At 36.0% G+C, this 576,716-nt stretch overlaps 5 protein-coding genes, 1 long non-coding RNA gene and 1 other non-coding gene across 36 annotated transcripts; 5 read left to right on the top strand and 2 right to left on the bottom strand.

The window, feature by feature from the left end:
• The first annotated feature begins 42,207 nt into the window (after positions 1 to 42,207).
• On the top strand, positions 42,208 to 42,313 carry LOC123615995 (U6 spliceosomal RNA). The gene has a single exon (XR_006723862.1). It is a non-coding gene; the product is annotated as a U6 spliceosomal RNA (small nuclear RNA).
• A 97,729-nt stretch (positions 42,314 to 140,042) lies between these two features.
• LOC105066475 (uncharacterized) lies at positions 140,043 to 445,557 on the bottom strand. 25 transcript variants are annotated; one of them, XR_012503244.1, is made up of 10 exons: positions 444,886 to 445,556; positions 444,296 to 444,515; positions 429,618 to 429,907; positions 409,442 to 409,476; positions 287,827 to 287,887; positions 273,810 to 273,853; positions 180,359 to 180,405; positions 169,500 to 173,698; positions 167,232 to 167,284; positions 140,043 to 147,032 (listed from the first exon to the last, which is right to left on the bottom strand). It is a non-coding gene; the product is annotated as an uncharacterized LOC105066475 (long non-coding RNA). The 25 variants fall into 25 exon arrangements; XR_012503246.1 differs by lacking the exon at positions 287,827 to 287,887 and adding an exon at positions 277,846 to 278,130; XR_012503248.1 differs by lacking the exons at positions 180,359 to 180,405; positions 287,827 to 287,887 and adding an exon at positions 277,846 to 278,130.
• Positions 444,452 to 476,865, top strand: SNX16 (sorting nexin 16). Of its 2 annotated transcripts, XM_074355121.1 has the most exons (9): positions 444,452 to 444,607; positions 446,300 to 446,547; positions 446,635 to 446,774; positions 451,345 to 451,431; positions 458,431 to 458,579; positions 466,704 to 466,773; positions 473,294 to 473,430; positions 473,962 to 474,081; positions 474,834 to 476,865. In XM_074355121.1, the coding sequence occupies exons 2-9, from the start codon at positions 446,400 to 446,402 to the stop codon at positions 474,928 to 474,930; spliced, it is 948 nt and encodes a 315-aa protein (XP_074211222.1). In that variant the 5' UTR covers positions 444,452 to 444,607; positions 446,300 to 446,399; the 3' UTR covers positions 474,931 to 476,865. The 2 variants fall into 2 exon arrangements, with proteins under 2 accessions (XP_074211222.1, XP_074211220.1); XM_074355119.1 differs by having other exon boundaries at positions 446,300 to 446,774.
• Positions 476,866 to 492,698: 15,833 nt separating this feature from the next.
• On the bottom strand, positions 492,699 to 520,950 carry CHMP4C (charged multivesicular body protein 4C). Its single transcript, XM_010951816.3, has 5 exons — positions 520,560 to 520,950; positions 502,673 to 502,850; positions 500,378 to 500,492; positions 497,555 to 497,720; positions 492,699 to 497,371 (listed from the first exon to the last, which is right to left on the bottom strand). The coding sequence occupies exons 1-5, from the start codon at positions 520,747 to 520,749 to the stop codon at positions 497,307 to 497,309; spliced, it is 714 nt and encodes a 237-aa protein (XP_010950118.1). The 5' UTR covers positions 520,750 to 520,950; the 3' UTR covers positions 492,699 to 497,306.
• A 10,572-nt stretch (positions 520,951 to 531,522) lies between these two features.
• On the top strand, positions 531,523 to 548,535 carry ZFAND1 (zinc finger AN1-type containing 1). Of its 2 annotated transcripts, none has more exons than XM_010951802.3 (8): positions 531,523 to 531,650; positions 532,942 to 532,984; positions 533,897 to 533,936; positions 535,996 to 536,123; positions 536,209 to 536,300; positions 537,069 to 537,190; positions 547,200 to 547,319; positions 547,412 to 548,535. In XM_010951802.3, the coding sequence occupies exons 1-8, from the start codon at positions 531,596 to 531,598 to the stop codon at positions 547,580 to 547,582; spliced, it is 771 nt and encodes a 256-aa protein (XP_010950104.1). In that variant the 5' UTR covers positions 531,523 to 531,595; the 3' UTR covers positions 547,583 to 548,535. The 2 variants fall into 2 exon arrangements, with proteins under 2 accessions (XP_010950104.1, XP_010950096.1); XM_010951794.3 differs by having other exon boundaries at positions 547,164 to 547,319.
• A 156-nt stretch (positions 548,536 to 548,691) lies between these two features.
• Positions 548,692 to 557,821, top strand: SLC10A5 (solute carrier family 10 member 5). The gene has a single exon (XM_045514213.2). It carries the CDS (start codon positions 551,218 to 551,220, stop codon positions 552,529 to 552,531), a length of 1,314 nt encoding a protein of 437 aa, XP_045370169.1. The 5' UTR covers positions 548,692 to 551,217; the 3' UTR covers positions 552,532 to 557,821.
• Positions 557,822 to 558,012: 191 nt separating this feature from the next.
• On the top strand, positions 558,013 to 576,385 carry IMPA1 (inositol monophosphatase 1). Of its 4 annotated transcripts, none has more exons than XM_074355076.1 (9): positions 558,013 to 558,163; positions 562,274 to 562,339; positions 562,716 to 562,849; positions 564,845 to 564,949; positions 566,274 to 566,319; positions 568,555 to 568,663; positions 570,066 to 570,174; positions 573,829 to 573,980; positions 574,836 to 576,385. In XM_074355076.1, exons 2-9 carry the CDS (start codon positions 562,277 to 562,279, stop codon positions 574,949 to 574,951), a joined length of 834 nt encoding a protein of 277 aa, XP_074211177.1. In that variant the 5' UTR covers positions 558,013 to 558,163; positions 562,274 to 562,276; the 3' UTR covers positions 574,952 to 576,385. The 4 variants fall into 4 exon arrangements, with proteins under 4 accessions (XP_074211177.1, XP_074211175.1, XP_074211176.1 ...); XM_074355074.1 differs by lacking the exon at positions 558,013 to 558,163 and adding an exon at positions 559,162 to 559,285; XM_074355075.1 differs by lacking the exon at positions 558,013 to 558,163 and adding an exon at positions 559,182 to 559,285 and having other exon boundaries at positions 562,277 to 562,339.
• The last annotated feature ends 331 nt before the right edge of the window (positions 576,386 to 576,716 follow it).

Here is a 576,716-nt window from a genome sequence, read left to right as displayed (position 1 = left end):
GATGAGGTCTCCACTAATGTATCTTCTATTTTATGGCATCTTCAATAAATCTGATAAAATTTCTCAGTATTCAAAATTTATTAAAAGATCAATGCATCGTCATTTTGAAAGCTCTATCAAGAAGGAAATATTTTATTACCTGTCTTTCATCCATTTTAACCCACTATAAAATTTAATATTAGCATAAGCTGCCAACATGATTAAAAAATCAAACACGGTATTAATAAAAATATAAACTTTTTAATTATGTGAAGTATCTTTTAAAAAAAAAAAGTCAATTGTTATTGTGTAGGAAAATTGACACATTAGAAAATGTAAGGTTTTTTTTTGTGAAATGACTACTATTGCCCAAATGAGACATTTTCCTCTAGGATTTATTAGGAGATTCATTTTCCTGAATCCCTACTGTTTTTGCACTCTCAGGATCCCCTCTTTTCAGAAACTGTTCTTTCCCCATCCTTATAATTATGGTGAAATTATTACCCTTGGAAAAACATAGTCTTCTTCATCTTCCATAAGCACAGTGGTGATAAGCGTGTAAATTCCATTGGAATTGTTTTCATGAGTTGAACCATTTTGACATGGGAGATGGCTGGAGTTTGCATCCACTCCATTAGGGAATTTTTTGATGCCAGTGTCCTTTGGAAAATGTCATCATGCTGTTGCTTCTTAGATCTCTGGAGATTTCCTTGTTGCTATTGTTTAGGAGATATTATTTTTAACTTCCCACTCTTACTGGTGAACTCTCCAGGACCATCCCTGTAAATTCAGCTTTCCTGCTTCAATTAATCAGTGTCAGTTACAAAAAATAGCCAAAAAGTTCATTTATAGACAGTTTGCCCAACCCTGGATGATTTCTTGGCCAAAGAAACAGTTTTTAAGAAAATCAGCTCATATAAGGTAAGAATATTTATAATGGTAAAACTAACTTTTCCCTCCTAAAAGAAACTCTCTTGCCTCAGAAACTCATACTATATGGCTGGAATATAGTACTGATGACTTTATAGTTCACCTTGCTCTATCTTTCTTATTTCTTCATTATTATTCCTCAAGCTAGGAGGTCTATAAATCAGCAAATAAGGAGATAAAATGAGAGAGAAGAGTGTGTAGGCAGGACTAGAAAAATAAGGGAGAAATAATGTCTCTCTTCCCTTCACAAAATCCTCTATTATCTTTCCTATGAAATTTATTATGTTTATTTAATCATTTGAAAATATTCATAAACTTAGGTTCAATTCAGACTGTCAGTTCTAAAGTGTGGTTATTATTTATGATGCATAACTAATGCCTTCCATTCTTATTCCCTGTTGACTAATTTAACTCAACGGTAATTTGACTTTTCATGTAGATTTTCATAAGTAGAGTATGTGCTATATGGGGATCAAGAGTTCTGGTACTATAATTCTTAGTGTAATTAAAGAATTATAGTTTATTTTTGTACACTGTCGGTAAATTGGTGCAGCCACTCTGAAAAACAGTGGATATTCCTTAAAAAGCTAAACATAGAACTACCATATGACCCAACAATCCCACTTCTGGGATCCAAAGAAAATTAAAATACTAATTTGAAAACATATGTGCACCCCAATGTTCATATCAGCATTATTTACAATAGCCAAGATGAAGACACAACTTAAATGTCCATTGACAGACAAATAGATGAAGAAGATGTGGTATATATATATACAAATGGAATGTAGCCATAAAAAATAAAATTTTGCCATTTGCAACAACATGATTGGATCTAGAGATTATGAGGGTATTACATTTAGTGAAATAAGTCAGACAAATAAAGACAGATACTGTATGATATCACTTATATATGGAATCTAAAAAAATACAACAAACTAATAAATATAACTAAAAAGAAACAGACTCAGATACAGACACCAAACTAGTGGTTATCAGAGAGGAGAGGGAGGGAGTGATGGACAAGATAAGGGTAAGGCATTAAGAGGTACAAAAACTACAGGATATGTCACATGACACAGGGAATATAGCCAATATTTTATAATAGCTATAAGTGGAGTATAACTTTTAAAAACTGTGAATTACTATGTTGTAGACCTAAAACATGTAGTATTGTAAACCAACTATACCTCAATAAAAAAGGAAAAGTTTGTTAATTTCTAATAACCATAAGACAATGCTGAAAACAGTAATGCCATATGAAATGCATTGGATTCTATCACCCGAGTCTATAGCAATGAATCTCAACTGCTCTTTCTCAACGTACATGAATGATAATGCACTTGCCTTGGAAACAGCCAGGGTCTTGATAATAAAATATACAGCACATTCACATTGGTAATTTGAGGGACTATTTATAAAACTGTAAGCAGGGTTCAGGGCAACAAGCAAATGAAAGTGTAGGATCTCAGAGCCAGCAGTAGCTAGAACTGTTTTCACCCAAGGTCACAAAAGGCAAGAGGAGAGAGCCTATCAAAGCCTACCAGGATAACATATGGAGTCAACAAACTGGTAAGAGCTGTGGCCTTTGGTAAAGGGATGCAGACACCCAATATGAACTCCCATGGAGGAGGCTCAGAAGTCAGTACAGTGACCTCATTCTTGCTCAGTTCATCCATTGTTGATATTTTCCCATTGGCCAAGCCAATCAGAAGAGAGAAGATATGTCTGTTTCACCAATCAGTTGAAAGAGGGTATGTCTGTTTATGTAATCCTTAAAAGTCACCCCCCACCCCAGGTGCAGAGCAGGGTGAAGAAGGGAGGCAGGTGACTAGAAAGGAAAATATAAAATTTCTACAAGCAGCTTACTGCTAAGTGAATGCAAAGGAAGATGAAAATGGATAGAGCATACACCATGGTAGAAATCTTGACAAGGTAGTTCCATGTTTTCCAGGTAATTTTTGATGTTGAATTAGGAAATATATTTCTTTCCCATAATCCATTTAAACTACTTCCTCCTCCCATATTTTAGAAAAATATATACTTAATTTCAAATGAATTCATTAACTAACATTCTGTCTTCCATTTGAACAAACAATAATTTTAAAATGACTTTAATTTGTCTAAACCATTTTTCAATGTTTTTGTTGGTTTGATATATTTTTATTTTTAACTAGCATTTTAGCTTCATATAAAATGTTTAACATCAGGTCTTTGAGCTTACTAACTTTTAAAGTGAAAACCAGGATATTGATTTAATAAGGTAAATAAAATATTTTAAATTATGCTTACTTTATTTTAAAATTGTTTTACATTTTACATTTTTTCTTCCAGTTTTATTGAGATATAATTGACATACAGCACTGTTTATATAGGATACACAGCATAATAATTTGACTTACATATATCATGAGTTGATTATCACAGTAATTTTCCTTGTGATGAGAACTCCTAGGATTTACTCTCTTAACAACTTTCATATATAACATACAGCAGTGTTAATTATATTCACCATGTTGTACATTACTTTAAAAGATACTTTCCATTTCTTCAAATCAACCGTAGTTCATTTGGTAACTGCCTTTTCCGTTTCACACTCTGACTTTTCAATGGCAGGATACACTATCTCATCAGCTAAAGACAAACAAACAAAAATTTACATTACTCCATAGTGACTTGTACTAAATATTGTGAGGAGAAACAATAATCTTAAAGACATATTATTGATTTTTCTTTTTTGTTCATTATTTACTTGAATATTTTATAGATAGTTCAAAAGTCAAAGGAGACCCTGCATATATATGCATTTTTATGTATATGTAAATTTGTACATTGTATTGTGAAAGCACTTGATATAACTTTGTCATAAAGAACTTTAGGCAAAACAAAACAAAACAAAACTATGCATAAATAGTTGAAGTGGACTCTGTATCAACTGTAAACCAAAAGTAAATAAAATAGAATCTCCAAATGTGTATGAAACCAGATTCAGTCCATTGAAAACAATGTAATCCTATTTAAGGAAATGTTGACTATAGATTTGGGGTTCTTAGTTGCAACTAAAAGAAAGAAATTCCAGTTAATGAAATGGAAAAGGAACTTAGGTATGACATAATTGAAGAACTAGTGTCAGGTGTGGGGCAGCTAGAGCCTGGACCAAAATGGCACCCCAAAATCTTCCTCTTGAAGTCATTGCCACTGCCTCTACTGAACCCTTGGCTCCATCACAGCCACCAACGTGGCAAACACAGGGCTCTGTAGACTGCTTCTGCTGTTTCTGGTGTCTGTACTCCAGATGTCTTTGTGTAACTGCTACTGTCTTCTCTCGAAGTGGACATCCCTATATTATTCTTTGCATTACCAACTATTAGCACTGTGGATGTATTCTGTAGGCTGGGGCCAGGTTAATTGTCTATGCTCTGGGTTCAAGAGTTTGGAAAAGCAAATATAGGGCAATTTCATCACCTATATTTAGAAGGTGAACTCTTCTCCCCAACAAGACAGGAAATGTCCCCAGTATAGAAAGGATGTTAGGTACTACAAAAAAATAGAACAATGAAAAAGACAAATCCATTGAGACTATGAGTACATAGAATTTTTTATTTGAATATCCAAGCAAATAGATACTCAACTTTTTTTTCTTCTATTCTAATTAGATATTTAGTAATTATTAGCTAAGTGTCTTGTGGCTAGTTAAATGTCTTTTATACAGTTCATATAAAATTGCATATAGATACATAAAATTAATATAAAATGTTATATGTGTATTATTTAAAATATAATTTGTTTCAATAAAATATCAATAATTTTATACTTTTATAACATAATTTTCTTATTTACTAATTATATATCCACTAATCACCATAAAAAAATCTGCATTTTGCCTCATATTAGTAATACTAAAAATAATGAATATTTAATGGGTTGACAAAGTACAGTTATATATAAGTAATTTAATTTTCTTTTGTATTAAAAAATGGAAAATACCCAACAGTTAATTGGACTGCTAAATCACTGAAGTTATTTAGTTAATTTTTTTCCTCATAGAATGGACTTTCCATAGTACAATTTGCATATATTTGATTCACATAAACTAAAAAGAAAAACATATTTTTAATCTATATTTTAAATTTATGTCAAACCTTCAGTATAGGAAGAAGAGTGAGGAGGTGGTAACAAGGTGAATGAGGATATTTGCATATATCTGCTTGGTTAAAACTTCAGGATTGCAACTACCTAATATAAAATGGAATGAAGATTATGTAGTGTATAGGGAAGAGGGTGGTAGTTACCTTAGGAAGGAAAATACATTTTTTTATATTGATGAATGCAGTATTGAGGAGTATATCCAGGTACTGATATAGACAATGTGTTTTTAATAAACCTGTTTGGAGGCAGGTTTCCTGCAGGAGTTTGGGAACCTGTCAGATATTATTATCCCTACATTCTCCAAATGCAGGGAGAAGGATTATATGAGATGGTTAATTCCAGAGAGAAAAAAGCCTTGGTGTGTTAAAGTAATCTGACAGCAGTTGGGTCAGTTAAACAAAAATAACCTATGTGAAATGACGGCTCAAGAATTTAAGAGAGTTAAAGACAAAAGCACTGACTTTATTGCCTACACTATACACTTATCCAAGCACAGGGGTAGTGGATAAAACACCCAGACTGTCTAATGAGTACGTATTTGTCTAAGACATTGTTTTTACAACTTCTATCATTTCTGCCCCACCAAAAACACTCTCTTTTTTCATATTCAAAGGCAGTTACATAGGTGTTCTCAGTTTATACTATCCAATATTCAAAACCCTCTGGCAATCAAAAACATGATTGAATTTACAGTGATTAACAACAACAAAGACAACAAGAAGTTGTGAAAGTTCATCTTAAGTAATATAATCTACAGAAAATAGAAAGTGGCCATTGCACTGAGTTAGCTGTTGATCTGAGTCCATTCATGAATGCATCTGATGTTCATCCATTTATTTAACAAACACTATTGAGAGACTCTGATACAGCAGAAACTGTGAATGCAAACATGAATGAGGTCCTGTTTCTGCTTTAAGGGATCTAAAACTCATTGGAGAATAATTACATTAGAGTAATACTCATTTGGTGGTGGACAGGAAAATCACATATCCAGACCTAGAGGTGCCTATAGAAAGTATCAAGTGGAAAGATCTTAGCAGAAGCATGCTTATCCCTCTAGGGACCCAAAAAGAAGTATGTGGTGGTGACACAAAACTGTGGATAGGTTATTAGTGTTCATTTGAAACAAGAAGATGGATTAAATGACTTCAAATGAATGAGAAGAGTTGAGAAACAGATTAAGTTCCTCATTCTGCCTCTAGAAACACAGAAATAGCCCTCAAAAGTATTACCTCCCTTTGCCAGTTTTATGCTTTTCATGTATGAAACTTATCTGTGAAATCCACCTGTTCATCACTTCTCCCCCATGTTCTTTCAGCAACAGAAAGTTGCTCTGTCTCCCAAGGGAAAATCATCCCATGGAATTCAGGCAGGACCAACTGCAGCTCTCTCTTTAGTGAGGTGTGCCTTAGGAATCATATTTCTGAATCCCTCTGGCCGCGACATTGGGTTCCATGATGAAAAGGTGAAACAAATTACATCAAACTGAATTATATGAATGTAAAATCATGTCTAATTTTTTTTTTCTGGCCACCTTCTTCACTCTCTATAATTACAACTTCTGCTATCTTTAGAACAGGCATAATTATACAACATTTTAGGTGTTGCTAAATATATATTACACTGAAAAAGAAGGGGGAAACTATATCTCAGCTAGAATTAAGGTAAATACACAATTTATATATTCTCAGTGCAAGGGTCACATTGGGTGGCCAATAAACTGGGAATGTAAATTTATTAATTTGAGCTGAAATGGAGACTAAATAAAATTTCACTGTTATGGGATACTTATAAATTTTAGTGTCTGAAGTAATACAGTACTATGAAGGTAAAATGTGATATGTTAAAAGATTCATATTTTAAACTTTTGAGAAACCTCTAAAAATAGTACAAAGGGGTGTATCTCAGATTTCAATAAAATAGTTAAAATCAAATGTTGAAAAACATGATTCACTAAAAGAAAGTAAAAAAAGGAGAATATAAGACAACAATGAAAAAACAATTAGAAAAAACAGATAACATATAAATAGAAAACAAATGCCTTGATGATAGACTTCCAACCATACTATTCATTACATTATATGTAAATATACTATATAATATGATTAAAAGACAAAATTTTCAGACTGCATAAAGGACAAGATTCATGTTCTTATAAGTCATAAATAAAAAAAAAAAAAAAGACCACTCGAAATTTAGAAGCACTAGATCATACGCTTTATATTAAAGAAAAGATAATAGATGAAGAAACTTATAGAAGAAAGAGTAAAATTCATATACAAAGTTGTTTTCTAAGAAACTATTTATAGTTTGAAAATCAGAGAAATGATAAAATAAATTACAATCTTTTATACTATAAACCTTTATGTAATCATTACAATCATGTGTTCGGATAATATTAATATAAGACATTATGGCAACAATAGATTGCTCAAACAACAAAACAGGGTATGCTGTCTACCATCATTTTGTTAAAATAGGAAAAAAACAACTATGATGTTTTAAACTGAACATACAAAACATATGTGGGCTTTTAATTTTCTGCTTTAGGTTTTTCTATTTTCCGTATGATTTTACAAAGTGTACTGGCATACCTTATTTCATTGTGCCCTTCACTGCCCTTTGCTGATACTGCATTTTTACAAATTGAAGGTTCGTGGCAATCTGGTATGGAGCAAGTTTATCGGTATCACATTTTGGTAGTTCTTGCAATATTTCCAACTTTTTCATCAACTGTATTTGTTACAGTGTTGTGTGATCAGTAATCTTTGAAGTTACTCCTAGGACTCACTGAAGGCTCAGATGATGGCTAGCATTTTTTAGCAATGTAGTATTTTTTTAATTAAGGTATTTACATTGTTTTTTTAGGAAATGCTATTGCATACCTAATAGACTATGATGTAGTGTAAACATAACCTTCATATGCACTTGGGAACCCGAAATATGTGTGATATGCCCTTTATTGCAGTGGTCTGGAACTAAACCCACAGTATCTGAGTTATGCCTGTATTCATTCCATGCATACTGTAGAAAGAGTTATAAATTAAATACTTATAGCATCTCTTCTTGTCAAGTAGGGTTAGGAAAGAGGTTTCAAGGTAGTGTACACACAAATTCATAGACTAAACATATGCCAAAAAATCTTATCATTAAACTTTGTTAATATGGCTTGTATTTACAATATATACAATATATAACAACAGCTTCTTAGGCTATTGGCAGCCATTAGATTGGGGTTGGGTTCATTTCTGTTGCAGATGAGAAAATCATTTTTAGGTTATCTATCTATTTTTAAAAAATTAAGAAAGACAGTTTGAAAGGCACCTAACATTTGTTGATATTGTAATATTGATCCTTGAAGCATTTGAAAATAGCTTGTGTGAAACCTCTAAATTTACAAAAAATATTCTATTTTTTCCAAGGTTCACTGCTGATTCCATTTTCCATCTTGAATTATGCCCATCTATACTGCCCATCAGAGCACCCAAACTGGAATACATGGTGGGAGTCATGTAAAAAGACTCAAGGTTTAGGTGGCATCAACTCTATCCAATTATTCAGTTGCCACATTTAAGTTCCTAAATGAAATACACTTCCCATTTTAAAATCTGAAATATTAAAGTGCAAAAAAAACTTCCTTCTGAATTTTAGATGTGTTCAATTTCAGATATTCAGAGACTTAAAGAAAGTCTCAATATCCTTTTTAGAAGCTATTGCTGGGTCCAAGGGTGGGTCCAAGTCCCACATATGGTGCTGTTTTCCTAGACACTTTTGTGGTATTTGCCTTAGGACTTTCCATATGCCTGAATCCTGCCCCACCAACCACCCTCCTTCCACTATGACATTTCTTGGCAGATAATAATCACAAGATACATTCACTTAGTCAAAAGCAAATACCATTTCATTGAATCTGTGTTAAAGTCTTCCATTCCTGCAACTGCTAAATTACATCTTGCAAAAATATGTTGTATTTCATGTCTTAGCGCCATACCCTGAATCTAAAACCCGAGTTCACAGTACTCTTATTATGACTTAATGACACAGCAGAGGTATGTGCAGAGAAAGAACTAAGTATGCATTTTTTTTTTTTTTTTGGTCAGTATTTGCACTTACATTATTTTCCTTGGAGGACAAGATTTTTTTCCTTCAATAAAAAGAAAAACTAAGGGGGACAATATAGCTCAAGTGGTAGAGTGTGTGCTTAGCATGCACGAGGTCCTGGGTTCAATCCCCAGTACTTCCATTAAAAAAATAATTAAATAAAAATAAACCTAATTACCTTTCCCCACAAAAAAAAGAAAAACTAAACATCCAACTATCATTAATGGTTTATATTTTCCAATAATTCAAAAAAATAACTGATAAAGTATTTGCACCCTAACTTTTTTTGGGGGGGATTGGAAAATATAGAGAATCAAAAATAACAACAGCTCTGGAACTCAACCCTTCCTTTAAGCAAATTCTGTATACCAAAAGGCAAACAATGGCACAGAAGACATAATTTATGGAAAGTGCTCCAGGCAAGTTGAAAGCACAACTTTAAACGTCAACTTCTGTTCGGAAGTAGATTGGCTTGCACTTTGAGAACAGACGGTTTTCCTGGAATAAAAATACACATTTACTGACTTTGTTATTCAGATATATTTGATTTATACAAAATGATGATTACCTATGCATAAGATTTGTAATATATTATAATTATTGATATATAAATCCATCTACTTAATATAAAAGAATTTTGATAAAATAACTCTTTAAACACCCCTGATGACAAGTGAAATCTAAAGACTTTCAAGAAACATTTTATTTCAAGTGCTTATTAGAGGTAAATGTTTTAATGACAAAATTGTAATTGTGAAGTGGTTTAAAGTTCCGAGTATTTCTACATTTTTAAGAAACTTAAAATATAAGATTTGCCCTCTGTACTTAGTATTCCTCATGTAGAGAAGAAATTATTTGTAAATATAACAGTCTGGAACATGTTTCTTTTTCACCCTCTGAAACAGCACTAATTTATTTTTAAATGAATTGCTGGTTTAAGAGTAAAATCATTTTATTTCCTACAAATTCGCATGGCATATTTGCCTTCTAGTTTTGTTATTTCAATGTATACAATTACAAAAAATTCAAACAACCAAATAAACAAATAAACAAATTTTAAAACCAGGTTTCCCTTTCACTTGCATCCTTCTTAACTATATCATGCTCTGAAATATTAAACATATACATATGTATATACATCTATATAGAATCCATTTTTGTAAGCTGAGAATTTGCTCTTGAAACCTTAGACCAACGAGGAGCGATGTCAGCAACTATTTATGTCTTGTGCTATTACTGTGACTTTCATGAAGACTTAATTCCATTTTATAATTTCTCCAGGCTATATTCATGTTACTTTTGGTTCCACATAGATAAGCACCATCTTATAAGCCCCAGAATTGAGAGTTTTTATAGAATTAAGTACAAAGCAGTACACACAATAATAATAATCTTCAAGGAAATTGGAACAGTCCAAAGTATATATCCATGCAGAGGAAATGAAGAATTAAGAGTTTAGCTGTAGAATTTTAGCAAAAATAAAATTTTTAAAAAGGGTTCTTCTAGCTGAGACTTTCCCTATGAACTGAAATCATTTTTATGTTATTATTCTTATTCCTGATGAGTCCTACAAGAAACAAAGCATTAAATTATTTTTAAAAATCTTTTTTAAGAAAGTTTCCCACTATTTTCTTCCACTTAGTTTCCTGGTAAGTATTTTAGGTATTTTCCACCTGTAGCAGAACAGTGTATGTTTATCAAAATTCAAATTTACACTTACTGAGATGAAAATGTTCTTCTTATTTCAAAAAAGAGTCCTATTATATGAACTTGTACAGATTTTCTTTCTGTTATTAGTTTTTAAAAAATATTTGCAAAGAACAATATGAGATTTACTGTAATATATCATGTTTCAGATTTCTGAATTTAGCTCTTTAAAAATAGATATTGTAACTGACTATACTTCAATAAAAATAAAAATTAAAGAATATCAAGTGCAGAAAAGAAAAAAATAAAATTAAAATATACATTACTCTAAATATCCTAATTATTTTTTAATTTTATCCAAAATTCAAGGTTTCTGTCACACTTGAATCCTTCTCTTTCTCCTCTGTGAGCAGGTTATATGCCTGAGTGAGATAACAACCATGTGTATCTTTACCAAAATTAAGGTACTTGCAAGTTTGATTCTTACTGTCTTAATGATCTTTACTAACAATTTTAAAATCTCTTTCTCTACTCTTATTTGATAGCAGTATGAAATAAGGTAGAGGAAGCTGATTGGGTTTCTTCTGCTAGATTTTAGCTACTCAGACTATAAAAAAAAATCATATGAAACTTTCCAATTGATAAAGCTGTAACAGCACCGAACCTTGACTCTAAGAATTAAAATGACTTCATCCTTAGGTATTTATCCATAGACGGAATCATCCACATACAATTGCTTTAGAGCATAGATCTTGAAATAGGGTGTGCCTAATTTGTACTTCTAGCTGTTTTTCCCTCTGGCTTGAGTAAGTTAATGAGCAAACTGAATTTAATTCACCTAATAATGGAGCTAATAATTCCTACTTACGTAAGCTTCTGATAACATATATATCTAACACCTCAAGCATGTAAGGGAAATTCAATGCATTTCAATACATTTTAATTCAACACAGTTCCTTCATTTTAACTGCATGCTAACTTAGTAATGTATGAAGTATGAATGACAACATAAACTTGAAATGTTACTAACATCTGTTAAATGTGGTCACAGAGGCTTAAAGAAACATTTTGTGATGAGGTTTTATCTAGAATATTAGAGTAATTTGTTTAAAATACACATATAGTAGAAAGTTGAACACAGATGATAAAATGATCAAATCAGAATCACATAAATCTTCCCTGTTATGCTTTTCTAATAAATCCAAGGATACAAGCCGTCAAGGAAGCCAGGCAGTGGGAGAGAAATCTAAGACAGCCTATGTGGATCTGAGGGTCTTTACCCTTCTGACACACCAATGTGACATAGAATAATTGATGGATTCTCTAGGTGAGGGTTTCAGGACATATCACAAAAGTGGGGAGAATGTAGGTTATGGAATATGTCCATTTTATGCTACTGATGATAATTAACTAGATTACTGGATGCTTTTCCTGGGAGACATGTTCTATAAATCTGTGGAACTTATCTTCATGAACCATAAAGAAATTTAATTCAGGAACTTCTTGCTAAGAAGATTCTATAAATAAAAACTTACCTTCTAGCAAATATTAGTCTACTTATCAAGAGGTCATTTATCAGTATATTTACAAGATTAGATGAAGCCTTTCTTTCCTTCTCCTGAACGTCCCCCACCCCTATGATCCCGAGAGAAATGATTGCAGGTCCACCTCTTGAATGGCTTCCAATATACTCTGACCTCAGTCAATATGTCTTCATCATGTATTTCTCAAGTATATTTTCATAATTTGCCTTACAACATTTTCTGCAATGTCTTACACAAAAGAATAAGAGTCTATTCCGATGATTACTGGGTTTTTAATATCTAACAAGGAGTAGATCCTCACTCAGCAGAGATACTAATTGTGGCCACACATTATTTCCAACCACTTTCAAGGCCCCTGAATATTGTTTTAATGAGCTCAATTACTCTCTTTGCTCTCCATCATCCATAGTTATGTGACCCTTTTCTTACATGTTATTGAAGACATGTAATTGAGTATGTCATTTTTCTAAGGCCAAGTTCACTTGTGTTTCAGGCCAATCAGCTTCCATAGTCCTGCTCCAACAAGACTCCACCTCACCTTCACAAAATATTTCTCATCCTGATTCATTTACTCTCTAGAGCTTATATTCCAGTGAAGGAAAGAAGAAAATAAATAAGTAAAAACAATATATTTTTGTATTATAAGTACTATCATAAAATGAAACAGTGATGTGATACATAATAACTGAGTAGAAAGAAAGTCCTTCTGAGTTGATTTATGTGCTAGAACATATTTGGTAGAAAATAAATAGGCCAAGACAGGACAGAGAAATTTCCAAGAAGAGGGAAAGCAAGCAGAAAGACATAATTCTGCAGCACTCATGTATGAATAGTAAAAGGAATGGTAGTTAAGTGAAGTGAGCCAAGTGGAAAGTCGTAAGACTGGAGGTCAGAGAGGAAAGCCAGGGTCACGTCTGGGAATTTGGGCTTGGCGTATGATTGAGGGCAAGTTTGGAGTTTTATTCTTCAAGTGAAGGGAAGCTTTTGAGGTCTCTTTAAGCAGAGAAGTCGTATGATCTGATTTTGTTTTCAAAGATCACTCTGGATCTCTTTTGATAATAAAGTACAGTAGGTCAAGACAAGACAGAGAGACTGGTTAGGAAATCAAAACATATTTTAAAAATAGTTAGATGTTTTGAGTTCTAGAATCAAAATGATGATTTGTTTTTATTTTACCAACATTTTTGACCTGAATATTATAGGGAAGAAAATGGCTGCACGGTTACCAAGAGTTCAATATCAGCACAAAATGGCAGCCTTTCATATTTCTTGTGTGCTAAAAATGTAGGCTTCTCTTAGGCATTTTTGGGAGTTATAGTGGCACATTGAATTACTGATTAGTATTTATAATGATATTACTTCAACAACATAGATTGTCTTAGATATGTTGCCTTTAATTATATTATGGTTTCCAAGTTTATTTTAAGCACTAAGTGGGTCTGATGGAAAGGAATTAAATATATTATTGGCTTTCTCCAAAGCGAACTGTGATAACACTTGGCTCACAAAATTCAGTAACAGAAAAGTTTCTAGTTAATTCTCTCTTTATTTCTTGTTGCTAGGCTCCATAAGCCATTCCCTGAGTCAAGTTTAATGAAAATGAATTGCTGTGTTATGTTCCATTCACACAATAACACAATTGAAACCCATTTGATCCAAGAGAAAGAAATAAGAAAAGCTAATAAGAGTAAGAATATGTTACCTTGGAAAGGACTCAGCCCCCAGTTACTGTAACTGTTTTCGCACTGTGAGTAACATGGCAATTACTTGGAAGTTGCATCTTTTGGCATAACCTTCTCATACTTCCCCTGAAAACTCAACTGTTCATTTGTACACCTGGAGTTCAGTGGAGATACAAACTGATAAACCCAAGACAACACAGGCTGATATATTTATAATTATTTGTTTTAATGATCTCAGAGATGAGAAGAAAAATTAAATAGGAGAGAAAGGATAAAATGATAAGTAATGGACATCTCAACTACTAACCTATTATATGGAAAAGTATATGTATGATGTTAGAAGTTAATATTAATTTATAATTCATTTTAACATGAGAGGCATTTTTTAATTTTCCAGATAATTTTCTAATCGACAGATGGGTAATTAAATTGAATGCAACCAACATGGAAAGTCCATTGTGAATGTTATGGGTGTGAGCATTCACCTAGCAAAACCCCACCAACACCCAATCACAATATAGCAAAGAGACAGCTGGTTATATTTTTAAAATGTTATGTATTAAGTTTATGAAGAAGACTAAAAATAAGTTATTATTCAATTCAACTCACAAAAATAATGAAACTCTATTTTTTCTTAATTTCCACAAGAGCTCATTATTATTAAAGGCAATCAGGAGAGCAAATTTTCCAAAGAGTTTTCTAAATATGTTTAACCTGAATAAGCAATGAGGATAACTTTTGCTTAAGGGTCTGCCTCCATTTGATCTCTAAAATCAAATCCTCAAGTCAATATATATATAATTGTCAATGAAAAACCAACACATTGAAATGATATTAAAAGAGAATAGTCAAGCCACAGCTTCTTCCTGTAAACTTAGCATGGCTCTTAACTGTTTGTGCTGCTGAGAGGCTGATTGTTTTTAATGCGAGTAGCGAGAATGATTATACATACAGAGTAAGCGTTGCTTACCTAACTGAGGGTAGCTGTCAGAGAATAACTCTGCAAGATGGATGGAGGACTTGGGGTCATACGGAATCTATAAAGAAAGTAATGAAAAAGATCATTGTAGGTGAGAGGTCAGCAAATTGGTAGGATATGAAGATGATACTTTGAAGTACCTTGATCTGTGAGAAATTCCTGAAGGTATGATGATCAATAAGATTTTCAAAAAGACAAATATTTAATGTGCAACTAAAGCCACTCTAAGTAGCACAGATATAAAACTTCTCTTTGACTGCCCACAAATATTTAATAAAACTCTATTACATGTAAGCCATTTCTCCTATGAGGAGTGGCTTGGGCACTAAGTAGGCAATTAATCAGTAATTAAGGGAGATTGGGGTTGAAATTTGGAATAGTACTAGAGAGAAATAAAGGAGAGAAAGGAAAATATTTAGACAATTTAAGACACCGGAGTTAGAAATGCCTTTAAGGACACAACCTCTCCATGTTTTTTCAGAATACATAATTTTGAGGTAATTAACATCAACTGATATATGAGTTACACTTTCAAATATGAAAGGTGATAGCATTGTTATTAAATATTAAATAAATACTATCTATATGCCAGGCACTCAACTGATAACCTTACGTAAAATCACTTGACTTTCTTGACTTTCACAAAAATTATGAAGTCAATAATAATATGGGTTTGTGTGTGTGTGTGTTTGTCTTTGAGCATGTGTGTGTTTTCTTTTTTTTTTTTTACTTATCAAGAAATTAAGGTGAAGGAGGGGCAAGATAAGGGGTATGGGAAAGAGATAGAAACTACTATGTAAAAACCAGATAAGCAGTAGGATACATTGTACAGCACAGGAAGTTATAGCAATGACTTTGTAATAACTTTAAATGGAGTTTAATCTATAAAAACATTGAATCACTATGCTATACACCTGAAACTAATATAATATTGCAAAGCAGATACACTTCAATTTTAAAAAAGGAAAAAAATTAAGGGAAAGTATGTTAAGGACATAAATAACAGTAAAATAATAGAAAAAATATATATATATACATACCATGCAAAGACTAGTAAAAATAATCTGGATTAGTTATATTAATACTAGCTAAAGTAGACTTCAGAACAAGAAATATTATCAGGAATGAGGAAAGACATTGTATAATGATAATACTATAATTATAGTCCATTCTCAAGAAAGATGTAACAGTACTAAAGATCTATGCACCTAAAAACAGGGCCTCAAAATATAGGAGTAAAAATTAATAAAACTAAAAGACAAATAGGCAAATTCACATGAAATTGGAGTCTTCAGCATTCTTCTCTGAATAATTTATAAAACAAGTAGACAGAAAATCAGTAAGGAAATAGCCGATCTGAATATCACCATCAACCTGACATCATGGAACACTGCAGCCAAGAAAAAAAAATTAAATATTTTTTTCTAAAGGTGAACATGATACAGTCACCAAGATATATCACATTCTGAGCCATAAAGCAAATTTAAATCAAACAAATTTTTAAAAATTCATGCAAAGTGTGTTCTTGACTGAACCACTACAAAATTAAACCTAGACATCAGTATCAGAAAGATACTGTAAAAATCATAAATATTTTGAAGGTAAAATACATAATCTCAATAATTCAGGAAGTCTTATGGAAAATTAATTATTATTTGAAGTGTATGAAAACAAAAATAGAGCATATCAAAATAAAGATGCAACTCAAACAATGCTTAGACAAATTTACAGCATGAAATAAATGTTAGCAAAGCAGAAGAGTCTCAAATTAATAATCAAAGAATCCATTTGAAAACTAGAAAAATGAATGAAAATGAGTTAAGAAAATAAGCAAGATGAAGGAAATGATAAAGCTAAAAGTAGAAATCAATACAATTGAAAATAATAGGGTAAATTAACAAACTAAAAACTGTTTCTTGGGAAAAAAGAAATAAAACTGATAAATCTCTAGACAGACTGACTAGTAAAAAGAGGATATGCATGCATTAACCATGTCATAATGAAAAATTGGACATCAATATAGATACCATAAATATTAAATGGATAATAAGGGAATGATACAAGCAACTCTATTTTAAAAGTTTCAAAAATTTAAATAAGTGAAATATTTTCTTAAACTATCAATACAAACACAAGAAAAAATTAGGTAATCTTACTAGTACAAAATTGATTAAAGTAATATAATTTATAGTTTAAAACCACCCAACAAAGAAAACTCCAGCCCCAGGAGGTTTCACTGGTGAATTCTCCCAAATATTTAAGAAAGACAAAAATAACCAATTCTACATAATCTCTTCTAAAAACTGTAAGTGGAGTGAATGCTTCCTAACTGATGGTGTGGAGTAAGCCACGAGCCTAATACCAAATACAGAACACACAAGAAAAGCAAAACTGCAGACCAGCATCCCTTATTAGCACATACACAAACTCTCTGAATTTGCCAAAATCACCAGAGCTGTATACATCAGAGTCCAAATTATATTTGATGTAAATAAAAAGCTAATTCAGTGAGAATAATAATGCTTTATATTAATAAAGTCCTGTACAGTGGATGTCTGTTTACAAACACTAATTCTACTCTAGAAGAGGGCACAGATATTAAAAAACAAATTAATATTCTCTACATCTAGTTACTAATTATTAAAATTAGCTTTCCATTCCAGCTCTTTTGATTCTGAATCCAGTGTTCTTTTTATTACACCATGTTTAGCTAAATTATATCATTAAAGAAACTGTATTGTATGGTATAATTCTTATTTTTAAGTTGTCTTTCATATTTTCCAGTAACTTAAAGGACATTTATATTTGTCATCTTGATAAATGTTTGATGTTTTCCTGCATTTTATTCAGAGTAGAAGAAGCAGTTTGTATACTATTGACTTCACAAATGTCGTGAACTTTTACCATCTAATTTAGCATGCACCACACATATTTTTAAGTAAGTATCATTAAATTATTTATCAGTGTGTAGTGGTCAAAATGGCTTTTACCATATTACTAAAAGCACACTTGTGGCATGATGATGTTACATTTAATCATTCAGGAGGGTAAGCTGATGAGAGCAATTTTTCCTTCCATAAAAATTAATTATTTACTGCAATACTGCATTAAAAAATAAATTGTTTCTCCCATTTTTACCTTACAATTATTTTCATGCATCCTAGGTACCTTGTTCCCTATCTAGTTTTTAAGTTATTGCCTATTCTTTTATCTATTCTTTTCAATTATGTTTTGACAGGTGCCATCAATTCACATTTTTTATGGTAGCAATAAGTTACAGTGATTTTTGGATAATTCAAGTTGAAGAGCCCATTAGAGAAGAAAAAAGAAAATTTCTTTTAAATATATTCAGTCAAGAGCCAAGTATTTCAAAATGCTTCATTCTTATGATCACTTTGAAAAATAATCTTAATGTTCCTGAAAGAATCAGTTCTTTGTTTCCAAGACAACTCACCACCAGTGTGTGTATGCGTGGGTGTGTGTATGTGTATAAAGTATTTGGAGCTCAAAACAAGGGCCTACACTAATTTAATACAAACAAACTCACATCCTGTTAGGTCTTTCCTGTTAACTCTATGAAAAATTAAATAGTGAGTAGAACAGATGAAATGAAATTCTGAAATAATGTTGATGTACTCATGAGAAAACCTATGTTTTGTTATGAAAATAGATGAGATTGTAGTGATTTTCTAGTTATTAAAAAAGAGAAAAGCAAATAATTGAGATAAAAGTGGATGTCTGTTGTTCAATAAGATTACCATTATTCTTCCATTTTTATAACTAAATATGCAAATGCAAGGATGATGTGCAGAATTTAGACAGGAAATGGAAAAGAGCTATTCTGGAATTTGCCACGTTTGAGAATGATCCAAGTAAGCAAGAAAGATTTCATCAACATAAATTCTTTCTTTATTCTATAAAGAGTTTCTTTTTTTTTTTTTTTCCTCATTTAAAGCAGACATTACTGATAAACTTTTGTGACAGTGTTTCAAGACATGGTGGTTGATATTTCTTGAAATTAGCCTGGACAAATGAAGGACAGAAAATGCATTTTTCCTTTACTGGCATGTATGGAGAATTTTGCTGTGCAACTCCCATGAATATTAACAATGCCGATTACCGATCCAGTAGAGGATGACGGCTCATTCTTAGCAGTCACAGTCCATCACATATAGTCATATTTAGAGACTGTACCATTGCAAGTTATGGTTCTTGGGCACCCTTTAGCTTGCAGATCCTTGACACAAAAGACAGTTACAGTGTATTTATAGCCTTTAAGGTCATTGATCATTGATATGATGGACTATTATGTCTCTGAACATGTCGGCTGTTGGCACTACTGGTCTATTAACAGAATCTCTTCTGCACTAACACACATGCACTATAAGACCATCTGCCAAATATCCTTATGAAAGAATTGCTATAATCTGTTCTGCATACCCATGCTAAAGTAATTTCAATTGACACAGTGATTCTTCTGTGTATACATCATGCTTATACCTGAAAGTCCTTGAGTCTCTTTGCCACCTTCCTTGTTAATAACCTGCAGCGCTCAAGTTAATTATATTGTAACAGGCTATTACAGAAGCCAACAAGCAATGTTTGTAAATCTCTTCATTTAAATTTATAACTCTGAAAGAATTAGATTATTTCTTTAAAAAAAATCTTTCAACTTTTGTTAGGAAAATTTGGACAAAATAAAAGGCAGTTTTGAGGAAAGTTTTCTAAATGTTAAGGCATTTTGGAGTGAGTATCACTGATACCCTATTGTTCTAGTCTGTTACTTTCCTTTAGTTATTGCTGCCTTGTAACTATTTCTTGCTATGTTTGAGATAATTTTGAATTTATAGAGAAGGTGTAAAATAGTGCAGAGAGCTTCTATAAGCTTGTCTCCTTCCTTCTGCTTAGATTAACATCTTATGTAACATTTACAAAATGTAAGAAGTTAACATTGGCACAATGCTATTTACTAATGCACAATCAAATTTCAGTGATTTTCCCAATAATGTGTATGTTTCTGTTCTATGATCTAACCCAGGTTTCCACATTTTTCTTAGTTGCCATGTGTCCTTAGTTTCCTCTAATCAGCAACTCTTCTTTAGACTTTACACTTTTGAAGGGCACTGGTCAGTTGTTTTGTATAATTCTCTTTGATTTTGGTTAGGCTAATGTCTTTCTCAGCATTAGACTGAGGTAGTGCATTGTTGGAAAGGATAGTAAAGGAGTTACCTGTTCTTCTCAGCACATTGTGTCGGGGATGCACGATGCCTAATTACGGTACTGATGATGTTTCTCTTGATCATTTGTCTATTACTGGTGTCTGTCAGAACCATACATGTGGTCTTACTATTCTTGCCATTATAATTACTACATATTTTGAGGGAGTTATTTTAAGACTGTGCAGATATTCTGTTTCAGTTTAGAATTTCACCTACTCATTGTAGCATCCATTGGAAGATATTGCCTGCAGCATTTTTGACTTTGGTACAGTAACAGTGATTTCCTATTTCACTTACTCCATTTATATTTATTAATTAGAGTTTTTCCATAAGGAAGACTTATTCTTTTTATGTTTTATTTATTTCAGTATAGACTCACAATGCTTATTTTATGTGAAGGATTAAAATTGAATACTATACTTATTTTTTTGCTCAAGTTATTCCAGTTTTGAGCCCTAGGAACTCTAAGGTCACCTCTGAGGAGCTTTTGACATGTCCATATCCAGATCCTAATCCTAGCTCTGCAGACCAGCTGGTGTCCTTGGGCACTTGGCTTAACCCTGTGCCTCCCCTGCCCCATTTCTGCATACAATGAGGGGTAGGTTAAACAACCCTGGGAGTTTATCACTAGGAATCTGCATTTCTAAAAAGCAGTCAAGTATCTCGTAGGCACTCTGAAGTTTGAGAATCACTTTCTTTGGCCTCCCACCTGTAAAAAATTTTAAAATCTCCAGCTCAAAAATAAACAAATCAATATAAAACCCTAAAAATATAAAACAATGCTGTCTAGCTAATAAGCCAAGAGTAGAAATTAAAATAAACATTACAGACAAAAAAGAAGGAAGAGAAAGAGAAAAAAAACAAAGTGCTGAGAACAGATAGGACAAAGAGAAAGCAACTAGCAAAAATGCAACATTAAACTTGCCCCTGTTGGTGAATATAGTGCATAAATGTAAAATTTTCAAGTCATCCAATTAAAAAGCTGATGTCAACTATGTGCTATTGACAAGAAGCCAATTAAAATATAAAGACATTTATGTGTTTGATGCAAAAGGATGGGAAAAAGCATGTAATGCAAAGATTACACATAAAAAATTGAAATGACAATATTTAACTTTCTTGGAACTACCAAGAGTCCATAAAACAGACCTAATGTGTATGCGCCTAATAATAATAGAGCCTCAGATCATCTAAATTAAAAATGAGAGACTTAAAGGAAGATAAACCAGTTCCAATTATACTTGGAGATTTTAACATTTCTCTCTCAAAGCGTTACCCCCAAAGGGGAAAGGAAAAGATCCCAATTCTTATCTTACCTGAAAGATAACATTTCAGATGAGAGATGGTACTTCGTGTAGCAAGATTTTAAAGGACTTATTAGCAAAGGGAAAGTACAGCTCCAAGAAAGGGAGGCGGGCTGATCCAAGGAAGGAAAACTGGCAGTTTTTGTCTCCCCTTTCGCTTACAGGTGCTCTTTTGAATGACTAATGGCTCTTGCTCCTGAAATGCTTCGTCATGTTTGGTCCCCTTGCTCATGCCCTTCCCCATGATGCACATGGAAAAACCCACGGGCGGTGGGGTCTTAATCCACAATGCGAATTATATTACAATGAGCACTGGGTCATATCTGCTTAGGTCCTTGTGCTGTGGCTCAGTTGCTCCTGTTGGGCTCTAACTGGTTTATTGCCAGCACTCATTTACATGAAGTAAAGCTGGAGGCGGGCATACTGCCAACTTCTGGACCATCCCCCCTCTCCCCCACCTTATCTACCCAGTGCCCCGGCTTACCTAACTACCTAACAAAAGGATTAAAATTACTTACTGAGAAATATAGTCAGGATACATAAGTCAGGGGCAAAACTGTCAAACAACCTGACCCAACTGATTATTGTTAATAAATCCACCCCAAAACACTAAAATGCACATTTGTTTTAAGTATGCAAGGGATATTCTACAAGATAGGACATCTTCTGTACCTTGAAATGACTCCCAATGAATGTAAAATAATTAAAATCACATAGAACAAATGACAACATGGAATTAAGTTTGGAATCAATAACTGAAAGATATTTGGCAAAGTTTTTAAATATGGTAATTTAAAATATATGAATATATTTATGACAGGTGAAAAATCAAAAGATATTAGAAAATGTTTTGATTCAATGAAAAAAATTAAGTTTATCAAATTTGTGAAATCTGTGTTAGAGTGATATTTACAGAACTAAATACTCTGTATTCTGCTGGATAACTAGATAATTCCTTTAGCATACCTCTGTTGGTAGCTTATAAAGTTCATCTGAAAGAAACAAATTGAAACTCACTCCATATTGCCTGGAAATATCTTCAGTCAGATCCATCTGTTCATTAGGTACATTTTCTATTTTTCATGTTACCACAGGTGAAAATGTTAAATTTTCTGCCACTACATAACACTATTTCTTTTCCATCAGCTTCCAATTAATTGGGTTTTTCATTTGTTTATTTGGGGGGGTTTTGTTTGTTTGTTGTTTACTTTATCTTAAGCTTTCACCTTGAGAATAATCAGGCTTCTAAAATTCTCCTGAAAACCCTTTCAAGCTTCTGCTCACTGCTCACACCCAAAACTAATGTCACATATTTTATGTTTGTGTTGTGTCAATGTCCCGTTCCCAGTAGCAAGTTTTGTTCAGTATACCTATTACTGTGTTTAAAAATGTCCCCAAACTCAATGGTTTAAAAATCAATCATTTTATTTTAACTAATGAATTCTGTGGGTTAGGGGTATGAGCAGGGCTCAGCTAGGGGTTTCTTTTTCTCTTCATGGAATTGACTGGTACTTAACTAATAAATGCACTGGTCGATGACTGGATTTCACCAGAGTGAGAATCCAAATAGTACCAAATGAAAAGTTTCAATATTTTGCTCATAAAACCTTTTATTTTTTTAATGGAGGAACAGGGAATTGAACCCAGGACCTGACACATGCCAAGCATGCACTGCATCACTGAGCAATACCCACCCCCTCTCATAGAAATTTAATGTCACCTGGACTGCATTCTATTGGTTGCAAGTGAGCCAAACATATAACCAAATTCATAGGTTGGGAATTAGGTGCCACGTCTGGGTGGCAGAATTATAAAAAATATGCAACACTACTTTAAAAACCACAACACACACACACACACACATAAGTTTATTTTTTAATCCTTATATCAAACAAAAAGGAAAATATATGATCTCTAACCATTTATTCAGGACCCACGTGTCTGCCTATTTTTTCACTTAATCAACTATTTGTATTTCAGTAAATGTGTTTTTTTTCAGAGCTAAAAATAGGTAACTTATGATGTAGAAAAACATATATTTTTTAAATCTGCTGATAATATAATGGACAAAGTTAGAATGTCTCTCTCCTAGATGAGAAGCTGTTGTTTGTTCCACATCCCAGAAAGAAAGGTAGAAATAAGAGATTCTTCATTCAGAAATTTAGAAAAAGACAAGAGATTTTAATTAAATGGCAACAAACAAATAAACAATAAAAAATAAGACCAGAAGCTAATGAAATTTAAAACAGGCAAACAAAAGGTGGAGCAGGATAAAATAAAGGATAATTTCTGAATGTATGAATAAAAGAATATTTTATGACAAGACTGAAAAAAATTAATAGAAGATGTGGAAACAAACAAAATATATAATGACAAAGGGAAAACACCAAGGACAAATATGTATCTGAAACATAATTATTTTATAAATCATTTTACATTACTAAATTATAAAAACTTGATAAAATGCACACATTTCTGGAAAAAATTAACTGTCATAATACAAGACATAAAATATTGATTAAAATAATAATAGTGACATTTACATACAATTTAAAAACTTTCCTAAACATTTCTACACTAGGCAGATTTAGTAATCAATTTGTTCAAAATTTCAGAATTCATAAAATCTCTATCTTATATATTTTATAGTGAAAATAGAAAAAAGGAAAAATTTCTACTTAATTTTTAGCATCTACTAAAATTTTGGTTTCAAAACCACACATTGAGAGCATATGAAATAAATTAAAGGCTCAGTTCACATATGAAAATAAAGCAAAAAGTATGTACACTTAGCTAAACTCTAAGTTAACAGTAACAATTCATTATACAATTATAAAGCATTTATATAATTACAAATGAGAAAATTCAGGAAGAATTTATTATAGAAATACAAGGGTAGATGCAGCATAGGAATTATCAGTATAATATATATTAATAGATTAAAGCAAAAAAATCATCTCAGTAGAGTCAAAATAAATATATGATAAGTGTAATTCCTTTTATGACTAAAACAAGTTGGATTATAATCGATTTTTTTAAATATAGTCAAAAATGAAAGAAGAAAAGAAGAAAAAGGGAAAAACAAAAGAAAAGAAGACCAGACATTTGTATTTAATTATCAATATATTCTCCAAAAGATCATTAAAAAAAGTCAAGGTCACCAATTATCAAAAGTACTATACTTTTTAGCCAAAATGAAGAAATAAAAGGAGAAAATGTTGTAAAAAGTAGCTATCTCACAGAATCAATAAACTCTAAGAATAAATAAGAGAACCAACAAGGCTGCCAAATATAAGAACAATCAATAAACACCAGCATTGTTTCTACTCCAACAGCATACTAAAAAATACCATAGAAAATAATATTTATATTTGCAACAGAAATTTTCAATGTTCTTGGGTTTGGCTGTCAAAGAACTTTATGGAAAAAAATTAATAACAGAAGTAAATGCTGCGTGTAAATGTTAAAAATAAATGCATTTAAGCAACATACATTTAGTGCCTACTACATGCCAAGCACCCTTTTATACTTGGTGCAAACATGTTGAATACAACAGACTTGATCAACTATGTTCATGAACATGATTATGTAATATTACCAAGGTTTTCATTCTCTAAAAATTAACTCATACATGAAAATCAATCCAAGTCCAAATGCCTCCTTGATTTTTAAAAAAATATATAAAACCACATCCTATGATTATATAAAAGAATGCATTTAATTAATAGTTACATCAGTTTTGAGAGCAAGAGCAAAGTTTGGAAATTTGTTATGTTGAAAATGAAAACTAGTTACAAAAATTAAAGGAAAGTAAAAATGAAATGTGCTGTACTGTGGATGGAAAGACAAGTGAAACAGTGTGATATAAAAGAGTTAAGAAATGATTCATCTATATAGGAATATAAGGTATGATAAAATGATACCACAAATCAATGGAGAACTGAAATGTTTAAAGGATGATGTTACAAACAATTGCTTATTATATAGAAAATATTAAAACTATATATTAACTTCTTTTAGAAACATTACATAGAAAAGTGAACTATACAGACCATATTCCTAAAGAAAAAGTATAAAGTCAATTTTTAAAATTTAACAAAGTAAAGATAATAGAAGTTAAATATTATCTGTAATAGACACCTATTATCTATCTATGGATAGATTCTTATTATCTATAGATAATAGGAATATATCTTTGTCATCTGGAATTAATGACAGGGACATATTACAATAAAACAATGTATTAGCCAAAGATTTGATGATCTTGACTAAGTGAAAATTAAGAATTACTTTCAAAAAAGAAGGAAGGAGAATTTAAAATTGGCACATAAAATGAGTAAAAGTTCATAGTTTTAATGCATATCAGGGACTGAAGAAAGTTACTTAAACGCAAGAATTTCATGCAAATCATGATGGGAAAATGATATATAAATATGCAAAGTTTAGGACAGTTAATTTCCAGAAAGACAAGTTAAATTACTAAAAAAAAAAAAAGACACAATGAAGAATTGCTTGGTCTCTCCAGAAATTAGTGAAATGCAAGCTTATACAGCATTGAGATGGACCTTGCAAACATCAAACTGACAAAATTAGAAAGTTGGGTCTCTAAGTGAATCAAATAAAGAGCACTTCCTTTTTCCACCCCAAAATTAAGGAGGAAAAAGTAGGAATGGCAAATGCAAACTACTTTTATTTGTGGAAAAGCCAAAGTTGGAGGCAACTTAGCCTGAGAATTAAACGAGCTGTGTTGTAACAGTTCCAGGATTAACCAGACATAGCCACCCAACAGCACGGTTCTAGAATGGGGTGAGAATTTCCCGCATGGGGAGCTTGCCCAGGTAAGATTTATGGCATAGAGAATCGGGGGAGAAGCTCCTTTTGCTGCAGCCCACTTTCTTAAGAAGGAAAGGAGGAGCTTAACAGTGTCAAGTAAGTATTATCAGAACATAACTGAGTCGTGTGTTCATGCTACATAAGAGAAATGTAGAAGGGAACCTATAAGAATATCGAAGGAAAAATAAATTGATTTTTTTCTATTTCTTTTGAAATAAGATACACAAATAGGTTAGAAAATTTTCCAGTATGCGGTATAAATTTTATCAAACACAAAAAGCATAACTGTGCAGATAAAATAAATAGGTATTATGTGGGGACATGATTATAGTTAACCTTTATTCAGTGCTGGATATACGTTAACACTCTGAAATAGGTACAGTTGAACATACTAAGCCATAAAGCTACTAAGTGACTTGGCCACTTTTTGTACAAATCCACATGTTAATTTCTCAGACCCCTGATTGAGGGTTTCATGTTTTGTATTCCCAGAAAATCTAATTCTCAGAGATCAGTCAGTGTGGATTGGAAGACTAGCTTCAGAAACCTCTCTCACTGGTACTACAGTACACTGCTGCCCGGTCCACTCCTCAAATCCACAGTCAAGATGAAGCTGAAGAAACCATCTCCCCAAAGCCCCGTCTCTAAATGTCACCACACTGAGGGCCAGGGCTTTAACCTGTAAAAATGTGGGTGGCGCAGTTAGTTCACAGCTGGCGGACACAGTAAGCCAAGTGGTCTCTCTACCCTCTTCATTCAAAGGAGCTCATTTTCATTTTACTAATTTTCTCAGTGAGGGTTGAACATGGAAACACCCTAGTGGGAGGAGTTACACTCTAATAAATCTAAAATGAAAGAAAAAAATGAGTCCTCTGAATTGAATTGTATATGGCATGTCAGTTGCTAAACAACACTTTGGTGTCCATCTTAACACATGTAACCTCTGGTATTAACAGCAGATGATTAAGAGGTAAACAGGAAAACATGCTAATAAAATAAAGGAACTACAGAAGACTCACTGGAAGGAATTCTAAAAGGCCACTTAGTTCCCATTTGCCCCCTCCTCATGCTCAAATTTGTTTTAGTTAAATTGTTCTAGAAGACCCACTGTTAACCTGTAGCACTCCTTAATCTCATTCCAGAAATGAAACTATTCAATTAATTCCATTTAGACCACATTGCCAAGATATCCAACCAAGTTTTTCCTTCCCAGGTTCCCAGCATAATGCCTCAACACCTCTTTTTCTTATACTAATTAATTTTCTTTCCTCAATTTATATACCTCAGTTAATATTCACATGCTTTTAAGTGCCCCTAAGGCAATTCACAGTAGCTGGTTTCTTTAATCATATTGTTGGTCCACTGTAACACTCTGCTGCCTCTTTTTTTTCTTTTTTTTCCTGTTTACTGGGCTTCCTTGTTTACCTCTGCATTAATTATGCAGTAATTGCCTTAAGTGTTAGATTACTGAAGGGACTCACAGGACTCAGTTTTTGCTCACAGAAGAGCTTTATTACAGGCAAAGGAAAAAAAGTTAAAAAAACCCAGCAACCGCAAAAAAAACGACATGCATTGAAAATGGTTGGAGATGTCTAGCGTAAACTTTTTCCTTCTACTGTTGGGTTGCAAAGGATATACTTTGCCTCCGGGTCTTGAAACACCCCACTATCAGCAAATCCAAAATCATCTCTTGGGGGAGGTCTGTTGGGTAAACTAGTCAGACAGCTAAGTGATCAGCCTTAACAGTAATTATACCAAAACCAGGTACAAATTCTGTTATTAAACAATGCTGACATGCGAATGCATCCTACCTGCAAGACAATTCACAGGTTCGTGATTATAGAACACTGCTGTCTAGCTTGGAGATCCTCTAACCTTGGTCACGGGTCACCTTGGTCAAGGCTCACCTTCATGCTTCGGGCAGATCTGGAGACCAGCATGTGGTCAGTCTGGACCAGCTGAAACTAACCTGTGCAATTTAACTTCTTTTAACTGATGAGCCCAAGGGCAATGCAATAGATACTGACTTATGTGTCCATGCAGCAAGTCAGTCTATGAAGTTTTATACATTTTATAGTAAAGTGGCCATCTGAGGGGAAAAAAAAGTCATGTAACTTTCTCTCCAGTTTCCTGTGCAGTATCTGACTGGGAAGACGTTAATATTTGTATGATTTAGTGAAAATATCATATTACAAATGTTTGATTTTTTTCTTCCATAAGCTTTATTCCATAGATTTTAGCAAATGTGTATAATGTTGCAGAGTCTCTATCTACGTGAATAAACTTTGGAGGAAATAATGGACTTTAAGATGAAAAACAGGGGATTAAAAAAGGAAAGGAAACCAGTCCACCACAATGGTAATGAACCTGCAGATACGTACAGCTGAACTTTGCAAAAGGCCACAGGGAGTTTTCAGAGAAGGCTCAATAAGAATATTAAATTAAGTAGACTTTCTATTTGTTGTATATTATTTAAATTGGTAACACCTTAAAAAATAGTACCTACCTAGCTCTAATCCTTTATATTTCTCCACTTGAAGGGGAAAAAATGCATACTTAATTAATAATTACAACAGACCACGTCCCAGGAATTATTTCACCTTGACAACCTGGATATTTCTTTGCCTTTGACTGTCTACCTTATTGTCTATAACTCTTATTTATCTTGTTAACTGAATCCCTCTTTGTTTTCCTTTTATAATGCAAAGCAAATATGTGTTTATTACTGAAAAATATAGTAACTTCTCTATACTGAAGTCTAAAACTACAGAAGTAAAAACACTTAGTTCTTTTGTTGTTGTTGTTGGCAGAAACATGATTTTTCCTTCTTCCTGAAAATGAGTTTTTTCCTCCCAATGCTAAAATCACTTATGATAGGAAATACAGTCTCCTTGCCATTCATTGTTCAAAGTAAGAGATCATGTGATTTAAATAAAAAGTTACATAAAAAATAATCCAGTTATGTATTGATAGACTGATTTTTAAGATGGTCTGGTTTGAGGGCAGCAACAGAAGGTGGGATACAACCTTTGTTTTAGATGGAGACAGAGAGTAACTATCAGTCACGTTTCATAATACAAGAGGTCTCATCTCTAATTATTCCTGTGTAAGGTGGAATTTAAGAGCAACGGTCAATATCCACTTTCAAAACTTCAAGAAACACAGATAAAATGGAAGATACAAAGGTCACTAGCCTTCTCTACAAAACAAACCAAGCCTCTGGGGATTCACAATTCACTTTAATTCTTTTCCATGTCTTGATTTAAGAATCCAATCAATGACTCAATCAACAATATTACAGATCTACTATGTGTCTAGCATTATTTTTAGCAACTATGGGCACATCCATCTTCAAGCATGTCTACCTCAGCAACCAAAGCATTTTCAGTTGCACAGCAATAAAATATTTGTCAATAACTAAATAAATAGCATTATGGAGTGAAATTCAAATTAAGCCTTTAGATCTCGAGTGTCAGATTGCAGTAAATCTAAAATTAGCTGAAGGACAAAATCACTTATTTATGATGTGCCATCTCATGAGGATATTTTTCCCCAAATTATTCAAAAATGCAGTCATTCTATAATCACACATACAGAAAAAAACTCAGAAGTCTTTAAAAGATTCTGCGATACCTTAATACCTCATATCATGAGCATTCTTAACTATGAAAAAATGTTATTTACAAAAGTAAGCAGGAGATTTTTAAATCATAGTGTAAATTCTTAATAGGCTTCAACTAACAAACAGTAAACAAAACATTTAAATAGTCACATATCAAAACCACTTTTCTCTTCAGCTTAACTCAGCACTGTATGAAATATTTAACAAATGGCTATTTTGAAAGTATTTTCAAAGTTTCAACTGGTAACCTATATATTTCCTCCAATGTTCTATGCCATCTTTTTAATTTTAAAAAGAGGGCCATTATATATCTAAGCAAGTTGGAAAATACTACTTACTTACTGTATATTCATTTGACTTTTTTTTCTCCCTGTAGAATCAAGATTTTTCTCTCGTTGTTGCTGCAGTTTTGTGGTTTCTCTACTGGGCATTGAGTTAGCAATTTTTGGTGCTGAGTGCAATCTATCAGCTACTTTACTATATCACATTACAATTTAGGTTCTATTTTGTAAGTGTTGCAGCAGTATTTTGAATTCTGCTGTGGGATGTGATATCTCAAGACAATTCTGTACTTTTCCAAGCTGTCTTGCCACTTTAAAAGTGTTGTCAGAGGAAGCATTATTTGGAGAAGTCAGTCTGAATTATGCTGCTGCAAATCCGTACTGCACAGCTAACACAAATTGATTTACCAGGCAGCTTGCTGCATCCCTGAGATGTACAACCAGTAGAGCAGCTTAGAGAAATCATTGTTCACAAATGACATATTCAGATACAACATAAATCCCTCAAGGGTGGGACAGAATAGCTCAGTGGTAGGGAGTGTGCTTAGTGCAGGCTTAGCATGCACAAGGTCCTGGGTTCAATCCCCAGTACCTCCATTAAAAAAATAAAATAAACCTAATTACCTTCCTCCAGCAAAACTGAAATAAAAATGGATAAATTAAAAAAAAAAAAGAATCCCTCAAAAGAGAGTTCTAAAATACTTCAATAAATTTAAGGTATATATTTATTACTAATGGAAGGAAAGGAAATATTTCTTATTAATTATCAATGTGGCTTTGTTAAAATTTATATACTGCTGACAGTAATTGCTATGACAATGAGAGAAAACTAGTGTTTTTGGTGATAAAAAAAGTAAGGATTGGATCAAGGGCATTTTTAGTTAAAAAGAGATACTATAGTTGAGAAGTAAATAAATTTCTATGTATACGTCGGTATATCTTTTCTAATCTATCAGTCTCATGTATAGTCCCAGCTCTGGGGACACCTATGAAAAGATGAAATCTCTTTAAAACACAGTGACATTATATTGATGAGTCATTGGGCAATCACCTCAAGTGTCAAATGCAGATGGACTTGGCTTCTAGCTAGAGCTCACCATTTTTCTCTCTTTACTTCATCCACTGGATGGAAGAGGCTGGTGTGGATAGATTAAATCCAAGGAGATAATGCAACCAGGCTACAAGGGGGATCACAATTTATTAGAGGAGTATGCAATGATTTTCTATTACCCTATGTTTTTTACTTCTTTGCTTGAGGCTGACTTTTCATTGCTGAAGGAGTGGCACCATTTCAAAGAGGGAAACATGGCCACGAGTTATTGGATTGGATTTTAGTGTTAGCCTTAAACCTTGTTATTCTAGTAAATGCTTAAAATTTGCTTTCCAAAAGTATGTTCATACCACTAATGCTCTAATTTGTAATGTTTGCCATTTTCTGTTGTGTAAATATCCGCACCATGCCAGTTTCAAGCTACCAACTCACAATCACTGACCATGATTCTAGGGAGACACTAGAAAAGGAACACAGTATACGATAGACCTTCATTCAGCCTTTTCTCTGCTGAGGGAAAGTATATCTTGTAAATTCTAGACGGTAAACTCTTCGTAGAAGCATTTTTTTTTTTTTTTTGATATGGAACAAAAGCTTTACCATTAAATCATGCAAAAACTGACTTCAAATAAATGTTGGGGTAGATTTTGGGGTGAGAACAATATAGAAAGTTTTTTTTTCAGTTACGTGAATATCCAGTAGGATGGTGATAATTCTTTATTGCCTGGACCTGTCCTGTCCCATACTGTAATGCTCACTGAATTTTCATATGAAAGTTAAATTAAGGGAAGATTATACTTGGTTTTGTTCATAAACTTTAACAAGGGTTGTTTAACACATGGGAAAATAGTGTCACTAAGGGCAACGCTAGTCATGGCATTTTGTTCCCAGTAAAATTATACCTTTATCAGTCACTTAACTCCTCCCAGGAGCACCTCCCAATAACAAACTACACTGAACCCACATCGTGTTCCCAGTGCTACCAGGAATGTTGTTTCTACCTTATTTACTCCCTCGCTCTTCATCTGTGAGAAAAGCAAGAGGAAATAATCACCATTTTACTTTCTCTACTTCCTGTCTAAAGATTTTTATTTTTAGGCTTTATTTATTATTCTATATGATACTATAGTGGTGGCTGCATGTCATTATGCATTTGTCAAAACCCATAGAATGTACAGCATCAAGAGTGAACTTCAATGTAAACTATGCACTTCAGTTGATAATAATGTGTCTGTGTTGGTTCATCGATTGTACCAAATATGCCACACCGATGAGGGATGTTGAGGGTAGGGGAGTATACATGTGTGGGTGGGGAGGGCTATGTGCGAACTCTCTGTATTTTCTGCTCAATTCTGCTGTGAACCTGAAACTGCTCTAAAAAACAGTCTATTAATTTTTTAAAAAGCTTTAGATTTATAGAAAAAATTGACCAGAAAACATAGATGATTCCATAAATTCCCTCACCCCTCTACTGCACTTCCTTTATCATTAATATATTGTATTAGTATGGTACATTTGTTAAAACTGATGAAATATAAATAAATTATTATTAACTGTAGAGGAACAAAATTTGCCACGACAACTGTCTCTTTGGCGTGTAGATTATTTCAAAACTGAAAACAATCAAGACCCAAAAGACTCCGGAAGAAATGAATGCTTCCTCTTGTTTCCACTAATGTCCTTTTCTATCCCAGGATCCAGCCAGGTACCATGTTGCATGTTGTTATCATTGTTGCTTAGTCTCCTCAGATCTGTGGCAGTTTCTCTGTCCTTTCCTGCTTTTCATACATTCAATACTTCGGAGGAATATTGGCCAGAGGTGTCGTAGGATGTCTCTCAACTTGTTTTATCCATTGTTTTCTCATAACTTAGGTTATAAATTTGGGGGGAAAAATAAGAGGTAATGTGCCCTTCTCATTTCACCACATCGGGGGATGTATAATACCAAAATAAATTCTTCCTGGTGATTTTAACTTTGATCATTTGATTATAGGAGTGTCTGTCAGTTTTCTCCATTGTAAAATGACTATTTTTCCCTTCCCATAATTTGTTTGTAGAATTAACATTTAGCGGGGTTGGGGGAGGGAATAAGTTTACTTCGTAGAGAAAAGCATATCCAAAAATTTGCAGACATATTAGTACTTCAGAGGAGTCTTTGGGGCTGTGTATATATCCTGTTTCTCTTTAAAGTTCTGCCCACTCACTTGAGCACCTACCAGTGGGCTCTGCCTGAGCCATTGTTATTGTGGCCTTCTAATGACAGTTTTCTATTTCCTTAATCCTTTCTATATTTATTATCTGAAATTCTTCTGTAGGGATGAATTCTCTCATTTATTCATTCAGTCATTTATTTCAATCAGGATGGATTAATGGATATTCATTTTATTGTTTGGGTAGAAATACAATACAATGGCTTTTTATTTTGTTCTTCAAATCATACAGTTATTTTTAATTACTGAAAATTTCTTACTCATCGTTTAAGATTTCTGCACATTTTCACTTTTCTTAAATAGTCTTGCTGCCTATTCATTCCTCCTCTTTCCCAAGACTCAACTCACATGTTACCTTCACTGCCAATCCAAGCTAAATAATCTATTCTGGTTTAAATATCCCTTCTCTGGACCTTAATAGTATACACAGACATTTTTTAAGCTGTTGATCGAACTTTTGTCTTTCCCTCTATTAGGAGACTAATTTTGTCTTTTATATCTGTGCCCTTGGCACATTGGTGCCTCCCAGTTTCAGCATCAGAGCAAACAATGAAATAAATTAACATCAGAAGTTTGCATCTAGCTCTAATGCAGTTTAGAAGAATTTTCTTGGCCTTTCAATGCAGACTTTTTGTGGGAGAAAGAAGTATATTTCGAAATGGACAGTGGTCTCTGTCATAAGTTACATGAAATCCTATATCTGTTTGTCCTCTAGTGAACATGCTTCAAATAAATGCGTTGAATAAGATTTGAAATACGCATTTTGTTTATCTTTTAAGTTGATGGCATAAAATTTGACACTGAAAAAAAAAACTAACTAGTGACTATCTGCACTCAATATGTCTTTTTAAAACTAATTATTAATGAGAGGTAGTGAAATGGAAACAGTGATTATTCTTTCATGAAGCTTATTTGTGCAAAGCAAGAAAGAGTGCATTCAGGGATTCAAGTCGGGAGCATATTTCATTTTCGTAGATAGAAGTGAAGTTGAATATGCATAAGGTAAAGGAATAAGCTAGAGAGAAAAGAGGCTGGAATCCTGAAAAGATTTGTCATGACTACCAAATCAAAGACCCTGAGGAAGTAAAGGGAACAAGATCACAAAGAATTGAGAGGACAGTAGAGATGCTAACCTTGGCCAGAAAAAATGGGTAAATGTGACTACAGATTTGCTTGCAGGTGGACATTGACAGAGAACTGAGAATGTTCAGAGCAGTGATGCTGCTGTGGAATAGAAGACAATATGAAATCTAGGAAGCAAGATGAGATTTTGCTTCTGCTGGAGCAATTTAATACTTCTAGGTGGCAAAAGAGAGAGCCACAGGGAAAGAAAGAGAGACATTTATCTTTGCCAAACACTGATTTTTATTCCTGTAATTGCAAAACCACAGCAGTTCCTCTGCTTATAAATCTTGCTGGAAGGCATTCCACCAATCTTCAACTGCTTCTGCCACATTTTCCTTGCCCCAGCTTACTTAATCCATTACACACACAAATTGCTCCTCTGTAAAAATCCCATGCTGCATTTGGAAAATACTTCATTATAGCCCATACGCTGTAGCACCAACATTATTCCTAGCTTCCCAAGTAGAGCTCATAACACTTTTCCCTTTGAATCATACCTTATTTCTTTTTGTATCAACAATGCTAGGACTATATTCTGAATATGGTAGGTTTTAGCAATAATTTCCTGGATAAAATAACATAAATATAATCACAGAGCATATGTATAATTTTATATGTAAGGGGAGGGGCTTTGTTGTAGCCACAGTTCTGAGAACAGCACGTGATGAAAGAAGGCGCTAAATGTCTACTTGTTAAATGACTGAGGGGAAGTGATTAGGAGTTTTTTTAGGTCTTGAATTCATTGCTCAGAGGCATAAAGCACTATTAACACCACCTCCCAACACTTAAAGCTAAACAATAATATATTTCACCAAGGAAGAGAAAACCAATTTTCACTTTAATGGGTGAGATTGAGAGACTTGGTAAATGTGAAAAATGGAATTAAATCCATTCCAAAACAATCAAGTAAGTTATTCTTAATGATTGAGAAAAGATTTACACAAGAGGAAAACTGGTCTTAAGAATTAATCAGTAACCAGCGCAGGAGCATCAGCGAAGCAAGATAAACTGCCAGGATTTTGAACGTCGCCAGTGTTATTCTGTAGTAAAGAGTGAGAAATAATGTTAATCCATGTTTTAACAGCATATCTAATTCAAAAGCAGTTTCCTTGAGTGAGGAGAGGGGAAGAAAACAACAAAAATACCTTCCAGCATGAGGGAAGCACAGTTGGACTGCAATACTAAATAAAAAACACAAAAGGGGTAAATAAAGCAGTAAATCTCAAACAAATTTAGAGAAGGTGCCGTTTTCATCTTGGATCAATTTTATCTTTGTAGAGAAGGATCAAAGGATTTGAGGAGAGACAGAATATGAATTTTGTATATGGCCACATGGTAAAATCTCACTATCCATCAAGATAACGCAACACTTGTGTGTGAGATTTTCTAATAGAAAACACCCATATTTTTTTCTTTTTCAAAAGTATCTTATACATTTAATACAATTTCTTGAATTCTAGCAATAATGTAATTACTTTGATGTTTTCACATATCATAATTAAAGTTTACCATTTAACCAAGGCTGGAAAATCATATTTTTGTTGTATTATTTTTATTATTTGTTTTAGAATCACATCTCTGGTATTGGTACTGGTGATATCACTGAGATTCTATTTTTTAATTCTAAAAATTAGAAACGGCTTTTAATTGTTAGAGTCTATAGGAGGATTAAAATAATTATATACCTTAGAACAGTACTTTGTTTTTACTTGCCCATCAATACATTTTAATTAATTTTCTTTTCCCTCTTTTGAGCAGAGTATCAAGATGTTAAAGAATAATTATGAGCAAGTTTCTAATCAAACAGCGTAGGATCTTCTTTCTAGACTGTCATAGCAATAACTGAAAGTATATAATCTACGATCTAATTACTATAAAGTAGCTCATGCTCTTAAATGTTTTTAGTGTGGAAAATCTCAAACATGTAACAGAAGTATATAAAGTCATATAAAGAGACCCATGTTACAATACTTCAGCTTCAGCTGTGATCAAACTGTGCATCCATTCTTCTTACGCTCAAATGTTCTTAAAAAAAATTCCAAATACTATAAAATTTAACCAAAATATTTAATTATTTCTGTATAAGGAATAAAATGTTTATATTAAAAATATAAGCAAAATTACATTATCTTTAATTTGTTAACGATTAGCCCTCATGTTAATTATCCTTATCACAAAACCGACCAAGCAAACACATACAAAGTGACACAAGAAAACTCTTAGAGGTGATTAATATGTTTATTAATTTGATTATGGTGATGGTATCACACGTGTATGTGTGTGCCCAAATGAATCAAATTATATGCATTAAATATGAGCAGTTTTGTGGTTATGTTGGCCTTGGAGAAGTGGCTGTTTTTAGGAGACATTCTGTGTGCCCCAGCAGTGCTCTCCCCTCTAGTCACCAGAGCCAGAGATGCCCCCAGCATGGGCTGTGTGGGTCTCACTGTTGGGGCAGGCTGGCTGGCTGTGTGGTCTGGTAGGCTTTGTTGGCCTCTGATTTACTTGGTTGCCAGGTCCTGCCTTGTGCAGAAGTTTCCAGCTATTAGTTGGTGGGACTGAGTCTTAACCTAAGTGCTTGGAGATTTTCTGGCAATAAAGGTAGAGTGAAAGACATTAATGAGCTATGCCCTTGAGGAGCTTACATTCTTGTGTGAAAGGACAGACATGTCCCTTGTCTCATTAACGTGGCATTTCCAGCTATTCTAATAATACTGGTTTCTGAATCTGATAAAAGTAAAAGAAAATAATGTGATAGGGAATGATTTCTAGATGGTGGAGGGGTTGGGAAAACGTTACAAGTAGAAGTAAGAGCAAGTGAGAAAGGTCTGATATGGAAACAAGCGGGGCATGTCCAGGGCAGGAAGAACTGTGTGAGAGTGGTTGAAATTAACGTCGACATTTTGAACAAAATGGGAAGAGAGGAGCAGGCAGACCTGCTGGAGGAAGACTGCAATAGACCAGGTGAGATGTGCTGGTTACTTGGACTGGGATTTTAATACTGTAGATATTAAATAGTGTTTGGAGTCTAGCTACCTAACAGAGTAACAGCAAACAAGGATCATCGAGGTATTGAATATAAGGGGTGAAGAAAAGAAAAGTCTCAAAATAAGTCCTAAATTTTGGCCACAGTGAGAGTCAGTCATTGATACTAATAATAATAAATGAGGCTCAAAAAAATATTGAAGTATGATTGCTCCAAGATGAGACAGGGTTATTAATGGCAGAACTAGACCTGCATCCTGGTCCATTGATTGTGTACTTTCTGCTCACTTCCAATGAGGAAAACTCACTTCAGATTAACATTACTAATCATGCAACAACTTTTAGTCAGCAACTATTGATAATTAGAGAATTTTGGTTGATTTTAAAGTCTAAATGTATTGAGAGTAATAAGCCTAAGTTCAATGAAAAACATAACGTCTTTTAAAAAATCATAATGATCAAGATTGTTGGAAAGGTCATCATTATATGAGTGGTTCTTAAAGTCTAAGTTACAAATTGTTATTTAGGTGTAAGTGACTAAAAAAAAAAGAATATTTCTAAGCTAATTCTCTTTATAGCAGTAACAGTAGTTTTTTGTTTGTTTGTTTGTTGTTTTATTAGCATGTGTCAAAACAGGATCATTGAAATAACTTTTAAGTGAGTGAGTAGAGCAAATGGGTATTGTAAGTCCAGGTGTTTTCCTTCATTGTTTCTGCCCTCGCATTTTTATACCTTGGAGGGGCAGAGTATAGTGCTACACTACTGCAAGTCTACTTCTGAGATTTCCCAATGACCAGTAACCAGTCCTTTCAAGGTGGAAATCAGCCTTCATCCCAAATGCTCCTCTTCTTCAAGCGTAGAACAATTATTGAGTATAGTGGGTATTTGATAATTGATTAAGATATCAGTTCTATTGTCCAATCGAGATGTGGCTAAATGATGAAGTTAGCACTGAAAAATCTTACAATTAGCATTTCAAGATCTACTATTAAAAACAACCTGGACAGAGGTTTTGACCACGTTTATCTATATGGTTCACAAATTTAATTTGAATAAAAGTTATGAGGGTATTTAGAATACTTAACACAAAGCACTGGACAACCTAAACAGACCTACTAAGAGTATTGAAATTGAATTTGTAATTTTAAAAAGTCCAGCAAACAGAAGTCCAGGACTGGACAGCTTCACAAGGGAATTTTACCAAACATATAAAGAAGAGCTGATACCTATTCTTTTCAAACTACTCCAAAAAATTGAAGAGCGAACACTCTGAAATTTAGTCTACAAACCCAGCATTATCCTGATACCAAAACCAGACAAACACACTTCCAAAAAAGCAAATTATAGGCCAATATCTCTGATAAATACAGATGCAAAAATCCTCAACAAAAGATTAGCAAATTGAATTCAACAATATATTAGAAGAACCATAAACCCAAACCAAGTGGGATTTATTCCAGGAATGCAGGATAGTTCAATATTTGCAAATCAATCGATGTGATATACCATATTAAAAAAAGGAAAAATAAAATCATATGATCATCTCAACAGACACAGAAAAAGTGCTTGACAAAATTCAACATCTGCTCATGATAAAAAAAACCCTCTCATCATAGTTCATGCAGAGAAAATGCACTTCCACACAGTCAAGGCCATTTATGACAAACCCACGTATCTATGGTAAATTAATCTATGACCAAAGAGGCAAGAATACACAGTGGAGAAAAGAGAGTCTCTTCAATCAGTGGTACTAGGAAAACTGAACCACTACATGTAAAGAATGAGATTAAAACATTTTTTCACACCATATAAAAAATAAACTCAAAATTGATCAAAGACTTACAGAATTGATTAAAGAATTGATTAAACTCCTAGAAAAACATATAGACTGACCCCAATTTGACATAAATTGTACCAATATTTTTTGAAATAACAAACAGGACTCAAATGTAAAAGCTTTTGCACAGTGAAGGAAACCATCAACAAAATGAAAAGACAACCTACTGAATGACAGAAAATATTTGCAAATGATATGACTGATAAGGGGTTAATATCCAAAATATATACAGCTCATATAACTCAATATCCTAAAAAACCAACAACCCAATCAAAAAAATGGGCAGAAGACCTAAATAGACATTTCTCCAAAGAAGACATACATATGGCCAACAGGCACATGAAAAGATGCTCAGTATTGCTGATTATCAGAGAAATGCAAATCAAAACAACAATTGATATCACCTCATATCTGTCAGAATATCTATCATCAAAAAGACCAGAAATAACAAATGTTGGCAAGGATGTAGAAAAAAGGGAACCCTTGCACACTGTTAGTGGGCCAACTACTATGAAAAACAATATGGAGGTTTCTCAAAAAACTAAAAATAAAACTATAATTTGATCCATCAAATCCACTGCTGGGTGTATATCAAAAGAAAATAAACCCACCAATTTGAGAAGATATATGCGTCCCAATGTTCATAGCAGCAATATTTACAATTGCCAAAATATGGAAGCAACTTAAGTGCCCAACAACAGATGAATGGATAAAGATGTAGTGTATATATTCAATGGAATATTACTCAGCCCTGAAAGGAATGAAATTCTGCCATTTGCAACAACATATATGAACCTGGAGAGTATTATGCTTAGTGAAATAAGTCAGACAGAAAAAGACAAATACTATATAATATCACTTATATGTGGAATCTGAAAAATAATACAAATGATTGTATATAGCAGAACAGCAATAGATTCACAGATATAGAAGACAAACTAGTGGTTACCAGCGGGGAGAGTGGAGAGGGCAAGGTAAGATAGGGAGGACGTATTATACAGCACAGGGAAATGTAACCATTATTTTGCAATAACTTTAAAAGGAATATAATTGTAAATACTTAATCACTATGTTGTATACCTGAAAATAATACAATATTGCAAATCAACTGTACTTCAATAATAAAACACAGAATACCTGACACAGAAGATAAACTCCATCCTAGTTAACAGTTTATCAGTTCATTAAAGGTGCTGTTTTTGGAGTGACAACCATATGTCAGAAACATGCCCAAGTATATCTTTGGATGTGATATGCACATTTAATAAATTCCTTACCATTATCATTTAATGAATACGTCAAGTAATGTAATTATATTATGTGCCATGAAATACCTCTACCCATACTCATTCAGAAAAATTAGGTATATAGAATTTGAAGCGCAGACTACAGTTGGCTAAAACTGGCAGATTTAAGTGTTTTATTAAGATCTCTTGTATTAAATGCTATCTTCTATATTAAACTCATTTTGAGTAATTATTATTTTGATCATTTTAAAAGGTAAATCTGGGATATTTATGCTGCGTCTGCTGGAAGACAACTTGAGAAAACAAGAGAAGACTATATTTAGATTTTTAGTGGTAGAAGTTTGTAATAGAAATTGTCCAGTCGCAATTCTTATTTAATAGGTAAATCATGTAGCCTTGAAATGTTAAGTAATTTTTTCAAGTTTGCACATCTAGTTGTGTTAGACTCAGAAAAATAACATGATTTAACTGCCTTATTCTCCATCTCTATTTAGTTTATTTCCAAGAAATCATAGCAAACTAGTTATGATTTGTATCAATTCTGCCACCTTTCTTTTAGAATGTTTTAGGTTTGATATATTATATCTGGAGATACACGTTCTTTTCTCAAGCAGGAATTTTCTGTAACAATTCTGAGCTTAGATATGCCAGGTACATTAGTAAAATTACTTGGCAGGGGTTATCCCTGAAGATTTTCCGATTTTTATAATTCATTTATCACACACAAGATTATGAATCCATTCCAAGTTCAAGACTGACCCCGAACTTGGCATCCCATTTTAATCTTAAATCTTCTGAATATTGAGTTTTACATATATTAACCTAATATCCACTATTGCAAAAGAATCCTTGATATTAAATAGTTTGTTCTCTTGTAATGAATAACTGAAATGTCCCATAAATCCCATTTATCTGTATTCAAACAAAATCTCATGTTATCATTCTATTTAGTAATAGAGAAATTTTAACTTGGGGCTTATCAAATATTCTCACTATATATTTTATGATGTGCATTTGCAGATCAATTTTATCAAATACCACTGAAAATCAAGTAATCAACCTCCATTACCTACAAGAATTTTACAGAACTTTGAACTAACCCCCTCCAATGAAAGATATGGATGCTTTAGGCTGGGAAATCTAATGATAATATCTAAATATATAACCTTTCTTATCATAAAATGATAACTTCAGAGGAAACAACATTATGACTATAAAAAAAAAAAACACTAGCAAGTCAAAAAGAATGAATCAGAAAGTCATCCAAATTCGCAGCCTAGGAATAAATTAGAAGGAAGCAAAACCCCTTTGGGAAATTCTGAACGAAAGGCTACAATTATATGTCAGCTCATGAGCACAGTGATATTGTTTTGTTCCCTTTGTAGCCTCAGTACCTAGTAGAGTGTCTTGCACGCAGCAGGTGCCTAATAAACAATGATAAATAATTACTGAAAGGATGAATGAATAAAAAGAAATGATATAGTGCTCGCTTCGGCAGCACATATACTAAAATTCGAACGATACAGAGAAGTTAGCATGGCCGCTGCGCAAGGATGACACGCAAATTCGTGAAGCGTTCCATATTTTTCATAGACATAGAATACAAACTTGTGGTTGCCAGGGGGATGGGGGGTGGGAAGGGACGGGATTTCAAAATGTAGAATAGATAAACAAGATTGTACTGTGTAGCACAGGGAAATATATACAGGATCTTGTGGTGGGTCACAGCAAAAGAGAATGTGACAATGAATATATGTATGTTCATGTATAACTGAAAAATTGTGCTCTACACTGGAATTTGGCACAACATTGTAAAATGACTATAATTTAATAAAAAAAAAGTTTAAAAAAAAAGAAATGATATAATATGACAGTAAAAACATTCAAAAAGGATGATATTTCATCCCTGAGTGTAAGAAGATTTCTAGTTGTTAATGTTTTCCTTTTTATGAGATGCATTTCTCCTTTTCATTAATGTGTATTATATATTATTAAACTCACTTTGCTTAAAAAAAAGCAATTTAATTTTAATAGGAACTGAGGATCCTGCAGTTAATATTTTGCCTGAAATTAGGTTCAAATTGTGTGTGGGTAAATGAATCTCCTCACTTCAAACCAGTGCAGTGCACTGCATTCTACTCAAGCCTAAAGCTTCTTAAAGAAATTCCTTAGTAAAAATTCGCATGTAAGGTCACATTTGTGCAGAATTCTAAATAACTACATGTCTGTTGATGGAGGAGAAGGTCAGATGACTGATTTAAAAGCCAAAAATTTCATTTACTGATGAGAAAGAATGATTGGAAATGAAGAGGGTGTTTTGTTTTAATGATGAACTACTCAAACGCAAGCAAGGCTACTGCGGACTTTCAGATGAGATGATGAGATGGTGACAGAAGTACACACACCCAATATTTCACACTGTAATGGCCAAATTTGTATTTTTTTTATATTTATGTATGTGTGTGTATAAAGAAAGAAATCAACACAAGCACTATAAACAAGGAAAGTATGCCATTCAAGTGCTAGATATTTCAAGAAATGTCTGCTAGATAATGTAATGATGTGATCAGTTGATAGAACCTAGTCTGATTTGATAAACTGCAGGTAGCAACACACTTAATGAGAAACAAAAGCATGAAAAGCATTAACATGATTACTTGTAAGGCACCAGGCATTCCTCTATGAACTTTACATGTATTAATTGGTTTAATTCTCCCAATTCCATCAAGTAGATATTCTCACAAGAAGAAAAGGGAATTTATGTTACTTACACAAGAATTTACAGTTACTAATTTTTAGACTTCAGACAATTAGAACCCAGAGCCAACATTCCCAGGTACTCTGCTGTCTTGCCTCATACATAATCGTTAAATAAATTATAATAATGATATACCTTAATTTCACACAATTATTAAAAGTGTAACTTGGAAAAATATTTAATAATATATGTGAATATTCACAACTCTTGGCTGAGTTGAAAACATTTTAAATCAGTATGAGTGGATGCTCACACATACGGTATGTTTGGCTAAGCACATTAACAATCAGATTTATTTTTCAGGAGTCATGTGGATGGTTTGTTCTCCACACCCACTGGCTGTGTGAGAATATCTCACTATTGATTTCACATGTGAAAACTGGTTTTATATGTGTAATATTTAGTTGCATGATTTTTATTTGAAACAAGAAAGTCAGTATATGGAAGGACTACTAGTAAACTTATAGACTGATTAAACATATGGAGCAATGGAATGTTGTAGGCAGGAGAACAAGATCGAAGGCAAAACTCTAGAAATATCTTTGATAATGTTTGTATAATAGCATTTTCTACAATTCATTACTAAAACAGTTCAGATGGTGGGAAAAAAGGTGGAACTTAAGAGCAGATAAAATCATTGTGGCAGACATTATTTATCACCTTTTTTCTTAGATGTTACCATTGGATAAATGTAAGTTAAACTTAGTTATTGCAAATGTATTGATAACTATTAGTAGAATTATAAACAAGATGTCTGTCCACATCAGATAACACACAATCTCAATAGTAAAAAGAAAAAAAAATGAAATAAAAAACAGAAAAGCACTGCTTAAAACTAAGATGGCTAAAACTACATGACAAAAAATGTCTAATAATGTAACAGCTAGGAGTCTACTAATGATAAGTTAGGTCATTGAGCCCACTGTCCCATTGAGGCCAGGAATATCAGTGCAGAGTTTGGAGCCAATGCTTACCTTTGGGAGCTAGGTGACTTTCAGAAACAAAGACTAGAAGACCAAGGATGAGCAATGATCTGTCACAGGTTAAAGACAACAAAATTGAGTTCTGAGTCTGACCAAGGGGTGAGGGTAGAAGAAAACGCTGCAGCCTAGGAGTACACTTGTGTTGTAAGATATCAAAGTAATGTTAGCTTATTCTGGAGTCACCTTAATCCACAGTGCTATGCTACCTGGGCAACTGAGAAAAGAATGCAAAATAATCCCCGGAGAAATGTAACATCATTCTAGGTCTCACATTATTTCTAAATACAATTTTGAGAATGCAGTGTAAACTGTATCACATAAAAGAAAAATTGACTCATTTTGTACAGAAGAACATCAATACAATTAGCAGTTGACTTACTCTCTAAACAAAAGAAGAAGCCAGAAGACAATGAAATAACATATTCAAGGTTCTGAAATGAAAAGCAAAAAATTAAATAAAGAAACAAAAACTCTATGAACCAAGAATTCTATCCAACAAAAAAATCTATATCCTTATAAATTGAAGGTGAAATAAATGCATTTCCAGATAAATATAGACATAAAAAATTCATTACTAGTTGACCTCCTTAAGAAAAACACTAAAGGAAGACCTTTAATATAAAAGATAATGACTCTAGAAGATGATTCAAATTCAAAGGGAGAAATAAAAGGCACCAGAAATTGTAAACACGTGGGTTAATATAAAAGCTGTATATATATTTTAAATCATTTACTGTTTTAATACTTTGCAGATATAGATTTCATAAAAAAAGTAACACTGTGTTTTGGGGTAAATATCATCTAAAATGCAAAATACATACTGAATTTCAAAGGCAGTACAAAAAAGGAATATAAGATATCTCATTAATAACATACATTGAATATGTGTTGAAACTATATTTTGAAATTATGCTTAGATGTTTCTGAATGGTGATTAATGGATGTGTTTTGTCAAATTCTTCATATCCAAAATTGAATCAAATAAGCACGGCTTTTTGTGAAAATTAAGAAAAAACAGGGACATTGGAAATAAAACAAATCTGAAAGATCAAGAGAAAAATACTTAAAATGTCTCTAGTGTCAGAGCATCATTATGGTATTTCATGCATGAACGAAATAACTTTTTTCACTCCTTAACATTTGTAACACATTATTCTAGACTTTATGTGGCATATACTTTTTAATAGTAATTTATTTATATTTCCTATTTCTTATTAGATTGTAAATCCATTAGGTCAGGGTCCATGCCTTATTCCACATGCAAATCTATAATGGGTGATTAACACCACTTGTTGAAGTATTTTGAATTAATACCTAATTTAAGTAAAAAAATCACAACTCAAATCCAAATGTTCATAATTTTGGGGTTATTACATGGCTCACATATTTTTAATAGATGAACACTTGACTCTATATCACACTTACCAAAAGACTCATCTTTCAATAATTTGATACTTAAATGTTTATTGGAAAGAGATTCCCAATTTGTACTACTTGCTATAGGAAGTGCTAAGATTAGCAAAACACTGGAAGAGTTAACAATCTATATTTCCCAGTCTGAAGAAAGATTACTTATTTCTAATGGGTACAACATCCTTGAGAATAGATATATTTTCCGTAGTTTAAAGCTAGAAGCAAGGTTAATTTTTTAAAAGAGAAAAGGACATGAAACATTCTCCAAGACAAAAAAATGAAGAGACTATCTTGCACTCCCTATTTTAGAATTTCAAATTTAATATGCGCTTTACAAATATCTGCTAAATGTCAATAACCTTATACCAAATGATGTCTTATTCTCTTGTGTTCTAAATGGACATATTTGTGTGATGAAGTTTGCTTAATTAATGTCTAGGATGGTTAAACAGAAAGAAGCATTCTGTCTTTGAAAGGCTGAAAGCTCTATTACTTCCTGGAAACATAAAATTGCAACAATGATTTTATTGTATACTTTCTCTGGTGTGATTGTGATTTTAAGTGCATATTTCTTCTTATTAAAGAAGACAGTGTGCAAGGAAAATGTGGAATATTATATGTGTTAAGAAGGAATTAAGTTGAAATGTATGACTCCAGTCTGACATCCTGGAAAAGGCAATACTATGGAAATAATAAAAAGATCGGTGGTTACCAGAGGGTAAGATGGAGAGATGGATAAACAGGCAAAGCAGACAGGAATTTGAGGATAGTAAAAACCACTCTGTATGTTACTATAATAATGAATGTGTTTCGTTATACATTCGACTAAACTCGGAGAATGTACAACATCAAGAGTAAACCCTAATAAAATTATGGACTTTAGATGATAAAGATATGTCAATGTAGGTTCATCAGTTGTAGCAAAGGTACCTCTTGGGAGGGATGTTGATAATGGAGGAGCTATTTACATGTGTGGGGGAAGGGAGTATATGGGAACACTGTACTTTCTGCTCAATATTGCTTTGAATCTAAAAATTCTCTAGAAAATAAAGGCTAGTTTAAAAAAGAAGAAAAAAGGAAGAGCATGAGCTAAGAGATTCCTGTTTGTGAAAAAAAGGATTCACTACTCCTGACTCACAGGTGTGTACAGAGATTTACACACAGAGACCATGCAGTAAAACTCAATGCTAAGATTCCAGAAAAGTGTGTCTTTATATCTGGGTAAATTCAGAGGTCTCAGGGTACAGCTGGCTCAGAGACAATTTAAAATTTTTTATCCAAATATAAGTTGTTCATGGAAAGACTTAAGTTTAGAGTGGAATTATCAGTCCACCAGGTTTATATTCAATCAACAGAATTCAGTTGGGTTATTTTAGGACCTTGCATGTAAATCATGTTCTAGAACAGCAAGAAGGAGAAAGAGAAAAGAGATGGGAATGCGTATTATAGAATAAGTGATTTCTAGAAAATTCTTTGTGTAGAGTAGGTGTGAGGAAAAGAAGAAACCACATGAGAATTGCATGAATGGTCAATGAATTTCAATTAAATTGAAATTCAAACCTAGCTACCCATGGAAGGATCTGATGACACAATGGAGCATCTGGGGAGGATATCAACAAACACTTCCTCACTTCCAACTTCGCATATTGTATTATCCTGGCACCACATTGTGGTGGTGAATTTATGTGTCAGCTTGACTGGGATAATAGATGCCCAGAATGCTGGAAAACATTATTTCCCAGTGTGTCTGTGAAGAGATTAGCATTTGAATCTCTAGACTGAGTAAAGATCACCCTCACTAAGGTGGGTGGGCATTATCCAATCCTTAAGGGCCTGATTACAACAAAAAGATGGAAGAAATGCAAACTTGTTCTCTTTGTTTGAGCTGGGACCTTCATCTTCTGCCCTAGGACCTCTGTGCTCCTGGTCCTCAGGCCTTAGGATTCAAACTAAATTATACCACCAACTTGAAGACAGCAAATTGTAGGACTTCTCAGCCTCCACACTTGTGTGAGCCAATTCCCATAATAGCTCTTTGTATATATATATGTATGTATATTATTGGTCTATTTCTCTGGAGAACCCTAACACATTTATGTTAGTCACAAACGTAATTCAATTACCATACAAGAGATAAACTTTGGGAGTTGAAAAATATGTTTTGCTCTAATAATTTAAAGTAAATAAAACAATCTTATCTATCTAGAAAAAAATATTTTTTTTCTTTTGTGACAGCAAACTGAGTCCAGTTTCAAAAGCACTACTTATTTCATGGGCTTCAAAATGTAATTTCTCAAATATAGTTATTAGTCCAATTAATTTAATACCTATGGTTGTTTAACTTGGATGTAAGAAAAGATAATTGCACTTTAAATTTTCTCATTTTCTACAAAATAAAATGTAACTGACAATAATCTTTCTTCTCTTTGAAAGAAAATTACTATGATAGAACTTTGACTATCATGAAATTTTAAGTAGGGTTTTTATTATGTAAAATGTAGATTATTTAATTATTGTAGTTACAATTTCTAAATGCATGTGAAAAATGATTTGATAAATTACAGAATAAAGAAAAAAGGAAAATAGTTTAATTTAATACACTCATTTGTTATACATATAATGCAATTTTAGTTTTAGTTTCTCTATTCCTCTCGGACACCTAAAACTGCACAAAATGAACAGTTCACCTTAAAATTCCTCTTGTAGGCAAAGAGAATCAATTTTTTCTTCTCATCATATGAATAGTATTTTCTCATCACATACCCCTTAAAACAGAGCACATAAGTTCCTCTGAAGCCTGGTTACTGATTATCATGAATTACTTTTTTTCCAACAAATAACCACAAATCAAATCAGAGATTATTAACTAACAGGCTGAAAATGACGCTCCCTTCCCATTTCCTTCTCTCTCTCACCACGTTCAGAGGGTTCACTGCAAAGGGCAGTTTTGATACACTGTTTCTATGTCTGTATCCCCACAGTGCCAAAACAATGGATTTAAATGATAAAATTAAAAAATTTTAATGTCCTAAACTATTTTTCTCTGTCTATAAGCAAGCAGGTAATCAGCGTGTGTATCTATGATGCCCTTTCTCAGCTGCATTTACTGATTTGTTTCTGATATTAGAATGTAGAGATGTGAAATCTATTTCAATCTAATAAGTCAAGTATTTATTACATGTCTGTAAGTGACCCCAAACATGAGTAGGATCTGTGAAGGATATGAAAGAAGAACACTGCAGAGGACTTTCCACTGCAGATAAAGTAGCAGATTTTTCGTGGGGAAAGAGCGTGTGTGTAAACACCTAAATAACTTTATAAATAAATCAAGAACTGAATGAAACCTAGGACCAAATTCATCACAAATTAAAATGTTTATTCTTTATATGTGTCACATGGGTTGCCTGATGGTTAAGTGGAAATATTTGTGTTAACTCTGCTGATGATGTACTGACCTAAAAATGAATTCCTTTTATATTCCTGCTAATCTGTGATTCTTAAAGTAGTAAAACTCTTCATTTATTCATTCAACAAACATTAACGTGTTACTTGCTAGGCAGTCAATAAAGAAATGAGTCAAAACAGACTGTCCTTGGCCTTATGGAGCTCAGAGTATAACGAGAGAGATACACTTTAATCAAAGAATCATGATATATATGTAATTTTAAAATAGTAACTGTTATGAAAAAGAATACAGAAGTAAGAAAGCAAATAACAGTCACGGAGAGCAGGAGGAGTTTAGAGAATGCTCCCTGAAGTAAAGGATGCTTGACTTAAAATTTTGAAATTTAGAGAATAAGAATGAATAAACAAGTCATAGAACTAGAAAAGATGGGGAAGGATGTGAAGTAAATGCAGAAATTCTGAGGAAGAGTAATGTAAGAAAATTCTAGTAGCTAAAATTCACAGACAGGGGTTGAAAGTGGAAAATTTTGAATCAGTCTGGAGAAATAGACAAGAGTCAGGTCATGTAAGGTCTCATGTTACATGCCGTAATACTATTTTTTAAATTATTAAAATATAGAAAGCATGGACAGATTTTAGATAGGGGTGTAAAAAGTAAAATTGTACTCTAAATAGTCTTATTCTTTAGAATTAAGAATGACATTATCAGAGTGGAAGAGTGTATTAATTTCACAGCTTTATCAGAACTGGTCATGTTTTCCTGGTAAGAGTGGGGACCTATTGTCTCATTTGGGATAAAAATTAATTATGGAATTAACAACTACTTTGTTGATCAGATCAGACCAAAGCCACCATAAAAAGCAGATACTCTTTAAGATTAATTGTTAAATTTATCTTGTAAATGATCTATGATTGTATCTTAAATGTTTTAAATATCTGATTCATCCAACACTGCATAGAAATAATTTTGTTTGAATTCTAGGAAAGAAGAAGCCTCTTCTGACGCCACTGCCCACAGTTAGGTGACCATTCTTGAACCCTTCCTGTGACAAGGTGGAGATCAGCTGACACACAGAATCCCATGTCGATCACACTGCTTTCTTTTGGCCAACCTACTGCTGTCAGGAACTGAGAAAAATGTCCATGACTGTGTTTCTATTTTCAGTGGAATTAATATTTCATAAGATTCTGCCTCTGTCTATTGCATTAAATATAATAAATTGAATTATGCCTGACAGCTGTTTTCCATTTGTGTTTCTTTTTCCTCACATAAAAAAAAAATAGTAATAATTCACACTGCTTCAGTAACATGAACTCTGCTTGACAGCCAACTGATGGTCCGTCAGAAGGCTTGGAGTCTGGAGGGACATTTATGATGGGTTAAATTTAAAAAGCAAACAAATAGCAGTAAAATAAAAGTCTTTAGTCATCTATATTTAATTTTTCTTCACCTATGGCACATATCTATATTAAGAAATTGTTAAACTGAGGAAGTAGACACCAGGTTGTAATTTAATTACTGATGCAGTTGGCCTATTTGTTAATTTGATCTCTGAAGTGGAATCTGAGTTCAGCTAATATTAAAAATATCCTGGATCAAAACTTGAATAAACACTAAATTTAGTGAAGTGGTTCTCCAAGGAAAATTTGTCTTTACCCATTTTTCATTTCAATTTTACTTTTGATAAAATAAGTAGGATCCTTCAATACTTAAAAATATGTCTATGCTGTCAGGTTTCTGTGTTATTATAACCTGAAGACTTTTCTGTCAATCAGCTTTCAAATCCCAAGCATTTCAGAGCCCTTCCTCCTCCTCCTCCTCCCCCTCCTCCTCCTTCTGATACATTTCTTTTTAGAGAACTAAATGAATTTTACAATTAAATATATTAGCCCCAATAATTCAGAGTCCGCAGAAGACTGTCATAAATGCATAATTCCAGGTGGAGTCAGTCACATTACAATTTCTATCAATAAGATTTTCTGCAAATTCATTCATATGCACCCTTTCCTGTGGCAACTTTAAGGATATCCCGAAGTCTTTGAAACCTCTGACCATGTTGGAGTAAGTGGGATAGGACTTGCCTTCCTACTAATATAATATTTGAGACTTTCTCTCTCTCTGTAGATATATATATATAGTGGTCCTTTAAAGATGATCTCATCATTTCCAAAGAAATCACTAGAAAAATACAAAAAATATGTATATACATATATGAGATTATCACCTAGAATTTTGTACCCAGAAAAAATAGCCTTTAAAAATGACAGTGAAGTAAATATATTACTAGATAAATACTAAAAGAATTCATAGTCAGAAGAGCTACATTACAAAATTGTGAAACAAGGTAATCAAACTAAAGGAAAATATTAAATGTGAATTTAGATCTATAGGAAAGAATAAACAGTCCTCAGGAACTGTAAATATGTGTCTATATAATACTGTTTTTTTTCCTTCTGATTTCTTTAAAAGACAACTGTTTTTAAGGCAAAAACATTGTTCTTTATGGAGTCTATAACATGTAGAAGTAAAATATGCAAGAATTATGCTATAGATAGTGTGGGATAAATGTAAATATACTTTTATAAGCTTCTCATATTTTACACTGAGTAGTAAAATAAGACTAGGTAAATTGTGGTCATTTAAAGATGATCACATCATTTCCAAAGTTATCACTAAAAAATACAAAAAAATGTACAATTATAAAGCTGGTAGAGAAAATAAAATAGAATGTCAAAATGTTTGATTAGCTCAAATAAAAGCTGGAAATAGGAATAAGAGAATAAAAACAGGATAAATATTAAAAATAGTAATGAGGTAGAATTAAATAATTACAAATATATGTCTAATTATTTTAAATAATAATCTAATAAAAACTCAAATTTAAGGCAAATATATTCATAAAAGTGTAAAAGGAAGAATCAATAATATATGTATATTTATATATAGATATATATACATACGAGGACAGGTTAAAAGCAAAAGAATGAAAAATATGTACATGCAAAGTGTTAATAGAAGGAAGTTGGATTAATAAATACATAAAAGGGAATTTTATAATGATGAAAGTGTCAATTCAGTAGGAATCATAGAATCCTAAATATGCACACCTCTACCAACAGCTTAACATTAAATGAAGTAAAAATTAACAGGATTAGATTAAAAAAATAGACAAATCAAAAAATCATGATTGGAGAATTTAATACTCCTCCCTCAGAAATTTTTAGAAAAACTAGACCAAAAAATACAATTATATGGAAGATTTGAACAGCACTAGAAACCATCTTGCTTTAACTAACAATTAGAGAAAAAAATAAGAAAGGCATAATATGTGTTAATTTCAAATGCATAAAAAATGTTCAACAAAAGTTTCTGCCTTTTTCTCCAGGATGAAACAATTCTTAATGAATCAAAAGAATGTACTTTTATATGCTATGTTCTCCAACTCTAATGAAATTATTTCAGAAACAAGTAATACAAAGAATATATGTGGAACACAACAATATATAGAAAAATGATTTTATGGTTCAAAGAAGAAATTACAAAATAAGTCAGAAAGAGGAAGACAAACACTATATGTTAGCACTTACATGTGGAATCAAAATACAAAGCAAACAAATGTATATAATAAAACAGAAACAGAGTCACAGATACAGAGAACAATCTGGTTACCAGTGTGCAAAGGAAAGGCGGGGAGGGGAGAAATAGTACGAGATAAGGAGATACAAACTACTAAGTACAAAATAAATAAACAACAAGGACATATTGTATAGCACAAGGAAATATAGCCATAACTTTGTAATAACTTTAAATGGGATATAACCTGTAAAAATATTGAATCACTATGTTGTATATCTGAAAATAATAAAATATTGTAAACCATCTATACTTCAATTTAAAAAACAGATTAAAAAATTTAACAGAACTACATCAAATAAAAAATCATAATTAAACACATTTCTAGAAGTCATACCCCAAAATACTATATAGTATAGGATTTTTTTTCTAACAGTTTTTAAGTATAGTCAGTTACAATGTGTCAATTTCTGGTGCGCAGCATAAGGTCCCAATCATGCATATACATACATGTGTACATTTTCATATTCTTTTTCATTAAAAGTTATTACAAGATATTGAATATAGTTCCCTGTGCTATGCAGAAGAAGTTTGATTTTTTTTAATCTACTTACATACATACAGTGGTTAACATTAGCAAATCTCAAACTCCCAAATTTATCCCTTCCCACTCTCCTTCCCCAATAACCGTAAGATTGTTTACTATGTCTGCGAGTCTGTTTCTCTCATAGATGAGCTCGTTAGTGTTCTTTTTTTTCTTTTTCTTTCTTTTTTTTTTTTTTTTTAATTTTTAGAAAAGGCAGATCAACAGAGCTGTCCTGGATTAACCATTAAGCAAAGTAAGCACATGTTTAAGGAACCAAGAAGTAGAGGGCATCACAGGGCTTTTCTTCCTTCTATCATGCCCTTAACTCTTCACACAGAAACTCTGCTTGAAGTGTGAAAATTAACATGACTCCATGAAACAGAGATGAAATTGAGCTGGCCCTTAACGACACCAGACATTGGGACATCATTTTAATTTAATGGAATATGCATCTCTAACCTACAGATTTTTTTCTTGTGCTTCTTTGGGTTGCTGTTGCATTCTTTTATCAGACTGATCATTAATCTTCACAAAAAATCCTCAGTAAACCTGCTTTAAGAGTAACCCTTGTAACAATGGGTGCTATTAATTCAGTCCCTGTGTCATTAGATAATATCCTCTCATAATTCTTAGATTTATCCCATACATACTTACCACATTTGGGGAAGAACAACCAAGTGTGGGATTACAAACAAGGGCCCTGGTATCAGAGAACAGTTCAAATACTAGATCTTTCATATAACTGTGCAACTAGATACACGAGTATAACATATTTCTGATACATTAATCAGGATAGGCTAATTTATGTTGTGGTAGGAAACATCCCCCAATCTTAAAATAAGAGAAATTTATTTTTTCACTCGTGCTGCATGTCCAATGAAATTTATCTAGGGAGCACGAATGTTAATTGAAACTGATCATTTCAGTCACTCACTAATGAGAAAAACTGATTGTCAGCCAGAATTGTATATCATCTGCAGCTTTTCCAGAAGCCAAAGAGAGTTTTTGGAAGATTTTGAACTGGCAATTAAATTTTTGACTTACAATCAAAACTCTTTGACCACCGTTGGTCACATGATTCCAACCAACAATGATGGTGCCAGGAAGGCCCCCTAACCTATGCTCAGATGGAAAAGTATTGCAAATATTTGATGAAAAATTCTGTTGACTACCACGTTTATATATCCTAGTACTTTAAAGGAAAGATAATAATACCCATGCCATAGAGCCGTTTCAAGAAGTTAATTAGCTATTGAATGTGAAATTTTTATCACAGCATGATGCATAGTTTAAACTACTAAACTTACCATCATTTTATCATAATTATCTTCATTGTTAATGATCAGGTAAAAACAGAATGGCTTGCCACTTTTAGTACTGTCCTTTTTATCATTTTTCTTGAAAAACACAGAAACCACTAGTAACTTAGTTTTTTATTGTGAAAAAATAAATATTTTCTTTTTACCAGGTTTCTCATAATACAGGAATTTCTCACTTTTCTATACTCTTTATACCATATTCACAACAAATAACACAGATTTTGAAAATAAAATTCCAAATTAAATTATCATTATATATTGGAAAATAACTGTATTGTAGGATTTCTAATCTTTTATTCCCATTTCTTCCAGTGCAAGTTAAGTATTATTAACCTCACTTTACAGATGAGAAAAGTTAGGTTCCTGAATGGAAGACATTTGCAAAATGCACTTAGATAGTAAATGGCAAAGTGAGGTTTTGAAGATGTCTGTTGGATTCCAAAACTAAAGTTTTTAAAATTACAATATTTCCCTATTCTAATCAATTGCTTAGTGCCTGATGGTTTGTAATTAACTGTGTATACTTGTTTAATCTTTACATTTACCATGTTAGCTAGGTATCATTTGCATGATACTCATTTTGAAAATAAGCATATTAAAGTTCAAAGATATTTAAGTTGCTGGCTAAGACTCAAACTAATAACTTTTGAGATAAGTTTTTTTTCTTTAAATCAATGTACTCTGACCCTAGAACTTGGGATTTATTTTTATTTTATGAGTGTTTTATGGAGTATTAATAATTTTGTGAAAAATAACATGTAGAATGTTTATTTGAGAAATAATTTTGAGAAAGAGTGTAGATTTTACTTTCATTGGCTTTTGTGTGTTTGTTTGTTTTTACTACAGGGCTTCTCAGAGTATTTAATATCTTAGTGTACAATTTACCCATCAAAATGTCATATAAGCAGCCAGCAAGTATTTGATTAGATTTATGTACTCTTTCTATACAATCAGAGTAATCCTTAATTCCTAAGATCCTTCAGACCAGAGGGGTGAGTTGATGGTATTGCTTCTTTTCTTGCCAGCCTGTTTGTGTTTTGTTTGTTGGTTTTTTTTTTTTTTTTTTTGAGAAAATAAGAGGCATCATTCCTATTAAAGAGAATAGGATCTCAAACTACATACTTCTTTGAAATTCTATTTTTATGTAATGGATGGAAAAAATAAGTGTTTTTCCAGAATAACAAGTTTTTTTTTAATTAAAGGAAAACTGTTTTAAGATTCTGACTTGATAAGAATAACAACCATGACTATTTTAGACCCCTATAAATAGTTTATTTCTAAACTACCATTTCAATAAGGAAGCCTGCTCCTTAGAAAACCAAGTATTTACAGGGTGCAAACACAACGCTAATTTAAATCAAAACTAAAGGTATAAACTATATATTCTATATTTCTTTTGAAATCTCCAATGATATTCATGCTACTTGCAAACTTCTTCTGGGACATTCCTAAGAATGATCTCCAGAAGTAAGTTTACATCAAGTATTATGTGTGCTAGTCATATCACGTTTGAATGTAGAGAAGTAAACTTTATATCCCTTGTGATTTAAAACTGAAATTAGGGCAAAATTCAGAAGACTAGGAAGGGTAATCCGATAGCCACGTTAAATCTTGGTAGAAACTGAAGAAGTAGCAGAAAAGAAAAGGAAGGGAAAGGCACTGTTGTGTAAGGAAATGGAGGAAGAAGTTGAGTGACCATGACACACAAAAAAATTTACATTTTACGTTTAATAAGGACAAGAATTAGAATTAACAGGAGCACATTTTAGAACTCAACGTATACTGAGGAGGTGCAGAAAGGGAATATTGAATACACAGTGCAAGAGCCAAATGTCATCAGATTGAGGAATCACAACAGAACTCAGTATCTGTATCTGCAAACTGGCATAAAGGTCCTCGCTCTCTGTAAGCGTGCATCCTAAGGGTAGACTAGCTGTTATAGTGGATCTGGCTGTAAATTACAAGGAAAGCACCTCTACTACCTAAAATGCATTACCTCATCGGTTTTCCTGTTCATAATTTGTACTCTTAGATCCTTAGACTGTAAAAGAATTTTATAAATGAATAGTGGCTCCAAGTGGCATGATTTGAGTCATTCATTTCGCTGAACTTTGTCATGGAAATATCTCTAAGGCTAGGTGAACTTCAGTCCTGATTTTTCATTCAGCATGGCAAGAGTGCTTACATAAATCATGTGGTCTCATTCATGTATGTCCATACCAGGTCTGAAGCCAGTTAAAACAAATGATTAAAAGATATTTTAGGTCAAACAATACAAGTTTGCTTTCATTTACATCAGACATAACTGGCCTAAAACACAAGGGCAGAAAAGCACAAGTTAGGATCTTTTATTTCTTTCAAGTTTATTTTATTCATTTAGTTTATTTTTTATTATAGATTTAACTTATTTACCTTTTGCTATGAATAGGACAATTTGAAGAAAAGATTTTCCAACTTCTTTAAAATCATGAAAGAACTTTATTTTGGAAATACCTGGCAGATAAACAGAAAATACCTTCAGTTCACCCAAATATTTTATTAAACATTGTAAGTGAAAATCGGTTTCTGCTGCTATTATCTGAGTACTTTGCTTAAAGAAACAAATAAACACCCTGACAGTTAACTGACAGGAAATATGCTTTGTTTCCTTTTTTATTCCAGCTTCATTACTCACCATGGAGATGGAGTCTTGAAGTGACAGTTTGTGTTCATTTCAGTTCAGCTGTTCATTGACTTGTGCAACATCAAAATGCTTTTGAAAATGGAAAACAAAAAGTGATACCCAGATACGATTCAGTACCAAGCAATTTACATGCTAGGCAAGGACTCATGGTGTTTGAAGATAAAGATATTTTGAGGGTCCACTGCAGAATCTCTAAAAGTTTCATAATTCTGGTTCGGTGATAGGTACCACCACTTACCTAATGGCGGTCGCAATTTGGAGTCCTCTAACGCAGGCACCCTGTATCTCGTTAAGGCTTCTCTTCCCATTCTTACTGTAAACGTGACATTTAGAAGACCGTTAAATGACTTACACAGATAATTGCTACAAGGTTCTAAGCTGCCTTGATTCTGCTCTGGCTTAGAGCTTGTCAGCCTACTGCCAGCACATTCTAAAAGTTCTCATTAGTTAAATATTCCTGACAGCACCTCACAAACAGTATGTTTTTTAAATTTGAAAAGTTTAAACAGCTTGACATTTTAAAGGTTATCGCTTTCTTTCCCAGAATAATTACTGCCAGTGCCAATAATGTCTTTTTTTAATCTGTGTATTAACAATAGAAATGTTAGAAGTTCATTTACAGATTTATTTCAGTGTCATCTTAAGGAATAATGTGCAATGTTATAAGCAGTAGGTGATTATAATTATGAGTTTGATCTTATTTGGGGTAATTATTCTTCCGTGTTTATTCTGAAACCAGGTAATGCAATACAAAGCTTAGATAAAATAGAGTTTAAAGGTCTGAAATTTGAGAGAAAAGCTAAATTCATAGCAACATTTCACGTTTTCCTTTCTTTTTTTTAATATTTGAGAAGCCTAATCGAAGTTTAAAAGTCATATTCAGAGTGAAGGTAAATCAGGTTGGGAGAACTCCTTGGATTCCTGCCCATCTTTGTATCCAGGCCTCTTATTAGAAGGCTAATAACAATTTGCTTAAGTATAACAAAAGCATGGCAATAAATGCAAGGGACAATGCAGAAAACATGTATTAAAATTTTCGAACATTTGAAACAGTGAGGCTAGGTAATAATTATTTAAAGGGATTTTAATTCTGCTTAATTATAGATACTAGGGATTGAACTAAGAGCCTTGCACTGGACCTGCATTCAGGAGTATTTATTTCTCAAAGTCTGAATGATGGACATTTAGCTTGTTCTTGAACACTTCTAATAAGGAGAGTGACTTAAGGCAAATAAAATCATAGTGTTAGGCAGAATTTTTTCATTGAAAGCTCTTATCCTCATTGAACTAAAAGCTGCTTTTCTGAAATTCATATTTTTGTTTGTAACAATAAATGGTTTAAGGTGAGCAAGGAATGAAGATATAATAATAACATAATATAATATAATATTTAGTCAATATAATAATAGCATTCAGATTCATGAAGGAATCCAATTTTTAATTACAGTTGCTGTCTATGTTGAAGATACAATAACCAAAAATCAGTTTAATTTGAAGCAAATGCAATTTAAATGATGTGAAAAGAATTACTGGTGAACACCAAATATTTAAATAGGAACAATACATTTAAAGCCCAAGAATTTATCAATGGTGTTAAATTAACCATTTAAATTTTATACTTAGTCAGTTCAACTTTTCCTACTTAAAATTTCATACTTATGCCCAAATTATAAAGCAGAGCAATATATTTTAAGACACTTGGTAGCAAACACTAATATTCCTTTATACCTGCACCAATCTATTTTAAATGGAAAACTCACATTGAAATTATTTTCTCATCAATGTTACTGTGGGTTTTCTTGTTAAGTAGAATAAAATAATAACTTTATACTTCCTCTTATGAAAAATTAATTAACATGTTATGATCCTGGCATTTTCAACTCATGTTGAAATGAAGGCAACATGGTATTCTGAGGCAAAGGGTAGGTAAAATAATAATATTTGACTTGCCTTTCAGAGAACTATTAACTCTATTAATTTAATAATTTCTCTCCCACCTTCACATTTCTGTTGTTATTAAAATTCTCTCTTGGACACAACATCTACCCTTGCTGTTACCACTTCAACTTAATCAGATACCAAATTTATATAATGGAAGAATATCTCAACCTTAAAATATGATAATAAAATGAAACCAAACTCCAAAATAAAGGCAAAATTTTCTTCGATAAAATGAACACACAGACACAAGCATTTTAATAATTGTAGCAGAATCATCATGGGTCATACAGTGAATTATTAAATGAAAAGAGTAACCAAAGATGTAATGTCCAAGAATAAGATTCAGGTAGAAGAGTGAACCTTTATTATAACCTCTTAAGTAGGTTTTTTTTTAGAGTGGCATCAATTTGAAGAATTTTGAAGTGGTTTTAGAAAACTAGACAAGAATGAGTGAAAATTAAAAGCAACAATAACAAAGAAAAGTTTAGTTGTTTGGGGAAAGAACCAGAAGTGACAGTTTTCTGAAAATATTACACTTAGCTAAGGGTTTAATTTAGTCACAGGAAAAAAAAAATAGCTAGGTAACAAAGGAGAATAGTCATTGCTGTGGTAATTTAATTTTACCGGAAGAAGCAATTTTTTTCCTTCCTGAAATACGTTTTTTCTTAAGGTTAAGATGAATGTAGATCAAGTGGACAGATTAGCTTTGTTCAAGAAGTGAAGAGGCTAGTAATAGTGAAATTCAGTGGCTTCCTTCATACTCAGTCTAGATTTTGGAGAGTTGCCTAGTTCAAGCCTGAATGCAATGGAAGCTTTAAGTTGGGTGTATATATAATATTTTGAACCTAAAAGTAGCTTCTAAGTGTAGTGAACAGAACACGTACTTTGTCTTTATTACCTGTAGAATAAAATATATGTATAATTAACTCCAGTTTAATTATTTTAAAGGTGACCTGAAAAAAAAATCATAAATTTCAATTGCCTCAGCTATGTGCTTCAGCAGTTAAATATCTCTTCTAGCCAAGCCAAGATAAGTCAGCAAATAAGCTGATAAATAGTGATCCTTCGAAGCACTTTCTAAAGTCCTCAGAGTCAAACTTTGCCATGTTTTATTTTTGCCAATACCATCAGGGTTTATGTGTCAGGGAATATAAGAGCTAATAGCTGGAAAGTTGGGAGATCTATAGAACCTTACCACTTGACTTCTTTCATTCAGGAAAAAAATGGGTTGATAGATTCTCTTGGTCCTTTCCAGACCTAAAACACAATCATTCTTAGTCACAGATTCTAGGAAAAGTCAATGAGACAATAGTGACTATGATACGTGTTTTAATGTGGAATGTAACTTTGAGATTTAAAAAGTTATATTCCTTCAAAGAAGACATTTCTCCAAAGAAGACATACAGATGGCCAATGGGTACGTGAAAAGATGCTCAGTATCTCTAATTATCAGAGAAATGCAAATCAAAACTACAATGAGGTATGGCTTCATTAAAAAGTCTACAAATAATAAATGTTGGAGAGGGTGTGGAGAAAAGAGAGCCCTCCAACACTGTTGGTGGGAATGTAATTTGGTGCAGCCACTATGAAACAGTATGGCAATTCCTTAAAAAGCTAAAAATCGAGTTACCATATGCTCCAGCAATCTTGGGCATATATCTGGAGAAGACACTAATTTGAAAAGATACATGCACCCCAATGTTCACTACAGCATTATTTACAGTAACCAGTATATGGAAGTAAAGTAAAGAAGATGTGATATATATACACACAGTGGAACAATATTCAACCATAAAAAAGGATGAAATCTTGCCATTGGCAACAACATGGAAGGACCTGGAATGTATTAGACTAAGTGAAATAATTTAGGCAAAGAAAGACAAATACTATATGTTTTCACTTATGTGCAGAATCTAAATAACAAAACAAAAGACAAAACAGAAATAGACTCACAAATACAGAGAACAAACAAGTTGTTGCCAGAGAGGGAGAATGAGATGAAAGAGATTAAGTGGTACAGACTATCACTTATGAAATAAAGAAATCACAGGGGTGTAATGTACAACACAAGGAATATAATCTGTGATATTAAAATAAAATTGCATGGTGTATAATCTATTGAGTCTCTATTTCTTATACCTGAAACCATTATAATATTGTAAGTTAACTATACTTCAATTAAAGAAAAGAAAAAGAGAATTAAAAAACCTCCACAAAACTTTGACTTTAACAACTATTTGACACATCAATCTTTCCAGGAAATGGAAATCAAAATATTGAAATACCACCATTAAGAGAACTACAGTTCTCCTTTAGCAATCCACTCTGATCTTAGAAATCTTTCATTATACATGGCTTTAAAAAAAAAAAAACAAAGAGATAGCTTTTCAAAATTTCGTTAAAAATTGATTTGACTGTAGGTTGATAGAAAAAATTCTAATAAAAAAGCTGTACCTTAGAAATTAGAATAATTCACATCTGAATGTGTAAACGATAAAAGTAAGATTCTTTTGGCATTACTTTGTAACTTCAATTTATGAAAATCCCAGCAGTCTTCTGTTTAAATTACAGGCTTTACAATGGACAAATTGAATTCTGATAGCTTACCATTATAAGATCAGTCGGTCAGCTGATTGTGATAGACTATTGCTACAGCAGCTGTTGGATTTCTATCAGGGCACCGTGGGAAGCTTAAAATTTAAGGCATATTTAGTTGAACCCTTGTGTGATATAAATGACTATCTTAATATTTAAATTCTCCTCTGTTGGGATATAAAAGATATGTCTCTGTGTACATAGTGTAAGCAGAAGACAGATACATTCTACGGTTTTAATTTTTCACATCTATTCATTGAAGCACTCTGTCTCACAGTAATAAGCTTTCTTTGATTTTCCTTTTATGGTTTGGGACTCTGCATTCACATTGATTAAAGGTTTCATGGAAAACATTAATAACCTCTGGGTTGAGCATGATTTTTGCTTTTGGAAGGAATGCAAATCTCTGTATCAGAAGAGTCTCTCTGGTCCAAGTTTCTACCATTTCTAATTATTATCTTAGGGGCACAGGTAAGACAAGTTTGGGTTGTTGGGATTTGGTTTTCAATTAGATTTCAATCTTTTATTCAACCTGTGAGTATAAAAGGAAAAATGAAAACAACCAGAAGCAGTTACAGTTTTCACCCAGACATTTGCCTACTGAGAAGGAGAACAAATTGAGATGTTGGGGTTGAGCATTTTCCAGAATTTTCCAATGAAATATTTTAACCATTAGGAGAACTCTTATGCAACTTATTGGCTCTTCCTGGGGAATGACAGTCATTTTATGAGAGTTCCCATCTATTTTAATTTGATATAAAGACATACTTCTAGTTTCTTATATTAATGTAAATACCTCATTCTATTTCATTATTAAAAAGCATGCAGCTATTCAAAATAGCATCAAACTACTGGATAGCCTAATTATTTATGCAGTTTTATAGTAATTAAAAAAAATCTGATTTGTTTCTTTTTAGTCATTCTAAGCTCTGCAAAAGAATTTAACAGAATTTAATTATATTCACACCTACAAGTCTATTCTATTACTTTGGAGAAGATCACCCACGTAGAAAATATTAATACAAACCCATGAAATATTTTTTTAGTGATGCTTGATAATAAAATAGAAGTATAAACAGGAATGATTCCTGGAGCAAATCTAAAGTCTTTGTTCAGGCACAAATATGTAGTTTAATATTACCCCAAATGAAAAGAAATGTTTGCTCAATTACAAAATATTTCCATATTAAAATATAATATATCCTGGTGGTAGGGTTTAAATATAAAGCTCTGTTAGAAGACAGATTTTATGACTGTTCACCACAGAGATATGCAAAGCAAAAATGTTCAGCCAACTTTCTGATGCTATTTTATTACATTATTAATGAATAATTTGCTTACCATGGTATTGTATTCCTGATGGTCCTAAACAGCCCTGAAATATCAAGTATCTTGGTTAGGATTTTTTAAACATGTTAGAGAAGTTTCCTTTGGACCAAGGCCAGGCCGATGTGATCTTTACATTCATTCCCAAGGCTGCTCCAACTCCGTCAGCAGTCTGCTCCTTTCTAGTTGTCATCTTCAAAGAAACCTTATTCTCTTCCACGGGCAAGAGGGTCTCCATTATTCAGGGAAAGAAAATACATTGTTTTATATTATTCTTGCTTTTTCTTTTCTTTGAATTAATTGTCCCCAGCTTATTTTCTGGTACTGTCTAAGTCTATTCCTTATTTTAATGACAATGTCAATGACTGTTCCTTTCCTCTTGGTTTTACTAAGAGGCTAAGCTCACCCACTTTGACATATGCCTCGTCATTTCTTAGGTTTTGTACTTGGTTTATTTATTCTTTCTTTCGTATTTTGTATATTCTGAGGGGGAGGGTGGCATTAACTTTTTTCTCCCAAGAATTTATTCTCCTTGGCCTAAACATTTTCAAGTCCCCATGATGGTTTTTACCCATTAAAAATAGAATAGGTAAATGGGATCCTATTTCAATGTTCTTAGCCATGTACACCTTACAACAGGCTCGTGAACTTTTCATCTGCATGTACACATACACATGTGCACACATGAAAATTTTAATACAGGGGCTCATATACAACATGGAAGGATGGTTGATCCTAGAACAGGAGTAATGGTAAAGAAAGAGGTTGAGGTAAAATTATCTGGATCACATTTGTGCTGGTAGTGCTTTTACTCTGGTGAGTAAAAGAAAAAAAAAAAAAAACACCATGTTGGTCCAACAAGCACCAACTCCCCATTTGCTTCTGTTTGGCTTTCAGATGAGCAAAGGCCAACTGAAAACAAATGCAAGGAAGACAAAGAAAGGATGCTCGTGAAGCATCCTCTGGGAAAATTAGAGCAACTGCCAGAACATTTAAATCTATCCTAAAGTTTAAAAAGCTGAAATAGTAACCAGGCAGATCAGAGCACAGACCTTAGAGAAAGGATTTCAAAGCAGGTGCTATTTAAAAATAATAGATGCTTTCTATGTCAGTGAGTCTGTTTCTGTTTTGTAAGTAAGTTCATTTGTGTTATTTTTTTTAGATTCTACATATAAGTGATATATGGTATTTTTCTTTCTCTTTCTGACTTACTTCATCTAGTATGATAATCTCTAGGTCCACCGATGTTGCTACATATGGCATTATTTCATTATTTTTTATGGCTGAGTAGTATTCTATTTTGTGTGTGTGTGTGTGTGTGTGTGTGTGTGTGTGTGTGTGTGTGTGTGTGTACATGACATCTTTATTCAATCTATATGGAAGAAGAATGTGACAAGGAATATATATATGTATAACTGAATCACTATGCTGTGAAATTTAGGATTAACGATAAAATCCAATTATCTTATCTAAACAAACCACAGGTAAATCCATATTGATTTGTTAACTTTCAAAAACCCAGGCCATCAGTGATATCTAAGCAGGGCACCCCAAATCAAGAAAGGGACTTTTATAGAGCTGATCCCTGTTTCTCCTCTTTAACATTCTCTCCAACCCTCCACCTGCCCTCCCCCCACACCACCAAGATCACCATTGATTGGCTCTATTTCTTTCATGAATTCACCCAGATTGCAATATTGGAATATCAGAATTGTGTTGACACCATGATTTGGGGTGGTTTTCACTCAAATTGGATTTGGGCTGGGTTTCAGGACCACTGGCTCCCTTGACCTACAGCCACTTGTGTGGGCCCATGAAAAATCTCTTTCAGCTATGTGTTCCAAACATCGTCCCGCCCCTGGTCTAGAAGGCTCTAGAGAGGCAGAAGGCAGCAAGCAGGAGGTAGCACTTAATAGATACTGGGTTTACCAAAATGCTAAATGGCTCATGGATGCTGAGAGTCATTTAAGTTATTATTTCCCATCCAAAGCCAAAGCAAATGTACCTATGGTTACCAGTAATGAATGCATGTATTTGTCAAAGATATGTCACAAATGTGACCATTTATCAAGGGTTACCTAGGAATAACATTGGAACCCAAAAATTACAGGTTACAAGCTCTCAAGTTTTAACAATTTGAATTCATTCTTTACCAAAGAAAGGCTACCTTGAAAGGGCCAAAGAAGAGCCTTTCCCCTTCAGTGTTCCTGATAATGACTTTCAAATGTTGGCATTTATGCATGAGCAGAAGCCGCTTGTCAAAGGATAACGTAACTGAATTCATCTTCTTCTTTGGAACTTTAAATGACTTTTTGGTCTTGCCTCACTTATCTTACTTCTTGGTTTTGCCATTCTGTCTCATCTTCCATGATCACTGAGTCAGGGCTTCAGGGTGACCCTCTTCAAAGAAAGATGCCTTGGTTTTAAGGCCTTGTCTGTTTTGGATCAAGGCTTCAGAGCTTCCTCCCACAGAAAATTAGAAGTAATACATCAGTTGTACAATTACTTTTTAAAATTCTCCACAAATGTGGACTTTCCTGTTTCTCAGGTAATAACCTGTATAGACTTTATGTGATATTTTAGTGATATTCTTTCCCACAGAGTAATATTTTTTTTAAAAAAGGTTTCAAAATTCTAACTTTCACCTAAATTTAATCAAGAAAAGCAGTACTTGGAGAAGGATTACAAAACTTAACAGTTACACCTCTTTCACGTTTCTATTATAAATTAAGAAAATTACCAAATGAGAAACACAAACAATGACTGTAAAACAGAGTTTTTAGAGTCAGTTTTCTATCTGAAATTTCTTACTCAGATCATCATTGTGAGAATGACTATTGAATTGTAAGAATAATAAAAGAAAATAAACCAACAGAAATCCTCACTGTGATTGTGATGTTTTCTTTTTAATATATATATATATTCAAAATATATATCAGTATATATATATTAGTATATATATTTTGAATATATATGAGTATTTGTTTTATATATATTTAATACATGTTCATACTGTACAGCACAAGGCAATATTTTGATAACTATTACGTTGTCCCTTCTCCAATAAAATTATGGATAAATTGTTATCATTTCATAAAGAATGTTTGCTTATTAACCTATACTTGTATAGTAAGAAATATTGACATAAAAGTACATAGTATCTCACCAGTAACAATCTTTTTAGTTCGTATGTAATAAAAGTAAAACTTTTTATATAATGTTAAATTTAGGCATGTGGATTTAAATTTATAAAGTTGTTCTTTCAAAGGTTTTATAGATTTATCCTAAAATATCTAATTATCTATTTCATTTTGTATCGACTCAATCTTTAATTAAAATGGAAATACTATCAAATCATACTCTCAAGAAATGAGCCCTTTCATTTGGTTATACAGTAAGTACTGAATTAAAAAAAATTCCAAAGTAAATGAAATGTGATCATTATTGGAGGAATTAGAGGAGTTGTAATTTTAATGAATTATAATTTAGCCCAATGGCATTTTAAGAGACTATCATTATTTCTTTACTTTGACAGGTATCAGAAAATTTTAAATATCTGTAACCAACTTAACTCATGTGTGAGTGTATACATATGTGTGTATGAATATCTATACTGACAAAAAGTGTATAAAATATTTGCTAATTTTCAGCAAGTTGCTTGTTAATTATTCAAATTTTTGAGCGTTACACTTTGGCTAATTTTCCTGTGCGTCTCTGTGCATGTGTGTGTGCGGCGGTGCGTGTGTGTGAAGGATTTTGCTTTAAAAAAGCTTTCCATTGCCCATTAAGTTCATTTCACTTTAAGCTTTCAATAGGATTGAAAAACATTACTGCCAGTTTGTAGAGTATCAGGTGTTTTGCTAGATGCTGAGAAAATAAAGACTAATTGTTCCTTGTTTAGAGGGGAACACAGTCTAATGAGGAGACTTTCGTGTATGTGACTGAGGGAAGTGCAGTGTATTAAGTGTCAGGAGATCCCAGAGGAAGGGCTGATTTATATTGTCTGCTGATAGTGAATATTCATTTTCACAGGAACTGACATTGAATGGAGCTATGTGAGACATGTTTTGCTTTTTACCTATGAATTCTGTATTATCATCTCAACAAAGCCTGCTTCAAACCTGTGACTTTATAGTTCCAGAATTCCATTTTGGTCCCATATTCTTACAGTTTTGGAGCCAGATTATATATAAAACAGGGTTTGATGAGCCATCTCCATGATTCGTCTCCTAAATTTTGTAAGACTTAGGCAGGTAGACTTCTGACAGCAGAGGGCTGCTAAATGTGTCCAAGGAAATGATTTTATTGAGCCTCCTCATTTAATATATGGTGAAACCAGCTACTGGAAGAATTAGGTTATTTTTTCAAGGTCACAAATTTATTAAAGGGTAACAAATCAGGGATAAAATTCAGCCACTTGAACTTCCAGTGTCTAGCTTAGTTTTGCTTTGTTTTCTAGGCTACATCAATATTTCCCCAAATTTAATTTAGGTTAGAAAATAAGAATATCTTCTCTTCATTACGCTGATTTGTTTGCTTACTGTCTTCCTTAATAGTTCTAAAGAGTCATTTCAGACATGTGAAATGATCCACATAAGAGTTTTATAGACTGGAGCCTCAAAATATCATCTATTCTTTTTTTTTTTTTTTTTAGCTAATGATGTCATGTTTTGGCCACCTGTTCATAAAAATATTACTTAATATTCCCTGAATGAATTTCTTCATCCATGAAACAATGACAAGAACGAGGGTGCCTGAAATAGTTCACATACGATTTTCAAGTTCTCTACATATAGTTATGAATAGTTAAATATTTTTATGCTTATGTAGATTTTCATGAAAACATTACTCAGCCACTTATGTACCGGGAATAGACTTTCATAATTTTTTTGAAAAAAAATTCATTTCAGATTGTCTACAGATTTACCCTCATTTCACTTTTTTCCCTTCTAGGTTTTTTCACTGTATTTTAGTGTGAGATAAAACTATACAAACAGCATATTTCCTCAAATAACCTATCATAACTTAGCAAATATTTTTCTTTCCCTGAGGTTTGTTTTGTTCATGATTTTAAAATACGGTCATAAAAAGCAATGCAGTTATTTCAAAGTAACCCAACTTCTTCTAACCCTCCAACCTTAGACTGTCTATGTGGCATATTGTTACGTAATTAAATACTTTGATTCACTAACCTACCTTTCCAAATATTAAACATAAATAAGTGCATACATTTTAAAATCAAATTATTTTAATTATATTGGCTTATGGATGGGGGAATCATCTATTCTAACAACTTTTGCAAGTTCCTTCTTAAATCCTCCTTTACTCCACATTTTTCTTGAATCCTTATCTTTTTATATTTAATTTCATGTGTTCTTTTCTATTTTAGGACAGTTTAACTCATTCCTTTGCGTGATTAGTATTTAAAATCCATTAGGCGACAAAAAAATGTAAATTGGTTTTCAAATGATTTTAAAATAGAAAAGGAAGATAAATGAAAAAAGTGGGAAATTAATAATATAATAAATAATGCATTTAGCAAAATTAAGTATTGAATGCCTATGTGTCAGTCTCTAAGCCAGCTATTCCCACACATATTATAGTGCTGAATACTTTCAATAATTCTTTGAGTCACATATTTTTAATCATCGCTCACAGAAAAGGAACTTCGGACTCACAAAGCTGAAATATCACATTCAATACCACACAGCTTGCATTTTGGAGGCCCTGGCCTTGCTCCATACTGCTGCCCAGTTTTATTAAAGAAGAAGGGCTAGAATTTGAACCATGTTCTTTCTGATTCTTTAGGCTGTGCCCTATTTCCCAATGTTTGGTTCTTTGTGGTACCCATGGAGTTGAGCAAATTATCCTTCTGATTATAAAAATGAAATTCTGACTCAAATAAATATCACTCACCCACCCAGTGGGGTTCTAAATTCCACACAGAGCACAACAGATACCTCTTGTAGCATATAAAGTAACCATATTTTAAAGATGTAAAGAATCACTTTAATCCTCTGGGTCATGCAGAAGGGCAGTGGGCTGGATGTGACTTGTGGCCCATAGTTTGCAGATCTCCGCACTAGTCAAATTCATGTCACACTCTGATTCAATTAAACATGGTCCCGCTCTCCTGTAAACTCTCAGAAATTTTGCCCTTAATCTGAATTTCTTTTTAGTTCTTTTATTATTCAGTGGATAAATGGATGACTCCACCTACTGAAGAAAAATATTTCCGTAATGGTGTGAATAATTAACACGTCAGTGGCAAACTCCACGGCCATAAAATACATTTGTGTTATCAGAGAATGCTGCTTTCCTAGAAGACTTTTCAGCTACCACTTTGTAGAGGGCAGTTACTGAATTTATTTACGTTCATTCTCTGTGTTTACATGCAAGTTAAATTTTAATCATAAAACAGCATTTTCCCAGTGGAAAATGCTGGGGAAAGTGTGGTGAGAAACAAAGAAGTGTTGAGTTCAAAACAAAGTAGTCACCGGATTTGAAATGATGCAATGCGTTGATCTGTCTCTTAAGTTCTTGGAAACTATCAAGTTAATTCTTTCAACCTAGCAAATTGCTCTTTTGCATTATTTTTCAGTCTTCCCACAGAGAAGAGCACCACAAGTGTAAGAGAGAGAAAAAGAGAGATTAGACTTTAAGAGCCTACATGCCTTCTTAATTCTGTTATTTTTCTAATATAAAGGAGAACAGTAGTGTATTTCTCATGCTTTATCTCTGCTGATTAATGCTATTATAATCTTAGTTTTCATCTGTCTCAGATCATTTCTGTTTGATAAGATAATTTTTCTCTCTTTTATGTTAATGGAATAAGTGTTAAAGATATTTTCTTTTATTCTTCAATAAATATTAAAAATATGCTAAGACACAGAAACGTCACCCTTTCTAGGAAGAGCTTATCCCTGGGATCACTGACGATGTTATAACGGCAATTTATAAAAGTGATCTAGTTTTTCATGAAGGCTTTTCGTGCACCTAGCATTCTCACAGAAATGCTGCTGTGTTCAAAACATTTGGGAGTGTTTCTCTGCTACACAGATTTGGGTAGGTAAACACAATAAACATCTATGTTTCAAATACCCAGCACAGAAAGTTCAATTTTACATCCTATAGACAGACTGACAAAGTTCTCAAAACCTCATTCTAAATGCCTTGTGCCCACCTGATTGCTTCTAAAAGACAAACATTTCAGTCAAATCTTTTCAAAATGCCAGGCAATAAATTATACCTTTCTCTCCCAAATGCCTCTATAATTGTGTGAATCTCAGTGACATATTCCTCTGCGTGTGATGACTTGTCAGAGGGATTACAGTCCTCATTGCAGCTGGTATATGCCTAATATAAACATGAGGTCACTAAAAGGGTTTAAATGGGGCCCAAATACAGATGCCTGGAACGATGTCCAGACCTGAAGATGCCCCGCCCCTTCATGGAGCACCCTAGGACAGCCGTGGGAAGGCAGGGATCATATGCACCCTCTCCTTTGCACATGTCATCCCCAAAATATCAACACCCCACATCATTTGGAGGAATGCCCCATCTTGACATGGACTAATAGGGAGACTGGTAACATACAGCTGATCCTTGAATAACATGGGTTTGAACAGTGCCGGTTTACTTATATGCAAAAATTTTTCTGTAGTAAATTGTACAGTCCTCCATGATCTTGAGCCTGGTTCAATCCTTGGATTCAGAACTGTGGTCATGGAGGAAACGCGGACACACAGAGACAACTATAAATCATATGAAGGTAGATTTTCACCAGCTCAGGAAGGTCCTTGCTCCAAACCTCTCCCTTCCCCTACCCTGATTCCCACAAGTTGTTCAAGGGTCAGCTGAATTCACTTTTACGCATTGCCTGAGCTCTTCCAGCTCACCTTTTTTATAATTCCACGTTTCATTTTATTTCAATTGCTTCATTAACTGTGTTTTTAAATGTTCTAAAACTAATTGGACACAGTTTTTATCTTCTCCTTGGCAACATATATTTCTTCTATTTGACATTCTTCATCTGCCATTCATTTATCTTTTATGTTCCTCCTCCTTTTATGGTAACATTCGGATCCTGTATTGATTTCTTTGTGATCATTTATAGGTAAAAGACTGGTTTAGAGGTTGACATGGAGAAGAGTGTTTGAAGCTAACAAGAATTACCCTTGTGACCAAAGATTTTTTTGCCTGTGGGCTCATTAGTTTTTAACCTCCTTCGATAACGGAGATGGGCAGATCACCGTTGTTCACAATGAAAACTTTCTCTTCTCCCCAGTGCCAGAGAGACAGATACTTTGATTTCCAGTCCCTACACTGCCTCTCACAACTAAACCTGGTCCAAGTAAGCTCCTGCTATCCAGCATGTGGACTTGGGTCCCTCTGCTGTAACCAAGTGATTTCCAACTTGCTTTTCACGGTGACCCTCTTACCTGTAAATGTGCATCAGTAAGTTTTTTCTATTATGAGAAACTTCAGGAATTTCTTTGCCTTCCTTCTGTGGGAGACTTGGGGAATCCCCTTTTGCCAGACCTTCCTAATTTATGATTTATGATTTAGCACCTTAGATGTCTCCTAAATTATATTTTGCTTTTCTTTTATTTTTAAAATAATTTCCTCTAAGAGCATACTTGCAGAGTTAACATCATAATTATATCGGAAACCTTTTGCTCAACAATTTTAACACAAATGTTGGTCTTGTTTTTGTTAAAATTTACAGTAGCTTATTTTAGATATTATTTGATTTTATATCTTTCAAAATAATAATACTTTTGAAACTCCAGAATCTACCACTAAGATTATAGGACAAAGATACATATTAAAATGGATCACTGAACCCTGAATATATACATTTTATATTTATATATGTATATATATATATATATAATGTATATATAGACACACAATCAGTAGAATTTTTAAAAATTTATTGAGGAATAATTGACAGAAGTAGCAGTATATATTTAAAGTGCACAATGCAATTATTTGATATACATTTGAATTGTGGATTAATTACCAAGATCGAGATAATTAAAACATCCAGCATCTCACAGAATTGACTATTTTGTGGTGAAAATGCTTCAGATCTACTCAGCAACTTTCAAGCATACAATACCATGTTATTAACAATAGTCACCATGCTGTAAAACAGATCCTCAGAACTTCTTCTTCTAACTGAAAATATGCACCCTTTGACTTATACCGCCACATTACCCCTCCCCTCTGCCCCTGGCAACCACTGTTTTATTCTGTTTCTATGAAATCAACATTTACATTTTTTTTTTTAGATTCCACATACAAGTGATATTACACAGAATTTGTCTTTCTCTGGGTTATTTCACTTAGCATAATGCCCTCCAGGAACATCCATTTGTTGCAAATGGCAGATTTCCTTCTTTTTTACAGCTGAAAAATAGATAATGATAGAATAATAACATTCCACTGTATCTCTAGGTCATCCTTCTATACAGGAGAAATTTGTTTTTTACCTATTTTATATATAGTGGTTAACATTTGTAAATGTCAAACTCCCTAATTGATCCCTTCCCACCCCTTTTCCCCCAGTGACCATAAGATTGTTTATTATGTCTGGGAGTCTGTTTCTGTTTTGTAGATGAGTTTATTAGTGTCCTCTTTTTTCTTTTTTTTCAGATTCCATATATAAGTGATATCATATGGTATTTTTCTTTCCCTTTCTAGCTTACTTCACTTAGAAGGATGATCTCCAGTTCCATCCATATTGCTGCAAATGGCATTATTTTATTCTTTTTTATGGTTGAGTAGTAGTCCATTGTATAAATGTACCACAACTTCTTTATCCAGTCATTTGTCGATGGACATTTAGGTCACTTCCATATCTTGGCTAGTGTACATAGTGCTGCTATGAACTTCAGGGTGCATGTGACTTTTTGAATTTGAGGTCCCTTCAGATATATACCCAGAAGTGGGATTACTGGATAATATGATAAGTCTATCTTTAGTTTTTTGAGGAATCTCCATAGTGTTTTCCATAATGGCTGCACCAAACTACATTCCCACCAGCAGTGTAGGAGGGTCCCCTTTTCTCCATACCCTCTCCAGTGATAAATGCAAACTTAAAGGGTGAATTATATATACAGCAAAATTATGATCATAGTAGATTTAAGTTTAATTTTATCTCAGAAAATATGTCCAGTTTACCATTCTAACATCACAATGAAGTAATAATTTAAATCAACAGTGTTGTTCACGGAAACTATTGTTTAGTTTACTCAGTGGCTATGAGTGAGGAGGAGGATTTTTAATTTGTATATTACATGAAATGAAGATTGAATCAATTAAAAATGGCTTTGGTTTCAGGCTTTCTTGTGACACAGTTAGTTATAAAATATTTCATATCTTTGAAGGGTTTAAACAAAAGTACAAAAATACTGCCATTGCCTAAGGGCAGTGGCTACTTACAGAGCATTCAATCCTACAATTTTTTAGATCCGAATAATGGCAAGTGTAGTGTACGTACACTTTCTGAGTCATTTATCAGGCCAAGGCTGCACAACACTATAAAGCCCTTGACGTAAAATACTTTCAAGGAACTTGTATAGATATACCTGTATGACAGGCAAACAAAATTCATCAGGCTTTATATATATTTCTTGATCTGGCTTCTGAAGGTTCAGATTAATGTTCTGTTTGTATTGATGGTCCTGAACAAAGGAATAAAAACCAACTTTGCTGCTCTTAAAGACAAAACAAGCAAAAAAGCACAAGACTTTTTACTTGTACTTTATAAATATTTAATCCAAAATATGATATTAATATTGAATTTTAATGTGCTCGCAGGCCACTGCAATTCTATTACATTGGGTTTATTTCTGTGGGCTTACCTCCTGCATTGTGATCTCACTAAAATGGGGGAAACTTAAAGGTCTCCTCTGGCATAGGTTTTAATATTACTTTATCAGTTGTCATTAGCAAGTCTCTAAATGATTGTTGTGATAAATTACATACTAATAGTTTAACATCCTAGTTTCTAGAGTGTATGTTTCCTGGTAAACCCCTAAAATTAAATATTCAGAACTTTTCTGGAATGTTTAGTTATTTCAGAAAGTATTTTTATTTTTTCTCAAATTCACCATTACTGTTTGTCTCAGACTTGTCCCAGAGAATTGGATCAATGAATTTTGACCTTATCTCTTAAACTTCAAGTCTGCAATATTTATGTAACATAACTTCAAAATATAAGCAATTGTGGTTGCAGAAATCATGAATATATATATATTTTTTTCTCATTAAGTTAATTCTCACTGGAAAGTAAGAATTGACATTTGGTGTCTTATTAAATATATATATATATATATATATATATAAAATATTCTAGCACTTAATTTTTAAGAAATTGCATTTTCTTGACTGCTACTGAATTTGAGCACTATTTAATATATATTTTCTGGAAAAAATAGATATATTTGTCTTTTAGTAAATGTCTTATTCATCTTTTTATCAAAATGTAAGTTTCCTCATCTATTACAATTGTCAGTCCTCTACCTCTTGCCTTGTGATTTTCCCTTCTCCATCTTTAACATGTGCCTATGATTATGATATCTTTTGCCAGACACAACATCCGCCCATTTCCAGTTTTAATTCCCAGTGTTAAGGGCCACCAATTGTGCTCCCTTGCTGTGAATTACAGTCCCAGAATCAGCTTCCCCAAAGAGCTGCTGATAAAGCAGTATTTCTCAAAATAGGCCCTTAACTCATCTCCCACACTCTGATATACTTCCCTTGCCGAAAACACAGTGATGTTTTTAATGCAAGTCTGAGCATGATGATTCATTTTAAAATCCCCCACTGGCTTATCCTTGGCATTAGGATAAAGGCCCAAATCCACAATTATTGTTCACAAGCAAGCCCTGACTCAACCTTGTACCCAGAGAACGCTCCAGCTTCTCCTTGCAGACATCTTTCCACCTGCTCTCCTCCCCTCAGACCCTCTTCTTCCAACCCTCCTCCTAGCTCCCAGCTTCAGTACAACTTTCTCAAAGAAAAGCTTCCCTTCCATCTCAGACGTGGTGAGGTCCTTCACTTAGCTCTCTCAGAACACACTCCCTTCTAACCCTTTGCATCATTCCTCATCCCAATTGGTCTAATTATCCCATGTAAGGACCTCTTAGAGTCTTTTGTTTCTTCTAAGCTATCAGTATCCCAGAACATCACCTGTCTTGTTCATTCTTGAATCTCTCTTGCTAGCATGAAGCCTGGTACATGGTCAATATTTAGTGGAACAAGTGAAGGGGATTCAGTATCATGCAACAGAAGGTCAAATCATATTCGGAGCCATGCACAAATAGTGCAAGGCTGTTTAGAGACTTAATGTGCAAACCTGTGTTTTGGCTTTCAAAGGGAAGGAATACAATACAAGTCCACATTCCCTTAACTACAATTCCAAAGCCCAAAACCCTGAAATCAAAATTGCTTTGCCGTAACTGATTTGGTAGTAAGATCCAGCCTAAACTGATGTGAGGTGATCTGTAGTCTCCGTTTCGCATCTAGTAGAATTTTTTCATACACAGAATTGTCTCAGATGTAGCATTAAGAACTGCATTCTCTCTCAAAATTCCAAGAAAAAAAATCTTAGTTCCAATTCACTCCCAGCAGTTTTAGTTAAGGTATTTGGGACCTGCCCATTGAATTGTGTGACTTTATTTCATTGAGTTATTTTTTCCAATCACTCACTTTAATATCTCCCAGAAGTGCTCCAGGAAATAAACTTTGGGAGAAACTGAAAAGATGGAGAGGGCATAAGGGTTGAGGTGGGGGGGAAGGCAGACAGGGTTGAAACAGATCCAGATCCTTTAACCTGCAACTTCTGAAAAGGGAACGTAGGTAGAATTATCCTTTCCAACTCGGGTGGACTGCCACTCTGCCTCGGTGCTATGATTAATGGAGATTCTTTTGTTTTTTATTTTTTGTGATTTCTGGCAGGTTGTCTATCAATAACAGCATTTTCATATATTATACTTCATTTGCTTTATTTGCAATACTTTCCTGAGTATTTCAGTGGGAAAATGTGGACTATGAATCATTAGTAGCTCAGTTTCACCATCTATATTCGGAATGGATTTAATATAGCAGCTGATTTTCTAACCTGACAAGCTTTTTATAGTCATTATTAATTCTAATATAATATAAACAATATAAGACACGTTATTGATACTGTTATCTTTTTTAAATAAATCTCTTCTATCAAATTTTGATAAGTGCTTTATATTCTATATTTCTTAAATTCTTTCAACAAAAATATGTAGTAAGTATTATCTCTATGTTTACAGATAAAGAAACATAGAGATAGAAAGATTGATCGATTTCCTAAGTTCTCACACACACACAAAGCTTCAGTTGGAACGCAGGGTATTCTGACTTCAAAGTCTCTCCTATCTAAAAACACAATAATTTTTTTCCTTATGTTGAAAAGTAAAGAGGAAAAAATTACTCAGATATTAGAAAATGCAGATGAGTCAAGTTTCAAGATCTGTTAACAACGAATGGAAACATTCACCTCTATCAAATTGTGTTGTAAAGAAAATATTTGTTAGATAATATGCACTAAATTACCTGATATTTGATCCCATAGCAGGTTGAGAGCTCAGGTACAATAGTGTAAAATAAAACCCTTGTGGGCATTACTGTAGGGTTTGGACCCTAGAGTCAAACATGCTACATGGAATTGAATTGCATCTTCTACTTACCACCTTTGTAATCTGTCAAGTTATTTTAATGTTCTGTTTCCATCCCTGCAAACTGAGTGGTGAATTTGGCTAGTCTGTTAAGGCATATGCAAAATAAATGGAGCATCAGTGTCGATTTATTAAAGCAATATTTTTAAACCTAATAGGGATCCTTCCAATGTAAATTCAAATTTAGTAAGATCGTAGAGATTTATTTATGACAAGTATTTGCTCTAATTGATAGTGTACACCCTGAATATTTCAGTCAATAAAACTCACTTGTGACATTAAAATCACCATTAACCAAGGATTATTATTAGTATGGACACACAAAGAAAAATATATCCAGATGTAAAACATCCTCACTTAAAAAAATTCCTAAGTATCTGATTTAGGAATCTTTATATTTAGCGTCCTGATGAAAAGCAATTTTTTTTAATACTGGAGTTGGCATCATTTCAAATTATATGTAATGCTAGGCTGAAATATCTTCAGTTAAATTAAATGGAATATAGTCAAAGCAAGATGGACATTTTACTGAACATCATCATAAACTGGACATGGTTTAAAATAAGTTTATCAAAGGTTTCTTAGGTTTACTGAGCATTCTGTCAATAGAGGTATGATACATACAAACTTTGATGCAGGCAATAGTTCTTAAATTTAGATGAAGTTCAGTATTCTGCTACTTAGCAAAGGCCTGCAAGTTCTTGGAAATTTATCTTGTTTAGAAATTATGCTATTTATCACCAGCATTATTGTGTTGAAGGACCACTGGGAGCATGAGATGTACTAGTTATTACTATATTTAAAGGATAGCATTTTAAAAAGGGTGTAGCCCTTGAAATGGAATAAATTTAAAATATTTGTCTATGGTAAAGAAGAAAAAAGACCTTGGATCAGAACACATTATTGAGAGTTTATTTTAATTCTTCACAAAGGTATCTTGACCTTGTTACTATACCTGATTTCAAATAAAGTTTTCAAAATACATTTTCTTAGCCCAAGACATAAACTTAGAGTAAATTCATGTGATGATCTAAGGTGAGTGGCCATCTCTCTGAACTTCAGTTACCTCCTTCTACGTGAAAATCTATGTAGCCAATCATTTATCTTTCTGTTTCCTCTTTCATTTTTCATTCATTCTTTCCCTCATTGACAAATATCTGAATAGTTATGTTAGGCATTGTTCTAGGGTCCTGGGATACATGACAAAAAACAAACAACCAAACCTCAGTGACGCTTTCATTCTACTGGGAATAATAACATCTAATTCATAATAATTGTATACATAATAAATAAGGTGGATGTATGGGAAATAATCTATCTCTACTCCCTGCCCCAATAATTCTTAGCTTCCTGCTAGTCTCCATCCAGACGTCCCACTTTGTTATTAGATCTGCTTCTTTGTGTACTGGAATGCGGAAGATCTGCCTTTTAATTCAGCACTTCTGGTCGGCACTTGAATTAGTAAATTCATGAATGGTGCTGAGCAGACATTCAATAATAAGGTTGAAAATAGGATTCTGTCCAAACAAGACATATAAAGAGTGACACATTTTCATCTACAAAACCAGTAGGCTGTCTATGGAATTTCTAATAAGAGTCTAAAACAAAAGTAGGGGTGAATTCCATAGTCTGATTTATGCTATGGTCTTAAAAATTCACTATTTTGTTAATAGATGGTACTTTACATTAGACACCCATTAACAAAAATGCATTCATCTCATTACAGTATGAAATATTTGAGGAGAAATCTTGTCTGAAATAGGTGAAGTTTCCTATTTTAGATGTTTTTTTTTTTGTTTTTTTTAAAGGTTTTATTTATTTATTTATTTATGATGGATGTATAGTCAGTTACAATGTGTCAATTTTTGGTGTACAGCATTTTATTTTGAATTATCTTAAGATTAATCTGATGACAGATTACTTACTAGCAATTTTACTATACTGCATGTTTTAATGACCTTATTGTTACTTCCCTTTTCCAAAAGAGAAGTCTATACTATGTTAATAGGCAAAATTCACTTGTTAAAAATGACTAGTTAGCAATCAATTTGAAAGAGTTTTTTGGCACCAACTCTTGGTTTCATTCATTATCTCAGTATTTGTTCTTTTTCTAAATTATTTTCTATTATTTACTTTCTTTTCTTGTCTAATTTTTTTTTTTTTTTGACTAGCTTTAGGCTTAGTTTCCTCTTTTTCTAGTATTTCAAGGAATAAAGTTGGGGTATTGACTTCAGCTCTCTTCTTTTTTAGTGTAGACATATATGGCTGTAAATGTCTCTCTGAGCATTGCCTTTGCTGCACCCCATGCATTTTGGTATGTTAGGTGCTCATTTGCTTTCATTTCTAAATACTTTCCATTCTCACTTGTGATTTCTTCATTGACCCATTGGTTGTTTAAGAATACATTGTTTATCTTCCACATATTTGAAAATTTCCCAGTTTTCCCTCTGTTTTTGATATCTATCCTGTGGTCGTCAGAGAAGATATTTTGAATGATATTTATCCTTTAAAACTTACTGTGACTTGTTTTGTGGCATAACGTCGGATCCCTTCTGGAGAATGTCCCATGTGCACGTGAGAGGAACGTGCATTCAGCTGCTGTTGGGTGGAGTGTTCTATACGTATCTCTTACGTATGGTTGGTTTCGGATGACTGTTCAGTTCGTCTGTATCCTACTGATGCCCTGTCTAGAAGTTCCATCCATTATTGAAAGTGATGTATTAAAGTTCTCAAACTCATTGTAGAGATACTTATCCCTTTAATTCTGTCAGTGTTTGCTACGTATATACTGGGTTCTGCTTCTTGTGTGTATAAGTTTATGATTATTATGTTATTTACTGATTTGACCCTTTAATCAATATATATGTCCTTTTTATCCCTTGTAACAGTTTTTGACTTAAAGCCTATTATGTCTGATCATGTAGTCACCCTGTTCTCCTTTTGTTACTATTTGTATAAAATGTCTTTTTCCATCCTTTCATTTTCAAGCTATTTATGTATTTAGATCTAAAGTAAGTCTTGTAGATGGCATACAGTTGAATTACATTTTTCTGTCCATTCTGCAAATCTCAGCCTTTTGTTTAGAGAATTTAATCCACCTATATTTAAAGTTTATCATTTCTTGCATTACTAACTCCTTTTGTGCTTAGTTGATTTTTTGTATGAGTCATTTTAACTTACTTATTTCATGTATTATATATACATGATTGTATGTGATTATTATATTTAACATCCTAAATTTATAACAATCTACTTCCAATTAATAACCAATTTAACTTCAAAAGTGGACCAAAACCCTTCTGCTTTACAGCTTCACCTCATCCTGCTTTATGTTTCTGTTATCACAAATCCATCTCTATACATTTTGAGGCTATAGGATAGATTTTTTTATGTTATTTATGTATTTGTCTTTTAAGCATTATAGGAAATAAAAAGTGGAATTAAAAACCAAAAATAGGGTAACCTGGTGCTTATATTTGCCCGTGAACTTGCCTTCACCAGAGCTCTATGGGTTACTAAGTAGTGCCTAGTATCTTATAATTTCAAACTGGAGGACTCCCTTAAAGATCTCTTATAGGGTGGATTTAGTAAGGATTAACTCCGTCAGCTTTTATTTATCTAGAAAAGTCTTAATTTCTCTCTCATATTTGAAGGACTAATTTTGTGAGTTAGAGAATTGTTGATTAGCAGGGATTTTTTTCCCCCCAGCACTCTCAATATGGCGTGTTCTATCACCTGGCTTTCGTATCTGATGAGAATTCGCTGTTTATCTTTTAGAGGATCTGTAGTACATGATGAGTCACTTCTCTCTTGCTTTCATGACTAATTTCAGGACTTTCCAAAATTATTTTTTTGCAAAGACTGTATTTCTTACTGCATTTCTTACTTTCTTACTGTATATGGACACTGAAATGTCTGTTCCTTAGCTTTTGTTCAACTAGGATATTGACAGAGATTTCCTTAAACAGAAAGAGTAAAAATAATGAAACAAATGAACAGACAAAAAACAGCTCACCCAGTCTTTGCAGGTGGACCGAGTGCCCGGGCACTCCTTCCACACTTAGCCTGGATTCCACTGAGCTTGTGAAATCAGACTGAGGTGAAGGATGAGAGTCTTCTCAGATCCTTTTTGAGAATGCCTCTTGCTGTGGTCAAGAGCATAGGCTTGCAAATTCCCCTGTATACAGTGGTGCTTTTGAAAGTTCTAATTCCCCCAAGAAATTCTCCCCAGCTTTTGCTTCCAGTCAAAACATAGTATAGTCTTTTGTTCCAAGCACCTGTGAATTGTAGTTCTGTTTGCAATGTTTTCAAGCAATTCCCTCCTCCTTCCTGGCCTGAGTTCTGAGTTATATGAACAGAGACAAGTGCCTTGTGTTCAGCAGTTGCAGACAGGTTAGCACCGATACAGACAATCATTTGTGGAAAAGGTTGCTCCATTCCTTCTGGAACCAAGGGAGTGAGTCCCACGTTGGGAAAGGAGGCATCACTCTTCATGACTGGAGTGGGTGGGGCAAAGGGAAGTGAAAACATCACAGAGCTTTCCCACTACTTTGAAGGTGCCTTTTAATTCATTATTAATTCATTATTTACTTAATTCATTATTTACTTGGTCACACCGCACCTTTGACTGTTCGTCCAGAGTTCTGACAAAGTTGCTTTCAACAGTTTTTGCTCGCTTTTCAATGTTTCTGTGAGGGGGATGAGAGTTTAGAGCCACTTCCTCTACCATTTTGCAGACATCATACTTTATTTTGTAAAGGAAATCTGAGCAGGAAGAGAATACAGGAGAGTCCCTATCAGAAGGCAGCCCCAGCCAGAAGGCATGGTGACAATAAAGCACAATTGACTTGTTCAAATGTGCCCTTAAGACCTAATTGGACTTTTATGTATTTCTCTGTCCTGGCAGAAGCCAAATTTTACTACAAAGAAATTAATTAACAATAAATTCAATCCCACCTAGAGTCTTAGAAAGTAAAATGACCAAATTATAGCATATTGTATTTTAAGAAAATATATTGGATTTTAGAGTAAATTAATATTACTTCTGTCTTGTTCTGATTGTTCACTACCCTGAGTAAATTATCCTGGTGTAAACTATGTCATAATAATAAAATCTTTATTTGGATTATGTCAACTGGTCAAAACTATCTGTGAATTATTTGATCCAGTAATTTGACTCTTTCCTGACATCTACTGTGTTGGATATCTTCTCTTTGCCTCTCAGATCCACCCTGCAGTTGAATCTCTGAAGATTAACTTACATAAAACACATTAAAGGGCACCCACATACAAAGGCTTCCTGGTTGGATTTAGTCAATAGGAAAACATTTTCCAAAGATCCATGGGAGAATATATTACAATATTATTTCCTTGCGCCTTTATTTTGGGGTTGTCCCTCTGTTACCCCAAAAGGTAAAGACCTCAGTTCTTGTCAAACCCAAAAGACAGGTTTGCAATCAGGAAACAGTACATTGTGATGCTAAACATTTTCAAAGATTTATTTTAAAAGAAAGGAAAAGTACACCCCCACGAACAGGAGGTGGGCTGATCCAAGGAAGGGAAAAGCAGCAGTTTTTGTCCCCCCTTTCTCTTATACCCTCACTTAGAGGTTGTCTCTTGACTGACTGACAGCTCTTGTCCCTGGAGCGGTTAGTCCTGTTTGGCTCCTTTGCACACGTCCTTGCCCATGGTGCTCACAGAAGAAGCCATGGGGTGGGGGTGGGGGCCGTAAACTACAATGTGAATTATAATGCAATGAACATTGGGTTGTGTCTGGTTAAATCCTTTCTGCTACCTCGCAGTTAGGCTGTTGGGTTTTAACCAGTTTCTTGCTGGCACTCATTTAGAAGAAGTAAAATTCCTTTATGCTGGAGGCGGGCATAATGCCATCTTCTGGACCATCCTCCCTCTCCTCCATCTATCTGCCCTGCATCCCCAGTTGTCTAACTACCTAACACCTCAACCAAATGAAGCTTCTCTTTACATTGCAGCTCTCTCCGTAACAAATTTCCATCTGAGGTTCCAGAAATTCTATCTCCCCAGGCTCATTCAAAAGGGCTAGGACTCTGACTAGCCTGGGAGTCCTGACTGACTCATGTAGTTTCCTTGTGTCTTGCCTACTTTATATTTAGTCCCTTTATAAAACCTTCCTTCAGTTATCCTAATTTTAACTTGCTGTCTGCTTCCAGCTGGGACTCTGACTGATAAACATACTAAGTGTAAGTCTTTGAAACTTAATATTTTAATTATCCATAAAGATAGATTTAGGAATAAAGACATCAAAAAGATAAATACTCAGCCTTCCTTTTAGGAAAGCCGTATAAAGTTGTTTAGTAACAAAATGATAAAACACATTCCAAGTCTCACCATAACTATATATCTTCTATCTCTCTAAATGCAAATATGTCTAATTAAACATTTATATTTATAGCTACAATATAATTATATTATCCATAACTGTATTTGCTGATTAACAAGATATACTACACACTGCCAGCATATTAAAAACAAAATCAAATTAATGAAATAATTGCATTTTTCTAGTTGAGTAGCATATAGAAATACCTGTATAAATATACTTGCTGTGAGTGCTGTTATGGTACTTTGAGCAATAATGAAAATCTATTACACAAATATAAATTCAGACATGTTGAATATTGCTTCTAAATTAAAATAAAAAGAAAGAAACATAACTTCTTCCTGCACTGGGATTTTTACGGTCACATAAGTTTATCTCAGTTTAATTAGAATTTGAGATCCAATTTCAGGGTACATTTGGCAGGTTTAAAATCATATTTGAAGAAATGATAAAATAAATATTTGAGAAATCTCTTGAGATAATCATCTTAAAACTGTATAAAATAAGGTACAAGATTAAGTTATTGACAGTTATAGAAGTAAAGCAATTTTATTTTAAAAGAACTAAGGACAAATCAACATAGTTCTAAAGTCAAAAACAGAGAGAGGGAATCAAAAATAATATACTGAGGGGAAAACAGTGTCTGAAAATAAATTATGAACATCACATTTAATTTTTAAGCTCCTCAATCATATAGAAGAATTAGCTACTGTAAAGCTTGAGAAAGTTGTGTCCAGTTGAGTTCAAAAAGCTAATCACTACTTCATATGTTCCCATTTTCTTTGCTGCTGCTTGGATTTTATTTCTCTGATTGCAGATTTCTGGGCTGGGCAACACATGCTTAAACTTTACTGATAAAAACAGGGGTTGGTTGAAAAGTACCAAGATATTCAAGTTTTAATGCACATCCTGAGTTATCATTAATCATTTTCCTCTGGCATCCTTCACAATGGATGCCTATTCCCTTTGGCAGTGTCTATGGTAGACCTATAATTACAGCTACTCAAAAAGCATGTGTGACCGTCTTCTAAGGCAGAAAGTTCTTTATGGGAAGCACCTAACTCAGTCATCTTTGCTTGGCCCAGTACTGAGCATATGCTTTGCACAGAGTAGGCACTCCAGAAATTATTAAACTGAAACATCACGTTGCTAAAAGACTGAAAATCATCATGGAAAAAAGATATCAAATCTACTATGTCTGGAATACTTCCCCATCCAACTACTATTCATTCCCTCACTTATAAGAAATAGAACCCGCTTACTGATACATGAGAGAGAGTAGTGGGTTTAAATAAGATGACATTGATGATAATCCCACCTTAACCAGTATCTAATTCTGAAAATGCAGATAAACCACAGCATCTGATGTGCTGAGATGAGGTTTCTTTACTTATAAAATTAAGGAATCCAAAATTAGAATGGGACTGAACATGTGCGAAAGGTTTGCTAATATGAAGCTAATATATTTTAATGAATGCAAATCAATTCATAGCATTTTAATTCAAATGTATGCATTTGGAGGTAATATTTTATAGGTTTGTGGTAATTTTATAGACTATATATTTACGTGTTTAGCATATATTATATGATGTTAGCTTTTTGCTGAAGTCACAATCTTGATAAAAAATCATAAATACATGAATCTGATTAAACTGCATGAAAGGGGTATCCAAATGTTGTGTATATACTTCACAATTAAAAACTAAATTGCATGCAGCTAACTTGTTTTAATGTAACTCATTTTTAAATACATAATCTAGAAATACTTCCAATACTGACTCCTGATAGCAAGGTTAGGGTCTACCGTGAATTTACACATATTAAAAGCATTGAGAAGCTGATTTTGAATATTCCTCATAAAGATGTTATTTTTCATATAAATATTAAAACCCAACAATTTAAAAAAAACTAAAATACTGTAAATTTAAAGCTTAGTTTCATTTTATTTCACTACTTCAAATGTAAGCACACATTCCTTTTAATACTACCACTTAGTAATATCTCAGTTAAAAAGAAAGACAAGCAATTATGACATATTCAATATATTATCTACTATGTATTCTTCTCTCACTGTTTGTCTTCTAGGACAGATGAGAACAATGACTGTACTTTAGAATGTAGAGTTTAATGTCATCAGCCGGCACTCTAATTGTTCTTAGGTTTTCCCTGTCTGAGGAGCCTACTTATTTCTGAGGAAACAAACACAGTGGCTTTAGGGGGTGGTCCAGGTTCACTTTTAATTTGCAGTTTTCCAAATGTGCTCCATGTTTGGAGAAACAGATAATAAACACTGTCTTTACCCTCCTCTTACCTCTTTGCATCATATCAGAAAAAGAGGACTCTCAGAATGTTATGAAAAAGCTGTAAAACAATTTCTTCCTCAATATTCTTGAGGAAAACTCATCTTTAAATTCCTAAGCCTGCTAATAATATATTTGTCTTGGTTTATTTAAGATGCTATAACAAAAATACCACAGACTGAGTGGCTTTGCCAACAACAGAAAGTTATTTCTCAGTTTTGGAGGCTGAGAAGTTCAAGATCAAGGTACTGGCAGATTTAGTAACTGGGGAGAACCCACTTCCTGATTTGTAGAGGGCTATCTTTTCTCTGTGTCTTCACTTGTTGGAACGTGCAAGACAGCTCCCTGAAGTCTCTTTTATAATGGCATCAATTCCATTCACAAAGATTCCTCCCTCGTGACCTAATCACCTCCCAAAGATTCTACCTCCAAATGCTATCTCACTGGGAGTTAGGATTTAACATGTTAATTTTCAGGGGACACAAACATTCAGTCTACAGCAATATTTTAACAAAAAAATAGCATATTTTGGAGGAAGAGCATCTTTGGTGAAGCAATATAAATTACTTTCTTAGAAAACAAAGAATGGACTCAAAACATGAGCACTGACTGCAAGAGTGAACACTGTACTCCCTCCTGAAGAATCTCGTGACCTTCTCCATGTGTATGTGTCAGTCAGCAATTTTAAATGAGATAAAATCTGATTCATGTAACATTACTGCACTGAGTTCAAAGACCTGTCGAGGCTCGGTGTAATCATGTCCCAGTAAAAAGAGGAGAAGGTATCGTGCTGGCAGATGGACTGCAGCGAAAGAGTTAATTGCCTGGGCACCAGCTAAATTGATCTTGGATTACTCCAAAGAGTCCACAGAACACAGGAGGAACACAAGGAACAGAAGCAAGTTCACTTGTTAGAAAAGTAATCCTCTTATGGTCTGGGCAATTTAAACTCCTCTGTAATGGGAATTCTTTTTTCTCATACAGGTCTTGTAAAATACTTTCAGATGTTCACTGGCATCTTCAGAGCTCTTTTAAAACCATTTTAGGTTCACTGGATATGAAGTAGATAAATCAGTACCTAGAGTACATGGGTCAAAACACATTTCTTGAACCATAAAAATGGGATTCTAACCAAAAGTATTAAACATCAAAGAACATTATTCTATATCACAGAGTGACTCCACAGATATATAGCTATATTATAGGATATCCTCAGAGATCTAGTGATATGATGTTTTATTCCAAGTATCTAGAAAAGAGTTATGGCTAATTTGCACAAGCCTTCTTATATATGTGGACAGAAATTACCAGATCATAAAATATTGTTTAATCACAATGCTATATTTTACAGAACCACAGGTGTATAAAGTGGGTAGTGGGTTTTTTTTCATTGCTAATACATATCCTCATTTACATGAATTCCTCTGGGATATTATCAAGTGCTTGCTTTAAAAGCATCTTCAATTTTTTAAAATATTATGCTTAAAAATAATCAAAGAATTAAAAGGGCCTAAAACTCATTTGAATACAAAAAGTTTCAGATTTAATTTTCCTCAGCACGTTGAAATTGTTAATTTAATTTAATTAAACCACTGCTCTGCATATCCTTTTATTAAAATGACAAGTAGCTTTAGTTAAACTCGACAAATACCCGTAAAATTCAACTAAAACCATAGCCTATAAAATTATCTGTTACTCATAGATTTTTCAGGAAAAAAGTAAGTGCATGTAAATGCCTTAGGACATAGAAAGATTGCTCCCTGTTACGGGGCTAATAGGGGCCCCAGGAGATTTGAACCCACAATAGAAGACAGGTAAATATATTCAATCTAAAATTATGAGGGTTGGTACTTTTCATAATCATCATCAGGGACTCACACACTCCAGACACACCCAGAAGAGGACTTCCCTGGATGCTCAGGGCTTCTTGGCTTCTTTCCCTTTATTAGACTCCAAATTTCAGTCTTCTCTAGTGGAAGCCATTCCTTTCTGGGTCTGGGAGCTGGAGAAGCAGAGAGATGCAAGTCAGGGCTACACATTTCAGTTATGTAAGATGAGTACGTTCAGAAGGTCTAGTGCACATAGCACGGTGGCTATCGGTAATAGTGCTGCACCTTGGGCTTGAAATTTGATAGAAAATAGCTCTTATGTGTTCTCACCACACATGCGTGTGCACGCACACACACACACACACACACACACACACAAAGGTAACTACGTGAGGTGACAGATATGCTAGTTAGCTTGACTGTGGTGACTATTTTAGAAAGTATACCTTAAATACGTACAATGAAAAAAAAAGAAAATGCAGTCTTCAGCTAAGAGAAGACTAAAATGTATGAATCCTTCAAATAGTGGAAGAAAGTGGAATTATTATAAAGGGACTGGTACATTCCCACAGTCTCCACCAACCTCCCTTACGTGCACACTTACTCCTCCAAGACAGTCCATCCCACCCTACCTAGTAACTGTGTCCAGCTCAGAGTCCAGGATCTCTGGGTCTTCTATTTGGTTTACATGTGGCTTCTTGTGGTCTGATTACTTATAAACAAGAAATAAAATAAGACAATCACAGTGATTATTTCCAATGATTATTATACAGAATGTGTAACACACAACAGTCAACAGTCACAAGCGATTATGAAATCTTGCCAGGTAGGGAATGTGAAGACTGCCTGCCTCTACAGTGAGGGAAGTTCCTCAGTGAAGAAATCTGCTGTAATCTGTGTCTGCCTTTTGCACAAAATATCTTGCTTGCTGTTTTCCAAATTGTTTGCCTTTGCTCTCTCAACATTAATTTTATAAAACGGATTGTTAAAAAAAAAATAGCCCCATAATAACAGTGTCATTGAAATGCAGAATGCAGTGGGAGTTATTCTGAATGCACAAGGGGAAAAAAGGTCATTAGGAAAACAATCCTTCTTTGAAATTCTTTGAAAAGCACTATAAAACAGAATGGGAGTAAAATAGCTTTAAAAGTTAATTTGTTACAGAGCAGTTATTGCAAATTTGTTTCTGTACATCAATTTTAAGATCTTTCTCTCACCCCAAATCAGGTATTATCAACCTCAATTAGAGATTATAAAATAGTCCATATTTAATAATTGATACCTTCTTTATTTATTAGAAAAATATTTTAGTTAGAAATTACATAAAGATTCTATACAAATTGAAAAAAAATGTATACAAGCTAGACAATGAAAACTATGATACCTTACTGAAATAGATTCAAAACCGTAATGACATATTTTTATCATGGGAAGCAAGAATGGAACAATGGAAGTATCAAGTCTCTCCAAATTAATCCATGTTCAAATAATCAAAATCACAAAAAAAGTCTATGAACTTGTCCAATTCTATTTTTAAATTCATCTTGAAGCTAAAATTCTAGGAGCATCTAGATGCAAGAATATTTGAAAAAAATTTTAAAAATATGGAAATAAATATCTTTGCAGTTAAGACTGGTCACAAAATGTACAAAAGAGACTGAAGGCTTGGAAGAACGGATCTTAGCTGCAGAACATTAGGCTAACAAGGACAGGTAATTAATCAGTTTTTTTCCTGACACATGGAAAATAATTAGTCATCTGTAATTTAGCAGAAAGTGCATAAACACCAGATGTTTCTATCCTGCTATATACCATACAAATAATTTTTTATTGAAATACCTAAAATTGAAATGAAACTTAAAGAATCTAGCAGGGTGGCTCCATCTTTATATTAAGAGTAAAGAAAATTCCTGCCATACTGGTAACATTTTTGAGTTAATATGAACAGATTAACTCACTGTTTTACAGCATTAAGTCTTGAAAAGACTATTAACAGTTAATCTTACTTATCTATTCTTATTATATCTTTAATATGTCTTATAGTCAAGGTAGTTCAATGAGATAACACAGTCAGCCCTGAGAATAAAAATATGTAAATTATAGATTTGTCTGACAGCAAATTCAATCACTTCAAATCAAAAAGAACTTGTAGAATTTACAGTGTCATATATTAAAAATCCATATATCTTAATATAGATAAACTAATAAGATGATATTAGTATGATATATTGAAATACAATTTTTGAAAGACATACAACTTCTTAGGAATTTGTTTTATGTATAATGATATATCACCATCACCATCACCATCATCATTAATGCTACGAGATACATCTCTTACTTCTCTGAAGTCCAAGAACAACACATTGCTGAATGGTAATTATTGCAATTTGCTCTATATTACTGATTTACTTGCATATTTTAATCTTTTTACTACCTTTTAAATAATAATACATGATATATGCAAAAATGTATACAGCATAGAATTGTTAAAGTTAAAAAAATAATGAACATCTTTGAACACTGAAATCAAGAACAAATTATTACCAGTAACACCCTTCTTAGTGTCATTTGTTTTTAAGTTTTACAATAATTGTGTATGGAGTATGTGGGGTTTTGGAACTTGCCTCTTTACAGATTTCATTACATTTCCATGATTCACATGTGTTTTGTGCATTGTGGTAGTTTACTTATTTTTTTCACAAATTTTTTTGTCTTTATTGATGTATATTGGATGTACAGCATACTGGATATACTTAGATTACACAATTTGAGAAGCTTTGATCCATGGATATGCCCTGGAAGCAATCATCTCATTGCAATAGAACAGGAATGACTCTCAGATGGCCAACCCAAGTTCCATGGGAAATGATGACTGGGGAGTCACTCTTAGGAGCAGAACTGGAGCGTAAATCAAGAAACATCCCCCAACCCCAGAGTAGTGGCACCTGGCGACCTTAATGCAGCTGGACTCTGACTTACTATAGACCAGTGCTATGTACTTACATTTCTTTCCCTTTTGAATGGTAGTGTGCATAGGAGTTATATCATAAAACCACTGCACATTAGTTGTGTGGAAAGCAAATAACTTATCTTTTAATTTTGTAGATCAAGAGGAGTAACTTCTGAAGAGACCCAACTGGATCTGTTAGCATAGTCAGGTGTTTGAGCCTAATACTATGACTGGATGATTCATTTGAGTATCTTAGAAAATAATGAATTTTTACATTTCTTTCAAATTGAATTTGGGAGAACAGATTGAACATGGTCAAAGAGCTGACTATGGTAGACTGAGTACCCTAATGGCCTCAGTTGATAGTTTCCCACATCTTACCTTTCCTCTTCTAATGTCACTGTCTTTCCCAGACATTTTCCCCTGGTTTTCGGGTTTCCTACATTCGCTGTGAGTATATAATCAGGCGACCTGCTGGAGGGAGCTAGACTCCTGAAGAAAGGGAGCCTGCTTAGCAAAGCCAGGCTGTCCTGGCTGAGAGTGCCCCAGTCATCCAGCCCTAAATGTAACACTCCAGACACCCTAAATGATTCAATACAAAATATACAAAAGGAAAACACTCAAGTTTTTAGAAGAAATGCAGAAAAATATTTCCATGAACTGTGGATAAACAAAGAATTCTTAAACAAGAATTTGGACTAGTCATAAAAGAAGTAACTGATAAATTGGGCATTTTTAGAGCTGAAAACTTTTGTTCATCAGAAGATACCATTAAGGCATTAAGGGAGAGGATATTTGCTACATATGAATATAATTATACTAAAATATTTTATAACATGTGGTTTTAAATGCAGTATAGAATATTACATATGCTATATGCAATATATTACATATTATGTGTTTATATATTTATAATATATATTATGTAACATATAAAGCTCCATATATAACATATTTATAATTTCTGCTATACATATTTAAGCCCTCATTAATTTGATAGGGACATTAATGTTTACAAACAACCATTTAAAGTAACATGAGCTGAGCTTACATTCTTGGGTGCACATGTTATCTTTCTCTGTGTGCATCCTTTATCTCATGAAACATCCATTGTTCCACTGTGTGTATGACAGCACATTAAGAACCACTGAGCAAAAGTGTTACATAGCATATTTTTGTTAAATTTACTGACCTTAAAGCCATCTGTCCTAAACTGAAATGTTCAGAATTATCAGTAGCTAGTTTATTTATGTGAAAATAAATGATGTACAATATAAATTAAACCAGAGAGATAGCATAAGTGGCTCCAAATTAGTCAAATAGGACCCTTCCGTCTTCCAGTTCTGGGACATAATAAAATTTGCTTAGCTACTGAAAAGATTGATGGACCAGATGTGCACTGTGTCTTAGACAGAATGCAAAATCTGACTCTAGGAAATGGATGAAATGAATTCAAAACAAAGCACATATATTCTGATGTCCTTAAATTATTAATAATATTTAGGGTATTAAAGAATAATAAAAATCACCTGTGTACGCACCATCTGGCTTAAGATATAAAACATTGTCAGTAGAGTTAAAGATGTGTTATAACCAGATTTAATGAAGACCCTTTTTTCTGCATAGAAATCTCTGCAGTAATTTTGTTCATTAACATTTAACATGCAACACTTTAAAAGAATTATATATAAATATAATATTCTATAATACTTTATATACCTAAAAGGTATATATTCTATGTATATGCACACAAGTATATTTGTATATGTCTGAATGTATGTAGAAAACTATTTAAATTTTTTAAAGTATCATATATTTGATGACATATTTTCTGGACTTGAAACAAGTATAATTTTAACTTTCAGCATTTCAAATTAAATATATCTCAACCAATTATATCTAACTGTACTATTGCAGGTGGGCAACTGGAGAATCCACATGCTCAATGCAAGAGAAGGAGAGAAAAGTGTCAAGAGAAAAATTGAATTTTTTTCCCAAACTATCCTCCCACTAAGGCTCCACTGACATCCACCCACACCAGTTCAAAAGAACCTTAGTTCCTCTAAGGGTTTCTAATACTGGGTATGAGAGTCCTAAGACCCACACTTTTCTGTATCTGGGCTTGATTTTAGGGGAAGATGCCAGAAACCTGAGTTAAGTCACAGTGTTGCCACTTACTGACTTTTTCAGTATTAGAGTCTCAAATGTTGAACCATCATTGTTTCCTTTTATTTTTATGAATTTTTATCAGTAATTTTAATGGCTATTGGTATGTTCAGGTATTCAGTCATATTTGGATAATTTTAAACAGTAATTTTCTAAGATATTATTTATTTTATTTAAGTTTTTTGAATGTTTATTCATAGTATTTTCTCATATTTAAAACTCTTCATCTACAGATATATCTTTAAAAATATTTCTAATTCTTATTATTTTCACTCATTTTTTATTTTGATCAAGACAGAAAGTTATCTATTAGTGTTCCTACTGTTATTTTGTTAAATATAATCTTTACCATTTGTGTATGTCCCTTGATCTGGGTTTCCCATCATATGCTGTTTTAATTGAATTTCCAAACTTCTGCATCCTTTGGGCATTTCTTTTGCACTTTTCTAAAACTCTTGGGTTAAATGACTTTCTAACTTATTTTAAAGTTTTTTATATTCCTATAAATGTAATTATGATATAAATATTCATCTAATTGCTAGTCTAGCTGTATCTCACATGCTGTGATATTTTAAAATTTAGTTATGTTTCATAATTTGATTATAGTTTTAAACATCTATTTGCAATTTAAACTGTGATTTTATTTGCCAATTTGTGAAATATTGGGGCTATATTTATTCTTGTATTTCTAATTTTTGCTATCACATTTAGAAAATAGGGTCCATATGACATTGTTTCTATGGAATAACCAATTTTTTTTGCAGTATTCAAAAATGCTTGAAAAGTATATCTCTTTACTATTGATTGAATTCATGTCTGTGCATAATTCTGTTAAGACCGTCTAATTAAGTTACTCCTAAATTTGTCTGTTTAATATTTTTGCCTATGTGAGCTATTGATTTCAGAAACTTTTTTTCCCAAATATCCCACTAAATTCCTTCCTTTTCATTTTTCTGCTTTTATAAATGTTGATATTATGTGTTGCATGCTATGCTAAGTTAACTTACAATAATACCTATGGACACTGGAGGTAGGCTGCCTGGATTCACAGCATGGCTTTACCACCTACCAGTTGTGTGATCTTGGCCAGGCTGCGTTAAGTCCCCTGTCCCTCAGCTTCCTGAGGAATAAAAGGAGACTAATAAGTGTACCTAGAGTAAAGTTTGTTAAGTAGATTACGTAAATGTAATGGAATTAAATAGTACCTGGAATGCAACAGATGCTGCATAAAAGCTTAATATAAATTGTTATTGTACATATATAAATATACATACACAGAAATATATGTTTATTATATAGTTTGTATGCATGTATGAAGGCAAGTCCATGATATATTTTTGAGAGATTATTTTTGTTGCATAACACTTTTTTCTATTAATTTCATTTTCTCAGCTTTATTGAGGTACAATTTACAAATAAAATGATAATGTATTTAATGTCTATGACATGATGATCTGATATACATTTACATTGTGAAAGGTTCCCCACCATTGAGTTAATTAATATGTTCTTCACCTTGTATATTTACCTTTATTCTTCCTTTTTTGGTGAGTATACAAGTTCTATTCTATTATCAAATATGTCTGTTTATATTATTTATTCATTAACAAACTTTTGTAGTTATAGGTATTTTTATTTTATTTATTTTTGACTTTAAAACTTTTAAACTTTATACTAGTTTATAGAGTTGTAAGTGATTTATCCACCACCATTAAAATACCAGTGTATTCTAACTTTAACTATCCCTATAAGCTTCTTCCTGAGAGATGCCGGCGGCTTCCTTTTGTTGTTGGAGTGATCTGGGGAGAGAGGGTGGGGAAGTACCCAAGGCTCCCCCAAGCTCCAGGGAAGATCTCAGCTAGCCCCGGCTTAGCTGGAAAGTACTTGACTCCCAGGAACTATTTCTAGCTCCCAGGCTCCAGGGAGAAAGCGTGCTGATTAAAAGAGGGACCCTCAGGCAACAGCTTGTAAAGCTCCATCAAACTCTTCCAAGGAGAGACTGAGAGATCAGTGTTTTTACCTGCTCCCTTAACAATGAGCCCTCGAGGTGCAGCCTCAGTGAACACTCTTGTACCCATTGAGGACTGCTTCTTGGTTTGCTATAGTCCCGTAGGACTCTTGGATTCAAGCACCATTGGCTTTCAGAGCTAGGTGTTTTGGGGGCCCTGCTGCCCAATGAGAGACTTAAAAGTTGAGGCACTATATCTGAAGTCCAAGCCCTTTGCTCTTCATGGAGAAGCTGACAGTTGCGAATTTCCTCCTGAGCTTGCAGACAGTTCCTCAAAACTATCTGAGAGGCTGTCTCTCGGGCTATAGTCCTCAGTAAGGTCTCTGAATAAAACATAACTTGTAACTTTTAGGTTGTGTGTTTTAGTTCTGTCTATAGTGTACAAGAGGAGTGGGGTTTATCATGAGAGTATATCTTAGCCTTTCCTACATGTTTGATGTGGGTATTTTCTCATCTGCCCTGTGTGTAGCCTCTGGATTTCTCTCAGAAGAGATTTTCTCCATGTGTAGTTGTATATTTTTGTGTCCATGGGAAGAGGGAAGTTCAGGAGCCTCCTATGTCACTTAATCCTTCAAACATTTTTATTAATTTTAGTTGATATTAATATTTATGTACTTGGTTCAATTTTAGTTGTAATTTATTTGACATTTTCCTTTCTATTCTTTATATTCAAGGTGTCTCATTTTGGTTTAGGCATATTATTTGTAAAGATAGGAGAAGTGAATTATCTTTAATTAAAAATATTCCAATATTGATATCTCTGTGTTTAAACAAATAAATTCAGTTTTATTAGTAATATTACTAGTATATTTGGATTTTTAATACCATTTATTTTCTCTGCTCTTTCTTTCCTATGACTTTGTGTCATTCCTTTTGTTGAATTAGTAGTTTTCTTGGTATTTTTAATTTATCAGTTTGGGGGTTCTATGTTATATTTGTATTCTTGTTTTGTTACACTTAAATTTCAGTATAATTTTGACCCCTGTGTTGTATTTAGATGTGCAACACTGGGATGTTCTTACGTTGGAAGGAACAAAACAGCTTTCTGATTTTTTCCAGGGTAGAATATTCACTGTTCAGGGGCAACCCATTGAAAAGGCCAAGGACATACAAGGTATTGATAACATTTTATTGGAATAACAAGTCATGGTTATATATACTTCTAAGAAAAGAAGAGAAAGGATGAGGAAAAACGGATAGTCAGTGGATGGCATTTATGATCTAATTCGGAAGAAATACTCATATCACAAAAGGGAATTTTGCCAAAAGTGAGATCTTTGCATTAGTCGTTCTGGAGGTAAAGTAAGATGATGAAATGCTCTCATTGGTAGCAGTGTGAATGAAGAACTAAAAATACAGAAGCTGAGTTTTAATAAGGGGACTGATGAACTAGACTACATTGCTTTAGACATGTCAGCCTTGCAGATTATTTCAGTTTGATGAGCTGTCATGACAAAGTACAACAGACTGGGTAGTTTAGACAACAGAAATTCATTTTGTCACAGTTCTGGATGCTGGAAGCCCCAGACAAAGAGTCAGCAGTGTTGGTTCCTGCCAAGGCTGTGAGCAGAGTCTGTTCCACGCCTGTCACACAGCTTCTGGGGTTTTGCTCAGTTTGGGGAACCGCTTGGTTTGTAGATGCATCACCTTGATCCCTGCCTTCATGTTTACACGTGTTCATTTTTGTGGGTGTCTGAGTCTAAATTTTCTCATTTTGTAAGGACACCAATCACAGTGGATTAGGGCTCACTCTACTCCAAAAGGACCTCATCTCAGCTAATTACACTTGCAATGACACTATTTCCAAATAAGGTTACATTTGGAGGTACTGGGAGTTTGAACTTCAACATATGAATTTGATGGAGACACAGTTCAACCTATAATCCAGATGGTTTTCTACAACGATCATGGCAGAGATGGCGGTAAAGAGCAAGTTCATAAATAAGAGAAAGTATTTAATAAATGAGAGAGATTTAACAAGTAAACAAAGATGGATAACTCCAAACGGGAAGCCGCAATGTAAGAACGATCATGGTATAAGTGTATGTCATTATGCTCAATGCATCAAGTTATCCATGTTTCTTTGTTTTTATTAAGTTCAGAAAGGGGCAAGTGAGAACCAGGAGAATATCGCCCTGTATTATAATTGTGAATTACTTAGAAACTCACTACTGATTCCACTATCTGCAACGATAGACAAGCTGAAAACAATAGAGAACAATTAGGAAAGCAAGACAAAAAAAATCCTGAAGGGCATAGGAAGACAACAAAGTAGTAAATTCTTAAGACTCAAAAAACAATATAAATAAAATAAGAATAAAACTGAAATACATAAACAGTGTGTGCCACTGCTTACTAAAATACAAATAATCGAGACAGCGTGACAATGGTGCAAAGGCTGATGCAGTGTTAGATGAATGAGACTAGAATTTAGAAATAGATAGACACATATTGATATGTGACTGATAGTAATAGCGACCTCACAGATCAATGGGAAAATGTATAACGCTGAAACTTTCATGTGGATTGTAGATCTAGATGTAAAAGACAAAACAGAATGTTCTGGTTGCTGTAACTAAACATAATCTGAATTTGGGGGAGGGAAATCTTTCTTGATTTCATGGTAAGCAAAGATTTCTTAAACAGGGCACATATAACATTAAAGATGAAGAAAAATACTGTTAATTGAGCAACTAGATTGTGAATGGGAACCACTCAACTTCTCCATAAATCTAAAAATGCTCTTTTATAAAGCTATTGATTTTAAAAGTTTAATTTAAAAAGTTATACTTTGTGTTTCTCAAGAAGCAACACTTAAATATTGAAAGACAAGCCAAGAAAATATTTTTATTGCATATACTTGATATACATAACTCCTATAGAAGAGAGATTCCACTTCTGAATGTATATCCAAGAGAAATGCATGTCTGTGCCGTTTGAAAGTCATATATAACCATATTCCAAGGAACATTATCCATAATAAGCCCAAACTGGATAATTCAAATATCAAATAAGAGTAGAATGAATAAATATATTGGAATATATTAGTATAATGAATTATTCTACAGCAATGGAAATGAACGATTTACTGGTAGACACAACAATAATGATAAATCTCAGAAACATGACATTGAACAAAAGCAGTTGGTGTAGGAAGAATATTGTTACCTCCAAGAAGGTGGGTGGGACTTGTGACTGCAAAAGGACATAATTGGGGCTTTTGACTTGATACCATTCTATATCTTGTCCAGGAAATAGTTAAGTGGGTGCTCACTTTGAAATGATGCCCTGAACTAAATAAAAACTTATGATCTGTATACTCTTCTGCAGGTTTGTTTTACTCCAAATTCAATTTATTTAAAAAAATATAAGCATGTGTGAACTACATTATCTGAGTTTATCCTATGAATGAAAACTCAGATCAGAATAGCAAAGCTATTCACGTGTCGTGTAAATTCCAGTGAATTGGTTGTGACATCTATACAGTTAGGCTCACAAAGATCATAAGGGTGAAATCTACACTTAGAGTGTGCTGCAGTGGTAAAGGAGATTTCAAATTCAATGTATTTGTAGGGAACAATATCTCATGTTTTAACAAGTTCTTCTTCCTTAACTCCTTACATGGAAATTGCTTTTGATGATCAAATCATTAGGTGATGCAGACTGTCAAAATCCAGTCTTCTGGGATGTTCGAAGAGTCTGTCTTATAATTTGTGATTCTTTTGTCTGTCTTCTCTACTCAACAGGGAGGGAGGGAATATGTCTTCCTTATTGTTGTGTTGCAAGTTTTTGGCAAAGTGCCAAATAACAGAGTCCAAGCTTAATATAAGTTCTTGAATATAATTTTAATGTCATGATATTCACCTTGGCCAATTCTTTACCAAGTTCTAAAGGTTTTGAAATCATACACTGACAATTCAAAAAGTCACATCACCTAAGCCAAGTTAAACATGGTTGACATCATTCTAGTCTGAGTTCAAAAATAGTCTTCCTAACTAGTACTGGTTTCGAGCGTGCTTTTTGGATACATTAATTTTAATAGGAACTAATATAAAGATTACTCATACTAATCACATTTTCTCTACATCCCACATGTGCCACTCTTCTGTTTGTTGTTTTGATTTTTTTGTTTCTTTGTTTTGGGGGAGGTAATTAGGTGTATTTATTTATTTATTTTTAATGGCAGTGCTGGGGATTGAACCCAGGACCTCGTGCATGCCAGGCAGGTGCTCTACCACTGAGCTTAACCCTTCCCCACAACGTGTACCATTCTTGACAGGTAAAGACAAACAAACAAGAATCCGCAAAAATTCACTAAAGTCTTTTAAAGGTCCTATAGACAAGCCACTAAAGAGTTCTTGGAAAAACATCTCATTAAAAATCTTATCAATGTGTTTGTTGGTTAGTTCATTAAGTTTATGCATGAGCAATTCTGCTGTTCTTGCAAATAATTTACAAAAGTTCTCCTAATGAAGCACTTCAAATGAGCAAGGCATTCATCAATTAAATAAAGCTCCACCCCTTTCTATAGATTGATATGCACACTGAACACTTCCTCTGGCCACAAAATCGTGTAAATACAAGTCCAAGTAAATTAAATTAACTTTTTCTTCCTTCTAATATTTGCTATTACCATTTGTCCTAAAAACAATCAAAAGAAGATGCATGCCTGTTCTGTGATGTCTAATAACATGCATTGTCTTTCAATTAATTAATGTGTATGTGTATATGTATATATATAGTTATTAATCAATTATCATGATCACATAAAAAATGTCACTAATAAGAATTAAATATTAGTGTGTACTTAGGATGGCTGAGCATTGTGTTTTGTTTTACATTTACACTGTGCATCTTTATTCAGTACATGAGGCAACTGAAGCTGGCCCTTGTAGCAACTTTCTCACAATTATGCAGCTCCATGGTGACAGAGCTGAGACTGATTGCAGATCTATTTATTCCCTATATTCATTCATATGCAAACACTATCTAGCGACAATACCACCACCGTTAGCATTATTTTTCCCAACAAATTAACTGAACAAGAAAATTCAGCTATAATATACATTTTATATATATGTATATTACACATATGTACAACTTTTTTGTGTTCTTGATATTTTCCCTGATCGTGACGCCCCTCTGGAATGGCTGAAGAAATATGAGCTATTTTCATACTAAGCACCTACAAAGAGTTCCCCTGATAAGACTAAGAAGTTGTTCTGCAGAAAACCTGAATCCCCAAAATCTCCCCTAAGGATGCACGATCAGGACGAACACTTTTGTTCACAAATAACTCCTATTCTCTTTTATTTCCTTTTACCATTTTACTTTAAATAACCATAAAATTTGACATAAAATATTTTTTTGGCTAAAATATCTATATCCCCTCTAGACACTTAAGATTCCTTAGGTCTCAAGGAAACTCTGAACAGGAATTTTTTTCTTTTTTTCTTTTTTTTTTTTCATGAATGAGCATCTTTGAATGAAAATGTTACTGAAAAAAAAGTCCTTAAAAATACATCACTGTAATTTTTAATAACCCTGAGGATGATGCATGGAATTGTCTTGATCTATTTATCTATCAGCTTTGGAGACATGTTTTATTGTATACTTGCAGATTTACTAAAATGTAACTTTTCTCCCCTGGATTCAGAAGGTTTATAGATGTGCAAATTTTGTACAGAAATATTTTTCCCTGAGGAAAGAACAAGAGGGATTGCAAGTTGTAATAAAGCCCAATATTAAAAGAGTTTTATCCTGCTTTTCTATGAAAGGGTTTCTTGCAGGCTTATTTAGGCTTTGAAAATGCATTTTAATTGCTAAACTTTATTTATGAATTCTGAATTTCTGACTCTTCAGATCAATGAAAGGAACAGAGTTGAATGTTGATAAATACAGATTAAATGTGTAAGTGACATGGTCTGTCCCACCCCACTCCCGGCCAAAATTAGCATGAGCGTCCCGGCAGAATTAAAATACATAAGTGTTTCACCTCCACATAGTAAAAACTGTTTGATTTTTTTTTTTTTTAATCTGATGGAGCAAAGCTGAGCTTGATCAAACAACTAAGCAGCAGGCTGCCCCTCCCTCCTGCCCTGACCAATCCTCTTTGATTTTTCTAGCTCCATTTCTACAGCCTGGCCACAAATTAGAAGCTGGATTGATTCATTTCACCCTGGGATTGTTAAGATCGGTCACACGGGTGGCTTCGCGTTGATTCTTCCTTTTATTTTTGGCACTCGGATTAGTTCTTTCTGTTCCTATCACCACTCCTTATCTCCCCCACTGAGATTCTCTTTCTTTTGAAGCTCAGCTACTTAAAGCAGGATGAGGCTTTTTTACTTCACTGTTGTTATCATCCCAACAATATATCTATCTGTACGGGGAGCCCACCTGTGATTTACACAACTAGAACTAAAACTTAGCTGTCCCTGAAATTTACTGTATATTGTTTGACTCATCTGCATCATGCTATGCAGACCCTGAGCTAAATTGTAAACGTGCCCTCACGTTGTTTTCAGAGTGAACCATTGGTCATGGTTCTTGTGTAAATATGAAGTTAGCTGGCTCTTCTCTGGGAATATTTTTATTGTTTCATAAAATTTAGAGTTTGAGATACTTTGGAATTCCTTTCACTCGCCTGAAGGGTTGTATTTTATTCTTCATTTGGGAAATAAGTTGAGTTTTTCTAGTCGAATTCTTGCGAGATAATGATGTTCAAAATCCCTTTTAATTGTTTTTTAAATGGAAAAGTTTTCTGACATATATCATGGTAATTATAAGTTGATCAAGCAACGTGAAATCTCCTAGGCAGAAATTCAGGTGTGGACTATCTGAGTTGAATTCTCTTTTTCTGTTGCTTAAATTTATACCTAAAACAACAGTACTTCACCCTGTGGCTACATTAAGAACTTGCTAATTGGTATATATCACCCCATTCTAGTTTCTTCTCTACCCCGTTGTTCAACAGCCCATTAGCAACTGTTGTATTACATTAATATCCATGTTAGTAAGGAACTGGGAAAGGCTATGTTGTGGATAGCCTGTAGTTTCTGGGAGCGCTATTAAGACTTGCTCTGGAAAATATGTGGCTGACTGTATTTTCAAGTAATAAATACACAGGTATTTGAATTTGCGGGAAGATTATTTTAGTATGCTTGTGTACCTGTATTTTCCTTTACTTATTATTACCATCACAGGAAAAACACATCCTTGCTCATGTATTTATTAAACACAACTCAGTTCAAATTAAGGAGTATGTTTTTAGGTTCTGTTAGACACACGGTACTGAGATATAAGTTACACGTTATATAGTTGAGAATTTCAATATTTGAAGCTTTGGCTAAAGACTGTGACAAAGACCAGGGATATACTTACTGGCTAAAAGGAAAACACTGTCAGAGAACACAAGTGTACATGTTATACATTTTAATACTGGAATAGAAAGTAAAGTATTCATACTGTACAAAGCTCTCTAGACCGAACTGCGTATAATATTTACTTTCGCTAGCCACACCATATATCTACAGTATTTACCTTAACACAAAGGTCATACTCTATTATTAAATTGATTAGGGACTCATCATGGTTCCTTAGTTTAAAGTTTGTTCTTCCTAAGCATGATTCCTTTTGTCCATTACAATTTTTCTCTGTCTGAATTTTATTTGAGTAATTGTAAGTATCATGTCAAATAATTGAGTTCAAGAGGTTGACAGTGGATGACTGTATGTTGTAAATGCAGAATACACAACAGCGCTTCTCATCAGTATTGCCTACTTCTGTCCATCTTTTCAGCCTTAATTCCCAGCATTTCTGAACAACCCTTGAGGAAGGCAGAGGTTCACAAAAGTGCATAATGACCGTGATCATGCTGATCTTCATGTATGTTCTATTACAAAGCTTTAATAGAGGCTCTATGCTGTATTTCAGATACAAAAATATTACCAGAATCCTCTGGTTTTGTTCCTTCTCGTGTTCTTAGAGGCCAAGGCAGTTTCTTTAAATGTAGGTAACGAAGACTTTAGCTCCCGACTGTTTGACATTCTTTCGTATGATACCTAATTTGTCCTAAGTTTTGAGTGCTGCTCATGAAATGGAAATATTTAAGAAACAATGTGTAGAGTTGTTTTCAAGAATCTGCACAGTTGAATGCATTTTCCAATAGACATTTTAGAATATGATGTGTTCTTTCAGATGATCAAGTTAATGCCTAACACTGGGAGCTACTACAATAGGACACTGATTTGACTGAAGAGAAAAAAAAAAGTTATTTTCTTGTCAATAACAAGTGTCATACATTAGCTTAATTTTATTTAGTAACTATTAATGCAACTTCAAAATTAGTAAAGTAATCACACTTGGGCTTGCAGAGAGTTGTCTAGTTTACAAGCCATTGATTTTACAAACAATGGGAAGATTTCAAACTATAGTTGCCCTCACTCTTCAAGCTCCAAACTTACTGACTTTCTTTGGGCTTCACAAAGGTGATACATTTATTCCTACTTAGGAAACAGGGGAGCTCTGCATTTCTCTGTCTTCAGATCCTTGCAAGGCTATCTTTTTAATGTCATTGAAGTATCCACTAATGTGACTTTTCTTAAGAGATTTCTCCCAGTTCTTCTTGGCCAACAAATCTAAATTAGTCATTTCTCTCAACATTTTATCCTATGATACTTTTATATAATACTATTTAAAGTTATTTATTTGTTAATGTGTTTATTTTATCTCACCCCCTAGACAGAAGAAACTTCAGAGTTTGGAACTATTTCTTCTACACAATCTTACCTTTGCTAATGAGGTCTAAATCTCAACCTTAGGGGTTGCCCTTTCCCAAGTTTATTCCTTCCTTGAGTGCTCTGCCTTAGCCTGAGATGTATTAATATTGGGCAGGGTGGGGTCTCCCAGTAAATTTCACCAACGTCCCAGCAAGTGGCTTGCCAACAAGATATACCAGATCCCCACTGGAGAGCTTCTCAGCAAGTCTTGGTGACAACCCAGTGGGAAGCATCCCAGGATGTTTTGCTGGGGACTCAAGGGTTGGCTTCCAAGCACTCCTTTTCCAGCAAGCAACTTCCTGCTTGCCAGTAGAGCCTCAGCCAAATTCTCTGTCATCCAATAGGATTACATCCACATATTTTTTTTTTTCCCATTAAGGTCTAAATCTTAACTCTTTGGGGAAGAAAGTCTTTTCCAACTTTGTTTCTTCCTTTGGTATGCTCTCAACCCTAGAAGTAGTATCTGCTCTCTGTATCTGCTATTTTCATGTCTTTTAAAGTTCTCTTTACCCCTTAATAGTTAGTTGCCTGTCATTAGCTAATAATTCTTTAAGTTAAATGTTCAATGTTCATTTCTGGGTTTTAACTGGACCCTGACTAATACATATACCCATTGAGTACAAGCTCTGTAAAAAATCTCAGTACATTTTGTTTCCTGTTGTACCCCAAGAGCCTAGAACATTGTCTGATGTAGTACAGCAATATCAAGAAATGTTTGTTGAAGAGTCAAAGTATTGGCTCATCTGATGTTGTAAACTGAAGAAGGCAAATGTATCAAAGATGGCATCCACGTTGTTACAGAAGAACCTGAGTGTGTGGTGAGGTGATGCTTTGAGGGGTATTGGAAGAGACAAATTGGGTTCAGATGGACGTGAGAAGTTACAGATTTAGAATATTCATCAGAAAATGGGTACAGGATATTGGCTTACTAACAAGAGTGTGTAAAATGAGAAGCTTGCCCTGGGAAATATCATCACTTAAGAGATTAGCAGAGAAAATGAAAATTTTGTGAGAAGCAGCAGCTGGGAAAAAAAACATAAGGAAACAGTGATGTGAAAATCAAATATGGAAACCATATATGTCTCGTGCTTTTTATGCTCAGCCATCCCTCAGTACTACACTTATCGCAGAGAAACATGTTTCTCACATCACTAAAATAAATACCGTTCATAACAATCTCCTGGTTCTGCATATAATTTTATTACAGTAGAAAAATAGATAATTACAACATATATTTCATATAATTAAAAAAAAAATACCTGCAAGGACATGCATAAACCAGTCACAAAGTTGAAACATAAAAATTTTAGCAAAAAATTGAAATTGAGTGTAATTTTTGGCTAAGATGTACAGAGATTTTTGAAAAATGATAATTCCTTTGCTTGAGGAGACATTGTAAAATGGTCATACAGCTTACAAAATTATCAAGTGGGCTAGCAGCTACCCATACTGATCAAAATTATTTAGAAATGTACATTGTTTTTATTTAGAAATTTTTCTGGGATTTTTTTTCCCTATGAAAATCAATTAATATTAAGATTTAAATATATTAAAGTAATTGAAATATCTGATAATAAAAGAATAAAAATAAATTATGATATACCAAAGATATGATGTCATGATTAAAATGTTATTACGGTAACACATTTTTTAGTGTATGTTTTAGTTTGCTCTGGTTGCCATCATAAAACACCACAGCCTGAGGGGCTTAACAGAAATTTATTTTCTCATATTTCTGGAGATTAGAAGTCCAAGATCAAAGGGCCAGCAGTGTTGGTGTCTGGTGAGAACACTTTCCTAGTCTTGTAGAGGGCGCCTTCTGGCTGTGTCTCCTATAACCTTTCCTTTGTGCACCGAAAGAGAGATGGGGGAGACAGAGCGAGAGGGGAGACAGAGTGAGAAAGAAAGAGTTCTTTGGAGCTTCTTTTTTTTCTTTAAAGGACATTAAGCCTATCAAATTAGAGCACCACCCTCAGGACCTCTTTTAACTTTTATTATCTCCTTTTAAGACCCTATTCCCAAATATAGAAACACTGAGGGTTGGGACTTCAATATATGAATTGGGAGATGAGGGGGCCAATTTCAGTCCACAACAGTGTACAAAGATGATCAATGATATTTCAGTAAATATAAAAAGAAGTTGTAAATTAAGTAACATATGTAATCTAATTTTTAACAATAAAATAAAAATGAAAGCTTATATACCAAGATGTTAACAATTGAGATCCAAGAGTATTAAACTAAGAATTATTTTAATATTCTTTTTTATTCAGAATATTTTCTATTTTTTAATTTAAGAAACTTTTCCCTTTTGTATAGTAAGAAAAATGATGTTTAAAATTGAATAAATGGTATTTTTCTTTCTCTTTCTGGCTTACTTCACTAGAATGACAATTTCCACATCACTAATATGTAGGATCTTAAAAACAAACATAGATACAAATGAACTTATTTACAAAACAGAAACAGACTCACAGACATAGAAAGCAAACTCATGGTTACCAAGGGGAAAAGGGGTGGGAAGGGATAAATTGGGAGTTCGAGATTTGCAGATACTAAATACTGTATATATATATAAAAAATAGTAAATACTAGATATATAATAAATAATAAATACTATATTATATAAGTGAATAATATATATGATAAATAAACAGCAATTTTATACTGTAAAAGATTGAATAAATGCAGGCATGCCCACAAGTGCTTACTCATTGTATGCCATGTCACAATATTTCACTAATTCTCCTTGTTTAAGTTAGTAGGTTAATGGGCAGATGAGTGATGGAGGAGCATAGTATTACATGTAAAATCAATCTGCATGAAAGAAATCTCAGTGGAAAGTTGCCCTGGAAAATGGCAGACTAAAGAGATGGGTATTAAAGCAAAAACATTATTTACGAGAAGTTTGATTGGATATGAAAGTCAGTGGGAGACACTTGATATCTGTTCTAGCCTGATGCGAACTGGCCACACGCAGCTTCGAGAAGTTGGAAGAAGGAAGTTTGGGTTCTTTATTTTACATTCTGCAGCGGCTCATGACATAGCTTGCTTTTGTTAGAAAGGTCACCGTCACTGTTCTACTAGTTGCCATCTTCCAAAAATAGACAAAAGTTTGGGAAAATCCCTTTTTCTGTATTTGTAATAAGGGGAAAAAAATAGGTGTATCTATATTCCCAGGAGAAAATTCTAGAGAGAAATCTGCTAGTATCAGTAAAATAGTGCTCAACTATTTTCTCATCTAACTCAAATTATTTTCAGCACACAGGACAAATTCCACTCCTTCCTGGGTAACTTTATTTGTGCAGAAGTTTGCAAAGAAGCACTTACAGCTCCAGGTAAACTTATAAACCCTAATGTGCAAATAATGAGGCAGATTTTTAAAATTTTTTGCAGAGAATGTTGTTGTAGAGAAAGTTATTTTCTTCTAGCAGCTTCCAGTTATGACAATAACACTTCTTGTTGCCATAACCTTCCATTACATTTTTCTGCACACAGTGGGTGTTCAGCAAATGTTGCTGACAAAATTGCATTAAGGAGTGAAGTGAAGTGTTGTGATTATTTGCATTCGGTTGCCATAGAAACAGCAGGAAAACTATTGTTGAAGTCAACCTCTTTGATTGTCTCCCCTAGGTAGATGAGAAGACCTGAGGTGTAGGAAGGGGAAGCTGGCTGAACCCACACTGAGAAGTCCTTCACTGACCCCTGACCGCACTGCATCAGAATTAGCTATTTTATGTGTCTATGCTTCTGCTCCGTAACTGGATTACCTATTTCTGTAGAAGAAATGACACTTTATTTTCACTGTCTCCTCTGAGCCAGTGATTTGCACGCATTCTCCCTTAAATCCTGCAAGTAGGTAACAGTATTCTTGTTTCCAAAAGGGGAGTTTTTAAAACTTATTAGAAGGCGTCACGCCAGGAAAGGGCTGCTCTTCTGTTGATTCCAGCAACCTAGTAAGAACTTGGAGTTGCCATTTTGTTTTGTTTGCTGTGTGATTCATTCCTCTTTATTGCTGAACACAGTCAGCACCCCAGTGCCAACAACAAACCGAACGCTCAGCTCTTGAACTGGTAATTCAATGAAAATGATCTATAAACCAATCTATCATAGGATTTGAAAAGAGTTTTATCCAAGTTAAACTAAAGCCAATAGCCTGGAAGACACAGGTTCAAGAAGTAATTGAGGAGTTTTAAAGGACAGATGCTGAAATCCATTGCGAGTCTGATTCTCACTAATGAAATCAGGGTGGAAAACCACTTAGCAGCTGTCTATAGTGAGAGCATAGATATAAGGCAGAAAGCTATGAGATTGTCTGGCAACAAAACATAAAGAATAAATGTCAACTTTCAAAAACAAAATCTTGGGCTACACTTCGAATAAATTTGTGAAAAAGAGAATTAAGGGCAGATAAACAAAGCACATTGGGGACCTAAAAAGAAAAAGCTATAAAGCCAGATCTGTGACATATATGTGATTTCTCCGAGTGATGCTTACTTTCAAGTCATTTTCATTTTTTAATGAGCTAAAACTTGTGCAAAAATTATAACAAATCACAATGGTAGATAATTAGTAGATTTTAGGAGAATAGTGAAAATAAGATGTTACCGATCTTTAGAGGAAAGGAAGATTTAATTCATCTGAGGTTGATCAGAGAAATCTTCATGGATGAGGTGACAAAGGGATGGATATTAATTGTGATAACGGTTGTCCCATCATGTCACCTCTGCCAATACAATTTCAGCCCACATGACCCACATATCAGCAGGCAGTGCTGAGGGCTCCCCCCGGCTGCCTGCACAAGGCAAACTGGAAATGCCAGGGAGTTGATGCCCCTGGAAATATGCTCAACCAACTTCCAGTGAGAATTGATGGATACCTAACTGAGCTCCCCTACTCTTCATAATGGATAATATTCCCTACACTGGTTCCCAGAACTCTCCAGTTGGATTAAGCTCCAGGGAGTCCACAATTGTATCTTGCTTAATAGCACATCCCTTACTGGCTGCTGCCTCTTCCTATGACATGTTCTAACGTTTCCTGGGACCACCACAGTGATAAGCCATGTGAGCTTAAATCCTTGACTGCCTTCAAGACAACCCAGGTGGACACAAACTATCTAATATTTATAATTTATGTAGAATCATTAAAGCAGCTTTCTCATGCTTAGTGTGTATGAACATTTTCACCAAAATATTTCTAATCCTAGAAAAGAAGTAGCTTAGTGTAATCATCATTTAAAAAATAGTCTTAGGGAGGAAGGTAGAGCTCAAGTGGTAGAGCGCATGCTTAGCGTGCATGAGGTCCTGGGTTCAATCCCCAGTACCTCCATTAAATAAATAGATAAACCTAATTACCACCCCCCACAGAAAAATAAAATAAAAAGTAGTCTTGGTTTCATCTCACTTTTGTGTATCTGTCTGCAGTGACTTACCCTCCCTAAGCCTCAGTCAGGTTCCTAAATTCAAAAATAGGAAAAATATTATTCACCTTATAGAGATTTTACAAAAATTAAATGAGATAAACTATATAATACACTTAAGATAGTACTTGGGACATGGAGTGTATTATAAATCAGGATTGGCTAATATTTTAATAAATAATTAGTAGTACTAATGTTTAGGGGGAGTAAACTCATGCCCTTGAGGAGTGTTGGAGCATAAGTTAAAGGAACATAGCACACAAATTCTCCTTTTAGCTTTATTTATTCAGTTCTTAATATCTCATTTAAGGATAGGCAACTGAGGACCAAGTCATTATAAGTCATTATGTATGAGTTAGCCTGAAATGATGTTCCTGCTGGGATTGACACCCTACCCTTGCCCTAAACCTCTTAGCAATTTTGGTTTCCAAATCTCAAAGTAGCTCCTGCTTATCACCTTCTTCTAAGGGATTTATCTTAACACTATCCAGGAATATCCTGCTGTCAACTAGAATGACTTTCTTCAACCTACACAAAGCATCAAGGAATTCATTCTAAATCCATTGACTTCAAGGAGACTGCCTCACCCCTGCTTCAGTCTAGATCAAATTAAAAATGCAGATGTGTTTCATTGTGTCTCTGAATCCAGTCATTGGGAAAGCAAGACCTTGGTCCATTGACATTAAAAGGTTATCCTAATGAGAGTTAGAAAAAGACAACTCCTATGAGTAGACCTATAAGAAAAAGGCATGTCTTTCCCTAGGCTGATGAGACCAGTGCCTCTGTACACAGACTGAGCAGAGCACAGGCAGGTTTCCACCCTGAACTTCAATTGTGTGCAAAACACAATTTTTGTGACTTTGTGTTGTTGCCCCTGCAGACCATTCTACTTGGCCAGCACTCCCACAGTATCAGGTCCCTTACTCTTGCTGGAATGTATTTCCAGTTCCCTTGCAGCATACCTCTTGGCCAAAAATCTTCAGTTGAGATGAGTAAAGATTCAAAATGAATTTACTTTAAGAACCCTTCAAGTACAATTCATGTCTGTGTTTTCTCCTAACTATGCCAAGATCGTGAGATGTTAAACTTTCCTTCTGAAATTGGTGTGTGCCTTTAGGGGTCAATTTCATATGATTAATTTCCAAGGTAAAACCATGAAGCAGTGGCAGGGACAAAAGATGAGCATCTTTCATTTAGTGCATAAATGCAGGTGACCCGTTCAGTCATAATTGCAAATAGTCTGAATAAGCCATCCTGAAATTGAAAGGTTATCTCAATTTAATTGTAACTACGTTCACTTGAAGTAATAAAAAAAGTCACCCAATTAATATCTTATATAAAGACTCAGTCAATAAAAATCTTTGATAGTACATGAAAACTTTCACTGCTTATTCAGTATTCTGACTTTATCAGTTTCTGAATGAACTTTTAGTCTATGTGCTGCTGAAGCGAACACCTGAATGAACTTTTAATATCTTTGTACTTTTTAAGAAAGCTATCTGAACTTTAAAATTTCTAAACCTTAATAATTGTATGCAACATTTAGCTGTGAGAATTTTATTGACTGTAGGTTATTGTTTGTGATAGAAAATGAAAATTATTTTGATAATTTTCTCTCCCTGCTGAAATTTTATTGTCTTCTGCCGTGGGTACCTAACTGACCTCCTCTGTAAAATTAGGATAATATGTGCTGAAAGAAAATCAGTGGAGTCATGCATACATATAATAAAGTTTCATATTTTCACCCTAATATCTTTTTTTTTTTGAGTAAAGGTAGATTTATTTAGAGACACTCAAAAGGCAAGAGAAAGGCCATGAGGTGTGGGAGTTGGGTGCTCAGATTAGAGTAAAAGTAGATACACACTCCAGAGACAGAGTGCGGGCCGCCTCGGTAGAGGGAGAGAGAGGGGTGGCCTCACTCTAATATCTTAATGTAACAATTTCTGAAAATATTTTCTTCATCTTTACTGTGATGCATTTTAAGCACCCTTTCTATAACCATGACCCCCTTGCCCTTCATTGAGTAGATGTGTTTTCCAGAATGAATGTCAATGCTTCCTTATTCATTGTCATTCAAATAGGTGTCTGATAAATAATGAATGTGAGTGGACATTAAGTTTTAATTAATTGAATGAGGTAATCAGATATGGCTAAATAGTTGGATGATATCTGCATGGAAGATAAGCAATAACTTTCTGTGCAGTGAATGCTAGCCCTTTGTTTCTAATATATATAATATGTTATTCACAGTGGAATTGTATAATAAGACAGTTGCAGTAATAAGAGTAATAACTTTATTTAGATATTAGAACTGTAAGCTGTGTTTCCTGAAGATCTTTCATTTTTGAACAATGACATTATTTAATCAACTTTAAAACCAATATAACATATTAGTGCAGATTAAATTTTTTCATTAAATTTTCCTAATTGAGTTATGCTAGCTTTTACCAGTGTTTGGAATCTGTGTATTATTCACTAAATAGAACATAAAGTTGTGTTTGTTTACATTTGCTCTTTTGGAATTTCCAACATTTATGTAAATATGTGAATAAAGAAATCATAATATTAATTTTATGTTTTCTATAAATATTAATGGACTATCTGACTAATACCACTGAACAGTCTTTAAAAATGTCAGTGACTGATTCAGTAGAAATAACAATGTTTACAAAATTAAAAATGCAACTGTACTAAAAGCTATCGAGGCTTGACTTTACAATATGCGCCATGATTTTGATTTTTTGAACTTTCGATAAGATCAAAAAAGAAGTTATTTGCATTAGAAATCTGCTAAGAAAGATATAAAATAAATACATTAATTAAGATAAAAAGTAAATAGAAATATAAAGCTATCTGTATTTTTATCTTGGATCTGTCACACCCTTTCTGGATGGTTTGGGATAAAAGTCAGTTGCCTCACGCTTAAGATTAAGGGCAGAGAGCCTAAAACCCCCTCCAGGGCCAGTTTTCTGATCCTAGAAGTTTGTCCTGATTTCATTAATCTAATTTTACTCTCTGGCTTGAAGGTGATTACAATGAAAGCGCACAAGAACAAATTGTGAAGTAAGAAAAGCATTTCTTTAGTATTTTCCCATCAATCTGTCTCTAACATTTTGGGATGCAGGGTAAGAGATAAAAAGAATTTCACGAACTATATATGCAAATATTGAAGTTACAAGTCAAACTATCGAACTGTTAAATCGAATATGTTCTTTATTCCTATCTTGTTTAAATAACTTCAAAATGACCCCAAGGGTCAAATTCTGTGCCTGATGGTGGAGGCACCACCTTCCACCCTTTTTACTCCAGCTCCATTCCATCCCATCACAGATGATGCAGGCTTGCATATGAAGGCTCCTGGATGTACTTCCAAGCTCTAATCATATCTCCCACAAAGAACAACTCTTTGGTACCTTTCAAAAGGACAAACATAGAGAAGAAAATTACACAGACATAGCAATTTCTTCTTATGATAAAGTTAAAAAATTGAGGGTCTATTACTATTATTTCAACTTTATTTGATTTTCAGAAAGCCATTTAATAATAGCTAAACTTTTATTGAGTATTTCTACATACTAGATATTCTTATATGCACATAAATAATACTTCATAGGTAGAATTTATTTTTATGTTACAGAAGGGAAATGAAGTCTCTGAGAGACTAATTAACTTACTTCAGCACAGAGCTAAGACATGGTGTGACTGGGATTTGAAACACAGACATTCTAATTCTAGAGTTTTATCTCTTAAGTGCTAAACTGTGTCAAACATTTACCTGGCCAAACTGTTCAGGTCAACATAAAATATATCTAATCTATGAAACATTTTTAACTAAAAGAAGTTGTTTCAACTGTAAAAAGTTAATATAGAATGTGCTCTTATTTTTTTTTTAAGTGGAGCTACAAAATAAGCATCCTTTAGCAAAAAATTCTCAATAGGCATGCTGATGCCTTTTTTGAGATTTTCATCTGAATCAAGATTAGGTAATTTAAAAAAGCTTTCAACAGTAATCTCTGTAAGATGAAATAACAACTAGAATTGAAATGAGAATTTAAAAACATGTGAAACAAGGTATAGAAGAATTTAGTCATCAACACTGTCGACTGGCAAGGGGAAAGATGTCAAAGACAAAGGAAGCTTTAAATCTCTTTTAAAACAAGTGCGTATGAGAGAAAACACATACTTGTTTCACAGTTTACAGCCTACCTAAGGAGAAGACAAAGCGCATCCAAAATCAGTGATAGAATGTCACATTTTCAAATACAGCAGAACTGTGATCATCTTTATTGTGCCTTTGGATCCCGTAACTTTTCATTTCCCCAGGCAATTTCAGTGTGAACATTTGAGTTGGCACTGAACAGAATAAAATATATGATCCATTTCTACTCACTCCCCACACTACTTCAAGTTTGGCCAAAGCATCCATATATAATTTTCTAATATTTTACCATAAGTCATTTCCTCTGGTCCTTTTCCTTTTTTCCACCCCTCTACATTTATTGGGCCTCAGAGGATAATGCAACACTGGCAGTCAGAGGTTTCCACTTATACTTGCATAATAAAATGTTCTATCTTTATATTCATCCTTTACTCACTCATGCATTTCGGACTTCACAACAAATCAGTCTTTAGCTGACAGAGTGTGTTATAATCCAGGAGAGAAGCCCAGTGCTTGTCAGTGATTTCATGCTAGAATTGAAAAATACTTGAATGTTTTTATCTTTCTGCATTATTTTTATATTTCCCAGTTTTCCACAGCTTATATTCGAGGGGAGAGAGCACTTCTTCACAAAGAATGCGTGTCAGCTGGAAATTTACTGTAAGAGAGGAAAAAAAACCTGTATTTCCACCAAAATAATAAAATGGACAATGAAAAGTCATGTACCATACATAGAACATGGCCACTCTGAAGACTCATTTACCACGGAGGGGCTACCATTAATTCAAATAAATAATGCGTCTCAGTGATAAGTACCCAGAAGTGGACTTGCTTCATTGTATAGTGGTTACATTTTTAATTTTTTGAGGAATCTCCATACTGTTTTCCATAATTACCATACCGATCGACATTCCTATCGTATGTTAGAAATATGTTACCATTTTCTAAGATTATGAGAAATGACCATTTGTGTTTCTAGGAATTTGCCTATTTTATATAAGTTGTCTAATTTCCAGTGTACATTTGTTCATAGTACTCTCTTATAATCCTTTTATATTTCTGTAGAATTGATCGAAATGTTATACTTCCATTTCTGATTTGGTAATTTTATTTTTTTTCCCTAAGATGATTTTGCTAAAAATTTCTTAATTTTGTTGATCTTTTTAAAGATCTAACTTGGTTTAATTGATTTTTCTCTATTTCTATTTTCCGTCTCATTCCTGTCTACTTTAATCTTTAGTATTTCCCTCCTTCTGCTAGCTTTGGGTTTACTTTGTTCTTTTTCTAATTCTTCAAGTTGTACAATTATGTTGTTGATTTGAGATCTTGCCTTTTTAAAATGTAAGTCTTACAGCTAGAAATTTCCACTCAGCACTGCTTTCTTTGCATCCAGTAAGCTTTGATATATTATGCTTTTATATGCATTCATCTCTAAGTATTTTCTAATTTCCCCTGTGATTTCTTCTTCAATCCATTGGTTCCTTAAGAGTGTGTCTAATTTCCACCAAGTTGCTAATTTTCCACTTCATTTCTGTTACTGATTTCTAACTTTATCCTTTTGTGATCAGAGAAGATATATTACATGACATCTTTCTTTTTTTCAATCAATTGAGATTTAAATTGTTACCTGACATGTCACCTATCCTGGAGAATGTTCCATGTGCACTTGAGAAGAATGGATGTACTATTGTTGTTGGGTTAAGTGTTCTGTACGTGTCTGCTAGAGCTAGCTGATCTATAGTGTTGTTAAAGTTCTCTACTTCCTTATTTATTTTATGTCTGGTTATTCTAGTCATTATTGAGAGTGGTATGTTGAATTTTCTATTACAGAAATAGCTCTCTTTTTCTATTCTTCAATTGTTGCTTCAAATATTTTGGTAGTTTAGTATTTAATGTTTAAAATTATTATAGCTTCTTGTATTGAATCTTTTACTAATATATAATATCTTTTTTTGTCTCATATGAAATTTTCTTCTTTAAGGTATATTTTTGTCTGATATTAGTAAGCCACTCCTGATCATTTTTGGATACTCTTTTCATGGAGTATCTTTATTAATCCTTTTACTTTCAACCTATTCGTGTCTTTGCATATAAAGTGAAGCTCTTGTTGGTAATATATAGGTCAATCATTTTTCTTATCCTTTCTACCAATCTTTGCCTTTTGATTTGAGATTTTAATCTATTTACATTTAAAGTAATTACTGATATGAAGGGACTTATTTCTCTCACTGCTATGTATTTTCTACATGCCTTATAGCTTTTTATCCTTCGTTTCCTGCATTATATCTTTTATGCTAAGTTGATGTTTTATTGTGAAACACTTTAATTTCCTTCTTGTTTCACTTTGTGTGCATTCTATAACTATTCTCTTTGTGGCTACTATGGGGGCTACAGTTAGTATTTTAAAGTTGTAAGACTAATTTTAAGTTTACCAGTTGGTAAATGTAACTTTAATAATATATGACTCTGCTCATTTAAAGCTCTACCCCAACCCCTTTCAGTTATTGATTTCACAAAATTACACCTTTACATATTGTGTCTCCACAATAACAATTTTCTAATGCTTGTAATTTCTGAAACAGTGTCAACAAGTGAGTATATCTTGCCTTCTCAGTTGACCTTAAACTACTGATGGTACTTGTTAGTGGGGGGTAAACGTATGGTTGAACATTTACGAACAACCCATTTCCAGCCTTGGCCAATCTTCTAGTCTAGATTTGGTTCGGGTTTCATTTTATATTTGATATTTACTTGGCATCATTTTCTATTTTATATTTGCCAAGCATAGTATAATTTTCAGTTTGGGTTCTACATATATTTGCTAGCCAAAAAAGCTAAGAATCAGTGACTTCTAAACTATTGCATTTTTGAGTTATGAGAAGACAGAATTAAAAAAAAAAGAAAGTTTATAGCCCTTCGAGAATGCCCAGTCATGCTTTCCTCTCTTTCTCATTTCAGTTCTTCTCACATTAAAAAGTCTGTGCTGTTTTTTAATTAACTCCAAAGAAATTCTGTGATAACAAAGTTACTGTTTGCTTTTAATTTCAACATTGGTAAATAATATGTGAGCTGTAGTGACCAATAAATAAAATAGTGTGTGTGAAAGCACCATGTAAACTATAAAATACAAATTATGTAGTTATTAAGGACCACCATGTGCTGGGTATCAATCACTGTGTTAGGATAAGAACATAAATAAACACTCAGATAGATTCTCTCCATTCATAATAAGAAAAGCTAATTTTCTTCTGTGCCCTTATTTATATGCCAATTAATACAGGACTTTACCTGTAATATTACAATACTTTAGAGATGAACAGTACCTAAATAAATAGATTTTGCAAATGAAGAAGGGCTCAGAACAATGGCTACTTTAAGGAGGGCCTGATGTCAATGTGTTTTAGAATGAATATGTTGAAATTACCCAGGTTTTCAATGCTCTGAAAGAAGCTGCTTCTGGATCTTGGCAGGATGCTTTCAGTTCTTTAGGACAGATTAATTCAGAACATTTTGAAAGAGAAGAAAGATTCAGATTAATCCTTTTTCTTATTGTAGAAATTTTAGTGTGAAACATTGTTGTTATGTTTTGGGGAGATCTCCCACAATATCTTTAACTTATTAATTTTCTCCATAAACAATTGAATGTCTATAATCCCTGAACACTGTTTCAGGAGCCAAGGGCCTTGGATTTATAATATATAAAATCTCTGCTCTTGAGAATATGTGTTTTATACCCAAAGGCAGAAAGTAAACAGGTATAAACAAATGAGATAAGCACAAAGAATTTGCAGTGAAGACTCCAAACTTGTAATTCATTTATATAGCTAAAAGCTTGTTATAGGAAATAAAACAGATGGAAATTTATTGAAATTGTGATATATTCAGAAATATTTGGAAGTTTGGCAAGGCTTATTTCTTGCCTTATTTTATCAATTTATGTTACGACAGGTTGATGTAAAATGCATAATATGCTTTGTAACACTTTGTTCCTTAAATCTCAGTTTATCCTCCTCTGCTCCATATATGCTCCATGAGGATGACACATAAAATGTCACTTTAGGAAGAAGTATGGAAAAAACAGACCGGAAGAGATGGAGAAAACCTGACCTTGATAGGTTGAGAGTGAGAAGAAGGTGAACAGGGAACTGTGGGAAGTGTGCCTTGATCTCCTGGTCAGACCAAGGTTCCCACTGGGAGAGATTTGTCCAATAGCTTAAAGGAAGCTTGTGAGCTTGGACTCATATGCGCAGGACCCAGCTCAAAGGCAGCCAACTGTGCCCAGACTTTAAGTGAAAAAGGCTCATTTGTTTATATTAAAGCCTAAGTTTGAGGAGCTTGCCTCTAATTTAACACACATTTCTAAGAGACTGCTGGATCCCTCTCCAGGGAGGGAGACCACAGACGTCATCTTAACACTCTCCCTCTGCTTACTCTGGCCAGTGCACACCATATCTTTTTTCCTTTCAGGCTTTATTTTTATGCTCCTAGGCAGCCTTACTCTAGAAGGCATGAGACAGGAAGGAAGGGGGCAGGGCACAGCCATTCAAGGAATGACACAGCAAAATGGTGAAAGATTCAACTCGCAGGAGGTCTTGAGTCTCAAGATGGTGGGAGATTTGACTTCCAGTAGACGTTGTGCTTCATTATACGCTCTTTGTAATATATTAGCATGCTAAGTGGCACTCCCACAGGCACTATGACAGTTCCAAGGCTGACCATAAAAGGTCAAAAAGTGGGCAGTGGCCCAATTCCTGGGAATCCCAGCCCCTTCCCCAAAGCAGTTGAAATAATCCTTTCACTTGTTAGCATATGAAATTACTGAGCCCATAAAAATTAACAACCCCCATACTTCATGGTCAGTCTCTCTTCTGAGTGAGATGGCCCACACTCTAACTATGGGGTGTGTATCTACTTCTAGTTTAAACTAAGCACCTAACGCCCACACCTCATGGCCTTTCTCTTGCCTTCTGAAACAACCTGCAACTCTGTCTATGGAGTATGCATCTCTGTGAATAAGTCTACCTTTACTCAACTGTGTCTCACTCTTGAATTCTTTCCTGTGCAAAGACAAGGACCCACACTTGGCAGGGCACATCCCAGGGACTCATCTAAGGCCTAGGACACGGCCCTCCTCTCACCCCACATTCATTTTTCTGTATCAGGCAGGCACTATTTCAGTGCTCTTCCTCTTCCTTGATCTGTTCCTCTTTATTTTTTCTTTTTCTTTTCTTTCTTTCTATTTTTAAAAATTCTTTTTGCAGTAGGCACCGTCTTCACACTCCACCTCTGCTGTGCTCCATAGAACAAGTATCTCTTGGAAGGGAGCTTTGACAAGCATCTGGTTCCCTGATTTTGGTGGCTGCCACCCAGGGAACACCTCTTGGTCACCTGGCTCTGGATGCCTTTTTTTTTCTTTTTTTTTTTTTTTTTTTTTGGTGGTTTCTCTGGATATGTTCCATTTATCAATCATTGTATCATCTTGGCATTTATTCAAAGAGAAAGAAAGCTACTATATTCAAATATTTAATATTTAAACATTGTAAAATTTCTACTTTCATAACAGTTTTTGAAAATGGAGAAAATGTTTGGAAAATTATTTAAAGAAACTTATGATTTATTAGAGCACAAGATCCAAAATGAGTTTTTGGAAATATATAAGGCGCCCAAATATCAACTTTCAGAAGCAACACAGGCTTCCTGGAGCCGAATGAAACATTCAGTGAGAAAGCTATTCCTGGGTTCCATGGGACTGTGGAACCAGAGAGAACTCAGCAGGCTTCCAGGGCACCGCAGAAACAGCAGGCTGACACATACCCCAAGTCCTTCTGGGCAAGGGGCCTTTTTGACTGTCCTGGGCTTTGGCTTTAGGGGCAGGCTTCAGGTTTGGCTCATATCTAGGGGACTACAGAGGTACTCTTAAGAACAATAAGCTGGTGGGCACCATCTTTGCACACTCTCCATCTGCTTCACTCTAGCTTAGTATCACTTCAATGGAGTTTATACCCTTGTCAGGTGCCCCAGTTTTTGTGGCTGCTGCCAGATGACACCAAACTTGGGGGAAGAATGAATGAACACAGTGAAAACTTCAACAAAAAGATTGAAAAAATATAAAAAAGTACTAACTACACATCACAGAACTGAAGAATACAAAAACTGAGCTGAAAAAACACTAGAGGGAATCAAGAACAAACTGGGTAAAGCAGAAGGGACAAGTGAACTCAAAGAGAAGGCAGTGGAACTCATCCAATCAGAGCAGTAAAAAGGAAAAAGAAATTATAAAAAGAAAACATAGCTTAAGGGAATCGTGGGACAACATCAAGTGGACCAACATTTGCAATAGAGGGGACCCAGAAAATAGAAAAATTACTTGAGGAAACAATGGCTGAAAATTTCCCTAATCAAGGGGAGGAAATAAACAACCAGATCCAGGAAGCCCAGAGGTCCTAAACAAGATGTACCCAAAGAGAACCATACAAAAACACATTAAAATTAAAAACGTCAAAAATTAAAGACAAGGGAAGAATCATAAAAGCAACAATAGAAAAACAACTTGTTATATGTTATATATAAAGGAACCCCTCAAAAGACCATCAGCAGATTTTTCAGCAGAAACTTTGTAGGGTAGAAGGGAGTGGCATGATATATTCCAAGTGCTGGAAAAAAAAAAAAAAAGCTTTCAACCAAGAATACTCTACCTAACAATGTTATCATTCTGAATCGAAGGAAAAGCAAGAATTTTCCAGAGAAGCAAAAGTTAACGGAATTCATTATCACTAAATCGTCCTTACAAGAAATGTTAAAGGGAATTCTTTAATCTGAAAAGATGCTAGTTAGTAACAAGAAAATATACAGAAAAATAAATCTGACTGGAAAGATACATAGGTAGTAAAGATAGTGGATTAACCACTTATAAAGCTAGTATGATTGTTAAAAGATAAAAACAATAAAAATAATTATAACTGCAATAATGAATTAAGGGAAAAGAAGATGTAAAATGTGACATCAAAAACATAATATGTGAAGGAGGAGAGAAAAAAATGTAGACTTTTAGAATGAGATCAAACTTAAATTTTATCAACTTAAAATAGACATTTATAGACATAAACTGATTTTTTGACTATGACACCAAAAGCACAAGCAGCAAGTGGAAGTACACAAAATTAAAAAGCTTCTGTGCAGCAAAAGAAACAACAAAATAAAAGGGCAACCTATAGAACAGAAGAAACATTGGCAAACCATGTATCTGATAAGGGCTTAATATCCAAAATATACAAGGAACTTAGAAAACTCTATAGCAAAAAATCAAACAATTTGATTTAAAAATGGGCAGAGGACCTGAACACATATTTTTCCAGAGAACACATTCAAGTGGTGAATAGGCACATGAGAAGACGCTCAACGTCAGGGAAATGCAAACTAAAGCCCCATGTGACACCCCCTGAAACCTGTTAGAATGGTTATGCTTAAAAAGACAAGAGATCATTGAGGTGGTGAGAATGTGGAGATAAGTCTACCCTTGTGCAACAAGGTGGTAATGTAAACCAGTACAGCTCCTGCACAATTTATACAGTATGGAAGTTTCTCTTAAAAACTAAAAATATAACTATTATGTGATTCAGCAATTCACTTGTGGGTATATACTCAAAGGAAATGAAATCGGGATCTCAGAGAGATGTCTGCTCTCTCATGTTCATTGCAGCATTGTTTGCAATAACCAGGATTTGGAAACAGCCTTGTCTGTCTATGATGAAATGGTTAAAGACGATGTGAGATCCTTGTGCTAAGTGAAATAAGTGAGACAGAGAAAAACAAAGACTGTATGATAACACACACATGAGATCTCCTCTTTTCCTTCATACCAATCTTATACATGTATCTCCAAATTCTAATATTTATTGAAGTTATGATAATTTATACAGAGTTTCTAGTATTTACTTATTGATTTTTCATACTGATTGGTCCTGTCCACTCATCTAGGTATTTACACTTCTTCTGCTTAGCCTTGGAATAATACAGAAACGGTATCAGGAAATGCTTAATTGACCGTTTTCAGGTTGACGTTGATGTGCTTTACCTTCAGACATATGTGTTTTTAGTAGACACGGAAGTGAACTCAAAGCGAAAGACCTCTGTGAGGTCAGAGCCAACGGTAAAGAATAGACTAATCCAGCAGGTAGAGATTCCCACCCTCGAAAGGTCAAAGCAAATTTTGATTGACTTCTTGTAGCATGAAGGATAGTGTATCTTCAAGTACAAACAAGGATAGGAATGGATGGTGTGAAGTATCACTTACCCATGGGGATTCTTGGAGAACGGTGAAATCTCCCTTATTCTAAAACAGGACACATTTCATTGGCTGGTAAAGTGATGGAAAGAAAGAAACCCCCAAGTCCTCTGGGCTGGGTATGCACAATCCAGTGCGTGATGGGCCTTACCATTCCCTGATATTTTAACCCTGTCTTATTCACCTATTTATGTTACCCGCTAAGCCACACAAAGTATTTACCTTTCTGCTCCTCCTTGTACAAGTTTTCAGAGGCCAATAAGCAATTGAAAGTGTAATTGGGGGAAAGATATTCTGCTTATTTTGTTTACTACTGTATCTCCAGCATGGGAAAAACGGCTGGCATATAGCAGGTCTTAAACAGCAAGGTCCTACTGTATGGCACAGGGAACTACAGTCAATGTTTTGTAATAGATTATAATGAAAAAGAATATGAGAAAATAAAATATATATAACTGAATGACTACACTGTACACCAGAAATTAACACAATATTATAACCCAACTATACTTCAATAAAAAAGAAGAAGAAAGAAATTCTTTTTTGAAAAAAATCAGTTATAATACTTATTTTCCATTATAAACTCTTGCAGAAAGACTATCCCAATTTTTATTTTTAGCAAAGATTACGGTTGTTTTCTCACAGAATGACTCCACTTAGCAGTAAGAATACATTAAAAATAAAAGTTATATCTTTCTTATGAAGTTTAGTTCAGATATTCAAATAAACCCTACTAGGTACTTTAAATGATTTCAAAGGTTTGAACTAAGAAATTTCACTCCAATTCCTGACTCTATTGATTCCTGAACAGTGGAAGTGAAGCTTGAATGAAATGGTAAAAATGTAATTAATTTTAAAAATTACTAAATTTGATTGAATGACTAAAATTACCGGACTACCACAACTGTCTGTTAGCTAAAAATGTACTCTTGGAAAGAGTTTGTAAATAAATATGTCAGTACCAGCCCCAGTCTGGCAACTTTGGGTGTGTTTTCCTGAATGTTTCTACATGAACATTTTGCAAAGATATAAAGATATTGCTGGTGGATAATATTTATAAATATGTAAAAGAATAATTATATCTTTTTATGTTTTGCTAGTCTGAGCTCTAAAACAAGATTGCCTGTGGTTCAAACTTAGCTTCACTATTTAATTAGATGTGTGACTTTGACAATTGCTTAACTATCTTTGTTTCTTCTATAAAATAAGGTTAATGACAGGCTCCATCTAATAGGGTTATTTTGAGAAAAGAGTCAATTCATCAAAAGCACATAGAATAGTGCCTAATAGATAGTAAGTATCCAGCAAATGTCCTCTATTATTATAAAATAATAGACTTGATAAATAGAAACATATGGTCCACTGACAACCTCAGTTCATAGAAATGCTTTAAACACATTTTAACATGCATCGACGTATTTCACTACCAACATCAACTATTCCGAAAATGTGCTTCTGGGAACCTCAGTTCAGCACGTCAGGTTGACGTAGATTCCTATTCGTACAGTGAATACTGACGGAACATAGAAGAAGGAGACTTCAGACCAATCCAAATTTTCCTTTCCAAACAATGGCGAGTTCTTTCATCACCCAAGTCGGAGCATCAATTTGTTGCTCAAGTCAAATCATCAATCTTTGTTCAAAAATGTCTATGTACAGATTACCGTACAACTTGATTAGTTCAAAAGAATATAAAATGTATTTATAAGCATTTCTCAAATAATTTATCTAATTTTAATTGATTCAAGACTCAGTTAAGAAATGATTTCATTACTTTCATAAAAAATGTCAGAAAATGTAAATGACTAATACCAAATGAAGTGTACCAAAAGGAGAAAGATATTTTAAATAATGAACTATTTTGAATTCAGAATATTTGTGGAAGATTGTTTGTCTCTCTTAGTAGTTCATTAAGAGAAAACACATATTTTATATGAAATATTTTCAAATAAGGAGATTTTTATACTCCAAAACAAATCATAAGTGGTGAGACATATTGGGCTGTCAAAATGTCCCATCTTCTTTTAAATATAATATCTTTTGCAATGAATTACCTAAATTCTTTTTAGCTATGCACATCTCTAGAGCAAGACTGCCTATCTTAGAAAGTTTTACAGTTTTAGAAGAAACAAAATTTGACAAATTTAAGTCTGAATAGTAAATTTGATTAAACAGTGATTGATTGAAACATCTAATTTTTCTTGATAGAGCCATCCACCATATTTGGGAATTTCCACTCACGTTTTCAAATAGCCACTGAACAATGTTATTTTGAAAAAATAAAAAGTTAGGCTTTCGATAATGCCATCATCAAAAACTGGTATTCAGTGACGAGGAGAAAGCTGACATCTTTCTGTTGCTAACACACACAAAATTTTGGATATTGAGTTCTGAAAAAGGATTAGAAAATGAACTTATATGACATTCCAAGATAAAACAGCAAAATAACCCTCCTTTTATATTATAATAAAGATAAGTAAAATAAATTATATTATTTATATATATATATTTTTTTAAGTCAATCTAATTTGCATTGGTCATTGTAGAATAAAAATCTTTCCAGAAAGAACTAAGAAATATAACCAAGCATTACTTATAATGTAAGCTTTATTTTGGAGCATTATAATTAACTGATTTAATAGCGGTATGGATATTTTAGATTAAAAGAATGATAATTTCAATACTTTGGCTAAAAAAATTGATCTGTTACCAAGTACAATAACTTTTATCAGTATAAGGATTGTTATAAAAAATAACTGAGAGACTGAATTTCAACCTCTATATTGACAGTAATCATTATTTTTTCTTATTACTTTTGATATTCACAAAATCTGAAAAAAATCTTCCTTAATCTCAAGTAGTTGTATCAAAAAAATTAATATCCACAAGTTAATGGTTGTTTTATATGGTTTTTCAGATTTGTTTTTGACCATGTAAATTTCTTTATACAACATCTATGGATTAACTAAACTTATAAATATGAACCTTACTTTATTTTAAGTAACTTTTTAAATTAACCAACCAATTTTTAGTTTGGTATACATAAAATTTAAAAAAAATTATGTTATAAAATATATTTCCTTATATTTATTTAAAGTTTAAAAGTATTAAAGTGAAAAAATGAAAAAATACTTTATTGTAGCCTTCAAACACCATACAAGCTTTTTTTGCCTTCTTAAATTTATTTTTTCATGCCCTTCTCCTTAGGTAGGACAAGGTGGCTAGAGTGGACGAGTTGGTTGTTTCCTTTCTCCCATGTGGAAGGCTGGAGCAGCTGGGGTTGGGCTTCTCCTTCTCATAGGTCAGTGAGGCTCTGATAAAGTGTCAGCAGGTTAGGCTTGGGAAACTGGTTTCTCCCAAGGGTAGACATAATAATGTTCTTAATAAAGAAGAAGAAAATGTTCAGTGGTTCTTTTCCCCTTCCCCCCACCCAAAAGAAGAATGAGACATTTCTCTGATATTCACTGTTAGGACCTGGTAAATCTCCAGGAAGTAAAACTCATAAAATTGTGGCCCTCCCCACCCATGACTGGGTCCCCTAGAGTGTTTCTCTCTCTGTCCACACTAAGCTTCCAGCAACTCATCAATCACAGTTCAGTTTCCTTATTCCCTGAGAGGTTGTAGCTCACCATCTTCTGTTCCAGTTATGATTCTCTGTATTCGCCTGTCAGTCTCTCTAATTTGGGGGAACGACAGTTTGCTCTGTGACCTCAGTTCTCTTACAGATCTGAGAGGAACTTTGATTTTTCAGCTTGTTTAATATTTCACTTGCTATTAGGACAGAACAGTGACTTCCAAGCTTCTTAAACGCCAGACTAGAGACCAGATTTCAATCATTCTTTTAAATGACTTTTAAGGGCTTTCATTTGATCAAAAAATATTTTCAGAATTTAATAAAAACCTAATAAAAGAGAATCTGTCAAATCTTACCATTCAAATGAGAAGAGTGGACTTGGAAATTTAGCAACTTTCCTAAGCCATGCTGCTAAGAGTTGGCAGAGAATTTAAAACCCAAATCATTCAGACTCCAAAATCTACACTCTTTTCACCATATTGTTGATTTTGAAGTTTGAAACTTAATTCCACCAGGTTTTGTAATTTCTAAGAACAAAATCCCCAATTAATTATGCTATATTTATTTGAGAACCATCAGTGATGGAAAGCAACTCATTGTATTAATCCGAGAGAGTTATTGCTAAAATTGAAATCTCCTATTTATAACTTTTGTTATTGTTCTAAATTCTACTTTCTTGAACAAGAGGTACTACTTTACATCAGAGTAAAGTAATTTACATCAAATATTTTTTAAAATTTAAAAAGAATTACCTGTGCAGACCTTTTTTAGGTGAAACACATCAGTTCCATCAAATGATTTTTATATTGCACAGTTTGTGCATTTAAAATAACCCAGGTGTTCCTCATTAGGCACAGTGCATTTTTCCAAGGGTTTCTTAAACTGTTGGACCAAAAACTGATTTGACCTGTTGTGTGGTAGAAAGTATCAACTCCTTGTTCTAGACACAATATTTTTATTAGCATACCCTAATTTATGCCTCTTTTTTATTTTGACAACAATCTCAAACTACTGATACATACTGAGATTACATTAATTCCTTTTTCACATGTATTCTGTAATACTGTTGATATTTTATATTTAGTACTGAGTTTACCTTTGATATTACTAAATTATATCTTTTTAAATTTACTTATTGTTCAAAATAAATTTTGAAAAACCATATAGGGAATACATTATATACTATCTTCCTGGAGTCTGCATGCATTTTTATTTTATCCCCATGTTACTAAAGCCTTAATAATTTTTAATAGTTTTGGGGAGATATTCCTTACCTTCACCCAGTTGAAATGTGTAAGTCAATGTTTTCTTGTATGTTCACAAAGTTCTGCAACCATCACCACAATTTAATTTCAGAACATTTTCATAAACACGGGAGAAGCCCTTACCCAGTAGAAGTCCCTCTGCATTCCTCTGCAGACTCTCCCTCCAGCCCTAGAAAACCACGAATCTACGTTATGTCTCTGTCTGTCCATTATGTTTTATATAAATCCAATCCATACGATGTGTAGTATTTTGTGACTGCATTCTTTCACTCAGCATAATGTTTCCAAGTTTCAGCCACATTGTAGAATGTATTCAGAAGAAAGGAACTTCATTCCTTTCTTTCCAAGGCTGAATGATATATCGTATGAATATACCAATGTTACTTCTCCTGAGCTTATGGACTTTTGGTCTATTTTCCCTTTTTTTGCTATGTAAATAAGGCTGTGATAAAATTCTGTTGATGTGTATTTTGATTTCACTTGAGTATTTCTCCAGGAAGGAATGTTGTAGCATTTGGTAACTCTGTTTCATATTATAAGGAAATACCAGATTATTCTCCAAAATGCCTGCACCATGTCACATTCCTGCCAATGATATGAGTGTTTCAATTTCTCCACAGCCTCATCAGACTTGCTCTTGTCTGTCTTTTTGTTATAGCTGTCCTAGTGAATGTGGGTCTGGTTCACAGGTGGAATTTCTTCTTCCAGGAAACCTCAGTTCTGCTTTTAGAGCCTTTTAACTGATAGTCCTTTCTGTCTTTCACCATTAGTATGCTGTTAGCTCTGAGTTTTGTTCTTGCTTATGCAGATATATTTTATAAAGACAGGATATTTGTTTCAGATTTACTGAGTGTGTGTGTGTCCATCTATCTATATATGTTTATCATAAAAAATGTTGGGGTTTTTTTCTTCATCTACTGAAAAGATCATGCAATTCTTGTCCTTTATTCAATCATCAATAGATGGTCAGTTCTACATGCCAACAGCTTGGCTAGGGTGCAGTCCTCAGTTAGTCCATCAAACACTAATCCAGGTGCTGCTGTGAGGGTTATTTCACAGATGTGATTAAAATCTACAATCAGTTGACTTTAAGTAAAGGAGATTATCCTGAATAATTTGGATGAGCCTGATCCAATCAGTTAAAAGACTAAAAGTAGAAGTGAGGTTTCCCTGAAGAAGAAATTTCACCTGTGAACTACAGACAGCCTACTCTACAGATTTCAGACTTGCCTAGTTAATTCCCACAATCACATAAGCCAATCAATATCTTGAAATAAATATTAATAAACAAGGTTTGGGATAAGAGGCCTTGTGTTGGTCTTACTCTTTTTTTCCCCCTAGTATTTTTTTTTTTTTTGGTTGGTCTTACTCTTCCATTTAATTTAGATGTAATCCAGCCTATCACACTGCAGCTAAGGGGATTTCCCATTTCTGATACCTGACATGGATCTTTGCATATTTATTTAGCTGAGTTCCTTACAAGAAGAGTGGCAGAGTATATTTGGTGTATGGAGATGTGATAATTCCCCATAACTGTTTATTGGCATTCTGTCTTGCCACAAATTACAAAGATGTTTCTTTTGTTAGAAAAATGAACAAACCTTAGAGGTGGGAAGTTTTGTTTTTGCTCTATCTTTGCTCATAAACAATGAACAACTATTCATCTAAAAACATGCAAAACAATTATTCTCCCACAAAACTTTACTGAATTGACTTTGAAGGTCTAAATTGCTTTAATTTCTTTGTCTAATTTCCTTTTTCTGTGATACCCATTTATGTCACATTTGAAATAGTTCAAAATAGGATTACTGAGTTCCTGTTTGGTGCAGAGCTTCTGTTTATGGCGAACAGTCGACTGATATCTGCTATGCAAACTGCTAGGGAAAAGGGGGGTCTAGGATTGCAGCCACACCTCTGAAACCCAAAGAAATTTGAAGATCTACATTCACTGTAAAATTCCTCATGATTTCCACAAATGTGAAATATAAAACTTGTTGATTTAATTCGATCACTTTTTTGCTGTATGATTTGAGGAAAATAGCTTCTGAAATCTGAGAATTGTTTTTTTTTTAACTTTTTTATTGATTTATAATCATTTTACAATGTTGTGTCAAATTCCAGTGTTCAGCACAATTTTTCAATTATACATGAACATATAAATATTCATTGTCACATTTTTTACTCTGTGAGCTACCATAAGATCTTGTGTACATTTCCCTGTGCTATACAGTATAATCTTGTTTATCTATTCTACAATTTTGAAATCCCAGTATATCTCTTCCCACCCCCCCACCCCCTTGGCAACCACAAGTTTGTATTCTACGTCTATGAGTCTATTTCTGTTTTGTATTTATACTTTGTTTGTTTTTTGTTTGTTTGTTTGTTTTAGATTCCACATATGAGCGATCTCACATGGTATTTTTCTTTCTCTTTCTGGCTTACTTCACTTAGAATGGCATTCTCCAGGAGTATCCATGTTGCTGCAAATGGTGTTATATTCTCGGTTTTTATGGCTGAGTAGTATTCCATTGTATAAATATACCACTTCTTCTTTATCCAGTGATCTGTTGATGGACATTTAGGCTGTTTCCATGTTTTGGCTATTGTAAATAATGCTGCTGTGAACATTGGGGTGCAGGTGTCATTTTGAAGGAGGGTTCCTTCCGGATATATGCCCAGGAGCAGGATTCCTGGGTCATACGATAAGTGTATTCCTAGTCTTTTGAGGAATCTCCATACTGTTTTCCACAGTGGCTGCACCAAACTGCATCCCCACCATCAGTGAAGGAGGGTTCCCTTTTCTCGACAGCCTCTCCAGAATGAAATCTGAGAATTGTTATATAAGATTGTTTTGAAGGTGAATCAAAAAGCTTCCAGGTCCTTTTTTTACATTTTTGCTTTATTTTTATCTTCATTGACATCAAGTTTACACCTTGTAAAATCAATTTAAATAATTGTAATTTCAAGTTAATAAATTTCAAATCCCTCTTGCATAGGTGGTATATCCATTCCTCACTGCCCTCCACTGCCCTAGACACACCAGCAGATTGTCATCTGCCAAGGATTTTAGATTCTGAATTTATGCACGATATGAATTAAGCCTTTAAGGGACTGGACAATTTAACAACACTCCGCTGTAGTGAACACACATCACCTGAATGCACTTTTTCTTTCTGTTTTCTTTTTTTAAAGGTAACAGCCTAGAACCAGCTTTGGGCTTGCAGATTGCTAATTTGTTATAGCAGAGGCCTGTTTGTGCTGTCTCTTGGTTCACCAGATTGCATCTGGGATAGAAACTGTGGAACTCAGTCATTCTTAATGCTCCAAATAGAAAGAGAAGTTTGATAAACACTGATGTGCTGTATCAATGACTTTGCCAAATTAGGGTCATAGGATATGTCACAAACGGACTAATCATTTTCTGGGCTTATGGCATTTACAATTTCAAATCCTACTTACAGGTTTAATTATTTGATTTGGTCTTTATAGTTATTAATACTGACTACCCTTATGGCTCTCTGATCGGTCAGACAGATGACCCCAAGAATAAGGCTCCTTCTGTGTGTTCTAAGTCTTGGCAAGGCTCAGTCACTTAGAGCCCACAGAAGGACATCCTCCGTTTAATAGGAACATTGATTCAGGAAGGTGGGGGTGGATGGCTGCACAGTAGTTAGACTGAGAGCTAATGAACAGATGTGTTATAGTCTTGGCTTCCCAGGCTTTCGAAAAGTCTTTTCAAATTACCTCCCACATAAATTGATGTTAATGATTGTGCAAGACTCTCTTTAAGGATCACTATGCTTAGACTAAAAGGGCATTTTCAATACGTTGGGGGAAACACTGTTCATCTATATTAAGAATAATTCTTTTCCTACCTATGCTGTAGCTGCCTTTCTGCAAAAGAGAATAAGCTGCTCTACATTTGTTTCTTGGTGCAAAGAGAGACATTTAATTTCTTAGGCAACGCGTGGTAACTTAGAGCAATGAGTAGACTCTAAAACGGAAAATGCGTGCAAATACAAGATGAGTGGACTGCCTCATCCGCAGACAATAACCCGTCCCTAATATTCATTTCCCTCTATATGAATTGAGAAATGTGACAAGGGTGTGGAATGCTTTTTTCTCACAAGAGAAAAAAAATTACCTGCAAAGATATGCTAATCATATTAGGCTGATGTATCCATTCCGCAGCATATCATTCTTTTTTCTCTATATTAGGAATCTGCCTTCCCATTGCGACTGTGCAACTAAGAGAAAGAAATAAAGAACAATTTTTTAATATGAATGTTTTATCATTGCTTTGCTGGAAGGGAGTGGAGTGAGAGCTCTGTAACTGCAAATTCAAACCTAAATGTCAAAAGTGTAAATCAGAATTAAGAAATGGCTATGTAGACTAACTTTCAATTATTAATGCTTTTATTAGGCTGTTAGAAGATAACCACTAGCTGGAACTCACATTAAGAACGAAGAGATTTTTTTTCAAGCCCTACATTTATGGAATTCTCTTATTTTGTATGTGAGTCGAGCTTTAATCTTTTATCTCTTTTCTTAAAACGCTTGCCCTTGAGAATCAGGGATTAAATACAAGATACTCTTCTCTGTTTCTCTTCATTCTCATCTGCACAGTATTTGGTGTGGACTCGGAAGCTGATTCCTTTCATTATGTTTTAGGCTCCCGGTCTACACTCTAATCAGGTTTTAAAACCATACTCCTGCATCAATATTATGTATGCGTGCACCAGGGCTGAGCTAATGGGCTAGGATGAGTCAGATCTCCATAGATTTTTATGGTATTTTTCCCCTTAGTTTGTCTTCATTTCAGATTGAAAACTCCCTTTACTTCGCCAATTTTTTTAAATGAACTTCATAAATCTCCTCACGTAAAGCACAAGCAGCAGAATTTATTTAAAGTGGAAAACTTTTTTTCTCCCAATACACTTTTGTAGATTTTGCTGTAAAGGGAAATCATTCTTAAACAGGCAGGACTGCTTTACAGTGAAAGAAAATTCAATTCTCGCATCCCTGTACATCCTGCACGCCTGATACGTTTTCCCTATGATTTCTACCTACGCGATCATCACTCAGCACTGAAGAAGCTTAGGGGCAAAGGAAGGTCAGGAAGGTATGAGGAGAGGAACAAAAATCAAGATGAACTGCAAATGACTTCATTTCCATACAAATTTCATCCGAAGGGTAGGCTCAAAAAAGAAAAGTGCTCACTCATCTCCCTTGTCACCGAAGCCTTCCCTGCAGCCATGCTTTAGGTAAATGAGGGCAAAATAGGCTTTGGCATTGAGTTCAGTTGACTTTCTCAGATCTGTTATCATAAAGAATTCTGTTTGCCAATGGCTCACTTGTCAATCGGAGATATCTAACAATTATAGTAATAGATAAATGAAGAGCATTTTACATTTATCAGGGCACATTACTAACTTGTGTAATTTAACTCTTGAAAAAAAAACCCACCACTAAAAAATATTAGTTCTTTTTATAGTTGAGGAATAAATAGTGACTCGAGTTAGCTAATTTGAACACAATCTAGTCAAGATTGATCAGTAGTAGACAAGGTTGGTTTTCAGATTCCAGATCCATATTATCCCCAACACACCAACTGCTTTGAAAGATGCCCTTGCATATATTTGTACGTGTCAGTACTCATCTGTGGACTGAAAGATGTGTCTTTCCTGAAGCCCTTACACATTGCCGGGATTCTTTGTTAATGAGACAACTCTTTGGCGGCTCTTGTCTACTTGGGTACTTCTGGCAGGAATATTGTGTACCTGTGGTTGAGGGTCCTTGTTTTTTCAACTTTAACTTCTTTATTTAACTAAAAAAGTAATATATTCTTAATCATTATAGAAAAAATGTAGAAAAATGAAAAAGAAAATTAGAATTATCTGTAACCCTACACAGGCACTTTTTCTGGGTTAACTTAAAAAAATAACTTTAGTCTTAGAGAAAAGTAGCAAAAATAGTACAGAGAGGGCTCTGCTAGAACCTTCAGCTACTTTTCCCTAATGTTAACGAACATCTGATACAATAACTGTATCATTAACAAAATCAGAGAATCAACACTGGCGCAATGTTATTTACCTGTCTGCAGACCTTATTTCACCAATTTTTCAACTAATCGCTTTTCTGTTGCCCCAGATTCTGATCAGAGATCCCACGTGGCATCACTGTCATGTCCCCCTGGTCTCTTTCAGCCTGTGTTCCTGGATCTTTCCTTGTCTTCTGTGAATCGAACACCAGGACCTGGATTGATCAAGTACCTCAGTTTTAGTTTGTCCGATGTTTTCTCATGATTAGGAGGAGGTAATACGTTTTTGGCAGAAACATGGTGGAAATGACATGCCCTTCTCAGTGTGTCATATCAGGGCACGTACGATGGGGACACATCCTACTGCTGGGAAATTAATCATGATCCACTGCTTAAGGTGGTGTCTGCTTCGGTTTCCCACTATAAAGTAACTCTTTTCCCTTGGTTTTATTTTTTATAACTTTATTTGGGGGGTGGGCAGGGGAGAAGTAATTAGGTTTATTTATTTATTTATTATTACTTTTTAAAAAAATTTAATGGAGGTACTGGGGATTGAACCCAGGATCTTATACACGCTAAGCATGTGCTCTACCACTGAGCTATACCCACCCCCTCCTTTTGTAATTAACGTATATGTTGAAGATTATTTTGAGACTATGCAAATATCATTTTCTCTTAAAAACTGGCTCACTAATTTTAACACCCATTGATAGATCTTGCATAAACATATATAATTTTTTAAATTTAAGTTATCTTATCAGCATATTATGAGAGGAAATGAAAAATAAAACACAATGTTTGCATATGAAGTATTATAACACACAGATAATATATACATATATATATGAATGAATCATCTCCATTAATATTAAGAAAGAATACAGGAAAGTAAAAAGAATAAAAATAAAATTCAACAGGGAAAGAGACACCTTTTCCAGACCTTTCACTCTGAGAAAATAAAGTAGATGTCAGATGATTAATAAAATTTGATACCATAAGCACCACATAAAAACAATTTATGCAAATTTGATGATGGTAAAAATGCTGTATATGGTCATTTTCATTTGTTAGTGGCTTAAAGAAAGTCTTATCTGAAAGGTTCAGTTAAATCTCTGGATTCAGCAGTTGATTAATGGTTGGGTATTTCTTTTCACTGAATATCTTTTTTCCTCAATCTTATTCTTTTTCTCTTTCTTTTTATTAAGCTATTTTTCTTGTCAACAGATTCCACAGAAGGTGTTTAAGAGAAAGCATCCATAAATATATTTGCTTTGTTTGGCCTTCCACGTATTTTTAAGAATTTAAATGGGGGAAAGACATCACTTTAAAGCAAAAATCTGAGCTGGACAATACTTCTCACTGTCAGTATTGTTTTCAGGGGATTATTGGACATGTCTTGATCCCAAAACAGTCATCTCATTTCAATACTGTGTTCCAAAAGCAAGTCATCAGTAACTAGTATTTACTCTGCTATTTTGTGTTTGGCTCAGAGACAAGTAGAGTCACGTCCCTCAGTAACCACGGGGAACTTGGTCAGGGACCACACCTGCCCCAAGACAACTAAAATCCACAGGTGTTCAAGTCCTTGGTGAGTGCCCTCCCTGACCCAGTTGCCAGCAGATACTAGTGAAAACTGTACATTAAGTCCCCAGAACTTATTCATCTTGTAACTGGAAGTTTTTATTCTTTGACCAGCATCTCACCTTTCCCCACATCTTCTCAGCTTCAATAACCACCATCCTAGTCACTGCTTCTGTGAGTTTGGCTTTTTCAGATTCCGCATATAAGTGATATCATACAGTATTTGTTCTCTGTTGACTTATTTCTCTTTGCATAATGCCCTCATGTTCCATCCACAATGGTGAAAATGACAGAATGTCCTTTTTTCTCATGGATGAATAATATTCTATTATTCATCTTTTTTAATCCATTCATCCATAGAGGAGCATTTACATTGTTTTCACATCTTGGCTATCATGAATAATGCTACAGTGAAGATGTGGAGTGCAGATATCTCTATGAGATTCTGTTTTCATTTCTTTTGGAAGTACCCAGAAATGAGGTTGCTGGAGCATATGGTAGTTCTATTTTTAATTTTCTGAGTAATCTCCATATACAAATACAGTTGGGTGACCAGTTGGGGGTGGGGGGTTAACCCCTGCAATGATAACAGAATCCAACAAAAGGAGAAAAACTCCTCTTCCTTCCTGGCAAAGACTCAGCCAATGAAAAGCCATAGTCTCTGTTTTCTGTCACCCTCCAAACTTCCCTTTCTTTTCTATAAAGACATTCTCCATCCCTTGGGGTGTGGGGACTTGCACATGGCTCACCATGTTTGCAGACCCTGAATTGCAATTCTTTGCCGATTCCAAATAAATCCATCTTTGCTAGAGACATATCTGGCAGTCTATTTCCGGTCAACATATGGAACTCTGCTGTTCCCCTACTAACATTTTACCTCCAGGCTACAATTTTCTCTCACCTAGACTCTTGTTCTATATGGTTACTCTGAATTGCTTGCTACTGGCTTCCTCCAATCTATTTTCCACAAAGGTGCTAAATGGACCATTCATTTCAAATTTAGCCATGTCACCCCTGTACTTTGAAGCCCCAATGGCTTCTCTTTACCTCTAAGTGAAGTCCAGAATCCTAACATGGTTTGCAAAGGTCCTTCCTGATCAAGTCTTATGCTGTGCCATCATTCTTTTGATTTCTTCTTTGCCAGGCATCGTAGGTTCTTTTCAGTATATGAAACTAACTCCCAGTTTTTCCAGCATAGTATGGTGGATACTGTGAGGTGTTGCCCAGATCCCATACCAGAATTAAAGATTTATTACTTCAGCCTCAGCTGTCAGCCTTTTTAGAGATTACATCAACTGAAAATCATTGCCTCACCCAAAGCCATGCCCCGTTTTGCTTGCACCCAATTACTCAATAACAACGGATATAAATGTTTGACTTTCTATGTGCTTCTCAACAATTCTGAAAGGTCTTTTTATTTCAGATTCCCCAGAAGGACCAGACAAGGCTTCTGTTGAAACTGCATCACAGCTTGACATCTTCTGCTTTTTCCAGTTTCTGTCCCCTCAACAGGTGTTAATGCCAAGAGCACTTCCTAATACTCTACTGCAGGCAGAATCTATTTCTCAGGGACGCAACCTGTGACATACGGTGTCACCCCTACTTAGAACGGTATATTCCACTTCCTTATTGTCTTCACTGACTTCTCACTGCATGTATCATGCTTTGGTGGACACATTTCCTCACTCCTAGGATTGGGGTAAATTCTTTTATGCTAGATTGTTTATAGCACCCTACACCTCCCAGCTCACAATACCCATCTTATGTTGAATTATTTGTTAGTTCTGCATTCTCAACTGGGTTTAACCTCCATCTCTCTCCACCTTCCATGCTGACCTTTCTCAGCTTTGTTTAGTTTGTAGTTCATGCCACCACCTGCTTCCAGTCCTCACATGACTGTCATGAGCTTCTAGCCCGCAGGAAGGGTTTCAGGTCCTTTCTTATAAAACTTTTTTCCGCCTCACTCCACTTAGCTAACTCTCACTCATCCTTTATATCTTTGCTTTAAAAAGGCCACGCTAGAGTTTCCTCCATCCCACTTGCATATGTTTATGTATTCTGACTATCAACAGCGTCTCTGAATACCCAAGAATGCAGGACCTATATAAACTTTTCCTTCCACTTTATCCTTAAGTCTTAGTACAGGCCTTTACACTTGGTGGATGTGAGTGACTGATCGGCTTGGCACCCACATATATATTACTTTACTTTAGGGTATGCACCTCTCAGAATGAACCATCTTTTGGTCCTTCAAACCAATTTATACCCAGGCCTGTACAGTTTCTATACTGATGATTAAAAAGTGGAAGTGGGGTAGAGATGAGGACTAGGGGCAGAGGCCACTGCTTACTGCCACTTCTCAAATAGATCTTCTGTCCAGGTCTCTCATGGAGTTAACACAAGCAGTTTGCCTCTCAGGACAGAGTAATGGTAGGGATGGTACAAAACCATTTCCTGCCATTTGTCAGGTAATCACTATTTTGTGCTGTGAAGCTATTTATGTCACAGTTATTTCTTACTTTAATTGGACTAAAGTAACTGTCACAAAATTAATTCAATACACTTCCTATTAACATAACTTAGATTTAATAGTAGATGAAGTTCTTTCTGAAACTTCATCAGTTAGTAAGAAATTGAGACAGTCCCCAAACTCCCTACAATTTCTAGAATTTGGTGGTATAATTGAGGATTTTATAATGGGTATAATAACCTCCATTTATTTACATATGTATGTTTTCTTTGGAAAAAAATAGTTTTATTTCTGTTTTTCAACCACATTTAATCACTTCTATAAATTGAGGCATTGAGGACTTTTGAATATAGAATGCTTGATTCAATTTTTTTAACCTAAAAACTATGCATCTGTCACCAAATTATATACTTTAATTCCTGTTTGACAGAGACTGTATTTTTTTTGTATTTGGTTACTGCAATTTGCTTGGAAGATAATTATACTTTTCTGCCCCAATGATGCCAGGCTGGGCCATGTGACTTACTATGGCCAATGCAATGTTAGGGAAACTGAAGATTCAACATGTGATTTGTTCTGTTCTTTTTTTTTTTTCTTGCCTTAATCTTGGAGTAGAGGGTGATTTCTGATCTATCAATCTACCTATCTAGAGAGTGAGAAACAGATGTGTGTATATAAATATATAATATAAATATAAATCGACACATACATATTGTATAAGTACTATGAACACATACATACGCAAAACGAGTTCATTTTCACATGTCATGGAATGAAATATATTGGAACAGAAAGCAACATAAACAGAGCTTGTTATTCTCTCTACATGTTTTATTATTTTTTCAGCCTTTAAGCTTGTGATCTTCTCTAAAGTGTAGAATGACTGTCCCATTCACAGACTTGGAGAGGATCAGCCCTGGACAGGCTCTTACAGAACGGAGCAGGACCATCCCATGTGGCAGCAATGGAATTCACTGGCAAGGATTCTGCGGTCCCTCTGCCCGTCCCCTGCCAGTCGCTCTTGTTGCCTTTTTTCCAGGTTATGTTTTAGAAAATGCAGAGGGAGAGACTTTAATCTTTGGAATAACTATTCCTAGGCACCATTCTTTCAGTTTGCCTGGAATATTCAAATTGCATCAAAATATCATTAACAGGGTCATTTTGATTTTTGTTAGCATAACTCTGTACAGCTTAGGTTTTGATAGTAATTTTTGGTTAGAGGAAAGATAAAATCAATTTCAAATTCTACTTACTATGGCAGTATTGAATATACTTCAGGAGAATAAATTTTAATATTAGCTAGATGTGTTGGCAAAATTATTGAGCCCTTTCCCAATACATGGTTTCTTGCTGGTTGCTTTTCCTCTCCTTGAATCTCCTTCCTTCACCAGAGACAATGTTCTGTGCCCCCAAATCCCATCCTTCTCTTGCAAAGAGAGCTCTTTAGCCATCCCCCCCTTTTTTTTTACAAGAAGTTAAATATTCATCTCAAATATGCATTCTCAACACCTACTAAGCTCTCCCACTTCCTACTAAGCACCTCTGCTAAAGAAAATAGACACTTTTGTGTGTTTTCAACCCTTGAGTAACACCAAGGACTGGAGCAGAGTTGAATTCAAATTTTTCCCTTAAATGATCAAATACTAGCGAGGGATCCCCCAAAATGCTACTCTCTATGAACAGAAGGGACACCATAGAAAAATGTATTCCCTTCATCCAGAGAAAGCTCAAGAAGTCCTTGGTTTACACTTTTTCTTTCAATTGTATGGAGATTTAAAACTTGCTAAGGTCACATAAATAACCATCAGTAGTAATAACGTCTACCAATTTTCATTATCTACCATACAACTACGCATTTTAAAACACTCATCAGCCCTTCTCATATTTTTTCATCCTTTACAAACGAGGAAACCTTGGTCCTGTATGATTTAGACAAATTGCCCAAGGTCCCCGGAATATTGGATGATACACATAGGATTCTAAACTAAGTCTTTGTGGCTAGGAAAACACACTGGAAATGGAAGAGTGGGTTAGCATTCCTGGTGCTGTTACTATCTAGATTTGTGACCATTGGTATTTCTAGCACCTCTGAACTTCAGTTTAATCATCTAGAAAATAAAGGAATTAAAATAATCTCAAAAATGAGTTTAAACTTCAAAATCTGTGCTTCTTCAGAAACTTGATTTGAGTATTACCATTGTTAATAAACACGAAATTTTATCTATTGCTTAATATTTCTGAGCCATACTCGTTGCTTATCAATATTTACTAGACTATTTAAGTATGCTAATTTAATCAGCTCATAATACTGAGGGGAACTCACGAACATGTATCTGTCATCACTCTTTCTCAGACTACATTATGATGCTACTCAGACTTTAATCTTCTTTAAGTTTAGGTTTGCTGTTATATGAAACTGTGAAATTCTCTTTCCACTTAGGAATAACTTCTTGAACATTGCATTTTTAATTACTAATATCTAAAGTTCTTTTAAACCCTTGAGTTGGAGTATATCTACCAAGACTCTACAAAGGGTTAAAACATTCGGACTGTAGTTCAACTCACAGTAGGTGAAGAAAACATTAGGTCAAGTGCCACAAGGTTAAAAATAATATTTAATAAATTAGATCACCAACAATCTTCTTTAATGTGATGAAGCCATGAGAGTCTCATCTTTGCACAAGGCGAGATGATCTCCAAACTAAGCATGCAGTTTACTAAATGGACATAATCATTTATTTTTTGATAAATGGAAATATACTTTTTCTTTCCATCTATTTTTTAAGCCAGTGCCTAACGAATTGCAAAAGAATTTGCTACTATCCAGCTACTGATTGTCAATAGACCCAAAGATTGGCGCACATGCTATCACATTGCAGGATGTAATGGAATGAGCATTATTTCCAAGTAAGTGATTGTAGCAATAGCCTCTTGAAAATTGCATAATTGAAATACTGGCTGTATATTGCTTCAAGCAGACACGCTCAGAAACGGATAAAATAAAAATCCTTTTAAAACCGGGAAGTGTATTTTCTGATCTCCTCCCTTGCAGTCACCTCACATGGTTATGATTATTATAATTTAGCAATTATAGAACTTTTAAAATGGATTGTGCTTAAGCTGAGAACTATTATTACCACCATACTCTGAATTAAGAATCAAGCCCAGTGATTGCATCAGTGAGGCCTCTCAGCCACTCTCCCTTCTGTTAATATGAACACTAGGGGATGAAAAGGTCAAGCCCAACAGCCATACACAGTGAGCAGCTATTTAACACAGCAAGAGGACGGTTACAATCTGGGTACCAGGACCGCAGCCTGAGAATGCCGGGCCACCGGCGGCGCGGAAGTGCAACTTTCCAGACTTAATTAAAACTATACATGACGATACTGCGGACAATGAATCAGACACCATGGCAATTACCACAGGCTTTTGTGGTTGGCGAACAGAGGAAAGATATCACTCAGGGAAAAACGTATTCAGGAGGTAATACTGTAGAGCATGTTATTACTGGGTGAAAACTAAACGCCTTCTTGCCGTTTGCTGAATGCCTTTTGCCAGGATGGGACTAGATGGTGATTTAAGTGACATTTTTACATTCAAGTTCTTATTTTCCAAATAATTTTTATGGCATTCAACAGATGCATATATTCTGGGACACTATAATAATGACATTGCAATGCATATATAACAAGTTCTCTTTCCAGCTACCTTGCAATGAGGAAGCCTCTAAGTTACTAATAATTTCTATGGAAATATTTTTTAAAAGAGTATTTCTTTTTTTAAATTTAAATTTTTAAACTTTTTTTTATTGAGTTATAGTCATTTTACAATGTTGTGTCAAATTCCAGCGTAGAGCACAATTTTTCAGTTGTACATGAACATACATATATTCATTGTCACATTTTTTTTCGCTGTGAGCGACCACAAGATCTTGTATATACTTCCCTGTGCTATACAGTGTAATCTTGTTTATTTATTCTACATTTTGAAATCCCAGTCTGTCCCTTCCCACCCCCTGACCCCTTGGCAACCACAAGTTTGTATTTTAAAAGAGTATTTCTAAATAATCCCCAATTGCTGTCTGATTACAATTATTCTTCAGCCTTAAAGTATGGTAAAGTGTAGTTCCCTATAATAGCATGTTTTCAGAGGTTATAAGTGACAGTAAGAATAATTTTAGAAAATTCATTCCCCTGATGAATTATTCTGTTACTGTCATTCTTATAATTTTAATACATTTCAATCATAAGAGATAGAGAAGACAAGCAAACAATTAAGACAGAATCTGTATCCTCTTAATCTCATCTCAGTTACTTCAACTAACAGAGTTAAAGTAAAAAGTAAAAGCAACTCTTATTTCAGAGAATATATGAAAGATCAATGTTATATTCACTTCAGTATTATTACTATTTAAAAGAAAAAAAGTTTAAGGACTTATAGTTAAGCAACATTATGAACAAAGAAAAAAATGCAGGAACTGCATTAAATTCAAATTTTCTGAGAGTTATTCTTAACACACAAAAATATAGAGGAGTCAGCTGTGCAGGTGTATGTATATGCAAGCAAATTATTTTCTTTTAAACCAAGCATAGTCCGTGACAAACATAATCCAGCACCATTCTGTAATATAAGAGGTTAGAACAGTGATTCAATTTCAGTATGGGTAATTGATCTGTGCACATTTTCTATTTCTTCCCGGTTCTGTTTTGGGAGATTACTCCTTTCTGAGAATCTGTCCGTTTCTTCTGGGCTGCCCATGGTATTGGAGTATATTTGCTCGTAGAAGTCTCTTACGATCCTTTTTATTTCTGTGATGTGGCAGTTGTTACTTCCCCTTTTTCGTTTCTGATTTTATTGTTTTGGGCCCTCTCCCTTTTTTTCTTGATGATTCTGGCTAATAGTTTATCAGTTTTGTTTATCTTTTCAAAGAACCAACTTTTAGTTTCATTGATCTTTTCTACTGTTTTTTTCAGTCTCTATTTCATTTACTTCTGCTCTGATCGTTATGATTTCTTTCCTTCTGCTAATCTTTGGTTTTGTTTTTTCTTCTTTCTCTAGTTGCTTTAGGTGTAAAGTTAGAATGCTTATTTGAGATTTCTGTTGTTTTAAAATAGTAGCAACAATGCTATTTCACAAAACATCTTAAGAGAGGATTTGTTCCAGGCCTCTCTCCTGGGCTTGCAGATGGCCACCTTCAGGCTCATAGTGTGTCCCCCTGTATGCCTGTCTTTCTCTAAATTTCCCCTTTTTATGAGGAGACTAGTCAATTTAGATTAGAGCCCACTCTAATGACCTATTTTAACTTGAATACCCCTGGAAAGACCCTTTCTCCAAATGAAGTTATAGTGTGAGGTACGAGGAGGTGGTGGGGGAGAGTGTTAGGACTTCAACATAGAAATTTTAGAGGGACACAAATTAATCCATGATAATGGAGTTTTACCTTTTTATTTTTAATGGTTTTAAGATCTTAACTGGAAATCTGAGGATTTCTTTAAGTGAATGGTTTATGTCCATGTTGTTGCCCTGGCTTAAAAACCCAGCTGAACAAAAAACATCTTTGTATAGTTCTACCCATCCCCTTTACCTTACAGACACCTCTCTTACATCCTTTTTAACACATTATGTAATGAACTCCTTATATTTTATTGGCTTTGTAATTTTCCCTAAGATACTTCAATATTAGGTATGTGCCCCTTAACAACAGGAAATGTTTAATCTTTAAAATGTAAATATCATCAGTAATAATAAAACTAATGGTTTTCAGGAAATTTTAGAAATATCTACTAAGGATCTTCATATATAACCAAGAAATGCATTCTCTATACTTATCTTCCACAGAAAGCTACAAAGTCATCAACTGTATATTTACTTTAAAAAATCAGCATATTGTAACAAACTTTTCCAGAACTTTGATAAAAGGGTTGACTAAAATAAAATGTACAAGGTTTTCCATGCTGCTAAAATTCTTTTGACTTTCGTGTAAATTACAACTTTCATTTTTAAACCTTTAATTTATCTAGCTTCTGTGCTTTGATCTATGGAAAAGTCAGTATTCAAAACAAGGGATACTTATATGCAAGGTGTACAACCTCTTTCTGGCAAGGTTCTTACCTTTTCAATAAACCATAGAATTTATTGCCTCTGTTTTTCCTTCAGGAGAAAACTTGACCTTGTTTCTTACTTGCTTTTACTTTTTACTTACCACACATTGTTTCTTACCACACATTGTTGACGCTTAAGCTGTAATAGAAGAGCTTATTTCTTATAGCTGCTTTGTTTTGTAAAATTAAAAAGGAAACATCTCCCTACTGGTATCTAATTCTTCTTATTTTTTGCTATTTTTGTTATTGCCAAAAAATATATTCTCAAGGCCATCTTCAAAATTAAATCCCTGTAAGAGTCTTTTTACTTTATATAGCTCCAAGACAATTCTGTGTGCTGACTGTACAATTGAAAGGAAAAACAAAATTACAGACTAAAGAAGTAGAAAACTTGAGTTTTATAAGAGCAAGGCAACTAACACATGTTATTGTGGACCAAACACTCTTCTAAATACTTTACATATGTCATTCTGAGAGTTATTCTTAATACACAAAAATATAGAGGAGTCAGCTGAGCAGGTGTATGTATATGTTATGTCTTTGACATTTATTTCAGGTGTAATAGAGTGAGCTTAAAATAGCATAGCACAGTCGTAAGATGTCAGGGTTTGCAAAGTGGTCGCCTAAAAGTTAACATGCAGGAGGTCAGCAAATGTTTTCAAATGTATAAATTATCTAGTATGTGTGTGGTAGAGATTTGGGTTCCAATTTCTGTTACTGTATTGATTGCCATGTTAATTTGAATGAACATATTATCTTAGATTGATTAAAAATCTGTCACACACAAGGTTAAGATTTATTTTGTTTCAACTTATTTTATCACTCATGTGTTGTTAATTGACAATTTCAATCTGAGAGCGAAGTGTTTTTATATACATGAAAGCTACTTTGAATGCTGACTTTTTTCATCCTCATTTTATGTAGCATTTCTTTATGATGACTGTTGGATTAAAACTGACCAACTGACAGATCATTTGCTTAATACAGGTTTTTGGAGACACTCAAATCTGTGCTGATAATCTATGAAAGGATACACTCTTTCATGCCTGGGGACAGCTATCCCAAAGCCCCTGGATATCAGTGTCCCCCTATCCCTGGCTTTCTAAAGGGATAGTCTACAAAGTCTACTTCCCTTTTTACCAGGCTACCACCACTGACACTGTCTGGACATCACCTTTTCTGATCTTATAGTTTGTGGCTAAGCCCTTTGGAGCTCAGCATACACACGTCAAATTTCATGTAGGATATAAGTAAGTGAACCTCTCATTAAAATAGCAAATGATATTGTTAGCAAGAAACTGAAGGTGAGCTCTGTACACAAAGAGGGAAAAAATGGCTGGGGAAGTCAGGGTACATTTTGGCTGGTACTACTTCTAAAGAAAAGGGTAGAAGAGTCACTAAATTCACAGACTTTTAAAAAATGTCCAGCAATATTCATCCCACTTACTGGGGGGAGGGTATAGCTCAAGTGGCAGAGCACATGCTTAGCATGCACAAGGTCCTGGGTTCAATCCCCAGGACCGCCTCTAAAAATAAATAAATAAATAAACCTAATTACACCCCCCCAAATATATATATATATATTTTCATTACACCTATTTATCACCTGGCTTTGCTACTGCAGGTTCTCCTCTTACTTTCTCTTTCTCTTAAGAAAGAAATTCAGTTTGACACCCCCTCCCGCAGCTTATTGACAAGCATCAGTCATTTCTCTAACGGGATTTCTCATTTCACACAACCCTTAGCAACCACGGTAGGTGTCTCTGTCTCCAGCCTCCACCCTAAGGAGGCACATGGTGATGGATCTCATAAACTTGTGTCGGCTTCCATGAGAACTGGATCCAAATCCTAATCACTTGCATTGTTGGAACTAATATTTTAAGCATTTCTTAAAAATATATTTAAGGGAGTCATGATTCTTTTTACCCCTTCACTCCCTTTGATCAGTTACAGAAGTCAAGAATACAGATCATTGTAATCGTCCCTCCCTCCATTCACTCTTCCATTAATATTTAATAACCCACTTTGATGCACACAGAACAAACCGGTCTCGAAACTGTAAAACTCTCCTAAGTGGACATTGAGATGGAACTTAAACCACAAATGGAGTGCATGCTACATAAAACTTGATAGTAAGTGGATGGAATTACAGGAAAAAAAATCATCATTTTCATGATCATAAATTTAAATCATGTTCATTGAGGAAAACGTGTATTCCGTTTCTTCGTTTTCTACATGTGGGCATACACGTATTTCTCAACATTGTGTTGTATATAAAGTTGCACATCTTCTGTTTGTTTGGTAATACATTGTAAATGCTTCCAGATGTTAGTTCCAGCTTCTGTAACACTTTCCTTAATAGCAGTGCCGCTTGATGGCTGTGGACTCTGGTGGCTGGCTGCTGGCAATAAGTCTGTGGTTGTCTGGTGGCAGGACCCAGTTCTCTCCGCACTAACAGCTGCTTTCGGGAACTCTCTGTAGTGTACATGAGCAACAGAGCTTTAAGGGAAATGCTTCTCTCTGGTATCTCTAGGCATGTCAGCTGTACCTGAGCCCCTTGGGTGGACTTCCCCGTGTGCTGCCCAGGATGCCACCACTCGCTGCATCCTCTCCAGCCTATTCCTCTGAGTGACAAGTGCTGTGCTGTGGGTTTCTTTCAAATCTCCTACAAATAGACCCACGAAACACTTTGCATAATGATACAAAATTATATCTTCTTACTTACTTTCTCAGTTTCATTTTGCCTAGTGGAAGCTTAAAACCTGACTCAACATTACAGCTCATGCTGAGATTTCCTATCCCTTTAAGTGTGTCTCTTCCCAGGTCTTTGTAGAGCCAACGATGACGTCATGGAGATTTCAAGACTGAGATTTTACATGCATTTGGCAATATCCCCACATTGATCTTCCCTTGAATTCTTTGTCTATTTCTCATCGTCCCGAAATACTACTGTGTGCAAATGGAATTCCAAGTACCTTCATGATTTTCTCGCAATTCCCCAAACTAGATTTATAAACTAATGTCTATGAATTGCCTGGTTTTTCAACTAGCACATCTTTCAAAGATGGCACCTTGGCGGGGTCAGCAGTTTCATGACAATGTCTTATGTTCTCTGGAGTAGCGCTGCCATGGGTCTTTGCTGTGTGATCTTGTACTGAGAAGTCTAGGAATTTACAAGCTCTTTGCTCCTAACATTTGGGAGAACAAGAAAATTGAATGACTAAATAGATGCAAAGGAGAGGCATAAATATGCATCAAATCGCGTGTGCTAGTGGTGAAAGCTGCCAAGCACGTGCGATGCATTTTAATTAGGTGTGGAAAACTGGACACACGAAAGAGCCAGAGCTCAGCAAGAGCAGATTTTTGTCTATTTGGTTCACTGATCTATCCTGGACACCGAGAGGGGTGCCTGGCACACAACAGGCATCCCCAAGAAGTATTTGTTAAATGAAGAAGTCATGGCTTAAAGAATCAAGTTCACCAGAATCTTTCAAAGAACCTTGGCAGTTGTTCTTTCCAACCCCTCATCTTATCACCTGTTATTTTCTTGTCCCTTGAAATATGTTCTAATTTTGCTTAAAGGGAAGGAAAAGCACCCCTTTTCCATGTGGCCAAAGTGACCCACAGTCACCATCAGCCATTTAGACTAATCCCTATGGCACCTAAGCATTCATTCCTCTCTGCCTGTGTCTTACCTTGCATAAAACGTCTTTGAAAGGAAAGATGAAAAATAATAGACAAACACATTGTAACTATCTTATAAAATATTTCTAGCCTTGTGATATTGCCGTATAAAATGAAAATCCATTGCCCCCTTGCAGATAGGCTGTTCATTTCTAACTAGACTTTTTTTTTCACAAGTAGGCATCCTCAGAAGTTGCTGTCACATTTCATATTAATACCAAAGAAATAATTTATTATGTACAGAGCACCCAAAACTAGCAGTAGTTTCCTACCATTACTATTGAATTATTATCTAAATGCATTAGACTCACTGCTTTTACATGTTGTAAATTCTCTTGATAGTCTTAAACAATATTCACACACATGATAGTTGTCTGTAAGGGTCTTGGAAATAATCATTTCCCTAGTGACTTCAAGCAAGTAAAAACTTGGACTTAAATTATGTTACTAGTAATGCTCCTTCATAAAGAAGAAAAGAGGATTAATTTATTTCTGACAGATAGAGTCAATTTCCTTTACTCATGTATAAGTTCCCTGTATCTCTATTCCCACTGAAAATTATTACAGCAGAGTTTTGTTAAATAAAACTAAACAAATGTGTCACTTCTTCTTACCTAAATCAGAGTGGCTCATTGAGATAGTTGTCCTCAATCACAACAACAACTAGCAAATAAAAATGACAACAGAACTGAAAGTTTCTAGTAAGGAAAAAATTGCTCAAGAAGAGAGAAAGATGAACCAGGTTGCAGCTTTTCCTCTGTACCACGGGATGCTGTAACATAATGTAAAACCCGTAACTTGACATGAAAATAGGACTTTGACCCTAGAGTCTTAGGTCTGTTCAAGTAAGAGGAAATAACAAAGACATTTTTAGTTGTGCATGAAGACGCAGACCCCGTGGGTGCCCGTTTCTCAATCCACGTCCATTTCGTCTTCTTCGCAGGAAATGTGCTTCTTCCCCAAGGCTTTTATTTTCTGCTTCCACTTAACTTCCATTGCAATGTGCGAGGACTTTTCGTGGGCAACCACCTGAGTTATTAGAAATAAGAGGAAGGGGGCATATTATTTGAGGAGGGAGTGAAGCAAAGATTAGTATATCCATAAATTTAATGACTTACAATTTATATGGCAGCTTGATTATACAATAACGCATAGACTTTGCAGTTAGAGAGGTTTGGATTTACTTGATAATTTATCCCTAATGCCCCTAATTCCTAGTGCTCAGTGATAAAAACATCTAACCCCAGGCATTGCTGTGAAGAGTTATACAACAGAACATGTGATGTGCCCTGCCCCTGGTCCAAAATGTTATAGTTAATTCATGGCAGCTTCTTTGCCAAACATCCATCAAGTAGTTAATTTTAGTCCAAAGGAAAATCATCTGTTCTTATATAATTATTTTAAGTGATTAAGAGCAGCAGGTTTGGATTGGAGGCACTGTTTTTGGAGGGAAAATATATTGAATTCAAAATTTACCCTCATTAGCTGTCAATGTTAACCCAATACAGCTCCAATTTCCAAGAGTATTTTCATTATTGACCATGGGATTCAAAGGCTTCTGAATTGGGTCACGGATAGATAAATAAATGATAGGTAGGTAGATAGATAGATAGATATTTTTATATATCTGTTCCATGGCTTTTGAAGCTTTCTCTAATCTTGCCCACTCTCCTTAGTAGATCTGTTGTGTGTTTTTTTTTTTTTTACTGAAAACCAGTATGTTTCCTCTACCCTTTGGTTCCCTTAAGAAACAAAGCTACATCCAACTTATATGCATATACTCCCCATATTCTACAAGTTCAGAATGGTTAATTTATCCAAACTTTATTCATATTGTTACCCCAAATCAAGTTTAAACTCTTTAAAGAAATATTCTTCTGAATTTTAAAACTTCTACCCACCTCACCTTCCTCTGAACTTCCCTGGTCAATTGCTAAAGATGTATGACTTTGCTGTCCTCCTGCTCTTGTTCCTTTTCATGCATTACTTTTGTCTTCTGAACTGTAAGACTGGGAAGATAGCTACACATGGCACCCAATTTGTACAGCACAGAGGTCTTAGCTTAATGTAAGTTCCACCACAGGTATTCTGTAATTTTTCTGTTATTATTTACTTCATGTTTTCTTTAAATTTTAAACAATAATTTTGATAATTAACACTTGATATGCTATTGTCAGTAATAATGTATTTATGTATACAAGTTCATCATGCAGTACAAAGTAAACATCATGACATCACTCTTGGAATAGCGATATACCCTAGAAATACGTGTATAATGCTGATTCTTAAGGCATCATAACCACTGAAATGTCACTCCTTCAACACTTAATAGCCCCAAATAATTCAATTTTTATATGCTATATTAAGCCAAACACTAAGCTTCGTTCATTTTACAAAGAACATAAAAATTATTCAGAGATAATGATTCGAGGAATTAATTAAAACCTATTTTTTCCTGTTGACTATAAATAAGCGTAATATGTTAAGGAATAGAAGTGAACATGTTAAAGCTGGAACCACAAAAAGAGACTCTTGAATAAAAGCTTGTTACCCTGTGAGTCAGAATAGTAATTGCAAGAATTTGAGTATCTTGCATGCACAACAGTGTAGCATCACTTCAAATGAATTACACTATTTTCCCCTAAGAATTTGTAATAATGTCCAGTAATAAATAATAACCTGTAGGGCAAATATAAATGGAGGTAGAATGTAGAGAAGTATTTTACCAGAAACTCAGCTCCACAGGCTAAATTGATCTATGCTGATTGCTTTTGCCTGTACAATTTGCTTCTGCAGATAATAGCATAAACTCCAGCCCTACCATCCCAACCTGCCAAACTCAACTGACTTCTTTGTTTGTAATGCATACTTTTTAGAAGCTGAAAAGGGAAACTATATTCGATCAACACTTCAGTCTATAGTATAAGCACCTTCTAAAAATAAATGCAATCTATTGAGAGAAAAAATATTACCATTTTATATAATTAAAGGCATTGTGATAACAGGTAAGAGCTTAGTCTTGTAGCACTTAGAGCTTTTTTGTAACTACATTTATTAGGGATATAACCCACAAGAATGCACCTTCAGACCTCACGGGAAATTTTTCATGGAAAAGTTGGAATTTTTGTTTTTTAATATGGTCTAAAATGCATCTTTTAAAATTTATGTTTGATCTCTCGATTACCGATCATTAATAAATGAAGACATATTTGTACAATTTCATATAAATGTTATATTAGAGGTAGGTCTTCTATGGCTTATTTCAGTTGTCAGAATAACCCTAGAGAGAAATAGAAGGAAATTGGTCAAAAATATGTGTGACTTTTAAAAAGTTCCACATTGCCACCAACCTAAACCAATACTCTCAAAAAAAAAAAAAGAAAGAAAGAAAGAAAGAAAAGCTACTACTTCTGACTAGTATAGAAAATGTTGAGTAGCCATTATTTGTATATAAGCATGCAATCTTATAATATGCTATTTCTGTTCTTCCTTGGTGTGCGCAAAGTTTAAAGACCTCTATAGATAGATGATAGATAGATATTTCTAAAGCCTACTTTTTTTCCATTTCATTATTTAAGCATTTGAATGGATCCTATTTATGACTGAAATTGGGTACTGAACATCAGAGAAGGAAATCCAAAAGAGAGAAAACTCCCGAACTTATAGCCCAGCTAGCAGTTTTGTGTATTAAGGTATATTACAGTTTAACTTCCTTTTTAAAAAAAAATTTGCCCCACCCACAACTGTCAAATTCCTCTATATATCTCAAATGCAGATACCGTCTTATTTAGTATACCCACAATAGGATGTAGCGTATGGCTTTTTATTTAGAAATCGCTCATATACTGAATGCTTAGTGAATGATTTGCACTTCAACAATGGGCATAATCTATGTTCACTGTGTGTGGACAGCCAACTGCTTGCTGCTGTGACGAGTATCCCCAAGCTTCTACGGTTTGAGGGAAAGAGTGTTTATGTCTCAACAAAGAGTAACCCAGGACGGGCACTCCTGGTTGTAGGTGGGATGGGATGCTCTTCACAGTTGTTCAGGGACTCAGGCTGATGCAAAATCTTATGAAGCTCCAGACCTGCTACAACATCCTCCATGAAGGTTTCGCCCTTAGTAAGCGAGTCCAATCTCGGTAATGTCTGTCATGAATCTCTCTGTGATCTGGTTTGTGGTTACTTTTAGTTTGCTCCTATCCTGGGTCTCCTTTTCTCCTTACAGCAGCCCACCGACCCGTTTCCACCTACTGAATGGGCTGGACTCTTTCATGCAGCTTTAGACATCTTCCTTCAGGCTTTCCTTCTATGCGTGTTGTCCCTTGGTATGGAATCTCCCTCCTTTATTTTTATGAGGATAGGTTTTATAAATCTTACATGTTTCAGCCTAGATGTCACTTCTTGGAATTCCAGAAGTGACCTCCCCTCCTCTATTTCACAAGACTTCGTGTGCCCCATAACACACAGTATACTAGCATCATTGTAGCATCTATGTTATCCTCTAATTCCTTCTTTGCTTCTTGGTGATATGCTTAAAGGATAAAATATTTGAAGGCCTGGATTATATCTTATACTCCAATTTATCCCCAGGATATAACACATGACTAGCTTACAATAGACATCAGGATAGAAATACTGAATAAATGAATAGGGAAAATGCTTTTGTACTGTAACAAAGACATAAGTCACAGATTGATTACTATTAATTGTAAAAATAGAAAATATAGAAGAAATAGAACAAAATATATGTGAATTTTTAACATAATTCTAAATGAAAATGGAAGTGAAGCATATCATTAATAAAAAACACAAAAGATATGAAAGATAGAAGGGTTTACATTAACATTTTAAACTGATGTTCATTTTAAAAGTTACATGTGAAACTGAAACGTTGAAGGCAAACAGGGAACATTTTGGTAACAGATTTAATGGTCAAGCCATATTTTTCACTTAAGTAAAGTTCTTACAAAGCACTATAAACTCTTAAACAAATTAGAAAAAAATAGACTTTTCTTTAAAAAAAATCATTACAAATTGACAAAAGTTTTTTTTTTTTTTTAAGTGGTACATCTTCTCTGGCAGTTAAAAAAATAACTATAAACTTTTGCCCATTAAACTGTCCAAAAGAAAACAAACAGGGAAAAAAGATACTGGTGCCAGGAGTATAGTGAGATAATCACACATTTGTGTTGGGTTCAAAATTGACCAAACTTTCCCAGAAAGCACATGTCCCTGTGCATCAAGAGACTTAAAAATGTGTATACCCCTTCATTCTGGATTTCCAAATGGAAGAATTTAAGTAAACAATGGAGGCTGCATTTGAAAATAAATACATAAATTGCATCTTAAAGTAGTATTTATTATAACAAACATGGGAAACCAACTAAATTTTCAAAAATAGGTACATGATGAAATAAAATACAGTGTGTAATCTGACAAAATATCATTCAGTAACTAGGAAAATATTTAAGGGCCTAAAGAAATTTTTTTTTCATATTTAAGAAGAGAAATATGGCATTGTTTTTCCTTTGTGGTGTCTTCCTTTTTTTCAGTTGCTTAAGTGGCCTGAAAACTTGATGCCATGGTAGAGTTTGCCCTCCATTCAGAGCTGCCCCAGTCCCGGGGCTGTGTTCAGAGCTGAGGCAACAGACAATGAGGGAGGATGGGCCCACCTCTCCTTTCCCCTCCCCCACAAATTGTTTATGTTCACTCTTAGATTTTGGCTTTTGAAAGAAAAAAAAAAATCCAAGAAGAGATGTATTCTCTTTCCGTGATTTGGTGTGCCACGATCCTTCTCAAAATGGAGAGCCAGGTGTCTGTTCGGTATGCATAATGCAAAGGATGAAACATAGGGAAAAAAGAAAAAATAAATAATATCCAAAAGCCTTATTACCCTTATTTTGAAAGGCTTTCCCAAACCAAGATCAGATAAACATGCACTTTTTTTTTAATTTTTATGACACCACTAAAATTAACTGTAATGTATGTGATATTTTTGACATATCATGAGAAAATTGTTTATTTGTTGAGAAAATCAGCTTTGCAATACCGTCTCTTAAATAGTAATCAGCTTTTCCATTAATTTGAAATGTCAAATCTAACATATACCAGAAAAATGCCCAGTATAAGCCAAAGTATTTATCTTTATTTATATTCATATATTTTAATTTTGTTTCATTGATCTATATCTTTATTATTTCTGTAGTGTTCATTAGTAATTCTTTACGATATGCTTTTCTATTAAAATAAATTGACATAACCATACAGTTTTTATTACTCAGTCATAAAAAAACAAAATATTTTTGTTTTCTTTAGATATTCCAAAAGGCATATGCACCCAATATTCATAATAGCATTATTTACAATAGCCAAAATATGGAAGCAACCTAAGTGTCTGTCAACAGATGAATGGATGGAGAAGATGTGGTATATGTATACAATGAAGTAATACTCAGTTCTGAAAAAGGATGAAATTTTATCATTTGCAATAATGTAGATAGTCTTGGAGGGTATTACACTAAGAGAAATAAGTCAGATAAAGAAATACAAATACTGTATGTTTTCACTTATGTGTGGGATAATTTGAAAAATAAACAAATGAGCATAGCAAAACAGAAACAGACTCAAAGATACAGAGAACAAATTAGTGCTTATTAAGTGGGGAAAGGGGTAGGGAGAGGGACACAATAAGAAGGAGATTAAGAGGTACAAATTACTAGGTATAAAATAAATAAGATACAAGAATATAATGCACAACAAAGGGAATATACCCAATATTTATAGTAATTTTAAATGGAGTATAATCTGTAAATGTATCAACTCACTCTGTTGTACATCTAAAACTAATATAACATTGTAAATCAACGGTACTTCAGTTAAAAAAAAAAAAAAGAGAGAGAGAATGAAATCTTGCCATTTGCAACAACATGGATGGACCTGGAAGGTATTAAGCTTAGTGAAATAAGTCAGACAGAGAAATACAAATCCTGCACGTTTTCACTTATACGTAGAATCTAAAAAACAAAACAGATGGACAAATACAACAAAACGGAAACAGACTTATAGGTACAGAGAAAGAAAAACTAGTGATTGTCAGAGATGGTGAAGGGATGGGTGAAATGGGTGAAGGGGATTAAGAGGTACAAACTACCTGTTATAAAATAAATGTCACAGAGATGTACAGCACAAGGAATATAGTCAATAATATAATACCTTATAAGGTGCGTATTCCATAAAAATATTGAATCACTATGTTGTACACCTGAAACTAATTAAATATTTAACTCACCTCTAATTCAGTAAAAAGAAAATGCCTTGTTAGTGTTGATAACAAATAAGGTTATATTTTTTGCTCATCACATTTTTTAAAACAAGGATATTTTCTGAGAAAGGATGTTAGATATGCTGTTTCATCACCACCATGAGTATCACTAATATTCTCTGTCTTTGGTGTATATTAATGTTTAATTTTAATATGTACTGCAATTGATACAAACTCATTGAGATCACAAGAAATGTTTCCTTCTTCCTTCTTTTTTGCCTACAGCTTTTATGCAGACCTTCCTGGCAAATTATACTCTTATTTTAAATCTATAGAGTTTGTTCATTTCAAAGCAGGGCCTCTGTGACAGCTGTTCACAAACCCTAACAAGGGAATTCATTCATTTAGATGCAGCCTCTTCTGAATAACTTCACTTGCCTGAGGTTGCCAAGTGTTCTAAAGTGTAACTCCTACGTACTGGGAATGGCCTGAAACTTTTACATTAAACTAAGCTTGAGGGTTTCAGGGAATCAACTAGATTGGTCAAGTATTATGCAATAATCCACTCAGGGAGGCAGCTTCCTAGGACCACTAGAATTAAGGGCAATTTTGTAAGAAGTTTCCATTTATAAGGCAGTCCACACTCTTGTACTTGTGTCATGCTTGACATCATAGCTAGGATATCCTTTTGAAAAGATGTGAGAACTGCTTTACAATGAGAACCACATATTTTCCAATGGTAGCATGACTGTAATCTAATGTTAATATACTCAACGAAAAATCCCAGCCATGCTTCTTTCTTCCAAACCCCAGTTCAGAATGACTGTCTACTCAATAAAGTAGGCATGGTCAGCCAGCATAATTGAACCAACCAGTACCAATAACAAGAGAATAGAGGGAACAGCACTGAGTATGACACTAAACGTTTTAGTCGCATCTATTACTCACAAAAATTCTAACAGGGAGATGCTGTTCTCACCACCTCCCCATTTTGAAGATGAGGTAAATGGAGGTTTAAGAGGTTAAATAATTTGTCATTGTCACATGCTAATATGTTGTGGATGTAACACTGGAATGCTAGTCTATCTGACTGAGTACCAAGCACTGTATAAATATTTGGCCAAATACTTCAAGGCGGTGACATTTGAATTGTCATTTCTGAACTGAATTTGATTTCAGTCATCTTAGAAAAATACATTTCGGAATGTCTTTTTAAATGTCTCTTTCTCAGTGGTGTTGATTAATGGTTTGCATGTTTAATATCTTTCTAATACCTAGTCCCAAATGTTCTTATGGAACTTTAGGCCTATTCCATTTATTAAAGGGGTATCAAATAGGTGCTTGCCACCAGACATATGTCTACAGGTAGCTGTAGCACAGGGTAACCTTACCTCAAGTGAAAAATATTCTGGAAAAGTGAGTGTTGAAATTAACACTGTTCCCCTTCCTTTTACATACACTAATGATGAAAAATATGCCCCAAGGGCCACATTTTCCAGGATAGCTCATCAAATTTGTGATTGTTTCAGGGATAAAGACTTGAGGTCACAGGAAACGGTGCTGCAGAGGGCTGGTCTCCCTGGATTGTCAAAAACTGAGAGTAAAAGCTTAATTATCTTTGATTTACAATAAAAATGGGCCATGATATCTGCAACTAGGGCCATACATGGGAGAATTTGCTGTCTTAATTAGTGTCATACAGGGAAATAATTTACTGATAAAGAAAAAAAGTAGCAAAAGGAAACAAGGAAAACTTAGATGGAAATAAAGCAGTCTAAAGTCATTGCCCAATAGTTTAATATGTTGACAGTTGTGTTGAAGCATAAGATATTAGAATATTTGAGTCACGGTAGAATATTAATGTCATGTCTGATCACTACTCTGTTGAGAGTCACAAAGAGGTATGTTTCTGTGTGCAGCTGGTCTCAGCGCTGAATACTTTGAATACTTTGTGATCTTGGGAACACCATTGCTTTCCTTTTTTTCTATTGATGTAGTAATTTTTCTGCAAATATGAATAATTTTTCTTTTTTAATGTCACCTTCCTCTGTCTCATTCTTTCTCATTTTCAACACTGCCTTAATTAAGCCATGTGCTGTATCACTGATGATCCATTGCTATGGCATCTTAACCTGTTTTAGTACTTTCACTCTTATCCCATCCTTGGCGTTTTAAGACAATTTGAATTTTCCATGAACCACAATGTCAGTGGTTCTTTCCACCTCTGATGTGCTCCAGCCTTGAATTTCTCTCCACCTGGCTCCAAAACACCTGCCACCAAGATTTCTATTTTGGATGAATTTTGATTCGGTATCTCCAGGATATTCTCAATTGTCAGATTTTTTTCCTAACAGACTTTAACTTCAGTTGTGACTCTGATTCCTCAGGTCCCTTGTTTCTTTCAGCAGGAATCCCACACTCCGTGTCCGGTTCTATAAAACTAAGACATGTGAATGAGCTCAACATTCTAGTCAGGTTGCCTCCAACACACATTCTCTGTGCAATTTACCCTGTGCATTATCACCAGATTGAATCTTTTCCAAGCCCCACTTTTCACGAAACATCTTCCTACTAAAGCATTACAGTAATTTTCCATGACATCTCCCCTGCCCCAAATCCATTTGTTAAGGCATTTTGTCTCAGGGTTCCACCAGAGAAACAGAACCAGTGTGAAATAAATATTAAGAGACTTGTTGTAAGGAATTGGCTTCTATGATTGGGAGGGGGCTGGCTACGTAAGTTGGAAATCTGAAATCAGCTATCAGGAAGGGCAGGCTGGAACTCTCAGGCACTGAATCGAATTTCTTCTTCCTCCGGGAAGCAGGTATTAGGCTCTTTAATACAAAACACCTGCACAGCAACAGCAAGATCAGTGCTTGATTGAACAACTGGGGACTATAACCAAATCCCCAGTTGATATACAAAATGGACCATCACCTATTCCAAATTGAATGAATGAATGCATGAAAACCCATTTACGCACTAGCAAACTAATAATTGTAGAGAATAAGCCATCACGACTGGGAGAGAAAGGAAATCAAAGCCAAAAGTGACTAATTCTGGCCCAATACAAGGAATACCAGTTTTCTGTCCAGTGGAACTCCTCTCTTCATCAAAATGATCCACCCATTATCTCTCTGGCTTGGCCTACACACCATGCCTCCTGACCCTTACTCAGTATCACCACTCCCTGGGAACACCTTCTCCTACCCTGAATTCTAAACTAAAGCCTTCCTTCAAAGCTCAACTCAAGCACTGCTTTCAAAGTGAAGCTTGCCTAGATGTCAGTTTGTTCTGGACTTTCATAGCAGGTAGGGTTTGCAGTATGAATTTAGCAAGTCCCAGCCACACCTTGTACTATTATGCATCTTTAGAACTATTCCCCTAGCTAGACTAGAACAATGAGTCCACGTGCAATTTTGTGTTCCATAGATAGGCAATGGGTCAAAAACATTTATGACCACATTCATCCTTGTCAGACAAAGAGAATAGTTTCATAAGCTAGTCTATTTTTCTATTATTAAAAGATCATCCTAAATAAACAACAAGGTCCTACTGTATAGCACAGGGAAGTAGATTTAATAGCTTGTAATAACCTATAATGAAAAGAACATGAAAAAGAATATATATATGTATAACTGAATCACTATGCTGTACACCAGAAACTAACACAAGACTGTAAACCAACTATGTCAATAATACTTTAAATAAATAAACAGATAAATAAATAAATACATAAATAAATAAATTTATACTGATGGCCGAGTGCAACTGCCTCTTGTTGGGCAGTGGAATCTGTCTGGGTGGCATCTGCTTCAGTTTCATCTCCTTTTTCAGTTCCTGTTTCCTCTTCTCTCCTTCTCACTGCATGTGCCCACCCCTCCACGGAGCTGTACCAGTATCTCGTGAGAAGTTCATTGTCTGCAGCTGTTCCCAGGACTCCTAGGCCTGCTGCACTGCTTGATGCTATGTTTTAGCAAAACTCACAGTAGCAAGACTCAGCTCAGGACCTGTCACCTTGGGTTGCTTGCGTGCCTTTCTAGAAACATGCTTGATTCCTGCCAGTGCTGCTGGGAGTTATTTACAAGTGTACGATTAAGGAATAATTCCCTGCAGACATCACAAATGACACTCACTCTTCAAATCTTTTTATTGTTGTTGTTTAGTTACTTAATGAAGCACTGTTCTCAATTTGAGTATCATGGATTCTAGGATATTAAAGCAGGAAAATGCTACTTACACTTTATAATCCCTGTGAAGATGTGATGATCCTTGTGGTCCATATCTTAGAATAGCCAGACCCTAACTTACCACTAGTTGTTTAACCATATTAAACTCTCAAGTCATTTGTCTGGAAACTTGTATGTTTTTCCCATTGAAATGATGTTACTAATGTCAGTTAATTTCCTGAAATAGGCTAAAAAGATCTCAAAGCAGACTTAATTCAGCAAATTAAGCTCAGTATATTATAAGTAATTTGAGGGGGTTTTCTTCTCCCAGTACCCTGTATTGAAAATGTAGCTGTGATTTATAGCACAAGTTTCCCTTTGGGACGGTGGGAACTTATCTCCCTTATGGGGGAAGGCACTGGATAGCAATGTGGACACTTTGTAGTTGTAGATTTCATCCACTGGATGTTTAAATGAAGCATGGACATAATTCATATATTTTCTGAATGGATAAATAAAGTAATGAATAAGCAGATACCCTTTCTCCTGTGTACCATGACAGAGGGAAAATGTTAATAATTACCTCTCAATAAGAAGCAGCAGAACCACAGGGAATGTTGGATCTCATCCTTTCACTGAATGCTTCTCTTTTGTTAAAATAAAATTTTTAAAACTCTAACCTTTCCTTGACATTGTATGGATAAACTCACCCCCAAATCAGGTAATTAAAGGTCAGGTGCTGGTTTGATAGAAGCTGTCTATATTTAAATAGTTTGTTCAAATTAAGACTAGCATTAAACATTCTACCAGGAGAGTTGACCCTGTCTGTCCTTCCAAAAATCTCAGATTTCTTTCTGCTCCCTTTTTAGAAGACTTGATTTTAAAATGCAGAGCATTTAAAATATACACTCAGCTGGAGAAAGAAGATAGAGAAAACAAGAGAAAGCTTCCTTGCCTGGTGCAAGGGAGAGGAATGCTTGCTTTTTACATATAAAATCTTGACACTAATTATGTTAAAGGCATATTCAGTAACATCATTTCATAATTTTTCCAGGATACTTGTGAGTAATTTTAATATATACCATTTAACCTACACCTCATGTTCCATTATACATAATTATTCTACTTGCTTATTATACCCTTTAAATTACAATGATTAATCATACACATTGCATAATTAAATTGTGAAAAAGGATTAATCATCATTATATTATTGTTTAATTATACTACATATTTCATTTTAACTAGAAAACGCAAAGTGCTTTAACTCGTAGACTAACCACATTGTTATATGGATAATTAGCCTAGACTTTATTATAGGTAAAGAAAAATAAGGTCCCAGTTAAGTGACTTATCCAAGGTGAAACTAGAATATTTATTGAACCAAAAATAGCTTAGAATATAGAACGTTTAGTCAATTTCACAAAACCAAACCAAAGGAAAAAAAAAGTTTTTCTCTTTAATGAATAATATATTGAATCTTAAAGAATATGTGATCTTTTTGCCCAGAATCATATGGTTCATAAAGGGTTTTATAGAACATGGTCAATAAGTATGTCAGTTAACCACCTATTGGCATTAAGTCTGGCTTAACCTAACATCTTAGTCCCAGCCTCTGACCCTACGCAGTTCCAGCAACCTGGAATAGTCCCAGGATGTCTCACTTCATAAATGGCCTCCAGACAGATATTGTCACCAGATGGCAGCATCAGAGACTTGTGATCCAAGGTGTAAATACACCATGTTTTCTTTCCTATCATAATACTTATTTATTGCTGGAGAGGGTATAGAGAAAAAGGATCAGTCCTGTACTGTTGGTGGGAATGCAAGTTGGTGCAGCCACTTATGGAAAACAGCATGGAAGCTCCTTAAAAAACTAAAAATAAACTTGGCCTATGATCCAGCAATCCCACTCCTGGGCATATATCTGGAAGAAACTATAATTAGAAAAGACACCTGCACCCCAATGTTCACAGCAGCACCATTTACAACAGGCAAGATATGGAAACAACCGAAATGTCCATCAACAGACGACTGGGTAAAGAAGATGTGACACACACACACACACACACACACACACACACACACACACTGGAATATTACTGAGCTACAAAAAAGAATGAAATAATGCCATTTACAGCATCACGTATGGACCTAGAGATTAACATACTATGTGAAGTAAGTCAAACAGAAAAAGATAAATATTAGATGATATCAATATGTGGAATCTAAAAAAAATGATACAAATCCTATTTATAAACCAAAAGCAGACTCAACGGACCTAGAAAACAAACTATGGTCACCAAAGGAAAGGGCAGGGATGGATAAATTAAGAGTTTGGGATTAACAGATATATATTACTGTATATAAAACAGATAAGCAACAAGGGCCTATTGCATAGCACTGGAAAATATATTCAATTTCTTGTAATAACATATAATGGAAAAGAATCTGAAAAGAAAAAAATTATATGTATGCATATGTATAACTGAATCACTTTGCTGTACACCTGAAACTAACATTGTAAATCAACTACAATAGAAAAATTTAAAAATACCTATTTATAATATGAATTGGACAAAAAAGAAAAAAAAAGAACTGGAGGGAATTACTTTAAATCACAAGGCAGCTTGTCTCTGTTCCGTAAGGAAGTAGTTAAATGCCTTCTTGAGTAAATTGCATCTTTAAGTCCATTGGTGGATTTTTGGATTATTGTAAAAATGAAGACTCAAGCCTTAACCAGGAAAAAACAGGACACAAGTCAATGAATGTTGAAAACAACGAGGACAAAATTGGTCCTTGGTTTCATCTCTTGTGTGAAGTCACATTCAGAATTCCTGAGAGAAAAAGTCTTATTGCTTAAGACTAGATCACGGGACTGCCCAACCCGCAAGTTTGACTGTGGGGACGGGAGAGCACTGATAGCAGCGATTTGGACGAAGGAGTTTGCAGGAACCCCTCTACATTCTACCGACTAGAGGTAGAGCACCTGGGTTAATTTCCCCAACAAAACATCAGTGAATGGAAAACATTCCTAAAGGTAGATTGGAAAATTGTCAGAATCAGACAGTGAGCAGCAAAAAGTAAAACTAAAAACAGACTCCACCACAGAGTCTGATCAACACACTGGGATTTTTTTTTTAATGCTTTGGTATCTGTTATTTACAAACGTTACATTTATATTTTACGTGTGTACGTGCACACATGTGTGTGTCTTTTATCAAAATCCACAAACTGGAAAGATACAGCTCAATTACTCCTCCCTGTATGTCTCTCTTAATCAAGAAACATAGGAAAATCCAGCTGATATATTTTTACTTGAAGAGAAACTAAAAAACCAAGATTCATGTTTAAAGCATACTAACATGTTTGTCCTTATTTTTCTGGTAAGAGCTCTGGTAAATAAGAAATTCCCTGAAGTATTTTTTTCAATATAATACATGCCTTTATTATATACAATCTTTTTATGTGCTCTCACAATTTGCCCCTTTTAGAGTTCCTGAGTATACACAACAGAGCCAAGAAATAATCCTTCTATTGATGTTTCTGGATCCAGCATCTAACTGCAGATACCATGGTTACAACGCCGAGCGTTAGGCATGAAATCGCAGGCTTTAAAAAGCAGCAAATTAATATATTGGTTTTTCAGGATACTCAGCCACATCTATACCAGATCACATATTTGTTTATGAAGAAATGATTGTCTGTAAGGTAAGATGATGTAGACCATTCATTATAGATGGAAGTCAGAAGATAAGGAAAAAGATGATTATTTATATAACCCAGTTCTGTACCAGAATGCTGTACCATTCAAGAACTAATAAAACTGCTCTAATGACTTTAAGCCCAGGAGATAATTTACATTTTATTAGATGGAGGAGATTTAAAATTGTTTGTTGCAGAAGATTAAAAAGAGGGGAAATAAAGAGAGAGAAAGAGACTGAAGCTGGAAGGAAAAATGAGATTCATGATTTTCCTTTTGATCCACAGAATAGCAACTGTCTGTACTGCATTATAACTTCATATGATTTCCCATCAGGTGTCTGAAAACTGCCTCTTTAAATGTGATGATGCTGAAAAATGGTGTCTAAAAAAAAGTTTTTTTTAACATTACTGTCTCCTGCAGCATTTTTACTAATGAGATACACAATAAAATTATATCACTCATGCATTATTTAACATCATATCCCCCGGCTTTCCATCTCCTGATTTTAGATGAGTCATGTGCCTGAAAACCAAACAGCCCCAGGCATTTTAGGTTTTGAATATAAATCACCTATGTAACTTAAGAATGTTATTTTAAATAAAATACTCAATTCTCTGCCTCAATTATATGTGAAAGAGAATATGTATTTTTGCATCCTTATAACTTCATTTGCATATTGCAGAATTTTATTTGTTCCTCGAACAACTTTTCATCAACTGCCCACAAGGTGCCATGATAGGGACGTTTGATAATATTTAATTTAATTAAGAAATCATTACTCCTGGCACATTTCACACTTCTGGATGCAGGCTATTGGCAGAAATACTTTGATAACTTGCTGGCGTAAATTAAGAGATTTACAGAGATAAGATATTCTTATTATATTCAAAATGACCCAGGACTTTAATATTTGAGCTGCAGATGGAAATATACATTTATGTGCCCAAACCTGGTTTTCTACAGTGGTGTGCTGAAGTCAGATTATTTTGGCTCCATAGGATGATTCTAAGCATCTCTTTTCAAATCCACATTTCATAATGTCAAATTGGCCACAGTGGAAGTATTTACACCAGAGAAATTGTAAATGCAGCAAACCAATGGTTTTTATTTGGTTTTGTTGTTTTCAGACAGTCAACTGTTAGAACATCTACCAGAACAGCCCTGGATTTATGCAATGTTGTTTCAGAACTACACACACAAATAAAATGCTGTCTTGAAAGAGCAATCTTATATTGAAAGATTTCTAATATTGTAATAAATGTATTAAAATAATATTTGCAAGTTAATATATTTAGCATTTGCTTTAAAATAATCCAACCCTCATAAAAAATGAGTTGGTGGGAGAACAGGGAATGGTTAAACATAACGAGTAAAAATATTAAAATTTCTCAAGTTGGGGGATTGGTATACAGGATTATTTTGCATTTTTATATTTATAAAGCTTTCCATAAAATGATGTTAAAAATAACCATCAAATGTTAAGTCATTCTACTTTACTTGCCTATTTTTCATCAACTCTGTTTCCTTTCCTTTCCTTCAGTTATTAGCTGGTGTAGATGGATAGTCTTTCATTTGTCATTGGGTTTGTTGTGATCTGAGCAGTTCTTTCATATCACTTTTATTGACTTCACAGAATATTGCATCTTTTACAATAGTCACCCTTTCACTTTGCAAAAGCTTTATATTATTTTCTATTGTATCGTTGAATATCTAACAATTTGCAAAACCACTCCCTGTCTCATGGCAAAGACAGATTGTAATATTAAACCTCAAATGTGAAATCGGCAAGAGCAAAAAAAAAATCAAAAATAAATATACATACACATATATATTCTCTTACATGTGTATGTATATATATTTATATTTTTCATGAAATACATATGTGTTTAAAGACCATATGTACTTATACAGCATATAGATATTCAATTGTTTCCTTAGTATGTTTCTGTATCAGAAAGTTATGGCTTGTAGTTTAATTATGAAAAGAAAATTTTTCATTAATCTCAATTATTTCCTTAACTGTGATTCAAGCTTTTTCGGGGCATGAAAAGAAGTAAGGAACCAAATTCTCTTCTTAAGTAAATTTAAGACCAAATCAACAAAGGATATAGTTTAATATACTTTAATAGAGGTACTGAGGGCTCGTGCAGTTCGCATCCCTTGCATACTACCAAGTCCAACCATTTTATTTTGTAAATTATAAAAAAAGAATAAACTCAAAAAGGATGAAGGACTTCTTTAAAGTGAATCAAGCTCTTGCTACCCAAAGACCAACATCACCTAGGAACTTGTAGGAAAGTCTGAATCTCGCTCCTACCCCAGGACTACTGAAAGAGAAACTGCAGTTTAACAGGACCCCCGGGTGATTTACAATACACTTAATAAAAATTGAGAAGCACCAAACTAGGCTGTAACAGATTTGGGCTAGAAATCAGGTCTTCCAACTCTTTGATTCCCCCCACCGCATTACACCACAATCCCTAGCAAGTGGATGAACTTCTTTTTGCTAATCTTAGCAACAGGAGGCTAGCCTTTCCTCATTCTGTTTATGCACATACTGCAGAAGCACCAGAAGACTTCTGCCAGGTTTTGCCCCCTTCCTTCAATCTTGGATTGGTCATTTTATCCAAGGAAAAGGTTGATATTCTGAAATTCCATAGAAGTTAGACACAGCGAGACTCAGCAACAGATACAGCAGTGATCTGTGATGATGCTGATAAAGATCTCTCTACTCTGAGACAGAGTCACATCCACTCTTGAAGATTCACTCAGGAATAGGTGTGAGAAGAACTGAAAATGTTGTGCGAATCACTGTACACTGCCCTTCCGTGAGCACATACCCTTTCCTCTGAACTCAGTAGCACTTGATCTGAAGAAGAGCTGCATGTGGAGGTCAAACGGTGTCAAGGCCAGCGGAGCTTAGACAGACAGTCGCTGCGCTAATGCAGGTGTGCGGGAGCCGCTGCAGGTTAAACCAATGACCCTCCACTAAACTAAACAGGAATAATTTATAGAAGCCAAGGCATGTTCATTGAATAATGAATCACTTAGACGGAAGAATAAAATACATGTGGATTGATCAGTAGAAAGCAAACAAAAGATTGAAGAGAGCTTAGGAGGACTTGAGTACCTTGAAACTTGAAGCCACTAAATAAAGAACTTCATTGAAAAAGAAAAAAATTTTAAAATAAAATAAAGCAAATAAATAAAAAAGAGCTTAATGGCAGTAGGATATCAAACATTGGAGCAAGAAATGGAAGGAGAGCGTTAAAGCCTAGAGTGTGGTCTGGCTTGCAACAGGTGTTTGTGTTTGTGTTCAATTCTTTCACGAAAGTAGGCTATTGGACTAAGATAATTTTAATGTATTTTAAACAATGTTCTTTAAATACTGTTTTCCCCCTTGGGCACGCCACCCCCAAGAAATTAAGACAGCTATCACTCCAGTGTTTGGAACGCACTGGCGTGGGGAGCTTTAGTTAATTTCTTCCAAGTCTTCAGAAGCTATTCGGGCTCCATTTGAGGGGAAGACTGGTGAGAAAGAGGAGTTATGCCTGATCATCAGGCCAACAGAAACTGGTACAAAATTAAGCATAAATCTGAGTGCAATGTCAGAGGGAGCTCTGGTTAAATAGCTTTAGTGCAATTAAACCAACTAAAGAATGTGACAACGTTAAGCGAAGAGAGAATAACAAAACACTCCATTGAGTTAAGATCTGCTGTCCTGCTGGTATGTCATTGAAAATACAATTCTTTTATCTAAGAAACATCTTTACTACTTTTTGAAGCAGAGAATTATTTAGAAATGTTAAGTTTTGTCCCTTTTTAAATATGGTAGGACCTGGTCACCATTTTCTAGTTCTCAAACTCTCTCCAAATTCTGGGGTTCCTGGTAAAATATCTGACACCCTGACTTGAGTCTTCAGCTGATGTTAGCATGGAAGATTTCCAGAACCTCTGTCTTCCCTGGGAGACAGCAGGGAGTAGGAAAAAGAGCTCAGCAGTCAGAGAAAATTCTGGATCTGTCGCTCCTTAGCTACTAACCACAAGAATAACTCCTGCTAATCTTCAGCCTCCTCATGCTCTTTGCATCTCAGATTATCCTTCATCAGTTTTGTTGTGAAGATTAAATGAGGTCATTAAAGTAGGCTCTTTTGTACAATGCCTGGCACATAAACGCAGAAAAGCAGTGGGAGATTTTTCTCACTTTTCTCCATCTGTGGTGGAAGATTTCCTCAAACCCAAATCACCCCAAACTGGCTAAACTAGGTAATTCATGGGAAAACAGTAACTTCCTCCATTCTAAATAATTTACTGCTATGACTTCTATTGAGAAGGTGTTACTATCACCACCTAGCTAGCTAGTCCCAAACAAAAGAGGACATACGTACTCTCATTTAAAAAAAAAAAGTTAAAACAGGAAATCCAGGTAAAACAACATGTAATAGAAACAAAAGCCAAAATTACAGAAAATGTAATTTGAGTTGCATGGTTTTCTTAACTGTTCAGGGTTTATTTCCGCCCCCCACACACACCCCTCTTACCCCCGCCCCGCGACTCCCACTACATTCTGTCTTTGTCAGCAAGGCTGGCCTCAAGTCAGTGATCGTTCTCACTCATAATGACCTTCTCTTTGTGGAAAACTGCTTTGGATTTTCTTAAGGTAATAGCCATTCTAGTGTAAACATACACTGTGATTTGTTTTGGCCCTTGCTTTGTCAGGAGAGGCTGTGTGTGCTTTCAGAAAGAATCTTTCTCTCTCGCTGCTTGTTTTTCCTAAGAGGTCAGCCTGACAGTGTTATTTTATGGGTTACTTTATGCTTTGTGATTCTTCTGTGATTGACTTCTTGCACTTAAGCAAAAGGGATTTATTGATGTTCACGGAGATTGTTTCATTCCTGTGAAAGCTCAGGCTTTAACTGGGTGGATCTCAGACTGATAAAGATGCTTCACCTTTTCTACTGTGTCGGGATATGCATAGAATTTTACAGCAGGGGGTATGGAAAACAGCTAGGAAAAGTAGAGCGAATCCACATTTGTTAACATCATTGTTCTCACTGTATATTTTCAGAGTTTATTAAGAAGGTATTTCTTGGCCTTAAGAGTATTAATGAATTGACTATTTTTTGTGCCACAGTTGCCTCATTCTAAAGTAAAATACTTGAACTAGACGACTAAATGAATTAATAATTGTGAAAACTTTCGTCAGATATAAAGCATCTGTAAATGTACATTAGCCAGACTCTGTGCTGGCCCCAGGAATCCCTGTCTCCTGGGGTGCATGTCCCTGTCCAGTGTGTGTCCACATCAAACAGGACTGGCCTGTTTAACCTACAGGATGCTATGGAAATGATGGTGTGTGATTTCCAAGACTAGACTGTAAGGTACCGCGGCTCTGCCTTGTTCTCTTTGGGATATTTGCTCTAGGGGAAGTCAGCTCCTATGATGTGACCACGCACAAGGAGTTCCAAGAACAGATCCAAACATCTTGATTATAACCTCATAAGAGATGCTGAACCCAAACCACCCAACTAAGTCAATTCCAAATTCATGGCCCACAGATACTGTCCAAGATAATCAACCTCTATTGTTGGCTTAAGCCAGTAAGTTTTGGGGTAACTTGCTATGTGACTATAGTTAACAAACAGAGAATGGTGGTTCACTCATTCATTTGTCCAGTGTTTCTAGAGTGTCTTGTACCAGGCACTGTGCTAGAAAACTGGATACAAAGATAAACAGGTATGCGATTCACCGAGACAGAAATAATGTAAAAATAAAACCAAAAAATGCTTTTCTTGACATACTGAATTATACTGACTTTAATTGTAAAAGCACCAGTGCTGTAATTCTTTAACCTATGACTAAGTAGCACACGTTTATAAAATCCTTGGGCAAACACAAAGTGGAAGGAAAGACATTTCCCTCAGCAACCTGGATAAATGCATTGAGATTATTACAACTTTCATTTTCTTTCAAAATGTGTCCAGGCTAACTAATTAATTTGACCAAAAGCATATCTCATGAACCAGAATCAAATGCCCAATCCTTGGCCAGTGGGCTTCCGTGCCACGGCCCAAACCAAAGCCCCTTACCTTGGCTTCCTTCTTCACCAAAGACAGACCAAGGGAAGGTGTCACAATTTGTTCTGTGAGCAGGAAGAAAAAAAAAACAGAACAAAACTAAATGCAAACAAAAGAAAATACAGAGAGCAAACAAACTCACCTATTGTGCACATCTTACTAAATCTTGAAACCCTCTAGAGTGAGTTAAAATAGTTACATAAAACTGAGTTTCAAGAATTAAGAATTAGAAAGGTCTGTGCCCACAGGCCCCTCATGGACCAATGGCCTTACAGATACTGCAAAAGCTCCTTACAAAGCAGCTCACCCTCAGGCAGAGAATTGTTAATTCAAGAAGCAGAAATATAATGCAGAATTCCAATGCAGATGACTTTCCAAACTCCCTAAGGGGCATCTTTGGCAGTTTGAGAATCACCAGGAGCAGCAACGTGGCTGAACTCACTGCTCCCTACATGAACTCTAAGTTATGCTGATGCCATCGACTCCCTGCTGCTCCCTTAAAGGAGTGTCACACGTCTGTTTGATACACGGTATGACAAAGAGTAAAATAATTCCTTTCTTATGGCACAAAAAGACAGAACCTTGTGAAATTTGACAATGTCACAGCAGAAAGCTGCGTAATAAGTCCTTCGAAACCACACTTTAGGGAGCACGCAAGATAGAGACCTCGCCACAGGGCAAAGAGGCCCTAAAGCGTAACTTCTCAAACAGCAGCGGTTCCCACACTGAAAGTCAAAACGCAAGAGCTGGTGACTGCTCTTGAAAATGAGGGGCTGGAGCTGGGTGTCCTTTCATATTCAGAACTCTTTCATAGGAAGAAACTGACAGCATCTGACAACAGCACCTGTCAGAGTTTGTACCGTTTGATATCGCTGGGGAGGTAAGATCTCAAAGCCTGGAATCGCAAGTTTCATGTGTCTGTTTCATAACAAAACTTAAGGCTACAGCATGGTGTCAAAATGAATTTCATGATGCCCATGATTGCTTTATTCATAGAGAGTGCTATCTACAGTTTCTTAGATTTAAAATTAATACTCAATATCTGAAAGAAACAGGGAAATAGGGCTTTCTTCATAATTTCAGTGTACAAATAGTGTTATTGCATTTATTAATCTAATTAATCTAAATCAATCTTCATTTTTTCCTTTACTTGATTAGTTCAATTTAAACAAGCTAAACACCCTCAGAAAAATGTTATTTACAACCTACTTATAATTCACATTTGAATCCATCTAAAGATTTAATCATTTTATTTTATTTTTATTTTCTTCAAATGTATGATTTAACAAGCAAAACCTTCCCAAGTACTTCAAAATAACTTTTGAGAATCTAGTAAATTAAACTTATAAATACAGTTACTCAAGTTACTTTGATTATCCCAATACAGTTTAGGATGTTGGGCAAATTCTTTTGTATTTTTCATCTTGAACTCCTAAGTCTAAAATCAACTGCACATTTTAAATTGTAAATTTTACTCTAATAAAGTCTGTCTAATTTCAAGTTCTCTTAAACAGTATAAACACTTAAAGGGCCAATTTCATATATTAATACTAACTCTAACACCTGTTGACTGAAATAAATGCACAGCCTAAAAGTTGAGAGTTATGTTTTATTTGACGGGAGGACTCGAGCTGGGATGACAGCCTCTCAGATCTCCCTGAGGGGCTGCTCCCAAGAGGTAGGGGAGGAGCTAGGATATATGGGGGCTTTACAACAAAGACCAGGTAGTTGGAACAATAAAAGATTACTTGTTAACTAAACAAAGCCAGGCATCTCAAGTTAAAGAATTTAGTCTTTTTCTTTGTATGGGAGGAAGCAAACACTTGGGCTCACTGAATTCATTCTTTGACAAGCACCTGGCTACCTAGGGCCAGTGTCCTGTCCTTTCTTGTTCTGAGTCCCCTCAGGGTGCACCACTGTGAGTGGCTGCAGAGGCCAGGCTGCAGGCTTGTCTTTACTGGGGGGTGGCGGCTGCCGCTGATGACTTGATGGTTTCAGCGTTCTTTGTTTACTGACACGGTTTGCAGTAGTTTTTGTTCCCACGTCAAGGTAGGTTTGATTTATTATGTTATTTCTATTTTCAATTCTAACCTTTTCATATTGGAAAGATACCTGTCCAACAAGGGAACATTTTCATCACCTCACGTGTGCTGGTTATCATCTCAACAAACTGGAGGCACCAACCAGCCACTGAAGTGATTTGGGGAGGGGGCCTACGTGTATCCGGAGCGATTCCTTCTCCCGCAAAGCGGGATACACTGAGCTGTTTCTCATACTCACTTTGCCACCTGAAGACTCCACCGCATACTTTTCAGATAGGATGCTCCAGTGCATACTTTCACAAGCTAAGGGTCAAAATGTTATAATTCAGTCTTTTATTTCACCATATGAATATCCACATACTGCTAAAATTGCAAATAACCGTTTTTACTGAATTTCATATTTTCTCATTTATCTTCATTTTTCCTATTCACAGGTCTTACAGTACCTTAATGACATTCGATTGTATTTCCCACCTGCCTCATAACCTTGGCGATGCACGACACTGATGTCATCAAAGGAACTGTAGAAGAGAGATCTGTAAAATGATCAATCCACAAGTGCAGAAAGTAATGACATACACAACCCTAGGACTTTCAGTAGATTTTAAATTTTATTTTATTTTTTGCATGTTATATATTTTTTTTTATTTACAATGTTGTATTAGTTCCTGGTGTACAGCATAGTGATTCAGTTATACATACATATATATATATTCTTTTTCATGTTCTTTTTCATTACAGGTCACTACAAGCCATTGAATGTAATTCGTTATGCTGTAAAGTAGGACCTTTTTGTTTATCTGTTCTGTACATAAGTTTGTATCTGCCAATCCCAAACTCCCAGTTTATCCCTCCCCCTTTTCCCAAGCTTATGAATTTAATCTTAAAGCGAATCTTGAAGGAGTTGACTACTGTCTACGTGGTAAAAGGAAAAAATGGAAATTAAATTATATGTAATAGGTGACATTTCTAGTGCCGTTTCAGTGACAAGGAACAATTTCTTAAAAGAGATTGTCCTGCTGAGAATGTTGTCCTGGGAAATAAGCCACTTTTACTACCAACAGGGCGCCCAGCAGATCTATTTGCCTCCCTCTCGTGTTAGTTCCTTTGGGCTGCCACGACAGGGTGCTACACACTGAGTGACTTAAACAACAGAAACTTCTTTTGTCACAGTTCTGGAGACTGAAAGTCCATGAGCAAGTTGTCAGCAGGACTCTGATCCCTCGGAAGGCTCCAGGGAAGTCTGTTCCAGACCTCTCTCCTGGCTTCAGGTAGCTCCTTGGCTGCCCAGTGGAACTAACTCCGTGTGTGCTCATCTCTCTCTGGGTCCAAATTTTCTCTTTTTACAAGAACAACAGTCACATGGGATTAAGGCCTATCTAATGGCCTCAGCTTCATTAATTAACGCCTGCAACAACCTTATTCCCAAATAAGGTCACAGTCTGAGGTACTGGGAGTTAGGACTTCAACATATGAACTTTGGCGGGGGGCACATAACTCGAGCTGTAACACCTCTCCAGACTGTCTAAGAGCAGAAGGTCCTCCAGAGCACTTTGAGACTGAATAGGAGCGAGTGACAAGTCATCGTCACTCTGGGAGTGGAATGTCTTGAAACTCGAGATTTAAGCATCTTTCCTGAGGGTAGAAGATCGAATGCAAGGGTGCTGGAGATGCTCTTGAGCAACAAGTCACTGACTCACATGTGAGGGGATATTTAAGAAAGCAGTCATTCTGAGACAGGAAGAGGGCAGGGCACAGCCATTCAAGGAACGCTACAGCAATTAACATCAAAGTGGTGAAACCCCCAGGAGGCCTTGATGCTCAGGATGGTGGGCGATTTGACTTCTAGCAGATCTTAAGCTTCATTATACCCCCATTGTAATATATTAACATGGTGAATAACACGCCCACAGGCACCAGGGCAGTCCCAAGGCTGGCCACAACAGGTCAACGAGTGGGAAATGGCCAACTTCCTGGGAATCCCAGCGCCTTCCCCAGGCTAGTTAGACTGGTCCTTCCACTTATTAGCACACGAAGCCACTGAGCCCATAAAAACTGGCAACACGATGCCTCAAGGCTGCTGCCCCCTCTCTCTCCCTCTTCAGAGACGGTCCACACTCTGCCTATGGAGTGTGTACCTACTTTTAATCTGAGCACCCAACCCCCACACCTCATGGCCTTTCTCTTGCCTTTCAATGTTTCTCTTTGAATAAATCTACTTTTACTCAACTGTGGCTCACTCTTGAATTCTTTCCTGCACAAAGCCAAGGACCCACACTTGGCAGGGCACGTCCCAGGGGCTCAACCAAAGCCTGGGACATGGCCCTTCTCATGCCCCACATCTGTTTTCGCTGCATCAATTCAAAATATCTGCCCATAGATGAAGAAAATGTTTTCATAGTCTAGAAAGAGTTTAAGGAGACAGAAAGTTTTCCTAAAGATAACCTTACCACCTCCAATTCTCAGCCTAGTTCCAACATAGCTTATGATCTCAGAGAAAGAGGTTTGTCTTCCCTTTTAGCTGATGTCCTTCTGGAAGCAGGTAAATGTGGTTACCATAAGAAAAAGAACTTTAATTACCTACCATTGGCTCTAATAAAACATTACTGAATAAGAGAAATTAAACTAAGATCCCTCTAACTACCAGAAAAGGATGCATCTCTAAAGCATAAACATCAGGATATGGTAAAATCTGAGTTCTGCCATTAGAATTTTACTTCATTTTTATCCCATGACCTATTTCGTCCAATTAAATCAAGAGAACTGAAAGATGTAATGCACTTTGATTCAACAGAGTCAGGGCATCTGATTCTGCCCTCAGCCTAATTCCTAGGGTTCCCTGCTCTACCCACTGCCCCCCAAACATACTTTGTACATCCTTCAGTTGACATCCTTAACCTTGCCCTATTCATACGCATTGCACAGATTACGATCAAGGATTCGTTTGTGTCAGTAAAGGACCATTTATACTGGGAACTCATGGAGGAAACAGTTAGCTCTTGTGTCCTTTCCCAACCAATCTGCATCTCTGGGGAAGTCCAAGGTCTAGTCTCACTTGCCCTGTAAAATACCTTCAGGAGGTGGCACCCAGATTTCTGGATTTGGGACTAGTGCTCTGCTGCCCCCTACTGGCCCTAGGCCATACTTTCACTGAGGAACAACCTAGTCAAAAGCCAAGCATTTTTAATGTCTAAGGAACTCATCTTCCAAGAATTCAGTCAAAGGTCTGTAAAGTTACCTAAGGAAAAGAAAGGTCCCAATATTTATTGAGAACTTAAATTCCCAGATACTATACTTGGCCTTTTGTACATATTCATGATTTAATCTTAACCTATTTGTGATATCATTGTTACTATAACTCAGTAGATGAATTGTTCTAAGGGTAAACTGGATAGATTTACATAATGCGCTCAAGAAATTAAGCATCTCTTATGCCTGGGTTTTGCTTTTTGCTTTTTTTTTTGTAGTTGTCGATGCAGGCTTTTCTTTGACTCAAGTCACAGATTCACTATTTTCTTTACTTCAGGGTAAATTCTCAAATGTCCCAAATACCATTTTACTATCTTCATTCATAGGGTTAAAATTCACATATCTATGACTCTGGGCTACAATTCTGATTCCTTTTTTTTTCCCCTTAGGACACAGAGCAATGCTGTAATAGAAAACAGGCCTTTGGATCCAAAGTCAAAAAGCCTGGATATACATTTCAGACTACTCCTTGGCCAAGTCACCAGCGCGAGGCACAGTCTCCCCAGACACAGAAAGGAAAGCACAGCTCTTTCTACAAGCAAGGGCTTGTGTGGCTCGCACACAGGGTGTTGTGAGCCTAGCGTGTGCTCTACAGAAAGAAGTACCTGGGCTTCCTGCATATCTCATTCCAGAGTCCCCAGCGGACATACGCGCGGCGACTTTAATAAGATCACAGATTATGCATGAGGGAAAGAATGCCAGTATTTCCTAATGATCAACAGTAAATTTACATTAAAAATTCAAGCAATAATGATATTATCTCAATCAATTTGCAAGGGAAGCTGTCACCAGTAGAAAGGAAAATAATTCCTGAAGCAAGAGCTTACACAGATGAGCAGACATGAACGTAAATGCTTTTTCATTTTATTATTGTAATTCAAATATAATCTAATTTTCCTTACCAAATAATCTCTAACAAAACCACCATGGCTACTATGCTACTACTACTTTTATAAAATAGAAAAGGGAAGAAATCACATTATTTATTTTGCCCATACATGTGTAATTATCGTATAGGACGTTCACAAATTTTCTACAAAAACATATAGAAATCATCATAATGGTAATACAATATGAAGTCACCTCTTTCTTTCTGGGAAATATGACCAGCAACGATGTCCATTTTCTTCTCCCATTTCTGCTCTGCCCGGGAGAATTCGTGCCCTCTAGTAATTTTTTTTCTTCTCACTGAAGTTTTAAAATGTAAAATAAGCAAGGGAAATAAGTAGCATTTCAAACATCTGTAAATTAATCCTTATAAATAGAGTGCATCGCAATCTGTATTATCCAGTGCAATTTTCAGTAGGTTCATAAGCTGTTTTCTGCCTCCCAACTTATTTCTCTCAACCTATTTTGCCCAAAGAGACCTGTTCAAAATCTAAACCAACCAATTCCCTCCCTTTAAAAAAAAAAAAACTTTTAATTTATATCCATCACCCACAAGGTAGAGGCAAATCTCCTTCAAGGGACATACAATTCTTCACACGATCATGCTGTCGCTTATCTCTTTAGTGTTCCTTTCAGTCTCCACCTTGCACTTTGCAATTCAGTCATATGAAACTGATGATAGTTCAACATTATAACGTCACATCCATTTGTCTCTGTCACCTGCTCTTCCCCCTCCATTCCCAGGCTTCTCTACAACCCCTTTCTTCATTTGGAGAATTTTTATTCAGCCTTCAAGAGCCAGAATAATCTCTGCAAGAGAGATTTCCCAGAAGTCGTCCCTAACCAATCTAAGCTCCACTGGTCACAATGATGCATTATATTTGGTTAATAATATAATTCTAGTTCTAGGCTAAGCACGTCACACACATTAATTATGGAATCCAGACAACCACCATACGCAGTAGTTAATATTATTATCCTTTCTTGCCTAATGGAATAGAAATACAGAAAGGTTAATCAACTTGCAAAAGACCACACAGCTAGTCAGTTGCAAAGCTGAGAATCCAAATTCAGTCAGTCTGACTCCAGAGTCTTTTAGCTTTAACATCTCTGCAGCTGCTATTTATCATGATAAACACTGTGCTAAAATGATGCCTTCATATATTCATCTCCTTACCAAGATTTACCAGGGGGGAAGAAATCGGGTCATTCATATTTCTATCTACAAGACGTTATATGTGATAGCGTTTGATAAATGTTTATTAAACCTAACCATGCTTATTTTTTAATTATGTTATTTTTTAATTACTTAAAGCTTTTCAAGGGGGAAAATATGTATTTATTGGAGTAAAGAATATGCAATATAAATTGTTCTTCTAGAAAGAATTTGAGGTACATCAATAAAAGCCCTGTACATAATAAGGCAATTAAATGTGCAGATAATAAAATGCAATTTTTTCAATGCTTTTATAAATCATGCAATAATACAATGAAAAATTTTCATGAACACAGACTCTAACATCCCTTCCTAAGGGAGGCTTGTCTTTGCTTGGCTGTTTAGAATCAATGATGAAGAAAAAGCAAATAGATCAACCCCTAAGACTAATGATTCAACATTAAGTCTAAATCTGAACTTCTTGGTAACAAAAGCAAAAGTCCAAAATACGTTATGCCTAATAAATTATGCTCATCATAATCTTTCTTTACAAACGTATATTATAAGAAATGCTAATTTCTATTTCTCTGCCTCCTATTAATTTTTTCCTAACTTGATTCATCTATGTCATTTCCCTAGCCTAATTTGTTTTGCTGATTTTGAGTGGCCTTTTGTATCAATTTACATAAAGTTTTCTCTCCCATCTGCTCTAAGTTACTCTGATATTACAAAATTGTTGATATTTCTATCATTTTATTGATGACAAAATTAATATACATTGAGTTGAAAGGTGACAATCTGTTCAAACTATTTCTTTAATTTTGCCTTGGATCCCAGAAATTTATAGTAGAAATAATAAATACAAAAAAAGTACATTCTGTGTTAGCAAGTTTTAAGTACAATGTAAAACAAAACAAAGCAAACAAAAACAAACAAGCAAACGAACACACAAAAAGTCAATTCAGGTTAAGATATCCAGAGAGAGAGAAAGAGAGAGTCACCCCTTGTATCTCAGGAATAATTCTGGTAGTTTGGCAGCCGCTAACATGTCCTTGTCTGCATGTGTTCTCTTGAAGAAGGCACAGTAGCTCACAGAATTCCATAACTAGTTTATTGGTAAAATGCCTTTGTATTATTATACACACCAAACAGGTGAAATATTTAGTCAAGAATTAGCAAGCATGGTATTTAAAAGCAGAAAATCAAAATGTATAACTAATGAGATATAATATTAATCCAACACAATTAATTATATACTCATTTTGATGAAAACAAAGCCAGAAACAAATGACATTAATATGCAAAGGTCAAGGTCCTAAATCATCAAAGAACCAAGTTCTAGAAGAAAAACATCAATTCAGTTAAGGACTATCTTATGTTCTTATTTTAATAAGAATTGAATGTTCTTAATATTTTCAGGTTTAAAACTTATCATACAGACTTGAATTTAGATGACAGAAATAACTTTAGGTTTGGGATGATTTCAGACAAACCTAAAGATAATTCTCTTCTCAATTATTATTCCCAGGTCTCTGGTAGAGTGATCACTTTTTTTCCCTGAAATTTAAAATATTCATCTTTATGTATGGATGGGGCTGATTTACATTTCTCACACTCTTCGAACCAACTTAATTAAAGAATGTCAAAGGAATTTAAATTACATACAAAAAATAATTCTGAAAAGAAGAGTTTGGCTCTATCCTTTTAAAACAAAAGAAAGAAATATAAATGGATAGATATCACTGAAGGAAAAGTAGACTTAAGAGTTTGAGTGAAGTAGGAGCCATTGTATGTGTGTGTGTGTGTCTGTGTGTGTTTCTGTGTGTCTGTGTCTTTGTGTGATGGAGAGAAGAATTGGGAATCCTTGGAATATAGTCATGGTAACTCAGTCAATGAGGACAAGGATGTCCAATAAGAAAGTCACCCAGACATTGTTTTGCTGTGAGCAGGTCACCCAGAAACCAGGTAGCTGGTTAGTTAAGAACTGAATCTCAGGAAAGCACACAGTCACCAACGAGCTGAAGTCTGAGAGACCAGCCGAGACACCCACCAAGGCTGACAAGCAACAAAACAAAGATGAGCACTAGCGGAACAAAAGAATCATTATCTAATCCTGCTGCTTGGAGTGTGCTTAAACTTGGAGTAAAGTGGATTCAGAAGCCAAGATTAGAAGGATCGTGAGAGAACGTCAGAGACGGGAGAGAAAGGACCGGGAAAGATGGGAAGACGGACCAGACAGTAAGACCACCTTGATACTGGTTGTCTAGGTGCCTCTCCTCCCCCTAACTGACTGGGACTCCCTAGGCTTATTTCACTTCAAAACTTCTCTTAATTTTGGCAATTAATCAATAAAAAGAATTCTAAGGACAAGTGAATCAAACATTTAAAAGATGAGTCGTTATTTTTAAATCACACTTACTTGTCCCTATGTATTTTGCAATAAGCAAAGTTGTTTGATAAGCACTGTCTGACCATGGAACTAACAATTTCATAGGTAGACAAAACCAAAATTTATGTTAGCTAGCAGAGCATTTGCATTTATTTGAATTTATTAGTGTTATGAAGCAGTAGTCCATTTTGATCAGCTTTCTTTATTTATATGAATATATGACCCAGATGAAATTTCCTGGAAATTCATATATAAATATCTCTGGGGGTTGCAATGAACAATGATAAACATTACGCTGCTATGTGCTGGACAGTAAAATTCATGCATTTAACTACAGGGCCCTTTAGGAAGAGAAAAAACTGAAAATGTGTGAAAAAGACATTTCTCTGTAGTTTTTTTATTTTGCCCACACAGACACTAGTTCAAACTTTTATCAAGAGGTTCATAATCTTTTCTTTTGTCACAAAGGAAGCAAGGAAAAGAGTAAGACTAAAGCAGTGTGTACCACTTCTCTGAGCCAGATAGGGTCAATCAGTGTCAAAAGTGACAAGAGAAGACACCAAAGCAATATAGCTTATCGGAGCTGATCTTTGGGGACCTCAAATGAGAAAATCTTGTGAGAGCAATGAAAGAGAGAGTGAGAGGCAGAGTGACACATATAACGTAGGGACACATAAAATAGTATTGATTTGATTTTTTTAAGTAAATACTGTGTCTGTATTATGAGACTTAGTGGAAGCAGAGGTCTAACTTCAGGCTGATTGTCTGCTAATCTTAACTATCTGAATATTTAAGTTTCTTTACTCTTGTGTGATCACTCATTGACACAGCTGTGCTTTTATCTAGTAATAAAATAAGGTTGAAAGTCTCTTTTTTACAACTGCTTTATTGAAGTACATACACAGTACTGTAAGTATTTAATGTATACGACTTGATCAGTTTGGAGACAAGTATGCACCAATGAAACCATCACCACAATCTACGCCATAACATAGCCATCACCCCCCTGCAGCTTCCTACTGTCCTCTGTATTTATTACTATTATTTGTGATAACTACATTTAAGATCTACCCCCTTAACAAATTTCTTAGTATACAATACAGTATTATTAACTACAGACACTGTCCTGTACCCAGGGTTTCTAGGTCTTATTCATCTTGTATAACTGACACTTAGTACTTTGGTTAATATCTTCCCCTATTTCCACCTTGCATCTTCTGGCAACTGCCTGTCTATTCTCTGGTTCTGAGTTTGACCATTTTAGACTCCTCATCTAAAGGGTATGTGCAGTATTTGTCCTTCTGAAATAGCTTATTTCACTTAGTTATTAGGTCCTCGAGGTTCATCCATGTTGCCACCAATGGAAGAATGCCCTTTTTAAGGCTGAATAATATTCCATTGCATGTATATATTGTATTTGCTTTATCCATTCTTTTGCTGGTGGGCATTAATGTTGCATCAGTGTTCTGGCCATCATGAGTAATGTGACAGTGAACATGGATGTGCATTATTGTGGTCATGTATTTTTAATTCTACATAGATTTTATTATTATTTACTTTTTATTGAAGTATAGTCAGTTAACAATGTTAATTCTACATATGTTTTAAATCAACAGATGGTATTATGGTTTTTACAGCCAGTATTCGTTTATATTTACCCATCTATTTATCTTTCCCATTGTTTTTAATTTCTTCTTCAATTCTTGTGTTTTCATCTGGGATCATTTTCCTTCTCTCTATAAAACTCCTTTTGTATTTCACAAAGTGCACATCTGCTAGCTATGAAATCTTATTTTTGTTTGTCTGAGATATTTTTATTTCACCTTCATTTCTAAAGAAATTGCTGCTGGTTACAGAATTCTATGCTGGAAGCTGTTCCCTTTAGCACAATAAAGTTAGCATGCTATTGCTTCCTGACTTGCAAACATAGTGTCCTCAGAAGGTCAGTCCTCAGTCTTAATGTTAACCATTTGATGATAATAAATCTGACTACTTTGAGTATAATTTATATTTGATATTTAACAGATTCATTAAGATATGCCTAAGTATTTTGAATTCCTAGAGCTTCTTAAACTTGTGTTGTTTATGTCTCTCTTCAGTTTTGGAAAATTGACTAGAAGGAACTCAAATACAGCTTTTGTCAATTCTTCCTCTCTTCTTCCAAGATTCAATTAAAATTATATTAATGCTTTTTTACCATAATCTACACATCTCTTACAATCATTTTTGTATTTTCCTTCCTTTTATTTCTACATTTCCATAAAGATAGCTTTTTTATTTTTCCTTTTTTCTTTTTATTTATAGGTGATTTATAATATTGTTAGTCTCAGGTGTACAGCAAAGTGATTTGGTCATACATTTAAACATATTCTTTTTATTGATTCTTTTCCATCATAGGTTATCATAAGATATTAAATATATTTCCCTGTGTTATACTGTAAATCTTTATTGTTTATCTATTTTATATATGGTAATGTGTATCTTTTAATCCTATACCCCTAATGTATCCCTATTCCCTTCACCTTTGGTAACCATAAATTTGTTCTCTATGCCTGTGAGTCTGTTTCTGTTTTGTAAATAAGCTTATTTTATTATCTTTCAGATTCCACATACAAGTGATATCATATGATATTTTTGTTTCTCTGTCTGACTTCACTTAATATGATAATCCCTAGGTCTATCCATGTTGTGGCAGATGGCATTATTTCATTCTTTTTTATGTAATATTCCATTGTAATATATATACACATCTTCTTTATCCACTCATCTGTTTATAGACATTTAGGTTGCTTCCAAGACTTGGCTATTGTAAATAGTGCCACAATGAATATTGGGGTGCATATGTCTTTTCAAACTAGAACCTTCATCTTTTCAGGATATATGCCCAAGAGTGGGATTGTTGGATCATATAGTAACTCTATTTTTAATTTTTTAAGGAAGCTCCATACTGTTTTCCACGTGGCTGCACCAAATTACACTCCCACCAGCAATGGAGGAAGGCTCCCTTTTCTCCACACCCTCTCCAGGATTTATCATTTGTGGACTTTTTAATGATGGTTATTCTGACTGGTGTGAGATGATACCTCATTGCCACAGATTCTATAGTCAATTAAACTTCAACAAAGTAGGCAAGAATACACAAAAAGACAGTCTCTTCAGCTAGTGGTCTTGGGAAAACTGTACAGCCACATGTAAATCAATGTATTTGGAACACTGCCACATACCAAACACAAAAATAAACTCAAAATGGCTTAAAGACTTAAATATAAGACCAGACACTATAATAAATCTCTTAGAAGAAAAAAATAGGCAAAACATTCTCTGACATAAATTTTAACAATGCTCTTCTAGGGCAGTCTACCCAGGCCATAGAAATAAAAGCAAAAATAAACAAATGGGACCTAATGAAACTTACAAGCTTTTGTGCAGCAAAGGAAATCATAAGCAAAACAAATCGACAACCTATGGAATAGGAGAAAGTATTTGTAAATGATGTGACCGACAAAGGTTTAATTTCCAGAGTATATAAACAGCTCATACAACTTAATAACAAAAACAAACAAACAAAAAACCAACCCAATCCAAAGTAAGCAAAAGACCTAAACAAGCAATTCTTGAGTGAAAACGTACAAATGGCCAATAGACACTGAAAAATACTCAGTATCGCTAATTATCAGAGAAATGCAAGTCAAAACTACAATGAGGTGTCATGCTATCTAGATAATAATCTATTAATATTAAAATCTTTTTCGTAATGATTGTTTTGAGCTGTGTTTTGATTTTGTGTAAATTGTTGGCTCTTTTAATAAAGGAATTTTCTGTTTGTTTTTGTACTTACCTCATTTGCTTATGCTATGCAAATATTTATTTTCTTTCCCCAAGGGGTCAGTTAGGCCTCAGTGCTTAATATCCTTCTTAGCCTTACTGCATATATTTTCCAACTCTACCATACGTTCCAAAATTCACCTTGTCATTTGTCAAGTGTCACCATAAACTCCTCATTGAAAGTTGGCGCTAAGATCACTTATTCTAATATTATTTACGACTAAAACAACACAAAAAAATTCTGAAAGGGACTTTAAACAATTTTTGTCAGTTCTTCACTATCGATGATTAACTGTGCCGTAGAGGCCATTAGCAAACTGGGCTATATGTATATGGTAGTGTTTCAGAGTTCAGACTGAACTGGCTTTGAGTTTCAGCACCTGTGTGTAAATTTGACACCTTACACTTAGCCACTCTAAGCCTTAGTTTCTGAACCTATAAAATGTTCTATGGTTGCTGTGAGAATCAGAAAACATATAACAAATCTGCCATAGTACCTGCACATGGTAAGCAGATTGGCTATTATTTTATCACAATTATTATTACAGCTGATTTTACCAATAGAAGTGAAAAAAAATATGTATTTGGTTCCGTGGAAAATTACCTCATATATTTACGGCAGGGCCTGAGCATGTATATAGCATGTAAATCTCTTAAACTCATCCTGCCCATCTGGTCCAATATGAATAACCCCAATCAGCATCTCTACTTACAACTTCCCACTTACACAATTTTGCGAGAATAATGTTAATACTTGTGAACACCTATGGCAATTTCATTATTTTTATGTTTCGTAAAAAATAGAATCATACTCCATATATAACACAACAACTTGACTCCTTCAGTTACCACGAATGTCTTTCCAGTTCAATATGTATTTGTTGCTACTGTTGATCACACCACCAACTAGTCAATCACCAAAGCTAGAAAACTAAAAAATTATTCTTCATCTCTTTGTCCCATCCCTACATTTGATTTCATCACCAGATTTTAACTCCTAAATATTTGCCAGATCAAATCTTCTGTCTTTGTTATAACTACTTGATTTCACTCCCTAAAAAATTTATTTTCATAAACCATTGCATTATCTCCCTCATGGACTCCTTCCACCCAGGTGTTTGTACCAAGTAAAAATACTCAACCATATTTTTATTAAATCGCATCTCTGACTTTATTACTCTTTGCCTAAGTGGCTTCAAATCCTCTCCTGAGATGATAAAGTCTAAGTCAGTCAAGGCCTTTCATAATGCAATTCCTCTTTCTCCAACTTAGCTACCATACTTCCTACCTTAAACTTTATTCTCAAGCAAACCATGCTGCTTATAAATTTTCCTACATATACCCCACCCTTTTATCTCTCCAGCTTATCCTTTTTACATGGAATTCCCACCCCCTAAATGCATCATTGGCTAACTCAATTGAAGCATGCATGGTTCAGTTGAAGCAACACCACCATCTCCCATACCAGTCCCCTTGATATAACCTAGGTGATATTTTTATGAGTCCAGTGACATCCTCTGTATAACTTTAATCATTTTTATGCCCCATTAAATTGCAATTTTCTGTTCACAGGCATAATTAAGAATAGTTGGAAGTAGAGAAAAAATTTTTTGAATTACATTCATTGTATGTTTCTTGTACATATATAGGTAGTAAGTTCTTTTTTAAATCAAAAATTTTAAGTCAAAGGTGAATTTCAGAGGTCGAATGAACATCAGTTGGTTACTTTTTAGGTCTGAGGAATTGAGAAAGAGAATGAGAGAGAGAAAATGTCAATGATTCTATTTTTTTGGTAACCACAGTATATTGTTCTAATCTGTGTTGAGGATATAGAAGAAAGATCAAATCTTGGTAAAAGCATGAAAAATTCAGTTGAATGAGAGATAGCTACACTGAACTCAAATGGTGATATGTGACAGAAGTGAGATACAGAAGCCTAAACATCAAAGAAAATAAAGAGAAAGATGGTCTAGAGATAGACATGTAAGACTTTTCACTGCAAAGTTGAGCTTAGAAGCCTCCTAGAAAGATTTTGTGGGATGAGAAGAAGGCCTTTCACAATGCAGTCCTATCTGCTTTTCCACATAGGAACACCTTCATTTAAGGAATGTAGAAGTGATGCAATGTTTAAATAAGAATTCAAAATTAAAAAAAAAAAAAAACTCAATATAAACAACCTAAAGGTAGTATTAAGCAACTCACAAAAGATCACATATCAATAGCCTAAAAGTAGTCAGGACTTATACACAAAAGAGAAAAGTGAGCCTCATGAAAAAAATTCTGGTAATATAGTGTCATATTTTGTTCTTAGTTCTGCCTATGTCATTGTGTTTCAGTGTCAGAAAAACACAAAGGATTGGGTTACTGAAAATAGAATATCTTATGTCAAGGAGACAGCAACTCTTCAGCACTATTTGATGACTTTCGCACAGACTTGGAATCTTTCTTGCCCAGTATTCCCACTTTTCAAAAGAAGCTGGGAATCCAGATTTTTTCCCCTATTTTATTTTATTTTTAACATTTTTTACTGAGTAATAGTCATTTTACAATGTTGTGTCAAATTCCAGGGTAGAGCACAATTTTTCAGTTATACATGAACATACATATATTCATTGTCACATTTTTTTTCATTGTGAGCTACCACAAGATCTTGTATATATTTCCCTGTGCTATACAGTATAATCTTGTTTATCTATTCTACATTTTGAAGTCCCAATCTGTCCCTTACCACCCCCCACCCTTTTGGCAACCACAAGTTTGTATTCTATGTCTATGAGTCTGTTTCTGTTTTGTATTTTTTTTTTTTTTTTTAGATTCCACATATTAATGATCTCATACGGTATTTTTCTTTCTCTTTCTGGCTTACTTCACTTAGAATGACATTCTCCAGGAACATCCATGTTGCTACAAATGGCGTTATGTTGTCAGTTTTTATGGCTGAATAGTATTCCATTGTATAAATATACCACTTCTTCTTTATCCACTCATCTGTTGACGGACATTTAGGCTGTTTCCATGTCTTGGCTATTGTAAATAATGCTGCTATGAACATTGGGGTGCAGGTGTCATTTTGAAGTAGGGTTCCTTCTGATATACGCCCAGGAGCGGGATTCCCGGGTCATATGATAAGTGTGTTCCTAGTCTTTTGAGGAATCTCCATACTGTTTGCCACAGTGGCTGCACCAACCTGCATTCCCACCAGCAGTGTAGGAGGGTTCCCTTTTCTCCACAGCCTCTCCAGCATTTGTCATTTGTGGACTTTTGAATGCTGGCCATTCTTACTGGTATGAGGTGATAACTCATTGTAGTTTTGATTTGCATTTCTCTGATAATTAGTGGTATTGAGCATTTTTTCATGTGCCTATTGATCATTTGTATGTCTTCCTTGGAGAATTGCTTTTTTAGGTCTTTTCCCCATTTTTGGATTGGGTTGTTTGTTTTTTTCTTATCAAGTTTTATAAGCTGCTTACATATTCTGGAGATCAAGCCTTTGTTAGTTTCATTTGCAAAAAATTTCTCATTCCGTAGTCTGTCGTTTTGTTTTACTTATGGTTTCCTTTGCTGTGCAGAAGCTTGTAAGTTTAATTAGGCCCCATTTGTTTATTCTTGCCTTTATTACTATTGCTTGGGTAGACTGTCCTAGGAGAACATTTTTGAGATGTATGTCAGATAATGTTTTGACTATATTTTCTTCTAGGAGGTTTATTGTAGCTTGTCTTATGTTTAAATCTTTGATCCATTTTGAGTTTTTTTTCCCATTTTAAAATATTAAACAGAGCATGAAACAAACAAAGGATATTTCCAGGTTCAATTCCAGCTAATGACCACGATTTTGGAAACTGTAACACCTGGATAAAGTCTATGTTAAAGAGTATAGAAGTATCTGACATAAAGTTCTGAATATAGGCAGTGATTTTCTTAACATTTGTATGAAACACTGAAATTTATGTGACAGCAATATAGCTGAAAGATGGCCAGACTGGGTTTCAGAAAACCCGTTCTTTCATCCTGATTATATTACTTAATAGATAAATGGGAACATCATTTACTCATCACTCTTTGATGAGAATAAAATGAGAGAAAGAAAATGCTTTTGAAGTCAAAAGTATTTTTAAAATCCATAGCATCATGATTAAATTATATTAATAATAATGATTAATTTTTAATAAATAACTTTAATGTGGTTCTTTGTAATTCACATGAATGTATATGAAATTAGACAATATTTTGGGGATAGATAACATTTGGGTCCAAAGTTTGGGCCCCAGACTTACTGCAAACTTATTTTACAAGGGTGTTTTTTAATGTATTATTCTTAGCATTAATTGTTAGTGAGAACGACACTGCATATATTAATCATAGGAAATGAAAATCCCTTAAAACAGGTGTAAATAATTTCATAACCATAACAGGTAATTTATATTAAATATTCTCCAAGATACAAGTAATGTACATTAATACACTGAATTCTTTATAAGAATATACCACTAATCAGTTAGAGAAATGAAAGTGATCACATTTGATAATTTCCGGTAAAAGGATGAAACATCCTTTGAACTCTTGTTAGTCATCTACCAACCCAAATCCCCAAATCATAAAAGATTGATTTCTGTATGACCTCGATGTCGTATTTGGTAAGCTAGAACCAGATGAGAAATATTCTCTAGCTTCAGAAGAATTAAAAAGAAAAAACAAACTTCAAAGAGAAAATGTAATCATCTGAAAAAGTGTGATAAAGTACGTTCGTTGGAATTGAAATGGTCCCCGGTTAAAAAGTTTAAGAAAGTAAATTAAAATGCCAAGCACAACGGGTAACTTTAGCAATGAAGAATGTTTCACTCTCACTCGCACTGTAAAAGGAAAAGAGTTCAGTCCAATTAAATATTCATGAAACAAAAGATCAAGGCTTTAAGTCTTAGATCAAGTTCAAGACTGGGCATGAACTAATGATCCAACAGTTTATATGAATATTAAATACTTAATAGAGGAATAACTCAGAACTAGACTTTGGAATGGATTCCTTTTTACTTTGACTGATAGTTAATTCTACCAATTCTGAGTAAGAAACTGATTGACAGTTAACATAATTATATCCAAGATCATACATAGAGCATTAGTCAACTGATGAGTTACCCCAAATTTCAGTAGTAATAGAGGCACTTTTATTATTTTGTGATTATAGTTGTTCTTTCCACAAATCTTTTACTGTCTCAAACATGAAAATCAAATATCAGTTGATAAGCAGAGATACGCAAATTACCATACTTTGCCCCTAAACTTAGTTTAAAGAGGTAAATCTATGTATGATTTTTAGCATTCATTGTTAGTGAGGAAGACACTGCATTTCCTAATCATTTGAAATGAAAACTCCATCCTGAAACTTCCTTAGAAACAGGTATAAGCAATTTCATTTCAAAACACTGATGGAATAGAAATAGAAACACAAGGAAGCTTCGACCAATTTGACATCCTCCTTCTAAAGATCCAAGAAAAAGTGAGGTTAATCCAGCCACAGGCAGAATGCCTCCTCTGAGTGTGTATAAACTGGTGAGATGTGCAGGAGGCCTGAGAAGCAGCCGAGAGGTCCAGTGAAAATAATCATGGACTCTTCATGCCGAGAGGTAACACACTCCGCAGGTAAGATAAAGTTCCAGACTTTAAATCTGTCTTCAGTGCAGCCAGCCTGCAGCCATACTTCCCTCAAGTACACGCCTCGTCCATCACTACAATCAGTTCAACCAAAGCATTTTATCCATTTATTTATTTTCAAGTTGTCATCGACGTTTTAGAAAGCAAAGCCAGAAAAAGTTTCTTCTGAAAAGCCTAAGGGATCTGTTATTCCTTTTGAGCAAAATAACCTGTAGACATTTTTGCAAAACCACTAATGAAAAGAAGCTGTGAGTACCAATACGCTGGCTGAACCAAAATAAAGCCTGTCCCACTACAAGCTGGTGTTAAGTACCAGTGCAGTGTGATGACAGGTGAAATTCAGAAAAGAAAAACACGAAGGGGACTAGAGAGGCTAGGGAGAGTATCTTAACTTCTTGTTACACGAATTCATTCTCATTTGTCCAGACTAGCGTTTATTTTGATATCAGGAACTTTTAGTAATAAAATGGTATTTGAAATTAGACCATGCACTGTCACTAAAATACTCAAAGAAAGAAGTGAAGATAAGAATTCGTATATCCTCGTCAACAGATGTGTATTTTAACATCTACATTCAACTATTTTACACCAAGAGCATCTAAAGTGTATGGGTGTTGATGGCTCTTTTCTGTGCACACAGTACGTTTCACAGCCATTGTCATGATGGGTATTGAGTAAATATTTGTTAGCTTTCAATAAATAATATTGAGATCGAAGGGCCTTAACTTTGAGTCAATAGAGAATATTTAACAGATCCATGAACTCCTAAAAGTCCATTTTACTTCTGTGGAGAACATCCACATATTTCATCATATTTCCAAAGTGCATGATGACTTCCTCTCATAAATTATTGCTTCTTTTCTTTAATAATATATTAAGACATAGTCTTTCAAGGCAGTATTTTTTAACAGAAAGGTCTAGGACTTTCCCAGATCCCTCCAAAAATCCTCATACTTTACAGTGATTTGTAAGAAACATTTCTGTTAAGTGAAAAAGAAAACAAACAGGTTGATTGGGATCATTTGTTTTCAACATTGCAATGAGGTTTTATTCAACGCAGTAATAAAAACAAATTAAACAGTAATGAGAGGTGTGAAGGTTGAAAACAATCATAAAGAGTATTATTATGTACATGTGATTTGATCATTTATATAACAACATGGGATAATGTGTAGACAATAATTAGAATATGAAAGCTCAACAATATTGTCAGAGAACAATGTCTAGAACGATGGCAAAGAAATGACATCTGAAATGAACCAAAATCAGAAGAAATGTTCCCACCAACAGATCCTCATTAAAGGCAAACCTGAAAGATGTATTTCAGGCAGAAGTGATTCCAAGGGAACCACTGGAGCTTGTGAGAAGGAAACAATAATAAAATAAGTGATAAATATGTAGTAAATCTAAATGATCTTTAATCTCTTAAAAACAAATAATGTTTTGTGAAGTTTTAAGGGCCCAGAATAGAATTAAAACAAACACAACAATGTTTATACATATATTTATGTGAGGAAAAGTAGTAACTGAGGTCCTTGTATAATCATAGAAGAGAATAAGTTTATTGATTAATTTTCAATGTTGATAAATTATGTATGTGTGTTGCAATTTCTAGACTACCTTTAAAAGAATAGAATAGGTGGCATATAGTCTACATAGGGAAGGAAAAAAGAATAGAATGTGAGAAGAAATAGACACTCAAATAAATGAAAAGAGCAACTGAAAGGCAATCATGGAGAGATGAAAAAAACACAGGAGAAATAAAATAAAAGTGTGAAATAAGATGATAAACCTAAATATGTCTTAATTAAATTTAATGTGAATGGAATATATGTTCCAAGTGAATTTTTTTTAAAAAAAGCTGCAAAACCCCATGAATTCCAATCATACACTATTTAAATGATTATACCTAAAATATTAGAAATCAGAGAATTAAAAGCAAAAAGGTGAAAAATAACACAATGCTGTCTGGCGTGACTGTTAATATGATGCAAAATACATGTAAAGCAAAAATCATCACCAGACATAAAGAAGACAGAATATTTAAATAATTTGAAATTTATAACAATTGTTACTTTACAGACAGTATAACAGCCTGAAACAGCTCTTAATTGACAGAAGCAGCACATTGAAGGTACCATTATTCTTTGACTTAATTACCGCTACTGCTGATACCAGGAAGTTGTCAGACTAATTAATGCTTCTAGAATCTGTGGATTGGTGTATTTCTTTATTTCCAGAAATATCCCAAGTATTGTTTATTCCAATATTATTTAATGTTTCATGTTTCTCTTTCCTGTCTTTCTAGAGCTCCAAGTAGACATATGTTGGACTTTCTTATGTCGATTTCCTGCTGTTTCACACATGCTTGGTGTTAGTGCTTCCAGCTCTATGGTTGCTACCAAAGAATGCCCTCCTCCAGCAAACCAGCTTTGCCTCCTCACTCTTCTCCTCTTTCCTGACTACAGACTAAAAACTTAAACTCAGATTCTCCAAGTTTGGCAAAATGATTCATTTGCTCAGCACAAGATTCTGAGTGTCTACTTTCATTAAAATTTTGTCTGATAATGTGTTGGCAGCCTGTAAACTTCTCAATGTTTTTGCATGATTGAAAGATATATAGATATTCATGATTTTAAACTTTTCAGCACAAAGTTGTCAAGTCCCCACGTAACAGCAGTAACCACAACTGCTAGGTCAGCTTACCACAGCTCCATAGAACAGACTGGAAAGGAGCCTGCAAGCCCAAATGGACTTAAACAGCTCATTATTTGTGCCACAGCCAGCAACACTAACTTCACGTCTACACTGGATACCCTTGCCCTCTGCCCAGCTCCCATGGGGTAATGCAGAAGCAGGTCAAGGTGACCATCACATACATACGGGTCTTTGTCTTAGCTAAGGAATATCAACATTAGGAAACTCTTGATCTTTCAAAGATTTTTAAAACTATCCAGCCTTTGCCCACAAGGAATCATTATCTTTAAATTACTGGTCAGAAAAAAAATTCTGCCTCTGATCTGGAGAAAAACATGTCTCTACCTTCCCAAGGTGTCTGCATTTCAAACATAATTGACAAAACCTGTCAGTGCCCTTGGTTCAGAAGACATACAGATAAAACAGAATTATCTCAGATAAGAAGGTTAAGTCCCAATTCGAGCCAGTCATATTAACCATGATACAAAGCATTTTTCAAAAGTGTAATGTTATTTATACACAAAAGAAAATATGTAATATCATATGTGAATAGTAAGACAAGATAAAATAAGGAACACTCATGTACCCAACCCCCATTAGCCCATAGTTCTGAAGGAAAAAAAAATTTCAGTAGAAAAGAACAACCTCTTTCAATTCAGCAAGAATCATTTCAGTCATTCATAAAGTTAAAAATCATTTATCAAGCCCCTGCATTGTGCTCGATTCTGGTGATAAAACAATTAGAAAACGACTTATTATCAAATTATCGAATAAACATATATGTTGAGCATTTAACTGCAACATAAGGAAGGAACATGGTTCTTTGAAAGCACATTAAAAAGATACGTAAAAACTAAACTTGACTGGAATGGTGATGAGGTGATCAAGGAGACTGCTCTGGGGAAGTGATGCTTCTGCTGAAAGCTGTAGGCGCAGCAGGACTCACTGGCTTCAAATTCTTTACTTATTTTTCTGGAAATATATAACTTGTCATAAGATTTTCAAATGCAAGTTTCATGGGAATTAGGACAGGTTTTTTTTTAACACAGCCTCACTTTTGGGAAGTTAGGATCTTGCTAATTTAGAATATGGTCTTCAGACGCCTTGGTCCCGGGCTCCTCACACCGAGTAACATTTCCAGGTATTCTCTCTGAATCATTCACGCACACGCGGCGAGATCAACTTGCATATATCCCTGTCAGACCAGTGGGAGGACGTCCACACTTAACATTTGATGTTACGATCTTTTCTGCAAGACTGAGTCTTATTTAATTAACAATGTCCTAATAAAAAGAATCAGTCCATTGTGCTGATTTAATGGATAAAATAACTTACGATGAATTACATTTAAGAAGCAAAGTGAAGTAATAATCCAAAACCAAAGGCAAATGCTGTACAGTACCCACATGGAAAAATATAAATACCACAAAGTTTGAAAAATCTTTAGGACCTGGACCTGGAGATGGTCATTCTAAGTGAAGTAAGCCAGAAAGAAAAGGAAAATACCATATAATATCACTCATATCAGAAATCTAAAAGAAAAAAAAAAGACAAAAATGAACTTATTTACAAAAACAGAAATAAACTCACAGACATAGAAAACAAACTTATGGTCACCAGGAAGGAAAAGGGGTGGGAAGGGATAAATTGGGAATTCGAGATTTGCAAATACTAGCTACTATATGTGTAAAATAGATAAACAAGTTTCCTCTGTATAGCACAGGGAACTATATTCAATATCTTGTAGTAACCTATAATGAAAAAGAATATGAAAAGGAATATATGTATGACTGAAACATTAGGCTGTACACAGGAAATTAACACAACATTGTAAAGTGACTATACTTCAATTTAGAAGAAAAATATTTAGGTGCGCTTTGAAAGCAAATCTTATGGGTGTATATGTGTGTGTTCCAAAACAGACAGATGTTCTTTGATAACTGTATTTTTCTTTTATCTGTTTGCTTCTTTAGAAAAACATCTACTTGGCTAATTCAAGCAGGTTAGGTTGAGCCAAAGAATAACCTCGAAATCTTAAAAATATATAGTCCAAATCATTTAAAGATTCTTTTACAGAGAACAATACTGGAAGGTTTTTCATTACTATATGTACACAAAAATAATTAATCCACAGAGTGATTATTTTTAATTAAAAACATTTAATATTCTAAGCTTTTAATCATTACCTGTTTTAACTCTTATGAAGTATTCATCCCTGATACCTGTATGATTTAAAAATACTGATTTGGGATCTCTTTGTAGACAATGTTAATCTGAAAGGATAAGTCATTTGAATTGTTTTACTAGACTGATGGCTCTCTCTAAGATTTTTCCTCTTCTCTACCTAATAAAAATCTGGGTGCATTATATAACTTGGGGTGTCTTAAGGGCCATGACATGTTATGAATCAGTGAAGACGCTTGACAGAGCTTATGAAAATCACCCTGCAATTGTCCTCTGGGCTCTACTTTCTCCTTTATGTTCCAAAGAGGGTTAGAGAAGCAGGGAGCAGCCGCGCTACACATTTGTTCTTGTTAACCTGATGCCAAAACAAGTAGGCAGTTAAATTAATAGCTATGCGGAGGAATGAAGTGCGAGTGGAAGAATCCATCTCTGCCTCATAATTTAATGTTGTATAGAAAGGACACCCTGATGTTTGTCACACCTTATCACACTTCAACCAGTTTTTTATTTATATTCACATTTTTCACTTTGCTACATACTTGTAAGGCTCAGAGTGGCTTTCAAAAATACAAGTAGCACACAAAACCAAATGAATTTAAATAGTTTAAAATTTGAGGCATAGAAATATATGGTATTGCAGTAAGATTGAAAAAAGTTTCCTATGACATTTCAAAGAGAAGACTCCATATTATGTACTAAACAATATCAACCACTCAAAATAATGGCAGCAATGACCTTCAGAGAAGTTTCTTCTAATATGTCTCAGGATGAGATAATGGCCACTCCACAAACAACTCGGTAGCAGGCAATTGCTTGGGGAACCAATGCGATCCAGATACACACAACTCTCGGAGGCTCTTGACAGGTACTTAGAATGTCTAGAGAACTGGGTGGATCAGCGAGACTTAAGCAAATAAAGTTGTTTTCAAAGTGATTTCTATAGCTATTGAGCAGCTCTGAGGTCCAGATTTTACTCCCTTGTAAGTATCTAAAGTGCAATTACAATTACGTACAATCCCTTGTGTACTAACAATCGAGAGGATAGATGTTTTCTTGAGGCAAGTGAGAAGTTTAACAAGTGTACTCTAATTCCAGAGTACCCTCAGGAAATTTTTTTTTTCGACCTTAGCACTGACCAAAAAATTCATCAATAATTTTAACCATCAATAATTTTAATGTATGTTTCAGGTTCTACTATTAAAAGTCCTAAAGCCCCATGTAACAATTGAAGGACACATGGATCTTTATGTCAGAGTTCTTTTCAGGAAGGTACAAGCCTAAAACTCTTATAAAGAGCATGTTCAGTATAGACAGAATTTATGCATTTGACTTTATTATTCTAGGCAGTAGACTATATTATCTTGAAATTTCTGCTTCTGTAAAAATAAGACATCCATATCTATAATTTTTATAGATAAATGCAATAAACAAATAAAGTAAGAAACTATTAGGATTAATGTGTTCAGGCCAGTGTCATGGTTGGATGAATTTCCAAACATGGAAACTATAAATGGAGACATCTAGTGAGTTAGGCTATTTTATCATTAAACGTATATCAAGAATATCAATAAAGAATGAAATCTACAATGCACTGAATTAGGGAAATTGTCACTGTTTCAACAATTCTAGTGCTAGGAATATATCCTTCATAGAGACATGCAAGTTGTAGCTGTTACCTCAAAGCACTCAGTAACAAACCATTCTAAATTTCAGTCACTGTGCAACAATGGTAGTTTATCCTCATCCAACTGTTAGTTGGCTGAGAGAAGACTGGTCTAGGCTGAGCTCAACTAGGCAGTTCTGCTGATTGAAACTAGGCTTACTCATGCGTCAGAGGGTCTTTTTGTCTGACCAAGGCTGAATTTAGCTAGAAAGGTTTGGCTCTGCTCCCTGCACATCTTATCCCTTCCCTAGATCCACATGCCAGTCTCGGCATTTTCTTCTTAGGGTAATAGTAGAAGTTCCAGAGAGCAAGCAGAAACATGCAAGACTTCTTAGGGTCTGGGCTGGGAATTGGCCCACAGTCACTTCTGCCCATTCTGTTGACCAAAGCAAGTCATATATGGCTGAATCCAAAAATCAAAAAGGAGAAAACATGCTGACACCATGAAGATAAGAGGAAGAGAATAAATATGTTTCATAATAAACTAATCAAATACAATTAAATATACAAACACATCGCAGCAGTTTCTGTCAACAAACTCTTGAGATGTCCGTCTATAGTGAATACATTCTATAAAACGGCATGTTTGCATATAACAGGCAAACCATATAACCATTTTAAAAAGTGTTATTTCTAAAGGTTCTTATATCAAACCCATTACACGTATCTTAAATAGCATTAAAGAAAAGTCTCAACAGTGTTGTGAAACACGAGTCGCAGCAGCAGATCTTCAGTCTACTCACACCTTGTACCTAAGGAGGGGTTTTGGTGGGAAACGCTCCTAGAAAAGAAAGAAGGCATGTAGTCCAGTCTGATCTCCTTGTAAATATGTTAAATGTTTTTTGATAGGAATAGATTCCTCTTCTTCAGTATGCTTTTCTCAGAATGTACCTGGTTTTCAAAGATTTGATAAAGCTATGATAAACAAATGTGTCATCTACAATCTCATTGGGCAGAGCTCCCTGGAAAGTGTCACAAAACAGTATAAGATATATATGAGCATGTATTGGTGTTCTGGGACTGCTGTAACAAACCAACACAGACTGGGCAGCTGAAACAGAAACTTACTTTCCCAGAGTTCTGGAGGCTGGGATCCATGATCAAGGCGTCAGCAGATTCAGTTCCTGGTGAGAGCTCTCCTCTCAGCTTGTAACTGGCTTAGCCTTCTTGCTGGGCCCTCCTCGCATGCTCTTTACTCATCCGGAGAGAGAGTTCTCTGGTGTCTTTTCTTATAAGGCTACTAATCCTACGGGATCAGGGCCCCACCATTACAACCTCATTTAACCTGAATTAGTTCTTAGAGGCCCCGACTCCAAATATAGCATTTACTAGGGGTTAGAGTTTCAAACACATGGATTTAGAAGGAACATTTAGTTCATAACAGAGCTCAAAGTTAAGATCTTTCCTGGCTCAGAATGTTCTATCTTATCTCCATATTAGACATCTTACCTCTGTAACCTGAGTTAGCGTGCATCCAATGAAAGAACGAGGGGCTGGGGTCATACTGGGGGATTTGAACATCTTGTTCCCCTGTGTCTCCTGACTATTAAGTATTAATAAACACATCCTGAGTAAGATCTTTGCTTTATTGGACTTAACAATTTGATCCTTTGTGTCATCTCCAGGGCATATAGTGTTTTAGCAATTATGGAGAATTTATAAACAAAACAGTAAATGAAATGATGAATAAGAACATAAATTCTCATCATATTTTAGTCAACCTTTTAAAGATATTCAGATACCAATGAGCAAGTCCCAACATCAAAATTCCACTCTTCATAGAATGCTTGTGCTTAGTTAAAAGGCCTCTAAGAATTAATTTCATCAATCCTAGATGAACAAAATAGAATTCATAGCTTAAAATATGTGTCTAGCACATAGAAAATTTAGAAACAAATAAAAATTAAAATAGATGTGGTGGGAAAAAATAATAATAGCCTGAGTGAGAAAGAAGGAATTATAATGGTCATAATAATCTTTGTTTTCAATTAGATTGTACAATAAATAGCATGATGTAAGCAAAAAAAAAAAAAAAAAGATAGTCTGAATTGTGTTTGTTAAATTTCATCTCACCTACTGTGTTACATTGACAAGTGCTAGTATCATAACCAAGTGTTAATTAATAAATCTTAATTCTCACTGCGGGATGCATTTCTTTACACATGCTAATTTCCAAGAAAAAACACAGAAAATGTAAAATATTTTCAAATCTGTAAGCCAGAACTTCTAATCAAAAGTTCTGCTCTATGCTCCATAATATGGAGGTCACCAAAAACCTCTGCACAGAGGTTGGAAGGGTGCAAAGTTCTCACTGATGAAAAACTCTGCTTTGTCATAGGTGGTGTTTATCTAGATCAGCAGATCAAACTGAGAATAGAAACTTGTCTTTTGAACTGTCAAATTTCTGATAAGTGAAGCATACAATCCTTGCTCAGTGCAACAACAAGGTTTTTCTTCCTACGTGTTAAATATTCACTGGAGAATTCAATCTTGGGATATTTGTAATCCAGCCATGCAAAGTCTTACTGGATCATATTAGCATATGCTAATTATTATTTTGTCATTATACTCCAAGTTGTATTTTTAAACATAAATAAATAAAATATTTTTCTTCAGTGCCCTTAGAGAATCTGTTTTTGAAATATTTTCTTAAAGCATCATTCACTGTAACACAACATCCTTAATAAGAAGCCCGTTTTATGAACTGCTTAGTTGAGGGTTCTCTTCACACAAGCTTCCACCCATCCACATCCTTTCTTAGAATCTAAGCTTTTGAATCAACAGATAAATTGAGCAAAACCATAAATTTTGTGCCTAGTTTCCCAAAATTTATGAATTGTATAATAATTATCTCACTTACAGGCCTACTAAGTAATCTAGAGTCCACATTGTTTTTTATTTAATTGTGCTACAGTTGGGTTGTATAAGTACTACTTGAAATCCTTTTTAAAGTGAGAATAAAATCAAGGTATAAACATAATTTTGCTTTCTTTTACATTTGGGTGCAAAATATACTTTGCTCTGATGCACAAGGAGACTATTTGGCTTAAGGGATGCAATTCAGAAACACAGCTCTGCTCTACGAGCATGGTAACAAGCCTTCATTATTCCCTAACACTCCAAAGTGAGCCCATGATTTATTTATCAAAACAAAGGAATTTACATCAAAGAGATCTTGAAATCACACTGAATAGCTATATAACCCAAATTAAGAGTATTTTCTATTCCCAGTTAGTATCAACTATATTTAATATCTTGTAGTAACCTACAGTGGAAAAGAATATGAAAAGGAATATATGTATGTTCATGTATGACTGAAGCATTGTGCTGTACACCAGAAATTGACACAACATTGTAAACTGACTGTACTTCAATTTAAAAAAGGGGTGGGGGAGAAAGAGCTCCAGTCTCAGCCCTAAATCCCCCTGGAAATTATGAAGACACCACTGAAGAGAAGCTCCACAAATCTTCTCTGTAACACTGGTGTAATAATGTAATCTCAGCCCCTTTGCCCTTAACTTGAGAACAAGAATACCCAGTTTCCTGGCACAGCTGTTACTTAGACCTAAAAAATCCTAGACCTAAAAATATCAAGCAGCATCTTCTGTTAATAACCTTCAATTTTAGAAGGCAATAAAGTGAGTTTTTTGAAGTAAAAATTGTTGCTAATTCATTGAAATCATAATTCCAGTTTTTAAAACATGTACATTGGGTGATTATATGCAAAATCCTCAGTGAAGGAGGATCCTATATTTAAATGCCAATTTGTGGAATCTGGATACCACTGCCACTTAAGTGCTTCACTTAAGATCAAAGTCATTCTGTAGTAGGGAAAGTTCTAGAAGAAACACAATATAAAGCAAAAGGAGGAACTGTCATCACTTTTTATTGCCTTGTGGTGTTTTAAAAAATATTTTTGATATATATTTTTGATATTGCATATGAAGATTATTAGCTATGAATTCTCAGTGAAAACAAATATTTAAACAAGGTGTTTGGAAGTCCCTTCCCTCTTGATTTTGATTCATCAAAATACAAAATCCTATATCATCCAATGTACATAATGAAGAATGTTTTAGCCACAGAGCAGAAGGGAAAAAAATATAGCAAGAATAAGGAGTAGAGGGATATGAATGGAGTAAAAACTAATAATGCTTTGAAAAAGTGCTTTGGATTTGAGGAAGGGAAATATTAATGTATATAGTGGATTTCAATTCACTTCTTATATAGCATTTTAAGAGATACTATTAAGTGTAGTGAATTTCATTTAGCTTTACCTGTTTTCCAGAATTCTTATAAAATATCAAAACAATTAAAAGAAAAAAGTACCATGTGTCAGCATTACATCTAGACTGAGACAAATATTTACAATATGTTCCCAATTAACATAATTTATTTTTAACTAATGATATATGAGCATCGTTAAATTAAATATGCATTTAATATTTAATTTTTTCATTTTTCAAATATCTATATATCTACATAATATATATCATAGATACTCAAGATATATATCATATTTGTCAAAGGGGAAAATTGAGAAAAGAATCATTACAACTGAAAGAAACAGGAGGCGAAAAGATCTTTAAAGAATCATTTACAGGCTTAAACATATACCAGATCAAAAGCCCTGGGACTCTGACAAAGCAATAACTCAAATTCCAGTTTCAATAAACCACTTAAAATCGTAAAATGATTTTCACTACCCCCAGAGAAAGGAAAAATCCGGTACCATCAGCAATTTATTTATTTATTTATTTTTACATCTTTTGCATGTAGCACTGAGAAAACATCATCAAAGTCATTTTTCTGAGTTTATTATTTTAACAAGAAGGAATGCTTCCACAAGGCTTTTGTTATTAAAGAATGTGCTTATAGTATGATAATTTATGTTGAGTTCATTAAGCAGGTGTTCTGGGCAAGATAATATAGGGGAAATGGCAAATATGACACACTGCTTTCCGTTAACCCCTCTGGCACTGACAGTCTGAAGCTCCCCTTCTGAAGACTAATCCATTTTGCTTAATGCTTAGCATTTTCAGATCCTAGCTCTGGGTAAGAGAGAGGTTTTATGTTTGAAGTACAAGAAAAGTATGTGGCAGTTCAGAGCACCTAGTTAGTTATCCCTTATGAAAATCAATTGCTAAAAGCCCAAAGCATCCAGAGTAGAAAGGCTTCGTACAGTCAGTTTATACCAAACCCAGATGCTTTATAAGCTGTCATTGGAGCAGATGCTGTAAATTCCTTTTCATCAAATTGAAGGAAAGCTTTTTTTTTTTTTTTTTTTAATATGACGGCTATTGTCACCCATTAGAAGACTCCCTAACTCCCACTTACATTCATTTCAAAGCCTGTTATTTGGGGAAGGTAGGATTAAAATTAAGAATATTATAAATATGATTACTCATAATATCTAAACAAAGGGTCACAGGATCATGAACTGCCTCTCCTCCGTGGTCAAATTTAGCTCACAAACATGCTTTATCACTCTGGATTTAGGTGGATTTGCACATTATACAGAAGCTCCAGCTTGCCACAATGCCCACCAATCCTGCTATAACAATTTCTAATCTACTTTACTCTTTTATTTGATCTGCCTAATCTCTAGAGAAATGTGAATTCCATCTGAACAGTTACCTCCCTTCGTTAAGGTCCACTAACTTTTCCTTTGGTTTTATTTTTTCTGGGATTCAATACTGCAGAACTGAATATCGTTCATGGTTTAGGAGCACTCTGGTCTCAGATGACCGAGATTCAAATCTGAATTAGCTTCTCTCTACATGATCTCATTACTTAACTTCTCAAAACCTCACATTTTGCATCAGTAAAATGGCAATCATAACAACATCTATAGTAATATCTACCTCATGGACCTGACCTATCTAACCACCGGCACTGGCTTCCCAGGCTCACAAACTTGCAGTTACACACAGACCCTCACTCAGAAGGGCTGTGTGCTTGGGTAAGTGTTCTATTGTCTCTGACTTCAAATTCTTTAAAACACTTGAACAAGGAGTCTCACATCTTCCTTTTGCACTAGGGCCCTGCAAATTATGCAGGCTGTCCTGCTAACTACAAAGATGGAACTCTCAACCATTTAGTATTAGAGCTTTCTCCATATTAATCTTAAAATAGCTCAATATGATGCCAGAATAAATGGATTTACAATGATGTGGAAAGATCCACATCCCTTTTGACTCATTTTTTCTTTTTATTGGTTCTGTTTCCTGAAATGTAACTTTTTTCTTATGTATATATTGACTCAAAATTATTGATATTTTTATTCTATAACATTTGAAAAGATTTAACAACCTCCCTTGAGTTGCCAGATTTAACAAATAAAAACACAAGATGCACAGTTAGATTATAATTTCAGATAAACAATGAATAAATTTTTATAAGTACGTCCCGTGTAATATTTGAGAAACACTTCTATGAAAAATTTAACCTGCATCAAAAACAATTAAAAAAAAGAAAGAACACTGCATTACATTTCATCAATAATATTAGCAAAATTCTGGACCGTTTCTCCAGATTTCAAAGGACAGAAAAGAGATGAAATAATGAAGTGTGTGAACGTATGTGGAGGGCCAAAAGAGAAATAAGTCTTATGAATATTCATCCTTGAAAACATTAGCCTGACAATTATGCCCTATAAAACATTCACATCAATTATAAAGCAATGCTTTGGGATTTATTTTAATACTATTAGTTTATGAGATCCACATCAGTGGTCAAGCTGCTGTCTCCCAATGTTTTAAGTGGAAGAAATAAATAGGCATTGGCTCTTAGACTGTGCTAACATGTATGGAACCTCTCGGGTTCTCAGAACATCCTTTTCCTGAGTATATCATCTAACCAGGCATCTTGCCTTTCTCCATGAGCAAGGTATGTATGGGTCTAGGGGAACTGGGAGGCCAGTTGAGTGGGGTCGAGGTGTCACAGGCTATTGAAGGACTTAAGTTTTATTCTGGGTGAGGTAGCTGTCTTTTGGCAGGTTTGGAGAAGAGAACTGGCATGTTTCTGACCTACATTTTAAGATCACTCTGGTTGGTGTGGAGACTAGTCTGGATGATAGGGTAGAGGCAGGAAGGTCAGCTAAGAGCTCACCCAATGATCCAAGTGAGAGGTGGACCCAAATGGTACTGACAGAGATTTGGCTGAGAAGTGGTTTTCTTCTGGATATGTTCTGATGGTATCTGATAGCATTAGATACTGAATTAGTTGTAGGAGTCAAGGTCAATATTGTTGGTTGAAAAAAAGGAAAAACAAATTGGTCATAATTTGAGATGGGTAAACTGAAGGGGACTAGGTTTTTGGACATGTTAGGATGACATTCATGGACATTCAAGTCATCAATTTTATGTTCAACTCTGGAGTTCAAAGGTAGCAAATGTAAAAGTCATTATCCTAGCCATGGCATTTAGAGCCATGAAACTAGATGAGATCACAAAGGGGATAAATGTACATGGATAGGGACAAGGTCTGAGGATTGAGTGAGTACTGGAAACACAGTGGGAAGTTGGGAAAATGAAGAAAAACTAATAAAAGAGGCCAGAAAAAAATAGCCACTTCAGAAAGTCAAGAGATACCAAATGCTGGTGAGGATGTGTAGAAAAAGGAACCCTTGTACACTGCTGTTGGGAACATAAATTGGTGCAGCCACTATGGAAAACAGCATGGAGCTTCCTTGAAAAATTAAAACTGTAACTACCATGTGATTCAGTAGTTCCACTTCTGGGTGTTTATCAGAAGAAAATGAAAACACCAAGTTGAAAAGATATTGGAACCCCCATGTTCATTACAGCATTATTTACAATAGCCAAAATATGAAAACGTCCTAAGTGTCCATCAAAGAATAAATGGATAAAGAAAATGTGATATATATATTATACACACATAATGAAATGTTATTCAGCCATGAAAAAAAGAATGAAATTTTGCCACTTGCAATCACATGGATGAAACCTCAGGGCATGGATGAAATAAGTGAAAAAACAAGCACACAGATACAGAGAACAGACTGGGGTCTACCAGACGGGGGAGGCAGAAAGTAGGCAAAATGGATGAAGGGAGTCAAAGGTAAAAACATCCAGTCATTAAATACATAAGTCATGATGATGTAATATACAGCCTGGTGACCCTAATAACACTGCATCCCATATTTGAAAGTTGCTGAGAGTAAATCTTAAAAGTTCTCATCACAAGACAAACAAATTCTAAAACTCTGTATGGTGATGAATGTTGACTTATTGTGGATCATCTCACAGTATATACAAATATGGAATCATTATGTTATACAAATGAAACTAATGTTATATGTCCATTAACCTCAATTTAAAAAAAAAAAAAAACCATAGCCACTTCAGGAAAAGGAAAACTAGTGTTCCTGATACCAAGTAAATCATACATCTCAAGAAGAAGATAGTTATCAGATGTGTCAAATGCTACTGGCAGGTCAAATAAGATGAAGCCTAGGAAGGGATTAGTGGGACGTTGGTAACCTATGCCAGTTGACAGGAAGTTTAAATTAAACATAAGAAAGTACTTATAACCACCTAGTTACATAGTAAGTAGTCAATAAAAGTTGGTCATTTTTATGTCAAGGCTACATACTTATACTTGGATGTATTAGTCAGCTAGAGCTGCCATAACAAAACACGGAAATTGAATTAAACAAAAGACAATTATGTTCTCACAGTTCTGGAGGCTGGGAAGTACAAGATCAAGGTGCCAGCATTGGAAGAGGGATCTTTTCCTGGCTTGCATATGGCCACCGTCTCACTGTGTCCTCACACGGTAGAGAGAAAAAGAAAGAGCAAGCTGTCTGGTGCCTATTCTCACAAAGGCACTAATCGCAGCAGGAGGCTCCCCCTTTCATGACTGTGTCATTTCACAAAGACCCCCCTTCCAAACAGCATCACACTGGGCGGGGGGAGGGGTTAGGACTTCAACAAAGGAATTTTGAAGGGACACAGTTCATGCAATAGAGTGGATCTTACACTGTGAAACAGAAACAGAAAAGGATAAGAAGATGCTTTGCATCCTCCTCACCACGTGGCCCCTAATTCAAGGATGGATGGACACATAAGAAAACAGAGCAGCTCCCTTTCTAAACCCCTCGGAAGCTCTCTGTGGTTATGATAGCACATTATTTCCACCAAGTCAACCTACCTTCCTGCTCTCCCTAATAATTTTCACCATCAATGTTTTCTATGTAAAATCATAAAATCCAAATCACATCTGCCCAAATATTATGAAAAAACTCTCAGTAGCTCACTGCACACTGAAAGGTACATTCCTGGAGGTAGATTTCATACTGGTTAATAGCCTACAATCTGGAATCAACCTGTCTAGGTGTGGAGCCCAGCCCCACCACTGAGCGCTGTGTGAAAGTAATAGCTCAGTCTGTCCTTCCGGGAAACAGGGAGTCCAGGCAGACTTAGGAACTATTGCAGGTTTGATTCCATATCACTGCAATTATCACAATCAAGTAAGTCACACAGATTTTTTTGTCTACCCAGTGTACAAAACTTACGTTTACATGATATTCTAGCCTATTAAGTGTGCAATAGCATTATGTCTAAACAAATGTACATACCTTAATTTTAAAATATTGCTATAAAATGCTAACCATCATCTGAGCTTCCAACAAGTCATAATAGTAACATCAAAGATCACTGATCACAGATCACTGTTAATAAATATAATAATAATGAAATATTCAAAATATTGTGAGAATCACCAAAGTGTGACACAGAAACATGAAGTGAATAAATGCTTTGGAAAATGGCACAGATAGACTTGCTTGAAACAGGGTTGCCACAAAACTTCAATTTGCTAAAAGAAAAAACAAAGCAAAATGCAATTATCTATGAAGTTCAATAAAGTGTCTGCAAGTCTGTTTCTGTTTTGTAGATGAGTTCATTAGTATCCTTTTTTTTTTCTGTTTTTTAGTCTACACTTAAGTGATATCTTATGGTATTTTTCTTTCTCTCTCTGGCTTACCTCACTTACAATGATGGTCTCCAGGTCCATCCTTGTTGCTGCAAATGGCGTTATTTTATTCTTTTTTATGGACAAGTAGTATTCAATTGTATAAATACACCAGAACTTATTATAATAACCTTTAATGAAAAGAGTATGAAAACAAATACATGTATGTGTATGTATGACTGGGACATTGTGCTGCACACCACAGATTGACACATTGTAACTGACTGTACTTCAATTAAAAAACAAATAAAGTGAAGCACACTAGAGCAAGGCATGCCTGTAACTGTTGTAAGAGCAGTACTCACAGCGTTATGAGAATTAAATAGCATCTAAAGTGCTTAGGACAATGTCTAACACACGATAAATAAATCTGGTTTGTAAAGGCATCATTTGCAAAGACTGTTAAAAATACATATGTCCAGGTCCCATCCAGAACCACTGAATGAGAAACAGCTAGGTAGGGTCCAAGAATATATGTTAGAAAAATAAATGTGCTGGTGGCCAGTCCTGGTTGGGAACTGCTTGTGTATTCTCCAAACACTAAATCTTATTCAGGTGCTTAGTGAAACAGATAACGCTTGTAGCAGTGTTTGCTTTAATTACAGAGTTTTATTTATACTGAAGATTGGATGGAAGGAGCAGACCGACAGGCACTCAACTGCAGTAGAGTAAAGTACATCTGAGAAGAGTCCTTGAGAACTGTATTACTGAACAGAGAGCAGAATCCATCCCAGGAAAACAAGTCAAACCAAAATAAAAGTTCACAAATGTAAATAAATGTAGCCTTATTCAAAGTGAGCTAAGGGAAAGAAATGTAGCTTGAGAAAGAACATGAGAAAGTGAGGGGAAAAAAGAGCATTGGAAACACCAAAAGGAAAGAGGGAACTTTTGAAATTAGCAAAAATCATCAAAAATAAAAAGTGCATAGAAAGGATTAAATAAAATAGTGTACATCTACATAAAAAGAGACTATGTAATTGTCAAAAAACAATGCTAGATTAGGATATGTGTCCATGAAGTGAAATAAAATTGTATAAATTAATCTTTTATACAAAGTTATATTTCCTCATTGCATATATAAATAACTAACTATTGTAGAAAAACCAAAATGTAATGATAAATTAAATAATCTCTTATAGCACCACTCAGAAGTTAAAATTGAAGTTATTTAAGATAGTTTATGCTTGTATTTATATACATGTATTCATGCTTTTATATATGTGTATTTATGTGTGTATATATATATATACAGATACAATGTCCCTGCACTAGTACCATGGCATCCTCATTTGATCTCTCTATTGTCCCTCTTACTTATCACCCACTTTTTTTCCACTTTATAACTAAAAAATTATTACAAATATATAAATCTTATTATATTACACAGATGATTAAAATACTTCGATATCTTTTCGTATCCTTGAGGATCAAATCTTAAATCCTTATTATGTCCAGAAAGACCATCTGTGCTCAAGTTATGTCTATTTTCCTACCTCCTCCATTTTTCTCCAACTATCCTAGTCATAACTTTGGTGAAGTCTCTAAGATGTGGCATAATTGTTCTCACCTTCAGGACTAAAGAACTACCCTCCAGGACCTTACCTGTTTCCCTCTTTCTTTCCCTAGATGACTTATTCATTCACTGCAATATTTTGAATTAAATGTTTCTCTCATAAGAGCTCTGATAATAATAAAAAACAATGCTTTCAAAACCTACAAAGCAGCAGAATTTAAATTTTATTCCAGAAACCCCCAAAATAAAGCATGGCACCTTATGAGATCAAATGGTGAGTAAAACATAATCCTGACCCCCAGGCAAAGAGAAGATGGCAAATGGACTAAACATTTCCAGAGCATTCAATATGCTTTATATGCCTTACAAACAAAATCTCATATAATTATCAAACAAACCACAAAATATATACTTACCCTCTTTTACCACTGAAGAAACTAAAGATCAAAGAGGTTACCAAAGATTCCTAACCCCCAAACCATCTAAATCCAGGACGAGGACATTTTCCTCTATCCCCACCCCAGTAGCTCAGCAGCACACTGTCCACAAATAGCTCAAACACAAAGCACAGTGTGATCTTCACGACAATACAAGCAAATAAAAGGTGCTGTGATGGTGCTTTGAAAGAAATATCGTTCAGTAGAACTTTATCTGATTGTGAAAAACAACGTTAAGGAAAGCATAAAAGAGGATTCAAGAACTCTGCCCAAGGGAGATGGTGTCTGGATTGCCCTTCCTATACCAGGACTTTGGAATGATTCAGAAAAGACATAGAAACAAATCATAAGAAGCAAAACCAGAAAGAATCATATTTGAAACAAAAGCCTTAAAAGGTACCATTTTCACACTTCGATAGGGTTTGTATATCCTTTCCAGTTCTCCCATACAACATTCCCAATTGTCACAGTCACTGTTGGGCAGAGGAGTTAACTTGGTGATTTTTTAGGGAAGGCAGTTAATCAGATACTTACAAGCTAAGTAAGACATAACAAGTTCCTGAGATATTCCCTTTGACAGATACCAAGGACAGAAAGCTGCACCTGAATGAGATGGTAGCAATGAATGATGACATTTAGATATATGACCGTTTAGGACCCTTCCCTAATAGGACAGACCAACATATATTGAAGTAGATTAAAAAGAGAAGCTGAGGAACCTCTTAACCTCATTTGTTATTTTAAATTAAAAATTGACAAATTCTAATACCAAGTATACCTAAATACACATCTTTTTGGAGATTTTTCTAAATGGGATCATTAATAAATGTTCTTATTAAAAAAATTCCAAAAATAGATAGGGAAAAACAAATAAATTTAAGAGGAACATGAATACAAAATGTGTTATGCTTCCACAAATATTTTTAGGCATGTTCTGGGATATAGGATATATGTAAATTCTGCTTTATAAAATTTGACATAAAAGTCACATTCATTACCCACTAATTTCAATAATAAGTGAAAGATCTACATAATAATTTCATAAAAGAAGCAAATATACATAATTGTATGTGAGACTTATTTGAAATAAATAGGCAGATTTAAATCTTTCACATACGGCTAATTCTAAAAAATTACGGTTTTCCCATATTCATAAATCAAATAAAGAAAATGGCATATACTTTAGCTGTTTAATTGCTATATATCTTTATTAACTATTTTATTTCATTAAGTGAGAAAAAATGGCTATGAATATACCCTGCAATTTAAGTCCTCAAAGTTGGTAGAAAAAGAAGGCATGGAACATCCTCTGAACTCCGCAAATAAGAAGAGAATGGCTATTAGTAAAGTAACAATATGACAAAATCAGTGCATCCTTCTAAAGGAGAGTCACTTTCCTCATTCTGTCAAGCCTTTTGTTAAATTGAAACTGTCATTTCCAGTGGCTGAAATTTACACATGTACCTTTCTCCAAAAAGAGTATGGAGTTATCTGAATTAGTCAGTAGATAGACTCCCAGCTCTTTTCTGCTAAAAGCGCCTGCCGGCTATTTGAAGAGAAGGTCCTTCTCCCAGGTGGCCATATGCTGGCCACTCATCATTTTTAGCCATTGGTTCAAGGTTTACTTCCTTAGGGAAGTACCACCCTATAGAGAATACTGCCCCATCACACACACACATATACACATACACACACATACACACACATAAGTACACACACATACACACATGCACACACACATACATACACACACACTCTCCCCTCTTATGTTCTTCTACAGGGGAATATTTTAGTCAGGGTTCTCAAAGTGTAGTCCAGGGACTTCTGGGAGATCACCAGACTTTTCCAGGAAGACTGAAATTCAAAGCTATTTTCACAATAATACTAAGACATTATTTGCCCTTTAAACCATCATTCTTTAATGCATATACCAAGCATGAAAGTTCTATAATATAGTTTCAGATTCCACATTGCAACTAACCTCTAAGTTATAAACTTCTTTTGAATTTACAAGAAACACTTATTCTATGAATTCAGGATATGCTATCCACATACTCTACAAAACTTGAAATGCTGCATGTACACACATCTGGGTAACATACAAAATGTGCATATCTTAAATGTTACACGTGTATTTAATTCTGCTGTGCATACAAATAAACATTTAAGGTTCTTTTGCGCTTGTAGATAACAGATTATGGATTTTGAATGAACTCCGATAAATGATAGGTTGAACCATATGAAATCTCCAATATCGTACTGTATTTGAACAGCAAACACTGCAATTAATTATGATTCAATAGTAAGATAAAAACTTACATGAAGAAAAAGTTAATGGGAAAAGTTTACCTTTTCATATAAATGAGGTTATCCGTTATAATAAAAAATACGGTCCAGGTCTTTTTTTCCCCAATAGTTGAACCTTGGGCAGGTAGTACAGACAAACATCTGCCACAAGACGCTAAAAAGAATGCTGATGGCGAAGCAGCAATCTTTTCTGTCAATGGGGACAGGTGTACCAGAAGAAACAAGCTAGTTAGTTCCATCAGCTCAGGAAATGGATGGATCCCAAAGGCAATGAAAGAGAGACTTGACCATCTGCGGTTCCCAAGAAGACAAATAAATCAGATTCAGACGTCTGCTGCAACTCTGGATATGATCAGAATGTCCCCTACTTCTTTACAGCAGGAAACAATGACATATAAGATGTGGTTGCCAACTGGCACAAACTGCTCTCCTTGGCAGGCAGTCAAGGGAAAAGAAGGTGTTTCCCCTCTACATGTCTTCAGTCATGCTCTCATTTAAGAAAATAAGACACAATGGAGGATAAATGCTAGTTCTATATTAAAAGGCACGATATGAATAATGGTAGATAAAATGGTGAAGTCTTCCTTTTAAAAATAGCATATCCTACTTCTGAATTATTTCAACACATGGGGGTGATGTGGGAAATGCCCCATTTCTAATATTTCTCTCCATGGGGAGGAAGCTCACTGGCTATAACACCCGTGGTCGATCTCAGCTCGCTCTCTCACTTCTCCCGTAATAATGAGTTTGAATCCCCTAATAATGAGTTGAAAGAAGAAGTGCACATCTATAGGGCAGAGCTTGCTTCTGGCCTTCTCGGCAGTGAACTGCCTTTGGGAAACATCCCAATCTGCTCCTCCAAGCCACCAATTTGGAAAGAGCCTCCCAGAAGGACCAGGGAGAGGCCTGCCCCAGTCCAGCCCAATAGCTAAGGCTGCTACTTCTTGGGTTCAGTATGGCCCATAGACACAAACCTTTTCTAAAATAAAGCTGATATTTTGGCCTCCGTGTGCTAAACTTTCCATCATATCTCTCAATTACTTCAAGATCTCAGTAGAGAAGGGAAATATTATTAAGGACCCCTGAGTGTCTCAACATCTGGCATAATCAACTTCAACTGAAAACAGCTTGCTGGCCACCACCTTGCAGCAAAGCCCAGTAAACCTGGGGAAAAAGAGAATGTAGATCCCTTGGCTTGGAGATGTTAATAGTGACTCGTTTCCTTTTGTTCTTCCTGATGGATAAACTCAGGACATAACTTCTGCCACTCGAGACAAAAAAAGCCAAAAAACAAAAACCCCCCAAAAACCACACAAAACAAAAAAGGCCACAGAGCTAGCCTGCTTTTTCACACCAGGTGAATTCTGATGGATTAATGCAAATGAAGACTGGTGAAATCTGTGTCTACGCCAGCTGGGACCACCAGGCTAGTGAGAGAAGGTGGTGTAGCCAGTAAAAACGGCAGCTAAGACTAGAGTTACAAGAACACAAAACTTCCCTTTACTTCATTTTGCTCTGGTGAGGAGACAGTTATGAAGAGTAACTTTGTTCAAATTAAACAGCACCCTACTTTTACATAAGACAGATGATCATAATAGTCGATGACACTTTTTAAGGGAAGTGCCACTGGAAAAATTACAAGGCGAAGCGGGCACAAACAGCTGCCTGTGCTGGGCTGGGTTTCTGCAGCGGCACAGAACCCTGGATAAGTGACACGCAATTCTTCTCACTCATTCCGCTGTTACTTCTACAGCTTCAGACTCATATTTCATCCCTCAACGTCATATTATTTTTCCTTTTGAGCTGCCGGGAAAAAAAAAAAAAAGATCATTTCACTAAAGATGATAAAATGCAGTGGACAGCCTCTTTGTCATAGGTTTGAATGAGAGGAAAAAGTCGTCTGATTTTAACCCCTGGTTAGAGAAGTGTTTTCAAGTATTTCTCCTGGGTCGGCATGTGACCTCTGGAAAGGATAAGAACAGAACGAGAGGTTCACAGCCGAGAAATGAATGGAGAGGTCACATTAACACTGTCAAAGCAGTAGTGTCATATTACAAAAATAGTACCGCTGTATCCAGAGTTCCAGATTTCCAAAAATTAAGCCACAAAACTCACTACGGTCACATTAACCTGCCTACAAATCAGGAGACAACCCCGCCATGACAACACAAATTCTTGGAGCTCATGTACCATGATCTGTAAGATGAAACTGTGAGAATTGCTGAGATTTAAGGTTTCTTTTAACTGTAAGATTTTTCCATGTCTATTGTCTATGTTTATTACAAGGGAAACAGATGGGTAACAGGCACTTCTGCTGAGGGAAATGTGGAAGAAAACAAAAAGTCAGTACTAATGATAGCTAAACATTTTATGGAAGAAGGAAATCGAGTTATTTTGCTTTCCATTCTGCACAATTTCTTTTAAGTAATTATACTTTCAGTTCCTGATGCTAACATCTTCCTTTTCATTTCTCCTGTTTAACTGTGCCAATGAAAGAAAATGCATTTTTTAAAAAATCATATTTATAATTCTTTTCTTATTAGTAGAGTGCTACATGTTCATTGTTTTAAATGCAAAGACTCACAAAAGGAAAAAGGAAATAATCTATAACGCCATCTCCCAGATATATAACCACGGTTAACATTTTCTATACAGGTGTATGTATGTGAAATTTGAAATAAGCTCCCAGATACTGGCTTACCTAGTGGTACTGAAGACCTTTGAGAATGGGTCCCTGTTCAGAACTGTTCAACTATGTATTCTCAGTGGTCAAATTGAAACTGGCACCATGAAAATAGAGATATCACTTCCAAACAAGCAATTATGGAGGTCCAAGAATTCATACTGGGGAAACTGCTGAGTAAAAGAAGAAGATAAACTTCTACAGTACAATTTGCTGAGCAGAATGGACGAAGAAATCTAGTGCCCCAATTAAGAGAGTTCCACTTATTCATTATTCTGCTAAATGGCATGTTTGCTTAATTGGAATAATCAGCAAAGCAGAGACCTAGTTCAGTGCATTCGAATGATTCTTAATAATAAACTGGCATGCCCATCTCATTTAAATGGAACGCCTGGTGTTTTTTCTCAGCCTTGTTCCCCGGAGTTGGCGCTATGATATTTACTCACAGAAATGACTATGGGGCAAGGCTATGATGGTTTCCTCACTGCTAAGCCATGGGGATTGCTAAGTTTTACTCAGGGTTTTAGTTTCCTTTCATAGCACATTTATCAAATAATTGCACATTTGACACTGAAAATTCAGAGTGGCGGACTGAGGTTAAGGATACACTTAGAGCTTTACTAAAGAGTATATTCTTAAAGAGAGCACCTTTAATTTTATGAAGTACCTATTTTTCAGCCTTACAATTACACATTTGATGTCGTATTCAGCTATTATGGCAGAATTTCATTGATAAGAATGACAAGGAAACACAAAATGTCAACCTCAAATGGGTTTAGTTTAAATTATCCAATTAAATTTTAACTGCTAGGAAGCAGATTCTCTACTAAACCTGCTTTTTTAGACAAATAAACCATTAAGGCTACCTTTCTGATGGGGATAAATGGTGTAGTAATTTCATTCAACACAATCTTACAAGCTAAAATTTAAAAATAAAATGATCTCTATACCATGACCTGAAAAGTCCTTATGATTTTTATGATTGACACATAAAACATGAAGGTCTATGGCTATCTAATAACCACGGAAAGATAGACAACCCTCAGTCATGTTTTAACAACCCCCAAATAGTTTCTTGACAAGAAGTTTAATTAAAGCAGACTGTCAGTTCTCTCCGAAACTCAACTCTAGTGAAGTGAGAAAATCAACAAGGACATTTTTGGATCTGAGAAACTAAAATAAAATTTTAAGAGATTTCCTATCTATCTATCTATCTATCTATCTATCTACTACCTACCTATCTATCTTTGTTGGAAGGAAATGGCAGTCTTGAGTGGAGAGGAAGACCAAAGGAGACCTTCTAACCATGTTCCTTCCCTCTCTACATTACAATGGGCTGCTCATTGCACAAGCCGTGAACAAACAGGTACAACAAGGTAAATGATACCAGGGTAGATGTCATAGGTTGGGTTTTCCTGAGGCAGATGCTGAGATAAGAGTTTAAAGCACAAAGCATTTATTAGAGGCCAATACCTATAACAGATGGGAGTTTAAAAGAGGCTTGGAAGAGAAAGAAGTCAAACCATGATGCAAGGCTGACACACCTTTGGCCTAACAAGAAGGGATTTGGGGAGCAAGGACTAACATCACAAGGGTCCTGCATCAAGCTGGTAGTTACAGCCCTGCCACACTCAGTCATCAGATGCGGATTTCTCTGGAAAAGGCATGACCTTGTTGAGGCTGCTCTCTGCTTCTGATGGAGGCCACGAGGGAGCTGACAGAGGCCGAGCAGTGAGTTCTTTCTTGAAGTGGGGTCTGGGAGGTACATCTCATGTCTACTATGGCAGACTAGTGGCCAGCAAGGATGTAGGGTGGATAACAGTATCTACAGAGAGACCACAGGCCCTTTGAACTTCTCATTTCATCTTTATTCTTTACACTATCGTGATTAAATTATCATAGTTAATAAAGACATAGAAGAGGAGAGCATCAATTTAACTAACAAATATAGAAGTAATCATTATAAATAAAACATTGGTAAATTAGTAAGTAAAGTAAATAGAAGTAAAACTCAGTAATGTTCACTTGTATATGAAAACCCAGTGCTGGAACCACTGGGACATAATGACCACATGGCTTCTCCAGCACTTCTCCCCTATGGCTGTGTAGGCTCCTCAGTGATGAGAAATTCACGTGGCAACCATGTGTGTTGCGGGGTGACTCCTCAAAGAATTAAGTTAACAGCAAGGCTGAAAAACATAAGCAACTAAATTGAAGCCCAAAGGTGGATAACTGTAGTAGAGGTTTGGCAACAGCAGAGTGGCTTTGAGTATCTATGCCATGGAGTTATTTGTAGCTTTGCTGTGCGTATGATTTGAAAAAACCCGCGTGGCAGGCAGGCAAGTGAGATAAGTTGACTGCCAAAAACCCCTACCCAATGAGGCCGATGGAGTAGTTGCAGTATTCAGAATTGTACTGATTTATTCATATAAGAAATCCTTGCAAATCTCATTTGTTTATGTAAAATGAACAATGACTTAAGGGGGGATGGTATTGCTCAGTAGTAGAGCACATGCTTAGGATGCACGAGGTCTTGGGTTCAATCCCCAGTACCATCATTAGATAAATAACAATAAATAAATAGACCTAATTACCTCCACCACCCAAAAAAATCTTAAAAAATAATAAATAAGTAAAAATGTACAATGATTTATAAATGAACATCCACAGTGAGAGTGGATACAGAAATAAAAACTATTTGATAAGGCCAAAGAGAGCAATGCTTCTAAGCCATAAAATAGTAGTCCTGTGGACAAATTCCATGCTGTCTTAGTGTCTGCACATTGGGGTTACTGAGAGGCCCTCAAAATACATTCCTTTGTGTCAAAATCTATTCCTTTACTGGCCTCCTTGACAAGAAAGGTCACAGGTTTTGAGGCACAGGTTTTTTGAGAATAATTTCTTCAACTGCTCACCAGCTATATGGCCTTGTTCAAATTACTTAACTTTCTTCAGTTTTAACTTCCTTAGGTGTAAAAATAAAGTAATATATATATTTGGAATTGTATGATTACTAAATTAAATTAGTTAATATCAATAATTTTACTCCACTTCTTCCTATCCACACGCCTCCCTCCTGTTCCCAAATCACCTGCAAAATTTTATTCCTAACTTGATTATATCACAGTCATAAATTTAATTATTCTAATGAAACATTTAAAACTGTGTCCAGGCCTATGTAACAGCTTTTGCTCTATTTATGATCATCTATGTGATTATTCTGATATCTTCCTAGATACAAATTAACCAATTCCAGACAGACTTTTTCAAACTCTGAGATTATTTCCATTTAATGGAAAAAGAGGACTAGAAAAGTCAGAGTCTCAGGGGAATTTGGTAGTAGGTTATGTAAGAAAAAAAAAATATCTAAAATCTGCATCTCAATCCAGAAAAGCTAAAATTATATTTCAAAAGCCTAAGAAATTGGGGCTTTTTTGGTGAAGTCTTATTAAGAAAATTAATGTTTTAATCATTACAATAGAGCCATAAATTGCATGATGTTTTACTTTCTGTTATAATTTTAGGTTAGGAGAGTAGCTTCAAATATTTCATTGTAGTAATTTGAAATTCACTTCCACGTGTAAAATAGGCCCAAAGACACAGTACTGAATCCAGTTTTATTTACCTAAAAGGACCAGGAAAATTTACTCAGATATATCTAAGTTTAGGCATTGAATGTTAAACTAGTTTAGTCAGTATAAGATAACAAGCAATAAAATGTTCTTTTTTCATTAAGGATTAGTTTTGAATGTTGATGACTAATGCTAAATATAATACAAATTATCAGTGTATTTCTTCTTTGCGTTTGAATAAGATGTCACCTGGAGTTATTCCAAAATAAATAGTGAATGGACCCCTCAGTACTAAAATAATGAGATAGCAATCCAACTTTCTAGGCAAATATATAATGCTGTTTTCCAATAACAGAAAAGAGCTAAACAGCAATGGAATTAGATTTCCCTAGCAATATATGTCACTCAAATCTATTATTAATTTTGTGCCTTACCCAGCACATAGAGGTATAGTTAAGATTAAAGCCCACTGGATAATGTAAAATTCATGAAGTTTCTTGAGCTTCTCAGGGTAAGGTGCAATATAAATATTAAATAGCAATAATCATGATAATGATGAAATTATTATTCTAATCTTCATTTTGCACATGCTGTAAGTAATTCTCAGCCACTTTATCACTTGGCCATGTGCACATACACACAGCCAGGGAGGTTTTGGGGGTATGGAATTCCCTTTGAAATCAATGGGAGCTCTGCAATCAGTTCAACTTGGCAGGGGACTGGGGTCTGTGGAGAAGAAAAAATATTTGCACTATAACATTGACTAGAATCAAAGCAAATAGAAAAAACACAGTTCAGTGGTTTCAAAGTTAAGAAAACTATGACAAGACTGCTATTTTTAATTACAGAAATAAAATGTTAAATATTATCTCAAAGGAAAAAAATAAGCATAAAAAGAATTTTTTTTTTGTAAAAAGCCATGCACTTACTCATATAAGAAATGAAAACTTCCATTCTTTTAAATACACCCCAAAAATGTTAATTTATGTTTCTTTCAAGTTTCTAAACCTTATTTTGGATGTGAAAATATCTTTTCTGTATCATATTTTAAAATTCTCTTTGTGTCTGCTAAAATTCGTTCCTGTAATAGTGCCTGAAAAGAAAGTAATAGATTATATTTAAAAAGACAGCCTTCTGCATCACTGAGAGCTACATCAGCCCCTGTGGCCAAGAAAAATCATAAAAATGGATGCCTTCAGGAAAGATGTGATAAAGTGGATTTCCTTATAATTAGAATAGTGGAAACTACAAATATGTTCATGCTTAATATCAAAAACATGGTACAAGATTCAGGGAAAGGTATATTTATGAGATGCTATTTTATATAGCTTAAAAGTTGTCTCTTCCGAAATTTTATCCTCAAACCTACACTTAGCCCAGAGATGGAAACCATATTTATAGAAACAATCTTCTTGAGATTCTTTAAGATAAGAGGGCACAAACCAACACCTTCAAATTCTTAAGTTTACTCAGACAGCCAGTAACCATGGAAACAGATTGACCATTTACACAGAGCTAGCCCTTGCGAATTCAACCCTGCCTCTCTGTCTTGAAAATTGTTCACAATGTAATCTGATTACTTTGTCTAAGAATGTATTATCATTCAAACAACCGACCGACCAATCAAGAATGTATATGAAAAAGTTCTCGCCAAACTATTGTATAAAAAGGCTTAAGACATGTCTAACATAAAAGTTTAACAAAATCCTTTCCACAGAATCTTCTTTTATTGGAGAAAGAGATGCTGAATCAATAAGATTCTTGATTATGTGCCATCTGCCTACATTGTTCCCCACTTATTCCATCCCACACTTCATTTTCCTGTGTATCCTCAAACTTGCAAACTCGGCCATGCATACGTCCTTCACAATATTACCTCACACCATCCTCAGCATCCGTGTAATTGTGTACAGAAAACGACTATAGGCAACTCGTTGAGAAATTAGACACATTTATAAGTCTTTAGTCTTAAGCAGTGACAATTACCTATTTTCATTTGATATTATCATTATAAATAACCATAAATATTACAGTTGCTACTTTGGTTTATCCTACAGCTTTAAATGAAATCTCATGTATGTTATTTATATTGAATCTTCCAGCAGCTCTGACAGAAAAAAACCATCACTGCTGCTTGAACAGAGAGAATTCAAAGAGTTGCAAGACAGTCCAAGGTAAAAGTAAACAAATTTTAAAAATAACATAAATAAAATATTTTAATGGCAGAGTTAGGATTCAAACTTTAATCTTTTCACCCTAAGTCTATCCTTTACTCTATACCTACGAATATTCAATTCCCAAGTAATATCCTAAGACAACTAAATTTTCTAATTAATCATACTTATCAAAAAATCAAAGTCTCTCTGTACCTCTAACTCTCATCATACTTTATTTATTCTTCTTGTGTGGCTTGTGGTGATTATATTACTTCATTATTGGTATAGGCTACGTAATCAAATATCAAAGATTAAGAGATTACACTAACAAATGTTATTATCAAACTAGCAACTCTCCTTTTGTCATTACAAATCTCCTATTGAGATAAAAAAAATGTATATATAAATACCCTTGACACTTTCTGCTCGTGGTAATGAAGGTACAGTTGACATACAGGAAAAATAAACTCCTTAATATTTCTACAATACTATAAATTGAGCACTTTAATCTTCACTATTTCAAAAGTTAAACAACATAGAAAGATAAAGGAAAAATGATATACTTGTTTCAGTTTTTATTGGAGGAGGTTAAAACTGAAATTGTATCCTCTTCATATTTTGTTGTTTATAATGAAGATGGAATTCAGGAAAAAGTATTGCCTGAGGCATTTAAATAAATACAGTAAAAAGAAAATCCCTTTAGTATCCTCCTCTACTACTATAAATTCCTATATGCAGTGAATCAAAATTCTTTATTACCCTGGCATATTGTTTATAAAATTTGTCACATTTTATGTTCTTCATCTGTTTCTATGTAACTCTTGTAAGGTAGAGACCATAAGTTATTCAGTATGTATATACAATCTCAGCATGAGGCATAGCATTTGACATTCAATGAAAAACTCATGAATAATATAGCATAGTAATGTGTTATAGGCGTAAGCCAAGGCCAAAGATGCCCATAAGGTTGGGATTACTTTGAAGTCCGTAATGGGTTATATATGTACATACATATTATATGTATATATATTATAAATACACATATATGCACATATGTATATATATTTAATGTAAGGAAAGATATCTCCATTGATATTATTTTAAATAAATAAATTTTATTAGAAGAGCATTTTTCAGACTTTTTAAAAATAAGACTAGAAGTTGAGAAATGTAAAGAATTTCAGAAATCTTAAGGTATAACACTACAAGTTACTTACAACTCTGATTTATATTAAGCCAGTGGTAAACTGATCCCACATGTGAAATGAGTCAAACTCTTTCAAAACATTAAAAGTTTATTAAAGGAAAGGGAAACAATACTAAACAGTTCATGCTGCTCTACAAAATTTAATTTTTCACAGTGGGAAAAATTTATTTCCTCCAAGAGAGTGACTTACTTGTCAAGGTTCACTATATTACCAGACATACTTAGATTGGATCTCAGCCAAGAAATATGGTTTAAGAACTTCAATTTACAGAAACTGCATCATATACTTCCTTGTATATCCAGGCTCTTTTACAGAGGCTCTTAAAAAACAAAAACAAAAACTACTCATTGCCCATCATATAAAACCAAAATAGATATAAAAAATTATTAGATTGTTTGAAACATTTCCATTAGTTAAAAACAGGACATTTTTATGGCTTTTTATTTTGTAATATCATAGTAGTTTTTATTGCTGCATAACAAATTACCACAAACATAGCACTTAAAGATCCATTTATTATTCCTCTGTTATATGGATCAGAAGTTTGGGTGGGCTTCACTGGATTCACTGCATATGGTTTCACAAGTCTGAAATCAAGGTGTCAGTGGAGCTGGCTCTTACCTGGAAACTCAGGGAAGAATTCACTTCCAGGCTCTATCAGGTCATTGGCAGAATGTAGTTCATGTGGTTGTAGGACTGAGGTCCCCGTTTCCTTGGTGACTATCAGCTAGGAGTGGTTCTCAGCTTTAAGAGAGTACACTGTGCTCCTTGCAATTGCCTCCCCCATCTTCAAAGACAGCAATGGAGCATTGATTCTACCTCAGTGCTGTGATTCTCTCTGACTTTCAGGTGGAAGGACTTCTCTGCTTTTAAAGGGCTTCTTGTGTGATTAAACACACCTGATAGGAAAATTTCCCTTTTGTCATATAACATAACATAATCATGGAAGTAACATCATAGAGTGAAGGTCATGGAAGCCATTTTAAACTTCTGCTTAGAATAAATAGGTATTAAAATCTTAGCAGTTAAAAGAGTAAGGGATTAAAAACTGTTGGTTTTAAAGAATAATAGGTTTAGTTTAAAATAAAATCCAAATGAAAGCAAAAAGTTATGAATAACAATTTTAATTATGTATAAAATTTCAACAGCAATATACAAGCAACATGCAAATGCTAATGATTTTATATTAAAGATTTTTGAGGATATTAGTCTACATAGCTGATAACCTAAGTAAACCACCTAAATTTTAATTTACAAGACAAAATTACTGTGGATTAAAGCATAAAATTAAAAATGGTTTCACCACATAAATTTTAAACATTATTTGAAAGTATACAGTAATTGTGTGAAGATAAGTTAGTTTTGAGGTAAAACTTGTATGCAAGAAAATCTAAATAGAATATATTTTGACTTCCTATAAAAAGTGTCAGTCTTTTTCACCCATTTCCCTCTTAACATCTAAAAAAATCAATAACATTTAAAAATAAATGATAGAAAACTTAACCTTTAATTTAACTATATAATAGACACTATCTACAATGAGTAGAATAGTATGATTATCTCCAAAATGGAATGGAGTATGGCCCCTATCAAGGAAAATATCAATTACCATAGAAACCAGCCAAAATATTTGACAAGATGCATTATTCTCATGCATTGTGACCCAAACATAATTTACACAATCCTTAAAAACTCCAACACCACGCCTTTCCTTGAAGCCATGTAGCAAACACAAAGCCAATGGCAAAATCAGAAAAGATTCCTATTAGTTCTTAGGGAAAGTGGAACAAAAGGTGATAAACACACCGTCCTTTTCATTTTCTGTGACTCTGCCTGAAATCAACAGAAGTAGCAAGAATTTCAAGAGTGAAAGAGGAGAAGCCAGTCACCATCTGGCTGTTGACCAAGGTCAGTTCAGCAGAGATAAATAAGCACAAAGCCAGTGTCTCAAAATGCTGGTGGCTGTATAATAAAGTCAAGAGAAATGTCTGCTTGAGATGTTTTTCCTCTAAATTTTTTTAACATTTTTTATTGATTTATAATCATTTTACAATGTTGTGTCAAATTCCAGTGTAGAGTACAATTTTTCAGTTTTACATGAACATATATATATTCATTGTCACATTTTTTTCTCTGTGAGCTACCATAAGATCTTGTATATATTTCCCTGTGCTATACAGTATAATCTTGTTTATCTATTCTACAATTTTGAAATCCCAGTCTACCTTAATGTTTATTTAATTACTTGTGCCATTCAAATCTCTACTCACATATAATGCTCATAGCTACATTTCCTGACCAACTTATCAATCAATCTCCTTAGTTTCTTTTTTCAGATAGCATTAATTGATCCTAAAATCATGTTTACCACCTTTTAAATTAGAATATATGCTCCAAAAGTGGAAGAAGGAATTTTTCCTGTATTTTTTACTGCTGTATCCCTAGCATTTAGAATAATGCCTAGTGTACGCTAGGCATTCAATTTATATTTAATGAGCAAATGAATGGATGACAAATATTAAAATTTATTTTTTAATGTGTACTTGAAAGAGAAAATTCAAATTCATGATGGCAGTTGCTTCTGAGGAAAAATCAGAGAGAAAGAGAAAGAATTATGGGGAAAGAGAGAGACAGACACAGAAAGAGTGAGTGAGACAAAGAGGCAGAGAGAGCAGATAGGTTCTTACAGGTTGTGGTTTGCTTTCTTACTTATAAAATGGGATCCAAAAAGAACTGTAACTTCAGGACAAACATTTATCAAATATTTGAGTCTAAAAATGACAAAATATTGACAAATGTTCATTTTGAATGGTGGCTACCCAAGTGTTTGTGGTATTATTCTCTATGACACTTGGAAGCTACAAAAACTTCAAACTTTAAATATTTCAAGTATATGAATTTGACTCAAAAATAACAAAAATTGACTTCTTCACAGGTTACCTTAAAGATTAATGAAAGAAAGCACATATATACAATAAAAGCAGTAACAACAGCAAATAGACAATATGGAAGTGAGAAATTCTTAAGATGAAAATGCAACAAAAATAAGTGACAGTAATAAGGATCTATCATATAATATATATTATAATGCATAGTATTATATTTATTTTCATGAAAGAAAAATTTATTATAAATGGGAAGAACAAAGTTGAAGGACTCATACCGCCTAATTTCAAAACTGACTCCACACCTCCAATCATCAAGACAGTGTGATACAGGCATAAAGTAGATATTTAAATCACTAGATCTAATAGAACAGAATAGAAATAAGAGCTCAGAAATAAATTCATACATTTAGGATCAATTGATTTTTAACAAGAATGTCAAGGCAATTCAATGAGAAAAGAATCATTTTTTCAATAAATGGTGCTCAGACAACTGGATATCCACATGCAAAAGAATGAATTTAGATTTCTATTTCATACCATATACAAAAATTAACTTAAAGTGGAGCATATACCTAAATGTAAGAGCTAAAATTAGAAAATTCTTGAAAGGAAACATAGACCTAAATTTTTGTGACCTTGGATTAGGCAAAGCATTCTTAGATATGACACTAAAAATCTCAGATTACCAAAATAAAAGAAAGAAAGAAAGAAAAGACAAACTGGACTTCATTGAAATAAAAACTCTCGTGCTTCAAAGGACATCATGCTTAAAAAAAACCCAGAGAATGAGAGAAAATAATGCAAATCATACATGCAACAAGGGATTTGTATCCAGAATATATAAATAACTCACAACCCAGTAATAAAATGACAAGTAATCTAATTCAAAATGGGCAGAAGATTTGAATAAACATTTTTGACAAAGAAGATACACAAATGGCCAATAGCCACATAAAAAAGTGTTCAATATAATTAGTCACTTACAAAATGCAATCAAACAAAAATGAAATACTCTTCGACTGCACATACACATTATACTGCATATAAATACATATATACAGCATACTGCACATTTTTTTAGTTTACATATGTGTACTAATTATTGTTTCTAAGAACAGATTAGATCTTTAGCTTTTTAAACTTACATGGTTATCAAAGGAATAAAGCCAACTACAAAATAAGAATCAACAGAATGCAGGCAGTCGAACTGTAATAATTCTACCTGAAAAAGGAGGAAAAAAAATAGGCTACAGTATAACATAAGCATAAGTTCTGTACGCACTAGGAAACCAAAAACTTCCTGTGACCCACTTCACCGCCATGGCCTGGAGTCAAACCCACGACATCTCTGAGGTACACCTGTAAATACAGTAGACTTTGCAAGCCATAATGTCTCTCATGTAAATACTTAATTCTGCCATAGATCATACGTAAATAAATGGGTGTGGCTTTTCCAATAAAACTTATTTACAAAAGGAAAAGAAAAAGAATTAATTAGGGATATATATATTTAAAGAGTTCAGTACAAAGAGTACTAGCATTAAGCAAGTACTCAATAAATGGTAGTTGCTATTATTTTTAACAATATTAATTATTATAATAATATGGATGTGAATCTAATGTTTTTGCCAAACAGTGGGTAAAAATGTAAAAATATTGGGTAGTAAGTGTCTCCCTAACCAAGTTTCCATCTTGTGTTTTGTGTCTTCCTAATGAAGTTTCCATCTTACGTTTTCTCTGTCATAGGTTTGTTCTATTGATCTGGTTATAAATAGCCCTTTCTATAGTAATAGTGCCTTTCTATTTAAAAATAAAGTATCAGACATTAAAAAAAAAAAGGAAATACTCTTTCACCCCACCTAGTGGCTATAATTAAAAAGACAGACAATGACAAGCGTTGACAAGGATGTGAAGAAACAGGAATCCTCACTTATTGCTGGTGGAAGTGTAAAATAGTGCAGCTGCTTTGTAAAACAGCTTGGAAGGTCAAAAAAATGTTAAACATATATATAATAAAATGTTACCTTATGGCCCAGTAATTCCAGTCTTAGATATACAGCCAAAAGAAATTCATACAAAAAACATGTACATGAACGTTCATAGCAACTTTCAAATTAGCAAAAAAAAAAAAAAAAAAAGTGTAATGTGCAATCAGCATATGAATGGACAAGTAAAACGTGGCATGTTAATTCAATGGACTACTATCTGGCAGTAAAAGGGAAGGAAGTGATGATATATGCCATAATGTGGATGAACATCAAAAGCAGTATTCTAAGTGAAAAAAGCTAGGCAGAAAAGACTAGATATTGTATGATTCCATTTATATGAAATATAAAGAATAGGCAATCCTAGAGAGACAGGAATTAGATTAATGGTTGCCTAGCAGTGAGGGTAATGGTGGGAAAAATGGAAAGTCACTGCAAGAGGCTGTCCTCTTGATGGAGTATTTCAAAGCTGCTTTGGAAGGAAAATACGACTGCTGCTGAACAACGCACCTTTTTTATCCCCTCCTACCACAGTTAACTTAGAGGAAGCCCAAAACAAAGTTCAAAAAACGCACATCAGAAATATTTTCACAAGAGAGAATTCCTAATATGCCTACACCATGCTAAAACAACAAAATGAGAAAAAAACTACATTTATTTAGCTGGCTACCCAAGCATCAATCTAATTCTTCACAATTGATTTGAGTAAATCATTCAATTGCTGAACCCGTCCTTCTGACATGATATCATCCCAGCCCTAAAAAGGAGTCGTGAACAGAACTTCCAAACATATTGCTGATTCCGGAGTAAAGCTAGTAATTTGTACACAGAAATAAATTTATATTCTCTTCTTCCTTCCCAAACTTCTGGTTCCCCTCTTCTCTGGCTCAGTTAAAAACTCCCTCCTCCTTCCAGCTGTTCAAGCTGGAATCCAAAAATACTCTTCTTTCAGTCCCCACATGTAATTACTTGTCAAATCCTGTCAGTCACACCTTTTCAAAGTCCCTCTTATGTGTCAATTTATTCTTATTCCCACTACCCCAGTTCATGCCTTCATCTCTTCTCGCCTAGACTATTCAATAGCTTGCCAACTGTTCCTAATACTAGTTTTAGAGGAAAGATTTCTTGGCTTAAAGATTCAGAAACCTGGGTCCCCTAATTTCCTGTGCTATTAACTGACAGGAGACACTTTTGTCATGTATTAAATAAGACGATGAGGCACTCTCAAAATTCCCCTGAAATTATATTATTTTTCCCCAGTTAAATCTTCCTTTCACATTTCCTTATATTATATTCTCAAAATGTAGACTCAGTATTAACTTGCTACACAAATTCTTCCCACAGGAACTCACTGTTGACAGAAAAAGTCTCAAATTACTTAGAATGAGATTCACCACTAGCCAGTATCTGAACCCAACCTACCTTTTTATCGGTTTCTGCCATTTTTTCCAAGTACATACAATCCAGAAATCCCTGATTCATTTGATTCCCAAATCTGCCCTACACTTTCCTCCTTCAATAGGTTAACCCCTCTGAAGGACCCTCCCCTGTAATACTGCATGTCAGCACCTTAGCCATCCTTCAAGAGCCATGCCAGTACCATTTCCTCCCAGATTCCTGATTCCCGGCTACACTTAGACCCTTCCTCCCCTTTGTACCCATCAAGATTTACTGAAAGTTTTATTCACAGTTCTTTTCATTTTGTTTGGTCTTATCAAGTAATTTCTTTTCTTAATCAGGAAGAGATCTAATTTATTTTCTCTTTCTTACAGCACTTACTGCTTTCCAATGAAATTAATAACCAACTGAAAAATACTTATAAAAATAAATATTGCAACTCCTAGTCTATTTCCCTCCTCCTCCTTTTTCTCTGCTTTTAATCATTCTCTATTACCTCTAATTTTAAATTTAAATTTTTTTCCTTTGAATTGCAATTTGTGTAGTGCTTCTACTTAAATACACTTACATTATTTTCTCAGTATACTATGCATGCAAGAAAAGTTCTAAAATCATATATGCTAAGATCATTGATGAATTTTCAATGAATTAATGATATTCCTTCACATTATTGTGAATTATAATAGTTCAATGGCTTTCATAGGTACATATTTGCCAAAATCTACTTTTGATGAATACTTGGATACTTTCTAATTGAGAGATGTTATTAACAACCCTTCCACAGACATTCTTGTATATGTATTTGGGTACATTAATATCTCTTTGGAAAATACCTAGGAGTAGAAGTACTGGATAAGACAAGTTGATGTTCAGCTTTAGTAAGTATTGCGAGATAGTATTCCAAAGTGGTTATACCAATTTACAGTCCTGCCGGTGGTAAACGAGACTTCCACTTGCTTTATATTCTTGTCAAAGCTGTGTAGTATCAGTCTTCTAGCTTTTGTGTCTGCTATCCAAGGGATGGCCCCTGGATCACCTGGCTCTGATAGCCAATGACTCTCTCATTCAAGAGTCATAAAATACTGTAGCAAACCAAGAAGAGGTTCTTAGTCTCTGGTTTGTGTGCATGCGGACCACCCCCCCAGGGCTCAGTGCAGAGGAAGTGTGCAAAAACGCCCATTTCCCAGTCTTCCTTTGAAAGGCAGCTGACTGTATATTTCATAAAGAGCTGCCTGAGGGTCCAGCTTCTAATAAACTGATAGGCACTTCCACTGCCTTCCCCAACCCAACCCCAAAACTCCAATGGTAAAACCAGGTCACCAACGTCTCTCTGGAGAAAGCTTGTACACATACCTAGAGCACTAGCTTTTTGGCTACAGCCACAAAAAAAACATTTTTCTACAAATGTTCTGCTGTATTACCTTAGTCAGTCTGTTTCTGGAATCTCAACTTTGTTCCTATAGTCTGTATTTAGAATAATCTCCTACCGTCTTCATTAATTTACTTCTACCAAATGTTTTGATATTTTGTTCTTGTTCTTCAAGATTTTCTTGGTTGTACCTGATTTGAGAATTCTTGATTCATGTAAAATTAAAAATCAGCTTGCAATTTTCACACAGAAAAAAACATCATGCAATATTAATTGAGATTGCATTGAATCTATTGATCCATCAGTAAATAGTAGACAACTTCACACTCTTAAGTTTTTATAAAACTAACTACAACTTTTAAATCTCTGGATCAAAGACAGTAAAATAAATTAGCAAAGCAAAAGAAACAGCAAGGACCGATGAATTTGACACTCAAATAAAGAGAAAAGTAAACAATGTTGAACAGATCGACAAAAAAGTTATTAACAAAGAACAAGAAGTTGCATCCTTCCTATTTCCTGTATCATCAAGTATGACCTCTCGTTAGATAATATAGCTAATTCAGCAATCAGTAGTTTTTCATTATCATAAAGAGATGAATTAACTAGAAAAAAAATCTGGAGATGAAAAATTAGTAAGTCAACAAAATCACTCCTAAAAATAACGGAAATATATTAAATGTATAACAATTAATGTAAAATGATATCAATTTAAAGGACAAAGAACCTAAAATACATATCAAAATATGTCAGAGATTGAGAAAAAGAGGGTTTGTTTCAGGATAGTTGACTGGTTAAGAAGATCACTTGAAATTAAATAAATTTGTCATCAATATTTTAAAAATTTGTTCTTAATATAAAGAATCATTTTGATCTAAGTGATCTTCCCAAGCAAATTGGTAGAAGGCCAATACCTAAATCAATTAAAATTATAAAGGGTTAATGCAACAAGGATTTTATGGATATAATCTTATTCTCAGTATCTGTATTTTTGCTGAATCTTTTTTTCACGCAGAGCCTTCCAATTGGAACAACCGTGGTAAAAGTTTGAATTTAATAGTATCTATAAAAGCTCTACTTGTAAAGAAGCATATGGCATAATTAAAATACATCTAAACTCAAAGCTCCAAGAAGTGAATCATCTCATTAATGAAATGGCTAAGTGGTCCAAGAAGAGAACAAAGCATTTCATCAGAGTATGAGTAAGTATAAAATAAATATTGCTGAGGATAAACGGCTTTTTGGTGCTTGTGTCAATGGAAGATGACTTTCTCATTGCAATAGAAAATCAGTCATAACATTTTGCAGATACCCTTATGTTAGAGTACTGTTTATGAAAATTATAAAGCTAAAAATGAGAATAAAGTTATATTTTCTACTTATACACATGTTTTCTAAGAATACATATGACAAGAACAAATTTTAAAAAGTATGGTAATAGAACCGAGGAATTTTCATCAGTCTTTCTAGAAGAGTGCTTTTAAAAAATCTATTATGTAACTTATAAAAATTAAGATAGAAATTTACCTGTGGAAACCTCAGGAAAGAAGCAGAATTCTCTCTCAGTCTGAATGTTCACTTGGTATAAAATATTAAATACAGTTTTTTGCCAATGACATCCAAAGGCTTAAAAGACCAAATCTTTCTCACAGCCTTCAGTAACTACTGTTCCAATATCATCCCATGTTCCTCTCACTCTTTCCTCACTACAGTCTAAAAACCCTGGCACTTTTCACTGTTAATTCACTGCGCATGTTCTGGCCTCAGGATTTTGCATATGCTTTTCCTTTACCTATAAGGTAATTCCTCTCACTGTCAATCAGCTCTTTCTTAACCTATTTTCCTTGTCTCAGAAAATATCACTGAGGTATCATTTGCTCAGAAAGTGATAAATTTCCCAATTGGTCTCTTTTAAAATTCCCTTTTTAAATTTTAATAAATATTCTGATATATAATAATGTATTTTTTTTATTTCTTCTAGTAGTCAAGCAAAAGAATATTCAAAAACAGGTAACTAGAATTAGCAAGAGATTGAGAAAATAGAAAAAAGGAATAAGATTTTCACTGGGAATCATATCCATTGAGAGAAAAGAGTAGGCTGTAAAATTAAGTTGGGTGAGAAAAGATGAACAGAAATTTTCTTGCAAAATTCTATAAATGGATGAGATTATCTGTTTCTACACCACTATAAGCTCACATAATTTACTTGTAGAATCAAAACTACTCCAGAATATGGATAATTAAAAATATTTTATTTTAAATATCTGAATGCTTAAAATGTTTAAATGTTTAAAAAGTAACCTAATGGATAATTTCAGATATAGTCTAGCTTTAATATTAGTTACAAATTGTTTTGTCCTTTTTCCAAGACTCCAAATACTTCCTTTAGAGACAAGACAGGGGACTGAGCAATCATTAATCTCACACTATGGAGAAATATTAGGGTTCTTGATCCCTTTGTTTAGAGTAATGAAATTCTAGTAGACTTGCTTTTCTCTGCTTTCATATATTTACTATATATTCTATCACCAGAAATGTATAGCATATACAGTGATAAAAACAAAATGCTCATGCTTTGCAAAATACAAAAGAGTACACCAAAACTTAGAGAAATAATATCGTATAAAAATTCCACTTGTGTGTTATGATAATTGTTTCCTTGAAGTACAAAGAAATAAAAGAAAGTTAACAAATATTCCATTGAAACAAAATAACTCATGCATTTTAAATATGAAAGACATGAGACAGAATAACCAGAAAACATTCAGAATAACGAGTCAAGATGTTTCAATATGCACAAATGTTAGGAAAAAATCCCAGTGTCTTCAGAATTACTGGATTCTAAACAACTGTATTGTCTTTCAAATAACTAAGATATTGTGAAAGGAAAAATATATTTTGGAGAAATCTGCTCTATTGCCCTAAAATCTTTGTACTTGTGGAATTTCCTATATATATGAACTTTCTTGGACCAACTTTAATTGTTTTAATAGATTTAGTATTCTGGGTTTCAGAAACACAAAGTCATGGTTAGAGTAAGGGTGAGGCAAGAAACTAAAATGGAAAGTGCCCACCATCAGTCTAAGTTCAATAGATTCTTAATATATGCCTTAGAATAATTTCTGAGATCTTTATAATATAAATATTGCTACTCAGTGCAGTACAGTATAACTTCATAAGAATTACTGTATAGGTAAGAGTGGATAGAGAAAGACAGAAAGGTAATATTGATATGCAGATGCTAAATACCAGTCAAGAATATTCATGGGCTACAAGGCAGTTCTTACAGGGCAAATAATTCAAATTTTTGCCTAGACAAAATTTTAGAGGTCTTAATCAATTGTAAAAACTACCAAATTAGGGAAACAAAGCAACACAATTGACTTGGATGCAGACATAAAAATCCTAAAAATTTGGGGTTTTTTTGTTGTTTCCCACAGTTACCCACAACTGCCATGACGTTGCATATTGTGGACTCCAAATTTCCTTCCTGCATTAATAGAAATCTACTCCACCCTCTGGTTATTAGGCAGTTGCTCACTAGGTCATCATCAATCAAGTCATATGTGTGTGTGAATTCTATCAGGATACTGCCTTAGCTGATGGTCTTCATTGACCTAGTCGGATAAGAAAAAAAAAAAATTGGGTATGGTTTAAGAATCATAGAGAAGGACCTGAATATCCCAAATTCATTCTTAAATGTTTCTGACTTTACGTCTGAAATTTAGCAGTTAAAACTTAGGCCATATTAACTACCATGTAAATTTCAAGGAAGAAATCATTCTTAAACCGCTAATCATGTATATCTTTATGCAAACAGAAGATCAAATAAATGGTTTGTTAACAAGAAGAGAGAAGCAAATAAAGATTATGTATTCCTAGGAATAGACAAAGGAGGGGCTTTTAAAGGTTGGAAAGGTATTAAAGTTAATCTTTAGCTACTTCATGAATTTGTCTGTGATTGAACCCATTATCAAATATTCAGCATGGATAACCAGAAGGAAAAAAATGGATGGTGCCTTTGAGGTTTATTTTTTGTTTTTATTTACAGTAGCGGGTGTTGAGAGATATTTTCCCGATAGGCTGGAAAGTCTGCCCATTCTCTTCAGGGACCTGAGAGATCAAAGAAACTTCAAAGCCAAGAGGAAAACATGAGAGGCTGTTGAAAATCTCACAGCAACACTGGAACAGGAGGCTCTGCTTACAGGGACGTGTGGCACCTAAGGCCACCCTGTGCTGAGCCAAGATTAAGAATTCGTCACAACTCAACATTGAATTTTCAGGTAACTGAGATTGAAAAAGACCTGTGACTTCACATTCTGCGCTGAGATCAGTCATTTCCAGCTACATGGCCAGTGTTCAGAATCTGAATCATATCAAACTAGGTATGAAAACTGAGTTCAATAATTTAATACAAAAAGACCCCCAGCGTTCTTTATCTCCATGGATTGCTAAAACAGCCTGTGGGGAATTTTAAACCATCACAGTCATCTCTTCTCTTCCAAAGTTCACGCTGTAAATCTCAACCAGCAGCTTCAGCATTACCTGGTACCTGTTAGAAATGCTGAATACTGGATACTACTCCAGACCTACTAAATCAGAACGTGTATTTTAAGCCCAAAGTGCATTAGATTTATATGAATGAAAGTCTGAAACACGTGAGTCTAGACTCTGCTTCTCTGAGAGTCAGTCAAATCCGTGGACAGTTCCCTGGGAGAGCACAGATCACTGGCATTTGTGTGTAAGAGCTTACTGACCCATTTTAGAGATCCTTCAAAATCTGTGTTTCTGTTGATTCTTAATTTGAGTGAAAGGAGTCAAAGTAATCCAACACTCTCTTTGGATGGAACTGAATATTAATTATCCTTCCTCCCCATCTTTTCTCTTTCTTGAACTCTCTTCTAACAATTACTTAATTTTTAACACTCAAAGCCCATACAGTCAATGATGACAGAAGCATTTACCTATTCAATTCTTTACCAATGTATAAAATATTTGGTAATTATAAGTAACATATTAAAAATTAAATTTTAACATGTAAACCCAATACAGTCAATAATGAAGGAAGTATTTACCCATTCAATTCCTTACTAATATATAAAATATTTTATAATTATAAGTAATAAGTTTTAAAAGTATGGCTAATGTCACTAATATTCAAAATATAAAGGCATGTAAAGATAGAATCTGAAATATGAAATTTGTCTTAACTCTAACATATTATTATTAGCTTGCATTTTCGCATTAAACTCCTCCCACATCACAAATTAAACATAACCAAAGCTAAAAGTAAGTAAAGAGAAGTTTTCTTTATACCGGAAATCCCTTTTTTTACCTATGTTCTCTTTATTGGCTAATGACATCTCCACCCTCACAAGTCATTCTGGATAATAATAAAATTGTATCCAGTTCTTTGTATCATCCACATCTAACCTGTTCAGTTCTATTTCCTTTACAATCTTCTTCCAATACTGTAGTTCAGAATCATACCATATCTCAAATGAATCATGATGCAAGCTTACTAACTGGGTCTTTATATCACTAACTTCTAACTTTGCCTAAATTATTAACCATTATTAAACTAAAGCACAAGTTAGATCTTGGTCCTTCAAAACATTTTACCATGTTCTATTACTTACAGGATAAGGTTTTAAACTCCTTAACCTTAGCATTTAAGGCTCTTCACAATTACACATTTTCAGACTCATCTCTTGCTGCTCCCTCCAGGTATCCTATTTTTCCAGCCACTTGAAAATTCTAAACATCGTTCAGTGTTCAAATACACATTCACTCTTACATCTCTATGACTTTAATTACCCTGTTCTCTCACACTGGATTTCCCTTTCCTCCTTCACTCCTTATATCTACCTATTAATACGTGCCCATTTTTTCCAATGCTGAGCTTTATGACAATGACTTTCGCCTTTTCTGTTTTGCTTTGCTTTCTTTCTTTTTTTTTCTTTCCCCTAAGTTCCTTTATTTATGTTAAAGTTCATTATTTGGGGACAGTCTCACACACTCGATTGTAAGATCCTTGAGAAATGGGTTTCTAGACACATCACTTCTCTAAATAAAATGTAACACAATACACCTATTCAAAATGTTTGTTGGAGTATTTACTTCATTATAATAGAGACAATTGAAAGCTTGTCAAGAGACAAAGGATATTATACAAAAAATGTTATGAATAATATAATTAGTATATGACAAAATGGTCTTGGAGATGCAGATCTTTGGTTGAATCTGCTAATTTGAATCTGATACAGGTAATGCACTGTTTTTAAGTCACTTTCTGTAGCAGTTCTATAGGACAAGACAGATGGGAAAGACATTTAAAATATCCAAACGTGACTTCTGTAAGCAAAGTAATATTGCTTCTTTTGAAGAGAGATTTTCAGATATGCCATAATTTATTTTTTTAATCTACATAGTCCCAGGAATCATATGCCTGCAGTAGAAGGAAATTGCCCCTAGAATATGAAGCAGAAAGTCATTTTTGTTCTCTAATGTGTTCCAATCATGTTGGACAGTATGTGACACAGAGTAGGTACTCAGTAAATACTTGTTACGTGAATGAATAAGTGAATAAATGAATGAATTAGAGGTCATTTTTGTTCATTTGGGGACTATTGAATCAGGAAGAATGAAGTCAATTTCAAATACAAACAATACATCTCCATGAAGTAACATATATAGGAAATTAAAGGAAAATGACGGAGTAAATAGTGGAAAGATTTGTACTAGACTCCCTCCTAACATGCATACATATTGTTTACTTATATGAAATCACAACAGGAAATTAATTTGTACTTAAAAGAGGTATATACTTAGCATAACTACCTAAAGTCAATTAGTCACACCAATTCTCCATAAATTTGTAGACATCAATTAAAACTTTGTGGGCAAAATAATAATAAATCATTATTTTAGTCAATTAAGCCTTTCAAGCCAATCAAGATGTCCTTTTTGTTATTATTCTGTTTTCTTTTAGTTTGTTTTGCTACGTGTACTAATTCAAAATTTATGGGATTGCTTTTCGGATGCTATAGTGATGATTTAATTTTTGTTTCCATAAATAAAACAAAGGAAGTTGAATTTGATTTTTTTTTAATTCAGACTGGATATTATTCATATATAAGGAAGCTAATGACTCTTTTTTTTTATCTACTTCAACTGTTTCTATGTATCCTGATAATCGTAATAATAATAAAGACCAGCAGAACCAGTGCTCACACTGTGCCCGCTCCCGGCTTAGTGCTCAAGGTGTGTCGTCTCATTTAAACCTTTCAAAATGAAGGATAGGTACCAGTGGCATGTCCACTTTAAACTACACAAAATGAGATTTAGAGAAGTTGGACTGCTGTCCAAAGTTAAGCAATTGTCCAGCACAGCAGATGGCCCTGCTGAGCATCAGACCTCAAACACACGCTCATCATCATATATGCTACTGATGCTACATGTGTGCTTTTAGCGTTTCTGATGATTCTGCTGCCCAAAGATACACAGATAATTTGTCTCTAAAGAATTAAAACACTGCCTCTGTTTTAGAATACTTGCACCTTTTAACTTGCACTACTGAACCAGCCAATTAAACAGATACAAATTAAATATGAAGCATCATGCAGATTTTGAGTCTGAGATACATACTGTGTATTGTTTTATTGGGTCAAGGCAAAAATTCTAGTCTTTTATGTTGAGATAGAAATGATAATTATATTCAATCAAATTTCATGTGTGGATAGTTAAATATATTTCCATTTAGATCTGTTAAAGTGAGGGATTTGATTAATAAATTTCCTAGTACTGATCAATTCTTGCATTCATGAAATAAACCCTGCTGGCCATGATGGATTTAGTTCTGTAAATACAGCTGGATATCATTTGCTGATAATTCACTTGCTATGTTTTCATCTATATTCATTATTGAGACTGGTCTTTTCTTTCTATACTCCCTGGTAGGTTTTGTTACCAGCATTACAGGATACTTTTTCTTCCTTTTCTTTGTTCTGGAAACATTCAAATAGGCTGAAAATTATCTTTTCCTTGAGGATTTGAAAAGAGTATCTTATAAAATGACTTAGATCCATGCTTTCAGGGGACAGGGCAATATTCTCATTTATTTCAGCTTTCTCAGGTTTTCTGTAATGACTTTAGTCAACTCTGATGATTTCATCTATTTCACAAAAAAAGCTTTGAAAATTGTAAAAGAGAAAGGATTACACTCTGCCCTTTGCAAAAAGTCATACCTTTGAAGCTGAGGGGAAACACTGAAATCTCGGCCTGGGACAGATCCTGTGTCTCCAAGAACAAGTGGAAGATAATGGTGAAAGAATAGAATGTATTTCTGTCGTTCACCAGGTCATGATAATAAGGGCTACTGCACAATGTCTTGAAGTGTTTCTCACATTTAGGTTATCTATCTAAGGTTTATTGTCAAGTAGTTCCACCATCAGTTCCCTCGGTCCAATTTCTGTGTCACAATCGACATTTTTGGAAGTGATCTGGAGGTAACAATGACATCATGGTTGCTCTTCAGATGCCAAATGAAACTAAAGATACATCAAACTATTTTAATTTTACACAGGTCACATATACACAACCAAAACATAATTTTCAAGGTATAGCTTTGTTTTTTGAAACACTATTCCAAAATCCATATTAAATCATTGCTTCACAAGAAGAATTAAGGATTTGCATGAACAAAGCAGATCAGCGCTATCCTTGAATATTGAATCCCAGGAACAACTTTTCTCCTAAGAGGTTCAATTTTTCTATTTGTTGGGTTTACCTTAAGTAAAATTACACATTTTTAAGCTTGAATTTTCTTTAAGTACACATGCATATGCACACACAGACACAAACTATAATATTGTACTTAAACTATTCCACACTTTTTGAAAAACTCAACTTTATAAAGGAATACATTCATTTAGTCACACGTAGTGGACAGGCAGGTAGATAGAGAGACAGACAATCAGTAGAGTTATGTTTTCAAGTCTTTCACTTTTTCTCATTCTTGTGCCTTTGACATTACTGAATAAGCAGCTCTGTGTTGAGGAGAAAGCTCCTGTGGTATTTTTTTTAATAATTGTAACCTGAAAATTGTATGTGTTCTAAACTGCTGCATGGCCATCGACTGAAGAATTACTCTCAGTTTCTGCTTCATTATAATGACACTCTAGGCTTGATCTCTCGTCCAGCTCTGCACTGAACCACAGATAGCAGAGGCCTAGTAACAAGTAACCATGGAAACCAAACTCCATACGTGTTTGCACGGAATGAAGATGGTTATATTGCTGTGTAATTTCATTTAAATGAAATTTTCTGATTGTCTTATGAGTTCAGATTCTCTGGAAAAAAAACAAAGCATTTCTCCAGTCAACAGGTTACCCATCAAGTGCAGGAACTGTGCCCTCTATCAGGGAAAATGATGGTATTCCATTAAACATATATTTTCAAGATTTTTACAGAGAAGAAATAGAGCAAACTGTTGAAAATATCCCAGTTGAAAATACTACTTGGCAAGGAGCCAAAAAAAAAAGGGCTCTCTACTTGCTACTGAGCTGGAGAATATAATTTTGAGGAAAGGACAGCCGTCCTAGATTGACGGAGCCCTTAAACTCCATTATCAGATTGATTTATCAATGTCCTACTGACCAGCCACAACCCACAGAGTAGTAATAAAATATTGCCCTATTCTTTGTGTATATGATCATTTTTTCAAAATTGTATCTGCAAAATTGAACCAAATATATTCAGCTGAATATAACAAAAAAAAAGGTATTCAAAGATGTTTCCTCTGAATGATTTTCTTAGAAAAATTATGAAAGACAATAAAAGCTAAGGATAGTGATTAAGGAATATTATTGGTAAGTTTTAGATTCTCACGTATTTCTATATCTAGACCTTATTTTTAATTCAATTTTTAAAAATATCTAAGGACAAAACACGTATCTATGTCTCTTTTCCCATTTTTGCTCTAAATTCTTTTCTTCTTTGGATTCTTTTGGGCATATTTGGTCTATATAAACATTGCCTGAGCACTGGTTTTTTTAGTTAATCATCTTTGGCAACATAATGTGCTATAATAAAACTATCTCTCAGTCTCCACACTGAAAATATCTCAGATTAAAAATATGAGATACCTATTTGACAACAGTGCTACCCTACAGTCAGGAGTAGAAATTAAGGGGTCCATGCAGTGTCTCCAGGAGACCATGATGCCTCAATTATAGTAACACCAAGAACAATCATCTCAGAACTCAATAACTTATGAGTTTTCCAAGTAAATTCTCTTAAAAATTATTCCAGTGGGGTTGGTTGTGAGAAACAGTTAACTGGCCCTGGTTGTTGCATTTGATTCTGTGGTGTATACTTGGAAGGCCACATAGTTCTCATCAGTAACTCAGGTGCCAGGAGCTACTTTTGTTACTCCAAACCAACTAAGAATAGTCAAATATTTTTGAAACACTCGGTCTATATCAACAGGACATTGATATTGAAGGGAAGTAGAAGGATCATTCTCAAGGATCTTAAAGTGTAGTTGGCTTTTGCCTCACACAAAAGTCAAGAGTTCATGAGACTATGGGAGTAAGACAGAGGAAACATGATATAGGCATTTGGAACAAGAGAAGATCTACGGAGGATAGCAACAAACAAACAAACAGATAAACAAACAAAGAACAGAGAGCACATGAAGAAGGGATGGGGGACCTGAAATGCATCCAATGGATAGGTATGATTTCAAGAAGAGCAAATTTCTTTTAATGTTCGAATTAAGATGGGATTTTAAAAGTGTGTTTATTAAACAGTAAGGTATCTAAAAGAGCATATAAATTCCAGGTGAACAGTAGTCAATTTGAATTACCTCTGTGCCTGTGTTATTTTATAGATGATCTAGGAAACTTGAGATTTCAGTTGAAAAGAAACAGATGTTAAAACAATTATTTTTGTTATGTCTGATGTTTTTAAAATCCTTGCGTAATGGTTGAATACTTTAATATGGGGCCCAGATTTGTTTTCAAAAGCAAGACAATGAGAAAAAGAATGAAAACATGCTGGGAAAAATATAATTATACATTGTACTTTTTTGCTGATGCTATTTTTATTAACCTTAGATTAGAAGGACAGTTACATTTTTAATGCTTCTTTTAGTTTTAACTACCAAAAGTGCAGAGCTGTTAATTACAGCATCTTTGTTACCTTACAATTCTTGCAATAAATCAAAGAAATCTAAATTAGACACCATTGTCTTTGCAAAAATAACAGAGTAGCGGCAGATATCACAGCAATTTTAACAGAATTCTTACTGAATTTCAGAATATTTTACCCCATTTGAGTGAATTCTTGAGAAGACTTTAAGAAAGTACTTACTTTAGCATACATAATGCTTTCTGAAATTTGCTTTTTTGGAGAAGAGATTAAAAATCAATAATTAATAAGGCACAACTGCCTTTTAAACTTAGCATCATTTTTCTTCATTCTTACAAATTTGTAACCTCCAGTTGAGTGAATTAACAGTTCCCATCACCAAATTTATCAGTGCTAGGAATTAACAGAATGTTGGCTTTGAGGATGAAGAATTGGCATAGTTGTTCAGGTAACTCACCATGTTTATGTTCTGGATGTAGATGAAAACCATATCAGATTTGGATATTTACAGGGATACTTGTAATACCCCTATTATTCCTTAAAAAACTAAAAAATAGAGTTACTATATGATCCAGCAATCCTACTCCTGGTCATAAATCTGGATAAAGTTCTAATTCAGAAAGACACATGCATCCTAATGTTCATAGCAGCATTGTTTAGAATAGCCAAGACACGGAAGCAACCTAAATGTCCATCGTCACATGACTGGATAAAGAAGTTGCGGTATATTTATACAATGGAATACTACTCAGCTAGATGTATTTTTGCGTTCACTTTCAGAATAATGTATCAGTCATACCTTATACTGGGGACAATCATTAGTGCTCTCTGAGCCTCCTTTTATTCATCTGCAACATGTGCTCAACTGCTAAGAATGGGTGTGGGGCAAACAGGAAAATATGTGGGAGTCTCAATTCTTTTGTCATCCTGACAAATAACACTACTTTTAAAATCTTTGAATGGAAAATCTTATTTTCTTATCAAAAAATACTTACCCAGTAGGCACTTTTCCTTTTATAGTCCCATGAACTATACAAACTGGTGAATTTCATCAAGACCCCAGAACATTGTCATTTCATCTACACTGTGTCATCAGCCTCCTTGGGACTGCATTTTTATCCCTGTTTGAACCAGACACTGGGTCCATCATTTTCAAGTACTTGCCACCCACAACTCATAACCACTTTGTTTTCTTGTCCTTCCACTACACTGGATCTGTAAATCACCATCAGCAAATCACACCAAACATTTACTTTCCTTGCTTTCCTATGCAGATCATTAAGCACTTACAGGAAAAGTCAAACCTCTGTACCAAAGCAAGTTTCCTCTATTCAAGCTCAGTCAACAGGCCTTTTACTTATTCTAACTTATAAACGCCATCATCCTTTCTACCTAGCAGTGTCTCCGACTGTTCAACATCTTCTATTACTCCATTCCATCTCCACATCTATGCACACCCTCCTGCCCTTCCTTGGTAGAAAAAATTCATCTTCTTAAATTCTAGCAAATGCAGAGACCAAGTAACAGCAATTCCTTTGACTTCCTACCTCCACCCACAAATGAATTTATCTTATTTACCACTTTGCCTCCTTTTCTAGCTCAGTGAAAGGAGTCCCAAGTTACCTGTTCAAAATTGACTTGGAACTTTAATAAAACCCTGCACTTCTTCAGAGACCTTTTTCCTCAATATTTTTATCCTTTTCTTTTGTTTTCTTACCTTCAATGTATTACCATTTCTATTGTGTTAAAAATTTTGGGTTTTTTTCTCTATATGTTATCCCATCTTTCTCCTTTTCTTCACAATTAGTTCCCAAGGGGGAAAAAAAGTCTTCCCATTTTGTGTGACTTTATGTCCCTTTGATTCCTAGTTACATTTTCACATGGTTTCTATTCCCACAATTCCACCGAATCTGCTCTCAATGGGATCAAGGTGGTTGTCCCTGGTGCCATATGAAGTAGACACTTCTAAGAACTTACTTTAACTGACCTCTCTCTGGGCCATCTCACGGACTCCTCTTTCTTCCCTCAGCCTTCCTGATATGGTCCTTTGCTAGATTTTTCCCAAATAGTATGACCACTCCTTTTCAGTCTTTGTTATTAGACCTTTTTCCGATTTCATTTTAAGAAGTTAATTATAACAATATAAATTTCTAAATAACCTTCTCAATATTACAGTCTGAAAAATGAACATGGTAGTTTTCTTCTGCAAATCATTCAGCCTATTGACTTGGTAAAAAGATAATTCACCAAGCCAAGTAAACAGGATCTTTACACAGGTGCTTATACTTTTGGAAATAAAGCTTCTGTTCTTCAAATGTGTCTTGAGAGAACGTTACATAAAAATCTTAATAGTGATATAATCAGACTATTATCACACAATTGCACCATAAAGAGCACCAGTCATGGATATAATCATAGAAAATTGCCAGACAATTGCAACATTAAAATGCATCAATCAGATACAATCACACAAATGACTACAATCAGTAGTAAAACTTAAAGCAATTACAATTTTTTAAGGAATTATTATGTGGGAAAATTATTTAAGTAGCAATATAATGTTTCTAACTTTTAAATAAAAGAATGTCTCTGATACATGAATGCCTCACCGATAGAAGGACACTTCTACAATAACCTCCAAGTTCTCTCAAATGTCTTGGTCACTTAACAATCAGTGTATCTGAATGTCAAATTTCAATTTCAAAGAAAAGAGAGCCCCTAAAATGTAAGAAATAATGTATACTGTTATACAAAAATTATTAATAGTGTCCTATAGAAAAAAAAGATTTCTGAATTCTGCAAGGAAATGGCATCAAAATTGTAACCCATTTAAATGATTCGTTTTTCAAAAGTGACTTTGCAGCTGTTGCAAATAGATGTGAGCAATATTAACACCGTGTATTAAAAACAAAAATATAATTTCAGAGAAAATTAAATGACCAGAAGCTTATAAAGAAAAAAAAGCATACAAATCACCCTATCTAATATTGGAGATGATGTCTTAGTGTTTTTCTTTTTATTTTTTGTATTTTGCTTATCTTCTTCATTTCTATTGACAGAGGTCATAACAAACTTAGATGTGTTTAATTCAAGCTTCCCTACTTTGGAATAAAATGAAAATTCTGTTCTGTTGAAATTCCCCAGTACAGAATTGCCACAGGTACATTCCAGCCAGGTAGTCTCTTGGTGTCAGAGCCCTCTGTCTGTCTGAAGCTCCTATCCAGCCCTCCCAGGTTCTCACCAGGCAGCCAGTCCATCCTGCGATGAGTGGATTTGCACTTCTGTTCTTCCTGTCTCTCCAGCCTTGACATGAGTGCTGTGGCTAAATACTGTAATACTACTTAGATCTCCAAAACTATAAGTTAAGAAGGTATGAGTAACAGTATCAGCTTAGAGACAACAGACCCCACAGAACACTACAGAACACAAGTTGGCCCAAATTTGTCAAAAACTTTCTACCAAACATAAAGCCTGGGAAATAACCAGTTAGATATTTAATTATCACATATATGACTTCTTAAATGTAAATATTTATAGAAAATTTAAATAAATTTGAAGAATCCCAAATGCCTTACTGATGAATTAATGTTCCCTAAAAGTATATGAGTTCTTCACTGAAAAAGAAAGGAGAATTGTCTGTGAATACGGCAGGGCAGGGAAAGCTGTCACAAAACTTACATGTTACAAGCTTAAGACCACTGTGAAGGAGGATCACCAGGAAATTGAATAAATGACCAGAAGGGGTCATGGAAGGTTATCAACCCCAGACATAGCTGAGGTCAAGATCATTCATGCCGTCTATCCTGAATCAAGCCAATAAGCTAAACATGCCTGTTTCTCCTGCCTCCGGCTCTGATTGAGCCCCTATTCCCACAGCCCAAATCAAAACTATTACCCTGATTGTCAGTTCAGCTACATTAATAGCTAAATATGCTTTCTTGATCTACCTTTGGAAAGTACTACTATATAAGTAAATAATCATGTAAGTAATATATGGCATATAAGTAAATACACAGTTTCAAGTGACCGAATTACTAGTAAACGCTTGTTTTAACTTCTACACTGTCAGAAAGAAATCCCTTTACCTATGATTTTTATTTCAAAATGAAATATACTAAAGGCATACACTGAGATATTTTGCTTTGGAAAATTAAATATAAAGCTCTACATACTGGAAAATGAGACAAGAAAAAAACATAATGCTTGGAACTTGGAAACATAAATACCTCAAAGGACTTCAAATGAAAGAGGCAATTCGACTGGGTTTTCTCCTCTCCTGAATATTGGTGCTATTATGTATTTAATGCCACTCAACAAGCTTGTCAGTTTCTTCAAGTTACTTTCCACTGGCAAGCATGATAATGTACCCAACCATTTATGAAGCTTTGTTTATAAACAAAATAGAAATTTTACCAAATGCTCTGTGTATGCTATCTCATTTACTCCCTCCAGCAACCCTTTTGAGAATCCCTCATTTCATCTATTTTACATATTAGGAAACTGAAGCTGGGAGAGGATGGGGACAATCAATTGTTAGAAAAGTTATACTGCAAATCTAAATCTGTCTGATTCCAATGGCTGATGTCCTTTTTTTTTTTTTTTTTTAACATCTTCATGTTTATTCTCTTGCAACTCAATTATAGTTATCTCACTTCGAATTATGGTTTCCTCATTTCTATAGCTTCCTGCTTCCTTTCTATTTAGAATAGATCTTTCAATACTTCTTTTAGGATAGGTTTATTGTTGAATTCTTTCAGTTTTTTCTTGTCTGTGAAATTGTTTATCTCCCCCTCTACTCTAAAGGATAGTCTTGCTGGATAGAGTGTCCTAGGTTGCAGCTTTTTCTCATTCAGGAATTTGAATATATCCTGCCACTGCTTTCTGGCTAGCAGCGTTTGTGTAGAGAAATCAGCTGAAGGCCTTATAGGGTTCTCCTTGTAACTAACTCTTTGTTTTTCTCTTGCTGCCTTTAGAATCATTTCTTTATCTTAACTTTGGCCATCTTAATTATAATATGTCTTGGTTAGGTCTGTTTGAGTTCTTGTTTGGGACCCTCTCTGCTTCCTGCTTGGGTATCTGTTTCCTTCTTTAAGTCTGGCAGTTTTCAGTCATGATTTCTTCAAATACCTTTTCAATCCCCTTTTCTCTTTCTTCTCCTTCTGGGACCCTTACTATGTGTAGGTTGGTATGCTTTATATTATCCCATAGGTCCCTTCTATTGCTTTCATTGATTTTTACTTGTTTTCTGTCAATGTATACTATTAAATAACTATTTTCAATGTTATGTTTCCTGTTTGTGATAGTTTTTAATAAAATTAAAGTAAGATAGGAGAATATCCATGTTTTCTGAAGGTACATGTTGAACTATTTGACAAAGACAAAGCAAATGAGATAAAATGTTATCTTCTGGTGAATTTTTAAAACTCTTAAATAGATGTGAATTTTTCTAAATGAAAAATTGGAAAAAAATAATGCAGAAAACTAGATAGTGCTTCAAATAGAATTATTCTTTAAAGGTTTGGTTTTTTAAAATTTCTTAAACATTATAAGATTTTTAATATTTGAGTGCATTTTGTTTTTTTCTCCTTTGGTATTTAAACTTTATTTCTATATTTACTGGTAAACCCAAATATAAATTTTTATATACATTGATACATTTAAATTGATAAATTTCTTATTTTTCAAAAGTGATTTTAAAACTCTGGCATCTCAACTCAAAAGTGATTTTTATGCACTCTTGGAAAAAGTGTCACAGCTATTTTTGAGTTCTTTAAAAAATTCATGTTAAAAATATTGAGATATTGTTACCTCACTAACAATTGAACCAAAATACTCTCAGCTTAGCATATGGTAAAACATTCATGAGGAATGGACGTTGACCAAAATGTAAAAATATCACTTTTAAGCATCAGCAAGTCTCTTTCCTTTGCTTACCTTATATGACTCACTTAATGGATAAATTGCTTATGCCCTCTGTATCCTGCTGATTAGAAGTTGCTCCTAGCACGACACACACTAGAAAAATTGCAAATGTTTCTCAGAAACCCACAGAGCAATGTTTTTCCAACTTTGCAGAACATTGCCAAAAATATCTATCCGAACCACACACACCTGGAATGACAATCAGAACATATCACGAAGTTTTAAATTAATATCATTTCATGTTTTACTTCATTTTAGAAACTGCTCACTTGTGAGGTGGTCAGTTGAGGAGCACAGCTACCAAGACCATCTAAACATAAAGAATATCCAGTTAGATTCATGAATTTTTGTGCTAAGGGAGTTTATATAAAAGTCTAGATATTGGTTTGTGTTCTGCAGAGGCAATGATTGAGATGGTGTGAAAACAAAGTTTTGAAATCTTCATTATGATCAGAGAAAGGATTCAGTTATTGCCTTGGCATACAAGAAACTTGACCTAAGATACTATAAAAAGCCAGCTGAAAAGAGATGCAACCAATGGAAATACAAGAGTCAATATTAAAAAATAGAATATAAGAGGAATGGAAGTACAGAGAGTTAACAAACCAAATTAAGAAATGTACCTATTTCTTCTGAGTATTTCAAAATTAATACTTAATGAATTACATGACCTACTTAGAAACACCCAAAGAAGAGTTCAGTAGATGACGGCCCATAGCTTTACAAAATATTCTGCAAAGTTAATTTTGTCTCATGCCTGTTCGTTTCACAATTACCATTCTCTCTGCCATAAAAACATTCCTCTTAAAAACATCTCCTACAACTTTAACACTCAGGTGATGACCCTGATATGAGAAATCTCTGAATAGTCTTGACTGCCCATCCAAACTGGCTATCTCACTCTTAGGGATGCTAACAGTGACCAGTGGGCTGATTAGAGAAAGAAATAGTGAAATGAAATAAAACATTTTATACATATTTGGTTAAAATGCATGAATTTCACTATTCTGAAAATTGAAAATTGGTTATTAAAGAGAAAGAAATCAAACATTTACCATGCCTCTCCAATTTAAGCTATATTTAAGAGGTGAATGGTTATTCTATAAAATCATCAGAAGATTCCACAAACAAGGAGTAGCCAGGTAATAGTAGGGGTTTTTCATTGCAAATCCCCTCATATGTTTTTAACATTTTATATCCATCAGGCTTATGGATTACCATAAATTCTTCCACATTCTATAGACCTTCATAAAGAGTAATTAACTTGAAATTCAGGGAAAATTTAACGCAAGGATATTCAGAATCAAATATGTAATCCTATTGCTTTTTATAGCATTTCCAAAATCACATCTTCGATATGTATTTTTACATATTCAACAGAACATACACACATATTAATTTTGAATGATCATATATGTCACCCTGTACTGATTTCAAATAGATTTTTTTCACTTTCTTATCCATGTACAACAAATATCATTGCAAAGCTAAAAATATGAAGTAAAGCTAAAGCTATGTGTCTAAAAAGGATAACTTCCAGCACTAGAAACAAAAGATGCTAGAATGTAAACTTTTTGTATGAAAAGTATTCCTTTATTGCAACCTTCCATCTCTTGCCAGAAGTCAAATGCTGCGTGCTTTTACCCCCCACACAAGCATGTCGCTTTATCCCGTGATAGTCCTATAGAGTAATAATGATATTCAGAGGCAAGATAGATTCATATCAAATCAAAATACTTATTAACGAATATACATGTAGCCCAAATAACTAAGAATTAATATATTCATGTCTTTCTTAGTCTAATTAAATTTTATATACAAATTACTCTTTTTGAGAATAGACGCTGATAACTTTTTGCTGTGCATCATCCCTTAAAGAGCTGACGTATTATTAATATCCTCCTATTAAATTCACCCTCTACAGATCATATCTAAATCCCGCAAGAAAGAGTAATAGCTATACTCCAATAAGAATTTATTTAGATTCATAAGAAAAGCCTGATGTCTTCAATTTTATACTTTGTTTATTCGATTTATTTCTACACAGAAACACCATGGGCTTCCTGAGGCAGTGACTGTTCTTAACTCACCATGGATCTCCAGGTCTTGGCACAGAGGAAGGACACAACACATATTTGTTGCATAAATGCATTTTTGAAGATTTTCTTACTTGTCTGTAAAGATTGAAATTATGTATTAACCATGCTTGCCTTCTGGAGAGAAATATTTAAGACAGTGTTCTTTTGCCTCAGTCGATGTACAAGTCCAGCCTATCCGGCAAAGACAGAGGGTTCTATCTGACATAGCTGAATTGTCTGTTCTTATAACACAATTTTCAAGGGAATTAAATGTACATTATGCCTAAACCAGCTGGATGAGATGATGGGACACTGAACATTTTTACACAGATCAGTTGTTCACATATATCCTTGCTTTACTTTGCCAACATAAAATCAGGTATCTGTTGCTATGGCTTTTAAAAATTTATATTTATTCTACGGCCTATTCCTTCCTGTCAAATAAGAAATGGATTGCTTATTATTTTTGTGCTTTTCAATGAGGTTTAACATGATTTCAAGTGAATAAGCTATTTTATTTTTTTCTTTATATATATTTGCTATTTGTACTATTAATTCATGTAAGTTGTCTAGTAATTATGGGAATTATTTCATGTATTTCCTTATATTTTCTATGTATAAAATCCCACACCTGCGATTACCTCTATACAATAAATAAACCTCCTCTTCTTTCAAGTTTGTGTGCTATCTTACTTAGATTTCATTACAAGATATTAAAGAATAATAATCAAGTAGCTTGTTTCCAGACTCCAAATGATTCTAGTGATTCACAATTAAGTATAATATAAATTTTTGGTTAAGTATAGACATTATGTATTATCTAAATACCTTGTGGCTGGTTTTCTAAGGGATTTTATTTTTAAATCATCAAATGAGTGTAAATTTGAGTTATCTTCTTAAATGATCATATGATATGCATTTTTGTCTCTTAATGTGATATATATATGTGTATATATTTATTATATTTATATGAATGAGCTATATTAGAATTTTCCTGGGATAAACTCTGCTTAGTTAAGATGGTTGATCACTTTTAGGATTTATTTACTTCCTTTGTATATGGATTTTCTCACTTATATTTAACATAAAAGAAGAAATATTATGTGTGTGTGTTTGCCAGATTTAAGTATAGAAATATGTTTTTGTGATAATGAAGATATATTACATAAGCTAATTAAAAGGGGGCATGTGTAAATAAATATATTTATACAATGGAATACTATTCAGCCATAAAATGACAACATAATGCCATTTACAGGAACATGGATATCACTGAAGAATGTCATTCTAAATGAAGTAAGCCAGAAAAAGAAAGAAAAATACCATATGAGATCGCTCATATGTGGAATCTAAAGAAAGAAAGAAAGAAAGAAAAAGACAAATGAACATAAATACAAAACAGAAACAGACTCACAGACATAGAATACAAATTTGTGGTTGCCAGGAGGGAGGTGAGTGGGAAGGGACAGACTGCGAGTTCAAAATTTGTAATACTGACAGGCATATGTAGAATGGATAAACAAGATTATACTGTATAGCACAGGGAAATATATACAAGATCTTGTGGTAGCTCACAGTGAAAAAGAATGCGACAATGAATATATGTATGTTCATGTATAACTGAAAAATTGTGCTCTACACTGGAAATCGACACATTGTAAACTGACTATAACTCAAATAAATAAATAAATAAACAAACAAACGGGGGCATGTGTTCTCACAGATACCCCAATATCACCATTTTCCTGGATACTTCAAATCTTTCTTCAAATATTAACTGAAAAGATAATTTGATGACCGTAGCTCAAAGTCACAATGTCCAATAAACTTTTATGTAATGTGTGTCTTCAGGATTTAGGATTTAGGATTTAGTTTTGCCCCCATTGTTTAATTCCCTGATCATAAAGCATCAAATATTTTCCTGGAAATTTTGATAATTGGGGGTGGGGGCGGATACCTAAAGTCATTAGGAAAATCTGCAGTTTTAGAGGGCTCAGCTCTGATTTCACAGTTCACGAAAAAAGCTGAAGACATCTAGCCTTTTACCCCTGTGCTGTTTCCTTACTGGGAGTGACAGTAGCCCAGGTGGATGCTGGAAAAAGGCAACAGAGAGTAGGCACTGGATGTGGCAGAACCACCTGAAGCCTCCACAATCCTCCTGAGTTGTTGAAAATAATTCTCTTTCAGTATATAGTTATTAAATATATTTTGCTATGTTAAGATTTACTTTTAGGAACATAACTCTTTCTTACAAAATATTTTCATTTCAATGCTGTCTTTTTTCTTTCCACATTAACAGGCATTCTTACTTCGTTTCCATTTCAGCCACAATAATGAGTCTTTAACTCTATTCTTTAGATAACATTTATCCTTTGCTTTTAAATTTCCAAAACCATTCCAATTAATTTTTGAAAAAATGAACAACAAATGCTTTGTTCTATAAATACTGGAAGCAAAAAGTGCATTCTATTTTTCCTTAGCCCTGATGCCTTGTTTTCTAAATTCGGCTTGGCATCTTAAGTGCCATGAAATAATTAGAGAGACCACAGAAGGCTACCCCTCTCCTTGGCTAGGGAACAAAACATGTCAGATCACCATATGCTACCCCTACACTTCAACCTTTTGAAAACTCATAAATTTCCAACTTCAGCGTTTCTAAGCAACCGCTTTAATATTTTCAGCCACACACTAGATGAAGTCCCCAGTGAAAGCACACAAAGAAGAATTCATGGAAGAAAGAACCCTAGGAAATGCCGTGTGTGCTCAGACAAAAAGAAGGGAAAGCTTGCTTCCTCAAATGATACCTGGACGTGGAAGCTGGGTTCTAGTCTTCACAATCAGGGAGAGTTGTGCTTAATAGCAAATGCTTTAAATACCAATTGTTTGTAAATGAAGCTTATTGCTAAGCTTTCCTCATATCCTATTGGTATATTTACTATTTGGTACATTTAAGTACGTAAATGACTTAAACATTTGGATACAAAAGAATAATTTGGCTCCTATATCTGAGTAATATTTTTTGGTGATGTAATTTTATAAACATTTAAAATATGTTTATTCATTTACTTAGACAGTCATTATTACGAAGGGATGTTTGAACGTCATGAATTTATAATATTGTATGGAAGACTACGGAAGAATATTCAACTTTTATTTTGTCACCAAGATTTATCAAACATATAGTCATGAATTCTCCAGAAAGATACTCAGTAAACCAGTGAAAATTTTGACATTAAGAAACACTGAGGGTAGGGTATAGCTCAGTGGTAGAGTGTGTGCTTAGCATGCACAAGGTCTTGGGTTCAATTCCCAGGACTTTTATTATAAATAAATAAATAAACTTAATTACCAACCCTCCCCCCACCAAAAAAGAAACACTCATTCACAGATTGGTATTTGGGAATCAAGGATTTAGGCAAAGAACATGACATCTTAGAATTAGGATCTACAATCCACCACCTATTAGCTGTATGACCCTAGTCAAGGTATTTAAACTCTCAGCTTTAAAATGGAGATTATAATACCTATCTGAATTATTGTAATGATTAAATGAAAATATATACGTTGCTCTGAGTTACTGCTAGTTAATGGCTATTATTATTTAGGTATTATTGACTTGTATCACCCCTCTTAATTATCTAACTCTTCCTTGGGGGAAGAGTGTGGCAATATTTTATTCCTCCAGGAAAATAATTCTCAGCCTTTCTGAAAATGACAGCATGAAATTTTTCAAGCAGCGGCAGAACTTGTCAGGGCATGTGCTAAGCACACATTCTCCTCCACCCCTCCGACAAAGGTTTACTTTCTGCTGTCATCTGTGGTACTCAATACATCAAAGATCTTCGGCCCATGTATTTTCGTTTTCTCTTCCAGAGATTCTCCAGCCACAGCAGTAATCAAACCTACCACGTGGGTGAGTAATGAACAGAAATGTCACATAGCCAGCAGGCATCTACACACAAAGCAATCTCCTCCTTATCTTCTGCCAAAATCCTGCTCCACTGTGGACAGCGTGTGTTCCCAGAGCAGCACAGCCACGCCTCTGGCCCGGAGAGCTTTGCCTCTGGTCCTCTTTTCCTAACTGAGCGTGTTTTATTAGAAGTGTTCTCCAGTAGATGTTAGCTTTACTCTCTATTTATTATCACCCAGAAGCCATGAGTTTACCCATTTAGGAACAAGGGATTACTGTCCTGGACTTCTAATACAGTTTATATTTAGTTTGCAGCTTTTCTTTGAAAATTTTATAACTCCACTGAATATATTCCGTTAGTGACTATCACCTATGAGTTGCCTGATGCTTTTGACTTTTCAATATCTTTTTCACATGGATTTCATTTGACCCTCAGAAGTATCCTGCAAATTAGACTGGACAGGTACTATAATACCTTAGGAGAATGTGATTGAAACTTAAATGACTTACCCAAGGCCACAAAATGTGTTAAGTTCTGAGCTGGGTCTCCTCTGTCAGTGACTGTCTTTTCTAACATATTATATAAACTTTCTTAATGAAATAGAATTGGATCAATAATGGGCAGGGATATTTGATAACATGCCTGGAATGTTTGCTATACTGTGAGTTTTGTTTTGTACACAGTTTCTAATAATTTGATGCTCTTTAGGCTTTCAAGTTGTGTGTAAAGGTAGCAAACAAATGGATTGAGGCAGGTAAATACTAACTTTGACTGTTGTCATGAGACCTGTACACTGTTGGAAACAATTCCAATGAATTACATAACCTTACATCTTGTGATAGTGTGATTTATAATAAGAAATGTGTATTTAGTCTTCAGCTCCATTTCCAGCACAGAGCTCCTCAAACCCCTGTAATTTCCTAAGTGATGAAAGTGTCAGAGGTGTATTTTGTTATGTTAATGAGGTGACTTTTGCAAAGCACAGAAGGGTAGAGGGTGGTTGTCAACCAACAGATAAGACGGTTGGAATTTCCACCAAGCCCTGACCTCTGGAGAGGGGAAGGGGGTTGGAGATTGAGCTCAGTTGCCAATGGCCAATGATTTAAACAATCAATTGTGTCTGGTTTAATAAAGCTGCCATAAAGATGCAAAAGGAGGGGGTTTCAAGAGCTTCCCAGCTGGTGAACACACAGCAATTCAGGGAGAGCAGCATCCTCAGAGAGGATTGAAGCTGAGTGTCCTTTCCCCATACCTTGCCCTAAGCAACTCTTCCATTTCATTGTTATAAACCAATAATCTAGTAACATTCTTCTGAGTTCTGTGAATGCTCTAACAAAATAATTGAACCCCAGGAGGGCGTTCCAGACAGTAATTTGAATCAATACATATTAAAAAAGAGTGTCAGCAAAGGTAATTATGTAGGTAATTTTAAAAGACAGTATAATAGCATAATTCTTCACCTCTGTCCTTTGGACTAATTTAAGAAGAAATTTCATAAATCAATGAGTATAAAATTGAATAGACTTTTAAAAGTGAGGTTGGCAGAATGTCTACTTCATGATCCCTGGAACCTATGAATATGTTGCCTCACACAGAAAACAGAATTCTGTAGGTGTGATTAAGATGAAGGTTTTTGACTCATCAAAGATGGGATTTGCTCTGTATTTGAGGATTTACTGTTGTTTGACTGATTTTTTTCAGTATGTTGCATCTTGTCTAATTAAATCTAAGTGTTTAATGACAAAAAAAAAAAAAAGATGAAGTTTTTTGAGACCAGGAAATTATCCTGTGTAATCCAAGTGGGTCCAACCTAAGGACTTGAGTCCTTAAAAGCAGAGACCCTTTCCCAGTTGAGGTGAATTAGAGGAAATGTGAGTGTGATAAGAAGGTCAGAGGATGCAATATAAAAAACAAATTGATATGCCATGGCTGGTTTCGAAGATGGAAGAAGGAAAATATAAGCAAATCTAGGCATTCTCGAAGCTGGAAAAGACAAGGCAACTTATTCTCACCCAGAACCTACAGAAAAGGAACACAGCCCAACTATACCTTGACTTTAGCCCAGTCAGACTTGTCTCAAACTTCTTAACCTATAGAACTGTGAGATAAAAATATATTTCATTTTAAGCCACTAACTTTACGGTAACAAATTTTGGCATCAACAGAGAACTATTATGAGTGGTGCAATCTACTTAGTAATCTTAAAACTATCCAGAAAGAAAAAACCCAGAACTCAGGTAGACTCAGTAAAGCTAGGCTCTGAAAGCTTCACTAGTGTATTCTATCAAAAACCCAAAGAGTGAAAACAAATATATATACATATATATTCATGTATGACAGAAGCATTGTGATTTTCACCAGAACTTGACACAACATTGTAAACTGACTATACTTCAAAAGAAACACACACACACACACACACAAAATGAACAAATTAAAAAAAAAAGTAAAAAAAAAAAAATCCAAAGAGAATGCATATCAATCTTTCTCGATCTCTAGATGGTCATAAAGATAGATGTATATATCAATGAAAGAGAATTCACTCCAGAAATAAACCCTTGAATGTATCATCAATTAATTTTTTAAGAAAGTACCAAGACAAGTTAATGGGGAAAGAATAGTCTTTTCTACAAAGAGTAACAGGACAACATGATAGCCACACACAAAAGAATGAAGTTGGACCATTACCTCACACCATATGAAAAGTTACTCAAAATGGATCATAGACCTAAATTTAAAAAAAAAGAAAAAAGCAAAATCTAGAACTCTCAGAAGGAAACATTAGAGTAAATCTTCATGACCTGGGGTTAAGCAAGCTTTCTTAGATATAACAGCTAAAGCACAATTGACAAAAGAAAAGAATAAATAGGCCAATATCAAAATTAAAATCTAAACTTTTGTGCTGCAAATGAGTCTATCAAGAAGTAAAAGGACAACCCACAGAATGGGAGAAAATATTTGCAAATCATAAACCTGATAAGGGACTTTTGTGCAGAATATATCAAGAGTTTCTACAATATATAAAAAGCCTATAATAAAAAGATAAGTAATATAATTGAAAATAGATAAAGGATTTGAATTGGCATTTCTTTGAAGAAGACATACAAATGGCCAATGTGCATAGGAAAAGATGCCAAACGTCATAAATCATCAGAGAAATGCAAATCAAAACCACAATGAGAGATGACCTCACCCTCACTAGAATGACTGTCATAAAAAAGACTGAAAATAACAAGTGTTGCTGAAGAAGTACAGAAATCGGAACCTTAATATGTTGCTGGGTAGGAATGAAAAATTGTGCAGCCATTGTGGAAAACTGTTTCATGGTTCCTCAAAGAGTTAAATATAGACCCAGCTCTTCCGCTCCTAAGTATATATCCAAAAGATACAAAAATATGTGTCCACACAAAAACCTGGACATGAATGTTCACAACTGCATTATTCATAATGGCCAAAATTTGAAAACAACCCAAATGTCCACCACCTGGTGAACAGATAAATAAAAGGTGTTATATCCATATAATGGTATGTTATTCATCAATAAGAAGAAATGAAAAACTGATCCACATTTGTCAGCCGAGGGAGGCTGACATGGGGTTCTAGGAGGTGAGTGGCCCAAATGGAAAAATGCGCGAGGAGTTACCATACCACTGGACAGACTTCAGCTGGAGACACCACGGGGTTAACAACACTTTATTGCCACAGGGAGGTGTGCCTATGATGCACCTGTCCTGCTATTTATCTGTTCTCTGCCAGCACATGCGCAATCTGAGTTCTTTGTTCATTCTTTGTTCACAGAGTATCTCTAGCACATGCACACTTCTATTTTCTTTGTTCTAAATCTTGTATAATTGACACATGTGTACAGCAATTATTTACTGCATACTACAAACATGATCTGATCGTGGCCTTGGGTCCCACGGCCTTAACTCATCTCAAGGCCAGCTCACAACGTTCAACATGGATGAACCTTGAAGACATTAGGCTAAATGAAAGAAGTCAATCACAAAAGACCAAACACTGTAGATTCCACATACATGAAATGTTCAGAATATGCAAATCTATAAAGACACAAACTACTGGCTGCTCTGGGCTTGAGGTAAAAATTTAACAACTAGTGGAGTTTCTCATAGGGGAGAAAAATTGTTTTAAAATTAGACTGTGGTTTAGTCACAATCCTGTATACTTTAAGTGGGTGAACTGGATAGCATATGAATCATATCTCAAAGTTATTTTTAAAAATAATAAGCTGCTGCTTTGAGAATTGGTTAAGCTTCTTTTGACTAAAAGAAGAAGAGGGATCACCTCTGTCTAAACTAAGCAAAAAACTATTAACTTGGGGAAAACAGGGCATTTATAATAGGAGATATAAATAAGGCTGAGGAAGGAAAAGGACAGTCTCTCTGGCATGCTGATGGGTAAGTTTACAGACACTCTCCAGCTACGAGCATTTTTGCACCTCAGAGTTCAGCCTTCCCAGGTTCTGTTCCCTTTTATTTACCATGGACAAGTGGTCAAGGAGCTTTTCCCCTGGGAGCAGAATTATTTAGGTTTTAGTTTTCAAAAAGCAGTTTACTGAATACCAATTTTCTTTGATGCTAAATTCTTCCAATAAACAATTTAACAAAACTTATCCAGAAAATATTTCACTTGGGTAACCAATAATCATTTCATCAGTTATCTCCCTGTGACTGGCCAAATTCATTCTATAATTTTTTTTTTTTTTTTTTTTTTTTTTTTTGCTTTGCCTTCCATGACTTTTGGGGAACAAAATCCTCTGATTTGAAAGTTCAGGGTTTTCACTCTCCAGTGTAAAAGATTTTAACAACAGGACAGGTTTTTCTCTTTCAGCACCAGAGTCAATTATTTGCCTTTTATTAACAGAAATCACTACAAAAAGCAATAAACTAAAACAAACAAACAAAACCCAAAGGGTGTAAAATGTAAAGTTGAGTCCTTTTACTCACTCCAGTCAAATTATCCAGAGAAAACTATTTTTGAGTAACAATTTTGGGAGATTTTTAAAAATACAGCTCTATCTGAAGACACCATAAAAATGGTTCATAATCTCATCAGTCAGGTAACTACCATTATTATTTTAAATGAATATCAAAATAATGTATGCACCTGGCCATAAAATAATGCAAAAGAAACCAAAAGATTTATGTATATTTATTGATTCTCCTTCTGAATAAGATTTTCATTTCTATTGCCCAACAATAAACAAAAACCTTCAATAGTTTCTTCTGTAACATTCCCTAAAACAATTTACATGGCCATAAATATACAAACATGTCACTTTTATTTACTATACTGTCTCAATGTTTATTTGCTTTTGAAAGTGAAACCTTATATATCAGTATTTGTAGATTTACTGCATTCATTTTTCTTGTTCTTTTATATTAAATATTTTATTCATATTAAAGAATAATAATAAAATTCATATTTATGTATTCCCTTCTTAGCTTTAAAATATTTATAAATACCTACACCTTGAAATTTGCTGTGTACCACTCCCGGATAGCATAGCTTACATTCACCCTAGAAGTAAATGTTATCTTGAATTTTGAATTTTTATCATTCCTTTATATATAGTTACATTTTGGTAAATAATTTATTTTTGCTTAGGATTGTTTTGAGTTTTACTGAAATTGACTCATTCTATGTTTTCTTCTAATACTTGCTGTTTTCTTTGTGTTTGTGAAATTCATCCTGTGATTCTGCGAAATCCTAGCTTGTTCATTCTTGCTGTTGTATAGTATACTGTCTTACCACAATTTGTCCAGTATGCTTTGGATGTTTGGGATGTTTGTAGTTTTTCCTACTGTGAAAAATGCTGCCTTGAACATTCCTGTCCATGTGCCATTACACCCGTATTTGTGAGGTTTTCCAGGGTATATAATAGGAGCAGAAGTGCTACTTAATCGGTTAATTGCTTAGCTATACAAGGTAAAAAACAGTAAACATTTTTTAATGTTGTTAATTTGGTGTGTGTGTGTGTATTAGTATCTCATTCTGGTCCTAATTGGCATTCATTCCCTGATAACGTGTTTGAGTATCTTTTCTTCCATTGTCTCCTCTGCTTTTTTCCTTCTGTGAATTGCCTGTGTTAATATCTTTCTTCTGTTAATTGCCTGTTTTAGTGTCTTGCCCATTTTCCTATTGGATTATCTGAAGTTCATTCCTTTTTGAAAATAGATTTTCTTTATCTCTTAAAACTCATCAGGAAAGGCACAAACTGGACTGGGCTGGAAGTTTTTATTTCCCCCTCAATACATGGCACTTTGACACGTCTAGGAAATATGCACATAGGGAAAAATAAGGGAATCTCTGAGGAGCATAAGCAGGAAGCTTTCCAAAGAAAAGGAAAATATGGAAGTTAAAATATAAAGAAGACAGGTGTAGTAGTGTTATCACATATCTGGAAGCTCACATGGGAAGGAAAAAATACAAAAAGAGGAGAGGAAATCATGATTAAGACTGCCCTAGAATTTAAATAAGAAAAAGATGATGTAAGCCTATGAAATAAAAGTTTTCTTTACAAAACAAATAGGATAGATAAGAAGAAACAACAACACAGATTTTTAAGATCAGAAACAAAGACAGAAATAGAAATCAAAAGAAGCAAATTATCTGTAAAGGTAAACAGACTGACTGGAGACAAGATCACAATGGGGCAATATTCTCAAAGTGCTGAAGGAAAGAGTATCTAAACCTGAAATTTTAATGTCCAGTTAAACTTCATTTAAATGCAAAAAAAAAAGATAAAGTGTGTCCTTAGATACACTAGGCCCAATTAAAAAATGGTTTTTGAGAAAAAATTTAATAATTCAGAAGGAAAGAGTATGTAACCTCCACCACAGTAATACAGTTATTCATGTTAAATACATTTAAGAGGCATACATTAATAAACAAAAAATATAGATCTCCAAAGGATATGTATGGTGGAGGCAAAGATGGGTGTAGGAGTGGGAAAAAGAATGAAGAGGAAAAAACACATAAACATAAATGACATAAAAACTGAGTTGCAGAGACTGTCGATGCTGGCGTGCCAATGATTTGTGTAGCTGCAGTCCACCTCGCCCGCCAAAAAAATACTGAAGCAAAAATGTTGCAGTAGAACCATAAAAGTTAGCAAACTATAAGCCTTTGAATTATACAGTTAGGGAATTTCTCACATCACTATTTGAAACAGATAAAGCTGAACACAAAATAGGCAAAGACACAAAAGATTTAAATATCAAAATCAATAATCAAGTTAATAGTGTATAAAGCTGCATATAAGCCATGCATCTTTTTCAAGCATTCAAAACAATCACACAATTTTTGACTACACTGAAATTAACATTTCAATTCAATAAAGACATCACCAGATGGGAAATGGCATTTTCAGTGTCTAAGCCCATCGAATAATACATATCAAGAATATAAAAGGTTGTGCTGATAATGGACAACAACAGGGAATCTAACAGAAAAATGAGGAAAGGCTATAAAAAACTAACATATAAAAAAAAGAAATTCAAATGACTTAAAAGCATATAAGGAAATACTTATTCTCACAGATAATCATCAGTGAATAGTTGAAACAATGAGATACCACTTTCCCCTCTAAGTTTGGCAAACAGTATTATCATTAGGTAATTCCAAGAACTAGCAAGCATGTGGGAAAGCAGGAGCCTTCATTCTCTGTTGAGAGAAAGCCAAACTGGGTAAACGGGGTCAAAAAGCTACAAACTTCCAGTTACAAAATAAGTAAGTCATGAGAATATAATGTACAGCATGGTGACTATAGTTAATAATACAATATTGCATATTTGAAAATTGCTAGAAGAGTGTATTTTAAAAGTTCTCATCTAAGAAAAAAATTTGTAGCTATCTATGTTGAAGGATATTAACTAGACATTGTGGTGATCATTTCATAATATATACAAATATCAAATCATTATGTTGTATATCTGAGATAAATATAGTGTTGTATGTCAATTACATCTCAATTTTTTAAAGTTACAATCAGGAAACAAAAGACATAGTCCCCAGTCCTTCAAAAAACATGTGGCTTAATAGGAAAACAGGTATGCAATCAAATAGATATCAACATACATACATGTTATATATATTTCTATTACATTCACATATAAAAAGGCAATCAGAACAGAGAGAAGGAAATGATTACTTTTTAAGATACTATTATTTTGCAGTGTTCAAATTCACTGTCAGAGACCTGATACTAGCTCAGAAGCCTGCCAGAACTTCTGAGCTGCATACATCTCTTCTCACCTTGTTCCTCACTGTAACCTCAGTAAGTTCTTCCCACTAATCCAGTTTTGATACAGGAATATGATTGTATCTCAAAGTAGATAATCCTCCATCAAAGACCAGACTCTGAGTCTTAGCCTTGCCAAAAAGTTAACCCAATTTAACTTTCATAATTTTTCCATCCCTCTTATGTAAGTTCCACCAGTACCCAGCAATACAACTCCTATGAACTAAACCAAGCTCCCATATACCTGTCTTTTCCTGCTCTAGTTAGTTTATTGGAAACACATGTTGCGTCCACTCATTAAACAAATACTTGTAGAGTATCTGCAATGAATTGAGCTTGGGAAGTGCTAGAGAGATGAGCAAAATAAAGTTCCTGTCCTGGATAAGTTTACATTCTAGGAAAGTAGACTCTCAAAAGGGGTTAATTCCAGTACATTATTAGAAGCACATAATGTTTATAAGATACAGGGACAGAAAGGAGTACCTAACTCAAATTAGAAGCGATGAGGAGTCGGGAAGACCTTCATCGATGAGGTGAGCATGAGTCCCAGTTTGCACTAAAAACTGGAGATTTATACTTGTTGTCTTGACAAAGCCTTTTAATAGTGTCTCACTTTGCTTTAAAACATGTCCTGGTTCAAATGAAATGTGATACTCATGAGATGAGTATATTTTAATTAATGCTATGAAGAAAAATGGGGTGAAACCAAGTGAAGTCAGAGAAAGTTATTTCAAACAGAGAGTACATCAGGAGGAAATAATGGAGGAAAGAAAGTATGAAATGAGTAATTACAAGAAAATTAATATGACTAGAATGTGGCATTTGAAGACTGGCAAAATATGAAGCTAGCAGAGGAAAAGGAACTACATCGAATGGAGCTCAAGCTTGGTCTTTCAAATAATGGGGAGCCATTGAAAGGTTTCAAGTAGACAAGTTTCTAGGTCTGAAACCTTGTCCAACTACTCACCATCTCTACGACCTTTGAGAAGCTACTTAACCTCACTGTGCCTCAGTTTCATTATCCACATAATAACTAAAATAATAGTTCTTACTTCACAGTGGTTTAATTAAGGTTAAAGATGTTAATACAGATAATTGCCTTAGAAAAGTGTCTGGAACATGTGTCTGTAAACTTCTGTTCACATATATTTTGCTCAAGACTTATTCACAAAATAGTTATCTGTTGAAAGTGTATATACTATCGTAAGTTACAAGTTTAATGATATCACATGCAGAGAATTTAAGACACAACTCAGTGAAAAGAAAAATTAATTCTATGCCCCTGAGCAGGATGGCTCTACCTACAATGGAAGGATGGGGTGGCAAAGATACTCTCTTAGTTGTCAGAAGCTTTTTGGTATTTTATTAGCATGATCGACTCAAGAAAAAATTCTTAAAGAATGACTAGAAAAGATCTACATTGAAACGATATCTTCACAATTATCTAAAGCAGAATTCTCTCCAGCCTGTTAGTAACAGCAACAAGAAGTTGATGACAGAATGTACGTAACACATATGTATCATGACTGATGCATTATGACTTTTTCAAATTTTTTTTTTAAATTTTGCATTTTTTTAAAGACTGGGTTATATTCTCCAGGCTATTTCCTATCTCTTAGAGCAATAAAATTACAAAAAAATATACATCTATGTTTTAAATAGTTACTGGAGAAATTATAAATTAAATGCAAATGCACGTGTACATTGGATATTGCTGTTATCCCACACCACACACCCCAGGGCCAGCTCTACCTTCAGCTACAGCTGTAGTAGGCAGCTTTGGCACACTCTGTAGGCTGCCCTCCTCAAGCTCCCAGGGCATCTTACTCTCCAGGCACAGTTCTTAAACATAAAAGGTATCCGTCTCCGGGAGCAACCTTCAGTCAGTGCGAGATGAGTGTCAGTGGGTAGATGTCCCAGTTACATATTCTTTGGAGAGATAACTCTGAGATTCATTCTACATGGCTCCTCAAAGGCTCCTCCCAGCAAGACTGAGCCCAGTTGCTTTAAGCAATAACCAGCTCAAGATCCCACTTTTAATTGGTTTTCCCTCCATCCATCTCTCACTCCCCTCCTAGCTTCACTCGAGAATTCTGGGATCACCTCCCAAATAAGCCATCTGTTCCTAAATCAAAATCTAAGGATTTGCTTTTGGGAGATCCCAAACTGTGACAAGCATCCCATTACATTAAAATTTTAATTTGATCATCTCTGTAATAAACTCAAAACTTTGTTAATAATCACATGGGCTACTTGTCAATAACACTAATCTCTTTCCATTTTCATGACATTCTTCTATCACCAAAATCATGCTGGTAATATCAAGATAATTACATCTATTTTACTATTTCTATCACCATACCTGACTCTTTTCACCATGAAAAAGAGGAGTCTTTTGTAACAACTATTCAAATATTCTATTGCAGAAAAGGGGTTAATATTAATGACATTAGAATAGTTTTCAAATTTAAAGAGAATGTATCTCAACCAAAAAATTTATTTATTTATTGTTGGAAATACAGAATCCTCATATTTATATGGTCCTTACTCCAGATCAGTACACTTACACAATATTTTGCACAAGATTGATTTGGCAAAATATGTATATCTCTGAGAATTTTGTTCCTTTCTTCCCCTGTCAGACTGATTGTTGACACTCTGGTGAATTGTTTATAAAATGAATGCCGTATCTTCCTTTCAGTTGACAGGTCTCTGTCGTTTGCTGTTATTAGTTTTGTTTGTTGTGATTTAAAATGCAGGATCTATTTTTCACCAGTGTTGTTGTTAGGTATTTTTTTTTCCCTTAGTGAACTAGAAGAAGATAAACAGAATGTTCTTATTTACAAGTAACTACTGAGATGTCCTTCAAATCCACTTTGAATTTCCATTAAGCTCTCCCTCCATGTCTCAAATCTTTAAAATGTAAAAGAATCTAACACACAATTTGAGAAGATTTTTTTTTTAGCTCTTTGTTTTGGAGTTGTGAAATATAGAAATTTATTTCCAGGGTCAGAAAACTCATGTCATTGAAATCTCTTTAAACTGTTGGCACTGAAATAAGGACCAGACTAATGGTATATTCAAAGCAATTACTTTTATAAAGAAGCAAATTTTTGTCATTCATCTCCCCATCCATCCATCTATTCATTCACCAAACTTGTATTAAAGTCCTGATATGCTGGGCACCAAGCTGGGTGTCAGAAATAGCAGTTATGAATATCTCAGCCTCTGACTTGAGTAAGCTCACTCTAGGTGAATAAACAAACATATATAAGATGATTGAATTTTAATTTGACAGGTGCTACAATAGAGGTGCTTTCTAGAGGCTGAGGGATGGTAGGAGCTTGGAAAAGAAATCTAATTCTCTCATGAACACTTCACTGAGAAGCTCATACTTGAGATGAGTCTTGAAGGGTGAGTTAGGAGGACAAGAAGAGAATGTGAGTGTTTCAGGCACGTGAATAGACAGCAAAAAATAACAGAAAATTTTTATTTTGTGTTATTTTGTTCAGATTTTGAGGGGGAGGTACAAATGCTTTGTTTTTCTGTAGTATAGAAAAGAATGGAAAAAAAAGACAAATGAAATCATATGTAAAACAGAAACAGACTCACAGACATAGAAAACAAACTTATGGTTACCAGTGGGGAAGGAAGTAGAGAGGGATGAATTGAGAGTTTGCAGTTTGCAGATACTAACTACTAAATGTAAAATAGATGAACAAGTTTATACGGTATAGCATACGGAACTATATATGATATCTTGTAGTAGCTTATGGTGAAAAAGAATATGAAAATGAATATATGTGTATTTATGTATGACTGAAGCATTGTGCTGTAGACCAGAAACTGACACAATATTGTAAACTGACTATACTTCAATAAAATTTTTTTAAAATGGAAAAGAGTTCATACTGGCAAGAAAGGCAAAGGGCTGTGCCTTGAAGGAATTTGGATTTCACACCATAGGTAATTGGAGTCTTTACAATAAATTTTAGAACTTAAACAGTACTTGTGTTTTAGGAACTGTGCTGATCTGAGTTGCTGTGGAGGATGAATGTTGGAAAGCAGCACTTGAGGGGAGAGAAGCCATGAGACTAGTTTAGCTCCTTTTCATTTTCCTGTTATCTTTGGCTTAAACGACACCTTGAGAGAAGGCTTCCCCAACTACCTTCCAAAGTAAGTCCCTGGCACAGTGACAGGCTCATAATTGGCTCTCTGTAATGATCTTCAGAATAAACAAATGGATAAAAAGAAACACAATAAAGGATGAAAAAGGTACTAAAGACCTGAAAAGAGGAGATCAAAATGAGATGGAAGAAGAAGACGTTTAAAAAATATTTTCAATATGAAATCAGTATGTTTGGGTGATAAATTAAATTTGATGAAAGCAAGTTATGATAGACTTGAATTTTTTTTTAAAAGCCTGCAAGTTAAAAGGAAAAAAAGATTGGAAAGTGAGAAGACCCTCAATTTACTAGTTGGAAAACCAGTTTGTCGATATTGCTATTAACTAAGACACACAGTTTAGAAAATAGATTTGAGCAGGATATACAGTTGTGGGCATCATTAGTGTTCAGCAGTGCTTGCAGCTGAGTGATTATCATGAATGTTTCCCCCCAAAAGTATACAGATTAAGAAAAGAATCAGAGAGCATAAGATCTAACAGTACAGCCAATTAAAAAAGTAGTAAAAGGGAGTTCGAAATTAGGAACTCAAAAAATAAATTCTAAACAAAATGTCAAATGTGACAAATGTTAAAGAGATCAAGTAACAGTAAAAATGGTAAGACTTCTAGTTTGTAAATTCATATACTATAACTATTTTATGTGTGGCAACTGATACATTATGTAAAAATATTCATGCCTTCCCGATGAAAATAAAAAGTTCTAAAAGTCAGTAAAGTTGAACACAAAGTGTTTTCAGTCCTACCATAGACATGATGACATGTCATAATAAAGCCAGAGATCTCATCAATTGAGATAATAATCTAGCATGTTATGAACAGAGAAAATGAAAATCAAACAATAAATTGGCATCTGTTCACACGTCATTTTTTTCCTAATCAGAACACATTTAGTTTGTATTTCTGGACTTTTTATTTAATGTATGAAGTCTCAGAGTTGTCCCAACCACATAATGATAAATAACTTACAACTTCAAAGTGAAGCAAGGTTCTTCTTTTCACAAAGCTAACAATCATCCAACATCCCAATAACTAGAATTAGTTTATGGCTGAATAAGGGAGCAGAGATATAATGACTAAAAGGTCCTTTGTCTATGATAGACGTGTATATATATATATACATATATATATATAATGTTATATAAAATTATAATTATCTTATATATATACACACATATTAGATAATTATAATTTTATATAACACTATACATTCTGTATTTTAAATATATAATACATATTGACTATATTATATAAGATATATGCTTAAAGATAATTATGCAAGCCGAAAACTTTTTTAGTTAAGATATATATTATATTCAGCAATGTTTTATTTAAAATAACTATATAAGTAAGATTTACCCATAGACAAGAAACATAGAACCTCAGAATATCTGATTGAAGTAATTTTTCTTAATAAAAGATTTTATTAGACATTAAAAATTGGAAATATTTCCTCAAAGGAAAACCTTCTCCCCATGATAACATAAAAATACTACGTACATGTTAAATGTAACAACTATTTTTAATTATGTTTATAGAAAAACAATTCTTTACCCTTACACCTTTATATTCCCTTTGCCATGACATTGAAGGCTTCAATCAATATTTGATGATGATAATGATCATACCAACAAAATAAACCAAATAACCCATATTTTTTTGGTCACTCTCAGTGTCTTGCTACTGCTGTTATCTAAGAAAAATAGCAACCACTGTTCATTAAGTAGTAACCTGGGATACACTCTCCGCTAAATGTCAATCCTACGTTAACTCAGTTAGTAGTTTCAACATTGTATTCTTGAGATAACTGGTCAAGTATCCAGTTACAGGGAGTATAGCTACAATGTGATGCACCTGCTTTTAGACTACAGTCTTTTTAAGTTTGTGTTCTTAATCACTGTGCTGAAATTGGTGAACTCAAAAAAAAACTTAACTAATCCATCTATCTACTAAAAAAAGACATACTTTCACTTCCAATTAAGATGGCAGGCTGGAAACATGTGTTTGCAGTTTTAGCCACCCCTCCAACTACTCTTCAAAGATTCTGAAGTGCAAAATAAGTAACTTTATTCTACAGAAAATAATGAGAGGTACATCAAAGAATAAAAGATACTTCAACAAAATTTTCAAAGATCAATGGACATGTGAACAGATTAACATGAAATGGAGAAGAAAAACACTACAAAATATGCCATAAAAGTACTGCTGAATAGGTGTGAAAATATTCACTTGAAAGTAACCTGGAGAAGATTTAGACTTAGAGTCAACAAGTGCAACAAAGAACCACAGTGAGAAATAAAATGGAAAACGTAAAGCTTCATTTGAAATATTTATATAAAATAAATTTACTAGTCAGCAACCTAATTCCTCCTCTAGAACCTCTGCACAGAAAGCCAGGCTTTCTCCCAGGCATGACATTTGATAGCATACTCAAAAAAAGAAAAAGAAATAGTATGTTCAGTGAAAGTTAAAGTATGACTCTAAAGTAAGCAATCTCCGAATTTTCTTATTCTTTTATTTGTGTGGCCCACAGTTTACCAGACAGCTCTCCAGGTCTATCAGAAAACATGAGCCATCTAGTCCTTGCTCCAAGTTCAAGTCCTCAATCACCTAAAACAGACCTACTTAAACAGAATCACAGGAAACCCACCACACCCTCTCAATAATACTGTCTTAAATACAATCGGATAACTAAAATGATCATGTATAATATTAGAAACAGAAAAATTAAAATTTTAAATAACCATAATAAAAGTGATCACCAGAGAAGACAGAGATAATTCAGAACAGACACAACTTTTATAAACCTTTAATTATGTAATTAGTGGGTTCAAAATTGTATTATACCATAAAACAATAACTGAATGCCATTTCTTAAAAGCTAAACAAGAAAAGCTCTTTAAAACAATTTCTCCAAAAGAGAGTGGGAAAGAAAATGGAATAGAAGGACTCTCCTAAAACAGAATTAAAAGAGAAAAACAACAACAACAACAAAAACCAAAAAACAAAAACACAGAGGACCATTGTAGGAAATGCAACATGTGTCAGAGGAAGGAAACAGAAGAAATGAAGGGAGACAGGGTGTGGTAGGAATAATTCCAAATTTGACCCTAAAATGGTGAATACGATTAGACATGATGAGGTGCTGTGCCTGCGACTGACTATTACATTTCACAGCAAATGGGATGTTGACCATATTTAAGTAAGACTGTCAATCAGTTGACCCTAAATTAATCAAGAGAGATTATCTAGATGGATTCAGTCTAACGATGTGAGTCTTAAATTTTAAAAGCATAGAATTTTCTCTGATAACAGAAAAGGAAGTCAGAGATCTGAAGTATGAAGGGAATTTGACAAGTCACTGCTGGCTTTTAAGATGGAGTAGGGCCATGTGCCAAGGAACGCAAAAAGCTTTCAGGAGCTGAAAGTGGTCCTTGGATAACAGTCAGCAAGGTAGCAGGAACCCAGTTCTCTAGTCACGAGCAACTGAATTCTGCCAACAAACTGAATGAGCAAGAAAACAGATTCTCCCCTTGAGCCTCCAGAAAGGAACACAGCCCTACTCCCATCTTGATTTCAGCTTTGTGAGACCCTAATCAAAGAAGCCAGCCAGATCCACCTGACCTTCTGACCAAAGGAACCTTGAAATAATAAATGGATATTAGTTTGTATCAAATTATATAGCAACAGAAAACAAATACAGGGAAAACAATGATGATGGTGATGATGATGATGATGGTGGTGGTGGTGGTGGTGGTGATGATGGTGTGATGATAAAGAAGAAAGAATTCTACAGATCTGAATAAGCCATTAAGCTTTAGATTGAAATGGCCTTCCCAGTGCTCAACAAAAAAAAGCCCTACAACGGGATGAAACATTGGGAAACTTCCAGATGCCAAGTATAAAGATATTAAAATCTTCCAGGGGGAAGGAGGAGTAAATGCAGCTTAACAGAAAAGTTACAGATGAACTGGCACCAGAGGCTACAGACCACAGTGATTGTCTCTGTTTTTTTTTTGTTGTTGTTTGTTTTTTTATCTAGACATTCCAGTTTGAATCCTGACATGGTTACTGCCAAGTTTTGTGATCTTGAGAATGTTACTTAATTTGTCAGTGTCCAAGTTCCTTATCTACAGAATGGGTGTAATGTTATTTCCTAGGGCTGCTGTAAGAATTCAATGAACATACAGATTTAACATATAGGGATAGATATAGATGTAGAGATATAATGCTAAGAGTAGTTTCTGGCACCAATTAAACACCTGATCAGCTTTAGCTTTTCCTTGAAATATTTCATCAGCAAAGTAGATACTCAAAGGTAATGAAATAATGCCATCGGCATTCTCAGGGGAAAATATTTTAAATTAGAATTCAAACACTATAGAACTACTAAGCAGTTATGAAAACAAGACATTTTTCGGCACGTTGATATAATGTGCCTGTTACAGGAAGTTTTTGAGGCTCTACTACAATAAAATAAGGAAAGAAAGCAAAAAGATGACTTTACATCCAATGGACCAAACCTGTGGGGTCATAAAGGAAAACATTGAATGACTTTTTTTCTGAAAACAACTACTATCCATATTGGAGGAAGGGGACAATGTTAGTTATAATAACGTATACTATGTGTATTGTTTTGAATTATTGACTTTAATCTATGTCCAAAGCAGAGAAGACTTAGTAATATTTCGTTGGCTTCAGGACAAAATATCTAAATTAACAGCTTGATAACACAAAAGTAAAATGGGAAGGAAAGAAGGCAAGAATAAGGTGGAGGGAAGAGTTGGAATGATAAATGTATTATTTAAAGTTAAAAGGGCAACCAATAGAAGAAAATAATTATAATAAAAGTAACAGTGGGACTATCAGAAAGAATGCAAGGGAATTACCCTTAGAAATGTGTATTTTTCTTCTGATGCTTTGATGGATGAGCTGTTTTTCTAAGGCCAGCCCTGCTGCTACTGCACTCAAACCTCCCTCTTCTATTTAGGGAGTCATCACCCTGGAGTTCCCTCTTATCCCCCCTGCATGGCTCCATTTTTTTCCATTTTTCCTGGATCATTCCAATGACTTAGCAACATGTAAGTTCTCTAGTCCTAATGAAACAGATAAAGACAAAAACCTTTCTTAACACACATGCCTCTCTGACTATACATCCATTCTTCTAGTCCCACTTTGAGCAACAGCCCCTCAGAAGTGACCATATTCATGGTCTCTGACCCCTTACACCTATTCTCTCCTCTCCTCTCCACACTCTGATCTAATTTTTGCCCCAACTTCTACATTTATACCTTCAGAATAATGTCTGAAAATAATAGGTACAATAAAAATGATATTGTACATCATACAACCAATAGATGTATTATTAAGTCGATAAAGCAAAATATATAGGTGTGAGCATATCACCTAGTTGAGAAGGTCAGTACCACCACCTTGGAAGGATTTCCTCTGGACAGTGGCTCAGGGGATGGGAGAGAAGAGACTGGTGATTTGCCCTTCTCATCACAGACTTCTGATCTACCTGATTGGTTACTCTGTATACGCATGATTTGAGAAAATAATTTAAATGTATGACAGCATAAGACATTCACTTTCTGCTACTTTATGTTAGCTAGAGAATTTTCATGTTTCCATATAGAAACCTATGAGTTATCTTTTTAAAAATTCAGTGGTCTATACTTTCATTTCCAAAAGTACAGAATTTAACTATAGCTGAATACTTTTATTTGGGAAAATATGATTTCCGAGTATTTTGGGGACCCTGAGTTTGGCCACAGAGGCCTTGAACAATATTACAGCCTCAGCATTCTTACGTAACTCCCAGTGATACCTTACAACCAGTACATTTAAAAAATCATCATCCTAATAATACAAAAACACAACTTTGTAATAACAATAAGAGCAACCAAAATTAGCCAATGGATGCCAGGAATCCGGGACCTGGATCAGAAAATGGCCTGAATGAGATACTGCACAGGCCCTCTGTTTTTACAAGCAACCAAGCTGCCGGTGGAGGAGAACATGACAGGCCCCCATACCGCCCATCTCGGTCAGCTGAAGTGCAGGAAAGGCTGGCTTAACTCACACACATGGCGCAGGAACAGAGAGTCCCTTTAGCCTCAATCAAACACACACACATGTGAATGCACATGCCCCCACACATCTCCTACAAATTTTTGATCTGGAAAGATCTCATGTCGTTTCAAGATGAGTAATAATCAGAAAGGATCCTAGCACAGGATCTATGCCAAAAGCTACTGGTACATAGAAGGAAAGGAACAGGAATTTTAAAAAGCAAGTGAAGAAAGTTTTGCTGTGGAACAGCTACGAACTGAGACAAAAAATTTTCCCAATTACTCAAAAAAATTATAAGTACTTTTATATAAATGAGACTCAAAGCAGAAGGGGCTCAGTGAAGAATGATACGATAACAACAACAACAACAACAACAACAACAAAGACGATGTTGACCTGAAAAAGTGATTCCAACTGTCATCCTGGACATAAAGCACCTGGAACAAGGCTCCTGCTCCGTGGAGCAGATTCCAAAAAATGGCTTTCACTCCCTCATTTTACTTGCTATGTAAGAAATAAAATCAGAGTGCTCAATCTGTAATCATATCACAAAAGAAGGTTGAGCCAGCAATTTACTCAAACTTATATTTTTCCTGTCAGCAAAACTGCTTTCAGAACGTTTTTGCCTTGTCTAGACAGCCTTAGATGATCTGATGATCAGCACTGGGTTGTTTTAACCTTGGCCTCAACTGGGGAGACAGAAACTGATGTTTCCAATGGCCCATTCCAACCAATTATGCTACTTTGGAGTTTGGTAAAACTTTTGTAGTGTATGCTTTTTAGAGCAAAGGGGATAATAAACAAAAACTACAGAAATGACTCACAACGTGACATTCCTTTCACTTACTGGTTTTCTCAGGCTTGTCTGCTAGAGCGCTCAGTTTAAGTGGTAGACCAGCAGGTTGTTCTAGACACCAAGAGAAAAAGCAGAAGGCTCAGCTTCCAGACTTTGTGGTCAAGAAAGAGAGAAGGAAATAGACACCCATCCATTCCCTTTTACCCACTGCCTCACGGGCTCCTCACTCAGACAATGCTGACTTGATCCTAATGTTTTGAGTTTCTGGTGTCCAGTATTTCTAAATCCCAAGGGAAATAGAAAAACAGGCTGTAGCAATCTGCTTCTACTTTTTCTGGGCAAAGGTGCTAAAACCGAAACAGGAGGATTCAAAAAGAAAGAACTCTTCAATGTAAACACATTCACCTAAATATCTAGAGGAGAAGACTCAGAAGTGAAACACCAGTTTCAAGCAACTTTATGGAAATTGCCTTCTCTCCATAGCAGTATCTCTGTGTTTCAAGAAAATATCCACATGCAAATGTGATTGTCAATGGCTTTTCTATGTAGTGTTGGCAGCCCTAGCCCAGAATTCTGGTACTCTCCTAATGCCTCACCATCATCCATCCCTGTACTGCTCTGATCAACAAAAAACAGAAAGGGAGAATTTTAAAGCCCAAAGCATAGAAAACTGTTTACATACTTAGTAATAACCAAAACAAGATGTTAATCAAGATAAAGGAATTCCACCAGACAATACAAGCATATACTGATACCAATAAAAACACTAGGATTTCTTTCCTTTACATTCTTATTTATGTTGAATAATAAAATAATAATCATGGCAAATTTTAATGAAGATGACAAATAAAAATATTTTCAAAATATAATATGGATAGTGATATATTAAGGAAGTTTAAATTTTAAAGGACAAAGAGGTATGTGATAGACGTTTGTCTAATGTAATACATTGTGGTATGCACATCAGGGGTATATTATCTAGATTTCATTCTCAGTTTATTCCATGAACATTCACAATAGACCAGTTCTGAATGCCTGTATAACTTAGGTAGAAAAAAATGCAAATTAGAAACAACAATTGACGTATGAGAATTTATATATGCACATTTTCAGTATATTTTTGAATTGTGTACTTCTGATATTTCTATAAACTAAAAAAAAAAAATCAAAAACCAAAAATACAAAATAAAAATTAGTTATAACTACAAAAGAATATGTAACTGATAGCCCCTTGGGAGCCTGTATGGAATATTACACTGATTATCTAACCCTCAAACCCACCAACTATTTATTTAGTTGTGGTTTTGAATATGGATCCATTAATTCATGTTCCTTCTGGGGAAAAAGCACCTAATAATTACAAGCAAGAAATGTTAATTTCCCTGCCCTGAGCATATAACCAGAGCAAATATGTCCTGTTAGATTTTTAAATGCCATTTAAATGTGCCTTTGCATCTGAAATTTCTGCTCAAAACTTGTACAAAAATGTTGAATAATAAAATAGTAAAGACTAACTTATACTTCATGATCTAAGAAATAATGTCTCAAAAGTGAAATTTGGAAACATTTTAGTACATGGAAACTTTAGGCATAATATTTGGGGGGAAAAAATAAAAATAGATTGGGAGTTAATGTTTAAAAGGACTCTTCATTGGACCAATTGTTTTTATTTGATATTAGATGTAATGTTTACCTAATACCATAAAACATAGCATATTAATGACAGGAGTCAGTTAAATTATTTTTTTTTTCCTTTCCAAGTGTGAAAATATTAGTATTTCTATATCCGGTAACACTGCATTCCATATGTTTAAATACTGAGTACATATACCAATGTAACTTGTAGGCCATAAGATGAAGTGAACCAAATACATATTTCTCTTTCTAGGTGTTTTTTAAAATATATATTTTCCAATTTTCTTTTGGAAAATTCATTTCAGGAAAAGCTATGAAAAAATCATGATGTTACTTTTTCCAGAAAAATGTCCATGTTTTAGTTATCGCTATTTAAGGAATAAAAATTAACTGAACTTGAGTAATCAGAGAGGTCATGGCATAGTGCAAAGAGTGAGACCGTGTAGATTTCCACTCCTTGCTTAGCTATGCAGACTTAAGCAAGGTATTTAACTCCTCTGAGCCCTAATTTCCTAGTATGTACCCAGGATTGTGATACCATTTTTTTAGGATCAGAGGAAAGATTAACTGAGGAAAAGAACACTTAGCACAGAGCCTAGCACAAGGTAGGTGACAGCTGCCTGGCCAATTATAAATGTATGTATGTGCATAAATGTAATAAGCAATAAAGATTCTCTCTGCCTGTCTTCCTCTCCCTCCTCCCCTCTTCCTCTCTCCCTCCCTCTTTTCTGCAACAGGTGAATCTATGTGATTCACAGATAAAGGAGTATATCTGTGTGTAAGTATCTCCTTTCCCCCTTAAACTATAAGAAAGTTGTGGTTAGAAAAGCCATAGCCTCTTGAACTAGCATGCTTTTTCCTCCAGGAAGGGAAATACATTTTATTTTGCTAACATCTGATCTTTCTCAGTGCCTCACTAAGTTGTATTATGGAAAAAATAAAGGGAGAAGCTGAGCTTTGGCTAGGATAAGGTTAAGAAAGGGATGTTAAAAAGTTACCAGGATTCAGACCCCTGAAATGTCATTCCTAAAAGGTACTCCAGAGTGTAATGGTTGACTGGAAAATTGTGCAGTGAAAGATTCCAAAGAAAGACTTTTTAAAAAGACACCATTCCAATGCCTAGGACACATAATGGTTCCAGAGAACTGATGCAGCTGGTCATTTCATGACTCACTTAACGTGAGAAGACTTGGTAGATACATAGAGCTACCTCTGCCAACTCAATTCATGACTTTATGTGGAAACCTCTTCCATCATCTGCTCAGCAGCCATATGATGGATCTGAGTGGATATGAGACTTCCCGTATCATTCAGCTACTCAAGGCAGACATCTCCCAGCGGCACTCGAGACTTAAAAATTAACAGAAATCCCAAGACTCCCAACCGAGTTCAGAAGAGAAACTCCTGAATCTGTAATTGGGATAGGCTTGGGTGCACCAGGACACTAGAGTGGATGCCCATTTTTAATATATATTTTACAATGGCTGGCCATCTATTTAGCTCCATGTGCTGGGCACTGAGCTCATTACTTCACATGCACTGATTTTTCACAGTAACTATAGGGTAGGCACTATACTTCTCTCCACTTTGCTGATGGCAAAATAGAAGCCTAAGACATTCCGTAACCTGCAGCTGCTTCTCATGTGTCAGTCAATGATGGAGTCCAAACTCTATTCCAGGTGTGTTCACCCCAATGCCCATGCTTTCAACCACTGTAAATGGATTAAGAGAGACCATTATTCCAGAAAGCCAAGAATGGAGAAGGGATTGATGTGGGAGATGGAGAGGTGGGAAGTTAATGCCTCTCTACCCTGAACTCAACTGGTTAGACAGTTGCTAATTGGGAAGCTAAGTCTCCTGTGTTATATGTATGGTATGGATGAACGTAAGTTTCATTCTGTGGCTCTCAATAGATCTGAGGACTAGAATGAGAATGAGAATAAATAGAATGAGAAGAAAACAATCAACTACCCAAACACACACACACACACACACACACACACACACACACACACACAAATCCATGATGGGAAGTGGGAAGAACACAGAGCGCACACCAGCTCTGAAGAAATCTTCTGGGGCAGGTATAGCTCAGTGGTAGAGTGTGTACTTAGTGTGCATGGGGTCCTGGGTTCAACTCCCAGTACCTCAATTAAGGAGGAAAAAAAAAGAAACCTACCTCCCACTGCCTACTTTCTCCACTTTAATCTCTTTACTGCTTTGGATGAGGAGGGAACAAGTTCCAACATCGGTTTCAGGCCACCTTCTTTGTAAGTCATATCTCAGTGGTCTTCCTCACTTTGATGTGTGGGAGTAAATAGAATCTGTCTTCTTGGAAATTTGGCCAAATCTCAGCTCACAAGAGCTCTATGTTAACATTAGTAGCTCCCCTCCAAAGGGAAAGGAACTTTGAACTCTTTCATTCAAAAAGAAATCAATTTTCTTTTCCCTCTTCAAAAACTTCACTTTTTCATTGCTGGTTGTACAACAGTAGATCTGTGATGAGGGTAATGACTTCCATTGTATAGCTATGCAAATGAATTCTAAGTGCACTGTCAGATGATGAAAAGAAAAATGATGACAATTTTATTCTACTTGTTCTAGGGTAAACATGGGTAAACTAATTACACGATACACCTTCACTGAATATCTATGAACGGAGGAAGAGTCTCTGATTACTGGTTTTGTCTTTATTTCTATTTGATAAATTACATTTAATTATAGTGTAATTAGATAACACCTTTAGCATTAAAAAAAAATAAGCCAAGTAATAAGGTATAATTTCTGAGATCAGCATAAATTCTAATGATTGTAAATAAAGAGACCACATGATAACTCTGTGAATTCATGAGAAGAGTTTGGTTTATACTTTTTTTTCTTAAAGATTGCTTTGTATAATATGGAACTTTATTCCAAGTGTCAATTCCAGAATTCTTTATGAAAAAGCAATTGAAGAAATCAGTCTTACATGCAAATGCATTTTATAATAGATACAATCCACCCAACTAAATGAAGCCTTGGAGATTTAAAAAATTACCCACCGAATTCTCTAATTGAAGCAACTACTAATTAAATCAAGTGTTCAACTAGTTAATCATGATTAAACAGTAAATTTCAAAGCATCTCCTATTTGACATGTAGCCAAGAATTGCCTACGTCTCTCTCTTCAGTCTCCTCACAACAGCCCACTGCTTTCCTGCATTTCAGTCCCAAGTTAACGGGGTGAGATATCTGGAAACCACTTTCAACAAGGGCCATTTGTCCAAGGACATTTCAACATGTCTTTTTGATCAAAAATATGAGAAAATGACAGTGACTGCTATTCAAAACTCACTTCCATAATCTGTTACATAAAATGTCAACAAAGAGTAGACAGGGTTGTTGGCAGTAATAGCAGAGACACCCAAATCCAGCTACACTACCAGAGCAGAGGCAACGGGCAGAAAACAGAAGCGTATCTTGATGAATTTTCACCCAACAGCTCAGCTATTCTTTTCCAACCACTCATCTATTTAGAGATGAAGAAAACCTTAACTCCATGTCACAGGAACACAGGGGGACCAATAATGAAACTTCCAAATACATCAGAAATTATATCTTCTTTAGCAAGTCTTGGCATAAAACTTCTACTTTTTAACTGGTTACCTTCTACTTATTTTCTGAGTCTGAATTTATAGTTTAAAGTTTATATTCAGGTAACTTTCCCTGATACCTTTCAATCACTAATTTCCAAACTATAAACCATGGCCGATAGTGTGTTATGAAATCAATTCAGTAGGTCTATGACTGGCATTTTTTTTAAGTAGTAGAATGTTATACCATGGAATTCATTGGGATGGGATGGAATAGGTACTACGTTACATGTAAAAGTAATGTACTATTTTATAAACTGTGTGTGTATGTGTGTGTGTTGGTGATGAAACCATGTTTTTCTTACTGTGAAGTAAGTTGAAAAGCACAAATTTGAAAACCACTGTTCTGACTGATAGTCACCATTTTGTGTTTTATAACACCAAGATTTGTCTGTAAGCAAAATGAACACACTCATGCTGGCATCTGGATATCTGCAAATGAAGTACTTGTCTTACATAAGATTTAGGAAATAAGGTAAGCTAAGACTTAACCTTCATTAAATAATGTGTCAATCATAACTTCCCTTAGAGTACTTTCTAAAGTTGGACCTGGGTCACTGAATGTTTCTTTATTCAGCACTTATCAGGAAGCCATAAAATGAGGGACATTATGATGAACCTTTTGCTACAGGGACTGCCACCTCTGCTCACTGCAGGTTCAGCAGCCACTATGAACGTGGGCCTAGCAGGCAGACATGCCTGAGTTCTAATGCCTTTTCTGTTGGCTACCAGTTTAAGGCATTTTGCAAATTATGTAACTTCTTGAAGTTTCTTTTTTTTTCCCCCCTCATCTTTCCATTGGAGAGGACACTCCCTGCCTTACTGGGTTATGAATGTTAAATGAGAGAATAGGCACTTAGCATGGTAACTACCAAGTGGCAGGCATTTCAGAAATGTTGGTCCCCTTCTTCTCTCTCTGTTTTTGTTTTTTTTTTCTTCTCCAATCCATAGATGCAGTTCCTTTTCTAAGTAAGCAAGCATCCTGAGATTCCTGGTTTGACAAAGGCCTTTCTGACATATATGATTTCTTACTTATTTTCTAATGCAGTTATAATATAATCCAGTTAATCCCCAGGGTACTATATGGCAAACTAATGGTATCATGAAGACTTTCTTAATTTTTTTCATCTTCTATATATTTTTTTCTATTCACCTACTCATGGCTGGGCAAGCTACCGGTTTGGATCAGTCTCTTTCAGTAATTCAGGGATGCACATTCAAATATTCCAAGCCACGTTTGGAAATCTGGAATCTCTTCTGTATAAATGGGATGGTTTGCTATTGCATAGAGGTATGCTGACAGTTTCTAGTAGATTATGTCCATTGGTAGAGGGAAAATAAAGTACATCTCAAAAGGAAGACCCTAGTATAGCTCCACCAGAATGTGCTTGATGAAGTAACTGAAAAGAATATCATGATATAATTGACCTAACAAAAATTTACCATTTTGCTATATACTTCAGGACTAAAGAGTCTTTCATCATCAATTCTTAGAATGTTCATGAAATTCCATAGAGAAAATCTATTAAAAGGGGTATGGAATGAAAAAAGTAATTGGAGATTTAACAACTCAATGGAAGTTGTAAGCATCTCCAATCCTAATAAAAAACCTCCTTATTAAAAGACAGATAGCATTTTAAATAGCAATTTAAGGGAGGTGGGATTTAAACAGCTAGATTTTCTTCTGTACCTCTGGTTCCATTGATTCCACATGCCTTTCAGCGTGGAAGATATCTAGAAGAAATGAACAAAGGTGAATTAACCACAACTAGTTTCCAAAATATCCCCAGAAATTCATATAAAAGCATCAAGCATCTATCCTAATTCTTTAAAGGGCTTTCTTTTGCCTTTTAAATAAAACTCTTTTCAAACAGACATGCCTCTATTTCTGGATGTCAGAAAGAAAAAGAAAATTGAGCATAATTATCTTAAGAGACAGAACTTTGAAAACAGCATCACCTTTTGAGCAATCTAGCCCTCAAATGGTAACAGCCCTGATTTTCTAAATGTGCTTATTTCATAACATGTTGAAACATTTCTGAAACCTGGTAACGATGTTTATTTGAGTATGTTCTTTATTTTAGAAAGTATTAGGCTGACAGTTTGCTCTTGAACAAGGTTACATATTTTTAAAAGCTGCTATATAGAGAATACATATTGAGCATAACGACATTTCTCTTTTTGTTAGACATCCTCATAAGGAACTTAATGCTTCATAATTTCAAGTATTTTTTACTTTACGATTATTTTTTGTTACATGGTATTGCAAGGATTTCTCATAGGGTCTGGAATTATCACTTTATACATCAAGAATATAAAGACATGTTCTTTGGATGATTCTCCAAGGGGTAAGATAAATCTTGGCCTCACTTTTTTAAGTCTGTAATAACTTGAGCAGGTGTCTACTCTGTGAACAAAATACATAATTCAGTTTTATACAAACAGAAAGTTTGGTTTGAATTAGGAAAAAAACTGGTATTTCTTGGTTGACTTGTTAAATCTTTGTCACCCTACACGTCCACTGGATTCATCTACCTCACGTACTTTATTTCAAATAAGTTCTCTTAAATTCTACTGCCTAATATTAGAAATCAGAGAAAGGCACCAGAATCATAATTCCAGATTAAAATTTTCTTTTGTAAAAATGTTGAATTTGAATATATATCTTATATGATTTGCCTCTAATCCTTTGAACTGGAAATTCACTGAGAAACCTCATAATTGGTGAAAGATTGCATTCAATTTACACAAAAGAAAGTATTAGTTTTGCTAAATTTTGAATTAAATTTTCCCGATGAAAAACTCAAGGTTTTTTTTTAAGGATTTTTGCCACAATTCCTCATTTGGGGAATAAAAATCAGACCTCTGAAATTTTTGTTTTAAATAGTATATAGTGAGGGAAGGGCCAAAGCTAGGGGATGGAGAAGACAGAGGAAGACGTCATCGCTGAATTTCTCTTTGGTCCTAGTTTGACCTATCAGAGCCTTTGCCCTGGTGCTGGTGACTCAGGGAACTTGTGGAAGTGCCACATCCACACCGGCCAACTCAGAGTAATTAAAAAAATATATATATGTATGTATGTGTGTGTATATATAAATACTACATATACATATATACACATATATTTCAAGCAGATATATAGTATGCTTGAAAACTAATGACCAAACAATTTATTTTTGTTTCCTAGATGCCTAATAGATAATACTGTTTTTCCCTCTTGGGTCTGTGTGCAATGAACCATCTTTAACCTAAATCAAAATTCTCACCTACTCCTTATGCATCAATTATTAAGGAGAGTAAAAAGAGAGGGAGAACTTACGTCTCTGGCCTTTATAACTCTGAGGCAAGCATTACGCTGAACATAGAAAATAAAAATAAATCAAGTAATATGTAATAATAGTAGTTGGAAGTCATTTGCAAAGAATTCCAGTTTCACCTTAGATTTCTAAAATGTGTTCTCTCTTTCAATATTATTTCTAGCACTGCTGACATATTCTAGTGTTGTGCTAGAATCATGAAACACAGTCAAATTTTCATTTCTTGCCCTTAATGGCACTGAAATGTGTATACTTTAAATTAATTATATTTCAATTAATTTTGGTTTGCAGCTTCCTTTCAATCACAATGAATTTAGAAAATTAATTAACTTGATGACAAGATACAAAGGCGGTATTAGGTAAAAGGCATATCTAAAACCACATAGGAAATAAAATGTCATCTGTCATTTTAATTTATTGTCCCTTATCACTTAACTATCAAATAATATAGTTCTGACATTTAGAAGAAAGACGATGTGCATAATAAATGTCAAGGCTTTTTTCCCCTCTCCAATACAACTTTATTTTCAAAAAGCGTAACAACAAAAATGCAGGTGTCATGTAATTTGTTCTTCTTTTCACACTATAAGTTTTGCCTAGAAATGTGCATCAGCCAAACCTGGTATCTGTTGCCTAGCAACCATCTGACACTTGTATGACTTAGATGACCTGGATATGTTTCTGACTGTTAACCCTTATACAACTGAGTTAATTAAGCACTTAGACACTCTTAGGATTCCTAGGTAAAGAATATTGAAGTGAAATTTAATTTTAACCTTCAATAATTTAATTAGGTTAATTTTTTAAAAGACTTAAAAATTGGAATAAACACGGCAAGTAGCTTTCAAAATAGCAATAAATTATTTTATAAAACATGAAATGATTGCTTAAATGTTCTCATTTAGTAGGTATAAGAAAAAAAATACACTGAGTAACTTGTAATTGAAGCTTCAGTTTCTACCTTTATCATCCAATTTATATGCATGCATGTTTTTCCAAAATTTTAATGTCACAAAAATTCTGAAAAATAAGATCCTTGACACTAGCTTAGTTTTGTCAATGACAGTCTTCTCTAGTGCTTAAAATAAAAATCATAAAGCTAAACAAAAAGATGTTAACCTGCCAAGCATTCAGGCAAACATATTAATCTCTAATGTAAATATGGGGCAATGAAATGAAGGATTGCATCAGTTAAAAATAGTAACACTTCAAAAAATATACTTACTAGCTATGTTATGCAAGCCCTTTGCAAATGACAGATAAAGAGACAAAGAAGAGAGAGAGGAAATTCTTTGCAAAACAGTGACATTTAAATAACTACAATTTTCCCACTTAAGACTAAAAAACAATCAATGCTTTGCTGAACTCTCAGATAACACTGTATATTTAAAATGTGAATCTCCACTTGTAGGAGCCAAATGTTCAAAGTTCTTCAAAAAAAATAAGTAATTATAAATAGAATAATTTTCCTCATCACATTAATCAAACTACTGTTAAATTTTATATGGATTGAAGTAGGCCAAAAAAAATGTATGTCTGTATATCTGTGCATCTGTGATGTACAGTAATTAAGAACAAGTAATTAAGAACAAAACCAATTGGTTACTCATATATTTAATGTTTTTAATTACTAACATTTATCATTAAGGATATTTTCTTATTATACCTGAATATATTTATTATAAAAATCAATTTATTAAACCTTGAGTGAAAAAGCATACTCATTTAAAATGAGCTAAGTGTTTGCAATATAGAAAAATGGTCCCTATTAACTGCAGAGGATACCTTTGATTCTTCAGTTGATTCTTTAGGGATAAAATAGAGTATGGTTGATCGTAAATGCTTTTTTGAATATCTGAAGTATCACTTTAAAAACAATGAAATCAATAAACCAATTTATATCATTCAGTTAATTGACAAAGTTGTAGCTCAATTTACAGGTTTAATTCAATAAAATATCTTATTAGAGTTCTTTTAACAAATTTTAAAGTGTATAATTTGGAAGATCATGGAAGAAAAATTAAGATTATCGTATGGTCTAAGAGTTTTTTCATCAAAAGGAAAAAGAAAGAATGGTAACTCAAAGAAAAATCAAAAGCAAGTCAGGATGTTTGTTGTTAATTTTATTATAGAGGAAAAAAGAATATTCCCAAAGGTAAAGAGGAAGAATAAGGACAATAATAACAAAGAAGGAAAAACTACCAGTGACAGATGGAATGGAAGGAAGATTATTGTGGAAGTAAATCTGAGAAGAGGAAAGAAGGTAAAGCTTCCAAAATACAGGTGGAGGAACATCATTTAGTACTGGGATTAAGGAATAACAGTTAATTTAGGGACTCAATTTAGATATCTTTGCTGGGAAGCAAAGAGTATAGAGATGTAAGTTACACCTTTGCTTTTTCCCTTTACCTGGATGTAGCCAGGTGGGTCTTTCCTGACCTTCTCAAAGGTGAAGGAAAGACAGTATCTTCCCCTTATAAATTTTCAGTGCAGTCTGACCAAAATCCATCCAGGGAAGACTTTGTCTGCAGCTGCCATGGTTGTGTTCCGACTCTGCCCTGGTGGTATCAACAACCACTGGTGGGTGGGAGAGGAGGTCAACATGGCTGGAAAGGAGCCAAGAGCAGTTGGAGCAAACATCTTCACATGCTCTGGTGGAAATGCCTTCCACTAAACCTCATACCCTCTGTGCTCCTGCAAATACAAAGGACACAGAAGAGCAGAACACTGATCTTACAGGACAAAAAGGGAAGAGAAATTAATTTTTAATGGGCACAGACTTTATTCCAGGTATTTTAAACTTGAAGAAGGTTGTTATCATTGGGTTTTGATATCAGATAAACTCAGTTGCCAGGTTAGGCTTTGCAACTGTGTGAACTTGGGCAAGTTGTTGAATCTTTTATACCTTATTAACGTGAAATGACATGAAATGATGTATGTAAAGCACTTAGGATAGTACCTGGCACATGTAAGTGCTTAAAAATAAAGGAGAAAATGTGTATAATTGGAGGCTGCAGGATGGAGCCAATGTTTTGCACTTATAAACATGTTCACAGATATTCTGATATTATGAAAATAAGAAATATTAGAGACTTTCATTTTGCATATTCTCTGTATTCAATTTGAGTACATTAATTCATCTATAGTCTCAAAAATCTTTAGAAGTGGATATAATTTCTGTCACTTACTAAACAAGAAGCCTCTCGACTAAAATAATTTTTGTAGTTTATCAAAGTTATCTAACAATTTTGAACCTATTTTGTGCCAGGTACTTTTCTGGATTCTCAGTACACAGAAGTCAATAACTAAGGCAGAATGAAATTACCAAGGACTAGTCTCCTAACCCAGCCTTGCTTTATTCCAAAGCCTCTGTTCCTTTCATAGGCTGCTTTCTAATTTGAAACAGCTCGACTGAATGCCCTTTTCCCTGGTGGCGAACAACAAAGAGAATTCTGACAAGGTAGCCACAGTTTTAATCAGCATGAAATATCTAAACCACAGAGTGAGCAGGTTTAGTGTATAAATCCCCGAGGAAAGTTAATGAAACCAGAATGTTGAATATTGTTACATATATATATTCAGCCATAATTGGCCAGGAGTAAATGTTGGTTTTATATAAGCAATCAAGCTAAAATAATTATATTGTTTTAATGTTAGTAAGGATTCAAGTTAAAGGTTAATAGAATAGCTCATGCATTCAATGAATATTTATTGAACACCTTCTAAGTGCCAAAGTGTAATTGCTAACTCCTAAATTAGGAATTACAAAAGGTAAGGATGAGCAAGACTTGTGCAAGATGCAGGTGAGCAGGCAATGAGGATGCAGTGTGGGAGGTGCTATGGGGGGGCTGAACAGGCTGTTTTAGAAGCAGGTAAGAAAATAAGAGTACAATCTCATCAGGAATTGGGGTCACAGAAATTTTTCTTGAGAAAAGAAGGTGTCCAGAATGAGACTAGAAGGGTGTGATGGTTACTTTTGTGTGTCAGCTTGACTGGACCACAGTGCTCCCAGATATTTGGTTAAACATTATTCTTGGTGTGTCTGTGAGGGTGTTTCTGGATGAGATTAACATCTGAATCTGTAGACTGAATAAAGCAGATTGCTGCCCCAGTGTAGCTGGGCTTCATCTAGTCCACTGAAGTCCTGAATGAAACAAAGGATAGAGTAGAGGAGAATTCATTCTCTCTGCCTGTCTTTGAGCCAGGACATTCATCCTCTACCTTTGAACTCAGACTGTGACTGATACTTAGACCATCAGTTCTCCTGGGTCTCCAGCTTGCTGACTGCAGATCTTGGGACTTCTCAGCCTCCATGATCATGTGAGCCAATTCCTTGTAATAAATTATATATATATATATAATCTCCTATTGGTTCTATTTCTCTGGAAAACCCTAACAAATACAGAGTGAATAACAAAAATGGAGTAGAGAGAGAAGTGCATCAGACAACAAAAGTGGCAGCACAAAAATCTCTGAAATAGGGTTACCAAGTCCAAACATTCTGCTCACCACATGACAGGACAATAAATCATGAAACAAGGTGTTGGGGCAAGGAATAATGACTTTATTTGGAAAGCCAGCAGACCAAGGAGATGGGGGGGGGGTCATGTCCTAGAGGATCACCTTAACCAAGTGGGAGTGGGTGTGGCTGGTTGTTGCAAACCTCTTGGTGTCAGAATCCTTTGTTCTTGCAGCTGTCCGTGTAGGTCAGGTCACGATGTTTCTGTAAGCCTCCAGTAAGACAAATGTTTTTGTCTGTTCTGCAACTTTTTATCTTCGTATAAATGAAACAGTGTTATACGCTTAAAGGTCAGAAGCTTGATAATGGCCTATCCTGTACATTTCGGGCTACAAGCAACATTCTTTTCCAAAAGGTGCAGAACCAGCATGACTAAGCACAGGAAACAAAGCACAGGGTCAGAGCTAAAGGAACTGATCTAATATGGAGTCAGATTTGCTCTTCCCTATTACAATAGTGAATATGCTATCCTAGGAACTGGAAGAGGTACAGGGGAGCTGTAGCAGGGAACGCTGGGGAGGAAGAACACAAAGATAAAGCTGGAATAGGCAGCTAGAACAAAATTATACAGGAAACTGGTATAGGAGTTGATGGTAAGGAGTGTGAACTTTAATTTTAGGGCAAGGGGAGCCATTCTGTGTTTTAGGAATGTGAATGCCTATCATGATAGCTTTTTTTTTAATCATGATAAAACTGTCATGGGAGTTTTAGGTATGATATAAGTAATTCTGTGCCTGCATTTGTGTCCGTGCAAGAAGTGGCTAACTAAATTGGAAACTGTTGCAATAAAATGAGTAAATGATGGCCTAAAAAGATGGAATGGAATGAAATAGATTCAATTAAGGAGGTAGGGTTCAAAAGATGCAGTGATAGATTGACCATGCAGGCTGTTTATAGAGAACAAGGCATTTGGATGATACCCAGTCTTCTCAAAACATTAGCAACCATATGAGTGGTGGTGTCTTTCATTAAGATTTGTGTGGAGGAAAACTAATGAGTTCAGCTCTTCATAACTGTAGTTTAAATGTCTGTAGCAGTGAACAGTGGGCAGTTCAGAATGCAGGCATGGAATTGACTGCATAGATCCAGAAGTCTTTGGGACATTACAATTGTAGCTCTTGGAGAGAATGAGATCCTTCCAATGAGAGCACTCATATACCACTCTTCTGCCCATTTTTGAATTGGGTTGTTTGTTTTTTTGTATTGAGTTATACGAGCTACTTGTATATTCTGGAAATTAAGTCCTTGTCAGGCACATTATTTGAAAATATTTTCTCCCATTCAAAGTGTTGTCTTTTGGTTTTGTTTATAGTTTCCTTTGCTGTGCAAAAGCTTGTAAGTTTAACTAGGTCCCATTTGTTTATTTTGTTTTTATTTCTATTGCCTGGGTAGACTACCCTAGGAGAACACTGCTAAGGTTTATGTCAGAGAATGTTCTGCCTATTTTTTTCTTTTAGGACATTTATAGTGTTTTGTCTTATGTTTAAGTCCTTAAGCCATTTTGAGTTTGTTTTTGTGCATGGTGTGAGGGAGTGTTCTAACTTCATCGATTTACATGCTGCTGTCCAGTTTTCCCACTACTACCTGCTGAAGAGACTGTCTTTTCTCCGTGGCATGTTCTTGCCTCCTTTGTCGAAGATTAACTGACTGTAGGTATGTGGGCTTATTTCTGGGCTCTCCATTCTATTCCATTTATCCATATGTCTGTGTTTGTGCCAGTACCACACTATTTTGATTACTGTTGCTCTGTAGCATTGCCTGAAGTCTGGGAGAGTTATTTCTCCAGCTTTATTCTTTTTCTTCAGTATTACTTTGGCAATTCTGGGTCTTTCATGAATCCATATAAATTTTATGGCTACAGAACACAGGTAACTCAAAACCATGTTGCTGGGGAAACTACCAAGATACAAAGAAGGAACGGATGGCTTTCTGAATAAAGGGAAACAAAAGAGAACACAGTCGATGATACAAAGAATGCATATCTAAATTAAGAACCAAAGATAAATTTTCAATAATGAAAAATGGCTGCTGTTTTGAACAAAAGAGTAAAATGTACTCACATAACTTGGCACATGGAAGATCATCTTTTTGATAAACAAATGTCTTCAGAAGGAAAGTAACTTGAAGCCACGTTCCTAGCTAGCCACTTTCTAAAAGAGTAAGATTGTTAATATCATGGAATATTGGACCTTTCAATAAAGTCATTTTAAATGATTGTATTTTAAATGATCTGGTGATAGTCTGAAACATGATATGTAAACATGGCTATTTTTAGTTGCATTTAAAGACTAAATGATTGGAGAACTTGGTCTAAAGTAAGAAAATGTATCAGTGAAAGGCCAGATCTTATCTCCCATACATGTAGAAATAAATCACATAGCTATAATTCCAGGATCCTGAGGAAGCAGGCTAAATCAGGGTATCACTAAGAACCAACTTCTGTTCCACAGATCAAGAAAAACTGGATCTGAGATCCACTATGTTGTGGAAGAAGCTTTTCAGAGACATGATTCTAATTCTAATCATTGTCCCTGGCTTTTTAAAAAATATTCTATGGAATAAAAGTCAAGGCCAAGACCTCTCCCGTAATCAACATATACAGATAAATGGCATGAACATCAGGGGTAGGAAAAGAGATAATCAGTATTTCCCATTAATGTCAGATAGACGAGTCTAGAATTTCTGTCGGGGTATATTATTGAAAAGCTATCTAGAAGAAAACAGGTACTTTAATGAGTCACTATTTTTTCAGTTGTGGAGGGGAAGTAAAATTGTAGCCCTAAGCTGTATGTTTCTCATTCTAGTTAAAATAGGATTGCCTTTGGAATTTCATTTTAGAGGACTAGAAAGTGACAGATCTGAGGGTGAGATGAAAAATTTTGCCTGACCCTGACAGTACAGTGATCTGGGGCACAATGGTAAAGAAGCACCAAAAACAGAAGCAGTGGGAGTTGGAACCCTTCACTGACTTGTTAGCAAATATAAAAATCATATCTGCACTGCAGTCTGCTATCCTAGGTCTATCCAGCTGAAGAAAAGGAGGTCACGAATGATAATGCCATTAAATTGCAAAATACTCTTCCACTAGTCCACTAATTTCCCTCAAATTTGCAGAAGTGTAACTTAGCTAACCTCACATTTATAATCTTAAATAATATTAAAGACATTTTAAAATGCAAAAATAAAGTTGATCAATTTTGTTAAAGTTACTATAGTATTTTTTTCCTTTAAAGAAACACAAAAGAGAAAGTTACTTAAAATAGAGAACAGAATTTAAACAGCCATACCCATCTACATCTACAAATATCTAGAACTGCATATAGTTTATATACTGAATTGAGATTCACGCTAGCTTTCCCTTTTTTAATGCATTCTATGTTCCTCTCCCATCAGCTAATTCAAATGCCCAGTTTTCCCATTTTTGTAGAAAAGCTTTCTTGATATTGTGCCTTTGATTGAATGACATGCAGAACACACACCCACACACACAAACCAAAAACAGCAACAACAAAAAAAAGATGTCAAAGAATATGACATGATAAAATCAAACAAAGTTCAATATCCTTTTGATAATTTCAAAATTTCAAACTCCGTGGAATTTGCCATGCCTCTGAGAGTTTAACCTTGTGAAATAAAGAATGTTCCTTTTTTTCAATTATGGAAATTTTCAAACACTCATAAGTGTGAGAAAATAGTATAACAAATACACACTGCACCTACTACTTATCTTAACAATTATTAACATTTACCAATCTCAGCATGTTTTTCAAAGTTGCATGCCCTTATAAAAGAAAATAAACTTTGAGCCACAAAGTAATAAACTTACTATTATATTATACATTATAATTATCTTTAAATTGGATCCCATAAACCCAAGAGTTTAATATATTGCCCTTTCATTAAACTCTTGGGTTTATGGGATCCACTTTAAACCTAAATTTTATATAAATAGATATAAATAGATATCTCCTCTACCCTCTTTCTTAAAGAATGAAATACTTGGTGGATGGTGATTTCAGCTGGAAAAAATAATACTGGAGTTAAATACAAGGTCCACCAAAACAGATCAGATAAACCTGTCCAAGTCATTTAACATTGTGCATTTTCTGGCGTCAGCTTCTCCATTCGAGGCTTAAGAGATTATTGTCACTTTCAGCTCTACGATCTTGTGATTGACAGAGAGTACAGTTCAGTAGTGTGTACACCAACGTTATCACTCTTATTTGCAATCTTGCTCTGATTTACATGGCTTTACCACAAACTTTTGATTTTTCTTTTATTAAATGGTGCAAGTTTAAGTTATTCAAATATGCAGAATATACATGAACTAAAGGCAAACTGTAACTGATAACCAGGAAATGTGTCATACACCCCATCAAAAAATAAATCTTATTTTTTTAATTATTTCAATATATCATAAGACGAATTCCTAAAGAATGTAGTAGAAATTTCTGCAAAGTCGCCCATCAGTAGTATGAGACTTGGACAGAATATACAAATAAGAAAGACTGAAATTCATGGCATGAAACTATACATTAAGTGAGTGTGCCCAAATCTGAGGACAGAGAAGATTATTCTTCCCATATTGAAAAAGAAAGACTTAAACTTTGAAGATCCCATTACAAAACCGAATAGGAATTTGTATTCATTTTCTTTGCTGCAGTAATTGCACATTTGGTGGCTTAAAACAACACGAATTTATTATTTTCATGATTTATTATCAGAAGACTAATACTGATTTTATGGGGCTAATATCGAGGTGTCCGTGGGGCTGCCTTCCTTTCTGCAGGCTCTACAGGAGAATCTGTATCCTGCTTATTCTAATGTTGGCAGGATTCAGTTCCATGCAGTTGTAGGACTGAAGACCTTATGTCCTTCTGGCTGCCAACATCTGGGAGCACACCAAGCTCCTAGGGGGCCTCCCTCTAGTGCTTGCACATAGAACACGGCATCTCTGAACCAGCAATGAAGTGCCAAGTCCACCTCACATGGTCATCTCTTTATTACACAGCCAGAAAGATTATCTGAGTTTAAGGACTCGTGTGATACGATTGGGCACACCTGGACAATCCAAGATATTCCCCCAACCTCAAGGTTCATAACCTTAATCACTTCTGCCAGGTCAGGTAACATATTCACAGGTTTCCATATACAAAAATTAACTCAAAAGGGATCATAAAACTGAATGTGAGAGGTAAAACACCAAAAAAAACCCAAAAAACAAAACTTCTTGGGAGAAAATATAAGAGTAAAACTTTGTGGCTTTGGATTAGGTTATGGATTCTTGGATATGCAAGCAACAGAATAAAAAGTAGACAAATTGGTCTTTATAAAAATTTTAAACTTTTGTTCTCTAAGGAACACCATCAAGAAAGTAAAAGTACAACCCACAGGATAGGAGAAAATATTTGCAAATCACATGTCTGATAAGGAACTTGCTCAAAAGATATAAAGAGCTCTCACAAATCAACAATAAAAAGATAAATAGCCTAGTTAAAAATAGGCAAGGAATTTGAACAGGCATTTCTCCAGAGATCGTATACAAATAGCACATAAGCACATGAATATATGTGCAGTCACCATTAGCCATCAGAGGAAGGCAAATCAATACCACATGACACCGCTTTACACCTACTAGACTGGCTGTGATCAAAAAGCCAGATAAAAGCAAGTGTTTGGTGAGGATGTAGAGAAACTGGAAACATCACATACGGCTGGTAGGTACAGGAAACGGTCTGGCAGTTCCTCAAATGGTTAAACACAGAGTTACTGTACGAACCAGCAATTCCTCCCGGCCAAGAGAAATAAAAACGTGTATCTATACAGAAACTTGTACATGAATGTTTATACACCAGCATTATTCATAATAACCAAAATGTGGAAACTGCCCACATGTCCATTAACTGATGAATGGACATATGTATTTATTAATAGGTAAAATCTGGCTTATCTATTAGTGGAATATTATCTGTCAGTAAAAAGCAAAGTGTAATGAAGTGCCAATCTATACGGTAACATGGATGAAGCTCAAAAACATCACCCCCAGTGAAAGGAGTCACTCACAACAGACCACATATTGTATGATTCCATTTATATGAAACAATGTTAGGCAAATTCTAGAGACAAATATATCAGTGGAGGCCTAAGACGGGGGTGTTTGAGGATACAGTTTTAAAAAAAAAATAACAATACAGTGTTTTTTATTTTTTTTTAAGTGGAGATAGTAGGGATTGAACCCAGGACCCTGTGCATGCTAAGCACGTGCTCTACCACCAAGAAATATCCAACTATGGTTTTTGATTGATGAAAATGATCTAAAATTAGATTATGATGATAGTTGTCCAACTGTGAGTATACTAAAATTAATATTAAAAAATCTACTGAATTGTACACTTCAAATACAGGGTGAATTGTATAGTTTGTCAATTATATCTCATTAAATCCATTTTGAAAAGTGTCTACTATAGATTAGTGATCAGCAACCTGGCTGTTTTGTAAATTGCTTTCACATTCTCCATCCTTTATTGCTTTTTGTTACCTTAATACGTTTATGAGGATCACTAGCCTCATGTTTAATAGAAACAGTCACAATGGTCATACTCGTCTCATTTCTCATTTTAAAGGAAAGTTTCTAACACTTCATTATTAAGTATCATGTTTGCCATAGATTTTGAGAGATACCGAACTCATATCTTACATTCCCCATAAAGAATTTCTGGATGACTCTAGCCCTGAATCATGTCTTCCTCTTGAAGTGCCTTGGTATTTACTGTCTGCCTCATGGATGTAAAGATAATCATCTTTGGTGTTCTAATACCGCTTAACGTTAAACAATCTTCAAAGAGTAAAATGAATGTCCATAAAACTTTCCAGACCACACCAGCACAGAATGAGCCACCCCACCTTTAAACACCCACATCAGCCATTTAGCATGTAGCACTGAACAGGCTGAAAACAGCTTTGGCACAACTATCAATTAATTTTATGCATCTTTTTATGACTAGATCTTATTTCTCTTCTTAAGCTCCTGGTGGGTATGGACTGTATTTATTTGTATTTCCATGAAGTTTACATGTAAGTCCTCCAAAAATATTAGATTAATGCAACATAGTCCTGTAAAGGCTTCTGCTATCATTACCACCCTAGTGTGTACCCTGGACTCATCACTTCTTCCAGTCTCTGTAGGACATACATTATTTCAAAGGTGAGGGAATGTGAATTGAGAGCACTGGATTAATCAGTGTGAGGCTGGGATGGGAGAGTCATCAATCAGCACAACTTGAAAGTTCGCAGCCAGCGAGGCTTGGAGAGGAGGGTCTGTGGAATGCCAGTCCCTCTGGAAATGAGGCATATCGTTGTTTTCCTTCCAATTTTTTGTTTGTTTGTTTTAATTTGACCATTCTGTCTTAATGGTCCACTGTTTCAGCTCTAATTTTGTGCAAACACAGAATCAAAGTGATTTTAAGAGACTCTTCTTGAGTTAATTCAGGCCTATACCTCTCACTTTGAAGGTGAACAAAGAAAAGAATAAATCATCTACCAAGTTCTTCCTGTGAACCCTGCTATCAGCCCTGTGGTTAAACCTTCCCGATTGTGTTCTATTGATTGGGTGGCTAAACTATGATCTCCCTCCTTTGCCTTCCCCCTTTCACACAAGACTTTTCACTTAATGAGCTGGTTCTCAGAATGTGAATTATCATCATTCCTTGGGCTGCTGAGTTAAAAATATCCAGACTTTATCAATAAGAATTACAGAGTTAGATTTTTTTTCCAAGTCTGCCATATCACCATAAAAATGTGAATAACTTCTTTAGATCAGATAGTACATAAAAGAAACTTTTGCAATAAAAATTAATAGTGTATACACTTACTGCCTTATGGTCTGCTGCTTATTGAATTAGTCCAGTTGCTGGGGAGATCATCATAAACTTACTAAAGAAAAATAACATAAAAATGTATTTGTTTATGATCTTTCAATACCAAGAGAGGAATCAAATCTGTGATTTGAAAATCATTTTTCAAAACTATAACAGAATACAGACTAAAAAGCAATTTACCTTTACTCAGTAGGAAATGTTAAGACTGCAGGAATAAGGCAAAGAAACTCTCCACTGCAGTTTTTCAAGGTGAAAGAAAATCCTTGCCAAATCCCAGCAGTGGAAGGAAATGAGGAATGATGATTAATAACACTGTTGGTAGGACAAAATAAACCTCGAAATCTAAACAATCTCCCACCATACAGAGAACACACGAATCTATTATCTCTCTGCATTTTAATTGTTGGTTTGTTATTTCTAAAATACTGCGGAATTCTGTTTAAACGTGTGCAAATATTTTTCAGCATTAAAGTAGAATTATGAAAATTGTTAGTGAGTCACATAAATACCTATTAGCTCCTAGTGCTCTAAAGTAGATGGAAATACTTTAGTTTTTGCAGTAATCATTTAGTAATTCTAAATCAACATTGCTCACATGCCGTCTCACACAGTTATAGGTGTGAGTGAGGATCCAGCTACATAAACGAAATACCGCCCGGCTGGAACACCCTATTCTGGACCATTTCTTGGACTATTAATGCCTGTCCTTACGCCAACAAGCAAATACCATCACAGACACCCTCCCCTGGACTCTGTCACCCAATTACCAAACTCTTAAACATGGTTTTTTTTCTTTGACCCGGGGTTCACAGGTTTGGGGGTCATAAATGGTGTCCTTTCTGAAATAGGATGCTTCCGTTCCATTTGGGGTTGCTCAAATTTGAAGTCATTTCTCCTAATAAGAAAATGATAGTCCTTAGAAAAGAGAATTCCCTTCCTATTGGATTGTGCGAACGAGGGTAACACTAGCTGATGTTAACAAATGTGTCCCCAAATGATCCAAACAATTTTGATTATTTTGTACTTCACAATTACTGGAAAGGTAAACGTGTTGTTGGGACGACTTTCATCCATGTAATAATTTAGGGACTCGTGCTCAGAGCAACTCTGCAATCTTCAAGGTCACAACTTATTAATTATCTCCCTCCCCACCAGCCTGAAGTTCCTTTCTGAAGGTCCTAGGAGACAATCCGTGTTCTTGCTCATTTAAATTGTTGGGAGAATTCAGTTCATTGCAGCTGTAGGGCTGAGAGTCCTGTTTTCCTGTCGGTTGCCAGTCGAGGACTGTTATCAGTTTCTAGAGACCACTGCATTTTTTAGCTCATATCTCCTTTCCTCTATCTTTAAATCCAGCAACAGCAGGCCAGGGCCTCACACTGCATCTCTTTGATGACTCTTCCACCTTCCTCTAGTACTTCTAAGTGCCTGTGATTACACTGGAGCACCAGGGTCAACTCCCTATGAATTAAGTTCAGCTGATTATCAATCTTAATTCCACATGAAATCTGTAGCCATAATTCCATCTGCAAACATAATTCCCTTTTGCCATGTAACACAATGCATTCACCAGCATAATGCCAGAGAGTAAAGATTAGGGTAGCCCAAGTTCTGCCTTCCACCTACCCAAATGTCTTTCAACTTGTGAGTGAATTAACTGGTCCATCCAAAGAAAAGGCTATTGATACACCCAACAATATGGATGAATCTCAAATGCATTAATACTGAGTGAGAGGAGCCAGATTCCAAAAGGTTTCAAATTGTGTGTGTGTATGTTAGGCTGCACCCCTAGGCCCACAAGGGCTGTACTTGCCCAGGTTCAAGACTGAAGAAAGAGCCTGGAGTCTGCAACAGAGACATTGATGGTTTAATGGATAGGGAGATCTATGTGTCTGAAGCAAGGTCCTGGAGCGACACCCCACTGCATGTGGTAGACAGAAGGCAGGACATGGTGGCAGGCTTTGCTCCCAGGGGCAGGGGGAGGTTACCAGTTATAGGAGGAACTGATGACAGGTTGGCTTATTGGTTACCAGGGAAACCAGCAGAGGGGCATGGCCCTCACCAGTCCTTTGATAAGCATAGTGGAGAGTCTGATCTAAAGTTAGAACAATCATTAGCTGGGGCCTGGGGCAAGTATGTAGGAAGGCCAGTCAGGTGAGTAGGGTGTAGGTGAAGAAGGCACTGGTCCAGCAGGGGATGTACAGAGAGCAACAGAATAGCCATCTTGAGTGGCCTGATCATACACTCTACTTTTATAGAAAGCTAAAAATATATTTCAGTTGCCTGGGTTAGGAGTGGATAGACAGTCTGACTACAAAGGAGCAGCACTAGAGAGGGAATCATTCTGTACCCTGAGTGTGACTTCTGTCAAACTTCAAGGAACTGGAAGCCAAACGTAAATTTTACAGCATGTAAATAAATTTTAAAACACATTTCAATAGCATTATTCTGCTTGGTTACTGATATCCTTTGCTTTCAAAGTCCCAACCACTTGATTTGGTAGGCGCCATACCAGTAATAAAGACACGTAATCTAAGGAAGTAAGAGGCAGTAAGTTTTATCCATAGGAAGTTGAGGGGTTTTGGACTTGGAGACAATTGATACTAGAAGGAGAAGGGCCACTTTTCCTCAGTCTTTTTTTCTATTCACAGGACATGCATCTTTACCTATCGTATGCCAGATCTGTTCCATCAAACTATTCCCATCTTTATGTCAACGTCATCTGCATACATTTTTAATTCTAGTCAGCTTTGGTCTTCTCTGGGTTTTCCTTGTTTCTGACCCATACAACACTTACCCATGCTGGACCAGAAAGGGCACTTTGTAGCCAGTCCCCAAGTCTTCTCTAAAAATCAGAAAGCATATAAGCATATGTGGTGAAAGTCGCCTATTCTGACAATGGGTGAGGTCCACAGCCATCACCAATCTTTCTGAAAATTACTCTGAAGTTTCTCCTAAAAGTAAATAGTTAAGTTATTGAGATAATTTTTGAAATCATTTCTGAAAATTCCCACGCTGAGTTCTTCTCCAAGTCTATAACTGGTACTGTGACTGTAGAGGAGCAGAAGTTGTCAGATTTCAGGCAAGGATTAAAATAAATTCCTATGATTTGACCCAACAGCTAACTCCTCAAATACCCATCGGCATAGAGGGCACAATTATCTTGACAGCACAGACCTCTTTGTGGATACTGTCTGTTCTACTCTCTGGAGACAAGATTTCTAGTCTCAGGCTGTCATTTTACATCATGCTGACTTAATGAGGGGAAAAGACACATAAAGAAACTAAAGATGCAGCTATGAATCTCCTTCATTCTTATTAAAAGGTTAGTGTCTTCACAAAGAGAGAGAGCTGACTCTGGGTTCCCAGGTTAGGGTTCACATATATACGACTGCCAGAGGAAATTTATCTGAAACCGTCTAAACATTGATTAGAATTTTCCTTCATTCGAACATTATTAACTCACTCTAAAACTTCTGATATTTACTGCAGCATTTTCTGCATAAATACAGGAGACAGAGATTTTGGGCCTCTAATTCATGGCTGCTTCAAAATTTGCAAGAAGATCATCATATTGGGAGTTTTAAAGATCCAGACTGGCTCTTAGTTTCCACATCCCTCCAAAACCACTGCTGAAAAAACAGTAGTTAACTAGTTCTAACTTCTTCTCTGGGAGTCAGCATCCTCCTCCCTGTCCTTCAAATAACCTTCATGCAGGACCTCAGTTCTGATAACTGGGTTTCTCTTTTGTTTCTAAGCACCATTTTAGTTTGTATGTCCCCATTTCTTATATCTGTCTTTCTGTCTTGGTTGCTGAATTCCTCTTCTGGCACTCTGCTCCAGATACTAATTCCATACTAAGACAAGGATATTTTTTCCTAAGCGTCCATTTAGCATTTAAAGATCCTTTTACCCAGATGATAGATTTTTTTGGTGCTTGTTGCCAAGACTCCTGGATATTGCTCTTGCCAAATTTTCATTTCCAAATCTCACCCTTCCTCCCAATGGACCATCCATCTTCTTCATAGTACCCCTTTTTCCACTTCCTTTTCTTACTGTTTACCTAAAATTTATCTTTACCACTACATCTTGTTAAAGGGGGGATTAGGGCCATTTAGTCTTGCATTGCTGGAGACCCAGGGGATATGATGAACCCAATAAGCTCACTACCAGGCTGAGGATGGGGCTCTAAGTGTGGAGTCTGGATGACATGATAACCAAGTCGAGACAGCCTTGAGATAAGGATTCAATCAAGAGACATGGTGGAGGCAGCTCAAAGTTCTTCTGACTCAGGGAATTTTATAGCTACAGCTCCTTATTTGGTAGACAAACTACTCAGAACAGTGAGGTCTCACTTCTCTATTCTTGAGTAAGTTCCCTGCCTATCTCCAGAGAAATTAATATAAAAACATTCATTTCCCTGTCCCTTCCCATCCAAATCCTCCCAAAACCTCCAAGAACTTAAGTCTCTACTTAGACAATTCCACTGCTCCACTCTCAAGAAAAGTAAAAGAAGGATTATAGAATTCCATTTTTTCCTTCTTTGTGGATCCATTTTTTCTAGGTAAGTTCAAGGAGCTCAGAAAGGGGAAGTGCTTAATCTAAACTCTGGGATGGGCACAAACTTTGCCATCTAGGTAGGATAAACCTTCACCTTCTATCTACAAATGTATCATACTTGTCCAGGGACATAAGTAGGTACCAAAAAAATAGAAAATCAAGATGAAAGGTTCATTATTAATGCCCAGTCCACATTATTATTTGTATACATAATCATTTGTGTGTATAAAGTACTAAACCTTGATCATTTTACAGAGTTCCCAGATATTTACCACAATGTGATAATAGTTATGATGTAGTAATTCTTGAGTATAGGGTGTTTAACTCAAAAATCATGTATTTATTTCAATCTCAACAACAGGAACTTGGGAGAAAAACTTCCATTTTCCTACCCTATATCTTTATCCACTAGATGATCCCCTGGCCATGACATTAAGCTACATATTCCTCTCAAATGCCAATCAACACCTTCACTTGGAAGGCTCTACCGTCATCTCCATATTTTTCAGAATCAAACGCTTGATCTTCCTCTAGTGACCCTTCTGGAATTTATTCTTTCTAGCATTTTCACTGCTGTTCATTTAATATACAAACTAAAATTCTTGAGCCTTTTTTCATTTTTTTCTTGGACCTATCCCACTTAAAAATATTCAGTTAACTTTTAAAAAATATTTCTCAGTCTGTTTCTTTACTTTCATTCCCATTGCCATGTCCTTGGTCTAGATCCTTTGTACTCCATCCTTCGGCTATTGAGTTACCTCTAAATCAGCTTTATTTTACTTTTCTATGAATCGCCTCAGTTTATGACGGGCAGATGAGGCTTCCCAATAAATCACTCGAAGAGATTTGGTTTTTACCCTACTGAAAGCTTCCAGCAGCTCACAATAGAGACTGCTCAATATATATTTGTGAAATTAAAAAAAAAATTAAGAATGACTTGGAATATCTATTACGACACTTTGCATATGAGAGGCACTCTATAATTAGAATAGTTTCCAACTGATGTCAGTTTTTAATATATCTTAAGAAAGGTCTAAATGCATAGAAATCTAAATATTTTCCTCATAAAGAAGGTAATCAGTACCAGCTCCTAAAATATATCTGAACAATATTCCAGCAATGCTCCTAGGTCTTCAGAATGATCCTAAAATTTAGCAACTTTAGTTCTAACTTTATCATTTTCAGCAAGTTCACTGTTTGCTTAGTTGAATGTAAGATTTTTTCAGAGAGTTAAATGTCCCCTAGATTCAATGCTTCCTCCAAACTCCTGATTTATTTTTTCTGTAGTATTTCAAGTATGTCACTATCACGGTCTTTGTTAAATACAAACACACACAGACATATGCACACATACATGCATTTACAAATGAATTATTTTTAAAAACATAAAAGTGAAGCTTTATGCTTATTGCAATATTTTGTTTCTTAAGTAAGCACTCCTAAGAATTCAAAATTAGAGAAGTTATTCTCATTTGCAGGATAAGTTAGAGCAACTTAAATCCCTCATTAGAATTCTAAATACCTAAAAGTCAAAACATATAAAAATGACACTAAACGATTTAGTATATTAGGCAGTTTAATAATTCCTAAAGGAAATCTGAAAGCCAATTACTTGGGTAATATAAATCCCCCAAAAGCTATTCTCAAGCATAAAAACAGAGGAAGCAATAATTCTACCCTGCAAGGAAAGACAGCGATTTTTCAAAAATCCCCTTTCTTCAATTTTCATGGTTCAGGATATACCAGCCATGTATGATAGTTAAGTAATTTTATCTCTCTAACCAGCAATGACCATTTTTGCAGTGGAGAATGAGTTCTGTACAAGGTCAAAAACAGTGTGTATGGCTCTATAAGGAAAAGTTTTTGAACAAAGTTCACTGAAGACCATTTACTACCACAGAGGCAGAAAACTGCTTCCGTTATCCACATGACCCAGTATTACTGCTCTTAAGTCCAAAGCACAGTTGCTAAGAGTGATGTGAGTCATTAAGCTTCAAGCAGATGCTAAGACTCAGAAAGTCCTGGGCGTTGCACGCTGTTCCAATACAGTGCAGCCCGTAAAGTCTAGGCAATCAAAGGTCAAATGAAGAGAGCGCGAGTCTACTGTTATGGGAGATTATTCGGCATACGCTCTCAATTTTTACTGCCTTCCCTGGTGGTCAACAGCATTAACCGAAGTGCAATACATTTTATACAGAAACATGATTCCATCAGATAAAACTTGAAAGTGAACTGCCTGTACCATGAATCACTGGCTACTGCGTGCCAACTTACTCCTTTGGGATGACCACTGATGCTTTATTTTCAGTGAAAAGAGACCTACTAAATTCACTAGTCCCAGTCTTCACACCACCACACGCCGGTCTCTGTACAGTGAATATGAACACAGAGGATGCCCTCTCACACACAGCCAGAAGGGAAGGGATACAGAAGGGAGAACCATAGACTTCTGTTTGCAAGCTACATCCTAGATGTTGCTAGAGGAATGAATATTTCTTAAACTGACTTTTAAAAGGAAATATTTAAAACTTAACAAGTAATGACACAGAAATAGAGCAGAAAACATATAAAAACTCATCAGGTAGTTTCATGGTTGTCCAGTGTCCTCAGTCTGTCCCTGTATAAGTTTTCCCTTTTTGCCTTCAATTATGTTAATTACTACTTTATTGAGGCCAAATTTTTAATGTGACCAGTAGTCCTACCTACTACTCACTGTTTCTAACTCTCAAACTCCACCTTCTTTTATGCCTTCATCCTTCGCCATTCTGTCTAAGAATTCCATAATTTAGCCAGACCTGACCAGGGACAATTTCTCAATGGCACTGAGTCTTTTGCTGCAAATGATGCTCTATACTTGAAAAGTTTTCCATGCTCAACTTCATTTCTTCACTAATTCAAATCTAATCATTCCCTCTTCCAGATCTATTATGACATCCAGTTAGGTCAACTTCCCTATGCTTCTTTTATATCGTATTATTTCTATTGCATCACTTTTCATGCTACATTTTACTTGTCATATTATTTGACAAATTATTTGACTCAAGACTGTATTCTCCTTGTCTCTCTCTCTCTATTCCTGGCCTAAGCATGGTCCCCCAGCACTCAACAGGAACTGAATACTTAGTGGCTAAATAAGTACAAATAAATACAATGTGTTCAAAACAATGACTTCATTGTGCTTTTGATGCTGGAATTCAGTCTCTAGGAATTTATCTAAAGTAGTCAACTAGACAACTATATAAAGATTTCAGTACATCCAGGGCACCCAATTCTATGGTATTGTCTAAAGTCTTGAGTTTATTAGTGGGTATATGGGTGTCCATTACAGTTTCCTGGGTACATTTTTGTATGTCTGAAATATATCTTAATGAATTTTAAAAATTAAAATATAGAGACATATACAAAAGAGCCACCCAAGCATTAAAAATTATGGTTTTAGATCTTTTTCTTGTGGAAAAATGATCACAACATAATATTCAATGGGAAAAACAAACAGATTACAAAACACAAATTATATTGTGATCCCATTTATTTTAAACCATATGTTAATATAAAAGATAACTTACAGAATTGTTCTAAAAGATTCATTGTGATTCATTCTGGGTAGTAAGATTTTAGGATACATACATATTCTTCTCTAAGTAAAACGTTTTTAAAATAATTTGTTATTTAATATTCAAAAAAGTTTCCATTTGAAAAACAATTTCCTAAAAATACTAATTCATTTATTACATTTCTTTTCAAAGTCAAAAAGAATCCAAAGGGTATTTGTTGCTCTTTTTGTTAGTTTTGTTTTGATTTTTTTGGATTGCTTTAAAATAGCTAAAGACCTATAGTCAAATAAACCAAGAAACACATAACAAAACAACTTTATTTTTTAAAAGATATATAAAATTTCTCATTTTTTCTCCTTTAGCTTATAATCAGAAATCAAAGTTTTCCTATGTTCACAAAGATATGACTCCTACCCACATCATGGAAGGAGAAAGAGGGGAGTGAAGAGATAGGAGAAAATGTTGAGTTGATGAGATAAATAAAGCTGACATAAAAGAGAGAACAAGAATTCTCAAATTTGTTCAGTCTCTTTCCTCTTTAAAAATTTCATGAAAAACAAACAAACATGAGTCTTCATCAGAAAAAAATACAGCATATGCATACAACTTTACTGGACTCACAGATTCCATGAAGGACATATATACCTCAGAACAAAAATACATGACCTAGAGGGGCAAAAAAAAAAGCAAAGACCCACACAGAGTTAGGCACATAAAATGGGGGAAAGCAAAATTTAGATGCAGACTATCCGAATGACAACACTTTCTTGCTGCTACAAACAAATTTTAACACCAAGAGAGTCTACAACTTCAGACAAGCAATAACATCTCTTAACACTTGTCCTAAAAACATTTTTTTTTAAAGAGGGAATTGCTGATCCAAGTGCAGAAATGCAGAGGTGAACACCTGCACCCGTGTTTTAAGAAGTATAAAAGATATGAGCATAGTAGGCTCACAACACTTGGCATTCTTTGAATGGAATTTCATCAAACCAAGCTCTGTGATCTTGAAAGCCTGGCCTCCCACAATTCATTCAGTGCTAAAAACCATGGAGGGAGGAGATGCCCTGGAGGCTGAAGGGATGTGGGGGCAGGAGTCGGGGAAGGGGCGTAGAAGATGAAGGAACAAAGGAGAAGACAATTCATTTTCTTGAACTGTCTCAACCTTATTCAGAATTTGTTTTAATTGAAAGGGAAAGCAGATAATTTTGCAAAATGACATCTGTGGGCTAACTTCAGTAATTTACATCTAAAGAGCAGTTGTCACTTTTTATTCATGCTGTATGTAACCTAAAGAACTAAAAGTCTTATATAACAAACTTTTTTTATAAGCATAGTTTATTATTTTATCTATGACTAATCTGTTCTTCCTACTGTGTCCCCCATTGTTTGTGTTAGTAAATAATCTAATCTAAAATTTAGTCTCAGTGGGGGATGGATATAGCTCAGTAGTAGAGTGCATGCTTAGCATGTAGGAAGTGCTGGGTTCAATTCCCAGTACCTCCATTAAAAAAATTATAACAAAGTTTAGTTTGATATCAAAAAACAGCCCTTTAGGATATGTTCAGTCTCTCAGAGAAAAATGATCAGTCTTGCAGATAGCGTCCCTCCTGCTGTTTCTCTCCTTAAGATGAGACAGTTGTCCTGCTCACTTGCTCTGAGCACAGGCAGAGGGGAACAATGTTCAACTCTTGAATGCAGATTCCCTACCAACCTACCGTCAGGCTCCTCTAAGGAGTCAACCCTTGCTCAGGATTCAGGCCCAGAAGGTCCCACTTATCACCTACTGATACTAAAGATGCTTCTAAGGTCTAACTTTGATCCTACTACTTCCTGGCACAGACGACCCCTCAGATGGCCACAGTGGAAGAGCCATGCTTGCTGCCCCAGTGCTTTCCGGCAAGCTCTCCTCACACGTGTGTTCGGTGACGTGGCCTTGGCCAGTTTGCAAGGTGCAAATCTAACTTCCTCCCAGAGTCACAAACAAGGGCATGAAGAAGACCTGCCCCTCTGTACTTGGTGGTATCCTCATTTACCTGACACAGTACCACTCTACACTGAAGTCTGAAGAATAGACATTGGGGCCCCTGCATTTGACCTCTTCACAGGCTACTGTGTTTCTTTCATCTGTCTCCTTCCCACAATACATCAGGACTGGGGAAGGGAGCTCTCTTCTTTTTTTCCTCCTCTTCCACTTACCAAAATTTCCCCTATTTAAAATGCAGTGATCTAGGTGACCAAACGAGATTTCTCCCATGCTTGAAAGGAAATAAACTTTAAACAATTCATCTAACAATAGGCAAAGTATAGATACATACACCTGCCCTTTGAATTTCAGAACCTGCAATCTCTTCCTGGCTTCCTGGATACCTAGAGAAACACTAGTGAAGGAAGGCTCAGAAGGTCAAAAGGGAATCATACAAAAAACAAATTTAAGCTATTAGCATTGTTCTATATTAGAATGACATTTAGGACATAGAATAAAATAACAATTTTCAGGGGTTGGGGGTTGGGGCTATAACCCATGCCAACTCTCACTTGTCCTCTGAAAATTAAACAATTTAAGCAGCCCCTAATAGCAAATGTTAATTTATAGGAAGCATTGACAAAAAGCAATGGATAGAAGTGATACCAGTACCTGCCCTCTGCTCTGCTTCCCTACCCCTGGTCCTAGGCATGCTAGGATGCGCTTCTGAATGCAAGTTTCATTTGCCCCACTCACAGTGAGGGTAAAACAAACCAAATGTTGGAGTTTAGAGCAGAGATAGGTTTATTGCAGTGCCAAGCAAGGAGAACTGGGTGGCTTATGCCCAAAAATCCCCAAACTCCCTGAAGGGTTTCAGCAAAGCATTTTTTAAAGGCAAGGTGAGGAAGGGGCATCACAGGGTGTGTGATCAGCTCGGGCACAATTCTCTGATTGATTGATAGTGAGGTAACAGGGAGGTCAACATTATCAATCCTTAGGCACCAGAAGATCTGAGGACTACACGCTCATCAAGTAGTTAATTTCTCCCTGTTGGTGGTTTTTAGCATCTGACAAACTCAGGAAATATACATGAGATACTATTACCTGGGTGCTTCCGAGAGGAGCTGCAGCAGAGGATACGGGGGAGGGGTCTGTACCAGGAATTCCCCACAGGGTCCTGCTCAGTTACAGACACAGCCAGAGCCAATAACTGTTGTTCCTCCTGCCACTCAGTTCTGGGAGGAGATTCAGGGCAACTGTGTTGAGTCCTAGGCATCACTATGACTGGACGCAGAGGAGCAATTAACACTATTTAAATTAGCCTCTGTCAATGTACAAAATTATGCAGTCCCTCTTCCAATGTCTGTCCATCAGAGCAGAACCTGTTTGGATAGCTCCCTCGCTCCCAAGGCTCTTATAGCAGAATTATTTCCTTCTGAGACTCAGAAAGAAGAGGCTCGGATTATCTATTAGCTCAACTACTTTATCTTACTTAGAAAGACAAGTTTAATAAATCAGAACATTCTTCTATTTGAATCCTGTCTACAAATACCACGTTATCTTTAATTCATGAGTGTACGTACTGTCTGAACTTTGAACAGTAGCATGGCCTTGACTTTTTTTTAAATCTCTAGGGGAAAAGTCCCATATACAAATTAAAATCTTGTTTCACCTTTTTCATCCCATCTCCTAAATTGATATAGTCACATCCAGAATCTTTAGAAATTAAAAGATGATAAAAAGAGATTAATAGTGAGAAGCAGAGAACAGGGTAAAGTTCAAGTCTACTTTTCTAACCAGCCTAGAAAAACTAGATATTTTATGAAGGATGACATTTGAGGATATAGAGAGAATAAAATAAGCATTTTTAGGTGTTGGGTTTCCAGGCTGGGAGATGCTCCCATACATAGTTAATAGTGAACAGGGAGAAGAAGAGTTTATTCCTGGTCAGAATATACTAGAAAACACTTTCAAGGGATCTGTCTTTGCTTGTTTGAGCTGCTATAACAAAATACCATAGACTTGGCAACTTCTACACAACAGAAATTTGTTTCTCACAGTACTGGAGGCTGGGGCATCCAAGATTGAGATGCTAGAAGATTCAGCGTCTGGTGAGAGCCCACCTCCTCATATGGCAGTCTTTACGCTATAATCTTTCAGCGGGGAAGGGTCAAGGGATATTTCTGGAATCTCTTGTAAAAAGAAACCAGTATGATTCGTGAAGTCTCTGCCCCAGACCTAATCATCTCCCAAAGACCCTACCTCCTCATACCATCACCTTGGGGATTGGATTTTAATGTATGAACTTCAGTTGATGCAAACATTCAGTCCACAGCAGGATATTGGAGAAAAAAGATCCCAGTTTGATAGAATATGATTTGTAAATTGATCATCTCACTAAGAGATTTTGCTCCAAGTAATAGAGTTGTCATAGAGTGAGGCAAGTTGCTTGACTTCTATTGAAGTATTCTGTCAAATCATCTAAGCTTCTCACCATCTTTCTCACTAAATCCTTGTGAAAATTATTCAAGTTAGCCCTTGCGAAGTATGATTTCATAAAATTTTGGAAAACACAAAACACTTTAATGGCAAATTTCACTTTATGTACTAATATCCCCACAAGTAACTCTGAGCTTACAGAAGGCAAAGTAAAGAGGTTTGATTATCACTGTCCAACCATGCCATAAGGAATGCTAGGCTATTTTCCTGAAGACAGAGGACACAGGGAAATACGCTGGAGGACAAGGTACCACATGGAGAACAAAGGTGGCCTGACCAAGCTGCCAACTAAAAGCAGCCAACGCTGCACACAGTAGTAAACTACCCAGTCAACCAAAAGGACCATGGTAAATAATAAATGCTGTTATCTTAAGCCACTAAGTGTTGGGAATGTTTGCTATGCAACAATAGAAAACTGAGAACATTTCTGTTTAAAACTGATCTGACCCAATGATTTTTATATGTAGTCAAGTGTCAGACAAGGTTGTTGAGCAGGAAGATATTTAATTCTCCATGTAACAAATATGCCACACCACCAAGAAGGCAGGAAAGTCTATGGCTAAATGTGGATTGAAAAACCTTTATTTTCTCTTTTGTTTTCTGGTGTTGATGAATCCTTGCATTATTTCAGTATCATTTTATTATAGAAACAAAATAAATGACTTATAAACTATCAATACTCTCAAAGACCTTGTATGCAATTTCTAAATCATATCTCTTTTGAAAATACTAGATGTCACACATAACATTTGAGCAATGGGGAGTAATTTGTTGTGAGTTAAATAAATAAATGAGAAATTTGTGTGTTCTCCTGTCAGAAAAATACATCTGTATGAAGAAACAAATTAGTATATACAATTTCAGTAGTTTCATGCATTGTCTGATACAAAATCATAGAATCATTAAGGAAAATATGTAATGACTTTTAAATATATTTTAGCCAACTAGCCTATCCTTAGGTAAAAGCTTACTGGAAAATAAATACCAATGGAACAGAAAAAAAAGCAGAGGTACCATAGCTGAAGCAAAGGTGATGCCTGACAATGCACCTGTTGCCTCCAGCCCTCCATTTACCAAACCCAACGCCACATTCCTCCACAGGTCAGCATTTGTAAATCACCATTTTAAAATGACATCATAAAATTAAACACATAGAAGAGAAAGGGAAATAAATGTCAGGAGTCATTTGGAGTCAGGGAAGTTCTGACCCAAGCTCAGAGTAAGTATAGAACAAGCAGAGAGTAGGTTCATTCCAGTAAAGGTAAAAGAAAATGCCATATAAATCACTGTGGACAGAGGCTCAACATGAGACAGCAAATTACCCGCTGCATTAAAGGAAGCTGGATGGCCATTGCAATTATGAATTTTATGTGTCAACTTGACTGGGCCACAGGGTGCCTGGGTATTTTTGATCATACATTATTCTGGGGGTTTCTGTGAATGTGGTTTTGAATGAGATCAGCATTTAAGTTGGTAGACTAGATAATGCAGATTGCCCTCCATAATGTGAGTGGCCTCATCCAATCAGCTGAAGGTGTAAATAAAACAAAAGGCACGCCCTCCCAGAGTAACAGAATTCTCCTGCCTGAAGACCCGCAAACTGGGACATCAGCTTTTCCTGGTTTTACAGCAGCTTCTAGAGTGGAACTGGGACGTGGGCGCTAGAGATTTTTTGGATTTGCCAACCTCCAACATGCTAGGATAAGTTAATTCCTCATACTAAATCTCTTTCTATATAATATATGTACAATTATCCTCAGAGAACCCTAATACAACCACGTATCCCAGTGAGTCCAGGACAGACCAAGTTTATGACTGTGGTCCAAAAGTAAATAACAATAGCTCCTCTTTTCACTCCTGTGCTTTCAGTATTTTCTTTTGCTTTTGTTTTTACAAGCAGGGAGAGGTTGTGCTTGTGGGTGACTGGCGGGGGCCCCAGCTGGGTGGGGGAGGAAGGGTGGGTGTCATCTGTTTGTTGAGGGCTACCCTGAGCAGGGCTACCAGCAGGCCCAATGGGGCTGGGGGACAAAAGCCCCCTTAGGGGGGCAGAAGCACCAGGGGAGGCAGTGAGGTCACACGATAGCTTGGTGGACTGGGAAGAACTGGCTGTTGGCCCAGCCCAGGCTGCTCTTCCCAGGGCCTGTGGAGGCTGCTGGTGGCGGGTGGCAGCATGGCCTGATTTAACACTTCCTCCCAGCCTTGGCCCTGTCCCTTGGGCCTGTGGAGGCTAAATCACCTGTTCATGGACAGAAGGCCCTTTTACATACCAAGTTTGCTCTAGGGCCATGGGAGAATGGAGATGTCGCTGTTCCTCCTAAAGTCAGTATATCTTTCTTAAGCGGTCCCTGAGCACCAGCAGCGGGGAGGAGAGCCACCCGGGCTATGAAATGTGCCACTTAAATAACTAAAAAAAAGTATTAGTTGGAGATAAACGTTCTTGTTAAATTAATGAAAGTCTTAAAAATTATTTCTTTCTCAAAATCAGGTTATAATAATGGTTTAATGTAAAAGCTTTATTTTAGGTAGAGAGGAAAACAAATTTTCATTCACCTTTTCCTCCACACAAGTAAATCAAAAATTCTAAAGCCTTAAAACAGATCCCAGTTTTAAGTTCCATCCTATAGGATTATATCTTCACACTTTGGTTCTTTTTCCAATTAATGGTCCATTTGTTGAATGCGTATATAGTTCTCTATGGCTCATTAGAGAGCCTTCTCAGTGATGGGCTTCATTCCCCTTGGTCTGATAAAAGTGTATTCATTAAGAACACACTATAAAATAACTAATAAAGTAAATTTTGAACATTTAAAAAGAAGTCATAAAACAAAACTTAAATTCCTTAAAAATAATCTAATCTGTTGTGGCTGTTTTAAAGATTTGAAATCAGGAAGAAATTCTTTACAAGTGGTTTTTATTATAACTCGGAACCTGACTCATAATTCAAATGTGCGTATGAATGTCTAATGCATATCAGAGTAACTCCTGTGAAAAGGATGGATGCGTTAGACTGTGGCAGTATAAAGAAGAAAGAATAAACATAAAAACTGGCAGAGGGTCACAGGGGAGGCAACTCCATTCTATTTATCCTTCCCTGAATAACTTCCCAGTTTGCAAGAAACCATTGTCCCACTTAAACAGTAGAGCTGATCATGATTTGGTCTAACTTGTGGATAAAATCATATGTAAATATGTTGCTCAAGTTATTCTACTCAATTATGTTTCACTTTTACTTTTCTATTGTTTCAAGGAAGGGCCAGATTGCATCTTCTTGATTAAAGAGTTATTTCTTCAGTGAAACTCTCCTACTTCAGACACGTTGACAGTTTAATGTTGTGAAACGAAACCCTAGATTTTTCTATCAAGCAAAAATTAAGTTTGTTTTTCCACTACTGACAACAGGAAATTAACAGGGAAGTGTTAAATAAAAAAGTAACCCCAAAATATGAACTGTCCTTGACTTGTATTGAAAGCAACAGTAAGTATGTTTGGAATTAACAAATTGTGAGACACCTCATTTGACCACCAGAACTACCACTTAACAATAAATAATTCAACTGTGTACCAAGATCTATAGACGCCCTTCACAACTTTAGACCATATGTGACTACCAAGAAGGTATCATCTGCTAGGCAAGTTCCCTCAAACTCACAAACACGATCAAGCTCCATTTCAATCTAGTCTCATAGCTACACTTAACATTCAAGTTCAAACCACACAGACAATAGAAAACAAAACCAGTGTGTTATCCTTAACATGCAATGCTTACAAACTTTTGAAGAAACTATCTCTTTCAACTTATCTCTTGCTGGTTTATTGATTGTGAACTAAGATAGGTATTTTTAAATGAGTATTTCAGTATTGATGATAGATGATACCATGGTTCTCTTGTTTTCAATATTGCCCAATGCATATAATTGAAAGAGAGACATGAGACATGATTAAAAAAATAACCATATGATTCTTAGCCACATATTAGGATGGTTAGATATAACTGGAAGAATAAAATATCAAAATATATTAAGAATTCTAGGATTTTTATGAAATAGACATCGAAATAGACTTCAGAAAGGTCTAAAGTAGACTGTAAATAAATAACCTGAAATAGTTTTCACAGAGAACACTTACATCCGTGCAGATGGGATTGGGTCTTTAATTGACAGGATAGTGAGTTAGAAAGAGTCCATTTTGGAGGGAGCTAAATCAGCCACTTAAGGCCATTCTCAGACTTCTGAATCTCTAAGCCATGAATACTTTCTCTGTCTTACCTTTCCCATCTCTTCCTTCAGACATTCACAGCAAGGCACCCAGGATTAAATAGGCTGGCCTGTCATGAGTAAACCATGAATTACATAACAATTGCATGGAAAAAATTTATTAAATATTTGAAATAGTTCTATTTTGTTCTGGCAAGGAGGCCAATTCATGGATGTAAGAGTAAGGTCACTTGAGGAAGTAAGGTCACGCCTATTATTAGTCAACTGAGGCAAAACAGAATGCAATGGGGAAGGCCTTTGTTTAAAAGTAAAGGTGATGCATACCAACTTGATATTTTGCTTATAGAAACAGGAAGAATTTTAGCAAATGGTGTTGGGAAAATTGGACAGCAGCATGTAAATCCATGAAGCTAGAACACTCCCTTACACCATACACAAAAATAAACTCTAAATGGATCAAAGACTTAAACATAAAAAAAGATACAATAAACCTCCTAGAAGAAAATATAGGCAAAACATTATCTGACATACATCTCAAAAATGTTCTCCTACAACAGTCTACCCAAGCAATAGAAATAAAAGCAAGAATAAACAAATGGGACCTAATTAAACTCACAAGCTTCTGAACAGCAAAGGAAACCATAAGTAAAACAAAATGACAACCTATGGAATGGGAGAAAATTTTTGCAAATGAAACCGACGAAGGCTTGATCTCCAGAATATACAAGCAGCTCATACAACTTAATAAGAAAAAAACAAACAACCCAATCCAAAAATGGGCAGAAGACCTGAACAAGCAATTCTCCAAAGAAGAAATACAAATGATCAATAGGCACATGAAAAAATGCTCAATATCACTAATTGTCAGAGAAATGCAAATCAAAACTACAATGAGGTATCACCTCACACCAGTCAGAATGACCATCATTCAAAAGTCCACAAATGACAAATGCTGGAGAGGCTGTGGAGAAAAGGGAACCCTCCTACAATGCTGGTGGGAATGCAGGTTGCTGCAGCCACTGTGGAAAACAGTATGGAGATTCCTCAAAAGACTAGGAATAGACTAACTGTATGACCCAGGAATCCTGCTCCTGGGCATATATCCAGAAGGAACCCTCCTTCAAAATGACACCTGCACCCCAATGTTCATAGCAACACTATTTCCAATAGCCAAGACATGGAAACAGCCTAAATGTCCGTCAACAGATGACTGGATAAAGAAGAACTGGTATATTTATACAATGGAATACTATTAAGCCACAAAAACCGACAACATAACGCCATTTGCAGCAACATGGATGTTCCTGGAGAATGTCATTCTAAGTGAAGTAAGCCAGAAAAAGAAAGAAAAATACCATATGAGATCGCTCATATGTGGAATCTAAAAAAAAAGGAGCATAAATACAAAACAGAAACAGACTCATAGACACAGAACACAAACTTGTGGTTGCCAAGGGGACAGGGGTTGGGAAGGGACAGACCGGGATTTCAAAATGTAGAATAGATAAACAAGATTATACTGTATAGCACAGGGAAATATATACAAGACCTTGAGGTAGCTCAAAGAGAAAAAAATGTGACAATAAATATACGTAAGTTCATGTATAACTGAAAAATTGTGCTCTACACTGGAATTTGACACAACATTGTTAAATGACTATAACTCAATGAAAAAAAAAGTTAAAAAAATAAAATAAAAAGAAAGAAAGTTGCAAAAAAGGAAAGGAAGAGAATGATGATCTGGAACTTGGCCTTGCGGTTGACTAAATACGATTTCTCACATGGCTCTACTTTCTGCAAGCTGTGTAACCAGCCAGAGCTTCATTTTCCTTAAAACTGGCCTAAGAAAATAACTTAACTTCCCTAATTATAAGTATTGCATGAAGGAATGCAAGTGTAACATGGTTGTATTTACCACACCGGAAAAAGTCTTAAGGTGATTTAGTTCAAGTCTCCCAAGTGCAGGGATGTGGCTAGAAAGCACAGTTTTCAAGCCCCCCAGTTTTTTACTTACAAATGTCTTGGGGATTTGTGGGAGACTAATGCAGGGGGTGGGGAGGTGGCAACAGTGAGATAATCAAGGCAAGGACAAGTGTCTCCTCTGCTGGGTGAAAACACTATGGAACCCTGAATTATGAAGAAATAAGTGTTATGAGCCACTGACAAGTGAAACTTCCAGGACAGATGCTAGCTGGGGGCAGCCCATGGAAGGTGCCTGCTCACGTGAAGATAGGACAGTTTGCCATGGCTCAGTTCTTATGTGAAGTCAGGAAATTCAACAATGACTGCGTTGGTCCCCTTCAGGTCCTTGTGCCTGGCTCTCCCCAGATACCAGGCTTCCTTCCTTTCTGGGAAACTTTCTTGGGATCAATCATCTGTCAGAGAACACTCTTTCTGAAAACCCTGTCCTTTATATATTTTTTGTCTTCAAGCCATATACGTATATTAGAAAAGGGGGGTCGGGGGGCGGGGATTTTCCTGTGCCAGAGAAACATCCTATGTTTCATCTGTTCGGCAAACCCTGTTCTACTTCCCAGTTTCTAAATAAACTCTTCTCTTTTCTCATATCCTTTGACAATAACATGTAGTAGCCTTTATAAGTCAGCCTGAATAAAGAAAAATAAATTCACTTTTGATTTAATCTTCAAATACTTCAAATAGGTACTGAAGTAAAGAAATGGTTGCATTCTTCTAATGTAACCAAAAAAAAAAAGATAGGGAAATATGAACATCTATATCCTGCCATATATTTACTAAACTCTCCATGGTGCTTGTGTGCAATAAATATTAAATATTTCCATGTTCGAGAACCCAAATTTTGTTTCTCTGGATTGTCACGTGGAACAGAATAGAGCTGTGGTCTTTGCAGTGAGTCACCGATCATCACTTCCGACGGCTGTTGTTCATAAGTGAAAATGTTGTTTCTCTGTATGTTTGCATATCGTTTATGTCCCTATCTGTCTGTCCTGTACCCCTGTACCAAAGCGAACCACACTTAGAACAAAGCATTACAGAGTGATCGGGGGAAACAAAAGTGACCTTGAGTCCTCCACACAGAATGGTGACAGCAGTGGGAATTAAAGATTTTCAAATCTCCAAAGGGACAATGGAACTCAACAGCCTGCAGGATGGACTGCTAGGCCTTCCACACATGCTTTAATTTAGTACAGCTGCCTCTGGGCCAGCACCAAAGGGGTGCTGGTGAGACAACTGATCAAAGCCCTTGCCCCACCAAATGGCAATTTTTAGAAAAGCTTTGTACACTTCGATACTATTGCACTAAATTTTTAAAACTATTTGAATGTCTCCCATGGGAAAGACATGTCACTTACTTGATCCCAACTTTCTATGCTTCTCAGATACCCACAGCTTCTCTATCTTCTTTGACCCTCAGAATCCTGAAGCATCAATGGTCCAATGGCTCTGTGTCTCTGTGGCTTCTGAAGCCAATTTACTAGCACATTCCATTTCTCCTCCCATATCACCTTAGATAGATTTTCTTAAATTTAAAATTCTGTTATCTCACAGAGCTGCACCACGCCCCACCCCACCTACTGCCTTCTCTGAGAATCTCAGCACCCCTAGGAAAAGACTGGATTTGGAAAAACCAACTGAACTTGGTCTATGGAAATTCTGGTCCATAAAAAATTTGGGCTATGAAAATTTTGAAAGTACTACTTCACCCTGTCTCTCTGGTACAGTTTTTATTGCTTCCCACTAACTCTCCCTCCTTAGTCCACACTTGTTTACAGCATAGGAGCTAGGGTTGACATAACATGTTACTAATAAAGGACATATTTCTGCTCATTATTAGCATTCTCAGCCCTATGGGACCAGGCTCAGATAACTGTAAAGGAGAAGTAAGTAGAATTATAAGATACTCAAATTTTCAAAAAAGTATCACCATTCCTCTCCTCTTTTCACAAGGGATTGAGTAGCGTTTGGCAATTTGAGGGCTACATACAATTAGGGTAGAAACACAGGTGTTGCCAAACATTAGTGCTGCAAAATACCATTCTTAATAGTATCACCTGCATCCCTATGAGTAATATTGTTTTCTAGTAAGCAAACATTTTTTTCAATTAATCCCACATTGGATCATACCTCTGTCAATGTTTGCAATGAAGGTGAGCAGTTTGTTTTTGGCCTCAGGACATGCTGTTAGAAATAAAATGTGCAGCTTCCACTGTGCCTTGGGGAAGCAGTTAGACAGCTGTACATTTGACGTAGTCTTTTCTATGTTGCCATAAAGAGTATCAGCTTGTCTTCTTCTTTGGCAGCTCTGGGGTAACACATACAAAGCTGGTTTTGAGTTATGAGATGCCAGTTGGAGACCCCTCAAAGTGTTCTCAAATAGAAATCACTTCCTTTGGAAATAGGGATTGTCAGCTCTTCCAAAATATGATTAAATTATGCACTTACATAAAATGGCATCATCTTGGTACACTTGACATTTTTAATACATATTCTATTCCTATAGTCTATATCAATGACAAATGACAGAATAAAGGCCTAGTTAAAAACTGTATCATCTGAGACATTTTATATAATTATGTGCAATTTGAATCTGTAAAATATTTAAATAAATATATCTTTTTTTAAAGCCCAGTAAACTCCAAAGAGATCTAGAGCAAGCACTGAATACTCAATCTATTAATCAGAGGGCATGGCGAGGAAAACCAGGCACCATCGCTCCCTCACCCTTGACCTCGGGTGAATACCTCATCCCCCCAAGATTGCTTCCTTGTCAGAAAGACTAAAGGACTAAATTAGAAGCTCGCTAAAATTCCTTCAAGCAACAAATTCCTGTCTCCTGGTACTTACTGGGCATCCATATGTCCAGAATTTACTAGATGCTGTGTGAGATCTAGACCTAACTTTTGTTATCTTGAGTTGTTTTACAGTCTATTTTTATAAAATAGGAAAAACATTAGGAACACAATAAAAGACAATTAATAAACAATGGCCCGAGCATTTAGTAGAGAATGAGTAATCTCTAGCTAGTGTTATGGGAACCAAGAAAAGAGAGAGATAAGTAATGGAAATCTCTATATTTAAGTTTAATAATGTGAGTAAAAAATATTGCCTGCCTTATCAGTAAACAAAGGATGCTGTGGCCATCAACTCATCAGCCACTAACCCACCCCACCCCACAGTGAGCAAAGGGAACTCAAGATGCAGGCACGCAGGCAGCCAGGCCTCTGCTGCCACCCCTAAGGGTGAACCCTGAGGGAACTCAGGGTGAGAAAGAATAGAACAGGACACTGGCCCTAGATAGCTAGGTGCATATTAAAGAATGATTTCAATAAGCCCAGACTTCTGCACCTTCCCATACAGAGAAAAGCACTGAGTTCCTTAACTTGAGATATCTGACTTCAATTAACAATAATCTTTTGTTGTTCCTATTACCCGGTCTTTGTTGGAAAAACTCATACGTAACCTGGCTCCTCACTTGCCTCTTCGGAGCAGTCCCTTAGAGAGACCTGAGAGGCTGTCTCCTGGGCTTAAGTCCTCAGAAATGTCTACCAAATAAAACATAACTCTCAACTTTTAGGTTGTGCCTTTTTTTCAGTCGGCAGTAAGAACACCCAGATTCTCTTCAGGTTAACGACAGCCTGCTTTTCTTAGAAAATTTACCACTAGATGAAATCATATCCAGTTGAATACAGATCTATTGAATACTTTCTATAGAATTAATTAACAGCTTATCTCAACATATGATTTTCCATTCTCACTTTATTTCATCACTATTGGTTCTTCTGCTAAACTTTGAATCCCCAAGCTCTTTGGAATTGTTTTTAGTCCTTGCTCTCTTAGTCCAGGAGTTCACTTGGTGTTACTCAGCAACAGAGTGGTGCAGAGAGAGTTAGAATGTAGGCTTCCTACCACTGGTTTCGTTCTCCCCTATGCCTAGCACCTCTATGACGACACTTTCCCGAACGAGCTCCTTCTCAACACTGCTTCCTGTACACACAGCCACAATAAGCTTCCTCGTGTCTTCACTCTCCTACACATCCTATCAGACTATGCCAAGCAACCCAGGCACTGAGAAACCTCAGAAATCATCTAGTCCTCTTTCTCTCCACTCTCCTGCGGTGACTGCAGCATGGTAGGGTCCAGCGCTTAGTAGTGATTACCTAGTGCGTAGACACTGACACCGTCAGGATTTCATCCCGTATGGGGTCTTTTCCCACAATCAACCAACATAAATTTCATCATTGATAAAATCAAAACATAATTCTTACCTTAAAGGTTGTCATGAGAAATAAACACCACCAAGTCTGTGCCAGCGTATAAAAGTGCTTAACACCGCATTGAGCGTGCATTTTTATTTTCTCTATTTTGATGCTTTGACATCTGGGGTCTTGCTGACCTGGGAGGGACTGCCCCTCCCAGGGTTAGCTCTTTCTCAGCGATAGCAGCTTGCCTGTGAGCATACCTTTCCTATGCAAACACAGTGAAGCAGCCAACCCTTTCTTTATCTACCTCTCACATTCCCGGCCACTTATCCACCTGCCCTAGTCACCCTAGGGCCAGGTGCCAGACCACTGGGGCCCTCTGTGATTATCCATACCAGCCAATCCTAATGCTGCTTTCCTGTCTTGCAGGTTCTTTCTCCAGAAAACCACAGTAAAGGACCCTGTCCGTATATGCCCTCACTCCTTCTGCCTTCTGACCGCCCTTGCTGCTCCCCTGTGTAACCTGTGTTGGGCGCCTTGCAACCTGTTTCTTGGGACCTGTCAGTATAATAAGCTTTTTCCTTTATGACAGTCACTTCCACATCTGCATGTTTTACCATACCTGACTAAAACAAATCCCAGCTGCCCGTGAAACAAATACATAATAGTTTTCTCTTTTCCATCCCTCTCTCCAAGTGATGGATACCCTATCCCTAAGTTTCAGCATCCCCGAAGTGGGACTCCTAGAACTCGCTCCTGCTTATTGAACTGACAAGCAAGACATATTATGTTTTATTTACCTACGGCCTGGCTATCTCCCCTGTCCATCTTTTATATGCACATTCTGTTTGGGGTACAGTTCCACATTTTGCAAATGGTTTCGCCATATCTCAAGTCCTTTCTCTCCTTGATCCAATGTTCTGGCCTACCTCCTAGCTTTTTTTTTTTCCTATGTAAAGTTGTTCTTTTCTCAGAATAAACAAAACTTGGGTTTGGTCGCAAATCTAGAAAATTTTGTCGCAGGTACTCCAGAACCCTCATCATACTGTATCTAAACCTATCAGCACACCCCAAAATGAAAAGGTGGAATTGCGTTAAGAGTGAGAACAACAGATTGAAAAAGATTTAATTTTTAAAAGTGACTCACACTATCTGTAGTTCTTGGACAAACTGCTTAGTTTCTCTGAGACTCAGTTTTTCACTTGTAAAGTGTAGACAGTAAGACTACTTATATCAGAGGATGGTTATGAAGATTAAATGAGATATGCATAAAGCGCCTGATATGTACCACACCCTGAAAATGGTTAACTGTTACCTGCTGTGACTTAAGTTGTGGTTGTCATTATGGAAATGTCAGCAGGCGTGGCTTTTATGAAAGTAAGTTAACCTCTGAAAATAAACTAAGGAAGCACCTTTATAATGCACAAATCTGTCACCCTTGAAAAGTATGGCTCAACATTTAGTTTTAAAATAATGTTTTGTTTTGGGTTTTTTTTGCAAATTTTCATGTGTATTTGAAGTCCAGCTACTTAAATATCTATGACATAGAGGCAATTCTTATTGGATCAAACTTATTTTTTACAGAAATAAGCATCCTTTCATTGGATGCATGTGTTGAGTACGCATTGGCTTAAAATAGATCTACCTCCAAACAAATAAAAGAAAATTAAATATTAAGTGGGCATTTGTGCAAATTGCACAAGTTAATTTTTTTCACGTGTTGTCATTTGACCCTTAAAATTATCCAATGATATGCGCAGAAAAAGAGTGACATGAGCATAAAGGCATCATTTTAACCCTTTTACACTTGAAACTAAGAGAAGGAAAAGTAATTAAAATCAGTAGAATGCTGAACTTCATACATAAATGATTTTCATGATAATCATGACTACTCCACTGAAATAACTCTTGTCAAGGCCATTTAATACCTCCAAATTACCACATTTATCAGTCAGTTATTCATCTTTATCTTGCTAAAGCATTTGACAAAGTTGAACACTTCTTCCTTCTTGAACTATTTTCTTCATTTGGCTTCTCTGACCCTGAATTACCTGATTTTTGTCCTCACCTTCTCCTGTTCCTTCTTGGTCTTTTTCTGCTGGATGCACTTCCTTCTCCTGACTTTAAAATTACAGTGTAGTTCACATTCCTTTTCTTTCTGTAATTCCCCCTTAGATGATTCCCTGCAGTCCTATTGCCTTAGATATCTTCTAAATGTTGTGATACCCAGACTTACAGCCCTGAACCCCATGATATTTACTCCTTACAGTACATCTCCATGGATGCCTTCTACTCAGACTTTGAAACTTAACTTACCCAGAACAACTCTATTTACTTCTGACCCCAACTCTAATACAATCTCCTCTCCCAACCTCCTGATGTCTAACGTGGCTCCTATCATCCAGCTGAAGTCTGAAACTGACCTCTCCTTTTTCCTAACTTCATGGAGTCAATCCTTCAGAAAAACTTGCCTGCTCAAAACTGCAAAATATATCTCCAATCTACAACTGCTTTTTTTCCACAGCTGCCTCTCAAGTTTCATTATTTCTTACTTGGATTACTGAAATCATTTTTTAACTGGTGGTCCAGTTTCTAGTTTTACTCGCCTACATCCCATTCCTTAGAAACACAGCTAGAATAATGGTAAAGCACACATAGATTGTATCATTTATCTGTTTAAACTCTCCAAACACTTCCCACTATTGGCAGAATAAAACTGAGTTCAATATTGCAGTCCCAGAGACCCCACATAAATGGTTTCTCACCTACCTTTTGGATCACAACCATAAATACTCCCCCTCATTCATAACATTCCAACCACACTGGTCACCTTTCTTTGTTCTGCAATCTTGTACAGATTCTTCCCATCACTGGGCTTTTTCTATAGTTAAAAAAAAAGCCTTAAAGGTTATTCCCTCAAATTTTCAAATAGTCAGGGCCTTCTCGTCACTGAGGTCTTTGTTCAAATGTATACCCAGGACCTAGTAAGAGCTCAATAAATGTGGCTGAATCATTGGAATGAATAAATGAATGAAACATCACCTCCTCGGATGGACCCTTGTTGAATGTCTGAAATATATTCTTCTAAGTGCCTATCGCAGCTATTCTTTTGCATTACTATGTCTTATTTTTCTCATAAAAATCACCATCCTCTGGAATAATTTATTTTCAGGTTCCCTGTTGATTCTCTTGGTATGTCACAAGAACAAAGTGTCATGAGAGCAGGGATCTTACTGAGACAGGAGAGAAGGGGGCAGGGCACAGCCATTAAAAGAATCACACAGCAATTAGCACCAAGATGGTGGAAGACCCAGTAGAACTTGAACTTCAATATACACTCATTGAAATACAATAGCGTGCTAAATGGGACTCCCATAGGCGCCAGGACAGTTTCAAGGCTCACCATGAAAGGTCAAAGGGTGGGTGATGGCCCAATTCCTGGGAATTCCACCCCCTTCCCCAAAGTAGTTGGAATAATTCTCCCACTTGTTAGCATATGAAGTTACTGAGCCCATAAAAACTAACAACCCCCGCAAAAACTCACAGCTGCTCTCCCTTCTGAGTGAGACAGACCGCACTCTGTCTATGGAGTGTGTAACTACTTTTACTTCAAACACCCACCCCATGCCTTGTGGCCTTTCTCTTGCCTTCTGAAACAGCTGGACTCTATCTATGGAGAATGCACCCTTTTGAATAAATCTACTGTGGTTTGCTCTCGAATTCTTTCCTGCACGCCACCAAGGACCCACACTTGGCATGGCATGTCCCAGGACTCAACTGAGATCTGGGACATGGCCATCCGTTCTTGCCCCATTTTCTTTTTTCCTGTATCAGTACCTCTCCTACACTCCACTGCATCTTCAGTGTCTGGAACTGTGCCTGAATTAGGGTAAGATTACAATGTGTAGGATCATATACGTCATATAGACTAGTGGTCAAACAAGGATCCCAAGCTGAAACTGCTTCACCTCAAATTCCTTTCTTTTTTCAGCATGGCGTGTTAGGGAGCAACTTGAGATCCGGACAAGACACATAGACTCATTTTTCCCTGCATCTCCATACTAAGGTTAACTATAAATTCTGGAAATAATAATACAAAAGGGAATCAAAGAAAAACTCTGGCAGGTAAGAAGAGGAAGGCAAACTGGTTTGGAATCCCAGGACTAGAAAAATAATACAAGAGGAGGGCAATTTACATGCATTCACCTCCCAATCTAGCAATAACATTCAGGCAAGGGAGGTTCATTCCCTCCCCCAATGGAATGGGAGTCCCTTTGATTACACTAGGTGAGCCCAGCACCACCTGTAAGGGGGATGGATAGGGAACCCCAGTAACAATAGGCTGCAGAGGAAAGGCTCTCCTTCACCAAGAGACATAAGGCAGCTGGGCAACACTAGCAAGTGGGACCCCACCACAACCCCACCTGGCCGGGGGCATCTCATAGTCCAGATGGACTGAGGCTCCTCCCTTCCACCCAGAGACAGTGCTCCCTGCCTCAGGAAGCTTCTTCTGTCTTCTTGGGCAGCATCAGCAGGGACCAATAGCTACCACATCAGTGCCTGATCAACCAACTAGACCAAAATAATATTGTAAAGCCTCTGAAAATTAAACTCCTTTTGGAACCAAAACAATAAGCCAGAGCCTGTGTACTAAACAACAGGATAATTGCTTGCTAAATATAAAATTTAAATAAGATCCAGAGTTTCCTATCATAACAGATGAAATGACGAGGATACAACCAAAAATCACTCCACTTACCAAGAATCAAGAAATCACAACTTGAATGAGAAAAGACAATCAGCTGATGCCAACAACAAGACGAATCAGCTCTAAAAATTATCTGACAAGGATTTTAAGCAGCCATTATAAAAGTGCTTTAATAATCAATTACAAATTCTCTTGAAACAACTGAGGGAAAAAAAAAAGAAAATCTCACCAAAGAGGTGGAAATAATAAAAAATTATCTAAATGCAAATTATAGAATTGAAAAAATATGATAATAAGAATAAAAAAGTTGGTGGATGGCTTCAGTAGTAGTGGAGATGACATGGTAGGGAATCAATGAACTTGAGGAAACATCAGCAGAGTTTACCCAGTATGAGAAAACAGAAAGTAGACTGGAAAAAAAAAATAAACAGAGACACAGAGATCCATGGGAATATAACAAAAGACCCAATATTCATATCATCAGAATCCTAGAAAGCAAGGAGAAAAGGAGGAGTAGGGTGGAAAGGGTAATTGAAGAAATAATGGATAAATGCTTCCCAAATTTAGCAAAAGACACAAACCTAGAGATTCAAGAATATAGGGAACCTTAAAACAGAATAAACCCAAAGAAAACTTTGGCAAGGCCCATCACAATTAAACTTCTGAAAACTAAGGCAAAACAAAAACAAAAACAAAAACAAAAACAAAAACAAAAACAAAAACAAAAAGCCTTGAAAGCAGTCAGAGAGAAGTGAGGCATTTCTTACAGGGGAATACTCATTCTAATGACAAGTGAATTTCTCCTAGGAAACTGCAGAGGGCAGAAGGAAGTAGCTAATTTTCAACATTATATTATTTTCCTAAGAAAAGGAAGAATCATGAACTATAGATAAATCTCTAATGCTACTTACCTAGAAGCAAACTAGATCAAGTTGCAACTTGAGAAGCAGCTCTGTGCAAATCAATGCCTGAAGCTCACTGGAGGCACCGCTATGAAGGTCTCCTGGGTCTTCCCTAAGCGAATTTCTCATTTAATACATAGCCTCCATATTAAGTCCTAAGAAGGCTTTCTCGATTTGAGAAAAATCTATCCAACCATTTTTACCGTATGCAGTAACCATCAGAGAGAAACTTAATTCTCTTTATATAGAATAGTCAGGACAGCACATTCTAGCCTAGTGTTTCATGCAGCTCAGTTTTCAATGTTGTACAAAAATCTTAAGCTTAGCCTTACCACGCATTGCCTCTTAAAAAGGACAGTCGTACTGGAAACGTAGAAAGTGCTTATTTTTGTGGCTATACATTAATTATAGTTTTCAGACTTCCTTGTAAGATTAGATACCCCAATGAGAGACTGCATGTGCTAAATGGTAGGGAACCACTAGGAAAGACTAAAAGGAAGAAGATTGCTGATTGTAGCTTCTTTAAAAGTTACTGCCATTACTGGGCCTTGGCATTTCATTTCATTTAAAATAGTCTTATTTTATATACACAAAAATTCTCTTGAAATGATTATTAGGCAGTTAAGAAGTCTTTCAAGGGCTAAAGGCAGTCTTTTAAGTGGGCAGGGTATTCCAGCTTTGCCTCTGACAGTAGATCCTCAGTGAAATGCAACTCGAAAATGGATTTTCTTATCATCCATGAAAAAGTATAAACTTAATCTAGTTTCAATTTCTTTATCTCAATACCCTTCTAATTGACACTTTGCCTCACCTAATGAAAAAGCACCTTCTCCACAATCACAACTATTAGAATCTTATTTTGGCCTTGTCAAGACTAACTGACAGCAACTTGAAGCTTAAACACTGATAGTTGAAAATCTTCTAATCCAAAAGCCAGTAAAAATCTCCAGTATCCTGACTGAATATATATCTATTATTTTTTATACCTAACTTCAAGAGGATTTAGAATGACAGATAACAAGATTCCAGACAGCCTTACTGTACTCTAATTCTAGCTTTAAAAGTATTAGGGACTGTGATTTTTTTAAACATATTTAAATATAGAAAAGGAGCTAAGGGTAAACTATACAGACTTCTTAAAACATACCATTTACTGCCTTTTTAAAAATAATTCAATTTGTTCACCATCCATGAAAAAGAGTAGGATCCCAAAGCTATGATTCAGCATATCAAAATCTCAGATCCAAAAGAGAATATATTCAAAATATAGAGCATTCCCACCGGGATGTAGCTGATCACAACTCTGCATTAGCAGGCAAAGGCACAGCAAATCCACGAACAAATGAGTCCACAAATTTCTGAAACGCCCAATCCTGCTTTGTTAAGTAGCATAAAATTGTGATAGTGGTTGTTAAATCAGCGTTCTACTGGTGTTTAGAAAACTTACTAAATAACACACAATGAATTTATATGGTGCACTATCATACATACATTAAAAATCACAGTATGCACACAGGCGGGAAAATGCTAATTTTCTGTATTGTTTCTATACTGTTAAATGCTTATTTTCTAATTATTTCTATATTCTATAAAAAGAGAATATGTAATTGTATTTCTAGCAGCATCTAGATTTTTCATATATCTCTTACTCCCATTCACTGCTTTGTTTTCACATATGATTCAAATATTTGTATGTAAACATACATATCAACCTTGATTGTGAGTCACAGCTGTGTTTTCATCAGTTTACTCAAGTGACCAGGTGTCTCATTTTCACTGAGTTTTCTGATACTACTCTACTATTCTTGCTTCTAGGAGTGATGATTTTCCTTTAGTAAATTAAGAAGACTCACAGTTTATGAGTGATGCCATCAAGATGGCGATGTAGGAGAGCGCCTCTGACCTCCCACAACGATCAACAGTGAGCTATCCACAAACAAAAACAGTTCTGGGAAAGCTCTGGAGTTCACTTGGGAAATACCAGCAACACAGCGGAACAGTAAACCTGAAAACAACCTCATAAAAAGGGAAGAAAGCTTCATCCTGCCTGTATCATCCCATCTCCCAAGCCAGCATCGCTCAGCACCAAGAGGGAACTCCTCAGCTAGGAAAAGTTCCCCTGGCAGGGAAAGGTAAAGATGGGTAAGCAGTCAGGTTCCTCAGCCTTTCAGGGCACTGTAAGAAGGTCCCTACTCAGTTTCACTCCCCCTACAGACCTGAAAAACTGAGACCTACAGAGATGATGAAGAACAAGAAAAGCAGGGGCTACCAGAAGCAGCCACACAGCTGGAGGAATCAGGGCTTCCAGCGACCTGCTCTGCAGATGGACTCAGCTGCTTTTGCCACTGAAGAGAGCAGTAGTCAGCACAGCTGCCATCACCTGCCTCCAAAGCTACGAGCCTGCAGCAAGACCCAGCGGTCACAGTAATGCACACTGACAGCAGGTGCACTGTTGAGGGGAACACAAACTGGTACAGGCACTATGGAAAACAGTATGGAAGTTCCTCCAAAAATTAAAAATCGAACTATCATATGACCCAGCAATCCCACTTCTGGGTATTTATCTGCAGAAGATAAAATCACTATCTCAAAGAGACATCTGAACTTCCAGTTTCATTGCAGCATTATTCACAAGAGCCAAAACATTGCCAGAAACAATCTTGGACAAACCTTTTGATGGATGAACGTATTTTCAAATGTGGCATATACGTATACAATGGAATATTACTCAGCCATAAAAAGAAGGAAATCCTGCCATTTACAACATAATGGATGGACTCTGAGGGCATTATGCTAAGTGAGATAAGTCACAGGAAAACAAATACTGCATGACCTCGGTGTATATGGAATCTAAAAGCATCAGCTCATTGAAACAGTAGAAGGTGGTTGCCAGGGGCTGAAAGATGGGTAAAATGGAAAGACGTTAGTCAAAGGTAAAATGGAAAGACATTAGTCAAAGGGTACAAATTTTCAATTTTAAGATTGTTACCAAGCCCAGACTCCTGCTCACCACAAGATAGGCCTATAAACTGGGAGATGAAGTGTTGGGGCAAGGAATAATGACTTTGTTCATAAAGCCAGCAGATCAAGAAGATGTGGAACTAATGTCTTAGAGAGCTATCTTCCTCAAGTCAGAATTCACGCTCCTTTTATACTAAAAAGGGGAGAGGTGTGGTTGGTTGTTGCAGACTTCTTGGTGTCAGAATCCTTTGTTCTTGCTGCTGTCCACTAGGGATGTTCCTGTAAATCCTCAGCAAGACAAATGTTATTCTCTGCTCTGTAACTTTTTATGTCTATATGAATGGAAAAGTGTTATAACCTTAAAGATCAGAGCCTCCAGAATGGGCTATCCTGTATATTTCAGGCTATTGGCAACATTCTTTTACACAAGGTGCAGAACCAGCAGGACTAAGCACAGGAAACAGAGCACAGGGCTAGAGTTAAAGGAGCAGACCTAATGTGGAGTCAGATTTGATCTTCCCTACTACAAGATGAATAAGGTCTGGGAATCTAACTATGGTCTGGTGACCATAGTTAACAATATTGTACTGTATACTTGAAAGTTGCTATGAGAGTAGGACTTTAATGTTCTCACCATAACAATACAAAATGGTAATTATGTGATGTAAAGGATGTATTAACTAACCTAAATGTGATAAATATATCACAGTGTATACACATACCAAATCCTTGCATTGCTCACCTTAAAATTACATGTGATATGTCAATTACATCTCAAGGGGAAAAAAGAGAAAAAAACACACACACACACATCCATGCAAAATCAGAAGAACAAAATAGTTTTTCCAATATGGTCAGGTTGTTGTGAGCTGAAAACTAGAGAAACACTTGGTCTTAAGAAGTAAATTCAAATGGTAATGACATCCAAGATGGGCTTTTCATCAACTAGATGTTATAAAAACCTTCAGAGTTCTCCATCATGTCAGATAATATCTACTAAAATGAGCATAAGTGACAACCTTGGTTAGCGGCATCTAAATCACCAGAAAACCATGCACTACAGTGAGAGGAGAGAACGTAGTTGGGGAAGGTTGAACTCATATGTAAAGAACTGCACTCTTACTGTGTACAGGTCCTCTGCTATAGACATTCATGTTCTCATTTAATGGTTTGATCACAAATTGGAAATTTGAATTCACAAAATCTATGTAATTTTCCCAATGCCCAAACTTGGTGAAAGGCAAAGTGTAGATGTTTCAAAATAAACTCTTTTCACTACACAAAACTGACTGCGGGATCCCATATCAAAACACCTGAGAGAGTTGTAAAAGAAGAATGGGTAGGTGATAGGCTGCTGACAGTCCTCGACATCTCAGAAAATAACAGCACCATTCCCTTAGTTCCTCAGACATAAGTTTTCTGTGCTTCTCTCTCCCTCAATTCCACTTATCAGTCTATCAGCAGGTCTTATCTACTCTACCTGGACATCGTATTTCAATCCCCACTCTTCTGCCATCACTCCAGTCCAATGAATAACCATATGGTGCTTAACCAATGCAACAGACTCCTAACTGGGCTCCCTAAACTTATTAATGGTCCCTTCTAGTGTATTCTTCACTTGGCAGTCAAAACATATAAATTAAATAAAATAATGCCACTCCTTACTTACAAGCTACTTATTTTGGCTTACAAGTAATATCTGCAAAGCCCTGCAAGAGTTATTTTATATTGACATCACCTCCCAATATTCTTGCCTCTTATCTACTTCTTTCCTGACACAGTGACCTTTTCTTGGCTCCCCAAATGCACCAAGCTCTCTTCTCTCAAAATGTTCTTCCCCTGATCTTTGCAGAGTTGCCTTCTGGTCAATCAATTCCATGCTTAAATATTACTTTTTCAGTGAGGCCTTTCCTAGCCTCCTCAGGAAAGTGACCACACAGACACTTTCTATTACATCACCCCATTCAATTTTTCTTTTTAACACTTAACCACTATCTATTTTCATATTAGTATTTACTTATTAATTACCAAATTGATTATTGATTGTCTCTCCACCAGCAGGAGTCTAATCAGATGATCAAAGTCTATCCTTTTTTGTTCACCCCTGCATCATCAGGATAGGCAGATATAGAACAGTGTCCTATAAACAACTGTTGATGTAATCAGTGACCCGGATTATCTTTCAGCAAAAGAGCCTTCTTTTCTTCTCATTCTATTGTCTCCTTAAAACGTGCCACATTCACAGATGTATTTCTGATTTCTAATGTTTTCTCCATCACAACATCTCCAATTGTCAGTTAACCAAGCTAAAATAATTTTATCCTTCTCATCATTTTAGTATTTTCTCTTCTATAGTCAGGAAATATTTGATTCTTGTTAAGGAAAAGCCATCCATAGTCAATGAAGAATGATAAATTGAGACCAAAGTAGATCTATCTAATAACTTAAGCTCAGAAATCAACAAATAATAACTCAAAATAGCAATGGTATTCTGAATGCAGACATATGGTAAAACAGCTTTAGGTACAACATATGCAATCAGCACAGTAACACTGCATTCGTGGCACAAAATAGATTTAGTAAATAGAATGAATAGCAAGCCAGATTCAAAATAATAAGGGGGAGGGAGAGGAAAAGGAAGAGAGGGAAAAGGGGGAAGATATTCCCAAAAAAAACTCTATTATAAATGTAAAAGGAGAACTCATCTTGGGCAGTTGGTATGTGGACAAGGATCATAATCCTTGTTCCAATGGTTTCCAAATCAGAACCACCTGCAAAGCATTTTAGAAATACAGCCTCAGGTCTGAGTTCCTGATGTTCATAATTCAGACTTGAAGTGAAGTCCCAGAATCTATCTTTTTTAACAACTGTCTCGTGCTATTCTGCGTTTGAAAACCTCTGAGTTAGTCCCACAACTTGCATTTTGCAAATGTGGAAGCAAAGAGCCACAAAAATTGGTGATGCTCAACCCAATAACCAGTGAAGATTAAGTCCCCATGGGTTTTTTTAGATACTAAAAGGTCTCTTTAGAAGAGAAATACTTTGGAAAAACAGATGAGTGAAATGCACTGATGATGTCATTAATAAGGAAGTCTGAATGTATCCTGTGGACGGATTCCCCTCGGAGTCATTCACTGTTTGAAAGCACCTCATATTAAGCAAATGCCAATCTGTAACTGAAATTTGTGCTTCTTTCTCTTGGAATTTAAACAGAAAATCAAGCAGAGAAGATTCATAGTGGCCAACTATGGAGCTAGTACAGAAATTAAGAAGGGGCCATATCTTGGATTCATGGGACTGCTATGTGAGGTGAGGTCACAAAGGTTGAGCACAACAAAACTCCAGGGGGCTCCAGGCACCTTCCAGCAGCAGGAGTGGTACACCTGAAATGGTCCAATGAACAACTTGTGGCCAAGTGAGAGCAAGAGAGAGCACATGTGAGAGAGAGAGAGAGAGAGAGACGAGAGAGAGAGAGAAAGAGACAGAGAGAGAAATGAATAGCTAAAATTAAGAGATATTTAGGACATAAAATACATATAATTTAGATAAACAAGTAAATCATGAATTTGTGTGAATCTATAGTTACATAATTGATATTTCTAATTTTGTACCTTTGTAGGATTACATTCCCTACTTTTTCACTTATGTTTCTCTGTATCCTTTACACAAATCGAATCCTACATACTTGACCCAGATAGTGGAAATAAAGAAGGAAGAGAATGTCTAATTATTAAAAGGATTTATGCATCTTTTCAATAAATGTCCTTCTATACATTTCCAGTGACTCCTGTTAAAAATAAAGATATTCTACCATCTTAATTTCTAAAATAGCTCGAAAAGAAATTAGTTCTTATTAGTTATGAACTAATAAATCAAAGGTTAAACAGTATAAAATAATCAAATATTTCAGAAAAATCCTTTCTTAAATTTTTTTCCAAAAAAGCAGTATTTACCATTTAATCTCTTAGCTGAATTCTAAATCACCATTAAGTACTTTTCTACTTGATTTGATAAAGAAAAGAAACTAGTGATAGGAATAGCAGTCTCCTTTAAACAGAAAATACTTGAAAATGTTATCGCTGTTCAGAAAGTCAGAAAAGCCGAAGAAATTGCTACACTGAAGCCTTCACTTAAGTTAACTTTGTTTATGGTTTCTCTGCTAATAGCCAAAAGAGAAGCTCCAAATTTAGTACACACAAAGCAGTCTTTGCAGCCCTAATTTAGTATCTCTAGGAAAAACAACAAAAAGGTTTGCATGCATTGATTTTTTTTTTTCCTCTAGAATCTCAGGTAGTGTATTGTTCATGACTTAATTATCCATAGTTCTATAACTTTAATAAAACCTAACTCAATTAAGGAAGTTTAAATTTATTCCGAATCAGCTTGCAACACCCGCAAAAAAAAAAAAAAGAGTTTAGCAGAAAAAAGCTAACAAGGGCAAAAGTTATCGTGTAAGAAGACCTTTTGGTTATGAATTTGAATTTTTTAAAGGGAAATTAAAGATCATTTGTAAAATAAATGACCAAGTAAAAATTCTGATGCTTGTGAGAATGAGCAAGTGTTGTAAACAACTAGTTAAGGAAACATTTTAATGAAAAGAATGGATGAAGTCCATACTTCATGCTAACCATTACATGGATAATAGTAGTTGGATAGCCCCATACAATCAGGGTGGAATCCCCTGAGGAGAGGAGTTTGGACCACACATCTAGTGGCCCAGTATTAACTTCCCCACCTGATGGAAAGACCCCCAAACACCCAGCTCCGAAAGCCTAAGAGGCTTGAACACAAGCCCGCAGGACTACAGCGAAGGAAGAGGCAGTTCTTAATGGGCCTTTGAGCACTCACTGCAGCTGCCCCCACAGGGCCCAGCACAGAGCAGGCAAAAACCCTCATCTCCCAGTTTCTTCCTGGAAGGGTTTGACTGCATACTTTACAAGCTGCTGCCTGAGGGTCTGACTTCTAATTAGCACATACCAGGGCTGACAGCAATTCTCCCCAGATCCTGGGGGAGCTGGTGGGTCCTTCTTTGCCTTCTCCCTCCAGCTTGCTCCAATAAGAAAACCAAGCTGCCAGCATCCCTCCCACCCCCTGCCATCACCTCCCCCACCCAGAGACGGCTTGTTCACACAACTAGAGCTCCGACTTTTAAAGCTGCTGCCTGAGGGACAGGCCACGATTCACCTATCTCTGATAGCCCACAGGACTACAAGACTATAACCAACAGAGAAGCAGTTGCCAGGGAGCAAGCTGGCAGTTGCTATGGCTGTTCCCCCAGGGCGCAGCACAAAGGCTTGTTGACCTAAAACAGACAGACTGCCACATAGATATTTTTCCAGCAAAGATGGGTTTCTTTGGGATCACCAGAGAATTGCAATTCAGGGTCTGCAACTATGGCAAGCCATGTGCAAGTCCCCACACAGTAAGGGACAGAAAGCACTTTTATGGGGAGAACAAGGAGATTGGGAGAGCTATAGTAAACAGAGAACCCATGGCCTTTCATTGGCTGAGTCCTTGCCAGGAAATGACTCTTCTTCCTGTTGGGTTTGCTATCTTACAGGTGTGGGAGCCCCCCCTCCTGGTCTCCCCACTCTATTTAATTGAGATTTCTGTTTATTAATTTTACAGGAGAGCAGGAGAAAATTCCTGTCTCTGGGTTTCTCCCTGTAAGGGCTGAACTACATTCTTGTAGGTGGCTGTCTTCTATCAGTGTCATCACATGGCCTTCTCTCCCTGTGTGTCAGTGTCCTAATCTCCTTTTTTAATGCAGACAAAGGTCATATCGGATTAGGACCCACCCACATGACCTCATTTACTTTTAATTACCTCTTTAAACATCCTATCTGCAAATACAGTCACATTCTGAGGTACTACGGTTTAGGATTTCAACACAGGAATTAAAGAAGGGATACATTTTGGCCCATAACACCATCTGAAGCCCTCTTCCATATCCCTACTGCCATAGTCATAGTTGAGAACCTGTCTCATGATGTCTATCCTGGAATTTCAACCCCAGTCTAATTACCTCCACTCTCTCTTCCACCCTGCCCTCGTTCTTGCTATTCTTGCTTTATCTCTGCCAGGATTTTAAACCAGGCTAAAATTAGAGCCCTTAGAATGTATTGCCCAAGGGTTAGCTCCTGTCTGGAAAATATACAGATTTGATAAAGTATTCTCTGAATGCCTTTTAAAGGTCTACCAGCCAAAACAAAACTAAATTATTAATATTAGGGTTTAGTTCAGGAAGATATAATAAATTTCCTTTTATTAAATGCTGAGACACTAGGAAAAATTGTATATACAAAAGATCACGCCAGTATCTCCCGAGTGCTTTGTCCTCAGTAAGACATTTCATTTCTTACCTATCCAATGTGTAAAATTTAAATAAATTATTGCCTGCTACAGCTAAGGATACAGCTCTTTTATTTTGCTTTACCTCTGTATCCCAGGGCCCAGAATCTACATAAAATTATCAAACACTCACATTCTTGATAGGAGGGGTAATGCTACAGCTCTTTGGAAAGTAATTTCTTCACATAAATTCAAAGCTGTAAAAACATTTATTGAGCCAGTAATTCCAATAGAATTCTGACTTAAGGACACAATTCTAAATACAGAAATCTTTTGCACAAAGATATTTAATGCTGCACAGAAGTATAATCCTGAAGAAAGAGTTTACATATGTTTATAAGCAGGTCAAATCCTGGATAAAATAACAATAAAAATTAATCGCTTAATAATGAGCCACTTACTATATGTCAGACGTTAAGCCAAGTGTTTTACAAGTATTATTTGATTTAATCATCACAACAACACCATGAATTAAATATTATTATCCTTAATTTTATAGATGGGGAACCTGAGACTTAGAAAGATTAAGTAACTGGTCCAAATTTAAACCGCTATTAAGTAATGGAGCCAGTTTGCCAACTGCAAAATGTAATTGATATTAGGATTCATTGCTTCCCATTTCCCACATTTTTCAAGGCCACATTCCCTTCAGATCTACATTGTTCTTATTCTTCCCCTCTCTCCCACTCAGGACTCGATCATTTAATCAATTCACCCTACAGTGTTGAGTACACATAGTGCCCTTTCTGAGTCTGAGTTTAAAAGAAGAGAGCTGAAAAAAATAATGGTTAACCAATATCCCTGGTTCTCAAAATGTGGGCTAGGAACCCACAGGTGTCCCTGAGATCTTTTCAGGAGACCTACTAGGTCAAGATTTATTTCATACCAAATCCAAGATATTCATTGATTTTTTCACTCATTATTTGATATGTATACAGTGTTTTCCAAAAGCCACATGATAGATGTCATCTCAACAAAGCAAATGCAGAAATAGATCAGAGAATCTAGCTTCCTTCTGTTAAGCCAGACATTAATCATATTTGCAAAAATCAAGGGGGCTAGGGATTTCACTCTTCTAATTTTTTTGTTTTGGAAAATGCAGTTCTTTATCATGAAAATATCACCTATGTTAACATGTAATGGTCTTATAATAGTTTTAAATTTCTGTTTTAAATTTTAGTACAGTAATACAGCCATATCAATAAATATAATCCACGTAAACAAGAGCTTTCTGGCATCTCCAGCCATTTTTAAAAGTAGAAAAGTGTCCCAAGACAAAAAGTGAGAATCACTGACCTAGATAAATCATTCAGTAATAATGAAATCCCTATTAGTGACTCTGGGTCAGCAAAGAAAACATTTTGAAAGATGTGACATTTCTAGCAGCTTCAATCTGTTCCAAAGACATGGACACTGACTTGACCTCAGTTTGCTTTCAAGTTCTCATCACTCTTTCAAGATCTTTAAAAGAAGCAAATAGTACAGCCTACTGAAATTATATCCAACCCAAATATTCAGGGAGTAACAACTCGTTTGTCCTTAAACCTAATAAACATTTGCTGAGTACCTACATGAATCAAGTATTTAATACAATCAATATTTGGCAGGGCTGAGACATAAACCTGAGTTTTCTTATTCCAAGTCAATTGCTCTTTCCCCTCCACTGCCACTAAATCACGTTTTGAAGCAATCAATGTAAGTACACCCAGGAAGGAACATTATCACCCACAGTGCCGGTTTATTGTCCCCCTCTTTCTCTGTCCGTCTCTCCGTCTCTTTCACACACACAGACACACACACACAGACACACACACACAGACACACACACACACACACACACACACTTCCCTCTTAATAGAAACTGACAGAGCTAGACTCACATTTTCTGAAATAAAAAGAGAAATCACTGTTTTGACTTTTGCTCTTTTACGGCAAAATAGTACCATAGCTATAACAATGACAGAAAAGTTTCTTGCTTCATTTCCATTGACAACAACAGCATCATTGAGCTATTGAGCTGTTACCCTGTATTATTTACAATTCTTGTTTATCATCCAGCATCTCAATTCTTAAAATAACTTGTTAGTTAAATATGCTTATCTGTTTTACAAATGAGGAAACTAATGCTTAGAACAAATAACTTGCCCCTGATCACACAGTTATTACATTACAGAGGTGGGATTTCTACCCCAATTTCTCTATGGGAAATGCCTCAGATTCTTAACCAACTCAATTTTCATTATTATCATTTCTCTATGTGGGATGTGGAATGAAATTATTTACTTGGCTCTTACATGGTGGCTGGATATGGTGCACAAACGCATGGGGAAAATCAAGTTTTTTTCCTATTATCTACTAGCTTACTTTTCCTTTAAGATAGTTTTAGTTCTTACTGTGTTATGGATCCTCAGATGTTTAAACAACAGGTCATGAAGCAAATGAAATGATAAATAGTAGCATTTATTCACCCAGCTATTCTGAGTTCAGTAAAAAATAATAAATTGGCTCTCTTTTTTAATGTTAACCAAGACACGAGAGAGACCTCATGCATTCTAGAGAGCATGGGAAGAAATACGGACAGTGGCAAGTACAGTTAATTGAACATTTTATAGAACATTGCGAGAGTTCAGGAAAAGTGCATTTCCCATTTTTTATCTTCCCATGTTTAATGAAAATCCACCTATTATGACTGCATAGAAAAAGAAGAAATAAAAGAGAATTATCATTTTTATTTCTACTTAGTAGCTCATCCAAGCATTTGAGTTGGCTGGGACTAGAGGCAAAGCATGTGGAGAGTTGCTTGAAAGAGACAGAGGAGAATAAAGATCTGCCTTCAACCTCCCTCTCCTGAATTAAAACCGTCCTTTCCCTGGCTGCACAATTTAGCCTTTAAAGTAAATTTTGAAATAGGCAAAGATGTCTTTCAATTCCCAGAACTCCTATTTTGTGCTTTACCTCTTACCATTTTTCTTTCTTTTACTTTCCCGTCAACACTTAAGTACTCAAAACTCTGACTTCGGTTATTTCTGTGTAATTTTTCATTCACCTTCCAAAAGTTAGTAACTTTGTTCATTGTTTTCAAATAGTAGGACACGACACTAGAAATAGCTTGGAACTTGGAGATATTCATGATAATGAGAGAAATGTCATCATTCTCTGGTTTTATCCCTGTAGCTCCATCAAATGAATTTACTAGGAAAAGAGATGGTTGTCCGAACCCAACCACGATTTGCAAGTTGGCAATAAGTGAACATAAACCCAGCAAGACATATTCCCATGCTTATTTATAGCACTGATTTTACTACCAGGGGAAGTCAAATGAGCCTAAACCTTGAATCTTTTACATGAAAGCCCTGCACCGTAACTGCAGAGGGGCACTTTACAGCACCATTTACAGTCCAACATCAAGAACATTTTGAAATCAAATCACCAGAGTGCTTTGCCAAGAGCTAAGTGGGGGAGGGGTTTGGAGTAATAAAATGAAAATTATAATCAAATAGTAAAGTAAAATTCCGTAAAGTTCCCTTCAAAGTCAATTTCAAAATCATTTCAGAAAGTAAAATTCCTTGTTGCAGGAGAAGATGGGTGAAGACCTCAGAGAAGGAACAGCCAATCTGATGCCTTACTACATGTCCCACTTCTTTAATACACTCACTACATAAATGAAACAATTTGTTAGGTGAGAATACAGAATGATAAAACAATTATGTCAATCATGGTACCCTACTTCTGGTGATGATGTCTATAAAAACATGTAGATATTTAAAGTGATTAATGGTAAAATAATCATTAAACAACTCTTCAATGATTTATCTGATGGGTTTTACAAGAAGGAACACTATTGACTGGAGAAACAAATGGGTGACTATGGATGGAGCTGAATTTAGGACAGTCACAAGCAAAGGAATGTCAGCTGGCATCAAATTCATGAGTCACTAGGCGACTATGCTGTGATAGACTGAGAACTATGAGTGATTAACTCAAATAGCTTGCTTGTCGATCATCTCAGTGTGTTCAATATGGTAGTAGAGATGATAAATATGGGAGCAAAGAACTGATTTAAATACTCTGAATTTTCATCTATGTACAAAACATAAAAGGTGAATACGAAAGATTGTTCTACTACACAGATTTTTCCTAGGCTTCACGAAGGCAGTGGTCAGAGAGTTTTAATTCATGGCTTAAGTGTACTGTTTTTTTTCCATGAAGGAAACAAAAATATAATGACAAAGTTGTTCATATAATTATCATTTCTTTTTTGTAATGAGAACAATGACGATCTAATCTCTTAGCAACTCTGAAGTTATAATACAGTACTGTTGACTATAATCACTGCTGTACATTAGATCTCCAGTATTCATTTATCTACCAGTTGCAGGTTTGTACCCTTAAGCAACATTTATTATGGAGAGTATACTGCTTTTAAAAAGATGCTTCCAGCAGCATTTTGGAGCACGGCGTAACAGGGAGACTCACAGATAAAGCAAACTGCCCCAACAGCTAATAAGCAAGAGAAGAAATTATGATAAAATCATTTTTTAAAAATCTAAATAATATTGGAGTCAAAAATACACTTTTCTAAGATTTGGGAACATACAAGAAAATGAGAAAAAAGAAAACTGTATGATAATGCACTAACTGCAAGCAAAGAAAATCTTAGAGGCAAATTTATGATAAATAGATTCTCCAACTTTTAAAAAATAAGCTAATTATTGACCTGGAGAAATTATAATAATAGCTACGTTTAAAAATAAGAGTAAAAGTAAATTTGAAACAAAAGGAAAACAATTAAATGAATCCAAAGCTTATATTTTCTCTTAAAAATAATATTGTTAATAAATCTCTAGAAAATTTAGTCAATAATAAAAGATTGAATAATAAGTGAATAAAATTAAACATGGAAAAGGGGGTCTGATAATGAGGAAATTATCAGTAAATTAAATACAAAATTATACATTACGGTATTTGAAAGGAAATTTGTGAAATAGATTATTTCCTAGAAAAAAAAAGTATAAAATTTCAAAATCCACTCAAAGAAAATCTGAAAATTAAAAAGAACAATATTCTGGTAAGAAAAGTTAAAAACTATCAAAATATTAATTTTCAAAAAATTAATTCAAAAAATGGAAACAGACAATTTTAATAAGATGCCCCTCATGCCTTAAAGGAAATATTCCATTTCAACGATTACTAAAAGTGTAGTAGAGCTTTAGTGGATTGCTACCTAAAGATCAGTAACTGAAAGACATACAAATAACAAGCAACTGAAAATGCAATGAAGACGAAAGATTTCACTATTATAAGCAGCTATTTACTATTATAAAAAACTATTATAAATAGCTACCAAAAGCAATATAAAATACCTAAGAGTAATTCTGACAATAACAGGGAATTCTGCCAAGTCTAACCAAGTAGAAATATTACTAGATTATTTGAAATTCATAAATTATTGAAAATAGAAAAAAAATTGGAAACAGTAACAGTTTATATTTGTGCAGTGTTTACTATGTGCGATGGCATTTTTCCATAGGTTAAACCATGTCATCTTCATATCTATCTCTTAGGTACATATTATGTTTTTCTGCATTTTATGCACAAGGACATAAAAGCTCAGAAAAGGAAATTTCCTGACATCACACAGCTAGTAGATTTGGGGACCAAGAATTAAATCCAGACAGCATGATTCCAAAACCCATGCTGTAACCTGCTGTGATATTCCACGTTTCAACCCCAAGTGTCCAAAAACTGGAGACTGGTCAAATAAATTAGGATAAAAATATATGTTTTTGAAAAATGGGAAATGTTTAGATATAATATTAAGAGGAAAAAATAAATAAAACTCTATAAGTAATATAATCCCAATTTTATTATTTTTGCCAGGTAAGATTATATCTGATTTTGATTTTTTATACATTTCAAAATTTCTGTAAGCAACAGTTACTTCTTGTATAAGAAAATAAACAATAAAGCTGATTGTTAAAAATTGGTATGAATAGTGACCATAGATAAAAATAGCTAAAATTTGTCTTACAATACGATTTTACTTAACTGAGACATTCGGACACAGAACATTTCCCTGCTTTAACTTTTCCAAAGCCTATGAAATCAAATAAGAGCCAATTATAAGCAAAGCTAAAATATCCCTCCTTCCCAATCCAACTGTCATCATACTCCCCCCCGCCCCCAAACATACAAAGTAATACAGCCAACAGAAATCTGTTTCATATATAAAATTTATAATTACAGAAAAATCCCAGAAAGTCACATATTTACACATTTTAAATAGTATAAAAAGCTTATTTTAGTCTTTTATTATTCGGTTCGTATATAAGGATCAGTCAACGATGCACGAATCTGTCCAATTACAGATGTAATCTAAGACTTCATTGCAGGCTCGTCCTAGCACATTTCTCTAGTGCAAGAAATGAAAGAAAATACAGCAAGTCCAAACTTTTAGATTATTTTATACATAAATTAAAATAAATAAGCTTCAATATTTTACCTTTTTGTTCAAATACTAAATTTTTTTTATTTTTACTGTTAAAAGTGAAATATGACTGAAATTTTTATCTAATGAACCTTCCATGATGATGATTGATTGAAGCTCCCCTTCGGTATCCTTCCTGCCTCAGAAATAAAGCCCCTCAAACAAAATGGATGTTTTACTGTATAATTATCTGCTTGGGGATCTCCCAAGGTCCACTTCTTCTAACTCACAGGTCTCAAGTTAAACCTGGAAACCACAAATTGCAATGCAGTAACGGAATCCTGCCATAATGAAAGCGTGAGCGCCAGCCTCGATCTGCAACCACAGCCACTTTCAGCTTTCAGTTTTTATTTAAAAGGCTTAATTGGAAGTTTTTATTACTCCCAATTAGGCTTTTTAATTAAAAGGAAAAGTTGAAAGAGGCTGCAGGCAAATACTGCTGAAACCCATATCAGCATAAAATCAAAGGAAATAAAAACAAAATGACGCTACTGTAAAACCGCAGTAACAGGCACAGCTTTCAATAATGTTTACCTCTGTCGTATTTAATGCTATGGTAGCCCACTGACGGTGGTGATGTGGACATGACTGATTGGAAAAACCAGAGTGTATCTAATGTAACAATAAAATTCATCAAAATGATACTTTGAAAACCACATTAGCATTCAAGGCTAAAATCCATCAAAATGCACAGTTGACAATTCAAGTAGTTAGCAACTCTAATTTACCAACATGGCACTAATTCTACACACTAATGCAGACTCTTAAAATCTCTTTAACAAGCAGAACACTACGTTTAAACAGTGTGGATAAGTGTTTATGCTGTAAGATGATTAGCTTTTTAATTCCTTAAAGGGCTTTTTCTTCTATATAAAGCCTTAGCTTGTCATTATTGTTGTGTTTTGCACTAGTGATGGTTTTTTAATTCAAAATGAAACTAGAACTTGCATTCACTTATATTTTTGGCATCCTTTAAATTCCATGTAATGTCTTTACTGCAAAATAGAGCTTCTTATATAAATGTGAGTTCATCATTAGAATAGTAATATGTAGAGATATTAGATCCATACCAGATATAATTTCATACCTAATAAACTTGGCTATTTATTCTGAATTTTATAAATTATGCTAAGAGTCAAAAGGAGATATTTAGAATGACTCTCCTATAAGCTTAATACTGAAGAGTTATTTCTTCATATGTTAGCTTTCCAACTGACAGATTAAATTAATATTTGCCTCCAAATCACACTACCAAATTTGGGGGAAAATATACAAATGCCCACACAGAGAGGGCAAATTTTAGTATGACATCAAGGTTGAAAGAAATCTTTGTTGTTTATATCCAGTCATTTGAGGAATTAATAGTTTTGGCAGTTGAAATCTTGACTAAAAGATAAAGCAGATGTAATGCAGCCTCTCTGCCTTTTTCTAGAGACAATAAATCATGCAGAATCTCTTTCAGGAGGAAACATTCATTAAACCTGTGCGGACTGGGGAAGAGGAGTGGGTATCTTTTTGTGTAATGGATTATAGTCCTCTTTGTCCCCCAGCCTCGACTTTTGTCCCCTACAATCCATTCTCTGCATATCTAATTTTCACAAGGCATAAATTATTTAATTCATGTTACTCCCTTGCTCTACAAACATTTTTGTGGCTTCTTAAAGTAGCTAGAGTAAGACCTAAACTCTTACACAGCCCTGCTAGAGATTCTGAGGCATTCTCAGACCTTCTATGGGTACAAATAATATTATTGCCTTAATTTTCTACAAATTACCATAAATGTAGTGGCTTAAAACAACACATTTTTATTATCTTTTAGTTCTGGGAGTCAGAAGTCTGACTTAGTTCTCACTGGGCTAAAATCAAGATATTTACAATGCTCTGTTTCTCTCTGCTATGGTCCAAATGTTTGTGGCTTCCCAAAATTCATATGTTGAAATCCTAGTGCCTGATGTAACACCATTAGGAGGTGGGGCTTTGGGGAGGTGCTCAGTCCTCATAAATAGGACTAGTGCTCTCATAAAAGAGACCGCACTGAGCTCTCTAGACCCTTCTGTCATATGAAGATACAACACGAAGTCTGTGATCTGGCACAGAGCCCTCACCCAACCATACTGGCACTCTGATCTTGGAGTTCCAGCCTCCAGAACAGTGAGAAATACATGTCTGTCATTTATAAGCTGCTCAATCTGTGGTTCTGTTGTAGCAGCCTAAACAGACTAAGACACTTTCTGAAGCCTCTAGGGGAGAATCTGTTTCCTTGCATTTTCCAATTTCTAGAGTATGCCTGCATTCTTTGACTCATGGCACCCTTCTTCCATCTTCAAAGACATAATTTTGTATCTCTCCAACCCTTCCTCCATCATCACATCTGGCTCTCTAACCACAGCCAGAAAAGGTGCTTCCTCTTTTAAAGACTTAAGTGATGAGGATGGACCCACCCAGATAAGCCAGGATAATCTCTCCCATTCCATCCCATCCCATGCCATCCCAAAGTCCTTAATCTTAATCATCTGAAAAGTGTAATTTTCCTGGTAAGATAACATAGTCGCAGGTCCCAGGGATTCGGATGTGGACATATTTGAGTAAGCCATTATTCTGTCTTCCACCATTATCTTTCTGAGTCTCAATTCTCTCACCTGTACGACAGGAGAAATAATTGTTCCTAATATATAAGGTTTTAAGTATAAACTGTGAATACAGACATGAAGCAGCTGGCCCAGCATCTGGCACATAATCGTGGCCCTAAAACTGTTAGCTGCTCTCGTAAACAATAACCTGTTCCTGCTGTGCCCATTCTCTTTTGGCAAGATCCACTTCCTCCTACCACAAAATGGCCAGGGTCACTGATTTTGAACCCTCCCCTACACCAGATTATTTTCTGTTTCTCAGAGGACAAATGTTTGTTTCTATAGGTTAATCTTAAATCTTACAGCATTTGTCTCCCTTTCAAATAAACAGGAGAGGTGGCACCAGGAGTTATGCTTGTACAAGTGAAATTTTCAAACTGCCATTCACTAATGGGTCCTAAACCCCTTAAAAATTTCCCTTATGACCATCCATGGATACTTTCCCATCTAAATAAATCCCATACTAAAATCCATCGTAAACATTCACATGTCTTTTTCCCCTAGGCCCAGAGCTGGTGAGGCAGCCAGCCAATCACCTGCTGTTTTCAGAGGGCCTGGCGCTACAATATAACCAGATTGTCAAGGTTCACCTAGAGGATTACCTGCTAAATCACAAGTTTAAAGAAAACAATTTGGAGTTACCCAAGAGGAAACAACATACTTACTTATCTCCAGACTCTTCACACAGACTGTATTAAATTTTCCATAACCAAATTTACTGCAGGACCAAGAACAAGCATGCAATATTTCTGCTGGAAGTTTTTGGTATCTGAAACTGCCTTTTATAAAGAAGCTTAAAATGCAGTGCAATTCCCCATCTCTTTGGCAAAACTCATTTTTTTTCCATTTGGGAAAATTGCTTGGTCATCTAATTGCTCAGAATACAAAGTAAAAATAAGTTTAAAACACAAGACATAAATTAAGCCAGATAATGCTGTTCACCTTGAAGATTTTTTAAACAATATATTTGATATCCTCAAACTGTTCAAAGAGTTCTTTTAGCACCAATTTCTGTACATTTTAAATCAATAAAACACAAGTGCTCAAACTAGTGGAGAGAAAAATGAAAAGATGGCATAAAAATTTCTTTCTTAACAATTACTAAACTAAATATATATTAAAAGATAGCAAGCATTGAGCCAGACTGGTAAGGAACTCTTAGAGAACTATTATTATTTTTCCAACACATGGTCGTCATTGCATTAGGTGTACAACATAGGAATCTAGAAAACATGCAGAATCCAGCCAAATAGATTTGTTGTAGTCAACATTCACAGATGCTAAAAAGGAAAGCATGTTTTGTTTGAAAAGGGCACCTCAATCCGCATCCTTGCCATCAGGTGAAAGGGAGAATAGATGAGGATATCAAGTGTGAAATGTCAGCATACTAAGTAGGGTACAGAGCTTGTGTTTCTTGATATGAAGGGAAAGATCTCAGTGAATGCTGTTTGAAAGTCCATCTGCCACAGAGCTGTACTGTACCTTCCCATGTTCTATAAAGCCACTCCGGGGGGATGTGCAGAGTGCGGAAGCACTATCTCAGTACATCGCCCCATCACCACCCACAGCTGTTCGTGGGAGCGCCGGAGAGAATTGGATGTACTAAAGAAAATGAATTTAGAAATAAAAAGAAGAGCTTCAGAATTTAAACAAGAGAAGGAAAGAACTGAAGCAAATGATATGGTTACCTTATCCCAGGAGACAAGCATGCATGAATGAATGAATATTATAAGAATTTTTTACTAAGCCTAAACATAATCACAAAATATAAAAAAGGTCTAGCTCTTTTGTTGTCACTATCAAAGGGGGGAAAATGAGCTAGTCCAAAGTGACAGTGCTGGAGGCAGATAATGAAAGCTTGAAATTGCAATGGTGATAAACTCTGTGTGCAAGTCCTGTAGATTAGATGAATATTTATTACAGTTACATTTCAGATTCTACTAAAGAGCACATGCCATCTTAAGAATAATTTTAAAAGCTCTTGTCTTTTCATTTCAAAAGAAAAAGAAAAAAAGGGCTGTAATCTACATGGATGAATCTGAATTCATGAACGGCAACAGTCACAAGATCTTTACATGTTTCTCAAACCAAAGAACCACCTTAATCACTTCCCAGATTTAACAAGATGACATCAAACTATAAACAGGATCATTTCACACACAACGATATCACAGCCACCTCTGAGGAGAGAGCAGAGCAACATTACACGGTTTAAAAGTGCATATGAAAAGGAAAAGTGCACCCAAACTATCCAGACTTTATGAGTAAACATCACAAGATTAATGATGTGTGAAATTTAGCCAAAATCCTGCTGCTCGTGGTAGTTATTTCAGCTTTTCTTAGAATGGTAGGTTGGTTGGAAACTTAAAGACAGGACCCTGTCATTTGAAATGGATTTTGCTTTAAAAAGATGGTGCGATGTATCACTACACAGCTCCAAATGTAAACAAGCACCCAAGTGCAACACGGGCTCTCAGGAAGACACATTTTCAGCACTAACCTGGCCAAGTGTAAGACTGTAGGAAACAGGCTGAGGTTTGATTTGATGGTTGTCTTCAGATGAAAACAAAAACAAAAATCTCGAACAGAAAAAATCCTCTCTCATTGTAGCAAAGATGAGATCACGGCATTTTGTTTTTGTGTAATAAATGAAGCATGTGTCTCATTAATCTGTCTTACTAGGCCAATGAGAGTTTGGGCTAAAATTTACAGCCCACAAACTATGCTGGTTTCAGACAGTATAAAAAATATACTTAGTTAATGAAACCCTAAACTTTTATTTGCTTTCCCTTAATCATCTGGATAATTTGTCTAAAACATTATCCTCCTCTACTGCATCTTTTCTTTTTAACGGAGTGCTAGGGATTGAACACAGGACCTCGTGCATGCAGAGAATGCACTCTACCACTGAGCTACCCCTCCCCCTATTGCATCTCCTTAAATACTTCTGGCTGAATAAATTTGATGCAGTTTTCAGTTGTGCTTCTCCCAGCAATTCATAATGTTCTGCCATCCTATTTTTCAGAACAGAGAAATCACAAACACGCTCCATATTTTACTAATATAAAATGATGGCAGAAAAACATCACAAGGCAAAGTATTCTTTTTTTTTTTCCTTTTCTTTCTCTTAAGCAGCTTTGAAAATAAAACATAAAAAAAAATAAGATAAAAACCTATTCTGCTTGAGCTTTTTAATTAGTTAACCTCCCAAAACAGGTAAGTCAGTGGTGGTAAGTGCTGTTCTAGTTTCAAATAATTACCCGAAAATGAGAGTGTGGGTTTGGATTAGCTATTGCCTCATGAGCATTCATAACTATTGCTATCGCATGAAGTGAAAGAAAAATAATATGAGGAAGAGAGGCGATCAAACTATGAAAACAAAAATGTACACAATTAAAAAAAAATCTTGAGTTGGCCATCTTCTCCCCAGACACTATTTCACTGCACACATTGTGATGGTCACATAAGAGCCACATTCTCGAAACACACTTCTCTAGGACAATTTTTGTAGGTGCTTCTGCTTTCCATGCAGAGACTCTCACACTAAAGTGGGTAAGAGAACCATCTGGGGAGCTTACGGAAAGTTCAGATTCCCAGGACTGAAAGATTCTGAGGTAGTGTGTATAGTTTGGGGCCCATAAATTTCCAAATACCCAAATTGATTCTCAGTCAGGGCACGAATGGATCATACATGGAGAAATTCTACCCTAGAGGCTGTGCACAACATCTCCTACACATCAAAAGAAAAAAAGATTTCTTGCATATACCCCACACTCCAATAAGGCAAAAGTTCAGCCACAATCTTGTCACAGGGCTGACTTAATGAATGAAGCTAATGCACCTCCCTAAGCTGAAACTTCCACTGGTAAGTCCTCAGCTAAGTCCTAACCTCCAGAAAGAATTCATTCTACCTCTGACTTTTCCCTTCTTCTTACATATGCATGTAGATCTTTGTTCTAACCTTTGGAACCATATTCTATAACAACTATCTTGCTCCATTAAGCCCTCAATCTGACAGTGTTGACCCAGTGTAGGCAGTCCCACCCAAAGGATTGGCAGGGGCACAAACCCAGGGAAAATGCTCTTGGAGATCATAAGAGATGGCTCATTCCCATAGAGAGATGTAGAGATCTAAGCTATTCGAGATCTGGGTAGAGAAGCATGTGATTACAAAACATATAAACAGTGAGAATAGAAAATGAAAATACCAAAGGAGAGTTTCTTCTAAAGGTACAGGATACACATGAAAGAATAAATTCAAACAGTACGGAAGTTAAGAGCAAGAAGGTAAGGTAAGGTCTCTTTCCTCAGATCTGACCTGCCAGCTCTAGTCTTCTAAAACAGGTATTTCAACATTTTTATTATTAGTTATTTTACTGGTTGCCATCACCACAATGTATCTATGTCTCTCTTTATTCATAAATGCCTGGCAGTGTCCTTGGTTTCCTCATCATGAGAGATGAAGAATTTGGGCACTTCCCTTGCTGTCCTTTTCCTCTCTCCCCTCCACCTAATATAATATTATTCGTTTGAGATATCCCAGTGGTTGCCTCTATGACTTTAAATTCTGTAGTTAAATTCTAGCTTTGAATTAATTATTTGGGGGCAATATCTAAAGGTGCTTTGGAAAATGAGGAAATTAGCACACATCCTTCCAAAAGGTAAAATGTTAAAAAATGTTTTCTTAATCACTAACTTATGTGTTAGGTGACTAACTTGAGACAAACCTATCGAAATCATTCTCTTCTATTCATAGGCAGTAGCACTGCTGACCTGTGTACTATAGAGAATCGCTATAAAGTTTCTAAAACCTTATATTTGACATAAATACGAATTTATGTCACATGTAACACATACACACTAGACTGACTATCCTCAAACATGATCATTCCAACAGACATTCTTATCTTCTTGTAACTTTGACATGACACATAATTTTGATTCATCCGACATCACCCTAATATGTTCCTTAAGAGTTCATGCTCTATCTTAAGGCTTCCTGGGTAGCATGCTCTATTTCAGCCCCAGAGAAACCCTTCTTTATTTGACAGGGTCTTTGATTTCTAATCAAACTTCATCAATATCATCTTAGTGATAAAACATTTATTGCAAAAAAAAAAAAATCACCAACTGATGTCGTAGAACAAAGCCAAGCTATCAGTTCTGAAAGGATTGCTTCTAATAATCTCACTGGGTTAGTCTTGGCTGGAGAATAAGTAACAGACATTTGCTCAAGAGCTAACATATAATGAAAGAAATGGCAGAGCCATAAGCAGGTACCTAATGAATCACAACAGTAAAAGATATAGCATTGTTATAACACAGTTACTAAACCAAAATGGCAGACACACTTGTCAATTACACACTATTGTATCCAATGGAAATGTGATTGCTTTCATTGCTGTTGTTTTGAGCAATGATATAGACAATGAATCAAAGAGAGATTAACAACATGACAATTCTAAACCAAAGGAAACCTTTTACAAGAGTTCTTTATTATACACAACTAGAGACACAACTGCCATTTTTTTCTGCCCCACTGGCACCACACAGAGCAATCACTTTCAGTGTCATCATGAGAGCTCATTTATGTAAGTCAAACTTGGATTTTCCTGGAATTGGTTCTTTAAATTTCCCAGTAGGAAGTTACTGTCTCTTAGAAAACATACAGCATTGGGGGGGGGAGGGTATAGCTCAGTGGTAGAGCACACGCTTGGCATGCACAAGGTCTTGGGTTTGAATCCCTAGTACCTCCACTGAATAAAAATAAATAAATAAACCCAATAACCTCCCCCCTCAAAAAAATCTAAAATAAAAACAAAGGAAAGAAAACATACAGCATTAATTATTTGTACAGTGCCCTTAAAAAATTATGGTAAGACTTTTTGGAAAAGTGTAAATCTTTATACAAGTTTATAAAGTCATGTATCATTATGGGTACCATAATGATATCATAAATAAATACATTCTAAAGGAGTAAGCTACTCAAGGCCAAAATGAATATTAGGAAACTAATATGTATTTATTACATTATATCACACTATCATAACATAAAACTTTAAATAAATATGTCTATTCTCTAAAAAAATAGCCAATAGAATGCTCAGTGTGAGATAAAAAGGTTATCCAATGAGGCTGAGTTCAAATATTTCATACACACCCATTCAGTGGATATGATGCTGAGGACAAAAGTCACATCAGCAAATAAACCACCACCAAGACATGCGAGGTGGAAAAGACTAAGGTAAAATGCATGTTTTATTGAAAAAAAAAATTAGGTTCAAAATATTTTGTGAGACAAAGGAAACACTTTTTACATATTAGAATATGTCACATGTACAATTTAATGGTAAACCACATGAAAATGATATAAGAATTTTAAAATTTTACAAATTGCTGACTGTGTAGGCAGAAGATAGAATTATAATAATTGAATTTTTGAAGTTAAACATTAGTGACTTTAAAAGCAAAACCCATGTTCTTTAAAAAAAAAAAAAAAAAAAAAAACAAAGCATAATCCACACCCTGATGGTTTGGGATTAGTTACTATGTGAAGAATGTCTTGATTATGATAGAAGCTGTTACGTTCTAGCTTTGTCTTGGGTCTTAGATTTTCTCAAGAGGGAGAAAAAATAATGGCTAACATAACTCAGAACCCTAATCCTAACTGAATCTTTCACGTATCTGTTTATGAATCAGAAGTCTACCTGTAGAATTTATTCTGGTACAAAATACTTACTGGCTTCAGTGATTATTTAATGTAATGGGGTTTTTTTGTTATTATTCTCAGCATATACAGGTACCAAATGGTAAAGAACTCCACAGTTGCACATGTTATTATCAAAAGTACCAAGAAATCACAATTCATAAATATAAAAGATTATGGTTGATTCAACATTTCATAAGAACAAGCAATATCATATGAAAGTACAGTGGACCAGACCCTCTTTATTACAGAATTTATACTAGCCCCTGATGAATAACATTTTTAGATGCTAATATTCTTGGTTTTGGCAATTTTCACTGAATCTTCTATGTACTGTTAACTTGCATGAAATACTTGGTAACTGTTACTACTATTACTGTGTAATGTAACCCGAACGTTTAGGCCAGAGTTATCACTTAGTGGTTACAACAAATATGTCCAAGTCAATGGTAATTAAAGGTTATTCATAATCACTTCATGAGATTAGAAGTTAAGTTCCCACAGAGGTGACTCTTCTAAGTGCTAGTACTACTCAGATTCAATCTTCCAATTCTTACTATTCTCATTATTTTGTTATAAATATCAAGAAAATACAGATGGTCCAAAGAACAGTGGGAGAAAAGCAGAATTATCACAATGGTGAAGGTACTGAACTGGATTCCTCAGTACAGCTCTGAAGTTTCAGCATGTATTTTCCAAAGCCACTTTAAGAAGAAAGCCAAAGATTAAATTAGTGTTTTGATTTGACATAATTAAGTTCTCTGAGCCTCCAACACTGTTGCATCTTTGTTAATGTTATTCCCCTTCTGAACGACAGCCAAAGTGTATCCAATCCTTCATGGATCAAATAATGTCCAACTTCCTTCATTAAGTCCTTTTTGATTATTTAAGCCAATATTGATGCATTTCTACTTTTAATAATTAGAGTTTAAGTAAGCCAATTTAGCACAGAACTAAATAGACTTTATTTTTTAGAACAGTTTTAGGTTCATAGCAAAATTGAGCAGAAAGTACAATGGTTTCCCGTATATCGCTGCCCCTGAACATGTATACCCTCTCCTACTTTTAAATCCCCCATTAGAATGGTATATTTGTTACAACTGATGAAACCACACTGACATATCATCACCCAGAATCTGTAGTTTATATTAGGGTTCACTCTTGGTGGTGTACCTTCTATGAGTTTGGACAAGTTTATAATGACAAGTATCCACTATTATAGTATCATAGTCAGTAATTTTATTGCCCTAAAAATCCTTTGTGCTCTGCCTATTTATCCTTCCCTCCTTCCTAACCAATGATATTTTTTACTGTCTCCATAGTTTTGCCTTCTCCAGGCATACAGACAATACCTAGCCTTTTTAGATGAGTTTTTCTCACTTAGTAACATGTATTTGAGGTTCCTCCATGTCTTTTCATGGCTTGATAGCTCATTTCTTTTTAGTACTGAATAATAATCTGTTGTCTAGATGTACCACAGTTTACTCACCTACTGAAGGGCATCTTGGTTGCTTCTAAGTTTCGGCAATTATGCATAAAGCTGCTATAAACATGTATGTGCAGGGTTTTGTGTAGACATAAGTTTTCAGCTCTTTTGGGTAAATACCAAGGAATGTAACTCGTGGATCTTCTGGTAAGAGCATGCCTAGTTTTGTAAGAAACCACCAAACTATCTTCCAAAGTGGCTGTACCATTTTGTATTCCTACCAGCAATGAATGAGAGTTTCTGTTGCTCCATATCCTCACCAGTATTCGGTGTTGTCTGTGTTCTAGATTTTAGCCATTCTAATAGGGGTGAAGCGAGTGGTATCTCATTGCTTTAATTTACATCTCCCTGATGACATTTGATGTGGAGCATCTTTTCATATGCTTATTTGCCATCTATATATCTTCTTTGCTGAAGGATCTGTTAAAGTCTTTGACCCATTTCCTGAGTTGTTTGTTTTCTTATTGTTGAGCTTTAAATGTTCTTTGTGTAGTTGGATAAGAGTCCTTTGTCAGCTTTCTCAGGCTTTTGCAAATTTTCTGTCTGTGACTTGTCTTTTCATCATTTTAAGATTGTCTCTCATAAGCAGTTTTAATGTGAATGAAGTCCAACTTATCAGTTCTTTCTTTTATGGATCACGCCCTTGGTGTTGTATCTGAAAAGTCACTCACAAATCCCAGGTCATCTAGGTTTTCTCCTATGTCACCTTCTAGGAGGTTTATAGTTTTGCATTTGACATTTAGGTCTATGATCCACTTTGAACTAATTTTTGTGAAGGATACAAGGTCCGATCTGGATTCATTTCTTTTGCATGTGGATGTCCAGTTGTTCCAGTGCCATTTGTTGAAAAGACTGTCTTTTTCCCATTGTGTTAACTTTCTTTCTTCGTCCAAGATTAGTTGACCATATTTATGTGCGTCCATCTCTGGGCTCTCTATTCTGATCCACTGATCTATTTGCTTATTCTTTTTCCAAGGTCACACTGTCTTGACCACTGTCACTTTATAGTAAGTCTTGAAGTGGGGCAGCATCCGTCTTCCTCTCATATTGTTTTTTTAAAATTTTTTTCCTTTGTACATAACAATAATAATAAATAATAATAATAATAATAACTTCCAGTTTTGATTCATGCTATATGCCTAAGACCATGCATGGCTAATGCAACTCCAGTGTGTTCACACAGAATCTAGAGAAAAGTCTAGAGAAAACTCAAGTTTCCTGGTTAAAGGGTGAGGAGTGTGTGCAAAATAAAAACCAACAGGTATTGTGTGACCCTATTGATGGGAAATACTTCTCCATATTGATGTGTTATTCCAGTTAAAGGAAACTAATTTGTATAATGGACATTCACTTGACCCTGCTTAGCTCCACTCACTTCCTCTTGAGGCTAGCTTTCCTGCAGAGAACCCAGACTTTCCTCTCCTCCAGGCTGTAAGGTTTACCTGGGTAGGGTTCTTGCCTGGGCCACGACCCAGTTTAGAACCAGAGACTAGAAACAGGGAATCTGCATGATCTTGGAATTTCCTATTAGCAAGCCTGTCTGGATAACAGATATAAAGCTACTTGCTCTGCCTACTCTCTGTTAGTAATAAACATCATTTTTTGCCTCAATCCTCCTTTGGGGTTTCTTCCTCTAACTTTTCAGATGTGGAAAAATGATGTTATTTGTTGCAGTTCCCTTAACAGACCCACAAACCCCTTTTTGTAAAGTTCTGTATGCAGGCTTACTTTAAAATTTGAAAAAAAAAATCTGAAAAATAATTAACCAAAGTGAGAGAATTGTAGACAATTTGGTTTTGCATCTTTGCATATTCTAAAATTTTACTTTATGAACACATATTGTAATTAGGAAAAAAGGTTAAATATATATAAATATAATGCTGACCCCAGAAAAAGAAAATTGGTTATTCACAGTCCTCACAATAGGTGTTGTCTGAAAATGTTCAATATTCTTATTTTAGGCATTAAATGGTATTTCAATAATGAGTCCCCAAATGGATTGCACAGTCAGGAGAAGCTTGCAGGAATTCTCATGCCTCCTATATTATTAAGAACCCTTTCTAATCAGTTAACGGACTCTTGCAGTAATCAAAGAAAATTACCTCCTTTTCACAATTACAGATGCACATGGCTTTTCAAAAACATCACTGCGTTGCATTCCCATGGTAGTCACAGAATCCCTTTGGTCCAGTGCAAGCTGTAGTGTGCTTTAACGGTGACATTTTCCTCCAAATATCACTAACTTTCACAGAAGCGAGCCGCTTCAAAGTGCTGGAGGCAGCAGGCTTGGAATCAGGAGACACTTACTCCCTTCTCGGTCACTATATTTCTGCTCACTTAGCCTTGTTTCATTTTGCCCGTCCACAGAATGAGAAAAATGCCTCTTGTTTGTTTCTTAACAGTGATAGGAAGAAAATAAATGGGAGTCTATAGAGAAATGCTATAATCTGAGGTTCTTACAAATAAAGAAAAATATATGCACATGAACATTCAAAATTACTGTAATTAATTCTAGCAGTTCATCAATTTAGGCTCTGCAATTTTTTTTTAAATTCAAGATGAACTTAAATATGGGACATTTTTCCTCCAAACATCACTAACTTTTATCAGAGCCAGTAGCTTCAAGGTGCTAGAGGCTGGATAGGTACCAACACAGCAGAGAAGAAAGCTCTTCATCTCCAGGAGGAAAGCTGGTGTTCTCCAACTTGACAAGAAACACATCACCCTTGAGACCTTCTTTCCCCAATCAAGAAATGAAAAATCACTTGTATGTGGCAAGTTAACCAAATAATAGTGGAAGAATTCCAGTTTGAGCAAAAGACATTTTGATGGATGTGAGAGGAATGAAATATGATGCCTGCTTTATTAAACAGCAGATGATCTGTGTTCTACCCACAAGAGGAAGTTGACAAAGGACTAAAACAGTTGTGCCAGGGAGCTGAAACCCACGAGCATCCACGGAAGTTTGAAAAGGACAAAGGCACAAAGTATACATAAAGCACAGAGAGCATAAGAACAAGTGACATCTGATAAAACACAAGACTCAGTAGAAGAGCATTACAACTTGAACGTAGAAGGGCAGCAGATTAGAGTCAAGGAAAAAGCTTGTTTTTATGAATTTGGAAACGTTGGAAAGACCAGGGAGACTGAAAAAAAACTTGCAACTTAGCAGGGCTATAGATGTCAAATAGCTGGGAAAGGCCATTTTAAATCTTTTTTTTTTTTTTTGCAAGAGTTTTGCTTTTTTTAAATAAACTGAATTAATGAGCTTGATTTCAATGCTGTTTTAAAAAGTAGGCAAAGGAAGTAAGTCACTGTTGACAAACATAGCATTAGTAGATTCTCATATATTCTTGCAGCTTAGAACTAAACCGAGCTGTTACCTAGGGTGACAGCTGCAGCAGACACAGAGGATTAAAAGAGTCACTTGAAATTGGGGAGATGGGTTTCAAGGGTTTGTGTTCCCTTTCTGAAGTGATCATTTTGCCTGATTCCATCAGAGGCTTATAGGAGATCAAAAGCTCCAGATGCTGTAATCTACTTCATTGGAAAGACTTCTAATTGAATCAGACACATACAGAATATAATTACATGAAAGGTAATCAAGTTGCGGGTCAAGATTTGAAGCTGTAATGTTTGGACTGCTCTAATTCCTTTACTGTCTCTTTTACAAAAGACACTGGTAGTTAGAGACATGCATTCTAAATATCCAATAATTCCTGTTTGGGATAGGAAAAAAAAAGATGAGAAAAATTTCTTAGGGACTTTTTCTATGTGTATGTTTTGGCTATAAAAATTAGAATCACATAAGAAGAAAGTGGGTACAGCATGGATAGACAGTTATAATGAAAAGGGAGAAACATGGTTTCATATGTGAATTGATGACAAGGCATTTGGATGGATCTGGCAAAGTCAAGTTCCCAACAAAATCAGATGGAACAGCATATCACAGAGAGAAGCTCATAGGAGTTTTTCTCTAGAATTCAAAACCAAATCCCCACTTCTGAATATTTTTTAAGCAACGTGTCTATATATTTGTTTTTCATATCTTGGCCAAAACTCTCCAGATCACTTCTGTACTCCGATTTGGAGAAATGTAAAAGACAGAGCAGTTGAGATGTTTACTTCCAACTCAGTATTGACAGTCAGTCAGGCGAAAAATACTTTTTAACACCCACAGGGCTCACAACACTAGGGTGGGTACCTGGAGGGACATATTAAAGAACAGACACTGTTTTTGAACCACAGAAAATGCATGCTGATGATTTCAGTGATACAGGGCATGTATGCTCAGAGATTCATTAGCAAAAGAAACCAAATGCAAGAGATGCAAGAAGACATTTCTGACAAGAAGCTGATTTTTTTTTCTTTTCACTTTTTGTTGTTAAAGATCATATGCAGTGACTATCACCACCAGCCTCTTCTTGCCACACACTGCCACCTAAAGGACAGCCAGCAACTGCTAGACAAGAATGTGTTATCTTTCTCATGGCTGAAAGTAAATGTCCTAATTAATTTCATGATGCCCCTATTTTTCATGAAGCATTAAAGTTAACTATGCAAATGCACACTGGATCTTTCGTCTATAATCATAAAAGTACTGCCTAGAGTTTGAGATTGGTTTAGAGAAACTGAAAAAGTCCCTGCCCTGCACATGATATTTCATAGCATGGTGCATTTTTACTCCTGTTTCATTTCATTTCAGGAAGCAGATTATCAGGACTAGGTGGTCAAAAGATTCTGAGTAAGGATCCCAGTTCTGCTAATTATGATAAATCTAATATGCAAATGTAGCATTTAATGAATGCTTCTGATGATGGTGGTAGTTGGCAGTAAGAGTATTTGTACCTAAGTGTTTCATTAACTGTGATGCAATTAGCCATTGTTTCTCAAGGAAAACATCTCCAACGTTTACATTTAAAAGATTTGGATTTTTTAGATCATCTTTTTGATAAAAATATGAAAAATGGAAGTTAAGAGTAGAAAGACTTTTTAGTGATACACTTTTAAAAATACATAAACTCAAGGCTTAGTATTGGCTGAATGTAAAGGAAATGACCAAAATATCATGATTATTAGGAGGAGACCACTATGAATTAAAAGAAGCAATTTGGTTCCTTCAGTTTGGTACAAGAACATTATGACATTTTCCCTCTGGAAAGAATTATCAAATTACTTGCTTGAGAAAAAAAATTGATCAAATCAGGCCAGAAGAGCAGCTTCCATGGCAACCGATGCATTAGAAGATCATAGATGTTCTATATCCTCATTTAGCATCTTGACTGATATAATTCAGAGAGATTCAGTAAGCCCTAGATGAAGTGAAAGCTAAATTTTATCACACCGATTGGTGAAACTTACAATAAAATTACTAGTGAAAAAAAATCAACAGACTCTCAAAAATGGAGTGAGATTTTTGTTAAATGGTTTAAACTCTTCCTGGACACAAATTAATAAGAAAACAGTCTTATACGAAAACAGAAGTCTCTCTTTCTTTTTATTCCACAGTAAATGTATGACTGGAAAATTCCGTATATATCACATTTCTGTTATTCAATTCACATTCTTAAATGCACTGGAGAAGCTCTCTATTTATAGGAATCATGCAGTGCATCATTTTGTAAAACAGAATCTTTCTATAGTACAAATAGTAACAATTTTCTCTCCTCCACGTATTTCGCAAATAATGATCACCAGATATAGAATTTTCTTAAAGTAATACAGCCATAATTTGCAAATAACAAAATACCAGGAGACACTTTCAGAAATTATCCCTTGAGAGTTCAAAATTCAAAGATCTAGCACTGCAAGGAAGAATTTTTACAAGCTGATTATGTCTTATTTTCCTGTATTATAAATAATAAGCATTTGTGAATTAATCAGGGCTACTGTCAGACAGTAAGGACCCTGCAAGTCATGTTTTCAGGTTGAGTTTAGCAGAGCAAGAACCCAATGGCCTAACTACACTAGGCACTCCAGCGTGGCACCTCAGAGGGGAGAAAATAATATATCAATTCTTTCTTAGTTAATAAACTTGATTGTAGCTAAATTCAATTTAGTTTTCTTTTAACGCTAATTCAAACCTGCAATATGTGTAGCATTTTGTATTGGGTTGTATGTTTTTTGTGGGGTTTGCCTGTTACGTCTAATGAGAGACCACATGAAAGACCCTTAAAAGAAATAAAGAGTCCATTTGGGGGTGAAGATCTCTCTCCATATGATTTCAAGATTTGGTTGGAATTAGACATTTTAGTAGTGATACAATGTAGGACCCCAAAAAATAAATAAATAACTGATTCTTTATTCTTTCCCAGTATTGCTGGATGAAATTAAAAAGTGCTTTTAATTTTTCTGTTGTTTCTCAAAAGGGTATGATATTTCCCTCTAAATTATTTTAAACATTTGAAAATTATTTAAGACTCTGCAAGCCACAAATCACTTTTGCCTGAAATATTAATTCCCCCAGAAGAAATCTAGAATGATTCCATTTGCCAAATAATTAAGGGGAAGAGTTTGGTTCCATTTTGAATTAATTAGCAAATTACTTCTATTTTGCCAGTTAGGTTCATATTTGTAAGAAAAGTCTCATGACAGTTGCGTTGAATTAGAAAATTTCATCCTTATGTTACAGGAGGGGAAAATCCACATTTTCTGTAAAGACATCTGAAAATCACGGTCCTATGACAGGCTCTTTTCATTTTAATAAGACATTTATATAACACGTTGTTTTTGAATAGATCACAACACAAGAATCATCTCACTGGTTTTTACAGCATTTCTAATTGACAGACAGGATCTCCACCCTGAAGCTAGCAGGTGGGGGAAAACAGAATGATGGCCAAAGTTCAAGTCTGTTTGGAAACTAGTAATTACTCCAAGCTCCTTGAGGGTAAGCATACTATCTTCTCATCTCATCTCCCCTGCTGAGGACATTGCTTTGCACAATTTGAAAAACTCAAATGAATTAATGGCCTTTGTGCCTTCACATCTCCTTTCTCTTCAGGTGTTACCACCTAATTCCACTATAATATACACCATTATTACATATTTGCATGTAGTTACATTTCTGAACTACAATTAAAGTGGCAAAGACCAGATATAGAAGAGTTAATCTACCATGTGGCTATCCTCCATACTTAAAAAGCACCATCCTTTTCCTTATTCTTTGAAAACTATGAAATGAAATAACTTGGAAACTGGTGTGGAAGTTTAGACCATCATCTGAAACATAGGATACAGCTAATGAGAGTATGTTAATTTAGTGATAATTTACCTAAAGTTAACCATAGTCTTAGTTCATTACCATTACTTAATTAATGTCCATAGGAATTACTAATTTCTTCAGAAGAAACCTAGAATGCTTCCATTTGAAAGCTTGGATGGGAATCTGAAAGACATTGTAGCAGCTGGTCTTCAAGATGGCCCCAGTAATCTGCACCTCCTTCTCACAACCTTCTGTAGTCCCTACCCACCTTGTACCAGGAATGCACTGTGTGACCAACAGAATATGGCAGAAATAATGGCACGTCACTTCTGAGATCAGGTTATGGAGGACTGTACTTCCGTCTTGGACACTCTCTTCCTGGTGCTCTCCCTTTCTCTCTTTCTCTCTCTCTGAAGTCTCTAACTAAAAGCTAACAAGAAACCAAGGCTTCCCAACAATCACATGAGTGGGTTTTGAAGCGACTCTGCAGCCCTAGTAGAGTCTTGAGATGACTACAACCCAGCCTACATGTTGGCTGCAACATCCTGTCAAAAAAGGAGATCTGGGTATTGAAACAGGAGTTTTCCTTGGTAACTCTGGGCTGGTTTCTGGGGGATAACTGCTTTCTAAGTATTTCTACATTACTCTAGAATTCTTCTTAGATTAAATCAATTGCATTAATCCAAACTAGGAGACGATGGTTAATTAAATAGCAATTGAAGAACAGTGCTAGTATATTTCACTGATTACAATCTCAGTATTAGCCCACAAAGTGATATACTGAAAAGAAACCTATGTCCAATATTGTTTAAAACATTGATTACCCAAGTCCTAAAATATGATAATCACTGCATTCAAACTGAATCTTAAGGGCATCATGTTTAGTTTTTGGTACTACTATTAAAGGGATTACAGGAAAACAGTAGAAAGTTTGGTGGTGACTGATCACTCTGGATGTAAGTTTTTAATTGTCTAATCTGTTCTAGACATTATGCCATAACTGAAATATAAAAACCACCCTGTCCCTGTCCACGATCTGCAAATGACCCAGTTAAGGGAGAAAAGCAAATCCACAGGACAGGGCACATCTGCAAAACTCTGGAGTGTAAACAGTATTTGACATAATTGGAATGTTCTGCCTGGAGGAAGGAAGGAAGGGAAAGTGAGAGATGTCTTGTGCCGTTAGGTGCATATTTACTGTATCATACCAAAAGGTAGGGAGGAAAATTACAGGAAAGCAAAGTCTGGCTTCAGAACTTTTCAACAAATGGACATGCGTAGCAAGAAAGTGGACGTAATATAAAGTGGTGAAACTTTTATCTTGGAAGCTTCTGATCAAAGGGAAGATGAAATCTGGAAGAAATATTGTAGGAAGGATTTTTCCCTTAAGACACGGCTACTGCTGCTGCTGCTGCTGCTGCTGGGGTGTTTACAAGTGTTTAACAGGCACTAGAGAAGTGGGGTGAAGAAACCAGCTCAGTCTCTAACAGTCTTTGATTTCATGTACAAAAGCTATCAATCTCTATCTCCATAGAACCAGATTTCATTTTGGATTCCATGTCACAAATGTATAATGTTTCAAAAATCACCACAATTTAGGCAGCACATTTATGTAAGGAAAAAAACCCACCCCATGTTTAAGATATTGACATATTGATATGAGTGGGGGAAGCCTGATGTGTTTCATAAAATAATTTTTCGAAAAGCTATAGTTACTAGGCCCACGTGCAGGAGCCTTAAAAGCTTAAATTAACTTGGATTTAGGATTATTTGATTTCACATTTATCTATAAAATTGAAAGAAATTACGCTACCTAGGAAATCTCTTTTTATAACTTTTCATAATTTCTTTCCAAAGATTTTCTTTTGCACAAAGCATAACTCTTTTCATCTTATCCTATGATTCTTAATACTGCCTGACTTGTAAGAAGGTGACTGATATTTTCTTTTGAGGTTAGTTCAAACATCCTCTCAGGAGATCAATAATACAAATTCTAAGGAATTTAGTACCCACCCTCTGCCATGTACTGTTAGATCAGCCAAAGGACATAAAATCTTCAAAACATAAGACTTATTTTTCTATTATCAAAAACATTACTTTGAACTACAGTTCAAAAAAAAGTCCATTTACTTCTAGGACAACATAACCATGTTACAGAATAAATGAAAGATTACTAAATATTCTAAATAATCTAATACAAGCATAAAACTAATTAGTCTATTAATTTCTATACGGTTAAGTGATAGGTATTTGTCAATTTGACCTTTAAGGTAATATTTTAAATAATTCTTCCATCATTTGTAAAACTACACATGTACTCCTTCATATCGGTGTTTTCCACAGGAAATTTTCTGTGCTGGCTCCCTCACTTTCATAAGAATCCTACATTTAGAGTATTTATTGATTGCAGAGAGCCTGGAGAAATACACTGGAAGGCAGAACATTTTTTTTTTTAAGTACATTTAACGGCAAGCATTTAAGGTCAAATTTTACATGGCTGCCTCCTGAACTGACAAGATTTAATTTCTGCAATCCAGATTCCCGACAAATAGCAATCACAAATACCAGTCATTCTTATAAAAGGCTCAGTTGTGATAAGCCACCTACATGGAAAATTGCTAAGGGCTCCTCTAGATCACTGTTTCTTAACTGAGGTCTCTAGACCATGGGCAGCAGAATCAACTGAGTTGTTTTTTATTAACACAGATTCCAAAACCCAACCCTGGATCTGCTGAGCCAGGCTGTCCCCGGGTAATCTTTAGGCAACCTAGAAATTAAGAACCTACTTTAGGTGGGTTTTGTTCCATTTTGATCAAGCCAGACTACCAAAAACCTACAACAAGAAAAAGACAAATAAACTCAATATTATTTATTTGATGAATTTATTAGTGGATGTTGACCACTACATCACACAATTTCCTTTCTGTGAGAACACAGAAGTTATGGCTTTAGGGGAAAAGTTTGGTTTTCTCCTGGAAAAAGCTTTACTTTCATCTTATTTATAATTCTTACTTCTCTCTTTGTCCTGGTCACTAGATAGCTCAGAAACAAATATTAGACCCATCTCCTACAGTACTACAGTATGTAATAAAATGTATTGAACCTACTTCAACAGTTTGTTATTTTTAAAGATATATGGATAAAAAACCGACTTAATCCAGTTTGGTACCACTGAAAAGTAGGGGATTACAAATGTAGAGAGGACCTGGGATGCACCATCCAAGGTGAAACAGAGTGTCCAGGAGCTGTGGAGAGGTGACTGGACAGGTGGACACTGACTTGTAAACGTGAGCTCCTTGTTGTGATAGCTTAACTGATAACCTACTTAATAAAGCCAGTACCTAGCCTGTATTTCAATGACTTTTCCAAAAAGGTGAGAAAATTGTCATGTGCCAAAATCCATATACACCAAGTGTACTGTGTTTGTCCAGCATTACTAGGCCAGTCATTGAAAAGAAAAATATGTGTGGACTGATATTAATTGTTATCTTAGTATACCAACACAGGCTAATCCCCAGTGATCACTTCACTTCATTCCCTTTAGTAAATACTCAAACCGGTGCTTCACAAACAATCTGTGGCAATGAACCAGTCTGGTTTTTTTGTTTTTTTTTTTTTAATTTTCAATCTCTCATGGACTGAAACTTTTGTAAAATACAATAAAAATGATTACCTAGAAAATGAAATAACATAAAAAACAAAGACATAAAACACAAGCGCATTTTTAATACTTTTAATTTTTAAAAAATATTTTAAAATTATTAGTTTTAATAGATGCAAAATTACTTGACAAATGTCTACAAAAGTTTCTAAATGCTTAGTCTCTATTTCTGTACATTTCACGTGGAGCAGTAAGTTTCAGCAGATAAGCACCTGTCTGTGGACCACACTTTCTGCAACTTTCCATGAACAATCCCTGCAATACTACACTCATTTATAGTCTATGAATTCCATTTCCTATACATTTTTAGAAAAGGGATTATGCTTGCCCTTCTCGATTTTGCTTAACCTTCTTCTACTCCAAACAATTATTCAATAACCGCTGAAAATGAATTAGCAATCCCCAAGGCAAATCCTATTAGTAGTACGTGGTGTAATGGACCAAAGCTAATTAGAATGGCTAAAAATTATTTCCCAGTTTTGGCCCACTTTGAGACATCATTTCCTTCTTACCATTGTTTCTTCTAGGGATTTCAATACAAAGATGGTTAGCTTCATTCGGTATCAGGTTCATCTCCCTTCAGGGCACAAGGAGAACTGCACATCTCAATCTCATCCCAGTTGGGCAGGACTATGGGCACATGCGGAGCCCTGGAAGGAAACTCAGGGTTCCAAGAAGCATTCTAGGGTGCCTGGGCACCCGTTCCCCATATTTCCCAGCCCAATTCCCACTCCCAGTTTTTCAGCTATGATTTTTGTTGTTCCCTGTGTGATTTTTGTCATCAAAATAAAAACATGAGAATTCCTTAAAAAAAAAAATTCCAGCCAATAATCTAGCCAATGGATAGATCAAGAAGACCTTGAGTTATTCTCCAATTTCTCTTGCCTGGACCAAGGAACCAAAAACAAACAAACAAACAAAACAAGCAAGTAAACTAAACTGCCAAAAAGCTACCCATGATACTGTTCTAGTAGGTTCATCTGCAGTATTTGGTGGATATTGCCTCTACTGTTGAGGCTCTGAATGATAGTGTAAAGCTGAACCCACTTCTGACCTGCACTAAAAAACAAAGCACAAGCAAGAAATAAATCTTTGTTGTATTATATACCTGAGATTTTGGAATTAATTGTTACTTTGATTCTAAAATTAATTTAATTCATTAATTGTAACATAATCTAGGCTATCCAGGTTAATACAGTCTTTTTAAAAAGGAGAGTGAAGCAAGAAAAACAGACATCAAACAAATATTTAGAAAAGGAATAACTGTAGTAAAAGTGAAAAGAAAAAAGAAAGAAAGGGTGGCATTCCCATATATCAAGAGGACTTCATTTAGTCTAAAAGTAGGCTAGGGGGTCAAGGACGGTTTTCCTGAAAATGTGAAACTTTGGTTGAGACACTTAAGCATGATATGGAGTAATTTACAAGAAGAGGGGAAACAGGCATTTTAGGCAAAGTAAACCATGTGTGATGGGCGAGAAAGTGGAAAATGTGATGGCTGCAACGTAAAAAGGGACCAAGGTTCCCTTCATGAGCTTCGTGAGCTTCATGTCCATGAGATATCTACCGTGACACAATTTCTTTGTCTCTTGCTCCTGGGTCACAGTGTCAGACTCCTCTCTAAGGTTTTATTTCTCTTCCCTTATCAGTGTTCTGGAGAGCACACGTTCTTCTGCAGTAGTCCTGGGTTCACCTGTTACTTAAAAAATTTCATGATTATTGCATGCCTGGCACATAAGAGTGCCTAGTAAATAGTCAATGACTGACTTAATGAATACAGAATGAAGGAATAATTGAGAGAAATTGTTTGCATGGATCCACAACATCTGTGTAGTCTACTCTCAAGCAAAAGCAAAAACCAAAATTCATGTCAGAGCTATCCTTAATTTTATGATTTTTCTAAATTGTGTTCATATGATTTCTTTCCCAAGGATAAAGGAATATCATATTGATTCTAATAAAGCATGGAGAGAGCCAACATGAATTATTGGAAAATATTGATTTTTTTAAAGAATAAAAGAAATGCTACTTTATTACTGCCAACACAGTAACACAAATTAACGGAATAACAGCAATGCTAAGGAGGCATTCTTCTAGTTCCTTTTTCATAAATCGGTCCCTAGCAAGTACCTTTTGAATAGCACCTCTATGCCTAATCTTAGAGGCATAGTAAACAGTCATTAGAATCTGTGCAAAAACAAGGGCCTACTGTATAGTAAATGGAACTATATTCAATATCTTGAAATAATCTATAATGTAAAAGAACCTGAAAAAGAAAATATATTTATATGTATATGTGTAATTGAATCACTTTGCTGTATACCTGAAACTAACACAGTATTGTATGTTAACTATACTTCAATTGGAAAAAAGAATCTGTGCTACAAATTTTGAAGAACACAAAATCATTAAGAAGATCACTGTCCTCAGCATGGTTAACTGTATATACTAGAAGTCACTGGAGATTACCAGAGTCAAAACTGTATTTTGAGGAAAGTTAGTTTATTTACATTAGTATATTCATTCATTTTATTCAAATCCATATAGCAAAATTAACTGAAAAAAAACCTTATTCTTTGAAATTTATAAATTTTATTCCCAAATCTTTTTCTATACACTAATATATATATAATAAATTTCTCCGTTTAAAAGGTACCAATAAATAAAATTGACTTAAATTTGTATATACATATCTAAAGAACAAAAAAGTCTAGAAAAAAAAAAAAAACAGAAAAGATTGGCCCTTTCTCCAAGAAAAGCTTTAAAGTTACGTTCTTCACAGACTAGACTTTATGACCTTTCAAATTCTCTTTTTTCAATGAATAGTAAGCAATCATGGAAAACAGCCTTAACATTCCATCCACCTTTGATTCAAGAACTACGTCCAGTTTATGCAAGGTCCTAGCATGATGGTTACAGAGAAGAGCCCAACTTCATTTTGTAACACTATAATAGTTGCTCTTCCTAACAAGTGATCTTTTTAAAAAAGTTTTGCTCTCCATCTTATTTTATATAGATAACCAATAATGCAATCCATTTTCAACCTTTAAAAGGTAAGTTATTCAATTTGAGATTTGTCCCAAAAATTACTTCCTGATTCTCCTTGCTGATAGCAAGATAGTTTCCATGGTAGTGTCTTATCTTGATCCATTTTATATTTCAACTTAATCAAAAACCATGCTCACTATATGATACTGCTCTTTTATGCATCAGTATCAGCTTAATCATTTGCCCATCTTCAAACTCAAGCACTGATCAAGGCATTGGCCTCTGTGTTTTGCAAGATCTAATCTACCATAAACATGCTCCTCTGAGACAAAAATCACTTGGAATAATTATAATTACTACATCTGTTTTCATCAAAATTAATGAATTTTGCTGTCTACTTTATAGCTGCAGTAATGCTGAATCATATTCTGATAAATTATTCTTAAACTGTATACTTTGCTCTGCAAGGCTAGTTTCCAGTTGCATGAATGCAAAGATGGATGTATGTATTCTTCAGCGTAAAATATGTCAGGATCATTAAAAGAAAAAGCATGGGGTCAAATACCACTTAAAGCTGAGTCACTGCTCACTTTTATAGGCTGGGGATTCAAACACATCTGTTACCCCTCACGCTTTAACTCTTCTGTTCCTTCTCCTCTCAGCTCCTAAATACCCACATAAGTGAATTATCTCATAACACATTCTTGAAAACATTATCAGAATCCTATCTTTAAAAATCTGCCATATGTATAACATGGTATTCATTTGTTCCAATAATGGAGATTTATATCCTGTTCTATTATTTAAGGAACAATATTTTAAATCAGCTGATACATATGGATTATCAGAGGAATATTCAATTTTTAAAAATTCCACTTGTAAAAGAAAAATCCTTAGTAATGTTAGGGGACACAGTTAATGAAAAGATTATAAGAAATCACCTTATGTGAAGATGACTTTTACTCGAAATCCTCAAGGGCCTTTCTATCTTCCATACGGATTGCAGTTTAAGCTGATAAATAGACAGGTTCTGTCTCAGCTTGAAAGCCTATAATTTACTCTTGTGTAGAGAATTTTAAGTGGATTTTTCTTTAACTTAAACAACATTTTTCATCACACTGTCTTCCCATCATATTCACTCATCAGTAATGTAAGATGACTGGGGAGAGTGGAAAGGTAATTTCTGCATTTACCAATGGAGCAGACATTATACCTTTAAAGAGCAGGTCATAGGTATCTTTCCAAAGTGTGTTAAAGCAGCAGTGACCTTAAATGATCATTTTTGCCCTAAGTAAAATAGTTTGGGGTCACATTCACCTAGAACTAAGTGCAACTTTAAGGCCCAGAGATCAAGGGGTTCTTGTAAGTGCAAAGAGTACAAATCCTAGCTCATTATCACATGTGAAACTTCAGCTCAGAAAGAATTCCAATGATGCTTCTTGTTTTGTAGCATGTCTTCAGAGAGAAAGGTTCCATCACAAGTAAATCTTGGCTCCTACTCTTCGGATTCCTAGTTATGTTGATAAGACAGGGAAAGAGAGAAATTTGGATTGTCTGTTCTATATTTATTTAAAATTAGATACAATAATGTCTAAAATTATCTAGTGGCTTTCCTTTGCAAAGTGGTTTAACACCCCGATCTCACACACGATCGATTCAGAACACTCACTAGAGACACTCACGCTTAGAATTCCAACGAACACTGGGCCTGTTGTCTCTTTTTAAAATCAGCATACGTCATTACTCAAATGGGAAAAGTAAAATGAAAAATTCTCTCCACATCATCATCTTATATCATCACAGACACTAAGCGTCAAGTAGTAATAAAGCAAGACAAAATGTTAATTCCTTCCACTAGCCCAGACACAGTCCCTGGAATCTCTGTCAGGAATACCAAAAAGAGATGAAGGCCAAAGGGCGCGGTACCATGGAACACAACACAGAAAAAGCCACTCCCCTCAGAGACTAGAACTGAGTGATACAGAGGCAGTGCAGCAACTCCAGCCAGGCACTGAGGAAATCTGCAACATTCTACTGGGAATAAAGTAGAGAAATGAGAATCAAGAATTTGTAGCTAAGTGGATGTGCAGATAGCTGAGCAACTATACCCAAAGAGTGCTAAAAAACAAATCCATGTCTGCGAGAAACAAATGTTCAACCGCAAACCACATGATTTAAAACTTAGACCAGTATGAAAGCATAGAAGGCATATTTATCAGTCTTTTAGATGAAATATACCTGAAAGAAGCAGCTCACCAAATCCAGATTCAAAAATATTTCCCAGAAATGAAATTCTGGGGTAAAACCAATCAAATTTTAGTAAGACTGTGTATCTTTTCTTATTTATTTTATCAAGCACAAGGGAGGCCAAGAATGACCTAACTGGACAGCATTTAATGTCAAAGTCTCAATGACATCAGATGACCAGGAAGTCAATGAGTCAGTAGGATAATACAAATACTAAAAAATGCTGATGTGGTCACAGGCTGTATTAAGAAGACTATTTCAAAAGAAGAAGAACACAGTGTTTGCATCTTAAAGAGAAAAAGTCTGAACTCAGCAGATTCAGGTGACATTTGGAATACTGCCTTTTTTTATTCCTATGCCTGACATTTCAAGAGGAATGTTGGCAACATACAACTTCCGGAAATGTGTTCAATGGAGTATTACTATGTTACAGAAAATAAGACTATTGTGATTAAATAAATTTGAAAAATAGCAGATTAAACACATGTCATTTTAAAAACAGTTTTCTTTCACGTAGTTCCCCTTGGAAAATGCTAATGTGCACTGTGAAGCTCTACGAAGGGATGGTTTCCAGCCTTTCCCAGAGGTACTGGACCATGGGACCCCCTTTTTAAAGATGCAGCTCTCAGAACTAGTATCACAAAGGGCATGCTTTGGGAAATACTGATCCAACGTATGTTCAAAAGCTCATGTACCAAGTGATAAGACATTTGAAAACCATACTCTGTGAGGTTTATTTGGAAAAACCAGGCATTTTAGATTGGAAAAGAAAAGACTAAGGAGAAGCATAAGAAGTGAATTAAAATAGAGGACGTTGATTTCCTTCAGTATTGTTTTAAGGATGAATAAATTACAATCACTGAGTGGAAAATACAGGGGGATATTTTGGCTTGGTATATGAAAGACACTTCTATCATCATATCTAACAGTGTCCTGGTTTTCTGTAAGTAGCAATGCGGTTTCCTAAAAGAATTTAGGTTTTCCCCTAATAGCCATCAGCTGTGAAACTTATGGAAGAAATCTTACCTGGATAAAAGCTTAAATTAAAATACGATCAAAATTAATTCCAACTCTATGACTTGAATCTGTGCATAATCAGATTCTCACTAATCTACCCACAGAGCTCTGCCATATTAATAATAATCTTAGAACATATCACTCCCTAGTTCATATCACTCCCTAATTAAAACTTCCAGTGGCTTTTATACTGGTTGTCAAATAAACACCTATTTCTTTAGATTTTACATGAGTCATGTCACTGAGTGTACATATAGCAAATCTCTAGTGTTGTGTGAAAAAGACACAAGTGTGTGATGCTGTACAGACAGGGTCTTGGGAGTCAGTGTTTCCCAAATGTTGTAGCAAAATGGTTGAATAATAAGAATAATCTAAGGGGCTTTTGGAATTCAAGGTAAGGATTTCAGGGGTCCATGCCCAGAAATTCTGAATCAGGTCTGGGGTACAGATCAGGAGTATATGCTCTTTAGAAGCTTTCCGGTTGATTCTGGTGAACTAACTGGTTTGGGAGCCATTCATCCTTCCAGATTCAGGCACAATTTGTATGGGGGAAGACGGGGGTTGGAAGCACACATCTCCATGTCTCCTCTCACTGTTATCTTTATGACTCTGCAGTGAAGAGTGGTGACAGATAGGCAAGACCTAGGACTCCCAAATTCTACATCCTCAAATTTATATCTAGTCAAGGTTTTGCCCCCACAAACCCTTAAATGATGAATTGAGTTGGCTCATTTATAAATTGCAAGGATGATTTTGCCCAGACTAGACCAATTTCAGTAGCCTAGATGATGCCTCCTTTATCCAGGGCTAGACCCTGGTTCCGATATGGATTTCCTTTGGCCAGAGCCCCCTCCTACGTGGGCAGGCAACCCCAGGCTTATCTTTCCATATCTGCTGCCATGACATTCCAAAAACGCATAATCCCAAAGATGAGCCCAAAACTGAAAAATATGACTTTCTTGCTCTCTTTTCCTGAGCAGAAAGCTCCTCTTTTGAAACTACTATCATGTAGGGTGTCTCCCTTCTAAATGCTGAGTTAGAGAACTATAAACATTCTCCAGAATGCTGTGTTCTCCCTGGAGTTTAAAGAGTGTCACCAACATTTAAAATCTTCTACGATTTCAATTCAACCGACCTTTCTATCTTTATTCCTCTGCTTCTTGTGTGAAGCTGTCACCCTAACCACAGTGGTCTCTTTGTTTTCTCCTGAACATTTAATTCTTTATTCTAGTCACCCATGCTTTCTCATTATGTCTCCAAATCTCTGGACATACTTGTCTAACCTGGGTCCCTGGAAAATCAACTTTTTTTAGACCAGATGTCTGCAAACTTTTTCTATAAAGAATCAGAGAGTAAGCATTTTGGACTTTGTCAGCCATGCTGTCTCAATTACAACTACTCAATTCTCTGTTGTCACGTAGCATGAAAGTAACCTTCGGTTAAATGAATGGGTATAGATGTGTTCTTATAAAATTTTATTTACAGAAACAGACATGGGCAGATTTGGTCTGCAGCCTACAGTTTGCATAGACCTATTTTAGATTCAGCTCAGGAATTATCTTCTCTGATTCCCTTCATGAAACTTTCTTCCCTTTCACCCTGATCAAGCAGAGATATAATTTCTTCTTTCATGCTCACCTAGAATCTGTACATATTTTTATTAGAGTAGCTCTCTCATTGAACTATGTAAATTATTTACATATTCAGTTTCCTCTTTAAACAGCGACTCCATCAAGGATAAAGATTGCTTTATTCATCGTTATCCAACAAAACAGCTAGCACCCTATAGGTATTTAATAAATATAGACTGAATAAATGAATGAAGAAATGAATAGATGATGAGTATAAATGTTAACTTGAGGTGAATCATAAAAAAATGGATAGGCTTTAACAGATGACCCTTGAAATACAAGTGTAAAATTAAATCTAAATCTAAGGAGAAACAGTTTGTTCCCCCCCCCCCAACAACCTCCTTCACTCATTCTACAAATATTGATTGAAGAGGAGTCACTAAGGGCAAAGCTCTCGAGAATTAACATTCTGTAAAGCGGTGCTTCCTGGAGTGGAGGACTATAAAGCAGTCACTGTGCCCACTAACTGTGCCTATTATCGTCTGTGCATGAAAGTCCTTTTAAAAGTTAATGGGATCCAAACGCGTAGAGCAGAATAAAAGAGAGGAATACCCAGACCAAATTACACAAGAATTTATGACACTCTGTCCCTGTGTGTTGAATCAAGGGATTTGGGTTACTGAAGATAGCATTCTAACGGAGTCTTTTCATCTGTTCTGCACATCGCTGTCCTTTCGTTAGCAACACATTGGAGAGGACAGCACGGCACAGCACCAACATCCTAATCCTTTGTTTGAGAAGGTCTCTGGGTATTTACGTCCCCTTTAAGTACCCTTAATCTTCTTTAATTAACCTCTGATTTTCTTAATTTGTATTGTTTAGTATTCTGTCCCATTGGCTCTCCTCATGGCCATCTGCTCTAATATATACTTCATAACTGATCTTCATATATTTTAGGCAATCACTTATGCAATTATTGCAAAAAGGACTGAGCAACAACTTCTGCTGGCTGAAAACTTATTATTTAAATGATGTAAATCTAAAAAGTTTCTCCAAACATTTAGTAAAGACTACTTATAAAAGTTATCACGAAACAGTTAATCTACTTCTTGCTGAATGAAAAAAATGACAAAATACAGGTTACACATATTATTACTAATATCTTCTCACATGGAGAAGTTCCTTGATTCGTTCAACTTTATATTTTAATGTTGGGTAAGATCTTGGGTGATGCCTTTCAGTGGTAATCTATAAATGATATTTAGGTTCAGAAAAATTAAAGGAATTTTAAAAGCCACACACCTAGAAAATTGAATATTTATTATTTATTGTTACTTGGAAAAACCAGAAAGGTGCAACTTTGAAGAAAAGGCTAGGGGAAATTCATCATGAACTTCAATGTACAGAGTCATAACAAGCGCTGGGAGACACTAGCATCAAGCCAGGAGCGGCAGTGTGAGTTAGGCAGGCTGGTAACAAGCCTAACATACATCACAGTTGACACTATTTCCCAGGGAAAACGCTGCCCATCAACAATTACGCCAAGTCCACACCCTGCGCCAAATTTTAAACACATTAAGACAATACAGTTATTGTCATTCAGCATAACTTCTGTGTGCCTACTCTCTTTTCTCTAAAATGTGATCTTAAGGAGGTGTTGGGGATTTTTCTATATTTATTGTATGGTGCCAAAAGACAGGTCAAAGGACATCTTTGAAATTCTCATAGGTTAAGAAAAGAGAACATATTTCAGTGCCTTCTAAAAACAAAAGGACTCTGGGAATGGGAGCAATGAATCTGGTCTCTGACAGCTCCTCTGTCTGCGACGGTTATTGGTTACCGGGCTTTACTGCTACCTGGAAGGGTAAATTGGACCCCTGGGACTGTTCTGCATGTAACCTTTAACTCACACTTGATAGCAAACAAATGAAAGAGAGGCAATACCATCAGATGTGGTGATTTATTTTTAAAGCACAGGTTTTTTGTTTAATATAAGTGTAAAAACATAACTTTCCCTCCAAGCCAGCCAGGTAGTTTAGGCAATTTATCAAGCCAAAAGCACTGAAGCTTTGTGGTAAGAAAGGAAGAAAATGCAATTGTGCCCAAGTAATTGTCTTTCTTTTCCTGAAACCTAGTAAGATAGATTTGGGGTATAGGTGAATCCAAATAATGATTACAGAAATAAAGAAACTCCTTCATCCAATCAGTCTAATTTCACTGCATCCTTAATTTTCAGAGGTGCTGCCACATAACTAATGTTAAGTCTCCTCTTTGCCTTTGAACTGTTTTATACTTCAAGATGACTCTTGTTAGCTCCTCATTCATATAATGAATGCAGGCCTTTTGCAAGCCATTTTTCTTCTTTTGTCTCCTTTGATGAAAGCTATTTTACAACATTTGCACAAATCCTGCCCAAATACAATGCTGATCCATGTAGCACTATGTAAGTATAAGTTATGATGTGATGGCTTTATCCCTGTATCCATTCAAGTATTTATTGAGCATTTACTGTGCCAGGAAGTATAAGGAAATGCAAGGATTAACAAAAATTGTAAGATTCTTGATCTCATGAAATTTAATACAGTGGGGGAGAGAAAAATGAAGAGAAAGGAACAAATAAGATAGTTTCATATGGGTAAAGGGACCTAGGGTAGGGATGGAAGTCACTTCAAAGTGAGTAGAGAGATAACACTTCCCTGAGAAAGTAATATTTGAGCTGAAACTTGAATGGCAGGAAGGACTCAGGCATGAGAAAATCTAAGGGAAAAATTTGGGGTAGAAGAAACAACCAATGCCAAGACCCACAGAAAGAGGGTCAGTGTGTGGAGAGCAGTGAGCAATGGGGGAATAACTGGGGCCAGATCATATAGTGTGTTGCAGGTCATTGCAAAGGATTAGACCCAAGTGCAGAAGGCTGATATTGGAAAATTTAAACAGAGGGGAGACATGAAAGTCTCCGAGCAGGAAGGAAAAGAGAAAGGATGCAGTAGTTTCATTACTGTTTTGTTGAGGTGTTTGCTAATGTTTGCAGATAGTTTGAAGTTTTGGAGTTAGCTGAATGATGGTACAGCACATCTAGTCTGTAGATCGAATGCCTCCTTACTGTTTTTAGGTAATTAAGCTTGTTCTATGATCTTGTTTTGCAGGTGCATAAAAGTGGAGAGATTATAGTTGCCTGATAATATACATACTCCCAAAAATGTTTAGTGGGGTCTGAAACTGAATAGAAGAGATAACCTGAAAGAAGAACCCGAATCTCAACAACAGGGAAAAATCAGTATAAATGTCATAAAACCTGAAGGACAGCCTGAATCATCAGGGAAGTTAACTTGGCAATTAGACCTTCCATTTTCTGACAAACACAGAAGCCCATAGGCTGATTGTCACTAGCAATATAACAACCAAATTTCAGAACAATATAAACTTAAAGCTCCCTTGTCTTTTACTTTCTTCAAACACACACTCACAATAGTCGAATAAGAGGCCTGTTACGTTTGAATTAAAATTTCATATATCACACTTCAAAATCAAAAGTAGCTGTAATGCTAAGACATTTCAAAGCACAAAAACATTAAGGAAATAGACTATACTTTAAATCCTTTCATCTGTTAAACTCTGCACCATTTTCCACATATCCTCAGAACAATGGGGAAAATAGTCAGGAAATTATTTCCAGAATTAGATCAGAAAAATTAAAGACCATTTTCTGTGCAATTTACTGTACATTTTGAAAACACCAGTTCTTAATGCCACTGAAAGCTTTTAATAAACTTTGAGTTAACTTTTATGAAAGTAAAGAGAAATATCTGCTCAGAGATATAGCTGATCTGATGCACACTTTGAATGTCAACTAGTCAAAGGAATGAGAGTAGATAAAAGATTACAAATGTTAACCACTATATATAAAAATAGATAAAAAACTGAATTTCTTCCATATAGCACAGGGAACTATATTCGATATCTTGTAATAGTCTTTAATGAAAAAGAATATGAAAATAAACATATGTATATATATATATGCATGACTGGGACATTACGCTGTACACCAGAAATTAACATATTGTAACTGACTATATTTCAATTAAAAAAAAAAAAAACCAGAACAAAGTAAGCAAAACTGGTCAACTGAATGAACACTGTGGAGATGGTTCTGCAGATGTGTTGTCAGAAGATGTCTTTAAAAAGAGCTTCAGAGAAAAAAAAGAAATTCAGCTTAGCTGATTTGCTGAGAGTCTTGTCACTACACTGTAACTGGTGTTTTCAGGCATGGCAGAGACTGGGCCTGGGGATTCTGTCTTTCCACTACTATATTCTGTTCTGTCTTTTGATCTGAAAGACCAGAGATCCAGAGGAAAATGCAAATGCCAACCACTGGCAATGCCCAAGAATCCCTCAATAGTTTTACTGTTAGTTTAAGTCAAGACTAGGTAAATTGAATTGAATTTGAACTTTTATTGAATATCTGTAATAAAGAATATATATAATTTACAAAATATAGATGCAGAAGAAGTAAAACACTCATGATAACCTAAATGTTTGCTTCTGTTTCAAAATTTAACTACTTAAGTTCAGTTCACTTTCTACGGTGTTTCTCTGATTGATTCTATTATTCTTCCTGGCAGATGGAAACTGGCAATAAATGGAAATATTTGTGAAGAGGGACCCATAACAAGGAGGTAGCCCATTAATTAGAAAATGGCAGAATAGCACAGAAGTTTAGCACGTAGACTCTGGAAGCAGGCTGCCTGCGCTTGTGGCTCTTCTACTTAGTCATTAACCTCCATTGACTCTGTTTCCTTATTTGTAAAATGTGGGTAACACCAACATCATAGGATTTGGCAGATAATTAAATGAAAAGATATATATATAGTGCTGAAAATGTTCCTGGCATGCTGTTAACAACATATAGAACCAAAGAAAATTTGGCAAATAGAGTTTTCGTAGGCCTACTCATCTGCAAAACTATTTGCAAGAACACTTAACCTAGACGAGTACTGTCACGTAAAAATATGTAAGCTCCCTGTTAAACTTTAGATTTTCTAGTAGCTGTACTAAAAAATAAACAAATAAAATAATTTCAATAATATATTTCATTTAATGCAACATTTCAAAAATATTTCAAGATGTAAACATTACAAAAAGTATTAATGAAATATTTTACTTTTTTGTACTCATCCTAAGAATCTGTTGTGCATTTTCTACACACAGTACATCTCAACTTAGACTAGTCACATTTAGTCAGTGGCTAGTATATCAGCTCAGACCTAGAGAGCTGATATTAAATAATAAAAGTAGATTGGATTTTACTGTTCCTCTTTAATGAATATATGTTCTCAGTTTAGCAAGAAATATGGAAATGTATCACCACTTGAGATAACAAACCCTAGCTTATCTGTTGAGTCAGTTTTTAATCTATTTAAGTTCCTGGGTATAAAATAGGTGGGATATATGGCTGCAATTATTTTACCTAAGACTACCAGTGAAGACCTTGAAGTAGTGGGCCCTAAGGAGAACTCAGAAGTACAAGTTCAAAACCCACAGCAATCTGCCTTTCACAGTCACTCAGAAATGCTTTATAAGTGTCTAATTAAAAGTTCTTAAGAAGACAGATATTTGCTGAATGAATGAGCAAATAGATGATGAAGAATGTATAACCATTTTTTATATCATCTCTTATAATTTTATAGTTGAATTTTTTTGGTAAAGATGAATTATGTGTTAGGTTAAACAACTGTATAGTAAAAGAAACAAACACAGATATTACTATGGGTTATCTAAAACTTCTCTTTCAAATAAAAATGTCTAACTACAGAAGCCTAAAATCACTTCCAAATCATTCAGCTCAGGGCAGGAATTGTGTAACTGAGACAGAGGCATGGCATAAAGAAATCTAAGACGGACAATGGAAGATGAAAATTAGAAGAAACTTAAACTCATTACTTAAAGTTTTCAAGACTATATCAATCTTTATGCTTTCCAGTTGTTCAAAAATTTATTTAAAAAATATTATTTTTACCTTTAATCATATTGTACCGAAACAGAGAAAACTTAAAATAATCATTAAAACCTCATTATCACCTGCCTATAATGTTATAACTTGCTATTGCTCCCTACTTTTTCCCATGTTAGCTTATCCAAGACATTATTTCAAGGTCTTCTTATAAAATGTAGTTTTCATTACACTATTCCCATACTCAAGGACCTCCTCTCTGCTATCAGATCAAGTCTAAACTCCTTGGCATCCTAAATCTTCCATCAGATGCCCACACATAATGATGTCTCCTGACTCACTATCTCATCAGCCACTCCTCTTTATATTTCTGCACATTCTGTACCTAACAAATTATTTATGTCCAGAGCCTATGAGTAATGGTGGAGAGAGACATGCCAAAGTGCTCTATGAAATTTCACTCTGTCCTTCCCGAGGCCAGAGTGCTCATGAATCAGCGGCAAGAGACAGATACCCAAACCTGGCCAGGAAACAGCTAGAAATGTGAAAGAAGAAATTATGGCATCAAAAACACATGTAAGGGCAATGAGATTTTATGAGATCAGAAGCACAGAATGGAAAAATCTGTCCAGCTGACATGTTAGAAACTTTTGCCAAAAACTGAATAAGTAGCTAAATCCTGAATCCCTGAAGAGCTGCCCAGTGCTGAGGATTTTTAGTGGTAGAGGTCTATTTTGTCAAGGTCTATGAAATATGCCAAATTAAATGACCTGTCCAGCACATGAATCAGCCTTAGGAATTTTAAGAAAAGAGTTTTTTTTTATTTTTAGCAGACACAGAAAATTTTCAGATTAACCAAAATCATGGTTAGAAGCTAATTCCTATTATTTTAACACGAAGTCAGCCCCCAGGATTATTAAGATCTAACTAAAAATATAATATAGATAACTTGCATCACAGGTTCCTGGGCTACCTTTTTTGAGAAAGAAGATGCAACGTCAGCCCCATAATTAAATGTAGGAGAAACTCTGTGGAAGTCGATCTGGCTCTATATAACTCAAAAGAAAGACTGTCTGTTTCATCCCCTGTTGAACAGCTCCCAGCACCTAGAACAGCAGACACCTTCACATCGTTCTTTGGATTCTTTCGGTCATTCATGACTGCCGAGTGAATCACCTGGGTGTCAAAAGTATTCTGCCACATGCATCTCAGTTCTAAACCATCTATAGAATTTCCTATGGCCCAACGCATTTCTCCACTTTCTAAGAGTCAAGTGAACAATACTCCAAAAAGGATTTGAGTCTTTCATTCACAAAACTACTGGTTTTGAAGGAGAAAGAAACTTCTTTACTTCAGGGAATGTCAATATAATGCGTGCCCAGACAAATTAAAAGTACTCTTGTGTAGTTTTCAGAATTTAGGCTAGCTCTAGATAACTATATGTATTTGCTAATATGTAGTTTTCTAATTTAAATCAGTGTTGAATTTTTCTTTCTTTTGGAAACATCAAAAAAGTCACATTGTTTAATAGTGTCAAATACATAGAAAGGGCTTTATAGGTTTTATTTAGTATCATTATTGCTCTTTCCCAATATAAAATTTTATATAAAAGAGTCATTCTTTTACCTAGTGAACAAAATAAACAATTTATAAAATGATAGCTTTTAAAAAAGAACTCAAGTGAGGTAAATTTGGCAAGTAAAAGGTCTACAATAAGGCAATCGTATTAGAATCTCAAAAGCACCCATGTATAACTAATATAATTGTGGTGCAAGAAAAAATCTATTAAGCAATGGTGTAAATATTTTTCTCCACTGTTTTCCTATTCTTAATATGGGTCACTGTTCAACTCCACCAGGAATCATTTGTTATAAAATATTTTATAAAGATGAAATTGACTTTCTGGTCAAAACAGTGGGATAAACAGCCCCCCTTTCCTCTACATACACAAACACACAGGACATATTTTATTACAGAAAACGGAAATCACCTAACACTGGTAAAGTCCCACTACCATTTGGCCTGCATTACGTATGTGTTATCTCACTGACTCCTCACAAAGAGGGGCTATGAGTGTTGCCATTTTGACAAATGAGGAAAAAGAGTCTTTGACACATAAAGTGACTTTTCCAAAGATCAGTCATCTAGGAGGGTGGATTCTGGATATGAATTTAAGTGCTTTGCTTCTATAGGCTATTTATTTCTGTGTCATGACCCTGCTTTTTCCAGACCTTTGCTCTTGAAACAATTTAGGCAATTAGGAAAGCCTCACATTTTCCCTCAAATTAGTTCTGGTACAAGCACACACACAAATGCACACAACTATATGTAACAGGTTTTAAAACTGAGACATTTAATCACTTCTGGTGGACTTATGCCCATGTACGATGCATTCTCCATGCAAAGATACAATGAGAGAGGCTGGAGGGTTGTGGTGGTTACAGACATATTTTAGAGTCAAAGCCCCAGTTCCTCCACTTAATATGTGCAAACCATAATTTCTCTAAGTCTCAGATTCGTTGCCTATAAAATGGGTCTAAGACTATTACCTACTTCATAAGGCTGTTATGTAGAGCCCTTGGCTCAGAGCCCCTGGCTCAGAGCCCCGCACTCAGGAGGAGCACAGTTGAAACGTGCTGTCAGCAAGTTTAAAGAGAATGAAAAAGAATCCCTGTTACCGGGTCCTAGGACTGCTGTCTAATTTTTGGAGGCGAGTTTCACACCACTAACTGTGGAGTGTTTTGCAAAGTGAACTTTGCAGATTTTTTACAATGAGAAGCAATTAACTCACCCACTGGGCTGTCAAAGATTGACTATTGAGAGGGCTGTCTGGTTGAAGAAGTTGCCAAAGTTCAAAAAGCAAGCTCCTCAGATGAGCTACAAAATAGGAAAAAAAGGTCACCTTTGGCTGACTTTTGCTATTGGCTATGAAAGGTGGACAGTCTTTCACAGCATATCCCCGACGTGTTTTAAGGGCCCCCCGATGGATGCTTTTGATAGAAGTTTGGAAAGAAATGTTAAAGAAGTGAAACGTCTAAACTAAGCTTTCTCTCTGCAAGAAACCGTCTTCTATTGTAACTACCTCTAGCTCCACCACAGCGCACTCTTGAAAAGGACCCCTTACAAAGCCAAAGATACAAATAAAGGACAAAAATCTATGTGACAGCTCTCCTTTAAAATGCTTTGAGATTTATTTGGAAGGCTCTACAAACATTTAGGGACTCAGCTGGCAGGTTATTCAAGAAAAGAACCTCAGATTCCAGGTGAGTGTTGATAGATGCACTTCCACCTGGCAGGGCTCAAATAAACAATAATTCAGTTACCAGATTTACTTCTTAGAAGATTTCAAAATTACAAAATCTGGAGGTTAAATAATGGGCCAGTGGTACTGAGCGTAGAGAATCTCCATGAACTACAAGTATTGCCTGTGTGAAGTCATAACAAATTATAGGAGATTGATTTTTTTTAAAAAAGCCTCAACCAATACTGTTGGTACGTATGAGGCAAAATCATTTGGAAGATCATATTGTTTTTCTGATCTTGATGAATCAAACCACTGCTTTCTTATCAACATAGAAAAAGCTTAAGAGATCAAGTTCAGTATTAAACAAACATCCATATGTACATGAAATGAGCAATTACAGGGAGTGGGTGAGGACTAAGTCTAGAAACTATAAAGAGATCCAAATGGTAATGTTTAAATTTAATTTAATCTTATTCACAGAGAAATGTATATAAGTAACAGAAGTAGAAAATATGCCTTTGCACTTCCCAGTTAGCTAGAAAAGCCAGTGTCATCAGTAGCCTCTTCAAGCATGTATTAAGGTCTACTGTTTTGTGTGATGCCGCTCTTCATTTAGAAAGACGGCACTTTCAAACCGCTATCCATGGATAATATAGTTAGAATGACTCTTCTGAAGCTGTGATAAATTTCCTTTCAACAGGACAGTAGTGTGATGCAGCGTTGTGGTAAATTGGATTACTGTTCTCAATTCTTCGCTCTTTTCGTATTATAAACTTATCAGTCTCTTCCTTTAGCTTTGTAATTTTGCAATTCTTCCCACTGTGGGGATGCTTCCTCACCCCCACTGACATTTTGCTTGGCCATGTGACCTTCTTCAAAATGTCTGTGGATGCGACACAAGCAGAGTCATTAAAAAAGTTGTAGAGTGGGCCCTCGGCTTCCTCAGGTTCCACATCCCCCGATTTGACCAGTTGCAGTTTGCATGCTATGTTTACAACTGGCAGTTGGTTGACTCGGCAGATGCAGAACCCACGGATACCAAGGGCCAGTTAAGAGACTTGAGCGTCCCTGGAGTTTGGTATCCACAGAGGGGTCCTGAAACCACCCACGCCCCCACACCCGCCCCCCACCTGGGATTACGAGGGACGACTGTATGAGGTCACCTGGGCACCTGCGATGGCCGTGATGACAGCACACCCTGAGCACATCCAAAATGAGATACAGGAGCAGACCTGAACCTAACCCAAAGCTGGAGTCAAACCCTGCAGCCTGAAGCAGAGCTGCCCCCAGCGGACCCCCAGATACAGGCATGAGAAAAACAAATATTTGTAATTGAAAGCCTCTGAGTTCTGGGATGGTTTTGTGTAGCATTATTGAAGCAACAGCTGTCTTAACAAGTGTTTAGAATGTGGACGTCAAAGTCAGAGAGGTCTAGATTTGAACCACCATTCTGCAGTTTAACTGTGTAACTGTGCAAATGTCTCAACGTACCTGATTCTCAGTTTCCTCATTTGTAAAAAGAGCATAATGATGTCGATCTAATAGTATTGCTGTAAAGATTAAATAACACAATGTATGTAAAATAAGCTGTAAATGCTTGAGATATTACTCTGTAAACAGTTGCTGTCATCATCATCTTTATAATCAAGTCCTTCCTTCTATAATAGTCCAGGCCTCCTTGAGTCCGTGGTAACTTGTATCACGAAACAGCTGGTGTAAAGCATCTAGGGTAGTGTCTTACACAAAGTAGAACCTCTAATAAATATTTCTTTCCTAATAACTCTTTTCCCAACAAGCACATTCAGAACTGGGACTCATGATTTTTGTTTCAGTAGTTATCCTATGCTAAATTACCAAGGTGACCAAAAATATAGTATCCTTTTGCAAAAAGTAATGCATTTAAACTCACTCTTTTAGTTCAGCTCAGACTGAGGCAAAAATCAAATCACTTTGATGGTAAAAACTTACGTTTCTCTGGTTCTCAAACCAATCTGCTATTTTGTACCCAGTAGTCTGCACACTCCATACATACACATACACGTACACACACACACACCCCCTTCTAAGTACTGCTGTGAATCTCCAGTGGGAATCTCACACAAGTCTGGGGATCTACTGTCTTCATCCATATGGATTGCTGCAACAAAGTACCAGAAAATGGATGGCTTAAATAACAAACTCTTATTCCTCACAGTTCTGGAGGCTAGAAGTCTGAGATCAGGGTGCTAGCACGTTGAGTCCTCGGTGAAGGCCACCTTCCAGTTTTACAGATAGTTGTTTTCCAATTGCGTCCTCCTGCGGCAGAGAGAGAGATCATGTCTCTGTGCCTCTTCTTATAAGGACGCTAATCCTACTTATGAGGCCTGTCGTGCGGCGAGCAGAACGAGTTTGGATTCAGTAACAATAATATCCAAAAATGTGTCTACCATGCAAGGAAGTAAGGAGGGGAGAAGTTGGACTTGGGACAAATATGACAGATGGACACCATTCTGTGGCCAGAATTGCCCCTCTGGGTCAGTTCTGCTATTGGGTCAGTTTTGCAAGTTACTATTAAGTCAAGTTTGTTTTCTTGGAATTTCTTTCTTTTGAATATGAATTATTCTCCATGAGGTCCTTCATTTTCTCTTTGGTAAATTATCTTTCAGCACATCTAGTCTCACTGTTCCACAAGACCTACTCACACAAATTCAGGTTTCTAATGATATTCCCATGAGCCTCCTGCAATAAATATACCGCTATTTATTTGGTGCAAAACAAAATGAATAAATGATAAGGAAAAAAAAAAACCTTGAGTTTGAATAAGTTATCATATTCAGATACTCAGCATTATTTTATTTTTCAACCACTTGGTTATCTAATAAGTAGCTCAAACTTAGCCTATTAAAAATTGAACTCTTAGTACTGCTAACCCTAGGGGGAATTGATAAATTAAACTGTATTAAAATTAGGAACATCTATTCTTAATGTTCACAAGATACCATTAAAAGATGGGAAAATAGTCCACAAAAAATGAACTCTTGTTTCTTCAGTCCACCCCCAAAAACTACTGTTCTATAGTATGTCCCCCACTTGGTAAAGAGCAACTCCATCCTACTAGTTGCTCAGACTAAGAATCTTAAAGTCCCCTTCAGCTCTTTCTGCTCCTCACATTTCACATGCAAACCATCAGCAAATCTTTTTGGCTCTACCTCAGAGTATATTAAGAGTCCAGCCACTTCTCATCACCTCCGTCACTACGATGCTGACCCAGGCCCCCATCACCTGCCACCTGGACAGTTGTAAAACTCCTGAATGGACTCAACTTCCTCACTAGACCATCTACTGTCTATTCTTAGTCAAGAAGCCTGAGTGATCCTTTAAAAATATAAACCAGAAAATATCTTCGCTCTGCTTTTAACCATTTACTGTTTCCTACCTCACTCACAGTAAAAGCTAGAGTTCTTACAATAACTAAAAGACCCTACATCATCTGACACCCCGGACCCCTCTTGCTCATCCAGATCCAGCCTCTTGACCTCCTTGTTATTTCTTGACTATCCCAGGTCTGCTCCCATCTTAGGGCCTTTGCTGTAGCTGATCCCTCTGCTTGGCATGCTTTTCCTGTAAATGTACTCTTGGCTAATTAATTCCCTCATGTCCTACAAACATTTGCTCAGGTCTCATTATCTGAGGAGATCTTAACGCCACCAGCTGCTCTCCCCCGATTCCCACCTTTACAACCCTCCTCCCCATTCCCTTTACCCTGATCTATTCCTTCATTTTTTCCAAGCATCACAGCAACCATCATAGTAAATAATTTATCCATTTGTAATAGGGAAGAACAAATCTGTCTCCACATTAGATCTGTTCCATTAGCTCTAACCCTGTGCTCAGTTTCCTGCACTTAGTCAGACGGGTTCCATACTTTTTGTAAAATAATGTTGCCTATAGCTTGAAATATACAGGATAGCCCACTCTCGAGGCTCTGACTTTTAAGTGTATTAACACTTTTCCATTAATATAAAGGTAAAGAGTTTCAGAACAGAGAATAACATTTGTCTTATTGGAGATTCATAGGAACATCATGACCTGACCTGTATGGAAAGCTGCAAGAACAAAGGATTCCGACACTTAGAAGTTTGCAACAACCAACTACAACCCTCTGTCCTTTTCAGTGTAAAAGGAGCCTGAATTGTGACTTGGGGAAAATGGTTATCTAGGACATTAGTCTCCCATCTTCTTAGTCTGTTGGCTTTCTGTATAAAGTCATTATTCCTAGCCCCAACACTTCATCTCCTGATTTACTGGCCTGTCATGCAGCAAGCAGAATGTTTGGACCCAGTAACAATTATGGTTTTATTATCTTTCACGTAAGCTGTATTAGGGCAGCGCGCTTTTAGCTGTTTTGTTCGTTAAATAGTGCTAGGCATCTAAAGGAACACATTAAAAGAAGGAAAAACAAAATTATTTCACAAAGTAGTTAATGTTTATTTATGTCAAATAGCACTTGCCACATTCGAGCAGAGGACCAAGGAGAGGTTTCAAATCTTACAACTCAAGTTTTCTTCTTCAATTCTAGAGTTATTTTTAAAAATATTCTCGATACATACCATCCTTCTGCACCCACCATAATTATTTTATCCATTTAAATGTCTTATAGATACAAGCTTCACATTTGTTGCTGCTCTAGCTCGTCTCCTGGGACCTAAGAGGTGTAAACTGACATGCAAGTGGAAATTAGTCCAAGTGGTTGCATCATGATATAATTTTTAGTAACGGGAAAATATCAAACACTGTTAGTATAAAAATGATACAGATGACTGTTGCTATAGAGAGAAAGTGGAAGACACTTTTGAACAAATAAAATGAAAGTTATATATCAGTGTCATAGACATGTTGTATTTACATTCTAAAATCATATGCTTTTTCAGGCTCACACATACATCTCAAATCCAACATGTCAAAAATGAAAGCTTCTCTCCCTATTCCCCAAATATTCTCTTTCCCTGAGAAGAAAAATGGTGCCAACATCTACCCAGTTATTCCCTCACATTTAGCACCTAGTTAATACCAATTACCACGCTCTGTCAATTCTATTCCGTAAATGTCTCTCAAAACCACACCCTTCACTCTGTAGTTATTAAATGTATCTCTCATCACAGTCAGCCACCATTTCTTGCCAAGACCATAGAAGCACACTCCTAAGTCAATATCTGCCCCAAGTCTTACCTTTCTCAAATCCATCTTCCACAAAGCACATCTGATCTTACCATTCCATTTCTGGAAACCCCTTAAATAATATCACCTTGCCCTCACAATCCAGTTAAAAAAATCTTAACATGGCTTACCAAAACCTCTCTGATCTCCTAATATTGTCCGCCTCTCAAGATTCCAGTAAAGGAAACATTCTATGTGTGAGTGCAAAGTACACAGTAGGATATTTTAAGAGCGGTGACCTGGGTTAGGCTTCCCCAGAAGCAAACCATAAGACTAAGTGCAAGTAGATGATATTGGAAGAGACTTAGGAAGTGCCAGACAGAGAAAGCCCTTTATCTGGAAATCGCAGGTGCTTGCCGTAGGACACCTGTTATGAACGGGAACCAAGTGCCTAGGGAATCTGGTGGGGAACCAGCAACATCTCCTAAAAGTGTTTTAAACAAAATGAATCTTTTTCCGAGGAAAATAGTCAGGGCAATAAAGGATCTTGAAACTATAAAACACAAATCATGGTTGAAAGAATGAAGGCTTTTCCACTTAGAAAAAAAGAAATACAAAATCAGAAATTGAATTCTCCACTTAAGAACACAGTTAACCTTGATTGAAGGGAAACTGGAAAGTAAATCATTTGGATGTAAAAATTTTATTTATTCAGTTTCTATATTGTAATTCTTTTCCTTTCCACTTCTAAAAGGAAATATGAAATCCAGAATATTTATGACCTGAGGAGCAATATGAAGAACATATTTGCCAATTAATCAGGTTACGCTAAAGTCTAAAATGAAATTAAATATGGATCTGATCTGTTATCTGTATTAAATGACATTTCTCTGCTGCGTTTGTCTGCCCTTAGTGTAAAGATATAAAGACTCTCCTGTAATTGAGATATTTTAATGAGTATCTAAAATCTAAACTTGTATTTAAGAATTACAAAACATGTTTAATTGTGAAATATAATAAAGAATAACTAGTGTAGGAGACAAATAATATTTCTCAGATTATACTTTTTAATCACATCAGACATATATGAATTCATAACGTATGTTTTTAAAGCTCCTGGCCTTAAAGTTTTGCCTTTTTTTCTAATAAAAAAAAAAGAAGAAGAATGTAAATAGCCAGGATGGCTCTGGGTTCCAAGATGGTTATCCCATTCGCCTACCTTTTTTTCTGCAGAAGTTTGCAACAAGCACGATTAAAAGTAACGGTGCACCGAACAGCTTCTAAACCCTAACCCAATGGAGAGCTTTTATACTTTGACCAGAATAACTACCTACAAATCTGTATATCCGGACCTAAGGTAGAGGTATTACATGTTCTGTATGGCCGCAGGGGGCGAATTAAGGCAAAACTGGGAGGAGTTCAGCTCAGATGAAAAAGGTGGAGGAGAAAGAAGAAGAGGAAGGAGAAGGGTGAGAAAAAAATACTTTAAAATAGCTAAGTTATTTTTAAAGTCTGACTAAGGCTAGCGGTAGAGTTATCTAAGCATAGATTTAGCTTAGGATTTAGAGAGCACTAAAGAGAATCCAGGCAATTGGACCAATAATTTTAAGGTCTGTTTCTAATTTTGGGATCTATGGTTCTCAGATTCTAGGGTTTATCTGACAATAACATATACGATGAATTAGAGGAGAGTGTGGTGATAGAGAACCAACTGAGAAGTATCACAATAATAGAGATACGAAGTGAAGTATAATTCTACAATGATCCTGGAAATGGAGAACAACAAATAAATATTAAAATTTTGAGCAAGAGTTCAATCAGAAGAGAAGAGCAAGAGAGAGGACGGACTTAAAGCTGACACCAAGGTTTGGAGCCTATGTATAGGGAAATTAGAGCTACTAACAGAAATAAGGGCCAGAAAAGGAAGAGCAGGTCTCGGAGGAAATAATAGATCCGCTGTGAGTTTAAGGTAGTACTCAGTGTAGTTAGATATAACCAGCAGGTAATTGGGAATATGTTACTGGAGCTGGGAAGAGGTTAAAACTGGACATAGAGAAGTGGAAATTTCCTGCACATTGATTGTCAAAGTCCTGACATCTGCCAAGAGAGAGATTATGGAGAGAAAATAAAACAGACAATGAAAGACCTTTCTGTGATGTCTAAGTTTAAAAAACAAGGGTGGGTGGTGGGGAGGTAGAGGGTGGGGCTTGGTTGGGGACTGAGAGGGAGAAAAATGAGGAGGAGGAAAAGGACAAGGAGAGAAAGGAGGAGGAGGGAAGGAAGAGAGGAAGGCAAGGAGATAAGGAGAGAGGGAAGGGGGAAGGAGAGAGGGAGGTATTTGGGGAGAAGGAAGGAAGGGAGGGAGGAAAGGACAGAGGGAGGGAGGCTATCTCAGTCCAACCCTTGCAGATGAGTCAGTAATCTGTGTCACATGCAAGAGTAACCTAATACTTCTATATGTAACTAACAAATGAGTAACTTTGAAAACTACTTGCATCACAACTGAATATCTAATTGAAAAAATTCTCACCAGCAGAATTATTTTCTGTTTTCCCATATTAAATGCTTGTAGCAATCTCTTAGTTATATAAGGGAGCAATAAGCCTGAAAGTGATGTTACACTGCTTATTAATGTGGAAGCGTCTATTGTTCATTTCAAGTTAAAATTAGATGACAGTTAAAAATACTGTTGTTGCCACCTTGTTTATTTGATTTGATTCTTGGGATTCGTAATTATTGTGTTGCTCATACCTAATCATATTACAATTTACAGTTTTCTGATTTGAAAAGTGTTTTCACATGCTTCATCTCTTTCAACTTTCATGAATACCCTGTGCACAAGACAAGGAAGGTCTAATTACTGAGCGTTTAAGTGACTTACTCCCATTTGAGTTGCTGATAGAGCCAGTCCACTGCCCCTTCACTCAACCACATTGACCCTCTGCGTCCACAGGAAACTGTGGACTCTTATTTGTGAATTAGATGGTTGTGCAGCTGCAGGAAGCCTTTCTGATCATTTATATTCACAGAAACAACAAATACTACAGCAAGCTACCCTCTATCAACTGATTCATCCCTTTAAGCAGCAGATGAGAAAATAAGAAAAAGAGATACAGGGACGTGTCCTCGACACAATCTTTTAGTTCAGTATAACAGCAATAAGGAAGCCATAAAACAACTGCTGTTATCTAGCTATATGGACAAAGATGCGACTAATTTGTAATAAAAGTAACTTTGTTTTTTGTTTGATTTCTTTTCACAAGAAATAAAAAACATCTGGTAGCAAAGGTGGATAAAATAAGGATGTTTCCAGAATTTCTATTCTTACAGATTTTTAAAATGCAAACATTCTTTTTTTCTGAGTCTTTTTTTTAAACATTTTTTTATTTAGTTATAGTCATTCTACGATGTTGTGTCAAATTCCAGTGTAGAGCACAATTTTTCAGTTATACGTGAACATGCATACATTCATTGTCACATTCTCTTTCGCTGTGAGCCACCACAAGATTCTGTACCTATTTCCCTGTGCTACACAATACAATCTTGTTTATCTATTCTACATTTTGAAATCCCAGTCTGTCTCTTCCCACCCCCCCGTCCCCCTGGCAACCACAAGTTTGTATTCTATGTCTATTGTATTCTATGTCTATGAGTCTGTTTCTGTTTTGTATTTATGGGTTTTTTTTTTTTTTTTTTTTTAGATTCCACAAATCAGCGATCTCATATGGTATTTTTCTTGCTCTTCCTGGCTTACTTCACTTAGAATGACATTCTCCAGGAACATCCATGTTGCTGCAAATGGCATTATGTTGTCAGTTTTTATGGCTGAATAGTATTCCATTGTATAAATGTACCACTTCTTCTTTATCCACTCATCTGTTGATGGACATTTAAGCTGTTTCCATGTCTTGGCTATTGGAAATACTGCTGCTATGAACATTGGGGAGCAGGTGTCATTTTGAAGGAGGGTTCCTTCTGGATATATGCCCAGGAGCAGGATTCCTGGGTCATATGATAAGTCTATTCCTAGTCTTTTGAGGAATCTCCATACTGTTTGCCACAGTGGCTGCACCAACCTGCATTCCCACCAGCAGTAGAGAAGGGTTCCCTTTTCTCCATAGCCTCTCCAGCATTTAACATTTGTGGACTTTTGAATGACGGCCATTCTGACTGGTGTGAGGTGATACTTCACTGTAGTTTTGATTTGCATTTCTCTGATAATTAGTGATATTGAGAATTTTTTCATGTGCCTATTTATTGATCATTCGTATTTCTTCCTTGGGGAATTGCTTGTTTAGGTCTTTTGCCCATTTTTGGATTGGGTTGTTTGTTTTTTTCTTATTAAGTTGTATGAGCTCCTTGTATATTCTGGAGGTCAAGCCTTTGTCAGTTTCATTTGCAAAAATTTTCTCCCATTCCGTAGGTTGTCATTTTGCTTTACTTATTGTTTCCTTTGCTGTGCAGAAGCTTGTGAGTTTCATTAGGTCCCATTTGTTTATTCTTGCTTTTATTTCTATTCCTTGGGTGGACTGCCCTAGGAGAACATTTTTGAGATGTATGTCAGATAATGTTTTGCCTATATTTTCTTCTAGGAGGTTTATTGTATCTTTTTTTATGTTTAAGTCTTTGATCCATTTAGAGTTTATTTTTGTGTATGGTGTAAGGGAGTGTTCTAGCTTCATGGATTTATATGCTGCTGTCCAGTTTTCCCAATACCATTTGCTGAAGATACTGTCTTTGTTCCATTGTATATTCTTGCCTCCTTTGTCGAAGATTAGTTGACCAAAAGTTTGTGGGTTCATTTCTGGGCTCTCTGTTCTGTTCCATTGGTCCATATGTCTGTTTTTGTACCAATACCATGCTGTCTTGATGACTGTTGCTCTGTAGTATTGTCTGAAGTCTGGGAGAGTTATTCCTCCAGCCTCTTTCTTTTTCTTCAGTAATGCTTTGGCAATCCTAGTGGTTCCATATAATTTTTATTATGATTTTTTCTAGTTCTGTGAAATATGTCCTGGGTAATTTGATAGGGATTGCATTAAATCTGTAGATTGCCTTGGGCAGTGTGACCATTTTAACAATATTGATTCTTCCAATCCAGGAGCATGGGATATCTTTCCAGATCATATTCAAGATTATTTCTGAAACACTGAAACTATAATTTTCTATGATATACTTTCTTAAATGGGAGATGAAAGGATAGTATACATCTGGAGGTAGGAATTTCAGAAATTATGTTTACACCTTAGGAATGAGTTTTCATGACTGTTATCTGACCCATATGCCATGGTGACAAGAAAGGCTGATAATCACTTTTCAATCTCCGCATCAAATCTTCCCTCAGGAAATCCAAGGCATTTTTGTTAGTCTGTCTAGAAGGTATAATATTTGGCACCAAATATTAAACATTTACTATATATCAAAAGCTTTGCCACCCTTGTAAATTAGATCTTATGGGGTCCAACTTGTAATTTAGAAAACCTAGGCTCAGTGAAATTCAGTGGCTTATAGAATACCACATAGCTAATAAAAGTAGTAGAACTGGGAATCAGCTAGGATCATCTCACTCTAAAGCGTATGCTCACTTAACAAGAATAATGATGCACAGCATCAACATATATGTCATACATCCTTGGGGGTACCCATAACTGTCCTAGGCTCTCAAACTCTTCCTAAGCAAAGACTAACTCAGAGTCATGTCAGCTAAGCCAGGAATCTAAGTTGAAATGTTTAAGGAAAGAAAGGAGGAAGGGAAGGAGGGAAAGAAGGAAGGAGGGAGGGAGAGAGGGGAGGAGAAGCAAAAAAGGGAAGGAATGGAGGGGACTCAGAAGAGCAACAATTTCCCCCCTCCCCTCCCCGTTCCCCCACTCTCCCAGGGTGCATTTCAAGTTCAAAATAACTCCATGGTGGGCAGCACTTAAGTTCCAACAAATGAGGCAGGTGTGTTCTTTTCTCATAAGTGCATAGGTGGGAGCCAATCTGAGAGTTCAATTTCTCTCTTCCACTTTATCGGATGTAGCATGCTGTGCACATCACAGTTCTTTAGGATAAATGTATTTCAGAAGAAAAATTTTTCTTGAACATTGAAATGTGAAACTGTGTATATTTTACCAAATGTCAATTGCTATTTGCTGGGTGATTTGAGTTAGTCTCATTCATTATGTGGTTCCAAGCCTGAGAAAGTTATTTCAAATAGGAAAAAAAAAAAAATGACTTGTCCCAAATCTTGGACTACATGCAGTTTCCAAAAGTATAATTTAAGCCATTTTCCACCATTCACTTATAATTTTGCTTTCTACTCCTCTGCTTCCAGCTAGGTTATAACCTCCTGGCCGTAAGGAAAATTGCTGCAAGTCTTACCTTAATTCTGCCATTTTCAGATAATTTCCGGTAACAGCACATATCTGTTCAAGAGTCTCCTGTACCATTCTTCTTTTTCTGGTTAAACTCTAGGCTGATATTTTTTTTAATTTCAAGTTGTTCGTCAAACTTGTATCACTCTTCATTAATGATCAAGTACAACATTACTTATGATCACATAAAAAGGATCCTTCTAGATACAAAAAATGTCTCAGCATGGGTTTTTTTTTTTTTTTTTCGGTCATGATTGTCAAATTATTTCTGGAGACCTGTTTTAAAATAATATAATGTGGTGAAACAAATTAAATTTGTTATTCTCTGTACCACAAAATTCTAAATGACTGCTACTGGAAGTGACTTTTGAACATGTTTTATAGCCTATATTTGTGACAATTAATAATAATAGTAACAATATTCATTTGTGTTTACATGTACCAGTGTTTCAAATGAATTATCCCTAATATAAGCATCAGGAAAGACCATCTCATTCTGCACTTCAGATTATTTCCTCAGGTAAAATTCCAAGATGGGGGATACCAGGGTCATTAAATGTGAGTAATTTGCAAACTCAATATAAAATTGAATCCACAAAGATTATGCTAATTTATTCTCCCATCAACGATGTATGAAAACTCCTTTCACTCCGTATTTTGTCAGCATTTGGTAGCCTGATTGTAACTCTTTTTTCAAAAATTTCTTAATTTGACAAGGAAAAAAATGAGACCACCCTGGTGTTTTAATTTGCATACTGATAAGTTTGTTAGCCTATTTTATTTTCTAATTATCTATCAGTGTCACAGTCTGTTATCCATGCAGATCTTCTCAGTGCCATTGTTTCTAGCATGAATGAACTCTTTTAATACTAAAATTATTAACTTTTGTCCCATTTATTATAAATAGTTGTCCCAGTTAGCTTGCTTCTTAATTGTAGTCTTTTTTATTTTGGACCCAAGCCTTTTTATGTTCAAATAAATAAATGTATTTATTTTAGTCTTTATAAATTCATCCATTACAAAGCCATCTTCATAAAATGTAAATTGTTCCTGTCACTCCCCTAGTTTTTGACCTTAAAAGCCACACTCCTCAGAATAACATACAAGATCTTTCATGACTTGGTTCTCACTTAATCTCTTACAAGTCATCTTTCCACACATTCACCCATCAACCCTGTGATCTAACCTTGCCAAATTCCTTTTGTAAAAGCAACCTGCTTTCTTTCCCACATCTCGTTCTTTTCTCTATTTCTTTTTCTCCCTTCCAACACCCACCTTCCCAGCCCCATCCCATACTCCTCATTAATTCCTTGTAATTTCAAGACTCAAATCCCATGCTCTCTTCTAGGATGCCCTTCTGAAACCACTCACCCTATAGACCCGGGAAGATTTTCCCAAGTGTTCCCACAGCTTTCCAAGCTCATCTCCTTCATAGCATTTATGTTGTAATCTCCCCTTTCCAACTAGACGCCAGACACTCTGTGCAGGCCAGTATCTACGTATTTGCAGGCCAATATCTATATATTTGACACATAGTATATGTCAGTCATTGTTTGTTGAATTAATTAATGACAAAGTTGATGATGAAGGGTACTGGCACTTGGAGATATATTTTAATTGTAAATATATACATTTTTTATTCCTAATACATGATGGGAAGAGAAGTAATTTGGGAGAAACTAAATGACTTTCCAATCCTTAGACTACTTGAAGACATTTCCTAAGGAGTACCAAAGGAAAGGACAATGCTATGTCAAGAAGTACAAACATGTTTCCGAGGCCACAGGCTATCTAAGTTATGGCATGGCATCTCGTTGAATTACTAATAAAGTATAATGTATCATGGCCTTTTGGAATATGTGTATTTTTTCTATCTTTCTCCTACTGTATTTCCCCAGTTTACTCAACCTCAACAACACATATTAAGTGAGACTTACATGTTACATCAAGAGATAACATCAGACTTCAAAGGAAAAAAAAGAAAAGAAAAACTAACAAGAGGAATCTTAGGATGTTGCAATGAAATACAAGGTAAAAGGTAATTTTAAAGGGAATTAGAATGGGTAGGAAACAAGGTTCTGTTTCACTAGATACATAAACCATTTTAGTGTGAACAACACTGATGAGAATTATGAACCTTCCCACAGGCTGCCAAGTACAGCAGTCCCTGATCTTTATTTGTCTCAGTCCGCCTCATGAATTCCAGCCTGATGAAAGCATTGATTCACTCTCTAAGCCTATTCACAAATCACTAACCTGAAAAATACAGTGGGTGGGTGGGGCGGGGGAAGGGGTCCTGGGTCCTTTATGGGTACCAAGTTTAAATAAAGTGCTTTGTCAAAACAATATTATTGCCCTAAAGCATAAGAGGACACTTAATAAAACAAAAATTGATCTCATTCCAGTGAAAAAGGCTATAAATCTGTGACATATATTTCTGGATATAGTAAAGCAGAGATTAATGCAATGAATCTTTAAAAGGAATCCAGTTTAACACAGCAAAATATACAGCACAGGAAACTAAATATCTGTTTATTTCCAATTACTTTTTTCCAGGTTTAAACTCAGATCTTCACTTATTTTTTCATTTAACAAAAATGTTGGGCCTTTGGGCTGAAAAACACCCTACTAAAGACTTCAATAAAGTATTTCATATAGCTTAATAAGATATGTAATCTTTTAAAAGAGCTTATTATGTAATAAAAGTATGAAAATAAAGCAAGGGACACCTTAACTTTAAAATCACAATGAGGGAGAATGGTAAGCAAATTTAATCATTTTACTTTGTTTAAACTAGTAATACCAAAATAATTATCTGACTGACATATTAAAAATGTAAAATACCTACAGTCATTTAAAGGAGCAATTAATTTCACTAATAAAATTAATAAAACTTAAGACAGCAAGCTAGTAGGTTTTACGTATCAAATTAGAAAAGACTAAGAAGATAAAAATACTCATGATGAGAGTAAGTAAATACTCCACTCTGCTGATGAGCAAGTAAATTAGTACAATTTTTATCAAAGACCAGTCTGACAATATGAACTTTCAACATCCTATACTTTCAGCGATTTTTGTCATATTTTTTTCACCTTTTTTGGCCTAAGGAAAATCTGACCATTCCCTAGTGACACTTTGTTTTTAAGTCCTGGAAGGAAAGCAGGTTTTTCCCTCTCATAATTCCACGTATCACCAGAGCTAGAGTAGGTTAGGTATCCTCCTGATTTCCCCTTGCCATTTCCAACTATTACTCTAGTAATAGATCAAGCACACACGCACACGCCCCCCCTATATTATCCAAAGATCAGACTTCACCACATACCAACCCTTCCTGATACTGTCATCTCTTTTAAAAAGTGTCAAGAGTACAGGCATGCTAGATATATTAAAAAATAAAGAAAATCAGAAAGGGAAGAAAAAGCACAAATATAAACATAAGATTTCATAGCACCTTTGCTAGTCTCACCGCCATTTACTTTTGTTGCTTTCAATCCTCTACTAGCTACGTGGCAATCTTAGGCACTGTTATCTAATGTGGCATCTCTGATTCCTGGCAGTAGAGGTAGTGGTTGCAAAAGGAAGCAGAGTTCACCAAAAGAAGAAATTATCATTACTGGTGCTACAAGCTCACCTTTGCCCCTTACACAATCAGTAAACCCACCACACTCTTGAATAGGGCAATGATGTCAATGAGAAAGCATAATATCAGACTGCCTTCCCCATGCCTAATCTAGTCCAGAGTCCAAGATTTATTACCACTTGCCAATTTTTTCCCTAAAGTCACATTGTAGACTTTGAATAACAGATTTTTTTTGAGTCAGAGCCTCATTACTGCAAGGATTCAGCCCTTTATATATGTCATTTATAATGTCATTTATGTCTATTTCATAAAAGAGCTGCAATATTTTCTCCATCAATTTCTGCTGCAAATTGCAAATGAGACAAAAGCCTTTCACTTGCATGTACATCATTATGCTACACATTGGTTATACTCATGTTTTTCAAATTTGATAATCACAACTAGCCATTAAAAGATGATCACTTATTTCAATAAATTACAAAGCTTAAAATCACTTAACACATTGACAAAGGAATTATAAAACTATTTAGCAGAAAGTTTCTCCTAACAAAAATTTTATTATGCTAAATTTATATGAGATCTTACGCCAGAAGAAGGCATAAACTTGCTTCTTGTCTCTACTCTCCCCCTTGAAGCGTAGAAAGGACCCAGAAACTCTTCTCCTTATTATATTTTTACCTGAAATCCAGGAGTTAAGCTTACTGAACACTTGTTCCAGAAAAAATATCCAATAGTCTCATGAATGCAAATGAACAGTTCTACTTTATCTTTCGTCATGGTTGGCTGTTACAATGTGGATTTATCCAAGGGGGTCCACCGTGCGCATGAAATGAGCTATTATTTGTCTACTGACCCTAAATGGAATTCAATGACAAGTTTTAGAAAAAATCATCTCTGCACACCTTGTTCATTATTATGTATTACCCTACTTAGAAATATGGGTTCCAATACTGAGCTTGCTGATAAGTCAATGCCTAAAGCCTTTAAGCCACACTTAATTTCTTCACTAGTCTTGAATTTTCTCCTTGGTTGAATGAAGATAGCAATACTGCCCATCTCAAAGGTTTGTTGTGATGATGTAATGAACAATGCACAGGTCATGCTTAGCACAATGCCTGGCATATTGGAAGTATTCAATGGGTTATGATTTTCATGGAAATTTTTCTATCACCACAAACTTCGTCTTTGATTTCAGTTAGTAGGCAGCTATAAGATTTTATAAGGAAAAAAGAGAGTATTTTTTCAGCGCTCTTTGCCTACCAAAAGAAACACTGATTTTGACAAACACTTAAGGATGAGAGTATCTTTGTGGAACTTGGGAGTCCAGTGCAAAGGTACCCACACCCTACTGGAGCAAAAATTCCCCATTGAAGAGGTTAAAAAAAAAAAGCACAGTTTCACTTTATCCACAGCAGCCATCCCCCAAGGTGGTACATCTCAGTGCCAAGAGAGGTCTCCCAGCTTACAATTTCTCCCACATGGACATGCTACTTAACTCTCTGCCCCTCATCTCTTCATCTATAAAGTGGGACTAAGAAGAGTCTTTAAATCATACACTTGCTGTAGTGATTAAAAAAGTAATGTATTCAACATTCTTAGAACAGTCCCTGGCAAACAGTAAGGGCCTTATAGGCATTAATTAGTTTATTATTATTATTATATTATTATTATTATTATTATTATTATTATTATTATTATTATTATTATTATTATTATATGCCACAAATTCAGATGAGACACCAATGAGCAAAAGACAGAGCTCTTTCTAGCTAGTGTGCTTGCATTTATAACAGCCTTTCCACTAATTTTCTCTCTCACATCAATTCACAAGTGGCCATGGTAAAAATTCTAATGTTCTTTGCCCTTGTTAAGAATCCTTATGATGTACTCTAATATTTTCTATTCTTTCATATTTGATTTTATTAACATGCTGACCACATAACTCTTCCTCTAGGAAATCTTTTGAGGGGGAGCTTCTTGACTTAGGTCTCAAAGCCTGAAACAATTATGATGGGAATGCTGTGGAGAGTTACAGTGAATTGCTGAAATTAATCCGTTTCTGCCCCTAGAGCTATGATAAATCCCCAAATCTGAACACTGCTACAAAACAGGCAAGGAGAGGGATGGATGTTGGAGACCTCCCCAATATCCAATATCATACATATATTACCACATACCTATGAGGAAATACTTTGGGAAATTCTCTTTTTCTGAGCCTTGGTCCATAACATTATTTAACTCCTATAATATGAGTTATGACATATTTTAATAAAATCTTCTAAGATTGTACCAGCCCGCACCCCAAAACGCTGTTCATAATCTGCTACACAGACTTCATGACCTACTAAGTCATAATTTATAGTTTACAAAACCAGTACCCACAATAGCTGACTCATCATTTCCTGCTTGCCCCTTGGTTCAACTTCTCCAAAAAAGAAAAAAAAAAAAAAAAAAAGGAAAAACAAAAACAAAACAATAATGAAGAGGCCAGGATCATCTTCCAGAATCCTCATCTGTCCCTTCCTGACCTTCACCCACTATAATGCCTCCATCAGCCCCTAGTGTTTTTATTTTTCTTTCCTTTGTTCATTAACATCACTGTGTAGCATTTAAGAACACAAATGCTGGAATCAGAAACCTGAATTAGGACCTCAGTTTTGCCTCTTATTAGTTTTCTGACCTTAAACAACACTATTTACCCTTTGAACCTCAGTGTTCGTTACATGCAAAAAATGGGAATAATACAATTAACACATTCATAATATTAAAGTGAGGACTAAATGAGAAAAGATGTGAATACGTGGAACAAGGTAAAGTACTCAATTCAAATTAGCCATGATTGTCACTCTAAAAGCTAACTCACATAACAAGATGAGCTAATTGCTCATTTTTATTAAAAAAGACTACTTAATGTTTCCACTTCCAGGGCACTAGATGTTTAACACTAAAGCAAAGAATTTCTAACTACAGAATGTACAAGATTAGTCAGCTGATAAAAAAGGAATTTTTATGACCAGAGTGCTTTTCATGTGCCCTAAAGTCACATTACAAATAGCCATATATTTGACTCTACTCTTGCTGAAAAGAAAGAAGAAAAAAGAAAGCAAAAAGCAGATTTTTTTTTTATCTTAAAAAGCACTAGCAAAATTTCTCTTGTCTCTGAGTTAACCTGGAAACATTTCAGAGTTAGACCCAAGGAGGTAAATTATCTGTCTTCCTTCCTCTAAGACTAATATTTTAGAAAAGCAAATCTTGAAAAATGATTACAAATTGAGCCCTTTTGGAAAACAAGTAAGTCATGAAGTGAATTAGCTGAATAAAAACTGTTTTTAGAATCATTAACAATCTGCATGACCTCCCCAACCCTTCTCCAATGAATCTTCCAATTTGCCACATGCTATTTTATACTTTTGTTAAAATCTATTTATGCATTCACAGTACTTATTCACAGCCTGGAGATCAGAGCCCTAAAACAAAAATCACATTAAATGCTGCAGACAGAATGTAGAAAGGCTGTAAAATTATCCATCCATAGTTATGGAGCTGTTATTAACCCTATGGCAACAGGCCAATTTAGAGACGTTATTTAAAGTTGTCATTCAGAGTGTTAGCATGCCATTGTGGTCCCATATTTTCCACATCCATTACATTTGATTTATAAGTTTTTGCTTTGTAATGTCTAATGTTTGGCCATTGGTAGTATGGCTTTGTGCAGTTAGTTATAACTAAATAGAAGTCATATGTTGTATCTTAACAACAAATGCATTGGGTAGATTTATGGTCTTATACTCAATTTTACATTGTTCCTGAATATTCAGTTTCACACCCCCCCCCCCATCAAATCCATGGCCTCAGCAACTACCCATGAGCTTGATTAGGTGCTAAACAGAGGCACTTTCTGCTTGGGGACAAAGGAGAATGGGTAAGAGAGGAAAGGACAAATAACTTTAGAGACAAAAAAAGAAAAAGAGTCAGGATTTGATACTTTGGGTTTTTCCTTTCTTTCAGTATTCTGATATAGGACTATGTTATGAATGAACTGAATTCCAGTAAGTTAATTAGCTGTGGATTTACTCTTAATTCTTTCAGCTTACTGTAGTAGTATATCATTCTTTTATGAAGATTTATGCTTCATTACACTTAATTGAAATGGTTAAAGAAGACCTAACTTAAGACTGGGATAAAATTGGAACATGAAAAGCATCAAAATGTAACTCTGCATCTCTATCTAGTTACAGATAAACTTTTTTGTATAATTGATTGTTTTGAGATGAGCTACCTTTATGCTAGAAAAAATTCATGCCATTACATTCTGATTATTGTTCTTTCCAATATACTTATTAAAAACTATTCAATCATTCTTAATGGATTAAAATTAAGCTGAAGTGAACAGCAAAAAAGCCAAATGCAAAGATGTAGGAAGGCAATTACTACTCAGTAATTTTTACCATCAACAATAAAAACTCTTAAAAATGCTTTCATAATTTACTATATTTTCACAATAAATGTTATAAGAGTACAATTTTACAAAGCTCAAAACTAAGGGAAATTAAACAATATTTTAGCATACACACATTGGCCATAAAATTTCATTTTTAAAAAGCAAATGAATGATACACATTTATTTATAACTAAATGGAAAGTAGAAAAAGAAATTTGAATAGTGATTACCATAGGGATAGGCAGGGATATGGGATAAAGAAAGAACACAAAGAAAGATAAAAGCATTTGCTAGTTTTCTAGGACAGGGGTTGGCAAACTTAGGCCCAAGCTCAAAATCCTGTTGCAACCGGTTGGGAAAATAAAGATTTACTGATACACAGCCATGTCCGTTTGTTCACATATTGTCAGTGGAAGCCTTTGTACTATGAGAGCAGAGTTGAGAAGCTGCAAAAGAGACTCTATGGCCTGCAAATGCTTAAATATTTCCTATCTGGCTCCTTACAGAAAGATTTTGCTGAACCCTGATCTAGCCTGTAAAAATAAAGAAGCCCTCTACTAACTATTATTTATATGTGGAATGATGGGATTTACTAACCCCTCATTCTCTTTAGCTTTACCAATCCTCATCCCTGATGAAAATTTGTTCATTCAGCACAAAATTATATATAAGCAGTGGAAGGACGGACAATTGATATTAAAAGGGCCAAGTTGTGTTTGTCTTATAGGTTCTCCAATCTGAAGAAACTAAGAATCCAATATATTCTTTTCAGCATGGAGTCAGGAAAGGGTTCTCAGCTTTGACTACAACAGAATGATAGAATAATTTTTTAGCCACCCATTGAGGCTGACTGTATATAAACTGAAAGAGACCTTGATGGAAATAGAACTTGAAGATACAGAACTTGAAGGAATGACTTTACATCATCACCCAGATTCCAATTAACTTTTTGATTAGATACCAGTTGAAGTACAGTGATTCTTTTTAGTGCTTAACTGTCCTTATACACCACTCTAGAAAGCACAAATCGTAGGAGCAAGGTTAGATATAGGCCAGTGGTGCTCAACCACAGGCAATTCTGGAGCAATTCTCCATAATTCAAACTTCTTGGGTATATATTTTTTCCAAATCAAAAATATTGTTTAGTCTGAATTACCCATACAGATTACCTCAGTTCTTTACTCTGCACACAAGGTGACAGCACATAGATATATTTTTTAAATTATATTATGGCTTACACTTTATCATTTCATTTTGATAACTGACCATCTTTCAACAATATGAATTGCCAAAGAACACTTTTGTGAGGTATCTTTTTTGTTATGCAGCTTTGAGTAGGGTATTAGCATCCGCACATACCTTGGTCCACGTCAAAATGATATTATTGTGCGCTCTTTTTAAAAAGTGTTTGGAAAATTACATGTCATAAACTTAAACAGCCTGGCTGTCACTACCAGTAGGAAAAAAACTGGTTATAGCAAATGTTTCCCATGTATCCCAAAGAGGCTGTGAACATTTTCATTGAAATAAAGAATCTGTTTTATAATTAGTATTCCATATGTAACTATTTTCTTCTTAATTTTAGTCCATAAATGGGTATTTCTAATCTTCACAAGAAGATATATGACAGCTTTGTTGTTCATTAAGTGTCTCATTAGTAGTCTCTGGAAAAGTAGGATTCTAAACAACCAAAATTAGTAAATGTTAATAGACAATTCTCAGACTTTTAAAGCACATGTTCTGATGTTCATAATCACAGCTAGCATGTCCATCATTACTTATTTATAGATGTTGTTAGTAAAGATCTAGCAGAAACACTTATTAAGGAAATTGAAATAGAGTCTCCACAAATGAATTGATCAATGTCTTATTCTGTGTGGTCTACTTCAAACTGTAAGTGTTTACCAAGTGAAATATGAGACATTCCCAGAATCAGTGTTAATCATACCTACCATTGCTCTATCCACAACTAACCTAGACAAAATTATGAAGCAGATAGTTATGTAGATCAGCCTGCTTTCTAATCAGTATATTTAGAGGTTCAAAGACCTCTTTTAATTGTTTTATTTTATTTTTAACTAACTCTACCCTTTTTGGTCCAAGGTGTTCATGTTTCTAACAGTGTAAACTATCTTAAAAACAGTTTGTGATTTACTCTATTAGACAAAAACTACATCCACAAATCTAGCCAAAATGATCCGTTCTCTATTGTAAGCTGCTTCTGAGGTTGTTGTAGGAACCATGCCCTTAAAAGTCCTATTGTTTAAAGACAATGATTTGCATGACATGCTGTTAAGATTCTAAAGACATGTTTTTTCCCTTTGAGGCTCCACATTAATCTTACATTTTATGTAAAGTAGTAAAATATTAATTTTAAGTACAGTGTGAAAAGTTAAGAATATATATTGTAATTCTTAGAGCAAACACTTGAAAAGTAATGCAGAAAGGTATGGTTAAAATGCCAATAATTAAAATAAAATGGATTTTTAAAAAATATTTGTTTAATCAAAAATGGCAAGAAAGGAACCAAAACAGAGGAGGCAAAGAAAAAACAAATAATAAATTGATAGAATAAATCCAATAGAAGCAATAATTACATTAAATGTTAATGGACTACACATGCCAAATAACAAAATTAAATTGTCAAATTGGATTTAAAAAAAAAGCAAACCCCAACTATATGCTGGCTCCTGCAGACATGAACTTTCAAAATAAAGAACACATGGGTTGAAAGTAAATAAATGGGAAACATAATGCCATGCTAATACTGAGCATGAAAAGACTGGAGTAATGTTATAGTAACATGAGACAAAACAGATTGCAAGACAAAGTGTGTCCTGTCTATGACCTGAGTGATACTGAAAATACAATATGTAAAATACGTGAAGTGCAAGTGGAATCATGCACGGAGGGAAGTGTTTAACTTTAAATGCTTATATTAGAAAATGGAAAAGATTTTAATCCAGTGGCTTAAAACCTCCACCAGAAGATTTAGGAAAAGAATAATAAAACAAGAAAAAGTAGAAGAAAACAACAAAAGAGTAGAAATCAAAGAAACAGAAAACTGACAATTGAGAAAATGTAATGCCAAAAATTGTTTCTCTGAAAAGATAACAAAATCTATCAACCCCTGCTATACTGATCCAGAAAAATAGAGAAAGAGAATGCAAATTACCAATATCAGCTTTGAAAGAAAGACTGTCACTACAGACCTAAAGCAGAGTAAAAGAACAATAAGGAAATATTTTGAATAAATGTATGTCAACAATTTTGATTACTCGATGATAATATCAACTGTGAGAAGCTGATAAAAAAGAATATGTATATAAAGAGAATGTACATAAAATGTTTATGTTACACTGGTGCCAACAATAAGCCAGGCTTTATATATCTCACACAGCCTTATTTCTCCATGGATAAGAATAGTTCGCTCTGCTTAATAGATGAGAACACAGGAGCTTAAAAATAATAACTAACTTTAAAAGTTTACACAGAGAATAAAGAGTTGTTATTTGAACCCACAGTCTACTTGGCTCTAAAGCCTATGCCTTTTAAATAATATAACATGATGTTATAGTGATAGATACATTTTCCTTTAGTTGGTGCTTATAAAAATCTATATCTAAGTGTTATCCTGTTTTCTTATCACCCCTAATATCCTAAATGTGAAAACTGCATATTTTGAAAAACTTAGTTGAATTTTTCTGTTAAACTTAAAAAATACAGGATAATAATTTATGCTCTAAAATTTCCAAAATTACAAGTAAGTTTTAAGTAGTATGAGCATAGCATAAAATAACTGTAATCACAATAACTTCTCTGGGTCAGGAAGCAGGTTTTATTCAACTTAATACTTTCCATGGGAACAAATTCAGTGCCATCCAAATTATTTTTAGCCAAATCATTTTTAAATTATTTTTAAATGTTATATCTACACCCAAAAGTACAGAATATACATTTAATTTATAAATGTATAATCTATATATAAATTAAATGGACTTAATGGGCTAACTATAAAACAAAATTATTACCAAACAAATCATGCTGAAAACACAATTAATTACTTAGTTAAATAATTAAATTCCTAAAGCATCAACCAAAAATCATCTGGTGTCAGATTTCTCATCATCAAGATGTTAAATGATAGTGAACAAAGTTTCCAATTTCTATGTGAAATTATACCCTCATTTCTATACGAGGGCAAATTATAAATCAAATGTGAATCCAAATCAAAGATACTTTCAGATATTCAAGAATTTAAAACATTAATTTACTATTCTTTCTAGGAAATCCACTTAAATATGTACACTTAAACAAGAGTAGAAAAAAAGAAAGAAGACTTTTCATATGAAAAACAGTGAGCTCTCCCAGGATTCCGATAGAATGAAATGCCAAGCAGACAGCTGTGCAGCAAGTCTAGAAAATCACCGGTCCAAATTAGAAGAGGAAGTTAGTGGGCCCCAAGAAGAAATTCCTCATTAAAAATGCCACAAGAAACAACATAAAAACACATTTTATGAAAAATTTATGGTTCAAATATGAAGCAAATTACAATGCGGTATGATTTTCAGCAATTTATGAAAGGTTAGAAAAGCCAATCCATTCGACCTTAATTTGGTGATATTCTTTTTCTAACAATGAAGCCTTAACAGTAGGACTTTAGGAAGGGAATCTTAGCACATCACTTGATTCTGAAACTAAAACTATTAAAATAAAAAATTTATTTAGAATTGATGTGTAAAAAAGCCTGAGATATTTATTTAAATACAGATAATACATGAAATATTTATATGGATATGGATGTAGATAAAGATAGGGTATTTATCTTGAGTAAACCTACCAATTAACAATGAAAGACCCAATCATGCTTGCAGAAGCAAATATAAATACTGTCGATATTAGTAACGTGAAAGTAAAATTACAGATGGCAAAATTCTAAAAGGAATGGTAAGGGTGCTAAAAACCATGCTTTAATAGGGAAGAACAAATCTGACCCCATATTAGATCAGTTCCTTTGTCTCTAACCCTGTGCTCTGTTACCAGCACTTAGTCCTGCTGGTTCTGCACCTTTTGTAAAAGACTGTTGCCTAGAGTCTGAAATATACAGGACAGCCCATTCTCAAGGCTCTGACCTTTAAGAGTATGAACACTTTTCCATTCATATAAAGATAAAAAGCTGCAGAATAGAAAATAACATTTGTTTTGTTGGAGGTTTAAAGGGACACCATGATCTCACCTATGTGGACAGCTGCAAGAACAAAGGATTCTGACACCAAGAAGTTTGCACCAACGAACCACACTCCCTCCCCTTTTTAGTATAAAAGGAGCCTGAATTCTGACTTGGGGAAGATGGTTCTCCAGGACGTTAGTCTTCCGTCTTCTGGGTCTACCGACTTTCTGAGTAAAGTCATTATTCCTTGCCCCAGTACCGCATCTTTCTATTTATTGGCCTGGCCTGTCGTGTGGCAAGCAAAACGAGTTTGGACTCAGTAACAATGTCTTACATTAAGGCAAAATCAAGAGTTAACTGTCTGCATATGATGGAATAATAATAAGTTTATATATAATGCTTAAATTTATAAAAGGAACTAATAAAAGATAATTAATAATACCAATAACAATAATTGAGAGAGCAGGAAGGGACTGGAAAATACGAGTTAAATACTTCTCTTTCATAATAGAGGCAATAAAATTGATATTTCCAATGTTAGCACTTCAAGAAATAGATTATTTAGATTCATGGGAGTATCCAACAAAAGATCTAACAATAACAGTTGAAAATGATTGTTTCTGACAAGAGAGTACAAAGGATAGAGCTTTTCATTATAAGCCTTTCTGTACTATTTGAATTGTTAGCATACCCATTCTGTTTTGAGAAAAACAAATAATTTTAAATAAAACAGAAAACAAAGAGAAGGAGTATTTCACAGATAATAGCATATAACCTTGACTAACAAATGAATACTCTGAATATACTGCCACTGACATGGGCAAAAAAGCCTATAAAGCCAAGAATAGAGCAGATTTCTTAAAAAGGTAGACAATGGCTATAATTCATATGAATTATTCTATATACAATTTCATTAGTACTAAAATAAAAATGGATACAGCAAGAATAATTTTAAGTCTAAAGCTTCTGCAGGCAATACTCTTGTATAAGCTAAAAGAAATGCAAAGAATCAAAGTACTGCTGAGTGGCTGCAGTGTTTAAGTCACTGCTGAAAAGGTCCAGGTCATCAGTAAATCAGGTACTTCAATAAAATTCTTAAAAGCACTGGAATGTGTAACTATATTCCAATAATGAGAAATATAAATAATGAAAAACATTGGCCAGAACAGTCTCCAACAGATTTCTGAGCCACTCACAATGCTGGCATTAAAGTTTGGCTGTCACCAATGAAGATAATAGAGAAATTTTCCCTTCAAAGGTAAGATCTTAGGATCTGGAGGCCTCCCTCTGTACTTGCAGTCCCTTACTTTATGTCACCTAAAAGACCAAACTATTTTAACAGTTTTAGAAATCTCAGACTTCAAACTACATGAGGAAGATGTAATTTAAAAGTTCACAGTTTTAAATTATTCAATGAGCTTAAATCTTGAAAACACCAATTGCAGTTTTCTCAGCTTCAATGCTTCTTCAGGTGGACTGGACTCACCTGTGAATATATCCCTTGGCTCACCAGGTGCCTGTCAGTGCACACTTACTTCCACCTGCTTCCTGAGAGTATGCACTCTATTTCTGACCACAACCTTGAAAACTAAGTACATTTTCTGTATGTACTCCATTATCCGCAACATGATTTCAGGAAGGATCTCTTCTCACACAGCCACCTCGGGGCTACTCAGTATCTTACAGTAAGTAGACTCTTTCTGCTCTGAAATGCATTCAAGTAGATTCTGTTATGTTAGTGACTGCAGGATAGCAGGACCAAATAAGTTATATCGCTTATGCTAAAACTGGGAAATGGAACAGGCAATCCTTATGGGTATGTTTTTGCATAGTCTTAGGGAATCAGGCATTATTAAAATTACTAGAAGGAGGCAGTGGTAGGAGATCCTTGTAGTTAATGGGAGCATTGTATTAAAGAAGAGTGGTAGTGCCTGGTAATCCAAACAGATAGGTGTGTTACTTCTCTTAAACCAAGATCGGTATGGCACAAAGCTCCAACAATAGAATGCAGAAATCCCAGAAAGCCTGAACAACACAGGCAATAATAGTAACAACAGCAACAATGAGTGACAGGTACTGAGCACTTACTATGTGCCGATATTTTACATGTATTTTTATTTACTTATATTATCTTGTTTAAATCTCAAAAAATCTTATACACTATGAGCTATTATAATCCTCACTTTGTAGATGAGGAAACAGAGACTTAGAATGGATATTTAACTCACCCATACCTAGCAAGTGATAGGATAGGAGTTTAAACCCAGACGGTGTAATTCCAAATCTGACACGATTAAGCAGTCTGTTACGTGGCTCAAGACAAAGATTCAAACATAAAAAGTGAGAGTGAACAACAGATTTTTCTAGATGCATGTTAGGTATCAATGAAAAGGGGGAATTGATGGCTTTATAAAGAAAAATAAGAAAAAGAGGGATTAACAATCTGTTGAACTAGTACTAAATGGAATTTAAAGGTACCTTAACTTTTGGAAATATCCCCCAAAACTCAAGACTGATGCAGGAGACAGTTGGGCATAAATCACAATTAACAAAATATGAGAAAGGCAAAGCTAAGGGTGAACATATTTTAAGAGTTTATTTGTAAGCGATTTTAATTTAATGAATATATTTTAATAAAACAAATTAAATTTATTTCTGTGCATGAATAAAGTATTATGAAAGAAAAAGAGAAGGAATATTAAAAACTAAAGGATCTAATCTTATTTAAAAATATTTGTACAAAAATTGGAGGTGATAAAGTCATGAGGTTAAGGATTATATTGGTTTTAATGGGTCATTAATAGCCATTTCTGTGTTCAACCTGACATTTGTTTTTCTCATTTTTGTAAGTGTTATGGTTCCAGGTTTACTTTCCCTATTTGTTGAACTTGGACCAGATACCACTGAGATCCTCAGTAGTCTTGTCCAGAGGAAGGAATCATCTAGCTTCCTGGGGAACAAAGAGTAGAATCAACCTGATGGTGAAGACTCAAGATTGTACAACTCTGGAGCTACACTGGGATAGAGATCTTCAAGACCATTTGTAACTAAAATATCATCTTCTTTGAGAATTTCTACTGTTGCAAATACATTTAAATATTAAATTAACGGATAGGTGGAAAGATAAGTAAGTAGATAGAGAGATTTCTAAGAGATCTTGTGAACATACAATGTAAACTATGATGTAAAAAAAACTTAATGTAGTCAAAAGAAAAGAGTTTAATTCAAAATTCTATCCAAAACAGCTCACTTTTGAGATTTCATCATAAGTTCTTTGCCGGAGTTACACAGACCAAATGTAATATTCTATGTCAGTAGGATATTTCATGGCTTGTCACCTTCAAATGTAAAAACAACTCTTTAACTGCCTTATTCTCTGAGTTGGCTCAGGTTTTCCAAAAGTTTCTCTTCAATATGGCGATTCTGCTCAGTGTGATCGCTACATGTAATATAATACGACAGTGCTGCCCATTAACTTGTTCTCTAAAATACCCTTAAGTAACTGACTTAATACAATATTCAAGATGGTACAATCAGGTAGGAAATCTTGTTCTGAACTATAGTGACCAATGAGCCCAGATTACAGCAGTTTCCCTCCAGCCTTATATTCCGAAGTTTCCAGTGGCAGTTTGTTTCTCCTGGAATCAAGTGCTCTAAATCAAAGTCTTTAAAGCAACGTTTTCTTCTTTAGAGCACAGATTTTAAAATAGAATAAAGAGTATTCTCCTGCTTGCATTAATGTTTTCTTCCTGTCTCTATAAAAATGTTCATCACATTTAGTCTCCATTAGCTGCTCAACTCCAAAGGTTATTCAAAACTTTACAATTAACAGAATTGATGTGGATTCTTTATTTCAGAAGAGGTTTTTCTAAATGTTCTAAGCCTCATGTTTTCTTTATCTATTCAAAGTGTAAATGTAGAATCCACAGTTAAACTACCTTTCTCTAGCCATGGAACATAAATGTTTGTTTCTCTCCAGATACATTATCTATCATTTACAACAGACTCTTCTAGGGAGTTTTTTTTTTTTTCCAGGTGCCTATTTCTGCACTATTATCCAGATTTACTGAATCAGAATCTCTGAAATTGAGGCAAGGTAAACTGCATTTAAGCCTCACAAAAGCTCTTTGAACATATTAAAATTTGAAAGTATCAAAATTATAAATTCCATAATTCTTCATCTGAAATTCTAGATTTATTCACTGAAGCTCTATGAAGAAGTGAAAAATAGACATTACATATATATAAAAGTTTATGTGTATATATATACACATATATATATGTTACCAATATATTATATTTAGACTTTAAACTTAGAGTCATTAACTATAAGATAATATATTTTGACTTTTAAATAAAAAAAAGTAAGCCATACCAAATGAGATTTAGAGAAAACTGGATCTTTATTATTCTTAATGATATGTGTATGAAAATAACAAATTCAGACCCAAAGTCAGATCAATGAAGTCATCACTTATTCATTCTTCAACTGATACTGTGCCAATCCTTCTACTAAGTGCTGGAGATAGAAATATGAGTTAGATATACTCCTTCCAGTGGAATAAACACACAAAAACAGATCTCTGCAATATAATGGCTTATTACAGCAGTACAGATACACAAAGGTATTTTGGAAGCACCAAAGAGTACAACTAAATCTGGCTGGGTGCAAAATGAAGGGATAGAGGAAAGAAAGGCTTCTTGGAGATGACTCATGGGTGAAGACTTTAAATAGAAGTATGAGTTAGACTGCTCAAGAGTAGGAGTTAAGAGAACTCAAGGCAGAGAAACAAGAAAGAACAAAGATATAGAGATAAGAAACAGCATGGTATGTGTGATAATCTGTGAGTCATTCAGTGAACTGAAAAGAAAACCAAATGTCAGGAGTTGGTTTAGATTTGAAACTTGAAGACAGGCAAAAGATACATCATTAAATGTTCAGTGAGACATGTGAACTGCCTTGGACTTTAAACAATTTTTGTTTTGTTCTTCCCTTCTCCTAGGTCTCCAATTACACATTTGATAGACTGCTTGGTATTAGCCCAAGAGTTGATGAGATTATACATTTTCAGTTTTTATCTCTCTCAAGGCTTTATTTTCTATGCTTTCTACATCTACATATGCAAGTTCGTTGATCTCTTCTGCAGTCTCGTCTGCTATTAAGCACATCTAGTGAACGTTTTTCAGGGTTTTTTTTTTTTTAATCTCTAAATGTTCCATTTCATTTTACATCTTCTTATGTTCACGTTTCCTTTTTCACTTGTTTAATCATTTTTTAAAATTTGAAGTATAGTTAATTTATAATATATTAGTTTCAGGTATACAACATAGTGATTCTAAATTTTTACAGATTATAAATATCAGAGAAAGATAAATAGTGCATGTTTCTACTTACATGTAAAATCTAAAAATTAAAATGAATGAATATAACAAAATAGTTACAGACTCACAGATACAGAGAACATAGTAGTGGCTACCAGTGGGGGGGGGGGGGGACAGGCATAGGTAAAGAGGATTAAGAGGTACAAACTACTAAGTATAAAATAAAGAAAATACAAGAAGGTAATATATAGCACAGGGAATATAGGCAACATTTTGTTCATGTTTTCTTTTAAATCCATAAGTATATTTATAATATCCAGAAGAAACATTTAATGTCATTTGCTAATTTCATAATTTCCATCATTTTGTGTGTGTGTTGCTATAGATTGGTCTTTCCCCCAGCTATAGTCACAATTTCCTTCTTCATAAGTCGTAATTTTTTGTTCTTCTGGTGCCCCAATCAGGTGAGTGTCTAAGCAAAAAAAAAAAAAAAAATTCTTGCATGCAACATTTTGAGAAATTTCAAGGCTACCCAAAAAGTTGCATGAACAGTAACTAAAATACATATACAGTCAAAAAAAAAAGATTCTGTGTGTTTCATCTTGTTGGAGATTAAAATAGATTTTAGTCTGACAGGCAGTTAACTTGAAACTTTTGAAGTTTGCTTTTAAACTGTGGCATGGGTATAAAATACTCCTTCTCAATGGGTGTTCCACATGAAAATTAAAACCTAGTATCTAAGGCAACATTGTAAACAATGAATTAACTTATCTCTAATGCATTTAGAATGGTATTATATCAACCTTGAAAGAAACAAGAAAACAGTTATTCATATTATTTTCCACAGAATGCCAGTTGAGAAATATTGATAATTTAGCTGCATTACTGAAGGCCCAGGTGTTTAAGAAGGACTTCATTCTAACTGATCAAAATTCAAATGTTCCCTGTGTGTGAATTTGGGAAACTTTTCAACTTACAGCTTCCTAGCTATTCTTTGCCTGGCCTTAAGTAGTTTCTCCATATATATATATATATATGTATATGTGTATATATGTGTGTGTGTGTGTGTATATATATATGTATATATGTATGTGTGTGTGGTGTATATATGTGTGTATATATATATATATACAGCTTCATATATATAGTGTGTGTGTGGTGTATATATGTGTATATATATATACAGCTTCATATATATTATATATATATATATTATATATATATATATATTATATATATATATATATATATATATATATATATATATATATATATATATGTATGTGTGCTAGGATTTCAAATGAGAGTTCCAGCAAAATAAAAACTAAGAGAACAGACATTGGCTTAGGCAATTAAGAAGAAACAAAAACCTTTCACTCACTCAGTAGGTGTATGTGGCTGAAAGCCAAATGCCAACAGGTAGAGAATGGGATGGAGGAGCTGACTGCAAGTGCAGTTACTCTTTTAAGGGATGAAAGGAAGAGGATTGATTAAATTGAAGCTAAGGAAAGTTATATATGGGTCAGGAGAGTATACATTTGTTACTGTTCTGCTCAATGCACAACAGGCCAATAAATCAGGAGACGAAGTAATGGGGCAAGGAATAACGAGTTTATTCAGAAAGCCAGCAGACCGAGAAGATGGGGGACCAATGTCCAAGAGAACCATCTTCCCCAAGTCAGAATTCAGGCTCCTTTTACAGTTAAAAGGAGAGGGCGTGTGGTTGGTTGTTGCAAACTTCTTGGTGTCGGAATCCTTTGTTCTTGCAGCTGTCAATGTAGGTCATGATGTTCCTGTAAACCTCCAACAACACAAATGTTATTCTCTGTTCTGCAACTCTGTATCTCTATGTGAATGGAAAAGTATACCCTTTGTGGTCAGAGCCTTGAGAATGGGCTCTCCTGTCTATTTTAGGCTACAGACAACATTCTTTTACAAAAGGTGAAGAACCAGCATGACTAAGCACAGGAAACAGAGCACAGGGTTAGAGCTAAAGGAGCAGATCTAATATGGAGTCAGATTTGTTCTTCCCTATTACATCTTTAGTATATGAGACTTGAATTCTTAAAAGCTGAAGAGAAGAATTTAAAAATACAGGAGAGAAGGGGGAGGGTATAGCTCAGCGGTGGGGTGCATGCTTAACATGCACGAGGTCATGGGTTCAATCCCCAGTACGTTCATTAAAATAAATTAATAAATAAATAAATAAAACTAATTACCTACCCCCAAAATACAGGAGGAAGGGAAAAATAAATGGATTAAGGTCCTAGAAGAGAGAGGCCAAGATGGAGTCAAGAACAGAGAAAAATTGGTAAGCCTTGACCAAGAGTCTTGACCTCCACTGGTATCGGAGGAAAGAACACAGGAATCAGCATCCAAGCCCACAAAGAAGGCTTGTTCTGGGCAAGGGTTCCTACCTGGTTTTCTGAGCAGTGACAGGACCTTGATCTGAGGACGGTCTGCCACAGAATTTGGGAAGGGAGAGCAGGATGCCAGAATCTGAGAGCAAAAGCCTTATTCTGAAGGATGGTCCTCTCACGCACTGTGCTACCCAGAACCTGCCAGCCTGACAGAGCAAAGAAAAGCTTGCTAAAGGTATAACTAAGGAATCAACCCAGAGAAAATATCCAAAAGAATGAAGCACCCTTCTCTAGAACACAGGGTGCACATAGACATACACATTCCCATCTATATACATAGAATGACTTCGTGTCCCCAAGAAACAAATACATGAATCTGAGGACCAAGGGGTGAGATATGAGAAAGTCTCACTCGTATCACTCCCAGGGAACTACTTGGAGAACGTTTGCTTCCTGCCTCACAATTCTGGGTTCTGGGAAGTCCTGATTCCCAAAAGAGGAAGGGCAAACAGGGAACACAGCACAAATCCCACTGAACTTTAAGCTGTGACTTTGGACTGAGCACTTTGGGCTTCACATGACAAAGGACTAGCAGGCAAGAAGTCCCCAAGCATGGCAGAGGTAATCGAACCTGATCATTAGGAAGAGGTAAAGAAGAGGTACTACTACATAATGGAGGCAGAGAGAAATATGTCTGGCACACAGGTGAGCCACTTAAGATATTGCTTGTTACTCCTCTGCCTAATTATGATGGTAAATGGACAAGGACAGAAATCATGAACTTAGAAGGACACAGTGACTGGGGATTTGAATACAATCCCTAAAAAGTACTTAGTAATGGCAAGGCAGGAAAAAAAATTAAAAAGACAAAATAATAGTGGGGGAGAGTAATATAGAGGTCAGAACAAGCTTTCTCTAAATTCATGGTATATCTATTTTTCTCCTATAGTCTCCTGATTTTCCAAGAATAATGATCTATTATCATCGAAAAATTTCTACATTATAGAGAATGCAAATTAGTGTTTACTGAGAACCTACCATGTGTCAGACAATTTTCTTACATTACTTCAGATATCTTAACAAAATCCCTATAAGTCGTCTTACTCTCCACAGATTAGGAAACTGAGTTTTAAGAAGTGAATAGTGACGGATATTTCCATTTTAATATGTCCACATAGAAAACTAATAAAACCTCTGGGCTTCAGATAGATTGAATATGAGCATGGAGACTGAAAACAGTACTGAGATGGCCAAGTATAAATGCTTAAAAGCAGTGCTCTGCAATAGAACTTTCTGGGATGATGGGAATGTTCAGTATCCATGTCTGTTCCATCCAACATGGTAGCCACTAGCCATAAGTGGTTACTGAGCAACTAAAATGTGGCTAATGCAACTTAGGAATTTTCTAATTTTATTTGAACTTAATTAATTGAAATTTGAATTTAAATATCCACTTGTATTAAATAGAACAGTGCTAAATGACTATAACTCAATAAAAAAAATGTTAAAAAAAAAATAGAACAGTGCTAAAGGACCCCTGGAAGTTCTCTGTGCTTCCAGTAAGATATACCTAGGGGTTAAGACAGTTGTTACAAGAAAAGCAATGCAACTCTGAATTTCCAGAACAACAGTTCTAGTTTACTGACCACACTTTTCCTCCCCCTCAAGTTCTGACAAAATTGGACTCACACATTTCAAGTTCTAATTCTTAAATAGAGCAAATGTATTATAAACATTGATTAAAGACTTCCAGCAGCCACTGCTGATTTCAGAGAGATCCTATTGTACAGACACACTCTGAGCTACTTTTCATTCTTCACAACTTATTAGCTCAGTAAAGTCTAACTTTCTTTCTAAAAAATGATGTGGAGATATATTAAGTTCAACAGCTGTTTTCTATCTTTTGTTGTTGTTTTTACGCCTGATGTTGTTGGGAGGGACTGGTTTTGTTTTGTTTCCCACCATCTGACTAATTTTTAAATGTCTCCAGTTTACTGTTTACTGTCTGTGCAGCCTCCTTCTCCAGAGATTTAGACCAAATAGATTTTTCCTGATTAGTTCCTCATCATTATTTTCTGAGCTTCCAATTAAGTATCATCTGGCAATCTGGCAACTCTGTGAGACATTAAAGCACGCTGAATTTCAATTTTGCCTTTTAACTTTTAACTTTCATTAAAGAGAATCTATTTTGAGACTGCTGCTGAACTGAGACCTCCAAATATTTCATACCTTTTGACACCTTGCCAAGCCTACAAATATCTACATCCTGCTTAAAAGGATTTTTTTAAATCAAATCATATGACAAACCATTTACCAAATTGAGTATACTTAACTAATTTTCTAGCTTCTCACATTCTATCTAATGAGTCACAGTGAAATTCTTAAATTTGGGTCATTTCACAACTTTCACAAATATTTTGAAATTAACACAATTTCTCTTCAGGAAATGTATGAGGTGAGAGAAATACCTGTTGGAGAGTGTTAACAAGGTACCTATCCTTACCTTCATATAAATAGTCATTTTTCTCACCTGCTTCTTTGCTGAGATGAAAAAGGAGATGTAGATTTTTAAAACCCAGAGTGGACTAGGCATAAAAAAATACTCTGTTATATAGAGGGACCAAACTTTTACCCTCAAGTTACTATGGCTTTCAAGTAACTGGCTAGATGTTGAAGGCCACATAAAGAGAATGTAAGCAAATATTAAACTTTTTAAAGCCAGAGTCTGAGTTTGAATTCTGATTCTATTGTTGAACATCAGACAATTATTTAACATATATGTACCTCTGTTTCTTCATCTATAAAATACAGATTATAATACCTATCTCATAATGTTGTTCTGAAAATTAAGTAAGGTTATATTTGTAAAGCACTTAAAATAGTGCCTGGCATACAAGCATACTCACCTAAGTTAATGTAAGTGCACAGAATCATAGTATAAGAATGTTGAATAGAACTTTAGATATTATTCATTTTATGTTTATATTTAACACTTGCATGATCCTAGAAACACTTTTTGCACATACCTTTGGGACTTTAGTATTTAGATTCTAGAACAAGCAATAAAATTTTAAATATTCACTTACAACTTGATATAAACAGAATTCACAGAAAAGAGGTTTTCATTCTGTTTGGAGATCGGTATTGTGATATCTCTGTCACTGATATAGGTAAGAACTGTATATTCCTAATGGAAATTACACTTGTAATTCTCATAGTGGTAACAGCTACAGCAGGGATGTATCTATGGATACTGTATGATTCATTTTGAGCAGATTTGATTATTCAATCAACCACTGTTTCTTGATCACCTCCATTTCACCTCTTTTTATATTATTCATCTCTATTGCTAAGTATGGGCAGTAAAATTATCAACAAAATAGCTTTCATGACATTTACTCTGGTAAAGGATAAAGACATTAATCAAAAGAAATCACAAAAATGTGAAATGTCAATGGATTTATATGAATTTATTTGAGCATATTAACTGAAGTATCTGATCTAGTCAAGGAGATTAAGGAGTTTTCCCTAAAGAAGAGGGAATTGGACTGATGCCTACAGGTGAGAGGAAGTTAACCAAGTGAGTAAATGAAAGACCATGCCTAGAAAGGGACTAGCATGAGCAAAATCTCGTGGAATGACCAGAAGAGAATAAGCTAAATGAGATCATCAACAAAACTGGAATGGTAAGTAGAGAACAGACCACACTGAGACACAAGGCCATGTTAAGGAGTTTTTCCCACATCATACAGCCAAATGAAATCCATTGAAGGATTCTAACTGGGAGGTGAGGAGGTCTGACTTTACACAAGATCAGCAGGGCTACAATGAGAAGATCGAGAAAGGAGGAGGCAGGAGTTAAGAAAATCAGTTGGGAGGCTATTTCAGTATGATATCTTGGTCTCCCAAGTGGCTAGTAGAGATGGAGAGAGGTATAAATTCAAGAGATATTTAGGGATCTTGATGATTCACTGGATGTGTCAAAGGCAGTTTCTAAATTTCTGACTTGTATAATTGAACTGGTTTAGTTTTAGGGAGGGAAAACCATGAATTTGGAGGGGAGCATATTGCATTTGAAACATCTTTTTTGTTTGTTTGTTTTTTCTGTTTTTTTATTAAAGTATATTTGATTTACAATACTGTATTGGTTTCAGGTGTATAACATAGTGATTCAGTATTTTTGTAGATTATACTCCATTTAAAGTTATTATAAAATGTTGGCTATATTTCCTATGTTGTACAATATATGCTTGTAGCCTATTTATTTTATACATAGTAGTTTGTACTTCTTAGTCTCCTACCCCATCGTTCCCCTCCCCCTTTCCCTCTCCTAAAATATTCAAATAAAGATACCAAGTTCACAAGAGGAGAACTTCTGATTTCAAATATAATAAAGTAACTGGTACCAGACTACTTTTCTCATAGTAAATGACTGTAAAACTAGACAAAATATATAAAACAGTATTTTCAGGCCTTGGTCAAAAGGCAGCACTGAACTCTGATCCCTGAAACAGGACGTACACAAGGTTAAGTCCCAAAATTGACCTGAATTTCTGCCCCAGGGAAAATTTTCCAGATTACATGCAGGGAGATGGGGTCAAGCCGAGCACAACAATATCACTGAGCTGAGGAGGCAGAGATCAAAGTCTGGAGCTGCTGAGAAGGCTAAAGTTTGTGGAGCTGGATTCTATAGACAAGGAAGCTGAGTAAAGAAAGATCTCACAAATCTACATAAGGATCATCTAATACTTCAGTTAAACCCTAAAGCCATGCATGCACATAGTGAGACTCAGGAAGGTCTGATAAAGAACCACTGCTAGGGATTTGTAAAATAAAGTGGCTATTCTGGTGGTTGCAAATTGCTTGCAAAATAGAAATTCTGAGCTGCCACACAACCCAGGGACTCAGCTGATACATCAGACAAAAGGCCATATCATAGGTGTAGAGCTACTCTAGCTAAGGTCTACCCTAGACCTTCAATGAAGTTGATACAGTTTTAAAACAAACGTCAAAGAATAAAAATGATCCACTAATAAATTAACTGCCTACCAGCTCAAAACCCAATGAATTGAGATATCCTGATCCACCCTAGAGCAATGATTCCTATCCACTAATTCAGTGTTCCTGCAAATGTCTAGGTAACTGCAGCAAATAATAAGAATCTACTGTATTCTGATTTATTAAAGGGGTTGAGGCCTCTCTTCTCTGTCTGGGCACTAGGGGGAAATTAACCAGTGAGAAATAAGCTCATGGTGACAGGCTTGGGAGACAGGAACTAGTGAGATTCTGATTCTGCTCTGACAGAAGTTTTTTGGAAGGCGATAGTCAAAAAAGCTCTAACAGGTCTGAGGTCTGTTCACCAACTCAGTTGCTATGGGTGGTATTATCTATCCATCAGCATGGACCCTTCTGACACTCTCCTAGGATTAGGAAGATGGGGATCCAGGCCACTCAACTGTGGTCCAGGGGCAGCCATCACACTGGAGCTACCCCACCTATGCCCGGGGATAGAATACCTTATTACTGAGGATCAGCTCTGGAGCCAGCAGTGAAAGAATGGGACCTGGAAAATGCCTCACTCTTAGATTTTCCTACCTGGGCCTGCACCTACTGAATAGGTTTCTTTTTTGTTTAAGTGCCCAGTGTTAAAAGGGTATTGACTTACTTGAATGAGGCAAGTAGACTAGAGTGAAGTGGAATAAGTGATAAGTCAATATAGTCAGCCTTCAGAAGCTCTCCCGCAACACTCCAAAATAATTCTGTTTGCTGTTCACAAACTCCTGCTTGAGAGTTCGCCCAGCTTCTGCCCACCAGCTCTTGCCTGGCATTTTCCCAGATCTTTCATAGAGCAGTAGTTCTGTCAGTCTTTAAGCAAGGCCATTCAGACCCAGTCCATTCGCCTGACTGGAAACACGTACCAAATACTGGCTTCATTCTCTGCTCTTTTCCTCACTCACACTCACACAGCTTATCAATTGGTGCAAGTAAATACTGGGAGAGGCATTTTCTGCATTATTATTTTTGGAGTTCAGCTCAATGAGTCTAAAATGCATGCAGCCAGAAGGTGTGGAGAAAAGGGAACTCTCCTGCACTGTTGATGGGAATCCAAATTAGTGCAGCCACTGTGGAGCACAGTACGGAGGTTCCTTAAAACTCTAAAAATAGACTTACCATATGATCCAGAAATCTCCCTCTTGGGCATACATCTGGAAAAGATGAAAACTCTAATTTAAAAAGATACATGCACCCCAATGATCATAGCAGAACTATTTACAATAGCCAAGACATGTAGGCAACCTAAATGTCCATCAAGAGAAGATGAATGGATAAAGATGTGATATATATACACACACACAATAGAATATTACTCAGCCATAAAGAAGAATAAAATAATGCTATTTGCAGCAACATAGGTGGACTGAGATATTACCATTCTAAGTGAAGTAAGTCAGACAAAGAAGACAAATACCATAGGATATCACTTATATGTGGAATCTAAAAAGTGATACAAATGAACTTATTTACAAAACAGGAATAGACTCACATAGAAAACAGACTTATGGTTATCAAAGGGGAAAGGCAAGGGGAGGGATAAATTGGAAATTGGGGATTAACAGATACATACCAATATACATATAATAGATAAACAAAAAGGACCTATTGTATAGCACAGAGAACTATATTCAATATCACGTAATACCCTATAATGGAAAAGAAGCTGAAAAAGCATACATAAGCTTCATTCTCTTCAGTGCTTTGGCAGTTTATAATGATGTTTCACATATTAGTTCCTTGTAGCCTTTTTCATTTTGATTTTCGCTTGTATTGGATAACTGGGTTTTCAGGGGTTTGAATCACGGTTGTATAATTCACAGTGGGAAAATATCCATTAGTGAGATCAAATTCATATAAACGAAGCATAGTGGACCAAATTGTTTTAATTTGAATGTAAGCAAAATTCTCCCCAATACAACGATGGCGCCCAGCTCCAAATGGCACTTAGGCAAACTTCTCTTCTGATGCTGGATTGTCCTGTAAGTAGCAATCAGGATTAAAGTCCAGATGTTCTATCCATGAGTCTTTAAGTCTTTGCAGCGAGAGAAACACACACCTGATATCCTGGAGGAATGATATACCTAGCCACAGTCTGAAGAGTTTTGGCCATTCTGATCATGGTCATGAGAGGAGGTCAAAGTCTTAATGTTTCTTTTATGCAGCCATCAAGTAAATTTAGATCTTTGAGCTGGTCATAATTTAAAGAAGGCAGATCCTCTTTACAGACTGTTATCTGTTCTAAATAACATTTTTCTTTAAGTGTTTTGTCTCTGGTCAGTTAATATACATAACTGAATCACTTTGCTATACACCTGAAACTAACACAACATTGTAAATGAACTATATTTCAATTAAAAAAAATGCATGTAGCATGGAGAAATGAGAAACAGAGACAAAGAAGTGACTTGCCAACTAATGACAAGAGCAAACACAAAGCATTTACTATGTACCAGGCACAAAGTCTTTTACCTACATTAACTTATTGAGTTCTCACAACTCCATAAGGTTGTGATTTTCATAATCGTCACTGAAGACATACGGGTAATTGAGGGGAAATTGAGACGTGGACAAGTTAAATAATTTGTCCAGAGTTGCAGAGTGACAGAAGAGAGATTTGAACTCAGGCAATGTGGCTCTGAAATCTATGCTCTTAACCACAACACAACACTGGCCTTCACACGATCTATAAATGCTTGAAGTGAGGGACCATGCTTGTTTTATCTCTAGCAGTTCCTAGCTCAATGTGACTATACCATTGGCTCACGAATAGGAGTGTCTAATTCAGAACTTCTCAGGGGCTTGGGTAATTTCTATAACATAAAACTACCTTGAAGATTTTCAAGGATTAGTGATGTTATTATCAAGGGAAGATTATTGTGACAGTTAGCTGGTGATTCTGCTTTTCCCTTTCTAGAAAAACATAAGCTAATTTGAGGACCAAAAGGCCTTGGCCCAGTTTCCCACGTGAATAATCCAGTTCAGATTCAAGAGCATGGAGGTTTTGATTGAAAATTATGGTTATGGCTTTGTGGAGCAGAGAAATGATAACTTCTCTTTATTTGCTGATGACTGGAAGATGAGATGAGAAAAAGGTGAGGTGAATGTGAGATTACATGCTCAGAGGAGATGGTACAGTGTTTATGACTAAGGGTGACAGAAAATTGAGGAAGATAGGAAAGCATGTGAACAATGACAAGTAAGTCTGCTTCTGCTATATTGGGACTGCCAACAAAAATATCTGTTAGGCTAGTAGCTCTGTGTTCTGTCAGTCAAATCTTTATCGACTGCTTCTCAGGAAGATGCTCAGTGGCAAACATTCCACAAAGACAAACACATTACATATATAAATGCCATAAAATGTGTTAGAGAGATTTCCAGCCATTGCAAACCTCATCTGAGTAAATCTAAGCAGTTCATTAATATCCAGAGAACCATTCAGCTCTGACACTCCAGTCATTTTAAGTCTTCAAAAGTGAAAAGATTCAATAAAAACAACCCAAAACAACGCATGTTTCCTACTATTTTTGATAAATCAGAATCAATAGTGCTGTGCTTTTCACAAACATCGGACTCTAGCCAGGATTTCAATGTAGCAATTTGAACAAACTTGAAAGCAACACTTAATTTCATGAGTCTGAGGATAGCCATTGATTTCTTATACATAAACTCCCTTTTTCATTCAATTATTTCTAGATGATCTGGAATACCATTTTAAACTTCACTACTTTTCTTTCATATGCCACTCTCTTTGCAACATAAGGATTTTAATATCTATTAGTAAGGCAACAATCATTCGGATTATATACATATATGAAAAAATTTCAATAAATAATGTATATCTTTCTCAAATTTTGGTCGTGTTGTAATAAGTTAATGTTGCCATTGATATACTAATATAGAATTACTTTATACGATAAGGTATTGATTTTCATATGGCTCTCTTGATGCCCAGGTTTCTGCGATATGTAAGACTTGTTGTGTAAAAAAGGGAAGAGAACTAAATGGTCAAGGGAATTGGACTCAGGGTCCATCAACATCATTCTAATTAATTTTTAAATCTATCATAAATTATAGTTTTACAAACAATATTGTTTGGGGGAAAATAATTTCTGGCTAGAAAATATATAAACCACCTCTAATGGAAGTCTGTTCTGCCAAAGGAAAACATTGCAAATCTAATTCTAGTCTTCACCCGGTAAAAATGACTATTATGTTTTAGTGGTTTCCAAAATAATGTGCTTTGATTACACTCAGCTATTGGCTTATGTAATTTAACATTAAATAAAACCTCAAATGTAATCAAATATCATGAAATATGTAATTCACAATTTAAGAAAATATACTCTCCATCTGTAAAAAGCTAAATATTTAGCTACCTTTTCCTAAAACAAATGTACTACTTTTCACAATAATCATTAAAATGAGGTAAAATTTTTCTTTTTTATACCTATCAGTAATCTTTCTTTGTTATTTGCACTTAAATTGAGTATTTTCTCTCCAAAGTATTCCACTATCTCCACTAGTTTATTTTTCTATTCTTCTACATGAATAGAAATGAGGCATTTCTATCATACAACAAAATTAAATTATGTCATATGCCTGAAGTTCAAGGATAATTTAATGTTACGTTTATTCATTTGTGGTATTTCTAAACTTATTTGAACTGCTATGTTACTGTGCAGAAAAATTTTTCCACTTTTATAATGAAAAACACCTCAGTAATTCATCAAGATTCTACAAAATCCATTTAAAGTTATACAGTTAAGAAATAGTCAAAACCTCAACACAATTCTTTCATAAATGCCAGTGTGTGACCAAGTAGAAAGTAGATATTTGTGAGAATCATTTTGTGCAAAATTAAACTATAGATTCTTTATTATTCTTCATCACTTCCTTAAAATAAAAGAAACGAATACATTGACAACACTGGATGGAACCTTTGAAATTATTTTATCTAACACACTGTGTTAGGGTTTAACATGAGGAACCTAAAGGCCCAAGAAAGAGAAATAACTTCTTATTTAACAGCAAAATTATAACCAAAATACAGTCTTCTGTCCAAAGTCCTTTCAACTACATCATCATAGAACAGAATACTGTATGTGATAGTATATAGTAAATATCATAAAGGATTGTAGCTGCATGTCAAAATACGCTTCCATGAATTCTTCCTGTCCTCTAGAAATTGTAACAATAATCAAAGCACAAAGAGGACACATTCTGTTTAAGTGCATTTACCACAAGATTATAGGAATAAATCTCATTAATATTAAAAAAGTCATTAACATTAAAATTTAAAATAGCAAGCATGAAGTCAGTAAATGATATATGGATACTAAGCCAATTGCTTAGACGTTTAAAATTCTCCATGCTTCTGTGCATTTCTGTTAGATGAGTGGGTGACGTGATGACAAACTGGGGGACAATAAGAAAGTCTAATTTAGTAAATAAACAATATAGCATATGCAAAATTCACCTGGGACTAGGGATACTGGAGGCATGAGGGATAATCACCCAAGAACTAAAAAGGAAAGAAATAACTTTTAAAGGCAAATAAAAGTGCTGTTTAATCTGAAGAACTTATTGAAACTTGGAAGAGACGTGTATTCTCAAAGACATCATAGACTATTATTTCAGGTGAAAAACTTCTGAGACCCTTAAGAAATAGGCAATCATCATTTGGAGATATTCAAAAGACTGACTATAGATCAAGAGAGAAATGTTTGTTCATGGACAGTTGAAACTGAGACTAGACAGTGGAGATACAGGCTAGCTATTAAAATGTCATTGACAGAGAACATAGTGGTTTCAAAATTAAACCCAAATCTATTAGGCTAACATAGTGGGATTGCAAAATAAGTATCTGTTACTACAATACGTGAGAAAGAAAACTAATCTTTTCAGTGAACCCACATTTCACTGAGTAACAGGGGAATTTAAATTTTCAGTTAATATTATCCCAATCACTTTGAGTTTAACTAGTCTCCTTTTAGTGTACAGCACTCCCTTTCAAGTAAATATGGTTCAGGGATTCTCCCTGTACTTTCCAAAGGCTGCCAGAACAATGCCTCCCATCCCACTTTCTCTTCCACAATATGACCTTGCCACCTTCCATCAAGAAATGGGGTCTAAAGTTCTAGTTCAAGATGGTCACATAAGGGGATCCAGAACTCACATCCTCCCATGAACACACCCCATCTACAGCTATATATGGAACAGCTTCCTTTAAAAATAAACCTAAAAAATCGCTGAGTGAGCGACGTCACTGGTAAAGAGAGAAGACCCACATCAAAGTGAGTGGGAGAAATTGGAACACAGTCTCACCATAACCCCCACCCCCTGCACGGGGACTGACTCACAGTCCTTTTAAGACCTGCCTCTGAAAGGGGAGGGTAGTGGAGGGATAAACTGGGAGTTTGGGATTTGCAGATACTAACTACTATCTATAAAATAAACAACAAGGTCCTACTGTATAGCACAGGGAGCTACATTCAATACCTTGTAATAGCCTATAATGAAAAAGAATATGAAAAGGAAATATATATATATATACATATATATTATATATGTATATATATAATATATATGTGTATAATTGAATCACTATGCTGTACACCAGGAATTAACACCACACTATAAACCAACTATGCCTCAATTTAAAAAAAAGAAAATTTCTGTACACACAACACACACACACAGACCTGTACCTGAGAAACAAGCTTCCAAAACATCTAACTCTGAAAACTACGGGGGCTCATGTCCATGAGACCCACAAAACTATAGCAATCTGAGAGATGGCTCTTCAATGGCTCACGTGCTTGGACTGTCCACCCCAGGGTCCAGTGCAGAAGCCACTGATCAAGGCAAATCAAGACTTCGTGTGGGAGAGGCTCATTCGCTTGTCATGAAGTGTTGGCCTGAGGGGCGACATCTCTCTTACTTCTTCCTTCTTCCCAGGAGACATTAAACCTCAGTCTCCAGCCTCAATAATAGATGAGGTATCTTCTCTACACTAAAGAATAGTAGTATAATCTGAGCTACCAGGGATAGCTCTTCATATGAGAGCCATAAAATTACTAGGAAAAAATCAATTTTGGTGTAATACCATGAAAATGTCATTCCTGCTACACTAAGGAATATTACAGTTTTTCACATTTTAAATGGAAAAGTAAGCTGAAAGGTGCCTGCTTCTGTCATTGAGTTGTTCCACTTAGGAGAGATATAACACGGCTGGATAACATTTTTAAAAGTAAGGTGGCAGGTTTTCTGATTCTAAAGATTAGTTCTTTGGATATGATCAGAGTGTGATAGTGAAAATATCTCCGATGGTATTAACAAATACATAATTAGCAACTAAAATGGAAAGCATTTATAACATGGATTCAAAAATCATTATCTTCCTCTTAGTGTCTTTGCGTCATTCTGGGTAATCCCGAAAGCTTCCGTGGGGCGGATTTACTAAGACAGTGGACATTTGCTTATTTCTTTGTCTTCCTTATTCATCATCCACTATCAATTTTAAAAGTTGGCTAAATAATTCATATTTCTGAATCAGTTGTCCCTTCTGCTACAGCATTTAAAGCAATAGAAGAATGTCCTGTCCCCATTACCAAGTCCAAAGACAATAATAATAATACAAGGCCATAGACTGTAATACCAATCTAGAATCAAGTAAGACTCAGTGTGCATAATGAAATCTGTATAAGGGATTCTGGGAATTAAAATGTGTATGTCTGACTAAACCTTAGTCTATGTGTGGTCAATACATTAACCAATTTTCTATTGTTCAAAGTCAAGGGCCAGAAAAAAAAAGTTGGGGGCCAATTACTAAACAAAATAGTGGCAATATGTTTACCACAATTCAACCATCAAAACTTGTCCTCCAAAAAGAAATTTTAATCTTATAAACATCAGTAAACTGTGCTGCTTCTGAATAAAAAGAAAATATGAATAATATTTCATTATCCTTCTCAATTTTATATCATCATGCCATGTTTATGAAGCCCTAAAGGAAAAAGAAATTTAAATTTACCTATGACTTTTAAGTCAATAGAAGGCAGGAGCTATGTCTATCTTGCTCATAGTTGTGTTTCCAGCACTAACATCTGGTATGTAAGCATTCTGAATCAATGAGTAAGCCTAGACCAATTCTTTCAATTTACAACTAAGGAAACTAAGACCAAAAGAGGTCATACATCTTCTCCCCTCCTTCAGTAAGAACAACTTGCTAAATGAAGTTGCTCAAAAATGTTCTAAATTGCTAAAAATGAATCTGTATTCAGTATGAATGTTTCATTAATGTTGCTTGTATATGTCTATGATTTATCAGCTACATATTCAACTGTTAGTATTTGCTCTAGTGATTTAGTTCAACATTGAAAAATACATCCAACTACATTTAGGTTCCTTTTGCTACATAAGTTACGGTTATTTTTGATGCTGACTATTGACAATAAAACAAAAAGGAGTACAAAGAGAAATAATGCCTATAAAATTTTCCATCAGTTTTCGACTTATGACTTCAGTATACCCTAAGCTAAAACTGTTCTTTGGAGCTAATGATATAAGAGACACTCAGTTGCAACAATATAACTAAAGTAATACTGCATTATTATATACTGCCTTTTTGATGAAAACCAAAATATTAAATATTTCATGATATTGAAAATAGGCTGTAGCAAGGCTCTGCTACTTTCTATTACTTAAAATATACATTAATTAGAATTTGTTTACTATTTATTGAACAGAAATATATGTTAAAGGAGAAATACATTTTAATGTTGATTATTTCTAGACCCTTTTTCTGTATCTTGAAATTTTCACTTAAATTCAATTTATTTTGTGCCACCCAGAATTGCCTACCCTCATTGGACTTTACAATCAAAAGGGACAATGACACATAGGGAGAAAAATATAACTGAAAAGTGCCGTTGTAGATTTATATATACAATGTGGTTTTTCTTTAATTTTTTTATTTTTTTATAATTTTTTAAAGTTACTTTCCATTTACAGTTATTACAGAATATTGGCTATATTCCCCATGTTGTACAACACATATTTGAGCCTATCTTACACCCAATAGTTTTACACAATTTTTTTACATTTGTTTTAAGAGCAAATATTAGAGATGAGTAATTCTGCCTGGGAAATCTTCGAAGTCCTTTTTGAAGAGGTAATTTTAAGCCAGGCTTCAAAGAACGTGGAAGAAGTCATCAGAGAAAGGAAAGTGGGAAGAAGAAATAAAACTCAAGCCCTAAAGAAAAACATTCACAATTACACAACGACGTGAAACAACTAGCAAATATAAGGAGCATTCAATGATTTTGTGTGGCTAGAGCAAGGGACATGAAGAAGGGAAGTTTTGCTAGTATGAGTCTCAAAAGAGAGTTTGGGGTCAAATTACAAAGAATTTTTTGCATCATGATAAGTTTTAACCTCATCTTACAGGTAATGGAAAGTAATTTCTAAGCAGGAAAGTAATAGAATTTGGTTTATAGATTAAAAAAAAGATTCAATTGGAATAACGAAGAGTCTGAAGACAGACAAGGCTATTTAAACGAGTCAAATTTGATGACAAGAACAGTATCAGAAAAAAAATGGAAAGGAGGGAAAAGATTCTGGATCTCTTTGAACAGTACATTATAAAGTCTCTGACAATGGGTTAATTATGGACCATAAAGAAAGAGCTGAATCAGAATTTCTAGTCTGAGCAACTGATTGGACGCTGACAATTTTTTTAAGTATAGTTGGTTTGGATGCTGACAATTTTAACCAAATAGAAATGCACTAAAAAGAATCAGGAGGTCATAGCATGTGTAAGACACAAGAGCAATTACTTAAAGTTTGAAATTTAAAAACTAAATAACTGATTAATTTTTATTCAATTAGTTAATCAGTTATATTTTCTCATCACAATGAAAAGCTCAATATTCTGCTCCTGGCAACTGTGCAACTCCATTGACATACTTTGATGCAGACATATTTGAAACAGACTAAGACTGGATACAGTCTAGTTTCCCTAACTTCTAGTAATGAAACCATAAGGCTTGCAGCTTATTTTCCAATCCTGATATCGTATTCCATGTGGAAAGATATTTTTTTTTTCAGCTTCACACTCTCATCCTTCCCTTCACTCAGTCTAGGGGAGATGGGCAGAATTACCCATCAAGTTGATGAGTTTGTAAGGTATGTTAGTTCAAGTCCTCCATGAAGCAGATGCAAAATGGGATTAGACATGCTAGAGGTTTATTGGGGGAAATGCCTATGAAGGATGAGGGGAAGGGAGCCAAGGAAGGGAGGCGAGAGCCTTCACAATGCGATGCAGGTCTGGTATCTGCTAAGGAGACTCAGTAAAAGTCTCAGACTGTGGTGCCATTCTGAGAGGCTTGGCAAGGCCAATGGGGACCTCACACCTAGGCTGCCCATTCAAAAAGTCTGAGGAATGGGCTGGCACCTGTCCCCAAGCCATGTTTGGTCACTGTATAGGAGCAACCCCAGATGCTTCAGAGCAATAGCAGAGTTGGCTTCAGAAGGGCAGCAACTGGGGCAGTCAGTCAATTACATTCCCTGCTGCAGAAGATGCAAGCCGTGCATTTTCCTAGTTGCCACAGAAAGAGAAACTGAGCACGTGTTATCTGGCTCCTTCCACTCTCCTTTCTCTCGGGAACCAAATGCCCTACAGAAGATTATACTCTTTACTGCTCCAGGTCCGGACATAAGATTTACTCTGTGGTGGGTAAGGAGGACTATGCTTATTTTTGATGGAGCATCAGTATCAGTATCTGCTACATGGGGCCAGGATCTTTGTAACAGAAGGGAGAATTCGTATTTCGGGACTGACACACCAGGCATGACTGAGGCTTCTGGGGTAGCTACGATTCATGGTTTCAGTTTTTTTTACTTTGACCATGTGTGGAAAAATTATCAGACTCTCTTGGAGTTTATAATTATGCAACTGGGTTTTTTTCTGCCCTGGCTTGAAAGACTTAAGCCCCATGGTATTTTTTCACTTGCTGGTGATCACCACTTAAAAAGGCTTTTTTAGGGGAACAATGCCACATGCACCAGGACTAGCAGGATGATAGCCATACGGAATGCAGGGTTGTGGGCCTCCTCAAAGGATGTATCAAGAGCTAACCTGGTAGGCTCGGGAGGCGGGATTCTGCTGCAGCTTCCTTAAGCAGGTGTGGCTGAGGCAAAAATTCAACCACAGGAAGCAGTCTTTTTATACAGAGTTCCTAAAATCAGACAGGAGACAGAATATTTGTTTCTGTTATGTTGAAGGGATTTCACACATGCCCTTCCCGAGTTTTACCTGTGCTACACTACACTAGTAAGTTTCTAGGTTTAGATTTTCAATGTCAGGCACAGATCAACAGTACAAAGAAGAAATGCAAAAGTAAGAGACTTTGTACATGGGATGGAAAAGAGGGTCTCTTTGTGGGGAGAGGGTATAGCACAGTAATAGAGCGTGTGCTTAGCAAGCATGAGGTCCTGAGTTCAATCCCCAGTACCTCCATTAAAATATAAATAAATAAATGTAATTACCTCCCTCCACCAAAAATAAATAAATAAATAAAAATAAATAAACCTAATGACTCACCCCCCTCAAAAAAAAGCTTAAAAGTAAATAAATAGAAAATAAAAAAGAATGTCTCCTCAAATAGGATTTTCTGTATGGAGCTTCCACCATTAAAAAATTTCTAAACTTTGAAAAACAGCAGCCTTGTCTCAAATGCACAATCTGGAAGAGGACTTTGTGCAGAGGTGGATTTTTCCCCCATATATGCATAAAGGAAAAATTAACCTCTTACTGATTTCTCCCATTTGAGTTTATGAATTCTGGACCAACTGGCATGGACTGCCTGGCATAATAGCAAGGCTAGATCAAGAATATTTTCTCTGAGCGCCTTCATTTAAGTATCTTTGAGCCTACATTGTGGTCTTTGACAACCAGTATTTGGTTAGACTAGATCCTGGGTTCTGGATTCTGGAAATATTATCTTGCCTCATTTAATGATTCTTGGGACTACGGATTGGGTGGGTCATTTGAGAATTTGCTGTGTGCGCTTAAAGCTGATACAATCTGATGTGTCCTTGGTCTCTTTGGTCTCTTTAAAAGTGTAGCTCACAGAAAGACTAAACAGTACAAAAGGGGGAAAAAAACCCCAAAAAACCTAAATAAACAAATAAAACTGTAGCTCATAAAACAAGTGGCATTAAGCTAATACAACTTCTGAGGCCCTGAAGGATCTACACCCATTCCAAAAGAAGACAGCCCAGCCTGCACCTTTTAAAAGAAATCCAACTCTGCCAAGCACTGAGAAATTTACTCTCGCTGAGACTGAGCAGAATATTAAGTTAAACAGAATGGATTGGGGACTTAACTTTCTTTGGCATTTTACGACACAAGGGCAACAGAATTTGATTTTAGACTTTATTTTCTTCGCCCTCTTTCTTAAACTTGAATTTATGAGCTAGTTATCTTCTCCGTGCTCCTCTGGATCACTCTGTATACTTGGCGCTTCAGGGGTCGCACAGGTGCCTGGCCCTCTGACTCCCCACTGGATTCAACCATTGGAAAGCAATAACAGAAGAGGAAAATTAGGTCAGGGTGTTTATTCCCTTTGTCCTCCAGGGGTCACCACAAGTTAGTTTCATCCCTCCATTGAACGCAGCCCTCTCCTGACGATTACTTTCTCCAGAATCTGAGGCTCTCTTCCTCCTTGTGCTCCTTCAGGCCAGGGTGGTGACAAGTATTCCCTCTTGATAACCCATAATATTGTCCATCCTTCTTGATTTCCTTATACTCTGTCTTCACTGGCGTGAACAGTCCTTTTATTAATTCTCAATTGCCCAGTTTGAGCATACCATCTGCTTCCTACCAGAACTTGATGGATATAACTTGAAAGGGGAATTAACTTTACAACTTTCATTTCTCCTTGGGAAGTTGATAGTAAGGAGAGGATTGTATTTTGTGACTTGTCATTTGCTCTCTCTGAAGAACCTCTGATAGGCCATTCGGACATACAGTATAAGTAACACACAAGCGAACTTCAGCCTTGAATGCAGAGTGGCCTTGGAGGAGTTAATTTCACTGATTACTGTTATGATCTATTTTAGAGCCTTTTGGGTGTAAACTCTATACCGCCTACTAGTGTTTCCGGTAGGTACTCAATGGAACAGAGACTAGGAAACTTGCAGAGCAGCCTCAGGGGAAGGGTCATCCTAAAAGACCCCTGCTCCCCTTTCTCAGTGGGATGGTTATAACTTTGGCTGTCCAAAGATTTAATAGTTAAGCCTAATGGATTAAAGTTCAAAACCCCAGGAAATTTTCATGCTGACAGTTGCTTAATGGCCACTCCTGATGTTTCCTTTGATGCAGAGGGAATCTTATCAGTAAAACACTCCTGGCCTCTCTCTACCTCCTCATTCACCATCCCCTAAATGACTTGAGTCCAGAAGGAGAACATAGGTTATGAAAACCCTTTCCTCTAGGCTGTCCATTCTCTTAGGAAGGCCCTGTCTACAGCAAGCGGGCAATCCATCAGGCTCCAGCCAGATTTCCACCCTTTGGTTTGTGGTGTACGTGCAGCAGGCTGCCTTAATCCAGACACTTATGACTTGGTAAGGAAATTCGTCTGAAATACTAGCGTTATGAAAAATAGAGCTAATATTTGGACTTCCATTTGCCTTGCTCCTTGAGGAAGAGAGGTAGTATTTATTTGTCCCCCTCACTGATTTCCAGCAAATGCTAAGTTTATAGTTTCTCAGACCAGATTCCATAGTTTGCCAATATAATGTCCCTGAGTTTACTGCACACTGCATAAAGTATAAGTTAATTAATATTATGAACCTACTACCAAAGACTAAGTTGTAATTTTATTATTTGTTTACAAGCCAGGTAGATGCTATAATGCCCAGCAAAAATGCAAAGCATTAAACTGTATAGCAGTAAATGAAATAATAAAAATAACAGATCTTCCATTGTTTGGAAGAGTTCAATTTATTTGGCTGAAATGAATATGCAAATCTTACAAACCACCTTAAAACCAAATTATAATAATTGGTAGAATTTTTCATTTACTGATACCTTTCCTGACTCTTCCATCATTTTCTATTCAAATAAACTATCAGTTTTGTTCCTTCTTCTTTGTCCTCAGTGTGTAGAACAAAGGTCAAAATCTGAGTATGTATCTCTGCGGTTAACTGTATGTACTGATGATGGTCTCTAGCGAAATAGCTGCTGACACCAGGTCAGCACAAAAGATAGAAAAAAACATTACACTGATAAAAGAGTAAGACCTTCCTTGCTTTGTGTCATGTTTGATATCCAATGGAGCACAGATAGAATGTGTTGGTTGACAAAGATATATTATTATGTGAAAACTGTAAGAGTTGAAAAGAGGAAAATGTATACTTGAGAGGAATATTTGTGTTAAACAATTGAAGAGATGCCAGAGCAGGCCACTGAAGTTCTACTGACAGATCTGTTCAGAAAAAGATAGTGCTGGTGGGGAAATTTCCTAACACAAATCTCCTCCATGAGCCCAGCATTAATATTGGTGATTTTATGGCACATATCTCTTGTGGATTTCACTTCCTGAACAAACCCTTCACCAAGGTTTGAGCTGGCCTGTGCTTGATCTCAAGGATACAAGACTAACTTGTCCCAGAAAGGAAGTGACATCACAACATAAGAAGCATGGACCAGGAGAATGCACTGAGTAGACCAGGAGGCAACATGGCTCCACCAAGAGAACCCAGAAATTCATGGAAAGTTGTTCTACACATGAACTACTTCTGAAAGAAGGAAGTGATATTGGAGTAAGGAATGGGTATTTCATAAATTAGGAGTGTTCTGTATTACCACGTCACCCACACTCATCAACCACAGACTTTCACTGAGCACCACTGCTGTGTCAGGAACTAGGCAAAGGAAATACTTGCTCCCAAGGAACACACAATCAAGTTAAGGATACAGAACATATTTATGAAAAGGCAACATAGCAAAGTAGCAGATGCTATATAACAGGTGATAATGAGTAAAAGTAAATATCCTAGTTTTAGGGAAATATCAATGTCAGGCTATTAGGATTATATTAACAAGAGAACAGAACCAGACCACATCCTTGAGGATTGGGGTGGCTTCCCCAGAAAGAGATTTTGCTATTGCCAATCATCCTAAAAGACGTTAAACCAGAGGGCTGGAGTGGAAAGGGTGGGTGTGGGAGAACCTGGGTATAAAAGAAATTTGTCTCTTTTCTGGGTAGGGACATTTGACGCATGAAGACGACTGCGAATTCTGGAGTGGTTCTAATAGTGGGGCTTGAGCTGTCCCTGGTCACAGAAGACAGGCTGAAAGAAAGGCAAAGAATGGGCTTATAAGTGACCACAAGTGTGAGCACAGGTTTAAACAGTGGTTGTTTGGAATTTTCTAACTTAAACTTCTCAACTCCTTTCTTTTTTCTATGGTGCCTAGACAAGGATTATCATGGTCTCGGTTGTGTTGCGTGTGCATTGTGGGAAGGCATGATACAAGTGAGAGCAGTTCCTCCTCTCCAGAGCCTGGAGAGGGATGTGGGGGTGAGGAGGGGTAATGTAGGGAGTCAGTGTGGTGGGGCACTGATGGAGTGGTTATCTCCTAAGGATCAGCGGTCAGGAAAGCAGAAGAAACACTAGGATCAAAGAAGACTGAGCAGTAGAACCTGAGGGCTTTGTGCCTGAACAGATGAGATGCAGTACTCTGGGAATGGCCAGAAATAGCTGAGGTTCATTTTAATGAATCTCTTTTCCTGACATGTAAATTGATGGGAGAACTGCCATAACAATTTGCGTACAAAATTTGCTTTGATTTGATAATAATAGATTTGATAACTTAAGACTCCCCTATTGATAGGGTATCCATCTGTCTCTTTGTCTAGGTCAGTCCCAATTTATGCCAGTTATCCCAGTGGCATAATCAACAGTACTCATTTTCACTATAAAAAAAAAAGTCCCAACTTGAATAATAAATAATTTGGTTGCCCAAACTAAGCACTGTGTCAATGACAGAAGAAAAAAAAAAAAGAGGTGGGGAGAAGAAGAAAAAAGAAAAAAGAAAAGAAACACACAACTTCAGAAGGGGAGACATCATTGAAGGATGGAGATCAGATCTGAAATGTGTCTTGAAGGAAGGGAGGGTTTAAATAAAGAGAAAGAAGTAATGATTTTATAGGAAAAAGAAATGGTATGTGAAAATAAACTAAATGAAGCATATGTGTCATTTTTTGCTGATATATATTGAATTCTTCCCATGTGTCATGTATGATTTTCTGTGATTTTTACATTTAAGAACACTTTTACTCATCATGATAACCCCATGAAGTAGATACTATTATTTGTTCCTTTTTAATGAGGCACAGAGAACTTAATTAATTTACCCAAGCTATACAATGAGAAGGCAGCAGAGCAGGAATTAAATACAAACAGACTGGCCTTTCGAAATACACTGTCTATCCAAGAATAATATGCAGATTTATTTTACTAAAGTTTTTAATGAGAGAATAGCTATAGATAAAGTTAGCTAACTGGATTAAAGGGTCTGCGGTGCCTCGATACAGCATTCAGACTTCATTCTGTACATGGTATCATTTTGAGATATTGATTTGAGTAAGTCTTATTTTCAGAAAATTTATCTTTGAGAGTAGCATACAGAAGGAATCAAAATTAGACTTACGAGGTTTTTTTAATCACACTAGTTTATAATCTCAAATTTATTACATTTGTTATGTAAGCAGCTCTTCGCAGGAAACCATCCTCAGCAAGAAACCCCTTTTCTTGTCAATTTAAGAAAAGCTACACTGTAACTACTTTTATATCAGACATCCCGACGCTCTACTCATTTCTGGCCCTAGCACTCCTTTTGAATCTTCTATTCATACAATACCTTGCCTAACCTGTTGGTTCTTTCCGTAGATCAAAGAAGTAGAAATGAATAAGTAATTAACAGATGACCAGATCTCCTCCCTAGCTTCCCCTTCAGTAATCTCATGAACTGTATGAATAAGATAGCATCTAAAGAAAGACCATAGGAAGTCAACAAGCCTGCACACAGTGGGAGATGACGATGACTCTGACCCTCATCTCAATAATTAACTGAAATTACTTTCCCTTTTCCCTTTAAAACTTTCATGGCCAAGCAGAATCTCTGGAGTTGGTTTTTGGGGACAATGAGTCCACCATCTCCCCAGATTGCTGGCATTCTAATTAAAAGCAACTTTCCTTTCTAGCAACACTTGCCTCTCAGGTGTTGATCTTCTAGTGGCAAGCAACTGGACCTGAGTTCCGTAACAACTGCCCTTAATTCTTCACATTGGTATGAACATAGGTGACCTTTTTCAGGACTGTTTGCAACTGAGATTTATGGATAATACATTAGCAATCAGAATTCAGAAAAAGAAAGTAACCAGGGAGAGGGGGTACATACATATAGTTGTACATACAAACATTTCTTGTCTAGAGGTATGTATCTAAAAAGAAGTCCCAAAGCTGGGTGTGACAGCCTGTAGGAGAGGATTAAGCTGAAGATGAAAGGAGAAAGGAACAGTCGAACTACAAAATAAGATCAGTGTTTCAGGAAAGATTGGGCATGCTGCTCATTACTAGAAGTGAGCCCAATGGACAGAAGTTTCAATTCAAAACAAGGAAGAATTTTCAAACAATTACAACTCTCCAAGAGTGTGATTCTATGAAGATTTGCTTCCAAATGCCTAGATTCTAAAAGTTAATCTATTATACAAAAATGGGGGAAAAAAAGAAATGTAACTAACTACTATATATGTAACTATATATACAGAAGAAGACAGTGCATGTTTAATAGAAGAAAGAGTAATACACATAATACATGTAGGGTAGGTAAGCTGGTGAGAGATTGACAGATAAATTCGTAGGGTAGACAGAGAGAGAGATTAATTAGATAAATGAATAGATACACAGACAGGCAGATAAGTACTATTACATTGTTTTACCAAATTTCCCAGTTTCCAAAATGTGAGAACCCAATCAAGACTCCAAGAGTTTAAGGGCCATGCCTGAATAATGATTTGCATGGTCCATGTACCAGTAAATGGGAAAAGGAAAATGACTGAAGGCTTTAGTAATTATTTCTAACATCTGGATTTGGACAATTAGTATTTGTTCTTAAGGCTGAAACTGGGTAGTACTTCACATTATTAAAAATCTAGTGAGCAATGGAGTTTGGGGAGATCACTTTCCCTCAAATGTAGAAAATAAATACTTAAAAGTATTCTTTCTCTCAGAATGTGAGGAAAATGAGTTTATCACACTTCTTTTGTAAGAATCAATATTTGGGGCATCCTACATCCAATGTAGTTTTTTTTTTCATGTACTTGGATTATTTATGTGTTTGTATGTATAACATAAAGGTGCAAATTATATTCTTGAAAATGTAAATTATATTCACCTCAAAGAGCAAATTTAAAAATTAACTTCTTGAAACTTCTATGAAATCAATTAAAATCATAAACGTTTTATATACCTTTGAATGTGTACATATATATATGTATATACGGCACATATATAGCTCCATTTCCTTTACCCAGGTAGTTTACATCTCCTAGTGGCCCAAATAAAAACTCCAGCATAGAATCAGACACCTGCCTTCCAATGCTTATATATTATTTTGAGAAAAACTAAATTCTACAGAGGAACAAGAATAATAATATTTTCATTTTTAAATCATTTATTTCAGCAGAAAGATAACTAAAATTTTTTTTAGCTTATATTTTTTAGGTTATATAATGAAGTCATTATTTCCAGAGAATAATTCCTCTTTTCAATTGCTAGAAACCACTGTCATAATAATTTGATTTAGATTGCAAAGAAACAATCATAGTCTCTCTTCAATTAAGAGACATATTTCATTTTCCAATACCTCCATTCTCTTCATTTCTTCTAAAACTCATTATAAACCAAATAATTTCATCCGGGCTAGGCAACTCCTGGAAACACAATCAAGGGTTATAGTATAATTGTAAATTTTTAATTTTGTCCTTTATCTTTTTCTTGGGACCATTTTACATTAACAGGTAGAAACTCCAGCTTTTTAAACATATTTCCTTAAGGCAGTACATCTGCCCTGAAAACAACATATAGGAAAACTGTAGTTTTTCTCAGGATTAGTATGATATAGCACCGTTAAAATACACCTTGTAAGACACAAATGGATCAAGAAACGATTGTTACATGGTCAAAGAGAGCAATTAAAAGGAAGTTTAAAAAAAAATGACAACACCAGGTGTGTGGATTTTTAAAGTCAGGAAATCAAAATACATTCTTTCAAATACACACACACACACACACACACACACACACACACACACGAATGCACGTGCATATATATTTAATTTAAACTATAATTTCAGAAGAAATGCTATTCTTCTGAAAATTCAGTAAGCAAGCAGGACTTTGTAACAAGATGTGTAGGGCCAAAATAGGGCTCACATTTTGAGGTAATATATTTAAATAAAGATTTGATGGGAAGGAAAAACAATTTAATTAGAATTCTTAGCTCCAAGAATTTCACAAAGTACTTTATATATGTAATTACCTCATTAGCTCTTTTCAACAATTCAGGAAGGTTGTTATCATTGACTGTATTTTATGGATGAAGAAACTGAGGCTAGAAAAAAAGGAGTAATTTACCCGAGATCACATAACTAGTTAGTGGCAGAGTAAGAATTTCAAACCAGACATCAATTCAAGAATCTTTCCTTTACTGATGTGAAGATTCTTTAACTGTACTGTGCTACAATCTCCCTAGACAAAAGCACAACAAAGTCAGCATTGGAAAGATATAGGAAAATACTGGTACGAGTATATCCACATAGCCATTTAAGAGCATAATCTGCTAGTATCTATCAAAATTTTAAACATAAAAAAGGATATCAGTAATTCACATTCATGAATCCACCCTATAGAAACTCTTGTTATGCACAAGTATTTCACTGCAACATTATCTATAATTTCAACAACAACAAAAAAGTAGGATCAATCTAATGTCCAGAAATAGGCAATTATTTCAATATCAGAGCATGCCCACACCACAAAACTGTATATACCAATATAAGACTATGGTAAATCTACATTTACTTACATAAAAAGAGCTGTAAGATATATTTTTTAAAGTAAAACAAAATAGAATATTACAAATAACATTATCTTATTTATGAGTTATGTTAAATTACAAATAGATGATAGATAGACAGATGGATAGATAGACAGACAGACAGACCAATATATTGAGAAGGAGACTTTCCCACCACCCAGTGGCCACAGGTCTCTCGGAGGTCCAGGACTGAACCCACCACCTCCATGTTCATCATAAACCCCATCTGACATTTACCATTTTTAAACCACTTTCATTCAAATTACCTAATCTGGTTCTCACAACATCCATAATCAAGTATCCCAGGGTAGTTCAACAACAACAAAGTTGAAACCATTCTGCCATTTTACACTGTATAAAGTCACATTTATTCACTTGGCAAGCATTTGTGGAGGGTTTACTATGAGCCTGCATCTCACAGTAGGTGTTGTCAGGGTAGGAAGATGAATCAGATTGGACAAAGATCCTGCCCTGAATAACATAAGCAACCAGACGATATGTTTTGGGAGAGGTAGTGTGTTATAAGATATATGCACAAATAACATAATTTAAGGTAAAAAGTGAGTAAGTGACATTAAAAAGGTACAAACTATTGTTTCAATGATGTGCAAATCTTGAAGCCTAAGGATCTTCTGTAAGATTCAAAACTCTGAATTCAAGTTGTTCATGTGACTCTCTTTCCTTATTTATTCACAGTAGTTCTCTTAAGATCGTATTGATCCTACAGCACTCTACTGTGCAATGGGACCAAGGGGCAAAAACACGAAGTTAGAGACAAGTAACTCTGACCTGTTGGGACTGCTCACTTACCAGCTGTTTGGGAGAGTTATTTAACCTGAGCCTCTGTGTGGTAAACTGTATTTCCTAAAAGTGACAACATAAACATTGCTCTTCAGAACCTTGTCACTTTCCATCAAGAGGAAAAGTTGATTTCTCCTCCTCTTGAAATTGGGCATTCCTCATAGTCACATAGTCACTCAATGCACAGAATGTGGCAGAAGTTAATGCTACCATGGCTTCGAAGGCTAGTCATAAAAATGATCTCTCTCTCCCTCTCCCTCCCTCTCTCTCACTCTCTCTTTCTCTCTCTCTTCCCCTCCCTCCCTCAACACTATCAACACTCACCTTTGAAATCCATCCACCATCCTTTAGGAAGTGCAAACTAGTCCATGTGAAAATATGACATAAAGTTCCTCAGCGTCCATCAGCAATCAGTCACTAAACTTGTGAGTGGATGAGCCTTTAGATGATCATGGACCCAGAGTTAAGTCTTTCAGCTGAGGCCTCAGACACCGTGGAGCAGAGAGACAAACCATCCTGATATGAATTCCTGGTCCACAAATCCATCAGCACAATAAATGGTTGCTCTGAGGTAATTTGTAACAAAGAGAAACTAGAACACTCAGCTTCCTTACCTGGAAAAATGGAAATAGAATAGTACTTAGAGGGTTGTTTTGAGGATTAAATGAGCCAATATAAAGCATTTAGCACAGTACTAGGCACATTGTAGATACTAAATGGAAATTACCTAACCACCGTAATCCCTCTCACAGACTGCCCTCTCTGCTACACCTTACATTATTTTGCCTCCTCTCTCCACCTGTCTAGTAGAAAAGTCAAGCCTCATTCTGAAATAGAACCCCTATAGATATTCCAGAATTAAACCAGACTTCAGTTTACAAGGAGCTGGGTGGTTTTAGCAGGCAGTTTGTACATCCCTAACCCCTTGCAGTAAACTTTAACTCAGAAGGCAGAAATTAATAGTCATGGAGTGGATGAAATAACCAAGAGCAGACAAAGTAGATTAAAATTCCTTGGTGAAAAACCTGCTTTCTAATTTTTTTTTCTGTTCTCACTTAGGGTCTTCCTACACCTCCATCTTGGACTGGAACCTATTTCCTTCTCTTCTGAATCTATTCTCTACATAATAACAAAAGAGATTCATAAAAAGCAAACTTTGAAAACTAAAAAAAGTAATTTGAGGCTTCTTCAAGAAGAAAAAGTCAATCTTCTTCTCCCTATTTCTTCAATTAAATACAACTGAAAACTCTGGACACTGTATATAAAACAAACATAAGACGACTCTGAAAAGTGCAGAGAAGGCAAACCAGCTAGGGACGTGGAGACCCAAGGAACCACAGAGCAGTGAGTTACCTATGTTTTCTTTTAACCTCATACATCCCAAATTTGGAGTTGAAGTACTGGCAACCCAGAAATGCCAACAGACATAAGCAAAGCGAGCCCCTCAGAAAGCCATACATCCTGGGAGGTTTGAGAGGGATAAATATACTTAGAAACGTGAAGGGAAGCAAGAGCCAGAAAGAGAGGGTTTTATTGTAAAAAAAAAAAAAAATGCAGCATGTCCCAGTGTTTTCACCTTTTCTCCTTTTCAGTCCAACTCACTGACTTCTCTTCCTCTAGACTCTGATATTTAGATGCAGATCTCTGCTACATCTCCATGCCAATATTCATACCATCACCATCTCAACTCCACCACCGCCAGACAGAAACCAGACTGTCAGGTAAAATCAGGGGAACAAGAATGAAGGAAATGAGAAGTTGCAGGAGAATAAAAACAGACTAAGATGCTAAATTAACCTCTTAGCTTCCAGTAAATCTTCAAAGTGCCAGAGGAGGAGAGAGGAAGCTCTACACTGGTGTGGTAACTCATACTTGAGTATACATTATGAATACTCATTAAGAGTTGCAAAACTCTTTACTATCACATTCAACTAAATGGGGAAGGTTTTAGGAAAGACATGAAAATGTGAGAATTAACTGAAAGAAGGTGAATTCAGTGAATCTCTGGGGTGTAAGAAGGAAATTCAGGAAAAATTGCAAAGGTGTCAATGTAAATAATTGAACCAAAAAAAATTTCATATTCTTGATACATGATTACAACCAATGTTACATAAATATATTGAAATATATAATAAAATTTAAGCTATATTATAATTAAATATTAAGGAAATATCTAATTGAACATACTTGTAAAGTTCCATTTTTAGGGTCCAAATTAGTGCTGAAACTGAGTGTACTAGGGGACAACTGAAAGTCTGAAATGAGCATTTTAAATACAAATTTATCAGTGTATGCAATACACCAAGGAATTACTCTAGGCTTTCTGAATTCTCAATAAATACCTTTGGACAATATTTGTTAATGTTAAAATCAAACTATATATCTCAGAAACCATATTAAGTGCCTTGTGTATAATACCAATACCTTTTATTTTGCTATACAGTGGATTCCTAATTTTAAAGCTGCTTATAATTTTTTCTGTAAATTCTATTACTGTGACATGCTAAATTTTGCCACAAGGTGGCTCTTCCTAGATTCTAAATTATCAAAAAAGTAGTACTAAAAAACAATTTCCATAGAGAATGTATTATCTCTCACATGTTCTTTTAAAGTGAATATTATTGAGATAAAGCCTGGTTGGGGAAAGAAAAAAATGTAATACATACAACTACATGCTCTTTCAATGATTTTTCTCTGTGTGTGTGTGTGTGTGTGAGAGAGAGAGAGAGAAACTGTTACCATATCTATTTGGAAGATGTTCAGGCTCCTGAATGTAGTTGGATGGAATACCTAAGGAATCTCCCAAATGAAAGGTACCATGAATAGGTTCTTTCATCACTCACTTGGAAATCTATGATTTAACCTTTTTCACTCGTACAGGAGTACATCTCCCATTCAAAGTCAGATACACAGTGAAATATCATTCACTTAAGGAGTGCCTTTACTAGCATTTGAGGGAAGCCCAAAATATTCATTCATTCAACAAATATATATTGCTCCTGACTACATTCCAGACTCTGCAGTAGACAACATAGTACAGTGTAGTGGACTGATTAAGCACATAGACCCTCGAGGCAAATTGAGTAGGGTCCAATGGTAGTTCCACCCCTTACTATCTGTGTCATCTTAGGTGAAATATTTAATTATTGTACCTAGATTTACTCACACGTGAAATGGGTATAATAATACAAGGCTCTCATTAGGATCAAATAATTCAATACAAGTAAAACAATATAAAAGGGTGCTTGCTATATTTAAATGCTTGATAAGTACTGGCTATTATTATCAGGCACTGTAACTGATTTAAATCACATCAGCAAATTCCTTGATGCTCCTCTAATCAAAAGTCCAATTCTCTTTTCTTTAAGAATGAGCTAGCCTTAGTGAGGCATTCCCAACAAGCAGTGACTTCCAAGGCTAGTTTAAAAAAAGCAATATTAACTTCAGCATGGTCCACTCTTTCTTAGAATGCTCGCCCTTGTAACCCAGACACCATGTTGTGAGGAAACAAGGAACAGGACACAAGGAAAGTCCACATGGAGGTGTTCTGGCCATCAGCCCCAACTAAGGTTTCGGGCGACAGTGAGCATCAGCTGGCAGACAGGTGTATGAACGAGCCCACAGGTGATTACAGTCCCGGCCTTCAAGCCACCCCAGGTGTTGCTGAGTAGAGCAGAGCTGAGTTGTCTCCCTCAAGCTCTGCTCACATTGCAGAGGTAGGAGCAAAATAAATGTTACTGTTTCAAGCCACTGAGTTTTGTCACGGTTGGTCATGCATCAATAGATAACCAGAACACGCACAGTTACCCATAAATAAGAAGACCCAGCTTCTTCCTTCAAAGCGTAGTACAGTCTAGTAGATGGGTACAGTATGATCTAGCTAGAAAAATCATGGACTTTGGAGCCAGAGTCTGGAGTCCTAATTCTCTCTGTTTACTGCCAAACACCTCCCTGCATCCTGTTTCTGCATCTGAAAAATCAATGTAATAATACATGCCCGCTAAGGATTGCAACATACCCTAACTAGCAAATCACCTCCCTACCTTGAGACTTGCCTCTCTACTTATTCTGGACACCAGAGGTAGAGTAATCTGTCTGAAATGCATATCTGATCCTGAGTTCTTTTCCCTGTCTTCCCAATGCCCCTTCCCAAGAGGAAATTGCCATGCTCCTCACTTTGCTTCCCAAGCCTCTGTGACCTGGTCTTCCACTGCCTCTGTCTCCTTCTGCGCCTTCCCCAACTCTTTACTTTGAGGTATTTGCTCTCTGAACTTTTTCTGTTTTTCTTCTTACATTTCCTTCTGAAATCCAAAGAATTCCCAGTCCAGTCTCTCTGTGGTGTTCCAGTCCCAGAAATACGAGCCTGACATCTGAAAGCTTGAAGGACATGGTAGATCTTAACCATGAAGTTACTAAAGAAACAACACAGGAGTTTCACACAGATTTTCACAGGAAGCTACCTAAGCATTCTCTTTATACAAATTTCCTTCCCGGGAAGGTTTTTCCATTCTGAGCAGCTGGCAAAAATCTTTTTCGCCATATGGCTCTCTCACAGTCAGGTAGCTCCACCCTCCATCCTACCCTATCTGCATCATGTACCCCTCCGGGTCCCCAGTCTTCCACCCAAGCCCAATAGCTAAGGTAATCCATTCTAGGATGGTCTAGAACAGCCAGAGAACCCAGCAGGTTCAGACCCCTAGACTTCTCTCAGAAAGGAAGCACATACGGAAATCCCTGGGAAAGGTAGTCTCTGCTACCCTCCTGGTCACTTTACTTACTAAAAAAAAAAAAAAAAAAGCCCATTACCATATTATGCGAAAGACCTAATAAGCAAGATTGAGTCCTCTGCTTTAAGGTCAAGGGTGTATGGAAACTGCACATATTCACATACTCATAATGTTTTGCCCCAATACACTTGACTCTACCATGTTGATTTTCACCTCCAGACCTTAGGAAATAGTGTCTTGTCTGGAAAGCCCACTCCCCCTCCTCCCACTTCCAATCTCCATTCCCTTCATCTGCCTAACTTTTAATAACCCTTCAGGTCTGAATGTAGATGTTATTTCCTCCAAGAGGTCATCACAGACCACCCACCCGGCAGCCTGGGTTTGCACACCTCCTTCGTATGAACACCCTTTACATTACCCAATTATGGTGCTTACTGAGCTGTACTGTAATTGTCTGTTTGGTCTGCCTCCTTGGAATTAGACTGTAAACGCCATGAGAGCAATAACTAACTCTGTTTGTATTACCACTGTAGCTCTCGTTTCAGAGTACAGCAACCGTAAGTATTCGATAAATATCTATTATTGGCAAAAAGAATAAATGAGCTAATACATGCAAAGTGACTAGCACGGAACCTGACTCCAAGTCAAACTGCCTCTCTCCTCTTTATGTTGATCAGGTCCCCTGTTGAGAGATCCATCCTACAATCTAGAATCTAGACCACGTTCATATTTACTGGTTAAACTCCTATCTCCACTTAACTACTAACTGAAATCAGTAAGTACAAAGTATTCACTTTTAAATGGCCACTTGGAGTTATACTTCACACATACAACGTACTCAAGAAATGTAGGTTGGCTGAAGAACTGGGGAGACAAATACGAAAACAATTTCAATAGAGTGTGACAGAGGATGAAATTACATGAAGGACAAACAGGAGCACAGAGGAAGAAAGGCCAACAAAGCTTGGGAAACTTATGAAAAAAACACACAAAGCATTTAAAATGTGAGCTTTATGAATGCAGTCTTTCAAAGCAGAGAGAAGAAACAGCATGGACCAAGGAAAGGAGACATTTCGCATGTATGACATGTGATTCACCCACTCTATGGATTAAACAGAGAGAAAAGGACCATCAGGAAAATCAGGAGGTTAGAGTGGTAGGCAGGGGCCAGATCACAAAGTCCTTCAGTGCCAGCTGCCAAGCTAAAGAGTTTTTGCATTTTATCTCATAAGTGACTGAGTAATAATAAAGGATTTTGAGCAGGTGAATTATAATGCATGTAGATCCGTGTTCCAGAATTCTCACTCTAGTAGCAAAAGTAGAGAATGAATGTACGGTGGCAAGGATACCGATGTGGAGCCAATTGCATTGGTCCAAGGCAATATATGTGGATGCCCAAAGGAAGGCATTTATAGTGAGAACTGAAGAGAAAAAAGTTCTGAAAGATAATTTAGGAAACAACTGACAGAGGCTGTTTCTGACACGGTGTCAGAATGGAGAAGTGGAAATCTGGGACAATTCTTAGGTTTTCTGCTTCAGGTGATCTAGTAGGTAGGAGTACTGTCACCAACCAAAGTAGAGAGGGAGGGAACATCACGGTAGAGAAGAGGGGGACGTGGGAGAAATAATGACGTTCAAGTAATGATGGGACATCCAAGTAGAAATGTTCAACCAGCTTTTGGAAATAAGCCTGACTGGTACGCTCCCTCTTTTTCTGTTCTCTTCACTTATAGGAAAGGAAAAACTGGGAGTGAGGGTCAACTTTACCGTTTTTCCACCTGGACTGTTGCCAACAGGCAGCTGCTCCTCATCACTGAGCAGCCACAATGAAGTGGGTGCCTCTCCCTGTGGATCGCTGGTGAGGGAGACACACTTCCTCAGTCTGTACTACACACCACCTAACCTGACTTTCCATAAATGAATACAGAGCTCAGTGGAAGCACAAGCTGATCTTTACTGAGAAAGATTTCTCTTTTTTTCAAGTTCTTTCTTTTTACTAAAGTATAGTCAGTTTACAATGCTGTTTCAATTTCTGGTGTACAGCATAATGTTTCAGTCACACATATACATATTCCTTTTCATATTCTGTTTCATTATAGGTTACTACAAGATATTGAATATAGTTCCCTGTGTTATATAGTAGAAACTTGTTGTTTATCTGTTTTATATATAGTAGTGAGTATCTGCAAATCTCAAACTCCCAATTTATCCCTTCCCACCCCTTTTCCCCCTGGTAACCATAAGATTGTTTTCTATGTCTGTGAGTCTGTTTCTGTTTTGTAAATAAGTTCATTTGTCTCATTTTTTGTTTTTGTTTTGTTTTATTTTTTAGATTCCACATATAATTGATATAGTATTTTTCTTTCTCTTTCTGGCTTACTTCACTTAGGATGACAATCTCCAGGTCTATCCATGTTGCTGCAAATGGTATACATATATATATATATAAAATCACATCTTCTTCATCCAGTCATCTGTTGATGAACATTTAGGTCGCTTCCATGTCTTGGCTATTGTAAATAGTGCTGCTATAAGCACTGGAGGGCACATATCTGAGAAATAATTCTTGAAAACTACCCCAAGCTTTCTTTAAGAGCTGTACATCTTTACCCATTAATTGGGACACCATCCAAGTTCTCCTGCCTCTTCTTTAGGATTTACATATATCCCCATCACTGATCACCTCTCATTATATCATTAACTCCCCTTGCAGAGAACATTATTGATCAGTTTTCAGTATCCATGTCCCATCCTCCCTTCCTAACAGCATCCAGATTGTTATTCAGACATACACCTCCTATCCCATGCAACCCATGTACTTTGCATAAAGCTGATTCAAAGTCGCCTACCTCAGGGGTAGACCCTGGTAGACTTAAGCCAGCAAACATGTTCTTTTACCCTGGTCATAGTCACCAGTACCTTGTTGGCATGCAACTTAAACAGTTCAATCAGAATGAAGCTCAGAAATTATGCTTGCAATATTCAGATGGAAGTTCTTTTTCCCACAAGAATTAACAAGGAAACATATACTTCATTACTACTGGTAGTTGTCCTATATCATGAGGCTTTTTAGGCTAAAGTCACAGAAAACAGAACAGACCACTGAACCATCAGATCACTCAAACTTAAAATCCATCTTACTTTTGGATTTTCAGGTCATTGTGCCAATACATTTGTTTTTTTAGTGTTTCAGCAAGTATGAGCCATTTTTTCTATTACTTATGCCCCCAAGTCATACTAACTAATTCAGAACCTAAACGTGAAATGAGCTGAATGACAGAAGCAGGGTCCAGAGCATATCCCAGCCTGAGGAATTGGCCATCCTGATAATAAGGTTGAAAAACTGTTAGTTAAATTGTTAGCTGTTGTGATGGAAAAGAAACAGCCTCTTCTCACAAACACTGCATTCTCCAAAAGACACACCATCCTCTCTCTTCTGGCCTTCTCTCATATTACCTAGGTGATGTTGGTGGCATGTCTCAATAATTCTCTGAACTGGAACCCCTCAATAAGAATTGTGGAGAAGATTCCTGGCTCCAACTACCTGTGTACTATATCCTTAGAATGCGGAGTATTTAGCAACCTGTATCCTCATCTTTGGAATTTAGCTGCCATAGGTGATAAATCTCATTTATCATCTAGTTGCATATCTTTATCTCTGTATATCTATATCTACACCCACAGCCATAACCATACCTGTAACTACCCATATATGCTTTGTGCCTATATAGATATAGATACACACATATAACTATGCATAAATATATACATCCAGCTCCATAATAACACTATGTTGTTGTAACATTAGGGTGGTTATAGCAATTAAATGAGTTAATATATGTAGATGCTCAACGAGTATTTGTTGAATGAGTGAAAAGTACCTGCAACTTTTTATATTCTCGGTAAAGTCTAGGCATTACTGTTTGTATCTATTGCAGTAAAGGTAATAACAGAAAGCCCCAAATTAAGCTTGCTTATTAATAAGAAAATTTATTATCTCAGATAAGTTCAAGTCCAGAAGCAGAGCAGACTCTAGGCACAGTAAAGTCAAAGGATCCACACCATCATCAAGATGCCTCCCCCACTTCATTCTGCCATCCTCACCCAGGCTCCATCTCACAGTGAGTCCCTTGCAGGAGCCAGATGACGGCCAATGGCAGTCAGGACTCTGTGCTTCCTTGTTCATAGCCAAGTGAAAAGAAGAGAATATTCCTCCCAAGCACAAGAATTAAATCCTTCCTTTTCCTGGCCCTTCTCTTGGCCTTTCTCTCCACTTGCCTATGTAGCAAGCATCCCTAAGGTGGCTCTGTCCAAGTTGAGAAAAAAAAAATTTTTTAGATACTAACAAGCTCACAGAATCTCTGGGAAGCTTGGGGACAATGCAGCCAGGAACAAAGCCCAAAACCAAGCCATAAAATAAGTCTTGTGAGGACGCTGCTACATGAGCACTAGACCCTGTATCTCAGATGACCAACATGGCAGGCATGGGAAAGGGTTCAACTAATTAGCAATGCTGAGGACATGTTCTGTACCCTAGCTGCAATGGAGGCTGAGAACACAACTATACAGCAATTTAGAATTTTATAGTGGGAAGTAGGCTCTGACCTCTAGCCAAGATTCTTAGGGCAGGAATTCCCTAGACACAAAAAGAGACTCCAAGAGCTGGCATCCAATAAAGTCCACTGCAGAACTGTTACAGGAGCATCTGCCAACTCAGCCACCCACATGGTGTGCTGCTCCCTGGGGAAAAGAGGATGGCATGAACAAAACCCAAAGGGTTTGCTCGCCAAACTTTGATACACTTCAGGATTCAAGCAAAAGTGAAAGAAAGTTCTCCACTTCAATTGCCAGCAGACTGCTGCTCTGTGGGTCTCCAGTTCAGCAGAGGCAGGTGGTATTTACTGGAAGATCGCCAGTTTGCATCCGTGGTGTAACAGTTTTACTTGAGTGACACTGAATGTCTAACCTCTGTTAGTGGAAAGGCTAGTGTAGAGCTGTCAAGGCAAGCCCGACTCCGCCAGCGGCAAAAGCAGTGACAGCAGCTCATCCAGCAAGAGTGACAGGGAGCAATAACCAGAACAGAGTCCCTGGAGCACAGAAGATATCTTTTGGGGAGTTTAAGGATATTGTTGAAAAGGAAAAATTCACAAGACACTAGAATTCCTTAAAATGAAGTGGGAGCTTGAAACTAGCAAGATCTGGGTATTAATGTTAAAATTCGATGTCTCAGAGACATATGCATCACATATGCGATTAGAGAAACATCTGGAATCTTATTTCCTGGAATCGGAGTTCTTCGGAAAAGGAAGAGGGAGTCCTTCTGCTAACTAGTTTCCTTTTTCCTCCTACAGAACATGGGGGGAGCTTTTCTAGAAGGCTCTACCACCTGATATTTGCAAAGTTGTTTCCTTCTAGACATCCAAATCTCATCAATCATGACACATTCTCAGAGAGGTCTGATCTGAACCTCCAATGGAGAACTGCGATACTTCCCCTACCCCAGCCACTCTGATCGTATCACTCTATTTTATTGTCTTCAAGGAGTTTAAACCTAGCTACATTCTCAGGACTTATTTTTTGTTATGTTTATTGTCTGTCCCCACATAAACATTTACTAAATGTGAACTCCATGAGAAGAGTGGCTTTGCATATGTTGTTACTAATAAATTCCTGTAGGCTTAGAACAATAACTGGAACATATAGTAGGCAGGCAACAAATATTTGTTGAATGAATAGGAAGATCTGGCTCTTCAGAGAACTGAGGCTATTTGATACCACATAAAAATTAAAACTGTGTGTATGGAGGTCTTTATTTCAATTCAAACAACTTTGTCTCCCATTATTAAGCAGTCACTGTAAATCCTCTACATCTTTCTGCCCAGGATATACTTCTTCCCAACTACACCCCTCAGTTCTCACCCAGACACATTCTTAACCTGGTTAACCCCCTCCCAGTCTTTCTGGTCCATCCAGTCCTTCAACAATGAAGATTAAAGAAGTGAGACATCATTCATAGCAGCCTATTTACAGTAGCCAAGATACGGAAGCAACCTAAATGTCCATCGACAGTTGATTGGATAAAGATGTGGTATACATATACAATGGAATTCTACTCACCCATAAAAAAGAATAAAATAACGCCATTTGCATTAACATGGATGGACCTGGAAATTATTCAATTAAGTGAAGTAAGTTAGACAAAGACAAATATGATCTGATATTACTTATATGTGGAATCTAAAAAAAATTGACACAAATGAACTCATTTACAAAACGGACTCACAGACATAGAAAACAAACTTATGGTTACCAGGGGGGAAAAGGGGGCAGTGGAGGGATAAATTGGAAGTTCAGGATTTGCAGATACTAACTAATATATATAAAATAGATAAACAACAAGGTCCTACTATACAGCATAAGGAACTATATTCAATAACTTGTAATGGCCTATAATGAAAAAGAATATGAAAAGGAATATATATAGAATATATATAGAAGTATAACTGAATCATTATGCTGTACACCAAAAATTAGCACAACATTGTAAACCAACAATACTTCAATTTTTAAAAATTTTTTAAAAAGTGAGACGTCAGAACCAATTATCAGAGAGCAAATCAGAATAACAATAGGGAAGCTGAGGTCAGAACAGGCACAGGAGGACCTCAGTTCATTAAGACAAACTATTTTAGGAGCCAAACCTAGAAAGCAGAAATTATACTAGAGCTAGGTAGGAGTCAAAGAGAAACAGAAAAGAAACGAAATCATTTGGGCTAGCTACCATAGCATCAAATGAAGCAGGGAACACAGGAGTTCCTGGAACTAAGTCCAAAGACTTGGTTTCCAACCAATGTCTTGCCTGGTGTGGTCCTCTGAGGGTCTAGGCTCCGTTTCCACCCCCTGCAGTGACAGAGGAAGTTTGGTGGAGGAGAAATCTGAGCATGGGCTTCAGAGATGACATAATGGGCTTCAGCCCCAACCTTTCCAAACAAGAAAACCTCTCAGAGAATAAGTTTTCGTATACAAAGGACAAGCTATTTGGCCTCTTAGAGACTCAATCTGTAACTCAGCAATTATAATAGTAGTTACTTGACTCATGGAGTTATTTTAAGGATTAAAAAAATTAATGTAAATAAAATCAATAGTGCAGTTCTCTGCTCATAGTTAATTACCATTCATTCATTCATTCATTCAGCAAATAGCTACACACACTATTACTAATATTGTCTATCTTCTTAAAGTAGTTGAGCTACCTAGTTGACTCAAGATAATAATCATAAGAGCTACTGTTCACTTCGGTAGGCACTGTACTAAGCACTTACCGAACAAGATCATTTTTATTGTTCACAACAACCCTGTGAGGAAGGACTCTGATTGTCACATATTACAGATGAAAAAACATTATAAGTAATCCAAACAAAAGACCACAGCATGAATATATGTATATTCATGTATAACTGAAAAATTGTGCTCTACACTGGAATTTGACACAACATTGTAAAATGACTATAACTCAATAAAAAAAAAATGTTAAAAAAAAAAAGACCACAGCGAACCCAGATGATTTAAGCCCTCCCTGAAGAGGCTGACTGATACCTCATCTAAAAGGTGAGCAGGAATCCTGCTGTTGATGGACTAAAGACTTGCTATATTTCTGAAGACTAAACTTTTTTCCCTGAAAACTTTTTTTTTCTTTCTTGGAAAGGATCTCTTACACATTGGGATGTTGAAATCTGGCACTGGGACCTCAGAAAACAAAATTCCTTCTCCATATTTATACCAGGAGTTGCTGCATATCTCAAACTTAATTAAGACAAAGACTCAATAATACCTCATTCATTGGTCTGTTTAATTTTGGTAGTTCAGCTTTTTTTGGTTTTCATCTTATTTTCGTTCTAATACTTTTTAGATCTTAATCAGGTTGTGATATTGGTTTGTTTATCAGCTTCAGTTTTCAAATGATATATGTAAACTGATAAAGCATTAGATCTGGGTAGAGGATCTAAATAGACAGTTTTCCAAAGAAGACATACAGATGGCCAACAGGCACATGAAAAGATGCTCAATATCACTAATCATCAGGCAGATGCAAATCAAAATCACAATGAGATGTCATCTCACACTTGTTAGAAAGGTTATTATCAAAAAGATAAGAAATAACAAGTGTTGGCAAGGATGTGGAGAAAATGCAACTCTTGTGCACTATTAGTAGGAATGCAAGTTAGTGCAGCCACTATGGAAAACAGCATTGAGGTTTCTTAAGAACTTAAAAACAGAACTATCATACGATCCAGAAATTACATTTCTGGGTATTTATTCAAAGAAAACAAAACCACTAATTCAGAAAAATATAGGCACCTCCACGTTCATTACAACATTATTTACAATAGCCAAGATATGGAAGCAACATAAGTATCCATCTTTGGATGAATGGATAAAGATGTGATATATATACAGTGGAATACCATGCAGCCATAAAAATGAAATTGTCCCGTTTGAAACAATATGAATAGACCTTCCTCAGATAGAGGAAAAACAAATACTGTAAGATCTCACTTATATGTGGAATTCAAAACAAAACAAAACAAAACAAAACACCAAACTCATCAATACAGAGAACAGATTAGTGTTGCCGAGGTGGGAAGGGTGGCTGAAATGAAGGAAGGGGATCACAAGGTACAAACTTCCAGTTATAAAATAAATAAGTCATGGGGATGTAACATACACCATGGTGACTATAGTTAATAACACTATATTGCATACTTGAAAGTTGCTAAGAGAGTAAATCTTAAAAGTCCTCATCACATAAAAAAAATTGTAACTATGTATGGTAACAGGTGTTAGCCAGACTTATTGCGGTGATCACAGTGCACACAAATACTGAATCATTACACTGCACACTTGAAACTAATATAATGTTATACGTCAACTATACCTCTTTAAAAATATTTTTAAGAAACGTTCAGTTCATTTTATTAAAGTAAAATCTAGACATTCATCAATATCAGGCATTCTGAAAGATAAAGGATACACATAGTATGCATATACTGTATGCTCCTTTCAGTCATCTGTGAAGGAAGTTCTTCTTAGACAATCTCAACGACCTTTTCTAGATCTTTATCCTCATCCTAACTGGAATATCTACACATCTTTACTTCTTGAAAGTTCAATATTCGTTGGCTTCCTTGATATTAGACTATCAGGTTCTCTGCATCAAACATATCTTTCGCTACTACCTGCAGCCTTGAGCAAGAATGAGGGAAACATTCCAAGCTCAATCTTCTTTTCTTTTCTTTCTATACCTTTATCTACTAACAGAACTCGTGGATATAACTGCCACCTCAGGGTCAAAACTGCCACGTCTATCTTGAAAACTACCTCATGTTTGTCTACTGCTTCTACAGAATTCTCTTTGAATGCCTTATTCACACTGAAAGGGCAATATTATGAACCCAAAACAATATTATGCCACAAACCAGATTATCTTCCTACATTCATTTTTAAAGTGCAACTATCAACTTTTTCCAGTCTTGGGACTATTTAAGAGCCTTAGAAATTATGGAATGATTTTAAAATCAAACTGCACAACTCTAATGACAAACAGGCCTGTAAACTGGTCTTAATTTTAGTCTTTGACTATCAAAGAACGACTTTCCTGGTCATCTTACAGGTCTTTAGACCCGCACATCTAACAAGCATAATACTGTATACTGAGATAAAATTGCTCTCGAGATAGTAAAAGAACAATCACCACCGCCACACTGAAGAATTGCAGGTCTTTGCTAATGAGCACTTCTGAATTATATAGGACGAATAGACCGTAGTGCCGTATTCTATCTTCCCACTCTTAGAATCAATTGTCATCCCTTAAAGCGCTGCTAATTCTGGAAAACAATCTATATAACCTTGTAGAACCAGCTCAAGCTGGTGATGACTACAAGTCCCAAGATGCAAAGCAGGATCCCGGGCCAACATTGGCCGTAGTGCCTCCTGGGAACTGTAGTTTTCTCGTCACCTGTCGGGCAAACTAGGTCCCGTAGCCTCCATTTCTCAAAAGTTAACTTACAAAAGTAAAGCTATGATTGTATATTCATGTATGACTGAAGAATTGTGCCGTACACCAGAAATGGACACAACATTGTAAACTGACTATACCTCAATAAAAAAATGAAATAAAATAAAATAAAATAAAATAAAATAAAATAAAATAAAATAAAATAAAATAAAATAAAATAAAATAAAATAATTAAGCTATGAAAAAGGTAGAATTCTTACCACAAACCTAGGTTCACCTCAGGCGCCCAAGAGCCCCGCCTGGCCGCACAGCGGCAGCCCGCGCCTCTAGGGGCGGGCCCCCTTGGCGTGACGTCACTTCCTGGAGAGGCGACCGGGCGCAGCCCCTCCCTCCACCTCGTGGGGATCCGGGGCCCGGCGGCCAGGGTAGAGGCGGGGAGCAGCTGGTTTCGGGGCGGGGGGTCACGTGAGGCTCTGGGTGCTGTGGGTGGAGACGAAAAGCTGCGGTTAAGGACGGTCGGATTTCACCGTCCCGGGGAAGCACGCCCGAACGGGATCACGGAGCGGGCTGAGGTAGGGACCCGGCGGCGGGCGCTGTCCTGGGCGCTCGTGCGGGTGACACCTGCGCCCCCGTGGCTGGTGGGCGGCGGGCCGGCTCCCCGGCTCCCCGGGAGGGTGGAGGAGCGGACAGGAGTGCCCGGGCCAGCCTCAGGCCACCGCCGACTCCGCCGCGCGTCCGGGAGGCGCTGGCGCTGCACCGGGAGGCGGAGGTGGGAACGTCTTGGGGCCCCGGGAGCCGTGGGTATCGCCATCCCCCGAGCCCAAGCCCCTTGGCCTGCTCAGACACCAACCAGACGCTCCTAGGGTCGAGCTAAGCCCGGGGTTCTCCGCTTTCCTCTCGCCACCGCCTTCTCGCCCACGGTGTTGCTCAGGCTGGGGCCACTTCACCTGTCCGAGGTTTTCCAGAAGAGGACCACGATGTTCGTCCTCAGAGCATGTCGATGCCCGGGCAAAAGTGGAGACGTTCTTAATGAGCCCAGCCCGTTTTCTTAACGTTTGGGTAGCGCTCACTTCCTTGCAAAGTCAGCAGTTGTATTGGTCTGAGTCCTCCCGCGAGCCCAGTGGCCTCAGGTAGTGAGTGGCGAAGGGCGGGGCCACCCCACTGGCCTTCAGAAGACTGGGATTCCAGACTTTTATTTACTTCTTTTTGGGAAGGCCGTCGGGCGGAACCGAGGAGCGGTGAATCAGCAACTCAAGTTTCTTGAATCTTTGATGATCAGGAAGGTTGCCCATAGCCACGTGCTGGGTTGAAAATCTTAATTCAGCATCTTCCCAAGTTTGAGCAGCTTGTTTCCTACCCTTCTCAGCAGGGGTGTTGCGTAGACATAGTTGGATAGACAGACGCCTTGTTATGTGCCATTTTCCTGGTCTTTAGTTATTGCCCTTTCTTCGTTTATTGTTTAACAGCTTAGTAGCAAACCTTTTTTCTTTGTATTTTGAACTTATTCTGAGACAAGCTAAACTCGTTGTTTTGACAACAGAGTTTACTGAGGATGAGTTTTTGGAGATTTAAACAGAATTTATGGCATAGCAGAATTAGTGACAATTGGAAACTGAAGAATATTTAAGCTTTAATCGTTTAATCTTATTGGATATAAGTTGAACATTCATTGGTGTTTATTTGATTAACTTAATTTGACCAAGGTGTTTTTTGATCCCTGGCTTAATAAACTGTTGCTTTAAGGGCTGTTATTATTTATCCTGAGGCATCTAAGTTTCTGGTTCACTGTGGTTACTGTGGATAATTTTTTTATTTTCACGAACTAAATCAAAAGGAAACTGAAATAATTTTTCTCTTTCCTTCCTTTCCCCTTCCCTCCCTGTTCTTTATGTAGTAGTTTCAGGACCATAAGTAGAGAGTAAAGCTTCAGGAAGGCCTTTATCACTTTTTCTCTTTCCAACTCTTTTATATAGGTGAGATCAGGTAACAATGAACGTTACAGAAATCCATCACAAGGAAATAAAGTGGGGAAAATAGGATAACATGTAATGTGAGTCTCAAGAGAAAGTGTGGAGTAGTTCTGCTCTCTTCCTTGCAAATGGGAGTTCTTAGAGATGATATTTTAGGATTAAAGGAAGAGTGTTTTCATTCCAGATAAAATAAGTGTCACAAAATTTAGTGAAATGGATTTGAGTATTTTGTTTTCTTTTGGATAATGCTTCAGATTAAAAACTAATCTTCCAATATGTTCTTCTCATTTTTAGATAGTGAATTCCTAAGAAGAAAATAATGGATTGCTTATTACTTGTTCTCTAATTGTTTGGACTCGGAAGTGTGCAGGTTTGTTTCAAGAGCCAAAAGAAGATGGCAACTCCTTATGTCCCAGTTCCGATGCCCATAGGGAACTCTGCATCCAGTTTTACAACCAGCAGAAACCAAAGAAGTTCTTCTTTTGGGAGTATTTCAACAAGCTCAAACTCTTCCAAAGGCCAATTAGAAGACGCAAATATGGGTAATTTTAAACAGACAAGTGTACCTGATCAAATGGATAGTACTTCATCTGTCTGTAGCAGTCCCCTCATTAGGACTAAATTTACAGGTGCAGACTCTTCCATTGAATATTCTGCTAGACCAAGAGAAAGTGACGAACAAAATCCTGAAACAGTGAACTGGGAAGACAGACCTTCGACACCTACTATCCTGGGTTATGAGGTGATGGAAGAAAGAGCTAAATTTACTGTGAGTACTGACTTCCGCCGTACATCGGTAGAAGATGAAAAATTGATTAATCTGTGTTCTAAACTCGTGTTAAATGATGTTAGCCCATACATGTAATTTCTTGAACGTAAAATTCAAGTGGTTTATGCCCCTTAAATTCTGTCATGCTGTAGTGAACTTTCACTTCACTGGAATGAGTTCATACAAACCAGACACAGCTGTGAAACTGGCACACAAATCAAGAACAGAACGTTACTAGCATCCTAAACCTTCCCCCCTGCTCTCTGTCAGTCAGCATCCGCTCTCCTGATAGCCTAGATTAATTCTGCCCGTTTCTGTACTTTATGTAAGTGGAATCACAGCACTCTTAGACACGGTCTCTCTTCTTCAGCATCGTGTTTGTAGGATTCATCGCTGATCTTGCACGTAATTGCAGGTAGCTCATGTTATCCCTTTATGTGAATATACTACAATTTATATATCCATTCTACTGTTGAACAGCATTTGGATAATTTCCAGTTTGAGACTCCTACAAATACCGCTGCTATGAACCTTTTAGTACCTATCACTCAGTAAACACACATACTCATTTCGGTTGGAAAGCTGCCTGGGGTAAAATTGCTGGATCGTACGCCCAGCTTTAGAAGATACTGATGAACAATGTACCAGAGTGGCTGTTCTAATTTTTACTCTTTTAAGCAGTGTCAGAGAGTTCCACTTACTCCACACCTTCCAAATGTGGTATTTTTCCTTTTTATTTTAGCTCTTCTAGTGGGTGGAACCGTATCGCATTGTGCTTTTAATTTGCATATAAGACTTTCCTTTTTTGGCTATTCTCTTTTCTAAGTGTCTCTTCAAGGCCTTTGTTCATTTTTCTTTTGGGAAATCCTTTGCAGTTTGATCTGTAGTATCCTATACATGTTGGACTTTAAGTCCTTTCTCAGAACACGTATTGAGACCATCACCTGTCACTCTGGTTTGCCTTATCCTTGCTTAAGGATGCATTTGACAATCAAAGGGTCTTCATTTTAATGTAGCCCAGTTTATTAATTTTTTTCTTTCATGATTAGCACTTTTAAAAATCTGCCTACTCCCAGGTTACAGATACGTTATTCTGTGTTTTCTTCTAAAAGCTTTATTGGTGGACCTTTCACAGTTAGATCTGTAGATAATCTGTGACTTTTGTCCGTGGTGTGACGTAGGGGTCAAGACTTTTTTTTTCTCTATATGGGATCAAGTAATCAAGTTTTAATTAAAAAGACAACTCTTTCTCCTTAGCATTTGCACTGTTGTCTGCGCATAAATCGGGTGACCATAAATGTATGGGTCTGTTTCTGTGTTCCGTTTTTCCCTCCTTTACCAATTCCACACTGTCTAAAGCTTAGTGGTAGGTCTTGGTGTCTGGTTAAGTACTCTAGCTTTGCTGTTCCTCTTCAGGATTGTCTTGGCCTTTTGCATTGGGATTGTATTAAATCTCTAGACTAACCTAGGGAGAACTGACATCTTGACAGTACTGAGTCTTTGAATCTACAAACCTAATCCATTTATTACTTTAACTTTTTTAGAGTACCTATCATATGCCAGGCACGTTTCTAGGTAATAAGGTACAGCAGCTGGACTGAATGAATGAAAGATAGATAAGCAATGTTTTTTTTTTAATGCTGATATGTCACATTGTGATAAGTACTACTAAAGAAAATAGAGAGTTTCTTGAAACTGGAGTTGCAATTTATATTGTGTTGTCAGTCATGGCCTCACAGAAAAGATGTCAGCACTAAGGGAGAATGAGCCATGAGAATGTCTGGGGAGAACACTTCCAGACAGGTGGCACTACTGCCAAGACCTTCGTGGCTGACAGCAGAATAAGCAATGGACAGAAATGTAGGAACCGGGATAACAAGTGAAGGCGAGAGAGTGTGACACCCAGATTAGGTAGAACACACAGACCACTATAAGGCCTCTAGATGTTACCCTGCATGGGTTGGGAATCTTTGAAAAGACTTTAAAGGGAAAAGTCACATGATCTGACTTAATTTTTTTAAAGGCTTATTCTTCTGCTGAGTTGAAACTAGGTTTTGTGGGGGAAGAATGGAAACAGAAGAGAAGTTCCTGCAGTAATCTATGGGAGACATGATGGTGGTGTGGACCAGATGGTGGAGGAGGTTCTAAGAAGTGACCAGATTCTGGATATATTTTGAAGGTAGAACCTTGAGATGTGGGGAAGAGAGAAATCAAAGATGATCCCAAAGTTTTGGGCCTAAACATTGTGAAGAATAGGATTGCCATTTAATTAAATGGCAGATTTTGAGGGGCAGATCAGGCTTTATTTTTTGATGTGCTGGGTTTGAGATGTCTGTTAGACATCAAAACGGAGGTGTCAGGTATGTGTGCGCATCTGTGCATGTGAGTGTGTGCACACGTTTATGTAATATATGTGTGTATATTCAATGTTGAGTCTAGGGGAGAGATCTGAGATGGAATTAACAAGCTTGGGAGTCTTAGGTTTGTAAAACAATTTTTCCTAGGTATATTTCTTTGAATCGATCTCTTAAGAAAGTATTAGGATGCACTGGCAAGGTTTTATGCAGAGAGTGTCAAGTGTTTGAAAAGTGTTTAAAAACAAAAGTGACTATAGGAGGGGTGGTGAGTAGGACTGGGAATGAGTTATGAGGTGGGGCTTCTTCGGTAATATTTTGTCTCTTGCTCTTGGTAGAATTTACATAGTGTGTTTATTTTGTGAAAATTCATTAAGTAGTATACTTAAGATTTTTGCGTTTTTCTGTATGTATGTTATGACTCAGTGTATGCATCTATATTTGTTATTGTTTACTTAAAATCAACATAAAAAGATAGACAGCACAAAGTAGTATATACTAAGTTTCAAATAAAGAGTAGAGACAATCAGTGCTGTTAGAACATAGAGGAGGCAACCATCTACTGTCCATAAAGTTTTCATTGAAACACTACTTAAACTGGTAGAAAGGCAGGAGAGCTTTCTCAAAAACATAAAATACAGATATCGGTTGTCTTTCCTCAAGAAACAGGAGTGTTCAGAGACCACTGTGAAGAGAAGTTAGTTACTAGAGGGTTCTTTTTTTAAAACAGCAAAATAAAGTTAATATGTATTATATGTAGATCAACCGAATAATCATTATGAGATTGATTTTTATCATGTGTCAGTGGTTCATAGTCAAAAATTTTGAAGTCAGTTTATCCCTTTTGTCTGAATTAGTAAGAAGAATGTTCCCTTTGTGTCCCATTTGTGACTGTCTTATATCAGGACTTTTTGGAGACTTTAAAGGATGTCTAGACAATCTTCCTCACCTTTCTATGTTTCAAGATAAATCACTTATTTTACTTCACAACTTAAGGATTCATCCTTAACCCTTGCTGATTCTCTCCCTTAAAAGCTGAAAGAGAAGTCTGTAAGGGAGAAAAATCAAATGGTAAGGACGATCTACAGTCCCTAAATAGTGAACTGTTTCTAGATCATCCAGTAGGATTATAATATGAGTCATATTTGTAATTTAAATTTTTCTAGTAGCCATGTTTAAAACAAAATAAAAAGAAACTGATAAAATTATATTTAATAATATATTTTATTTAACGTAATATGTTTAAGATATGATCATTTCAACATGTAACCAGTATAAAACCATTTTAATGAAGTATTTTTACATCTTTTTTCATGCTAAGTTTTAGAAATCTGCTGTGTATTTTACACTCACAGCACACGGCGGTTTGGACTAGTCACTTTTGGAGTGTTCAGTTAGCCACTTGTGTCTGGAGTGCAGCTTTGAAGCTACAAGCTACAATTGAAAGTTATTGGATTGTAGACTGTAAGAAAAAAAGTTACTCTTTCTAAGAGAGTTTCACTCATTCAATAGATAGATTTTGAGTACTTATGTGTCTCCTATTTAGCTTGGCCCAAAATACTGTACCAGAAACTACCAGGATATGTTTCTCTGAGATTCTGTTACAAATAGCACTTTCTCAATAAATTCTAAAATTATGAAAAATGGAATCTAGGTTTTTTCTATATGCTTTTTATAAAATACTGACTTGCCTCAACCAAAATTTTCTATTTAATAGCCTAGATAATAGAAATGTAAACTTTTATCTAATATGGGTATTTTTTTACCTTAATATTTCAGCCTTGAAGATTCAAACAACATCTAATTTATTTGAAAACTTTCCTTCGCAGTTATTGAGTTTAAAAATTAAACTGATTATATAAGACAAGAGTGGCTATTTTTATAGCTTTTTCAAACATGATTGATTCTTTTATTAATTTTAGAATATACTAGCATAAAATATTTTGAGGCCAATGAGTTCATTTCTTATTAGTGTGCACTAAAAAAGCATTTTTGTCTCAAATTTGTCAGTCATGTTTCTTAAGAAAAAAATCTTGCTTTTGGTGCCTACATCAATTATTTGTACATTTGATGGTTTAAATAATTTTTGATATTTTTTACATAATTGCTTATGATCTGAGTTGTCAAGTAAAAGTTTTTAAATTATTTGGTTTGAATTTTTAATTATTTTTACATATATATGTTTTTATTCTCTCTCATTGTCTCTTTCTACATAGGTATATAAAATACTAGTAAAGAAGACCCCAGAAGAAAGCTGGGTAGTTTTTAGAAGATACACTGACTTCTCTAGGCTTAATGACAAAGTAAGTACTTTAATAAATCTAAAACTGATAATAATTTTGAATTATTATCCATTCCTGACAGTTATGCTGTTACAGTTGTGTTTTTTCTCCCTTGTTACAATTATTTGAGTGAAGTCAAATCTTTGAAATTTCCTAAGAAAATTAATTTTAATAGGCCAAAGTCTCATCTCTATATGTAACTTCCTTTTTTTTTTGGAAACAAGCAAGCACTTTTAGTATAAAAGTTTGAAAACCTTGAAATTGCTAGCAGAAATATAAATAAGTGATTTTTCTATAATCTGTGAGTTTGAAAAGATATTTATGTATAATATGACCTCCTAAATCATATGCCTACAAAGAAAGAACAAGAAAAAATTAGCATATTGTGTTAGTTTTCTATTGCAAATTATTACATGCTTGTGGCTTAAAACACACCTTATCTCTAGATTTGGACTGCTTGGCTGAGTTTGCTGCTTAGGGTCAAACAAGGTCAAAATCAAAGTATTATCTTGGCTGGCCTCTTAATTTGGAGGCTCTGGGAAAAAATCAGCTTCCAGTATCATTCAGGTTGTTGGCAGAGTTTGGTTTCTTGTGGTTGTGAGACCAAGGTCCCTGTTTCCTTGCTGGTCCTCAGCCACAAGTTGTTCTTAGCTCATGGAGACCACTCTCCCGCCCTTGCACAGGACCCTTCCGTCTTCAAAGTCAGCAACAGCAGGTCAAGTCCTTCTTGTGCTTTGAATATCTCCTGTGCTTTGACTTCCTCTTCTGTCACCAGCCAGGAAGAAAGCTCTACCTTTGTGGGGCTCATATGATAAGATTAGGCTCCCCTAGATAATCTTCCTATCTTAAGGTCAACTGAACAGTAACTCTGATTGCATCTTACAGAATCCCTTTTGCTGTGTAACATGACAAAAATCACAAGGCAGCACCATGGGCAAAGGTCATAGGGCCATCTAGATTCTGCCCACTGCACATGTGAAACAGAGAGGATAATAATAAACCTCAATACATTTAGAACCCTTAAAAACAACTAACAAAAAAAGTAAACCAGAAAGTAGAAACTTTAGCAAATGATATGAGCAAGGTAATCCACAGAAGAAATATAAACGACCAATAAATTTGGAGAACATTTAATATGACAAATATGCCAGGAAAAGAAAATTAAGAAACCACTTTGATAGGCTTTAAATGGTATTATCCATTGTTGGAAAATCAGTCTTCCTGGAGGACACTCTAAAGCTGTGCATAATTTTGACACAGTAATCACATTTCTGGGATTTCTCCTATATAAGAAATTATGGAAATGGGCAAGATTTAGCCCTAAGGATACTTAACATGGCATTTTACTTACTGTTTTCATCCACATTTTGTTTTTAATAGTTAAAAATGAGAACTAAGCTAAATTTCCAACAATAGGGAATTGACTGAGTAAATTGCAGTAAGAATAAAACAGCAACTGAGGTGTTCACAGAGCTGGAGGGAAATCAGGTGAGGCAGTTGGTATTTAAGAAGCCAAGAGAAAGACCATTTCTCCAAAAGAAGCAGGTGGTTTGTGATGCTTCTGAGAGGCCAAGTAAGATGACCTTGAACCAGAAATTGCTACCTAATTGTGACAGATGTTTGGTAGAGGAAACTCTACTGGTCCCATCCTCTCCCATTCTCCACCTTTCCCCCTTCTTCTTCTGGAATTTATCAAAACTTCTCAAGTTGGTATAGTCTTAAAATGTTTGGTGGTGGGAAACCTCATTATGTGACTTTGCAACTGCCTGTCTGCCAAAAATTCCTGCCATTCTGAAAACCTCAGTTTAAATGAAAAGGTAAAATATAACATGCTAAACTATTTTGTCCTTAACTAATGTATTGTTAAGATGACTTTTTACAGTTCCAAAATACTTAAAGTATTATTTCTAATGTATTTCTACCAATATTTATAAATTTTGTTTACATTCCTGAGTTGTTATTTTAAACTGATGACTAAAAACCTGTAATTCTTTACATCTCTTCATTTTTTTAAGCATTAAACAAGAAGATCAAAGTAATTCATGAAGTTACCAGATACTTAAGTGGGTATTGTTAGCTTTTTTATGAAAATTGTTGTAATTTTTGTTCATTTAGACTAATCTCTAGCAGTTTCGATTTAGAGCTATTTAATCCCTTATGACTTCTTATTTTTCTTTCAGGACTCAACTGTTATTTAGTGTTGACTTCCCTTTATCTCTCTAGATTCATCTTGATTGCTAAAATGTTTCTTATCTTAGGTAAGCTGAGATTTAGATAGCTCTTAAGCTTTTGAAGAAAGATGTTAGTAGGAGTTTAATTAAAATCTGGTAACTATCTCTTTGATACTCCAAGTTGGGCACTTAAAATTAATAAGTGTCTGTGTCAGTCTTCTAGGTACCAGAAAGAGCTCTACCCATCACAGCAGCAAACCCCTGCTTTTACTGGCAAGAATCAAAAATGTGTGTAAAACACCAGCAGCCACAGAGTTTAAATGGTAGTTATTATTTTTATAATTGTTAAAAATAAAGTAAAATCTTAGGATCTTTCATTTTCTGAAACCAACCTTGAAGTATTTACGAAATGAGTAGTTTGAGTTCAGCACTGGGAATTTGGTATTGTATAGAAACTGCATAGATCTGATTCTAACGTTGAGGAGCTTACATTTCCCTCTTGTCTCTAGTAGTGAGGAAAAAATAGTCAATCGACAAAATGAAAATTATTTAACATAACACTGGTTAGAAACAGAAAATTTTCTATAGAACACTTATTTTTTTTTTCTTCCTCTTTTTTTTAATCTCCTGGGTTGTAATCTGGCTTCAGCTTCTCTAAGAGTTTTTAAGAGCTTCTTCCGAGAAAGTCAGAGGGCAAAGTCATAGCAAATCTGGAACATATAAGGCTTTTTCAGGGTTGAGGCATCTGGCAGGCTTGTAAGGCAGACTGGTGATGAATGATTTGCAGAAATATGGCCATGAGAAATGGGGTTTTCTATCTATTCTGCTTAAAAGCTCACTATTTTCCACTTCCAGGTCACAGAAGTAGGTCAAAGCTGAATATTTCTGTGAGGTAAAATGATTTTTCTCAGTTGATTACAAGCGGAAGAACATAGGGTAGGAGCAGAACCATAACCAGCTCACTGTCAAGACAAGCCCAGTTCATATGAAAATCTAGGCTGATCTTCCCATTACAGAGACATTCAGTGGTATAATCCTCAACAAGTCTGTCTTTTGGGTCACACTGTCCTGAGCTGTCCCGAACTGACTGACAGCATGTAGTTCTTAAGTAGCATCCTAAGATTGCTTCTCACTGTCTTTCTGGGGATTTTTTTTCACTTTTCTCCTTTGGTGGGTCTTGTGTCCTTTATCTCACATCTTCTTACTTGAGTTACTCTTTCCTTTTAGTAGAACTCCTCCCCTAGTAGCTTCTTGAGGAAAATTATGGGAGGCAATCTCTTTCGGACCCCACATGTCTAAAAATATTCTCATTCTGTCTTCATATTTGATTGAAATTCGGGCTCAGTATAGAATTCTAGATTGGAAATACCTTTCTTCAAAGTTTTCAAGACATTAAGCTATTGTCATCTTGCTTTTAGTGTCAAGCGTTGCTGTTGGGAAGTCCAGAGCTGTTCTTTGTCTTGATCATTCATCCCCTATTTTTTCCTTCTTTGGCAGTCTGTTGCATGTTCTCTGTATAAGTAATCTGATATTTCACAACGCCGTTTTGTAGGTTTCTTTTCTTTCATTATCTTGGACATCGTGTCAGCAACTTCAGATCAGAGAAGTGTTTTTGAATTGCTTTATTAATGAATTCCTCCTTTCTGTATTCTCAGTTTTCTTTTTCTGTAACCTCTCTTGTAAAATAGACCTTTGGGCTGGTTCCTTATCTTCTCCTCCTCTTTCTTTTTTCCCTCTCTTTTTCTTTTTTCCTGTTTTGCTGGAGACTCCCTTATTTCTTTCTAAGAGCAGCTTTTTATCCTCTGGATGTCTCTTTTTTTGTCGTCTTATTTTTATTTCTTGAATATAGTATCTTAATTCACTGAATGTATTAGCAGTTTTTATATGATTTTTTATTCTTTTATGGTTTTTTTTCTCCTAGTGTTGGCTGTGTTCTGTGAGTTACCGTTATCTGTTTATCTTTGTCTTCCATGTTGAGTAATAGTGTGTAGTAATTCTTGGTTGTCTGGTCATGATTAAAAGTTGGGCACTAAAAGCTGATTGGAATCTCTTACTCCACGAATGAGGCTTACGTTGACTTGAAGATTCGCTGTAGAATGGGGAGGGTTGTTAGAGAACTTCTGATGTCAGGATCTGTAGGTCATTCCTCTTGGGTTGATCAAACTCTCCAGAGAAGTATTTTCCAATCTCCTGCTTTGTGTTGCCAGTTCATGAGCAATTCGAGGTCTCTGTACATATCAACTTGGTGCAGATTTTCATACATTTCAGGTTTTCTTGGCTCTCCTGAGTCAGTTACCACTCTCCTCTCCAGGTTTTAGTTTCCAGTATGTTTTTTTTTGTCATTGTTGTTTTTGTTTCTGTTCACTGTAGTTTTAGTGGGGCTGCAGAAGACAGAATTAGATGAGTGGGCTCAGTTCTTCATCTTAATCCCAAAAACATGTGCATTATTTTTTTAAAGTCTTGTTTAAAGAAACATCAAATGCCTCTTACGTCATTTTCCCAGAAAATCTATTGTTTAATTTAGTGAAACATAAAACCCAGCATTTATTAAAGTTATTTTAAGCTAATGTATAGTCCCCAGGTTGTACTTTGTTCAAAGTAAAATTACTGAGTTAAGTGCCCATAATAGAAAGACTTTGTAAGAGCTCAGTTGTGGAACAACTCCATCTGTTTTTTGTTTTGTTTTTTTTTGTTTTTTTTTTTTTAACGGGGGAAAGAAAAAAATCTGACCATGCTTGTGAACATAGGTAACATTTAAATTTTAAAGGTTAAAATTAATTTTAAAAAAACTTTTTATTTCCTTCTCCTGGCTTTTATTATTTTCATTGCAAACATAGTAAACAACAAAAGACTCCCAAGACTGAAAATACCTAGCTATGTCTTGAAATCAGAGTTTTCAGTTTAGAAATATAGACAGAATGTTATATTTTATGTCTTTGCTTAACATTTCATCTTGTCAGTTTTTCTCTTTTGCTAGTCTTTTTTCTTACCTTGTGATATGTTGTCTTATATTTAAGTATAGAAATGTGAATGTACATGGTTTCATTTCATTCATCCATTTATTGGACATAGATTGTGGACTGTTGGTAATGTAGCAGGCATTATGCTAGACATTGATTGCAACTATGATTAAGACGTAATCGTTGCAGTGTAGTAAAATGGTGCTCGACCTGAGCTGTACTTTGGACTTCTCTGGAAAACTTTTTAAAATTACTATGCCAGTCCATACCCCAACTAATTAAATCCAGATATGTCAGAGGTAGGACACAGTCATTAATATAAGGTCATGATTAATCATCCTCAGAAAAGAGAGGGCTGTTCCCCAATTGAGCCCTCACAAGTCTTTATACTGTGTGTTCTTACTCAGAGTTCCTTGGGTGTTTCTAGTGTGCAGCCAAGGTTGAGAATGATTGGTTTGGTAGGAGAGTCCAAAATTAAATAAGCATTATTTACATCATGATAAATGTCATTTAAAAAATAATGATATGAGAATGTGTGGCAAATTGTCTTTTCTAAAAGTGTCTGCAGTGATATTCTCAGTCCTATATGCTCTTCCTCCAGAATCTTGCCACTAACCAGCAAGACGTAGAATCTGTTCCCCTCCCCCTTGAACCTGGGTGAGCTTGTTACTACTCTAAACAACAGAGGACAGTGGAACTGTCCTCTAATAGATGCTGTGTGACAAGGCTAAATCGTAAGAGTATACAGCTTCATCCTAGCTTGCTTTCTTGGGATGCTTCCCTTTGAAACCCAGCTTCTATGTTGTGAGAAAGTCCAAGATACATGGAGAGGTCATGTTAGACTTGTGGCTAACAGCCCCAGCTGAGGTCTCAGCTGACAACCAGCAGCATCACTGAATATGTGGGAGTGAACTTCAGGTGATGCCAGCTCCCAGCTTCAGGTCTTCCAGCTGAGGTTCTAATTCATTGTGGGACAGAGATAAGCCGTCTTCACTGTGCCCTGTGTGAATTACCAGCCTGCACAGTCCATGGCCTCATAAATGGTTATTTTATTCCACTGAGTTTTGAGGTAACTTGTTATCCGGTTATAGTCACTTGATCAGAGTATATAAGGGGAAATCTAACCTAGCTTAGAAGGTGGGAAAGTCCTCCCTAAGAAAGTAAAATTTGAGCCAAATATGCAAAGTGGATCATAAGCCAAAATGTAAAAGCTAAAACGATAAACATCCAGAAAAACATATAGAAGAAAATTTTTGCAGCCTTGAAGTGAGCAAAGATTTCTTAGATAGTATCTAAAAAAAACATAACCCATAAAAGGAAAACAAATGGATGAATTAGATAACATTAAGACTTTTTAAAAATTCTCTGTTAAGACTGTAAAATGAAAAGTCAGGCCACAGTCTAGGAGAATATATTGTCATACGTATACCTGACAGAGGCCTTGTATCTAGAATATATAAAGAACTCTGGCAACTTAATAAAAAGACAGATAACCCAAATTTTTTTTTAAGAGGAAGATTCAGAAGATTTGAATAGACAATTTACCAAAGGAGATATGCAGATCCAAGCTCATGAAAAAATATTTAACACCATTTGTCAATGAATAAATGCAAATTTAAGCCACAGTGAAACACTACTACACCCACTAGAAGGGCCGTTAAAAAGATGGACAATGCCGAGTGTTAGCAAGGGTGTGGAACAACTAACTCCTATGCAAACACAACTGGTAAAAATCAAGAAGTAAAACAAGGCATAGAAAGCTTAGCTGAATTTAATTCTTTCATTGTAAGCTTGTTTTGTGGATAGGTTCACATAATCAACAGGAAAGGTTTTGTAGAATTGGTATAATAGAGTTGAACATTGCATTTTTCTCTTTTCTTCTTTTTCAGTTAAAAGAGATGTTTCCAGGCTTTCGATTAGCACTTCCACCAAAACGCTGGTTTAAAGATAATTACAATGCGGATTTTTTAGAAGATAGACAATTAGGATTACAAGCATTTCTTCAAAACTTAGTAGCTCACAAGGACATTGCTAACTGGTATGTAACAAATTGAAATAAGAGGTTATAAATGCATTCCAATAACTGGTTTAAACTAAAGAATAGATCTAGGACCATATTTATTCAACCACAAAAATATAGGGTAGGTGCATAAGTACTTATCCTCTTTTAATAAAGCACTAACTGTAATTTTCTTGCTTTTTTTTTCAGTAAGGACTTCATTTGGTGTTTAATTTATATTAACAACTCCAAAAATTGAGCAAAGTTGAAAATTCAGTGTGCCATATATTCATATCACCTAGTCATAAACTTGATTGTAGTATGTTAGTAACAATTTAAACGCAAAGGTAGGTTTTTGGTTAATATGACCCTATATAATTTTGAGGCTGATATTTTATATTTCTCCAAAGTAATGCAAAAATATATAAACTATGAAGTCAGGTTAATTTATATAGAAGATAAAATGAAAATCCTGGAAACCATTAAAAAGGGAGAGAATGGATCTGTGTGGGTTTTTTGTATCTGAATATATATATACACACACACACACACAATAAAATTGCTGTATGATTTAATATCATCTAGGTATCTAATTTTGGAACTTACATTATCAGATAAATTAGAACCATTTTGAAAAAATTAGGGAGCATATGCAGTGCAGCAAGAGTGTGTTGTATGGAGACCTATGTCTGTAACTGTCTTTAGCAGTTTTTCACATAAGGATGGAAAACAGATAAGAAAGCCACCATCACTTTTTCCGCCATTTTTTCTTAGTCTCTTGTTCTTTATTCGCTATACCTTTGTGTCTCTGAATGAAAATATGATGAATTAAAGTCAAATTTATTCTATAAATTTTTGATCTAACGAAATATTAAATGATAAGAACCATGTTGATAAACTCCTCTTGTGACTTCTTGATTTTTTTTAAAGTAAAAGTGTATCTTGGTTGGAATGTATCTTTTTTTAATTATTGATAGTAGAGCTCTGTGTGGTAAACAATCAAGACCCTGTTTCTAAAGCTGTATTCCTTAGAACAGCGATAGTGGTCTTGCTCAATTCATAAATAGGTGTTTCAGGGAAGGAAAGGTTTCTTGGTCAGATAAGTTAGGGAAAAGTTTCATTTGACGTTCTGCTAAAGATTCTAAAATGTCTTGCACGAAAGCATCTATGTTCCTCACATTTACTTGCCTGCTTCTTTTTGTCATATCATATCTCAGACATTTAAGAAATGCAGTAAGATAACTTAAATGGAAGTCTGAAGTGTTTATGCCTTATTTATTCTAGGGTACTCACTATCATTTTTGTGGGTGATGAGCAGCATTTTTTATTTCACAATTTAAGCATTTCTTAATAAATTATTGTTTAAAATGTAAGTTGAGGGAGGGAAGAGTTATTAATCTGTACCTTAAGTGTGTGCCCTGTGTCATACCAAAAAGGGTATAAAAGAAGCTTAGGGTATACTGGCTTATCTTAAAATTCATTTGAAGAAATTAGGCTTCTGTTTGAACAAAATAAGGGAATTTTTAAAATGCTACCTGGTATGATACAGATTATGAAAGTAGCAAGAATTTAGAGAAAGGAAAGACCAGTCCTGTTTGCAGTGAATCAGGCAATACCGAAGTAGCAAGTGGGATTTGAGAACCCTGAAGGCTAGATTAAGGTTATGAGTAGGAGGGTGAATACAAGTCAGAACAAATAATTTGTAAATATCTAGAAAATCTGCGGTTGCCAAACATCCATTTATGAACGTCTCCTAAGGGAGAAAAGGAGAAAAGATAAAAATCCCAACACTTCTTTATAAAAACATGAAACTACATATTTAAGAATCACTACTTAAAATATCAGTTAGTTTACATTGTCTGTTGGCATACTTGTCAGCATCCTGATAGTTGGAATGGCAGTGTAGAAAATTACTGTCTTTATATGGCCAAGTAATGATTTAATGTTAATTCTTTATACAGTTCTTTCACTTTCCTTTTTGATTCCTTAGCACCTCACAACGCAGTTTCTTCATAACCTTCATGTTGACTAAGAGCATGCCATTACACAACTGGCAGAACTTATTACTACAACTTCTCTAACTGTAACAAAGCAGAAGTGAAAGAAATGAGAACCCAAGGGTTATTAAGGATTGTTGGTTTAAGTGTTTTAAGAGAGTATTACTTTCAGATGCATTTAGAGAATACAAAGTAAGAAAACAGGTTAAAATGTTAGTATTTTCATAATAAAAGGATTTATTATTGGTTTTGTTTGTTTGTTGAATATTTATTTAGGTTTTACTGTATATGAAGTATTACAGCACAATACAGTATTAATACACAAAGGTGCATTAGGTACTAACCCTTTATTCAAGAAAACTGAATAGGAGGAAGACACACCCAAAACTATAATGGACAGAGCTAGATCTCTTTTAAAAGAGGAAGAGAGAGAGAACTTTTGACTGAGAGAATTAGAGGAGGCTTCCTAGAGGGTAACATTTGAGCTTGATTTTAAAGAATTAATGATATTTGAACCAAGAAAGAGAAGTAAGGAAGGACTTTCCAAACAAGAAAGAATATTATATACAAATGCAGAAGCAAGTAGGCACAGCCCTAGACCCGAAACAGCATACAACTCAGCTTGTCAAGGTGAAGGACGTGTAATGATGGGTGGAGGGGGAAGGTGGTATATTGTGCAATCTGTTACAGTTAAAATACAGCTATTGTTTTATTCTGGCTTGGGCTACTTTGAAATAATTACATCATTTACTCAGCACAGCAAATATTTTACTGTTCTCTGTTTTCAGGATTACTACGCATATATCCTGATTTACCAAATTTCTCTGCCTATTTAATTCCTTAAAATAACAGGCGTTAAAATCATGTTTTTCCTGATATCACCATTCATCTATAAGGGCTTCAGTGCCAAATTTCAGTGTCTTAAATTCTTCATCTATTAAAAGAAAAGGCAGTTCAGGTGGATCTGAATTAACAGCAGTTTATGGTTAAAAAATAAATAAAAACAGTATTCAAATAATTCAGATACTTACATGAGGAAACAGTTGAAAGAAATGAGAATATTTACCCTTTGAAAAGAAAAAGTTCTTTGAGAGAGATGATCACCATCTTCACATATTTGAGAGACTGTTCCGGGGAAAAGGATTAATCAAATGATATTTATCTTTAAAGCAGTGCCTCTCCAACTGTATTGTACATCTTGTTCAAATACAGATCCTGAATTAGCAAGGTCTGAAGTGAAGATCTGCATTTCTAACAGGTTTCTAGGGGCTGACACTGCTGGCCTAAGGACCTCGTTTTGAATAGCAAGACTAGCATGTAGAACTAGGAATAACAGAGTCAGAGGAAGCCTCTGTTAGCTCAGATAAAAAAGAGTTGCTTATCCATTCAAGCTGTCATGTATAAAAATGTTCTGCCTTTTGAGAAAGTAAGTTTACCTTAAGTGTTTGAAGAGACTAGCCTAGATAACTATCAGTGGTATTAAAGAGGGAATTATTACACGGGATATGTTGGATTAGATGCCCTTAGGTCTCTTTTAGTTGTAAAATTCAATAAATCTATAGTTTTTCAATAAGAATACTTAAACTGTTTTTTATACACTTTCACATCTTCTCACAGGAAATTTTATTAATGCGCGTAAGTTGTTTTTAAATGTGACGATGTTATAAGAGAGGTTGGGTTAGCAGGACTTAGTTATAAATCTAATATCTTATATAACGCCAGCTCACGAGAATGAACACATTATTGCTAAGGTTGGTTGGCTGGATGATTTTTACCACAACATGTCAGTTTGGTAGACATTCAATTATGGATAGTTTTTTTAAAATGTAATAAAGCCAAATATTTTATATACATATACCCATAAACTCTTACCTAATTAAATTGGGTCTCAGAAACCTTCTGCAAAATTCAGTTTTCTGGACTTAGTGAAATAATTTTAGGCAATTACTTAACTGATCTTAATCAGTGTCTCCAATTAGAAAATCAGACCATTGGGCTAAATGGTCTCTCAAAATCCCCTTTCAGCTCTAAGTTTCTCATATCCTATTCTTTTTGTTGTGCTTCTTTATGAAACTTGAAGTCATACTATCAGAAACAGCCCGATTCTAACCTTCTTTTAACTCCTAAGGCTTTTGGTCTTCTTGTTGCTGGTCTCAGCTTACTTTCTTGTGGAAGTAGGAGTATCTATTGAAAACTAAAATCCGTCTTAAATTTGAGAGTTGTACTATATTGTTTACCTACAGGAGTGGATAGACATTTGTTCTGATGCTCTTAGTAGTTTCATTAATTTTTTAATTGCATACCTTTTACAAATAAGTTCATTATTTACTGAATGCTTATTCCATGTTGTGATGGTTGATTCTGATTCTGTACAGTCCTGGAACTTGTCATCTGCAGACTTCTAGGTAAACAGACAAGACAAATAATCCAGTGTAATAAGTAAGTCCTGTGAAACGGCTCTCTTTATGGTGGTATGGTAACACATGTAACAATACTGAACCTAGGAGAGTGTAGTGGAAAGCGATTTTATCGGAGAAAATTCCATGAGGAGACAATAGATGAGCTGAGTCATGAAGAAAGAGTGTGAGTTAGCCAGGTGAGGGCAGTGAGGATGGGCTGGGATGATAGCAGCGAGCATGAGCAGAGGCGTGGAGGCGTGAAACAGCATGGTAGACGGGAGGAGGGTGTACCACTTCTGAAGTGTCAAATGGGAAAAGCAGTTAAACTTGAATGTACGCAGGTCCTTTATGCCAACACCAAGACCCTGGCTTTGTTCCCTCTTGCTAGAGGAGGCATAGATGGCTTTTAGCTTGACATAAAACGTTTGTTTTTGATATATTCTGTATTAGAAGGGATAAAAACTAAATATAGGGACACATGTGGGCTAAAAGTAACCAGGCAAAAGGTAATCAGGGTGTAAGCTAGGCCCCAGCGCCAGGCCTTCACATCCACCGCAGGAAAGTACATGTGAGCCCTTCAGCCTCACACCCACCAACCCATCTGCCCTGTGACCCTCACTGTCACCAACTTTGATCCCTGAGTCCTTATCCTCAGGGTTGTATTTAATGTCAATTTTTTGTTACTTTCTTTCTATTGGTAGAGAATACTACCAGTATTCTGAAATAGTAACTGATAAAACATTTCTATCTGAAATCCCTCAGTAACATTGTCACGCGATGACCTTTTGTGCTTAATTTGGTTTTGACAGAATTCATATCTAGTATTTTTAGTACCTTTTTTACTTAGTTCTTTATTGACCTTTTAATGACGTGTAGACATTAGTTTTAGGAGAGGGGCTGATATAAAGTTTGAGATAAGATGTTAACATTTAGCTGTTAAATTACTGGTCTTTTTAAAAATTGTGAAATGTAGACAAATGTCTATGAAAGAAAAAAAGGAGGGTATAATGAAATAGAAGGTGAAGATTCACTGGATGAAATAGTTCTTTAAGAAGTTTGAAAATTACAGTAAAATGCTTTTTAAAGGAAACTTCTTCAAGAGACTCGAAGAGTTTAAGTTACAGGGCAGATTTGCTCTGATAAAGCAATACTGAAGGATTCTATCTTTGGTCTCCTTACCTTCAGTCAAGTCAAGCCAACAACTGATCACAATTTTAAAATGGAGTTTCCCCCAAAATGTGAACAAGTTACTCTACATAAAAAAGAGAACAGAAAGAGACTTTTCCCTTACCTTTCAATTCCAGATTATGGGATTTTCTCTTAGTCAGATAGGTATAAAAAGGTATAAAAAGAGACACATATATCTCTTTACCCTCTTTCTTTCTCAGCAGTAGCGTTCCAATAATTAGAGTAATTGTGAACTTAAAAATATTGCCAAAGAATGAGGAAATCTGGGTATAAACCTGTGAGAAAATAATTCACACATGAGGTTGTCATACACTGAAAGTATTTTAAAACACTTTTATAAGCTTCTTAGCACTTTTCGTTTTCAATCTTAAGAGTTATTCTCTCAGGGTTTCATCCAAACTTTTGTCCTCTGAACCCCAAGATCAATTAATTCGTTTCCTGTGACTCATTCCTGCCTAGTTGGTTTTGCAATATAAATAATGGGTAGATAGAAAGTACAATATCTAAACCAAAAGGATGTGTAATGGTCCTGTTCTTTTTTGGACTATGAGATTAACTGCAGTATTCTACAGACCTTGATTAAAGCAGATACAGAGAAGTTGAATGTGGTCAGAAAGACGTGATCAGCAAGGGGAAGGAATCCAAGAGAATCAAAACGGGAGCGTGGGTATAGCTCAGTGGTAGAGCGCACGCTCAGCATGCAGGAGGTCCTGGGTTCAGTCCCCAAACTTCCGTTTAAAAAAATAAAATTAAAAAAAATTAAAAAACCGAGTGAACCAAAACATAAAGAGAAAAGAGTTTAAAAGTAGCAAAAGGCACATATTCACACCCAGAAGTCAGTTAAGGTCTAGCTCTGCCACTTGTACTTACGACCTTGGGTGGGTCATTTTACCTCTCTGAGCTTTATCATCGTTTGTGAAAATGGAGATATAATGCCTATCCTGACCTCACGTGATTGTTGTGGAAATTGAATAAAATAAGATATGGGAAAGCCCGGGGTGTGCAGTGTACTTCGAAAATGTTAGAAACAGTAACTATCTGAGGTGATAGATATGATGATTAGCTTGATTGTAATTCATATGGCACAATGTATACACAAAATACCGAATCAAGCTGTATACCTTAAGTATATACAGTTTTTGATTGTCAATTGTATTTCAGTAAACCTGGGGGAAAATGTTGGCTTCATGAATGCAGTAGACCATGTAGGCTTTACGTACTCAATAAATTATGTTACATGAAAAAAGAAAAGGAAATGTTAGTGTATTAGTATTGCTTCTTGGAGGTATATGGTTAGAGTAAATAAAACATTCTTGACATATTTTAGGGTTATCGTGTGAAAGAGGACTTAGACTTACCTTGAATAACCTCAAAAAGTGGAACTAAGACTCATGAATAGAAGCTTCTGGGAAAAAAATTCCAGCTCAGTGAAGAAATCATTCTCTAATTTTCAGTATTATTCAAATATAGGATGGTTTGTTTTAAGAGGTGAAATATTCTCTATTTCTGGAAGTACTTAGATATATTCTTGGCTGAACATAAAAAAGAAATAAACAGCACACTATGGGTAGTTCAACTAGATCTTCTTTAATATCCCTTCCATCTCTATTATTTCATAATTGTGAATACTTGAGTTTTTTCTGTTTCCCTGAATGTGTTTTTTATTATCTGTGTTATCAAGACTTTATAGCCTAGAAATTTGTTTTCCTTTTTTCTATCTATGGGATCTTCTGAATTCCTTTCTTAACACTTTCCTATACTGACTCATGTTGTTTTTTCTCCTTGGAAAGATTTTACTAAAAATCCTGTTGATCTCTTTATGACCATCCCCTGTCATCATCATCCTTTATGCATCACATTTGTGCTTTAACATACACACAGAGTTGTCTCTCAATCCAAAACTACTTTTTAAGAAAGGGAGTATTTTGTAACAAGGAAGGAAGTTCGGGTGATCATTGAAAAGTATAATTATAACAATACCATATTCATTATTCTGAAATTTATAGTAATTCAGAAATGGGATGGTCAGAATTCTTTCTCTTGAACTCTCTAGGGAAAATATTTAAATTAACATAATAAACATGATTGCAAGAAAAAATCTTTAACTTATTTCATAGTAAATACTTTTCAGTTATTTCAGAATTATCTCCTGAAGAAGAAACAAATGGAGTATAAGTTAGAAATTGTGTTTCTTCATAACAAGATGATGACTTTTTTAGACTAGTTCAAATTAGTATTTCTTTGAAAGTAATACTGTCTGTTTCCCACTTAGGTTGGTCTCCTGTACCATTTTTCTGAAGTATGTTTTATGTTGTATAGCTCCTTTGTAACATAAATTCACACTCTCTATTTATGTTTATAAGATCTTAGAAATAACCTAACATCTTTGTCTCTTCCATAGATTTAATATTTGTATTTGGTTACGTGTGTGAAAACACATAACCCATCTTGCTTATTTTCCTTTATCAGCAGAACCAACTTGCTTCAAACACTATTGCTTCAGAGTGACTTTTGCTTTCTGCTATCTCTTGTTAACTTATTTGTACCCCAGCTAATTTTTTTTTTTTTTCCTTTGAAAGCCTTGCAGTGAGAGAATTTCTTTGTCTGGATGATCCACCAGGTCCATTTGATAGCCTAGAAGAAAGCAGGGTAAGTGCTGTATTATATATCACATGAAAAGAGGAACAAATAATACAGTACAATAACTGCATTGTTTCTTGAATGCAATAGCAAACAGCAAAATTATAATTTTAGACCATGGTAGTTTTGCACAGAAAGCTTTTAATGTTTGAGTGAAAGCTTTCTTTCATTGAAACACATGAATCTAATTCAGTGAAAAAATAAAAATTTGTACATGCCATAAAGTCAATGAAGCTCTAAAATTAAATCCTACATTTATTCTCTTTATTTTTACTGTTTCAGAAAAGATAAATTATTTGGAAATTTATTTTACATTTAAAAGTACTATTTGCATTCTGAATTTTCTTCCATTTAAGTATCAAAGTAAAGAACCTACAGTTAAAATCAAATCTAAAAAAAAGAATCCTCAGAGGTAGAAGTCATTGTCTTATAAACAGTTCAGTTCAAGCTTGATGATACTCAGATTACACTAATTGACGTGTTAAAGTGGCCTATTTCTTGAAGCAATTGGCTAGATTCACAGATTTGGTAATAATAGATTAGCTAGGATTTTATGCAAGTTTTTCCCTCAAATGTTTAATTGTGTTTAAATGAAACAGATTTAATTGGTAGGTTTGTAATGTTTTCAGTTAAACTGAGTCAGTTGTTTTAGAGTGAATGCCATAGCTTTTTTAAAACAGCTTTATTGAAGTCAGTTTTTCATCCATAAAATTTACCATTTGCTATTTCATTCTATATGTACAAATTTAGTAACTTCTAGTAAATGTGTGGAGTTGTGCCACCATCACCATAATCCAGTGTTAGAAATTCCCATTAGTTCAGAAAAAATTCTGCAAGCCGTTTGCAGTCATTCCACACTCACAGCCCCAGACAGCTATTGACTTGCTCTCAGCCTCTGAAAATATGCCTTTTCTGGATATTTCATAAAATATAATCATACTGTGTGTGTGCATGCACATATGTGTGTGTATCTATAAGTGTAAAATCAATATGCAATATATATAATCTCGTGTGTATAGTATGCATAATATATAGTATACAGTATTTATAATCTTTGCATGTAGTTTCTTTCACTTAACATTTTTGAGCATCATCCATGTCATGGTCTCTCAGTGTTTCATAATGTTTAACTTTTTCAAGAGACAGGCTGTTTTCTAAAGTGGCTATTCCATTTTACATTCCCACCAGTAGTGTGTGAGAGTTCCAGTTTCTCTCTGTCCTCACAAACATTTGATATTTTCTGTCTTTTGGATTATAGCCATTCTTGTATGTGTGCAGTGATATTTCATTATGGTTTTAACTTGTATTTCCATAGTGATTTTTACATTAATCACTTTTTTATGTACTTTTTTGCCATTCATGTTTTCTTTGAGGAATTGTCTATTTAAGCCTTTTGCCTATTTTTTTATTTGGATTGTTTGTCTTACTGAGTTGTAAGAATTCTTTATTTTGTTTATAAGTCCTTTATCAAACACATGATTTGCAAATATTTCTCATAGTCTGTATGTGTCTTTTTATCTTCTTAATGATGTCTTTTGAAGTGCTAATGTTTTTAATTGTAATGAAGTTCACTTTATCACTTTTCTTTTATGGCTTATGCTTTTGATATTATAAGAACTCTTTGCCCCGCACAGGGCCACAAAGATTTTCTCCTATTTTTTTTTCTAAAAGTTTTATAGTTTTAGCTCTTACATTTAAGTCTATGATCCATCCTGAGCTGATTTTTTTATAAGGTGTGAGGTAAGGATCTTAAGTTTCTATAGATAGCTGATTGTGTTGACACCCCATATGGATTGTATTGGCACCTTTATCAAAAGTCAAATGACCATGAAAGAAAGGGTTTGCTTCTGGACTTTTAATTCTCTTTCATTGATCTCACTACCTGTCCTTATGCCAGTACTGCAGTCTTATTTATTACAGCTCTCTAACCATTACTCTGTTTTCCATCCTTGGACTTTCAGCCTGTGTTTTTCAATCTCAGGTCTGTCTCTTGTACATAGGATGTAATTGGGTCTTTGTCTTATTCAGTCTGACCTCTCTGCCTTTTATATCTGCCATTCTGCAGTTTGTTTTCTGTCTCATCAGTTTTGATCCTTTTCCTCCTTTACTGCCCACTCTTGTGTGAAATAAATATTTTTCATATGCCATTTTGATTCCTCTGAGGAAATTTTTAATTTTTCTTAGTTATTTTTTAGTGGTTGCTCTTGGTATTACAGCATGCATCTTAAAGTAGTCTACTTCAGAATACAGGCAAACCTCCGAGATACTGGAGGCTTGGTTCCAGACCGCTGTGATAAAATAGATATCCCAATAAACCAAGTCACAAATTTTTTGGTTTCCCAGTGCGTATAAAGGTTACATTTACACACTATTCTGTAGTCTGTTAAGTGTACAATAGCATTCATTATGTCTAGAAAACAATGTACGCCCCTGAATTAAAAAAACACTTTATTGCTAAAAGTTGCTAACCATCATCTGAGACCTTAGCAAGTCCTAATCTTTAGTGCTGGTGGACAGCCTTGCTCAGTGTTAATGGCTGCCAGCTGATCAGGATGCTGGTTGCTGAAAGCTGGGGTAGCTGTAGTGATGTCTTAAAATAAGACAACAATGAAGTTTGCCGCATTGACTGACTCTTCTTCCACAAATGATTTCTCTGTTGCATACAGTGCTGTTTGATAGCATTTTAACCCACAGTTGAAGTCAGTCCTCTCAAACCCTGCCACTGCTGTATCAACTAAGTTTATGTAATAGTCTAAATCCTTTGGTATAATTTCTACAGTCTTCTCAGCATCTTCATTAGGAGTAGATTCCATCTCAAGAAACCACTTTTCTCTGTTCATTCTTAAAAAGAAACTCCTCATCCATTAAAGGTTTATGGTGAGATTACAACAATTCAGTCACATGCTGAAGCTCACTTCTAATTCTAGTTCTCTGGCTGTTTCTACCACATCTGCAGAAATTACCTCCACTGAAGTCTTAAACGCCTCAAAGTCATTCATGAAGGTTAGAATCAGCTCCTTCCATACTCTCGTGAATGTTAACATTTTGACCTCTTCCCATGAATCACGAATGCTCTTAATGGTGTCCAGAGTGGTAAATTCTTCCCAAGTTTTCAACTGACTTTTGCCCAGATCTATCAGAGGAATCACTATCAATGGCAGCTATATAGTCTTATGAAATGTATTTCTTAAATAATAGGAAAGTCAAAATTATTCTTTGACCCATGAGCTGCAGAATGGATGTTGTTTCATTAGGCACAAAAACAACATTAATCTTGTCCATCTCAGAGTGCTTAGGTGAACAGGTGTATTGATAATGAGCAATAATATTTTGAAAGGAATTTTTCTGAGCAGTAGTTCTCAACGGTGAGCTTAAAATATTCAGTAAACCATGTTGTAAACAGATGCGCTGTCATCCTGGCTTTGTTCCATATACAGAGTGCAGGCAGAGTAGACTTAGCATGATTCCGATGGGCCCTAGGATTTTCAAAAGGGTAAGTGAGCACTGGCTTCAACAGTAAAGTCACCAGCTGCATTAGCGCCTAACAGGAGAGTCAGCCTGTCTTTTGAAGCTTTGAAGTCGGCCATTGACTTCTCTTCTGCGTCTATGAGAGTCCTGGGTGGCATCTTCTTCCGATACAGAGTGGTTGCATGTTCACTGCAAGTCTGTAGTTTCATGTAACCACCTTCATTAATTGTCTTAGCTAGATCTTCTGGATAATTTGCTGCGGCTTCTACATCAGGTTCATTTTGTTTTTATGTTATGGAGACGGCTTCTTTCCTTAAACCTCAAGAATCAGCCTCTGCTAGCTCCAGACTTTTCTTCTGCAGCTCCCTCACCACTCTCAGCCTTTATAGAATTGAATAGAGTTAGGGTCTTGCTCTGGACTAGGCTTTGGCTCAGGGGGTGTTGTGGCTGGTTTGATCTGTCCAGCCCACTCAGACTCTGTCCATGTCAGCAGTAAGGCTGTTTCACTGTCTCACGTTCACGGGCTCCCTGGAGTAGCACTGTAAACTTCCTGCACGGACTTTCCCTGTTTTCAAGCTTGGCTAACTGATACAGAGGCCTAGCTTTTGGCCTGTCTTGACTTTCGACATACCTTCCTCGTTCAGCTTAATCATTTCTAGCTTTTGATTTACAGTAAGACATACAACACTTCCTTTCACTTGAACACTTAGAGGCCATTGTCGGGTTATTAATTGGCCTAATTTCAATATTATTGTGTCTCAGGGACTAGGGAGGCCAAAGAAGAGTCTTAATAAATAGTATTTTTGTTATCATTCATATTTTATATAGTGTTCTTTAAAAATACCTTCCTTTCCCCTAAACTCAGAGCTCTCTTAAATTTTTCAAGCTTTTTAAATTTTTTCCTTATACTCTTGACTTTCTTCATCTACTTGCATTTTTGTCACAGAATATACTTTCTATGACACTGATTGTTACTGTTGAGGCAGTGGTTTGTAATCTTTATGATCTGCGTGTATGTGATAAATTTTCTAAATTTCCCACGTATGTTTGGAAAGAATATGTTTCCAAATTGTTGTGCTTAGGGTTCAGTGTATGTCTATCAGGTCAAGCTTGTTAATTGTATTGTTCAAATCTTTTAAATATTTACTAATTTTTTTTCTGTTTAATCCATTGATTACCAAAAGTTGTATATTGAATTCACTGGTTATGGTTGTGTATTTATTAAATTTATCCTTGGAATTCTGTAGTTGAAATATTCCTGGTGAATCATTCCTTTTATTATTATATAGTGACTCCTTTTGTGCTTAGTAATGTTTTTCACCTAGAAATACATCCAGTCTGATACTAAGAAAACTGCATCTTTTGTTGGGGGGAAGGATCAGATTTTCCTATTGCCTGAGAGGTATTTTTTAACCTTTATATTTTCAGTGTGTTTCTTGTTAACATCAGAGAGGTAGATTTTTTTTTAAATAAAATCAGAAAAATATTTTTTAACTGGTGAGTTTATTCTTATGGATATAGTAATTACCAATATATTTATATTTATTTCTGCCATTTCATTTTGTGCTTTTTATTCATCTTGCTTTTCTAATGGTACTTTTTCTCCTTTCCTGCCTTTTATATGTTCAATGAGTTTTCTTTCATTCCTTCTTTTCTGTACTCTTGGTTTCTAAGCTCTGTGTTCACTGTCTTTTATTTAACGGTCATGTATTTTTCTCATCAAATAATTTAGAACCAAGTTGTTCACAGCTCACCCCAAAGTTAACCATTATGTTCTATTAAGTCAGTGCTTCTTTTGATTTACCTGCATGTTTGCCACTCTCTTTCCTAATCATTATGAATTTTTTTATTTCACTCTTTCCATTGGGGTTTAGTTAACTTCTTAAAGTGCATCATTGGCAGTGTTTAGGCTTTTAATGTCTGAAATTTTTAAAAATCTTTCTCTCATCTTGAAATATGATTTAACTGGGTCAGAATTCTACCTTGATAGTTGTTTTTCTCAGCACTTTGACGTATTTTCCACTGCCTTTGACATAGACTGTGGCTATGAGACATGTATTCTCAGTTCATTATTGTCCCTTTATAATAAACTGGAGATTTTCCTGGTGTTTTAGAGATCTTCTCTTTGATTTTGGCATTTGCAGTTTTACTGTCTTGTATCTGGGGGGTATTTTTTGTCTTCTTTGGGGTGCATTATTCTTTCCAGATCTGAAAATGCTAGTTGTCAGTTCTGAATTGGTTGTGAATCAGTTCTGAAAATTCTTGACTGTTTTCTGATTATTGATTCTCCTCATTTTCTCTGTTCTCTCTTTTTGGAATTCTGTTTACAAATGTTTGTTTAGTTATTTTCCTTTTCTATCTGTCTTAGCCTTTCCTTCATACTATCCATCTCTGCATGCTTCATTCTGGGTAATTTTTGTAACTCTAGCTTACTATTAGTTCTGTAGTTTATTATATTATTTTCAGAGAGGATTATTCTATTATTTGATCCTTCTATTACGATTTTAATGTTATTAACTATATTTTTCATGTCTTGACATTCTGATTGGTTTGTCTTGAGTATAAGTGATTTTTTTAATAGTGGCTTTTTAAAAAATAAGGTCATTATACATGTTGCTGGAAGTTATTATCACAGTGAATGTCTTCTAAGGGAATCAATAGCTGAATTTTTTTTAAGTTTAATTATCAGGACTGGGCAAAAACAGACTAAGAAGAATAGAAACTAAAACAGTGGTTATCAGTCATCTTTTTCCCATTTTTTTCCCAAGTATACACTGGAGAGAGATCAGATTCATTTCAGTCACCTGGCTTACTACTTAATAATTCTCAAGAAAGGGGACTTGTAGTTCTAAATATCGTTCTAAGTCCCCAGTAGGTGGGGTCTAAGACAGCAGAGACCTAAAAACATGAGGGTAGAGAATAAATCGTTGGATTGTATTCATATTATTTTGTTGACCTGTGTTCTCTGACTCTTCAGTGATGCTCTTGAGAAAGGTATTGCGTAACTAATGAATTTTATTATTTTTCTGCATGTGTTTTTTATTTGTTGTTTGTTTTTAAGGCTTTCTGTGAAACTTTAGAAGAGACAAACTACCGTTTCCAAAAAGAACTACTTGAAAAACAGAAAGAGTTGGAATCACTGAAGAAACTGCTCAGTGAAAAGCAACTTCATATAGACACGCTGGAAAACAGACTCAGGTGTGCTGTGACGCTGGTTTTAGTCTGACTAACTCAGCTCAGCTCAGTGCTCTAGGATACGTGCCCTTTGTATGTTGATATAATTTAGGAAATTTCTGATTCTAAAAGTCTTAGACTTTTGGAGTACTTCCTTGTAGATTGGGGGAATTGTCTGGCTTTTGATTATTTAGGAGGCTGAAGATTTGAAGGACAGGAAACATCTGGAAAATAAACCTCTAGCTGTTCAACAAGACGAATATGATTTATTTTAACCTATTTAAATGGTATCTTTGTTTCTAGGCATTTATGACAACTTTTTGCAGATGAAATTTCTGGTTTTTCCTTCTTGTCAGCGCATTTTGAATTGATGTTAAGAATCATTTTAAATTAGTCTTAAGCACTGATTTCTCTGCTGACTCCCAGAGGTGGCAGGTTATTAGGTGCATGACTATGTTAAGAACAGCTGAAGGCTGCTGAAGCCACGTGTATTCACAGCAATAAATACACACCTATTATTCGTAAAAGGAGCTTGTGGCTATGCTTTACTTTTAGGGCGTTATCTTTAGAACCTGAAGAATCACTGCTCATGTCAGGAACGGGAGGTGGACAGATCCTAAAGGTGGAGTCCTCTGCACTTGAGGTTGATCAAGATGTCTTGGACGAAGAATCCAGGTATATAGGTTTGGTTTATTATAATCTAATCATGTGAATACCTGGAGGGAAATGGTCCTAATACTCTAAGAGTGTGTTTTTATGAGCGCAGTGTTACTGTATCATGAGTCTGCTGAGCAAAAAGAGACCACAGCTATTCTAGGCTGTTCCTAAAATGAATCTTTGGCATCCAGGCTCTAAATTTTATTATTTATTTTGAAGATAACATCTGTATTAACTGAGCTGTGACTCAGTTACAATTTTTTAATTTTGTAATCTTGACACATTACTTCAATTTCTCTCAGTGTCAGTCTTTTCCTTGCAAAAAGTGGGACGCTATAATAGCAAGCACCCTGCCTACTAATAGGAATGATGAAAAGATAGTGTATTTGAAAGCACACCAAACTTTTATTACATATAAATTATAAAGTCACCATTAATACTTTAGTGGTAGTGGTTAAGCTGTAAGTATGAGGTTTTATGTTGGAAAAGGTCATTGCAAACTTAATTTTTATTGAAAAATGGCAGTTGAGGGAACTGAAAGAGGTGCAAATATATCTCCAAAGGTGCAGTCTGGCAGCGACAACTTTAACATAATGAATTTCCGATTGAAAACTTAAATATTCTTTTTTATTAAATATTTTTCCATTCAATATTTAAATATTCTTTACATGGGGTAAAAAATTTTAAAGCTACTAGTGAAGTGAAATAGCATGCAGCCAGTCTCTTCATTGATCTATTTCTCTCTTTTTTTTTTTTTTTTTTTTTTGCAGAGCTGATAATAAGCAATACTTAAGTTCTCATGAGCCTGAAAATTCTGTATCAGACATAGAAGTAGCAGAAGTGGCATATAATGCTGAAGAAGACTAATGCGTCACAAGCAGTTCCTCCCATTTTTACATTTCTGCAAACGTAGAGTGGCAAATATTTAAAAAGAGAAAAGAGACTGAAGCTATTACAGAAAGTAGCAAGATTGCACATGTATAAAGTTTACATAAAGAAAAGTTTCTCTTAAGTTATTGGGGTAAGAAATATATTCACTGTTGCTTTAAATTGTCTTTTAGATAGACTGTATTTAATACACTAAAGAAAAGTCTAGTTAGAGTTTTGCCATCAAGGCCCTTAAATAATGTACATAAATTATATTGGTGTTTTGCCAGTATATTGCTCCAGACTAACGTGGGTGTACACACGTGCGTGTGTGTGTGTTAAAATCACCAATTTTATTAGTTAAGTGGACATAAATTGTATGTTGCTGTCTGGTTGGATATATACTTCTTTGTGTCTCTGACATGATGATATATTTTCGTTAATGGTTTAAATCAGTGGTAAAGATGAACTGAGTTTAAAATATTAACATGTTTGTCATCTCTAAATGAAAGTTGCTTATTTGGAATGTTACTATTTGAAAGAAGAAAACTTTCTAGTACCAAAGGGAAACTCTTCGAAAGAGCTGTAATAATATAGCTAAAGTGATAAAATAGCCTTGATTTTAAAAGCTAATTCAATAATATCGAAATACTATAAGTATACCGGTGTATTATATGTTATACTTGTTTGTTTTCCACATAATCTTTATCTTAAATCTCTATCTGTAGAATCAGTGGGTTTGCCTTTTTCAGGACACTACCTCTTTTTGCTAATCAAGGCATACTCTGTTGAAAATATAGATTCTAAGCAAATAGGCAGTAATACAAAAAAATTAAAGATAAAAAGCCATATGTCCTGCAGAGCTTGTATGTCAACTCCTGGCATTCTATCTTTGTTTCTGTGTATGTGAAAATGTCGCTATAATTATTGATGCTGATTTTCTTTTTAATATATTTAGCCAAGTGATGCACTTTACGGTGATTAAACTCTTTTGTGCCAAGTTTAATTGGTGAATTTCTTTAGTAAGTGGAATTAGGAAAAAGAATTATGCAGTGCCTTCACTATTTCACTTTTTACAGACGTCTCCTAGGGTCTGCGAGTCGGCTAAATGAAAAATTTATTTCTGCTTTGCATATAGTTATGGAGTGTGCTTTGTTTCATTTTTATAGTATGAAGTTACTTATTTATATTATATTTCTACTACTTTGCGTATTGCTGTTAATAAGCATTGCAATCATGCTAGCATTTTTGAAATCGCAGTTGGTATATTGAACGCATAGGCTTTCCAAAAACTGAAGGAAACTTACTAGGGAAAAAGAATAACCATCTCCATTTTTTCCCTTCACTACATAAAAGTGTATCAGTATCTTGAGGTATGTATTACGATGTGGTTGTTTAAAATTCTGCTGATGTAGATTAACAGATACAATGGCTGGTTAACCTTTGATCTGAGAAGGAGACTGCTTTTTACCTAAGTACCAAAAATCTTTCAAGTCTGCATCAAAATGCACGGGTATGCTCTGTCTCAGAATATTTTCCCCAAAGTATATTAGAAATATATTTACCATCCTGGGAGACAGAAAGAGTATAACAAAATGGCCTACTTGTTCATTTCAAAATACTATCTAGGCTTTAAAAAGGTTTAAAAAGAACAATCATTTAAATTAACATCACTTTCAGTCTAATCAAGCAAGGTGAGCTTTGCTAAATTCCAGATATTACAGTGCTACATATGTGTCTGTTTTAAAGTGAACCGTACACTTTCAAATTCTGACCTTTCAGAAGACTGTATTTAAAGTTTTGGATGAGTGAAGAAAAAGTTGTTAATTAGGGAAACCACTATTATTTATATTTAGGTTTTACTTTTTTTACTTTTATAATGCATTTTATTCCCAGTATTATGCTGATTCAATAAATTATTTTTTCGGTACAGCAGTAGATGTGTGTTGTTCGTATCTTCAATACCATTTTTCTCCTCCAGTTTCTGTGTTCTTCTTATCCTTTCCAGTTATTGAAAATTTAATTAAACTTAACTGCTGCATTTACAGATGTGGAATGAGTCTGCGATTTTCTTTTTAAGTTTGCACCTTATATAACTGATCATTTTAAGTCTTTGTAAATAGGTGACAGCGCACTTCAAATGTAACCAATATTAATAAAAAAAATTTGAACATAGCTGAAACAGAAAACATTTTTGTGGATAATCTTTTAACTTAATGTTTTGAAATTTAAATCCACGTATAAGAAGAACAGCCATAAAATTTAGCATTTTAAAATGTGTTCTGTCTACTATATTGAGATTAGCCATTTAAATAAAGCACATTTATTTAGAAAACCGTAGTTCTCATTTAAATCATTTATATACTCTATTCCACCTCTATGTAAGCTTAGAAGGGAATAGTGGCCCTAGGTGTAAGAATAATTAGTTGGTTTTAAAATGGAGTTTCATTTCTTTCTGGGAAGAGAGGAGGTTTTAGATTACGTTAAAACAAGTTTGCATTCCTAGCTAGTAAAGAAAGGAATCTAAATTTTATCTTCCAGGAGATTTTCAAAGAGCTACACATTTGATCGACGTTCTGATTCCTCGTGGAATTAGCTTTACTGCGTTGCACTTTGCTTCTGTGCTGTTGGCTTCTACTAGCAAAAACAGCCATCAGAACTTGTATTTTCAATACATGTGTTTTTAAAGCTGACGCCTTCTCTGTCACATGGTGTACCCTTTGTGGGAACTCATGAGAGAAAGTTCTCTTAGATATCAGTTCCAGTAAAACTGTTGCTTCTCCTAAACAGTTGATTTGTTTTTATCTTATAGACTGCGTTACTGTCTCTTTTGTTTTCTGGGCAGCTCTAAGCCAAACTGAAGTTCACCTGTAGCTCTACTGTATAGAACCTTATGAGTTATCTTGTTTTCTCTTGACTCCAATTTTCTTCCCTATTTAAGTTCTTCTATTGGAACAGATGTATTTTTGTTCTGATAAAGTCTTAGCTCTGAATGATATTTTTAAACTCGTCATAGCTTGTACAAACCCAATTACGGCACCATTAAGTGAGGCCGGTAATTATACCAATTACTTTAGATGATGCTTTAAGTAAAACCAGTGAACATGGAATGCAAATTTAGAACCGCCGTCTTCTGGTAGCTATGGGTAGGTTCTTGGCCAGAGCACAGTATTAACCAACTCAAATTATGGTTTTAACCGTAGCCTCAAATTAGAACAGACCCTACTCGCCACTTTCTTATATTTATCATTGACAGAAAAGTAGAACGGTGCTACTACCTCTGCACAAAACAAACAACAATAAACAATATAGCCAACATATACCCAGTAGATGAAATGTAGTGCTTTAGACACTCGTAAGACCAGGCATAGACATCACCACCCAGCTAACTGTAATCAAAGAGGTGTTAGTGTTAGTCAGGGGGTGGCCGAAGTCCTTTGCTACAACAATGTGAAGTACAAACCCCACCTTGGGGGGATTAAGCTCAAGACCAGTGGACTCTTCTAGAAAGAGCTGATCAGCCAGTCCAGTCTTCCAGGTCCCTACATAACAAACACCACTCATGGACAAACCCCACAGACATTTGCACCCCTCTTCTCCTTTGCCACCTCCCAAATAGGAATTGGATTAACTTAATACTGTTTTCTCAGCTCCTCTCTCAGCTAGGTTTGTGGCCAGTGAGACAAACGGATGTCCACTAGGAGCTTCCAGGGATTCTCTTGCTTTTCCTGTAAGAAGGTAAACATGCTGCGGACCCCGTCCTCTTGTTTTGACCTCAGGTGGTATCCAGAGATACTATGAAAACCATCTTGCAAACATGAGGCGTGACAAGCACAGAGGAGGAGGAGGAGAACCATAGGGACTGCAGCCACTTGTTAAACCACCTAAGCTGGAGTTATTTGTCAATTGTACCAAGATAAAAGCTGTCTTAAAATTGAGTTGTAGGTTGTAAGCTTAAGAGGGGAAAAGGCTTTTTTTCCCATGATAATATTGTTTTTTTTTAGCAAAGACAAAATTAAAGGAGAAAATCTTTTTCCTGAAAGCTAAAGGGGAGAGAAGCAACTATTAGACATATCAAAGATCACTCTGACTTCTGAGGCTCCTTTTGACAAATCAAATATGAAAGAGAAATCTATTGTTCTTTATATAGGTATTAGTCCGGTCACACTGCTATAACAAAATACCACAGACTGGATGATTTAAATGACAATTTTATTTTCTCACAATTCTGGAGGCTGGATGCCAAGATCAAGGTACCAAGAGGGTTGTCATCTGGTGAAGACTCTCCCTGGGATTGCAGACAGCTGCCTTCTCACTGTGTTCACGTGGCCTCTCCTCAGTGCATGTCTGTGTGGAGGGCAAGCTCTCTGGTGTCTCATAAGGACATTAGTCCTGGTGCATCAGGGCCCCACCCTTATGACCTCATTTAACCTTAATTACTTCCTTACAGATTCCGTTTCAAAATACATCCACATTCGGGAGTTAAGGCTTCAACATACAAATTTAAGGGGAACACATTCAGTCTATAACCATATAGAATGAATGTGACATCATTAAATGTTTGCAAAGATATTTCTCAGTGCACAAGATAAAAATAGCCTATTCTTTCATTTGTTCATTCAACAAGCACTGAGTATCTACCATGTGTCCACTCTGGGTTGGAAAAATTATTGAGGAGCACATGACCCCTTCAAGAAGGAGTTCAGAGTGATAAGATTTTTTATATCACCGTGCAGCACTGAGGTGAATGTGGTAATAGAGATATCTGTGATGAATTATGGGGAGGAGAGGACCAGGAAGAGGGGCAAAGACTGAAAAGCCGAAGTCTAGCACTTCAGCTGCTGCTTAACGTGGAAGAGAAGGGCACACCCAGCAGAAGAGTCAGCTCCCGGCTATGCAAGTGACAAATAACATTATCTCTGATTTTTTCTCCCTCATCCAGTCCGTTAAGTTATAACTACAAAATGCAGAAGCCCACTTACCTGATGTGATAATAGGGTTGGGGGGGGGGGTAATTAGGCTTATTTATTCATTTTTAGAGGAGGTTCTGGGGATTGAACCCAGGACTTCATGCACGCTGTATATATCCTCCCGCCTACCTGATGTGATAGATCAGAGAGGGACACACACCACAATACACACCTTAAACATTTTATTATTTTAACTTAATGCACATAAGTGTACATTCACCAATGTTCTAATAGGAATTCAAGGCTTTGGTGTGGTTTCACTAATGAGAGTTTGGTTCTCTCTTGCTAAGCCGTACCTCTAACGCATTTTTCTGAACCCTAGCTTTGGTTTCTGTAGGATGAAGGCATGAGACACGTGAAGGAATCTGTGACAGGAAGCACAATTTTTGCTGCTTTTTTTTTTTTCAGTCCTGTGTTGCTATCTTGCCTGTATTTTTTACCAAGTATCATCTGACCTAGTTTTGCCTAGGAATGATCATTTGTTCTCATATTTCATTTGTCCATATACTATTAATAAACCTATTTAAAGTTAATTCTAAGTACAGCTGATATACACAAATTTGGAAACAAAACAGCCCTCTTGGGAGGGAGCAGGAGCACGCAGGTGTTCTAAGAAGGAGCTGAGCAGCCCTGAGCATCCAGGATGCCGCGGTGTCGGTGAGTGAATTTGAACAGAGAAGATGGCAAACTTTGGCAGGTCAATTATGTGCTCTGAGCTAGGGTGTGGCGAGGGGATGGCTTAATTTATGCCTTGACTCTATCCAGTTCCCTTCCTCTCCACTGCCATCACCCTGGTGCAAATCACAATAACATCTCAGATGAACTCCTGTGATTGTCTATCAGCCGGTGTCCCTGCTTCCACCGTTGCCCCGCCATAATCCAGTCTCCTACAGTAGACGTAGTGTTCTTTCTGAAAAACAAATCTCATCCTGTTTTCTCTCTACTTAAAAACGTTCATTTTCCCCATCACATTTAATATTACAACATTCAAACTTCTTTATTTGACCTCCAAACGTGATTTCACTCTGCCAGCTCCTCTCCCTCATGTCAGCCCACATGGCCACCTTAATGTTCCTTAAGTCTGTTCAGGTTTTCTGCCCTCTAACCTTGCCATATCCTCCAGTCTGGAATGCTGTCTCCAGAAGCCTCACTGGCTGGCTCTTCTCCAAGTCTAAGTTTACGTGTTCCCTCTGCAGGCAACCTAAACAGTCCTCAGTCACCTCAATTTCATATTCCTTATTACTTTCTTCTTGTCTGTTTCTCCTGCCCACCTCCTTGGTGCCTTCCCCCAAAGTCATGGCTTTTTCTATTTTCCTCTAATCCCGGTCTCCCTTGGTGGCACCTCACCACCAAGCTTAGAAAGAAGTTACAGCACATAGTAAGAGCTCAAAAATATTTATTGAATAATTAAGATTATAAAGACCTGAGTTAGGGGAATATTAGAGAAAACAGGTATTTGGTTAAGTGTTGGGGATGGATACTCTCTGGATGGACTGTTGTGCTGCTAAGTGAGGAAGAGAGTGATGCAGGGAGGAGAAGGTTTTGGGAGGCAGGGGGTAGATTCAGTTTGGGACAGGCTGAGTTTGAAATACCACAGGTAATCCAAGTGGAACTCTCCAACAGACAGCTGGATACAATCACCCCAAATTCAGGGGAGAGGTCTGCCCTGTACAACTCAAGTCAGATTAATTAGAATTCATTATTCTCCATATCCCTAGCCCATGGTACATTGGTGCCTAGCCCATTGGTACTCCCAGGGGCTCGTATGTTAGCGGTACTAAAACGAAGACCAGAAATGCACGACTCCCTGGGTACCATGGTGACAAGCATCATGGAAATTTGCCTAATGGGCCCAGGTGCCTCATCCCATTAATTTGTTTTTCATTCCATAAGTAATTTGTTATCAGAGAAGATCATGTTTTTCTTCTTCCTTCAGAAGAGATACAATAACAGCACAATATCACAAAGTTTTACCTTATTTTGCGCTTATTGGAACATTTAGTATTTACAGCAAAGTTTATGAAAAAGAAGACATTCAAATATACATTGACCTCACTGGTAATGCAATATTGTTGCCATATGTAGATACATTTAATGGTATTTTTACTAGAGTATGGAGAAATGAAGTATGTGCACTGCTGGTGGGAGTGTGAACTGGCTTAAGAATAATATTTCTGGAGCTGATCTGGCTACATACAGTAAAACTATTCAAAGTGTTTATAGCCTTCAACTTAGCAATTACACTCCTAGGAGCGTGAACCAAGGGAATATATGTTATGTTTAAAGATTTTGCTTAAAGGATATGCATCATGTTTATCACAAACTCTTCAACCAAAGTTTCCAGTGTTAAGGGGATGTATTAAATATGTTATGATAGATAAAAAGTGTACGCTTTTGTATCCAAGAAAGTGATATTGCAGAAGATTTTTAAATGTTCACGATAAGAATAAAGAGAAGAAAAAAAAAACAAAAGAAATTAAAAAATTTTAAAAAGATGTTCATGACATACCACCAAGAAAGAAGCAGATTTCAAGACAGTACGATCTCACTTTTATAAGTAAAAAGGTATATACATTTATGCATTGGTATACAGAGAGATTTAGAATAGTAAAACCACAGCCATGGTTATCTACTTGATTAATTAAATGATGAAGAAATTTGATTTCCTTCTTTTCATGAATCTGTGTTCTCTCACATTTCTACAATAAGCATGTATTATTTTGTAATTTTTAAAAATTACCTCCAATAATAACTAACAGTGTATTGCCCCACCATCTACTGTCTGTTTGACTCATGGCAAATTCCTCAACCTGTCTCCTGTAAAGGGAAGATACTGCCATCCAAACAACAGCATTGCAGTGCCCTAGAGGAAGTGTGAAAATCCCAACCCCGGTCTATCGCAATGTAGACACCAGTGAGTGAACAGACTCTGACATCCCGTCCCCACACTGAATACCATCATCGTCGCCCATTCAGGAGTGTGCCTGTAAGCCTAAAACACAATGGAAATCCTTCATTAAACTGATCTTGGTGGACAGACCGAATGTCATTTATTCACCAACCACGTTATTCCGTCATTTACCCTATGTTTCAAGTTTCAAGGGCTTGAGTAGTCTCTATCCGGTTTACAAGTGGTAGTTCTTCTAACCACATTTCCAGGTGACACATCGGTAAACAATGGTTTACTAAACTAAATTTAAAATGCCTTTTCAGCCTCTAAAATACTGGAAATCTGTTTAATGTTTGCAATGGGACAAAATGGTTTTGACCTGGCAATTGAGAATAATTTAATAACAAATATTTATGTGGACAGACAGGGATTGCTAGAAGCAGTTTCATTAGAGATGAAAGGTAAGAGATGTAAAGACTCTAACGTGAGATTTCAAAGTGAGCCGGGCCAAACACCAAGAGAGGATACAGATTGGTTGTCTGCTAAAAAAATGATAGCTCTGACCATCTCAACTAAATAGGCCAACGAACAGCGCACAGAATTTGCCATAAGGATACAAGATAGCTCTCCAAATTCTCCTCGATCCCTCACGGAGCCCAGCCTCCAGTTGGGCGGTTCATGCAGTATACGTGGGGCAATAACGGCACCAGGTCATGGGAGCAAGAAACCACTGGCTCCCTCCCTGCCTCTGTACACTAGGCTGGAGTAGAGCCATGTGGACCCTCCCTAGACTGCCTACCGCCATGTAAGGGAATTCCTGGCGGTGCCACAGTTCCCTGACAATTAATTCTATTTTTTAGTGTCTTCATGCATTCACGTTTGGCAAAAGACTATCAATCACCAGCTCTAATTTTATGCTCATTAATCAAAATAAGAGCTGTGTTTTTGCTTCAAATAGATTGATGATTTTCCTGTGATAAATGGACAGGAATTAGAAGACAGAGGAAGAAGTGAGAGTTTGCCTCCAGTTGAACTAATTAAAGTCTGTGTGATAAAAGAAGCAAGAGTTACACCAGGATTTGGGCTCATGCCTCGGACGGGAAAGAAAGATGACCAGAAGAAAATGGAGGATGATGGTGGGCCAGACAAAAGCAGGCGAACACTCAGAGTCTGGGAGGTTGAGAATTCACTGTCAGACTCCTACCCTTCAGATTCCCAGTCAACAATTTATTTAGCAGGGTCTTGGAGAAACTGGTTTTATAATAATGTGGACAAATGTATGTTCAAGGACTTTTACTGTATGTGCTGAAAGACATAAATACATTTAAAAATGTCTTTCATTTTTGAGCTAGGTAATACATGAACTCCTCTATAAAGGTTGCTATAGCTTACGTGAATATATTTACAATGCCTTCCTCAAATTATTTTTTTTAAACATGTTGGGTTTGCTTTTCTGAACATTTCATAGCTACAAACTATTTCCAAATTTTCTCCAGTTCTTGGAGCCCCAGAACCTTCCAAGGTCACTTACTTCATAATGCAGTTCTAGTTAAGAATATATTTTAAAATTGAACAGACCTACAAGGACCTACTATAGGACAGGAACTATATTCAATTTCTTATAATAACATATAATAGAAAAGAATCTGAAAAGAAAAAAATATATATGTATGTATATGTATAACTGAATCACTCTGCTGTACACCTGAAACTGACATTGTAAATCAACTACACTTCAATATAATTTTTTTTAAAAAATCGAACAGACCTAAGTTTGAGTTTTGACTCTGCTTCTTACCAAGTGAAGCAAATTACTCTGTCTCTCTGAGCCTCAGCGCACATTTAAAATAAAGAAAATAACAGTGTTCACCAATCTGATTTGTTGAAAGGAGTACACATGAAACGGTGTGTCGAGTGCTCAGCTGTGGACCTGGCATCTCCCGTGGCCTGGAAATAGCACCATCGCCCCAGGACAGCATGGGTTTGCGCAGGTGCTAAGTGAGGTAGCGTGAGGGTTTTTGTGCTCATGGAAAACTGTGTGCTTGTCAGGCATTCCTGCCTCACCCAGTACTCACCATACTGTGTTATAAAAAGGTCACAACCCAGAGACTTAAAAGGAGAAAAGAAGGCTGCCTGCAACGCTGAACTATCCATATTCCTACCTTTTATAGTTGTACTTGGTGATGGTGGGCTCTCCGAATCAATTTCATGGAAATACATGTTTAATGCACCCCAGCTGACAATCAGTGGAGTGGAGCTCACCTCTTCACTGCCACCATCGCTCCTCTTCTTACTTACTAGTCACACTAGCCTTTTTCAGTTCGTTGAATGTTCTAAATACTTCCCCACCCCAAAAACCTTTACACACAATCTTATCTCCACTTGTCTCTCAATAGAATAAAGCCCACACTTAGGGAAATCTCAGCTCCCTGCTTCTCTAGTCTTACCAAAAAGTCATTTTATTAGTGATGCTTACAAATTGCTCTATAAACACTGAAAGTTAAAATGAAATGTCCAGTGTAAATGCGTAAAGCAAACAGGCATATTATGTAAGGACACAAAGAAGTAGGGAAATTGAGGAAGTTGATCTATTTGTTGTCCGATACCAGATTCCCAAAATCTTATCCTTGGAAGCATTTTTCTTTTGGCTCAGTCCCACATTTCAAATGTGTCAGAGGAATAATATTGATTTAGTGCACTGTCAAGGCATACAAAGCTGATATGGAAGTCACTTCGTCAATTTATTTTCAAGGTACAGAATGGTCTTTGTGACTAAACAGAGAATATGCCTTGTGCCTTGGTTGGGTCCTCATTCGGTTACATAGGGATTTTTTTTCCACGTAGAAATGTTTGAAAGTAAATACTATTTGAGTAATTTTATCCCATTCTTTTTTATGTTTTTATTTTTTTACTTTGGAGGGGGAAGTAATTAGGTTTATTTATTTTTAATGGAGGTACTGGGGATCATGCATGCTAAGCAGGCACTCTACCACTGAGCTATACCCTCCCCCTTATTCTATTCTTTTTCCACAAGCTTCTGCTGAGGTCAGAAGAGACATTCTTTAAGGACATTGTATTTGGAGATACGGAAATAAGACTTTCCTTAAATTCAGCCAATGTGAGATCCCTGTTCGTGTCCCTGGAGTTTCTGGAAAAATGGTGGCAACAAAAACACAGCCTCTGCTCGCCTTGGATTCTGTCTACAGTAACTGTCTCAGAAACACTTCAGACACTGCTCTCAGCTACGTCTCCAGTCCCCACATAGAGCCCTGAGCCCCGGGCATGCTCTCTTCCAGCTCTGCGTGGCACATTCCCACTGGGACGCGCAAGAGGTTGGACCCACAGCACCTTTTACAGTCCTCTGGTTGTCCTCATTTAAGTCCATCCACCAGGTAGACTGCAAGCAGCCCTTGGCCGCTGATGTCTTAGCACTGGCATACACACGCCAGGGGCTCTAAACGTGTTTATTGCATATGAATGGATTGTGACCGTTCTCAGAAGCAGCACTGAAAAATAAGATCTTTGGATCTCTTAGCCCCCAGCCTATTAATACTTTATAAATGACTCTCAAGTAATATGGACTCAAAGGGTCTATTATAATTAGAAGTACTTTTGAAATTAGCTGGTTTAAACGGATCCACAGGCACAAATCCCGTAGGTAATAAATCTGCCATTCCCCCAGAAGCAACTGTGTGATTTGGAAAGCTCTCCTGCCGCGGTGGTGGGGTGGACGTTTGCAGACAGACTCCACTTCGCTAGATTCGAATCCTAGAATGTTTATGTGGCAAGGAGCCTGTCAAGTCTTCTGCTCCAAACCCCTCATCTTACAGATGAAACCTCAAACCAGAAAGATTACATGAACGCAGTGACTGAGGGGTGGTGCAGCATCATGAAAAACAAGTCTATTTGGCCCCACTCTAGTGCTGCTTGATTTCATACAAATCTCTCCCGTGTTTAGTTATACCCATATCTTTATGGACGGTGGATCATAGCCATTATCTGTGCAATAACTTTTCCACAGCCTCTGGATGGAGAGTTCTCAGATTTGTCCCTAATTCCGGGTTCCAGTTCTACCTCTTAGCCTTAGGTTGACAAAGGAGATTGGTGAAGGAGGATCATGAGTCACATTTTAATACCAACAAACAGGGGTCGACAACTTCCCGCCCGAGCCTGGCTGCAGGCACCCTACCCACCTGCTTGAAGTCTCGGGCAATTGCTGCCCGTTCCAACGCCTGAAACGTCACAGGTAAGGAGAGCTGTTCCTCCGAATGAACTGGAGGGTCGAGCTGCCTCAGTCACTCACGCAGTCTTGCTTCCTCTCTGCCAGCGAGCAGTGAAAGCTTTGCTCCTCTGAGCTGCTCGTTAGAGAGGTTACCTATATTGTGCGCATGGCTGAGCAAGGCTGTTGGGTCCTATAAATTCCTTGAGAAGCAGTGAACCAAGGCATCTTCCAGTTATCACAGTCGCAGGCCACCTGTCCTGGGAAAGAGAGGGCCACCCCAGGCGTCGCTACCACCTTGACAGGGTCCCTGGCAGCCTCGCCCTACTGGTCCACAAGATGCCCCCAAGTGTGAGATGCAGCAGAAAGAAGGATTCCAAAGACGGCTTACTTTCAGGCTCAGTTAAACCATATGGCCTGCCTTGTTGCCTAGTTTATAAAGAAGCATTTATCAATTCTAAAGTTTCAATTAATAAAATCCAAACTGGTAGCAATTTTCCACAAACGGAGCTGCCTACAGCAGGTTTTAACCGGCGGCTCGTCTCCGCCATGAGGATGAGCTTGGAGTGCCGCCTAGTGGCCACCATAGGTGGTAGCACCTGATAACGTGGCGTTCTGCGGAGGAGAAAGGCACCAGGGGCGACGTCGGAAAGGCTGGAAGCGGAAAAATCCCCTGGTCTCCGTGTCTGACTGCTGTTTAACCAGTTTGTCCGACCTAAAGGAGACGTGTCCCAAGGAGGTTTATCTTGAGGGACTATCTCATCTAAGAAAGTGTGCCACCTGAACGAGGGTCTTCATCCCACCCAGATCTCAAATGGCCTAAAAGAGATGTATTTCATTTCCTGTAGAATTTTTGGTGAATTTTTCCTTTACCTTCATAAGGTAGAAACATACCTTTGACCCTTGCCTTACCCACGTTCATATCTGAAATGCTAAAAGCTCATTATCACCATTTTAAAATTTTTCATAATCTTTTCAATGTATGTATTTCTAGTGTTTTACCTTTCACTCAGGATGCCAGCTACACATCATTGAAAAGGTGCCTGTTTCTAAAAGTTTTTAATAATTCTACTTCTTGAATTTTCATTTTTCATTTTTTCACATTCTCTTTATTCCCTTATCAAAACATTTCTTGTTCTCTAGCTCCTTTTGCCTTCAGCCGATTTTCTAAAAGTGTTGTATCGGCTAACTTTTTGTCACCTAATTTTGAAAAGATAGAATTCCCCTCTTTTAGAGTTCGAGATTTGCAGATACTGACAGGTATATACAGAACAGATAAACAAGTTTACACTGTATAGCACAGGGAAATATATACAAGATCTTGTAGTAGCTCATGGTGAAAAAGAATATGAAAATGAATATATGTATGTTCATGTATGACTGAAAAGTTGTGCTGTACACCAGAAATTGACACAACATTGTAAACTGACTACAACTCATTAAAATTAAAAACAAAAATTCTCTCCTTTTACTCCATATCTTCCTTTTGAGAGAGAAGTTGATATTCAGAGAGAAATGGCTTTGTTCAAGTAAAAGATGGAAAGCGGCTTCTTGGCTGGATGGAAATAGGACATTTACCCATATTGTCAATATATAGAAGCTAGAAACTCCCCTGGATTTTCTGCGGATCCCACTCCTTCCTCAGTTGCAATCTCCACTAACTGGGTGTTAGCCAGTCCTCTTCCACGCCACGCTCTTCTCTCTACAGCTGCAATTCGCAGGCTCCAAACTCTGACTTCTACAGATTATCTTTCCCACTCCAGCCCGGAAATCATCAGCTGGCACTCAACAGCTCAGCTCTGATGTCTGAAACCAGACCGCCCCCCTCCTGAGATCTCTACCATAGCAGACGGAGCCACTGCCTGCCAAGCCGCTCAGACCGGAATCTGGGGATATCTATGCCTTTTCCATCCCTTTTGACCTCCCTCCACATCCAAACCCCAGTGTCCAGCTCTCAGTTCACGGCAGCCTCTTGGTGGGTCTCCCTCTGTTCACGTTGCCCCTCTCCCATCTAGTCTCTATTTTTGTGCTAAATTGGACTTTCTCAAATGCAAATTGATCAGCTCTCAAAAATCCTTCATTGACTTTCCAATATCTTCAGCATAAATCCAAACCCCTACGCCAGGAAGTTTGAGACCTTCATCACTCAGCTCCCAGCAGCCTCATCTCTCCCCACTGACTGTCTCACCGCCAGTGTACCAGCCGTCCTAGACCCCAGCACACCCTTTCACCACTCCCTGCCTTAGCCACTGCTCACCAGCTCCTCAGACCAGCGCCTTCAGGATTCAACTCAGGCAACAGGTTGTCCAAAAGGCCAGCCTCAGGCATTCAAGCAACATTGGAATGCTTGTCATATCGCACTGCAGTGTCTTTTGATGTGCCAGCCAGACTCTTGAGGGCGGGAACCGCTGGTACCCAGTTCTGAAACCCTAAAGCTCTACACATTGGTTGGAGAATTTGTGAACAAGATGATAACAGAAACTCCTTGTGATTTCTTATGTGCCAGGCAGGCACAATATGAATGTTGTCTGCACTGTTACATTTAATCCTCATTTTGCCCCTATGTTGTTAGGCAGAATGAATCTGACTCCATATTATATCAGTTCCTTTAGCTCTAACCCTGTGCTCTGTCTCCTGGGCTCAGTCACGCTGGTTCTGCATCTTTTGTAAAAGAATGTTGCCTAGAGCCTGAAATATACAGGACAGCCCATTCTCAAGGCTCTGACCTTTAAGGGGATAACACATTCCCATTCATGTAGAGATTAAAAGTTGCAGAACCGAGAAAAACATTTGTCTTTTTGGAGGTTTATAGGATCATCAGGGCAGCCGTAAGAACAAAGGATTTCAACACCAAGAAGTTTGCAACATTAACCACACCCCCGCTCCCTTTTAGTATAAAAAGAGCCTGAATTCTGACAAGGAATGTGGTTCTCCAGGACATTAGCCTGCCATCTTCTCGGTCTGCTGGCTTTCCAAATAAAATCTTTATTCCTTGCCCCGACACGTCATCTTCGGATTTATTTGCCTGTCATATGGCAAGCAGAACGAGTATGGACTCAGTAACACCTATAAAGATATCTTTAAAATACTCATAAATGAAGAAAATAAGGGTCAACAGAGTTAAATTATCTAAAGTCACTGTGGTGGAAGCTGCAATATACCTTTCAAATCCCCCTTCAAGAGAGGACTTACACCCTCATCTGTTTGAAGGGTTGTCTGGGGTGCTCCTCACCCCAGGACGATGCCCTGTTTTCAAGGCACCCACACTCAATGGCTGATCCCCATGGGGCATTGCCTCCACCCAGACATCATGTCTTAGTGTCTCACGGGGTCATCGAAAGCCTCCTTTTAGACTGCATTGCAGCTCAACTTCTCCTTCTATCCAATTCTTCTTCCTCCCCTTTTTTTCCCCTTGGGTGTTGATGCCAAAAATTTTCCTTACTAAACCTCCTGCACTCTATTTTCCATCTCAGAGTCAGCTCCCCAGGGATCCCGGCCAGTAACAGTCAGGCAGCTAGTAATTGATGGAGCCAGCACTTGGACCAGCTCAGCAGCCTAAATTAGCAGCCATGCTCTGGACCCACTAGACTGCACCACCCCCTGTGATAAACAAGCCTTACCTAACTTTGTATCTCTGGTACTAAGCATAGATACTCAATAAGTATTTGTCAGTTCTTCACCTTTTTATCTGTTTTGTGGTTTGGTTGGTTAGGACCATTTGTTTATAGTTCTTGCCCTCAGGAACCTCACGATCTAGTCTATTGTCATGAAGGGGCAGGCAAATTATATTCCAAGTTCATGCTTTTAGGGTCAGATTAATAAATGCTACACTTAATTATTTCAAACGGTACAAAAACACTCTAACTTTAGACTTATTTTATTTATCAATGCTTTCAGAAATTCAAAGATTTAGCAATTGTACTTCTACCCCTTCGAAAATAAGCTTGATCCAAGTCTTATTTATGTTATTTTACTCAGTGCTTTTAAAACCATTAAAAAGCAAAACGTTTTAAGAGAAGGAAAGAGGGGAGCTCACAAGCACGTAATGACGCTGGGTCTCAGGGAGTGTCCGCGTCACACATTTAGCTGTCCTGCGCTTTAAAATCTGCACAGGGTGACAAGGCACTGCAGTCATCGGAAGCCTTCGTCCGTGACAGAGTGCTTAAGATCCTGCCAACAAGCATCTTCAGGAAAGCAGTTGAACAGCTCAGAGTAAAAACAGCTCAAATTCCTTTGAACCTGGTTTTAAAACACGATCTTGAACTCAACAATAACTGCAGAAAGGACTAGCTTTTCAAATAGGGACTGAGGGGAACCAGTGTTAGAACTGTCATTGGCTTAATCTTTTGGGCTGAAGTTTGCTTTCTTTCTCTGCAAAAAAACATAAATGTCCTTTAAATGAACAAACTCTATCAGATAAACAAGCAAACACAGTCCATCTGACCCATTACACAGTTCTAGGCTTATGACGTTTTGCATTGTCCAAAGTAAAACAACTTTCTAGGAGAAAGGCCAGTAGAAGTTAAAGCTTAATCTCACTAAGGCAGTGCACTGCAGGGATGGTCCTTTCTTGGATTCTACTGTCTGGAACTATGTTCTTAAGGATTTTATGCCTGTCATCCCGTGAGGAAAGCACTGGTATCAGCAGAGATAAAGGGAAAGAGTTAAAATATAGGTATTAAAGGGGAGGATATAGCTCAGTGGCAGAGCGCATGCCTAGCATGCATGAGGTCCTGGGTTCAATCCCCAGTACCTCCATTAAAAAAGGTAAATAAATAAAAACCTAATTACCTCCCCCCAAAATAAAATAAATGAATAAGAAATAAATAAGAACACTTCAAAAAATAGTTATTTTTTAAAATAAGAATATGGATATTGAACTAAAGAAGACTTGAATTCAAATTCTTAATCTTAATTTAGCAATTGTGTGGCTTCAGGAAGTTTCTTAATCTCTTTGAGCCGCTTTCAAATTTATTATTAATGACTAATTATATTAAGTGATTAATTAATACCTAATTCATAGCCATGTTTTACAAACTAAGTGAAATATTGAGTAAGGTCATTTGCACTCAGTTGGCATATAGATAGCACATGACAGATGACACCATCGTAGTGTGGAAACTATCTGCTCGTCCAGTTTCTGCTAATAAATCGGTACTCAGACTTTATGCTTGCCAAGAATGAGGAGATGCCAGAGTTCAGATTTAACTACCCTCAGTTGTTGAGAGGACATGTGTTGTATGAGGTGGTGCTTTTAGTATTAGCTGGCGAGCATCCATTCCCTCTTCTTCAGGTAGGTCCACCTTGATTATGCTTTAGCAAACCTCCCTTCCTGCTTCTCAGTTCATGAGGGTCTAGATGGTTATTCCAGAGGTAGTTACATGAGCCAGAGCCAAAGCCAAATATCAGTCAGATATTCTGGCTCTGGAATTTGACTCTTAAGCAGAATAACAGCTTGCCAAAATGGTAGCAGGTTACTTTTTTTTTAACAATGGGCTACTCAGAAGAAGGAGTCCCTTAGATCTGACTACTGAGCCTCTCTATTTTCTGATCCTCCTCTAATTTGCATTTGAAACATTTTCTTTGATTCTGGGAAATATCTGAATCACTGCCAATAAATCCAAGTTTCTCTCTTAAGGTATGTTGAATGCATTTCTTATGACCAAAAAGAAGAAAAAAATCCAAAGGATATATTAGAAAACATTTTATTTAAAAATACAAAACACAAAATACTAGCTCTCCAACCCTGACCCAAATGGAGATCCACCCCTCAGATACCCCTGTAATGTAGTGAGACCAATTTTTAACAAACATTCCATAATTTATAACTTCCAAACAAAGGTTCTTCCATGCTAAGGATGGCTTGCTGGAAACACCTTTAGATGTCTGATTAATACCTTTATTCTTTTTAATACCTTTTCAGTATAAGGATGATTTACTTTTACACCTTTTTCCTCATTTCTTTCAATCCTTTTCCCCCCATTTTTAAAAATGGAAGTATAGTTGATTTACAATGTTGTATTAGTTTCTGGTATATAGCATAGTGATTCAGTATATATGTACATATAATCTTTTTCATATTCTTTTTCATTACAGGTTAGGACACGCCGTTGAATATAGTTCCCTAGGACTTTGTTGTTTATCTCTTCTGTACATAGTAGTTTTCATCTGCTAATCCCAAACTCCCAATGTATCCCTCTCTCCCACCTTACCCCCTGGTAACCATAAGATTGTTTTCTATGTCTGTCTTTCACTCCTTCTCTACTGTGAACAGAGGTGCAACATGATTTTATTTCAGAGTATTTTATTTTCAGAGTAAGATGTCACCTTTTGCTATATTTCTTTTGTTTTTAACCCTTTGCATTTTAGTACTTCAAATCATATATTACTGGTGCCCTCACTGATAAAGAGGAGTTGACCTTGTCCAAGGCTAACCAACAGAAATATAATTGAGCCACATATGTAACTTTTCAGTTTCCAAGAAGCCACATTCAAAAAAGGTAAAAAGAAATACGTGAAATAAATTTCAATAATAAATTTTACTTAACCCAATATATCCAAAATAATATGTCAATATGAAATCAATATAAAAGTATTAAGGAGATATTCTACATTCTTTTTATACTAAGTCTTTGAAATCCAACATATATTTTACACTTAAAGCACACCTGAATTCAGATGCAAATTTCAATCAGCAATACTTGTTCTGTGTATAGATTTTACAAATTTTACAGTTGAAAAAACTGTGTACTCAGAAAGAGAAAGAAAAATGCCATATGAGATCATTCATATGTGGAATCTAAACAAAACATAAATACAAAACAGAAACAGACTCATAGATATAGAATACAAACTTGTGGTTGTCAAGGGGGTGGGGAGTGAGAAGGGACAGACTGGGATTTCAAAATGTAGAATAGATAAACAAGATTATACTGTATAGCACAGGAAAATATATACAAGATCCTGTGGTAGCTCATAGCGAAAAAAAAATGTGACAGTGAATATATGTATCTTCATGTATAACTGAAAAATTGTGCTCTACACTGGAATTTGATACAACACTTTAAAATAACGATAACCCAATAAAAAAGTGTTCAAAAAAAAAGAATAAAGTATGTACTCAAGTTTTTCCAAGCATGCTTAAAGTTTTTTTAATAACTGAATTGAGAATTAGTTTAGAAGCTAATTAAAACTAAATGAAATCAAAAATTCAGTCCCTCAACTGCACTGTCCACATTTCAGGTGCTCAGGGATGCTGTTTGGACCTCACAGGCCTAGCAGAACTGTGTTTAAGTAGGTGAGCAGAGATGCTCAAACATGTCTCAGGTCTCAGTCATGATGTTTTAACATTCCACAATAACTTTCATTATTGAAAGACAGGAATTTCTCCTTGAGGTGTGTTAAGCTTCACTAAACTGTACGGTTTATAGAGTTCACCAAACTGGGAAATTTCTCAGCCATTATTTCTACAAAGATACATATTTTTTTTATTTCATCCCTCCCCCACCCTCATGCTCAAAAACCGTCCACTCAGCCCACCACAATTCCAGGACTCCAATTACCTGCATGTTAGGCAGTTAAATATGGTCTCACAGCTTACTCTTACTTTATTTTTTCCAGTCTTTTTTTTCTTTTCAGTATTTTATTTAGAATAATTTCTGTTGCTGTGTCTTTAAATTCACTAACCTTTTCTTCTGCAGTGTCTAATCTGATGTTAATCCCATCCACCATATTCTGTATTTTTCATTTCAGATAATGTAGTTATCATCTCTAGAATTTCAATTCTTTTAAAAATATCTGCCATGTCTCCTTCCATTGTGATCATACTTTTCTCTTCTTTCTCAAGCATATGGAGTATATTCACTATAGCATTTTTAACGAACATAGAAAATACACTTATAATAGCTGTTTTAATATCCTTTGCCTTCAAATTCCACCATTTATGTCATTTCTGATTCTGTCATTTCCCACTGTTTGAGTTTTCTCCTGGCTTGGGGTTGTTTTTTCCTGCTTCTTTGCACACCTGAAGTTTTTTGATTGGATGCCCCGACTTTATGAATTTGATGCTGTTGGGTACCAGTTTTATTTTAGTTGCTTTGTTTGTTGCTACTTACTAGCTTTTATTTTCTTTTAAGTATTGGGGTGGTTTTCTTCTGAGATGCAGTTAAGTTACTTGGATTCATTTCAACCCTTTGAAGGTTACATTTAAGCTTTTTAGGATGAGCCCAGAACAGCCTTTAGTCTAGGCGTAATATGACCTCACTCCTGAGGCAGGACCCTTCTGAGGACTCAATCTGATGCCCCTGCATTAGAAGGTTCCCCACTATGGCCAGGGTGAACGCAAACTACTCCCAGCCTGTGTGAGCCCTAGGGACGGATCCCCCGCTCCTTTCCGGTGGTTCTTCCTGTCCTCAGTAGGTTCCTCATACACGTACACAGATCAGTTCTCAGCCAAGGACTTGAAGGGATCCCTCTGCACGTTTCCAGAATGCTCTCTCTCTCTCACTTTCTCTCCGCAGCAACCTCCTTTCCGGGAATCTCCCCCCCTCCCCCCAGAATTCCTCCACTTGGCAAGGCCAGCAGGCTCTGTTTGGGTCCCTCTTCCCTGTGAAGGCAGTGAGCCGGGCCCTGGAAGTATTCATTTCATTTGTTTGCCTCTCAGGAATCTCAGTCTAGCGCTGCCCTTTGTCCAACATCTATAAACTGTTGCTTCATATATTTTGTCTGATCTTCTAATTGATTGAAGGTGAAAGATAAACCCAGGTCCTGTTAAGTCATTCATTTAATCTTTATTAGATGCCAACTGTATATGAGGGACTGTGCAGAGATCCACGGTGGAATTGAACTGGAAGAGGCACAGTCCAAGTTACCACAGGCCAGCAGGGAAGAACAATAATAGTTAAGTGATTGTTCAAGTAAATATGCAACAGAAACTATGGTAGGTGATAGGGGAGAGCAGACTAACAAGAAAGCACACAACAGGGAGACACGGTCTGCAATCAGAAGTTTCCCAAAACAAAAGACATCTTAAGATTTAAGGAATAAATAAGATTTGGTGTCTGTGTTAGAGGCTGGGAAGTCTGCTAAGAAGAACAGCATATACAAAAGGCCTGGGGTAGGATGGGACCATTAGACATCATCAAGTCCAATCCTTAGATTTCCCAGTGAAGAAACAGAGGCTGGGAGTTTATGACTTGCCTGGTCACAGTGTTAGTGGCATTGCAGGCGATGGAATCCAGGACTCCTACCTCCAGGTTTAGTGTACTTTCCATTTCACTATGTCATTAAGCAAATGTTGGGAATATGAGATCACTTTATATAATGGCATTTGTCATTTTCTGGTCCATGACACATTATGGGCAATACACAATTTTGTAATTTACTCTCATTTAAAAATCATTATGGCCAAAATTTGATTCCAGATATACTTTTAATTGCCTATATTTGTATGTATTCACAAGAAAAATGATGTAAAGTGTAAATAAATGTACAAGAGAGCACAAAACAGAAAAGAATGAACATCCACACATTTAGCACGCTGAAGCCGGAACAGCATCATAATGGCCTGGGGATGTTAACACAGCTCCCTAAATGGCTAAATTACACCCAGGAGATCCTCGCTCAGCAGTGTAAGCTGTTAGTGCTTTCAGATATTTTGGGAAATTCATCCATTGCCCCATTCCAAGCTTAATTGGCATAATAAACGCCAATTAAAACTCCTTTAAGATTTTAAACTGCAAAACTCAAAAGTGAAAATCTTTATGTAAAGACTCACACCAGACTCCCCTACAGGAAGTCTCTCCTACAAGAGGCACATTTCTTTTTTATTCACCATGAGCTACGTTATCTTGTAACATGGATACACACGGCAAACTTGCATTTGCATAGGAAAGGAAGTCATTTTCCCCAGCTATCCTAAACACATCACTCTTAGACGGCTTATAAACTGTTGTATGTTTCATATGTTAATAGAATTCAGTTTTCTGTCAACAAATATATAGAGGGTATCAACTATGTACCAGGACTGGAAACACAGTAACAAACAAGGTAGAACGCCCCCCTCCCGTCAGTATGGAGAGATCTTCTCAAAAGCAACTAAGAAGTCCCTTTCCATCCCTACTCCTATATGTATACACAACTGCTTTTTTAAACCTTTACTTACAAGGCTTAAAAGACAATTATTCATCCAGTATAAATATAAAACAGAATCTCTGTTAATTTCTGATTTTGGCAAAAAGATATTTTTATGTCTTATGTACAGCTCATTAATTTAGGAGTCAAAAAATTCCGTTTTGATTTAAGTAGCCCAAGCTGCCAGTTGTTTGATATCATCGTCCTCTTCTTCTGCCCTCCTGGAAGATGCTGGAGCGAAAAAAATGGGTAAAAATTAGACACTGGTGACATTCATACTTTCAATATTCACACACAAAATCAGGTATAAATTATGTACAGAAAGGTATATATTTCTGAAAAGCTAAAAGGGATGTGCCTGGCTATTATTTCAGGGAACTATCTGACCCCAGGAGGGTGAGGTGGGGAACAGACCTGCTCGGGCTCGATGTGCAGAGGAGGGCACGCTCGGCATCCGACCCGGCACCCTGTCTGGCTGTGCGGGGAGGGAGGACGAAGGCACACTTGGAAGTCGGATATTTGTCATCTTCTTATTTAATTCTTCCTGCTCCAGTTCTTCAAGCTCTGCCATCAGCTCATCCTGAACACAGGAGAAAGGAAGAATTATGGAGTTAACATTTCTCAAGAAGTGGGTTTCCTCAAACACAGTAACAAGAACATCTAGCTCCCCAGTTGAGACGTGAGCACCCAGTGAAATGGAATATTTATTTTAAGACTAAATCTTTTTTGCAACACTGAGCAATAATTAAAATCTGAATATTTGGGGTTGTGCAAATTTGTTGGAGTTAATCTTACAATACTTCAGTCAACAGCTTTTCAAGTAATTTGTGCAAGCTGAATATATCACCTCCACAGTGTCTAAGAAATTTACACCTTGCCTGTCATTTTTTCCAATGTATCTTTTATTTTCTACTGTTAAGAATTAAGAATCTGTGAAACTTCAACGGGAGGAAATAAATATTTTCATTTGCACTAATGCTATTGAAAGTAACAGGTATAACAAAACCATAACACACTGAAAGTAAAAAGAATCAAAGATAATATGGTTCCTTCATTTAATTACCAAAGCCAATAAAAAAAAAAAAAAACATGCTGTGTGTTTGAGTTAAGAAGGCTTCAGCTCAAGGTAAGTGCATTGTATTTCTTTCTTTTAGCGGTAGTCCCAGAGTCTGGTTTAATCATAAACTGCTCTCTGTGTCAAGAACCTTAGAGAGGCAAGATTAGTTTGAGACTTTACGGGTAAAAGTCATCTTATTATGGATATGAGATGACTTGTGCTAGTTGAGGTCTAACTGGCTCCATGAGTCCACAGCCGGCATCCAAGGCACCTGAGAAAGGCTGGGAGTCAAGACTAGATTTTTTCATCATTAGACTTCTCAGGCTGTCATCATTAGAGGTGACCTAAGACACCCTTATATTCAACCATTTATTCATTTACTCATCATTGAATAAATTTATTGAGAGCTCACGCCTGGCCAGGTACTAACCTCAGGGCTGGGGAGACAAAGTTGAATGAACAGTCCCTGTCTTTAAGGAGCTTACTGAATGCGGGAGAAAGGTGCATAAGCAAATAATTATTCTATATTAAGATGAGAGTAACAATACTACAGGCCAAGAGTGGAGATCCTTAAGCCAATTACAGTATTTGATCAAGTCAGTGTGTATCAGACATACAGCAAGCTCAATGACTGTCTGACCACTGTTATAACTGCCACATAAAAAGGAAATAAACATGAAAGTGTGTAGCATGAGACCATGTGGAATAGTGCCCTCAATGTAGTCGTGGGCTTTACGGATCTCCACAGGCTGTATGAAAATGATACCTTCAGAAGGAACATTCTGATATCCTATTTCTGCTCACAAGACAATGAGGGGCAAATACAATAAATACGGTAATAGCGGACCACACCATCCCACACTGAACGGATGCCCAGAATTGCTAATAGTGTTTGATAGTTATCAATGGCACTGAAAAGATATCGATATTTTCTTTAGCAAATATGTGATGACAGAATAAGCATCTCCATCATTTTCAGACTTTAGGTACCAAATGCTCATTTATTCATTGATAAAAGAATTTTAGAACCTAAGGAACTTTAGAGATAATCTAGTGAGCCAGTCATTTTCATTTTACAAACGAGAAAACTAAGGGTCAGAAAAAGTAAAGGGACTTACACAAAGCTTAGTAATAAATAGGGAAACCCAGACGTCCTCGTGAGCCCAGAGCCCTTTCCACCACGTCATCACACACTTATCAGATGCTTGTCAGTCTAACCAGGGAGAGGCAAACTTTTTTCTGTAAAGGGCCAGGTAGCAACAGTTTAGGCTTCGAAGACCATGTATGGTCTCTGTCCAACAGTCATCTTTGTTGTCATTGTCATTGTCATTGTCACTGTTCTTTTCTACCATCCTTTAAACATATAAAAACCATCCAGCTCAACAGGCCACATGAAAACAGAACTTGGGAAGCATTTGGCCTAAAAGCCACATTTTTTTCCAACCCCTGGTCTAGATCATTTCAAAAAGTTGTCGCCACCCAGTCCTCACGTTCCAGGTTTCTGCGGAACTGCAGCTTACTTATCAGATGTATCATTTTTAATACCACGTGGGTGTAGGAAGCCAGATTCTCGGCCATGATAGTCTGAGGACAGGAAACGTTTCAAAATACGTACTAGCCCTGCTTGCGTGCGTTTTGAGTAGAACAATTGAGATTCACAGTACAGACACCACCATTATAATTACAGATCTGCATTATTGGGCTGATTCACCTAAACGGAATGTGTGTGTGAATAACACCACTCCACATTTACTTTGTTTCATCGCCTGAATAACAAACAGAGCCAGCCTGACCTCTAACGTAACAACCACAGAGCATGAATCACCTGTTCCTTGCAGAGTGACACAGTCTGCTTTGTTTTGCCCAGATGTGGGAGCACTCAGTTTCTCGTAATGGGGCGATTTAGGCTTCAGCCATTACATGTCCCTAACTTTACATACTGCTTTGCCTTATAGCTGAAAACTTAATTAAAGCCTGTTTGCCAAACTGTATTAATCCCTCCTTCACATCAGAGCTACCAACACTCTATTTCCCTCTTAAGACAGGTACATTTCTAACAAATATCATTTATTCTTTAATGATATTTAAAGAAATCTGTAAGGAAACCTGCTTGCTTCATATGGGGGAAGCTATCCTTTCTGGCAGCCATAATACTGCATTTTTCATATTGTATCACCCACCTCATCAAAGTCATCACCAAATCCAACCCGTTGAGAAAATGCTTCTGAGATTTCCTGGGCAATATCCTGCTGCTCTGTGATCTCTTGCATCAAATCGTCAATTTTATTCACGTCCCTGGGAAAAAAATTTTTGTTGACATATTTTAGAATTTGACTTTAAAATTATGAATTTAGATACAATCCCATATGAAAAAAATGTGTCAATTTAATATAAACTCTTAAGACATTTCAGCATGATAACAAAGATTCCTGTTGCTAATATGCATCAACTTTTAAAAAGAATTTGCATTTCCAAAAAAGTAACAATTCTGTATAGGTACATATATATTTAAATTATAGACGTTAAGTTAAATTGGCACTCATCACATTCGGGAGTCACTAGAGGGCAAACAATTTGATGACTCACAATATTTGTACACTTATTTTGAAATTCTGTCTGGTAGGGCATATGTAAAATTTAAATACATGCTGCCACGTATCAGCTCTGCAGGAAGTGACGCCATGGAACACCAAGAACCAACGTGGTTATTAAGATAAACCATGCGGCTCTCAGCAGCCGCTATCTGACAGCAGTTTTCTGAGAAGCTGAACTCTGGAACTAGAGGTCTGTTTTCGAGAGTGCCCAGTAGCTCTGAAATCCTGACTCCCTGAGAACTTTCCCATAGCCTGAGAGATTACTGATGAAAGCAGAATTAGGCCCATGAATTCCTCAGAAGAATCAGCAGCTTTAGCAAAGGAATCCAGGTAGCCGCAGGGCCCAGGATGGACAGATGCTTTGAAGACAGCCTGAGCCTCACTGGCCCCGAACCGCCCAGTTAAGTCGTCGGTGTCTGAATGCCAGCATCTGGACTGCCTCTTCAGTACCTGGTCTCTGAATCATTCCTCCAACTCTGAAGCTAGGCCAGATCGGATGCCAGAGAAGTGATGGTTTTCCTCGTTATTAAGCAATTAACACTGCAATTTTGATTCCCAGTGGAATAAATCTTTATGCAAATTTCTCAGACTCTATATATGGGAAAAGCTGAGTATTTTGACATAATTCCATGCAGTAATCAAAAAGGTTACTTTTGCCATCTTCCTACCACCCTTATTTCCAATTCTTATATTTATAACAAATATACAAGGATTATTTATTTTTAAAAAATCATATGAGAAAGGTATAGCCAACGTTTGGGCCTGGGAGGGAAATTTTTCTCAAAAGGAACAACACCCAGGGATGATGTTGCTAAACTACCTGGAGAGAAAGGCTGTGATTCTGTGATACATTTTAGCACCCGGCTTACAGCAACGACAGAGGGTTGTGACTCTGATAATGAATCTTAGGATTGCTGTCTGAAGCTGTCAAAACCCTGGCTGATTGGCAATTAATTATCATGGCAAGAAAATGCTGGCAAAGATGTCTTCACTGGGCCCAGCCTCTCCCTCTCCCACTTTTTCCATCCCTGGAACCTTCTCTCCATCCCTCAGGCACTCATTGCTCTTGTGCATCTTTGGCCCAAACTTCACTATCTTATTTAAGCTCACAAAGGACTGGGCCCCCGGCACTGATTCTCAATGTGAATCACTAGCCCCACTACCTCCAAGACTACTGACTGCTATTATGTTGTGCCGGGAGCCATGCTAAGGGTAGTATACCTCGGATCTCCCTGAATCTCACAATAACCACATGAGGTAAGTACCATTATTACCTCCAGTTTATAGATGCAGAAACTGAATCAGGCAGAGGCAAAGGAATTTGCCCAAGGCCAGTCAGCAGGAACTGGGATTATAACCCAGAAAATCTGGCCCCAAAGCCATGCTCGTAACTATTATTCCGTCAATGGTTCTCAAGGATTCATTAGCATCAGAATCACCCCTACCTTTCTTGAAAGAGGCTGGGCTTCTGTGTTCTCTTTAGTAGTGACTTTTGAGTCTCAGCAAAGTTTGACAACCACTATTGTATGGGTCTAACACCCACACAGACGTTAACATTTAAGCCTTTTTAAAATTACAGAATGAAAGTGTTTACAAGTAGAGTGTCAGACAATAGTGAAGGAACTGGGAAACACTAACGGCCAAATGAATGTCCTTTATTTATCCTTTATTATTTTCTTTATTATTATTTTATGTTTTCACGGATTTTCGTTGCCTTTCGCCACTATAGATTTGTCATCGTGCCCCGTGGGAGCATTGTGTCACAACACGTCCAAGAGTCTAAGTGAGTCAGCAGCTCCTGCCCAAATCAGCATACAGCTCCAAAGCCTCATCCCAATGGTTAGGGAATCTATGACTCAGAGGGAGACCAAGGTCACTCACATGTTTTCATGAACCGCTTTCATTGCTTTCGCTGCAAGGCCCATGTTCCTTAACACCTCGGTGTTGGTGTGTGAGTTTTCCAAGGCTTCTCTCTGGAACTCGATGGTGGAAAGGGTGCCATCAATCTGAGTTAGCTGCTTCTCATACCTCTTCTTTCTCTTTAGTGCCTGCAACGCAGCTAAATAAGGGAGAAGGCACATTTATAAAGAGAGAGCCCAGTCACTTATTCAAGAAATATTCCTCAGCACCAGCCATGAACTCGGCATTGCAGAAGCCTACAAAGAGGATACCAAATAAAGATGAGAAACCTAAGGGTAACATCTGCCCTTTTAATTGCTTGTACCAATACCGGGCCCTTAAACATTTTGTTATTCTTCCAAAGATCTGCCAAGTGTCAGAGGATGAAAAGTCAAAATTTCATATTCCATAAACCACAGAAATGTTTCTGTTAATATTGGATATTAGGAGAAAAAGATAGATAAAAATAAAATATCAAGTAATAGAAAATAAAACTTGAGAGGAAGAAAGAACCTTAAGGACTGTCTATTCTCACCTCTTTTCCTTATTTCAAAGACAAGTTCACTGAGACCCAGAGAAGTGACTTGCTTGAAGGTAGTCAGTTAGTGACAAATCCAAAATCTAGGATGCCAAGCTGCGTGTCTTGGGCTGAAGTGATTATGAGCCGGCCAGTAAGGTTACATCTAATCATGAGTGTTCATGAAATCAACACCATAGAGTCATATTCAAGGATTAACGGCATACTGGTGAGGAAAAAGACTGTTGCCTCCAGAAAAATGATGTCCAAATACCCTCCCACTAACACTTAGGAAACTAACCTTACCTGCTTCTTTCAGGAATCACAAAACTAACAGAGTCCTTCTGACTCTGACACCTTATAAGGAACCCTAAAAACAGGCCTTAAAATACAAGTTTTGATAAGGCTTTTAGTGAGAGTGGAGGAAAAGAGCAGCAGAAAATTGCTAATATCAAGATAAAGAGAATTGACAAAAAGAGCTCAGAGTGAAATATGTAAGTTATTGCAACATGTAAGTTACCAGAAGCAGAGCCTTTCTGAGAAAAGGTTCTTTTCTAACTCTGTTTTAGTCCATGTCTTCTTGTAATTCCAGCAGATTCAGTTCACTTATTCCAACGCTTTTTGTCTGGTGCACAGACTCACAGCCATCATACTTTCTTGCTGGATTTTATTGGTGATTAGTAAATAAATATTATTTGCTGCCCACTTAATTCTTTCTGCCTTACATTCCATTTTGTTTTATACTAAATTAATATTTCAGCTCTCTTTTTGTTACAATTTGCCTGTAATAATTTCACGTGGACCTCCATTTAAATTTTTTTCTATTTGCTCTTTTTCAGTGTGCCTATTACAGAGAGCATATATTTGAATGTTTAATGTGTGTGATGGTTTTTAACTAATCATAGTCTCCAACTTTCAATGTTAGTTTTTAAGTTATTCTTATTTATTGTGATAACTGATATGGTATCTAATATGGTCTTTTTACCATCGTCTTTTATGTGTTTTCTGTTTGTTATGCTTTTAATTTTGTTTGTTCTTTCTTGTCTTTATGTAGGTTGATTAGCTTTGTTCATTTTTGCCCCTTTAATTATGGGATAGTTTTATATATACTAAATTTATTCTTTTAACAGAGACTCCTGTATTTAAAATATACATATATTATTAAACTTAAGTTTTCTATCCATGCTGAAAATTAATCAGTATCTATAAAACTTATTGTCTTCAGACAAGATTCTTTTATCACCCCCAAACTCCCAATGTTTGATTAAAATAATCTGCACTTTTATTATTTCCAGATGATTACCAGTTTTTTAAATTATTCTTTCAATTTTTAAGGAACCGTTAAGCTTCATAGATAGAATTTCAACAGTTACTTACACTGAAATGCAGTGTTTGTTGCTCATTTTTGTGACAGCCCATTCCTGTTTTCCAACACAGTAGCTTCTTTTTTAAAAAAAACAACTTTTTTTAACTGAATTATAGTCATTTTACAATATTGTGTCAAATTCCAGTGTAGAGCACAACTTTTCAGTTATACGTGAACATACGTATATTCATTGTCACATTTTTTTTTTTTGCTGTGAGCTACCACAAGATCTTGTATATATTTCCCTGTGCTATACAGTATAATCTTGTTTATCTATTCTACATTTTAAAATCCCAGTCTGTCCCTTCCCACCCCCGACCCTTTGGCAACTACAAGTTTTTATTCTATGTCTATGAGTCTGTTTCTGATCCGTATTTACGTTCTTTTTTGTTAGATTCCACATATGAGCGATCTCATATGGTATTTTTCTTTCTCTTTCTGGCTTACTTCACTTAGAATGACATTCTCCAGGAACATCCATGTTGCTGCAAATGGCGTTATGTTGTCGGTTTTGATGGCTGAATAGTATTCCATTGTATACATATACCACATTTTCTTTATCCAGTCATCTGTTGGTGCACATTTAGGTTCTTTCCATGTCTTGGCTTTTGTAAATAGTGCTGCTATGAACATTGGGGTGCAGGTGTCATTTTGAAGTAGGGTTCCTTCTGGATATATGCCCAGGAGTGGGATTCCTGGGTCATATGATAAGTCTATTCCTAGTCTTTTGAGGAGTCTCCATACTGTTTTCCACAGTGGCTGCACCAAACTGCATTCCCACCAGCAGTGTACCAACACGGTAGCTTCTTGATTGTCCTGAAGATACTAATACAAGTTTTGTTTTTTAACACCTTTTATTTCCTACATTATCTCTCTTCTCTTGTTCAGTTGCTTGCTTATCTTGATCTTTCTCTTTCAAGCAATTGCCTTTCCTAGAAATTCTTCTGACCTACTATAGGTTCATATTTATAATAGTATAAGTAGCCACACCTCTTGTAGTTACATGAGTATGTTTCTCCATGAGGTCTCCCTCTGGAAAGAGAAAGCTACCCAAAGCTCTGTAGCAGAAGTGGGTGGGGCCCACTAACAGACAGGCTTCCTTCCATGGGGAGGGAGGAAGCAGACAGGCTGGAGATTCCTATAGGTGCCAAAGAAGGGGTTTGTAGGTGCGGATCATTTTTCTGTGTTTCCCTTGAGTGGTAACTTTCCTTCTCCATCCCTCTCTGCCCACCACAGAGGTCCAGAGTTATCTCAGCTCTGCTCTGTTTCCCTCTCCAGCTGCAACACCGCAATGTAAGTCCTTGCTGAACAGCATTTACACTTTAAAGAACAAATTTACTGTTTAATCTGTCCTTTAGGAAAGAACTTTAAAAAAAGTCATCTGGTGCAAAGGCCTTTCTGCAATATCATATTGTATATATGGTATCACACTGTACAGAGGCTTATTACATCACTGACCAGGGCTGCATGAGGGTTTTCTCCGCATGCAGGGAGGGTGGCTGATTGACCCCCCTCTGCTGTCACTCTGCCTGTGGATCCACATCTACTATTGCATTGATTGCACTTGATTATAATTTTTATAAAATCTACTTTTTTAATTAATTAATTTTTTGGCAGGGGGAGGTAATTAGGTTTATTTATTGTTAGAGGAGGTACCAGACATTGAACCCAGGACCTTGTGCTTGCTAAGCACGCGCTCTACCACTTGAGCTCCTAAGAAATCTATTCTACTCCATCTCCCCTATACTATGGACAAGCCCTTTGTGGAAAGATACAGCATCTTATTCATCTATTTCCCCACCACCCGGCCCAGATCCTGGGGCATAGTCAACAAAATACAGCAGGAAAAACCAACATTCACTGAGCATTCACTGTATGCCAAACTGGCGTTAAGTGTTTTATGTGCATTATGTGATTTACATCATTAACTCTCACAGAAACTCCAAGAGTAGATACTACTATTGGCCCATTTTACAGAAGATCAGATGAATGAATATCAAATGAATAAATCTGATAATTGTGTGCTTCATGACAGCATGGTATAACAGAAAGAGTATGGCCTTTAAGGCCAGGGTGTGAATTTTTCTTCCATGACCTAATGTATATTCTTGGGAAAGTCACGTCCCAAAATCATGTCCCAACCAGAATTTATTATTAGTAGTAAAAAATATTGGCAAGGTTGGACATCATACCACGTGGCTCCCAACGAGTGGTTCTGGAATCTTGTGAAGGAGACGACGATGATGATGATGATGATGACGGTGAAGGTTCTAACATATAGTAACCCCTCCCTAGGCTCCTGCACTGCACTAAATACTTTATATAAGTTATTTCATTTACTCTTCAACAACTGCATAAGTTATATCCCCATTTTGCAATAAGCAACTGTGCAAGGCCACTTAGCACTAAATAGATGAAGCTTAGATTTGAAAGTGGGCACTCTGACTCCAGAGTACAGTGTCCTGTTGTCACCTTCTAGGTATTGTTGTTGTTGTTCGTTGTTACTATTCAAGTGAGGGAGCATCATTTAAGAAGAGCTAAAGTCACACACTAAGGTTATTACACACAGTGTTTAATTGGTAGAGGCAGGATTACACTGTAGATCTAGTGACTCCAAAGCCCCATCTTTTATACCAAATTGCATCTCTCGGTTTTCAGAAAGTAATCTGAAATTAATTCTTACTAGGAGATTTTTTTTTTTTTAATAAGAACTTAAAAAAAATTCTTACCAAAAAAAAAAAAAATGCTTCTGGGTCAATGGGTATCAGTTAGGTTCCGACAAAGTACAGACACTGAACCAGCCTGACGAGAGAGGGAGGAGACCGACTTTGAACATTCCACACCCGGGGGTGTTGGGTGGATATGTGTATTTGGAGTTTAGCTTCCTGGGATGGTCTGCTGAATCGTAGAATGTACTGCACCATTGAAACGCAGAGCTGTTTTGTAATATGATGTTCCTGTTACAGTGGCAGGGTGAAAAAGCAGGTAACTTGCTGCTCAGTGGTCTCCGAAATAGGATATTCAATCTCATTAATTAAGGAATGTTACATAATATTAGTAATAATATCAAGTTGCTAAGTCTCTACTCTGTCCAGGTAGTTTCCATAAGTTATCCCTAGTTCTTAGAACAATCACCCAGCCTCACGGGGAGTATACCCCATTTACGGAACAGCCAAATGAAGCTCAGAGAAGAGACGTGGGAATGCCTATACTAACATATGGTTTCTGCCCTTCAAGATATTTGGGGAAAATTTGAAAATTCACCAAAATGTGGGATCTGAATTTACACTATAATCCCCATACCACAAACTAGACATTGACCTACATCAGCGTCCAAAATTCTGAGGGACTCAGCAGTAATGAGAGTAAGTGAAGGGGAGAGAGCGAGGTTAAGGGGAAGGGCCTTCTCTGTTTCCTCACCTGTGAGAAAGAGATGGAGGAACGCTTCTGCTGTAACAGTAAAAAATACCACAAGAATGACAACAGGTGGCAGTGGACGCTGGCCGCAGTACCAGGGAGTCAACAGGAAGAAGTGGCACTCCAGTGACCAGGAGAGCATAAGCCTGAAATGATGGAAGCCACACCGCTGGGCTCCAGTCCACGGCTGCCATGCAGACTGCACGCCCAGCCTTCCTTCCACACGTTCCAAAGAAGCAAGAGATCCGGATTTGCTTCCCAAATCCTTCCAATTTAAAAGCTGATTTACGGTTTTCCAAAAAACCCTTGTATGAGCAAAACTGACGATTTCTGCATTGGCTGGATCCCGCCCCTGGACACCTGACACTCTTTGTGGCTTCTGCCTGCCACGGGAAGCTTCTCTCAAACACTGAGACAAGAGGCTTCTGTTTCAAAGAGCCAAGGATTAGCTGTGAGGAGCAGTCCTGTGAGCTGTTTCTCACAGGAAACAACGATGCCACGGGCCCACCATGAGTCGGACAGGCTTTAACTTTTCCAGTAACCAATTTGGGAAAGAAATAGCTGTATTTTTTTTTTTTAAGACACTCAACAAATGTTGCAGATCAAGCATTTTTCCTGATTTGGCAAAGAAGGATGTTTTTAGAGCCGTGTAACTTAACCTATGTAGAATGTGCAATTCAATCTTCCAAGCTCCTGCATGTGCTTTCAGGCAGCTGATGCAACCCGGAAAACTTTCTTTCTAAAACAAAGGAATCTACTGTATCCCTTCATGGGAGGAAGCTTCCAGAGGTTTTGTCTCCTTGTATAACAGTGATGTTCCTTCAGCAATGGAGCCACAGAACAGTGTCCCATATATACTGTGAAAAGCCCTTACTAGACAGCACATTGAGGACTGGGACTGAAATTTAAGAATTCCCCACTTGAGGGGGAAGGGATAAATTAGGAGTTTGGGATCAACATATATAAAATAGACAACTAACAGAAGTCCTACTGTATAGCACAGGGAACTACATTCAATGTCTTGTAATAACATATAACAGAAAAGAACCAGAAAAGAAAAAATATATGTGTATGTATACACATAACTGAATCACTTTGCTGTACACCTGCAACTAACATTGTAAATCAACTATACTTCAATAAAAGTTTTAAAAATTAATTAAAAATGGGAAAAAAAGAATTACCCACTTGAACCAAAATTCAACTAGCCCTAAGCAACTTTACTCTACCCATGTTTCCAGAGGAGGAAGGTTTTCAGTTAGTTATCTATAAAAAATAACTTCAGGCTGTAGTGGAAAAGAGTTGTGGTTTCATTGCTCATATAATGCACAGGGCATCTTAGTTGGAAAGGTCACTCTGTTGTTCTTCACTCATTCAAGGTTTATAAGTATGTGCATTGTTAATCCATTAGTTGGCAAAAAAAAAAAAAAAAAAAAAGAAGAAGAACCTTTTAGGAGCCATTATATCCAGTGACTATAGACACATCTGTCTGCGAAAGATAAAACTGCATTACAATGGCTCTTTTCTCTTCCAAGAATGGACATCTCTAGAGAAAGCCTAAAAGATGAGGCTTGGAAGAGTAATCCCAGAGAGTGCTGAAGTGACATAAGCCTCTCATAATTCGCTGTGTCCTCTTTTGCTTTTACCTAGGAAGTCACATAATCGTGTTGTTTTATTTGAGAAACTTTACTGTAAGCCCTGTTCTTACTCACACACACATCACTTCATTCATTAAACCATACCTTCTATTTCTGGAACCTTGCTCTAGTTCTCAAAAAACAATCTGAATAAGCATTGTCACGAGCATTCCATCAATAGGATAAAAACAAAATGCTTCTGTTCTGAGTCACAAGTTAGATTGGAATCAGCTGGGGAAATGCTGGAACGTTCTCACATTCATTTATCCAGGGCCACCTCATTATGAATTTTCCCTGGCCTTCTTCATTTAAAAAAAAGACAAAAACATTCTTCACCCACTCATTTTGGTCACTCCACAAGTACATACTGAAGAGCCACCACAGGCTTGTCACTATGTCAGGCACTGCAGGGACAAAGAAATAAGGCTACGATCTCAGAGGAGGCAAAATAGAAAACAGACATTCGATCACTTACTCTTCATTTAGCAAGCATTTCTTAAGCACCTGCCATCTTACAGGAACTGTTCTCATGGATACTAACACATGTAAGTTACATCCTTTGCCTCAAGTAGCAGAGGAGACATAGAGGAAAGGAATGAGACATGTACAAGGTACCACGGAGACACAGAAGGATGTGGAGACGCTCTTTGGAGGGTAAGGGAAGACCTCACAGAGGAGGTGATGCAGATGAAGCCAGGTGACTGTCTACAGAGATGCTCAAACACAGTGCTCAGTAAAGAACATGAATGATGAAAGGTATTACACAAAGAACTCCTTCCAGCCCCTGGCCCTACCTGACTGCAAATCTCCTACTAAACAATGCAAAGGTTTCTGGTGCATATGTATATTAGAAACCAGAGCAAATCACACCAGCCTGCTACACCAACTGGATCTTCTAAGTAAGATCCCTATTTTCAGAGGTCTCAGAACATTAAATGTCATAAAAAGGGTAAACGGGCAGCTAAAAGAAGATTGGCCACAGCGATGACGTAGGGGATTATACAATGGCAAAGCAGATGCCCGAGAAGACAGTGAGTAAAAAGGCATGAGCTTGGAGAAAGTAAACAAAAGGGCATTTGGAAGTGGAATATTGCTGTAAGCAAGGCAGAAACATTGGACTGAATCCTGTGTAAAAAAAAAAGAAACAGTGATTGATTAATACAATAAAGTATAAAGGATTACAAAGAGGAGGCCTGACCCTTCTAGGTGCAGAAAGATAGCAAGGGACAGGGAAACTGAAGTTGTTTTCTGATAGAAATGAGGTTCCCCTCCTCATCCTAAACAGCTCGCGGTTACACTTGGAGATGAGGCAGTTCCTACCACCAGGATGTCGCAACGGGGATTATCAGAGGAGGTAAATCTCAGAGGGGAAGGTCAGGACCTAAAAGAGCTTCAGGCTGCAGTTGTCAAAAAAAGAAGAAATGCTTACATAAAAGACTTATTTTAAATACACACTGAAATTCTTTTTTTTTTTTATAATTAATTGCTCCCCAGGTCAATGTCCAGGCAAGTAGAATTAACCTGTTATTGGAACAACATACCAATGTATCCATTCAAATCTACTTGATAGTCTTTGTAAAAACCCAATTAAATGCTTAAGCAGGCAGAATTATATAACCGAGTGAATGAAGGAGCTTTCCACTTGCTACTAGTAGTATTAGTAGCCTCACAAATTGGTAACCTTTGGGGGCCTGCTATGCCTAGAATATATGGAAAACAGTAGGAATATGAAACCAGAAAATGTCAAACAGAAAAACTCAGAAATAGCTGATCATGCTTCATTCTACAGGGTAGACGGAGATACCTGTGGATGTAATTGGATATACTGTGGGTGTGTAAGTTTGTGTATGTGTGTATGTACGTGTATGCACGTGTACATCTATATGCATGCACATATATGTGTACACACATGTATATGCATGTGTACATATGTGCACGTGTGTTGTATATGTATCTCTATATATGTATGTGTGTGTGGGGTATGGTTTTATTTTCTACCTGTAAATAACTATTCCTTGTTCATTTGATGCATCAGTGTTTCCTACTATTGTGCCCGTGGCTTGCAGTGCTTCTGAGAACCAACAAACTTTATCCCTGTAGTCCCCTTCAGCTCCCACTGCCTGTGATTCTGTGATTATTCCCTGGAGATCCTATGATCAACAAATACACAGCTTCTACCCTCAAGGTGACTACTGCTATTTGAAATTCTTTAAGAACAGGTTTATCTTGGGGGAAGGTACAGCTCAAGCGGTAGAGTGTGTGCTTAATCTGCATGAGGTCCTCGGTTCAATCCCCAGTACCTCCTCCAAATATAAATAAATAAACTCAATTACCTGCCCCTCATAAAAAAAAAAAAAGGTTTATCTTGAAACTGGTGATGAACTCTATGTACTATCGTTCAGTTTTTCAAATATGAAAACAATATTCAACGAATATAGTTTTACCTAAATAAAAGTTGTCAAACTCTCACAAATGATAAAACATAGGTTCTTGTGTATGTAATCTTTGAAATATGTATAAGTTGGTTATACGTAATTATACTTTTTTCTTCCCTGCTGCAGTTAACACAGTAGAAGTTTTGAGTGAGTATTGAGTGAGGATCATATCTTTGTTCAAACTCCAAGGTTATATTGACTTTCACTTTACATGAATGAAATACACGGAAAGAATTGGTAATGTAAACAGCACTGCTCATTGAGAAAGGCCTGTTGAGCACCGTTCCTGCTGCAGCAAAGGAGACACGCCCATTACGACTGTGCAGCGTGTAGCACTATGTGAAAGAAGCAAGAAGATTCACTAGAAATCCATGTGTAAATAGAGAACGAGATGTCCAAAGTGCTTGTCAAATATTTGGTCGCACAATTTTATTCCTCTAACTTGACATGTAAGGCAAATATAAAAGTGTAAACTTCAGTCACTTAAGCTAGATGGTTGACATTACATTTTAATTTTTAAATAAGGAACTTTTCATGCAAGGATTCTCAGCTTGTAACAGAGAAGGATCAACTTTCCCTTTCCTATACTTTTAAAATCACCATTCCTATTTACTTTCTTTTCTGGATGTGGTTTGTTTGAGGGTAGCAATTACCCTGTTGGTATTTACGTCGCTAAATTGCTAGACTGAAGAAGAGTTGATGGAAAGTGCCCAGAGCAGATGATGGGGGTGGGGGGATTTAGCTGTTCCCCATCCTCTCACTGGAAATACCCATAAGATAGAAATATTTGGGGAAAAGGCTTAGCAGTGGGCTGAGAGAGCCACTCGTCCAAGTTTAATAGCTCTTACTGCTTTAAAGCACAACCATATAAAACTTTGGGCTTATTCCTGAATATTTCCAATAAGCAGTTCCCTATTAGCACCACAAAATCTCTGGGACAAGTAAGTCAATTACTCAGGAAATGGTTTACTATTTGCTTTATATTGCTTTCTATTTATTTATTCCAGTCTCTTGCTCTTTTGCTCCTTTACCTTTGGCAAACTTTTGGGCCAATTGTATATGTGTTAGAACGTCTGTCAAATGCTAGTCAGAAAAAGTAGGAGAAATTACCAGTATGTACTAAACATTCTGGCTACAGTTTACTAAGGCAGAGGGGTGAGAGTGTGGTCTTAAAAAAATAAATCCTCAGTAATATCTATATATTTTAAGTGTCTGTGCTAATTTTGTCCTTCAAAACCACAAATAGGTTCACAGGTTCACAAAAATGGAATACCAAAGTGGATTATTGATGCCTTTCCAAGCCTGACCCCACCCCAAAGCAAAGCATCGTAAACTTCAAAACTCAGTATTAGGTCCCTTGCCTCGTATCTTATAGATTAGAGCTTCTTGCATTTTGAGTTCTTTTTTATTCTACTATCTTGAAAATGAAATCTGATCTGACATAAACACCAAGAAGTACACTGGTGATACTGAGTACCTCTGAGGGCAAGCTCACAGTAATCTCCTGTCCTAGTTTCTTGAAGCTGCAGAAATTGTATGATTTTGCATAATCATGATGCTAGTAAAAACTTTTCTACCTTATTCTATTTTATTGTGGCTGATTTGATATACTGAAAAATAGCATAAATCAAGGAAAATTATATTTTTGCTTAATGTAAACATCTCCCCAAATGTAGGGCTGTATTCCAGCTTTGTGAATTTTAAATGAAGAATCATAACAGATGAATGTTCCAGTATTTATAATATTGTTTCACACTCATGAAGGAAAAAAATAAACTAGAGGTAATGTTATATTACACAAGAAACAGTACCAATTACCCTTGTAGAAGTAGCAATAATATGTTAGCAAACTGTCAACATTTATGCCACAGAAACTTGAAAGAATGACTCTAGAACAGCAACAATCTATCCTCTAGTTTCTAATGAATTAGAGGAAAAAAAGCCAGTGGTAACCAGAAGCCAATACAAGTCCAAAAAGATGAAAAAAAAAAAAAAACCAAAACACTAAACTAATCTCATAGACTTCCTTTCTTTGAGCTACTAGATGCTGACACAAAGAAAAAACATGGGCCACCCACTGGCCTTCTAACCTTACACACATCACAATCATCCAGAAGGCTTTGAGTACCACGGTCCTAAACCTTATCCCAGATCTCCTGAAACAGTCTCCTGCTGTGGCAGCTTAAAGAGCTCCCCACGTAAATCTGATGAAACCGACATACTATCAGTTCATACACCAGCATTTTGAACCAGAGGTTTGTGAATATAGTTTGGTTTTAGAAATATAATTCACAAGCTATACCGAAGCATTGTTAGGGAAAACGGGGAAAAAATAGAGAAATAAGATGATATGGGCTAGAGATACAAGTCAGGTGTGTTCACAGCTAGATGAATAACTGAACTAACTCACTGCTGATCCATCAAACTGGTAATCGTGTCTCAGCTGAATGGCACATGAAACACTGTTGTCATCATGCAGAGGTGACCCTGGAATGAAGTCTCCAGTGGCATGCCACGAGGCTCTGCCCTTGGTTCTTGTCTTATTCAATACTCTTTCACAAATACTTTGACAACAACAACAAAAGGCGGCTGAACAAATCTGTGACAGATTCAACTAAAAGAACTAGCTCATCTATAAGACAATGAAATTTGAATTTAAAAATCTTACTTTTAAGACAACTGAAAATAAGATGATATTTAATAAAAAATAAACGTAAAATATGGAATGGAAGCTTAACACATTGATTTAAGCAGAGGTGGAAGGGGAGGTTCAGCTGGGATATTTAACTTGATCCAAGTCTAAATGGAGAAAAAGCAACTGATAGGGCATCTGAGAAAATGGATACAAACTGAGGCTGTATCTGCAGAACAAAAGAGACCGTAAACCCAAGGCACCGTGCTGGGCAGTACCTGAGTGTGTGAGCGAGAGTGTAAGCCTGTGTAGGGTCCCTGCCAGGGCTCAGAGGAGGGGGAGAGGTGCTGAGAAAGCTATAAGTCTTAAAATTACAGCTTACGTGAATGGGACTCCCAGGGCTGGTTCAGATGAGTAAGGCTTCCCCACCATGGGGTGAAAGCCAGAGGGGGCTCTGGAGGTGAGGAAGGGAATTTGAGGGGTGGAGGATAAGGGAGGGACACATTGATACTGATCTGTCTTTTCCAGAAGAGAGTGGGCAGTTGACTGGAGAATAGACCCAGGTAGTGGTTGTTAATGCCCCAGGAATAAAATTGTTTTCCCTGACCCCAGAATACACCAATGGGGGTACAAAATAGTTGGCTAATATGAGGCAAATGGAACTCTTTATTGTGATGCCCAGTTGTAATTTGAATACCAGAGGACTCTGAGACACTTCACGACTGGAAGCATAGTTTCGTATGCATTTCCCTAAAGAAAACTAATTCAGGTGCCTATGGGCAACTGTCAGAGCTGGGGAAATGTTTCTTCGCCATGGCAAGGTCAGGGGGTGGATTGACATTTCTCATCTGGGTTCCCAAGTGATGATGGAGGAGGGGAGAAACCACAGAGATGGGTGAGGAAAGAAAGCAGAGCAGAGACAGTGCCTCCCAGTTTAACAGCCCATTGGATAATCATTTCAGCTTCTCCGACTGCGTGGGAATCACCGAGTTATTTATTCAAAGTTCAGGTTTCTGAACCCTGAACTCAACCGAATAAATTAGAATTTTTAGATGGGTACTAGTGGGTATACATTTTAACCAGCATTCTCCAGGAATTCTGAAGCAGCTCATCTGAGGACCCCATTTTGAGAAACTCAGTTAAGAAAGGAGGTCACCAGGTAAGTGGTATCTCCCCGGGGAACTTCCATCCAGGTCATGTAGATCGTGTCTGTGTCCTGTTACCTGAGCCACGCTTCTGCCCTCACTGGCTTGGCACTCAACCAACTGACACCGATGTGGTTCTCTTTACATGGTTCTTCTGGTCCCCAGTGTCCAAGCTTGCAGAATCAGCTCTGGGACAACTATCGTAAAAAGCAAACTCGAGAGCCCAAAAAGGTTCCCACACTGAGCTAAATGGACTGCGCACACACCCTGACTCCAAGGAAGACCAGATCTGCATGAGGATGAAAGCGAATCCATCCCTGCCCCAAAACAGCACAGGGCTCCGAGTAAGCCGCTTATCCAAACAGGCCAAACAGAGGACTCTGCGCCTTGGAGTCGCACTTCACCAGGCAGCTGGTGAAAAAGTGGGACGGCCTCGGCACCCAGTTCTCACGGGCATCCTGTGAAATGATACCCAGCAGGGGTTTTGGCCAAATTCGCTTCCTCTCCATCTCAGCCTGTAATCTCTCTAAGTCCACTTCCCAACAGCCAGAGGCCTCGCGGTAACTCCGGCCTGGCTCCACACCTTTCCAGTCACATATTTGGATTTCTTATTCTCCCTGGGACAAAGGTAAGCGACAGGGCCACCAGTAGAGGGAGGGGATGTAGCGGAAAGATGTCAGCGGGCACTCACTCTTAAGGCATCTCACTCGCCTCACCCTGACCGGCCCTGGTGAGCAAATCTCAGCACATTAAAGGGTAACTGAGGAAGTGCCAGAGGTGGGGTTGCAGAACAGGAGACTCAGGGAAGTGACTGCTGTCCTCAGATATGTGAGAGGTCTTCATGTGACAGATGGAGATTTCCCCCATGTTATTCCAGAGGACAAAATGTGAGCCAGTAAGTGGAACTTACTAGGAAGCTGATTCCAGCTTAAAAAGAAAAAAATGCTATGTTATCACAAAGGCTGGTATTTATAGAGCACCAAATTAAGGGCTTTACGTAGGAATGTCATTAATCCTCACAACTCTGAGCGTCAGCCTTATCACCGCCATTATGCAGATGAAGGGGCTGAGAATCCCGCAGGCCAAGGAGATCTCTGAAGTGCAGGGCAGCGGGAAATCAAACCCAGGGCTGCCTGCTCTGAAGCCCAGCCTCTTAACTACAACTCTGAGTTACTTTCTATCAAATATTCACATATTCGGGATATTATACTTAAGCAAATCCCTGTGACCATCTCTTAATGATATTATTTTTAAAAAGACTTCCTAAGGGAAGTTAGAACAGTGACCTCTAAGGTGTCCTGCCAACAAATGCAGCAGGAGAGCGTTGCAGTGGACTAAAATATTGATGCCTTCAGCTCCTGAGGCTCCAACTTGGGATCTCAAGAGTCCTTGAGCTGCTGGTCCTTGGTTATCCCAGTGAAACATACAACTGTTATCAGTGCCCATGGGTACCATGATATGAAAATGGTTAAGAAGCAAGACTAAGTCTCTGCAAGACTAAGAAGACTTTTATTTCTACCCCATTAACACTGCTATGGATTTAGGTTCTTATCCTTCACTCTGGCCACAGGACAGAATCACCTGTGGGTACTTTAAAAAATACTGTTGCCCAAACCCCACCCCAGCCAATGACATGAGAATCGAGGGGGGTGGGAATCCAGGCATCAAGGTGACTTTGATATCCATCCAGGACTGAAAACTGCTCTAGATGACAGGGCTTGGCAGAAGTAGAAAATAATTAAGTGATGTATAAAAAAATTTACTTTTTCACAAAGCAGATTACTAGTATAAAGCAGGCACTCTAGCACAGTGATCTGAATAAACTGCTCTCAGGAATCTGATCGCCTCAAGTTTTTAACCAAATTATAAATCTCGCTCCAACTGTTACCCTTGTAGATCAGCAGAAGCTTGATAACACGGCTATTGCAAAACCAATTTGGTGGTGCCCACTCAAGTACTTTTTGGTAGATTATGGTAACTGCTAAAGAAGTTTGAAGGGAGAAGAACTAGCTATCACTGCGCAACCTTGCTACGAGTTATAATAAAAGCAAGTCTCAGACGCAGATCTGCTTATTAAGCAAACATATATTAGCCAAATAGGCAAAAAAACAATTCATCAACCTGTTCCATGATTTTGGTGAAGTCCCAACTCTATGTCCTCTTAGTCCAATACACCTTACATGAAAAGTTCACTGAAGATGGACAGCAACCTTTCCTGGCAGGGGGCTGTGCCCTGCGGGAGGTCAGAGATCCACCTGAACCAAGGACTGGACACTGCACCGATTTGATCAAGCTTCAGGTACCACCTAATGTGGTTAGTTATAAACCTAGAACATTCTTAACACCTGTTCTTACATGGGAAGCCAGGAAATACCTCTAAATTATTTTAGCCAATCCACAATTTCACCAATGAGATCCTATTTCTAACATTTATTATGCTAGTTCAAGAGTTACTCATTTTACCAACAAAACCCATTTTTGACATTCAGAATGATGTCAAAACTTCTGTTGGAGAGAAACAGATCATGGAAGAATTTGTACTGGCCAGGAGTGTGGCCTTTTCTGATACAATACTAGCTGACTACTCAACTAGTATCCTTGACAGCATGTTATCTGAAATTAACTGCATGTACATTACGTCACTCTGATTACCAGGTAAATTACAGCCATTCTAACACCAACATTGTGCAGTACAAGGCCTATTTAGTACTGAGTATATTTGACCTATTATGTGTGTGAAAATATTTTCCAGTGGCTAATGGAAAATAGTAACCATGTGTTTACAAAGTTATTTGGTTTGTTTGGAAGATTCTGATATTGACAGTGTTCCCAATGCATGGTCTATGATTGGACTCTTACCATTTTATAGATTACAGATGGCCTCATGCTAACCAGCCTCTTCCCAGAGTCACTGTAGCACCAGGCCTGGGCTAACACCAATGACATTCCCAAGGACAAATGACAAAAAATAAATGACTTTTCTGACACTAGTTGATTATTTGCACTTGATTCTTACATCCATAGCTACTTTGATCTAAGGAAGTTAGATTGATGTTCTTAATTAGTGTTATCAAATTTTTTGATGCCTTTATAAAGTCTACTTGTATATACTTTGGTGCACTGCCAATTTAAGAACATTTCTATATTATTTTACATTTTGTCTTCTAAAAGCAAATCTATATTTCTACCATTTCCTAAAAGCGGATGTTTAATTTTTTGGGTTTTTTTAAAGACAATATATACGGAGCAACCACTGTAGATAAAGCTATATACAGCTCCAAATGAATGACGAAACAAAAAAGGAAGGGAAAAAACATTGACAGATACTAAGCAAATGTCAGAGCGTCCATCAAACTGAAGGGGAAAGGGCCCAGGAGCAGCAGAGTCTCTCTGTAGAAATTGCCATTTCATAACTTCCCAAAATGTTTTCAGACATAAAAATAGAAACCAGCACTTAAGTCTAAAACAGGCTGTGATGTGAGCAAAAGTTATACTCAGAAGCAGAGGAAAATGAAACTTGGCCTTTTTGTTGTCGGTAATAAATGGGCACCAATGGATCACGCACATTTTTCTGGAAAAAGGCAGGATTTTCAAGGTCAACTCCAGGAGACATGATTCCTTTCCTGCTTTAAACAATGGCAGGGTCATTTAGAGGGAACTAAAACTTCCCAAGGCTTCGATGGGACAAAAGAAGCCCAACTTGAGGTTGCAAGTTCAGGGTTTGGTGGTGAGTCCAGTATTGCCACTTCTATTGCTCAGTCTGACATTGGCCTTGTGTTACAAGAACAAATCACTTCAATTTCTTGCTGTTTTTTTTTTTTTTATGTGCCTAGGCGCTGTTTGGATCTATTCTCTATGAACAGAGCCCTACACCAAAAGAAACCAACTAACTATGGCAAAGAACAAAGGGTTCAAGGTGCAGATTTATTATTGACTCAAAGTCCCTTCCGTGTAGCAGAAGCCAGCGATAGAATTAATATTTAATTCTGACCTTTTTTTGGTATCATATCTCAACAGCACAACAGTCCACTAAAGTCTTCAACAGCTAAGGAGAAGGGAAACCAGAACGTACCAGAATTTACTTCACTGGAGATTTACATGCAAGTTAAAATGTGTGATTCAAAATACAAACACACAACAGAAAAGTTGATATTTAGCATTGAGATCAGTAAGGCTGGACCAGGGAGAGGCAAACCAGGAGAGAATTTAAGCGGGCATTACTGAGAAAGACTCAGTAATCCAGATAAATAATATTTTAATGTGATACTTTTAAAGCTCAAAATTAATGCAAAACCATCCATGATGAACAAGACATCCCATTTTAAAAAATAATTTTAAATACAGAAGTGTTGTGCAGGACATGTAAGAGCCAGTGGCAGTAGGGAAAAAAATCACTAATATCCACCCTCTCCTTAATTTAAATATTGATATTTTGTTCACCATGGATGTTTTTTTATCAGTTTCAAGTTTTTGGTTTTTTTTTAAATATTGCATAAAATACTGTTTAGCTTGATTACTGAGATTTTTGGTGCCTCCTTATGTTTCGCCATCTAGGATTGTGTTTTGCTCAGCTCTGGCCAAGTCCGGGCCCTGGGGGGTCATTCCCAGTTCCTAGAAAGGCCGTGGGGACAGGTGCTGTGGGCCGGACGGGACTGTCCCCACGGAAAGGGCTGGAGGCCGGCGGCTGAGGGCTCCCGCCTGGGGCCGGACCCGCGCCTACCTCGCTTGTTCCGCGTGCCGTGCTTCTTGGCCAGGCTGAGCTCCCTCTGGATCCGATTTTCCAGGTACTCTTGCTTCTTGCCCAGCATCTCCTCTGTCTCCCGAAGTCGGGCCAGGGCTTCCTGGGGGCTGGGAGCCGCTCGGCTCTTGGAAGAGCCTCCCCCTTTAAAGAACTTGCCCAACTTGCTCATGGCTCTGGAGTTGGGGGGCCAGCGGGCCGGAAGGAGGGTCTCCCCGGGGCCGCGCCGCGGGGAACAGGTGCGCGAGCTCGGGCTCTGGTCTCGGAGGCGGGGCGGGCGGGGGGAACCAGACCCGGGAAGGCGGCCCTCCCGGGAATCAACAAGTCGTCGGGAGCAGGTGACACCCTCTCCTGGGCATTTCCTGGCGGCCGGCTGGGCCCCGCCCCGCGGCGCGGCTGGGGCGGGCGGGGAGGGCACCGATCGGACGCGGCCGGCCGGCGCCACCCGGCCCTCCGGGAGTTCGGGCGGAGGAGTTGAAAAGCCCCACCGGGCTGCAGCCGGGGGCCACGCACCGGTTTGTGCACGGCTCAGAGGAAAGCAAGCCACTCTTCCAGGGGTCTCGTGCGGGGCCTGAAAGCCTGTGTATCGGTGCGCTTTGCCGACCTGGATAAGCAAGTTGATTTATTCCACGGGTGTGTTTTGTGTGTTTTTATTTGTGAGTGTGCTTGAGCAGTGTCGGGTCTCTGTCCTGGCGAATTAGAATATTCAGATAGGCTCGTGTGGGTAGGAGTGTGCGGGGCACCGGCTTCCAGGACATTTGTCTGCCACTGTGATGCAGGTGTGTGGGCACGTGCCTTATTCTCAGAGCAGCTGGTCTGACTGGGATGTAGAATCCGGGCAGGTGGATGTGCGCCTGGTTGCCAGTTGGCAGGGGTGGAGTCTGGATCATCCTTACATGGCTTGAAAGTGCGGAAGGATGGTGATCATCTCTTCCTAACGTGCGGACTTCTGAGTGTGTTTGGTAGCTGCATCCACTTCTGTAATTAGGCTCTGAACCTTTCAGTGTGATGGTTAGTGCATCAAAAGCCTATAATGGGGTGTCCTTGTGTTTGGATCCATGTCAAATGCCTTTACAGAGGCACCTAAGTCACAAAAAGGACACAGTGTCCTAGAGAAAAGAAATATTAGTTTGTCCACACTCACTATTTCGGTCCCATCTGTCAGAGCTGCAAGCAAAGAGTTTGGTAAGATGAAAGGACGGCAGTAAGCAGTGATTACGGATGACGCTGGGCATGCTGCAAAGAAGTGGAATATGGAATGGAGTCTGTGTTCTCATTTTCCAGGCTAGTAGGTCCTACCCATAATACAGCTCTATTTTAGCAACATTACCCAGCGTCATCAGAACCTATTTGTGATCATTAGCTAACCACTGGTTGTTAAAGGGGGAAAAAGCTCTATGACAAGTACACCTTGATACTCAAGATCAATAATCCAGTTTTGTCTGCCATCACACTAACACAGAAGCAGCCGGTTGATCCGTTTTCTCCAACATTGGTAGAGCCAGCATCGAATTTTGACAAAGAAATGGAATATTTTTATAGGAGGCTTACCGTTCTATATCTTACACACAGAAACATGTGAATTAATCATTTACCAATAACTACAGCCAGCTGCCTCTTACCATTTCCTGTCTGGCCATTAAAAGCACTTGTGCTTTTAAGCAATAATACATATTTTGTTCTGATATTGTATGCATTATACACTATAAAGGTATTACATTTCTTCATTATCTAAATATTTCATTAAACTGTTTTGGAACTTAGTTTCTCACTTAGATTTTAAGCTCCTTAAAAGTTGAAAAGTAGCTCAACTTTTGGGCTGGTTCCCATTGCTGGGAAGTTTAACCAACCTTAACTGAGAGTATCTTATACATAAGGCACTGGGAATGCAAGTATAGTCTGCCTTCTAGGAACTTACTTTCTAGTGATATAGCAACCACTACCATCTTTTGAGCGTCTACTATGTGGCAAGCATACTACATGAATTATTAATAATCCCTACATAAACCACACGAAATAAGCATTGCTGTTTCTCTTTGACAGATGAGGAATCCAATGTTCAACAGGTAACTTGGCCAAGCTCACACAGGCAGTCAAGTGTAAGAGCTCTTTCTGGTTTAAAGCTTCTGGTCTTTTCACTGTTTACATGACCTTTCCCTCTGTGTGGTTTGGTCCAGAGGAGAAATTCATTAAGTATTTACTTCATTAAATAACGTGGGGGTGAAAAGGCTGGTATGAGGCATCAACTTTAAGCGAGGCTACAAGCATTAGTGAATTCATGGAGGAGTATGTTTGCATAAGAATTTCTCCAGGTTAGAAAAAAACGTTCCTTCCTGGTTCACTAATCACTATTTTTTGCTGAGAGAACATTGAAAGAGTGGAACAGAGGAACTGAAAGTTATAATGAGGAGCTGCTTAACCATCCGTCTATCCATGTTTCCATTCAACAGATGGAGCATCTTGATGTTCCAGGCATCATGCGAGGAGCTGGGGAGATGATTAAGAACAAGATAGAGAGGGAGGGTATATTTCAAGTGGTAGAGCACGTGCTTAGCATGCAGGAGGGCTTCGGTTCAATCCCCAGTACCTCCATTAAAAATAAATAAGTAAAATAAACCCAATTACCTCCCTCGTCCCCCCCACCAAAAAAAAAAAAAAACTAAGAAAAAGAAAAAAAAGAACAAGATAGGGACAATTTACAGTTTAGCAGAGAAGACAGGAGTTAAGCAAATTATCTCACAATTAGTGGACTTTATAAGTTAAAGTTCTAATAAGTGCTATGGAGAACTTAGAAGTACAGAGAACTGTGAGGACAAATTATAGAGAAAGCTGATATTCTCTTAGGGAACAAAAAAAAGGTGACTTGAAAAATTGACATTTAAGCTGCAATTTGAATGATGAACGGAGGTTACCTAGGCATAAAGAAGGGAAATTGGTATTCCAGGATGAGGAATGTTCATTCATCCATTTATCCATTTGTTATCATTTTTTTCTGAGTACATACTGTGTACCCAGCACAGTTCTAGGTACTGGAGATTCAGCAGTGAGAGAAGAAAAAGGAAAATCCGTGCATTTTTGGAGCTCACTTTCTAGTTAGGGAAAGGCAGACAATTTGTTAAGAAAGTAATGTACTAAGAAACAGACTCACAGATGTAAAGAAGGAACTAGTGGTTACCAGTAGGGAGAGGGAAGGGGGAGGGGCAAGATGGAGGGGGAGGATTAAGAGGTACAAACTACCAGATATAAAACAAGCTATAAAGATGTATTGTACAGCATGGGGAATGTAGCCAATGTTTTATAATAACTATAAATGGAATATAACCTTTCAAAATTGCGAATTACTATATTTTATACCTGTATCATATAATATTATGTATCAACTATACTTCAATTTAAAAAATGATATTGTTAAATAAATACATAAATTTAAAAAGTATTAAAAAAAAGAAAAAGAAAACCTTGGGAACAAGCTTCTTAATATCAGTCTTGGCAGTGATTTTTGGATTTGACACTAAAAACAAAGGCAACAAAAGCAAAAACAAAGTCAAACTAAAAAGTTTCTGCACAGCAAAGAAAACCAGAAACAAAATGAAAAGGCAATCTATGGAATGGAAGAAAATATTTGCAAATCATGAATCTGATAAACAGTTAATATCCAAAATATAAAAAGAACACATTTAATTCAATAGCAAAAAAACCCCCAAACAATTCAATTTAGGAATGCGCAAAGGATCTGAATAGATATTTTTCTGAGAAGTACATGCAGGTGGCCAGCAGGTGCATGGGAGGGTGCTTGAAGTGACTGATTGTTGGGGAAATGCAAACTGGGGGCACAGTGGGCTATCACCTCACACCCAGTAGAGTGGCTATTATCAAAAAGACAAGAAATAACAAGAGATGGCAAGGATGTGGAGAAAAGAGAACCTTCCTACATTTGTTGATGGGAATGTAAATTAGTGCAGTCACTATGGACAACATTATGGAGGTTACTCAAACAGTTAAAAGTAGAACTACCATATGATCCAGCAATTCCACTTCTGGGTATTTATCTGAAGAAAACAAAACACTAACTCAAAAATATATATGCATCCACATGTTCAATGCAGCATTATTTACAATAGCCAAGATATGAAAACAGTCTAAGTGTCCATCAATGGATGAATGGATTTAAAAAAAGTGGACTATACGTACAATGGAATATTATTCAGCCATAAAAAAGAATGAATTCTTGCCATTTGCAGCAACTTGGATGGAACTAGAGGGCATTCTGCTAAGTGAAGTAAGTCAGATGGAGAAAGATAAATACCATATGATCTCACTCGTATGTGAAATCTAAAAACAAAACAGCACAGGGAACTACAATCAATATCTTATAGTAACCTACAATGAAAAAGAATATGAAAATGAATATATGTATGTATATGTATAACTGAGACATTGTGCTGTACACCAGAAATTGACACATTGTAGACTGACTATGCCTCAATTTAAAAAATAGTAAAAGCAAAAAAAAAAAAGTAACAAAATGAAACAAACAAACAAAAACCCCAAGCTCATAGTCACAGAGAACAGATTGGTGGCTGCCAGAGGCAGGGGGTGGGGTGGGGGGGTTGCACTAAATGGGTGAAGGGCGTCAAAAGGTACAAACTTCCAGTTATAAAATAAATAAGTCATGGGGATATAATGTATAGCATAGTGACTATAGTTGAATAAATCTTGAAAGTGCTAAAAAAAAAAAAGAAAAAAGAAAGTAATGTACTCTATGTGTTATAGGGAATAAATAAGGCAGGTGGTGTTAGAGAATTAAAATTTTAGACAATATGTGCAAAAATCTTGACTCTGAAATGTTAGGGTTTCAAAGAAGACCAGGGTATCTGGCATCTGGACAGAGATGAGGAGAGTATTGTGAGACTGTCTTTAAAAGCAAGCAGAGTTCAGATCACACAGGGGCCACACAATGTGCTATGGATCTTGTATTTTATCCAAAGAGCAAATGAAAATCAATCAGAAGTTAAAACAAAGGATTTAATCATTAATTTATAAAGCAGTGGAACAATCTCTTACCCAATTTAGTGTGTAGCACTTCAAAACCACACGTGGTATGCAATGCAAGCTACATTTGAATTAAAAATCATTCCCTTCCATTAATACATAATCTCAATAGGGAAAAGATAATACTTGCAAGCAAGCAAACCATCCACATATAAATTAGTGTTTAATCCAGCAGTGGGATATAGAGAAAAATGTTTAAATCAATGATGTAGAAGCTGAAAATAACACATTAATCTTCATTCAATAGTCATCCTACAAATGTGGTTTCATAAAGAGTTCTCAGCATCTAGTGTATTTTTCATTTTCTAATCTCAATTGATCTCACCTAATAAGGAGGCTGTTGTTCAAAAGAATGATCTTGTTCAGGATGATTTACCATGGTTAAGATGGCAAAGGAAATTGGAAATTTATAGGTCTGTTAAAAAGACCTAGATGTCAGGCTAATTGATACATTTTGGTCACCCCTTGAAATTACATCCATTTTTAGAATGCCAAATGAACTCTCTAAAGCAACAGAAGAAGAATTACCCTTTAAACATACTGCAGAATCATCATCAAATTGTTATTTACTGAGCAGCTCAACAAGCATGTACACATTCTTCAAATCAGCAGGGTTTTTTGTTTGTTTCTTAGAACCAAATAGTCATTGTATATTAGACTCAATCCAATAATGAGTAGAATAGTCGCCATTATGAAAAACAACAATTTGGCAAAAGAAAACTTTTTATTGCCCTAATTCACAATGAAGATATATAACGCCTGTGACTGAGTTTTGCCTGTATCGCTCCTTACCCATGTTTTCTATTATCTCCGTCCATCTCCGATCAGAAAGAAGTCAAAGTTATCAGATTGGACTGTAAAGTGTTTTCTACACCAACCATGTAATGGATAGCAAGTGAAGTGTAGACCGCCCTCTACCTCAATGTCACCCTTACTGCATAACCATCCCAAAGTTGACTCTTAACACTTTCCTTTACTTCCAGAACGTCATTACACCTGAGTGCAGTCATGTGAGATTTGGTACCTCATCGAGGAACATACAAATTGTCTCCAGTCCTGCTCCTTCCCCTCTCACTTAATGATAACTCTAGCTTTCCTTTCACTCAGTCCCAAATTCTTGGAGTCATCCTTGACACCTCACTTTCTCTCACCCCACATCCAATCCATCAGCACGCCCCATGTGCTCTCACTACTACAAAAGCCTGACCACTTGCCACCATTAACCTGCTAACACCCTGCTCCAAGCTACTCTCAGCTCTCAGCTCAACACAGCAGTAGACTTCTAACTGACCTCCTTGCGCTCACCTTGACCTTGTGCTGTCTCCCTACTCAGCAGAGTGACTCTGGGTCAAAGCCTTCCATTGACGTCTCACCTTAACCCAATAAAAAGCCAAGGTCTTCACAAATGTCTTCAAGCCCCAAAAGAAGTACCGCCAACCCAACGCTCACTTCACCAGTGCCTCCCTGTCCACACATCCTACCATCCTCCCCAGTTTCTACTCTGCTCCAGCCACCCTGGTCTTCCCACTCTGGCTAGAATCCACCAGGCACCCTCTCACTGCAGAGGCTTTGCACTGGCTACTCTTCTGCCCAGAAACCAAACGTCTGTTTTATTGGCTCCTTCTTTAGGTCTTTCCATAAGTATCACCTTCTCCTCCCACCCTATTTAAAACTGCAACCCTCTCCCCTATTCCTCTACTCCTACAGAATTCCTACTTCACTTCCCAGCTTTATTTTTCTTTGGAGCATTTACCACCATCTACCATACGCTGTCTTGGTTTTGTTATGCTGTTTATTTTTCATGCCGCTCCCTACCAGAATGTGCCCTGTGAGACCTGGGATTTTTATTTGTTTTACTCACCAGTGTGCTTCCTGTTCCTGGAACAAATTCTGGCATATCATAGGCACTGTATCAATATTTGTTGAATAAAAGATGAATGCATGAATGAAGAAATACAACATAAAGGATTAAATATTCAAGTAATGGTATAAAATATGAAAATAGTGGCAGAGGCATTGTAATTTTTATCATCATTCTGATACAGAAGAGACACCGGTACTTCTAGGCTTTAAATCTGACACCAGGGTGCAAAGATTCTCACAAAATCTCTGGGCATCTTAATTGAGGCAAAGGAAAACACTTTGGACATTGTTGCACCCAGCACTTGAGCAGGAGGTTATCACTTTCTCATATTAAAAAGGTTCTCTCTAGAAACTAGTTCATATTTTAAAATATTTGATTCCTTTCATTGGTGAGAATTTCAAGGAGTTTGTAGTAACTATTATTTCCTACCAAAAAAAAAAAAAAATCCTATGGTTAATTAATGAGATGTGAATACCCAGTTTGTGCCAGAACACAATTGAAGCCATCATCATTTCAGAATGATTTTATGTATGTTTCTCACGACAACTAAAATTAACTCTCTAAAGAGTAGCTTACCTGTGAAAATTCCTTTGGGGGCAAACTGTTGCTAAAAAAGATGATGCATTTCAACACACACACACACACACACACACACACACACACTCACTGGGGATGCCAGTCTTGATGATGAGTTTTTCTTTGTTCACACCCTTCTTCAACTCTACTGATTAAACGTTTTATAAAGGCACTGAGTTTCACATAACACTGTCTTCCATTCTTCGCCATCCTGTTGCCTTCCTCTAAAGATGACCCAGTTTGCCTCTTTCACTCTTGACGTGTGGTGCTCGGAACCAAGCACGGTACTCCAGGTGTTTTGGATCAGTCAAGCAGTGAATCAGGCTGCCATGTTTATGTTCCTTGTTCTGAAGATTCTGCTTTCATTCATGCTGATTAAGAACAGCATGGGGCAGCTAAATGTCAAGGCTGACTTGTTCATTCATTGATTTGGTGGACAGATAGTTTTTGAGACCTTACCATGTGTCAAGCACTGAACAATTCTAGGAAACGTGAGAATGTATATTGGGGTAGATAAAATAATGCACCCCCCCCCAAAGTTGTCCATGTCTTAATCCCTGAATCCTGGAACTATGTCACCTTGCATGGCTAAAGGGACTTTGAAGTTGTCATTAAGTTAAGGATCTTGACATGATGAGGGTATCCCGAAATGTCCAGGAGGGGCCAATGTAATCACAATGGTCCTTAAAAGAGGGAGGCCAGAGGGGTCAGAGCAAGAGAAGGAGATTTGTAGAAAGGGGAGGAGTGGAGAAGGATGGGAGAAGAAAGATATTTGAGGAGGACACGTTGCTGGCCCTGAGAATGGAGGAAGGAATCATGAACCAAGGAATGCAGGCAGCCTCTAGAAGCTGAAAAAGACAACAGGAGAGTTGGATTCTCCCCGAGAGCCTGCAGAAGGAACACAGCCATACCAACACATTAGTTTCAGGACTTCTGACCTCCAGGACTGTAAGATGATAAATTTGTGTTATTTCGTGTTAAGTCACACTGTTTGTGGTGCTTGATTATGTTGCCGAAAGATCGGCTCCTGTTCCTGACAAGCCAAGTAACAGAGAGGCAGAGTCTTAGAGTTTAGAAGAAAAGAGGCAGCTTTATTACTTTGCCAGGCAAAGGGGACTCACAGCGGGCTAGTGCCTTCAAAACTGTGAACCCGTCTTAGAGTTGGGGCTTAGTGATTATATAGTGAACAAACTGGGGAGTAAGAGGGGATATCAATCAGCAAGAGTCGCTGGTGAAGCTACCTCCTAAATCTTGGTGAGTCTGTCCAGCATCGTGGGACCGTCCGGTGGTCTGGAGGGTCATCAGCCCACGACCTTCTTTATCTGAGCAGACTTATTAGGCACCAGGAGGGACTTCAGAGGGTCATTCTTCTGAGGTAGTCGTCCGGTGACTCCCTTCAGGGGAATGACTCAGAATCCAAACAGGATTGTAAATTTCAGTTGGCCACGGGAGGTAAAGCAAACAGGAAAATTAGTAACTCTAACTCTAATTGCAACAATGGGCCTGGGGCTGGGGGCAGTGTCCGGTCAGTCAGATTTGCTGACCGCTTTAAAGGCAAATGGCAAATATGAGGCCAGGAATTAGTTAGCCTAAGCGTGGCCATTTTATTATTTCTCCTTCAGTTATACCAACAATAGGAAACCAGTACATATAACAGAGGATCTGATCCAGATCTGGGGCAGGCCCTAGAACCTCTTTTGAGAGCAGAAAGATGAGGTGGAGGAAACCAAGTAAGTTTGAGGAAAGAGGAGAAAACATCCCAACTAAGAGGCTGATCCATGAGCCTGAGCAGGAGGACAGCTGGTAAGTACAATTATTTAAGAGATCAGTGGGGAGATGGGGAAGGAGAGTGATTTTCAATACTGGGGACAGGAATGCAGGGGCTGAGTAATTTTTATCAGCCATCCTGCAAAATGGGGATAATAATACTATGTGTGTTACTCCAAAAGGTAAAGACCCCTGAAAGGTAAGTTTACAGTCAGGAGACAGTGTGCTGTGTAGTGAAAGATTTAAAAGATTTATTTACAAAAGGAAAAGTACACCTCCAAGAACGGGAGGCGGGCTGATCCAAAGGAAAACGTTGCATTGTGCGTAGATACATCTTCTTGAACCATTCCTGTGGATGGACACGTAAGTTATTTCCCTGTGTTGGCTATTATAAATAGTGCTGCTGTGAAGTTGGGATTCACGTATCTTTCCAAATTAGAGTTTTTGTCATTCCAGATGTATGCCCAAGAGTGGGATTGCTGGATTATATGGCAACTCTGTTTTTAGACTTTTAAGGAACCTCCATACTGAAGCCACTGATTCTTAAATTCAAGAATACAAGAAGTCTTTGATACTTGGATTTTAGTCCTGGCTATTCCACTATTCGGGCAAATCATTTGACTTCTATGAACCTGTTTTCTCATCTTAAAAAAAGAGAGAGAGAGACAAAGAGGCTAGGATATAGTGAGATATCTTTACTTCCAGCTCTCAAATCTAAAGTTTCTCCAGAGACACAAGAAAGTCTGAGATGAAATTTTTAAACAGATTTATTCAGGAGCAAATCTTGAGGTAATGATACCTGTTTCCCAATCCCACTTTTCCCCTTTTCTCAGTGAATACTGATTTGGAAATAGTCAAAGTTATACAGAAGGCACGGGATACTGTTACAGTTCCAGTCATTAGCACAGCTTTGATCATCACTCATCCACTCTGAGTCATGTCTGGTGTCACATCAGTGGAATGGCAGCCATTTGCACACCACCTAGAATAGCCTCTCCTTTCTCAGTACCTTTGAAGTGGCTCATCAAGCACGTGAAACTCCCTACATCCCAGTGGAATCACCCCAAGCTCTCCTCAAATAGTGTTTTAAATGAGTCAGGGTTTTCGGAACGGAGGAACCCTATGCGGCTCAGTACAGACTCGCGACCTCAACTTGCTAGAGACTTTTTTTCCTACCAGAATTTAAAAAAAAGAAAAAGAAATCTTTACTTTTAAAAAAGCCTGACCGCCTTGCAAGGAGCATTTGCTTTAAACTAGACAATCAGGTAACACTGGTGTAGGACGAGTCAGGAATTGAACCGGTGTCGGTCTCCTTCACTTGATTCTTGCCAATACTTGTGCCAAACTGTGTTGGTTCCTAGAATTACGGAGTTACATTAATTAAAAAAAAAAATATCCTTCTGAGGCCGTCAGGATGCCGGTTGCGGCACAGAGGGACCCTAAGCACTCAATCTCCCAGAAAGGCAGTGGGTATTTTCCTAAAGACTGAGCAACAGCATTTCTGCCCGGGACAAAAAAACAAACCAACCAACAGCCCTTTCTTCCGGCAGCCTCACTACGCGGCCAGATCGCGCCTAATCAGCGCTCCCTACTCTCAAAGCGGCCAGACCGCTTTCAGCCCGCGCCCCGCCTCCACCTGCAGGCCCCGCCCCGGCTCCGCCCCCGGGCCCGCCCCACTCCCGGCAGGCGTCGCGCGCGCCCGCGCGCGCGCGTCCTCGCCGCGCCCTCCGGCCCCGCCGGCCGCTCGAGGCGCAGAGAGATGGCGGAGTTGAACATTGGGCAGCACTGCCAGGTGGAGCACTGCCGGCAGCGAGGTGATGCAGGGGCCTTTAGCCCGCGCCGCGGGAGACCCGGGTCTCGCTCTGCCTCCACGGTAGCGCGAGGAGGGAAGGCCTTGGGGCGAGGCGGAGTCCGAGGAGGCGGGGCGAGCGTGTCCCTCCTGGCTAGACAGTGAGCTGTATTGGTGAGGCTTTGCAAGAGGCTTATGGTCTCCTTGAAAGGGACACGCGTTTCCTGAAAACATACCTTGCAGTGTTAACTTTGGTTTTCGAGGGCTCCTTGCCAAGAACTCGCTCACTCCTTTCTGATGAGCGCGGGGAGGGAGGACGCTTCGGTCTGGGAGTCGGGAGAGTTCCCCTCTGGTCCTGCCACTGCGACCTTGGGCAAGCCACTTGTCTTTACCAAACTTTTTGTTTCCTTATCTGTTACTTAGCTGTTACGGAGTTGGGTGAGATAGTTTTTAACCTGGTTTTCGCGGGCTGCTCAGGAGGGGAGCTTCTAGCGAGAAGGCCCTTAGTTTTTCCTCCAGTTGATCATTAGGCTCACTCAGCCCTGTCATCCTTTGATTCTGATTATCAACGATTCAGCGAACATTTATTGGGCGCCTCTTGTGGTGCTGGGGCCATGAAAGTGTATAAAATAAAGCTTTTTCCACAGAAAAGCTTACAGGATAGTTAACTGCATTTTAGAGCATCAGTAAGGTGATGTTCTCTCTCCACTGCACGAGAGACCTTGTGATACACGTAACGCAATCTAATTGCCATTCGTCGTGTGGCACAGGTCTTAGGAACGTCTGGAACAGGCAGGTTCCGGAAGCACTAGAATGTGTGTGTGTATGTGTGTGTGTATGTATGTATGTATATATATATTATGTATGTGTGTGTGTGTGTGTATATATATATACATCTCCAAAGCTCTACTGTTAAGTAACTTGCCTAGCATTGCTAAATTAGTAAACAGGGGAAGCAAAATTGAAACCCAGGATTGTCGCTTCAAATGCAGAATTATTGCAATATACAGCCTTGAGAAACAACACCTAGTAAATATAGGAAACAAACAAACAAGCAAAACCCCTACAGGACTACTTTTTTTTTTTTAGCATCCTGCTACAAGTAACATATATCTCCTGATAATCTAGTTACTTTCAGAGTGTTTGAGATTGTGATGGCTTTTGTTTTAACCACGGCTGGCTACACTAGGATATTGTTCAAAAGGGAAAGTTCTCCTATAGCCATGGTTCAGTACTTTTAAGATTCTTTTTACGTAAGGAAACTATATCAGAATCAGATACTGACCAGAACATATAACATTTTCCCTCAATTTTAGATTTTCTTCCATTTGTATGTGATGGTTGTTCAGGAATATTTTGGTAAGTTAAGTTTTTATACAGAATTTGGGATTAATTTTAGTGTTTATAATATGAGATTTATTTCTGAAAAACAGAATGATTTTTAAATGGTTTTTACTTTAGTCATTGATACCCGATATTAGTTACAGTAATCATTTGGGGAAAAACAACCAAAGAAACTAGTCATAGGCTCTGATTACTTGTGCATATATGTGGTTTGTCTTTAAACTTCCAGAAATGGGGTTATGTGTGTGATTTTTATATAAAAGTTGTATTTATGTCTTTTAATCGCAAGGAGAGAACATATCCACAATATAAAGAATATGGTAAAAAAAAAAATCCAGTTTTCCCAACCTATACATTTCTTAAATTGGATATCACATGTCTTTTGCAGATAAATCACATGCAAAGTAAAACCTAGGACCAAACAAGAACTTAGGAAAATGTATTTTCAACTAAACTTTCAAGTATCAGGCAGTTAATTTATTAAATAGAGGACTGAGAGAATAAATTCTTTTCAGGAGGTGGTTCAGAAAGGTTTATTAGAAATAAATAAAAATAATGCATATTTTAAAATCATTGAGAAGTAGAGCACCCCTTTGACATTTTAGTACTGATTATTTTCGAGAAATAAAAGGAATCAAAAGATTCTTTGTATTTTTACACAACTTCAAGCACTCAAAGTAAAGGTAACTGAGAGTGGTGAATTGTTTTTACTCATATTGAAGTTAAATAATTGGGTTTTAAAACTTGAGACTATAGATGCTCTCTCATATATCATTTCAATTTATTCTTACATGCAGAGTTGTTACTGTAGCGTGAGTACAATTACTCTTAAGAATACTAACCATTAAAATATCTCAAATTACTTCAGTTATTTTAAGTATATTATTTGATTGCTTTTAAATAAACACTGTTTTAAAATTATTTAAGCCTTGAACACAGGAGCAGGGAGTCACATGGCTGTCCTGAGGTATGTCAATAGTTCTCCTGATAAAACATGTTTATATTTATGTATTTTTGCACAGAATTTGATTCAACTTAAAACCAGTGTACCACAGAGTAAAATTCAGCATACTAAACTGATTATGTATAGAGGATCTTACTTTATATTGTTTTTCTCAGTTTGTTTTCAAGATAAATGGGTCTACTTGTATTTATAAATTGTTATTCTTATCATTCTTATTCCTTTATAGTTCAGTTCTGTTTAAGTAGCCGACTTAGAGCTTGAGGCTCTGTATTTGTAAATGTATCATGAAATTAACATCCTGGTCATCTGCTCCTTCCAATTTTGCTTCACTGTTGTGTTCATTTTCACTGGTACCTGGTGTTAGGATTCTGTGGTAAGGTAAATTGTTCTGACTCAGCTAGCCCTAGATCCCCAGGAACAAATCTGTAGTCCAACAAAATCCTCACCTTAATTCTGACCAAATCAAGAGATTAAAAAGGGCTGTTGGAGAGAAGCCAAAATGTCATCTTTACTACTGATAAAGGGTCAACCAAATGATGAAGCTTAGTTTAGAGCCAAGTGGGTCTGCAAAGGAAATCCTGAACCCGGCAGATGTGTTCGCCAGTCACAGCCGTGCTGCACCAGTTTAGCTTCCTCTTTGAGGGAAGTTCATTCAGTTCCAAGAGGAGAAAAAGGGAAAGCTGAGCCCACTGTGCCTAATGGGATTTTTTCAAATTTGTACTCAGAGAAGTTGCTCCACCTCCCTGGGGTTAGAGATCAGCAGGATAAATAAATAAATTCACTCCATTTGGAAAGAAGCATTTACCTCATGTTTTCCAGTTGATATTTATTCCTGTTCACCATTTATCAGACACTGATAGATTTTTATGTCTGTTCTCTCAGCTATAGAAAATTAAGGTTAAATGAGCTTCAGTCAAAATCTGACCCTTTGAAGTTTAGGTGATTTATTTGCGGGAAATAAAGATGAACATATTATGCAGGGTTAATTGGAAAGAAATACTCCTATATAGTCACATAATAAACATATTGGTGTTTCTTACACAGCTGGTAAATCTTCCCTGTGCTTTCCTTTTTCTTATGATATCATTTGATTTTTTGTGAATGTCTCTCATAGAATGTTTCTCAATTATAATTAAGAAGTGAAATGAAAATCATCTACCTTTAGACCATTGGAACAAATTTGGAAAAATAGTTAAGAAGTTAATTCCAACAAGATGTAACTATCATTTATATAGAGGAATGCCCTTTGGTTATAGATTTCAAGCAATTACAGTTGACTCTTGAACAACATGGCTTTGAACTGTGTGGGTCCACTTATATGTGAATTTTTTTTCACCGAATATGTACTCCAGTACTATACCATGCATTGAATCTGCAGCTATGGAACTGTGGCTGTAAAGGGCTGACTGTGAAGTTATACTTCAACTGCATGGAAGATTTGTACCCCAGCCTCTGAGTTGTTCAAGGATCAACTGAGTTTATTCAACTCTAGAAACCTACTTACTTAATACTCAATAGCCTGAGTAATCTGGATTTTTTTTAATCGTATAAGATCTCTTTTTCCTCTAATGTAATATTTGCTGACAATATAGTATCAAATACAGAATAAAGAATAGTATATCATTGTGAAAACTGTCTTTAACCTTCTGTATCATGGATAAACATAATTTTAAGTATTCTTTTACATATATTTAAGCCTCTGAGATTAGTGTAGAAAGTAGATATGACTTGTCATTTGAAGGGGTGATGAGCTGGTTACCTAGGCATATGACTATGGGGGCATCTTTGTGTAGTACATTCCAAAGTAGAAGACTAAAATTATGAAGAGTAACTGAACAGTCATTTTAACTTGACTTAGAAGATAAATATACCTCAGCAGGAAAACTGAAAATGTAGAGCAGTCAGCACAGTAGTCATTTCTCACACAAACATTTATTATAATCTATGTAAGAGTGTGTAAGTAACTCATAAGTTTAAGCAACGTTATGAATATTCAGAATAGATTTGTTGAGTTGCTTTAAACGTGATATACAGACCCGTGTCCCCCTTTTTACGTTTTCAGGTGACTGTAATAAATGAGAGACTGAAGTCAGATACACACACATCTTACCCATGCTCCTTCAAGGACTGTGCTGGAAGAGAGCTCGTGCCAGTGGTGTGTCCTTATTGTGAGAAGAATTTTTGCCTGAGGTGATCCCTGAAATCATTCAAGCTGTCTGTCTGTTTAAGTCACATGCAAATACATGAACTAATGTCACTCTTCCGTTGCCCACAGACACCGTCATCAGTCAGATCATGAATGTGAAAAACTGGAAATCCCTAAGCCTCGCATGGCTGCCACTCAGAAACTTGTGAAAGACATTATTGGCAAGTATCTGGACGGCTTGTTCTGTTTTTCCTCCCTGCTGTGTACTCTGTGAGTTCCAGAACTCCTGCCCCTTGTGGCGGCTTGCCCGTTGTGGAAGGTATTGTTAATGGTCCTGACATTTACAAATTGCTATAGGTTTTGATGACATTCTTGTGACAGTATTTCTCACAAGGCTTACCTAACCAATAAAAATTTGGAAATTCTATGGAAATACCCTAATAATGTTCTCTTTTGCTGTATCACATATCAGCTGGTTAACCATCATGGCTGGAAATAGTATTTATGGGGCTGAAGTAGCAGTTTACACTCTTCAAAGACTAGAGTTTAAGCTTAGTGAGCTGTCCCATGAATGCTGGTGGTAATCTGAGGTATGAGAAAAGAATGTATGACTCAGACCCGTCTCTCTGCCAACATGTTAGTTCAGCTACATTTCATTGTATATGAAGGATAGTACTTTTATTAAAATCTCCTATAACCAAATCTTAAAGTTCTCTGTAAAAGTATAAGTGATTGCTTTGGATTAAATAGGTTTAAGTTGGAAATAAGCACCTAACAATGAGTTTTTTGGTGTGGAAATTGCTTAGGGCAACTCAATGCTATGTTTCCATTGATCATGTAAATATAATGCCTACAAACTGAGTGCAGTTTCTATGTATCTCTATTATGCGTAGTTCATGTATGTTTAGGGCCATATTTTATAAATAATAATAATAAAACTCTGAAAAATAAAGTTCTTATGTGCATATCTGCTTATACTTATTTCTTAGATTCCAAGACAGGAGAGACAGCAAGTAAACGGCGGAAAGGTGCAAAAAATAGTGAAACGGCTGCAAAAGTGGCACTGATGAAATTGAAGATGCACGCGGATGGAGATAAATCATTGCCACAGGTTGGTCTTAGAGATTTTGAAAAACAAAAAATTTCCAAATAGAATTGGAGCCCCTTTTTACTCTGCTCTCCCATCAAGTAACAGCTAACCTCAGCCTAATACGTATCATTCCTAACATTCCATGGGGTAAGTCTGCACAAAAAATACATAGTTCTGTGAGTTTTTCCCAATTTATAGAAGCGGCAGTGAACCATATGTATCCTTCTTCAACCTTTTTTTTTTCACTTTTCTCTTTTTAACATCCATGTTGATACGTTTCGTCTAGTTCATTCTTTTTGTTGGCTCCCATTTTTCCATAGTATAAATATATCGCAGTTTATCTATTCTCTTAATGAACACAATTCAGATATTTTCCCAAGTTGTTTGCTGTTATAAACTGACAGTGAACATCCTTGTGTACATGTGGGAACATTTCCCTAGAGCAGTTTCATTAAAATTCCATATTATCAACTACATTTTATATAAGAACCCAGCACATGAATATATATACATAAATTACTTAATACAGTTTTAGTAAGTGACACTTAGCCTTAAAAGTATGTGTATATACTGATATTTTTTATTCTGTTGTTTTTAATTGTTGATTTTATAACCCCTGAAGGATTGAGACCCATCAGATTGAAAAATGCTACTCTAGGGAACATTCCTAGAAATAGAAAAACTGGATCATGGGGTTTGCCCATCTTCAGCTGTCCTGGATATTGTCAGCTTTTTTTTATTGCCAGTAGTGGTACTGATGTATCTCCTTCCTGTCGTGTCTGAGAGTTTCAGTGTTTCTGGCCAACGCTGGGTATTATTCATCGTTACCCGTCTGATAGATGTGAAATGATACCTCACTGAGGTTTCAAAGTTGAATTTCCCCGTGATTAGTGAGGTTCAGCTCCTTTGCATGTATTTACTGGCTATTTGACTTTCTTTTGTGAATTGATTGTTCATATCTTTTGCCCATTTCTTTCTGTTGGAAGTTTTGGAACTTTTTAATAGGTTTTAAGAGTCTGTATATTCTGAATTCTAATCTTTTTTTTTTTTTTTGATTAAATGTATCACACATACCTTCTCTCTGTCTTCACTTTGGTTTTGATCTTTTTAGTGATCCAGACTTTTAAAATTTTAATGCACTGAAGTTTATTAATGATTTCCTAAAGATTATACTTCAAAATATTTCACAAATAAGTTATTTTCTTGCATTTTCCTTTAAAAGTTTAAAAGTTTTATTTTGGTTTACATTTTGTTTTGCTCTTTATTGCCATCTCAAATTTAATTATAAGTAAGTAGTGGTAGAGATTTCTTTCTCCTTTACCTCCCAGCGGATTACCTATTATCATAACATAAGATATTGAAGGGCTCATCCTTGTAATGACACCTCTGTGTCACACCAGGCTGTCCTGTACATTTGGGGTCTGAGGATCTCAATTCAGTTCCTTTGGTCCGTTCATTTCTCTTTGCATCAATATCAAACTGTCTTAATTATCATAGCTTTATAAGAAGTAGGACAAGTCTGTCTGCCTCATTCTTTGGTTTCAATTCTGTCTATTCTTGCTCATTTATTCTTCTGTAAAAATTTTAGAATCATTTTGTCTTGTCCTGTGAAATAGCGATTTTCATAGGAATTGTGCTGAATTTTAAGCTTGAGACAGTTGATATCTTTAAAATGTTAGTCTTCCCATTTATGTCTGGTCTATCTTTCCACTTTTATCTAGGTCTTCTTTTATGTCTTTAAGTAACATTCTGTAATGCTTACCGCACATATTTATGTATCTTTCCTTAGGCTTATTCTTAGGCTCTGCATAATTTTTGCTGCCATTGTAAATGATAATTTTTTTAATTAACATTTTCCTAATTGGTTATTGCTGGTGGTTGCATAATATCCTTCTGTCCAGTTTCCCATCGTTTGTAGATTTTTCTGGAATATTTTCTGTGTAGTCACATCTGTAAATGATGGTTTTGTGTTTTTGGGTTTTTTTTTCAGATTTTCTTTTCTCTTACTCTTCTACCTTCTCATTATTATTATTTGTGTTGGTGCATTGGCTTAAATCTCCACAACAGTGTTGAGTAATATGAGTGACTGCAGGCATCTTCATCACGTTTCTGACTTTTAATGCAAAAGATTCTAAAGTTTCATCATTAAATATTGTATTTGCTGAAGCTTCCTGATAGTAACCTTCATTGGGTTAACAGTATTTCTAGTTCTAATTTGTTAGGAATTTGTATTAAGAATGAGTATTAAATTTTGCTATAAGTTTTTTTTCCTCCATCAAGTATGATAATTATGTTGAATTTTTTTCCTTATACTGTGATAAATTCCATCGATCAGTTTTTCTGTTGTTGAATCACCCACATATTCTGGGATAAACTACTTGACTCTGGTATATAATCCTTTTAAAATGTACTTCTAAACAGATTTACTAATATATTATTTTGTGTTTTTTCTTGATATTAGTTAGCAAGATTATACTTATAAAATTAGTTGAGTAGCTTTCCCTCTTTTGTTCTTTGAAATGGTTATTGTTTGTTCTTGGAAGTTTGGCAATAGTTGTTATAATCTTTGGACTTGTTGCCTTTTTTGAGGGGAAAATTTTGAATACTATTTCAGTGTGTTAAATAGTTCTTGTTTTATTTGGATGATGTATTTATTCTGAAATATATTTTGGTAAATAATATTTTTCTTAATTTTTGTTCAGTGTAGATTCTTCAGTTTATTCTTATAAAGTTGTTCCAGTTACTCTTACATTCCTAAATCTCTACTGTGTCTTTAGTAAATCTTTCTTAATATTTTTCATTTGTACTTTTCTTTGCGATAGTCTTGCTAGAGGTTTGTGTTTATTTTTTTAATTTATATTTTAGTTTTTTCAAAGAACTGTTTTGGTTTTATTGACCTCTCTATTATTTCCTTGCTTTCTGCTTCACTAACTTTGCTCTTCTATTATTGTTTCCTTTTTTCTACTTTGTTTAGATTTTTTTTTTGCCCCAGCTTCTCACATTGAATGAACTTATTTCCAACCTACTTATTTGGTTGTAATTTTTTTAAACTTTACTTTGATACAGTTTCAAACACAGAAAAGTTACAAGAATAGTCAAAAATCTTTTTCATATCAATTACCCAAATGTACCAATGATTTATATTTTGTCCTATTTCTTTTATCATTTGCAAAGTCTGTGCATGTGCGTGTGTGTGTGTGTGTGTGTGCGTGCGTGCACACTTACTATTTTGGGTGTGCTTGATCTATCAGTTTCTGAAAGATGATACTGAAATCTCCCACTGTAACTATAGTTTTGTCAGTTTTTTTCTTGTAATTGTAACAGTTTTGCTGAGTTATATATTACCAGTGCATTGAATTTCTTCATTGTTATATCTTCTTTATGAATTTTGCCTTAAATCCTATTTTGAATTATAATAATATTGTTTTACTAGCTTTCTTTTGGTGAATACTTAACTATTATGTCTTTTTTTATCCCTCTATATTCAAGTTTTCTGTGTTGTTTTGTTTTAGGGTGTTTCTTGTAAGCAGCATATAGCTGGACTTTGTTTTTTTAATCCAATTTGATAGTATCTCTCTTTTATAGGTGAGTTGAACCCATTTCTGTTTATGATCACTGATGCCTTTGAACGTATTTCTTCCATCTCATGTTTTTTGTTATTATACGTGTTTGATTATTTCTCTTCCATGTCATCTTTTGTACTGATTGAATTTTCTATATTTTTTTATTCTGCTGACTTAGAAACCATTGATTATAGTCTTCTTTTAGCGATTATCCTTAACATTTTTCCTTTTTGTAGTCTTTTTCAATGTTTTTGAAATTGCAGATACTACCTACTTTTAACAAGGGTAACTTTTAAAAGCTGTGTAAAGGAAAAAATTAAACACCCTCCTGTGCCCGTGTCCATCCCACCAAAGCACTGGTTCTCAACTGAGGGTGGTTTTGCCCCCTAGGGGACATCTGACAATGTCTGGAGACACTTGGGTGTCACAGCTAGTCATGGGAGGGCTACTGGTGTCTAGTGGGAAGAGGCTAAAGATGCTGCTAGACATACCACGGTGCACAGGACAGCACCCACAAGAAAGAATTTTCTGGCCCCAAATGTTTATAGTGGCACAGTTGTGAAGGCCTGCCCTAAAGTGTCTAATAATATTATTTGCATTGCTTTGCAATTTTTTTATTACTTAAAACATAATAGTAAAAACTCCTATTGCACGTACTTTGTTCCAGGCCCTCTTCCAACACATTTAATCTTCACAACACACTTGTGAAATATGTACTGTCTTCTCTGCCTAATTATTGAGAAACTGAGGCACAGAACGGTGAAGTAACTTGCTGGTAACACAGAGCTAGTAAGTGGAGAACTGTGCATTGAAACCAGGCAAACAGGCTCAGAAACCAAGTTCTCAACACACTGAACACTTTTTCCCTTGCATCCCCTGCATTAATATTGATGTGATTATACATACATATTCTTGCATATTATATGTATTTATATTTATATATGTGCACGCAGAGATGTGTGTGTGTATATGTGTGTTTAACTTTATATAAATAAAAGTGTCTTCTTGCATATGGATGAGAGGGCATAAAGAGTGTTTTGGGGTCATTCTTTTATAAAAATGGCATCGTATTCATTTAGCCTATCAACACTTTGTTTGAATACCTGCTACGTTTAAAGCCCTGGGGATACTGCAGTAAATAAAACAAAGTCCCTGCCCACATGGAGTTCATATCCCAGTGGGAGTGAGATAGCTATTAAACATAATACTATTAATGTTGAATAGTGATTAAGGCTATAAGTAAAAATAAAGCAGGTTTCAGGTAGATTGTATGTCCTTTTATCTCTATGCATTCTCCTCATTAGTGCCTAACAGATATCGCCCCAAGGGAGCTGGTATGGCTGTAAATCACTTTCTTTAAAAGCCCGACAGTATTCCGTGATGTAGATCTGTGGTGAGCGACATTGCCTTTTTCCTGCTGATGAGCATTCACTTTGTTTCCAGTTTTGGCTACTGCGTTAAGTTGCCTGGGTCTGCTTTTCTGTTTCTGTGAGATAAATTCCCTGGAGTATGTCTGCTGGGTCAAAGGGTATGTGTCTTAAATCTTAATAGATGTTGCCAAGCTTCTTTACAAAGGAATTATAACAATTTACATTTCTACCATCAATAATTATAATAGTCAACTTTTATTGACTGATTATAGTATGCCAAGCATAGTTGTGGCTCTGGATTTTTTTATCTCCCTTAATAGTCACAAGTCTCCTGTGATACATTATCATCCTCGTTTCACAGATGGGTAATCTGAAGTGTTAAGATTGCTCACGTGGTCAGAGCCAGCCATCCTACCCTGTTTATATACTGCCTCTTGTGGCCGTACGTGAGAGTACCCCCCCTTCCCTGGTTTCCAGTAGCTATTTATCATCTTTTTTAATGAATTCCAGCTTAATGTCTGTGAAAGGATATCTCCTAATTGCTTTACTTTGCATTTCTTTGACTACTGTTCAGTTTGAGCATCTTTTAGTATGTTCATTGGCCCTGTGTTATTGCTCTTCCCTGGATTGTCTATGCATATCCTTTGATCATATTTCTTTGGGGGTGTTATTTTCATTTTTATTTCATTTTTATTTTGCTTGGTCAGCTTGTGGAAACTCTTGGAGTAGAATAGATATTAATCCTTTATCATCAATCCGCTTTGGAAACTTTTTTTCAAAATCTATCAAATATCTTGATTTTCCTTATGTACCTCCTTGACATGTCAGTGTTCTGAATTTTTCTCAGGTCTGTCTTTTCTTGCATTTCTGTTTTGGTTTTCTTAGGGTTTTAATTTTTTCATGTTTTTAATCGGTCTGGAATTTGTTTTCAGCGTATCTTACCAAATACCACAGCCATGATAAATTTAAAATTTATTTTTACTAGATCTGGTTTTGGATTTCCTATTTTATTCCACTTACCTATTTTATTTTACTCATATGTTAATACCAAATTGATTTGATGCAGTAGTTTTATAGAATGTTCTAATATATGATAATGTAAGTCCCACTCATATTTTTCCATATGTTTTCTTAGTTTTTTTCTTTATTCTTCCATATGAACTTTATGATTATTATATACAGATTTTTAAAAAATCTATCTTGGGATTTTCATGGTTCTCATAATGCGACAAGGTTGTAAGTGACAGACTCCAGCAGATACTGTTAAAGAATGTAGAAAGATACTGAAAGGTAACAATGGAGAAACTGAGAGAAATCATTAGAAAAAGCAGGAGAGAACACAGCATGGTCTTAAACAGAAATGTGGCTTCTCACATCTTTCAGAGTTTCCCACAGGGATGTAAGCCGTGAATAATAGTGCCTGCAGGAAGTGAGAATTCTGCCAGTCGTGAGAAGCCTGATTTACCATTCTCAGGAGGATTTTATACCCTGTTGGCCTCTTCCTCTTTGTCCTGGGGATTCTGGCTCCCTCCCTAACCACCAGGTGCAACACACTGATGCAAAACTTCCTCAATACATTGTCAAGTGATTTTCTGTGAAGTTAGGTGAAGTAAAATTCAATTTCCCAGCAGCATCTATTAGCAAGTCCTGACTGAGGATCATTTCTAAAGGATTCTCTAAATTTGCATTATATGATATATATTAATTTTGAAAGAAATATTTTTATCATATCATCTTCCTATCTAAGAACTTTATATGTCTTTTGTTTAGATCATGTTTTATTGCCTTCTGTAACATTTTATATTTTTCTTCATGTAAGTCTTATTCTTCACTTATTTTCATCTTTTTTTGTGTCAACAAAATATTTCCCTTTACCTCTATTTCCAGGCACTTACTGTTAATACTGAGGAAAAAGGTCTTGATTTCTGTATGTTCATCTTACTCAATCATGTCACCAAATTCTTTTATTTTAGAAGTTGATTTTTTTTTTGCCTTTGATTTCCTAAGTGTACAGTCACATCCCACTGACAAACAGCTTTAGATTTTATTTTTCAGTAATTATACCAGTTATTCCATTTTCTTAACTACATTATCTGTAATCTCCAATATAATGTTTTATAATAATGGTGCTAACAGGCATGTCCTTACATTTAACATTTTTACCGTATATAATTAAGTCCAGTTTTTCTCTCAAAATCTGAAATTGCTTGAATAAAACAAGGAGGTTGACACACTTTCTGCAGTTGAATATCTCCTGTCTCATCATCTTTGTTCACACATTATTATTTTTAAGTCGACTGCTATTTAAGTTTACCAATATATATTTTTAAAATTATCATTTTTTAATGAAAATTACCTTTATTATTTATAGACTTTTGGGGAGGAGGTAATAAGGTTCCATTACTTATTTTAATGGAGGTACTGGGGATTGAACCCAGGACCCTGTGTATGTTAGGCATACACTCTACCACTGCGCTATACCCTCCCCCCTACCAATATATTTTTTGAGTTTCTTTTTCCCTTAGGACTCACTTTTATTTTGGCTAAAGTACTTTCTTTAGTAGTTCATTCATTAAGAGTCTTTGTTGATAAACTCTTTTGGTCTCTTTTATCTGATACTACCCTTATTTTCCTCACTTGTGCTAAATTTTCTATATTAGACTCTCTCAACTCTTTTAATATACTGTTTATTGGCCCCTTTTATCTATTGTTGGGGAAACATCTGTTGTCAGCCTTATTATTGTTGCTTTATGGGTAACCTGTCTTTTTTTTTTTTCCTGTAGCTTTTAAGATTTTATCTATCATATTTTCCAGTTGCCGTACAATGTTTCTAGGTATGGATTCGTTTTAATTACCCAGTTTGGCCCTTGAGGTACATTTTATATTGTGATTTATCTCTTACTTTTGGAAGATTTTTGTCATTTTCTTTCTGAATATTGCTTCCCTTCTCTTCTGAAACTCTTCTTGTTTACACAGATTTTGGGGATTTATAATTTCTCTCTTTATGTCTGTGCTGCATTCTAGATGACGTCTTCAAATCCATCTTCCAATCAATTAAACCTTTTTGTTGAAGATTATAGAAATTGGTTGTGTTTGAATTTCTTATTTCAGAAACAGTATTTTAGAATTTTTTTATTTCTAGTTGGATCTTCATAGCTTGTCTTGTTTCATTTCAGCATGTTTTGGTTTTGTAACTTCTTGTTCCTTTTTTATGGATATTATTCTTTGATTCATCTCACTGTACACCCTGAATAACTATTTTAAATGTCATTTTCAAGTTTGGTTAGTTTCATCTGTCCATTACAAGTTAACTTTGGATTTGTGTTGAAGTTTCGGTGTACAGATTCTGCATGTTCACCTGGAGCAGAAGGCGCTTTCTGTGTCTTCTCGCTGTTCTCACTCCCCTCTCCCTGCCTAGCAGTCTCGCGTTTTCTTCCACAGGCCCACGTACCCACGACCTCCATTCCAAATCCACGTTTGAGATTGGCAGTTTGTCCTTCTGCCCTACAGAGCTTTTTAGATGATTACAGATCCGTTTACTGAGCTGGAAGGCTTTGGCTTTGTTCATTGTCAGAGGTTATATCTGTGCTTTTCTATATCTATTTCTATTTCTGTGCTCCCTAAATAATGTTTTCTATAAGTAATAGCCTGAGTCAACACTCAGCAGTATCTTCTTAAGCCTCCTTTCCTGGAGCGCATGTCGCAGATCAGCTCCCGCTTCCAGGCAGTGGGTGGGACCCATGTGCTCCACCACCACAAGGCACTGTTACCTTCCCATCCACCCACAGGCTGAGCTCCGGACCACCGCTTCCTCGCCTGGAGCCCAGAGGCCTGTCGCTCAGCCTACCTGCTATCCCTTTGCGTTTCTGTTTCATTTTTGATCCTCAGACATTTTTACCTTTTTTATTTTTAGGTGCCTGTATATCTTTTAAACTTTTCCCATTTATGCTCTTATTACTGTGTTTTTGGAGCAGGGACTGTGAGGTTACAGAGTTGGCTCAAAGCTTGAATTTCCAATGGTTTCTTGTTTTCAATACTTGTTATCTGTAATAATGCACTCCACTGGTCTTTAACAAATCTAAACTCCTTAGTGCTAAGATGAAAATTGTGTTGAATCTATTATTTCTTAAAATTATTGTGATCTTTCTCTACAACTTAGGGATGCTCCAGTTATGCCAAAATGTTTATTGTAGCAGGAATTGGTCTGTAAAGGCAGCATTTTTAAAAAGCAATTTTAGGAAGCAGAGATCAGAAGCCAAACACCTTTGCTCCTTTTTTGTTTCCTACATTTGTCAATTTAGCAAGAAAATGCAATATAAAGGAAGCATATAGGGTATAGAATCAGGAACCGTCTCTGAATCTTTCTCTTGTGTTGATATGGTCCTTGTCTAATTTTTTTTTTTTAAGTTTCTTTGTTTTCAAAAACCTTGCTGTCTCTAAATATGTAGTAAGGTCTTTCAGGTGAAAAGAAGATACATGTACCAAGAATCTTTAAATTGCAAGTGACAGAAACTAACTTACTCAAAATAATTTTTTCCCTCATATAATGGGCAGTGATACATTCATCTGGTCTCAGAGGATCACTGATTTCAGGACTTAAATGCTGCTGAAAGAGGTCATCTGTTTCCTTGACTTCTCTGTGTGTTAGACTCATTCTTTTTCATTTGGGGACATTTTTCCACATTGGTTCAGGAGTGGCTGAGACGCATGAGGGATAGCTGCAGACAACTCCCGGTTTAATTCAGCAAGACTTAAAAAAAAACTCTGAAAAGATATTGTTCCTCCCTGCCCTCAGCTTTTGAATGTAAAATCCCAGGAGAAGACCTTGATTGGCCTAATGTAGGTCACACGCCTGTTTTTGCCCAAATGATCCTGCAGGGTCTTAGGTCCTCTGCGCGTGCATTTAGGTGGCCGTGATTGATCGGTCTTCCCACTAAAAGCTGTATCATTAGAGGGTAGTCCTTCTCTGACACCAGGAGAAGAGAGGAAGGTATGTCACCAGATAAAAACAGATGTCTAGTTCATGTACATCATCTGTACATTAACTTCTTGTTTTTCCAGGCAGAAAGAATTTACTTTCAGGTTTTCTTCCCTAAGGGGAGTAAGGAGAAGAGCAGGCCAATGTTCTTTTGCCAGCGATGGAGCATCGGGAAGGTCATAGATGCCGCGGCCTCGTTAGCCAGCCTTAGAAATGACAATAACAAGTCAACGGCTCAGGTAACAACAGGTTGTAGCTTTCCCCTAGAAGTTTTAGAACACTCCATAAGCGTATGTATCTATTACAGTATCCTTTACTTCTCTCTTCACAGAAATTGAGGTTATGTCACGTTACCTCAGGAGAAGCCTTGCCCTTGGATCATATTTTGGAGACCTGGATTGCTAAGGAGGATTGTCCTTTACATAATGGTGGAAATATCATCTTGGAATATCTTAATGATGAAGAACAGTTTTTAAAAAACATTGATTCCTACTTGGAATAGTCGTTCAAGGATTCGAGCCAGGACTCATGAAGAAAATTCAGTGTTAATTTCTTTTACTACAAATGCTATATATTTTTTATTTGTAAAAGTTGCTTTTTATTTCCATTATGTCATAATTTATCAGTGTTTTATTAAATTGAATTTGAGTGTTTTAAAGTTTAACAATGAACTGATGTTTAATTATTAGCAAATTCTTGTATCTAATTAGCCTCTTTTAGGTTATGCTGGAGTAACAGCAACAAAGGTGTGTTTCTCATTTGGTTGATGTCAGCTGTTGACTGGCTGTGACTCTGCTCCATGTCATCTTTACTCCAGAATCTAAGCTGAAGCCATGACCCCCTTTGGGGACATTGCCTTTCTCATGGCAAAGGAAGAAAGAGATGACTCTTAGAAGATACATGTTTCACTTCTGTTTTAAGCAAGTCACATGACCAAGCCTAGCATCCTAAGGCCAGGATGGATGGCCTTAGTATCTGCCTACATCATGGTGTGTAAATGATGGGTGTACATGATTCATAGAAACTTGGAGGTCGTCTCATAAACTCTTCTAAGTTTGTGAATGAAGAATCTCAGGCATAGGAAGGGGAAACGTTTTTCTTGTCATCTTAGCACTTTGGGGCACATCTCTGATAAAAACCCCCTCCAGTGGTATTCACCTTTTTTGTCTGTATGAATCTTTTACATATGAGAAGGAAAATGGGATAGCTCAATTTCATTACAGGCTCTTTGTAAATACCAAAGCAAAACACATGCCAAAAGGAATGACCTTTTACCAACCAACACATTAAAATTAGTGCTCCAGTCTGATGTATGCCATCTGTACTCAACAAAGTACTGCTATAGAGAAGGGATACAAATTATTTATTTGCTGTTTGTCCCTTTTCTGTTTTGTGATAGACAAGGATAGTGGCTTTAGGCTTAATTAAAGGAATAAACTCAGAATGTTCATTTCATCTCTGATTCTTTCTTCATATTATTTTCATACAAAGAATGGGGGTAACTTCTGACTTCTGTCAGTTACTTATGCATTCATTTATTAACCTACTTATGCGAGTAGCTAATAAATGGAAGGACTGGATTCTGACTGCCATGGTGGATACAGTGAAGAGCCATATACATGCTTAAAACTATAACACAAAGCAATGTGGCAACTGCCAAATGAGTAGATTCTAAGTGTAGCTATGTTCCAGTAGCTCTTACAGCAGAAACTCTTAAGACCAGAAGTAGAAATAGTCCTTAAATATATTCCCAGAAATAAAAATAAAACCAGAAACTTTTAATACCAACTAATACCCGAGCATCTGTCATAAATAACTTGCACACAGATGAGTAACACACGTCTCATGAATTGAACTGAAGCTAAATATGCCAGAAAAAATACCAATGGGGGTTGAGAAGAGGGGAGGTCAGGATGGCAGAGACCGAGTACACCTAAGGAGAATGAACAAGAGTTCTGTGATTAGAGACGAAGCAGGGAAGGGCTTATGTCATCAGGCATCTGGTCCTAGACAGCGGAGCAGACTAGTCTGGAAGAGGTATGGGTATCAGCCTTCTTGGGGGCTCTTGGGACCAGGGGCTCCAGCACGAGCAGTCACCAAAAGAGAACACGATCGCCGGCAAGAGGGGAAGTCCCTCTAGTGTCTGATTTCCAAATTACACTGAAATCAGACAACTTTCTCAGGCTTTTAGGGTCCTCAGTTGAGTCTACTTAATACAATTGTAGAGTTTGATGAAACCGCCCCACCTTAGTATCTTTCCACCTGCTTGCAGACAATTGAAATTGTAAATAGAAAACCCACAAAGAGAAAAAAGTTTTAAATTCAGACAAATAATTGTAACTACACCTGGATATAAATGAACTTCAGTTTAGTGTAATCAGCCAGTAAATACACACGAGTGATAGATTGTCAGATTTTTCCCAGATGTGTCAGGTTTTCAGGCAGTTTTCAGGAGAAAACTTGGAGAAACTGGAGAAGGTACGACCACAGACAGAGGAATCGGCGGAAAACCAAATGTACATTCCTCACCTCTTTGACCTGGGTTACAAAAATTGTGAATTCAGATATTTGGTCACACACAACTGTCAAGATAGCTTTGGTTTCAGAAAGTTCTTGTGTCCGTTTAGTTTTTCTCTTTTAAACTAGGGAAGTTCCCTGTGGGAATTTAACTGAGATAGCACAGAAACATTTCTTCCTCGCCCTATTTTCAGCATTGTTACAGTGTATCTTGTTTTCCTTAATATAATATATAGAGATAAAATTTATGGAATATTAAGTCTATTGCATTTAAAAAGTTAACCTACATAAATCAAATTTTTTAAAACTTACAAGAATATCCAATAAAAATTGCTTGGCAATTTTTGAGGAACCAATATTTTATGACCTAAAATGCTTAATATGTAACTGTCACTGTTGCATTTGACACAGATTGTGTCATGGCTACAGGAAGGAAAGGCTGAAATGGTTATAGATTCAGAGACCATTAGATCTGTGGACTCTGTATTAGATATATATTACAGTGGAGTTTTGTTTTGTTTTGTTTTGTTTTGTTTTGTTTTGTTTGTGCTTAGCATCAGAACCACCTCCTCTTGTTCAGGAAATGAAAAGGGTTTGTGAGTCTGGGCAGAAGTGCAAAAGGCCTGATACTTTTCCTTATTCCTGATAGCTAAGCCACAGGCATATGACCTAAGTTGGGTCCATTGAATATCCTTGCCTCTAACTGTGAAGAGAAAATAATGTTACAAGAAAGGAATAAGAGATTAGAATTAGTCCCAGTGGTCTTCCATTGCCCCGTGTGTCAGGGGCCAAGTGTCTAGCAGCCGTGGCCCCTTAACGAGGCTGTATCTTTGGCCTTGGATCCACCTATCTGCTTGCCCAAGGTTGCTAAGCTATCTGGTAACCACCCAGGAAGCTGTTTTTCTACCTAAGGACACCAAAAACAGTTTCAGATTTTGCCTTGCATATGCCGTCACTGCTTAGAGTAGTGGGAAAACTCTTACTAGCCTAAGGATGCTGCAAGGCCAGTTCATGGGCTCTGCAGTTTCCTGATTAATGATAAGGGGCCACTCAACTGCGCTCCAGGAGGGATGAGACATCTGGCTAGATTACAGTGGTGTCCCCAGCTCCTGGCTCAGGGCCCCAGCACACGTGTTCACTAAATTCGTATTTCCCTTTGACCAGAATGAGTAAAAGAGTTAACACCCACCTGCAGGTCTCCTCGATATCTATTTAAAATTTTTGGATCCTATCTGCTTCAAATGTAGGTGTTCCTTAGGAAGAAAGAAGTCAAAAATGATGACACTCAGGCTTTTAATTAAGGTAAATAAGAGGCTATTTTTCCAGTAGCAGAAATGAGGAAGTCAGGGGGAAAGAGGTTAGGTTTCTGCTGTGAAAAATTGAACCTGCTATGGCTTTTACATTTCGTAACTGTGGGTTAGACCGGTTGTGTCACTCGGTAGATGGCTTTGTATTTGTTAGAAAAGTATGAGTCCCTCCTACTGGACTTTGATTCCACAAAAACAGCTGTTACAAAACAACCTCAGACCGTCACCGGAACACCTGTACGAAGAATGTTCTTTAGTTTTTGGATTTTTTTTTTTTAATGTTTTGCATTGGTGATTTATTTAAGCTTTCAGAATGATCAGAGAACTTTTAATTGTCCTGCTTTTGTCATTTGTGACTCTCGGAGAAGCAAGGAAATCATTTCTCAGTTTCCTGAACAGAGAAAAGACTGAAATATTTTTTTTCACACAGACTGAAGAAACCATCGTTGTCAGGTCAAATTACAGAGAGAAACAGCCAAACTCCAGCTTCCTCTTTGTGCAACTCGAAGATCCCAAAATCCTGCAAGTGGTGAATGTGACCAAGACCTTCTCGGATGTTACAGACTTTACCATAAACCTGGTGACAGATGAAGACGGAGAGACAAATCTGACCGTTCAACTATGGGTATCCAAAGGTAGGCGGGAAAGACTCATTGAAGTAAAGAATGTCAAAGTCAGAGTACTCAGACCAAGACCAGACGGTCTTTTCCAGGCATCAAACCATATTGATAGGAATATCCTAATGCTTTTTCTACCAATGATACTGTTAAATAAATGTGCGTTTGGTTGCAAGATTGAATTACAGGTGTTTCAAACAGTGTGGAAGAGACCTTTGCCAATAATTCTCGCGACAATTACACAGTTTTTTCTCATGCCGTTTTGTGGATTTCTTTTGACGCAGATTTTGGCATTGCCTGAGGCACAGGCTTTTGGATTTGTAATGACCTGCACGTGCCCAGGAGGGGGTGGGGGCTATCTCTTTGCTCTGCTACTAGAAGGAGATGTCACTTTGGCCATTTTGATGACTTGCATGTCAACGTTATTGGCCCTGATAATGATGCCTGCCAATTCGTACATATACAGCAGGCTGTTAGGGTTATCAGGTACCCTTCATAGTCCTGTCTTTAAAATTATGTCAACCCTCCTTTTCATACTTACACCTATATCTGTGGGAATAGTCATCAAACACAGACTGCCTGAAAAAGCAAACTTCCTGGAGAGAATAGTTAGACCTCTGAGTTTGATTTTAATGTTTATAGGGGTTTACTTGACTTTCAGAATGGGATTGAGCTTTCTAAAAGCAGTTAACCTAGAAGTGCTTCTACTGAGTGTCTTCGTTCCTGCTTTGGGTTTGTTGTTTGGGTTCTTTTTTGCTAAAATCTCTATGCTGCCTCTTCCTGTTTGTAAAACTGTTTCAATCGAAAGCGGGGTAGTGAATAGTTTCTTAGCCCTTGCCATTATTCAGCTTTCCTTCTCGCAAACCCACGCCGACTTAGCTTCCGTGGCTCCCTTTACGGTGGCCATGTGTTCTGGATGTGAAATGTTACTGATCCTTCTGTTCTACAAGGCTAAGAAAAGGTGGATCCTTATCCTAGAAGAGAAAAGGCAAAAAAATCTCCCTGTCTAACAATCAAAGCTTTACTGAATTTTCCTACTGTGAATGAAGTACCATGAGAGATTCAAAGAATATTAAAATGATGCCTGTTCTCTGCCCACGTATGATATGATTGAAAACTTGACATTACGGGAGAAATAAATAAATATGTATATTTAGAATAAAATTGTATGTGTTAAACACCCAGTGAGTGGTACAGAGAGTTAAATGTACAGGAATTCAGAAGAAGGAGCTCACTTTTCAACAGTGTTGGCTTGGAAATATTTTATAGAGTTAGATTTGAATATGATACTTTAGTATGGTCTCCTGAACAGGAGAGAGCAATTTAAAAAAAAAGTCCTCCTGTAGTGATTATGATCTATCCCAAGGGTTTGTTGAAGGGACGTTGACGCAATAGGCATTCAGTAAATGCTCACACTATGAATGAATATGTAAATTTCTATCTGGGTCTCTTATTGGCCCATCAGAATCAATGTGTCTTAAACTAAATGTAACATCTCTGCTCTCATAACTGTACTTCTTGTCCTCCACAACTTCCACTAAAGACATTACCATTTACCTGAAGCACAGGTCATCTCTTCCCCCTCTTCTCCTCTCTTCCCTCTTTTTTCACTATAGTCAAGCTATTTCCTACAGACAATTTCCTATAGTATCTTTTTATCAGCCTCCTCTCCCTTCCTGGTACTACCACTCTGTTCTGCTCTGTAGTGGCTGCTTCCCTAGACCTTTCTTACCTGGCTTTTGGCCTCTCTGTTCTCTCTAATCACTGTCAGATTATTCTTTGTAAAAATCTAATTTTGATCATGTGCTCTCCCTGCAACAAAGCTTTTTTGCCTCTTGAATGAAGTCTCTATTCCTTAGTGAGTCATTTACAACGCTCTCCTCTCTGACTTCATGCTAGCTTTCCAGTTTTATCTCCTCTCCCACTTCTTTACACACAATCTTTGCTCCAATCAACAGGATAACTTGGTTATTCATGGACATGCCTTTGTTCACGCTGTCCTTGCAACCTGAGGGACCCACCTCAGCTCTGTCTAGATTTTGACCACTCTCACAGACCTGGTTCAAATACCACCCTTGCCATGAATCCTTGACAAATCCCCCTTAGCTTCCGGGGACTGAAAGTTTCTCTAAATTCTCATCACAATTTTTTATGCTCATAGAACTTAGCCCACCTGGCTTGCTTTACAGCTATCTGTGTTCCTATTGTATCATTTCTATTTTGCTAAGAACTCTTGAACATGAGAATTATAAACATAATAGAATATGTAAACAATATAATCATATAAATAATATAATCATATAAACAATAGAATATGATAATATAAACAATATTCATTTGGATGCTCCCCCTAATGTCTAGCATATTTCCTATGTGCTTATTTAAATAAAATGTTGAGCACAGGGCCTAAATGAGTAGTGTGCTCATTTTTATACCACTGTTGAGCTTTCAAAGGTAATTTTTAGCATCTATTTCCAGTTTCCAGTTTCCACAGTCTTCTCCAAAGAGAGTGTGAGCATCATGAATGAGAAATATCAGTCTAAATAATTCTGCTTCCCAGGTTTCCCAGGCCTGTAGTTGGAGGCAATTTACTTAATGTCCCTATAGTCCCCTGTCCTCACCTACAAACTGGAGATAATAGTGTAAACTCCATCAAATTGTTGTGGGAATTAAATCAGGCCATATTTACTATGTCCTTAGAACATAATCCTGGCCCCATAGTACATGTTCTGTAAGTGTTCGCTGCTATAATTATTTTATCAGAGTTTAAACTTTGGACCCTGATCTAGCTGCTGTTGGTTTGAAATACCAATCTGATAACTCCGTATGGAGCCCAAAACATTGAACATTTTCCTGTCAGTGTTATTCACCATCTTACCCATAGAATTTTTGTTGAGTTTGCCCAAGCTGATAAGACAACCTAAATTCTTTCTTTTTTTTTTTTAATTTCACCAAATCCAGTATATGAATACCAAGATTTACAAAGCCCTAGTTTGGCATGGTGACTGATGGTTATTATTCACTTTGTAAAATGATAATTGTCTACATGAAATGCTTTACTACTGACTCCTTAAACAGAAATCTCCACTTAGGGGTTTAAAATATGATTAAGCTTGCATAAATATGACTTACGTACATTTTCATGAACATATTTTACTGATTGAGAGACAAGAAACTGCCTTTCCAGTTGCACTTTATCATTAACCTTATGGTCTTGCTCAAGACACTGCTCTGTGCTTCAGTTTTCAAATCTGTAAAATGAAGAGACTCAACTGAGTTTAAGATCCCGCTCAACTCCTTATGCCTGTAGTTCTAGCATAAAACCCCAGGACATAACACCACGGTCTGGGTGGTGGGTTCAGGTTAATGACAGTAACCACACACAGGTACAGCTTTCTAGTTAAAGTGACAACCAACATATGAGTTTCTTGAAGGCAGGGATCACATATTATTCTTTAAATTTCCTACAGGGTTTAGCCAATACCTTTAACTGAATTGGTGCTCATAAAATATTGAATTAATTAATGATTAATGTTTATAAAAGTCAATATCATATACTCTGAGGCCAGATTATGCATGGGTCTGCAGTTCCAGCTCGTCACCAGCTGGGTGACATTGGTCAAATTACTTCTCTCTACACCTAAATTCATGTGGGGAAAGCAAGGATAATGACAGTACCTACTTCATGGTACTGTTGTGAAGATTAAATGAGTTAATGTTAGTAAGGTCCTCAGAATAATGCCTGACACATAGTAAGCTCTATAATAATTATGGTTACTCTATGCACTTTGATCTTGCACCTTAAAAGCAGGTGAATGTATGTGAATGGAACTCAGAATACATTTTATTTATCTTATAGATGTATCATGGAAGACTGCAATTTTTACATAGTAAAATTTGTCTAATTTAAATGGGGATGCTGTTATTCAAGCTATTTATTTACTTATTCTTTAAGAATGAGAGGCATAAAGCAGTCTGCCTAACTGCTTGAGTTCATACCAACCATTTGTCCAACAGTAATCAGTATCAAGACTGCAAAGAACAAAGAGCTTTCTTTGAGGTCTTAAGAATTGCAATTCAGAGGGGAGGGTATAGCTCAGTGGTAGAGCACGTGCTCAGCATGCATGAGGTCCTGGGTTCAGTCCCTAGTCCCTCCATTAAAATAAATCAATGAAACTAATTACCTTCCCCCCAAAAAAATAAAGTTAAAAAAATACTAAAAAAAAGAATTGCAATTTAGGAGACACAGATTTGGGTAAAACTGAAACAGTGTCCCAGGGGAGAGAAAGAGTCAGGGGCTTATTCAGGCAAAATCCACAAGTTTGTTCCAGAATTGTCATTGATCCCGATGGAAATATTTGTCCTTATGGGGCAGGTTGTCATGAGTTATTTTAGGGTAAGTGTCCCATAAGTATCTTGAGTTTCTGGAACACTGGGCAGGTGTTCTGGATGCATGTGTTAAGAGAATAAGTAGTCAAAAGGTCAGATTTCATCTAGGCTAAGACATGCATAAATCATACTTCTTTAATGGCCTCCCGGCTCCATTTTAGAGACTCTTAGCAACACCAACATCATTTTGATTTTCCTTTCACACACTTTACACAGCCATGATTGGTCAGGCAAGAGATCCAGAGGCAGAGTAGCCCTCTATTGCTAGCCAGTTTTTTGTTTTTTTAATAAAGTTTCTTTCCAACTCTTAAAAGAGATGATTCTGTGGTACATTGTTCCAAAATTAAACACTCTATCTGCAATTCCAACCTATGTTATGTCAAAACCTAAAATTGTATTGGGTATCCTGAAGATTCCACCCATGAGGACCAGTGCTTTGTGTTTGTAAATTTCTGTCATTTTTAAATCAAAGTCCACAAACAATGAACTATTAACTAAGAAAGTCTTGGTATGCGGAGTCTGAATTTTACTATTATTATTATTTTTTTTTTTTTTAGTGAAAGGAGTTGCCATTTAAAATAAGTCAGCTCCAGAGACTAAATAGAGTTAAAAGATACCCAACACTGCTGGGGAAGGAATCACCATGGTGGTTGCTCTTTATTATGCAAAGACAAGGCAGTTAGACAAATCTATCACTCATGCAGGTGATAACCAGAGTACTCGGTGGCTTAACAAAGGCCATCCTTCCAGAACCCCCTTCTTGAACAGTCATGTCTGGGGAGGTGTCAGGGGCACTGGATCTCACCTCACTTCCATCCTGAGGTTTAGCATAATTGAAACCTCTCTCATGGATGGAAGTCAGCTGGTAGGAAAGGATATCAAAGGCCCCCAAGAGTGTACTCACCATTGTATCAGGGAAGTCTGGAATGGTGACATGGACACCACACCAGGGAGCAGATTTTGTCCTAGTATAGTGTGTGGCTGAGGCTAGAACCTGACCCCTCCGTAACCCCCAACCAAAGGATCTGAACTTTGTGGTTGGGAACAATGGCTGCAGATGTGACTGTAGCTTTTAAAACTGCCCCTCTGGAAAGCCAAGAGCAATGCACCAGGAACCGAGGTCTTTGCAGCCACCGGAACCACTCACAACCAGTTTGCAGCACTGCCAAAACCAGATCTGAGCACTAGACCACCCAGTGCACTAGATGATTCTTCATTCTACTTTCAGTTACGCATTTGAAAGCAGAATGACCTCTTTGGACTGAAAAAACTCCGAGTTACTGAAGGACAATTACAGGGGGCAGCTGAGGCCCCTAGAAAAAGATTGTACTTCTTGCTCATTTGAGGTAGGAAGCTTGAAATGGTTTTAATTGGAAGGAATGAGATATTTGACCTTCTATCTGTCTTACTTCAATTTGCTTACACTGATTTTAGCAGCTTTGCCTGATTTTAGCAGCTTTGCCAAAGAAGTGGGACCATGTTTATTTAGAGGTTTAAGGAGGACTCTGATGACATTTCTGCAAATGCCTGGAAATTTCTATTTGGTTAAAAATCAACACTTATCACCATGTAATTGGCAAGATTTTTATTTTAAAGTGACAGACAATGAAGAACCAAAAAGCTAATTTCTGACTTTTTTATAAATCAAGAAATCAAAAGCATCTTTCGCTAGAAAAATCAAGGTGTTCAAATCAGATACTCAATGGTATCATTCTTTAGAAGAATGGAGACAAAGTTCTGGCTGATTGTGAGTTCTGAGAACTGGCCCTACAGTTGATGTCATCGATCCTAGGGAAGGCTTTCATTTGTAACACACTGGTGACGACACCCCATCTTCTGAGCAAACTAAGAGAAGCAATCACTGCAAATACAAGGAGCCAAATAACCTGCTTCCTTGGGCCTGCTGTGGTTGGGACAATTTTATCTGTGCAATGCCTTTTGGATTATAATGGTAAGACTATATACACTATGATGCCAGACGTGTTATTTCAAGAAGAGTACACATTTTAAGGACCATAGACTAGTCCTTGTATCTCAAGCGATGCAGCCTCATCGTGCCATGTATTCTCTGAGTGTGGACTTTGGAGCCAGTGTGTTCTGCTCTCTGCTCTTGCTGTGTGGCCTGAGGACAAATAACTTCTTTAAACCTCAGTTTCCTTGTCCATATGATGAAGCCGATCATACCTTCTCATGGAACTGTAGCAATGTTTTAAGTACAATGATGCCTATGAAAACACAAGTGCCTGAAACGTGGTAAGTCCTCAATAAATGGCAACCAAATGAATAGGGCAGTTGGTTCGAGGTAACAAATATCTATCTGTCTGTCTGTCTATCTATCTATCTATCTATCTATCTATCTATCTATCTATCTATCTGTCTATCTATCACAGGTTCACTGTAGTGTACATTGCTGGGGAGGAAGAAAACTTTCCTCTAGGAAACCTTCCAGGTTTTATGGCTGGTGTAAGAATTAAATTGATATGTGACAGATTAACAGGAGAAAATCAAGTTTAATTTTGTATATATGAGACTCATACACATGAAAGTCAGAGACCCCACGTGCATAAAGAAGATCAGAGGCAGAAAATTAAAAAGAGGACTATATGCCATTCTGAGCTAAGGAATGGGATAAGGGCCTGGGGCTTCCAAGGCCAGGAGGGTCACTTCATGAACAACAAGAAGAAAAGTAGATGTTTGGTAATTATTTACTCTACCATACAGACGGGGTCCCTTAAATAAAATTTATCTCCAGTAATAACTCACATTTTCTGAGAAAAATCCCCAATTTAAATCCAAGTAGTTAAGGTTGGAGCAGTAGTTTCTCTCACACTCACGGGGTCTCAACTACCTTTAGCTCAAAATAATCCTCACGCAAAAAGTGGAACATTTGCGGACGGCTCCCTTATGAATCCCTGTAAATGTATACATGTAGCGTAGGTTTACGCAGCATGGGTTTAGCAAATGAAAGGGAGGGAGAAAGAAAGGTAAATAAGAAAATGAGAAGGAAGAGAAGACGAAAGGGACAGGCAAAATAGAGGAGAGGAATTTTTTTAAAAAATTATAGAAGAATGCACAGGCAGGATAAAGAGATTAGAAGAACCAGAGGCTGAAAAAAAAAAGAGGCCAGAACTCAAAGGTCTGGGCACGGCGGGGCAAGTCAGGAAGCAATCCCCAGCGAGGGCAGCCTGGGGCTGGGGTGGGGGCGGTGCTCTGTCTCCGGGCGGGGTCAGGAGAGGCCACGCCCCGTGGGCGGACCGCAGGGGCGGGACTTCCTGTAGGAGGCTTTACCCTTCAGCCGCCTCTCACGCTTCTGCGGAAGAGCACAGCCTGGGATCCGGCCGGTACCGTTGAGAATCCCACGCCCTCCAATCCGAGGTGAGCCCTAGCCTTGCTGCGACCCCGCACCGACCCTCGGGCAGGCTCGGCGGGCGCTGTGGGCGCGGGGCGGCCCCCGGCGGCCCTCCGGGGTGGGTCGGGGTGGGTGGGCGCGGTCGGCGGGGCGGGGTCGGCGCCCGGGGACCGAGGCCGCAGTTGGGGCGCTTTCCCCCCTGCAGTGCTGTCCTGAGCCGCCCGCCCGGTGGCACCAGAACCGGCCCCTACGTTGTGCAAGGGTTTCGCCCGCTCGATCTCGCAGAACCTCTGCGGCAGCTTATGTAGGATAATTTCCTCTTTTTCATTTTACCGACTCCAAAGAAGCTCAGAAGGACCTGGCATATTTCCAGGGGCACGTAGTCCCTGTGTGAGCCCCCGATCCCGCGCTGTCCGCAGTCGTGCTGCTGGGGACAAGTGACAGGAAGGTGGCATGGCTCCCACCGCAGTGACCAGGACAGAAACAGTTGGAAATGTTGCACATGTTTGTCTTTGAGATAGTGAAGGTGGACAAAATATGCTCCTTTCCTTCAAGACATGATACTCAAAGCTGGTTGGGAATATAAGGCGTGCACACAAATGACCAAAGTGGAAGGAAGATACTTCTGAGGCCCTGAGAGAAATGTACAAAGTTTTATAGGGTCTTTCAGGCTTAAATACCCTCCGAGCTGCTCTGGGCATGTTCCCCCCTAAGGAGTGTCATTCAAACCTAGGACTAGGTTGTACCTACTCAGATGACTTACATATTTCTATCTGCCCGCCGTACCTCTCCTCTGAGCTCAGGATCCATATATTCAGCTGCCTAATTGACATCTCCTTGTGGTTTCACAAAGGCTTCTCATCCTCTACTAGTTAAACTCTTGATCTCCCCACCTCCTACCCAAATCCCAAATTTGACTCCTTTCTGTTGCTCCCTATTTTAGTCAATGTCACCATTATCCATTCAGTTGCCAAACTGGGAAATCTGGGCGTCATTAAACTCTTCCTCTCCCTCTTACCCCAAACCCAATCTAATACTAACCACCACCCCCAACTTTACCCCCCAAAGCAAATATCCCCACTCTCCACTCTTCCCTCCACCCTCCAGTCCATTCTGTTCAATAGCCGGGATGTCATGATAACCTCATGGCTCTTGAATTGAAACCTTACCTCTAAGGCCCTGCATAGGATGATCCTCTATCTCCCCAGCCTCATCCCTCCCCGTTTGCCTTGATCTTTGAACTGTCACAGTTGGGCCTTTCAGTTACTCTGCACATACCAGGAGTCCTGCAGTTGATTTAGTTAATACCATTCACTTGTCCATCAGAGCTTGGTTGAATGATGTCCCTAGGGAAACCAGGTCTAATATCTAAAACCAGGTCAGAGGTCCCCTGTTACATGCTCCTCAATGCGCTTTCCTACTTAGCCTTTATTAAATGTGTAATTTTGCAGGTAGTCTGTGATCTTTTTTTTTTTTTATTAGTATCTATCTCCCCATTGGAGAGTAAATGTCAACCCGGTGTGTCTTTCTTCACCATGATGCAGTGCACATATAATAGGTATTTGGCACACAGCTCTCGAATGGTTAAACAAATTATGACTTCTGGGTGGAGACCCCTTGGACGAAAGGGTGGCTTTTGAAATGAGCCTGGAAGAATTGGTAGGAGTGATACTATATCAGTGCTGTTAGAACGGGGAAGGATGAGGGGCCTAAGCTAAGTTTCTGGCTAGAAAGCAGATTCATTGTGAGAACACCTAGTTCTGTTAAGCCCTAGAAGAGAGAAATGGGAGTGAGTAAGAATGAAACAAACAAACAAAAAAGAGTTTAGAAACAATTCTTGAAATGCTCTAAGCAGTTACTTCAATAGCTCGAAAAGTGGCTGCCTTTTTAAATGATTTAAACGCTTATATCAGGAAGAAGTGACTGGCAGAAACAGCTCCAGGTATCTGTCCTTTGCCCTCCCCTCCTTCCCCCCTTTCCCCTTCCCTCCCCCTTCCTATACTTTGAGCACCGTGATTGGGATTTCCAACCCAGTCTTCAAGGGGAATCTCCACGTCAGTTACTCTCAGCTATAAAAGGACAAAATTAGAGTTGCTTTATAAATGATGCCACATTTTTCTGGAGTCTGACAGCTTAAAAAGCTTCACTGTCTTAGGTACAGATTTTTGAGTGTGGTCAAGCCAGTGGTGAGTTATTTCAGTCTTCTCTTCAGAAGTCAGTGGAAAACTGGACAGTTCAGAGGACAAAAATAGCTTGGTTTTTTTTTTCCCCCTCTCTGAAACTTGGAGGAATAAATTCCTCTTTTGCTTTATTGTTTTCTTTTTTTTTTTTTTGAAGACATGGAATTTTCTTGCCTCGGAATGTTCTGATAGAAAGATCAGGGGACTTTAGATCCAGAATTGAGTTTGAATTCTGAGTGTTATCTGTTCAAATCGCTGGGCTTTAAGTTCTTCATCTTTACAACCTCATTAAAAATAAAGTCACACGTATAAACACCGAAATACCTGACCTTCAATTAGTACCTGTGCTTCTGCTCCTTCCCTTCAGAGCTTCTTTAATTTCCATCCATGATCGTTTGAATCCACAGATGGCCAAAACTGCAGATACTGAGGGCTGTGTTCCCCATGTTCTTTCTCTAATTTTTACTTTATTCTTAATCCAAACATGCACCCATCTTTTAAAATATTTCTCATGTCCTTTCGCCTCCATTCTCCAAACTAGTGTTGTTTTTTAAAATGTGATATGGTATGGGCACTTTGGGAGACACTTTTATACAGTCCTTCTTGTTATGGAAATATTTCTACAATAGAAGTGAAGTAATTTAGGTAAAAAATGTTTCTTCATGGACCTATGAGTGAATATTGAAAACAGTTGAACTCTAGATTGAGAAAGAGGGTGAATCCTCAGTGAAAGTGTTTTGCAAATTGAGATGATTTTGTGAAGTAACTATTCTATAATTAAGACTTTGAGAGATTGGTAACTGCTTTGGCTTTATATGTGTTAAATCCATTCAGCAGATGGCCGATCCTTGGCAGGAATGCATGGATTATGCAGTAACCCTCGCGAGAAAAGCTGGAGAGGTATGAACTGACATTTTGTCAGCCATGATGTGATGGATGTGGACAGTGTGTGGTTGCCTTGTTACATAAAACATGTATTTTAATTAATCTGTATTTTTTTCCACTTTGCCAAACTTTAATGGAGTGAATACTTCCATTTTATGTCATTAAACTTTTTGTGATGACAGTTGTGAATCTAAAATAGGATGTAAGAGTCTGTGATTTAATACTGAGATCATAACCACTATGGGTTTATTTTATATACATGTTGGTCAGAAATATTTAAGAATATCATTTAAGAGGGGTTGAATGTTTCAAACCATTTCTTTAGTTCCTCTTTTAGTTTGAATTACAATGACTTATGCTTTTTCTGTTTGCTCACCAAAACTCTTTTTAGGTGGTTCGTGAAGCTCTAAAAAATGAGAGGAATATTATGATTAAAAGTTCCCCAGTTGATTTGGTAACTGCTACTGACCAAAAAGTTGAAAAAATGCTTATCTCTTCCATAAAGGAAAAGTATCCATCTCACAGGTATTTCCTATTTCAATTTCATGGGATAAAAATGAAACGTAGGTTGGAGTCAATATACTAGACAAAAGTTTTGACTTTAGACTCAGAAATTGAGTGTACTTAATTTAAGCTGAACAGGAATGTATTTGGAGGGTGTAAGGCAGCTCAGGAGCCCAGAGAGCAGGACTCAGGCAGGAACCAGGGAGGAAGGCAGAGCTAGTTAGGGTTAGGGTTAGGGTTAGGGTTAGGGTTAGGGTTGAGGTTAGGGTTGGGGTTAGGGTTAGGGTTCAGATTAAGGTTAGGGTTAGGATTAGGGTTGGGGTTAAGGTTAGGGTTGGGGTTAGAGTTGGGGTTAAGGTTAGGGTTGGGGTTAGAGTTTGGGGTTAAGTTGGGGTTAGGGTTGGGGTTAAGGTTAGGGTTTGGCTTAAGGTTTGGGTTAGGGTTGGGGTTAGGAACCATTGCTTCGGATGCTGCTGGTAGCCTCACTCCTGACTCTGTGATCTTTGGGTATCTTTACCCCATTGGGCTCAAGATTACAAATCCTGGGCAAGATTATTTGCTTGCTGAGCTCAAGTTATTGGCCTAATCTTAAGCTTCTAGGTAGCAGTGAACAGGAAATATTTGGATTCCTTTATAGTAAGAGGAGTGTTTGGATGCTGGGAAGTTAACGTGACAAATGTATGTCATAGGCAAAATCTAGAAGTTCAGTTTTTTTCTCTATATTGCAAACCTTTTTAAGTGCTAAAGTCATGGTAACTTTAAGGAGTTTGAGAGAAAATACTAAAATCAGGGCTCTCTTATGGGCACAGAAATATAGCAGAAACATTGTCATCACTTTAAAGTTTTAACATTGTCATCCTCTACTTCCTAGTCATGCCATTGGTATCTTAGCCACTGAGAAGAAAAAAAATGTTTAAAGCAGCTAAATATGCTTCCTCTCAATAAAAAGGTTTACAACTAAGAGAGAAAGAGATAAAAGAAAAAATCATGACAATGATTATTAGGACCGTACAGTATTGAATAAAGGGTATAAATTTTAAAAGTAGGAAAAGAAAGAAGAAATCCAATGAACTCAGACACATTTCTATAATTTATCTGAGATTTACAGTGTATTGTGTTTTAGGAAGGCATGTAGACACAGTAATTTTGATGAGTGATTTGATTTCTCATTGACTTATTTAATGTTCTCTATCTTATCTGTAACAAATCACCCTAAAAACTTAGCAGCTCTAGACAACAAACATTTGTTATTTTAGAGTTTTCTAGGGTCAGGAATATGGGAGACGCCGGGCTGCATGGTTCTGACCAGGGTCTCATAAAGTTATAGTCAAAACATCAGTTATTTTAAGGCTCAGCTGGGGCTGAACGATCCACGTCTTTCTGTGATTGTTGGTGACTTCAGTTCCTCATGGGTTGTCTGCAGGCAGCTTCCCTCAATTCCTCACCATGTGGGTCCCTCCACAGAGCAGCTCATCACATGGTAGCCGGCTTCCCCCAGTGGGCCAGAGGGAAGGGGAGGCAGGGAGAAATAGAGTGAACAAGATGGAAACCACAGTGCCATTTGGTAAGCGAGTCCACAGCATTGCACGCTGTCACTTCCACTGTGTTCTGTTGGTTAGAAACGAGTCACTAAGTCCAAATTCACACTCCAGGCAGCAGGTGTTAGGCGCTACCTCTTGAGGGGAGGAGTTTGAGAGAATTCGTGGACTTAATTTTAAGACCACCACATTTCCTTCATAGGTTCTCATCTGCAATAAATGCCCTTTCAGCATGTGAGCCTTTACGTATCCTGGTTTTGCATTTGAGAATTTCGAAGTCTGTTATTTTTCACATAACTTTGCTGTGGGGGAAATAAAGCTTTCTTACTTTCACCAGTCTGAAAAAAAAAAGGAGCAACAATAGAAAAGAGTAGTGTATAGACTTTTGTTATGTTTTCTAGTAGATTCTGTATAGATTAAGGTTTGAAAACTGTTGAAAGCAATGTAAAGATTTGGGGTCTGTCATTTTTGCTTTCAGCTTCATCGGCGAGGAATCTGTGGCCGCTGGGGAGAAAAGCATCTTAACTGACAACCCGACGTGGATCATCGACCCTATTGATGGAACAACTAATTTTGTACACGGGTATTTTTAAAATTTTCATATTGTAATTGCTGTTTGTGTATTAACTGAATGGGCCATTAAGCATGTTCACAAATATATCTTTAGAGAATTGTGTAATTTGTAGAGTAAAACATTATGCAGAATTTTCATCAGCTGTGGAGGAGGTGATGAAATATTAATGTTGTAAACTTGTCTTATGCAGCGAAGTGCCCTGGTCACCATTCTTTTCCTCACTGTTGAAACCATGTAAAAATGTATGCAAGTAGCTTTGCTGCTTTGAGATCAATTAAGGAACTCACTCACTCAGTACTGGAGTGTTGTCTGTATAGAAGGGGTTCAATCCAGGAGAAAAAATGTTAAAAAGAGCATGAGTTTTTAAGATGTGTGACCTTGGGCAAATTACTTTATCTTCCTAAACCTCAAATTTTTTTTATTTTTTAAAATGGACACATTAATGGTACCTGCCTCATAGAAATAAATGCTTGTTGATGGGACTCAATGAGTTGTACATTTATCTAAGAACTTAGTATAGTGCCTGGCACAAAGTAAGTATATAACACACACACACATATATTCTATATATTATATAAAATATATAGTATTCTATAGAATACTACTCTGTAGAATAGTGTATATATAGAATATATATACAAAGTAGGTATATTATTCAATATATATAGAAGAAAGCCTGATGGAATTGCCAGTGGGGGTTCAAATGAGTAGCCTGGTTTGGTGGCATTACACATATAGTTGTTGTATTTGAAGTTGCCACGTAGTGTTACATATCTTTACTAATAGACTTGTTAAAGTCATAAAGGTAAGATCTAGAGTCTGTATGTGATGGAATGTTCATGTGGAAAGATGCTCATAAAGTAATGTAACATAGTGATTATAGTATAGTGTCGAGTATGATCCCATTTTTGTTAAAATTTGTTTTTATTTTCTGAAAAAAAATTTTACATAGTTACTGTATTCATGGCATTGGGCATTCTGAAGGTATAAAATGGCATGCAGTGTTGAGTGTCCGTCCCACCTCCGACCCCAGCTTCTCAGGACCCATCTCTGGAGGTGCTCACTGTTACCGGTTTCTTGTGGATCCTCTCAGGGATGTCTCCTGCCTGTAGAAGCATCCTGTGTGTATGCATCTGTCTGAGCTACCCTCTCCCGCCCCCACCATTTACACAGAGGGTTGTACTGTGCACACAGTTCTGGGGGAGGAGAGATGAGACTGTTCATTTGAAAAAATTTGTAAGCAATTGTATTATGAAAAGAAGTGTTTATTGAAAATAAGTTGTCTCTTGGTAAACTTGTTTCTTTTTATTTTCTTTCTTTTTTGTTTTTTTAGATTTCCTTTTGTAGCTGTTTCAATTGGCTTTGTTGTAAATAAAAAGGTATGTCATTTAAATTTATGGTGGGTGAAATGCCTTGCTCTCATTTTCTGAGAAAAAGTAAATGTGTCTCCATAATAAATTTAGGTTTATCTCTATCCTCAATTTATGTAGCTGCATTATTTCAAAATAAGCTATAGAACTGTTAAACTTATCCTGATGCTTTTTCCAGTGAAGACAATGTAATGTTTTCTGAGAAGACTGGATAAGGAAAAAATGCACACAAGTAACTGAAATACTGTTCAGTATTTAATCCCCACTGTATATGTGATGGAGTCCAATGTGATAGGAGTTGATGTAGGATGGGAAATGCTGAGTGGAAGAGCTGGGATTTGAGCTGGGAATGCTTTAATAGGGGTCAGTGAAGGGAAGACCAGGATGTGGTTGGGGACAAAGCATGGCTAGAAAATGCAGGCTATGATCAGGCACCCACATGCTTGCTACATCTAAAACCCTGTAGAGTACAGTCTACGTGTCTTGCATTTCTGTGCGTTTGGTTGATCGATCAGAAAATGAATGATGTTTACTAGCATCTTACATCCCTGCCTTCAGGGAGCTTGTGATATATTTGATGACCTTGTACACAAGAGAGTTAAGAAATCTCTGAAAATAAAAATATGAATTAGCACACTTGAAATCTTAGGCACAGGACTGTGTGAATCAGTTGTCATTCAAAAGGAGATGAGTGAGCATTTCTCGTATAATCAGCCCTGGGCTGTTGAACTCCCAGCTCAGAGCAAAGTTTAGATGTGTGAACAGGTAAAGGTAATATACGGTGGAACTATGGGGGGAAAAAAAAGTACTAAGACAACATGAAGAGGGTGTAACCAGTTCTGCCAAGAGTGTTTGGGGAAATCTTAACAGTAAGTAGAAAGGGTCTTAGAATTTGGTCAGATGAGTTGGGTCTTAGCAAATTAGGGGTTTGCCAGATAAAGAAGAAAGGAAAGCATTTTCATCAGAAAGAACAGTTTGGGGAAGAGCATGATGTGTTGAGGGAATGGTGAGATATTCACTGTGAGTGAGTCAGAGTGGCAGGAGCAGAACTGATGAGGTGAGTTAGATGTTGTCTTGTTGTGAGGCGCCGTGGCGTGTCCATGCCGGAGCATTCAGATTTTGTTTTTAGGTGGTAGGAAACCAGTGGAGATTTTTAAGTTCAGAGTAGTGGATAATTCCAGCAACGTAGAGATTATACCAGAAGGATGAGTGATTCTGAACTCAGATAGGGGTGGTGAGAATAGCTGAGGAAATGGCCCAAATCAGGAAGTGTTTTCAAGATGAAATTTGCAGGAAGTGACTAATGGGGGAGGAATGAGGTGTGATCAGGTCGGGAGTGAGTTTGACCTCTTTGGCTGTTTTCCGCAAGGTGAGGTCGTGAAGCCTAGCCCCTTACCCGGGTGGATGGGGTCGGTGGGAGCCACAGTTCTAGTGGTAGCTGAATTTGTGGACTAGAAAGAACAAACCTGTATGAATAGAGAGAGCTAAAAGGTAAATGGAAGAAAAGGAAGAATGAAAAACCCCTGAGCGCACAACTTTTAAGGGTTAGGCAGAGAAGAAGGACATAAGAAAAAGTGACATGAAGATAGATGAGTGAGTGAGGGAGGGGGATGAAGAGAACAGGGCCAGGTACACGGAGTATGGGGCTAACTGAGGATGCTCAGCAGTCTCTAGATCTTCAGAGAAGGCTTTGTCAGCAAGAGTTCATTGATGATCTCTTTGCAGGGAGTTTCAGGAGAACACATGCACAGGGCAGAAGCCTAATTGTGATGTGTTGGGAGAACAGGAGATGCAAAGTGTAAACTACTCTGGCAGTGAAGAGAAAAGGAGAAGGTAGCATTTCGAAGGTTTTGTAAGGGAGGAAGAAATTTGATGAGAAGTTACCAGAATCGAAATCCAAGAGAGGAGGGATCAGTTGATGGAGCAGTTTTGCAAAGACATGTAACACAGGAGGAAGGGCTCACCTTAGAAAACAGGAAAGGTCTTTCTTCATCTGAGGCAGGAAGGAGAGAGGTCAAGGTGGGTGCCTTTAATTTGACAAATGGTTGGGACAGTGGCAAAGATTCGAGTCTGATGACCTCTTTCCTCTGATTAAGCTGGGAATTAGCACTTTACATATCCCCCAGTGTAGCCATTTGAAAACATTATCAGTATACCAGATTTTCTGGTTACTTTCTTAGAAAAAGTATTGGTTGAATGAAGAAAAATTCTCAAGTTTAGTAAAGGAAACTTTTCCTTCTGCAGATGGAATTTGGAATTGTATACAGTTGCATGGAGGATAAGATGTATACTGGCAGGAAAGGAAGAGGTGCCTTTTGCAATGGTCAAAAACTCCAGGTTTCACACCAAGAAGGTAGGTTTAGCCTCTGATTTTTGGTGCGATTGATGTTACGTACTCATATGTTATTTTTTTTTAAAATGTTAACCTCTGGAATTCTCCAAGTGCTAACTGATTTATAAAGCGTGTCTTTTTTCCCTGTACTTTTTAACTGTGACAGTGGTTTTGGATGTGGTGGTGGAAACAGGGGAGGCATGGGCATTTGAGCAGAGGACACTGCAGGCTTGAGGCTCCTTAGGGGCTGGAGCGGGAGATGAGTTAGAACCGCTCCCTGCCCTCACCGCATTCCAGGGTTATTGTTTCAGCCACTGCATCTCAGATTCTTTGTAGAGTTCCTCTGCTCTGATGCCACTGGGACCACTTACTAGGAAATTGAGAGGGAAAAGTCCCTTCAAGCTGAGAATCATTAAAAATGAGGCATATACATTTTTTAATGAGTTTTACTGGCCTTTTAAGTCTTCTTTCTCTGCGACAGCTCACTGCAGTTTTGAGGCACCTTCTTCCCTAAGCCATGTCCAACATCTTCCATAGTTTCCACATCAGATTCTTTTAAGTGCAGCAAAAATTTAAAGATACTTGGGAAATGATCTAGGTTCAGAATCCTCCCACACTTTTATAATTTTTTTCTCCTCAAACTCTTAATTTGAGAGCAGACTTTTAGTTTATTTCCTTCCCATTGAATCCTAACACCCCAGAGACTGGTAGATGCATCCTAATATTTGAGATGTTAACGTGAAAAAATATGCGTCTTAGAGTTGAAGGAATGTGGGAGCTTTCATGGGAACAACTTTTTCCCTTTTTCTAATTATTTTTTTCACTTTCCTTAAACAAGTTATGTGATCATTAGCAGAGTACAGCAGTTATGAGCATATTTGAACAAGCTGGTGAGCCCTCATCTCAGCTGTGGGAGGAGGTGAAGTGTGGGGTGTGCTGGAGGGGAGCCTGTTAACCAAGAGCGTTGAGTGTGTTTTGAGCTTCCATCATGATCTTTCAAAGAGAGAGTGGAACGTGTTGGATGATCTGTCAAGTTAGTAAATGGAAATCAGATGAAAGAACTACCATTTAATTTTAGTATTTGTTTTATTTTAAATCTATATATAAATTATTATTATCTAAATTCCACTTTTTAAAGATACATAAGCCATTTGATTTGTTGGTTTCCCACTAAAGGCATCATATCATGCAGGCAAATTGGTTATATCCTACACTTTTAGGGGGGTGGTCTTAAAGAAAATAAAAGAGATAATAAATTGATCAGTATTTTAATATTTAAAGCCTTAGAAAGAAATAAATATGATACAACTAGGAAGATGGAAGCAAATGTCCTATTTTTTTTTTCTGAGTTACAAGGGTCAAATGTTTGACCAGAATTCTTACTAACAAACTCTAGTGATTATTTAAAACCTTTTTTTTTTAGATGTTACCAAATCACTCTTGATGACAGAGTTGGGCTCTTCCAGAACACCAGAGACTCTGAGAATTATTCTTTCTAATATGGAAAGGCTCCTTTGCCTTCCCATCCATGGGTAAGCTCTTTTCATTTTTCTCCCTAAAGTTTCCGGATAACTTAATATTCTGAGGACTGACTTTTCTTTAGAAATGAAATTTTTTATTAATAGACATGGGATCAGTACCATAATTCTTATTCTATAATGTCATTTAAAACTTTTTATTTGAAAATAGTCTAATATGTAACAAAATTTGCAGAATAAAATACAAGAAACAGTAGTATACAGTCTACTCAGATTTACCCATTGTTGACATTTTATCTCGTTTACTTTATCCTTCTATCTTGCCTTCTCCTCTCTCTCTCTATTTGTGTGTGTGTATTTGTACATATAGCTCCTTTTTTCCTCTGAACTGTATCATGGTAATTTCCTTGGATAATGGCTCTTTTAACCCTAAATACTTCAGTTTGTTTTTTCCTAAGAATAAGGATATTCTCTTCCATAATCATCATACAATTATTGACTTCATAAATTTATCTAATCTACCATCCATATGTATTCAGTTTTTTCAGTTGGCCTAGTAACGTTCTTTTTTTAAAAAATTGTTCCTGAAGTGTAGTTAATTGACAATGTTAGTTTCAGGTGTACAGGAAAGCAATGACATTCTTCATAGCATTTTTCTTCCTCCAGTGCAAGATTCAGTCCAGGGTCAGCATGACATTTAGTTGCCATGTCTCTTTCAGCACCTTGAATCTGGAACATGTCCACAGCCTAAGCAATTACCCACTTTCTGAAGTTTTCAAATTGTTTGCACAGAGGTGTGCAAGGTAGACTCGTGTGATTTATTCCTGGCCTCTCTGTATCAGTAGTTATTCTTCCTCTTAGCATTTTGTATTTTTGTATATTTGTGCTTTCTTCTTTTTAAAAATCTCGATTCAGTTACTTTGCAAGGGTTTTTATTTTTGTCTATTATTTTCAAAGAACCACAATTTTGATGATTAATCTGATCTTCTGCTTTTCTCCTCTCTGCTTTAGTCTTTTCATCATTGTGCTTTCTTTTGGTATATTTTGTTGTTTCCTTTTTTTTCCCCCTTTTAAAATAGGAAATTTATTATTATGCTTTGATTTTTATTGATATAAGTATTTAGGCTATGAATTTTTATCTGATTACTGCTCTAAATGTATCCCATAGATTCTGATTGTTTTCATCGTAATTATTTTTCAGAAAAATCTATAACTTCTGTTTATATTTCCCTGTTTACCCAAGAGTTGTGTTCTTAAATTTCCACTAGGAAATGCTTTTTTTTTCTTCTTTAACTTCATTTTTAATTTGTAGTTTTTTTACCTTGTAATAAATACGTTTAATGGGACTTTACATTTTCTTTGTGTCCAGTATATGATCAATTTTTGTGAAACTTCCATATGCGCTGAAAAGGAAGTACATTCTGTATCGTACTTTGATGTTTGGACTTCAAGTCTGCTTTGACTTAAGAATTGCAATCCCTGCTTTCTCATTATTTCCATTTGCCTGGTAAATCTTTTCTACTCTTGTTTGTAGTCCTTTTGAATCACTGCATTTTAAATGCATCTCTCTTTTTTTTTTTATTCAACTACAGTTGATTTATAATGTTGTATTAGTTTCTGGTGTACAACAAAGTGATTCAGTTATATACATATACATATATATACACATATTCTTTTCCATTATGGTTTATTACAGGGTAATAAATATAGTTCTCTGTGCTATACAGTATGACCTTGTTGTTTATCTATTTAATACATAGTAGTTTGTGCTTGCTAACCTCAGATTCCCAATTTATCCCTCCCTCACCCCCTTTCCCTTTTGTTAACCATAAGTTGGTTTTCTGTGTCTGTTTCTGTTTTGCAAATAAATTTGTGTCATATTTTAGATTCTACATATAAGTGATATTATATGGTATTTGTCTCTCTCTGCCTGCCTTACCTCATTTAGTATGATAATCTCTAGGTCCATCCATGTTGCTGCAAATGGCATTGTTCATTTTTTTTTATGGCTGAGTCAAATTCCTTTGAATAAATATACCACAACTTCTTTATCCAGTCATTTGTCAATGGACATTTAGGTTGCTTCCATGTCTTGGCTATTGTAAATAGTGCTACTGTGAACATTGGGGTGCATGTATCTTTTCAAATTAGAGTTTCCTCCAGATATATGCCCGGTGGGTTTTCTGGACCATATGGTAACTCTATTTTTAGTTTTTTAAGGAACCTCCTTACTGTCCTCCATAGTGGCTGAATCAGTTTTTCTTCCCACCAACAGTGTGTTTTCTTCATACCCTTTCCAGCATTTATTGTTTGTGGAGTTTTTAATGATGGCCATTCTGACCAGTGTAAAGGCATTGCAGTTTTGATTTGCATTTCTCTGATAATTAGTGATGCTGAGCATCTTTTCATGCGCCAGATGGCCATCTTGTGTGTATTCTTTGGAGAAATGTCTATTTATGTCTTACGCCCATTTTTTGATTTTTTTTTTAATTAGTCATGTAAGCTGTATATTTTAGAAATTAACCCCTTGTTGGTCGGCTCATTTGCAGATATTTTCTTCCAGTCTATAGGTTGTCTTTTTGTTTTGTTTATGGTTCCCTTTGCTGTGCAAAAGCTTATAAGTTTCATTAGGTCCCATTTGTTTACTTTTGCTTTCATTTCTGTTGCCTTGGGAGACTGACCTAGGAAAACATTGCTAAGATTTATGTTAAAGAATGTTCTGCCTATGTTCTTTTCTAGGAGTTTTATGGTGTCATGTTTTATAAGTCTTTAAGCCATTTTGAGTTTATTTTTGTGTACGGTGTGAGGCAGTGTTCTAACTTCATTGACTTACATGCTGCTGTCCAGCTCTTCCAACACTACATAGTGTGCCTCTTGATTTGAGTTGTTGGGTTTCCTCATGATTAGACTTGGGTTATGCATTTTGGGTGGGGATGAGAGAGAAGTAATTTTGTGTTCTTCTCAGTGCATTGTATCAGGGGGCACATCATACCATTTTGCCCCCTTATTGGATGCTAACTTTGATCACTTTGGAATGGTGATCTTGCTATCTTTCCCACTGTAATTATTTTGTATCTTATCTTTGACATGTAAATATCAATCATTCATCCACTCACTTTAGCATTCATGTATGATTCTTTCCTGAATCATTTATTATTATAATGCCTAATAAAATTACATCCATACTTATGTTAACTTGGTATATTTCCAAGGAAAAAATACTATGAGATGGCAGACCTGGAATAATCTTCCCAGGCAGGCTTTCCCAAGCAGAGCCCAGCTGTGCTGTTACCCTTCGATCACATATATTGATGTACGTGCAGTTGGGAATGACCAGTAGCACATTTTAACCCTCCTACAAACTACTTGTATTGTGCGGCTGTAGTCCCTGGGTTTAGACCAAAATGAATATATGTGCGTGCCATAATAGTAGAATTTCATTTTCTTCTTTTTTTTCTCCTCTGAAAATATCATTGTTTTAATGTTTACCTCACTCAATGATTCCTTTTTAAAGATTAATTTTTTCATTGATATATTTGCATCAAGATAATTAGAATTTATTATTTTTATTTTAAAATTAGATATGATCTTTTCTAAAAACATTCTCTAGATTGGTTCAGATTATCTTAAAATACACTGAAATAAGGAGTGACTTATTTGAAAGAATTATTTTTTCCAGTGTTATTTTTTTTAAATGTTATTTGTTAGGATCCGAGGTGTTGGAACTGCAGCTCTTAACATGTGCCTCGTGGCAGCTGGATATGCAGATGCGTATTATGAGATGGGAATTCACTGCTGGGACGTAGCCGGTGCTGGCATTATTGTTACTGAGGCTGGTGGAGTCCTCATGGATGTAACAGGTAAATTTATGGGACAGTGAAGCATTTTTCTTTCCATATCTGTTGTACTTTCCTCCATATATGGCTTTTTTTCTTTTAATGTTTAATATGTATTATACTTCAACTCTTGAAGGCAAAACAAGCCATGTAATTTTCTGTAAAATCAAAATAATGAACCTTGGGAGATAGAGACAAGGGTAAGAAGCTAATGGTAGTGTGGGATTAATGGCTAAGACTTCAGATGTGAGTATCAGGAACTCAAGAGGCTGTAGAAAAAGTCTAGAAGGTCACCGAATCTGAGAACTATACCAAGAGCTCTTTGAGTGGTGACCATGATGGATGGTCCATCTTCCATCATCACTTTCTGCCCTGGGCCTAGAGAGGTTACATACTTCCTTTGCACTGATGGTGAAATTTTTTTAATTAAAGAGTGAACCTGGGTTGAAATAATTCATTGGTGGTCTGGGAGAAAGGCAGCAAAGAAATAGGGAAACGGGAAGGAAAGTGGTATGAAAATTCATTAGAGTCAAGTTTTCTGTCTATTGAATCCCAAACATTAAAGAGGTAATAAGAATAATGAAAGAAGAAATAGAACACACAAAAGATGAAATAGACAAAAGATGACATACTTTCAGACTAGTATGATTGAGATTCCCCTGTCCCCCAAAACTGGTATTTACTAAAAGAATATGCTTAGAAACTGATTTATGTGTTATCAAAGCTTAAGCATTTATGGTTATGTGACAACTTAGATTTTTTGAAAAGATAAATCAAAAGTATGAAAATGTTGTGATTGACCATAGTACATATTGCTGTGCTAATTTTACAGGAATTATTTTTGTGCAAGATGTAACCATTTTCCATATTTGATTTTAGGTGGACCATTTGATATGATGTCACGAAGAATAATTGCTTCAAGTAATAAAACATTAGCAGAAAGGATAGCCAAAGAAATTCAGATAATACCTCTTCAAAGAGATGATGAAGATTGATTATAACAGCTTCACATATTCAATCACAGTTGCATCTCTCCAGATTGGCTGATGGTGTTACAAAATTCAGGACATCTGTTTCACTTTTATGATATGATTGGCTTAAATTATTTGCAAAGTCCAGATTAAAAAAATTGCTACTTGTTTTGTATTTTACTAAGAGTAGGTATGCAAGAATGGATGAAATGTCTATTTCATTGTTTTACAAATTTTTGCATGTGAGAATGTACTTTAGGAAGAATACACAGTTGACGAGATAAGTTGACTATCAACTGAAATAGTCAATTAGCAGTTTAGAGTTTCTAAGTATTTATGAGCCTCTGAAATTTTGACTTAACTATTTATGTGCATATGCATTCTTAATTAGAAAGTTATCTTTTTGGAAACAATTTTTCCTTTAGTTCCAAAAGCCATGTTTAATTAAATTTGTAAGAAGTATATTAGTACTTCCTAGACCAAGGTTTCTTCCTTTGCAGAGAACCTAGTTTTATTCATCAGTGTACGTGTAGCACCAAGGATGGCACCTGTCAAATAGTAGGCAATCCAAAACTAAGCATTGAAAGAATGAGTATTTTGAAGGAATTGCTACCTTCAGTTCCTAGTTGCTGCATAAAGTAATGAGCTCATCATTCTGTAATTTTACTTCACGTTTGGAAGTAAAAACTATCTAGTCATTTTATATTTCACATTACCATTCCTTTTAACGTTTCATATTACCGTGGCATTTCAATTACTGTACCTTTGATACTGGTTATTATTGTGGGCATTTCTGGAGTTTATATATTTTTTAAAACACTGCATTACAGTTATTTGTTTGAATTTCCTTTAAATCCCTATATAAAGGAGAAGAAATGGTTTCAAAAAAGCACCTTCATCAGGAATCTGATGTAACTTGATACTGTATGACACTTTACCGAATTCAATATTCATGTTTTAAGATGTTGAGACTAGTCCAGTTGAGCACCGGAAACCTGGCCCCTGGTGGATACATTGCATTGTTAATATTGCACTGTTTGTTTCTTCCCCAAACTCCTTATTTAATTCTGTTGCCACTGGATTCTATTCAGCCTTTTAACTATTCCTTAATCATCTTTGGCTTATCAAACTCAAAAAGAAAATTGTCTGGTTCATCAATATTTTTAAAAGATTAATTTATTGCTAGGTCTTGTCCCTTGGCATGTGAACAGACTATTAAAGTTTTATAGGCTCATGTGAGCCTGAAATTTGATGAAACAGAAAGTGCTTCTATAAAGTTTCCAAGACGGGTTATTTTATTGTGCGCATCTAATACAGTAAATACTTATGAACCTAAGATTTGAGTATTATAATGACTTGCATCTCATATATTATTCTAAGACAGGTTGTTCTGCAGTTAAATTTATTGTAATTAGGAAGACTATCATGAATATAATTTTAAATAAAAAGTGTAACTGACCCACTGCTTTTAGGGGATTTGTTTTGTTGTAACTATTTGACACTTGCAGTTGTGATTAAATATAGGCTCTTGGTTTTGCCTGTATTTTTCTCAGCTTTTCTAAAGACCTTTAAAATCATTTCCAAACAGGAAGCTTTTTGTCATCTTTTTTATTCTAAATGAAATTGGACATTTTGTGACTGAAATTTATTTAGATATTGAAAAAGTATGATAAGTAAATTATCCAACAATAATTTGAAAATCTCTTTGTATCAGGCCTTAATTAGACTTAGCATGTATAATATATGTTATAGTCAGGGTTTATAATTTTCCTGCACATGTACACACACA

The sequence above is a fragment of the Camelus bactrianus genome, chromosome 29 (genome assembly GCF_048773025.1).
Source record: "Camelus bactrianus isolate YW-2024 breed Bactrian camel chromosome 29, ASM4877302v1, whole genome shotgun sequence".
Lineage (NCBI taxonomy): Eukaryota > Metazoa > Chordata > Mammalia > Artiodactyla > Camelidae > Camelus > Camelus bactrianus.
Note: the sequence above shows the minus strand (reverse complement) of the source record. Positions and strands in the feature narration are given on the sequence as shown.

Coding starts and splice junctions, on each gene's coding strand:
- ZFAND1 (XM_010951794.3), top strand. CDS start 531,596: ATGGCGGAGTTGAACATTGGGCAGCACTGCCAGGTGGAGCACTGCCGG. Junction 532,985..533,896: donor GGTTGTTCAGGAATATTTTG/GTAAGTTAAGTT, acceptor AAATTATTTAAG/CCTTGAACACAGGAGCAGGG. Junction 536,301..537,068: donor ACTTGTGAAAGACATTATTG/GCAAGTATCTGG, acceptor CTTATTTCTTAG/ATTCCAAGACAGGAGAGACA.
- SNX16 (XM_074355119.1), top strand. CDS start 446,400: ATGGCAACTCCTTATGTCCCAGTTCCGATGCCCATAGGGAACTCTGCA. Junction 458,580..466,703: donor CACAAGGACATTGCTAACTG/GTATGTAACAAA, acceptor TTCCTTTGAAAG/CCTTGCAGTGAGAGAATTTC. Junction 466,774..473,293: donor ATAGCCTAGAAGAAAGCAGG/GTAAGTGCTGTA, acceptor TTTGTTTTTAAG/GCTTTCTGTGAAACTTTAGA.
- CHMP4C (XM_010951816.3), bottom strand. CDS start 520,749: ATGAGCAAGTTGGGCAAGTTCTTTAAAGGGGGAGGCTCTTCCAAGAGC. Junction 502,851..520,559: donor CGGCACGCGGAACAAGCGAG/GTAGGCGCGGGT, acceptor TCCCTTATTTAG/CTGCGTTGCAGGCACTAAAG. Junction 497,721..500,377: donor TTGGTGATGACTTTGATGAG/GTGGGTGATACA, acceptor TCCTGTGTTCAG/GATGAGCTGATGGCAGAGCT.
- SLC10A5 (XM_045514213.2), top strand. CDS start 551,218: ATGATCAGAGAACTTTTAATTGTCCTGCTTTTGTCATTTGTGACTCTC.
- IMPA1 (XM_074355076.1), top strand. CDS start 562,277: ATGGCCGATCCTTGGCAGGAATGCATGGATTATGCAGTAACCCTCGCG. Junction 564,950..566,273: donor ACAACTAATTTTGTACACGG/GTATTTTTAAAA, acceptor TTGTTTTTTTAG/ATTTCCTTTTGTAGCTGTTT. Junction 566,320..568,554: donor GCTTTGTTGTAAATAAAAAG/GTATGTCATTTA, acceptor TTCCTTCTGCAG/ATGGAATTTGGAATTGTATA.